At 37.8% G+C, this 552,509-nt stretch overlaps 29 protein-coding genes and 2 long non-coding RNA genes across 46 annotated transcripts; 16 read left to right on the top strand and 15 right to left on the bottom strand.

Moving 5' to 3' along the window:
• Nucleotides 1-11,919: 11,919 nt before the first annotated feature.
• p2rx3b (purinergic receptor P2X, ligand-gated ion channel, 3b) lies at nt 11,920-61,366 on the bottom strand. Of its 2 annotated transcripts, none has more exons than XM_067441222.1 (12): nt 61,041-61,366; nt 60,006-60,141; nt 58,808-58,879; nt 58,637-58,706; nt 53,772-53,865; nt 53,486-53,563; nt 53,160-53,301; nt 52,465-52,601; nt 52,126-52,219; nt 51,977-52,042; nt 47,881-47,958; nt 11,920-12,338 (listed from the first exon to the last, which is right to left on the bottom strand). In XM_067441222.1, exons 1-12 carry the CDS (start codon nt 61,181-61,183, stop codon nt 12,210-12,212), a joined length of 1,239 nt encoding a protein of 412 aa, XP_067297323.1. In that variant the 5' UTR covers nt 61,184-61,366; the 3' UTR covers nt 11,920-12,209. The 2 variants fall into 2 exon arrangements, with proteins under 2 accessions (XP_067297323.1, XP_067297322.1); XM_067441221.1 differs by lacking the exon at nt 11,920-12,338 and adding an exon at nt 46,903-47,788 and having other exon boundaries at nt 61,041-61,364.
• On the bottom strand, nt 24,297-36,988 carry LOC137073087 (lectin-like). The gene is made up of 6 exons (XM_067441243.1): nt 36,934-36,988; nt 36,405-36,480; nt 30,306-30,448; nt 24,924-25,064; nt 24,666-24,777; nt 24,297-24,483 (listed from the first exon to the last, which is right to left on the bottom strand). The coding sequence occupies exons 1-6, from the start codon at nt 36,934-36,936 to the stop codon at nt 24,389-24,391; spliced, it is 570 nt and encodes a 189-aa protein (XP_067297344.1). The 5' UTR covers nt 36,937-36,988; the 3' UTR covers nt 24,297-24,388.
• A 10,580-nt stretch (nt 61,367-71,946) lies between the features above and the next one.
• Nucleotides 71,947-89,508, bottom strand: ssrp1b (structure specific recognition protein 1b). The gene is made up of 18 exons (XM_067441204.1): nt 89,423-89,508; nt 88,875-88,974; nt 88,598-88,783; nt 88,388-88,493; nt 85,613-85,806; nt 84,015-84,115; nt 83,797-83,926; nt 83,347-83,450; nt 82,859-82,987; nt 81,888-82,109; nt 80,100-80,172; nt 79,267-79,399; nt 76,791-76,836; nt 76,397-76,520; nt 76,114-76,281; nt 75,918-76,015; nt 75,615-75,789; nt 71,947-73,299 (listed from the first exon to the last, which is right to left on the bottom strand). The coding sequence occupies exons 2-18, from the start codon at nt 88,926-88,928 to the stop codon at nt 73,234-73,236; spliced, it is 2,109 nt and encodes a 702-aa protein (XP_067297305.1). The 5' UTR covers nt 88,929-88,974; nt 89,423-89,508; the 3' UTR covers nt 71,947-73,233.
• An 18-nt stretch (nt 89,509-89,526) lies between these two features.
• pold4 (DNA polymerase delta 4, accessory subunit) lies at nt 89,527-92,843 on the top strand. The gene is made up of 5 exons (XM_067441247.1): nt 89,527-89,662; nt 90,386-90,487; nt 90,645-90,734; nt 92,475-92,586; nt 92,702-92,843. Exons 2-5 carry the CDS (start codon nt 90,388-90,390, stop codon nt 92,724-92,726), a joined length of 327 nt encoding a protein of 108 aa, XP_067297348.1. The 5' UTR covers nt 89,527-89,662; nt 90,386-90,387; the 3' UTR covers nt 92,727-92,843.
• Nucleotides 92,844-94,664: 1,821 nt separating this feature from the next.
• si:dkey-28b4.8 (sarcoplasmic/endoplasmic reticulum calcium ATPase 2) lies at nt 94,665-133,338 on the top strand. Of its 2 annotated transcripts, none has more exons than XM_067441188.1 (23): nt 94,665-94,704; nt 96,280-96,399; nt 96,554-96,571; nt 96,886-96,968; nt 98,602-98,706; nt 98,849-98,987; nt 105,017-105,183; nt 106,325-106,480; nt 108,259-108,400; nt 111,430-111,596; nt 111,762-111,850; nt 112,047-112,149; nt 112,252-112,383; nt 113,536-113,661; nt 114,125-114,346; nt 116,451-116,562; nt 117,021-117,262; nt 117,343-117,563; nt 118,991-119,193; nt 121,230-121,315; nt 121,472-121,605; nt 128,535-128,652; nt 131,994-133,338. In XM_067441188.1, exons 1-23 carry the CDS (start codon nt 94,680-94,682, stop codon nt 132,279-132,281), a joined length of 3,198 nt encoding a protein of 1,065 aa, XP_067297289.1. In that variant the 5' UTR covers nt 94,665-94,679; the 3' UTR covers nt 132,282-133,338. The 2 variants fall into 2 exon arrangements, with proteins under 2 accessions (XP_067297289.1, XP_067297290.1); XM_067441189.1 differs by lacking the exon at nt 94,665-94,704 and adding an exon at nt 94,716-95,137.
• A 3,801-nt stretch (nt 133,339-137,139) lies between these two features.
• LOC137073092 (uncharacterized) lies at nt 137,140-137,752 on the top strand. The gene is made up of 3 exons (XR_010904729.1): nt 137,140-137,325; nt 137,495-137,540; nt 137,651-137,752. It is a non-coding gene; the product is annotated as an uncharacterized lncRNA (long non-coding RNA).
• A 24,099-nt stretch (nt 137,753-161,851) lies between these two features.
• Nucleotides 161,852-179,404, top strand: slc43a1b (solute carrier family 43 member 1b). 2 transcript variants are annotated; one of them, XM_067441210.1, is made up of 15 exons: nt 161,852-162,124; nt 166,788-166,945; nt 167,064-167,250; nt 167,455-167,510; nt 169,115-169,191; nt 172,639-172,731; nt 172,830-172,963; nt 173,988-174,127; nt 174,220-174,369; nt 174,616-174,651; nt 175,788-175,920; nt 176,024-176,153; nt 177,741-177,814; nt 178,152-178,275; nt 178,384-179,404. In XM_067441210.1, exons 2-15 carry the CDS (start codon nt 166,792-166,794, stop codon nt 178,561-178,563), a joined length of 1,668 nt encoding a protein of 555 aa, XP_067297311.1. In that variant the 5' UTR covers nt 161,852-162,124; nt 166,788-166,791; the 3' UTR covers nt 178,564-179,404. The 2 variants fall into 2 exon arrangements, with proteins under 2 accessions (XP_067297311.1, XP_067297312.1); XM_067441211.1 differs by having other exon boundaries at nt 161,854-162,124; nt 174,223-174,369.
• Nucleotides 179,405-179,839: 435 nt separating this feature from the next.
• Nucleotides 179,840-184,815, bottom strand: med19b (mediator complex subunit 19b). Its single transcript, XM_067441232.1, has 7 exons — nt 184,690-184,815; nt 183,255-183,484; nt 182,002-182,124; nt 181,723-181,856; nt 181,503-181,599; nt 181,325-181,419; nt 179,840-180,204 (listed from the first exon to the last, which is right to left on the bottom strand). The coding sequence occupies exons 2-7, from the start codon at nt 183,460-183,462 to the stop codon at nt 180,136-180,138; spliced, it is 726 nt and encodes a 241-aa protein (XP_067297333.1). The 5' UTR covers nt 183,463-183,484; nt 184,690-184,815; the 3' UTR covers nt 179,840-180,135.
• Nucleotides 184,816-185,140: 325 nt separating this feature from the next.
• Nucleotides 185,141-192,385, top strand: tmx2b (thioredoxin-related transmembrane protein 2b). Its single transcript, XM_067441225.1, has 8 exons — nt 185,141-185,455; nt 186,417-186,477; nt 186,834-186,947; nt 187,064-187,140; nt 188,545-188,651; nt 189,172-189,237; nt 189,330-189,459; nt 191,185-192,385. The coding sequence occupies exons 1-8, from the start codon at nt 185,267-185,269 to the stop codon at nt 191,365-191,367; spliced, it is 927 nt and encodes a 308-aa protein (XP_067297326.1). The 5' UTR covers nt 185,141-185,266; the 3' UTR covers nt 191,368-192,385.
• An 881-nt stretch (nt 192,386-193,266) lies between these two features.
• Nucleotides 193,267-235,923, bottom strand: zdhhc5a (zinc finger DHHC-type palmitoyltransferase 5a). 2 transcript variants are annotated; one of them, XM_067441203.1, is made up of 13 exons: nt 235,578-235,923; nt 218,248-218,353; nt 216,490-218,141; nt 212,111-212,232; nt 210,725-210,882; nt 210,197-210,369; nt 209,946-210,048; nt 209,435-209,526; nt 209,228-209,354; nt 203,876-203,993; nt 201,706-201,818; nt 198,848-199,776; nt 193,267-194,844 (listed from the first exon to the last, which is right to left on the bottom strand). In XM_067441203.1, exons 3-13 carry the CDS (start codon nt 216,642-216,644, stop codon nt 194,631-194,633), a joined length of 2,304 nt encoding a protein of 767 aa, XP_067297304.1. In that variant the 5' UTR covers nt 216,645-218,141; nt 218,248-218,353; nt 235,578-235,923; the 3' UTR covers nt 193,267-194,630. The 2 variants fall into 2 exon arrangements, 1 of the variants encoding a protein (XP_067297304.1); XR_010904727.1 differs by having other exon boundaries at nt 194,705-194,844; nt 198,760-199,776; nt 216,490-218,353.
• Nucleotides 235,924-236,087: 164 nt separating this feature from the next.
• Nucleotides 236,088-304,884, top strand: cryba1l2 (crystallin, beta A1, like 2). The gene is made up of 10 exons (XM_067441237.1): nt 236,088-236,142; nt 238,701-238,734; nt 288,648-288,824; nt 289,156-289,222; nt 292,316-292,438; nt 296,700-296,776; nt 297,124-297,242; nt 298,170-298,311; nt 298,694-298,836; nt 304,262-304,884. The coding sequence occupies exons 6-10, from the start codon at nt 296,708-296,710 to the stop codon at nt 304,407-304,409; spliced, it is 621 nt and encodes a 206-aa protein (XP_067297338.1). The 5' UTR covers nt 236,088-236,142; nt 238,701-238,734; nt 288,648-288,824; nt 289,156-289,222; nt 292,316-292,438; nt 296,700-296,707; the 3' UTR covers nt 304,410-304,884.
• Nucleotides 258,717-262,431, bottom strand: rtn4rl2a (reticulon 4 receptor-like 2 a). The gene is made up of 3 exons (XM_067441217.1): nt 262,192-262,431; nt 261,184-261,410; nt 258,717-260,914 (listed from the first exon to the last, which is right to left on the bottom strand). Exons 1-3 carry the CDS (start codon nt 262,244-262,246, stop codon nt 259,814-259,816), a joined length of 1,383 nt encoding a protein of 460 aa, XP_067297318.1. The 5' UTR covers nt 262,247-262,431; the 3' UTR covers nt 258,717-259,813.
• Nucleotides 286,748-290,543, bottom strand: crybb1l2 (crystallin, beta B1, like 2). The gene is made up of 6 exons (XM_067441234.1): nt 290,514-290,543; nt 289,437-289,540; nt 288,859-288,977; nt 288,637-288,769; nt 287,877-288,019; nt 286,748-287,264 (listed from the first exon to the last, which is right to left on the bottom strand). The coding sequence occupies exons 2-6, from the start codon at nt 289,533-289,535 to the stop codon at nt 287,093-287,095; spliced, it is 666 nt and encodes a 221-aa protein (XP_067297335.1). The 5' UTR covers nt 289,536-289,540; nt 290,514-290,543; the 3' UTR covers nt 286,748-287,092.
• A 1,256-nt stretch (nt 304,885-306,140) lies between the features above and the next one.
• Nucleotides 306,141-324,452, bottom strand: unc93b1 (unc-93 homolog B1, TLR signaling regulator). Its single transcript, XM_067441205.1, has 13 exons — nt 324,270-324,452; nt 323,763-323,901; nt 322,184-322,325; nt 321,621-321,774; nt 321,175-321,336; nt 320,219-320,348; nt 319,892-319,985; nt 316,401-316,525; nt 314,847-315,029; nt 313,356-313,629; nt 313,108-313,226; nt 309,669-309,791; nt 306,141-308,042 (listed from the first exon to the last, which is right to left on the bottom strand). Exons 2-13 carry the CDS (start codon nt 323,880-323,882, stop codon nt 307,791-307,793), a joined length of 1,878 nt encoding a protein of 625 aa, XP_067297306.1. The 5' UTR covers nt 323,883-323,901; nt 324,270-324,452; the 3' UTR covers nt 306,141-307,790.
• A 1,869-nt stretch (nt 324,453-326,321) lies between these two features.
• On the bottom strand, nt 326,322-330,026 carry timm10 (translocase of inner mitochondrial membrane 10 homolog (yeast)). The gene is made up of 2 exons (XM_067441248.1): nt 329,785-330,026; nt 326,322-326,936 (listed from the first exon to the last, which is right to left on the bottom strand). The coding sequence occupies exons 1-2, from the start codon at nt 329,853-329,855 to the stop codon at nt 326,741-326,743; spliced, it is 267 nt and encodes an 88-aa protein (XP_067297349.1). The 5' UTR covers nt 329,856-330,026; the 3' UTR covers nt 326,322-326,740.
• A 2,388-nt stretch (nt 330,027-332,414) lies between these two features.
• LOC137073783 (uncharacterized) lies at nt 332,415-340,870 on the bottom strand. The gene is made up of 7 exons (XM_067442490.1): nt 340,468-340,870; nt 340,161-340,247; nt 339,924-340,062; nt 336,336-337,234; nt 334,386-334,833; nt 332,494-334,266; nt 332,415-332,452 (listed from the first exon to the last, which is right to left on the bottom strand). The coding sequence occupies exons 3-7, from the start codon at nt 340,024-340,026 to the stop codon at nt 332,415-332,417; spliced, it is 3,261 nt and encodes a 1,086-aa protein (XP_067298591.1). The 5' UTR covers nt 340,027-340,062; nt 340,161-340,247; nt 340,468-340,870.
• A 2,950-nt stretch (nt 340,871-343,820) lies between these two features.
• On the bottom strand, nt 343,821-383,556 carry ctnnd1 (catenin (cadherin-associated protein), delta 1). Of its 7 annotated transcripts, none has more exons than XM_067441192.1 (21): nt 383,413-383,556; nt 363,604-363,755; nt 361,390-361,461; nt 360,121-360,246; nt 359,730-360,013; nt 359,215-359,490; nt 358,865-359,120; nt 358,470-358,692; nt 356,755-356,947; nt 355,389-355,506; nt 353,189-353,342; nt 352,761-352,778; nt 351,770-351,835; nt 351,565-351,692; nt 350,756-350,906; nt 349,921-350,116; nt 349,626-349,816; nt 349,469-349,516; nt 347,963-348,045; nt 347,618-347,672; nt 343,821-344,796 (listed from the first exon to the last, which is right to left on the bottom strand). In XM_067441192.1, exons 2-21 carry the CDS (start codon nt 363,748-363,750, stop codon nt 344,735-344,737), a joined length of 2,847 nt encoding a protein of 948 aa, XP_067297293.1. In that variant the 5' UTR covers nt 363,751-363,755; nt 383,413-383,556; the 3' UTR covers nt 343,821-344,734. The 7 variants fall into 7 exon arrangements, with proteins under 7 accessions (XP_067297293.1, XP_067297294.1, XP_067297297.1 ...); XM_067441193.1 differs by lacking the exon at nt 383,413-383,556 and adding an exon at nt 383,125-383,406; XM_067441196.1 differs by lacking the exon at nt 347,618-347,672.
• A 4,037-nt stretch (nt 383,557-387,593) lies between these two features.
• slc43a3a (solute carrier family 43 member 3a) lies at nt 387,594-401,289 on the top strand. 2 transcript variants are annotated; one of them, XM_067441214.1, is made up of 13 exons: nt 387,594-387,709; nt 389,241-389,919; nt 391,098-391,227; nt 391,959-392,005; nt 392,097-392,173; nt 392,243-392,335; nt 393,639-393,778; nt 394,657-394,796; nt 394,874-395,014; nt 397,100-397,207; nt 397,298-397,484; nt 397,563-397,683; nt 400,346-401,289. In XM_067441214.1, exons 2-13 carry the CDS (start codon nt 389,727-389,729, stop codon nt 400,484-400,486), a joined length of 1,518 nt encoding a protein of 505 aa, XP_067297315.1. In that variant the 5' UTR covers nt 387,594-387,709; nt 389,241-389,726; the 3' UTR covers nt 400,487-401,289. The 2 variants fall into 2 exon arrangements, with proteins under 2 accessions (XP_067297315.1, XP_067297316.1); XM_067441215.1 differs by lacking the exon at nt 397,563-397,683 and having other exon boundaries at nt 400,346-400,478.
• On the bottom strand, nt 401,286-420,016 carry cabp2a (calcium binding protein 2a). Its single transcript, XM_067441233.1, has 7 exons — nt 419,975-420,016; nt 418,518-418,733; nt 407,936-407,966; nt 406,936-407,070; nt 406,717-406,826; nt 404,053-404,200; nt 401,286-401,425 (listed from the first exon to the last, which is right to left on the bottom strand). Exons 1-7 carry the CDS (start codon nt 420,014-420,016, stop codon nt 401,400-401,402), a joined length of 708 nt encoding a protein of 235 aa, XP_067297334.1. The 3' UTR covers nt 401,286-401,399.
• LOC137073091 (uncharacterized) lies at nt 412,669-414,755 on the bottom strand. The gene is made up of 4 exons (XR_010904728.1): nt 414,666-414,755; nt 413,916-414,058; nt 413,612-413,733; nt 412,669-412,893 (listed from the first exon to the last, which is right to left on the bottom strand). It is a non-coding gene; the product is annotated as an uncharacterized lncRNA (long non-coding RNA).
• Nucleotides 420,017-439,880: 19,864 nt separating the features above from the next.
• Nucleotides 439,881-443,325, bottom strand: LOC137073067 (prostaglandin D2 receptor 2). Its single transcript, XM_067441218.1, has 2 exons — nt 443,241-443,325; nt 439,881-441,452 (listed from the first exon to the last, which is right to left on the bottom strand). The coding sequence occupies exon 2, from the start codon at nt 441,448-441,450 to the stop codon at nt 440,164-440,166; it is 1,287 nt and encodes a 428-aa protein (XP_067297319.1). The 5' UTR covers nt 441,451-441,452; nt 443,241-443,325; the 3' UTR covers nt 439,881-440,163.
• Nucleotides 443,326-448,478: 5,153 nt separating this feature from the next.
• On the top strand, nt 448,479-464,952 carry vwa11 (von Willebrand factor A domain containing 11). Its single transcript, XM_067441199.1, has 17 exons — nt 448,479-448,614; nt 449,325-449,513; nt 449,655-449,933; nt 450,855-450,948; nt 451,250-451,378; nt 451,962-452,148; nt 454,634-454,803; nt 455,361-455,473; nt 455,658-455,774; nt 455,878-456,051; nt 456,171-456,303; nt 458,646-458,795; nt 458,919-459,011; nt 459,097-459,365; nt 462,815-462,948; nt 463,041-463,200; nt 463,977-464,952. The coding sequence occupies exons 2-17, from the start codon at nt 449,331-449,333 to the stop codon at nt 464,352-464,354; spliced, it is 2,763 nt and encodes a 920-aa protein (XP_067297300.1). The 5' UTR covers nt 448,479-448,614; nt 449,325-449,330; the 3' UTR covers nt 464,355-464,952.
• Nucleotides 464,953-465,576: 624 nt separating this feature from the next.
• Nucleotides 465,577-475,381, bottom strand: LOC137073054 (uncharacterized). The gene is made up of 4 exons (XM_067441201.1): nt 475,027-475,381; nt 474,538-474,689; nt 474,146-474,257; nt 465,577-469,055 (listed from the first exon to the last, which is right to left on the bottom strand). The coding sequence occupies exons 1-4, from the start codon at nt 475,295-475,297 to the stop codon at nt 466,942-466,944; spliced, it is 2,649 nt and encodes an 882-aa protein (XP_067297302.1). The 5' UTR covers nt 475,298-475,381; the 3' UTR covers nt 465,577-466,941.
• Nucleotides 475,382-482,237: 6,856 nt separating this feature from the next.
• Nucleotides 482,238-487,007, top strand: si:ch73-109d9.2 (uncharacterized protein LOC565042 homolog). The gene is made up of 4 exons (XM_067441213.1): nt 482,238-482,921; nt 483,940-484,067; nt 484,478-484,586; nt 485,819-487,007. The coding sequence occupies exons 1-4, from the start codon at nt 482,645-482,647 to the stop codon at nt 486,895-486,897; spliced, it is 1,593 nt and encodes a 530-aa protein (XP_067297314.1). The 5' UTR covers nt 482,238-482,644; the 3' UTR covers nt 486,898-487,007.
• Nucleotides 487,008-490,143: 3,136 nt separating this feature from the next.
• On the top strand, nt 490,144-497,160 carry si:ch73-109d9.3 (uncharacterized). Its single transcript, XM_067441216.1, has 3 exons — nt 490,144-490,906; nt 493,190-493,305; nt 494,271-497,160. The coding sequence occupies exons 1-3, from the start codon at nt 490,624-490,626 to the stop codon at nt 495,375-495,377; spliced, it is 1,506 nt and encodes a 501-aa protein (XP_067297317.1). The 5' UTR covers nt 490,144-490,623; the 3' UTR covers nt 495,378-497,160.
• A 3,507-nt stretch (nt 497,161-500,667) lies between these two features.
• si:ch73-109d9.1 (uncharacterized) lies at nt 500,668-507,654 on the top strand. 4 transcript variants are annotated; one of them, XR_010904726.1, is made up of 8 exons: nt 500,668-500,803; nt 501,176-501,528; nt 502,301-502,869; nt 504,853-504,930; nt 505,017-505,106; nt 505,218-505,322; nt 506,424-506,519; nt 506,829-506,952. XR_010904726.1 is itself a non-coding variant. In XM_067441173.1 (8 exons), exons 2-8 carry the CDS (start codon nt 501,234-501,236, stop codon nt 507,265-507,267), a joined length of 1,497 nt encoding a protein of 498 aa, XP_067297274.1. In that variant the 5' UTR covers nt 500,668-500,803; nt 501,176-501,233; the 3' UTR covers nt 507,268-507,654. The 4 variants fall into 4 exon arrangements, 2 of the variants coding, with proteins under 2 accessions (XP_067297274.1, XP_067297275.1); XM_067441173.1 differs by lacking the exon at nt 506,424-506,519 and adding an exon at nt 507,080-507,654 and having other exon boundaries at nt 506,829-507,000; XM_067441174.1 differs by having other exon boundaries at nt 506,424-506,971.
• A 1,438-nt stretch (nt 507,655-509,092) lies between these two features.
• zgc:66472 (uncharacterized protein LOC327494 homolog) lies at nt 509,093-521,361 on the top strand. Its single transcript, XM_067441177.1, has 7 exons — nt 509,093-509,517; nt 511,956-512,347; nt 512,635-512,734; nt 515,723-516,775; nt 516,891-516,958; nt 517,063-517,106; nt 520,676-521,361. The coding sequence occupies exons 2-7, from the start codon at nt 512,039-512,041 to the stop codon at nt 520,761-520,763; spliced, it is 1,662 nt and encodes a 553-aa protein (XP_067297278.1). The 5' UTR covers nt 509,093-509,517; nt 511,956-512,038; the 3' UTR covers nt 520,764-521,361.
• A 346-nt stretch (nt 521,362-521,707) lies between these two features.
• On the top strand, nt 521,708-523,650 carry LOC137073045 (uncharacterized). Of its 2 annotated transcripts, XM_067441176.1 has the most exons (5): nt 521,913-521,942; nt 522,185-522,253; nt 522,597-522,935; nt 523,014-523,055; nt 523,219-523,650. In XM_067441176.1, the coding sequence occupies exons 2-5, from the start codon at nt 522,229-522,231 to the stop codon at nt 523,332-523,334; spliced, it is 522 nt and encodes a 173-aa protein (XP_067297277.1). In that variant the 5' UTR covers nt 521,913-521,942; nt 522,185-522,228; the 3' UTR covers nt 523,335-523,650. The 2 variants fall into 2 exon arrangements, with proteins under 2 accessions (XP_067297276.1, XP_067297277.1); XM_067441175.1 differs by having other exon boundaries at nt 521,708-522,253.
• Nucleotides 523,651-524,723: 1,073 nt separating this feature from the next.
• On the top strand, nt 524,724-531,609 carry si:dkey-22i16.9 (uncharacterized). Its single transcript, XM_067442660.1, has 6 exons — nt 524,724-525,009; nt 526,554-526,641; nt 526,888-527,205; nt 527,312-527,632; nt 527,714-527,983; nt 530,693-531,609. Exons 2-6 carry the CDS (start codon nt 526,569-526,571, stop codon nt 531,028-531,030), a joined length of 1,320 nt encoding a protein of 439 aa, XP_067298761.1. The 5' UTR covers nt 524,724-525,009; nt 526,554-526,568; the 3' UTR covers nt 531,031-531,609.
• Nucleotides 531,610-532,581: 972 nt separating this feature from the next.
• scpp9 (secretory calcium-binding phosphoprotein 9) lies at nt 532,582-534,434 on the top strand. Its single transcript, XM_067442659.1, has 9 exons — nt 532,582-532,629; nt 532,720-532,734; nt 532,812-532,946; nt 533,022-533,147; nt 533,234-533,302; nt 533,389-533,451; nt 534,007-534,057; nt 534,126-534,191; nt 534,275-534,434. The coding sequence occupies exons 1-8, from the start codon at nt 532,582-532,584 to the stop codon at nt 534,180-534,182; spliced, it is 564 nt and encodes a 187-aa protein (XP_067298760.1). The 3' UTR covers nt 534,183-534,191; nt 534,275-534,434.
• Nucleotides 534,435-537,960: 3,526 nt separating this feature from the next.
• odam (odontogenic, ameloblast associated) lies at nt 537,961-540,116 on the top strand. The gene is made up of 7 exons (XM_067442658.1): nt 537,961-538,020; nt 538,099-538,143; nt 538,918-538,971; nt 539,079-539,276; nt 539,384-539,540; nt 539,847-539,932; nt 540,084-540,116. The coding sequence occupies exons 1-7, from the start codon at nt 537,961-537,963 to the stop codon at nt 540,114-540,116; spliced, it is 633 nt and encodes a 210-aa protein (XP_067298759.1).
• The last annotated feature ends 12,393 nt before the right edge of the window (nt 540,117-552,509 follow it).

The raw sequence follows: 552,509 nt of genomic DNA, 5'->3' as shown, positions 1-552,509 counted from the left end.
TGTGTGGATCACATGCCAATCTCCGATTGGCTCGTTTTTATACACTCGAAGTGGATAGGTCTCTGAAGTCAGATCCCAATTCGTCGGTTCAGTTCTGACGTACGTCGAACGTGACCGACTGAAAGGGAACTCAGGAGCTACCGTTAACTACATTAGTTTAGTTGCTTACAGGTCGCTCACTCAATCCTTCTAACGTCATCGTCACTACTTAAGTTGAAACCGTAGTAATTTGACAAGACATCGTCAATTAAAAACAACAACAACAACAAAAAAAACTGTAGGCTACTGTACTGTACAAACAATATATTTGTGCACTAACGTTACCCAGTTCGCTGTTTAGAATTTCTGTCAGGGTTTGTTGAATGGCAAAGGAGTGAGGACTCAATTGCAAGAGGAATGGGCTTTATTAAATCAAATAAAACAAGATGAACAAAAACTACCCCAAGGGGGAAAGACTTGACGAGCAGGGAAACATGAGGTACATATGACAACGATCCAGCGCAGGACTGCAAACACAAGGAGACTAAAGGCTTGTCTGACTTCACCTGGCGATGCGCAGACTGATCGGCGGCAGACTTGAAGGACTGCATGCCGGTTAGAAATTTTGTCCGACTTCAGGCAGCGCCGACAGCACGTGACTGTGACGTCTGTCAATAAAGAACCGCGAGAGAGATTCGAGACAAGCCGCCTGACGCAGCCGGTGCAGATTCTGGGGGGGACTGCAGCAGACTGCTTGAGCTCTGATGACGACACAGCTGATCCACGATTGCCCGGATTCACCGCATGACAGCGATCACGTGTGTTGCATGTTTATTCCATAGACTGTAAAAAAATATGGATGTAGTGTCCGTGACATCACCCATAGGATTCTGATAAGCTGTTCTGAAGCTTAAAGTAGAGACTAGCTGGGCGAAGCCATCTTGTGAGCGAGTCATCGCGTGTCACTCCCGGATAACAGAAAATGGGCAAAAAGGCGGGATGTGCGCGGAGCTGAGGTGACGCAATGACTATAGATGGCGGATAAATGGCTATCCACTTGTAACCACCCTTAATTATGCACAACTTTAAGGCTTTATATAACGTAAACGAATGAGTTATAAAAAAAAAATTCACCCCCCTCACAGTTGTCATGAAGATTGTGACGGTCACGGAAGGACCGCATCGCTAATATGGACTGAAAATGTGGAAATGAACTCTCTCTCTCACGTGCACACACACACACACACACGCACACACACAGAGACTGTTTATTGATATGAGTTTATTATGATTGCCTATTGGAAGCCGCGAATGAAATACCTGTGATTGTGCGATATGTGTCCCATGATTTTAGAGTTCCGGTAGGGAAACAGTGGCGGGAATCTTCGGTTCCGCTTATGTGGGGACTGTACCATTTAATCATTGAGCGTGGGGGTTTCGGGGACAACGCGGCTGAGTTGTTTCTGTTAGTATTTCCTGTTCAATGTATGTGAAATGACATGTGAGGTAACATAAGAGAAGATGTATTGGTTTCATGCTATGTCAACCTGTTTCTCCTAGAATCTATATTTATGGGAAAATGTGTAAAGTGTTGTATATGAGTTCGTCCCTCCCCATGGGGTAATGGTGCTGGCCGCCAGTATAAATGTGTGTATTTGTTTGAATGGCGTTTAGTCTGTGCAGGGGGCTGCAGTGGAGAGTGTGGCTTGAGGGGTGCAGGTATTTTCTATGTTTTCTTTATTTTTCGTTTCTTTTGTATTCTTTGAGGAACTTAATTTTGGAAAGTATTATATTTTGTACTCTTTGTTTTGGATTCTAATTTTGATTTATTTGAATGCTTATTTTTCCAGTTTATTTCTTATTTTCTGGTAATGATATTTTGGGGGTTGGGTTATTTCTATTTTGATGTCTAAATAAATATTCATTTGATACTTTAAACTTCTTGTAGTCACTCTGCCTCTGTTTAATTTGGCCAAACCATTCCTTTTTGGTTGCCCATGGTGGGTGACCGTTACAAAGATCAAAATTAGCCTTATATGCCAAAACCACAATTTGTACCAGGCTGTAAACATGTTTTTTTCTGCTGCAAATTTGAGAATTAACATTCTGCTCCATTCTGGAGCCTCTAGTGGCCAGTTAAGGAATTACAGTTTACATTACTTCTGTATTGGCTTCAAGAGAGATCGAGGGAGGTTGCCGCTTGGTTTATTCTAAAACATTGGCTGCGTCCGAAAAGCAGCTGACTCGTTGCCTCATCAGACAATGACTCTGCAGGCAGCGTTTGTGGATGAAGGCACCTCACGGAGCTAATTTTAAGCCAGTGTAACAGTTTAATGATCTACAGCTAAATAGAGAGAGCTTTGGTGAGAACTAAACACTCAATTACTAAAGTAGTGATTTCAATTACTAAAATTCAATTACTAAAGTAGTGATTTCTCGCTAGAAATGATATTAGAAATGTAATATGTTGGTAAAAAAAACATACATTTACACACTAACTGACCCGCAAACGCAACTTCTGGGCACCATCTTTTCCCCCTAGCTCAACTGGGCGCAACAAACGCAGCGCAAGTGTCACCACGGAAAGCAGAAAATGTCCGACTTCACGTCTCTGTTTGCAGCTCCTCCCCGCCTGCACTCGGCTACTCTCTCAAATCGCATGCATCCAGCCGCAGCCGATGTCCAACACACCTTAAATGGGGAGCAAACAAACGAGGGTAACGAGAGAAGACAGTTGGGGCAAATTAACCAATATTCAGGAAACAAGGTGGGGTGGGCTAGATAAAATATCTACATGAGCACATGGGACATATCCTGTGTCTCAATCAGCTCCCTAGGCTAGTTCACTAGTGAGGATGTCAATGGTCATAAGTCCATAAGTCATGGGCTAACTCCCTGATCAGTGCCCTGACTACTGAACTAGGGAGCAGATTGAGACGCACCCAAAGAAACACATGAACATGTGGTCACACCAAACGTGACACTCACACCAAATGTGACATGAACGTGCTCACACCTAATGTGATATGAGCATGCAGCTAATGTAAACTCATAAGCTGCATGTTCACACAAAACATGAAAACAGGAAAGCATGCAGCCAGTGAAAAACACCAGCTGCATGCTAAACAACACAAGACATGAGGAGCATGAATGTCCGAATCCCAACACAAAACCAAAACCCAACTAGACCTTATAGTGCTGGGATCCAAACACCACGCTCCACACAGAACACTCAAAAGGACAGAAGAGCATGCAGCTCTAGCATGCTCAAAGCTACACGCTCACACAAGACAAACAATACAGGAGTGTCAGGGCTCTGTCACAAAATCAAGAGAAAGCTAGAACGAAGTGACAACCCTGACAGTTAGTGATTTTAAAGTGAAGAAGCTTTCATTGTAAAATCAAACGGTGACGCATTACAGTGATTAAAATGTTTTTAAAATGCTAAAAACAAAGTCGTGACTGCTGACAATATGAGTTCATGTGTAAAGTTCATGTTATATGCTAGTTCACATGTAGGCTGAAGTTATAGTACTGACGTTACATTTTGCAGGTCTTCCTGAAATTAAAGACTAAAATTACCACTTAAAAGCATCCATTTCTAATCTCAAAACAATTGGTTGTTCCTCAAAATCCTAATCTTTGTCAGAAACAGGATCAAACATGAGGTTGGATGCATAATCTCTCCATGATTGACAGGTAGATGACTTTCTGTCACCGAAATGAGCCATGCAGTGCCAATCAGAGCTGAAATCTACATTCAAAATCATGACCCTTCCAAATAAGGCTAAAACAGGCCACTACATCCTAGGGACAATTTCTGGGGTTTTAAATGGACCTGTAAAACCGTATCTGGACAATTTTAACCCTTGAAGGGTTACTTCAGCGATTAGCATATGGCTTTGTATCAGTAGAAACCCTGGAGTATATTCAAATGATTGTGCTTCCCCCCTTATATATCCCTGAGATAAGATATTTATGCATTTTATTTCTGGAAAAAGTCCGCCGATGACGCAAATTGACGATATTTGCGTCATCTAAAGAATTTTTGCCCAAAGGCTAAAGACTACAACCAGCAGAGTGCGCTATTTCTGCAAGTTTTCAACCCGCTCATGGGGTATGGGTGATCGCACTCACAGCTCAGCTCGCAGCTGCAGGCACTAAAACGGACTTATGCTGAGCCAATGTAAGTGTTTTAACTTCTCAAATTAATTCCTATGAAAGTTAAGCTTCCAAAGGCATGAACTGAAAACAGCGCCAGACTGAACACGCGCTGTGAATGTATATGCCGCGAGTACGGTCGCAATTACCTTATTTACCTCATTCAGCTCATTCATGACTATGAGTGTGAATGTAATCTGACTCACTCATTATATTGAAAAGACACGTTCTAGATTTAATTGTAGTGTCTATTCTTCAACTCAGTCACAGTAATTCATAGCGGTGGCTTTGGGAGTGGTCTCACGGGCAGCGAAGCATTCTGGGAATTGTTGTCTTTCATACCCATGAGACAAAAAAAATATTTCTGTCTTTTCTCAGTCTAGAAAGCACCAAATTCAAAAATAGTTTCACATTTCTACCACATCAATGACCCATTTTAAATACAGATTCATCTTCCCAGCGCTGTACCCCTTTAAATAAGTCACATACCCAATATGTAGATATCAGAGAACAATTTAAAATATTGTTTCAACTCATTCTAGGCAAGGATTTTTAGAAATCTTAAAAGTGAATGAACATGAAAAGTATGAGCATGTATAGCACTCAATACTTAGTTGGGGCTCCTTTTGCCTGAATTACTGCAGTAATGCGGGGTGGCGTGGAGTCGATTAGTCTGTGGCACTGCTCAGGTGTTATGAGAGCCCAGGTTGCTCTGATAGTGGCCTTCAGCTCTTCTGCATTGTTAGGTCTGGCATATCACATCTCCCTTTACACAATACCCCATAGATTTTCTATAGGGTTAAGGTCAGGCGTGTTTGGTGGCCCATTAAGATCAGGGATACCATGGTCCTTAAGCCAGGTGGTTGCACTGTGTGCAGGTGCCAAGTCCTGTTGGAAAATGAAATCTGCATCTCCATGAAGTTGGTCAGCAGCAGGAAGCATGAAGTGCTCTAAAACTTCCTGGTATACGGCTGCGTTGACGCTTCTGACGCTGCACCCTTGAATCTGACCTTTTTATAACGCCTCCTCTTCAACTGTATCTTCGGGGTGTGTAGGTGTCTTCATCACACAAGAAACTTCACATTCAGTACCTGACTTACTTATAATTTACATTGTTACATTGTTCATTTATTGACCGAAAGCAGCACATTGATAGTTCACATATCTTACTCTTACACAATACAATTAACTGTAATTAACTAGCTATTTGATTAAAGTGTAATTTCACAATGAAAATATTAAATTTAGCCAAAACGTTTATGGTAGTCAATGCTCTTCATTGTAGTCTATTTACCATGAAGCAATCATGTTTGAATGAAAACCCTATGGTGTTAAATCAAAACGAATTGTTTAAATAAAGTAAAAAGCATTTTAAAAGATAATTTTATGAGTGCTGGTTCTAGCCTTACAATAGTCTAGTTTCCTATGTGTGAAAACACACACACACACACACACACACACACACACACACACACACACACACACACACACACACACACACACACACACACACACACACACACACACACACACACACACACACACACACACACACACACACACACACACACACACACACACACACACACACACACACACACATCCACACACACACACACATATTGAAAATATATAGAAAATGTGTCTGAAACTGTGATCTCAGTGAGATTGTCTTGTATAAAAAAAACACGATAGATCTTAGTACGGATGTTGTGATCTCTCACCTTCAACACTTGGCATTACCAAACGTTGCTGCATCTCACAATCTGAATGCTTCATAGATTTGCTAACTTTTTGCATTTTTACTAATCAGATAGCTACACAAATCTGTTTCCTTGTCATTATGTGATATTACCCTGCTGTAATGTCCAGCATAAAAATTGTAAGTGCAGATGTATGTGTATATTTTAGCATAAGGCAGCAATATAACAAATTGTGAAAAAAATAAAAATAAAAAAATAAAAAAGGGGTTTGAATACATTCTGAATGCACTGTATGAGAGTAATGGAATCTGATTGATCAAAAGGAATAAAATGTATAGACCACAATCACTATATAAAAAAAAAAAGATTGCTGTCATTATTTATCACATCTTAAAATTACAAATTGGAATAAAAAATTGTTGTTTCAACCCAAAAAAAGTATGTGTTTGTGCTTGACTTAAAATATTAAGTTTTGTTAACTTTTGTTTATTTTTATTTTTTAATTATCTCAACAAATTTTAAGTTGTTATAACTAATTGCACCAAAAAAAATTAAATGAATAATGTAACTAAATTCACTGCATCCCAATGACATTAGACTCCAATTTGATAAAAAGCAGAGAAAACGTCCAGTGTAAACATTCTATTGATTTAATTTTTAACATGATCATTTTTAATTTAACTTCATGTCAGTCACTGTGTTCCTCTTTCATTTTCACAACACCTACTTCTCTCACATTTTATCTCGCGTTTTTTTTTTCTTTTTTTTCTCTCGCACATTTTGTTTTCAGAGTTATCCATCAACACATTTAAAACAAATGCAGCCTGATGATAAGCTGCTTCTATTATACAGCATTATACTGCAAGAAGAATTACCGGTAGTTCATCTAATTTCTCATTCACTTTTACAGGAAGACAAAAACATACCAGAAATAGTGTGTTCACTATCAATTCTTGTTTACCGGTATGTCTTTTAGATGCTTAAATGCATAACAATGTATTTAAGTTAAAGTTAAAACAGAAAGTAACATTGTTGGGCCATGTTGTATCCTTAGTCTAATACAGTGTTTCTTAAACTTCCAAGGGGGCTTCAAGATTAATTCAAATTATTTAAAATAAGACAAAACAAGCATTAAAATAAGCTAAAAGAACAAAAAAAATCAAGATACAATATTTCATATTTTGTTATTTTTCTAAAAGAAAAACTCCTGTTTCTCTGAAATAAGGTGTGTTTGACTTGCGTATGACTTTAAAGTACTGTGAAAGCGGTTTGAAAGCATACAAAGCCATCTGCTCTCTAATGCTCTTGCTGTAATTTGGTGTCTTACATTTATCAGTCTGCACAGTTCCGCTTAAAGGTGCCCTAGAATGATTTGAAACAATATGTTAAATTGTTCTCTGATATCTTCATAGAGGGTATGTGGCTTATTTAAGGGAAAAATTGTCCAGACACAGTTTTACAGGTCCATTTACAACCCTAGAAATTGTTCCTAGGATGTAAGGATCTCTTTTTGCCTTTTTTGGAAGAGTCATGAATATTAATGTTGAGCTCTGCTCTGATTGGCTTATTTCAGCAGCTCACAGCACACTGCAGTTCAGTTGTTCAGTAAAGCGGCTCGTGAGTCCTGACAGACAGAGAACATAGACAGACTAAATGACACTTTAAAGGCACAATATGTAATGTTTCAGCATTAAAAATATAAAAGATCACTATATCTATGTTATATATTTTTTAAAGTTGTGTGTTTACATTATCCCGACAGTTCCAATTAACTTCTAAATCCAGAGAAATTAATATTTTAATTCGAAGACACGGACCGTGTCTTTATTTCCGTTATGTCGCCCGTCTTTCACGTCATATCCACGTTTGCGTCTTGCTTCCTGCGGAACTCGGCGGAACCGCCAAACTCAAAGAGGAACACTGACAGTATAAGGGGAACACCCGTATAAAAAAGTCTGTATGATAATGGATCATGACTGCCTGTACGTTTTGCCAGCTCAACAAAGCGCAAACGTACGGGTGAAAAAAAATGACCCGAGAAGATTTTGGGACAGTAGAAGAAGCAAAAGACGTGCAAACCTTGGAGAAGCCTTTGAAAGATGGCGAAATCTTCGTGACAAGCTCGGACTGCAGAGAGATATGCTGATCTCGCTTTCGTTTTAATAAACAGGTAATTTAAGTAACCATTCAGCTAACATAATAATCATATAATCATAACATGCTGTATGTTTGCATATTGCATAGCGATCTTGACCACATTGAGACGCGTTTAGCTGAATACGTATACATTTTGTATTGCATCGGCTTTTCAAACAGGCGGATTCTGTGTTTTTGGAGACTGAAACTGAGACTTTTTAAAACTGATAGTATATTTGGTGACACGATGATGTCATGTGTAAAACGCAGACGGACTAGCTATTATTGGTTTTACATGTAGCTGGAGAAAGTAACGTTAGCTTCATAAGGTAATATGCCACAAGGTGACCGTCACTTTTATTATATGTTAATACTAGCTACATATAATATCGATTTAATAATGATCTACTTATTCATATATCTCTGAGTTCCAAAAATAAATGTTTATTAGAATGATTGATGAACGTGGGGAGCGACACAGCGCGTGTTCCAATGAACAACGTATTGCTGGTGCTGGTTCTCTCATTTACTATGTTTTATGTTGGTAATGATAAACTAAATTGAAATTTATTCTCTTATTGAACAGTTGATATACAGAATGTTCGACAATCGCGGATGCCATGTCAACATATCTATAATTTGAGTAACTCAAATTATGATGCGCGGTTAATATGTCAATATAGCCTACCAACTTATAGGTATGTTGACATAGCGACCGCCCACATAACATTCTGTCTCACACATTAGCTAACGTTACTGATAAGTTTAAGTAACGGTAGCTCGCTGCTATTTCATTAGATTGACATTATACAAAGTGAAAAGCCGTAACTAAACTTAACAATAATAGAGATGTAATATAACAATTACCTTGTCAGTGAACATGTTTTCTGCTGGAGATGCCAGATTCGCTGGTTGACAGTGGCAATAATGACAACAACTCCCATGAGCCCACGCACTTTCCCGACGTCATCAATGTACGTCTGTTGTTATTATTTTGAATGAGTGACCCCTAGTGGCCAAAAGTTGCATACTGCACGTTTAAGCAGAACATCTCAAATGGATCAGATCATCCACGAGAAAGAGCTTACGGTTTGCCAGATTTCAGTAATTTAAATCCCCAAACAGAGCTTTTCTGTGAAAAGAAACCCGTATACTGTCCGGTGTTTTACCAAAACATGTCCAATCTGGCAACCATATGCAAACAAGCTCTCTCTCGCACGCGCCGGTGAACTGAAAACACCAATAAACAAGTAGGCTGCATTTCAGCAATCTCCATTTGAGATGTTCTGCTTAAAGTATCATACAGTCTACATTTTAGACTTGTCTTTTTTCATCAACGATATTTCATGTTTATATAACGTTAGTCACAATGTAGGCTAACGTTACGCAGTGACTGTGATGTACTCTGAAAGTATGCAAAAACATCATAGGCCTATACATCAATTCTCAAAAATATAAATATATAACTTATATTTTTACAAAATGAATATTCTTGTCAAATGACTGTCGTTTTAACTTATATGGTGGAAAAGGTGATGTTTGCTAGAAGGATAGAGTGAACGATTTGTATTTTGTAATACAAAATAATATTAACCTTTGTCATTAGACACACTATTTAGTTTTGTATGGTACTTGGAGTTTCCTATTGTTACTGTAAGCATCTTGTGTCATCTAGACAATGCTGTCTCTCTAAGAAACTTTCAATGTAATCAGAAATTGTTTAAACAGCTCAATAAGTGGATAAATCACTACTTACTGCTTACAGGAAAACAGTTGCCCCTTTCTTCAGTTTAAGATGCTGAGCGAAGCTTGCTTGAAATGGCCTGAACAAACAAACAATTTTGAAATACATTTTTGTGGTATCCGATTATAATAAACCTGAACCATGACTGTTGACACATGAAAAGTCCTCGCGTCCCCTTCACCATATATGTATATGTAAACATATAAATGTATAGCCTGAACATGACGTGTGTCCATGAGAGTTGCCGTTTTTGCTATACGTCTTTGTTTATCTGCAGTCCCAGTTACCGTCAGTTTCACCTGACAATGTTTGGACAGATGCAAATGTTGGGGGCGTGCATATAAATGATCCCCAACGCTTGCATCACGGTTGGGTTTATGTCGAGAAGCACTTATTTTTCTGTGGTGTTTTTGATTCACAAGATTTACATATGAAGGAGGAGGCAATGGTGTTTGAGACTTGCCGTATTTTCCGGACTATAAGTCACATTCTTTTTCATAGTTTGGCTGGTCCTATAGTCAGGTGCGACTTATATATCAAATTTAATTCATAATGACTGACAAGAATAAACATATAGCCGCGAGAGGGCGCTCTATGCTGCTCCTGTAGCCTACCTCTGAAAAAAATTAACTGAAAAAACTGTTAACTGAAATATTAACAGCTTAGAAAGACTGAAAACAAACAAAATGCCCCCATAACGAAAGTCCTAATCTGCAAATTACAAACTGGGGGGATAAAGGGTACCGAGTATCCAGGGCCCAAGACAGGGGGGGCCCTTAGAAGTCAGTTTTCTATACATACATATATATCAATCAGAGTATGGCTTATTTCGTTTAAGTGTTAAGTGTTTTTTTATGATAAAAATGCAATACCCCACCCATTGGTATCACTATGGTATTTGGTACAGGGGCCCAGCAAGATGATTTGTACCCAGGGCCCAAAATTTGGTGCTATGCCGCTGGCGACTTATATATGTTTTTTTTTTTCCTCTTCATGACGCATTTTTTGACTGATGCGACTTATACTCCGGAGCGACTTATAGTCCGGAAAATACGGTCCATGTACACGGTCCATGTACAGTCCATGTACTGAACTCTTATTTTTTCACTATGGCAAGGTTAATTCAATTTTTCATTCTAGGGCACCTTTAAGTCGAACACACCTACTGAAGCCTGATTGAATCACGTCTCATGCAGAGCAGTTTCATTAAATTGTAATTGTAATAAAGTCACCATTAAATGCATTGAAATCCACACTATAAATATTGCAGTATTTATTATAAATTATTTATACTTGTACATTATTATTTTTGCAGCAGTAGCAAACCACAACCATCCAAATATCCAACACCAATTCCGATGGACATATCCAAGTCCTGTCAAACACTTTGTCTTGTTCGAGACGCAATTTCACTCAAATACACGTCACAATTGGAAAGAATAAACTATTCTAACTTCTAACTTGGTTAGAATTCAAAATTCACTTAGTTTCATGCCAACTTTATGTGGGAGGAGACTAGCCAGTAATGAGTTTCAGGTGCAGGTGCTTTGTCACATGATTAAGGAAGCATAAATAGTAGTTGCAGAGACACATGGCGTGATTTGTTTGTTTCGGAAGTTGTGCTTGACGTACAGCCTCCTTTTCATTGAGGCTGACTTGAAGTTTTTACACTCTGTCTGGGAAGTGGGTCAAACACTTATTGCTGCAGTACTTTAATAGGCTGATGGCCACGTTGGAACGGTGAATAACTGTATCATCATTGTATCGTGTGGGGATTGAGCGCTGAGATGAGATAACTGTGCTGCAGTTGTACTGTCGCTAAAGGGCAGACCAACCACTGTTTCTTGTATATTTAAGTTTCCCTTTTGAGTTACACACACATATTGGTAAAACGTTTTTTTTTCTTTTTCCAAATTCTACTTTTCACTTTTTTCTTTTAAACCGTAATACTTACTCAGCAGTCTTATTCAATAAAGTTAACCAGAGACCTTATTTTACTTTTAAATCATTTTTTTTTAGTAATTGATAGTGATAGCTTGTCAGTTGGTTTTATAAATCATTACTTCAAATAAGAACAATTTATATCAGTAATCAGTCTACTAAACAAACTACTAAAAAAAAAATGCTACTAAACAATCAGATTAATTATTTAATATTTTTAACTAATGAATAGTTGTGTAAAGGCCATGCTAAAACTGTAAGCATATAGCAGAATTTTAGTATTTACAAAAAAATAGCAATGTTTTAGATATTTGATCAGTCAGACAAATAATACACTTTGAGTTTAATTTGATTTGAAGATGATTATAAAATATTATTAATGGATAAGCTAAATGTAAATGTACTATTCTATGTGAAAGGTTCAAGGTTTAGTGAAAAAATGTAAATAAAATAAAACGATTATTACTGTTATGAAGTGCGAAGATTTATTGACAAAATTCTAATAATTTTTTTGGAATCCTTCCCAAGTGCTGCAGTGGGCACTATTAACTATAACGTTCAATGGAAAATGCTCCGGAGTCAGTTGAGAACTTCTCATCAGGTTTGATTGACTGCTGGCTCTGGTCCCTAGTCCTGTACAATGAACTAGCGTTCTGAATATGTGCTTCTGATACCTAGAAACAGAGCGAGAGAGAGTCAGTTAGGCATTCATTGCCATCATAACTGGATAGATGTAATGTTGTTGGCGACTTGCTTAAATGCAAACCTCTTCAAATTTCTTTGCCGTCGAGCTTCGTCAGCTCCTTTTAAGAAGTTCAGCAGAATTATATCACAAAGCACTGTACCCTAAAATAAAGAAAAAGTGTCAGTTTTGTCTACTTAAACAATATGACATGAACAACATGAAACATGAACAATAATAAATGAACACATTACGAATATGCATCCATAATATAAAGCTGGCTCCGCAGAATGAGCCTCTGCTGACTGTGCACGCACCTCTTCCGTTTGGAGAGGTGTTTATACTTCACATGCTCGCACTAGTATTCTTTGAAATGACAGAGACGACTCAGAGTAACTGTTCTATAAACTATTAGGAAACAGCGTAAGAAGTAAGGTACACACATTTAAGTACACAAGAAGTATAAACCAAGCGCTACTGACTGTGCTTGCATCTATTAAAAGGGTAATACAGTCAGAGTCAGTGAAATGTGCCTGGAATTCGGGCTGGATGGTTCTAACTTAGTCTTGATTTGTCTGCTCAATTGCTCAGTCAATCAAGTCATCTTTCTTACTACACTGTAAAAAAAGTAAAAGCCTGACATTTTTCAGTATAATCGACATGGATGTTTAAGTTATTTCAACTTGAATTATGTTAAACGTCTCGGTTACCTATATGTATGGAGACGTACGTTGTACCGACGAATTGGGATCAGTTCTGGGAGCCCCTATCAGCTTCGAGATATAGAAAACGGGCCAATGAACATTGGCGTGCATGCTTTGCATATCGCACCCCACCCCGCTGTGTGGGTATAAAGTGTTTTTTTTCACTGAGGAGCCGAACTGCAGTGATGGTACAGCAACTGTGGCGATGGGACGTATGTCTCCGTACCCTCCTTCAGGGAAAAAGGGTTACATACGTAACCGAGACGTTCCCTTTCAGTTGGTCAGTACGACGTACGTCATACCGACGAATTGGGATCCCTATGGCAAACGTCACAGTTACTACCACTTCCAGCGCCCTGCGGGAGTCCCTCGGACCCCGTCTAAACGGGCGGGGAAATTCCTGCAGGGAGAGTCACACTGCCATCCCACAAGACCCAATAAGTGGACTATTGGATAACACTGGGAAAGCGTGCCTCTGGAGGCCGCTGCGGAAGCCACACTACCCCGAAAGGGGATGCCATGTGGAAATTACACGTATGGACTGGTCGTAGGCAGTACAACATACGGGTGTCCCAGAGGTGGCCCCGGCCCTGTTGGGCGGGGGACAGTCACCGCACTGAGCTCTGCCGAGGGAAAGACACGGGCTCTCCGTAGGGAGCCGTAACATGGAGAATACACATATGGGACCCAGCCTAACACAAGTTCCACAATGCATATGAGTGTTAGACCTGGCGTCAGACGGTGCGCCACGTCTGACTGGCGCGGGTTGCGGAGGACTCGACAGGGTTCGCCATACTGGGGAATTCGACTGGAGCATATAAGCGCACATATCCGTTCCATGAGGAAGGGAGTGGCGCAGCAAGCCTACACTAGAACGGGCACTCCGGTGCTACCGACTATGAGAAGTGAGTACACCGGAAGATACCAGTTCTAAACATAGGCTATAAAATCTAGCGAACGTTTTGGGGGTCGCCCGCAGCCCTACAGATATCTGTCAGCAAGGCACCACGAGCCAGCACCCAGGAAGAGGCTACACCCCTGGTGGAGTGGGCCCTAATCCCGAGCGGGCAGGGCACGTTTTGGGACTCATACGCCAAGACAATGGCATCCACTATCCAGTGGGCCATCCTCTGATTGGAGACAGCCTTTCCCTTCTGCTGTCCTTCTTGCTAAACAGTTGCTATGGTACTTTGTTTGGTTGCTATGGAGTGGCTTGGCACCATCCCATAATGATACCCCAAAAGCTCCTTGCCAGTATGAATGATATAAACCAACCCCCATTCTTCTATGACATTCAGATAAGTTCTGATGCAGAGATATAGGTCTTGATAAACGGTTGCTAGGCTACTCTGTTTGGTTGCTATGGAGTGGCTTGGTAGCATCCCATAATGATACCCCAAAAACTCCTTGCCAGTATGAGTGATATAAACAAACCCCCATTCCTTTATGACATTCAGATGTGAAGATATCCACTGTGGATTTGGATTGCTAGGGTCCTCTATAGTGGTTGCTAGGGCGTGGCTAGGAAGTGTTGAAGGTGATTTGTGATTGGCTGTTGATGCCCTGAGTCAAACAAACCCACCCTTATGTTTCTATGACACTTCTATTCAAAGATATCCCTTTGATCTCTTTCAATGGAAGTCTATGGGATCGTTTGCTAGGGAGCTCTAAATGGTTGCTAGGGCGTGGCTTAATAGCGTCACCATGACCCTGAGATAGTGATTTGTTGTCTGAGTAGATTGAGCCCACCCCCTTGTGTCTGTGACTCTGTAAACCAGAGCTATGGTCAATACAAAATTCCTATGCGATTTAAAGTTGTAGGAGAAACATGCGTTTAATAGGGCGACCCTCACCATTATAAGTCTATGGGAAATTTAGCAAATTTTGGGGAGCTCTATTGCCCCAGGGGTAATACTTATACCCCATTAAGATGTATGTTCTGAGAGATCCTGTCGGCCTCTTCAAATTTCGTATAAGGAACGAGTGTTTTCGAAATCCTCGGTCGGAGCTACGAGTAGTCAAAGTTTTCGCAATGTTAAGTCAATGGCACTTTTCGGCTACTTTTTTGCCCCTGGGGGAAATATCGCACCCCCGATCCCTCAAGGGGGTCACACACCGGACGCGCACATTCTATACGCGCGAGCTCGATTTTGAATCGACTTCTGACAGAAGAGCTGCACAATGGGTGAGTTCTTACTTTATTTATTATTATTTATTTATTATTTAGTTTTAATTTTTAGTGAGTAATAGCTCACTGTTGAAGGTTCATTAATGAAAATCACATTATGTCTGCTATTGTTCTGTTGTATCGTTTGTCTAGGCAACTGTGTTACATAGTAGCATATTATTTAACTATAGCTCTGTACCAGCTTAACTTTTTTAAACCAAAACACCAACAATCTAGGGTTTTTAAAATATTAACGCCAATTTATCTTATAAAAATGTTTTTTACCAACATTTAGGCAAATTAACATTATTATTTTTTTTTGTTGTTGAATTTTTCAAGAGTTAGAGTAACAGGAACAACCTTTTTCATAAATTTGTCATTTAAACTTCTACGTTACTATTTATACATTTTCTTGCCTCACGTTTTTCAGTTCATGTCTTTAATTTTACCTCATAATTTTAATTAATTTTCATAGATCTTTCCTTCAAAAATAATTACTTAAGACCTTATATTCATATTTCATTATTTTGTTAGACAGAGTGTAAGCCACTTCTTTGTTACTTTCTTACTTTGTTTCATCTGCAAAATTTAATCTGATGGGCTGATTTGCCACCATTACTACACTTTATGGGTGGGAAGTTACAGTTACATACAAAATGGCCCTGCTGACCACAATTAAAACTCTCTGTCCTTCAGCAACTGGCATGTTTCAGTCTAGTTCCCAGTCAGTAAGGCGGAGCCTAAAGCGGCACTCGCTCGGACAGTCAGAGAAGAGAAGAGCGCGCGAGAGGGGAGGGGGCAGATAAGACTGGCTGCTCACACATTTTGGTGTTTTCGCTTTTTCAAAAACAATCTCAAGCCCTTTTTTCAGACTACAACTCAATTCCAGTGTAACAACAACGACTCATGAGTTTAATGTCTCGGGGAATAATTAACTCAAAAGGGATTTAATATTCAATATTCATGAATTTATGAATATGATTTGCCAGTTGTTCATTACGTATTAAAATTTTCCGATAGGGAAAATCGTTTAATTAAATACAAGTAACCCTTTATGAAATTGCTTGAAATTATCCTACTAAGTTTGTCCTGCAAATTAGTTATAGACTTTTCAAATCAATTCTCAATAATGGATTACTGCTTTTCGAGCGCATGAGAAACATTAACTTTACTGATCAGGATAAGTTCAATATTTCAAATGGTCATACAGTTTACTTTACTAACATAGTAGCATAAGCAGTTAGGTAACGTTTAGATCGCAAGTTTCATTGACTTTGTGTATGTGGCAGAATAACAGATTCAACTCATTAAATGTCTTTTGAAGGTTTAATAAACACAGACTAAAAATAACACTACAATTCACACAGAAAGTACATACTAAATATGCATCAAGAGAGTAGAAGTATAGATATTAACGAAAGAATACATAAAAGAGAATAATGAATAGACTGAAGTTAGAGAGAGATAAAAGAGAGAGAGAGAGACAAAGAGAGGGAGAGAGAGAGAGACAAAGAGAGTGGGGGAGGGTAAGAAACAACTTTCCTTCAGTTCACCACATACGACCTTCACGGAGTTAATTTATCCCAACGGGAGAATAACACACCCTCTTTACAGCAGTAAGAAATAGAATACTTGCATTCTTTTTGGTTTCGTTTTGGCTTCTCGCTTGTGTGCATGTGTGTCTGCGTGTCCGGCGGTCCGGCGGTCCTTTCCGAGGTTGGGAGGGAAGCGGCTGTTTGCTTTAGCGATGCTTCGTGTTCTTGAAGATCGGATTGTAGAAGAGAAGATTTTTGGAAGAGATGAGGCCTGCTTGGAGGGCCTGCATTGGTGGCATGGCTTAAGTGCCAGCCCCGATGACGTGTTGGTTCAGCCAGAGAGAGAAGAGAGAGAGGAAGAGGGGGAAGAGCTTGTCTTCACTGGTCTTTTAAGGTCTGGAAATAGTCCCACCCTCCAGGGTTAGACTTAACCAATGAGAGTGTTGGGATTTCCCGGCGGGAAATTCCTCAGCAGAATTTATAGCTCTTTGTTTGAAGGTTCGACTCAGTGGGTCTCTGAGTCTTCATACTATAATTAATGCAACAAACACACACTGCATTTTCTGAATAAGTGATATACATGGAAGTGTAAGTCGTGAAGTGAGCATTAATTTGATAGGAGACATGACATATATGAGGTTATCTGAACTAGTACTTTGTTAAGACAAAGACAAAAAGATGCCAAAATACCATACAGAATAAACATTTTACAAGACAGTTATGTGTTTACATATAATGTCCTGGGGTGCATGTTCATTTATAGATGGTTTGTCTATAATTTGAGGCAAAAGCTCTGTGTCTCTGTGTCAAAAGCTCTGTGGCCACATTCTTTCCGGCCATAAAACACCTTATCAGATGGTTTCCAGGGTGACTGAAGAATCTCCCTCTGTTGTGTTGGGGGAAGGTATGCTAGTGAGCACAACTTTCAAAACATATTTGTTAAATGTAACTGGCGATTGTGTGTTTGATTCGCCTGAGTCGCTACACCAGTAATTTCAGACAATTTATTACGTTTGGCAATCAGACTATACCATCCCTCAGTAATCTTCTGGGATTTTTCTTTCAGGGGTTAAACCCCACCCATTCTACAAATTCATTATTAAGCACTCTTTGTTTGTAGCCAGTCAAGTTGCTATTTAACTTTTCAGTCTGAATTAAAACCTTGCTGCCATGTTTAAATTTTTTTTTTATTAAAATGTTCTGCAAATTTCTTTTAAGTGAGGGCTTCAGAGCAACGCTAGTTACAGCATTTGCTCTCTTTCATTTCAACATATTATCAAGACTGATCAAGTTACTGATCATCTCACAATTATCAGCCATATGTTAGTCAAAGTTCATACTCACCGAAACAGCAAGAGATGGAGGCGGCGATCTTTACCCAACACAGCTGTGGCTTCTGCGTGATGAAACTGCAAAGGACACTTGTACGAAAACGTCACACATACTGGTCCGTGCCAATTTGGGTCACAATTTATATTTTACTCGGGATCGTTCCAGATGCATCCCTGGCAAACAACTCCTGAATCTATTTTTATTTTGTTTAACTAATAACTAATATTTTATTCCCTGACTGCCTGATTCACTAATTTCTAAACTCTAAGTTCGGGGATCCCCTTATCTGAGATGGAAGAGATAGCGCAGGTTTGCGATGCCTACTGGACTCACACACCGTTCCAGGGACGTACTCCTGTAGGGGTAGTGACCGCACTAAATGCCCACCGGGGCCCCCTTTCTTGAGTACGCTTCAATGCGCTGCCTTCTACCGTTAACCGTAACGATGCCATCAGCGACTTTACTTTATACTATCACACAAGTATAATCAACTCCTCACTCCTATCGAAGTGAAGCTCTCTCGTTCCCCTTTACCATCTCTTCCAATCATCCTGTAATATCCTCAGGAGGCTTACGAATGAGAAGTATCTCGTTCATAGTATTCAGGAGGCAGGCATTAGCTGAAGTGCCTTCATGTGGGGGAGGCTTTGGGATGACTGCACTCTTGAGATTGATGCCATGAAGGACCAGTAGGTGGCGGCCGTTACACTGTTTGCAACGCATTTTCAGATTGCACTCTGAAACCTGATGATTCCTCCCACAATGCCAGCATCTGTTGCAGTCCTTTATCAAGTTTAGTTTCTGCTCAACTGTAAGCTGCTTAAAGTTGTTGAAATTGTTGAGGGAGTGTTTATGATGGTCAGAGTAAGGGCAGTATGGAGTTGAAGTAGGTTTGTCGGTGGACGAAGTCATCTTTGTCGGTGGAGGTGCTTTATCTGTGCCAAACAGGACGGTGGCACCTTTAGCGAAGGGCTTAGTGTCTCTGATCACATCTCGTGTTCGTACTGGATATCCAAATGTCCAGATATCGTACTGGATGTGCAAAGCGTCGAAAACTTGACCGAAGTTCATGTGGCAGTTTTCCTATGAGCCTGGAGACATGAGAGCCACACTGCAACTCAAAGGTGCCTTTCCTTCCTAGTTGCTCTAGCATACCAACAAGGGAACGAACTCTGAGGGCGAAAAGTCGGAAAGCTTTAATGTCCCCACTGGCTATGTTTGGACCATCCATGATCTCTGCTATACGTTGCAATGCGAGCTGATGAGGCTGACCATATTGCTGATCCAGTGTTGCCATGGTCCTTGTGAATGGTTGTTGTGAATGACTGTAAGAGTCAGCAATAAGCAGGGCCTCCTCTAGTTTAAGGTGGTCAGTGAGTATTTGGAATTTAAACCTTTCCGTGGCAATTGCAGGGAGAATGTTCTCCAGGGCTATCTTGAGCCGTGAGAATTCCCTAGGGTTCGGATGTACAAAGTCTGGAATTGTGGGGGTCGGACCACGGTACATCTGCGCTAGCTCAGGAGGGACTGGGCTGGATGTTCTGCATGGCAGGTAAGAGCGTTGGGCAGATTCAAAGAGTAGAGGGGCTTCATTCTCTGGCTCATATGATGCATAACGATTTTGTCTATAGGGCTCCTCAACTCTGGAGTAATAAGTCTTTTCCTCCCTTGTAGCACCCCATTTGGCATGATCAGAATGTGACATATGGTGGGGAGGATGTTGCTTTGCTCTGGGTACTGCTATTGGAGCTAGAAAAGACTCAGCACAGTGCCTGGGCTGATCTGACTCAATAGGCATGAATCGTGATGCTGGCACTGGTGCAAAGCTCTTATCCCTCTGTTGCGTTCTCAGAAAACTGCGTGGCGCAGGTTTAGGTCGTATAGGAGGGACAGGAGGAGAAGACTGCTCTACAGGCTGTCGCTGCTCCAGTTGGATCTGTAGCTGCTGCATCTGTCGTTTCAACTGAGAAAGTTCTTGTGAATACTGATCTGTAGACTGTTGAAACGTGTCCCTTTCGTGCTGCACCGTCTGCAAAGTCTGTATCAGATTATCATGGCAATGCGTAGATCCCTATTCTCATGCTGGAGTATGCTGGTTTCCCATGGTTCATCTTCAGACCACTGTTGAGGACTTTCAAGCTCTTTGCGCAGTAGTGATGGTTGAGTGATACCAGCTGCACCTTCCTCTGGTTCTGGGCTAGGAGGCACTGTAGGATGAAACTGAGATTGTGGTGACATGGGTTGAGGAAACAGTCTTGGGAGAGTGAAGCCGCTGAGGTCATATTCTTCATATCGCACGGGGAGGGCTGTCTTCCTCCTGACACGCACGATCGGCTCATCTTCTTCATACTGTGACATTTTCTATAGTAAATCTGTCTCCGGCTCGAAGGACCATGTAAAAAGGATGGCTATTAGAAGCTCTCCTGATGTGAATTTGCCGGTTGATAACAGACCCACTACAGAGCGTCCGGTGAGAGACGTTTAACACAGAAGATCAGGTGTACGGGAATAACCCATTTATTGTCACCACAACTCAGTACATTGAATAAATTCTTCTTTGCATGTGTGTGTGGTTTTCTACATTTGGAAGATAAAAGAGAAATAAGTACAAAATAACAATGACAAATAACAGCAATCCCAATAAATGGGAACAGTAATCTCCACAAGGAATATTTAAATACAATGGTTAATACAGTAAATAGTAAGAATGAAATGTGCCATTATATAGGAAAATACACCAAATTACTGATATAGTGCAGTTGAAATTCGACACCTTTTAGCGCTGAATGCTGAATACAGAGACAGAGCCGCTCTGCCTAGCTTATTAGTAGCTACGCATGCGCTTACAGAGTCCTTTAACTCTTGGAAATGAGCGATATATACAGTCTTGTTCAAAATAATAGCAGTACAATGTGACTAACCTGAATAATCAAGGTTTTTAGTATATTTTTTATTGCTACGTGGCAAACAAGTTACCAGTAGGTTCAGTAGATTGTCAGAAAACAAACAAGACCCAGCATTCATGATATGCACGCTCTTAAGGCTGTGCAATTGGGCAATTAGTTGAAAGGTGTGTGTTCAAAAAAATAGCAGTGTCTACCTTTGACTGTACAAACTCAAAACTATTTTGTACAAACATTTTTTCTTCTGGGATTTAGCAATCCTGTGAATCACTAAACTAATATTTAGTTGTATGACCACAGTTTTTTAAAACTGCTTGACATCTGTGTGGCATGGAGTCAACCAACTTGTGGCACCTCTCAGCTGTTATTCCACTCCATGATTCTTTAACAACATTCCACAATTCATTCACATTTCTTGGTTTTGCTTCAGAAACAGCATTTTTGATATCACCCCACAAGTTCTCAATTGGATTAAGGTCTGGAGATTGGGCTGGCCACTCCATAACATTCATTTTGTTGGTTTGGAACCAAGACTTTGCCCGTTTACTAGTGTGTTTTGGGTCATTGTCTTGTTGAAACAACCGTTTCAAGGGCATGTCCTCTTCAGCATAGGGCAACATGACCTCTTCAAATATTTTAACATATGCAAACTGATCCATGATCCCTGGTATGCGATAAATAGGCCCAACACCATAGTAGGAGAAACATGCCCATATCATGATGCTTGCACCTCCATGCTTCACTGTCTTCACTGTGTACTGTGTCTTGAATTCAGAGTTTGGGGGTCGTCTCACAAACTGCCTGTGGCCCTTGGACCCAAAAAGAACAATTTTACTCTCATCAGTCCACAAAATGTTCCTCCATTTCTCTTTAGGCCAGTTGATGTGTTCTTTGGCAAATTGTAACCTCTTCTGCACATGCCTTTTTTTTAACAGAGGGACTTTGCGGGGGATTCTTGAAAATAGATTAGCTTCACACAGACATCTTCTAACTGTCACAGTACTTACAGGTAACTCCAGACTGTCTTTGATCATCCTGGAGGTGATCATTGGCTGAGCCTTTGCCATTCTGGTTATTCTTCTATCCATTTTGATGGTTGTCTTCCGTTTTCTTCCACGTCTCTCTGGTTTTGCTCTCCATTTTAAGGCATTGGAGATCATTTTAGCTGAACAGCCTATCATTTTTTGCACCTCTTTATAGGTTTTCCCCTCTCTAATCAGCTTTTTAATCAAAGTACGCTGTTCTTCTGAACAATGTCTTGAACGACGCATTTTCCTCAGCTTTCAAATGCATGTTCAACAAGTGTTGGCTTCATCCTTAAATAGGGGCCACCTGATTCACACCTGTTTCTTCACAAAATTGATGACCTCAGTGATTGAATGCCACACTGCTATTTTTTTGAACACACCCCTTTCAACTAATTCAACTAATTGCCCAATTGCACAGCCTTAAGAGCGTGCATATCATGAATGCTGGGTCTCATTTGTTTTCTGACAATCTACTGAACCTACTGGTAACTTGTTTGCCACGTAGCAATAAAAAATATACTAAAAACCTTGATTATTCTGGTTAGTCACATTGTACTGCTATTATTTTGAACAAGACTGTACATATTAAATAAACCATATGATAAATAATGGCACAGAATATGTCTTTGCTACATGACAATGATATATGTGAGGAAACTGGTATGTAAATATACACACAAACATCTTTACACGTTAGTTCGCATTTGTCACTCACATTATACACACTCGAGGCAATCGAACCGGTCCTCAACGGAGTAAGAAACAATATATCTATATCTATATATATACATAAACAGACTGCTACTTACTTTGCAGGCACGCACACAACTTTAGCAAAGATAAATCGCTACAGTACAGTTCGCATCCCATCACTGATCGATCTGACTCAACTTAGTGGGCGGGTGCACTGCTCTGCGCTGATTGGCTCGCTGGATGGATGATGCGATTTGGTATACTAAAATATATATCAATATAACCTTCCTGGTGGCCTTTTTTACATCAAATGTCCTTCAAACCAGAACTAACCGCAGCAATTCAAACATAAACATCAGAGAAGCGGTAAATGAATAAAATTTGAAAATGCCTATGAAATGTTTCTTGCCTTGACAGCAATGTACTGTTCTAAATGTTTAAAAAGCACTAAACAGTTGTAATCCTGTTTACCACAACTATCTGTTTAACAAACAGAAACAAGCTTAAAACTAATTACATTTAAACACCCACATCAACGCTTGCATGTATCTGGCAGTGGTGCCGTTTTTTCATATAATATTTAAAAAAAATATGACGGTTGTCGACGTAAAGAATTGTGGGTTATCTGCAGCAGCGAAGGCTACACCTCATACACACTCCGAATTCCTGTGAAAGAAGGGCGCATTCGAAGGTCGCATTTGGAGTGTCCTACTCATTTTTTTGAAATGAGACGGCCTTATGACACATGCAGCCTTCGAATGCGACCTCCGGAGGACGCACCCTTCCGAAATGAGACACAGCTAGCATGCTAATTGTCAACCAGCTTTGATGGTGCTGGTCCTGACAGAAACTGAGAAAGACCATATTGTATTAAAACTATTTCTTTATTCAATCAAGTAATGAGATCATTGTATTAATGTTATTTCTGGTTTTAGTGTACTACTACTTCCTTGACAGAATAAAGGACACCGTGACTATAAAAAGGACATTTTTGGTGGAAAAAAGTGTTTTACTAAAAAACACTTTACTGAATTGACAGTGAGTTTGGATTGCACTGATTTAAGAAGGATGGATAATGGTGGCGATGTCCTATTTTACTATTTGCTAGAAAATAACTCACCTTTTTCATTCACCCTAACAATTATTTTTATAATAAAAGTCATAAATATGAAGATTTATCATGTTAATATAGGCTAAACTGAATTTTGTATTATTAAAGCTAACAACTCTTAATTGATAACTGCTGATTATTGTAAAGCACAGTAAATCATGTAGTCTTTTTCCATATTATATGTGATTTATTATGTAAAATATAAGATTTTGTGTGTGCATCGTTTGCTGGCTTTTCAGTTTCACTGAAAGAACTGTAAATCAACAAGCTATTAATTATTGTTTCCCTTCCATCCCTTTGCTTTTTATGTGCCTAATGTGAGAATTGATCAATCTAATGAAAAATTAAAACCTAACTAAAGGATGACTTTGAAGTATTCAAGTATTACTTAATCAGATAAACAATAAATAAATAAATAAAATCAACTGATCAATTGATTGCAAAAGTTCTTTATTATCATTTTAAGGAAGAATTGTTTTTTTGTGTTTTGTTTTATGTGGGTTTGATGCAGAGAAAATAATTTTATTCAGTAAGTTTTATGGGATGATACTCAGATAAAACTGCTCCATCTACTCCGGGTCTGCTTCCAGCATGTCACGATGTTTGAAGGCGCATATGTAGTTTTTCTTATTATTACAACTCTCGTCATTCCACTTGCCAACCTCTGAAAACGTGACAGACAGTGAAATGAAGAGATTATTGGACCTTTATCTATCATTAGGTTTTTACCAAACATCTATTGTCCTCACAGCATCAATCTCACTATAATACATTATTTAGCCAAACTTTAAGTTAAAATTGAATGTGAATATCCTAACATAACAGTTTTTTTTCTTTCATATTTACCTTTCCAGTTCATCTCTATGCAATCCTCCGTGTTTTGAATGTTGTTGGGCTCACCACTTGCCCAAAATTCATAATCCCAGAAGGAACCATCAAGCCAAATAAATTGACCAGACTGAGAAAGTGAGAAAGATTTATTATAATTATAATTATTATTATTTATTTAAAAGAAAAATGAAGAACAGAAAATAAAACAGCAACCCAATCATTTCGCTTGGATCTTCCCATTTGTGAACCTCTTTATAGTTCTGTCTTTTTTACCTTAAAGAATTCAAAGCCTCCGAGCCAGAAGCGCAGGTTGTTTCGATTAAATTTTTTCACAATGCAGAGCAAGTAGTTATTATCCTTTCGACTATGCACTGACACCAGATGTGCACCAGGGACTTTGCGTCTGCAGTTCATCTGGATATGAAACAAGTAGAACATTATTATTTTTTAAATGGTGGAGGTAATAATGTGGAGAATAATACAACTGAAATATCTTTAATGTAACTGTAAAGAGTTCGTAGATAAGGAAGGAAGAGGACAAGGGGTCGGCTTGGACTGCTGACGTCACTTTTATTTATACACTCAAAATCAACAACGTGCACACTTCAGCGTGTGTCTTTTCCTATGCTCAGTTTCGGTTTCGCTTCCGGGTCGTTCCACTTCCGGGTTCCGGTAAGCTCACTGTCTCAGTGGGGGGAACGTCAGCAGTCCGTCCCTCTCTCTCATGCTTCCGATTCTGCCAGCGTTTTAAGCTCTCACCACGCCCATTACTGGAATAAGAGACAGGTGTTATCAATCTGCGTCCAACCCACTCACTTACCGCTCGTCCCGCGGCTCTCTCTCCCGCTGCAGACCTCGCTGAACCACGCCCCCCTTGCCACATACCCCCACCGCCCGACTCAGCCGGGGAGCCCCCCCCCCCCATTTCTGGAGAGGAAGTCGGCCACAGCCATCTGAGCACCCGGCCTGTGGACCACCTTGAATTTAAAAGGCTGTAGAGCTAGATACCAACGGGTGATCCGCGCGTTGGTATCCTTCATGCGGTGGAGCCATTGGAGAGGCGCGTGGTCCGAACAAAGGGTGAACTTCCTCCCCAGGAGGTAGTAGCGGAGGGTGAGAACGGCCCACCTGATGGCAAGGCATTCCTTTTCTATGGTGCTGTACTTAGCCTCTCTCTTGGAGAGCTTGCGGCTAATGTACAGCACCGGCCGCTCTCCCCCCTCCACCTCCTGGGTCAGTACTGCGCCCAACCCTCTGTCCGACGCGTCAGTCTGCAACACAAAAGGGAGAGAGAAGTCAGGGGAGTGTAAAAGCGGCCCGCCACACAGAGCAGCCTTAACTTGGGTGAAGGCCTGCTGGCACGGCTCCGTCCACTGGACCGTATCTGGTAGCCCCTTTCTAGTGAGGTCAGTCAGAGGGCTGGTGAGGTCCGAATAATTGGGTATAAACCGCCTATAATATCCCGCCAGCCCTAGGAACTGCCTCACCTCCTTTTTGGTCTTGGGCCTCGGGCAGGTCGCAATTGCTGCGGTCTTATCAATTTGGGGACACACCTGTCCATGGCCCAAGTGGAAGCCCAGATACCTTACTTCCACCCGCCCAATCGCACACTTCTTCGGGTTGGCCGTGAGCCCCGCTCCTCTCAGCGACCTCAGGACCGCCCTGACATGCTGCATATGCCGCTGCCAATCGTGACTGTAAATCACGATATCATCCAGATAAGCAGCAGCATATGCGGCATGGGGACGCAAAATCCTGTCCATGAGTCGCTGAAAGGGGGCGGGAGCCCCGAACAACCCGAATGGAAGTGTTACAAATTGGTGCAATCCAAACGGCGTGGTGAAAGCTGTTTTTTCTTTGGACAATGGAGACAAGGGGATCTGCCAATAGCCCTTCGTTAAGTCCAATGTCGAATAAAATCGAGCCGTGCCCAGCCGATCAAGCAACTCGTCAACCTGCGGCATTGGATATGCGTCGAATTTCGACACAGCATTCACCTTGCGATAGTCCACACAGAACCTGACCGAGCCGTCGGTTTTAGGAACCAAAACTATCGGGCTCGCCCAGTCACTGTTGGACTCTTCTATTACTCCCATATCAAGCATGGCACCCAATTCTTCCTGAACCACTTTTTTCTTGTGTTCAGGTAATCTATATGGCCGGCTACGAACTACCACGCCCGGCTTGGTCTCGATATGGTGCTGAATTAGGTCGGTACGTCCCGGTAGGGGCGAGAACACGTCGGCAAACTCCGCCTGTAATTTAAAAAAATCAGCGAGTTGGTACGGTGAGAGGTGATCTCCACCAGGGGCCAGCGCGACTGATTGTGCTTTGATGCTCGCCTCTGGCCCGAGATCATCCTCTCCCCCGATCACCGTTGCCAACAACACTGATTCCACCTCATTCCATTTTTTAAGGAGATTGAGATGATATATTTGACGAACCCCGTTCCTATCGGACCGTATCACCTCATAATCGAGATCCCCAATTTGTCGTGCGACCTCAAACGGCCCCTGCCACTTTGACATTAACTTGGAGCTTGACGTAGGGAGTAATACAAGCACTTTCTCTCCCGGTGTGAATTTGCGTAGTTTAGTACCCCTGTTATATGACCGGCTCTGGCGGTCCTGGGCTTGCAACAAATTCTCTCTGGATAGCCGCCCCAGTGTGTGGAGTTTTGTTCGCAAGTCCAGTACATACTGAATTTCGTTTTTCGCCAAAGAAGGTCCCTCCTCCCAAGTCTCTCGTAGGACATCCAGCACCCCCCGAGGCTGGCGTCCGTAGAGAAGCTCGAAGGGGGAAAACCCCGTGGAGGCTTGCGGAACCTCCCGCACGGCGAATAAGAGGGGTTCTAACCACTTGTCCCAATTTTTGGCGTCTTCCTGAACAAACTTACGGATCATGGATTTAAGTGTGCGATTAAACCGCTCGACCAAGCCGTCCGTTTGTGGGTGATAGACGCTTGTTCGAATGGATTTAATGCCCAATAACCCGTACAGTTCGCGTAACGTACTTGACATAAACGCCGTGCCTTGGTTGGTGAGGATTTCTTTCGGAACCCCCACCCGGGAGATAAGACGAAACAGTGCGTCCGCAACACTTTTCGCCGAAATGTTGCGGAGAGCCACTGCTTCCGGGTATCGTGTTGCGTAGTCCACGATGACTAACGCAAAACGATGCCCCCGTGCGGATCGCTCTAATGGCCTGATGAGGTCCATCCCAATTCTTTTCGAAGGGGGCCTGCATTAATGGGAGGGGGCGCAATGGCGCTTTTGGAGCGGCCAGTGGGTTTACCAACTGACATTCCGGACAAGACGCGCACCACCTGCGCACGTTGTCATGAATGCCTGGCCAAAAAAATCGTGTCATGAGGCGATTCAGCGTGGCCGCCTGTCCCAAGTGGCCCGCCATCGGATTAGAATGAGCCGCCCGGAAAAGCATTTCCCGGCGGCTCTTAGGAACTAACAACTGGGTTGTATCCGTTTTTGTCTGAGTGTCTTGGGTCACTCGATACAACCGGTCTTTTAATATGGCAAAATAGGGATAGGTGACGGGCAAGGCGGGCTGGAGAGACTGGCCGTCGATGGATCGGACCTGTTGGAAGGCGTGCTTAAGGGTCTCATCCTGTGACTGCTCCAGAGGAAAGTCATCGCGGTCCGAGAGAATCAGTCTCTCGATCCCGCTCAGTTCCTCTGGAGCCGTCTCCAGTGGTCCCGTTTCAGTCTCCCCAACCTGTACTCGCGCCGCCCCTATCCGAGCCTTTTTCCCCCAAGCGGCATCCGCACATAACGACCCCAATAAAGCCGAAAAGGCGGACCAATTTGTCCCCAAAATTAGCGGATGCCGGAGGTGAGGACTAACCGCCACCTCTACGCTATGTTTTTCTCCCCTAAACTGAATCGTGATTGGGACGACCGGATACTCCACCACATCCCCGTGCACACACCGCACCTTAACCACGCGGCTTGTATCCAATGCCCCCGGCTGCATCAGGCTTTGATGGATAGAGGTTTGGTTACATCCTGAATCCACCAAGGCCTGATATGTACCCCCCTTGATACTCACGGGTATTTGGTACTCTCCTGCCTGATCGGGGGTGGCCTGCGGGACGTCCGGGACCCGGATCATTGTCCCGATGTCCATCATGGGACATCGGTCCACAAAATGATCCGGGTCCCCGCAACGCCAACAGGCCAGCCCAGGCCTACCTGCCGCCCCAGTGGCGGGGAGTGGGTTGGACAATGGAGAGAGGGAGGAACCGGAAGCATGATCCCCTCCCGCCCCCATCAGCCCCGCCCCCCTAGGCGGGGCCCTCGAATTCCCGAACTGCCCCGGGCCCATCCCGCCCCGGCCGGGGGGGGGGAATACGAGGGGGGCCTGGTGGGCGGGACCTAGGGAGAGGGACAGGGCGAGAGAGAGAGACAGATGGGAGAGAGATAGACGTAGAGGTGGGAGAGAGAGAGGTAGAGGTTAGAGGGGGTTCGCCGACCCCAGGGCACGCCACCATGTGGTCCTCCGCCAGGTTGATGGCCGTCTCCAGCGACGTGGGCCGGTGGCACTGGACCCACTCGGTGGTTCGCTTGGGGAGCCGAGTGATGAACTGCTCCAGCACCACCCGATCGATAATATGGTCCACGTCGCTTCCGCCGGCCAATAGCCACTTGCGGCAGGAGTCCCGGAGCTGCTGGGCCAGCGCGAAGGGCCGGCCGGCCTCGCCCCAGTCCGGGGAACGGAAACGTTGACGATGTTGCTCGGGCGACCGGCCGACCCGCTGGATAATGGCCCTCTTCAGATCTTCATAGACCAGGAGGTTCGCCACCGGTAGTTGTTGGGCGGCCGCCTGGGCTTCTCCAGATAGAAGGGGGATGAGGCGCACCGGCCACTGTGCACGGGGCCACCCGCAGGCCTCCGCCGTTCGTTGGAATAGATCCAGGAAGGCCTCGGGATCGTCCTGTGGCCCCATCTTGTACATCGGCATGTGAACCGGTGCGCCGATCTGCCCGGCGGCCTCGGCGTGAGCCTCCTGGTCGAGCCAGCTCCGGAACCTCTCGCGGTCCTCCTGCTGGCCTTGGACGATCGCTGCGAATCTTCGTTCTTGATCCGTCCTAAGGTCCAGCAGTGCCTGATGTTGCTTGCGGTGCAGGTCCGCGAGGGATGAGATGATCTCCGCAAGTGGGGTGGAGGACGGTGTTTGCATGGCGGCGGCTTGGTCCTGCTTCCTTCCCGGGTTTCGGCACCAGTGTAAAGAGTTCGTAGATAAGGAAGGAAGAGGACAAGGGGTCGGCTTGGACTGCTGACGTCTCTTTTATTTATACACTCAAAATCAACAACGTGCACACTTCAGCGTGTGTCTTTTCCTATGCTCAGTTTCGGTTTCGCTTCCGGGTCGTTCCACTTCCGGGTTCCGGTAAGCTCACTGTCTCAGTGGGGGGAACGTCAGCAGTCTGTCTCTCTCTCTCATGCTTCCGATTCTGCCAGCGTTTTAAGCTCTCACCACGCCCATTACTGGAATAAGAGACAGGTGTTATCAATCTGCGTCCAACCCACTCACTTACCGCTCGTCCCGCGGCTCTCTCTCCCGCTGCAGACCTCGCTGAACCACGCCCCCCTTGCCACAGTAACAATGTAATAATTATTCTCAAAAGTGCTACCTACCTCGGCTTCAGTGAAGTTGGCAGGTTTGTTGAAGTATTTGACACAGTAGCTGCCCACTTTATACCAGTCAGTGAAGCCATGCACATCACATCGTTTAGGCATACAGCAGGACTCAGTGACATTAGTATGGTCAACAGCAAAACCTAAATCACAGAGTCACACACATTACTTTTAGCTCTAGGCATTTTAAAATCATATGAGTAGTTTTTGTTGTGTAAGGGTAAACTTGAAATACTCAGAACAGGCCATATCAGTGAGCATAGAAAATACTTTATAAACAATATACACAAAATATGTAGTCATATGTTTTTGTAAATATTTGCCTTGCCGTCAATTTTTGACTGTAATAAAAGGGAGTTATCAAAAGGGGGGCACGGCAAGGCTAAGGGATAGTGTACAGTCAGCTGATTATTAATGCAAAACAAAACTCTTCAAGGTGAAAGTCTCCAGCTTATTATCTACTTGCCACATAAGTAATTAATTGTATACAAAATAATAATTTGACATTTTATTTTAGATGAAGCATGGACAAGACTGCAAAAAATGATTGCCAGTGCCAAGTAAATGTAAAGCAGATAATGAATTTACACAGTCACTGATATTAAGTTGTTGAGGGAATTGTTCAGTTATTGAACTAAATTGCCACAACCGAATTGAGCTGAATTAGAATACTTAATTACTTCAACTGCTTTATAGAAGAATTTGAAATTGTCTGGTATTTAAAGTATATTGAAAGGTTGCATTAATTATGTTACTTTTTTGTTTATTATTGTGAAGCTAATTTAAAACAATTTCTATTTTTATAATTCCTATAAAGTGTTGTAAAAATACAAATACAAAGAAGGTGATCACCATGAAGTGCCCTTGTTAGCCACCAGAGGGCACTCTAGACCAGACTTTTGCCACTTAATGAAGGACTGCATTTCCCATAACTCACTGCCCAGTCTAATCATCCATGATTGTCTTTAGCTGTGTCTCATTAACCTTATTATCTCACCCTTTAAGCCTGGTTACACAGTCACTCTTTGCAAGGTCTTGTATATCATAAACATAATATACATAAGACGCCTCATAGACTAATGCTGCCTATTGGAGCCATAGATTGGAGCGGACGTATCAGCGCGGCGCCATTAATTTTATGTTTTAATAAAGAAACAAGTTTGATTTTTCACTTGAATTTATTTCTCTCTCACACACTCACTCACTCGCACACACGCACACACACACACACAGACTCACTCACTCACCTTCTCTAACACGTATACATACAAGCTCCCATATATACTGTAACCAGCTCAGAATTATTTTTTAAAGGCCTAAAGTAAACGTTTTAATTCCAGGTCATTCCAGCATCTTACATTACCCTGTTAGGCTTGCAACTGGGACTGGGGAGCTAAAATCCTTTAAAAATAACTGTTTTGCACAGCTTCTTGCATATGCTTGCACTGTAACTCCAGGGTAGTTAATTTTGCGATGTGGTGCAGCCATACTTTGTGAAATACAGACACCACGAATGACACAAGCATGAAATTATAATGATGTATAAATTTTAAAATAACCTAAATTATTGTTCAATCTTACTTGTGAAATGTAATCCCATGCGATCTGGTATCAATATTGCGTTATTGCAACCAAAACTGGTACTGCAATAACTTTCCACTCCCCCCTCCCCCTGACTCGAGGTTGCCAGATTGGCTGCAGGATCCAGCAGGAACGTTTGTAGCTGCAGCTGTGGTAACTAGAGCACAGCAGACCTGGCAACCTGGATGCTGAAACACTGGCCTACTGACTTCGTGCAACATCAACATCAAGATCAATGGTTTGCAACAACAACTTTTAAATGACAATATCCTGGCCGGACTACTGTTGTCAGTGATACAAGTATTTGAAATTATTTCTTGATGTCTAGTGATATATCAGGGCCATTTTATGATTAATTGAAAATATATTTCTTACATGTAGTTCCTTTAAAAATGATAAACTGCACAAAGTTTGCTCCAAAGAGAAAAAGATTATGGCAGAGGAAACTGTTGACAGAGAGAGCAAGGATTGTGTTCTGCAAAGAGAGTTTGAGGTAAATAAATAATTTTGTAATGTGCTGCTGCTGCGGCTGGACACACAAATGTTTAGGCTTTGTTTCTGTTTGATAGAATTGTAAATATCTATTAAAATACTGATATTCTGTCTATAGCTCCTCCCTGAACCTCCCGCTGCCCTGTATCTCACTCTCTCATTGGCTGTCAGTCATCGCCAATGTATTTTTCAGTCAGAACTCCTTTCACACAGCAGGAGTTTGAATCACCTATCCTGACAAGCCAGACCCACATCAAGATGTTTGGTCTGGAAACTCACCATAGACAGGGCTCAATCCGAGGGCCGGGATAAACGGTTGTCTTTCAAACTCCCTCTGCACGCGATAGGATAGCGCTACAACCAACCAGAGCAACGAAGGTGAAACAGAGCTTGTTGATAGATTAAACATTCACCGTATCCGGTCGGCTAAACTCTGATCACATCTTCCCTTTTTAAGAATTAAGTGCCGTTCTTTGTTCTTTTCTCAGAGAAAAGCTTAACTTCAAGTCTTCCAGAATCGCAGTCAAAGCTGATTCGAAAGACCGCCGGCGTTCGCAAGTTTCTGTGTTTACTAGAAGCACGCAAACGCAACTCGGCTGTCATCATTATGCCCCCGCCCGCCGACTCTATACACGATGTGATTGGCCCGTCCAGAGTGAGGGGAATACAGCTCAGGAGGGTATTTAGAGTTCCTAGACGACACTTGCGGGCAGATTAAATTTGCTGCCGCTAGTGTGCGTCTAGATTTCTAGGCTATGAATCGCCGACAGGTCCAGATATTTAGCATGCCGAATATCATTCTCTCTGATCGCATCTTTGATCATTCACACTGCGTGATTGTCACTCGCGTGCACGAGCACCGATTTGCCTATGATCTCGGGAGTTTGTTGCCGATGTCACAACCTGTCAGCGGGTCAAAATTGAGGCAAAAATCGGGCAGTGTGAATTCGGCATTAGGCGTGACCAAAGATAGCTAAAGGACCTAAATGTAGTGATGGGCAGACCAAGGCTTTGTGAAACACTAAAAAAGTTAAAAGCAAATGTGCAATATCGTGTCGAAGCTTCGCCTACACTCGCCTACTGCTGGTAAAAACAGTGTAAATGCAACAAATATAAAGGCCAAACATGCATAAAAACACCTTTTACAAATCTATTGCAAATGTTTTATTGAAAGAGATTTTTTTCAAATGCGATTGATGTTCTTTTATCAATTGTCAGGGCTTATTTTGTTTGTTCCATGGATGGCTAAGTTAAACAGGACGAGACTATTAACTACTATTATTTCTTTTAATTATACTGTCTAATTAAAATGTATAAAACCAATAAATTGATAAAACCATAGATTGTAAAAATTAAATATGGACGTAGAGTCCGTGATGTCATAGGATTCTGAAGAGCAGTTTTGAAGCGTTTAGTAGAGACTAGCTGGCATCATTGCACGTCACTTCCGGATACCAGAAAATGGGCAATAAGGCGGGATGTGGGCGGAGCTGAGTTGATGCAAAGACTAACAGACAGCGGATAAATGGCTATCCACCTGTCACTCATAGTGACCACGCCCTTAATTAGGCAGAAAGAAGAAGAGAAAAGCTTAACTCCAAGTCTTTCAGAGTCGCGGTCAAAGCTGATTCGAAAGACCGCCTTTCGCCAGTTTCTGTGTTTACTAGAAGAGCGCAAGCCCAACTCGGCCGTCATTATGTTAAGCCCCGCCCACCGACTCTATACGCGATGCGATTGGCCCGACCAGAGTTTGGCGTTTACAGCTCAGAAGTGTATTGAGAGTTGCTAGATGACACTTGCTGTAGATAAGATTACTGCTGCTAGGGTGCGTCTAGATTTCTAGGCAAATTTTTTTCTGCTGTGAAGTTGCGCATTTTAACATGGGGCTCAAGGAGATTCTGCTCCCTTCTGGAGCTTGTTCCTAGTGGCCAGTCAATGATTTGCAATTTAAGTTATTTACTTAATGGCTTCAACAGAAACTGGGGGATGTTGCCGCTTGGGTAAAACCCAGAGGGTTGAACAAAAAACACTTGTTCAATTGTTCTCAGTGACTCCACATGATTCATGGGTTCACAGAGAGCATCGCCTCTAGCAATGAACCATTGACATTTCCAACTGTTTCGAAACGTTTTGTGATGAACAGTGATGATGCAACAAAGCCTTGTTTTTTGAAATCTTGTGACTTTGGCAGTTTGGTACGCTCCGAACCAATTGATTCGAAACAGAGGATTCGTAAAGCAACATGAAGATTCATGAAGCAGTGTTTTGAAATTGCCACCACTACTTAAATGTAGCTTAAGTAAGTTAGATGTAGCTAGGCTTCCTCTGAATTTATAGAGTTAAAGTCGTTATGTTAAGGCCTCCGTTCACTGAGCCCAGTCAGGGTGCTATGGTTGCTAGTCAGTCCTCTGTAGGCTAGAACGTCCCATTTAACAATGCTCAGTCTGAACTTTGCAGCCTTATAAAGGCGTGGCAATTAAAGTCAGAGTTCTTCGAAGGATGCATTACTCTGTCCAAATCGGATGTAGACAGTGTAAGCATTCACGCAGCTTCTGACACAAATGTAATTTATTTGTAATAAATACTTTAAGTTTGTTATTTAAAAGTGTTATTTATATGTTGAATTATTATTTTTTTGTTTTTTTTTTGTTTTTTGATTTCATAAAACACACACAGTGTGACAGCAGTGTGTGTAGAAAGTTAGTGCACTCCCCTGAGCACAAGTCCTCCACCTTCGGTGCTGTGTAAGCTAGGCAAGTGTTAATATTTATTTTGCTACAGGCTGTTTTATTGTATATGACAGTGTAAACAACTCAATAACCCTTTGGTCCATTGCATTATAATACCCCCCATAGAAATATTAGCTTCTGAGAAAATATTAGCTTTGCTTCTTATGAAGCCCGAAAAGGTTCACAAAGAGAAGCCAGCTGAAGATGAGAGAGTTTTGGTACTGTATTAATTAGTGTTTAAAATGGTTTTGCGAGGAAGGTCATGTCTGCGATTTGTCTTTGGATGGATGTAGGTGGAGGGCTTGAAAATATTTTTAAGGTGGGCCCACCAGAAAATGTGTTGAAACAACTGCTTTAAGGAATGGGTTTTCACTGTAAAAAATATTGTTGGTTTAACTTAAGAAATTAAGTAACCTGGTTGCCTTAATTTTGAGTTTACTAAAATTAAACTGAGTTGATAAAATGAAAGAAATTGGTTTAAATAAATAAAATTTCAAAAATATTATTGTATCTGAACCACATAAAAATGTGATAAAACATGAAAATAGCACAATTTGGCATGTTTCACTGCATCATCCCAAATAAAACTTAAAACTGCTTACAAACATTTTTAATGATATTTGAATAAAGGTTGTCGATTTTCAAAAATGTTCATTGTATTAACTCAAATTTTTTATTTCAATTAACTCAATTTTAAGGCAACCAGGTAACTTATTTTTAAATATATATATTTCACGAGTTCACACTTGCATCAAATTAAATAGAGTAAAGATAATGCGTGTTTTGCGTGCTGTCCAGTGGAGGGCTCCAGGCTCTGAATTTTTGCCCGAACCCAGAGTACCCCCCCCCACCCCCCCACCCCCCTGTGATAAAGATACTCTAGAACTAGACTGTAATGTATTAATGATTGTGTTGACATCTGATGAGAGTTTAATTAAAGTGAGGACATGGGATGGTGGAGGGATGCTAAGGTAAAAATGGTCAACGAGAGAAGGTAAATCTGTTGTATGTGTACAGCTCTTATCATTGATTAGCTTTATGTGCTCCACTTGTGTTTAATTAGGTTTAATTATCTGACGTGCTCCACTTGTTTAAATAGGTTACATTATCTGACATGCTCCAATTGTTAATTAGCTTTGATTAGCTGACGTGCTCCATTGTTTAATTGGTTTAATTATCTGAATGTACTCCTCCCGAAATTAGTTTGTAAAACTTCCTTTTTTTTTTTTTTTTACAGTATAATAGGTACTTTTTGGAAATTTCAACATAAATGTATTGTTGTATGAATTAAACATACCTCTCTCCGTCGTTAAGAAGTTGCCACCCTCCAAAAGAAGAGTCATTAACAGAACGCTAATGAATCCTGATTTCCACTGCGAGAAAAAAAAACATAAGTGAAATGATTAGAACCATAATAACTTCATTTAGTTAATTTGGATGACAACTGCAAAAAACACTTATTGTAAAATCAATCACTTTTTGTTTCCACTGTGGCAATTTGGCAAACTATTGTCATTTATTCAGTATTATGCAACATATTTTTGTTATTTTTAGGATTGATTGCTAAATAAAAAATGTTAAATACTCGTGGGAATCATATATTTTTTATTACACCGGATATCAAGATAGTTTATTTGTTTGACAATGAGGGTGATTAAAAGTAAAGTAAAAGAAGAAAAAACACCATGTTATATTTGTAATAAATTATATATTTTAATACATCAACGTCATCTGGATAATGTTATCCTTTGAGGGAGCCCTCACTCACAAAAAGGTTGGAGACCCCTGCCCTATATATGAAGTGTTCATTTAAAGTCATTACTTACCATTGTTGTTCTTGCACGTTTGTCTTCTAGCTGTATTCACAGTAACCCTCGTCTCACCTTATTTTATTCCATTCCATTCATTTTCACAACTCCTCCTCTTCTCTTAATTTTCAGTTTTGTTTTGTTTTTACACAGGAAAGCATTTCACAAACTGGAATTACTGATCAATTCACAGTGCACTGTAGTAACATTAATAATTCCATTATATCTAAATGTTAGTCTTGAACCATAATAATAGTAATAGTTTTGTAATCTAGGTCATGATGCATTTTTTAATTGATTTAAACTAAACAAGACATAGAACTTATGGTTGAAAAGAGTTGTGATATCCTCCACTTGACACTTCCAGCCAAAGTAACTGCATCTCACACTGAAAAAAATTTGGAGTGACATTTACTTTAAAAAAAAAAAGTGAGGCAAATCTTTCCACACAAAAAGTGCTTGTAATCTTAACTCGGGCTATTCTAAGTAATATTTATTATAACCACTTATTTTTTTAATGTAAAATACACAAGTAAATTACACTGGAAATACTAATAGATTGTAACTTTCACTCAGATTACTATTGCATCCAATTACAAAACCCAAGTGAACATTGCTGATATTTCTGAGTTCCCGTTCAAGGAACTCGAGCTGCGTCACCGCTATGGGAACACCTCTGCGTGATTGTGTCGTGAAGCACGTATGTAATCAGTCCAATGGAGAGACGGAACGTCATAGGTGGGTGACGTCATCGACCCGGAAACTATAAAGCCTGCCGGCAAACACACGCCCCCAGCTTCTGTTGCCTTCTACCATAGACAGTAAAAGAAATGGACAGAGCGATCCCATTGACGTCAACGGCGAAAAAATGAAGTCAACCTGGGGGCACTCACTTCCTGATGGCTGAGCGAACTGCGCCGGCTCAGACTGAGCGTGACGACGTAGATGTGACGTGAGCCTCCTGTCTGACAGCTGTAGGTCTTCTAGTAGTTGTGGAAAGTGAAAGCTGAATCACGTTGTTTAAATATTTTCTCCCGTTACTTTTGGCTCACTATCGGCTTCTCCCCATTCTTCCCCCTTGACTTTATCAGACTTTATGTCTCCACGTCCCCCCGACTGCCTCATAGACAGTAAAAGATTGCCTGCGAGCGTCTCCTCAGGTCTATACGGTAATTTCTCAACTGTGCGACAGAGTCGCGTTGGTTATGACGCAATCGTTAGCCTATTTTTACAAAAACAGCTTCTGCGGGGCGATAGTGTAAGATACAAGGTAACGGAGCCTTTTATGCATTGTTGTGTTTCTTTAGAAATAAACAATGGACAAATGGAGTCTTTAAACGCCTCTGATGTAAAGTTATTCACTGTCAAAGTGACTCAAAAATGAATGGGAGTATTTACATCTGTATTTTCTACTTTCTTTAGACAATATACAATTTTACAATTAAATGGAAGGTCTGTTTTATTAGTGTTTTTGTTCTATTGTGTGTGCTTGTCTTCAGTAAGCTTGAGAGTTTATTTTAGGCTATATTAGATTTTTAAATGATATTGAAATGATATTTAAATGAAATGAAAATGGTGATAAGAATTATGAAATTTCAGTCGTATCAAAAATGTTGATACCTTATTTTAAGCAAAAATAACTATTTTAATATACATCATTATCATTAAAATAAAGTGATTTTTTTATTTATTTAAAAGTCATGAAGAGTCATGGATCTTTCAACTTTTATGCACTCTTTTTTTATTTACAGAGGGTAAAGGTGAAGAGGGATGAGCTGTAGGAGGAGCAGTAGTTGCGGTTATGCTTATTTATCCACAAGTGTTTCAGTTTCGGTTCGTTTATGTAGCGTTCAAGCAGCAACTCTTTTTCTTGTCGCTCCTTCTCCTTGAGTAATTTCTTCTCCTGTATTTTCTTGGCCTTCTTCACTGCCCAGGTGAACAGAACAAGTGGCCCTTTTCTTTTGCACGTTTTCTGGATGGTCGCATTGCCTTGGTCTCATTCTGGGGACCCTCAGAAGAGTCTACACGTTCATCGATCTGAAAAGCATCATACAAATGGCCTTGTATGGCGTGAGCATCTCCCATTTCACTGGGGTCACCTTCCTCTTCCACAAATTCCTGGACCTCCACCACTTCTTCTGCCCACACTTCCTCCTGCACCTCGCAGTCTTTCTCCATCCAAGCAACCATTAGTCTCGGTTTCTTTTCAAGCTCCGGCATTTGAGGGCGCTCAGACTTGACTAAGTCACTGGCCCAGAAGGTCTTCCCTGTGAACGCCATATACTCACTCTCGTCATCCTCTATGTCCACCAGCATGAGTTCTGGAGCTGGCTCAAATGGGGAACAAGCGAACGGCAGAGGCTTCCGGCTTGGAGGACGCTGAAGAGCAACCACTTCATCATGTACAGGAGTGGGGCTCAGTGGCTCAAACGGGGAACAAGCGAACGGCAGAGGATTCCGGCTGGGAGGACGCTGAAGAGCAACCACTTCATCATGTGCAGGAGTGGGGCTCGGAGGAAGCCGTTTGGGATGACGCACTTGCGATGAAGAGCGTCGGATGGAAAACATTTCATCAGGTGCTGGAGTGGAGCGTGGAGGAACCACCACAGGAAGCATCTGGGATGAAGAGCGTTGGAGGGAAACAACTTCATCGGAACATGAAGGAACCGCCAACAGTTTGGGGGGATCCACTTGAAGCTCACTTCCTCCCTCCATCAACTTTTCCAACCTGTGCACCTCTCTTTTTTTCTGAGGTACACATCCTCTCTGAGTTATTTCAGCCTCATCTTTGTGATTGCCTCCCTTACTGATCTTCCCCTCTCTTTCCTCCTCTCTCTCTCCAAGCGGGCAATTCTTACACTAAAAAAAAAAAAAGTTGGTTTTTGTTGGTTTAACTTAAAAAAGAAAGTAACCTGGTTGCCTTAAAATTTTGAGTTTATTGAAATTTAAAATTTGAGTTGATACAATGAAGGAAATTTGTTTAATAAATAGAAACTCAAAATATTTTTGTATCTGAACCACATACAAAATGTGATAAATCATGAAAATAGCACTATTTGGCATGTTTCACTGCGTCATTAGAAATAACACAAACACAATTACTCAATATGCTTACAAAATCTTTTAATAATATTTGAATAAAGGTTGTTGAATCTCAAAAACATTTCATTGAATTAACTCAAAATTTTAATTCCAATGAGCTCAAAATTTTAAGGCAACCAGGTAACTTTTTTTTCAAAATATTTTTTTTACAGTGTAGGTACCTTGCAGCGTCTCTTCCTGTCATTGGCAGTGCTGTTGAAGGCCTCACGCTCCTCTGGAAGTTTCTCTACTGCTGCTGATTCTTGCTCCACACACTGCTGTGGTGCATCCCTTCTTCGCAAGAAGTGAGCAAAACAATCAAACAGTTGTCTTAATAAAGTGCTAACCAGCGCCATTATGGACACTGAATGCTGAGAGATAATTCAATACTTGTCGTCGATATCTGCAAAGTCTCGAAAGTCTTTCGCTCTATTCATTCAAAACGCACTAACTGCAAACCAGAGTCAGATCTGCAATTTACAGCTGCCAGAACGGAATCTCCACTATGGTGTCACAGAGCTCAAACACTCGCAAATACGCCATGTTTGTATATTTTTAAAACTTTTTATCCATGTTTGTAGTTCTAATCGAATTCTAGTCCAACGTGCAATGGATTGTGGACTAGAATTCACTATACTATCTCAATTACAATTAAGTACAAATTAACTGTATTTATCTGTGTTGTAGGCACTAAAACGGTCCAGTATATAATAGTCAAACACATTTTTATGTTGAAATAATAAAGATTTCTGTGCCACCGCAGAATGGTTGCTGGCCCCTGCCCGGCCACCCCTTTAAAAAAAATCCTGGCTCCGCCACTGTGTGACAGCAATGTCTGGTAATATAAAAGTAGTGCGCAAAACAAAACAAAAAAACCTCTTTCCTCCTCTATTTCTCCTTTCTTCTTCCCTTTTCTGTTTTTTGCTACTCTGAGCGGTATACAAATCTTGGTATTTGGGGCACTTTTTTGTGTTTCTTTGCCTCTTCTTGACGGATCGCTTCCTGTTCTCCTGAGTTGTAAGTCGCTTTGGATAAAAAGGGGCTCCTTTTGCCTGAATTACTGCAGTAATGCGGGGTGGCATGGAGTCGATCAGTCTGTGGCACTGCTCAGGTGTTATGAGAGCCCAGGTTGCTCTGATAGTGGCCTTCAGCTCTTCTGCATTGTTAGGTCTGGCATATCACATCTATCCCATAGATTTTCTATAGGGTTAAGGTCAGGCGTGTTTGGTGGCCAATTAAGATCAGGGATACCATGGTCCTTAAGCCAGGTGGTTGCACTGTGTGCAGGTGCCAAGTCCTGTTGGAAAATGAAATCTGCATCTCCATGAAGTTGGTCAGCAGCAGGAAGCATGAAGTGCTCTAAAACTTCCTGGTATACGGCTGCGTTGACGCTTCTGACGCTGCACCCTTGAATCTGACCTTTTTATAACGCCTCCTCTTCAACTGTATCTTCGGGGTGTGTAGGTGTCTTCATCACACAAGAAACTTCACATTCAGTACCTGACTTACTTATAATTTACATTGTTACAATGTCCATTTATTGACCGAAAGCAGCACATTGATAGTTCACATATCTTACTCTTACACAATACAATTAACTATAATAAACTAGCTATAAACTATAATAAATAATATTTGATTAAAGTGTTATTTCACAATGAAAACGTTAAAATTTAGCCAAAACGGTTTTGGTAGTCAATGCTCTTCATTGTAGTCTATTTACCATGAAGCAATGATGTTTGAATGAAAACCCTATGGTGTTAAATCAAAACGAATTGTTTAAATAAAGTAAAAAGCATTTTAAAAGATAATTTTATGAGTGCTGGTTCTAGCCTTACAATAGCCTAGTTTCCTATGTGTGAAAACACACACACACACACACACACACACACACACACACACACACACACACACACACACACACACACACACACACACACACACACACACACACACACACACACAAACAAACTGTGATCTCAGTGAGATTGTCTTATAAAAAAAAACTGCTAGATCTTAGTTACGGATGTTCTCTCACTTTCTTTCAACACTTGACATTGCCAAAAGTTGCTGCATCTCACAATCTGAATGCTTCATAGACTTGGTAACTTTTAGCATTTTTACTAATCAGATAGCTACAAAAATTTGCTTCCTTGTCATTATGTGATATTACCCTGCTTAAATGTCCAGCATAAAAATTGTAAGTGCAAATTTATGTGTATATTTTAGCATAAGGCAGCAATATAACCAATTGTGAAGAATTTTTATTTATTTTTTAAAGGGGTTTGAATACATTCTGAATGCACTGTGAGAGTAATTTAAGGAATCTGATTGATCAAAATGAATAAAATGTATAGACCATAATCACTATTTAAAAAAAAATGATTGCTGTCATTATTTATCACATCTTAAAATTCCAAATTGGAATAAAAAATTATGTTTTTTCAACCTAAAAAAAAAAGTATGTGTTTGTGCTTGACTTAAAATATTAAATTTGCTTAACTTTTGTTTATTTGTATTTTTAAATTATCTCAACAAATTTTAAGTTGTTATAACTAATTGCAGCAAAAAAAATTAAGTGAATAATGTATCTAAATTCACTGCATCCCAATGACATTAGACTCCAATTTGATAAAAAGCAGAGAAAACGTCCAGTGTAAACATTCTATTGATTTAATTTTTAACATGATCATTTTTAATTTAACTTCATGTCAGTCACTGTGTTCCTCTTTCATTTTCACAACACCTACTTCTCTCACATTTTATCTCGGGGGTTTTTTTCTTTTTTTTTCTCTCGCACATTTTGTTTTCAGAGTTATCCATCAACACATTTAAAACAAATGCAGCCTGATGATAAGCTGCTTCTATTATACAGCATTATACTGCAAGAAGAATTACCGGTAGTTCATCTAATTTCTCATTCACTTTTACAGGAAGACAAAAACATACCAGAAATAGTGTGTTCACTATCAATTATGTCTCTTTTAGATGCTTAAATGCATAACAATGTATTTAAAGTCAAGTTAAAGTTAAAACAGAAAGTAACATTGTTGGGCCATGTTGTATCCTTAGTCTAATACAGTGTTTCTTAAACTTCCAAGGGGGCTTCAAGATCAATTAAAATATTTAAAATAAGACAAAACAAGCATTAAAATAAGCTAAAAGAACTACAAAAAAATCAAGATACAATATTTCATATTTGGTTATTTTTCTAAAAGAAAAACTCCTGTTTCTCTGAAATAAGGTGTGTTTGACTTGCGTATGACTTTAAAGTACTGTGAAAGCGGTTTGAAAGCATACAAAGCCATCTGCTCTCTAATGCTCTTGCTGTAATTTGGTGTCTTACATTTATCAGTCTGTGCAGTTCCGCTTAAAGGTGCCCTAGAATGATTTGAAACAATATGTTAAATTGTTCTTTGATATCTACATAGAGGGAATGTGGCTTATTTAAGGGAAAAAAATTGTCCAGATACAGTTTTACAGGTCCATTTACAGCCCTAGAAATTGTTCCTAGGATGTAAGGCTCTGTTTTTGCCTTATTTGGAAGAGTCATGAATATTAATGTTGAGCTCTGCTCTGATTGGCTTATTTCAGCAGCTCACAGCACACTGCAGTTCAGTTGTTCAGTAAAGCGGCTCGTGAGTCCTGACAGAACACAGACAGACTAAATGACACTTAAAGCAGAACATCTCAAATGGAGATTGATAAAATGCAGCTTACTTGTTTATTTGGTGTTTTCAGGTCATCCACGAGAAAAAGCTTGCGCGGTTGCGGTTGCCAGATTTCAGTATTTTTCAGATTTAAATCCCCCAAACAGAGCTTTTCTCTGAAAAGAAACCCGTATACTGTCTGGTGTTTTATCTAAACATGTCCAATCTGGCAACCATATGCATGCGAGCTCTCTCTCTCTCGCACGCGCCGGTGAACTGAAAACACCAATAAACAAGTAAGCTGCATTTTATCAATCTCCATTTGAGATGGTCTGCTTAGTGTCATTCAGTCTACATTTTAAACTTGTCTTTTTTTGTCAACGATATTTCATGTTTATCTAACGTTAGTCACAATGTAGGCTAACGTTACGCAGTGACTGTGATGTAGCCTAATCTGAAATACAAATAGGCAAAATCATCATAAGAAACACCATACTTCAGTTCTCAAAAATATAAATATATAACTTATATTTTTACAAAATGAACAGCCTTGTCAAATGACTGTCGTTTTAACTTATATGGTGGAAAAGGTGACGTTTGCTAGAAGGATAGAGTGAACGATCTAAGCAAAGTATCTACGTTTGTATTTTGTAATACAAAATAATATTAACCTTTGTCATTAGACACACTATTTAGCTTGGTATGGTACTTGGAGTTTCCTATTGTTACTGTAAGCATCTTGCGCCATCTAGACAATGCTGTCTCTCTAAGAAACTTTCAATGTAATCAGAAATTGTTTAAACAGCTCAATAAGTGGATAAATCACTACTTACTGCTTACAGGAAAACAGTTGCCCCTTTCTTCAGTTTAAGATGCTGAGCGAAGCTTGCTTGAAATGGCCCGAACAAACAATTTTGAAATACATTTTTGTGGTATCCGATTATAATAAACCTGAACCATGACTGTTGACACATGAAAAGTCCTCACGTCCCCTGCACCATATATGTATATGTAAACATATAAATGTATAGCCTGAACATGACGTGTGTCCATGAGAGTTGCCGTTTTTGCTATACGTCTTTGTTTATCTGCAGTCCCAGTTACCGTCAGTTCCACCTGACAATGTTTGGGCGTGCATATAAATGCATATAAAACGCTTGCGTCACGGTTGGGTTTATGTTGAGAAGCACTTATTTTTCTGTGGTGTTTTTGTTTCACGAGATTTACATATGATGGAGGAGGCAATGGTGTTTGAGACTTACTGTGTGATGTCCATGTACTGAACTCTTATTTTTTCACTATGGCAAGGTTAATTCAATTTTTCAGTCTAGGGCACCTTTAAGTCGAACACACCTACTGAAGCCTGACTGAATCACGTCTCATGCAGAGCAGTTTCATTAAATTGTAATTGTAATAAAGTCACCATTAAATGCATTGAAATCCACACTATAAATATTGCAGTATTTATTATAAATTATTTATACTTGTACATCATTATTTTTGAATAACTTAAGGCAGCAAACCACAACCATCCAAACATCCAAAACCATTTCCGATGGACATAACCAAGTCCTGTCAAACACTTTGTCTTGTTCGAGAAGCCGTTTCACTCAGATACAATTGGAATAAAACTGAAATTTTTGGAAAGAAAACACGTTTCTAACTTCTAACTTGGTTAGAATTCAAAATTCACTTAGTTTCATGCCAACTTTATATACAAATTTGTGAAGCAAATTGACCAAATTAAGAATGTATTGTTTTTGTTTAAACAAACACCTTTAACTTATAATTTGCAACATAATTGCTAAAGATAAAATCGTTGTTGTTGTTGAAAATGGAATCAAAATGCAGTTGGCTCAAACATCTCATCCCAGCTTGAATAGGCATGATGCTTATGATCTACTTACAAGCTTACAGCTTTAGTACACTCGGTCATTGTACCACTGCCATGTGACACTGTTGCTGATCTTTTTCAATTTTAACTTCGTCACATTGCAACTACAGATGATGGAAATATGCTGAATGACTGAATGCACTGTTAGTCTTGTTTTTCAAATAACATCTGAAACATCTTCCTCCTTGTATACAGGTCCTTCTCAAAAGATTAGCATATTGTGATAAAGTTCATTATTTTCGATAATGTAATGATAAAAATTTAACTTTCATATATTTTACATTCATTGCACACCAACTGAAATATTTCAGGTCTTTTATTGTTTTAATACTGATGATTTTGGCATCTAAAATATATGAAATTTAAATTTTTATCATTAAATTATGGAAAATAATGAACTTTATCACAATATGCTAATTTTTTAGAAGGACCTGTATATGTCAGGATTATGTTCTGTTTTGTTCTGTGTGTTTTAGTTCCGTTTTCCTGAGTCCTGGTTTCCCTGTCATTCAAATAATTAGCGCAATAGTTCCCTCGTTTTCTGTGATATATATTTTCCATTCTTTGCCCTGTCTCATAAAATGTTTTACGTGTTTGTAGTGTTGTTTCCAGAGTTTTCCTTGCCTTTTGAATTTCTTGAATTAATGTTTTTGCTGATCTTCTTCATCTTTGGAAGATTTGTACAGCCACACAACAATAAAAATTCTTTTTCCAAATTCTACTTTTCACTTTTTTCTTTTAAACCGTAATACTTACTCAGCAGTCTTATGCAACCAACCACACACTTATCCCTAATGAAGTTAACCAGAGACCTTATTTTACTTTTAAATCATTTTTTTAGTCACTGATAGTGATAGCTTGTCAGTTTGTTTTATGAATCATTACTTCAAATAAGAACAATTTATATCAGTAATGACATGATTTATTGCCCTAAGCCTTCCCATGAGCATCTATATTTACAAGCAAATAATAAAAAATAAAGTATAAATAAAGTATTAACAATGAGTAGGCCTATGTATTATTTAGTGGTTGTAATCATGTACATGTCGATAGGGAAATAACTGAAAAATGTTTTACTTCTTGGAAAATACAGGAGAACTCATCAAAATAATACACAAATACAAAAACAATGCAAAAAACTGAGGAACCAAGGGCTTAAATATACAGTTATTAACAAAACTATGAACAGGTGTGCTAATGATTAACCATGGAAACAAACTAGCAGAATCAAATCAAGGTACATTTACATGAGAACGATGTATGTTTTTTGCATACAGGCGAAAGCGACAATCAAAACTATCCCTGTTCAAATGGGTCCCTGAAAACAATGTATTATGCATGACTGGCCAGTTGACAACGTCACAAATTTGCAATTTTTATTTTTTTATTTTTTAGTTTACACAGTTGCTTTCATCCAAAATCACAAAGTTTGCATTTTCAGGCCCCCAAAATGCTGTTGTCGTGTAAATGAGCAGCCAAAATACATTAAAAGGTTTTCCATTTTTAATTGAAAACTGTTTGGTGTCCCCTCATGCAAACCGTAACAGGGAACAAAATCAACCAAAAATACTCCTGACAGTTCCGAAAATTTGTATCATGCAAAAACATTTTTGTCCATACTTGGCTAAAAGTGAGAGTGATACTCTTCTACAATAGCTTTATATTTACAAAATAACAAACACATACAGTTGCACATCTTCATTTAGGAGTCTACTAAACAAACTACTACTACGAAAAATAATGCTACTAAACAATCAGATTAATTATTTAATATTTTTAACTAATGAATAGTTGTGTAAAGGCCATGCTAAAACTGTAAGCATATAGCAGAATTTTAGTATTTACTTACTTTTATTTACAAAAAAATAGTAATGTTTTTAGATATTTGATCAGTCAGGCAAATAATACACTTTGAGTTTAATTTGATGTGAAGATGATTATAAAATATTATTAATGGATAAGCTAAATGTAAATGTACTATTCTATGTGAAAGGTTCAAGGTTTAGTGAAAAAATGGAAATAAAATAAAACGATTATTACTGTTATGAAGTGCGAAGATTTATTGACAAAATTCGAATAATTTTTTTGGAATCCTTCCCAAGTGCTGCAGTGGGCACTATTAACTATAACGTTCAATGGAAAATGCTCCGGAGTCAGTTGAGAACTTCTCATCAGGTTTGATTGACTGCTGGCTCTGGTCCCTAGTCTTGTACAATGAACTAGCGTTCTGAATATGTGCTTCTGATACCTAGAAACAGAGCGAGAGAGAGTCAGTTAGGCATTCATTGCCATCATAACTGGATAGATGTAATGTTGTTGGCGACTTGCTTAAATGCAAACCTCTTCAAATTTCTTTGCCTTGTACTGGTCAGCTCCTTTTAAGAAGTTCAGCAGAATGATATCACAAAGCACTGTACCCTAAAATAAAGAAAAAGTGTCAGTTTTGTCTACTTAAACAATATGACATGAACAACATGAAACATGAACAATAATAAACGAACACATTACGAATATGCATCCATAATATCAAGCTTTCATGGAAATATATGCTAATACTTAAAATATCTGAGATCTGTTGTGTGAACACAGCAACCTGGTGCTTAGGCACCTCAGCGATCTGGGGCTTGGGGTCAGCTGAGAAAAGAGCAAACTCTCCCTTGTGCAGAGTATCTTGACGGGGACCCTCAGCATGGATGTGCCTGGACACAGCTGGCCCTGGGGCCTACGTTACTTAAATATGCATTTCACAGTAAGCCTGCTTGAACAGACACTGTGCAAGGTCAGGGAGGACGAGGTGCAAGACTTGATGTTAAAAGCCTTGTTGATACTTTCACCTGGTTCCGCAGAATGAGCCTCTGCTGACTGTGCACGCACCTCTTCCGTATGGAGAGGTGTTTATACTTCACATGCTCGCACTAGTATTCTTAGAAATGACAGAGGCGACTCAGAGTAACTGTTCTATAAACTATTAGGAAACAGCGTAAGAAGTAAGGTACACACATTTACCAAGCGCTACTGACTGTGCTTACATCTATTAAAAGGGTAATACAGTCAGAGTCAGTGAAATGTGCCTGGAATTCGGGCTGGATGGTTCTAACTTAGTCTTGATTTGTCTGCTCAATTGCTCAGTCAATCAAGTCATCTTTCTTACTACACTGTAAAAAAAGTAAAAGCCTGACATTTTTCAGTACAATCGACTTGGATGTTTAAGTTATTTCAACTTGAATTATGTTAATCTGACTTTAAAAAATGATGTTAAAAAAGTTTAATATAACTTATTTTGATGAGTTAAAACAATGTAAAAACATATGTTGGCATAACTTATTGAAGATATAATTTTTCACAGTGTAGAAAATTATACCTGAAAAATTTCAGCCCCATCATAGCACAGAAACTGCGCTTATTAAAATGACAAACTATCTATGTTTAGCTGCAGATCAAGGCTCTATGTCAAAACTATTTTTACTATCTTAGTGCTGCGTTCGACACTATAGATAGATCATAAAATACGACTAACTAAACCTGGTATTCAGGAACAGGTATTAAGATGTTTCTATCCGACTGTTACCATGTTGTCTATTTAAACGCAAAAAAAATTAAAGATAATTCAATGTTCACATTCATTTGTTAATTATGGAGTGCCACAAGGATCTGCGTTAGGCCCTCTGCTTTTTTCAATATATATGCTGCCACTTGGTAATATTATAAGAAAACACAGAATTAGTTTCCACTTTTATGCTGATTATACTCAATTATATATTTCAGCACGATCAGAGGCCCCACTTTATATTAGGTGGCCTTACGTACTATGTACTTACATCAAGAAATAAGTACAATGTGCTTACTGTGTTCAAATTGTATTGCAAAACACCTTTGCTGATATTGAGGTGGGATACGGGTAGAGTTAGGGACAAGTGTGGTGGGATGGGTAAGTTTAAAGGTAGGGTTTGGTGTAAGGGAACTGTCAACTGTGTAATTACAAATGTAACTACAGAAATTAATAACAGATGTTATTACATGCAGGTATTTTTAAAATGTAAGTACAATGCAAAAACATGTATGTACACAATAAATGCATTGTATTAAATGATTAATTACATTGTTAGTACATAGTAGTTATGGCCACCTAATATAAAGTGGGTCCCAATCAGATGAAATCACTAAATGATTCAGGTTGGAGTGAGTTAAAGCTATAAAATACTGGATGATCTGTAATTTTCTTCTTTAAAATTCAGATAAGACTGAATTTGACTGAATATTACTTATTGGACCAAAAACCTGTACACAGAATCTCGTAAAATACAATTTGCATTTAGAAGGAGACTGTTAGGCTAATTCATCTGCTACAGTTAAAGACCTTGTTGTTATTAGACAGCAACCTGTCCTTCAAAAAACATATTTCATTAAGTCAAAAACAGCCTTTTTCCAACTTAGAAACATTGCTAAGCTACCGGTATTACATGTTCTCAGTCTCTGATGCAGAAGAGTTATGCATTCATGAACTCTAGACTAGATTACTGTGTAATGCATTACTAGCTGGCTGTCCTGCATCTTTAACAAACAAGCTACAGTTAGTCCAAAATTCAACTGCTAGAGTTCTTACTAAGTCAAGAAAATATTTGATCAATTTTATCATATCTGCTACACTGGCTACCCCTTAAGTTCTGTATCAATTATAAAGTATTACTACTGACCTATTAAGCCCTAAACAGTTTAGCTCCTTTGTATTTAACTGATCTTCTATCGTCCAACAATCATTACAAAACTCTGGGCTTCTGGTAGAACTCAGGATCTCTAAAGGAGGGAGAGCGTTTTCACATTTGGGTCCTAAACTCTGGAATAGACTTCCTGATAATGTTTGGGGCTCAGCTCCCAGTTTAAATCTAGATTAAAAGACGCATCTCTTTAGCCAAGCCTTCACATAATGCATCTCATAACCTTGTGCTCCAGTTATGTAAGATAAAATGCACATGATTCTCTTTGCTTAATCTTACAAACAGCAGCTATGTTAAATTTCCGTTTGCTTTTCTGTTTTATCTTGGGATGCCCATCCTGAGGTAGAGTCCATCATCTCCATCCAGCCTCTTTATGAAGACTTCAGATGCTCCAACAACTGTGAAAAGTTGACTCCAACTCTTGCGAGGACTTCAGATGACGCAACTCTGAATCCACATGCACCAGAGCTACATTTTTCTATATATCCATTTTGTATTCATCACTCATGAGCTCATTGTTTCTGCCATAAATGAATACATTGTTAGCTAACTGCATACATTTTTTAAATGCATGTGGACGAAGTCACTTCTGATAACAGATATCTCTAAATTGTAATGCACACATGCATTTTCTCTGAAGAGCTATACAAATAAATGTGAATTGAATTAAATATTGAGACCCCGTCCTTGATATGTGTTTAAAGTTCTCACACCTCCTTTTTGGGACCAGGTGGGGAACTTGCAAACGCAGCACTTGAAGGAGGCTTACTCAGCTCTTGTATCACTGTGTCCCATTTTTCACCCTGGGCATTGACATAGACCACACACAGAGCTTTAGGAGCTCAGAGCAGCTCTTTGTCTGCTTTGGAGGTCAGCAGAAGGGAAAGGTGTCTCCTTGGTGTATCCTGGATGCTAGCTCACAGTACCTCTTTAGCGGAACTGCGGGCTGGGCGACACCTAATACTTTTGCAAGATTCTATCATCTCTGGGCCATTTTTTCCTCGTGTGTTAACGGTTTAATGTCGAGGGAAAGCTGGCTCAGTGTCTCGTTTGCAGCGCTATTCCCTAACAGGGGAGATATGAGTGCCTTATCGACTCTCCAGGATGGAGTTTTCTCCAAGCATTCTTTGGCAATCAGACATGGTGGAGGTGTCTAACATCAGGCCCAGCACTCGATATGCATGTCGGTAAGCTAATCGGTAAGCCCTAGTACTGGGCCCAGTATTTCCATAGAGACCCTAATACATCAGTAACGACATCACGTTGAACATGACTGACTGAAATGAACGGCTCTGTTAGACTTGTTGCTCTCGTTCCCTGACAGACAAAATGGAGACGCTCCCTCCTGCCGCAACTCTGTGCCTCCTGCATGCTGAATACCAGGATCCTATCTTGGCTCTTCAGCAAAAACCCTAAATGGGTGAGTTGTCAGTAAGCTTATATATCTATATATCCAAGGGAAGTGGCTTGCCATGCAAATCTCACGCGCCAATCTTTATTGGCCCATTTTCGTTCTACCTGATTGGCTCCCCAATCAGATCCCAATATGTCAGTTTCGACGTAACGTCTACATCCTTCAGGGAACCATGGTTATAAGAGTAACCAAGACGATCTTCTAACTATTTTCTAGTTTTATTTATACAGTTGATGATCCAAATCAACCCATTTATAATGTTCATGTTTAATTTTCATGCACACAATCTAGTAATGAAGACACATACCACACCAACAGAGGTAAAGGCAGCAACCATGTTGATTAGAGTTGGTATCATGTCAAATTTTCCAGCCTTTAAAGATAAAATGCAATAAGCAATTATGCCCAGATGCAGAAAATGCTCAAAAATATACAAACATGTTAAGATGAACTCACATCTCCATTAACCAGTACATCAAATCTGATGGCGTAGGCTTTCAGAAGAGTGCGATACTCAGTTCCGTTCTCCATTTTAAAATACTTTGCATACCTAAGGACAGAAATTTAGACATGTTAGCAGATACAGTTTCAATAAGGTTTATCTATCCTATCAGCTTCAAATGATTTGGTGACTTTTGTCAAAAAAATGTATGGTATGGGGCCACTACAAAAGATAAACATGTGGATGAAGTATGTGGACAGATTGAAGGGATTTGCGTATGCTATATTATTAGAGGCCTGCAGACTGCAAAATTCGGAATTAAACATTGAAGTGGAAAAAAAAGTTTCTAGAACCTGAAGTTATATCCCGGAGACACAGTGGTCTTCTCTGACATGGCGTCCAGTCGAGTGAAGGAGTACGCAGGCTTACACTCATCATCTGCCTTATCTAAATCACACAGCCACGATATTTTTATCCCTATCACTCCCCCCTGATTAAAAGAGACAAAGATTAATTACACATTTGACTTTGCACTTAAAAAGAAATTAAGATGCAGTTTTTTGAGAATGAAACAAAATTCTAATATAATGTTTTTTTTTTTACAGTTAATAAAAGTTATTAGGTACTTTTAAAAAACAGTTATTTTATAAAACAGGTATTTCTTTGGTCTCTTAGTTCATTTCTACATTCACAAATAAGTCGTATTTGTTAACATTAGTTAATGAATTGTGAACTAACGTGAACAAACAATGGACAATTGCATTTTTATTACCTAACATTAAAGGTTATTAAATGCTGTAAAATGTGTATTGCTCATAGTTAGTTTATGTTATCTAAAGCATTAAATAATGTTAACAAATGAGACCTTATTGTGAACTTAAAGTGTTGCTAACTTATTTACAGATCTGTTGTGTAAAAGCAATTTAACACTCAAAAAATGACACCAGTCGTGCTTGCGAGATATTTCTATTATTATTCTATTAGGAAGTAAGCAAGGGAAAAAGTAACGAAAAAGCCAAATATTAAAAAGAATTTAATAAACACTCACTTTTTTAGCAAGAGTGGTAAAGTCTTGTTGTGCAAATCGGATCACATCACCCACTTTGAATATTGGACAGTACATGTTACTCTCAAAGTCAAAGTTACATTTCTTTATATAGCTACTATTGATGTTGGGCAAAAAGTTTCCCCTGAAAGCAAAAGAGAAATATTTGATGAAAACCATCATTTACAGAAAAGCAGATCTAATTATGAAATGGAGTATCCTCAAACTCAAAAACTTGGTCAAAACTCTAAAAAAGGTTTAATTTTGGAATCATAAATGATAATGCCAAGATTTTTTTTTTGTTATTATTTGTGTTTGATTGCATTTACTTTGTGAAGTTAAAACGTGGAAAGCGAATGCTGTTCTTGATGAAGATGGTAAAGTTCTCCACCTCCATCATAGGGTTTCTGAGTAAGAAAAAAAACTCCATCAGTCCTCTTATTCATCATTCACACATCTATTCATTGGGCGCGTATCAATCGGATCCCTAGTTCACTAGTCAGGGCACTGATCAGGACATAAGTCAAAGGGCTGACTCCCTTATCAGTGCCCTGACTACTGAACTAGGGATCTTATTGCGACATGCCTATTGTGTTTATTTAAAAGTGGACTCACGGCTGAACTTCATCAATCTCTGCAGGACACCATCCTTTGATCTCACAGGTTTTGTTGGTAGTATTGAAGTTCACACATCGTCCTGTCAGCAACCCTTCGAGATACAGCCAACAGATCAGAACATAACATAGACTGTATCATTTATTATGTTTAAAAGGTTTTTCCTTGACCATTTTAGGATAACAAAATGCACAATGAAACACCTCAAACGGTTAAAGTCCCACTGTAGTCAATAATTGTACCCCTTTAAATTCCTCTTTGATAATCACAGACATATTTTAACGTTTATCTAAAAAAAATATTGATTCACTTGAAACGCAACTCTACACGCTTCGTTTAGTATACGCGGAACCATGAATATACAAATTATTCCCCGCCTCCATTCAGCTCACGGGACGAGACACGGGACTGGGTTCACAAGAACGAGACTCGATAAGATTTTTTTACATAGGCCTAGCATTTTTAAGAAATTCTCAATGATGAAATACATGACTAATCACATAAACGTCGCACACCTGTGTGTGATAGGTGCGTAGGAGAGCAGGACAAAACAGTCCTATTATCATCAAATGAAAAGGAGAAGTCCCGCACACTATCAACTCGCAATTAAAAAGATTTATTGTTTCATTGCAACGTTTCGATCTTTCGATCTTCCTCCATATACATGACTAGAAACATTGTTTGCTGGTGTATTTGAACTGTTTTAACTCATCATCTTATAATGAATGTCATTTCAGTTCTACTTTCTGTGAATTAATTATCATATGCACTGTAAAAGGTTTTACCACAAACTCAACTGACTGGCTTTTTTCCTGTATGATTGTCTCTTCACACCTTAGAGATGCACATGATTTAAGAGTTTCTACAACTTTTGACCTCCTAACTCAACTCCTTTGCACAAATTGATCATAGATATTACCGTAAGGGCAAACAATAAGTGCAACCATAATCAAAATTCTATCAAAATGCAAATAGAGACCCAATTTTTCTTCAAGCATGATACAAAGCTAAGAGATGGTTACAACTACACAGCCCAAACTAAGATTTGCATGCCTCTTGGAGCTGCTTTCAAACATTGGTAACTTTGCATTTCAATCTGCACTCAGGTTGAGTTTCACAATTTCGCAATTGTGTATACCAGGGGTCTTCAACTAAAATTGCTTGGGGTCCAGTAAATAAACCTTCCTCACTGGCCGAGATCCGGACAATTATATACCTAAAAACATGAATGGATGTCTTTTTGCCAGACTAAAGAAATTAGTGTAGATTAAAAAAAAATGTCTTTATTGAACAAAAGATAGTATGTTCACATATAGATAAACATGTCTTTTCATATTGTTAAAGCAATAGGTAATCCTTCACAAAATGTATTTCATTTTTGAGGTTGTTCTGTTTAAGTTGCGTTGGTACAAAATATCTAATTCAACCAGTAGCCATGTCTGACAAAAAATGATGAATGAAAAAATGCCTTCATCTCTAAATCTATACTGAAAATACATTAATTTCAACATTACTAGCAACTAAAGTGCTTTTTTTAAAAGAAACCTTGTCATATTTTAATCTCGCGAGATCTCTTCAGAAACCGGATCTGGCCAATCAGGTGTCTTATTTAGTCAGAATTCACTCACCGCCCATTAAAACGGAAGTTTTTTTCTGAGGTCTGCACATTGCAAATCCTCTCATTGACAAAGTGTAAACACAATGTAAATAAGAGATTCGCTGTGCAATGTAGACAACTTTATTGATTAAAGCGGAAACTTTGTGAGGTCATGAATCGAGAAGAGGGACAATATTATAAAGGGGTCCTTGCACGCTTTTCATAATCCATTCAGAATTTTAATAGAAATCGACACATAATGGTAACTGATACAATAAGCCTCTGGCTTAACTATGTTATCTAACAGCTAATAATGTGTTGCGAATGTTCACAGCAGACTAGGAGGCAGAGAATGGATCAGACAGCTGCCTTAAAATAATAGGTGTGTTTGAGCCCCAGCAGTAATAAAGTCTGAATTGTGAGAAAATTCTGCAGTTCTGAGAAAATGTACATCTGTAATTATTTTATTTCATATTGGAAACAAGCTTCCATACTGCACATACGGATCGGTGTATGACATCAGAGAATCACGAGAGCAATTAGGCCCTGTTCACACTGCAAACAAAAGTGGCCCAAATCTGATTTTTTCCGGATCAAGTGACCAGGTCAGACTTCTTCAGAGGTAGTTTGAACACTCAAATCTTGCCCAGATCAGATCTGATGGCTTCATCACAGACCTCTGTAGTGAATTTGCCGCCATAAACCTGCAAAAGGTCAAAATAACCAATTTTGCTCTCTTTCTCTTTGTTCTTCTCCTCTTCAGCATCTGCTCATTAATGTTACGGTTTCCATTGCACAAACATTTTGAAATAAAAGCGAAAATGCTTACTTCCTCCATAACCTCCCGAACGTTATTGCTGCGTGAGCGTCTGATGTAATTGTTATTGTTCTTTTGCGCATGCGGGTTATATTGGAACCTCAAACAGTTCACACTGGAATCAGATATAGGCCACATTTTAAAAGGGAATGTGAACAGCCAAACAAAAAAAAAAATCAGATCTGAGCAAAAAATCTGAATTGAGCATTAAGACTTGCAGTGTGAGCATATGGAGCTGTTTGATCTCTAATCACTCTCACAGTAATTTGGCCCTGTCCCAAATGGCACCCTAAACAGTCTTCCTCTTGCGGCCTTCCTCTTCTTCAAGACAAAGTGCATTAAGTGTGCCATTAGGGACAATGCCTTTGATGTCATACCAGGGGCGTAGCCATCTTTTCAGAAGTGAGGGGGAAAGAAATGTCGTAATACCATTTTTTTTGACCGATATAATTTATCGCATCTCTTGCTTTTAAGTAAGATATCACATACATTGCTGCACAATAACCACTTATATCTATAATATTTTATGTCAATTTTATGATTTATGTACTACAAACAATTGTGCATTAAGTCTCCATAGATTGTATATAATGTAAACAATTAAAATTAGAGATGCTCCGATCAGCATACTGTAGGCCATCTTTCCCAAATAAAGCAGAGTAACATAAAATGATTCCAAACAGAGGGGTTAGGCAGACCAACATAACATCAGATCAGCTTAATGGGATGTAGCCTCTTAAAACACTAATTACATTTAATAATTGGCAGCTATATGTAAAACGTTTTACACCAAAACTGGCTACTATAACAAAGGACAAAACTATGGCAAGTTTTTTTTTTTCTGTTAATATTATGAACATCTGATGTAGTTGAGGAACCAACTACATCAGATCCAAAAAATAAAATAATGCAAGACTGTATGCCAATGCCATCCTTCCTAAATAATAAGGGTGCTCTGATCAGGATTTTTGGAGCTGATCTGATCACAGATACCAACCTATTTGAAGCCTTCTTTTTATCATATCGAATTATATATAGGGACTTTTACAGACATTCATTCAGGGAATTTATTATTTCTGAAAATTGGGGAATTCCCCCCTTATAAATGCCTCTTGTGTTATATATTATCTCACCTAAATCTTTGATTATGCAGTGCATTTTTTTTTTTAAAGAAAATTTTTCAGGTAGGTCTAACATTAGTATTGAGGTAAGAAATACTAAAGAAATGTAATAAAGAATCAAATGTAATTTAATATTGGTCTTCCCTGAATAAATTAGATTAATCCTTACAAAAGTTGCAAAAGCTAGTCATTACAAAAAAAATTAAAAAAAATAAAAAAGTTAGTCCATACAAAGTTGCAAAAGTTAGCCGTTCAAGAGCAGTTGAGTTTCATTAAGGTTCATCAAACAACAAGACAGAGAGAAACTGAGAGACAGCAGCAGAAGTTTTGAAAGTTGGCTGAGTTGAGTAAAGTTGGCTGTATATTCAAAGGTTTAGAATTTTCGGGATCAATCAATAATTTGTGCGCTAAACGCTGTTATTGCATAAATATCACCTCTTTTCAATCATAGTCATGTGGACAAGCAGCTATAACTATATTTTCCTCAAAACAAGCTTTTCTCCGCAGTGGACGAATTACACTGATCTCTATGTGCAGACGGCTGACAGGCAGATTCGAAGGGACCGATTTTTTTTATAATAAAACATTCAATAACTTGATTATTATGATAAATAGATTTAATAACTTTACTGTAATACACTGTACAGTCACCAAATTAATTTCACACATCACTGCTGTTCTGATATAGTTAAACTACAACACTTATTCTGGGAAAATGTGTTTTTGTATCTTTTTTATGATTTTTCATAATAAAACATATTTAATAACTTTACTGTAATACACTGTACAGTCACCAAATTAATTTCACACATCACTGCTGTCCTGATAGTAAAACTACAACACTTATTCTGGGAAAATGTCTTTTTGTATCTTTATGTTTTTTATTATAAAAAAAATAATCAATAACTTGATTATTATAAAAAAAATGATTTAATAACTTTACTGTAATACACTGTACAGTCACCAAATTAATTTCACACATCACTGCTGTCCTGATAGTTAAACTACAACACTTATTCTGAGAAAATGTCTTTTTGCATATTTTTATGGTTTTTCATAATAATACATATTTAATCGAATACCGCTCGGAGCGGGTCGACTAGGATCGGTGAGAGCCAGTAAAAGTGCGGGGGACGCAAATGCATTTTATTAAAAGTGAAGGGGACACGTCCCCCGCGTAATCTACGCCCATGGTCTGATTGGTCTGTGCAGTGCAGCTTTACTTATTTTTTGTTAAAAAAATAAAAAAATAAAAATAAAAGATTATTCTTGATCCTTCAATAAACTTTAATAAAAAATATTTATCTCACAAAGAATATTGTAATTTTACCATTGCTAGATGGTTTTGACATCTGCTTCTTACAAGTACCATCATTGTCACATTTGAATTTCATCTCACTCTGAAACGCATGAACACACACACAGACAAGAATCAATTAAATGTATGTACAGCTCGTGACAGATATTTCACTCTATTTCAAAGCAGTGTGCTCTCACTCACCTCTGGACAGTTTCCTTGAACTTGGTTCTCTGTCGTGATGAGCTTTGTGATGACGCAGAAAACTGACGCCCCCTGGTGGACAAACCAGCACACGTGTGTATAAAAAAGCCATACTAATCTGCTTTTGCTTTTATTTACAATTACTAACATGACTAACTCACACTCTAAATGCCAAATAATGGCAGTGAATAGCGACCAGGATCAAGCTTTTTAAAAAGATGAATAAATCATCTTTTTAGAAAGATTTAAATTATGAATCTTCTTCACAGACATTAAAAATTAATAACGATAACATTAGCCTACATTTATTTCTTACCTCGGAATTAACATAATTTCTCTCTTTTGGTCAGTAAACAGAAACGTCTCGGTTAGCATCCGACATTCAATTAGGCCTACGTCTCCATCTCTCTGAAATCACACTATTTGCACTCGTGTATATTTTTTTAAATTAGCCTATAACGTATTATTCAATAAAGACATAGATAAACTAATGTTAGTCAGCCAGTAAAAACGAAATGACCGCGCGTGTACGTCTTTCTGTGGAGGACAGAAGAAAGCGCGTGCTGGAGAAGCGCGTGCAGATCAGATGCGTGCAGTAATGAAATAGCCCACAAATAAACCCGCGTTTTCTTTTCCACACATGGTATAACCATAGCTTAATATTTTTAGCTCTCTGAAAATTATAATGCGTTCTGACTGACTAAACTAATATATTAAAATCTGCGTTTAACTAGCTATAATATAGCTAGTTTATGAATTAATTAGCCTACACATTTCAACATTTTAATAATCTCTGTAGCCTATTGGTATCATCTGCAACGTTTTAATAGGCTAGTTTACATGGTTATTAAAAAAATAATAATCTAAAAATAACCTGCAGGGAACGTTCTCGTTGGGTTATAAAATAAAACAAAAAATAACCTGCAGGGAAAGTAGGCCTAGCCTATCCTATGTTTCGTCCAAACGGGAACGATATGGGAACGTTAGGAGAACGTTCTGTTTTTAGGCTACTGTGTTGTTTCTGTTTCCGAACATTCAAGAAAAATAATAATAATAATAATAATATTATTATTATATATATATATTATATATAAGTATATATAGGCCTATATACTTAATTAATATGGAAACATTAGCAACACGTGTTTCCCCCAGATTCCACTTTGTCATCAAATTCACGTCAAAAAGGCCGATTTACTTGAGTAGGTGTGACATAATCTGCTACATCCATGATCCGGTTGTTATATTCTCCGAAACCTTTCACTTTAGTCATCACTGATGACTCAATAGCTGTGTCTCGGACTTGATATGCTTTCTCGTACAAAAACACCCAGCTGAGAGAGAGAGAGAGAGAGAGAGAGAGAGAGAGAGAGAGAGAGAGAGAGAGAGAGAGAGAGAGAGAGAGAGAGAGAGAGAGAGAGAGAGAGAGTTAGGACAGCAAATAGCTACAGTGACAAATTGGCTCCTTTTAGTTAATGCAAAATGCTATAGGCTGTAAAATGTAAGCTTTTCATGCACAGCTTAAATATACTAACAAACATGTTAAGTCTCATGCATGAAACTCATGTACTTTACATTAATTGGGCTATGTCACCTCAAAAGATTAAAAAAACAAATAGCCTATAATTCCATAAGTTTAGTCCATCAGGCCTAATTAAATGCAATATGGTTTTGGTAACACTTTACAGTAAGGTCCCATTAGAAGGCTATTTAATGCATTAACAAACAAACAGCATTACATTTGTTAACTTCTTTATTAATCTGTGTTAATGTTAGTTACGTTACGCGTGTCACCGGACGCGATCGAGCGCCGCGACGCGACGCGACAGTGAAGCGCGTCAGTCGCACTAATTGTATATATCTTGCAATTTATGCGCAAAAAAATATTTTTTGCGTGCATAAACTACGCAAAGTAAACCCCTTGGGAATGATAAAAGTGGTGTGGGTTACGTGCGTATTACAAGCCATAAAGTGCGCATCATGAACACAAAAATAATGTGTGCATATAAATTGCACGATAAATACAATTCTTGCTCGTGATTTCATGTTAGCTAAGGTCCATTAAATAGATGTAGCCTAACTTTTGATTTGAATATAGGCTAGTAAATTTAATTCATATTAATACATCCTTTTTACAACGTTTTAAAACACAAACATGTATTTTTATATTTGTTTGGGTTAAAATCTCTCTTATTCCACAACCATGAATAACATGTTTTGTCAAAACACTCACCCAATGAAATACGCTATGATGAGGAGTTGGACGACACGGTTGATGATGCCGATGGTCCAGCTCTTCACCACCACGGACTTGGTTGTCTCATATGTAAAGAAATCTGTTATACAGCCCGACATTTTTCCTGAACACTGCTGCATTAAAAAAAAATCACACTCCAAGTGTATCAACGTATTTGCGTGAAACTTTAGTAAAGCACAAGCGATGCTAATGCTGGTAATTAATCTGTCCAGATGTTTTATTCTTCGTTTTGTCAACAAAAGTAAAAGAAAAAAAACCCTATTGAGTAATTTGTCCTTATTTGTTTCCTTGGTTAAAAAGTCTCCAGTACTTGAGACCGGAATGCTTAAACAGAAAGCCCCATCTATTCCTCATAGCCACACCCTCTCTCCTCCTTCTATTCTTATTGTTCCTCCTTTAGTTATTCTGTCTTTAGTTATTCTGTTATCCAACAATTGACACTATTAGCTGATGCTCTCTTACCAAGCAAATGCACAGATCAAATTACGGGCAAAGTTAAGGCTTTGACCCAAAGAAGTCCTAACATCTCTTACTCAACATAAAACTGGTCTAACTTAATACAATTATGACACCTATTTCTACACAGTTGAACTGATTTTTTTTACGTTCTGGGTTAATTGCACTGATGAGTAAAATTCATCCTAAGTGTATATCACCAGTTTCATTTGATGTATTCTGCTAATGTTTCCCTCAGACTGGTGTTGCCCTTGTGCTGGGTTGCATGAGTTTTCTGTCTTTTTAAGAAAATGGAAAGACCTGTTAGAGTTTAGGGGTTTAATGTTTAGTAATTTTGAACACTTAAAATAGTTTGTAGAATATTAATATTACTAGTATTATTTGGTTAAGATTGTGGTGACGAGTTGAGCTTGTGGTTATTGTGAGTCATTTTGATTGTGAGTCGAACAAAAACTGACAAACTGAATTGTTTTATAACTAACACAGCACTCTTTCACATACCATAATGTTTGATGAATGCAAGTATTGTTGCAATATAAAACTTCTAATATTTAGTGTTAGCACTGTTAACCTCATTGACAACATCATAATTTATTTAATTTAGCCACCCACAGCCTAACCACAAGGTCGACTTTTCTGGATAATGGTAACCTTAAAAACTGACATAAAATAAACTCTTTTAAATGTCGAATATAACAGAACATCTTTACCTTTACAAAAAACACTGCAACATTTACTCTCCTGATCCATCCCTATGCAAAGCATGCTGGGAACTAGAAATCCTCTGCAACAGAAATTAATCACAGGTGTATGTTAACATAAAGGAACACAGTGGCGTTTGGGGACTTTAGCTTATTCACTATATCCCCCAGAGTTAGGCCACTTTCCAGGCAACCTGTAACCTGTGTTTTTGCAGTAATGTTTTGCAGTGTTTGTTTTTGTAACCGTGGAAGTGCACTGGAATGGCCATTAAAGCCGTGACTTCCCACCTGTGAACTCGTACTTAGATCGATGTTCTGCGTCATATAGCCTTGAAACAACAATGGCAGTACTTTATTTTTTCACAATTGGTTTAGTAACGGGTTGTTATTAATGAATCAGTTATTTAATAATGATGGAACTTTGCTTACGTTTCAAGACTTTGTCTCAAGTTATAATACCTGTTACTTTAAAAGAATTCAAGATGCTTACCAAAGCCATACCTTCAGGTGTAAATAATATGCTGTTCAAAAGCAGTGTGTGTACATCAGCACTATCTGTCAGTCCTCCTAGACCTGAACATACCTCAGTCGGCTCTATTTGTTTTTCTGGGTTAAAGCCGAATAACCATAAGATTAGATCTTTGTTTCTTGAAGAAAATATTTCTACTCCACCTGCCATTTTTTACTGGAGCAATATCTTTAATAATATAGACTGGTCTTATGTTTGGTCATTACCACAAAAGTTCCTCCTTACTAATAAGGTAAAGGAAATATCATTTAAATTAATTTAGAGTTTATCCCACAAAAGATTTCCTACAAAAATGTAAAATTGATATCGATTTAAAATGCTCTCTTTATGCCTTCATTGCTGATAACCTATTAAAAACAGTTTCTTTATCTTATAAACAGGTCATTTTTGGTTATTGTATTAAAGGATGTAAATTTTATTATACATTTTATTTTTATGTAAATTTCACATTCATAAATGCAAGTTTACAAAAGGCAAACCTCTTTTTATAGTCTTTGAAAAATAAATTGAAATGTAATTAAATGTGATGTCAAAATCTAAAAATAGTAAAGCAGTGAAAGAAAGTGAAAGTATTTAGTGGTGCTTACATGCAGAATATATCCTCAGTCTTAACATTGAAATATAATACAAATGTAACGATATGTATAATATATGCAGTATGTATATGTAAACTAATGATTACCTCTCTTTTATTTATTTTTTCTTTTTTCTTTATATTATTTGTTTCTTGTTCCTTTATGTTGAGGCATGTGAAATGTGTCTTGTTATACAATTATATATACTACTTTGTACATACTTTTTTGTTGACAATAAAAACCAAATCGTTTATTATTAAAATAAGTTATTGCTCTAATGTTGTTTATGATAATGTTAATAATGTTGTTTCATCAAATGTTATGCATTATCAGCAGCTTTTCTAGCGTAAGCTAGTTTTCAGTCCATTGAGTGCAAGAATACATTAATACAAAATTTCCAAATATACAAATAATGTAAAATAAAAGCTATAACAGCTTCTCTTGCCCTATGCGCCATTTTTTTCTCTGCCGTTTCCCTCAAATAAACAAGGAGTAAGCACATTTGGCAATAGATATTATGGTAAATGACCATAAGCCTCATACGGTCCACCATGCTTTGTTTACAGGCATCAAAGTTCCCTGATTATTACGCAGGAATGAGAGTATAGTTCCTAGCCATATTGGTCTAGAAAATCGCAACTTTTCATTTTCCGTCTGTCTTAGTACACAATGTAACTGTACACATCACATGTAAATATGAAAAAGTTGGTGTGATTTTGTCACTTATTGAGCAGTAGGCTAGATGTAGCCATTTACCTCCAGTCTTTGTGCTAAGCTAGGCTAGCGATGGGTGCGTCTACAGAATTATGGTACGCACGGAGATGAGAATGGTATGTATGGACTCATCTAACTCTAGGGGATACAGTGAATAAGCTAAAGTCCCCAAAACTCAAAACTTCGAGCTCGCTGGCTGTAGGTAAGAGGCCGTCGCTCCGGATCATCCAGGCCAGGTAGTCCAAATACGGCCGGCTCTCTGGACGGAGAAGGAGTTGCAACAGGGGTGAATCCAACTACTGCCTCAACACGTGACAGAATAACCAACCCTCCAAGTGAGTAATAAAGAAAATGAGGGTACAACACAGACTTTACTTCAAAAGGACAAAGAATGGTCACTACAGACATGTGTACAAACAACGATAACCAATGAGGGACTGAAGAGAACAGGGAGTATAAATACACTGGGTGAAGGAGGGAACTAATAAGACACAGGTGGAGGTAAACTAATCAGAGACAAACGAGCACAGGTGAAGACACGACAGAACATAATAGTGACAATAAGACGTATTCATTTAAAATAATAATTATAATATTAGCAATATGATAAAAAAATAACCACAGGAATGAAAGGATAATAATGGTAATATTTTTCTCACCATATGGCAGGGCATAAAAATGGTTTCTCCTTTAGCTTAGATTTCACACCCATTACCTATGGGTTTGATTACCAGGGAACACACTTATAAACTGTACTATAACTTGAATGCACTATAAATTATTTGGATACCTGTTTCTGCCAAATCAATAAATGTAATAAAAATATAAATAGAGTCCTTGATGAGCTGCATCCCTATTATCTCGTCCACTTGTGGAGTGCCCATGATACCCACAAAAGGACACTCCTCCTGACTCACTTGCTCTCCCGTTATGAATTACAGCCCCCATAATCCATTGCCTGGGCTCATTAGAATTTGAATTCTTCCAATTTTGGTTCATTAGTTTGTTGTGTTTGCCTATTTAAGCTGTTCTCCTTTGCTTTCATTGCCTATCTTGTAAGTGTTACCACTGCCTTTCTAAGCACCTGTGTCCCCTGTCCCCTGTCCCGTTTCCATTGTTTCCAATGCTTTTAAGTCTGGTGATCACTAGCATCAGTGCTCTCTGAACTTCCAAGTATGGTAGTTCCAAGTCCACAGCCTCTTTAGGTCATAGCTGCCACACTAGAGCCTCCAGCCATCATGGCCACCATGCCAGAGCCTCCAGCTGTTACGGACGACACACCAGGGTCTCTAGCCATCATGGATGCTCCACCTGAAAGTAATAAGATAGTCCATAGAAGTTTAAGACTGGCTAATAATTTGGCGGACCCACCATTAATATTGGTGCAAACAGCTGGCATCTCAATGGTCCCAAAATCGTCCTCGAGCCTATGGCACCCAAGTTCAGTGGTCCAGAGTCCAGGGTTCTCAGATGTCTTTCCATCATTGGCTGTTTTTCCTGTGATTGTGAACCGTCATCTTGGGTGTGCGGACCATTCACACTTCATCTACTCCTCCTAAGTTGTCGGCGTCTTCTCATGAACTCTGTCTCAGTCTGTCCTGTCATGACCACAGAGGTCCTGGAATCTGGAATGTCCTGCCTGCCCTGGTCTCCCGTGGGATTCTGTAGTCCCATTTACTCTGCTGTGGTGGTCTTCAGCTCCACCGAGATGGTCTTCAGACCCAACTATACCTGTTCCGCCCTGACCACCTGCTCTGCAGGCTTCACCCTGGCTCCCAGATCCGCCTATGAATAATATTATCAGTAATAATAACAGTAATTTTTCGCTGGTAGAAGTCGCTTATTTAAAACAAAAGCGTAGCTGCAGCAGATGACCACTATCGTTATAAGACATTGTAAAACATGCCTCTTAATAAATCATGAAAACAAGATTTAAACAATAAGTCTAAAACTATCACTAAAACATCAAGCTAGATGAGAGTGCCTGACATTAACTCCAATCTCATTTAGCATGCATCCCACAACCAGTACTAACACACACACAGACACACGCATCTGGTTAACTATCTTTGTGGGGACTCTTCATAGATGTAATGGTTTTTATACTGTACAAACTGTACATTTGATCCCCCTACACTGCTCCTGTCCCTAAACCTACCCATCAAAGGAAACATTCTGAATTTTTACTTTCTCAAAAAAACTCATCCTGTATGATTTATAAGCCTTTTGAAAAGTGGGGACCGAAATTGTGGTCCCCACAATGTAGGTGATCTCAGGTTTTACTATCCTTATGGGGACATTTGGTCCCCACAAGGTAATATAAAATAGGACACAGACACACACTTACATTTCGACCACAATTGAGAAGCAACATTTCTTGACATGGCCAAGAGTGGAACCATTAACATGCGGTTATCTCTCTCTCGCTGTATAAGTTTAATACATCTGGGATTTGCTTCCCCACAAAAACACACACAATGCAGGAGTAACGCATGACAGAGGACCAAATCGAATGAGAGGCATGCTCAAGTACTGCTGGAGTATAAGAAGACATCTATCAGTCAAGGATAATGTTAAGTGTTAGATGTCTCATGCTGATTTGATTGTCTTGAAACAGGATCTTGAGATGCAATGAAGGGAGGGTACAGAGTGAAAAGCAAGGAGAGAGAAAGAGACTGAGCAGAGAGTGAGGAAATGGATGGGACTCAATACAAATTGGTGAACAAAGTCATTAATGCGCCAAATGCAATAATGAGCAAAGTGGTTTGAGAGCCATGATTATGAGAGAGACAAAATCCACAAAAACGTAACAGATATGAATAGGGGGAGAGATAAAAAAAAAACTAAAAAAAAAAAAAAAAACTAAAGGGAAATGATAGCACTGGGAAAGAGGAGGGGAGAATATTGGAATTAACATTAACAAAATCAGATTAATTAAGTAACACAAAAGAAAGAAGAGCCTAAAGAAATATTTCTCAGACATTGGTCACCCAGTTTACATGATTGTTCTCAGAATTTTGGCTAATGTTCTGTCAAGGTTCTCTCAAAGTTATAAACAAATGATCACTAATGTTAATAGAATGTTTATTCAAAGTTATCTGGTCTTTAATATGGTTCTTACATTTAAAAAAAAAGACATTTCTGAAGGTTACTTGTTCAGCATTAAAAAATAATATTCCAAAAATGTCTGCAGATTGATGGAATGTTTCCTGAACGACTGCATAACCAAGAAAAAACAGGATGTCTAAGAGAGATGTATACCAAGAGGCAGATTTCTAATCCACACTCATACCTTCTACACTGTTTTACTCAATTTACTTTTTATTAAGGGAAATCAATGTAAAATAATGTAATTTGTTTAGAATGGTTGTTCAAAGTTATTTGGTCTTTAATAGGGCTCTTACATTTAAAAACATTTTTCTGAAGGTTACTTGTTCAGCATTAAAAAATAACGTTCCAAAAATGTCTGCAGATTGATGGAATGAATCCTGAACGACTGCATAAGAGAGATTTATACCAAGGGGCAGATTTGGGAAATCAATGTAAAATAATGTAATTTGTTTTTAAAGATGTTATTAAATATAAAACTTGTGCAATTATGCTAATGCAAATGGGTATTGTTGTCAGTTGACAAGCAATATATTATATACAATATAAACATCTCAATTTCATTGTCTGTAAATTTGCAACAAATGTACAGATGTCCTCCTATTTTTGATTACAAGCCTAAAATCAACCTTAAAGAACAGTTAAAAAGTGCTTAACCACCCAGCCAAATTTGAAGGGATAAAAATCCTGCCAAGTAAATGAAATTGCTTATCAAAATCTTGAAAAAGTTCAGTGCATGCCGGTGTCATGAGAAATCCTGTCCCCCTGTGAAATAGTGTCCGCTTAGGACCCCAGAGCAATTCTATTGGCTGAAAGAACTGTTCATGGGTAATCTGTTTTCAGAGCCTGATTACAATTCTTACAAAATCACGTTTTGACTTTTGTCATCCGGGCCATCCGGGTCTTCGACATCTTGCAAATCATGTTTCATATACTAGTATAACCACAGCTATTACTTATCCTTATTACGTATTATTACTTAATACAACCATTTTTATTATGTATTTTGTTTTGTTTTTAACAGATTAATGTTTGATAAAAAAAACAATTTAAAGGTCATTTAAAGGTGCACTGTGTAATATTTTTGCAGTAAAATATCCAAAAACCACTAGGCCAAAGATATATATTTTGTTCAATTGAGTACAATATCCCAAATGTGTCCAACTATTTGTAAATTGTGCGAAAGTTGCTATTTTAACCAAGAACCTGGGACGTTTCAGCATAGTGTCTGAGGAAGTCACCTGTCAATTGCGTCATATCTGCGTTACCCTCGGTTTCGGGTTTTATTTGGCAGAAGCGCTTTACTCTTAGCAGTGTGAACAAGGGAACGCACAGAGTAACGGCATAACATCATTTTCAACACACTTAAATGTATCAAATATAATAAACAGAGCTGCATTACCTCATAATCATAAACGGAAAAGCGGAAATAGTGCGGGTGCCCAGCGACTGTGTACCATCCCGTCATAATAAAAGCCCCGGTATTCGCGAGGAAGGGATTTGTGTAACAATCGCTCCAGCGGCCATGCTCAGCTCCACAACACTCGGTCCTGCTCTGCTTTACACTACAGTAACGTTAATAACCGCATGCATGAACGTGATTTCTGCCCGAGTCCTATTTTCCACCGGCTGTGAGGTGAAGACCACGTCCCAATATACTTTGCTCACACTTTGGGACATCAAACTACACCTTTGTTTAGAATAGGCGCCCTCTAGCGGACGGAAAGTTGCATAGTGCACCTTTAATTACTGTTTATTATATATGTGTAACTGTGATAAAATAGCCTAGAAATCTAGACGCACCCTAGCGGCAGCAAATCTAATCTGCCGTGAGTGTCGTCTAGCAAACCTGTTCTGTTCAATGTTACTTTCATATTGAAGTCCATGGTTATAATTATTCATATGTAGTGTCATAACTACATCTCTGACGTTTATAACAAACGAAACAGTTTGAAAATTGGCTGAGTGAGCAAACTGCCTGTGACAAGATGGCCGCCAGTTGTGGACGGCAACCTCCATTGGCCAACAGTGCACGAGACATCTAGCCTTTGGATATCTATGTCCTCGACACCCAAATCGTCCAAGACGATTGGAAATGAATGACTTCCGGCCACCTTACCGCTCTCACCGCTGGCGGTGTGGACGCACAGTAAGGTTTATTTTTCTCCATCATGCCCTGATGGAGTTTTGGTTCCTTGCCACTGTCGCCTTTGGCTTAGCTTGCTCAGTTGGGGACACTAAAATGATGTTCCAAATTATTCAACTAAATATACAAATTAAGTTTATTCATATTTAATTCTATAAACTATCCAAATCAAACTATTGTAGGCTTATGTTAAACTTTACTCTTGTACAACTTTACTTGTACTCTTGCATTCAGCCCGGTGTCATGACAAAAAACTAAATAATAAACGAATAAACTATGAATTCATTGCCATACTAAGTACACATGCAAAACATTTATTTGAAATATTAAATTGATGGGAGCAAAAACATGTTCTGAATTATATACTTATATAAGCACTTATAGCTTCAGTTATATACTACTAATATATGAAACATATGCTTTGTAAGACTTTAAAGACTATTTTAACACAATTTAAACAGCAAAAATCAAAACGCGATTGTGTAAGAATTGTAATCAGGCTCTGAACAGATTACCTATTAAAATTTCTTTCAGCCAATAGAATCGCTCTGGGGGTCCTTGCGGACACGATTTCACAGGGGGACAGGATTTGTCATGACACCGGTCCTCCTCCAGTTTCTCTTCAAGCAAATACAAAAGTAACTTAAACTGCAATTCATCGACTGGCCACTAAGGACAGGCTCCAGAGGGGAGCAGAATCTCATTGAGCTCCATGTTAAAATTTTGCCCTTCACGATAATTGTACAACTGTCAGGAACTCATGATTAAGCCTTCAACAGTTAGGATGTGTGTCCACCAAAGTGTTTTTGTCACAGCTGGCTGGTGGATTCAATTGTTTTCAATGGAAGCACCATGTTTTTAGAGTGCCATGAGCATGGTGTAGTTGCTTTTACTTCAGCCGTTCTCAAAATTAACAAAAGTTGAGTTCCTCTGTGATAATTATCTTGAAGGACAAAAACGTGTAAGCATAATAAACTTTTGTTCACAGAGCTTGTTTTTTTTTTGTGATAATCCAAAAGCCTATGGTAAATCCTATTGCACAAGATGGCGTCTATCAACTTCCATGATATGAGTGTGCGCATCATCGGTACTTCTGTTTTAAACTTTCCCACACTGCTAATAAAAAGAGTTTTGGCTTCGACCCTAAGATCAAGCTAGTAAGTAAAAAATAGTGGATTCAGGGTTAAGGCGACGGACCTTCCACAAAAGGGGAAAAAGTCGGGTTTACATTGTGTACCCCTTAGTAATTTGTCACGCTATTACTCAGAGATAAGTTTTCACTCACTTCCCGTTGATACTACGGTACTTGTAGTCTAATCAAGATGTGTAGGAACAGCTACAGCACTAGGAAAATCACTTGTGGCTTTAGCAGGCGTTTTTCTGCAGGGAGACTTTGTAGTGACCGTTGTATTGAGTTACATTCTACCACTATGTATAACAGTATCTAGGCCTAACTTATTTTCACAGAAACTTTAACCTATAGATGAGCTGCTGCAGTTCCTCATACATCTGTCAGTGGGCCTGCCTCTCAGGGATCTAGCAGAGCGATTTGACATTTGCTGCACCACATCCAGCAGGATTATTGCCACCTTGATGCACTTCCTAAACAACCTGCTTGGAAGCTAACATCTGTGGATCCCACGGGAAACTGTCAGAGCTCAACTTCCACCATGGTGCCGTTACATTCGTGTCTGGACTTTATGGGGGATCCAGTGACTGTGAGATCTTCAAGCTGTCTGGCATCGCAAGCCTATTTACAACGGATGGCAATTATGGTTGACAAAGGTTTCCTTGTGGGCAATTTGGCTTCGTGCAATGTTTTTTTCCGGCCTGCCTTTCTCTCAAAAAACCCCCAAAATGAGCAGAAAGACTGTTAGGCAGACTCAATCATTGCACATCTGAGGGTTCAGTTCAGTTGAATTTTGCTACATTCATCGGGGGACATTTAATAAAAATGCAATTGCAAGTGTCTTAACTATGAGTAAATATTACTATAAGAAAAATAATATTTAAATGATCAAATCTAATCATTTCTGTAAAGCTTTTTTATTTAGCAATTTTTAAAACGGTTTATATTATGTTAAAAAAAGTTTAGCAATTTAAAATATATTATTAAATGTGAATTGGCATGTTGCTCCAAACTTTGCACAATTAGTGTGAAAAATGTCAATTTAAATACAGAAATACATCAAATGCTTCCATATCCTTGACGAGACACAGCCCTACTTTAGTTTGAGTGTTTCATAAGATGCCTGTGCAAGTGCCTTTTTGCAGATTTGTTTTGGCTGTATGTTAATATTGAATTCTGTTCTGTTCTGTTTTACAAGTGCGTAACTGTTCTAAATGGTGAGTAACTGTGTGAGTAAACTCAAATTGTTTTGCAACGTCTTTTGTACAACTGATGAAAAAAAAAAAACACTCAAGTGATTCATTCAACAATCAGGGTCCAGTTATATCAGAGGGTTTTGCATTGGTTAGTTCTGGGAACTTAGTTCAAAGAACTATCCACAAGGGTGGCTAAAAACACACACAACCATTATGACTGTAAAAGTTGTCTGATCAAACAGCGGTTAGCCAAGTGATAATCAGTCTAGCTTTTTGTTTTTAAAAAAGACCAAGCTCAAGTTTTTATGCATCTGGGAAAAAAAAAAAAGTCTAACTTTTAATAGCTATTAGTCTAAGCAATTTATTGCAACATGCCCCAGACATCCCTTCTGATTCTAGACAACAGAAAATATGATGCATGTCATAATTGCAGAAATGTGAGAAACATTTTTTGACAAAAGGCAGTGAATTAATGGGGGCCGTGTCCCAAGTGAAACTGGCTTGGAAAATTTGTGCCCATAAAAAGATGGTGCCTAACATCACAAAATATACATGCTGATGTTAATATTCACATTGTAATTCTTAAGCTTTACAACTGAAAATGAAAGAATGATACACTTTTCCAGAAAGCTTACATCCATTAGTCAAGTTTGTTGGCTTTTACTAGTCTAAAATCCTTTTACTGGCTCCACAACCACATTATCTTAAAAACCACATAATATTTCCACCTACATTACAGAGGATGATGTGCATGTGAATGAGAAAATGATTGTTGGTTTTCATACGTCATAAATGAATATGATAACTTTAAAATCTTAAAAACAATAAAATATTTTTAAATGTAGATTATTTAATGAATCGACAAACGTGTACAATTAGTAATGTGTGTGCTAGACAACATTTCAAAATACTGTATAAAATAAATGTTGAGCTCGGATCAAAATCAAATATGTTTGATTATTTTGAGGTGAATACAAATGTAAAAAAAATGTTTTGTTTCATAACTGTCCTTCAATGCAAATACATACTGTATATAGAGCAAACTCAATATATGTGTCAAAGATACAGTTTCTGTTTGGAAAGCAGCATATCTCTGTACAAACAGATAGACATGGTGATCTGAACAAGTACAGGACAACATAAAATGAATACACACTCATTTAAAGGAATAGTTTTCCCTCGTGTTGTTCCAAACCTGTATGAAATGCAGATTCCGATTCATGTAAGAAATACAGTACTTCTTTCCTGAATGAGCCATAGCTAGAGTGAATCTTAAGAAATGTTCCTCACACAAAACTAGTGTATAGATCTAGCATGACTTGGAATATAGTGTTGGAGTATAAAATGTTATGGTTGTATTAGCTACATTTATTATACTGTTATGGTGCCTCTGCATCTTTGAAAGCTCCAGTCCTCATTCAGGAAGAATAAGTCATCCAGGTTTGAAATGACATATGGGCCAGGCGAGCTATTCCATTAAAGTCAACAATACCAAAGGTATAAATACACAAGTGTTTTTGAATGCGTGTACTATTAGGATTTCATCAGGTCATGTACACTGAAATTAGTGTAACAAAAGGGTTTTCTTCCACTCGCCCCTGTCTGGCAGTGTCTTTCAGTCTGAGCCGGACTCCTCAGAGCTTGGCGGTGTGCTGAGCACTTCCTCTTCATCATCAGACCCCTGTATAAAAAGAAGCACAAACAGAGAATGACAGGGAGACAATACATTTTCAAATCTAAACAAGGACAATGCAATATAAAATTATAGATTCAATACATTTTCTGTCACAATCTGTTTAGTTTCGTTCTTCAGTCATTCATCAGTTATCTTTCTGTGTTTCCTTTGTTCCTAATTTCCCGCCAGTCATCAGTTGTCATGGACACTCATCTAATCATCTCACATGCTTTTTATGTTGTCATTATCACTATGTATTTTAGTTCCTCTTTGTGCTCCTTTCAGTTGGCCAGTTGCTGTTGCTACTCTTTAGATAGTCTCAGCCTCAGACGTCACACCCACGGACCGTTGGCTGAACGTCTGATGCATATGGCACACTTATCTGTAAACACTTCAGGAGTTTCGAAGTCATCATCGGATTGGTTTAATTCTACAGGATGACCTGTAGACGCGCGTGTTGCGTTCTTTAACGGTCCGCCCTAAAACAAATGCCGTGGCGCCAAACTCCCTTGTCGAAGAAGAGCAACATTGTGTTTACAACTGTGACAATGAACACTTACTAGGATCGACTAAACGCTCGATTATCAAACGTATGTGATGTTCGTGACTCCATTGTTGCTGTAAACTTAAATTAATAATTTAAAGATGCACGCTGGTCTGTTATTGCAGGGACATTGACTTTACCCTTTCACGCCCTACATGATGCGGACCAAAACGAATGTTAATGTTGGTCAAACGTCCTCTTGGGCGGTCCATGACCAATAAAAGCTGCAAAAGAGTCCAGACCCCCTGCTGTCAGTCTGAAGGTCTGGCTAGGCGAGGCTACCCTTTGGATTACTTTGTTTTACTTGATTTAAAGCTGCAGTCTGTAAGTTTTGCCTCTTTGTCACCATCTCTGCTTGAACCCTGAAATTACAATTATTTTCAGAGTTATCTTCTTCTGGATTGTGCATTGGCACAGCTCCTCAGTACAAAAAAAATTCAATGTTTTGAGGTGTATGTGTGGGTTGTCTATCAACAATGATTGTCGTTTTTAACTTTCTAGATTACAAGCCGCCATCAAAATGACAAGTTTAATCACATTCCAGCTGCTGTGAGAAGAGGCCACAAATAATCCGCCACCTGCATAGCATCCACATACACAATAAAGCCTACTAGCCCAGACGACTTTATGTATACAGATGTGGCGTAATGATGCAAAGACGAACGGTGGAAACTCGTATTTCTCACAGAAAGCTTCCAGTACCACTCAAATTATAACACATTATTGTAAGCTTACCGTTTGTGAATTTGCCAAAGGTAAGGAGACCGCTTTGAACACTGGCTGGTTATGTACTTGCTCAAAAAATCATTTGGGATAATATTTAACCCCAAAAAAGTTATTGGCCGGCAGCTTCTACTATTTGATTTTAATTTAAATAGCAAATTAGATTTAGAATAAATGAATTAATTTAACACTTAATTTATTAAAATGTTAACACTTTACAACGATGTTCCATTTTTTACGAATAGTTAACTATGTTAGTTATGAAATAATCAAAATATTTTTAAAGCATGTACTAATATGAGGTTGTTCATTTCAACATTTACTAATTCATTTTTAAAATCAAAAGTATTATTTGTTTATATTAAGGTACATGAAATAACCATGAACATATGCATTTTTATTAACTAAATAAAGTTAACCATTACTCATTGTTAGTTCATGTTGGCGACTACATGAATCATGTTAACTAATGGAACCTTATTATAAATTTTATATAAATTAAATGAATCAGAACAATACTGTTCTATTTTTTTTTATTCTTCTTGAGCTAAATCTGGAAAGAATTCATTAGTTTTGTTCCTAAAAATTGGATTGAATTTTGCATTATGCATTATTTTCCATTCAACCGTATGAATGTAAAAAGTCTGTTTGTAAGAATACAAGTAAGTCTCATTTTGTAGATTTTGAACATCCTAGAGGACTGTTGAGGAGGTGCAAAAAAACAAACAACAAAACATAATCTTTGACATTTGGTCAATACTTTAATGTTGTCTGATAGCCTCGCTTCTCAGTATGTGTACATATTGATTGTCGTTTTAAAAATGTAATTTCTGAAAACCCAACTATAAAGTTACCCATCTTTTAAACTATGTACGGAGTGGCGCTTGGACTAATATTCTCAATCTTCACAGCACTTAGACGTGATGGAAACGCAGTTATGGGTAATTTCGGTGGAATCACGGCTTATGTAAAACACTGTTGCTGTAAATCCGTGACTGAGCGAAACTGTTCCCATTGCATAAACAATTTTGTGAAATGTGTGTAAGTTTGTTACCTTGCGCTTCCGTCCTTTGCCTTTTTCTGACTCTGATGAGCTCTCTTCACTGGATATGAACTCTCGACTCTTAAAGCTATCGTTGCCTGTTGCTCGCTCCTTCTCTTTCTCCCTCCCACCACCTGACTTCCTTTTCCTCTTTTCTTCATTCTTCCCTACTTTCTTTTTCTTCTCCCTTCAGGAATAAAATGTGAGAAAACAGTGAGACATGGTCAATTATTAATGCTGACATCATAGTTATGAAAAATGTGATGAGTCAATGACAGAATTTTCATTTTTGACTAGGCTATTTAAACATTTTACTTTTTTGAGCTGCCCGAGGATCCTCCACCACTCTCCTTGTACTCTCTCATCGCTCGCTCATAGTCTTTCTTAGCTTCCTCTGCTTTTCCTTCCCACTCCTGGTGGAAAGATCAAGACACATGTGTCAGTTTAAAGTGTACCAAGACAAGAGAAAACAATCTGAGGCTTTGACATTGTGGAAGGTCCAGTAAGTCACCTCTTTCTTGTCTTTGCCAATTTGTTTCCACATTTCTCCAGCTTTTTTCGAGATTTCTGTGACAGAGATGCCTGGGTTCTCTGATTTAATGCGATCTCTGCTAGAGTTCAGCCAGAGCATGTAGGCACTCATTGGCCTCTTTGGGGCGCTGCTATCCTTTGCCTTTTTCTAAACGCAAAAACACATAAAGAAGTACTTTATGAAATTGCAAGTACTTGTACGGCTTGTAATTAAAATAAATGCTACGTAAATAGTTTATAGACGGCCACCCACTATTTCTCACCTCTTTCTTCCGTGGTTTTCTTTCTTTTGCAATTTTAGCTTTCTTGGCTGGTTTCTTCTTCCGGTCTTCATCACTGTCCCCGCCATCAGCGCTGCTTTCACTGGCAGAAGCCTTACTGTCATACCTGACACAAAAATATGACTTTATTAGGTATCAGATTTTTTGAAGAAAGTGTAAGTGTGCTCTAGGGTGTTATGAGTGGTTTTTAGTGTCAAAGGCCATTTATAGGGGGTTCTGGGTGGTTTTATAGGTGGTTTTTTTTTGCATATTTGTTTTTTTTTTATTCTTATGTTTATGGTTTGTTCAAGTATGAGCAATAGTAAAAGCGATATTTTTCCTTAGAAGGCACCACTAATTTAAGCTGTTGCACACAGATAAACGCAAAGTATCTTACTCTTCTGCAATATCATCATCTTCTTCTCCAGGGTTAAATGATTCATCTGAAAAAGAAAACAAAAGTAAATTCAAATGTTGATTTTTCTCACACAAAACTTTTTCTGGTCAGCCAAGCCAGTTTATGACACCCAAATATAGTTGCACCTAGGTGTGGGTGATATAAACAAATTCTTATCAATTTTATATCTGAGCCACACATACAGCATGTGAGCACTAAATTCTTTCTCTTCTTTTCAGCTTGAACAGACTTGTGTTGTAAACAATTGAGAGAAAATGGTGTATAGTTATATTGGATCTGTGCTCTTGTCATAAACTGACAGTAGCTTAATATACCCACAGCTGTTTGTCACCACCAATGTTAATCAAACAACAAAAGAGGAAATCCCTTTTATAGCTTTATCAAAGATAAATTGTATTAACCCTTTATGCCACGTGCACATGCGCTCCCATTTGCGTGTCTCTGTTTAAGAGCCAATAGAAACTAAAATGAAATGGGTGGTACAATAATTATTTTTGCATACAAAATTATAGATGTTACACATTCAGATCAAGCCTCCAACACGCTCCTATGCGTTGTTTTCACCCTCTTAATATGCGCACAGGCGCATAAATATAGATTTCTTATTATTTCATAACTTCATGAAATATGCACAGATCGTAGAAAATTAAACATAATTTTTTTCCAGCAGATTCTCACGATTAAAATGCAATGCATTGATCACGAGATATTGCTCATTATAAAAATTAGAGGGCATCAAGGGCTAAACAAAAAGGCTATCTTAGTGCCAAATGCTGTAACTTTTGATTACTTTATGCTATCACCACAAAGCTCACATGTAGGGAAATTATGCTAAAACTATAATAAAAATTATGTATTTTTTGTCTTTTATCCGAAGTTTCTCAACACAAGAATGTCCAAATGTAATGTAATTTATATTTTCTAAAAATGTAGTGTTCTATTAAAAGTGTTCTGTTAAAAGATACCATTTGACTCTCCTTGCTATAGTTTTAGTGTTATGAGTTTTTACTTTTGTGTATGTCACATAAAAAATGCTTTCAGGTCGTAAAGGGTTAATTTATAATTAATTATATTTAAATTATTCAGTGAAGACTATGCAGTGTTATTTTACATTTTGATTATTCAGTGTCTATATCTGAATATAGTTAGATTTATTTGTATCTTTGTCCTATTGTATGTATCTATGTTTGTAATTTGTAAACCCACAACATTTTTAGATCGGGCAATTCGGTCTGGCCTCGCTCCATAGAGGAGTGATTATCCCCGAACAGAAACTGTTCGGACCAATGAAATCATCAGGACGGGCTTTAGACGATGACGGACAGATGATCAACAGTAACATAATCATGCACGTCATCAAAGGGGCTTGGATTATATTTGTTCAAATCTTAAACGCAGAACTTTTTTGTATGCATTCACCTTCACAATTTCTCTTAAAAAGTATGATCATGTTGGGTAAGTACTCATTCAATTCTTGTATTTCTTTACAACACCGGCAAAGATCGTTTATTCCAGCGTGCGTTCAGTCAGGGTTGCCAAGTTTTTACAACAAAACCTGCCAACTACTAGTCCAAAACAATAGCTTCTCGGGGGGTTCTCCGGAAAAAAAAATGGTGTTTGAGGGGTAAAATGTGTGTAATTTTGGCAAGGTTGCCTGCTAAAATTCGCACTCATGGGTCTATATATCACATAATAGTTGCTTCAACCCGCGGACATAGAAAACAACCCGCGGGGGGAAACAACGCAGACTTGGCAACACAGTGCAGTAGAGCTCTGTTGGCGTTGCTTCGTTGCTCTGATTGGTTGTAGGTCTATCCAATTGAGGTCTTTCCTGGTTCGGTTGAAACACGCCCCATAATCACAGCCCAATGGAGCAGTTTCAGACTCATATTCTGACTAGAATTGAGTATGACCACGTCAGGCTAGCACTCTCCTACAAAATCATCACAATCATTATTGAATTATTAAAGGGTTACTTCAGGGATTTAGCATTAAGCTTTGTATTTAAACTGGGTCATTAATGTAGTAGAAATTATTTTGCGTTATTGGAGGATTTTTTCCAGAACTAAAATACATAAATCTCTCGTCTCAGGGGGATATGAGGGGGGAAGCCTGATCATTCGAATATACTCCCGGGTTTCTACTGCTACAAAGCCACATGCTAAATCGGTGAAGTAACCCTTTAATTCTATACAAATACAGATACTTATTTGGCGAAACTGTTTTCATATCGCAATATATATCGCAAAATAACGCAATATTGCAATGTTAGTTTTTTCCAATACCGTGTAGCCCTACGCAATAGTTATTTTTTTAGGAAATAAGGTTATGATACCAACATTTTAGATGGTTTAATTCTCTACGCCAATTTTGATATCACAGCAAAAACCAATTCTAGCCTAAATAACATAAGTAAAAAGTCGTAAAGCTTATGGAAGAATAAGCTGCTACTCACCACTTTCACCCTCTGAGTCATCACTGTCATTGGCCTCCTCGCGGATCTTGCCCTCTTCTTTCATACGCTCCAGATACGCATCATGCTGGTCGTCATCTGAGTCACTGTACATGTTGTCATTACCTTTCATACCCTGATAGAGTAAAAACCAAAATTATATCAATGCAGTATTAACATAATGTCATTGTAAAATTAGTATTTGTAACAAAGCGGATACAGGAAAGCCGACTCCAAGCAAAGATTTCAAACCCATTCATGTTCCCTTCCTCACCGGCCTCTCTCTCTCTCACATACGCACACATTCATACAAGCAATCAGTGTTAACTCACTCAAAAGCACGCCCTTGAGCGACGCTGTGTTCATAGCACGCAGAATTGTCTAGAACACTTAATGTTTTCTTGTAAAGTCACTAAAGTGATTACAAAAGGATATACAGATTTAAGACAAAACACTGTTGCAGTCTTATAATAAAAGTCTGAGTCATCTGAACACAGCGTTCACCTGGTCAAATCATAACCAGTGAGCCTTGCCACCTTTTGATGGATGAGACATCTGCTTTAAGCCTTCAAAGACAAGAGAGAACGCTTCTGACACTCGGCTTGTGATTGAGACACGCAAACAAACACCATGCAAGCGAGTTATTAGAGAACCGACACCAGACCAGTCCGCAGGGCAATACCAACCTTTTTCTACATGAACACAACACAGACATACAGCACAAACACAAAGAGTAGAATAAGTGTGTGTCCACTATGTGAGGGGTCTATGGACATGTCTATGCAGATGAAAATGATGTTCTGCTTCATAGGACAAAAAAAGGACTGTGGGTGTACCTCTTTAAAGCCCCTGTTCTTGATGCTTAACTTCTTGGCATTGACGAAGTCAAAGAGTTTCCCATATTCCTCCCTGAAGAAAAACATAGAGATATAGAACCCATTCACACCAAGAATGATAACTATAACAATAACTATATTAGTGTCCACAACAGCAGACTGTAACATTATTTTTCTAAGAGCACTGCAGTAATGTCGTCTGCCACTTTAAAGGTGCAGTAAGCATTTTTTGAGAAACACTGTTGAAAACAGAAATCAATACCTAAATAAACAATGTTGTGAATATGTGCTAAATGTTTGATCTGTGTGTGTGCTGGGAAAAAAAGAAGTGTTTGTACATAGTCAAGCTGAATAAAAAAAGAAAGAAGGCCTGAAAATGGACACAACGTCACTTTGTTTCTGCTCTGCTGTTTTAATATGAGAACCAAGATATGCTGTCTTTGTAATATTAGCTATAGTAACAGAAAAATCTGATGCGTTAGCTGTAAGTCATTGCATGTGTATTTGTTATTTTGGGGGTAGAGCAATAAGGGGAGGGAGGTGTTTTTTTGGGTGTCGATTTTAAATATCAACAGTTCCTCAGAAATTGTTTACTGCACCTTTAAATGCTTAATCTCTTTAAAATTGGGGGGATTCTGATTGCTGTTGATGAATCAATACCATTATAGCTGTGGTGTGGACTTTGTTTTTAATTTTTTTAAGTGAAAATTAAAACTTTAAAGTTAGTTAGTTATTGTTGTTGGTGGTGTAAACGGGCCGGTACAGTATTTTTCAATTAAAAAGTCAAGTCCCCTTTATTTATATAGAGCTATATATGGTCACCATTTAGATTAGTGGCCAATTCTCAATATTAACTAACTATTAACTATGACTTTTGCCTCAGCAAATCCCTAATTACTGCTTATTAATAGTAAGGTAGGATTTGGAATGTAAAATAAGCTAATGCAGAATAAGACATTAAAATGTGCTAATAAACAGCCTATATCATAGTAATATGCCTGCTAATAAGCAATATTGAGAACTGGACTCTAAACTAAAGTGTTACCATTTATAAAATACAGATTGTTTCAAAGCAGCTTTACAGTGATAACAGGAATATTATGGATTTTGGCTGTTTAGCTGAAGTCAGTTTAGTGTTGAAAAAGTATTTATCCCTATGTTATATAGGGTTTGTTTTGTGAAACATGTTTTTTCTATATTAGCTCATTGTGTATTAGATTTGAAGTGCAGGATGTTTGTTGTGTGTAGTGTTTTTACAAAAAGAATGTCCCGGAATGGTGGAAGAATATGTTACGTAAAGGGATAGTTGTCATAAAATGACATTTCTGTCATCATTTACTCTCTCATGTCAATCCAAACCTGTAGGACTTTCTTTCTTCTGTGAAACATTGAAGAATATACTTTAAAAAAAAGTGTTTTGAACCCCACTGACTTTCAATGAATGAACAAAAACAGAAAGTCAAACAGGTTTTGAATGACACAAGGATGAACTGTTTGCAGCAACTGTTGTTTCTGCCACATTAATGTGATGTGATCATGGTGTATTGATTGTCATGATATGCATCTTTAACATCTAATGTAGAAGGGGTCAGGTCACTAAAAGAGAGTTACTCTTTTAAAATCACCACAAAGAGGCTGAGACTTTCTATGGCAGATGGAGGTTAAGTGCTCAAGGACATAATGGCAGGAAGCACCTTAAATAGGATATTGAACACTGGTCTATTCATTACTGGTATGGTCTAGTTTCCACAAAACTATGTTCCCGACAATTGGACAACATTGGACAACCTCTCAATGCTGCTGAAGGTGTACTGGTTGCCCTGCTTGGTCTCAATCTCGAAATCGAAGGAGCGGGTGGTGGTGGTTCCGCGGGCGAAGTTCACGCAGGCGATCTCTTCAAAGCGCAGGTGCACCGGGGGCTTGTGCACATAGATAAAACCTCTTTCCAAAGGATACAACAGCCCTGAAGTGGCCTTATATGAACATGTTATACATTGAGCTCCTGAGTGACTACAGAGAAGAGAGGGAGACATAATGAAATGTGATCAGGGTATATCTTTTTCCCACAAAAATAGACTTAACAAAATGTGTAAATAATATTTTGTTCTACATAATGTCAGAATATAAACTAATGTTCAAAACTTTGGGGTCAGTAAGAAATTCATACTTTTATGCAGCAAGGATGCATTTAATTGAACAAAAGTGACAGTAATGATTTATCATCTTACAAAAGATTTTATTGAAATAGTTTTCTTTAAAACTTTATATTCATCAGCATGTAAGAAGGATTTCTGAAGGATAATGTGACACTGAACGTAATGGCTGCCAAAAAAATCAACTTTGCATCACAGGACTAAATAAAATTTTAAAATATATTAAAATAGAAATCAGATGTTTTTAAAATTGTTATCATATCTCACAATATTGCTGTTTTTACTGTACTTTGATCAAATTACTGTTAAAGAATTAAGAAATGAATCAGGAAGATTTGGTTCAGTGGTTATGTTTCAGGCATTTTGGTGTATATTGATTATATTTATGCATTTTCGATACTCTTTAATTAAAAAATATATCTATTGTAACACAATTTGTAAAAGAAGCTATATATTCTCTTGTTAGATAAAATACATTTTTTAACATAAATTATGATAATTAATTTATCTATACAATAATGTTAATTACATGTTTTATACAATATATTATTTTCTCTTACCGTTGTTTATTGTATATTATTTATATATTTTGTATATGTGTTTTACCCTTGGAAATTTCCAGGCACTGTGATCTTCCTGTTGACCAGGGCCTTCATGACTCTACTGACCATCTCGTAGAGAGAGCCCGACATGTTTTTATTAAGTTTCCCTTCAAAACGTCTCTCCACTTCATCCCTGCAGCACATTAGAGAGAGAAATGATACTGTGAGTGGATCAGCAAATGACAGCAGAATGTTCATTTCAGAATTTTCATGAACAATTCCTTGAACTCCATGTTCCTCCGAGGTTACAGTCCCTGTAATACATGTACTGTAAGTTGCCTAGGATAACGCATTTGACTTCGTTGAAGTGAAAGCTGTTCGGGAAGAGTCACTTTTTCTGACAAAACACTTCACAGAATATAGTTAAACATTCATTTCTCTTTGGTTTCTTTTAGTCTTGGCATAAAATGTAAACAGTTTTTTTCTGACCCCAATCAAATCCTTCACCGGTGTTACTCATTCTCTGTCTCTGTTTCTCTCGCTCTCACTCACTCATTCATGTTGAGAGTGAGGCTGATGTCCTCTTCCTTGGAGAACAGAAGAATGAGAAAATGGTAGCGAGTTTGCCCCTGTTTAATGGGAGGGTCCAGGCTGATCTGAAACAGAAGGTAGGTTGCAACTATTAACAAATAATGCAATCAATCAGACACACAACAGAAATAGTGAAAGTAACATGAAGCCAAGTATGGTGTCCCATCCTCTGAGTTTGTGCTCGGCATTGCACCCATCCAAGTGCACACACACAGAAGTAACTATTGAACACAGCATTTCCTGCCAGTGCCAAGACTCAAACCCGTGACCTTCGTGTTACAAGACCGACTCTCTAAACAGTAGGACAATGGCCCGTTATGAAAAATGGATAAATGGAATAGAATAAGCCCTCTAATACTAGCCCTACAGATGAATCAAAAACTATTTTACATACTATGATGCCCCACTCACCACAAAGAACATCTGCCGCTGGTCTTTGTGAGGCAACAGGAAAAGGCGGAGCACTGTGGTGTATGGTATCTTGTAGTCAAACGTCTTACCATGGAGATGGAGGAATGTTGGATAAATACGGATATCGTACCTAGAGAGGAAAAAAAAAATCATCATTTATTTTAAAGTGAAAACAGAAAGATTGTGAGGTAAATATCTGGGTGTGTGGGTGTATGTACCTGCCCCTAGGTGTGAGGCACTGCAACTCTCTGAAGATACACACAGCATCTCCTGTAGCCTGGATGACATCTGCCTTGGACAGAACATTCTGAGCAAATGCCTGAAACAGCAGAGAAGAGTTCTCTACCTTATTTGTTATAGGGCAGTGTTTTTTTAACTGGGGTCGCAAGGGAGTGATAGAGGGTTTGTGGAATAGTTTATAGAAAAATCCATGTAAAAATTGGGAAAAAATGCATAATAACAGAAACAAAGAAAACAAATAATACAATTATTTCAATAAATTATATTTTGATAAATAATATCTAAATTATATTCTAAACATGCTAAATAATATATCTATATAATACATTATTTATAAAGTATAATTCTAAATAATACATCTAACAATAATATGAATTGTCAATGAGCAATGCTCAAGCAATGTTTGATTTATATTATCTTAAAACTGTACATTTTTAAAAGATGGACATTATTTCAAAACAGTCATGTTTGATGATTATGTTACTCTAAATTGTAATGTAGACATTTTCTACATCTGTAAAACCGCTTGCATCTGTAAAAAACGATATGCAGTGTGAAAATAATCTACACAAATAAATGTAAATTAAATTGATTACTATAGAGAGTAGAATTTTTTTTAACATTTTAAACATAAAATAAGCTAAATATTTTATAATTTTTGTCCAGTATAAACTAGGTCTTTATACAGAAAATTTTATAGTTGCTTTTTAAATTTTAGGATGTTAGATAGAAATTTGAATATTCCAATCTAATATGATTTCTGACCTGTAAGGTTGCCAGAATAATAATCATACACGGTCTGTTAATAGGCCAGAGGAGAACTGGTACCCCGACTAAGTCTGGTTTCTCCCAAGGTTTATTTTTCTCCATCACGCCCAGATGGAGTTTTGGTTCCTTGCCACTGTCGCCTTTGGCTTGGCTTGCTCAGTTGGGGACACTAAAGTTATTCAACTAAATTTATGAATAAAATGTATTAATTATGTCTTATTTAATTCTATAAACTATAATACTGATCTGCCAACATTGTCGCTATGTGATAAATTAAAATAAGCTGATAACATCCCTGTTTTCTCCAGAACCACTGTACAGCCAAATCTAATTAACACTGTGAAGCTGTATTGAAACAATCGTCATTGTAAAAGCACTTTTTATAAATAAAGTTTATTGATTGATTGATTGATTGATTGATGTGGGTACCATGCACAGGGATGATCATATATTTGGGGGTCTGTCATGGCATCTAAAAGATTGAAACGCTTTCTCAAGGAAGATGTTATGATTGTTGCTTGGTAAACTACGCCATCTCCTGGTCAGTTTTAGCTATACACACACGTCTGATTTACTATCTTAAATTGTAAACCTACCCATCACACAAAACGTTCTGCCTTTTTACATGAAAAAAAAAAACGAATTCTGTATGATTTATAAGATTGTTTCCTCACGGGGACCTCAATGTAGGTCTCCACAGTGACACGAGACCCCATGAGTCAGTATGCATTCAGGTTGAATTCCTCACCAGGATAGAAAAACATGTATGTACACACACACACACACACACACACACACACACACTTACCTCCACGGGGTCTGAACCCTCATCTCCTGTGGAGGGTGGGACATAGAAGCGCACCTCCATGAGGGATACCTCTGTGTCATCATTCTGATGAAACTCCACAGTGACCTCATTCTTTCCTGTTGCACACTGGGACACACTGGAGAGTGGAATCTCAAATGCAGGACTGTCATTCACCTCAAATGAAAGCAATGGCCCTGAAAAGCCACAGAAGTGCAAAAAGCTTAATAATTTGATATGGCAGTAAAAAGATAGATTTGTGTAAGACAAGTGTATTAAAAATGCAAAGCTGGAACATGCAATTAATTTAGTCATAAACAGTTTTCCATTGTTTCTATTATTTACTATAGTAGTTAACTTTTATACACTATATTGCCAAAAGTTTTGGGACATCTGCCTTTACATGCACATGAACTTTATTGACATCCCATTGGACTTTCTGTTGGAACAGGAAGAGGCCAACCCCAAACTGTTCCCTCAAAGTTGGGAACATGACATTTTCCAAAATGTTAAGAGTTAGGAGTTTTTTTACTGGAACTAAAGGGGGCAAAGCCCAAAAACTGAAAATCCCCACACCATAATCCCCCCTCCACCAAACTTTACACATACAACCACCAGACCCAGACTCATCCATTGGATTGCCAGACAGAGAAGCGCGATTTGTTACTCTAGAGAAAATCATGAAAAACCATTCCATGTAGTTCTCGACACACTGTTCATAAGGTAATCTGAAGGCCGCACAAATTTTGGCCTACCACTTCGTGGCTGAGTTGCTGTTGTTCTCAAATGCTTCCACTTTGTTATAACACCACTAACAGTTGACCGTGGAAATTTCATGAATGGACTTATTGCACAGATAGCAACCTATCACGGTACCACACTTGAATTCAATGAGCTCCTGAGAGTAACCCATTCTTTCACAAATGTTTGTAGAAGCGTCTGCATGCCTAGGTGCTTGATTTTATACACCACTGGTGATTAGAACACCTGAATTCAATGATTTGGAGGGGTGTCCCAATACTTTTGCCAATATAGTGTAGCCTTTTTAATCAATTATTTCACAGAATTGGATTTAAAGATTGTAAACAACAAATGTAAACCGACTGCTATAATAAGATTTATATTTATTTTACATCATATTTACTCAATTAGAAAGAAATAATTTGGAAATGTATTAATCTGAAAAAGAAAAAAAAACTGTAAAAGAAAAAGATTTATACTTAGCTAGTGCATGATTCTGTAATCCTATTATATTTTCAATAAATAAATAAATAGTATTTGCCTATTTTAGTAATAACACGTTAATAACACCATAATACTTTTATGTACCATTATGCTTTATGCATCATTTACTTTCTTTACAGTTCTAATAATCTAATAGACAGACCTGTTAAACAAAGAAAGTAATCTAATGAAAGTCCTGCTTCTGACACTTAGTCATAAAGGAAAACTATATCGGTCTATGCTGATAATAATAATAATAATAATAATAATAAAAAAGATCTGCCTTTATATCATATACTATACTAATTATTAATATTATTTATTATAAAGTGTTAAAAGTCCTACTTCTAATACTGTACCATTTATCTGACAGACCATAGAAACTTCACTCTTAAAAATAAAGGTTCTTTATTAGCATCTATGGGTCTGTGAAAAACAATTAATTTGCATGGATCTTTTTTTATTGCACAAAAGGTTCTTTATAGTTCTTTAGAATAATACAATGTTTTTTTTACACTAAGAAAAACATGGTACTATGGGGGGTGTTCTAATGCTGTTTCATGCATTACCACTTTTTTACATTGTTAAAGAGTTAAGAGTTTCATTAATGCTAAACATGGCCAAAATGTAAAAAAACAAACAAAAAAAAAACAAGTGTTTCTGCGCCAAATACACTCCTGCAGGATTCAAAAAAGTTTTGGAACTTTTTTTCCCCAAGTATGGCCCTGTATGATTTTATAAAGGGTGAAACTCCTTGTATGGGCACTTCTTCTGGATGAGAGTGTATGCACATCAACCAGAGCAAGAGCAAGAGCACGCCCTTCAACTAACTTTTTTGGGCTATGGAAGCCACCAGCAGTGCTGTAATTTGGTTTTTAGACCACAAAATCAACAATGTTGAACTAAATAAGTGTGTTTCTGGTTGTGTGAGGAAACAATATCCTTGTTTAGCTTCCCAAATAACCCAGTGTTAAGGAAACAGTGGATGTAGTTTGTTTTTCCGGAGCAGCAACAGAGTTCTGCAAGTGTGTTTGTTTTTTCCCGGTCACAAGTCGATAACGCAGGCAGAGAGTGAAACTGCATCCAATGTCTGTTTTGTTGGCATGCAAGTGCATATAATGTCATAGGCGTTTGCGTGGTCGGGTCTCTTTAGCTCCACCCACTGCATGCCTCCACGGGCTTGGAAGTTTTCGGAAAGAATCGGTACAGCGCATGTCTTTTATAAATATGATAAAACTATAGACTCTTCGGAGATGTGAAGGATGCAGTACTACTCTATAGGTACTCAAGATGTGTATTTTGTGTGTTATTGACCCTATAAGAACTGTTCACTGAAAGGTTATTATGGGAATGCTATTAAGGAAGGTTATTATGGCATCGCTATTTGGAACCTTTATTTTAAAGAGTGTTGAATTAAGGTCCATACAATATGCTATACAGTATATTATATATATATATATATATATATATATATATATATATATATATATATATATATATATATATATATATATATATATATCAGAAATAGTGTTGCATCAGGAGTGCACTGACCATTAAATTTAGCAGTGCCCCAATTCCAGCCCTTCACACACATGTCTTTCTCCATCAGCTCCACTTTGTAGTTGGCCTTGAAGTACTCTGAGATCTTCTCAAGGTCCTGTAACGTTACATAAAGAGATGGATACAAATTTAAGGCATGGAATGAAAGGGTGGCGCAAACTGATCTATTTTGATTGATTGAATTTTGTATCTCTGACTCACAGTGTCTTTGAAGCCATCATATTTGTAGATGTGGCCAGTGTTGGTGCACAGTTTGATGCCGTGACCCAGACAGACTCTCCTCCACTGGGCCTGAGTGATCTCGACGACCGGAATGCTGTCCACCTTCCCAGTCTTACTGTTTTTAAACACCACTGTCTGCTTACTGAAGCGCAGACGGCCATCATTCTACAAAGAGAGGTCAGACAGTCGTTTTTGTTCAGTTTTTTCTAGAAGAACTTCTCAGATTAGACACCAGACTGTTGCAGCCATTACTCACCCAGGTGCCCTTGACCTCCTGATAAATATCATTGAATTCCAGAGTGTCACTCATGTCAGCCACTCCAGCTTAGACAGAGTGAACCTGTGACGTTCAAAAGCTGCGACAGCAGGGGTAAAATCATAAATACACATCATACAGTATTCATATAGCTTCTTTATTTGTACACTGCATGTAGCATTATGAATTAGTCAACATTTCGAGAGTGTTATCAATGAAATAAAGATCCCAAATGACACTGAGCGGCACACTTTTTTTTATTGCAGATAGATTTGGATGTAAACATTTACCTTTGTGCTGTAAAATAAAACTTTAAGAATATAAATATTTTGCAGATGCACTGTAATTTTTTTAAAACTATAAACAAATAAATAGAGCTAGCAACGCTACCATATTTGGCCATCCAATAGCGGCTAGTGTTTTTTTTCTCTTTTTTGTGACGAACGAACTATTTTACATTTACAGTAAATGTCTAACGATGCTAGTTTATTTCGAACAATTTTATTGCACAGAAAATGAAACATGTGAGATATTTGAATCAGTATTACTGTTATTCGGCGAGAGGAGCAAGGCCGAGTCCTGTGTGCGTAGATGTGCGGAGCGCCGCAGAGCTTATTACCCTCGTCGTGACGCCATCACGCTCTGTGCCTGACCCCGCCCTTCCTATTGAATGTCAGTCTGTTTTGTAAACGATCGAGCCACAAAGCGAAAGTTAAAAGGATTTGATGAAAACCACTGTCAACATTCGCTTATATTTTATCATCTGACAACATTCTAGGAGCATTCAGGTATGCCGTAAATTTATATGGGGTATAAGGGGATGCACGTAGAATTTTGAAGAAGATAACGTTACTCGAGATTGAAGCATTGTTCGGTCGATCGATTTATCAACCTTTAACGTTAATGCCTTTAATGTAATTATTATTTAATGCAAAAAACATTGCTTACACTTTGTTATAATACATACATTAGTTTTTTGGTGTAATGTTCGTGAGCATCTGACCTGAGATATGTTATTATTAATAAAAAAAATTAAAACCGAGTGTTAATTGTTTACAAAACAACATTATGTCTTTAACACATAGGCTACTTATTGCATTAGGAGGCTGAAATAAATTTCTTATCCTGCCAATTATCTTGCTCAGTGAGCAATGTGCTCCCTAAAATGAAGACTTTACAGAAAAAAACCCAAAGGAGGGTGTAATACATTAGCTTTATGTATTTGAAAGTTCCCAAAAAGAATTATTCATTTTAGTGCTAATTTTTTTATTGGAGTCAGCATTACAGTCCAAGAAGAGGATCATAGCCTATCTATTTTAAATATTTTGTAGAATATAAAAATTAAAAGATGATCTAACATGAATGTTAAATTAACTGTTTTTTTAATTAAGTAATGTTTACAAAGAACAAAATGTATACAAATGAATAAATGTATAAAAATACAAATGTATTTGTCAATGTAATATTGGGACTTTACTATATTAAAATTAGAATTACCAATTTCATTTTAGATATGACACCTAAGCGTGGCCTCATCACCGACACCTTTAAGGTTGTAAAGAAGGCAAAGAGAGGGGGCAAAAGAAGCAAGTCTCCTTCCCCGCCAAAAGCAGGTAGGACAGTTGGTTTCTCTGTGTGTATGTGCATGTTTAAATGAAAGCAGAAATATGTAATGTCATAGTATTTCTAAACTGTGCAAATGATTTATAGGAGCATGTGAATGCACCAGTAGTCCTGTAACAGCCTTTATAACATGTTATTACTGATCAGAGCCTGAGCCCCCACAATTAAGTGAAAGAGAAAAAGATCTACAAGAACTGAAGAAGTTTGATCAAGACTGGCAGTTCGGACCATGCACAGGTACATCATCAGTTTAATTATCTTTGTGCCAATTTGCATAATGCAGTTTAGGTCTGTATTTTTCATGTGTCTTCTGTAGCCTGTATGTAATATAGAACTCTGAAAACTGTCTGCTTTATCACTTTGAGGTATTGAATTCTATTGTTGCAAATGTGTGTGTGTTTGCATTTAAAAAACAACAACAAAAACCTGGGTAATAACGTACTCAGTTACTAACATAACCTCGGTTCCCTTAGATACAGAACGAGTACTGCGTTGTTCATCTTCTTAATATAAATAGCGTCTTATGTATATTAATAAGACGAACAACGCAGTACTCATGCAATAATGTAAAGGAACTAGGTACTAGCCCTAAACCTAAACCTACCCACCTAACCTTATATATGACCCCTGCCTCCTTCACTTTTTTTCCCTCCTGTCTATAGATGGCACAAAATCTCCTCTCAACTCTTTTGATGAATGGCTGTGCTATTTTTAATTGAGTCATTTCATCTGATTATCAACATTTGTGAGATTACATTAGCCAAAACAGTTTTGGTGGTTAACTGATCTAATTTTGTGTCTCTGGAAAACAGTCATCTTAGACACTGTATTATAGTCAAGTTTTTTTGTGTGTTTATTTGTTAATGAGGGATTTGTGGACGCATCAATGTTTTTGGATTTGTGGAGTACAAGTTATAGGTTTTATTTTGAAGTAAAAAGTTAAAATTACACCCTTGGGGTAAGATGAACCTCTCAGTATTGGCACTGGAGGCCCAGAGTGGCATGCTTTTTTAGTTACTATTTCTGGTTACACTATTTTGTGTGTCCTTGTTACATTATAATTACATAATTAAGTCCTAAGTAATAACTCATTAACTACATGTACTTACTATATAATTAGGCTTAATGATTGTTTTTTTATTTTTTATAAATGTACAATGTGTAACAGGGACACTGTACAATAAAGTGTTACCATATTTCTAAATGTAATAATTTTGTTATTTATGGGGTTATTAGTTAATTTAATCCATTAATTAGATGTACATCTTTGCTTTTAGTGAAATCATTCCAACAAACAATGTTTCTATAATGGCATATCTTCAATTAAAATAAGGGCAATTAAATATGTAAATATTCATATGCCTATAAATATTCAGCTCTGGAAAAAATTAAGAGACAACTTAACATTGATTTCTCTAAATTCTCTGCATGGTCTCTTAATTTTTTCCAGAGCTGTATGTCATAATTTCACCTTTCTCATCTCTTTTACTGGGATTCTGCTTTGTCTGTCATAGTTTTTTCAATAGTTTTTCAAGATTTTAAATATAATAGTTGATTTACTATGTTACATTAATGACACTTAACAAAAAATATATAATTACTAATAATGATTATATCAAAAGTAATTTATATATTCTGTAAAAGTTTATCTGGGTGCGGGCAATTTGCCCCAGCAGGTGCCATCTTTGAAGATTCTCCCACTTTTAATATTTTATATTTTGTGCTATATCAAATAAATTAGCAAATGTTTCTATATATTGCCTTTTATAATACCATCATCCTGCACATACTTAACCTATATTTAAATATGCCACAGTTTAAAAGTAAATTCACATCGTTCTTATGGGGGACATCCTTCCCCATCTTACCCTTACTCTGTACTTTCTTGGGTAAATACACTGTATGTACATTGAAAGTGCACATACTGTAAAATAAAGTGTGACCCTCTGTTTATGCTCGTGTGTGTGTGTGTGTTAGGGATCAGTCGATTGCAGAGATGGGAGAGGGCAGCACTGCATGGGCTGAATCCCCCGCAGGAGATTAAAGACATTGTACTGAAAGAGAACTCTGACCCAGAGTACACACAGAGGTATTACTAACACATTGCTCACATATTCTCTCTCTTCCTTTTACACATGCAGATAGAAACCACACAAACCAAATCCTTTATCACTATAACAGTCACTTTTTTCTCTCTGTTTCAGTCTCTGGCGTGACTATCCCCTCTGAAAAAACTGATAGAGACAAGACAGAAGGGGGAGAAAAGAAGAAAATACTTTTATAGGGTTTTATATGTTCTTCGCTGTTAATCACACTACATTTTATTAAACATTTTTATATATGAAATCATTGTTGATTCTCAGGCATTTATTAAACAATCATGATTTACAATGCACATATCCATGAACTTAACAGGCCCTTATATCCTAATTTTAATCAATTTTATTAGTATATTCACAAATTATGTATCATCTGACATCATTGTAGCAGCATTCGGGTATGCAGTGGAGTTCAAATGTATGTAAGGGGATGCATATCAGTTTACAGAAGCATATTTACTTGTTGGAAGCATCCTTTATCGATCATTTGAATGGCCACTTTACTAGTGATTTTAATGCAGTTTATTTTCAATTGAAAATGGGCATGCTACACAAATGCATTGTTAATACTTTATTATAATACACACATGCACTTGTTTGTCTAATGCATCTTTTATGGATGATCTCTCTGTGATGCGACCTGCAATATTTCCTAAGTTAAGAACTTAAAAAAAAACATTGATTTAATTTAGGGGTGTTTCCTCTGATGAGACAAGGGAGGCAGTGCCTCCTCTAAAAAACTGGATGAGAAAATTATCGATATTACAAAAATAAAACAATGCAACACCCCCCACCCCCACAGCATGCAATTGGATATGATCGGTTATGATTGGTCCACGCATATATCCAGTCTCTTTGTGCATGTTCTTAAATCAATCTAAATATATAAAATGATGACATTAATGGGAAGACTAATTAAAAATTAAGTAAACAACTCAGCCATAATATCAACGCTTTGATATTCATTCATTCTCAACAACTGAAACTGGAAAAAACGACTGAAAACATGACGACTGGTGTGTTTTTTAGTGAGCAACAGCTTGGGGAAAATAAAGGTACATCTTTACGTCTGTGACCAGTGTGAACAAGCTTGATGACTGATACAAATATGTTGACTATTAAAAAGAACATCTGAATATTAGTTCACAAATAAAATATATGGCTTAAATTGATACTACCTTTAGCTATTATTTGGAAATAAATGTAAAAATGTGTAAAAACACTAACTTGATTTAATGTATATTTGGTTTTAATAAATAAAACATAGGCCTAGTAAAGACTAAATAGCGTAACATTATACATTTACAGTTGATATACATATTTAAAAAATGTGGACTTTGCCTCATTTTAAAACACCACCGCGCATCACTGATTTAACTTCACCTGTTAGTGAGCACTCAACTTAAAGTTTGCACAGAAATAACTGAGATTAACAACTTTAACCATTTCTAGCTGTTTAAATGGGTTTTACAGTAAGGAATGCGTACATGTAAAATATACCCTTACAGGAATTACAGCAGCTCCTCTAGAGAATGGTATTAATTAGGGGCAGATAATTTTGGCAACAATTGAAATAGGTCAGATCCCTTTCTACCCCATCAGCCTTCTTCACGTTTGACTGGAATTCCCTTATAATAGCTATAAGGCGGTGTAGATTATACATTTAAGTAAATGTGCAAGTTTGTCATTTCGACCTCGTACACTTGTGGCCTAACTACCCACTACTACATTAGTGCGTCATGACACTACAATATACCTCCCTTGAGTGACAGATGGGTGCGGGGGAGGGGCTGGATTATTGACCCGAACGACGTTGTCCCTAGAGTTGTTTCTCATTGGTTCCCAATTGCGTCACTTAACATATACGCAGTCTGATTGGTTTATCTAATTGTAAATTGTGTGGCGTATACTGTCGCACGCAACGGTCACTGGTTAAACAGAAGGCACAATGCGGGTGGAAGCCCCGCCCTCCTGCAGCAAGAACGAGAAGGCGGGGTTATCAGTAGAGGAATAAAGATGATTTGTCCAGTCCAGCCGTCAGGATGATGTTTTGATTGCTCATTGGCTGTAGCGCTGCCCATCGATGACTGCGACTGGAAGCACCTACGGTAATAATGTCGCTCAGTGACCTAGTATTAAATAAAGCGACGGTTATAGCTAGGCGGTAGCGCGGATTATAGCATCGGCTTTGCCATTTTAAACGCTACCGGCGCATTCAGCAAGAATCGACAGCGTCGAAAAATTCACTTAAGAAGTCAGTCATTCATCTTGCCTTGGATTTTTTTTGTATAATTGTCCGGATCATGCTGAAATTAGAAGGAAAACGCATAGCAGAAAATCATCATTTGCCTTGAGCAGCGCTGCAGTGCCATCACTCTGCCTCTCTGTCGTATTGGTTTTCAACAGCACGTCGATCTACAATACCTCACCGCGTTGGGCTATAACTGGGATATTCTCTCTTGTCGCGGTTACGTGTAACGGATTTAACGTTAGTATAACGGAAGTTATCGGTTTTCCGAGGACTGAATTAAAGTTAGACTGGTGAGTAAGATGTTGTGTCTGATAATACAGTATATTGAGGGAATATCGATCGCTGTTGCTGCAGGATCAGTCATGAATCTGATGTGTGCGCGGATTTGTTCAGTCAGCTAAAAGACAAACTTGACAGCAATATAAAAGATTCGCTATTTACATTTGCATCGTCATTTGCTTGGGCATCAAGTGAACCACGCAGCTGAAATGTTTAGTCTCGGGTGTTTAATAAATAAAAATGTGCGATTTTTTTCTGAAGCGTTTTCTCATAGTGTTCTTGAATGCAGTTATTTTGAATTGTTTTCTTCAGAAGTCACCGTAATAGCCGAACTTGCAGGTACAGTAACAGGTGCGCCATAGTTCCAGTAGAGCTAACATGAAAAGATTTATATGGTGCCCTTGTTACAGTGTAATACTACAATTAAGTAGTAACCATAGACTGTAAAACGTAGTAACGTTACTGAGTAATATTAATTAACTCGCACTTGCCACGGGGTCAGCAATGGGGTTTGGTTAAGGGTAAATTACTTATTATTCATAATCAACTGTTATTACTATAGTAACGTTAAGTACGTGACGTGTGACGCGGATGCTGAAAAAGTGGGTTACACTCGATTTTACGGTGTCATTGTTACAGTGTAATTATATATATATATATATATATATATATATATATATATATATATATATATATATATATATATATATATATATCAGTAGGGTTAGTTGCATGTAATTATGCATAATTTACTGTTATTACGGTAAGTACATTTAACATATGTAACAAGGACACAAAAATAAAATAAAGTGCTACCTTCTTTTTTTTAGACAGGTAATCAATGATTAACAATTCCACACAGATTTTAGCTTACAATATGTTTACATTTGTATGTTTTTTATATTTTTATATAGAAAGTTCCCTCTAGTTCTTGAAAATGAAAGATATAGTCATGGTTGTCATTTATCCCTCATGTTTGTCAAAACCTGTAGAATATGTTAGACTGTAAGACTTCTTACTCTTGTGTTTTTCACAAAAAAGAAAGTCATACTTTATAACAACGTACAGAAGGTTGAATAAATGATGACACAAATTTAATTTGAAGGTGCTGGCCCTTTAAAAGCGTTTTTGAAGATATATTGTTCTCTTGCAGGGATGGACAATGCCCATACAAAGACGGTTGAGGAGGTACTGGGATACTTCGGTGTCAATGAGACAACAGGACTTAGCTCTGAGCAGTTAAGGAAAAGCAGGGAAAGATGGGGGCCCAATGGTACTACATCACTTGCAAAAATACAAGTGTTCGTGCAATATGAACAATGAGAGTAATTTCATGATGGCATTTCATTTAGCCTTATACTCATTTAACCTTGTCTTTCTTTTCTCCTGTCCATTTTTGTTTTATTTTGCTGTAACCTGTGCCACAGAATTACCTGCAGAAGAAGGTGAGCTCTTCCCTTGGGTTTGTGTAATTATTTGCAGATCTTTCATCATTTTCTTTGTTGCATGGGAGATGCTGGTTGTGTAGTTAATTAGAGTTATTACTGGATTCCCTTGAGGAGGTTGGATGAGGTTTGTACTCTCTTTGTAGCTGAACAGTTCTTGATTGAATGTTTCTGTGTGATGTATTTGTAAAGGTTTTCAATTGTTTACATGCTATGCATTTTCTGAGAGTTATTTGTCAGTTAATGGAAAGTGATCTTGAAGCTTTGTGACTGGAGTAAGTCTCTGTAATCTTTGTTTGTGCATGCGTTTACAGGGAAGTCACTATGGGAACTCGTTCTGGAGCAGTTTGAAGATCTGCTAGTTCGGATTCTCCTTCTTGCGGCCTGTATTTCCTTTGTAAGTATAAATCAAAGACGGCGTTCACTCTTATACTGTAATCAAGAGTAGTGCTGGCACAGGACAATAGTAAGAGTATTTGACACTCATATATTCCAAATACACATGGAACAATGCTATAAAACTCTAGCCAAAGCAAATAAATCTCCATTCATCCACAAATACTACTACCAAACACATTATTTAAACATTATACATTTATCTAATAAACAAATACAAAAATGTATTAATCTTCAAGGAAATATTATTACACTAATATTGACCATTTCAGTTCAAACATACTTGTACTAGATGTTATTTACCCATTCAAACTCTTCATATATACATATGTGTGTGTGTGTGTGTCTTTCAGCCAAACACGATCAGAGTTATATTAAAAAAATAGCCTGGCTCTTCCAAAACTTTATAATGGGAGTCAATGTCCAAAAATGTGCATCAATCCATCATAAAAGTAATCCGTATGGCTCGATATCCATAGTTATAACTTTATAATCTGTAACCACAAGCATCTGGTAAAGTCTGTCCGCACGTTCATGAGAGAGTTGAGTATGCTCAGACGCCTCTCATGGTTCATACAAATAGGGCTGAGCAACAAGCTCAAGCTCGTCTTGTCTTATATCGAAATCCTCTGACAATTCTCTTTAAATATTCTTGTTTTAGACTAATTCATGACCTGTGTTTTGTTTTGCTCTATCCTCTGCACTTCCGCGTCATACGCCATGCATTGGGTCAGATGTCACTCTTCCAACGGAAACCAGTGATTGATTATAGTTTATAAAGTTATAAATATGGTTATTTTTCTTACAAAAACACATCGCTTCACTTCAGAAGGCCTTTATTAACCCCCTGGATTACTTTTATGATGGATGAATGTGTTTTTGTGCTTCAAAATCTTAGTTACTATTCACTCTCATTATAAAGCTTGGAAGAGCCAGGATATTTTTTTAATTTATGGGATATTTTTTTCAACTAACTTCAAGTGTCTTTAATAGGTTGTAACATTTAAATTGATAATTTGATGCAGTGCACTTATTGTGTGCATACATGTTTATACATAGCAATTTCAGCTGTAATTAATTTCTGTAATTGCATCTGTAATTATACTGTTAGAACTTTCCTTACACTTTAACTGACCCTTAAATCTACCCATACCACCAAACTTGTCTCTGACATTGCCCTTATCCCACCTTAATAGAAGCAGCTAAATTATTTTGCATTGTAACATGAACACATTAAGTGCATCCTTATACCTAATAGTTATTTTCTGTTCCTTTATCAAAGTATGTAGTAGTTAAAGACTGACCCATATTGTGCTTAACCTACATACAAACGTTTGCTCTATGTTTACTCTCAATTTAAAATAAAATTTAGAACCAACTCAAAGCTTTATTTAGAATAATTAGGATCTTTATAGGAAAATGTATATGTCGATGCAGCTTTTGTGAATCTGGTGGAAATTTTGCATGGTTGCCTTTTCTGCCCACATAAAAAAGTACACTAAAAGTACACACAAGTTTACTTGTACACAGTTATTATTGAGTGGGAAATTGAAAATAATTACATTATATTGTTACCAAATCTTTAACAAACGTTTGCACTGATCATATTTTGCATCACATTCTTTCTCTTTTAGACTCTGGCCTGGTTTGAGGAAGGTGAAGGAACCATCACAGCCTTCGTAGAGCCATTTGTCATCCTCCTTATTCTTATTGCCAATGCCATTGTAGGAGTGTGGCAGGTACAGCATGGAAATATTTTTTAAATACGTTTTAAAAACATTTATGTAACGTAAAGTATTTTAGGCTTGTGGATAAGGCAATATTGATTTTTGTTGTACTAGAAATTACGTCTCAATCTGTGTACGTTTCTGTGTGTTTAAGGAGCGAAATGCAGAAAATGCCATCGAAGCCCTAAAACAGTATGAGCCAGAGATGGGGAAGGTCTACAGACAGGACAGGAAGAGTGTACAGAGGGTCAGAGCCAGGGAGATTGTGCCTGGAGATATTGTGGAGGTGGCTGGTAAGAATGACAATTCTTTTTGTGCCACAATAAAATGCATTTAATGAGAGGTTTCTCCAGTTTGTACATCTGTACACTGATGCGTTTAATTTATGTCCCTGTTGCATTTATCATTTGTGGCAAGCTAATTAGTTTCTCAGAGGCTGGAATTGTCAAAAATAAAGTGGTGGCAGTAGTTCTAAAAAGAAAAAAATAGAGGTCCACTCTCAAAGGATATGACTGGAGATAATTTTAGGACATTGCTTAATAGAGATGGCCATGTTCTGATTGTTTGTATAAGCCAATCAAAACTGCGTAGAATAGTCTGCTGCAGACGCAGACATGCAGTAAGGATGTTTCTATAGAAAATAGCAGACTGTTCCCACAGTTAAGCAAAGTATTGTAAAATGTGTATTTGGCATAGTTTGATTATTTCTCCAAAAAAAACATGCAGAGCGATTCTCTGAAGAAATGACTCCTGTCCTGTGAGACTGCTGCCAAAAACATCAAAAGTCAATTATATTTAAAATTTGGCAAGTCTAAGGTAAAGTTGGGTTCCCCCTCAACTTTATGAAAAATGACTCCTCACACTGTTTAACTCTTTTCATTAATCATTGGGTTCAGATTGTGTTAGTATGTTTTGCGTCCCTTGTGAATAAATAAAGCAGTATCTGATTGAAAGCACGGTCACAAATTCCAGGTTTATGATGTTTTTGTTGATTAAATACTGTTTACATTTTTGTAGTTGTGCAACAAAATGGGGCTTTAGGCCGGTTGTGCAGTGAGCTGTCCTACCATTATTGCTGATGAGCGGTTCCTTGCTGTCACTGTTCCTTTCCGTCTGGGACGTTTTTACAGAATTATTAGCAAATGTTGTCTTTGCAGACTATTTCCCTGGACATTAAATTGAGTTGCGTTCTGTTTAACTGATGCACCTGCGATTGGGGTATCTTTGGAACTCTGTTGCTTTGAAAACTCACATGATCAAAGTCCTACTTGTCTGACCCCATTTATAGCTGCTAATTGGCAATCAACCTAATTTGTCTCTCCTTTTCAGCTGTATTTGTAATTATGATTTGGTTACTTCAAAGTAAATCTATAATTCATTTAAATAAATGTACCGGGATGGCCAATAGTCCGAGATCACATGAAAATCTGGGATTCAAAAACATCAATCCATCCATTCTCCAAAGCGCATATTCTATGTAGAGTTGCAGGGATTTTAAATACTTTAAAATAAATAAAATGATGGCAATAATCAAATAAGCAAATCTGGCACATGACAATGTAAACTCCTTTCAGTTCAGTCTTTCACTCAAACGATTATGCTTATGGTATATTTGAACTGGGGGGGGAAATAGATGAGAAAAATAGGAGCATTTTCACTAGGGGTCTTAGACTTTTGATCCCACTGTGTGTATTTTTATTTCAAGCTGCTTTTGTTTTTTGAGATCTTTAGTATGATTTGACTGAAAGGGTTAAGACCCAGTCTCAGAAATGTCTTGGCTTGCCACTCAAAGTTCTATTCTAAGAATCCCCAGAGCTAATGAATAAAAATAAGGTTGAGGTCCTTTTTGTGTGTCGATTTGTATCTTGACTGACATTGGTTTCTAAAGATAGACTGTAAAATATGAGGTGCTAATCACCAGTATTGTAGTTTAAACCTCATAGCCCCACTTAAAGCTGTATAATAATACATATATTTACCATTTAAAGCTGTATAATAATACATATATTTCTGAATTCCCTGCATTCAGTGAAAGAAAAACACCCCAAATTTTCTTAAATTGGAAACAATAATGTTTCCTTTTATACACAAGTTTTTGTACAAACAAAGCCCACTAAATAATAGATACATGTCCCACTGTTACCACTGTATACATGTACCACTGTATACATGTACAATAGAATCAATATGTTTTGATTCAGTCAAATTATTAGTTATTATTACAACATTAAAGGGTTACTTCACCAATTAGCATATGGCTTTGTATCAGTAGAAACCCTAGCCTGACAAGCCACTATGATAACAAGGCACCATGTACAGCCCCGCCCACCGACTCTATGCACAATGTGATTGGCCTGACCAGAGTTTGTTTTTTACAGCTCAGAACTGTATTTAGAGTTGCTAGACGATTCTCGCGGGCAGATTAGATTTGCTGCCGCTAGGTTGCGTCTAGATTTCTATGCTATAGAAACCCTGGAGTATATACAAATGATCCCCCCCTGGGCCCTCGTAGGGCATTCCCAGCATTCTGGGAATTGTTGTCTTTCATCCACGTGAGAAAAAAAATACATTTTCTGTTTTCTCAGTCTAGAAAGCACCAAATTCAAAAATAATTCCACATTTCTACTAAATGAATGGCCCAGTTTAAATAGAGATTCATCTTCCCAGCGCTGAAGTACAAGCCAGACCCACATCAAGATGTTTGGTCTGGAAACTCACCATTGACAGGGCTCAATCCGAGGGGCGGGATAAACGGTTGTCTTTCAAACTCCCTCTGCACCGCGTGCACACAATTGGATAGCACTACAACCAACCAGAGCAACGAAGGTGAAGCAGAGCTCGTTGACAGATTAAACTTTTCGCCATATCCGGTTGGCAAAACTCTGAACTAGTGTTGTCGCGATACCAAAATTGACTTCGATACGATACCAGACTAAAATATTGATATATCGATACTAAATCGATACCACAGTAAAAAAAAAAATAAATAAATAAAAAAAGATAAGATGCTTAATATGACAACAGAACTTGTTATTATTCATTTTTATTTTTTACTAAAAATTCATGTGGCCAGCATGTTCCTTAGGGTTGGGCATCGTTTTGATTTGAACAATTATTGATCTATTGATCAATTACTATTAAAATTATCTCAATGTATTTTTTACAATGGGGTAATTGTGTTGCAATAGCTTACACACAGCACAAGAGAGCTTGATTTCGAATGGTAAATTGAATTTAAAAAGACGAGTAAACAGTAATAAAATAAGAACAAATAAACAGATTACAAACAATAGCACAAATAAATGCAATAGAATAGAAGATACAAATTAAATAGACTGCTTTATGTTTTCAGGTAAGTCTAACATTCAGATAAGAAACTGAATAAAAAAATGCATAGTAATTACATTTAAAACAACATTGGATAATGTTCTTTTTTTAAAAATTCAATAGCGTACAGATGAAACTATTAATGTTACACAAGTTGATCAGTCAAGAGCAGTGTGATCGTTTGTCTTTTTGTAGTTTGAATAACAAATGACTGCGGTCCCTTTAAGACTAACGGACGCATGGATCCTAAACACTGTTCCTGTTACTCGTTCTTCCTGAACTGTTTGCGACTGTGTTTACGTTAATACTCTTCCAGATGTGCACTGATAATTCTTTGAGTGTATTTGACCAATAATAAGCTGGAAAAAGAAGCAAATGTTTGCACTTGTATCATGTCAGAGGCGGCTTTATTACGGTAGGCAATGTGTGTGCGCTTCAGATGTGAGCACGAAATCTGCGGGGATTAGTAGAATTAATTTATGCGCAATCCCGCGCGAAATTCAGACCGATCACACACTAACACACTCATGAGGAAAAAGTCCAGCAGAACGCGCGTTCTTGGTGCTCAGAGGTTAACCGGGCTGAGTGTGAGAATATGCCGGTGTGTGTCAACTCGCTTTCGGTCGGAGAGGAGAGCGCAGCTGGTATCAATACTGTAAAAACTGAGAATTGTATCGTTTCAAATATTCCAGTATCGATACATATCGAAATATCGATATTTTTGACAACACTACTCTGAACACACCTTTCCTTCTTAAGAATGACTTCAGTGCCATTCTTTGTTTTTTTTCTCAGAGAAAAGCTTAACTCCAGTCTTCCAGAGTCGCGGTCAAAGCTGATTCGAAAGACCGTTCGACAGTTTCTGTTTTTACTAGTAGGACGCAAGCGCAACACTGCCGTCATTATGTTAAGCCCCGCCCACCTACTCTATACATGATGTGATTGGCCCGACCAGAGAATGGCTTTTACAGCTCAGAAGTGTATTGAGAGTTGCTAGACGACACTTGCGGCGGATTAGATTTGCTGCCGCTAGGGTGTGTCTAGATTTCTAGGCTACTGAAGTACCCCTTTAAAGGGAATGTATGTAAGATTGTGGCTAACACTGGTACTGCAATCCCTTTCAAATGACTGTAGAGCGGTGTATCCCTCTCCCCCTCCCCCCTGACTTGAGGTTTGCCAGATTGGCTGCAGGATACCAGCAGGAACGTTTGTAGCTGCAGCTTTGGTAACTAGAGCAGAGCTGGCAAACCGGATGCCGAAACACTACTGACTTTTTGGTTGGTAGATAGGTGGAGGGCGGAGCTTCAGGCCAAAACACAACATGTCAACATCAACATCAGTTGAGGGCTGCAACAACAACTTTTAAATGACAATATCTTGGCCGAACTACTGTTGTCAGTGATATAAGTATTAGAATTTAACATGATTTCTTAATGTCTAGTGACATATCAGGGCCCTTTTATGATTCATTGAAATACATTTCTTACATAAACTTCCTTTAACAAAAGATTATTATTTTATAATTATTGGCATAAAAAAGCAATAAAGAAAATATAATTGAATATATTAAAGGGGGGGTGAAACACTCAGTTTCAGTCAATCTCATGTCAATCTTGAGTACCTATAGAGTAGTATTGCATCCTTCATATCTCCGAAAAGTCTTTAGTTTTATCATATTTATAAAAGAAATATGGGCTGTACCGAGTCTTTCCGGAAAAAACCGAGCGCCTGGAGGCGTATCGTGTGGGCGGAGCTAAAGAATGCCGAATGTGCACAAAGCGGTGACGTCCTCAAGCGTGGAGAAACCCATCTATCTCAGCTAATACAGATAATGATCCACAATCAAATCTGAGGCTGAAATAAATTGAACAGGAGAAACGGCAACATCAGGATGTCCGTCTCTGTGGTATGTACTGTATTTAGGGGCCTTTGTGTGCAGTTTATGAGGACATGATTCGGTTTATGGACTATTGTATGTGACTAGACCTTAGAGGTAGCAAGCAAAACGGTTTTGCACGTCAGAGTCAGAATAGTGTAACGTTATACAGAACAACAATGGAGTAACCGTTAGCGCATTTGAATGACGAAGCACGCGATCGTATCGTTTACTGATGTTTACTCATGCGACGGTAGCCAATAGCAGAGACATTTGAAGTTGATTTACTCACCGGCATGTTCCAAAGCAGGACCGCTCTGTCAAAAACACACTTCTTTGGTATGATTTGGTGAAGTCCTGTGACAGCAGTGACCGTGGAAATCCACTTTGCGACGCGACTGAAGCGATGCCTTGAAGCTTCCCGTCATTTCTGCGTTCAAATCGGTTCAAATGCAGCGCTGCCTTCCAGGAATGCTGTGCTGAAGCGTTGAAGTCGTTCGACGTCACCCATAGGAATAAAGTGAAGCGCGGCGCGTCTGAGAGACTGTTTACAGCGTGCATTTCCTCTCTCTCCCTCTAGTTACGCGCGCGCGCACCCTTCCGGGAGAAGAGCCCATACAAGGACCTTCCGATCTATTTAACGTCAAGTCGAGCCATACTCGAAAAAAACTCGCCGAAACTTGTGTGAAACCGGAAGAAGTATTTTTAACACTCCATCAAACGTCCAACATTAGTTTTTGAAACTTTGTCTATGTTTAGGATGGGAATCCAAGTCTTTAAAGGTGTAAAAAGCTCAGTATGCATGAAACAGCATTTCACCCCCCCTTTAAAGGAAAGATGTTTAAAGATATCAAAAACGATAATAAAAAGATAGAAGATATAAAAAAACGATATCTCAAGATTTGTCTGTTGCTAAATATAACGCAATGTTTTAATGAATCATATTGTGTTTTTATACATTTTCTAAGCATTTGAGTTTATTTCACGTGTGTTTCTGTAAAATATGCATACCTTTTATGCATGCTTTTACGGCTTAATTTGTGTTTATTGCATTGCATCCTTGACAAAAATGACATAATTACCTCTTTTTTTCCCTTTTTTACTATTCATTTTCTTCAGTTGGTGATAAAGTCCCAGCAGATATCCGACTGACCTCCATACGCTCTACTACTCTGAGAGTGGACCAGTCCATCCTGACAGGGGAGTCTGTATCCGTAATAAAACACACAGACCCAGTGCCTGACCCCCGTGCCGTCAACCAGGATAAGAAAAACATGCTCTTTTCTGTAAGTTTATCTAGAGTGATAATGTTTGTCTTCTGTCAACATGTGGCTGCTCTTTATGAATTTTAGGTTTTGTTTTTGTCACCTTACATGATCAGGCATTGGATAAAACGCTGCAAGATGTGAATTTGTATTGTTTGTGTAGTGGATTAGGTCCAGCAGTGGCGAGCCAGTGTGTTGAATAAAACATCACTCATATTGTTCCCAACTGGCTATGGACTGAGTCATCACATCACACAGGCTTTGAGCTCTCAGATGGATAATGACCAGAGAGTACCAGCCTCAACCTCAAAGACTCCACCCCCACAACCACACATGCACGCTAAAGCCTCCATTACTTTTTGTCCTCATGAGAAAGTCTAATGCAAGGGTTCTCGAGGTCCACTTTACTGCAAAGTTTAGCCTTAAGGATTACTAAAAAACTACATAAATGTGAGTTTGATCAAGGCTGGAGCCAAACTCTGTAGGAAAGTGGACCTCGAGGGCCATAGTTGAGAACGCTTTGTAATGGATGTCTGGCCATGTAAGGACAGGAACATAAACCGTGACCTAGAACAATAAATGAAATGGCTTTAAATATCACAAATCCAGCCTCTAAAATGACCTTTTTTCCTCAGCTGCCATTGGTGGGTGTGTTAAAAAAAGTACTAGCCATATATTTTCTTGCCCATTATGAAAATTGTATTTTGTTTATATAAAATATACAGATTTTTTCCTACAAAAAAATAAATAAATAAACAGGTTTTTTTTTTGTATATATGCATTAATCTGTGCATGCCAATGTGTCATTCATAAATGGTGTGTGAAATGCCATCTGCTAAAATATTGCCTGGAATATGTTGCCAGCATATTGCTAGTTATGACAGTATATATTCAACTGAAGTAAAAGTTGAGGTAAAAAGATAATTTTAGTCTTTGATTACATCAAATGAAAAGTCTATCATTTCTACAATTTAAATCATGTATTATGTTGTGATTCCTTTCTAGCTGACCAATAACTGTTTTATTCATTTGCCAAAGGCTTGTGGAGTGATTATTTTGGGACCTGGTTAAATACTAAGCTTGTTATAACTATTGTAGTTGATCTTACTTATTTCTTAACTGGAAATAATGGAAATATAATCGTCTAAATGTGTTTATATAGGGGACCAATATTGCAGCAGGGCGAGCGATAGGTGTTGTAGTGGCGACAGGTGTACACACAGAGATTGGGAAGATCAGAGATGAGATGGCAGCCACTGATCCAGAGAGAACCCCTCTGCAGCAGAAACTAGACCAGTTTGGAGAGCAACTCTCTAAGGTAGGACTTTTTTGTGCTCTCTCTCTTTTTAATTTGAAATTCACTCCTTTGTTTGGACTGTAACTAGGCCTATACTCCTTGTTCTTTCCGTGCGCATTATGGACATTTTCTGTATTCATACACACAATACCCTTTATTTTTATTTGCAAAATTTGCGGTATAAAGCAGAGCAATGTGCTAGACATGAGTCTCAATTTTTTTAATAACAAATGAACCAGAAGTAGGATTTGTAATATATTTTTTCTTGGTTATTGAATTTAACACAAAATGTGATTAAAAATACAAAATTATTATATTAATTTCTGAATTATGGCCCATAGTAATGTCAACAAGTTAGCATTAATTTATTCTTGCATGTTGTATACAACTTTTAATAAATTGTTTGCCACTATCTAAAGGGGTCTTGACGTGGATTTTTAATGATTGGTTATTGCATAGGAAACCATGTCAATGCCTCCTTACTATTGCACGTGATTAAGTGTTTTAAAAACTTTATCCATATAAAACATTATCCATATCTGTAAGTCATTTTAAAGACGCATTATGATAATGTTTACTTGTGGTTTGGAATGTAGCTGCTATCAGATCCAATAAAGCTGACTGCTTCATCTGTCAGCAAAAGTTTCCTTGTGAACTCTCCATTACACTGTGCCCCATTTACAAAACAATCGGCAGTCAAATGCTCCGAACAAACATATAATCCTCCGACACGATCCATAATGGCATTAAAAAAAAATCCACTTGTTCTTGATGCTGGCAATCTTCTGAAGTCTCTAAAGAGATGAGCAAATGAGCTGTTTAAATCGGACACATCACAGAGAATGTTCCTTTACACTTTAATTTACTCTTCTGTTCTGTTGACAGCAGACTCAAGCACAGTGAGTATGTCACAAAGTAATTGGGCATTTGTATACTGTATCCATTTTAGACAGCGTCAGTCATTTATAATGGATTTCAATAGCTTTTCACAAAACACTTGCATCCATTTAACTCGTCTGCCGTTAATGGAGTGAACGTCAGTGGGTGGGGCCTATGGTGTGATGATGTAAGACTATTCGTAGATGTCTTGCTCTGTCACAAATCCCACAATATCCAAAGGAGACGTTTTTTGGAGCTTGGTTAAATGCATTTTTAAATGAGTTTTACAAACTATGACATATTTTGATGGTTCAAAGACCTCCTATATGTCAAACTATTAAAAAATACAAATAAAAACAACCTGTAGGTTAATCTTGCTATTTTGCTTTGCTATTTCCTGTTATAATTGAACTCAGTGCACCTTGTGTTTTTAGAACTTCATTTGCCATTTGTATACCTCATTATTGCACCTTATTATTTTTACTATTTCAGTCTTTTTTGCACATTAACTTTTCATGAAATCACTACACCTTTTCCATTTATATACAACGTCATTTTCACTGCAATTGTCATCTGCCGTTAATACCTCATTATCACTGTACATTGCACCCTCATTTTATTGGCTGTGTACTTGTACTTTGCCCAATGTCAAAAATAATTCATGTCATCTAATCTAATGTCTAGTATTCCACTACAAAAAGCCTATGTGATAAATAAATGAACATACAAAACATTTACAAGAAAATTAAAGCAGGTTCATTTGAGCGGCAGCATTTCATTGACAGACCTTCTCATCCGCTCCGTAACAGTCAGCATTCACTCTGTAACCGAACTTGTCAGCATTATCATGTTTCAGAGGTTGAGTTGAAGTAGCTGTTTTGCATGAGTCATTCTTTTTCTCTGTCGCTCTTTGTTTGAAGGTGATCACAGTGATCTGTGTGGCGGTGTGGGGCATTAACATCGGTCACTTCAGTGACCCAGTGCACGGAGGCAGCTGGCTGCGTGGAGCTGTGTACTACTTTAAGATCGCCGTGGCTCTGGCTGTAGCCGCTATCCCTGAGGGTGTGCAAATCTTAACCTATTTCTTTCTCTCTACCTACCCAAATTATTAAAAACTCCTTTGCTCAGGAACACTTAACATCCTGATCTAGCTATATGTTGTGGTCCAGAAGTTTGAGAGCACATTGAAAATGTTTTTCAAAAATAATTTAAAGTTATGATAACATTAAGAAAAAAAAGATTAATGTTTTGTATGTTATTAATGAGGACCTATTAGGACCAAGCTCTTTTACAAAGTCTTGTTTTTGTTTTTAGTGGTCTACTAGAATAGGTTTTCTGTTTTCATGTTAGAATGTTCAAAAAGCACCACATCTTTAAAGAACATCCAACAGTCCAGAACTTTCCAGTCTGTCAGCAATGCCCTGGGCTGCTTTTCGCAAATTGATGACAATAGTTCTATTATCTACTTAGGCTTACGGTGCTTTTGAGAAACATACCTCTATTAGTTCCTCTCTCTATGAAGCCCCTCCATCCGAAGAGCTTTGAGTGTCCTCTGATTGGTCTTTAGCTAGACCAGTGTGTTGTGATTGGTCAACTGCTTTGAACATGTTTCTGAAATGTCACGCCCTTTACCATATCGTAGTTTCAACACTACTAAAACAAATCTCAGTTATTTAATTGAGGAATGTTGTAATGTGTACATTTCCAGAAGAAAAATCAAGACCCCAATTGAGGCTTTTTATGGCATTCAGAATCAGTGCTTACTTGTATAGAGAATAACTCCCTTTGGAACAGACCTTTTTCATGCTCAAACGCTCAAACAGCGACATTAAATTAAAGTTGAAAATGTAAAAAAGCACAATAGGTCTTCTTTAATCAGATTTGTGATATGATCAGAATATTTTGTACAAATGGGAACATAATTTTGCAGCTTGAGTGCTGCTGTCATCCAAGTAAAAGATACGAAAGATACATCTTTTTAAAATTAATTTTTTGTACATTTTCAATTAGTTTTTTAACATAAATTCTTTGTAATACGTTTAAAAATATACACAATAGAAACCCTGATGTTATAAAATGTGCAAAAACTGTAATATAGTTTACCTTCATATACAGGTCCTTCTCAAACAATTAGCATATTGAGATAAAGTTCATTATTTTCCATAATGTAATGATAAAAATTAAACTTTCACATATTTTAGATTCACTGCACACCAACTGAAATATTAATATTAAATATTAATACTGATGATTTTGGCATACAGCTCATGAAAACCCAAAATTCTCAAAAAATTAGCATATCATGAAAAGGTTCTCTAAATGAGCTATTAACCTAATCATCTGAATCAACTAATTAACTCTAAACACCTGCAAAAGATTCCTGAGGCTTTTAAAAACTCCCAGCCTGGTTCATTACTCAAAACCGCAATCATGGGTAAGACTGCCGACCCGACCCTGTCCAGAAGGCCATCATTGACACCCTCAAGCGAGAGGGTAAGACACAGAAAGAAATTTCTGAACGAATAGGCTGTTCCCAGAATGCTGTATCAAGGCACCTCAGTGGGAAGTCTGTGGGAAGGAAAGAGTGTGGCAAAAAAACGCTGCACAACAAGAAGAGGTGACCGGAGCCTGAGGAAGATTGTGGAGAAGGACCGATTCCAGACCTTGGGGGACCTGCGGAAGCAGTGGACTGAGTCTGGAGTAGAAACATCCAGAGCCCCCGTGCACAGGCGTGTGCAGGAAATGGGCTACAGGTGCCGCATTCCCCAGGTCAAGCCACTTTTGTGCTACAGAGAAGCAGCACTGGAATGTTGCTTAGTGGTCCAAAGTACTTTTTTCGGATGAAAGCAAATTTTGCATGTCATTCCGAAATCAAGGTACCAGAGTCTGGAGGAAGACTGGGGAGAAGGAAATGCCAAAATGCCTGAAGTCCAGTGTCAAGTACCCACAGTCAGTGATGGTCTGGGGTGCCATGTCAGCTGCTGGTGTTGGTCCACTGTGTTTTATCAAGGGCAGGGTCAATGCAGCTAGCTATCAGGAGATTTTGGAGCACTTCATGCTTCCATCTGCTGAAAAGCTTTATGGAGAGGAAGATTTTGTTTTTCAGCACGACCTGGCACCTGCTCACAGTGCCAAAACCACTGGTAAATGGTTTACTGACCATGGTATTACTGTGCTCAATTGGCCTGTCAACTCTCCTGTCCAGAACCCCATAGAGAATCTGTGGAATATTGTGAAGAGAAAGTTGAGAGACGCAAGACCCAACACTCTGGAGGAGCTTAAGGCCGCTATCGAAGCATCCTGGGCCTCCATAACACCTCAGCAGTGCCACAGGCTGATCGCCTCCATGCCACGCCGCATTGAAGCAGTTATTTCTGCAAAAGGATTCCCGACCAAGTATTGAGTGCATAACTGAACATAATTATTTGAACATTGACTTTCTTTGTATTAAAAACACTTTTCTTTTATTGGTCGGATGAAATATGCTAATTTTTTGAGAATTTTGGGTTTTCATGAGCTGTATGCCAAAATCATCAGTATTAAAACAATAAAAGACCTGAAATATTTCAGTTGGTGTGCAATGAATCTAAAATATATGAAAGTTAAATTTTTATCATTACATTATGGAAAATAATGAGCTTTATCACAATATGCTAATTTTCTGAGAAGGACCTGTACATAAAAATAGTAATTTTTGTTATTTAGCTTTTTTTATTTTTAACTTACATTAACCACAAAACATAAACGTATACAGACACAGCATACACAAAACATGAACTTTAAAAATAAATCATAATAATAACAATTCAATTAAACTAAATAACCAAAATTACAGCATAACAGACCAGTCCTCTACTTGTTTTCCAAATAAGCCAGAAAAGTACTCCATCGCTGATTAAAGAATATTGAAGTTTTGCCTACAAAAAAATACAATATTTGAATCAAAATACAACTGATTAGCTTGGTTTTCATCAAGCTATTATATTGTATAATATCTAATTGTAAACTAGTAAATGTTACCCCCTCTGTGCTCCACTCCTCTCTCTTTTCTCGTAAATTACTTGCTGATGTATTTTTGTTCTTTCTCAAAGGTCTTCCCGCTGTCATCACCACGTGCCTGGCACTTGGCACACGGCGCATGGCCCGCAAAAATGCTATAGTTCGCTCCCTGCCATCTGTAGAGACACTTGGCTGCACCTCCGTCATCTGCTCTGACAAAACGGGCACTCTTACCACCAACCAGATGTCTGTCTGCAGGGTAAGAGAGAGGCTTGTGTCCACTGTGATTCTAACAGATGCATTGTGGGATTTTATTATTTTATGGTAGCTATGAGATTAATAACAGAATGTTTGAAACCCTATTCAAACTTACTAATCGTGTGTGTGGGTGCATGGCTGTGCATGTGTGTTTGTCTGCGTGCAGATGTCTATTGTAGACATTGTCGCAGGTGAGAGGTGTTTACTGAACGAGTTTACAATAACTGGATCTACTTACGCCCCTGAAGGAGAAGTGTGAGTTAATTTCAAATCTAACTACACTCACATACACATACACTACTAACTCTTCTGAACTAACCTGCAGTTTGGTTATGATGTCTTTCACAAGACTTGAATCTCTTTCTCTCACTTTACCCATTATTTTCTCTATATTCTCCTTAATTTATGTATTCCTTCTCCAATTCCATCCACCCTCTTCTCTCTGTTTCAGGTATAAGGACGGTGTACTGGTACGCTGCAGTCAGTATGAAGGGCTGGTGGAAATGGCCTCTATCTGTGCCCTGTGTAACGACTCATCGCTGGATTACAATGAGGTACATCTGCACCATGCACACATGTACATACTATTTTTATGTTATCATGAAGCTGTAGAGACTTAATTTTGTCTATATTTCCTCTATCTCTCTGAAAAACAGAGCAAAGGGGTGTATGAGAAAGTTGGAGAAGCGACTGAGACGGCACTCTGTTGTCTGGTGGAGAAGATGAACGTGTTTGATACAGACATGAAGGGCCTCGCGCCTGCTGAAAGAGCCACTGCCTGCTGTTCAGTGAGTACTTGTAGGCTATAGTATGTTGGCCCACACAGAATCTGCAATCATTGTATATTACAATTTATGCAATATATTGTATATTACACGTAAAACAATTTTAAACAGCATTTTTCTAATTCTAAAAATGATGTCTCTATAATTGAAACCTGCAGTCTGTAACCAATATCAATTTTTGAGCAAGTACACAACAAGCCAGTATTCAAAACAATGATAAAAAGGTGTCAGTATACACAGTGCATTGCAGTTTGTTGTGTATGGGGCTGCGTAGCTGCTGACCCCTGTCCACCACCGAAAGTGCCAACAGTGGGCATGTGAGCATCAAAACTAGACCACAGAGCAGTGGAATCACGTGGATGGCCGTGTGCGTTGCTTACCTGGGGAACACATGGCACCAGGATGCACTATGGGAAGAAGGCAAGCCGGTGAAGGCAGTGTGATGCTTTGGGCAATGTTCTGCTGAGAAACCTGGAGTCCTGCCATCCATGTGGATTTTAATTTGACACGTACAACCTACCTAAGCATTGTTACAGACCATGTAAACCCTTTCATGGAAACGGTATTCCCTGGTGGCTGGGGCTTCTTTTAGCAGGATAATGCCCCCTGCCACAAAGTAAAAGTGTTTGAGGAGCACATCAACGAGTTTAAGTTGTTGACTTGGCCTCCAAATTCCTCAGATCTCAATCCAATGGAGCATCTGTGAGATGTGCTGAACAAACAAGTCTGATCCATGGAGGCATCACCTCGCAACTTAAAGGACTTAAAGGATCTGCTGCTAACATCTTGTTGGCAGATACCACAGCACACCTTCAGGAGCCTTGTGCAGTCCATACCTCGATGGGTCAGGGCTGTTTTGGAAGCAAAAGAAACACAATACTGTCATAATGTTATGCCTGATGAGTGTATATATTAGTGCTGGCAATCGATTAAAAAAATAACTACCGGTAATCACTAATTTTTCTGTAATTTCTTCCACTATCAGCAAAGAAAATGGTAAAAAAAAAAAACGGCTTTTGGCTTGCGGGATGTTTTCGCGATCTACTGTTTGATAATTACAGTCACTAAAGGCAGTGAATTAAAGAAAATATCTAAAATGTTTATTGTTAACATTCTATTTCTATTTCTCTCTCTGTCTCGCTCTCTCTCTCTCAGGTCATAAAGCAGTTAATGAGGAAAGAGCTGACTCTGGAGTTTTCTCGAGATAGGAAGTCCATGTCTGTTTTCTGCTCTCCAAACAAACTCACTCGCTCTGCTGCCGGTGCCAAGATGTTTGTCAAGGTCTGGCTTTCATCCTTCCTTAAACCTTTTTCTTGTTCAATTTTTTTCTTTTTGCATCGTCGTTGGAGAGTCACTGAATCTTTTATATACATAACCATACTAATCTTTGAACAAAACAGACCAATGAAAACTCTTATTTTAGCAAGAGCAGATGTTTAAAAATGATGATGTGATAAGTTGACATTCAACATCCAACTTTTAAAATGTCTTTGGGCCCTTTAAAATTATGCATTAGCACAAGATTAAGGAATGTAACATTTTGATTCCAGTTCCACTTTACTGTAAATTATTTATCTACATGTTATTATTATTATCAATGTTGAAAACCATTGTGACATTTAATATTTTTGTGGAACGTTAAAAAGAACATATTGCCTTCCCATAATCCCTTCTCGATACTTGAAGTGTATCCTCACTGTCTACCAATTTACATGCATTTTATATTTTGATCCTGACCTCACAGGGGGCACCAGAGAGTGTACTGGAGCGTTGCCGCTGGATACGGGTAGGAGGTGGTACACGGGTGCCATTGACCTCTGACCTAAGAGAGCAGCTCTTAAGCACAGTAAGAGAGTGGGGCTCGGGACGTGATACACTACGCTGTCTCGCCATGGCAACCAGGGATTCACCCCCTGACCCTCGAACCCTGAACTTGGAGAACTCTGCAGGCTTCATAGAATATGAGGTGAGCAAGTTAGCGGGGATAAGTGATTTGGAATAAGTTTATGAATTCCTAATCAAAGGAGACCTATTATGGAAAATTCACTTTTATATTGGTTTTGAACCTATTTATGTGTGTACACTACCACCCTATTGTGGTAAAAATCCATCTGCTCCATTTTTTATTTTCCCCATAAATCTGAAAGAGGACTGTGCTCCAGTGTGACATCACATTGAAACAGGCTCTGCCCATGACTGGCACAAAATCTGCCCTATAGACCTTTATCACAGTCCGTGTGTCATCTCATCGGGCTCTAATTAGCAGCATGAATGCCTAATCAGAATTTTCGCCTGCATTATTGGGTGCGTTTACATACACGTTCTTAAGACGATTATGCCTAATAAGTCGACAATGAACATGGTCATGTAAACGGGGTAACCTGTTGTTAACCCTTAACAGTTTTGGAAAACTGTTAGGGGTTAACACTGTTTTCCCCGTTTACATGCACACCAGTAAACTGACAACGCAAGTAAACAGCTTTTCCATGACTGTATTAATAAACCGGGTTATTTCCTTTTAGTGATATCAACAATAATAACGTCCATATCTGACTAAAAGTTACGTCAGTTGTGATGTTAAATAAATCGTGCACTGTGTCAGCGGAAGATTTTCGCCTCATATTAATACCTCGTGCAGTTACAGATGCAGCATTTTGACTGTACCTCTATTGCTGCTGCATGAGATGAGAACACATTTAAACGAGGCTGCGTTTGTAATTTCATGCAAAGCGCTAGCTCGCTCTGTCTGGAATCTGGATGCATTTAAATCTGCTCTAAGTGTGGTTTTTGTCACCTATAACACATGCTACCTGTTCCCGACCGGTTTATGGTTACGCCGTTTATGATCTTCCTCCGATAAAAGAAAACTGGTTATTTCAATAAGCTGATATTTGTGAGTTATCAGCTTACTGGTGTGCATGTAAACGCACTCGGTGTCAATGGACGGATGCCGGTTTTAAGAAGAAAATGAAACTCGTTAGTTGAATTTAACAATAAACGTACGTTTATGCGTTATGCATTAAACTTGCATAATATCCAGTCGTGTGTCATCTTTTTTTTATTAATGTGTAACATTATCTGACCACCATGTTTATTTGTGCTGCCGGCGCTGCCAGTAATGAGATTAATTACAGCATAGCTCAAGCTACTGCCAGAGGAATAATTGGACTGGCCTAATTTTATTTGTAATATCAGTTTGTTTATTTTTGCATTATATTTATTATGATTAACCACCCCACTTTTTTCTACAGTAATGCTATTCAAACATTGCACTCTAACATGGGAAAAATATTTCTTTATTTAAACAATTTCAATTTGATCGAATTATTGCTTAGATCAAATTTAAGCGCTTTTTGATGACGTGGCTGATTATGTTTATACGTGATAATCTGTCAATCATCGCCCTGACAATGTGATTGGCATAATAACTCCTCTACGGATCTAATCCAGACCGAACTTCCCAACATAAAAATGTTGTAGGTGGGGCTAATTCGGCTGGCATCCAGGCTAATCTCAATATGATGTGAAAGAGAAATTAGTGTAATTCTTGTAGTGTAAATTAGTGTAATTCTCGTTCCGTCTGGCGTCCAGGTTTTTGTGCATGTGCTTTGGATGTGTGCGCTCAGAAAACCATATATCAGAAGTTAAAACTGATATGGCTTATCATGATGATGAAGAACTACGGTGTCACGCGAGCATGTCCGTAATAAAGATGATAATCAAAACCCAACAGATGCTTTAGTTTTTGGCAGAGTATACAAGGCACAAGCTGTAGGCTTCACCCTCTTCTGGAAAGCAGGGTGGGAGCGGCAGCTCATTTGCATTTAAAGATACATGCAGAAAAACAGCATGTTTTTCCTTCCACTCAGAAATGGGCATTTACAACATTGTATAATACATTATCTATGTGGTATTTTTAGCTGAGACTTTACAGACACATTCTGGGAATACCTGAGACTTATATTACATCTTGTAAAAAGTGGCATAAAAGGTCCCCTTTAACTGACAAAAGCATTTAAAAATGCATATTTTAATGCTATAACTAACATTTTTCTTTGTTCTTCTCTCAGTCGGACTTGACATTTGTGGGCTGTGTGGGAATGTTAGATCCACCCAGGAAGGAAGTGCTGAGTGCAGTGCGTATGTGCAGACAGGCTGGCATACGAGTCATTATGATCACAGGTGGGTTAAACATATATGTAGCGGTGATTTTAAAGGGATAGTTCACCCAAAAAAAGTAAATTATGATATTATGTTACAAACACATAAGACTTTGATTAATCTTCATAACACAAATTAAGATATTCTTATTAAGTAACCTGATTGATTTCTGTACCTCCATTGAAGGTCCAGGTAACCAAAACTCAGAAGATCCAAAAACGCCATAAAGGCATCGTAAAACGAATCCATATGAACCAAACGGTTTAATCCAAGTCTTGTGAAGAGATATAATCACTTTATATGGTGAACGGGTATAATTTAGGCTTTTATTCAAACACAAACATAGAGCACATCACTTGGATTAAGTTGCTCGATTCATATGGAATTGTTTCTTATGAATGTCTCATCACAAGCTCAGTGACAAATACAAGCCCAAATGCAAGACTCTAGCTACCATCTTCCTGTGCTGATTTGTGCAGGTGACAATAAGGCCACTGCCCTGTCTATTTGTCGTCGAGTGGGCATCATCACTGAGCAGGAGGAAGAGGAGGCTGAGAGTGGGCCGTATGGCAGCGGCCTCACAGGACGTGAGTTTGACGAGCTGCCTACCCACCTACAGCGAGAGGCTTGCCGTACCGCCCGCTGTTTCGCCCGTGTCGAGCCAACACACAAGAGCCGCATTGTAGAATATCTGCAGAGCCTAAGCGATATCACAGCTATGGTACGTTTTTCTGGTTACGTTTGTGCAAAGTGCAAAATACTAAAAATGAATGAACCCTCACACTTTTTTTTTCTGTCCAGACGGGTGATGGTGTGAATGATGCCCCTGCTTTGAAGAAGGCTGAGATTGGCATTGCTATGGGCTCAGGCACGGCTGTGGCTAAATCTGCTTCAGAGATGATCTTGGCAGACGATAACTTTTCAACCATCGTGGCCGCAGTGGAGGAGGGCCGAGCCATTTACAACAACATGAAACAGTTCATCCGTTACCTAATTTCTTCTAACATCGGAGAGGTAGTCTGGTAAGTACAGACAGAAATACAGACTCTTGTATATCACTCTTACTCCTAATGGCCTAATATACTCACAGCTAAGTTATTTTTCCTTCTTCACTTTGTGGTAAAAAGAAGTTTGAAAAACTTTGAGAGGTTATAATGTTAGTGAATATCCTGAGGCTGCTGTTTAGATGAAGTATGTAAATATATCCTAAGTGCTTTCGTCTCAGTAACAAAATAAACACACAACAAAAATGACAGCAGTGAGAAAACAGTAAAGAAAGCATTTGATCATAGTGATGTGGATATGTTTGTACAAGCTGTGCAATTCGGCACTTCAATTAAGTCACATTTATTTATATAGCACTTTTACACTGGCTAGCAGCTCTCCAGTGTGTTCATGTTTTTGCTCGTGAATGTCTGACCTTGACGGACTGAACAGAAGAAATGATCCAGAGAAGATTTCTACATCAAAGAAGGTGGAGCTTTACAGCCACACCTACCTATTATATTATCGCCCTGGACCAATGGCAGTTTGAAGGAGTGTACCAATCGGAGTGAACTACTCTGAAAAGCTTGCTTTCACAAGCTGTTTCAAAATCCCAAAATAAACTCCAAACAAACTTCATTTTAGTCTGACTTTGTTCGAAATTACAACTTACCAGTTTGTTCTTCCTTACCACTTCTTTGCATTTAGGTAGTATCCAGAAGGCAGTGAAACACCTCCAAAACATGTAAAGGTGTTACTTCATTACGGGAGTCCCTGCCTATAAGCAGAGTTTGCACACAGCATATCCTGATATCATCAGCATTTTAATTTGAATTCAGTTGCCATGTTAGATTTTTCTGTGATTCAAAGAGGAAGCAATAATGTTTGAATAATGTTGCACAATTTAGTCAATCTACTACTGTAGTCTGTCTGTCCGTGATGAAAAGCAGTGGTTGCTGCACTGTCTATGGTAGATTAGCGTTTAGGTTTGGTGTTCACACAGAACGAACTGCATTGAGCTGAATGAACACAGGTGCCGTTTACACAGGACCCTTTTTTGCTTTTAAAACTGAGATGCAGTGCAGCATAATGCACAACTTCTTGGCACGCCATTTTAAAAACTCAACACTTAAGCACAAGTCATATAAAATAGCGATTTAAAATCTGCACTAGAATGCAAAAAAAAAACATTTTAGGTGAACGTATTTAAATAACCTTCTGTTGAACAGTACCTGTTCTGGACAGTAGGTGGGACTGTCAGTTGGCAGGTTTCAACAGACGTCATTGATTCAAAGAGCTAAAAAAAAGTAATAATGCTGTTCAGTGTAATTAAGAACTTGTGTCTAACATCTATACTTAATAACTGCAGTTATTAAGTTTTAATTAAAATGGCTAAATGTAAACAAATCTTGACTACTATGTACCACCGCACCTTATACATTGTATCGTTCTCTCTGTCTTTCAGTATTTTCCTCACAGCTGCTTTGGGAATGCCTGAGGCTTTGATCCCAGTCCAGTTGCTGTGGGTCAATTTGGTGACGGATGGCTTCCCAGCTACTGCTCTTGGGTTCAACCCCCCTGACCTGGACATCATGTCCCGTCCCCCACGCAACCCTAAAGAACCACTCATTTCCGGTTGGCTCTTCTGCAGATACCTCATCATTGGCTGTGAGACATTTACACACATCACTTATTATTATTGAGATTAAAACCTGTCATTGGTGTATATAAAATGTTATTAAAATTAAGTATTTTTATCCAGTTAGATCAATTGCTATAGTACACAAGTGCAGTCATTGCTTTTGCAATTCACTCAATGACGTACAAAAAAAATAGAAATTAGTTATAGTATATTGGGTATCCATTAGAGTGCAGGGTTTTTCTTTGCTACAGAGATGAACAAGCTCTTAACAGTTATGCCACACAAGCAGTGCCAATGTGGAATAGATTCATTTTGTCCTCATGTGTCTTAACATTTAGGGCCCTATTTTAACGATCTGATGATGTTTTAATCTGTCTGTAGCACATGGCGCAGGTGCACTTAGGGCCAAATCCACTTTTGCTAGAGTCCGAATCCACTTTTGCTAGTTTAACTACAGAAAAAACCGTCAGCACGCCAGGCGCATTTTGGAAAAGGGTTGTACCTACTCTCTTAATGAGTCATGGGTGCAATAAGTCTCATCTCCCATTCCCTTTAAAAGGCAGTCGCACTCACACCATGGCGGATTCGCTATTACACCATGCTATTTAAACAACGTGGCGCTAGATGTGAAAATAATAACTGCATCAGGCTGAAACTAGCAAAAAACATTAGCGTCACAACTGGCATCGCATTGTGCCGGATGGATGATAGAGCCAAGAGTTGCAAGGTGTGCAGCGGGGATTAGATTTGGCCTGAGCCTGTTTAAAATTCTGTCCCTCTTTAGTGTACTAGACATCATATAAAGAATTAGGGGTGTCAACAATAATCGATTCAGCGATGCATCGCGATGCGGGGCATGAACGATTCAGCATCGATGCGGCAAAGTGCCATAATCGATTATGTCACTGTTTATTTTCTGGCGGACGATAAAGTTGTGAAGTTTCAAATACTTCCGGTTCCGGGAGAATAACAACAACAACAAGGAAGATGGCTGAGGCGGAGGGAGATGACCGCGATAGATGGGTTATTAAAAACGCGCTAACGACCCGAGGTGTGTAGGATTACGTATATTTTTTTTGCACAATAATCAATGAATCTATAATGACGAAAAACGCCGCAATTCACCTTTATTCCACAAGGTGGCAATGTCTGATACGCAATGATGAAGTGACGTTTCACTCATAGTTACCTCTGACAGAAAACGAAACAATAATCTGCAAAACTTGAAATGGCTCCGTGATTTACAGCAGAGAGCAAGTACTAAACGCATTCAGATATTAGTGTCACTGTCTCTTGATGATGAATGTGGTCAAGAAGCTGTCAGTGATCAAAATATTGATTTTGAAGACGTCGAAAATGAGTTTGGAGAATATGCTGGAGATCGCGAATATGAGGCAGATGCTGAATATACTGGTAAACGAACTCTGACAAGGTCATATGATGCTGGTATTAAACATCTGCTCAAACTGAATCCTTCCAAGCTCCAAAAGGTAACGAAATAGGTTTTATTTTATTCTTCTGTAGCTGCTACTCTAAAATCAGGAGTTTTATATATTATCACGACAGGTAGAGGTCTATCCATGTTAAATATAGATCTGGGTCGCTAACGACCTGAATATGTAAGAATGTTTGGTGAAACAGTCATGCATTTAGGGGTTAATTGCATTTTATTTAATTACATTTTATTTTATTTAATAACTTTTATGTCAAAGATACAGGAGACACATAGCAGCCAATACAATCTGTTGTTTAATATCTGCTTGTATTGCCTCATGACTGATGAAAAATTTGCTTTGTGTGCAGTAGAATTTTGATGCATCACAATGCATCGTAGAATCGAATCGAATCGAATCGAATCGTTACCTGGTGAATCGTAATCGAATCGAATCGTGAAGGCAGTGCCAATGCACACCCCTATAAAGAATGAACAAAAATACCAACTGCACAGCCCTTACACACTCTTTTAGAGGATAACATGATTTATTGAGACCAATGAACTTACTCTGAAACTGTTCAGTGATTAAGTTGCATTTCAATCCCTTTATCACTCTCTGTTTTGCAGGTTATGTAGGGGCAGCAACAGTCGGAGCTGCTGCCTGGTGGTTCATGGCAGCTCATGATGGACCAAAGCTCACCTTCTACCAACTGGTAATAAAAAATAAAATCCAAAAACATAATCACACACTGCAGTTTTTTATGAGTACCTTTTTGAAAAGGAGCTCTGAAGACTGTTTTAAAAATAATTTTGACCAAGTAAGCCAGTTCTGTAAATACATCTTCCCTGTGTTGTTTTTTTCCCTACAGTCTCACTATCTACAGTGCAGTGAAGGTCATGCTGAGTTTGCAGGAGTACAGTGCTCAGTGTTCGAGTCTCCATACCCCATGACTATGGCCCTGTCTGTGCTGGTCACTATAGAGATGTGCAATGCCCTCAACAGGTATGTGATTTTTAAGAAATGCTGTCATGACATTAAACCACTACTGGATGTTTTTATGGGGAGAACACTTATGTTAAGTTTTGACTTGGTATATTGGCATGTCAAGGATACAATCATAAGTATGGGCTGGAAATATTACTTTCATTTCTTTATTCCAAAACTATTTCATGGGTAGATAGAGTATTTCCAATGTCCCCTTTCAATTAGGATAAACGTGACACACTCATTCTTGAGAAAAAATCATGTCTTACAACTATACCTACTATTATGCTAAAATATTCTTAATGCAAAAACAGCTGAGACCATGGAAGAAACGTCCCCGGTTACATATGTAACCTTAGTTCCCTGAGAACAGGGAACGAGACGCTGCGTCAGCTGACGCTACGGGGAACGCCTTCAGCGTGACAGGTGTCTGAAATCGCTATCAAATCACAATCCTACTGACCGTCGGCAGCTGGTGATGTCATCACCGTGCGACCAGGAAGTATAAAAAGGCACCGTGCCAACATGACAACATCCGCTTCGTCTGAAGGGACTGTGGGCAGGCACACCTTGAAGCATGGCCATGTGACGCAGCGTCTCGTTCCCTGTTCTCAGGGAACTAAGGTTACATACGTAACCGGGGACGTTCCCTTTCGAAAGGGAACTCGTGCTGCGTCAGCTGACGCTACGGGGAACGATATACCCACGCCGCCATGCTGAGGGGAGTGCACGCCCCTTACTGGCAGTGAGAACTGCCTGGACGAGTGTTCGCGGAAAGTCTGAACCACTCCCCCTCTAGCCACACAGGCTGCCAGTGACATCATTCCCTACGGTCATAGCCCAAGCTATATGCCTAAGAGAGAACCTAAACAAGTTTTACTGAGGTTTCCTACTCTCGGCTTGCTCGAGGGCCTGGGACCTACTACTTTCGAAGGAAGGAGTCCCTTAAGGGAATGTGGCTAGGGGACCCGAGGGCGCCACCAGCCGTCACTAATTCGGGAAAACCTTCACCGAATGCCACCAGGGAGGCCTCACCTGGCATCACTTCTGTGGGACACCCCAGCTTGGCCAACCCTGTCTGTCAAAACAGAGCCTCCGGACATCGCTCTACTCATGAGCATCCAGACTGAGGGACTGCAAAGTGGCAGTGTCCTCCTCAGACCGGAACTCGGAGACGGGAATCCTGGAGAGCAGTACTCAGCTTAGTGCTTCTTACCCTTGCCATCGAGGGGAGTCTCTCCTGCTCGATCCTAGGATCTACTGAGCACATTTATTACAGGGGTGCTCAGGAGGCCTAAAAAAGGCCTATGGACTGATCTACCCGGGAGGCCCCGAGGGGGGCCTGCCCGTCTGATCAGACTCAAGCGGCCGTAAGCTCGCAGACGACCCTCAATGAGGGGAGCTCTTAAGCCAGCTTGGTAGGTAACCCATGCTGTAGGCTAGCCAGTCCCTGTCCTGAAGGGACTGCGCAGCAGAAACGGAGTCTCGTTGTGCTAGGGCATAAGCCCGCCCTTGAGTTATACCGGCGCAGGCCGGGACCCACCGGCGGGCAGCCGCTAGCTGTCAGCCCAAAGCCAGTTATACGTTCCTGTTTCAAGGAACCGTTTCCCCTCCAGGGAGGCCATGAGGCGCCTCCACCCAGCACCGTTAGTGTTAGCTGTTTGCTGTTAAAAGCCGCAGGAAGGTGGCTTTACTGGTTCCTCAGGGGGCTCATGAGGCTATAACGCCAGAAGCCACCCACGCTAATGGCTAGCGTGTCACCGAGACCTTGGTCCGGGAATCCTCTCCCAAAAAGGCCCAAAGAGGCCTGACAGCATAATACACTGGCCTAACGAGCGTCCCAGCTCGGGGCTCACCCTCAGGCGGCCTGCAGGCAGGTGGCTTTACTGGTTCCTCAGGGGGCTCATGAGGCTATAGCGCCAGAAGCCACCCATGCTAATAGCTAGCTTGTCACCGAGACCTGGTCCGGGAATCCCTCCCAAAAAGGCCAAAAGAGGCCTGACAGCATAATACACTGGCCTACCGAGCGTCCCAGCTCGGGGGCTCACCCTCAGGCGGCCTAGAGCGGCCTACTTCCTGTCAGCCAACGTGCAAACTGTTGGGAGCTGTTGTGTTCCCGGGGCTCGCCTCCAGGGAGGCCTGTTTGATGCCTACGTACAGTCCGGTCTTTTTTTGGGGCGGCCCGGAGAGGCCTATTGCCGAATGGCAGTTCCCTATTAGATTGGTGACATACGGTGCTTATCCGATGGCAAATCCCACCGGAAACCCCGCAGGGCCGGGAAACGATCATGGGACGGCCTGAAGCGGCCCGTCCCTGATAGCAGACTATGCTAGCCGCCTGGCTAGCACCCGCGCACACTGTTGCAAGACCTGGGAACCGGGGCTCACCCTACAGGCGGCCTCAAGCGGCCTAGATCCTGTCAACCAATGGTCGGAACCCTAGGTCACCCCCTCAGGGGACGCCATGTGAGGCGTGCTGAAACTCAGCGAGCCCTTAAAGTCGGGCTGACAGTGGCTGTCTGCTGGCTGATGAGGACTGGGTATCCAGTCACTACCTGGGGACTCATCCCCAGGGAGGCCGTTAGGGGCCTACTTATGACGAGGTTTCTACTGCAACCGACATCGTTGGGGAGAACCCTCCCCGCTCACATGGGCCACGACGTCGGAACTCACCCGCAGGGAGGCCTACTGAGGCCTACTACCTGACCCAGAGTTAACTGCCCGGACTGCCTCGGCTGGCGTCTCCCGCCAGCCAGCCTTCTATAGTCGGTCCGCCCCAGCGGCCCATAGCAGCCTTCTGCGACGGCGCAGTCTCTCAGGCAGCGCCTACCAGCGTGGACCTAAAACACAATGCCCACAGCAGTGCACTCAGCATAAAGCGCCTTGAACCCTCTAAAGCGAGGGGAGTACAACTTACGCCACCTGCCTCCAGGGCGGCCGTCTGGTCGTCCAGCGGTCCGCCGTCCGCGCAAGGGCATCAGCCGTGACAGTGTTTGGACTCCAGGGGAGCATCCTACCAACCGATGCTTTCAGATGGTTGCGAAGTACAGCTCGACCCGAGCCTAAAAGGTGAAACAGAAGACACAGAGCAAAAAGTGAACGATATTGAACACACACACACATAACCGGCCATTTCCTGAACCAAGCCGGGGGGCCGCCCAGAAGTGGCGGCCGCACTAGCTCTGGGGGGCGGGGCTAGCAAAACCAGTCTAACTGCGCACCGCGAAGAGACGCCTACCCCGTCCCCACGACCACTGGCTGAGTCGCGATTCATTCTGTTAAACACCTTTATGCATTAATAATAACCCCCAAATGCAGAAGGGGGGTGGGCATTGGCCGGACGACCCTACTGCGGGGAGGCCGGGTAGGGATATAAAGCTCCTACGGGACCACCGACAGGAGCCCGGGGCAACTGCCAGGGCGATAGCCACCGCGAGACGCCACCGTCATCCCATCAACAGCCTAGGCCAACCTGATGCACTAGCATCGGTCTGATAATCCCACACACAACGGCCCTAAATAGGGCTGGGACAGACCTTACTGTAGTTCATGCGCTAGCCTAACCTCACAAATTCATCTAGATATTTCACTAGCCGAGGTGCCAACGCTACCCAGAGGTGGCTACAGCTAAAAACGTTCGCCAGGAGAACATACGTCAGTTTATATCGCCGCTACATGCCCGCGGCATGTGCGGTGGCCTCAACTGCTCATATTACACATATCCAGAAGAGAAACAGCCTTATAAACTACTGTTGCTACACAAGCAAACGTACAGCCTACATAAACACACTGTGTTTATACAAAACATCGTTCTAGCCACCTTTACCGGGGAACTACAGGCCCACTGTTACACTTTTCTTCATCTTTTGTAGACAAAATATCCCTCAGGGACGCATAGAGTCCAAACATACGGCATTAAAAAGAAGAATGTTTGCCCTAAAAGGGGACTCACCCGCTGTCTTCCGTGCCTCATCGCTTCATGTAACATGCATGCTTCGGCGCACTAACCTGAGGGTGGGGCGCTTCATTCTCAAGCAAGGCCGATTTTGGAGGCGGCCGCGAAATCCCGCTATTCCCAGAGACGATGCACTGTGTGCGGGCAGAGCACACACCGGCCTGGCAGGCCGTCAGAGTCTCACATCCGCTCATCATCGGCCCGCGCGGCCTGGTGTGAAGCGCGCCCGGGGAGAGAAAAGAAACACAACAGAAAAACAAAGGAGGGGACATATTCACATCACTTCCGCGCCCTCGGGGGCGGAGACTCACCACCCCGCTTCCGGCGCTGGAAGCGGCTCTTCTCCCCGATGTCCCTCCTCCTGTTGCGGGTGTCCCGCCTCTTCTGCGTCCTACTCCTCCACGGAGGGGGCGCCCGAGAGGCTACGCTGCTGCGTTGGCCCAATCGATGATCCTCGGACCTCGAAGGGCCAGGGACACCCTCCTGCCTGGGCGCCGCCCCGGACCTCAGCGGAATACACGTTCTATATGCCGCTGAGCGCGCCCTCGCCTCTCTGAACTTTCCCACCACCGCCTCGACGGAGGTGCCGAAAAGCTCAGAGGGCGAGACCGGGGCATCAAGGAGAAAAGCCTTTTCTTTCCCCCCGATGTCCGCCAGGTTCAGCCACAGATGCCTCTCCGTGGCGACCATAGCCGCCATCGACCGTCCGATGGCGACTGCTGTGTGTTTGGCCGCCCGGAGAGAGAGATCCGTGGTGCGGCGCAACTCAGCCATCGCATCAGGGGGTAGGCCCTCCCCCTGATCGAGGTCCCTCAGCAGATCGGCCTGATAGGCCTGCAACACTGCCATTGTGTGCAAGGCCGCCGCCGCCTGACCCGCCGACGTGTATGCCCTGCCGTTAAGACGCGAGGTCGTCTTTAATGGTTTAGACGGCAGGGCAGGAGCTCTTAGTGTCGATGGCCGCCCAGACGCGAGATAGTTCGCGAACGTCTCGTCGATGGGCGGCATCGACACATACCCTGCCTCGGCCAATCCCTCGACATCAGCGAAGTTAAACCGCTGATGCCGATGGATTCGCGCCGAGTAGGGTTTCTTCCATGCCCCCACGACCTGCTCGTGAAGGTCGGGGAGGAATGGAAGGCTCCCGGGAGCTGGGCGGCTATGGTCGGGGAGAAACCGATCGCCCAATCTGTCTGGGCGGGCGGCCTCTCCCCTGGCTCTCTGCCACGGCAGCTGAAGTCTCAGCGCCGCGCGCCCCATTACATCATACAGCTCCCCATACACGGGGCAGGATGGCTGGGAGGATTCAGCCTCAGCTTCATTTTCCCCCACATCCACAGCCATCCTCTGATCGACCGGAAGAGCATGGGCTGACGACGAGGAGGAGTCTCCATCCGACTCCTCCTCCGTCAGCCTGCTCTCGCGACCTGGCTGATCATCCGCGAGAACTGTACTCTCCAGACGATGAGCCAGGTCCATCTGGGAGCCCCAGGACAGACGGCGCCGCTCAGCCTCAGCTTGAGCGGGACCGCTCCCAGATGCTGGCTCTTCTTCCCTCGAGAAGAAGGCCAGGCGAGAGCGGAGCGTCCTCAACGGAAAACGCTCGCAGTTCGCGCAGGAGGCCCCCTCGAGAACCTCCCGCGCGTGCTCTTCCCCCAGGCAGAGCACACAAAGGGTGTGTGTGTCCTCAGGCGTAAGAAACCTGGGACACGGATCAGCGCACTTCCTGTACGCTCCCTTAACCTTACGTGTGCACTTCATTTTACGACTTTCCAGCGAACCAGACAAAACAGTCCCTGAAGACGAAAGGATGTTGTCATGTTGGCACGGTGCCTTTTTATACTTCCTGGTCGCACGGTGATGACATCACCAGCTGCCGACGGTCAGTAGGATTGTGATTTGATAGCGATTTCAGACACCTGTCACGCTGAAGGCGTTCCCCGTAGCGTCAGCTGACGCAGCGCGAGTTCCCTTTCGAAAGGGAACTAGGTTTGCTGCTGGTAGAGGTGTTAGTGAGTCCAGCAGGGGGCGCTCACCCTGTGGTCTGTGTGGGTCCTAACACCCTAGTATAGTGATTGGTACACTATACCGTAACAAGCACCATCCTTCAGATGAGATGTTAAAACGAGGTCCTGACTCTCTGTGGTCACTAAAAATACCAGGATGTCTTTTGGAAAAAGACTTGGGGTGTAACCCCGGCATCCTGGCCAAATTTGCGGATTGGCCTCTGTCCATCATGGCCTCCTAATCATCCCCATATACTGTTTGGCTTCATCACTCGGTCTCCTCTCCACCAATCAGCTGGTGTGTGTGGTGGGCGTTCTGGCACAATATGGCTGCCATCGCATTATCCAGGTGGATGCTGCACATTGGTGGTGGTTGAGGAGATTCCTTCCTTCTATATGTAAAGCGCTTTGAGTACCTAGAAAATCGCTATATAAATGTAGCAAATTATTATTATTATTATTTTAATTAAATGTGTTTATTATTGTGATATGTGTTGTGTATTTAATACATACATTAACCCATTTAATACTATTTTTTCCAAGTGATGACATATATTAATGTGCATAGTATTGGTAAGAATGTTAAACAATCAATGTCAATTATGTAAAACAATTCAAAAAAATTATGGATTTTAGGTCTGGTCAGAAACGTGACCTGTAGTAGAACACATGTAGTCTAGGTCTATGGTAATGCATTTACAAAATGACAAACCTCCAGCAATTAATGTATAGACTGGGTTAAATAGTTGAAATGAGTATTTTATTCCATTAACAAAGAAGTAAAAATTGTCTGGCTCACATTCAAAAAGGACAAAATAGCATTCCTATGCAGCAGTTGTCATAAATGCTAAATGCCATAAATATAATTTATGCTTTGAAATAATTTGTTTTTCTGAATAGTAATAATACTGGCTGATCATTCTACCTTGGTTTTAATACAGGAAAGCATGTAGTGCTCTTATTGTCTTTTTGTGTACGTGTTTCAGTTTGTCAGAAAATCAGTCTCTCCTCAAGATGCCACCGTGGTCAAACCCCTGGCTGGTGGGAGCCATCTGTCTCTCCATGGCCCTACACTTCCTCATCTTATATGTGGACCCTCTTCCTGTAAGTATGAATATGTGTCTCAGAAATTTGAAAAGATGATGCAGGGATATCTTAGAAAAATGTCTTGGCATAATTAAAAAGGAATGTGTGAGTTTGTATTGGGCTTGTACGTGCCTGTCTGCTGGTAAGCCACAATAAAAGTGGTTGCCTAATAAATCTAGGAAATGATAGATCTAGCTGCATTGATGATGAAAGTCTTCCCCAAAAAATAACGGATATGATGGAAGATAATACAGTAAATCATTAACTCCCTCAGACTTATGTCATCTTAAACATGTTTTTTAATCTTTGTAATGTTTTAATCTATTATGCATATGAATGCTGCATTTATTTGATCACAAATACAGTAAAACAGTAATACTGTCGATTTTATTATTATTATTATTATTATTAATATTAATACATTTAAAAAAAAACTTTTAATATATTTTAAAATATGATTTATTCCTGTGATGGAGAAGCTGAATTTTCAGCAGCCATTACTCCAGTCCTCAGTATCACACGTTTCTTCAGAAAGTAGTCTAATATTCTTATTTGATGCTCAAGGCAAATTGTTATATATTTTTTCAGAATTCTTTGATGAATAGAAAGTTCAAAAGAAATAAATATTTTGTAAAGTTATTTATTTTAACACTATGACTTTTGATTGAATAAAAGTATTCAATTCTAAACCATTCTCATTCTAAAAACCCTTATGACTTTCTTTCTTTGGTGACACACAAAATATATATTTGTCATATATTTATTTGCCACAATACTCAATATAATATTGAAATATTGAACCTTTCGGTACGGCATTCAGGGTTCAATACGTGCTGGTGAATTGCGTTTTTCCCCCCGGTTTTGCATTTAATTAATTATTTATATTTCTCTTCGTTTGAGATATTTATCTTAGTTTCTTTCAGCTCTGTTTGAGTGTGCCTGTGTGTCTATGTGCTGATATGAGCAAATATCCAGTCATATCAAGTTTGGGGGGTGTTTAGTTACGTTTTAAAGCCTTGCCGGTTAAAGGAGTACTTCAGCGCTGGGAAGATGAATCCGTATTTAAACTGGGTCATTAATGTAGTAGAAATGTGAAATTATTTTTGAATTTGATGCTTCCTAGACTGAGAAAAGACAGAAAATTTATATTTGTCTCATGGGGATGAAAGACAATAATTCCCAGAATGCTTCGCTGCCCTGTGAGGCCATTCCCAAAGCAACCGCTACTGAATCACTAATCACTTTCTCACCACCGTGTTCATCTTTATAAAATCAGGGATCAATATATTTTATCATTTGAATATACTCCAGGGTTTCTACTGATAGAAAGCCATATGCTAATCGCTGAAGTATTCCTTTAAACATTTAATTTGCGCTTTACATGCGCTGAGCGCGCGCGCCTGTCAGACACGTGATTACTGGACTACGTAGTCTTACTGCACTAATACTGTCAAACACAACATATATAAACACAGTCGGTTATGTCTAAAGTGAAAGTAAAATCGTGTGTGTCTGTATGAGATGCGAGCAGGTCTTAGCAGCGCAGACTAGTGATTGTGAACATTTCTCCTTAAAGTGACAGTTCACCTCTAAAATTATAGCGGTATTAGAGGTATTAAAATAGACAAAGAAAAAAAAATGTATTAAAGTAATAATACAGTAGCTTTCAATCAATGTTTATTGTATATTAAAGACTAATAATTTGAAGAATATTAAAGAATAATGTAGTTTTAATTTTAGCCTACATTCATTCAATTTCATACTTAAATGCTACTGTACATCCATGAGCTGCCAGTGTAAATCTTTTATATATATTTATTTTATATTAATCAATACACCAGGAATGTTTTTTTAAGTAAAGTTTTAAGTTTAAGTAAGGTTTTTCAAGTCTTTTAAGTAAAATAAAGAAGAGAATATTACAATAAAAAGCATTTTCTCCTTAACCTCTTTCTGTTCCTGTCACTTAAGAATAGAATAGGAAAAAAACGAAAACCGTGGTGGTAAACTGGGGTATGTATTGAACTGTTGACTAACTTTGCATCCCTAATATATATAATTTTTTTTTAATCTATCTCGGTCACTCTACAACACTATCAGAAAAATGGTACATTGCTCTCACTGGGGCGGTATCCTAAGCTACAAAACTGAAAAGGTACTAATATGTACATTTAAGGTATGCTGTGTACCTTTAAGGTACTAATTTGCACTCTTAGAGTACTACTGATGTGTACCTTTTAAGCTACTAGTATGTACCATTTAGGGGTGAGTAGGTACAAAGATGTACCTTTTCACTTTTGTACCTTAGGGTACTGCCCCAGTGACAGCAGTGTACCTTTTTTTCTTTTTTTTGAGAGTGTATAAAGTCAATTAGGACTTGTACTGTCAAGCTTCAAAGTGACAAAAAATAATACTGTCCTTTTATTTTAGAGTTCACAACTCATGAACTATAAGTCCTCAGAGTCAGAAACTATATGATCCCTTTATGTGAGGGACAGACTAAAATCAGTCTCATCTCCATTCCCTTTAAAAGCCAGTTGCACTCGCAACATGGTGGATTCTCCATTTACATTGGTTAGACTGAACGCTTCTCCTGATAGGAATCCTTTTATTTTTAATATTTGAAAATGTTTGTGTGCTGCTGCTGTGTGTGTAGTAAGCAGAGTGTATGCACTTTGTGCACCTGCCTATAGGCACATATAACTAACACATCCTTTAAATAATATGGCGCATATTGACTTTAGACCGGGTTTTTGTTGGTCAATGGCGCAGTCGTTTTCAGTTGCCTCAAAACGTACCAACAATGTGGCTGAACACATCTCCTTTTTCAGACCAGCGTTGTGCTGGTCTGAAAAACATGGGCGAAAGGACGGGTGCGAGTGCAGTTGCTATTTAAACGCAACGTGCCGCTGGACGTGAAAATGATTTAACCGTTTCGGGCTAAAACTAGCAAAAAACTATTTATTCACACCTGTATGATAGGGCCATTTGTGTTGTTCATAAGAGAAGACATATTTGTGAGAAAAAAAAATATTCTTTGAGTTGAATCTTATCGATAAATCCAGTTCAGTTCTTCAACTTCTTCAAACTGATCTGGTTTCTGAACTCATTGAACTCACTCAATAATCTGGCTGCAGTGGTTAACTGTCCACTGAAGTTTTGTAACCGTTTATTACGCAAAGCAATTTTTTGGCTTGATTTGCTTTGTTTGAAAAAAAGCTCCTCGCACATTTAAAATGTTGCCTATTGTGTTCCATGGAAGAAAGTTTGGAATGACATTAGGGTGAGTTAATGATGACAACTTTTTAGCTAAAACTATTCCTGGAAGTTATAGCAGTTTCTGTTACTGTTTTTCTCTGTAGTTCATATTTCAGATCAGGCCATTATCTTGGCCTCAGTGGGTGACTGTTCTGAAGATGTCTCTGCCTGTTATTTTGATGGATGAAGCCCTAAAGTTCTTGGCCAGAAACTACATTGAACCTGGAAATGAGTTGCAACCGGAGGAAGATGGAAATACTGCCAGTGGGGTGATTGGCAAACTGCAGCAGGCCTTTAGGGGAGTGTCCTGGTCATTTGTGCTCATCTCTGCCCCATTTCTGGTCTGGATCTTCAGCCTGGACTCAGACATAACCAATATCTTCTGGGATTAGAAGGAAGGAGTATGTGTATGCGTGAGTGTGTGTGTGTGTGTGTGTAAGTCAGAGAGGGAGCCAGAGGAGAAAAACATGTTCTGAACAGAAGCAGTTTACGGATCTAATGTAGAATGAATTTTGTGCAGAACGTGAAAAGCGGAAGTACGAATGAGAAGTTATGGAGCCACTTAAGGGACACGATGAAGCAAAAATGGTGACGGCGATGCTTTTGCGTTCTCTCGCAACATGTTTGCGTTCCCCCGAGAAACTTTGCGTTTGTTTGCAAAACTTTTGCGTTGCGCAGTGAAAATTTGCCTTCGCTCGCAAAGAACACAAAAAGTTTTGTGAGTAAACACAAACCATTGAAAACATCTTGTCCCTCGCCATGTTCCTTTAGGGGCTCTGTAAAAGGTAGAGCAAGACCAGGACAATCACATAAATGGATGCTGGGAAAAGCTAGGGACAGAGAGAGGGAAAACAATTAATTTCAGTCTTAAAAAATGACAAGTGATGTGCTCATGACCAACTACTTCAGCCTTCCCCATGTGTCACTGGTTTTGCATTGTTCTATCAGTTTTTTTAATTATTTGTATTATTTATTTTTTGAAAATAAGTTAAAAATGCACGTACGTCTGTATTAATTCTAGGCTGAAATTAATACAAGTTTAATTTGTTTTGTTTTTGTAATTGGTTGCTTTTTAAAGGTTACTTGTGTAATTTTTGTATTGCTAGCGACACTAAATGGAAATGTTTGCTTAATCAGCCCGATCCAGGTGAGACTACAACATTGGCTCAACCGTTAGCATGAATTTAGCGGGACTATCCATTTGACTGACCTATCAAAGACAGTAGAAACTTTGTTTGGGGCTGCTATTGGCACACAAATGACAAGAAATATATCTAAAACACCCCCAAAGCATTGCAATTGTCTGTCAAAGAATAGTTTTTCATGATTAATGACATTTTAACCACATACTGCCACATACATTAAAATATGTTTGCTAGGCCTAAAAACATTTTTATTAAATGTTTAAAGGTGATGTTTTTAAGATAAAGCAAGGTGAAAAGGTAAATATCCCAGTTAAAATCCCAGAGTTAAAATGTGTTATTTTTTAAAATATCAAGTTCCATATGTTATTCGTTTAATGTTATTTATCTTGTGCTTGGGGTAAAATACAATTTTTTAGCAGCATACAACACTCACTTTATGTCTATTATTTGTTTGGTACCCAAATCTTTTTTTTTTTTCTTCTTCTTTTTTTAATCAAGTCACAATGTCAGTCATCTCTATTTTGGCATGCCGTTCATTGTAATTTCCTAAAATGTCCACATTCCAAGTGATGTGAAGGTACAAAAACAAAGCTTTCAGTACCTGGAACACTTCCTTGTCATTTCATTACATTTTTGAAGAGCTTTTTTGGGGGGTATGTCAGCTATACTGGGAGCAAATAAAACTGGTCATACAGGTCACATAACGTGCACTGACACACTTCATTCCCTTTTATAGGGGGTTGGTTTTGGAACTCTCACACTAAAATGTTGAATCATTACTTTCAAAATTACAAAATTGGGGATTTTTTCAGTGTGACTGCTTTATTTTTATTGCTGTGCCTGTATGGCAGGACATGCCTGCCTTTATCCTTTAATATGACTCTTGTGCCCGTGAGTCTGACTAATATACATTGGAGGCCATTTATTGCTTATTAAAACCAAACATCATTATCAGGTGTCCAGTTATCATATTTCACTTATTAGATGGATGCTTAAAACGTTTGGCAATAACATCTATAATTGATCAGAGCCCAAAACGTTTTTTTGTGAGTTTCAGGATTGTTGTGGATCAATTGTTGTTAAGAACAGAGAAAACTAAGATGTCAAAAGGGAAATGTTCATGTTCATAACCTGTTTATTTCATGTCTTTTTCCTTTTGGTCATTTTTTTCAGTCTTTTTAATGTTTGCTTTTTTTCCATTGAAAACTATTCCACAAAAAGCAGCTTTATACAAGAATGAAAATCCTGTTATTTCTATTTGTCATTTAGATTCTATTTATTTCCTATTTCTTGGAAAAAGACATTTTGAATTTTGTAGTATTTTGTTATTCATGCAGTTGATACCATAATTGTCATGTAATCGCTGTTCCATTAACAGGGAAATGGAAACTGCTTCATGAAATGGAAAATAAACTCTTGATTTAAAATTCATTAGCTGTGTTTGTGTTTTGTATTATTTAGAAAGATTTCATGAAACATATTCAATAAATACTACTGTAAATATTAAAATGCAAAACATGATTTTATTAAAAGAAAAAATGCATATCACAGTAAAAAAATACATATGTCTATAAAGGTCAGGTGCACAAACAATGTGTAAAACATATCATAATATAAAAACATATCAAATGATAAATAAACATATTAAATATATAAATATAAAAGTGGCAAAATATTCCCAGTACTTTTAAAGATCCTTGCACACATGTTGCGTTATTTGCGAACTTGCCCAAATGATCTGCTTCTCAAAATTGATTATGTTTTTCCAGAGAGACGCATTATTTTTTGAGGGGCACAAAAAAGTTGATAAATTGCATGTTGTTTCTTCTTCTGAGCATTTGACCATCTGCAAAAACAAAGACACTGCTGCTCATCTTGTGTATGTGTAAAATTTGCATGTCCTACATTCATCTATAAAACTTTTCATTACCTCCAAGTTAAGAAATAGGCCATCAGTTTCCTTCATGATTTTATTCCCATTTTCTAATTCCAGCTCATTTTTAGTACAGTGAAGGTAATCTCCAAGTTTCTGTAAAACTTCACACTTTGACTGAGAAAAGAACAAATACATATCTTGTCAGATACAGTGCAGTGGCTATAAACAATATCAATGAACCAAACTGTAATACCAGATCAAAGAAGCTGGTAAAAGTCAGTCACTCACCTTTCTACAGTCTTGTTCAGTAGAGATTGCACTGCTTACACTTTGAGTAGGTGTGAACTAAATATACAAATGATATTATCGTTAGATTTTGATTGAAAATTAGCTAAAAATAAACTGATATTAGTGACACTTGCACTTACCTTTTCAATGGTAAACATTTGTATTAGTGTGCCAAACTGGCTCCTTATATGTTTGCAGGTTTCTGGACTCCATCTGTCCTTTAACTGCTTACTGTGTGGTGCAAGGCTACCAGACCTCACGCACAGCATCATTAGGAAGGCATAAATCGTAAAATACACTGTAAAAAAAAAAACATCACATATAATACATGCATGTTCATCAACAGAAGGCTTCTAAACTGACAAGTTAAGCAAACTCTAAAGTAATTCATTTATTTACGCAGTGGTATAAAGTCTTACTTGTATCTCCTTGGTGTCAAACCCAAAGTCTTTGGTGGCAGTGTTTTAGAGTTGGGTACCCTGTCAGAGATAAACTTCTGAGCCACAGCTTCTGCATATGTGTTTGATTCTCCATCTTATATATCTTGAGGTCCTGTCCCATTTCATCACAAAATTCCAGAATTGGACTAAAGAATGTCAATTTGTGTGGGTGTGCGTATGATTGAATGGACATGTCTCAACACTATTGTTCATTCATTAGAATTTCCTTTAAACAGCTCTCCTGTATGCTTGCTTGTCACTTCCTCCTGGGTAACTATCGGAAATGATGTCATTCTTTATGGAGCGGTATTCCCAGAACATTTTAACCACTTCAGTTTTGCCTATACTGTTAAAACAGGGCTGTTTGATGACACCACAGATCTCTGGCACTTTGGGACAACTGGTTATTTGGTCCCAAACTTAAGATTGTTGTTATTGATTCTAGCATTAAAATTTGCTGATTTTTTTTTAAACATCCCCCAACCCCCAGTGGAGCAGGAAATTGGAGTTATGTAACAAGATACTAAACTTCTTGACTGGCAGATCTCAGGTGGGAAAAGTTTGCAGCATGAATTTCCTGAATGAGAAATTTACTTTCTTTTTATCTGTCTTCTGGCACGGCTGTTACAGCACTGTAGCCTTTGCGTAAAATCATGATGGCTGCACTTTAAGAAATGCTTGAAGAAATTAATTTCTGCCATGGCACTATACAAAATTCCCTCACTTTTGACCATGATGCATCAATGCACTGCACATTTTTATTGTAGGTTTGTATAATGCACGATGCTCAGTACAGTATAGTATTCATTTTATTATACATTTAAACATACAAAAATCTCTTAATAAATCTATATTTGTTCATGCTATGCTTTCTATACATTTATGTGGGGATATGGACAGTCTCCCCACATATTCAGATGGTCAACAAAGATGCTGGTTGACCTTTTTCCACCAGTAAGGTTACAGCCTTGCAAAGTAAAATTACTAATGTATTATTACTAAAGGCTGCAACATACTCCGCAAGAACAGAGAAAAAAGTTCTCGCTCCCAGGGCTGCGAGAACAAAATGACGTCATGTTGTTCTCGCAACCCTGGTTTGGGAGTTCTCGCAGCTTGTTCTCGACACATCGCCTGAGCAGAACTTTTTTCTTGCTGGTGTCCGAGAACTATTGTGTAATTGGTCATACATTTAATGTGGGCCTGCCTGGTTAATGTGGAGAAACGCAGATGATCGGGACCTGCTTTTCTCGTGAAGTATGGAATGTAGGCTACTGCCAGAACGAACTTTGTTCTTGTTCTTGCAGAGTATGTTCTTCCAAGCTTAACCCTATTTCGCAGACACGCCAGGCTCTAACGTCACGGTATCACAGCGCACACCCTCACCTGAGTTTTAAATTCCACCTGCAGCCCATCAGCACAGTAATCACCACGAGCACAAAAGCCACACACACACAGTCCCTCATTGTCCGGTCTCGTTTGCGCCTGCTGTTTACCTAAGGACTCCCGTCTCCAGTGTCTTCCTCGAGTCTCATTCGTTCTCCAGCGTCAAGTGTGTGTGTGTTCTGTGTTCTCCAGCGTCTATCTCCACAAAGTCTCCAGCGTCTCTCTGCATCTCCATCCTGTTGACAACCCACCCAGGACTTCACTTCTGCACTCCAGCACTCAGTCACGTCTGCTCACATTACTGGTTTTGCTCAATAAACATTTTACTTACTATCTTTGTCTCTGTAGCTCTGTACCATAACACCCTAAGCCTAATCCTTAAAACTTACATTATTTCAACCCTGTTATATTTTAGTTTATAAATTGTTTACCATAACATTATGATATTGTGTTGGTCCCCCTTTTGCTGCCAGAACAGCCCTGACCTGTCGAGGCATGGACTCCACTAGACCCCTGAAGGTATGCTGTGGTATATGGGACCAAGATGTTAGCAGCAGATCCTTTAAGTCCTGTAAGTTGCAAGGTGGGGGCTCCATGGATTGGACTTGTTTGTTTAACACATCCCACAGATGCTCAATTGGACTGAGAGCTGGGGAATTAAGAGGACAAGTCAGCACCTCAAACTCGTGCTCCTCAAAACATTCCTGAACCGTTTTTGCTTTGTGTGGCGCATTATCCTGCTGAAAGAGGCCCCAGCCACCCAGGAATACCTGATTTGCAACAATGCTTAGGTAGGTGGTACGTGTCAAAGTAAAATCCACATGAATGGATGGCTGGACCCGTTTTCCCTCAGATAAACCAGGAGTAAGCACCTTTGGCAATAGAAATGATTATAAATGAGCATAAGCCCTGTGAGATCCGGCAAGCTTTGTTTATATCTAGCTACCACAATTCCTGGTGCTCAGGCAGTTTGGGTAATAATCTTTCCTAACTTTCCTCTAAAAACCACTAGGCCAGCGTTATATATATATTTTTTTCAATTGAGTAATTAAAATACCCCAAATGTTTCCAACTATTTATATATTGTGAGAAAATTGCTATTTTAACCAAGGAAATGGGAGGTAAGGGAGTCGCCTGTCAATTGCATCATGTGCCTTACCCTCAGTTTCCAGTTTTATTTGGTAGAAATGCTTTACTCTTAGATTTGTGAACAAGTGTGAACATCATTTTAAACACACTTAAATGTATCTAATATGATAAACCAAGCTGTGCGTTACCTTATGCCATAGACTGTAAAAAAAAAAAAGTGTAATGTCATCCATCATTTAAAAAAATGTCAAATTATCTTTTCTGATCTGCATTTCTGTTCAATTGGCTATTATACACAGCTCTGGCCAATACATAATTGGTTCATTGCAGTTTTAAATAAATTTGTGAAGCATTCAATATCCAATTAGATGTGATGATGTGTTAAAAGAATAACCAGTCTCAAATAATTTTATGAAGCAACAAGAATAGTTTTTGTACACAAAAAAAACCCTAAATAACGACTTATATAGTGATGGGCCGATTTCAAAACAAAGCTTTGAACCGTTATAAATCAGCGTATCGATTTATGTTTCGGATAAAATCATGTGACTTTGGCGATTTGAATCGAAAACTGATTCATAACGTTCGGAACTTTGTTTTGAAATTGGCCCATCACTATAGAAGTCGTTATTTAGTATGTTTTTTTTTTTTTGCGCACAAAAACTATTCCTGTCAAATCATAAAGTTATTGTAGAGCCACTGTAGTGAGATGGACTTTGTAACGACATCTTTAGTGCCTTTTATGGGTCTTGAAAGGAAATTACATTGGTGTTAATGAAAGTCTTTCTCAGCCATCGGATTTCAACAAAAATATCTTCATTTGTGTTCTAAAGATGAACGGAGGTCTTACAGGTGTCGAACGACATGAGGGGGAGTAATTAATGACAGAATTTTCATTTTTGGGTGAACTAACCTAAAAGCTTTTTTGAAGTCATATAATTTGAATCAGTGTTTTCTTAGACTCTGAAAGGCATAACTATCATGTGTCAAAGCTGTTGTGTAAACTCTGCCAGTATCATATGAGAAAGTTGGATGCATACTTTATCATTGATGTAAAACTTGTCATAACACAATTATAATTCCCTCTCTTGTGAGAACTTCTTTTATTTCCTCTATTGTGCCATGTTTTGTAGTTCTTGGTACAGCATCTGGAAGTATTTACACACTGTAAAAAAATTATTTAGAAAAAAAAGTTACCTGGTTGCCTTAAAATTTTGAGTTCATTGAAATTAAAATTGCGTTAATACAATGAATTTTTTTTTTTTTAGATTCGACAACCTTTATTAAAATATTTTGTAAGCATATTGGGTAATAATGTGTGTGTTATTTCTGATGCCAAATAGTGCTATTTTCATGATTTATCACATTTTTTTTATGTGGTTCAGATACAAAAATATTTTGAGTTTCTATTTATTAAACAAATTTCCTTCATTGTATCAACTCAAATTTTTAATTTCAATAAACTCAAAATTTTAAGGCAACCAGGTTACTTACTTTTTTTTTTTTAAGTTAAATCAACAAAAACCACCACAATTTTTTTACAGTGCAGCTTACAGCCTTTAAAACGGATTGAATTAATTTTTCCTCAATTCTACAAACAATACCAATTATGAAAATGTGAAATAAGTTTGTCTGAAATTTTAGCAAATGTATATAAAAAAAAAAATGACGTATAATTATTCACAGCCTTTGCTTAGGGTCGTTGTCCTGCTGGAAGATGAACCTTTGCCCCAGTCTGAGGTCCAGAACGCTCTGGAGCAGGTTTTCATCAAGGATGTCTCTGTACATTGCTGCATTCATCTTTTCCTCGATCTTGACTAGTCTTCCAATTCCTGCTGCTGAAAAACATCCCCGCAACATGATGCTGCCACCACCATGCTTCACTGTAAAGATGTATCGGTCAGGTGATACGCAGTGCCTGGTTTCCTCCAGACATGATGCTTGCCATTTCAGGCCAAAGAGTTCAATCTTTGTTTCATCAGACCAGAGAATTTTGTTTCTCATAGTCTGAGAGTCCTTCAGATGCCTTTTTGCAAACTCCAGGCAGTCTGTCATGTGCCTTTTACTGAGGAGTGGCTTCTGTCTGGCCTCTTTAATATACAGGCCTGATTAGTGGAGTGCTGCAGAGATGGTTATTCTTCTGGAAGGTTCTCCTCTCTCCACAGAGAAACTCTGGAGCTGTGTCAGAGTGACCATCAGGTTATTGGTGATAACCGATACCCCCCTCCCCCCCCCTCCCCCGATCGCTACCGATAACCACCATAAATTTGCAAATACTTCAAACAAACTTCAAAATGTCTTTCACATTGTCATTATGGGGTATTGTTTGTAGAATTGAGAAAAAAATGAATTGAATCAATTTTGGAATAAGGCTGTAACATAACAAAATATGGAAAAAGTAAAGTGCCATGAATACTTTCCGGAAGCACATTTTTGTCATGATTAGTTTTACCCCGGTGTTGCCTATTAGCCTCTCTCCCTTGTTATCTTGTTATCTTGTTAGGGCCCAAGCCCTGAAAGGGCGCAGAGCCCTATTGTTCTTCTAAGGATTATTTGTTATTAGGGCCCAAGCCCTGAAAGGGCGAAGAGCCCTATTGTTCTTCTAAGGATTATTATTAGGGCCCAAGCCCTGAAAGGGCGCAGAGCCCTATTGTTCTTCTAAGGATTATTTTTTTTTGTTATTATTATTATTATTATTTATTATTTTTTTACGCGACTATTTAGGCATTTTTGGGGCCCTTCCCATGCTCGAAAACTCTTGAAACTTTGCACACGCATCAGAATGCGCGGCCATCAGGGCCGGGCTGAGGCTGGGACCCGGGCGTGGCAGGGGGGCTCGACAGCGCCCCCTAAAGTGGGGTCTGAAAACGTGGTCTATAAATCAAACACACTTGCACGTACATATATGAAACTCGGTACACATATAGAGCTCATCGGGCCGAACAACTTTCGTGCTCTAAGTTATGCGTCAGCCCAACAGGAAGTGAGCTATTATGGGTTGTTCGGAAAACGCATGCTGTGGAATTTGCAATACTCCTCCTAGACGATTCACCCGATCAGCACCAAACTCGGTCAGCATGAAGTCAAGACACTGAGGATGCTAAATTGCGAGCAACTTTTTGATATCTCAAACGGTTTGGCCGTGGCGAAGAGACGAATTTATGGCGAGAAAAGGCAAACAGGAAGTGTATTATAACTTCTGCATACATTAATTCATTTTGATGAAACTTCAGCTGTGTGTTCGTTGTAAGAGGACGATCACATGGATATGACTTTTGTGAGTCAAAGTTATAGCGCCACCAACTGGCAGCAGGAAGTGTGTCACTTTCAAAAATGCTTTAAATCCCCATCTTATTTTCACCCGATTTACTTCAAACTTCATCAGTATAATGTCAAAACATGGCAGATATAGACATATAAATGGATTCCTGATTCTTGAAATACTGTTGTCATGGCAACGTGTCAAAGTCCAATAATCTTTTTAGGTGTTTTTGAGACACTTAGCATGCTTGAAATTGCATGAAACTCAACACACACATCTGACATGCTGTTCAGAAGATGCAAGCGAAGATTCAGAAACGGGCGTGGTAGAGGGGCTCAGTAGCGCCATCTTTTGTCCAAAGTGGGGGGTTAGTTTTATCTGTAGTCACCAAACTCGGTATATATATTGTACATTTCGAGCCGGACAACTTTCTAATTTACAGTCATTAGCTCTGACCAACAGGAAGTCAGATAATTTGGTTGGAAGATAACAAGAAGTCGAAAGCGAGCTCTGAGTTTTTACCTTCTCCTCAAAAGCGATTCATTCAATCTCCTCCAAACTCGGACAACATAAAGTAAATATACAGAAGATGCTAAAATGCGAACGGTTATTGGATATCTCAAATGGTTTTCCCTTAGCAAAAGCCTAAAAAAGACAAAATAAGCACACAAGTGCCTGGTTCATAAATAAGGCTATACTCCCACCTGCTGGTTATTCTATATATCACACTGTTTTTTTGTGTGTGTTTTTTTTCAACACTTATGCTCTCCCTTAAATGACCAGTAGAGGGCAATATTGTATAAGTTTTCAAGCAAAAAAACTTGCCTCTGTGTGTGTGTGAGAATGGTTTTCTAGGCTGGTGGGGACTAAAACCTGAATGCACACAGACTCATGGGACTTCCCAATGGGTACAAAAGCTTATAAATCATACAGAATGAGTTCTTTTGAAAATGTGAAAATGCAGAAAGTTTTGTGTGATGGGTAGGTTTAGGGGCAGGAGCAGTGTAGGAGGACAGAATATATGGTTTGTACAGCATAAAAACCATTATGTCTATGGTGAGTCCCCAAATAGATAGTGAACCAGACATATGTGTGTGTGTGTGTGTGTGTGTGTGTGTGTTCTTTTTTCTAGCCTGGTGGGGACTTCAACCTGAATGCACACAGCCTCATGGGGACATGTGTCATTGATTTCTACAGTGTGTGTGTGTGTGTGTGTGTGTGTGTGTGTGGGGGGGGGGGGGGGGTTGTTGTGGATGGGGGATGGTGGATGGGCTTAACTGATAAGAGTTGCCTGCAGCATACTTCAGCATTACTACTGTTTAGGGGTAGGAGCAGTGTAGGGGGACAGAATATATGGTTTGTACAGCATAAAAACCATTACGTCTATGGTGAGTCCCCAAAAAGATAGTGAACCAGATATGTGTGTGTGTGTGTGTGTGTGTGTGTGTGTGTCACTTTCTCTCGATGGTAATAATTGAACCCTTACATATCATAGGCTAATACAAATGTAAAAAAAAATGAGTTTAAAAAAAAAAAAAAAACTCTACAAATACCTTGAATTAAATACTGTAATAAATACAAAATGTTGCGCTGCAAAAGATAACTTTGCACATATTTGAAAATGACTTATATCCCATTACATTAGAATTCATCTATATTTAAATTACATCATGAGTGTGGCTTGAAACTTTTCCCCACCGTTTAGATTTTACTATTTTTGTTTTGTTGAAAATCATGTTTAATCTCTCTCTCTCTCTCTCTCTCTCTCTCTCTCTCTCTCTCTCTCTCTCTCTCTCTCTCTCTCTCTCTCTCTCTCTCTCTCTCTCTCTGTGTGTGTGTGTGTGTGTGTGTGTCTGTTTGTAGGGGGATGGTGCCAGCTTCATTTTGATTGTGTGTGTGTGTGTGTGAAAAATATGTAAAAACAACAAAGAAAATACTATATCTTAATTAAACACTGGCCCTCTGAATTTACAAAATTTTGAGCTGCAAAAGATGCATTTGCACATAATTGAGAGTGACCCATTATATCCTAATGCATTAAAAAAAAATCTATATTTAAATTTCATAATAGGTGTGGCTTGTGGTCATAGTGGCACCAGCTGCTGTGATACATGTGGCATATTAGAGCAATTTTCAAATATTCTCCTGTTTATAAAGTTCTATAAATTTTATGCACGCATATTACTCTTACTTGACACTGATATTAAAATCATTGTTGTGGTCTCTGTGATTTGGCTTAATTTATTTTTAAGAGAAGTGTAAGGATAAAACAACTTCAGCATTTGGACAGTATTCTGCACTCATTTTGAAATTGACATTTGATATCATCTGACATAAAATTAATGAATAAAATGTAATTGATCTCATAGATGTGAGTGTTGTGGTTCCTGGTCATAGCAGCACCAGTTGCTGCAGTTAATGAGGTGAATTCAAATGACTTTGACATAGTCCCTTTATTTATTTTTCCCCATATTAAATACCTATTGGCCTGCTGTGCACAGTTAAGCTGATGCCACCGGGGTGGCGGTGCCACCGGCTTGGGCCCGTCATCGCTGCTCGCAGCTTTAATTATTATATATTATTATTTTTTTTACCGACTATTTGGGCATTTTTGGGGCCCTTCCCATGCTCGAAAACTCTTGAAACTTTGCACACGCATCAGAATGCGCGGCCATCAGGGCCGGGCTGAGGCTGGGACCCGGGCGTGGCAGGGGGGCTCGACAGCGCCCCCTAAAGTGGGCTCTGAAAACGTGGTCTATAAATCAAACACACTTGCACGTACATATATGAAACTCGGTACACATATAGAGCTCATCGGGCCGAACAACTTTCGTGCTCTAAGTTATGCGTCAGCCCAACAGGAAGTGAGCTATTATGGGTTGTTCGGAAAACGTATGCTCTGAAATTTGCGATACTCCTCCTAGACGATTCACCCGATCAGCACCAAACTCGGTCAGCATGAAGTCAAGACACTGAGGATGCTAAATTGCGAGCAACTTTCTGATATCTCAAACGGTTTGGCCGTGGCGAAGAGACGAATTTATGGCGAGAAAAAGGAAACAGGAAGTGTGTTATAACTTTTGCATACATTAATTCATTTTGATGAAACTTCAGCTGTGTGTTCGTTGTAAGAGGACGATCACATGGATATGACTTTTGTGAGTCAAAGTTATAGCGCCACCAACTGGCAGCAGGAAGTGTGTCACTTTCAAAAATGCTTTAAATCCCCATCTTATTTTCACCCGATTTACTTCAAACTTCATCAGTATAATGTCAAAACATGGCAGATATAGACATATAAATGGATTCCTGATTCTTGAAATACTGTTGTCATGGCAACGTGTCAAAGTCCAATAATCTTTTTAGGTGTTTTTGCGACACTTAGCATGCTTGAAATTGCATGAAACTCAACACACACATCTGACATGCTGTCCAGAAGATGCAAGCAAAGATTCAGAAACGGGCGTGGTAGAGGGGCTCAGTAGCGCCATCTTTTGTCCAAAGCGGGGGGTTAGTTTTATCTACATTCACCAAACTCGGTATATATATTGTACATTTCGAGCCGGACAACTTTCTAATTTAAAGTCATTAGCTCTGACCAACAGGAAGTCAGATAATTTGGTTGGAAGATAACAAGAAGTGGAAAGCGAGCTCTTAGTTTTTACCTTCTCCTCAAAAGCGATTCATTCAATCTTCTCCAAACTCGGACAACATGAAGTAAATATACAGAAGATGCTAAAATGCGAACGGTTATTGGATATCTCAAACGGTGTTCCCGTAGCAAAAGCCTAAAAAACACAAAATAAGCACACAAGTGCCTGGTTCATAAATAAGGCTATACTCCCACCTGCTGGTTATTCTATATATCACACTGGCTGTTTTTCTGTTTTTTTCCCCCTGTTTTTTCAACACTTATGCACTCCCTTAAATGACCAGTAGAGGGCAATATTGTATAAGTTTTCAAGCAAAAAACCTTGCCTCTGTGTGTGTGTGTGAATGGCTTTCTAGCCTGGTGGGGACTTAAACCTGAATTCACACAGACTCATGGGGACTTCCCAATGGGTACAAAAGCTAATAAATCATACAGAATGAGTTCTTTTGAAGAAAGTTTTGTGTGATGGGTAGGTTTAGGGGCAGGAGCAGTGTAGGAGGACAGAATATATGGTTTGTACAGCATAAAAACCATTACGTCTATGAGTCCCCAGAAAGATAGTGAACCAGACATGAGTGTGTGTGTATGTGTGTGTGTTTGTGGGTGGGTGTGTGTGTTGCGGATGGGGGATGGTGGATGGGCTTAACTGATAAGAGTTGCCTGCAGCATACTTCAGCATTACTACTGTGTGTGTGTGTGTGTGTGTGTGTGTGTGTGTGTGTGTGTGTGTGTGTGTGTGTGTGTGTGTGTGTGTGTGTGTGCGTGTGTGTGTGTGTGTGTTCTTTTTTCTAGCCTGGTGGGGACTTCAACCTGAATGCACACAGACTCATGGGGACACGTGTCACTGATTTCTACAGTGTGTGTGTGTGTGTGTGTGTGTGTGTGTGTGTGTGTGTGTGTGTGTGTGTGTGTGTGTGTGTGTGTGTGTGTGAGCCACTCTTCTGTCTAAAAAGATTACCTCTCAATGCTGTGCTTTGGCCTGCATTAAAGCATAAAACATTTTATTCTGGGTTTGAATAAAAAAAATAATGTATAAAACCAGTTTATTTGTAGGGCATTGACAATATTGTTTTATATAATTAGTTAAATAATTGTGTTAATACAAATAATTATTAATAAAAAAATATAAATATAAAAAAACACTACTAACAAAAGAAAAAAAACACATTTAATTGTCTTTAAAAAAAAAGAAAAAAAGTAGTGTGTGTAACTTAAAAAATGAGAAGATTAATGCCTTTTGTTTAAATATAAATATAGAATAACTAAATATAGAATAACCAGAAGGTGGGAGTGTAGCCTTATTTAGTGGGATATGTCCTAGAGAACACTGTTTTAAAGATAAAACTATATTGTTGATATATTAAAACAGTGTTTTCAGACAGTGAAATAAAAACAATGTTCTCTCACTGTTTAGATTTTGTGTCTGTCATTCCCCTCCCCCTCACTCTCCCTCTCTCAGGATCACTCTGTGTGTGTGTGTGTGTGTGTGTGTGTGGGTGTGTGGAGGGGGTCTCTCTCACTGTGTGTGTGTGTGTGTGTGTGTGTGTGTGTGTGTGTGTGTGTGTGTGTGTGTGTGTGTGTGTGTGGAGGGGGTCTCTCTCACTGTGTGTGTGTGTGTGTGTGTGTGTGTGTGTGTGTGTGTGTGTGTGTGTGTGTGTGTGTGTGTGTGTGTGTGTGTGTGTGTGTGTGTGTGTGTGTGTGTGTGTGTGGAGGGGGTCTCTCTCACTCTGTGTGTCGCCTTGTCTCTTGTTTTTTTTCATAATTTAACCCTTTCATATCATAATTGCTATCAGCAATATCTATCACTTTATTGTGAAGAATAAGTAAAAAAATTTTTATTATATATATATAAAATACTGGTCTTCTGAACTTACAATATTTTGAGCTGCAAAAAATACATTTGCACATAATTGAAAGTGATATCCTAATACTTTTAATTGTTTTCTATAACATGGGCTTTAAAGAAGGTCATGTGCTGTGTTTGCAAAGATCACGTATGACACCTCTTTAAATTAATTATTTATTGATAGAATTCAAATGGATAAAAAAAATTAATTTCACATGAATTTATAAAAGTGGCTGTTTATAATAAACTTCCTTAAATTATATGCACGCATATTACTCTTACCTGACACTGATATTAAAATCATTGTTGCGGTCTCTGTGATTTGGCTTAATTAATTAATTTATTTATTTATATTTAAAAAAAAATATTGAATGCCACACATATTGAAATAAAAACAAGCATGCTTTTTGTAGCATAAGACTGGTGAACAATCACAATTTACGGTAGGTCAAAAACACATAAAGAGAAGTGTAAGGATAATACAACTTCAGCATTTGGACAGTATTCTGCACTCATTTTGAAATTGACATTTGACATCATCAGAGATAAAATTAAAGAGTAAAATGTAATTGATCTCAGATGTGAGTGTTGTGGTTCCTGGTCATAGCAGCACCAGTTGCTGCAGTTAATGAGGTGAATTCAAATGACTTTGACATAGTCCCTTTATTTATTTTTTCCCATATTAAATGCCTATTGGCCTGCTGTGCACAGTTAAGCTGATGCCACCGGGGTGGCGGTGCCCCCGGCTTGGGCCCGTCATCGCTGCTCGCAGCTTTAATTAGGGCCCAAGCCCTGAAAGGGCGCAGAGCCCTATTGTTCTTCTAAGGATTATTATTAGGGCCCAAGCCCTGAAAGGGCGCAGAGCCCTATTGTTCTTCTAAGGATTATTATTATTATTATTATTATTTATTATTATTTTTTTTACCGACTATTTGGGCATTTTCGAGGCGCTTACCATGCTCGAAAACTCTTGAAACTTTGCACACGCATCAGAATGCGCGGCCATCAGGGCCGGGCTGAGGCTGGGACCCGGGCGTGGCAGGGGGGCTCGACAGCGCCCCCTTGAATGCGAGATTTAACTTGGTCCATTAATAAAAAACGCTTGCACGTATATATATGAAACTCGGTACACATATAGAGCTCATTGGGCCAAACAACGATAGTGCTCATAGTTGTACGTCAGCCAAACAGGAAGTGAGCTATTATGGCTTGTTTGAAAACGCATGCTCTGGAATTTGCGATACTCCTCCTAGACGATTGATCCGATCAGCACCAAACTCGGTCAGCATGAAGTCAAGACACTGAGGATGCTAAATTGTGAGCAAGTTTTTGATATCTCAAACGGTTTGGCCGTAGCGAAGAGATGAATTTATGGCGAGAAAAGGCAAACAGGAAGTGTGTTATAACTTTTGTATACATTAATTCATTTTGATGAAACTTCAGCTGTGTATTCGTTGTAAGAGGCCGATCACATGGATATGACTTTTGTGAGTCAAAGTTATAGCGCCACCAACTGGCAGCAGGAAGTGTGTCACTTTCAAAATTGCTTTAAATCCCTATCTTATTTTCACCCGATTTACTTCAAAATTCATCATTATAATGTCAAAACATAGCAGATATAGATATATGAATGGATTCCTGATTCTTGAAATACTGTTGTCATGGCAAGGTGTCAAAGTCTAATAATCTTTTTAGGTGTTTTTGACACTCCCTTAAATGACCAGTAGAGGGCAATATTGTATAAGTTTTCAAGCAAAAAAAACCTTGCCTCTGTGTGTGTGTGTGAATGGTTTTCTAGCCTGTTGGGGACTTAAACCTGAATGCACACAGACTCATGAGGACTCGTGTCACTGTAGGGACCTAAACTGAGGTCCTAATGGGTACAGAAGCTTATAAATCAAACAGAATGACTTCTTTTGAAAATGTAAAAATGCAGAAAGTTGTGTGATGGGTAGGTTTAGGGGTAGGAGCAGTGTAGGGAGACAGAATATATGATTTGTACAGCATAAAAACCATTACGTCTATGAGTCCCCAAAAAGATAGTGAACCAGACATGAGTTTGTGTGTGTGTGTGTGTGTGTGTGTGTGTGTGTGTGTGTGTGTGTGTGTGTGTGTGTGTGTGTGTGTGTGTGTGTGTGTGTGTGTGTGCGTGCTAAAAAGATTACCTCTCAATGCTGTGCTTTGGCCTGCATTAAAGGATTAAACATATTATTCTGGGTTTGAATAAAAAAATAAATGTATAAAACCAGGTTATTTGTAGGGCATTGACAATATTGTTTTATATAATTAGTTAAATAATTGTGGTAATACAAATAATTATTAATAAAAAATATAAATATAAAAAAAAACATTATCTCCCCCCCCCCTCTCTCAGGATCCCTCTGTGTGTGTGTGTGTGTGTGTGTGTGTGTGTGTGTGTGTCTGGAGGGGGTCTCTCTCACTGTGTGTGTGTGTGTGTGTGTGTGTGTGTATGTGTGTGTGTCTGGAGGGGGTCTCTCTCACTGTGTGTGTGTGTGTGTGTGTGTGTGTGTGTGTGTGTGTGTGTGTGTGTGTGTGTGTGTGTCTGGAGGGGGTCTCTCTCACTCTGTGTGTGTGTGTGTGTCACCTTGTCTCTTGTTTTTTCATAATTTAACCCTTTCATATCATAGGCTATCACAAATATCTATCACTTTATTGTGAAAAATAAGTAAAAAACTAAAACATATATTATATATTTAATTAAATACTGGTCTTCTGAACTTACAAAATTTTGAGCTGCAAAAAATACATTTGCACATAATTGAAAGTGATATCCTAATACTTTTAATTGTTTTCTATAACATGGGCTTTAAAGAAGGTCATGTGCTGTGTTTGCAAAGATCACGTATGACACCTCTTTAAACTAATTATTTATTGATTAAAATTCAAATGGATAAAAAAATTAAATTTCCCATGATTTTATAAAAGTGGCTGTTTATAATAAACTTCCATAAATTATATGCACGCATATTACTCTTACCTGACACTGATATTAAAATCATTGTTGCGGTCTCTGTGATTTGGCTTAATTTATTTTTAAGAGAAGTGTAAGGATAATACAACTTCAGCATTTGGACAGTATTCTGCACTCATTTTGAAATTGACATTAGACATCATCTGACATAAAATTAATGAATAAAATGTAATTGATCTCAGAGATGTGAGTGTTGTGGTTCCTGGTCATAGCAGCACCAGTTGCTGCAGTTAATGAGGTGAATTCAAATGACTTTGACATAGTCCCTTTATTTTTTTTTCCCATATTAAATGCCTATTACCTGCTGTGCACAGTTAAGCTGATGCCACCGGGGTGGCGGTGCCCCCGGCTTGGGCCCGTCATCGCTGCTCGCAGCTTTAATTATTATTATTATTATTATCTTTTCGCCTTTTGGGCATTTTTGGGGCCCTTCCCATGCTCGAAAACTCTTGAAACTTTGCACACGCATCGGAATGCGCGGCCAACAGGGTCTGGCAAAGGCCTTTGCCCCGGGCGTGGCAGGGGGGCTCAACAGCGCCCCCTTGAAAAACTGGGTCTATATATTAAACACACTTGCACGTACATGTATGAAACTCGGTACACTTATAGATCTCATCGGGCCAAACAACTTCCGCACTCATAGTCATAAGCTTCACCCAACAGGAAGTGAGCTATTATGGGTTGTTCGGAAAACGCACGCTCTGGAATTTGCGATACTCCTCCTAGACGATTCACCCGATCAGCACCAAACTCGGTCAGCCTGAAGTCAAGACACTGAGGATGCCAAATTGCGAGCAACTTTTTGATATCTCAAACGGTTTGGCCGTGGCGAAGAGACAAATTTATGGCGAGAAAAGGGAAACAGGAAGTGTCTTATAACTTTTGCATACATTAATTCATTTTGATGAAACTTCAGCTGTGTGTTCGTTGTAAGAGGCCGATCACATGGATATGACTTTTGTGAGTCAAAGTTATAGCGCCACCAACTGGCAGCAGGAAGTGTGTCACTTTTGTCCAAAGTGGGGGGGTTAGTTTTATCTACATTCACCAAACTCGGTATACATATTGTACATTTCGAGCCGGACAACTTTCTAATTTACTGTCATTAGCTCTGACCAACAGGAAGTCAGATAATTTGGTTGGAAGATAACAAGAAGTGGCAAAGCGAGCTCTGAGTTTTTACCTTCTCCTCAAAAGCGATTCATTCAATCTCCTCCAAACTCGGACAACATGAAGTAAATATACAGAAGATGCTAAAATGCGAACGGTTATTGGATATCTCAAACGGTGGTCCCGTAGCAAAAGCCTAAAAAACACAAAATAAGAACACAAGTGCCTGGTTCATAAATAAGGCTATACTCCCACCTGCTGGTTATTCTCTATATCACACTGTTTTTTTTTTTTGTTTTTTTTCAACACTTATGCTCTCACTTAAATGACCAGTAGAGGGCAATATTGTATAAGTTTTCAAGCAAAAAAACATTACCTCTGTGTGTGTGTGTGAATGGTTTTCTAACCTGGTGGGGACTTAAACCTGAATGCACACAGACTCATGGGGACTTCCCAATGGGTACAAAAGCTTATAAATCAAACAGAATGAGTTACTTTGAAAAGGTGAAAATGCAGAAAGTTGTGTGATGGGAAGGTTTTGGGGTAGGAGCTGTGTAGGAGGACAGAATATATGGTTTGTACAGCATAAAAACCATTACATCTATGGTGAGTCCCCAGAAAAAGATAGTGAACCAGACATGAGTGTGTGTGTGTGTGTGTGTGTGTGTGTGTGTGTGTGTGTGTGTGTGTGTGTGTGGAGGGGGGATGGGCTGCAGCTTACACACACACACACAGTAAGCTGCAGGTATGTGTGTGTGTGTGTGTGTGTGTGTGTGTGTGTGTGTGTGTGTGTGTGTGTGTCAGTCACTTTCTCTCGATGGTAATAATTGAACCGTTACATAACATAGGCTAATACAAATGTAAAAAATAAGTTAAAAAAATAAAAAAATACTTTTGAATTAAATACAGGTTTCCTGGACTTACAAAATATTGCCCTTCAAAAGATAACTTTGCACATATTTGAAAATGACCTATTATATCCTATTACATTAGAATTCATCTATAATTAAATTACATCATAGGTGTGGCTTGAAACTTTTCCCCACCGTTTAGACTTTACTATGATTGTTTTGCTGAAAAATATGTTTAATCTAAATCTCACTTTGCCCCTCTCTCTCTCTCTCTCTCTCTCTCTCTCTCTCTCTCTCTCAGTATGTGTGTGTGTGTGTGTGTGTGTGTGTGTGTGTGTGTGTGTTTGGAGGGGGATGGTGCCAGCTTCATTTTGATTGTGAAAAGATTAGCTCATTGCTGTGTGCTTTGGCAAGCATTAAAGGATAAAAAAATATATTATTCTGGGTTACAATAAAATTATAGAACCAGTTAATTTGTAACAATAGAAAAAACACATTTGAGTTTCCTTTTCAAACAAAGAAGTTTGTGTAACCTAAAAATAAGCAGATTAATGCCTTTTATTTGTGGACGAAAATGAGAGCGGTGGGGAGTATAGCCTTAGTTATGAACCAGGTTGGATATGTCCTTGAGAACACCGTTTTGAAGATAAAACTATTGTTATTGCAAGACAGTGTTTCCAGACAGTGAAGAAAAAAAAAAACTTTCTCCCACTGTTTAGATTATCTTGTTTCTTTCGGAATTAGACTCTGTCTCTCTGTCTGTCGTTCCCCTCCCCCCTCACTCTCCCTCTCTGAGTTTCACTCTGTTTGGGTTGTTTGTGTGTGTGTGTGTGTGTGTGTGTGTGGAGGGGTCTCACTCTTTGTGTGTATCACCTTGTCTCTTGATTGTCATAATTTAAACCTTCATATCACAAATAACTATCACTTTAGTGTGAAAAATAAGTTTAAAAAAAAAAATATATATACTATATCTTTAATTAAATACTGGCCTTCTGAACTTACAACATTTTGAGCTGCAAAATATACATTTGCACATAATTGAAAGTGACCCATTATATCCTAATACATAAAAAAAAAAAATCTATATTTAAATTTCATAATAGGTGTGGCTTGTGGTCATAGGGGTACCAGCTGCTGTTATACATGTGGCATATTAGAGCAATTTTCAAATATTCTCCTGTTTAAATGCATATTGCCTGTCGTGCACATTCTCAGCGGTATAAAAACATGCTGCATGTTTTAGAGAGGTCGACTTTGACCAGTAAATATATTCAGATGACTTTGATATCGTTATTTTAAATTTAATTACATTTAAACATTTAAAAGTGGCTGTTTATAATACACTTCCATAAAATGTATGCAGGCATATTCCTCTTACCTGACACTGATATTAAAATAATTTTTGCGGCTTCTGTGATTTGGCTTTATTTTTTATTATTTTTTATTTAAAAAAAATATTGAATGCCACACATATTGAAATAAAACAAGCATGCTTTTTGCTGCATAAAATTGGTGAACAATCACAAGCTACGGTAGGTCAAAAACACATAAAGAGAAGTGTAAGGATAATACAACTTCAGCATTTGGAAAGTATTCTGCACTCATTTTGAAATTGACATTTGACATCATCTGACATAAAATTAATGAATAAAATGTAATTGATCTCATAGATGTGAGTGTTGTGGTTCCTGGTCATAGCAGCACCAGTTGCTGCAGTTAATGAGGTGAATTCAAATGACTTTGACATAGTCCCATTATTTATTTTTTCCCATATTAAATGCCTATTGGCTTGCTGTGCACAGTTAAACTGATGCCACCGGGGTGGCGGTGCCCCCGGCTTGGGCCCGTCATCGCTGCTCGCAGCTTTAATTATTATTATTATTATTATCTTTTCGCCTTTTGGGCATTTTTGGGGCCCTTCCCATGCTCGAAAACTCTTGAAACTTTGCACACGCATCGGAATGCGCGGCCAACAGGGTCGGGCAGAGGCCTTTGACCCGGGCGTGGCAGGGGGGCTCAACAGCGCCCCCTTGAAAAACAGGGTCTATATATTAAACACACTTGCACGTACATGTATGAAACTCGGTACACTTATAGATCTCATCGGGCCAAACAACTTCCGCACTCATAGTCATAAGCTTCGCCCAACAGGAAGTGAGCTATTATGGGTTGTTCGGAAAACGCATGCTCTGGAATTTGCGGTACTCCTCCTAGACGATTCACCCGATCAGCACCAAACTCGGTCAGCATGAAGTCAAGACACTGAGGATGCTAAATTGCAAGCAACTTTTTGATACCTCAAACGGTTTGGCCGTGGCGAAGAGACAAATTTATGGCGAGAAAAGGCAAACAGGAAGTGAGTTATAACTTTTGCATACATTAATTCATTTTGATGAAACTTCAGCTGTGTGTTCGTTGTAAGAGGCCGATCACATGGATATGACTTTTGTGAGTCAAAGTTATAGCGCCACCAACTGGCAGCAGGAAGTGTGTCACTTTTGTCCAAAGTGGGGGGGTTAGTTTTATCTGCAGTCACCAAACTCGGTATATATATTGTACATTTCGAGCCGGACAACTTTCTAATTTACAGTCATTAGCTCTGACCAACAGGAAGTCAGATAATTTGGTTGGAAGATAACAAGAAGTGGCAAAGCGAGCTCTGAGTTTTTACCTTCTCCTCAAAAGCGATTCATTCAATCTCCTCCAAACTCGGGACAACATGAAGTAAATATACAGAAGATGCTAAAATGCGAACGGTTATTGGATATCTCAAACGGTGTTCCCGTAGCAAAAGGCTAAAAAAGACAAAATAAGAACACAAGTGCCTGGTTCATAAATAAGGCTATACTCCCACCTGCTGGTTATTCTATATATCACACTGTTTTTTTTTTCAACACTTATTCTCTCACTTAAATGACCAGTAGAGGGCAATATTGTATAAGTTTTCAAGCAATAAACCTTGCCTCTGTGTGTGTGTGTGAATGTATTTTTTAGCCTGGTGGGGACTTAAACCTGAATGCACACAGACTCATGGGGACTCAAGTTTTGTGTGATGGGTAGGTTTAGGGGTAGGGGCAGTGTAGGGGGACATAATATATAGTTGGTACAGTATAAAAACCTTAAAAAATTAAGTCTATGGTGAGTCCCCAGAAAGATAGCACACCAGACATGTGACTGTGTGTGTGTGTGTGTGTGTGTGTGTGTGTGTGTGTGTGTGTGTGTGTGTGTGTGTGTGTGTGTGTGTGTCTGATGGGGGATGGGTGCCAGTTGCATTTTGATGGTGAAAAGATTAGCTCTTTTATTGCTGTGTGCTTTGGCCAGCATTAAAGGATAAAAAAATATATATTTCTGGGTTTGAATAAAAAAAATGGAAAAAGTATGGAACCAGTTAATTTGTAGAGCATTGACAATATCGTTTTATATAATTAGTTTCAGAATTGTGAAAATACAAATATAAAAAGACCTTTAGATAAATACTAAAGTCAACTCGGTCAACATGAAACAAAGGACACTGAAGATTTGACAGGCATTGACAATATTTTTTTATATAATTAGTTTAATAATTGTGTTAATACAAAGAAAGTGGGAGTATAGCCTTATTTATGAACACGGCTGGATATGTCTTTGAGAAATATGTATAAAAATAAAACACTTGGCTAGTTTTATCTATAGTCACCAAACTCAGAAAGAATAAAAATGTAAAATGAATGTACTTTTTGTATTTTTTTTATCAATATATTGGTTTTCTTTAACATTTTGTATTTGAAGATTAATTCTTAAAACTAAAATACTAACATAAAAAAAGACACATTTGAGTTTCTTTTTCAAATAATTTTCTCCGACCATTTAGATTTTATTATTATTTTTTGTTTAAAATCTTGTTCAATGTTCATGTTTTTCTAGTCTGGTGGGGGCTTCAACCTGAATGCACACAGACTCATGGGGACTCGTGTCACTGTAGGGACCTAAACTGAGGTCCCAATGGGTACAAAAGCTTATAAATCATACAGAATGACTTCTTTTGAGAATGTACATTTAATTTTTTGTTTCAAATCTTGTTCAAGCGGAATCAGACTATGACTCTCTCTTTCTGTCTGTCCTTACCCTCACCCCTCACCCCTCACTCTCTCAGGCTCACTCTGTGTGTGGGTGTGTGTGTGTGTGTGTGTGTGTGTGTGTGTGTGTGTGTGTGTGTGTGTGTGGTGGGGGGGGGTCTCTCTCACTCTGTGTGTGTGTGTGTGTGTGTGTGTGTGTCTGTGTGTGTGTGTGTGTGTGTGTGTGTGTGTGTGTGTCACCTTGTCTCTTGATTGTCATAATTTAATGCTTTTATATCATTGGCTATCACAAATAGCTATCACTTTAGTGTGAAAAATAAGTTTAAAAAAACACAAAAATAACATATCTTTAAAAAATATACAGGCCTTCTGGACTTACCAAATTGTGCATGTATATTACTCTTACCTGACACTGACATTGAAATCATTGTTGTGGTTTCTGTGATTTAGCTTTATTTATTTATTTATTTATGTATTTATTTATTTATTTATTTATTTATTTATTTATTTATTTATTTATTTATTTATTTATTTATTTATAAAAAAATATTGAATGCCACACATATTAAAATAAAACCATGCATGCTTTTAGCTGCATATGACTGGTGAACAATCACAAGCTACGGTAGGTCAAAAACACATAAAGAGAAGTGTAAGGATAATACAACTTCAGCATTTGGACGGTATTCTGCACTCATTTTGAAATTGACATTTGACATCATCTGACATAAAATTAATGAATAAAATGTAATTGATCTCATAGATGTGAGTGTTGTGGTTCCTGGTCATAGCAGCACCAGTTGCTGCAGTTAATGAGGTGAATTCAAATGACTTTGACATAGTCCCTTTATTTATTTTTTCCCATATTAAATGCCTATTGCCTGTTGTGCACATTAAAGCTGATGCCACCGGGGTGGCGGTGCCACCGGCTTGGGCCCGTCATCGCTGCTCGCAGCTTTAATTATTATTATTATTATTATTATTATTATTATCTTTTCGCCTTTTGGGCATTTTTGGGGCCCTTCCCATGCTCGAAAACTCTTGAAACTTTGCACACGCATCGGAATGCGCGGCCAACAGGGTCGGGCAGAGGCCTTTGACCCGGGCGTGGCAGGGGGGCTCAACAGCGCCCCCTTGAAAAACTGGGTCTATATATTAAACACACTTGCACGTACATGTATGAAACTCGGTACACTTATAGATCTCATCGGGCCAAACAACTTCCGCACTCATAGTCATAAGCTTCGCCCAACAGGAAGTGAGCTATAATGGGTTGTTCGGAAAACGCATGCTCTGGAATTTGCGATACTCCTCCTAGACGATTCACCCGATCAGCACCAAACTCGGTCAGCATGAAGTCAAGACACTGAGGATGCTAAATTGCAAGCAACTTTTTGATATCTCAAACGGTTTGGCCGTGGCGAAGAGACAAATTTATGGCGAGAAAAGGGAAACAGGAAGTGTGTTATAACTTCTGCATACATTAATTCATTTTGATGAAACTTCAGCTGTGTGTTCGTTGTAAGAGGCCGATCACATGGATATGACTTTTGTGAGTCAAAGTTATAGCGCCACCAACTGGCAGCAGGAAGTGTGTCACTTTTGTCCCAAGTGGGGGGGTTAGTTTTATCTACATTCACCAAACTCGGTATATATATTGTACATTTCGAGCCGGACAACTTTCTAATTTACAGTCATTAGCTCTGACCAACAGGAAGTCAGATAATTTGTTTGGAAGATAACAAGAAGTCGAAAGCGAGCTCTGAGTTTTTACCTTCTCCTCAAAAGCGATTCATTCAATCTCCTCCAAACTCGGACAACATGAAGTAAATATACAGAAGATGCTAAAATGCGAACGGTTATTGGATATCTCAAACGGTGTTCCCTTAGCAAAAGCATAAAAAACACAAAATAAGCACACAAGTGCCTGGTTCATAACTAAGGCTATACTCCCACCTGCTGGTTATTCTATATAATCACAGTTTTTTTTTAGTTTTTTTTTCTCAACACTTATGCTCTCCCTTAAATGACCAGTAGAGGGCAATATTGTATAAGTTTTCAAGCAAAAAAACTTGCCTCTGTGTGTGTGTGAGAATGGCTTTCTAGCCTGCTGGGGACTTAAACCTGAATGCACACAGACTCATGGGGACTTCCTAATGGGTACAAAAGCTTATAAATCAGATAGAATGAGTTATTTTGAAAATGTGAAAATGCAGAAAGTTTTGTGTGATGGGTAGGTTTAGGGGTAGGAGCAGTGTAAGAGGACAGAATATGGTTTGTACAGCATAAGAACCATTATGTCTATGGTGAGTCCCCAAACAGATAGTGAACCAGACATGAGTGTGTGTGTTGGGGGGTGGGGGGTGGGGGGGGGGTGGATGGGCTGAACTGATAAGAGTTGCCTGCAGCATACTTTAGCATTACTTGTGTGTGTGTGTGTGTGTGTTCTTTTTTCTAGCCTGGTGGGGACTTCAACCTGAATGCACACAGACTCATGGGGACACGTGTCACTGATTTCTACAGTGTGTGTGTGTGTGTGTGTGTGTGTGTGTGTGTGTGTGTGTGTGTGTGTGTGTGTGTGTGTGTGTGTGTGTGTGTGTGTGTGTGTGTGTGTGTGTGTGTGTGTGTGTGTGTGTGTGTGTGTGTGTGTGTGTGTGAGAGAGAGAGCCACTCTTCTGTCTAAAAAGATTACCTCTCAATGCTGTGCTTTGGCCTGCATTAAAGGATTAAACATATTATTCTGGGTTTGAATAAAAAAAAATAATGTATAAAACCAGTTTATTTGTAGGGCATTGACAATATTGTTTTATATAATTAGTTAAATAATTGTGTTAATACAAATAATTATTTATAAAAATATATAAATATAAAAAAACATTACTAACAAAAGAAAAAACACATTTAATTGTCTTTAAAAAGAAAATGAAAAAAAGTAGTGTGTGTAACTTAAAAAAATGAGAAGATTAATGCCTTTTGTTTAAGGACAAAAATGAGAACCAATGAGCTACCGGTATATCGAATAACCAGAAGGTAGAAGTGTAGCCTTATTTAGTAACCAGGTTGGATATGTCCTAGGGAACACTGTTTTGAAGATAAAACTATTGTTGTTATTTCAAAACAGTGTTTTCAGACAGTGAAATAAAAACAATGTTCTCTCACTGTTTAGATTTTGTGTCTGTCATTCCCCTCCCCCTTCACTCTCCCTCTCTCAGGATCACTCTGTGTGTGTGTGTGTGTGTGTGTGTGTGTGTGTGTGTGTGTGTGTGTGTGTGTGTGTGTGTGTGTGTGTGTGTGTGTGTGTGTGTGTGTGGAGGGGGTCTCTCTCACTCTGTGTATGTCGCCTTGTTTCTTGTTTTTCATAATTTAACCATTTCATATCATAGGCTATCAGCAATATCTATCACTTTATTGTGAAAAATAAGTTTAAAAAAATGTATTATATATATATATATAACACTGGTCTTCTGAACTTACAATATTTTGAGCTGCAAAAAAAACATTTGCACATAATTGAAAGTGATATCCTAATACTTTTAATTGTTTTCTATAACATGGGCTTTAAAGAAGGTCATGTGCTGTGTTTGCAAAGATCATGTATGACACCTCTTTAAACTAATTATTTATTGATAAAATGCAAATGGATAAAAAAAATCATTTCACATGATCTTATAAAAGTGGCTGTTTATAATAAACTTCTATAAAATGTTATGCACGCGTATTACTCTTACCTGACACTGATATTAAAATCATTGTTGCAGTTTCTGTGATTTGGCTTAATTTATTTTTAAGAGAAGTGTAAGGATAATACAACTTCAGCATTTGGACAGTATTCTGCACTCATTTTGAAATTGACATTTGACATCACCTGACATAAAATTAAAAAATAAAATGTAATTGATCTCAGAGATGTGACTGTTGTGGTTCCTGGTCATAGCAGCACCAGTTGCTGCAGTTAATGAGGTGAATTCAAATGACTTTGACATAGTCCCTTTATTTATTTTTTCCCATATTAAATGCCTATTGGCCTGCTGTGCACAGTTAAGCTGATGCCACCGGGGTGGCGGTGCCCCCGGCTTGGGCCCGTCATCGCTGCTCGCAGCTTTAATTAACCTTGTTTCCCTTTATATACCTCAGTGCTTCAGTTGTTGTTTGGCAGTCGTTGCTCCTGTGCTGTGTTTATTAAATGTTCAAGCTGGATTTGGATTCTCATTTCTCCTCATCTCTGCTCACACCTTATTCTTGTTTGTATTACCCTGGTTAATTGTCAGGCATCTCCCGCTTTTTATTGAAGTAAAAATAGGCATATTAATCTATTCATGTTTTCATTATTCCACAGGAGAGGAAATGCACAACAGGGTGTCCCTCTGTTCTGAGGTCTGAGGCAAAATACTGCCAATAGTGTCATTTTCCACATTACATCTAAATATATTAAAAAATGAACATGAACACACACAGTTCTGTAATCTTTCACATATATTCACAGATGTATTTTTACATTTCAGTTTTATTTTTTATTTATTTATTTATAACCAAAATCTGGTTGTTACCATACTTTTACTTGATTTTTGTCCGCCCTTTTACAAGTCCTTGTCTTTATACAGCCAGTTTAGCTTAGTGAAGTCCCTGTCTGTGCACAAGTAAAATAAATACAATTTAAACTTATGTTAAAGAATAATTTTATTACATTTTAATGGATGTTGCAACTGCCCCTGTGCAACAGTTGCAACATTTGACTTTGTCTAATCAAGTATACATTGTACAACATTTTTTAATTTCCAGTAACAATTCTAAAGGAAATGAAAAAAGTGTTGCAACCATCCCACTTTCCCCTTGTTTTTCCCTCTTTTTTTTCTTCCTTAATGAACAGCCACACTCTCTCGGCTCCTAGGTAGTGCTCAACCGATTGAATTGGTTTGTCCCAAACTGGCCTCATATAACATACAGATTATTACACAAAAATTATTGGCCAGTTAAAGTGTTAGTTCACCCAAAAATAAAAAAATCTGTCATTATTTACTCACCCTCATGTCGTTCCAACACTGTAAAAAATAATAATAATAATGTCTCCAATTTAAAATTTTCTAGTGATTGATCACATCTAAATTTTTCAGTTGGCCGAATTGAAATTCTGTGAATTGATGCAATTTAATTCACAGAAATTCAATTCGGCCAACTAAAATATATTTAGATGTAATCAGTCACTTGAAAATTTTCAATTGGAGACCTGTATTTTTTGTTTACAGTGAATGACAAATGTATGACAAATGAAGTGAATGACAAATGTAGAATGACAAATGTAGATCCATTTTCGTGAGCTGACAAAATGTGCATTTACACACTGTTTAATGCTAGCCGTTCTGAAGTGTCATCAATTGATGGGGTATAGCCTAATTTCCAGGGTAAACGCTTTAAGACTGCACATGCGCATTGGCTAGTCTGAAAAAAAAAAAAACACTTTGGACAATTTTTGAGCATGAGAAGCACCATTGATGGGCTGGTCATGTCAGAGTTGCTGATTTGAAGAAAAAAAAATTGTGAGTTCGGCAAGCACTTTTTTGATATCAGGATTCCCCAATTCAAATAGATAGGACTTGGTCTTGTTGTATGCCCGAAATAACTGATCGAAGGTGTTGCAATTGCAAATATGGCCGAAGCGTGAACAGACTTTGTTTGAAAGTGGTAGTTCAAATGGTGGGCAAAAAGCTCTCAGATTTTATTAAAAATATCTTCATTTGTGTTCCGATTATGAAAACATTTCTTACGGGTTGGAAAGACGTGAAGGTGAATAAATTATGACAGAATAATAATATTTACATTACAACATTAATTAATAATAATTATCTGTATGGAGAAAAATCTCCATGCAGCCAGCTAACCAAAGTTTCGGCGTTATGGCCACGCGAGGGCGCCGCTGACACTGTGAATGGTCTGACAGGCTACACTAAACAATCAGTCTCGTGTGCTCGCTCTCTCGGAAACATCCATAAATTGAGATTTCGTTTGGAAAGGTGGGGAGGAGGGTCATTGCCGGGAGCCATTTATAGACAAAAAGAGCAGTGAGAGAGAAAGAGCATACACAACTTGACATATCCTTTTTTAGTTTATCCAAACGTGTAAGTAGCATACAATCTGGAGTGCGCGAACAGAAAAACGCAAAATTAGCGCACCAGAGTTTGGAAAGGATACCAACACTGAAGAAAACCAGACACATGCCATTGCTATAAATAACACCTTCATAAGACAGTGGTAAGTTTAATCTCTGCATGCTTCCAATATTTTGGAAACTCGTTGTAAGAGCCAATTAAGTTGATAAATGCTGAGTTTCTGCAAAACATTAAAATAAATGAATAATAATGATAAACAAAAGATTTGTAAATAGGCTACATAACTGACACTTTTTTTCCTGTTTATCAGTTAAAAGTTTAAGACTGTTGTACTTTTGTGGCACAAGAAAACTTTGTAAATGGCAAAAAATGGTAGGCTATATCTTGAATTGTAGCCTACTTTTGGATTTATATAGCCTATTAGTGATCAGATTGGGGGTCGTACTATTCTCATTTTATGTATTTAAAATAACATGTCAATAATGTCAATAATGAGCATTACAGTATAGTTTACTAATTAGGACCTTTTAGCAATTACCGTATCAGTGGTCTCAAGTGTGGGCGGTGTTTTTTCCTTTAGGAAACTGAAGTGCGCACGCGGCACTTCCAGTGAGCTGCTGAGCACGCGGTAGCAACTGTAGCCAGTGTGAAGGAAACAGCTGTGTGTGTGTGTGTGTGTGTGTGTGTGTGTGTGTGTGTGTGTGTGTGTGAGAGAGAGAGAGAGAGAGAGAGAGAGAGAGAGAGAGAGAGAGAGAGAGAGAGAGAGAGAGAGAGAGAGAGAGAGAGAGAGAGAGAGTTGAGCGTCATTGCTTACTTTGGAAGGCTGCTTTGACCTTTTGAGAGTCCGTTCATTTTCTTGGGTGGAAGCATTTCATCATAGATCGTCCCAGCTAACAAAATAATATGTTTTTAAGAACGTTTTCCTGACGTTCATTATGTTTTATGTTGTGAAAACAATATTTCTGGACGTCTTTTTCTTTAATGTTTATTTTTTATTTTTTTTTATTCTTGGTTTTGCAACATTATAAGGGAACATTCCGTGTTATCATTTTGCAAACATTATGGGAACATAAAACATTACTTTTGAATGTTCTCTGAACATTACGAAACAAGTAGTAACAAATTAAAAATGGATGAAAATACAACTAAAACAATTCAAAACAAAAACTTTTCACAAACAATGTATAATGTGTTAATGTATAATGTATTTTGTGCTAATGTGTTGAGAACAATATTAACTTCAGAGAGAACAAAATTCAGAACGTTATCCAAAATTCTGAGAATGATCTATTTTAGCTGGGGTTGTAAAAGTTACACTTTTTAATAGTTAATTAGGTAAATACTTTTGTACAGAGACCCTAAAGGGACATGGTGATGGAAAAATATATTGAATGCAAAATTTCTTGGGGGAACGCACGTAATGCAGTTTCTCATACTTTATAGTAGTATTGCTGTCGTTTTTTAAAAATATTTTTAGAAATCCCAGAGCAAGCATGGAAAATCATTTTACTGTGTGGAAAAAATAGGCCTTGGGGTAAAGTTGCACCAGGGAAATAAAATATTTGTATTCAAGGTCAAGACTGCAAATTACAACAAGAATACAGATAAGTTCTGCTTCTCATCAAGACAGCAAGTGAGTCATCATATATTGATTCAGTAGCCACTCAGACAGATTCGTTGTGTTTATTCAGTGAATGATTCTTCAGACTGATTCAAACCGGTAACTCCTTTGTTGGTGCATTTGCTGAATTTGGAACCGCACATTACTACTCTACTATTTATAGCATAGAAAGATATGGTAAACATTGTATGAGTAGTATAGGCTACTAGTATGCAGTTCCAAATTCAGCAACTGACTGAATGCTACTGGTACGGTTTGACTTTAAATCAGACTAAACAGGTCACGTTTTATGTAGAGCGGTACAGGAATCACTGGTTGGTTCTGCAACATATTTGTGGTGTTTCATGTCAGAAATATGTAAATAAAAGTTACGCCATCAATGAACTTTTTCAGAATTTACTTGACTAAAGCAATTGAAATCGGAACTTTTTTCCTGTACATGCGCTGTATATCAGTAAAAGGTGCATGTTTGGTTGAGTTATTTTAAAAGGCGTTTAACTCTAACAGGGTACAAATGTTTTGTTGTTGTTGTTGTCGTTGTTGTTGTTGTTGAATGGAACTCAATGGCGGATATTTAGTATGCTGAATAAACATTTGTACAGAAACAGTTCATCGCTTAATAAATTGACTCCCTTTCTGCTATTCTGCAATATGTATGTCAATAAATGTTGTTGTTGTTTTTAGTGTTTACAGAGATTTACCTACAAAAAAATATTAATTATAACATTTGTTTTTCTGACATTACTGTTAATTTACTGCTCATGCTAATGGTAAAGATCTGGTTTGGATATGCTACAACACAATCCAAGTTCATATGAATATTATAGCAATGTTTATTCAATGTGCTGCTGAAATGATATTAGATGCTCATGGTGTGCCATGAAGGTCTGTGACTATTTCTGGTGTCAACAGGTCAGGGTGTGTGTGGACATGTGCTCTATGGATAATAAAAATACTTCAGCCTCTTTTATCCATGTGACGAGAACAAGTATAAAAAGTTCAGAACATAAACAGATAAATCACATGTAAACTCCCAGATTGCAATTATTTAGGTGACAGACACTCGAACTTTGTCCTAAATCACAGTCTCCCATTTCATTTAGCAAGATATACTATATGTGTGCTGTTCAAGAATGTGCTTAACAAAAAGAACAAGTTCTGACATAACAGTTCTGTTTCTTATGGTATTCATATCTTAAATTCACATTTGTGGTCTTCAGTACACGTTCAGGCATGAATGAGTCTCAGATGCAGGCTGCTTGTCTTTATGAATGTTTTGTGTAAACACTTTGGTCAAGTAGGGTCTAAAAGTGTAGCTTAGTAAACACTTGGACAGTGTAAAGTGGCATGCAACACACTCAATCCTTTTTTGATGTTGTTTAAATAAACGTATTCCCGTCTTTGTACAGTATGCAGGTCAAATTATTTTGTCATGCCAAAAAAAAGGATCTGAATTTTTTTTGCCCTTTTACTAAACATTTGCATACTGATTTTCCTGGTATGCAATACGACAAAAAGAAATTAAGTTCACTTTTAATAAATCATTATGCAGAGTACTAAATAAACCACTAAGGATGGTGTTAGATTAAAAAATCCTTTCTGATTGGATCTAGATGTATGTTACTCCACTTACAGAGCGGGCAATAAAATGTATTTGTAAATGTAGCCCCCAGCAAATACAAATTAAGTAAACTTCAACTTTTACAAAATTAAACTAATTGTATATACAACCCCATTTGCTGAAAAGTTGGGACATTTTGTAAAATGCAATAAAGAAATCAAGAATCTGTGGTTTGTTCTCTTTAAACTTTATCTAACTAACAAAAGTACAAAGAATAATTTCCAATGTTCTCACTCAGTTGTTGGGACTGAGTCAAAATAAAAAGGAAAAGAATATAGAATTTCTAAGTTAAGCTGTTTCTTCTCTTAAACTGAAACAGCTTAATTTCTCTGTTAAGCTGACTTTGAAAAAGTGCACATGCAGTTAGAGGGTGAATTGGTAATAGGTGAGGGTATCGTGATTGGGTATAAAAGAAGCATCCACCAAGTCTTTGCCAGTAAAGATGGGTCATGGCGTACCACTTTGTGCCAAATTTCATGGGAGAATCGTTGAAACAATAAAAAATAAAATAAAAAATCACATTTCTCAACGTGAAATTACAACGTATTTAGGTCTTTCACCATCTGCCATACATAATATTCTGAAAAGATTTAGGGAATCCAGATAAATCTCAGTCTGTGTGGGGCAAGGCAGGAAACCTCTGTCCAATGTGCATGACCTTGAGCCCTCAGATGGCATCGCATGTGAAATCTAACCACATTGATTAAGAAGTAGGCTAATTCAGAAAACCGCTGTCACTTAACACAGTCTGCCGCTGCATCAAGAAATGCAACTTGAATTTCTGTTACGCAAGGAAAAAGCTATTCATCTGTTCAGTGTAGAGATGCCGGCGAGTTCTCTGTCCACGAGTCAGTTTTTTTAGGGAAAAAAGACATTGAGTTCTCAGTCCCAAAGACAAAAGGGACCATCCAAATTTGCATCAGTGACAGGTGCAAAAGCAAACATCTGTCATGGTATGGGGGTGCATCAGTGCAAACAACATGGATGTGTGTTATGTGTGAAGGTACCACTGGAGGCATAGATTTTGCAGAGACAGTTAATGGCATCAAGATGACATCTTTTCTGGGAAGCAAGACAATGCAAGGCCTCATTGTGCACATGCTAAAACAGTAGTTTCTTAGACAGTCTACACCGTAGAAGGAATGTGCCTGAATGCCTGTCTCCAGTCCAGATACGTCTCTTATTGAATATGACCCATCATAGCCCATCATGAAAAAGAGAATCAGACAATGACAACCACAGACTGTTAAGCAGCTATTTTGTATCAGGCAAGATTAGGCAAAAATTCCACTTGCAAAACTGCAATAATTACTATATCCTCAATTCCCAAATGAGTTAAAAGTGTAGTTAAAAAGAAAGACGATTGGACCCAGTGGTAAACATGCCTCGGTCCCAGCTTTTTTTGGAATGTGTTGCAGCCATTAAATCCAACATTTAAAAATGTCCTCTTCTGTTGTCGTTTTGTATTTATGAATTAAAAATAGTCCTGTTCTGAATGGTACAGTATTGAATTGTATTAAAATCATGTAAATTTGTTTATTTGTGTTTTCTTTTATTCTCCAGTGCAATGGCTCCGCCACTCTCGCAGGCCTACAGGAGGCGCTGGTGGATGGCTGTCACATCAATCATAGAAAACCTGCTCTTCTCTGCTGTATTGTTGGGTTGGGGTTCCCTCCTTATCATGCTGAAGAATGAAGGCTTCTACTCACACTTGTGTTCAGGTACATGATGAGAACACATTCACATTGACAGGCACAGTCTTTTGCTGAGTTGCTATTAGCAGTTTTAGGAAACAGCAACATGCAGATATTTAACTATTTCTTCCTCTGATACTATCAGAGAATGTCACAGAGAGTCACACTAACGTGAGTTCAACGGAGCGGACGGTTTGGGTGAGCTGTGTTGAACAGGAGGAGATTCTGAATCTGGGCTTTACGATTGGCTCGTTCATCATCAGTGCAGCCACTCTGCCACTAGGTGTCCTGATGGATAAGTTTGGGCCACGCCCAATCAGATTGTTTGGCAGGTGAGAGACAGCAGCTGTTAGTTTAAAACTTGAGAATTTCCTCAAAACCAATGTTGAACATTGGCTTGACTCTAATTTTGAAGGTGTTCATCTGCAGCATGTCTGCTTCATATGAGTATGATATTCTATATGAGTACCCATCAGTCACCTGTAACCCACATCATGGTCACTTCCTCCGACTCTCTGTTTTTATGACTCTTGTAGTGCGTGTTTTGCATTTTCCATGGCTTTGATTGCAGTCACATCTTATGATACAAAAGGTCAGTAGAAATGCTTCTTTATACTTATTTTAATGTTAAGTGAACATTCAGAACCAAAGTACTATGCTAATAAAACATATCCTTTAGAAATAATACATTTTATATATACACTCTAAAAATGCTCATCTATATGTGACCCAAATTTGGGTTCAAACAACCCAGTATTTTTTAGAGTATACTTGGTTGTGGTCAGAAATATTGGCAACCCTGGTAAATGGGATCAAGGATGTGTGAAAAAATAAATCTGCATTTTTGTCATATGAATTTTTGATTTGATCTTTCATTCAAAAAAATTCACAGAAATCTGACCTTTCATTGAATTAAAATAATTTAAAGTGGGGGTAAAGGGAACTGAGATGGCCATGGCAGAAGCTTTATTTTGGACTCAGTGAAACATTTTTGTGTTGATTTTTGATGTTTGTTTTGGATCGTTGTCCTGATGGAAGATCCAGCCACGGCCCATTATACGATTTCTAGCCGAGGCCTTCAAGTTTACATTTTTTATCTGTTGGTATTTGCAAGAATCCGGTCACTTTTGAAGTTCCAGTTGAATTTGGATGACTGAATATACTGGAAATTGGTTTTGGATGAGCAAGGAGGATTTTTCTTTAAACCCTCCCAAACAACATGTGGTGATGTAGGTTTTTTTTTTAGTTTTTTTAGTCTTTCTGACTTAACCAGTCTATGCAATTCTCTATCTGTGATCCTTATATGGTCTTTAGCCACTCAAACTTTCCTCGTCGCTGTGTATTAAGTCAATAGCTGTATAACATGTCCTCATCCAAGCAGATTCATAACATCTTTAGTTGATCGGAACTTCTTCATTATTGGCCTGATGGTGGAAATGGGGATTTTCGTACAGCCACTTTCTATTTTGTGAAGCTCAGCAATCTTTTGATTCACCTCAGACCTCGGACGATTAAGTGAATTTGGCAAAATTTTGGAATGAAAGATCAAAAGCATAAACATTACACATTTATGTTTATAAACATCTTTGATCATATTTACCAGAGGTGCCAATAATTCTGACCAGTATGTGTATGTGTGTATATATAGTGCATGTATATATACACTGTAAAAAAATATTTAGAAAAAAGTTACTTGGTTGCCTTAATTTTGAGTTCATTGAAATTAAAATTTTGAGTTAATACAGTGAACATTTTTTGAGATTTGACAACCTTTATTAAAATATTATTAAAAGATTTTGTAAGCATATTGGGTAATTGTGTGTGTTTTATTTGTGATGACACAGTGAAACATGCCAAATAGATGATTTATAAAAAAAAATTATGTGGTTCAGATACAATAATATTTTGTTTCTATTTATTAAAAAAAAATCCTTCATTGTATCAACTCAAATTTTTAATTTTAATAAACTCAGAATTTTAAGGCAACCAGGTTACTTACTTTTTTAAGTTAAACCAACAAAAACCAACAAAATCTTTTTACAGTGTAGGCATATGTATGTTTGTGTGTATTTATATATGAATGTATGTATGCATTTGTACATATGTATGTATTGCTATATAATTCCACAGTCTAGTGAATCTGCATTTTGAATGTTTTATAAGTAATAAAAACTTTGTTTCTGCTTTCCCTCAAAGTGTTATCAGCTCTCATATTTATTGCTGTCTCCATGAATGGGTTTGGAGGAATCTGTCTAACCTTCACTTCGCTAACAGTAAGACACACTCACACATGCTCACAGAAATATAAAATAAACACACAGATAGATACAATACAATAAAAATAGATAGACTTACATCAGCATTTGCACTCATCTATATGGTGTTATATGGTAATTCTTATACTGCATATATACCAAGACATCTATGGTAATGATAACTATGCTAACACATGCAGCTGTCTATATTCTGAGGTCCTCTTGAAGTTTGAAACTGAACGTGTTTGGGTGCATTATTATACCCTGAACATTGTTTGTTAGTGTGTGGTGGTCATGTTGACACTCAACTCTGTATTGGTGTTTAATTGCGTGTGTTTGTCTTTACACAACCAATTGGAAGATTGGAACTGGAATAATTAAGATGTTTTAATGTTCTTGAAAAAAGTCTCTTATGCTCACCATGCTGCATTTATTTGACGATAAATGCTTTCAAAAACAGTAAAAACAGCAATATTGTGAAATACTGTATTATTATTACAATTTCAAATAATGTTTTCTCTTTTAAACATGAATATATTCAGCAAATCCGAATTTTCAGCATCATTTGTCCAGTCTTCAGTGTCATATGATCCTTCAGATCCTGATTTGGCCTTTTAGAAGCATTTCATTTTATTATTAATGTTGAAATCAGTTATACTGCTTATTTCAGGACTCTTGGATTAATAGAAAGTTCAAAAGAACAGTATTATGAAACATACATCTTAGTGTCATTTATGTCACTTTTGATCTATTTTGCTGAACTTTTAAATGGTAGTGTATCACTTTCCACAAAAATATTAAGCAGCACAACTGTTTCAATATTGATGACAATAAGAAATGTTTCTTGCTACGATTTCTGAAGGATCATGTGACACTTAAGACTGGAGGAATGATGCTATAAATTCAGCTTTGTCAACACAGGATTAAATTACATTTTATATATAAAGATTTATAAAATATTTTCAATTGTAATATTTTACAATATTGCTGTTTTACTGTATTTCTGATCAACTAATCAAAACATTATTGGTGAACATGAGAGACTTTGTCTAAGCTGAAATGTATGAAGCTTTTTGAACACACTTACTTGACGTTGCTATTAAACAAATGAATCTTGCTCCTCATTACACACTATCAAAACATGTGCTTGCGTTCTTTCTTGTTCTGCATGGAGGAGCTGCACTACTCTTGCATAGTTTGCTGATCACTTCAGTGCGGCACATGTTTTCCATCCCCTCACTCTACATTTTGGCATGCTGATCAGCCAATCACAGCAGAGATCCGTCTTCACGCCCTCAAATCTGCCAAGCCCACCTTCTCCCAACAAGCACATTAACATGCACTGTCCTTGCTTTCTCACGTGTCTGTTTCTCTCGCATGCGTATGTCCCCCCTATTTTTACAATATCAACAAAACAATTTGCAAAACTAATCTTCCATAATCTACCAAATATAAATGGACCATACATGTATTATTAAAATGAATCTAGGTTATATTTCATCATTCACTTCATGAGTATTTGTACTTCATGTCAACCCAAAATTCACAACCAATTTTACCTCCGTATTCCAAAGTAGTTCTGTACAACTGCATATTCAACAGACAGAAATGTATGATGGGAATTTATTTAAATCATGTGTTATAATTCATTTGATTTGAGGATTAAAAAAAAGAGTTTTGGTAGTTTTGTAAAACTGTGCGTGACTTATAAATGTGGCAGATTATTTGCCAGTTAGATCATTTTGTCTTATAGACATCCAAACTTTGCCACAATTTTCCCTTTCAGCATATCAACCTCACTGAACTCCCACCTCCCATATCTTCTCTCTCTCTCTGTGTCTATGGTCTTTGTGAATTTACTGCTGTCATGTCCTGCCTGTCAAATTTCATAGTTCCATGCTGACACACGCGCACACACACACACACACACGTCTTGAATTGAAATTAAAGACCTGAATCATGTTCGGTAAATATGCATTCATAAAAACTGCATGTATTATGCAAACAAACTAGCAAAATGCTGGTTAAATCGTTTCAGATGAAGTATAGCATGTCACATTGAAGGACATGTCAGCTTCCTGAAAGTATTTCATTTCAACAGACTATTTATATCTAAAATAGTAGGGTTATAGTTAAGGGCTGGTAATGAACTGTTTCTCTTTGACAGCCTCTTGCCATGCCACTTGTTTTTGTTTGTGTCAGTTTAAAGTGGGTTATCTGACTGTGTTTGTATTCTGTTTGCTGTGTTTGTGTGCGTGTGTATGTTTGTCTGATAGGAGTGCTAGAGCATTGTTGGCACAGCAGCACAAGAATATCCTTAGGTCCGCATATTATTATGGCTGTTGCTACCTGTGCTTCATAACAAACACATTTATTATGATATACTAAGCAAGTCAAATAAATCTGGGAATGTTTTATTTAAATTCAGAAAAAAATGAAAGATGGGCAGAATGGTTGATAAAGATTGAAACACGTGCAGAAACATAAATGCAGATTTATATTATTATTATTATTATTATTATTATTATTATTATTATTATTATTATTATTATTATTATTATTATTTATAATTACTTATCAAATATTTTTGATAGCAATAACAATAGTACATCAATACAATTATATAAAATGAATTAATAATTATATGTTGTATGATATTATATTAAATTATTATATTTATGATATGATATTATATTATATTTAAACTATTAAATGAATAAAATAATATACATTTATTTATTGATTTAATGTAATACTTATTTAATTATATATATTACATATTAAAATTACATATAATAATTATATTTAAATAATATCAAATACATAAAATATAAATTATTTGTTTTTCAAACATTTTTTTCTACTTGCATCTTGTATCTACGTATAAGCAGTAGCAAACACCCACTTAAAGGGATAGTTCCCCCAAAATGAAAATTTCTTTCATTACTCATCACTCATTACTCACCCCCATGTTGTTCCAAACCCACAAGACCTTCGTTCATCTTCGGGACACAAATGAAGACATTTTATGACGAAAACTCAGAGCTCTCTGACCACTCCAGACAGCTATATAATTATTACCATGTTAATTATATAGCTGTCTATGTCAGAGAGCTCTCAGATTTCATCAAAAAAAAATCTTCATTTGTGTCCCGAAGATGAACGAAGGTCTTACGGGTTTGGAACAGCATAAAGGTGAGAAATGAATGACAGAATTTTCATTTTTTGGGTAAACTAACCCTTTAAATGGTGTAAATCTTGAGATGGTAGCGAGAGGTGCTGTTAGTCTGAAAGGCTATAACCGAACAAGAGGAGCTGTGTCTTCTCATGCTGTGCAGCTAAAGGCTTATTTCAGACTTCTTCTAGCTCCTAACGCTCTCTAGTGGCAACAGACAGACATTACAGTTTGAATACAAAAATGAGTTTATTCATTTATGAATCTCTCTTCTTGATTGATTTTTGCAGTTACCAAATATGTTTGGAAATGTGCGCTCTACAATTCTTTCTCTCATGATTGGCTCATACGCCTCCTCTGCTGTCACCTTCCCTGGAGTCAAGGTAGAGTTTTTTTGTACAGACCACCAACACTTTAAACGACATTATGCTCAAAGACTTCTCCTGCAACCAACATTTGCTCTGTCTGTCTTGTCCTTTAGCTGATCTATGATCTGGGCGTATCATTTTCTGTGATCTTCTGGGTATGGGCAGGATTCGCCTGCCTCGTCTTCCTCAACTGCTTTATTAACTGGCCGGGAGAATCTTTTCCTGGCCCTGAGGACATCAGATACATGTATATACACCATATGCTCCAAAATATTCAGACACCTAAACATTGCACCTATGTGTTATTTTAACAGTTTAATTTCATTTCAAAATGTGTATAAAATTAGGAGTCAGCAAGATTTCCACAGCTAAAACATTAGGCAACACAACACTGGGTCCGGAATGACATCATCATGTATATACTTTCAGTTTTTAATGTCTGTGGAGGAGCTCTGACTTCATATACGCATCACTTTGGCATTTGTTTTAGACAAAGTAATGTATTTACACTAAATTGCTCTGTTACCATTTCCGCCTTGATTTGGTCTACCCAAATTGAAAAGCTTCCCATACACACACAAGTTGTGTTTTTGATTCTTTTTGATTTTTTTTTGGTTATAAATTAATTTTGTGTAACTCAGGCCCTGTGTTCTTTAAACTGCAGACAGTTTGGGATGTTTTCAGCATATATAATTAATTTAATGACACTGGGATTTTGCATTTATATCATTTTATATAGTGGGGGGAGGGTGGTGGTGTAGGGGGGTAGCAGGGTAAGGGGGGGGTCCTCCCTTCAGATCCATTCGAGTAAATCTTGCATACAACATGACACAGACAAACTTCTTTTTTCCCACTATATTCTGGAATTTTGTGGAAAAGTCCAAACTGTCTGCAGGGCCCTAGAGCACACAGAGCCCGAGTTACACACTTTCAAAACTGAATTTATATAAATAAATAAAAAAGCGTCAACATTTTTTGGGAGGTTATTACAGCTTAGACAACATATACTTACATGTTTATCACTTTTAGCAGTGTTTTATGTAACTTCAAAGGGTTTCCTGTAAAATGACAACATTTTGAACTTAGTGTTTGGGAGGCTTTACAATTTGGGTAGGCCAAATTCTGGTGGAAATCACAAAAATGGTACCAGATCTACAGACACAATTCAGCATATTACAATGTGTAATATGTAATAATATATAGTTACACAAGATATCCACAAATAATTGTGTATATTATTGTAAAATTTTCTGTTTCTTTTAATTTCATAGTACAATGGTGAAGATGACAGTTAAAGAAGTGGACCATATGATGACTGACACACATGTGGCTCTTAAAGAGCAAGAGGTGACCAAAAAACAACCTTCTACTGATGAAGCACCCAGCGATGGAACGGTAGCAGAGAACCAGGGTAAGTCTCATAAACACACTGTCTACAAAGAATTATATAGGATTATATAAAAAAAAGAAACAATCCTGATGTTATCAATGTTTGTGTGACAGCAGGACCCCCTCCCTTTCGTCGTTCTGTGTGCTCACCTATTTTCCTTTGGAGCATCATCACTATGGCGATGACCCAGCTCCGTATCATTTTTTTCATGGGCGCCATGAATAAGATGTTGGAGTTCCTGGTTACCCATGGTGACCCTAACCGTGAGCATCAGCTAAATATTTGAGTCAATTGTCTTAATAAAAAATGAAAAAATGTGAAATATATGCTCTTTTAAATATTTATGTAACTTTGTTCAGCAACAGATGGGTAAATGTAATTAGCAAAATCTTACAGACTTATGCTATAGTTTTGCAGGAGCATGTGTTTGTGGGTGGGTGTTTTTAAGTGGGTAGTAAACATAGTTTTATATTGCACTATTTTCTACCGCCTGTTTGTGTCTGTTTTAGCCTCAGAGGAGTTGCAGAAGGAGGCAGATGACCAAGGTAAGATTTATTTTCACCTAAACAATATACATTTATCTTGGTTTGGGAAAAAACAGTGGGCCTACAAAGAATTTGGATGACTCAATATGTGAATGATATTGCACTAGATAACAAAATATCAAACCAGATGGTAATTATTTTGAAGGACACTTTTCAAGCAATACATTTCACACAAAAAAGTTTGTTGACAGTTTCAAGTTTCAAAATGTCTCAGAAAAGTGAAATACTTCTGAGAAAAGATCTAGCATCATTTATTTGGTTTGTTACATTTACATCTAATCTAATGCAATGTATGTGAGTATAATATCAGTATTAAATGTCAACATTATTCCGGGATTCATAGAGCGTGTATAATCATACACGGTGTGTTAATAGGCCAGAGGAGAACTGGCACCCCGACTAAGTCTGGTTTCTCCCAAGGTTTATTTTTCTCCATCATGCCCTGATGGAGTTTTGGTTCCTTGCCACTGTCGCCTTTGGCTTGGCTTGCTCAGTCGGGGACACTCAAATTATGATCAAAGTTATTCAACTAAATATACAAATAAAATGTATTAATTATGTCTTATTTAATTCTATAAACTATAATACTGATCTGCCAACATTGTTGCTATATGATAAATTAAAATAATCTGATAACATCCCTGTTTTCTCCAGAACCACTGTACAGCCAAATCTAATTTTGTTGCAATATTATCCTGTTTGACACTGTGAAGCTGCTTTGACAAAATCGTGATTGTAAATATATAAATATATAAATAAAGTAGATTGATTGATTGATTGAGCGTGTGTGTGCGTGTGTGTGGGCATGTTTTTGTGAAATATCAGGACACAAATGTGTATGACACAGGTATTACAAGGAGAGGGTAAAATATGAGGACATTACCCATGTCCCCATTTTTCAAAATGCTTATAAATTATATAGAATTATTTTTTTTGGAGAAAGTAAAAATGCAGAATGTTTCCTGTGATGGGTAGGTTTAGGGGCAGGGGCAGTGTAGGGGGATAGAAAATACGGTTTGTACAGTATAAAAACCATTACGCCTAAGGAATGACCCCACATTTCACAAAAACAAACGTGTGTGTGTGTGTGTGTGTGTGTGTGTGTGTGTGTGTGTGTGTGTGTGTGTGTTTTATAGTGGGTCTCTACTCGTCCATATTTGGCACTCTTCAGCTGCTCTGCCTTTTGTCCTGTCCTCTGATTGGCTACATCATGGACTGGAAAATGAAGGAGTGTGAGGACATGGTGAATTTAACCGAGGAAGAAAAAAGGTAAAGGTGGAGAAAGAGAAAGAGAAAGAGAAGGGGGGAAATGTTGTATTACTTTGATATGTCAGTGATATGGTTACATTTTCCCTCTCATTGTTTTCTTCAGTCCAACTGGGCCTCCAAAGAGGGACAGAAAGATCCAAAAACTCACTAACGCCATCAGAGCTTTCATCTTTACTAATATGCTGCTAGTCATTTTCGGCATCATCTCCCTCATAGACAATCTACCCATACAGGTTAGACACTAATTTGACACAAAATTGGTTATTTGTTTAGAAAAGTTATTTGTTTTAATTCAATTATTTTATACATATTATTCAATTATTTTATATAATTCATATAACTTAAAGAATGTTACTTAATTACAGATTTTATATATTTTATAGTATATTATTTAGATAATCAAATGTAATTTTGCACTCATACCTAATATATATATATATATATATATATATATATATATATATATATATATATATATATATATATATATATATATATATATATATATATATATATATATATATATATATATAAAATAGGATTTATAGTATATAGAGTGCACTTTATTTTGTGCAGTTTGTGCACTTATGTGTACTTAAAGGGCTACTTCAGCGATTAGCATATGGCTTTCTATTAGGGCTGTCAAAATTCCTCAAAAATGATGTTCGAATATTTCCTCTAAAAAAACACGAATATTCAAACTATTCGAACATTTACTTGCGCATTTTGTCAATGACGCGCATTACGTTAATAACAGGACAAATTAAATTAATACAAAGAGACATAACTACTGTATAGGTGGTCTATTTAAATTTAAACATATGGCCAAGACCGTAGACCTCACTCTCTCACCCTCTCTGCACAGAACGGTTTAAATGAACAAACTTTGAGTGCTGATCAAGAGTTTTGCGCAAGCAATTAAAGGTCGCGACTCTTGTCCCAAATATAGCAGGCTTCATTCAGTAATTATTAATATTAATTTAAGTTTTACAGTATAGTGAATGCTCCGAGCGAGCTGTGCTGCGGTAAACTTTTCCTTGACATGAAATGGAATAATCAAACCAGTGGAAGCAGTGCATTTATATTTATTCATGCAATATCTATTCAGTCAGTACAGTAGCCTACACTTCAGTAATGTTTCTGTTTATTTATTTATTTTTTATTTGAATATTAATTTTCACCTTCGAAATTCATTTTTTTAAAGCTATTCTAATATATATTCGAATTTAGAATATTCGTTGAAACCCTGGAGTATATTCGAATGATCGTGCTTCCCCCCTCATGTCCATTTTCTGTCTTTTCTCAGTCTAGAAAGCACGAAATTCAAAAATAATTTCACATTTCTACTACATTAATGACCCAGTTTAAATACAGATTCATCTTCCCAGCGCTGAAGTACCCCTTTATGAAAGTACTGGTTAATATACACTAACTAGAGGGGTTAAGGTTAGGTTCAGAGTTACCTAGTTATTATTACCCAGTTATTGCAATTACTATAATAAGTAAATAGTATGTACATAGGGAACATGACTGTAAAATAAGGTGCTATCAACATTTATTTTGAATCCCAGATTTTCAGTGTGGTATAATTTGTTTGGTTTAATTGATATCTAATGGATTGTATCAGTAAAGTAACAGTGAATATAATATCAGTATTATGTGGCAACATTATTTAATTAAAAATGTAAATAATTAAAGTGGAAGCACGTTAATAGCAAATGTATGTATTCATTTGTATCCCATATTTTCTGTCACCTCGCTGTGGTTATGCTACTAAACAAATGTTTTAATTGTTAATTGTTACATTTCTTTTTTTTCAGGTGGTGTCTTTTATTCTTCACACTGCAGTTCGAGGTTTTATTCACTCCTGCTGTGGTGGGCTCTATGCTGCTGTGTGAGTTTTACTCATCAAAGTCCACTAGATTTTTTGAGCTGCTTAAAGGTGAAACTACCTAAACACAGCAAACAATATGCTCGCATGAAGATCAGGCTAATAATGAAGGAAATCATTCGAATCACTGTTCATTTAGTATCTCTAATATACTATGAGGTTTTTTTATATTTTATATTTTTTTGGTGTGTAAATTTGTTGTGTATTTATTTATATATCTATATAGTGTTTGTTAGTTTTAGGTTTATTCTAAAACTTACTGTAAAACGGCCTCAGTAAGTTGGATATGTATTATATATTCTATTTGTTTTATCTTCAAGCTATTTTTTTGTGTATTTAGCTACCCAACCAATCACTTTGGCACTCTGACGGGCTTGCAGTCCATGATCAGTGCTGTGTTTGCCCTCCTGCAACAACCACTCTTCATGTGGATGCTGGGACCATTGAATGGTGATCCTTACTGGGTGAGACAAACATTAAGTGCAATACACCATTCATGTGTGTAGCAAATGTGTATTTATATATATATATATATATATAATTATTTAATTTCACACTTTTTGAATCAACAGATCAACTTGGGCCTCCTTCTGTTCTCATTGGTTGGATTCTTCCTGCCAGGATACCTCTTCTACCATCGGAGACAGCTTATGAAGGAGAAGGCAGCGTGGGACAGTCTGTCAGCTCAGGAGAGCGTCAGCTTTAACCAAACAAATGATTCTTCAAAATATCAAACCAACGGGAACGTCTGAGCTGGAAAACATTTATTATGGAAACGTATCTGAATTATAGACCTGATTTATGACAGTTACAGTACTGTTATCATTGCACTTCAGACACTGAATTATTGGGCTTCCTGTTCAGTCACTGCAGAGACTTGAAGAATATAAATCTGTAACAAAACACAAGCAGAAGTGCAATTCAAAGTATAAATCAAAGATTTGATTTACTGTGTGACTGGGCAGCATGTATTTTCAAGGTTTTTATTATCACCTGCTCTACGTTGTTGACTTAGAGCAAATTGACAGACAAAATGAAAGGATGCCACACTTAGCATTTAAAAGTCTCACCATCAGAACCACATTTAGAGTATTTTCTTGGCTGCACCAAACAAAAACATTATGTAGGGCCTAAAATATGTAGTTTGGCTGCTGAAACACAGTATTATTCATTATTATTATCTTGACACTTTGTTAAGTCCAAAAGGGTAGTAAAACAACGAGGGGTTAAATATCGCCAAAAGCATCTAAACGTCCTTCCACAAAGCACTTCCTGCCCCGTCAGTTTTGTTTAAGTTGGTATGAAATCAAAATGTACTATTCAATACTTGTTCACTGTATTATTGTGCATAATTTATCAGCGCATGTTGTACCAAAGACAATCATTTTGTGTTTAATATTATTTCAGAACAACTTGCTGAGATCATTTTGAAGGTAAACATGACCTCCAGTCGGCCAAAAAGCCTTCTCAAACGTCTGTCAGAGGTTTCACAATTGACTGTAAACTCATATTTTACCATGATATGACCATCAATATGTATGTGCAGGACACAGACATATTCAAAATAATTTGTATGAATGGTCACTATTTTTTTTAAATAATTTTCACCATTTCATGGAATTCTGCTGTATGGGTAAACCTCATCTCCCATCAACTCAGGGCAGGTAAATGAGCCAGGGTTTCGTTTTACTGCTCACTTTACCTTGACATGGATCATTTTAATTTTAAGCCTGTAGATCTTTTCATTATAGGTCCTCAATAGCTTTTTATGCCACCCCACTCTGACTAAACTTGATGGACATGTGACAACTGGTAAATGCAAACACGTCTTTTTATTGCAGACGCCGGTTTTTGCACTATATTCTGTTTTCAAAGTACCGTTCTGTATGTTACAGAGCTGTTATCAAAGTTTCAATGATTTTTCAACATAATTGTGCTTGCATTGTGCTCATGACTGTAAATATGGCTGAAGGGGGGGGGGGGGGTGGGGGGAATCGAATAAATACAAAGATAGTGTCACAAATGAGCTCATTCTCAGCTGATCGTGTTTTATTTGTAAAAAAAACTTTTTTTTCATTTTTTTTAAGTTGAATGAAAAATGTTCCATTATTCATCAATCTCATAAATAGATACAGAGGCACTTAGACATTTACAAATGTAACAGATATGATGGTTTACCAGGTACATTGTGTAACAATATACTCTGACACATATATACACACAAATCTGACTTTCACTGAAACTGCAACATCAAATCTGTGACTTTCCATAAAGGCCCAATTTTCCAGCTTGTGCAACTCCTTTAATTCCCATCGAGACAATTCTTATCTCAAACTGCTGCTGCTGCTGGCCTGAGCTCCAGTCATGCCTGGGTGATCTGGACTATGGCGATTCTGAAAAACAGACAATAATATAATAATAATATTAATAATAATATATTGTATAAATGTTTTATTGGACGATATCAGGTGTAGTTTTGACTAAATTATTAATGTATGAACAAATAAAAAAAATGGCACTACAGTTCAAAAGTTGAGGCTCAATAAGTAAAAAAAAAAAAAAGATTAATACTTTGATTCAGAAAAAGACACCATAAATTGATAAAAAGTTACGGTAAAGTAATTTATAATGTTACAAAATATTTATATTTCAAATCCTGTTCTGATAAACTTTATGTTTGTTTTCACAAAAAAAATTAAGAAACTGCCAGAAGTTTCTTAAGCACCAAATCTGCATGTTAGAATGATTTCTGAAGGACCATGTGACTAAAGATCATGTGACAATGGAGTAATGACACTGAAAATTCAGCTTTGCCATCACAGGGATAAGTTACAGTTATTTAAAATTGCAATAATATTTCACAATATTACTGATTTTACTGTATTTTTGACTGTAACATTTGAATGTTAGCCTAGAAATCTAGACGCACCCTAGCGGCAGCTAATTTAATCTGCCCGCGAGTGTCGTCTAGCAACTCTCAATACCCTTCTGAGCTGTATTCCCCTAACTCTTGCCGGGCCAATCAGATCGTGTATAGAGTCGGTGGGCGGGGCCATAATGACGACGGCCGAGTTGCGTTTGCGTGCTTCCAGTAAACACAGAAACTGGCAAACGGCGGTCTTTCGAATCAGCTTTGACTGCGACTCTGGAAGACTTGGAGTTAAGCTTTTCTCTGAGAAAAGAACAAAGAACGGCACTGAAGTCATTCTTAAGAAGGGAAGATGTGTTCGGGGTTTTGCCGACCGGATACGGCGAATGTTTAATCTATCAACAAGCTCTGTTTCACCTTCGTCGCTCTGGTTGGTTATAGCGCTATCCTATCGCATGCAGAGGGAGTTTGAAAGACAACCGTTTATCCCGCCCCTCGGATTGAGCCCTGTCTATGGTGAGTTTCCAGACCAAACATCTTGATGTGGGTCTGGCTTGTCAGGCTATTTGAATGTAGGAGAACTATAAAATAAGTCCTTTTGTAACATGTATTTTTATGCAAGGTGTATAACAACTCCAGTTAACCTTCTTTTTCTTCTTATCTTTCTTCTTTTTCTTTCTGTCTGGATCATCGTCCTTCTTTTTCTTCTTCTTCTTATGGTCTGAATCTGATGGAGTTTCTGTGGTAAAGAAGTGAGATTAACAATCCATATGTAAGAAAGCACATGTTCATCTCTTTGTGTGTTTTGTGTGGGACAGTCACCTGGTGGTAAGGGATCCTGAGGCCGATGATGTTTATGTTTGTGTTTGTTCTTCTTCTTCGGCGGTTGAATGTGCATCAGTCTGTATTGTTCTGGCAACTTTGGCAGAAGAGAGAGACATATAAAACATGCATGCAAAACAGCAATATATGAATGACTCACATAACCATTCGCTACCAATACTAAAACAGATATAGACAAACCACGCACACGCACACTTACAGGGCCAGTGTGTAGCCTGAAGCCGGTGAGCATGACCCCAGTGAGAGGACTGAAAGAGTTGTTGCACACTGGCGGCTTCTCAATGAGAGAGCGCAGAGAGCTGTTGTCCTGAATGCCGGGGCTGTCGATCATACCTAGAATCCAGATCCAGAAGGATAAAAAAAACAATGTAGTTTCAACACAGGATACTACTGGACTACTGTTTCTTTTTCGCTACTGGAATATTTTTCTAGAACTGCTCTAGAATCAAGAAAATATGGTGAAAATATGCATACGCACCAGGAAGCTCTGGAAGAAAATTGCTGAGTTTCTCCTTCACCTTCTTTCCGCAGAACTTGTTATAAGCATGCTCCAGGTTGTAGTGTGTGATGAGATTAGTGTGTCCCGTCAGCTCATTCTCCACTGTCAAGAAGATATGAGGGGGTTAACAGGTTCACAGAGGTGATCAAAACCGCTCTATTGACTCCAAATGTACCACCACCATTACAGGTTTTACTCTGGTAACTTTGCAAAATACCCTAGATCACTAGTTCTCAGCTTTTTTTTGTCTTGAAGGTGAACGTTTTTCTTTTGGTACATCTGCTGTAATGACAATGTTTTGTTTTCAAGTGTCAAAACATTACAATATATACTTCAAATACTCATATTTAAAACAATTAAATGTCAGAATCCCAGAAGTTTTAAGTGCTGAATATTCTTCACGGTTCTATGGAAAAAAATATAAAATGGGAGAGGAAAAAAAAATGATATGGCTGCATTCAAAATTGAGTACTTGTAACAAGAGAAATTATACACAATGTTTATTTATTAGTAAATGTCATTTAAATGGCATTTTAGATTATATTAATTTGCATGACCTTTACAGGTCAAGAAATCACACTTTTAAAATGAGGCGTTCTCATATATCCAGGTTTTTCAAGACAGTGGGAATCCTGTTGTCCGGTTGCTGAGGGCTTAAATATAAGAAATATATTGTTTTTTGTTGTTTTGGCTTATTTTCAAGCTTGCGTTTTCTTACTTTAAGTAATCTTGGAAGTTTGCTGAGGCCCCCTATAGTGGGCCTTGGACCCCTGGATGAAAACCAGTGATCTAGATACAGTGACTAATATTATTACAAAAAACATAATTTAATATGCAATATATGTTAATTCTCCCAGCTGCTAACTATTGTTACGAGGGTCTTGCATGATTACATATATTTCATACACAACTATATGGTATATCTCATACCATCATAGTTAGTATTTAAAATGGTGAAAGCATTAGCTCCAAGGACTAGATATTATGGTATTATAATTACCGTAAGTAACGTATCTAAACTTGTCACTGAAAGACAATGTCATGTTATTTGGACATGGTACCACGGTATTCTTTGAAGTACTAAATACGATGGTACAAGAATACGATAATCATTCAATACTGGTAACGTTAATCGGTATTACGATACACTCATTGTATAACGTTATTGGCACTGACACAGTAATTTATATCAATGGTATAGCGAAAATTAAAAACACAAAAGAGGCGCTCACTGGGCAGTTCTCGCAGCAGGTAGAAGGGCTCGTTCATCGCGAAGGGTCTTCTGATCGGACCTCCTTCATCCACCATCTGATGCGAGAAACACATCGGGCCCATGCTTTGGGATACCTGAGGCTTCCCAGATCCAAAGCCCAGCGCAGAAGGTCCTGCTGGACCCTGTGACTCAGGCTGACCATACAGCGAGGAGAAGATTTCTGTCATGTTGACAAAACTACCCTTCGATAGTGATGGGACATCTGAAGCGAGGCTCCGGAGCTTGTGTCGAGCAAAAAGGGGCGTTCCAGATGAAGCCCCGATTCGAGGCTTGTATCGTTTCCGTGAAAATCACGTGACGATGACAAACGAGGCCTCGTTTTCTGTTGAATACGTCATTGCTTCATTCTGAGTATCGCTTTCGGATAAAAGTGGTTCGAAACCTCGCGGCTCTTGTGGGGTTTGCAGTAGGCATTTGCATTGGTGTTGAGGTGTTGGTTGTATGTAGTAGCGATATCATTATAAATCATAGCTGTATTATATATTATATTACATTATACTTAGTTTAGTAGATTATTAGAGTAAATTATACATAGTTCAGTAGATTATTAGAGTAAATTAGCCTAGTTGTAATACCTATACTACGTAATTATAATATATATATATATATATATATATATATATATATATATATATATATATATATATATATATATATATATATATATATATATATATATATAGCCTATATTGTATGTGTGTGAGAGCAGACTATATATATATATATATATATATATGTATATGCATGTGAAATGAGAATGTATGTGTGTGAGAGTACCAGAATGAATTATGGCTTGTACGGCGCCTCATATTTTAGTAGTAGGCTAGTGTTATTATATATATATATATATATATATATATATATATATATATATATATATATATATATATATATATATATATATATATATATATTATTGCTATTATTATTATTATTATTAATAATATTATTATAAGACTAGACTGTATTAGGGAAAGCTTTCCCATCCCTGTTGCAGTTTGCTGTTCCACAATTCCAGTCCCATAAGCACTGCACTCACAATAATTTATTTACAATCATTCTGGGCATTCACTGTCATCACTAACCCAAAGAACTACTGAATAGTTGAACACAAAGTTGTGTGTTTGTGTGAGTTGTGTGTACATAGGTTAATACAGGCAGAGTAAAATACTTTATTAATACACAGGCAATAGAAAAAGGGTGTGCCCATACTATGATAATTTGGTTGCTCAGGATGAATAGATTTGTGTGCGATGCATTGCTTTGCACAGCAGGTGTCACTAGGGAGCACACTGTTTCATGAGGCTTCAGGTAAATGAACCTTTTGGTGAACCAATGGGCTGGAAAGCCTCAGTGGTTCAGGAAGCCTCATTTGGCCATCTTTACCCTTCGATGTTGTTATTATTGTGTGGACGTTTGTATGGCATTTACTATTGCTGTGAACGTCTCTGACGTTCTGTTGACAATTGCTTCCGGTTGTTCTTGTACCGTGAGAAAATTTACCGTAATTGATCAAGTACGTGCACGTTCGTATTGTGACCAGTTCCTACATCTGACTAAAATAGACTAAAATATTGCGTCCTAAAATGCATGATATTGTTTAATACGGCACTTTAATTGCATACATAATTATGAACAAGGAGATAAACAATGGAATGTTTGTGTCAGTGACGCATCTTAAAATCGTCGCTTGATATGTTTACGGTAAACGCGACATACTTCCGCTTGTCATTCCCTTTATTTGACATCATGACCAATAAGCGCAGTCGTTTCAGTAAAGTGACCAATCAAATGGTCATCTTTAAAGAGGAGGGTCGATGTTTTCTCTTCGTCCGCAGTGACCTCTGTCCCTTTAAATCGTTTAATTCATTTGCCGACAAATATTGTTTCTCATTGATAGCGGTATTGATGCGGACCCTTTCGTCTCGGATCTCCACAGCAATCGTTTTCTGAGGAAAAAGACAAAGAAAAATGGCATTGTTAACACCTCTGTTCGCGTTTCTGTATCATTTGCCGCAGGTTTACAAATGGCTACTAAAACCATACTACATAGCCTCGTTATTTATGTCTTGCGCGTTCCTGCTTATCCGCAAAACGCCTGGGATCTGTGAACATCTTTCGACGCAGCGCGAGGATGGCAATTCGTGCGATTTTGATTGGGTATGTATAAAGCAGACCTTTGGGTTTCCATGCTGAATGATATTGATAGTGTGAATATATATCTAACCTGCTTCGTAACAAGGGAAACAGGGTAGTGGCCAGCAGTTGATGGTCTATAGAATTTGGGGGTCGCTATTTAGCTGGCACGGGATCAACCCTAAATAATGGTAAAAGAGTTTGGAATACTATGCATATATGAATGATGCATGTGGGGGGAAAACTTGGCAACCTGTCCCACGTGTGGTGCATGTGTATCACTAAATAAACGCACTGTTGTGTTTTGCTTCGACATTTTTTTTATTATTATATTATTTATTAAAGGGAACCTAGAAATATAACACACACACACACACACACACACACACACACACACACACACACACACACACACACACACACACACACACACACACACACACTTTTATAATATACATACCCACACACACGCAAAATAAGAGAGATCATACACATTTTTTTTGTGCTGTCCTGAATTAGATATTTTACATAAAATATGTAAAATACTATATGACATACATATAGTGCACAAGACAAAAAAAGTTTTTATTAATATTACCCCGTTCAAAAAAATTATGAACCAGAAAAATGAGAAATTCTGAAAATTCTTCCGTTTTCCAGCATCTTCTGCATATTTGAACCCTTTCCAGCAGTGACAGTTTGAATTTGGTCATTTTAGTAAATTCTGCTCTTTTGTGGACTATATATTTGTGGAAATGTCTTATTCAGGACAGTATAAAAAAAACAAAAAAACACTTGCATTTTGAATGAAATTATTTTCATTTTCACTCAGATTCTGGAAGAGGTTCGCATGCTTTTTCTTGCAACTGTTTGTATTTTGGCCATATATATTATATAGGACCCACTTTATATTAAGTGTCTTTACCTACTGTTTATGTACATGTAAATGAATTTTAGCCGTTGTTCTGTTCATTTTGTTTTTCAGAGAGAGGTGGAGATCCTGATGTTTCTGAGTGCTATAGTCATGATGAAAAACAGAAGAGCAAGTAAGAGTTTCTCCTCCTTAAACCACCTTTTTCCCCTTTTTTCCCAAAAATGTAATTTCTCCACAGCTTTATTTATTGACATTCAAATTTCAGCAAATAATCTCCATGATGTCAGGAGGCTGAGGTTGAATGTTAAGGTTTTGTTTATACACCAAACGTTTAGACACCTGTGTTCTCAGTGACGGTTGTCCTTGTGTTTGTTGTTAAATCATTGTCCTTTGTCATTCAGTGTTTCTGTTATTCTCTCCCCCTCCTCCATCTCCACTGTTCAACTCGCCGCCTTTCACTATATTCATGTTTTTGTGTGATGAATCAGTGCAATATAATATGTGTTTTCTTTAATCTGTGCTCCCCAGTTACCGTTGAGCAGCACGTGGGAAACATCATCCTCTTTAGTAAAGTGGCCAATGTGATCCTGTTCTTCAGACTAGACATACGTTTGGGGCTTCTCTACTTGACCTTGTGTATTGGTCAGTATTTTTTTTTTTTCGTTTTAAAGTGTCCTTATATTCCTAAATATTAGATAAATGTAGTGTAGCTATCTACCATTTCTATGCATACTGATGTTCTCTTATCACTGATGCAGTTTTCCTGATGATCTGCAAACCTCCTCTGTACATGGGCCCTGAATACATCAAGTACTTCAATGATAAAACTATAGACGTGAGTATGATTTCAGTCACGCTTCATGGCCTTCTGGTCCTAAAGAAAATTTATGTAAGATTGTGGCTAAAGCTGGTACTGCAATCATTCAAATGACTGTAGAGCGGTGTATCCCTCTCCTCCTCCCCCCTGACTCGAGGTTGCCAGATATGCTGCAGGATCCAGCAGGAACGTTTATAGCTGCAGCTGTGGTAACTAGAGCAGAGCTGGCAACCCGGATGCAGAAACACTACTGACTTCATGATTGGTAGATTGGTGAAGGGCGGAGCTTCAGGCCAAAACACAACATGTCAACATCAGTTGAGGGCTGCAACAACAACTTTTAAATGACAATATCCTGGCCGGACTACTGTTGTTAGTGTTAGAAGTATTTGAAATTAACATGATTTCTTAATGTCTAGTGACATATCAGGGCCATTTTATGATTAACTGCAATACATTTCTTACATACAGTTCCTTTAAGACAAAGCAGCTTGTTTTCAAAGTGTATTAACAGAAACTTGGGAGTACTGATTTATTAAATGAATTTACCAGAATTCATTTTGTGATGCCAGAAGTGTTAAGAATGGCATATTCTTCAATAAAAAAATAATAGTTATTGAGGGGGGAAAGACATCTTGTATTTATGTTAAGCATTTTAAATTTAGAGTATTTAGGGATTATTTTAATATAACATTAAGGTGACACTTTATTTTAGGGTTCAGGTCTCGCTAATAACTAGTTACATATTAGCTTGCATAGTACTATGATATTGGTTGTTTATTAGTACTTATAAAGCACATATTATTGCCAATTATTTGCATGACCATATTCTGCATTCCTTAAAAGGGTTAGTTCACCCGAATGAAAATTCTGTCATTAATTACTCACCTTCATGTTGTTCCAAATCCTTGTCCATGTGACTTCGGTGGTTCAACCTTAATTTTATGAAGCAATGAGAATACTTTTTTTGTGTGCAAAAATAATAACTTTATTCAACAATTTAGTTCTAGAATGTGTCCTACGCAGTTTATGTTGTAAATACAGTGTATTAATATTCTCACATCAACAGCATTGGCTGCAGTAGAATTAATTTGAATAATTAATTTTTGGGTGAACAATCCGATTAATCCTACCCAATAGGAACTTAAAAGTTAGAGTTATTAGTTAGAGGAGTTCAAAGCCCATAAATGTTTATTACCATTGCAGCCCAATAGTCTTTGCACATAAGCCATTGGGTGTTTAAATCCAAATTCGAAGTGTGTTTTAACCCAATGTTAATGTTGGTCTATAAGCTCAAATTTCAGCCCCATTCATAGTTGAACTTTAACCGAGCCTGGGGGATATAGTGTGCAAATACGTGTAGTTTGAAACGGTTCGGTTTCTGCTAGTGAGTATAGATGTTTACTTTTCTTTTGTCTTTAGGAGGAGTTGGAGAAGGACCACAGAGTGACCTGGATTGTTGAGTTTTTTGCTAACTGGTCACCGGAATGTCAGTCTTTCGCCTCCGTCTATGCTGATCTGTCTTTGAAGTAAGAACATTGCTCTTGATACGCCACCATTCAAAAGTTTGTATGGTCTTTTACGAAATTCTTACATTTATTGAGGCTCAAGGATGCATTAAATAGATAAAAAGTGACAGTAAAGACATTTGTAATGTAACTAAAGCTTTTATTTCAAATAAATGTTGTTCTTTTGAACTTTCTATTCATCAAAAAATGCTGAATAGTTTCCACATAATATTAAGCAACACAACCATTTTCAAATAAGAAGAAATGTTTTTCAGCTACAAATCAGAATATTGGAATGATTTTCATGTAACTGAAGACTGGAGTAATTCAGCTTTGCCATCCCAGAAATAAATTACATTTTAAAATATATTAAAATAGAGAAGAATTTTTTGACATTGTAATAATATTTCAAAATGTGACTGAGACTTCTTTTAAAATGCATTTTTTTTTTTAAATCTTACCCCAAACTTTTGACCAATAGTTACTGTTACTGTGAATTTAAGTATTATGAATGAAAGTTATTAATTTCTTTCTCACTCAGGTATAACTGTGCTGGGCTCAAATTTGGCAAAGTGGACATCGGTCGTTACAGTGAAGTATCCAAGAAGTAAGTTTCCCTGTTGTGTCTCACTTGTTTCTCGTCATGCTCTGGTACACAGACTGTGACAATATCCTGTGTTTCTTTTTGTCCCCCCTCAGGTACAGGGTTAGCACTTCTCCTCTCTCAAAGCAGCTGCCCTCTCTGGTGCTCTTCCAGGGGGGAAAGGAAGTTATGAGGCGCCCTCAGGTGGACAAGAAGGGACGTGCAGTGTCTTGGACTTTTACAGAGGTGAGGCTTAAAGGTCTAGTGTGTAATATTAGGGAGGATCTATTGACAGAAATGCAGTATCTTATACATAACTTTGCTTTCAAGGGTGTATAAAGACCTTACATAATGAACCATTATGTTTGTATGACCTTAGAATGAGTCATTTCTATATACACCACAGGTCCCCACACGGTGAAATCACCATTTTCCACCGCCATGTTTCTATAGTAGCCCTAAGTTGTCCAGTAGCAATGCGCAACCTCCCTGCTAGATGCCAATAAGATTTACACATTGAACCTTTAAGTGTGAAACAGAAGCTGTCTATTGAATGATAGTCTATTGAACAAATCTAAACAAATGCGAAGAAATGTGTGGAATATGTATTAAATTGTGAATAAAAATAAAATAAAAAACATGCAAACAAGTGATAGCATATGTTAAATTACACAATCAACAACATTAAAGGCCCACTGAAGTGCTTTGGAATGCGCCGCATTATTCAATGTGTTGATGTGATTTCCCCTGAAACGGCTCCAGCTGTTAGCAGCTCCTCCCCTTTTTTGAAACAGCCAATAGTGTTTTGTTAATATACTGTTTGACTAGAGCGGACCTTTCGGTTTGGTAAAGCCAGTTTCCTCTAACACTGTTTATCATCATAATCTCCATATCGCTTTAAAATGCAGCATTCTGTGCAGAATTCAAATGGGTCGATATGTTTGTTGTCTGCGCCGTCTTGCGCATATGATCCGCGCTGTGCTCTCGTGTCTGTAGTCTAAATTTAGACCAGGGCCGTTGGTGTGTGTTCGTGCACTGCTGCGGTGCGTGAAACTAACATGAAAACCGACTTCATTCTCCTCAAATGAAAGCATATTTACACTGAAATCGTTTCCTATCACATATATAGTGTGCTATGTGCCTTTAATCATGTAGAAATTAGTAAATGTTTGTTAACAACTGACCAATTTCAGCAGCAGCTTCATCAGTGTAGGGGGCGGGCTTTAGATTCTAGAGAGCATTTTGATTGGACAAAAGATTTGACGAGAAGGTTAAGAAGGTTTGATGTCATCAAAATCTGAGATTTGTTTTAACGGAAGTGAGAGACTGTAAACTTGCATTAATCTCCTAAATGCAAATGTTGACACTGTTTTGGAACATCTTATTACTGTGTACTGTTTTGGAACAGCTTATTCATAACTTACAGTCTAACAGTCATATTTCGAAACAGAATGAGGTGAGGCTTTGGTGGACTTGATCTACTCCATCTGTTTTGATCATCGTTCTGATTACAGTCTGGATATGGTCTTTGACCTTAATAAAATGAAAAATTAGAATTTTACTTAAAATGTTGTCTTTATTATTATTATTATTATTATTATTATTTTTTATGAAACTTGGCAACATTTAATTGTTGATTAAAAAAAAACTTATGAAGCTAGAATAACTTTAAAAAAATAATTATTTGTTTAACGGCAGAGGGTCTCTTCTTTCTAGGCATTTGACAGGCGTTTAATGTTTAACCAGCAAGGCTTTAAACATATGCAAATAATGAACTTTCTTGATTGTGAATAACTATAGTTTTCAGAGAGTAAAACTCTACCAGTAACGTGTGATGTGACTGTACGTGGCGTTGTTCAGTATGTTCAATCTTAAAAGATGGAGCTCGGTCTGGTGATAGACAGACAATATGCTTTCTATACAACACAGAGAAATGTGGTGTGACTAGTTTTTTTTTTTGTTTATTCCCAGGAAAACATAATCCGAGAGTTTAACCTCAATGAGTTGTATCAGAAGTACAAGAAGCTTGGCAAGACCAAAGGAGAGAAATCCGAAAGGCCCAATGAATCGGTGTTCTCCCCTGTGCCTGAAGAGGAGGAACCGGAGGCTGAGACCATCACTGCGATGGACACAGAAAGCAAGAAGGACAAGTAGAAAGTGCACATTGCTGAAGAGCACCGTCAATCACTATGGGACTGGACCAGATTGTGCTAATGTTCATTATGCGCAGAGAGAGAGAGAGAGTTTGTATGTAGTTATAAGCAGAATGATTGTTGTTTTTTTCTTTTGTATAACATATTAGTTAATTGCAAAATCAGTCCAATAATATAGTAAATCTAATATACATTATTGAAATGTAATAATCATAGATTGTACTGGACACAGTATACACAGACGTCCACATCATTTGGGACATTGATATTCGATCTCTGTCAGCTGTGTTATTTTAATCGAGTTCATCATAATTAAACATTGGACTTCTACCTCTAATATGGTTGATAATTATGAAGTGATCATTAGTAAGGGGTTATTATGTGTTGCATTTGCATCACTATTGGGGAACAAACTATATCTCGGTTTTTTTTTTTACTGTATTGTTAGTCCTCCCATTCCTTTGTCACTCCTAGTATTCTTATAGTATTTTTTTTTTTACTACTTTTGAGACGTTGGTACTACTAGACGGATCTAAAGGGAGGGTGTTTTGTGCAAACAGCTTGTCATTTTACAAATTACAAAAACTAACAGTGAGATCTCAAGATAATATTCAGCAAAATGTGGTTACCTTTTACATTGAGACTCAGTTACACTTATTTTCAGACTGAATACTGCTGTTAAAAGTCTTAAATGTTATATAAGTTTGTATTAATTTTTATTTGTGCTGAATTAAAGCTTTTAACATTTTTTTTGTTATTATTAACTGAGGCACTGAAGAAAGCTGCAGGCAGACTTAATGTTTAAACCTTTTCCAGTCATTGCTGTCACTGTTGGAAACGGTATTTTCAGTTTGTTGTCAATTTCCTTACAAAAAGGAGCAATATTGTTTCGGTGCCCTATTGAATAAACATTTCCTTATTTTCATTAATCTTTAATTAATTGATGCTTGAAAGATGACTGAGTGATTGTGAATGGAAAGTTTTTGTTTTGCCATTCCAATAAAACACTTTGTTCTTCACATCCTGTTTTGTGTAGCTTGTAAATTTGATTCAGTTTCTTCAAATTCAGACTTGACAAAACAACCAGGATGTTTGGACAATGTATCCAAAAGCTGAACCACGCACTTCTAAATCACTCAATTTGAGATGCAATTTAAACATTGCAATGGCATTCTCATACCAAAAATATACATAAAAGCTGCATCTGCAAACAAATAATACTACAATGCATGTGATTCGTCATTTTAATGGGACGTTTCACAACCTGAAAATGTCCAAAAACCTTGTCCTCATTTTGAACTTGTATTTTTGAGACCTCTGTCTATATTTGGTATAGTATATCTCACCGTAAAAAAAGAAATTTCTGTCAGTTAAGATTCACAACACAAATAAGAGCACAGTATTTTTAGCTACAACCATTGTGTGCCCCCAACCAAATGCTTTAACAAGGTAATGAGGTGCCCAAAAATGTGTAGACCATGACTACATTGATTTCACAGATTTGAGACTTTTTGAGTGTGATTTACTAATTAATGGTTCTCTGCTCTGATTGGTCATGTTATCTTTTTTAAATGTCATGGATTTTGAGTACATATATATATATATATGCCTCATGAAGGTCATGAGACCGAAATGTTGCTAATAAAAATGTTCTGATTTTTGCAAGTATTAATAGTGTTCAGGATTTCATATGGTTTGTTTGTTGAGATTTTTGGATCTGGGTATCCTTCGTCCTACACACCTATCTATTATCTACAGGTGTGCGATGATAATTGTGCACTAACAAATTTGAGACTGGACAGAAAAAAAACATCCAAGGACATTAATGGTGTGTACATTTCCAAAGTTTATGTATTAAAACAGCAATGCACGAAGGGTGAATTAAAGCCAAAGGCACAACTGATTTATAAAGAGTTTATTACCAATGCTCACGCACGCACGCACGCACGCACACACATATTCACAACCATGCTCACTCACACTGAACTATACAGTACACGTTCTTTTCCCTCAGTCCATCTTTTGATCCAAAATATTCCTAAAAGTGTATTCATTGGCTTTTGTATCAGCCAGAAAATACCTTCTGTCCCCTGATTGGCCAGCCCTGATCTAAATGTTGATCGATACACCTGACAAGACAAACGCTGATTGAAATGTCACAATCTTTTTGAATGTAATAGGCAAGAATTAAATTATTAAAAATAAAAGGCTTTCACTGATTCATAATGACAGCTAGCTTCATCTGATTGCCCTCCAATCAGAAGACACTGATATGGTTACCCAGCGTTCTGTGGCATCGTGAGCAGAAAGCTTTAAATCCTACATGGCTGGCTAGTTAAGGCCACCAGTGAGATTTGCCTCCCATGTATTAATAAAACATAAAAATAAAAAAAAGATTCATACCAAGAGGCAGACAATCAATTTTTACAGGGAAAAAATTGGAAAAATATATCCCACAGATTGCAGTGTCAAATGCATTTTGATGCTACGAGCAATCCTCTGACTGATCTCTCGCCACTAGAGTGCCACCAGCTCCATTTAAGTCCACACAGAACAAATATCAGCCTTTGTAAAAAAAAAAAATGAAGAAAAAAACATTTTGATCTTATCAATAACCATTTATAAAGTCATATAAAATAACACTTTAAAAAAATTAAATAAAAACATTTCTTCCTTGAATTTCCAAGGCCATTACTCAGAAAACACCAATTTGAAAAGGCTGCTGTCTTTTAAATAATGCATTAGTCCATTTGTTTCTCTTTTCTACCAGTTTGCTTCACTTGTGCTGATTGGATACATTGTCGCATGCCAATCACAGTGGTCTGAAATGGCTACTGAAAGCCACGGGTCCCCTTTCGTAAAAATCAAATTCCACTCTGTGAAAAAAACAAAACAGTGACCATTTTTTCTCTATACAGAACAATTTACACATTTATGCTAGATAAAAAAAGCTTCTTTTTTTTTTCTGAAACATTTTGAAGGCAATCCGGTCCCTTAGCCGTCAAACACCAATACCAGCTCCTTACTGGTGAGAGATTATGTCACGGCTTGAATGACCGCCAATGCTCCTCCTCTTCCTCCTCCTCCTCCACGTCATATCCAACCAAAACCTGCTGGTCAGCATTGATTTCAATTTAGAAAAATGTTCAGAACTTTCCCATGTGCATCAACAAAAGTCTGCCACACATGATTTTCTCTGCTATGATGGTGAAGAAAACGAGTCCCTGGCTCTATTCTTGACAACACCAGTGAAAACAGCCGCTCTCACACAGATATCTCGTAAGTGGTCCCTCCGACGCCCGTCACCTTCTTCACCCCACCTCCAGGCTTGTGGGCGGGGCTCTGAGAAGAGCCAGCACTGGAATATGCCTGACCTGGGCGAGTCGACACGCTGACAGGATGAGAGGGGGACGAGTGGTTGGAAGGTGGTTTCGGCTGCCCGTTTGTCCGGCTATATGACTTCATCTGAATCTCGTCCCTAGGCCAAAGAAAATTAGAGATTTGTTTAGTAATTACTCTTCGAAAGTTTGGAATCATAACGCAATAAATAAAATAAAATAAATTATTACTTTTAAGCAAAAGTCAAAGTGACTTGTTACAAAATATTTATGTTTCAAATAAATGCTTTTGAACTTTAATAAACTTTTAGGATTCTATGATGAATATAAAATGAAACAAAAAAACATTAATAATAATAATAATAACAAAAGATGTTTCGTGTGCTGATATTATGTCCTGAAAAGCTTTGCCATCGCAGGAACAAATTCAATTTTAAAATATAAAAAATAGAAAAACTTTATTTTAAATTGTAATATATCACAATAAATTATATCAAATAAATGCAGCCTTCGTACTGCGTATAAATAGGCTAAGGTTTGTCTCTTATTCAGAAATGCAATAGAGTTAACATATTTTTGCCACAACACTACCGACCCCAAACAATTGAACGGTAGTGTTTTTGAGAGTAAAGTTATGACAAAGTCCTGTAAATAATATGAATAAATAAGGAATCTTGATGTGTAATGTGCTGGTAGAGTGATGTCATATAGAGTTGCATTACAATATAATAACACATAAGAAAGAACTGTGATGATATTTCATATTCTTGTGGCTATGACAAAACTGTATGATGCAGATGTCGGTTAAAAAAGCTCCTGGAATAGGTATCAGTTCAGAAAACAAAGAGTGTAAAAACTGCAGTAAAAATAGTTTAGCTGAGATGACAAATCCAGCCTTGCCTGACAGTAAATTTCATTTTCTCTGCCACACAATTTGGAAAGGAAACATTCTCTCAAGCACTGAAGCACTGCAGGTTTATTATGAGCATCAGCTCTGCTGTCATGATGCAAATGAGATGTAATGAGGAGAGCTCATTGTCTAGGGCCCTTCCAACTAACAAATTAATACATGTCAACTTTAAATATATAACTCCTATGATGGAATATGGTTCATTTTGTTCTCATTCATTCTGAGCAACAGTGTTTCCTGTAAAGATATATTTTGTGCTTCTTAGCAGAGACAAGGTCAATTTTGTTGCCTTTAAAATGCTGACTAATAACTCTAAGCAAAGCAGGCTTTCCAGAGCTCTGTAATGAGCACAGTGATGAAGCTTTCTGTCTGTCTCTGATCTTTCCATTTAGTCATTTTGCCAGTGAAGAATTTGGGCCTGATTATTCTAGTACAGACAATATCCAGTCTATCTTCATAAGTGGCAGCATAATGTCAAGAGACCAAAAACCTTTTCTTATCCTCTTCCCACAAAGCATGCTGTTTCTTCTCATGTTTACCATGACATCTTGCCAAGGCAAGGTACATGATACAAAATAAGTATTACGTGTATTAAGTATTAAGTGTGTGAATGAGAAGAAAATGTGTTATATTGAATGTAGGGCAAGTCAACGTGACTGTGTTAGCAATTAAAAAATAGCTACATAAAAGCAGGCTCTATTTATATAATAACTATAGTTCAAGCTAGGTTTGCCAGGTCTGCAGCTTTTCCCTACACTAAACGTTATTTGTAGCGCATCAACAATTGCAAACAGCACTGTGCTTTGTTACTTCTTAAAAGAAAAACAGCGTCATCTTTCAATTGATCATTTTATCACAAAATTCAAACAATAAAATGGCGTTTTGACACTTCTAAATGTGACGTGACAGATCGTTGCAGTGCCTCAGATCAAGCAGCAGCGCAGAGCGCGAGTCATCTCTTCCACTTTAATACATGTTGTATCTCGATAAACATGCATGAACATCAAACACTACAACTTACTGAAATCTGTATCATGACTCGTGTAATCACTCATTCAGTGTATCATGAAAAATATTGCATATGTGCAATTGAGTTGTATACAAACATTAAATTTTTTATTTGGGTGTAATTAGTCTATATCTGAAAATAAATAGCAGTTTAATATAAAACCTTTGCTGTTAATTTCAACCAATATTATTGTGTACCATATGAGAGAGTTCTCTGTGTCTACAGCATTATTTGGGAGAGATTACAAATGCGGCTGATTAGAGTAGTGAGACTGAAACAAAAAATTGTTTCAACGTGAATTTTGCCATTCACACTTCAATCGAATACCAATCGGATATGCACAAAAATCGGATTTGGACTGACAGTCTGAACGAGGCAAAACAAAAAAACGACTTGAAATAGCTTGAAGATTCAAACGGTTATGAATCAGCGGTTTGATTCATGATTCGGATTGTGTGTCAAACTGCTGAAATCACGTGACATCGTTTGAATCTTTATTTGAGGATTGAAAACAAACAAGGAAGAGAAGACAATGCTGAATAAAGTCGTAGTTTTTGTTATTTTTGGACCAAAATGTATATTCGGTGCTTCAAGAGATTCTAACTAACTAACTGATGTCACATATGGACTACTTTGATGATGTTTTTATTAGCTTTCTGGACATGGACAGTAAAGTGTGCATACACTTGCATTCGCTCTCAGACTAAATAAAAAATATCTTAAACTGTTCCGAAGATGAACGGAGGTCTTAAGGGTGAGGAACGACATTAGAACGACATTATTAATGACATCAATTTCCCTTAGTAACCCTTTAAACCAAAACTGTTTAAAAATTAAAATTCAAACTACAACAAATTAAACACACGACTCTTTCATTAAAAAATAAAAAAACAAAAATAATATGGACAATGGAATTTAAACTGCAATGGCAATTTTATCAAGTTTTTAAATAAATAAAAACTAATAATAAAAATGGAATTTAAAAATTGCACTGGTTAACTGGACATTTACAATCAAATGGTTAAGGAATGTTTAAATTAAGTTAAACTTTACTGATTTTAAAATATAGATTTTTTTTAGGTCATAAAAAAAAAAAAATTTATATATATATATATATATATATATATATATATATATATATATATATATATATATATATATATATATATATATATATATATATATATATATATATATATATATATATATATATATACACACACACACAATATAATAATACATTTAAAAAGTCCCTTAATCATTTAATTACCAATTAACAAATAAACATAAAACATTTTTATGCTGTTTAAGTACTTTGACAATTATGATTCACATACGTTCAACACAGAAACCAAGTTGCAGAAAGCAACAGATGATCACTAATGAGAGCATAAAGCCTTGTTCATACTTTGCCTGGCTCCGCTGCGCAGCGCTCCCTAAATGGACGAGGCATTTATACTTGTCGCGTTCGCTGTTGTGCTATTCTTTGAAACGACAGAGGGTGACTCGGAATAATTATTCTAGAAACCAACAGGAAAAAGCAGCAAGAAGTGGGCTAAATGTACACAAATTATTTTTATTTTAGTACATTAAATAAACCAAAAAACACACTACAAAAGAATTGTGTAAAACTGGGCCTGATATTATTACTTGTGACATGAGAACAAAATATATTAGCAACTAAATTAACAATCTCTTAAATATTTCCTAATTTCTCTCATCATTTTAGTGTCATGATTTATTTACTTATTTGATTAAACATTGATCTTTATTTTAAAGGGCGTTTTTTCTGCCCTTTTTTTCATTTTGTAAATATAAGCACCTAATGTGCAAACTGGGTGCCGGTGTGATGAGACGTCATGCTCAACTAGATTCGCCGAGAACTCGTTAATCTTCAGATGCAGAGCCTGCGTGCTGTTACAAAAAATGCGCTGCACACCGCCAGGGTAAATGGGGTCTTGCGCACCCAACGCCCACAACCGCTACTCCGCGTTGACAAGATTTTTGCTGCGGGCACCCTCGCGCTCTTGTGGACGCGTCGAGTATAAACAAGGCTTTATATACCAAAGAGCTGCCTAGACAATGAGTTTAGACCAGTGGGAAAAAGATGAAGGAAGAAAGAAGAGATACACTCACAGGAGTCTGGGAGGAGGAGGAGGAAGAGTAGGAGGAAGGAGGCAGTAGGCTGCGCAGAGCGTCGTAAGGTTGTGGGGGAGTTACTCACTTTGGCGCCTGTATGCCCCCTCCCCCGACTGAGGCCGAGGCTTTGCGGACCAGGCGGTACTGCATCTCTGCAGCGGCAGCGCTAGAGTAAGACAGGGACTTCCCCAGTGGCGGGGGGTGTGGCGAGCGTGGAGGGTGGGTGTTGGGCGGCAGGGGCGTGTCAGTGGAGCGAGTGCGGTATGGATATGAGGGCTGAGAGGGGCCCGAGTCAGAGAGAAGCGGGGGTCGAGAAAAGCGAGGCGGCCGATGGTGGTGATGATGATGGTGGTGGTGGTGATGATGATGGTGCGGTTGCGAGTCGTGCAGCAGGCGTTCTCGCTCGCGTTCGGGCGGAGCGGGAGGGGAGACGGTGGAGCCACGTAGATAGACAGCATGCTGAGGGGAGGCGAGGAGGGAGGTGCTAGAGGCGGATGGCTGGTGAAGTTCTGCCTCCCGTTGATGGGCGATCTGTGCTGACAGGAAGGGCGAACTGTATCCGACTACTGGCGTGCGTGGTCGCCCTGGTGACATCTCTGGTGCCGCCGATTCAAAATCTGGACTTTCAGAAGGTGTAAGCAGACTATCGTACGATAGACAGCCGTTCCGTGGAGCCGGTGGTGGCGTCTGATTGGCTAAGCTTTTGTAGCTGGTGGAGGTGGTAGCCTCAGATGGTGGGGCATTGTGGGAAGAGCGAACACTGGAGGACCGTGAAGCACCTCCAGCGAGCACCGTAGGATCAGAGAAGGAAGGGTACGACCGCCCTCCAAGGGAGTATCCTGGGATTCCTGAGCCTGGAGGTCCTCCAGGGCCCCCACCTGTTCGCTCGGCCCCACTTCGCTCCACTCCGCCCCCCTCACGCCCATCCAGACTGGGCTCAGAGCGATAGCCTGGCTGCTGACTGGATTGGAGGAGAGTGGAAGAGGACTCTTTAAGACTGTCCCCACGGCTCATCTACAGAGAGAGCGAGAGAGAGACAGACAGCAAGCAGAAGTGTTTATAAAGTTACAAGAAAAATCTGAAAGCCAAATTCAAAGGGCTGTTAAGGACAAACTTCATGGTAAGGATAATGTGGGCCACTGGGGATAGATGATTTGGGAAAGTGTTTTTTATAGCTATATTAAAGAGCCAGCATTACAGGATATGACAGACAGAGAGGCTAAGCTTGGAAAGGCAGGGAACACTGAAGTACTTGCAACAGACTTGGAAGCGCTAAGGGCAGAGCATTTCTCACAGGAGTTTGAATGCGTGTCATTTCTGCCTTGTGTTTCAACAAGGCACACTACATGAGCAACCTTAAAATGTCAAAAGACCACAACATCTATCTTTTCTTGACTTTTGGTCTTTGCTGGCAGGGGAATAAGACCTGGGGCCTCATGTATAAAAGGTAAGATACAAGTAAGCTCGACATTTACCCTGTTGGCTTTTTTTAGTATGAAATTGATTGATTGTAGTCGATATATATAGACTGTGAATAAATTTATCGATTTAACTCATAGGTAATTATTTCAAAGCACATAAATGTAGATCTGCACATGGATATCTAATCTTAATGCTCCACCTAAATGGAACCTTGTAAATGTGATTTAATAAAAGTCCATGTGCTTTCCTGTTTTGGTAGAAAACCAAACCATGATCATTATAATTGTATAAAGAGTGAACTACTATAAAAATATTGAATGTGTATAGGCCTTACAAACAAAGAGATAGAAAGATAAAGATAAAAGATAGAATGGAATAATTGAAAGGCTTCCCAATAATAATAAAATCTATAGACATTTTGAAAAGAGCTATCGGTCAAATAAACAAACGTTATTTATTTTAATTTCTCTCTTTTTTGGTCAATTATTGACAATGATGCAAATGTAAGGAGGCGGAGAGAGTTTTATAAATTTACATAAGCACAATGTACATGTAGTCTTAACACAATATCAATATTTAACTTATATATTTATCACAGATATCATCAGTTCTGGTATACTGCTACCCCCCTAATTCAAGCTTCAAGTCAATTCTTAAATTCTGACTTTAGCCCAACCCTGACCTACATAGGACAGCATAAATATTATTCATGAGGCCTCTGGTCTTTCTTTCAGTCAATCAAATTCACATCACGTGGTATGTTTCTTATCTAATCGATCTGAATCCAGCACCGTAGAGCCAAAACTGACGAAACTCTGGAGCTAAAACCAGCAAAAGTTTTGCACAGCCACGCTGTGAGGACAGATGACAGTTGTTTGGATTGGCTTTATTAACACTACTAGAGCTCAATTACACAAATGGGAAAGATTATATTTATTTTGTTCAAAATGGCCATATTTGTCTGTGCCAAATGTTCTGTATAAGCTGTGGGCTTTTGAGATAGTATTGTGGTCTTTTTGTAAAGACAACATCATTATATAATATAACACTACCCGTTGATATCAAAATAAAGATATAAAATCACTGCTATGATGAAACTAAATAGCTGGATAATCAAAACACATTAACAATTAAATAGAAATTTAGCCACATTAAGCTGCATTTACAAAATTAATGCAAAGTTCATTAAAAACAGAGAAAGAAGAGGAACATTAACAACAACAACAACAACAACAACAACACACACACACAAACGATGAAGTACAGTGTAAACTTACTGATACTGTTCAACTGAAAGCCACTGAGTCAACCAAATTGCAGGGGGGAAACAATATAATGGATTGAATAAAATGTTAGAGGAAAAAGAAAGGCTTAAAATATGTGGTATAAAGGAAATAATAACAGTCATGCAAAAGAATGTGAATGATGTCACCTCAACAAATTAAATGTAGTGAATCACCACCCTAGACTGTGAATGAACACTTTGGATAAACAACACGTACATCAACACAGAAAAGTTACCTGGTTGGCATATGCATGTGTAAGGGCAGTGTGGTTCTTGCCCGGGCTGCTGTAGGTGGGTCTGTACTTGAACATGGTGGGGGTGGGCGGAGCTTTATTTAACAGACTGCTCTCTGCAATCAAAGAAAGTCCATGAGAAATCAGATTCAGAGTTTTAAACATATTTTTGGAACACATGAAGTAAATTAAACCAGCATTCCAACAGGTAATTGCAATATTATAGCCCAACCTAAATATGAATTCTAGATTCCTAAATGATTAAAGTTGTCATCTGTAAGTTCTGCCTCTTTGTCACAATCTCTGTTTGAAACCTGCAACTCCAGTTAGTTAAGGAGCTATCTATCTTTACGTGGGTTGTGCATCGGCATAGCTGCTCAGCGCAGATGAATCAGATGTTTTGAGGAGTTTTGTAGCTGTCAGTCCCCGCACCGGTGCGGAATCACAGATTCACCGCCATGGAAGTATAACCAAAATAAGAATTTTCACTGGAAAATGTAATCTGAATGGCCACTTATGCTCAGAGCAACTGAGGAAAAAGCTTAGCTCATCATCACATCAAGCTGTGCAAATTATTATTATCGTTATACTTTGTTCTTGAATTTGTAATGTTAACAACATCAGCATTGCGTGACCAGGGCCGACGTTTGCTATAGACTAGAGCTAGGCTGTTGCCTGTGTTAGGGGCGCGAGCACACTCTAGTGCCGCCCATTACTCGGAATCAGAACAAGTGAAATATGATCATCATAGGGCGCCCCCTCAACAACACGTTTAATTACTTATCAAGCTGATTATTAGATTGAATTGATGGGGATTATTGATTATTGGTTCAGGCGTTTAGGTCAGGCAAGTGCTCATCTTGCGTGTTCATCAAAAATGAGGCGTCTAAACCCGTGGATGCACAAAGAGAAAGGAAAAAAAAGGAAGATCAAAAGAAAGCCCGGTATAGAGGTTAATCTTCTTATCTCAGCAAATAAGTTGTCAAACAAAAAATGTACTTAGTATTATAAATATTATCAACTAATATTCATTTTATTAAAATTATTAATATTGTCACCAAGCTACCACTTGCTAGTTTTCTACATATTACTACGTATTGCAAACATAACTTCACTGACATTAATCTACAATAACCTACATGGATGTCATTTAAATATCAAAAGTCCAGTACGTTATGAATGTGGAGAACGTATCATATGCTAGTTATAAAAAGTACAAATGCTCTCTACATGGGCGGCGGAAGCAAATAAAAAGTGGGGCCTCTCTGCTTTTTTATTTTTTTAACTGGAGTAACGATAGATTCCATATTATTCACATTAAACACAAATATACTGTCGTTTATTTAAAAATTAGGCCAGACCAATTTACAGAAATCGCCATATTCTTTACCGTGGCTATAGTGTAGGGGTAAGACGCATGTCATTGAGTTTTGACGCAAATTGATCAGAGGTTCGAATCCGCCCTTTTGCCACACTCGCTCTATTCCCTTCTTTTCCCATCACATATCAGATCGGAAAGGCATTTATTTTCAATCAAAAGTGAGAAAATATTACAAAAGTGGAAATAAAGCGTTTAACATGGGGGGTGTCACTGATGATGGTAGTTTTCCCCATCAAAATGATGTGTTTAATTATTCTAGATGCTGTGAGAAAAGGCTATAAATGATTCACCACCTGTAGCATCCTCACATGCCATAGCCTACTAGTCGGACTCCTTCATTATGGATAATGACAGAGACAAACAACGCCATGCTCGAATTTCCCACGGAAAGCTACCAGTACCATTCAAATTATAACACATTACAAGCTTACCGTTGTGAATGGGACTGAGGTAAAGAGATTGTTTTGAACACTGGCTAGCCATGTACTTGTTCAAAAAAATAATTCTGGATCCTTTTATACCAAAAAAAAGGTCACAGACTGCAGCTTTAAATATATCAATACAGCAATTGTGATATAAAAGACAATGATGACATCACTGTGGTTACATTTTGAAGAGTTGATGTAAAAATGAACACTAGTGAATGCAAGTCAAATGGTAACTTCAAATGTAATCTGAAGTTTAAAAAGTTTGCTAAGAGTTGCATAAAGCAGAAATGATCTATGAGTGATTGAAGGATATTAAATCAATCAGAATGATATTATATAGTTTGTCATGCTGGTTGGCTCTAACCCTCAGAGTGTCCGGCAGGTCCTCGTGACAGCCCAGGGTATCGGAGCTCTGGTTTAGGTGGAGGTGGAGGCTCGGCGTCAGCAGATTGACTCTCCATCATCTCCAAACTGCTCTTAGACTGAAAGATTGCAGAAGATAAAACAGCAGTGGTTAATTAAATAAAAGGCAAGTTTGGCAAGGCAAGTTTATTTGTATAGCACATTTCATACCCAATGGCAATTCAAAGTGCTTTACACAGAAATTAATTAAAATAGTGGTAACATTTGCATGAGAAAAAAGAATACCATGTGTACGAATAAAAAAACAAAACAAGCATAGTTAAAACAGTTGTAAAGATAATAATAAAAATACAAAAATAATAACACTAAATAAATAAATAAATAAAATTAAATTAAATGGTCAGATCCACAATAGTGGTCTGATATAAAAATAAAACATTCTTCAGTTTACAGCCTACATACATGTACCATCTCTATTAGAACACCTCTCCTTCATTTCTTTCTCAAACACGTTCATAACATCCATTTTTATCACTATTCTCTGATTTTTACTCAGGAACCTTCTTGTTAAACCCATTTTCACTCGTCATACCCTCCACAGATTTACACATACTCAAACCTTATTGTCAAACTCACTATTTCCATCAAACCCAGTTTTCACTTCATATTTAACTCAAATGAAAATATAAAATAACAATATCCAAAAATAAGAACAAAGGTAAACTAAAACAATTATAAAAAGAATAAACAGATAAGATAGGGTGCAATCAGTTGGACATAAAGTGGCACAGTGCTCATTCAGTAAATGCACAGCTGAACAGATGTGTTTTGAGTCTGGATTTGAATGTGGCTACTGTTGGAGCACATCTGATCTGTTCAGGAAGCCGGTTCCAACTACGACTGGCATAATGGCTAAAAGCAGACTCTCCTTGCTTTGAGTGAACTCTTGGTATTTCTAACTGACTTGATCCTGATGATCTGAGCGATCTGTTGGGTTTGTATTTAATCAGCATATCTGCGATGTATTGAGGTCCTAGGTCATTAAGTGATTTATAAACAAGTAGTAGTTGTTTAAAATCGACCCTAAATGTAACTGGAAGCCAGTGTAAAGACCTGAGGACTGGTGTGATATGGTCATATTTCCTGGTTCTGCTCACAATCCTCACAACAGCGTTCTGTATGAGCTGCAGCTGTCTAATGGTTTTTTGGGAAGGCCGGTGAGAAGGCCATTACAATAGTCCACCCTACTGGTGACGAAAGCATGAACGAGTTTCTCTAAGTCTTGCCTGGAGACAAAACATCTAATTCTTATAATATTTTTCAGAAGATAGCATGCTGATTTAGTTATTGCTTTGACATGACTACTGAAACTCAGGTCTGACTCCAAAATCACTCAAAGATTCCTGACTTGATTTTTTGTTATTAGACCTTCAGCCTCAAGATATGCGTTCACCATCAGGGTATATGCAGGAATCCTGAAGTTAATTTCAATACCTTTTTAAGACTTTTTAAAGACCTTCTCAAAATATTTTAAGACCTCACCGCACTTCAAGTTTTAATCGGCAACAAATCTTTAATAAACAGTTGTAGTCGAATGTAGACTTAAAATCTCTATCGTAGGTCAATTTTGTATCGTTTATATTACATATCTGTTTCGCGACGTATGGAGGGCGACACATCACCTAACTGCGCATTTGGCAAAATACATGACGTCACCCGTAGACGGCGCTCGCCAGGGATGGAAATTAACTTTTTTCAAAGTCTACCACTCAAAGTTTTTACCAGCCACTGTTTTGTTTTTAACTGACAATGTGTAACTGCATGTGAAAATTAATACTACAAGCTCTACAATACTTCAGCAGTTTATTTAATCTCAAGTCTCAATGAAATACTGACATTTTTTCTTTCTCGCTTATACACACACAAAACATGAACTGATATACATGTCATTAAATGAGTAGGGCTCTGTGCGCTCTTTTTTTTACCTGGATGTGGCATTTGGATGATTCATTGTCTTTTATGGCTTCCAGTTTTATGGTTTTTAGTCCCAACAATGAAACTATCGTTCTGGCATCTTTGAAGCGTGTTGAGGACACACCGAGAAGAACATTGTCAGAATGGGATGCACCGAAATCAAAATTCTTGGCCGAAACCAAAAAAAGAAGAAACCAAAGCCGAAAACCGAAAAATAAAATTCAAACTAAAATGTTTAACTCGACCTCACTCATGTGTTCATTAAATAATAATGCACAGGCCTACTGGCCTGCAGAAAGGTACAGAAATTGAATAAAGTAATCACATGTAAAATATCTGCATATTTAACTGTTTAAATGAAAGATTAATCCTTATTAAACTTACAAAAGTTATTCAATCAAGAGCAATGTTTAATGTCAAACTAAATATAAGGACATCACTCAGGCAGCAGTAAAGGCTACTGCGCCTTTAAGACCTGAGGCAGGGATATGCTCGTCTTTCTCGACTGTGCATACTATACAGTCCTCTTAAGGCATATTCAGACTATGTCTGCTAGGATACTCATCAAGATGGACATGATGACATACTTCTGGTGTGAGTTTGTCCATTTAAGCGCAAGACTTGAAAGAGAACTCAATATTTGCGCTCTGTGAGACGAGCGCGCGCGAGTCTCACAGCGCGTCTTCACGCGAATGATGACGGAGAAAACGGCTGGTCATATGCGCACATACGGCAGCACTCGCATGCATTGAACAAAGTTTACAAAGAGTTGAAACAGCTCGGTAGGTGAAGCGAGCTTACCCGCCACAACTCAAAATCAGCCGCATTTGGCTGGTGGCGGTGCTAATTTCCATCCGTGGCGCGCGCTCCGAGCCGATCTCAGACTGAGCGCCCTGTTGTTTTTTAATACTTATGGGGATGAAAATAAATATATTCATAAATACTTTTTGGAGTCAAACTCTTTTGACAAAGCTTGAACAAAATACTTTCAAAATTTAAGACTTTATAAAGCCGTGATAAGACTTTTTAATACTTTATAAGGGTCTTAATTTTCCCAAAATTGATTTATCACCTTTTAAGACTTTTCAAGACCCCGCGGATACCCTGACCATGAAAATTTCATCTTTTTTTCCAAATGTAGTGATTTCACTCTGCCCAACTTCATCAATGCATTTGCACAGGGAGTCAATAGGGCTGTAGTCATTAGGTGATAGTGCTAAGTAGATCTGGCTGTCGTGAGCATAGCTGTGGTAAGCAAATTTGTTATTTTTCATTATTTGGCTCAGTGGCAGCATATATAGGTTAAACAGGAGTGGTGCAAGAATTGACCCTTGTGGGACTCCGCATGTCATGGATGTCCACTTAGACTTATGGTCTCCTATACCCACATAACCTTTCCCTTCTTAGTATGTCCTGAACCATTTGAGGACTTTCCCAGACAGCCCGACCCAGTTTTCCAGCCTGTATAGAGGTATGTTGTGGTCAACAGTGTCGATTGCAGCACTGAGACCCAGTTGTACCAGAATTGATGTTTTGCCTGTATCAGTATTTAAGCGACTATCATTTATAATCTTTATGAGCGCTGTCTCTGTGATGTGATGTGGACGGAAACCAGACTGTAAAGTCTGCAGAGTATTTCGGAGGCCTGTAAATAATGATAAGCAGGATGCGTGGAGCAACTTTTAACACAATGCCTAGATATTCTAGAGACAAATAGTCACCAAATGATACTTGCTTACATTGATAGACATCTTTAAAAAGAGCACCAACACCTCCACCTCTCCTGACAGCTCTGCAGACACTCATAAAGTGTGTTACTCAAAAGTAACACACAACTGCTGACAACACACTAAATGTGCAAGCAGGGACTCCGATACAGTGTCCGAACACTGGAATTGAGAAAGGAGGAGTCATGCTTCGAATCAAAGTCACAATAAATAGTTATTGAGGTTATATCTAAATCTAATATAAAAAAAATGGAAATGTGGAGCAGCACCAATGTACTCTGCAATGCTTTTCATCATGCTGACCTTTGCCAATTGCCAAACTGTGCTGAAAAGCAGGTCAGGTCATATTTTAAATATTTTAGTACTAATGTACTTACTTTGTATTGGTATACCATGTAACCAACCCTACTTGATACAGGCCAACATGTTGCTGGGTGTGGAAACGTGAATACACTTTAGGCTATTTCTCAGGCTCTGGACAATTTGGCATGACAACTTTCCATGAGTAACTAGTTGAGTAACTAGTAACTAGACACGCCTCCAAAAGATTCAACAGCCTTATCAGTGGAATTAGACAAGGACTTCTGAAGATAATGGATGAAAAGTAAATGAACATCTCTATTAATCTGTTCATTCCGCTTCTGCACAGTGGATCACATTTATCAAGCAGCTCTCTTTGCCACACAACCTCCCTCTCGCTGCCAGTGCTTACAACTCAGCAAGCTACAAACAAGGTGGGCCTCTCATTTTAGAAACCATTAAATGCAGAAAAATCCATGTATTGCTAAAAAGCGAACAAATTTTCCTCATAACTCCAGCTTTCAATGTTAAGAAAATGTCAAAAACATGTAATAAGACCTCTAAACAAATAGAACGTTCCTGTAGTTATTCAGTAACAAAATCAAAAGACATTTTAGAACACAACCTTTCATTATTGAAACAAGAAAGTATTTTTGACAGTTTTAAAGCAGCTCTACATTTCAGCCATATAAATGCAAGCCTGCCTGTGTCAGCTGTCCTTAATCACATGGTAAATGGCACAAACAGATATTTTTTAGCTTGACCTGCCAGAGAGGGGAATTGGAGCCAGTAGCTTGCAAAATAAGTCTGACCTAGGGATTTTGGCGGTGACAGGAACCTCTCAAAAAGCAGAGGTAATGTTCAGGGCCTCGACTTGTTTTCATCGGTTTTTAAACATTTCCAAGGCCTATCCATTTCCTAATAATAATTTCCTTAAAACAATTTGTGGATCTGTTTCACCAATTTATAAAAAATATCAACTTTGGACATCATTTAAGCTTGCAACCAGCTGTTTGCCCTATACAATACAATTTTATTAGATTCCATGGCTTTTTCAGGCCTGAAAATTTTAATTTAAAAAGTCCTTGATATAAGGTAGGGAAGGCAATTTTGGAGAGGCTAGCAAAAGCAAGCTAGCTTTGAAAACATAAATGCCAACTCTCCTTCAGAGCGCTCTCCAAAGCCATGTCTCCTCCAAAACACATGAACGCACGCGGCCAAAAGGAGTGTTTGCAAATCGTCACGAGAAAATTTCATTCTCACATTTCTCAGAGCATATAACATTACAATAATAATGAATGCAAACATTGAAGCAATTGAAAAAAATAAGTAAAATGGGATTATTTCCTTACCCGGTGTAAGTCTCCTTGGATTCCGTTGTCGAGCACCTTGGCTGCTAGTTGAGCCTCTGTAAGCTGCGGTCGGAGAAAAGGAGGCTGAACAGACACTGTCTGAGCCTTCTTTTTTCTACCCAGATACCTGAATACAAAACTGAGTTAAAACCTCAATCAGAGAATACAACATGCAGCTGAAAGTTATGAATGTAATTGAAGACATACCTGGGTGCCTGTGAGCTGCACAGAACGTGCGAGACGTTCCTGAAGCAGCCGTTTGTGAAGGGGTTCACACCTCCCCTGAACTTCCCTGTCACCTACATACAGGGAGTTGACCATTAATCCATAACCTTAAAAAGGTTACTTTATCAGTTATTTATCAGGTAAAATGTGGCTTTATTTTTAAAAATTAAAAATAAACATTTTACAAATAAAAGGGGAAAAAGTTTCTTTTTTTGAGAAAAATAGTGAGAAAATAAGATACAAAAGTTTGCACATGTGGTTCACACAAAGAGAATGAGAGGTGGACAGAAAGAAAGCATAAAAATTATTTGGGAAGAGGATTATGATGAGATTACAATCTAAAGGAGGAGGGCTGAGAGAAGGTCATATTTTGTAGGATTATAAAACTGCTTAATAGGGATTTTAATCCCAGTTCACCACCACCAACATGATTTTTGACAGGAAAACAAAAACAAACACGGCAGCATAAGATTATGATTGCACATGTCACAACCTGCTCATTGGTGGTCCTGCCTCTTGCCACCAGAACGACATGGAAACCAGTGAGGCCTGCTACTGGGATGAAGAAAAGCCCAGCGACACACATGACGGCCATACTGATTAAAAGTCAAGGAGGAAAAGTAAGGCACAGTACAAATGATGACAACTAAATTACAATTTCAAAGAGTCAGATTACTATGCTGAATTTTGCCTCAAATTTTTGTCGTGAGCACAGATAAAAAACAAACAATTGTTTGAGGATACGTGACAGCCGAATGCACTCTGTCCAGCTGCTGGGTGTGATAGAGAATGAAGAGCAGGCCAAAGCCAAACACGCCCATTATGTGAGCCGTCAAAGAAAGCAGGAAAAGGAAAAAGTAACGGTAGTTTCTCCGGCCGATACAGTTGTTCACCCACGGACAGTGATGATCAAAATCCTGCAGAGAGGGGACAAATTGTGAATGTGTGTGAATTTATAATGGTGCGAGTGAGAGAGCGAGAGAGAGAGAGAGAAAAGCATGTACAAAGCATGCACATTTCTCAACTTAATTACCATAAATCGATTGGCTTAGACTGCAAAGCATAAGTCAGAGTAAGAATGGACAGACTAATTAATGATAAAGATTGACCCTAAAAAAAAAAAAAAAAAAAACGAGAGTAAAAATAAATGCAAAGATGTCACATTTAAATGTAAATGGATTGCTATGTATTGTAATATCATGTGCTTATTCAATGCACATATTGGGGTCAAGGCTGAACACAAGCACTAGAATAAAGCGTGTGTGTGTGTACCTCCACACAGTTGTCACACACGGAGCAGTGTGAGCAACGTGGGGGTCTGTAGAAACGGCAGGTGGAGCACCATTTCATCCGCACTTGAATCCCTCGAATCTCCACAGTCTTATAGAGAGGAGCCCGGAAATCATCCTCTTTATCTTCATCCTCCTCAGCTACAACACAGACAAACACACACACACAAAGTTAAACGTACCTTACTTAAAGGATAAAAATGACATTTGTATTTTATTAACTTCCTGCTTTAAACGTCAACATGTAATCAAATCCCCCTGTTAACTTTATGACTCTACCGTTTTCTTTACATGCGTGTTTGTGCACAATCCATCAGTACATGTCACTTCAAAGGAATAAAAATTGTCTTCATAATTTTTCTAATAATGAAATGGAAAATACTTTTTTTTCTGAGTGACATTACATAGGCAGAGAAAATAACCAAGAACCAATTTAGCTTTAGATTTACATTTTATTATTTTGATAATGGATTAGTTGGCCAATTATTTTTTTGATGAATCAGATAAAAAACAACTTTTTTTTTGTTGCAAAACACACTTTTCCACATCCTGCCCAATGCTGTCCTTCAAACTAATGTGTCAGCTGAGTGCTATGAAAACACACAGTGATTATATCTACCCTCACAAAAATTGACCATGGCTTTAAATTGAATAAAACAAACAAAATAATATAAATAAATAATTCACAGGGATATTGTAGCTATTCAATGGTTCAATTAATTTTCGTAAGGGTATGTTTATGCTATAACTTGCATTATATGCAAAAAATTTACTAAGCAAAGGAGTTCAGTGAAGATTTAAGTTTACCAAAGACTGTAAAGACATGCAAAATGGAAATACTTGTGTGAGTTAGTAGCATTTACAGATGAGACTATAACTACTGTTCTCTATATGGATCTGTGGATAAAACCTGTAAAATGAACGTTTTGAGATTAGGATGCACACACATTTGTCAAAGCATGTGAAAGGGTATGATAAATGCTCATGCATTCCCTTGAATGTTTTGGGCACTTGGATCATGTACCGTTCCTGCATCAGCATGTCATTTCTAGATGCACATTTTGTCCATAAAAATGCCTTTTTCAGTGCTGTCAATTGTTGCAAATGGTGTTAGCTGAAGTTTAGTACACTAAGGTCCGTTAATTAAAAGAAACTTAGGAGCAATTTAATGAAGAAAAAAAAAATACTGCTTCAATTCAGTGCAGTTCTTGAATTGTCAGCCCTCAAGCAGTCTCTTAAAAGAACAGGTGAGTTTAAACACTCTAAAGTGTTTTGTTTCTCCAATAAGGTAGCCACCAAGCTCACATTCTACTACAGCATTCTACTACTTAAGCACACAGACACATCGTATCAAATATTGTTTCACTACCTCTGGGGAAGATGCCAGGATCCATAAAGGTGGCCATACAGAAGTTGGCCAGAACAAACAGAAACATAATGCCATTGTATATCGGCACCGCAACAGAAAACTGCTCTGAAAGCCAAGGGCACCTGAAAGAAAGAAAGGCATGAATGGGAAACAGGATGAAACAAATCACACATATCATGTACGCTTCAAAATTCGGTCGGTGCCCTTAAAAGTACCAAGTTCGGTATCCAACCCTAATTAATAAACGTTCATCAAATACTTTCGCTTCCCTTTGCCAGCAAAAGCCTCCAAGTTCACAGAACCAATTAGAAGATGCGAAACGAACCATAGGATTTTGAGATGAATGACGGCATATTTATGAGCCAGCTTTCAATTGTCAAGCTGCACGTTTTTATCCTGTTTAAAGAGATTTTTAACTTAAGATGGAGGAGAATGAGTATATGATGAAATGTGGTAGTTTCAGTCACTGACAAAAGGAAACGTGGTCAACCTCATAATTCACGTTCTGAGGCTAAAGAAAATCGTAACAGTGCAATGACAGGATTACGCGGGTAGCATGTAAACATTACAATGTTTCGTGTGCTGCTGTAACTCTGACACAAACAGACATAACCTACTTTAAAGAATAGCTCTTTGTAATGCTTTACTGTCTTGTCCAAATAGGTGGACTTACTGCAAAAAGGCACACATGGACTCAATTAAATACCAATGAATTGCCTACAGTGATATAAAAATAAGGCGTTTCAATAACTGACTAATAACCTTCTAATTTCCATTAAAGTGAAATTACAAAACCTAAGCATAGTTGCCTGGAAAAAAATGTAAGAGACTTATTGTATGTATTTTATTTTTAATTTAGGGACTGTTTTAGAAGAATGTTTAGATGTTAAATGCAGATAACACAATTTCACAAGGTTACCACAAATGTGCACTGTAGGAAGAGAAAAAAGGGAGGAGATAAATGGAAGAAAAAAAAACAAATAAGAGAAAGGAAGGTGGCACATTATGACAGATGTTGGCCTATTTTCATTGCCTTTCAATGTTAATCTGAGGGGTTGGTGAGAAAAGAGGGATCAAAAGGGGCAAATGACAAGAATGAACAGACGTGACTAAGCATCTGACTTAAGCCATCCCATACTTCCTTTTGTGTGCCAACTGGAAGGACTATTTTTGGCATGATTACTATGTTTCTGTTGTATTCACAGGTCACGAATTACAAAATTTGATGTCTCAACTTCAACAAAAGAAAACAGCTCTGACTGAGCTTTCAAATGCAGATGCTGCATAAACACACTGACCTTATCAGTTTATGTGAACACAAGCCATTCTGTGCATCAATAAGGAGCTTATCTTTAGGCTCTTGTGTATAAGTATAGTAAATCATGCACCATATTTACATAAACATCAAAATCATGTCCATTTCAGTAACTGTGTTTCTAGTACTCTACAAATTGCGCAAATTGAAATTGCGAATTGAAAATACAACCGATGTAAACTCCCTTGCCATTAATGCTCGGTTAACATAACTATATCTCCTCAGATTAAATATAATAGCTAGTGCGTTGACTACAAACATCCATTGCCTTGATTTTTGGAAAAACTTATAGCGAGAGGAAAAAAATGTTTTAGTAGCACAACATTGGTTAATGGAAATGCTGTCATTTTTTAATAGTTTTTAATCGACGTTTAGAAAATATCGCACTCGGTTTGCTCAAATCTGCAATGGAAACCAGGCTAGTATCAACAGGTTAATCTAATAACTCATAGCAGAGGACATTGGATAGGGTTTTGCTGGAAATAACAAACTACATGCGTCTCATGCATGCCTGCCTGCTCTGGTAAACTATTATAACTTAGCTACCAATGTGACTTACAATTTAGTGTACAAAGTGACTCCAAAGACCGGAAATGCTGTATTAGATTGGTTAACTATGCACAAAAAAAGAAATAAAGAAAGAAATAAAGAAAAAAAAGTATAAATCCTGACTAGAAACAGTCTTAGATATTGCCTCATCCAAGACATGAATTAAGAAGCAGATTCCTAATTTAAGAAAAATACAGATGATTAAATATTGATTATTCATAAGCAAAAAAGCCTTTTAACACAGTACAGCCAAGGTAAATTCTGATATTCTAAGCTGTATAAAAAAAACCCTAAAAAAACAAATTCCTTCTGACATTCAAGACAGCCCGCTCTATTAAACATTAGCACATTCTGAACTGAGGATATTATTAGAAGTGCATCCCTTAGAATTAGACTGTCAAAAATTTTAAAAGGAAAAAATTGCCACCCTGAAAAAATTCTTCAGTTATTTTAATACTGAGATAATCTTCATTACATTCTCAGATGTGGCTCATTTAATGTTAAAAAGTGACAGTTCTTCCTTGCAACTGACATGTCATCATCAGACAAGATATTGCTATTTTCTAATGTGAATTTATGGAACTCCTGTTTAGAAAGTTACTTGTAGAAAGAAATTTACAGAAACTAATTTGTATAATGTTATGTATAGCAGTGATAAAAGATACCCAGAAAAGAATATAACTTTTTTAGCATTATAGCATTTAGCTTTTTGAAGGTATCAAGAGAAGTGCATGTTGTGTCACCCCTCGTTCATCAAAAAACAGGAATAACATTAGTAAGAGGCCACTCACACTAGGGTGTGAACGTTCACACTGCACTGTATCAGTACTACTGTAGTATCATAATACTAAAGCTTCAAAATACTGCTGATGTCACCGTATTTTTTAAAACAGTAATATCGTCAATACGGTAGCACCGTTTATAATGTTTCATGTAGCAGCTGGTACAAATCAATCATTATAATGTGATTTTAACATTCTAAATTAATTATACGTTTTAATACACAAATAGCCCTGATATGGAATAAGGAAGACATTTAAATGGCATAATGTTAAAATAGTAGTCCATTGTAGTTTCCATCTAGTTTGTGTGAGCAGCAGTCACACTACTAGCAAGTGAAGACAATGCTGTGTTTTAAAATTAGGGCTCCAGACTAACTTTTTTAACTAGGAGCTAGGGTTGGGCCGATAGTCAATGCAATCATCCACAGCCGATGGCTGACAAGACATTGCGATGTTGAGCCGGCATTGATATAGTGATATTGTTTCCACGGCAATGTGTCATGCTTGTCACATGATTAACATCAGCCAAAATAGCAAAGTATGACAGATGCTTTTATTTCGCCTTTCATTTTTAATCCAAAATATTTACAAACTTGCTCAACATGTCATCTATCTAATATTCCTATTCTCAAATACATGCAAGCGAGTGTGTTTTGTCATTTAAAAACCTTTATAAAATGACCTTGATCTATAACGTATAAAGAGTTCGGAGACTCCTGGCAGTCAAATTTACAGCACGTGAATTTTTCATTTTCTCCCGAAATACATGCAAGTAAGTGGCTGGTGAACTGGGAGAAGAATAGACTTCATATTTACTTACACTATGTGTATCTGATATATATGACATTTTAGCAAATTATATTTGAAAGGATTGTTATTGCTGCTTCCATAGACACCAGTGTTTATTATACAAACTAGTAATGTATTGTATTTGCTAGTACTTAAATGTCTGAAACCTAAAAGAAACATTATGTGGTTGAAAACACAACCACAGCTTGTCTGTCTCTGTTTCAGTGCCAGACAAAAGGTTGTACAAAATGAATAATATAAAAATATTTGACTATTTATCCCATAATACCACGGTTACAATTATTAGGGTTGCATTAAACCCACAGTGAATGTTGGTGATTTAAGAACTGGAAAGCCTTCTATCACTTGTTCATTTATGGCAAAATTTTATTCCTGGTGTCAAGGTCAGCGCTGTTAAATCTGATATAGTTAATAACAGAGTTCTACACTGAATTGAAATGTGTTTTACTAGATCTCGCATAAATGTTATTCAATCTCAAATGGAAATGCTTTCTCACTGGATTTCCCAGCTCTGATTTCCCACCACGTAATGGTGTTACGTGATCAAAAATCGCACCGCAAGTACGTTCTTAACTCACGCTGCTTGTCTATTATTGGTCCGAGCTGATAAACGGTTTGAGTTGCGCAGCTCAAACGACTAGTGCACTTCTGATTTGTTTGTCGTTTGAGGTTACTCATATGCAACAGAAATGGCAACTCTTGTTTGAGCACAAAAATGTCACAAAATTCAACCGTTTGGTTTCAGCAAAACTGTACCAGTTAAAATCAGTTCAATGTAGAATAATTTGGTACTTCTAAGTGAGTTCTAGGCAAAAACATGCCATTATTTACTTTGTAGTGCTGACTGTTATTCACCAGCGTGTGTTGACTCATCCATCATAAATGATTGCAGCAAGTGTTAGTAAATATGATTGTGTACTCACGTAAAGCAGAAGAAGAGTGTAGTTGCTCCAACCAAGAAGGCAGTTGCCGCAGAGACCGGCACGTAGCGACTAGGGCGGAGGGGTCTGGATGGAACGGTGGGATGGGGTGGGGAAGTGGGTCCAGACACACCCCCACTCATGCTGCCGCTCGGCATCACCCACAGGGCAGGATGGCAGCGCGCCCCGGAAAATTATCCGTTTGGGAGTGTTTGTGTTGTTGAGACAGCACAAACGTAAAGAAAGACTAAGGGAGACGTTGCTGTCCTTTTACCATTATAAAAAAAGGCCACAAGACGAGCATAGTTTCAACAGTACAAAAATAAATCCTTAAAAGAGAGATGAAGAAAGTTAAAAAAATAAAAATAAAAAAAGGTTAAAAACAAAGTTGTAAACTGAAGAAATTTTGGGTTTTAGCAAATTTGTGAATTAAAGTTTATGATGTTTGGATGTGTATAAATTATTTAATGTATAACCCCAATTACTCAACAAAAACGCGTCTGACAAATCTATAAAGAGTTTACTTTTTTGGTCATGTAAAATAATGAATGAAAAAGCAAAGTTAAAAGGCTTAGGGGAAAAAAGTCTAAAAAATGCCAAGAAAAATGACTGGAATTTGGGAATTGCTTTGAAAAAAAAAAAAAAATCTTAAACAAAACGTTATAAACTCCACAAATCTCTAAACACTTAAAATGTCTAAATCTTCAGTGGTGCTTTAAAAAGTAACCAAAAATGTGAAAATGGTTAAACTTATGAAAGATTTGGTGGTGCTGTATGAAATAAGAGGTAGTGGAGAGTAATGTGTATGAACTCGTTTTCTTTTTCTTTCTTTTTTGATGCTAACAAATATTTAACATTTTTGATAACAATATATATGATTTGAGTTTGAGGTTTTGCACTGTACTCAGTTCAAAAGGTCCCAATTAGTTTTCTTCTGCTGTGAATGGGAGTTGAAAAAAACAAAACAAAAAATTCACAAAAATACATAAAAATTACACCACGAGAGACAAAGAGAGGGACAGGAGGATTTCTCTCAGTTTTGGGGTAGTTCAGTTTTGAAGGGAGCAACGACAATGAAGGAATGTTGACACTGTTTACCAATATCCCCCCACCATCCACACTATCAGAAAATATAAAAATGTCTCTCCTTCATTTCAACCAAAGTGTGGAACACTGCACTTTAAGAAAAGGATCCTTGTGTGTCTCTCTCCTGAGCCGAAGCATTGCTGATCCACAGGTTGCTTTTTAAGAACAGACCAGTATCTTCATAAGTAAACAGGCTTACACCTGCATGGCAGATTAGATACAATTTTCGCTCTTTGTGACAACAGGCATAAAATGAAAAGAATGGTCCGGAAAAAACTCTTTGACGGACCTTGCACAGAGACAAAAACAGGTGAAAAAAGCAGCACTTTGCTTACACAACACCTCAATACTCCTGGGTATTGATTCAGGTCAGTAGAGCAATTCTGTGAATGGAAAATGAAAATGCTGGAGCTCGGAGAATTCCCAGGATGTACATGTGCTTATGCGGGAGTAGAGGGAGGAGGGGGTCAAAGAGAAAAACAATGGACAAGAGTTAAACTTCTCCCGTGGTTCAACAGTTCAGGAACTTCCTTATGCGTGTTTGAATGTGTATCAGGCCCAGCTGATGTCTATTAGCAGATGAGAAGGCATTACATAAGGAACTCAGGGGGACGTGGCCTCAAGGGATTGCCTTGAGCCATGCTTACACTTCCTTTAATGACTCTGTGGAGTTACCTTCTCATTCAGCGGACCATATGCACCCTCACAAATAGAGTTAGCATGCGCTCATTCAATGATGAGCTTCCAGTGGATGTGCTGGGAGAGTGGAAATAAACTCCACCTGAAAAGAACAAGAGGAAAAAAATTAATTCTGAGCAAAACCAAAACACTTGAGAAGCAGATTTTAAATAGAAGGGCTGATATGAACACTACTTTTTGTAATTAATGTGCCTATTATTTATTTAAACACTGAGAACATTTTAGTTTATATAATTTATTATTAATATAATGTGAAAATGGAAAAAGGCTTGGTTAAAATATAAAGCAGAAATTAAATATAAAAAAGACTGTTGACAGAAAGTGTTTAAATAACTAATTTGCATCACAATTATGACTATAAATAAAAATGAAGTGGTCCTTGTGGGCTGCATACAAATTAAACAAACCATGAGCTAATGACTTATTAACCAGATCTTTTAATGAATAATTTAAATATAAATAGTATATACAGGTCCTTCTAAAATAAAATTGCGATAAAGTTAATTATTTTCCATAATGTAATGATAAAAATGAAACTTTCATATATTTTAGATTCATTGCACACCAACTGAAATATTTCAGGTCTTTTATTGTTTTAATACTGATGATTTTGGCATATAGCTCATGAAAACCCAAAATCACTATCTCAAAAAATTTGCATATTTCATCCGACCAATAAAAGAAAAGTGTTTTTAATACAAAAAAGTCAACCTTCAAATAATTATGTTCAGTTATGCACTCAATACTTGGTCGGGAATCCTTTTGCAGAAATGACTGCTTCATGGAGGCAATCAGCCTGTGGCACTGCTGAGGTGTTATGGAGGCCCAGGATGCTTCGATAGCGGCCTTAAGCTCATCCAGTGTGTTGGGTCTTGCGTCTCTCAACTTTCTCTTCTTCCTCAGGGTCCAGTGGTTTTTGCCACACTTTTTTCTTCCCACAGACTTCACACTGAGGTGCCTTGACACAGCACTCTGGGAACAGCCTATTCTGTTTTCGTTCAGAAATTTCTTTCTGTGTCTTACCCTCTCGCTTGAGGTTGTCAATGATGGCCTTCTGGACAGGGTCGGTTCGGCAGTCTTACCCATTATTGCGATTTTGAGTAATGAACCAGGCTTGGAGTTTTTAAGCTTCAGGAATTCAGGAATCTTTTGCAGGTGTTTAGAGTTAATTAGTTGATTCAGATGATTAGGTTAATAGCTCGTTTAGAGAACCTTTTCATTATATGCTAATTTTTTGAGACAGGAATTTTGGGTTTTCATGAGCTGTATGCCAAAATCATCAGTATTAAAACAATAAAAGACCTGAAATATTTCATTTGGTGTGAAATGAATCTAAAATATATGAAAGTTTCATTTTTATCATTACATTATGGAAAATAATGAACTTTATCACAATATGCTAATTTTTTGAGAAGGACCTGTATATAAATCAAATGTAAATTCAGGTCTCAATTAAGGTTTTCACATTTTCCTGGTTAAATAAATAACGTTACAATTACATCCAAAAAAAAAAAAAAAAGACGAAAAAAAAAGTAAATTGCAAGCAAATACAATTCTATTTTGTACCAATATATGAACAAAGCAATAGCAAAATAAGGTTTATCTGTGTTCTTTAGGCCATGTTGGGTGTTTTAATAATAGATTATATTTTTAATGCAATGCTATTCAACATAGCTTTTATCATTGTGTATTTTCTGTCAGATTTTTTGAACCGAAGTCACATGAGATCACGGAAGGATATAAAACACTCGACTTATAAGTAAGTTTGGAATAAAACATGATTTTAACCCTATGGGGTAAACACTGGGGATTTGAATGGGACTTATGTATCGATACTCGTGGCTTAAAAAACAAACAAAAAAACGATACTTTCTTGGGGGAAAATATCAATTTATATCGCAGAATCTATAAAAATGCTCAGCCTTAGACTGCACACTGACTTGTCATGACAATAAAATAGGGCATAGTACTATCAGGCACTAGTATCTGAACAAATGAAATGTCAGTTTAACACAGAAAGTAGTAGGTGTTACTTTTTTGCCCATTCATCTTTAAATTTTCTACATCATTGTCTACGTTGTATCAGAATAATCCATTGTTTCATCACATTCATTATAAGACGTATGGTTGTATCAGTGTCCTTATTTGCACATACATTTCATTTGAGGCAGACGTGATTTAATGTGTGCACATACATGGTGCTGGTTCATGTTTAGAGTAGTAAGAGCACTAGAGTATATGAAATATGTCCATAAAAAAACAAACATGCTCGCTCCGGTCTGTATCTGATCTATGATCGACGTGGTGAGCGGTGTTAAACTCTAAAACAGCACTAATGCTGGTCACAGACACAAAGATAAACACCTCACTAATAGGCATGACTCACCATTTCCGAATATTCGATTGGTTGATTAAATTAAAGAATATTAAATAGGTTTCCCCCATGTTTTCGGTGCTGATGTGGTGATGACACGTTCATTTAACCAGAGGGTGGTGCTGCCAACAACGCACCTAAAAACGGTCAATCAACTCTCAGGGTGTTTTATACTGGGCACGTGTGCTGCGGTCCAAGTGAGTCTTTCCTGCGCTTCCGCAGTGTTGGTCTGGTTTCACACTTAACTTGAACCCCTGGTGCTTTTGCGTTCATCTTACGTCATCACAACGGGCATGATAGAAAAAAGAACGCGGGTCAGTATTTTTAAAAATTATTAATTCCGTGCTATTATGTTTAAACAACACTTGGGTTTACCTTATGTGTTCGCTTGAAGGCGGCTTCAAACACTCTTTTGAGGAGACAGTGAAATGCCATTCATTTTCTGCCCTGAGTGCACTCTCACACTGCAGGCTCGCTCTCGCTCGTATTTAAAATCATCAACACGATCACCCCTTAAAGCTACACTGTGTGATATTTTCCCCCATCTAGCAGTGAAAAGGTATATGACCATCCAGTGAATAATAGTTTCTGTTCCTCTCAATTCTGATTTCGTTTAACTCCTACGGTGGCCGATTTACTCCATGATTAACATGGCAATCCCCTCTTCACATTCGACATGGTGCCATTGAGTGTTAAAACCATAGACAGTAAAATAAATGGACAGAGCTATCCCATTGACTTCAACGGAGGAAAAATGAGGCCAATCAGAGGCACTCACTTCCTGATGGCTGAGCGAACTGCGCACTCAGACTGAGCTTGATGACGTAGATGTGACGAGAGCCTCCTGTCTGACAGTTGTAGGTCTTCTAGTAGTTGTGGAAAGTGAAATCTGAATCACGTTGTTTAAATATTTTCTCCCGTTGCTTTTGGCTCACCATCGGCTTCTCCCCATTCTTCTCCCTTGACTTTATGTTTCCACGTCCCCCCGACTGTCAGATAGACAGTAAAAGATTGTTTCTGAGCGTCTCCTCCTGTCTATACGGAAATTTCTCAACTGTGCGACAGAGTCGCGTTGGTTATGACGCAATAGTTAGCCTATTTTTACAAAAACAGCTTCTACGGGGCAATAGTGTAAGATACAAGGTAATGGAGACTTTTATGCATTGTCATGTTTCTTTATAAATAAACAATGGACAAATGGAGTCTTTAAATGCCTCAGACGTAAAGTTATTCACTGTCAAAGTGACTCAAAAATGAATGGGAGTCAATGGGATGCTAACAGCAGGTGATGGCTTGGTTAGCAATGGCCGCCCCTTTGCATGGAACGTTTTCTGAGTGCTAGATTACCCCCTTGGTTAAAACACGAAAGGCGAAGCTTGAATTTACGGGTATGTCCCTCTTTGGCTAATGTACTTTCAAGATGGAGGAGCAACATGGCGACCAGCATTCGAACCCCTCACCTGTATGCATTTTCAATGGCATATTATAAACTTACGAGAATACTTTATTACTCGAAAGAAGTAAATATACATTAATGAGCACATTTTTGAAAAAAACTAATTTACTCAGGTTGTGGGTTCTCAGGTTTGGTACCTCAGTGCACACCAAGCTCTGTATGACAGCTTTGACATTAGCAATTTTGTATAATAATAATAATAATAATAATAATAATAATAATAATAATAATGCATTCGATTTATATAGTGCTTTTCAAGGCACTCAAAGCGCTTTACATAGAAGAGGGGAATCTCCTCAACCACCACCAATGTGCAGCACACACCTGGATGATGCGACGGCAGCCATATTGCGCCAGAACGCTCACCACACACCAGCTGATTGGTGGAGAGGAGACAGAGTGATGAATGTATCCCCATTTCGAACTAAACTGCCAGTGTAAAAACGCCCTGAGACAACAGAAGAACTACACATTGTCTCGCACGCTCTAGTCTTGCGTAGCATATAACGTTTATGGTAACTGGGGGCGATGTCAAATAGCAGTCATATATTTCAGCATGTTACAATAATTATATGGTTTGAATAATATAGCCTATTCCCTAATGAATTAAACAATTTATCATCATACAGATTGACAGCATACATGGTCCGTCTCTGGGGCAGGAGTGGCGATTTTCGAATAATAAATCAAAATTCCCAGCCATCATCGAATATTGTTTTTGCCTGAAATGGCCATCAATACTCACAAATTGCCTTAATGTCACTAGGCTGTTTGCTCAGAAAAAAAACCCCAAACATGGTCATTTCTAGTCTGATTTTGACATGACAAAGTGGTGTTAAGTGGATGAGTTGTTTACTTGCTTTTTAATTAGTCTTTCCATTAACAGCATTATTTTGTTCACTCTGACTGATTTGCAAATGTGCAAAACAAGAGGAGGCATTTATTTCATGAACCAATCTCATACAATCATAGCACAACAGAATTTTGTCTACTCTCATGTGACTTTCCACAATTTATTTTCAATTACCCCCCACCAAACCCACCGCATGCTTTAGGGGGTCTGTTAAAACTCAATTTACAAGAGAGGTGCGGACTCCCTGTAACTTTACCTGCGGGTGTTACTTTAGAACAACACATTATTTATACACGTTTTAACGTCACATTTTGTAATATTTGCAAGTTTTATTTTTGTAATACGAATTATTTTCTCATTCAATATCCTCCTCTTGAGAAACGCCCCTGAGCTGTAATCCTCAACCAGTTTCTGTTTGTTAGCCACACACAACTTAGTTGTTGAGATGACATCACATAAGCTTTCACTATCAAATGTTATGCAAACAAATGGGATGCTGGAATATTTGCAAAGTCTCAAGGCTTTCTGTCTGTGTGTGTGTGCACAATGTAGGGCTGGGAATTGAAAACTACATCATGAAACCACACATTACAAAACAGGCATGTACAAAGTGATGAAAACATAACTGAACTGTGCACCTGTACACTTTTTATTGTGCTAAAAATAACACGGTTGATGTCATGGGATCTTGCTTATCTAAAAAACTGAACCGGTCTGACAATGACATTGTTCATTTTTAGCTACACAATCACAACAGAGGTGACACTGCAAATGGAGATGGGTGAAAATAAAGGAGGAGAATGTGGAAATAACAGCAGTTAGGTGGTGGTTGACAGATGTCCTCATCAATTAATGAATAGTGAAGTGGTAAAGGTGCAATTCAGAATAGCAATTCAATACAGTAACTAACTCCTCCAGGAAGAGACTCCTGTTACAGTCTAATCTTAAAGGGGCAGTTAAAAAAAATCCTGAAGATATCGTGTGATATGATTTTTATTTTTTGGGTGAACTATTCTTTTAAAATGCCATATTACTCATAGACTACCATAACCATAGGTGAAAGTTATAAATAATTATTCTCAAATTAGCTAAGCTATTAATAATTTTATCTTTTAACAGTAACATTACTTAATCTTTCACTATTATTATTTTAGGTAAATTTAGATTTGGCTGTAATACTATTTATGACTCATAATAAGTGATATGAACAACTTAACTTTCAACAGAGGATTGTGCAAGATTTTGTTCTCACAACACAATTTAAGAAACCAAACCCGAATTACCATTCTGTAAAATTTTAAAGCATTCAGTTTCAATGTTATTGCACGACTATTACATTCTCCTCTATTTTTGTTTTGGAAGTCTCCTAACAATAGGTTTACAAGCATCCAAGGTAGCATATATAAGTATATCTTAAAGAGTTAAATGTTTTGTTTATTATTATTTTTCTATACATTAATTCATTGGGGGCTCTAACCTGCAATATGCCCTTTAAGATCTGCGGAATTAAAGGGATAAGTCACCCAACAATAAAAATTACCCCATTATTTACTCACCCTAAAGCCATGTCAAAGCCATGATCTGCCTGAAGTTTTAAATATGGATATTTTCCCTACACAAATGCATCAGAAGGCCTTTATTAACCCCCGGAGTAGTGTGGAGCAGTTATATGATGGATGGGTGCATTTTTGGGGGGCTTTAAAATAGGAATGCTCATTTCGGTTAATTTTCCTGACCAACAACCGCCGAATATTAACCGTTAACTGATAAGATTATAATTGGTATAAATGGAATTGGCATTAAATAAAAACAGAATTGAGGAGTGTCTGTGACCCATTAAAAAGACTGTGCAAACAGCACAGAACAGCTCAACAAAAGTATTTCTGACAACAGAGAAAGACAGAATAAAATAATAGATACAATGAAAATACACCAAATCCGTTTGAAGCTTTGAAGAACCGGAAACTTTTTTTTGGTCAAATAAAAATTGCAGGCCTATCTCAATCCACACCTTGTATGTTTTTAAAGTAACATGTATAAGTGATGTGGGGTTAGTCTGAAGCGCAGTCTGTTGACAGTTAGACCCATGGCAGAAAACACCCTCTCAGATAGCACTGATGCCCCGGGAATACAGAGATAACGCCTCGCTAGAGTGGCCAACCTTGGGAAGCACCTTTCATTTGATTTCCACGAGTCAGGAGCTTGTACTTCTGCTGTATTTTAAAACCACATAGGAAATTTTGCAAGTAACTTTGTCGCCCTTTCTACCGAAATGGTCCCACACCATAGGCCTACTTGTTTTCCATTGCTTCATTTTGCTAAATATGTCTGTGTAGTCATGTGTGGTTGTATAGTTCGACGCACCCCTTGAGTTAAATATAGCATTTTTTTTAACCATGCAACAACAACAAAAAAAACTTTTAAACCATTAAACTGAGCAAAATTCTCTCTTTCGGTTAATGGTTAAACAGTCAATATAAGCATCCCTACTTCAAAATCTAATCCCCTATTCACTCCCATTATAAAAAATGGAAGAGCCAGGACATCCGATTGCAATAGTCTGAAAGAAGAAAGTCGTATACACCTATGATGGCTTGAGAGTTAGTAAATCATAGAATAATTTGATTTTTTTGGGTGAACTAACCCTTTCAGCCTGCTCAGTCAAGCAGTTCAAACCAATTTCAGACAGCCTTGTTATCAGTTTAGCTATGCCTGACATTTGGTAACCTGATTCCTGGGTTTGGTCTAAAATTGTCATAGCTGTGTAAACCTGCAAGATGTCCAAGAAACAACGCTCCAAAGAATTTCAGTGAGAAGCTGCATATCTGAACAGCTAGTTTTGTAGACTCAACATAAGATTACAGCCTTGGGAAAATCTGATCATAGATCGCCATCCAATGTAGCAGTGCACCCTACCCTGGGTGCAACACATTTTATAAGCCATATGAATATGACACCATAAAAATAATGAAAGTAAAACTAAGAGACTGTCTAATGATTCATCTTTTGCATTCTTGTCTTATAAACTCCTTGTCAAAGGGATCATACAATGGTACATGCACTTTTACAAGTTGATTATACAGCAATGTGTGTTGGAAGTGAGTGTACACAACCATCCTATAATGATAAAAATTCATCAAGTGTTTTTTTTTTTTTAAATCTCCTTATATGTTTTCACCTGTCTGAAATCAAGCCGTTCGATGTGTGACGTCACTCGATTGGACACCCCTCCCACGACTGTTGATTGACAAGCAGCGTTTCAGCTCAGACCCGCCCTGAGCGAGCTCAAGCTGTCCTCTGCCATTGTGGATACGCTGGAACAGAATGCCGTCTAAGCGATTGTGGTGTTCTGTTCTTGGGTGTAATAATGGACACAGCAGTCATTTTGATGTTGATATGTCTTATATATCGAATTGATATGGTTGAACTTGCACAGATGTGTCCTGAACTTGTACAAAAAAATGGCATAATATGACCCATTTAAGAATTAATAAATTCATTCATTAAACAGTCTCCTTTTTATTTTTTTATTTTACTTTCACTATTTTCATGGTGTTACATTCATATGGCTTATTAATTGTAGTGTACCCATTACAGGGAGAAAGACATTTGCACAGCCACATTGCCTACACTAGTCTATTTGGAAAGAAAAATGATTTAAAAAATAAAATCAATATATAAACTACTTTGCGAATTAATCAGTACTAGGAAATAACTGAAAATGCTTGCTCTGGTGTGAGCCATTGGACAAGCACCATAATGAATGGCTGTGCGCATTTTACTTTCGCTTTAGAATTAGCGACAATTCGGGGGCGCCAATTGCTTGAATGAAGGGTTCATTATTATTCATTAGGGCACCTATTATGCTAAATTCACTTTTAAGTGGTGTTTGAACAAATGTTTGTTGGTAGTAGGCATGCAGCGATTAATCGATTTGTCAATTAACCTGTGCATTAATTAAATGGCACGGTTAATTAATAAGGCTGGTTATTGACACATTTCTGAATTCAAATCGATTTTGATACACAAGTTTGCAATTTGATTTGACTCTATTTTCGTGTTGTCAAAAGTACCAACCATGATACCAAATCGAGCGCTGTTGAGCGGAATCGTAAACACCTCTGACTGGCCATTGTGCTCACACGCTCATCAAAGATGTCTGTGATTTGCACAGATACACACAGAGCGTTTAAATGCAGGTGTCTATCAACCTACCGGGTCCGCTGGTTGACCTCATGTTCTTTCAAACTACGGTGGTGCGCTGATCGTAGTAGCCAATCACAGGCACATCCGAGGAGTGCGTGAGCACAATGGCCAGTCAGAGGTGTTTACGATTACAGTTCAACATCGCTCGAAGCGTCACATTTTTTTCATTTCAGTACCGATTTGGTATCGCGGTCGGTACTTTAAACACTACTCGATTTCAATTCAATATCGATTATTTGGAATATATATCAGGTACAATACATGGCACATTTTCTCAAGGAAAAGAAATCTCTTAACTAATGCTGTAAACTATGGGAGCCTACTAAGTAAAAATGAACTGATTTGTATACAAACACTTAAATGACACTTTATATAATAATAAAGTTATATGAAACAATTAAAATGGTAGCTGAAATAAAAACTTGCCAGATTTATCTAAACATGCATTAAATATTGAAGAACAGTAAAAATCATAATTAATTTGTAATATGGTGCATATATTTATCAAAATGCTCCTCTCTGGAGATCATTTTTCTAGCTGACTAACGAATTATGGACACTGTGGTTTTTCTACGGTATATGACATTATAATATAAAAGTTTTTGACGTCTTTCTGTGGTTGAAACTGATTCCAGCAATTCCATGTTACATATACTTTCACAAACGTCTCCAAATCCAAACAAATCCAAATTCAAAATTCTAATATTTAGGTTAAACTCCAACTGTCTGTGGTGAAAATTCACTGACTTTATTATTATTTTCAGAGCTTTTAATACTCTTATAATAAAAAGAACTTTATTAACATTTATTTATCTTTAGGAAGTATCCTTTTAGTAAGGAGACCTCAGAAATCTGAAACCAAAATGAAAAACAAAGTTTTTGCTCAAAATGGTGTTGTTTCCAAACAAAGGGGAAAAATAAAAGTATATCGGTATCTGCATCAACCAAAGTGAGTTGAAAAATATTGGCATATCGGCAAAAATCCAATATCATGCATCCCTAATTATAACCAAAGAAGATGTCTATATTATTCCATATTGATTCTGTCAACACACCCATTCATTATACGACACAATCAGCTTGCTGTGATAGTCTGTGTTGCCAGTGTTGAGCTGCAACATCACTTGTCTACCGTGGCACTGCCCCCACCGTCGTTTAGATTTTTTTTTTATAGTCAATTTTTTTTAGTTCAGTTAAATAACAGTTTAGTTCAGTTTAGAACAGACACTACAACTAAAAACTGAACGTGCAGCATGAGCTGAAAGGGAGTAGCAGTACAGATCAGCAGCAGGAGTCAGATTTCATTCATCGCGAGAGCGAGGAGATAAATGATAAGACGATGGTGGAAGATTTGGTTTCAACACGAAATGTAAATGCACCTTTTTAAGTGAGTGTATCATTGTCCTGTTTTTTGTGTTTTTCATGTAGAACAACAAGCCCACCATTTAAGCCGCCCCCGAATTGGCGCTAATTCTAAAGTGCAAGTAAAATGTGCAAATCATTCATAATGGCCGTAATATGTAATTGCAATACTTAGCATAATTCAAAAAAAATATTTAAATTGCAAGAAACTTAAGTATCACGATAATATCGTATCGTACCCACCGCTAATATGGGTGTAACATTTGTTTCTCTGTAAATAAAAAGAGGAAGGAAAAAAAGGAAGAAATAAAAGGGAAGGAAAAAAAAGAAAAAAGCTCCAGTCTTCACCCACAGTTCAGAATTTTCACACTTTTGCTACGTTATTGTCAAATCTGACGAGGCATCAATAATATTTTTTTTTGTTTTTTGCATACGTTTTTTGTATATTGAGTGAGTGTATATTTTTGAGTGCACATGAGTGTATATTTTTTGCATACACTCAGCATACATTTCACGTGAGAGAAGCAGCCCAATCAGTTCCTTATGTGTCGCAGTTTGGCACGCGAAGGAGACAAGCCACTAATATAATAACATATACGTACATTACAACAACAATGGTGAAGAAAAAAAACATGGACAAAACAGTCCCTCTTTGTAAACTTTGTTCGATCCGAGCACAGTATCTTCTAATATGACCGGTCATTATGTGGTCATCAGCTGGGTGTTGAAAGTGCAGAGCGCAGGTATGATTAAAACAGCACACAGAACTCGCACGAGCTGTGCGAGTAGTTTTGCGTGCGGACACAGAAAGCCGCACATCAGACAGTGAATTAATAATAAATTAAGTTGCTTTTAAGTCTTCTTGCACTTGAATGGACAAATTCACACAAAAATTGTCAACATGGTAGGTTATCTTAATTTAACCTAAACAGTCGAGAAAAACAAAGCATATGTACAGTATCAGTATATTTGATCCATGTATCCTAATTTTCTGCTGTTTCCTGCATTATTTCCTTATGTCTTTTTTTAATGTTAATCAAACAACAAAAGAATAAGAAATCACTCACTGCTCTTGACTGAATAATAGGGGTGTGACGAGACTTCTCACAAGATGAGACAAAAGATACACGAGAAAGATTTTTACACAGTATTTTTAAGAAATCCTCAATGATGAAATACATGACTAGAAAAAATGTTTGCATGTGCATTTGAAATTTTTTAACTCATCAATTTGTAAAGAATGTAATTTCAGTTCTACTTTCTGAGTATGAATTATCATATGCAGTAAAATACAACAAGCATTGTAAAGGTTTTGCCAAAAAAAAAAAAAAAAAAAAAAATCCACTGACTGGCTTTTTTCATGTATGATTGTCTCTTCAGACCTTAGAACTGGACAAGCTTCTTTTGACCTCCAAACTGAACTCCTTCCTACAAATTGATCATAAATACCAAGTGCAAACAATAACCATAATCAAAGCACTCAATATTCAAAGTGCAAATAGAAATTTTCTTCAAGCATATAGATACCGAGCTAAAAGATGGTAACAACTACACAGATAGATTTGCATGCCTCAGGGAGCCACTTTCAAAGTGGTAACTTATTGAAATTGTGTATGAATGAATGCTCCCATTTAGTTTTACTTTCAATTTCGCAATGAGCGTAACAACATTTAGGTGGTGCTAAATGTGCATTTTAAAATAGATATTTGTCTTGACACTTTTGTTAGGCAACAAATCCTCCGCCACAGTCTTCTCATCACATGATCACTGATCAGTGCTGCGCACTATTGTCGACTCGAACAGCTCTTGAAGCGACTGTTACCCTCCTGAATTCAATTGTTTTTAATACTATAAAAAGCAAAACTGTAGCTGAGGCGTAATGTAAACGTAGCATTGGCATATTCTATCCTAACTTTACCCTCATACTCCGTCATTACAATATGACGCACGTCACAGGATGGTCACACCCCTACTGAATAGCATTTGTAACTTTAATAAGGATTCATTTCCTTTAATTTATAAAGTGAGGATTATATGCAGTGTTATTTTGCATTTTGTTTGCTTTATTCAATTTCTGTAGCTGAAAAGTACTCTTGGACATACCTGGCAAAAACCTGAAAAGCTATTTGTTTTATTGGTATCTTTTCTCTATAGTATTTATTTGTGCTATTGCTTGTAATGTGATTATTTAACAGTAGTCCATTTAATCCTGAAAACAGTTGTACCGAAGTATATCGAATTTGAACATTTGAACCATTACACCCCTAATATGCATGTTAGTGCTGGGACAACAAATCGATGCATCACGGTTTGTGTATTGATTCTGAGATTTTATGAATGCGTTGCGATTCTCTCTCGAATCGATTCTGAGCTTAGTTTTTAACCATACACTCAAATTCTCATGAAGAAGAGCGTTTGTGGGTTCGGCTGAGTCTGAGAATGTACTTGCACTTTAGAATGCCTTTATAAACAACAAACACCCTTAATTCCCTTCAATCTTTTTTAATTTTATGAATGATTATTTTATAGAAGGCTCAAGTGGTGTGATTAGGGAACAGGAAGCAAGCAGAGCCAATATGTCAGTTTCTAAAGCACCCAGAGCCATCTGCTGTTAAAAACTAAGCTCAGGATCAATTTGAGAGAATCACAATGCATTTGGAAAATCTCAGAATCATTTCACAATTCGTGATGCATCCATTTTATATATATATATATATATATATATATATATATATATATATATATATATATATATATATATATATATATATATATATATATATATATATATATATATATATATATATATACACACACACATACACCTAAAGGATTATTAGGAACATCATAATAATACTGTGTTTGACCCCCTTCAGAACTGCCTTAATTCTATGTGGCATTGATTCAACAAGGTGCTAAAAGCATTTTTCAGAAGAATGTTGGCCCATGTTGATAGGATAGCATCTCGCAGCTGATGGAAATTTGTGGGACACACATCCAGGGCACGAAGCTTCCGTTCCACCACCTCCCAAAGATGCTCTATTGGATTGAGATCTGGTTGTGAGGGCCATTTTAGTACAGTGAACTCATTATCATGTTCAAGAAACCAATTTGAAATGATTCGAGCTTTGTGACATGGTGCATTATCCTGCTGGAAGTAGCCATCAGAGGATGGGTTCATGGTGGTCATCAAGGGATGGGCATGGTCAGTAACAATGCTCAGGTAGGCCATGGCATTTAAATTATGTCCAATTGGCACTAAGGGTCTAAAGTGTGCCAAGAAAACATCCCCCACACCATTACACCACCACCACCAGCCTGCACAGTGGCAACAAGGCATGATGGATCGATGTTCTCATTCTGTTTACGCCAAATTCTGACTCTACCATCTGAATGTCTTACTAGAAATTAGAGCTGCAACTAACGATTATTTTTTCTGTCGACTAATCTAACGATTATTTTTTCGATTAGTCGACTAATCTAACGATTAATTTTTTTACCCTTTGAAATTTTTCCAAATTCTGTGGCACCCCCTCACATAAGTTACGCTAGAGGTGTAACAGTACAGACTGCTCACAGTTCGCTCTGTATCACAGTTTTGGGTTCACGTTTCAGTACAGTTCGGTATTTGCTATGTTCAGGGGAAAAAGGACTACTGTCAAATGAAAATAAAGAAAATAAGAACAGATAACTTAAATAGAAGAAGCAGCACAAATAAATACTATTGAGCAAAGATGAGAACAAAATAAACAATGCTTTTCAGGTAGGTCTAACATTAGTTTTTAGGTAGAGAAATGGAATGAAGTAATCAAAAGTAAATAAATAACCACACATTTAACTGTTTAAAATTAAAAAAATAATCCTTTTTAAACTTACAAAAGCTATTCAGTCAGGAGCAGTGAGTGATGTCTTTATCTTTTGTTTGACATTAAACAGACAGCAGTGAAGGCTACTGCCCCTTTAAGACCCACGGATAGTCGTCGTATTTTTTTTATAAAGTTCACTTAAGGCATAGAGTAGGCTATGACATTTTGACATACTTTTTGTGAGTTTGTCCGTTTAAGCACAGGATTTGAAAGATAACTCAATATTTGCGCGCTTTGGGACGAGCGCACAAAGACAGATCTTCTCATTCGAGTCTCCCGGCTACACACGGGTGATGACTGTGAAAATGACTGCTCATATTCGGACGTACAGCAGCACTCGCATGCGTTTTATAAAGTTTACAAAGAGAGACCGGTTTGCCCACGTTTTTCTTTTATTATCGCTGTTGTTGTAGTGCATACCTGAGGAGTCAGCACGTCTATCCATCGACAGAAACATACATACAGCATTATTTTCAAGTTACAACCCATATTAAAAAAGCGTCATCAGACGCGAGATGAACCGAAGTGTAAGTGCGTCCCCGCAACTTTTGCTCGGGATCCCGGTTGGGAAACACTGGTCTGTATTGATTGACACCGCGCTGGTTTGTTTAGAATTATATATGAGCGCCGTGACCGCGCTGCCTTGTTTTACGGTCGAATGCAACGCGTGTGTGTGAGTGAGTAAGAGACGCGCAAAAGGGCGGAGAGAGAACTTAAGGAAATGCAGCTGAACGAATATGCGTGCGTCTTTTAAATAGCGTAAAAATGAATGAATGACGAATGTGGCGGCCGTTATTGATTATGTTTGCAGTCCGCCACAAATTAGTCTATGTGTGGGAAACACTGTTTGGCCTCTGTTTAAAGTATTCCCATACTTTTGATATTCGCGGTCTAGGTTTTTGTGATAGAACCAGGAGCAGAAGCCAACATTACGCGAGATGAACGTCTGACACGACGCGTCGACGCATTTCACGAACGTCGACGTATTTCCGTAGTCGACGTCATCGATGACGTCGACGCGTCGTTGCAGCACTACTAGAAATCGAGACTAATCAGACCAGGCAACATTTTTCCACTCTTCAACTGTCCAATTTCAGTGAGCTTGTGCAAATGGTAGCCTCCGTTTCCTATTTGTAGTGGAGATGAGTGGTACCCGGTGGGGTCTTCTGCTGTTGTAGCCCATCCGTTTTGTGCGTATTGTGGCTTCACAAATGCTTTGCTGCATACCTCGGTTGTAATGAGTGGTTATTTCAGTCAAAGTTGCTCTTCTATCAGTTTGAATAAGTCAGCCCATTCTCCTCTGACCTCTAGCATCAACAAGGCATTTTTCACCCACAGGACTGCCGCACACTGGATTTTTTTTCCCTTTTCACACCATTCTTTGTAAATCCTAGAAATGGTTGTGCGTGAAAATCCCAGTAACTGAGCAGATTGTGAAATACTCCGACTGGCCCGTCTGGCACGAACAACCATGTCACGCTCAAAATTGCTTAAATCACCTTTCTTTCCCATTCTGACATTCAGTTTGTAGTTTTGACCTCTTAACTAGAACCAATGCATTAAAGCACTGCCATGTAAATGGTTGATTAGATAATTGCACTAATGAGAAATTGAACAGGTGTTCCTAATAATCCTTTAGGTGAGTATATATATATATATATATATATATATATATATATATATATATATATATATATATATATTTTTTTTTTTTTTTTTTTTTTTTTTTAAACAAATGTCTTTTTGTCTTTGTTGCTCCAAATGTATTTGTTTCCTGTGGGATTACAACATCCCAATGTCAGTGATTCTCCTCAGGGTTGCATTGGGCATTGCTGTCTGATTTCAAAATTCAGCACAGCATAAAATCATGCTTGCATGGCTATAGGAATTCGCAATTATGTATGTGTGCAGAGTATGTTTCAGGCCTATGTCACACGCACGGTGTACTGATTCGTCCACTTCATTTAACCCTTTTATGTGAATTCTCCCTCTACTCCTCCTCACTGTCCACTAACACAACAGAATGACTGAAACCTAAAGCCATGTGGCATTACTCTCTCTGCCAACTGAGGCAACCTGCATTTCCCACAATCCACTAAATGCCTTCCAATTTCACATGGTGAGAGAGAAGCAAAGCCTCTCTTTGATTCAACACAGAGAGAGAGAGAGAGAGAGAGAGAGAGAGAGAGAGAGAGAGAGAGAGAGAGAGAGAGAGAGAGAGAGAGAGAGAGAGAGAGAGAGAGAGAGAGAGAGACATACCCTTTTGAACTTTTATATTTCCCAGTCTTCCGACACACCCCTCTGCACTCCAATTATAAATAAAGATAAACACCAGACCAGTTGGTACAGCTAGTTATGCGACCTAACACTAGGAAAACATACTGGACTAAAGCTAGAAAACAGTTGATTTTCACGTGCACAGCTCATATTCTCAAGTATTAGCACGTTTTCATGCATATGTGAGTCACTGCTTGTATGTAAGCTAGTTGGTGCACTGTCAGTAATTCATTTGATTTCTATTCTTTACTCGTTGTTAACAGAAATTACAATATGGCATTAATAAGCAGGTGATCTTATGAAAATGAATGAGTCCCAAATGACTACAACACCAAACGTTTAGAACTGATTAAGACGAGCTCAATCAGGTGACACGATTAAATGGCTAAAAGGAATCTAAAAGCAGTGCGGCGTTGTCTTACTTTGAGGCGGTGAGTGTATCTTTTGGGTGTGTTTCTCTGCAGCTGCACTGTTTAGGCCCTAACATGAATCCGCGCGACGCTGATACTGAGTGCGCGGTCAAGGCTATGTCTTCGCGCGAAGCATAACGGGGCCTCGATCGATACCTCAGTGAAACTGCATCGAAAATGGTATTTAATACGGCACATTCCAGGCTTTTACCGGAGCACTGCAACGAGTGCATGTTAACGTGAAGCCAGTCTGTAGTCACCCCCTTGAAAACACGACTTATTTTGATACACGAGGATTGACAGCAAAGACATGGTCAGAATAAATGACTCACATGTTAGAATAAATCAATAAATTGTTAACATGGAAGCGTTACATTGACATACAATCATAACTAGTTGTAGCACAGCTGGGCAGGACTATTAGCATGACAGCTAGCATTATATCGCCCCTTTTTCAAAACAGTGTTTACCTTGAAATAATATAACACCACTGTCGACCTACCTGTCAGTTCATTGGCGTCGCTGCTTTAGAGGATTGGTGTGTGTGTGACATTGGTTATCCTCTTTAATAGATTAGATGATGGCTTTAATCTCCGTTTCAATCTTTGGGTGGTGGGGTCTTGCCGACGGCTCACTTAGCCAGTTAGCCTGCGTCCACTCCAAACTATGAATCTTCCGCCTTATTTTTATTACACACTCGATCTTATACGTTCTCATTCAAGTTTTGGGTCCTCTCTGTGCTCGTTTAAATCTATATCCTGTTGCGTATGACTTAATTAAGCTCGCGTAGCTTAAAGCTAACGACAGGTTAAACGTATTTTCACCCAGCTCAGCGCAGCGGCACGAGCTCCAGTCCACATCCACGAGCCTCCCAGAACAGTCTGACGTCCCCGCCTTCCTGCAAACTGATTGGCCGAGAGCTGCTGTCGCTCTATCCAGAGCTACCAATGATAAGACGCAAGACAGCGTTTGACAGGAATCCTTCGAATCTCAGGTGTTAATGAAAAAGAGCGTAACGGAGACTTGAACGGTAGTGTAGCTGTAGAGGACCGCGAGAACGAGCAGTGGTATGTCTTCCACAATGTTCATGTTAATGCTTTTTTAGCCTGTAATAAACTCACAGACATAAACAGCTTAATGAAGGATCAAAATTGACACGGTGACATATTAAATACGTGTGTCTGAGAGGGAGGCAAGCAGGCAAGACGCTTGTGTTGCTCTGAGGATTAAAGGGACAGCAGGAGTTTTACAGATAAGCGTCTCCCTCACCCACACTAATATCCCCACAAATCTGACCAACATCTGTCACACCACCTCTTTTAGACCAAATAACACAAATCTACTGCTCTGTGTACAACACACACAAAACACAAGCACCCTGACAGATTAAACCAGACTGTAATTTCCTGTGAAATATACAGGAAAACATCAACTGTACTGCCTAGATCAAAATGACAATGCCCATCGTATCCTCCATGATGTGTGACCTTCCAAAGAAGTTCATCATAAGAAATGCTAATCCAGGTTCAGTATTGTGTATTCCTGTAACCAGACTCTACTTTTGGGCATCCACCCTTTTTTTCATAATCATGGGTGATTAATAACACATTTGTGGTGTGATAAACTCATAACCCATATAGGCCTATATAATTTTGACTTTATACAGTGACTTTAATGCGTCAGCATACCAAGACATTTTGGACAGTTTCATGCTCCCAACTTTGTGGGAACAATTTGTGGATGGCTTCTTCTTGTTCCAACATGACTGCGCACCAGTGCACAAAATCAAGGTCCATAAAGACATGGATGAGCGAGTTTAGCTCAGGGGAACTTGACTGGCCCACGCAGAGTCCTGACCTTAACCCGAATTAATATCTTTGGGATCAATTAGAGCAGAGACTGCAAGCCAGGCCTTCTCATTCAACATCAGTGCCTGACCTCACAAATGCGCTTATAAAAGAATTGTCAAAAATTCCCTTAAACACACTTCATATTCATATTTAATTCATATTAAACCCTACAGATTAAAAAATCCTTAAAGTTCTAAAGGAAGGCATCCCAAAACGTGTGACATTATAGTGTATTTACATCCCACATATAAAGCCTGAGCTGTTGAAATGCTAAGGTGAGCACAAGGGACTAGAGATGAATACTAAAGACAAACTAAATGAAGGATCCAAGTGTGATTTATTTTAGTAATTGCAAAGCCAATATTGAATTTAAAAGTAACAGGTATGATCAGTTATGGATGATGAAGGTAATCAGCATTTAATGACTAAATGCAGGTGACTTGAATATTGATCACAAAATAAAATCAAGCATGAGAAATACAGTAAACACAAATTGGCCACAGATTAAAGTAATGACAAATAAATCAGGGTGCATATCATCTAGCGCATCATTAAACGTCTATGTTCATATAGCGCTCAATACTCTTTTGTGTCTCTCAATCTATGTATAAATATGTACACAAAAAAATCTGCATTTAGGCTCAGGATGAATATTAATGCTAGATGAATGTGTCGGCAGCGTCACTATCTTCACTTAAACCGGGATTAACTGTTAGTTCATTGTATATTTAAAAGGGGATTCCTTATTTTTTGCTCTGCTCTCATGTCTTGTGTGTGTATTTGTGTATTTGTACTGTGTCCATTCAATATAAATGTCATATACAGGCTTAAATTAAGAATCTTCACTAATTTCTTTTTAATTGTTTAAATGAAAGCTCCAAAAAGGACAAAATCAGCACAAAAGAGATCCATATGACTTGTGTGACTATATTCCAAGTGTCATATTATTGTCATATTATTATGAAGTCATATTATAGTAGATAATTATTCAATGAAAATCTCTTTGGTGCCAGTATATATGAAATGAATTTGTATTTAAATGTTTCCCATGCAAAGCTGTTTGGTAATAAAATAGTTTATAGTATACAAATCATACAGACCACTTTTATGGTGTTTGGTAACACTAGCATGGGAAACAATTCTCACTTTTAACTAGTAGCTTATTATTGTTTTGCATATGGGTATTTTATTAGTATTTAAAACACATATTAATGCTTTATTCTGCATGACCATGTTCTACACCCCTTAATCTTACCCAATACCAAAACTTAAATGATAAAACAACTACACTGTAAAAAATTTGTGGTGGTTTTTGTTGGTTTAACTTAAAAAAGTAAGTAACCTGGTTGCCTTATTAAAAATTTGAGTTGATACAATAAAGGAAATTAGTTTAATAAATAGAAACTCAAAATATTTTTGTATCTGAACCACATAAAAAATGTCATAAATCATGAAAATAGCACAATTTGGCATGTTTCACTGTGTCATCAGAAATAACACACACATAATTACCCAATATGCTTACAAAATCTTTTAATAATCTTTTAATAAAGGTTGTCGAATCTCAAAAAATGTTCATTGTATTAACTCAAAATTTTAATTTCAATGAACTCAAAATTTTAAGGCAACCAGGTAACTTTTTTTCTAAATAATTTTTTACAGTGTACTAATTATTAATAAACAGAAAATTAGGAGCTTATAGAGGCAAAAGTCGTATATAAGCGAATATGTATACGGCAGCTTTGGTCACAAATTTCTCCCTTTGTGTTCCACAGACAAAACCACATACTCAGTAGGAACGACACAAAGGTGAGTAAAATAATGATAGGATTTTAATTTTACTATACTTTGTCAGAACATGCATCTCATGTTCCCCCACCCTGTTGAATCACACAGCACTGTGCATTTGCCTTAGTGTACTGTATTTATCCAAAGCAACTTACACTGCATCACAGGCACACCGTTTATCAGTTCATTCATTTCCTGTTCCATAATAAAAAGTCATGAATTTATACAGAACTGCAATTTAAGATACATCTAATACTTTTGATGTTTTAATTTCTTCTTGCATAACAAGCCATGTAATGTAATTCCATGTTCATAGATGCTTTTTATGCTACACAAACTAATTAATGTTACTGAACGCTCTGTATGCATTGGCTACTAATTAAGTTTAATCAGTGCATTTGCGATAAACCTAAAGCTGAAACCATGCAGTGTGATTGATTGATCAATTCTGCTCTTTAAGTTTAACCTACACAATTTTAACCTGATGATTAATTCAGGCATATCTTTGCTTTCTATATGCTTTGTTTAAATATATAATTTTGTATTCACTGAATTTTTTTTTTTTTTTACTTTGCACTGTTCAAATTCAGTGTAAAACTGCTTTAATGATATTTGTACAATGCTGCCCCCTCGTGTCCAGAATTTGTATCTCATTTTGTCGGAAGGTGTGTATCAGATATGTGGGCAGAGGAAAGCAGTCCTTGCTGCAACCTCTAGTCTAGTGCTGTTGCGTACACTCTCAGAAAAATATGTGTAAAAATTGTACCTTTAGAGGTACAACAGCTTAGTTAAGAGCATCTTTGTACATTATTTACCCCTAAAAGGTACACTCTAAAAAATGCTGGGTTAAAAACAACCCAAGTTGGATTGAAAATGCACTAACCCAACAATTGGGTTGATTTTACCCAACGTTGAGTTGTTTTAACCCAGTGGTTGGGTTAAATGTTGCTTAAGACAACCCAATTGCTGGTTTAAAACAACTCAGCCATTGGGTTAAAACAACCCAATTGTTGGGTTAGTGCATTTTCAACCCAACTTGGGTTGTTTTTAACCCAGCATTTTTTAGAGTGTAGTATACCTTAAGGTAAGTATTGCTACTATACTAATATTTAGGGGCAAAAATAACAAAGATGTCATTTTTAGGGTACTGCCCCATGCAGTGACAACCTGTTGTACACCTAACAATTATTACAATTATTTTTTTTTTTTTAATTCTGAAAAAAGTGTACTGCATTAAATCCAATTTGTAATGGATGTGTGTCCCCCAAACCAGTTTAAGGTTATGGGTATAGGGTAGGTTTAGGGCTTAGTATCTCTTGTAGCATTATGTAGACAATCAGCACTGTGATTGACATGAGTAATGACAGTTTAGAATCGACTTCGAGGAGGAGTTTGTGCTAAACAGGCTTGGGAAATACAAAGCATCCGTCCATTTTATTGGATTTAATGCAGTATGTCATCACAGTATCTAAAGAACAAAAAAACAAAAAAAAGTAATAATTATTTTGAAACATAAAAAAATGCTTTAATTGATAAAAACCATCCCTGCACTGTTGATATGTATGAAGGAGTTTGTATACAACTAACTAAAACGGTAATATGCTATCAGAATTTTATTTAGTTGTTGCTTTTTTAAATCCCTTTAGATTATAACATAATTCTCAATTATGAAATGAACAGACAAAGAATTCACATAGACCTAATCAACAGTTTATTTATATTGATAAAAACCATACACTGTAAAAAATAAAACGGAAAATGTACTGGTAATTTTCTGCAAGTACATTATCCAGTAATTTTACAGAAATTTCCGTTAACCCTGAAAACACAAACTAATGCAACATGTAATTTAAAATACAGGTAAAACACCTGTAAAAAAAAAAAAAAACAATACGAAAAATTCCTTAATATTTATACAGTACATTGTGCCATATTTTTACAGACTTTTTTTTTTACAGTGTAGCAGCAGTGGCAAATCTGGGTCATTATGTATAACTCTGTTGCAAACTTTTACCTCTTGAGGGCATCGGAAGCCCATGAAAACTACAAATGATCAGGATCAGATAGTGAAGCAAAAACCATTGAATGCAAAATGTTCTACATTCCAGGTGCCCCCATCTCCTGCCTCAAACAATTGGGTGTTAATCGTTTCTGGTTGATTTATGCTTCACAAAAACCCTCACATGATGGCCCCACTGATATAGTCTGTCTATGTCTATCTATCTATCTATCTATCTATCTATCTATCTATCTATCTATCTATCTATCTATCTATCTATCTATCTATCTATCTATCTATCTATCTATCTATCTATCTATCTATCTATCTATCTATCTATCTATCTATCTATCTATCTATCTATCTATCTATCTATCTATCTATCTATCTATCTATCTATCTATCTATCTATCTATCTATCTATCTATCTATCTATCTATCCTGAGTTTTTTTTTTTTAAGCTTGCACAGTTTGCAGGCAGATGATTAGAGAGGCAGTGGATGACTCATTATCGTCGGCCATCTTGAGAGGGATGATGGGGGATCCGTGAGTGTCCCAGGGCACAACTCTGCATCTGTCCTGGTTTATTTTTGACTCACTGAGATCCTTCTACGCACTGCCGAGACAAGCAGGAGCAAAAATAGGCTGAGGCGGGAAGTAGTACAAAGAGCAAAAGAGTTTGAAGAGGAGACATGAGAAAGGGTGTAGAAAGAGAAGAGGCAGGAATTTAAACAAAAGAGAATAGAATGACGAAAACAGCAGCAGGGAGGACGTAGACAAGATGATGCAGAGAGGCAGCATGCGTGCAGTGAAAGATGAGGGACAGAAAATTTAGACGCCTTGATAAGGAGCGCAGGAAGGAAAACATAAATATGGGCATACATAATAATTTTAAGTATTAACTGTGTAAAGCCTGGCATATGAAATAGTCCGATTTTCTTTTAAATGGAACAGTTTATTGAACCTTTAATCAAAATCTTAAAAATGTTCTTTGTTTTAGTATCATATTTGATACATCAGGCTTTTATGGTTTATATACTAGGATAAATACTGTAAACCCGAATAAGTTGGCACAAAAAAAAAGAGATCAGTCAACTAAGTTAAAGGGTTAGTTCACCCAAAATTTTAAATTTTGTCATGAATTACTCACTCTCATGCCGTTCCAAATCTGTAAGACCTTCGTTCATCTTTGGAACACAAATTAAATCTACAGTGCTTCAACCTTAATTTTATGAAGCAACGAGTATACTTTTTGTGCACAAATTACAAACTAAAATACAGAACTGCATTGGTCGATGCTGTTTACGTGAATGCCAAGACGCATGCATGTGATGCTGACGCAGGAGCTAGCCAATAATAAGGCAGCGTTCAGATGTAAAACTGACAGAATTTTCATTTTTGGGTAAGAAATGTAAAGTTTATGTAAGCAGAACTGGAATATTTTTATTTTGTTCTCATACATTTCACTTGCTCTTGACTTGAAATATTTGAGTAAACTAATTTGTATTTAGCTCAAAATTATCATGTAATCACAGCTTAAATATTTTTAGTAGAGCAAAAAGTTTGTTTTAACTAGTTAATTCAATAAATGCCAACTTGCTACTTGGTAACACAATGCTTTGATAGCATTAACATGGCATATCAGTTGCTGCAAAAGCATTTAACATATGTTCTCAAATAAGCTCATGCTCCATTCGTCACATGATGGTAATCCCCCCCCCCCCCCCCAAAACACAACATAACATAAACTCTTCTAAATTAGCATAGCAAAACAGTAAATCTCCCACTTAACATTAACCTTGCACAAACATCACTTAAAGGTCCCGTTCTTCGCGATTCCATCTTTCAAACTTTAGTTAGTGTGTAATGTTGCTGTTAGAGCATAAATAATACCTGTAAAATTATAAAGCTCAAGTTCAATGTCAAGCGAGATATTTTATTTAAAAGAAGTTCCCTTTCAAAGTCTACAGCGAACGGCTGGTTTGGACTACACCCCTGCACTTCCTTGCATGAATGACGTCACTAGAACCGTTTGTTGACTAACCCTCCGCCCACAAGAACACGCAAAATAGGGGGCGTGGTCTTGTTGCTCTCCCACTCGCATTCAGCGCTTGCATCTCCCCGTTATGGTAAGAGGCAGGACCTTTCCGGGCAAAGTGCGCAAAGCTGCTGTCCAATCACAACACGGGAAGCGCTGGCCCAATCAGAACTCGTTACGTGTTTCTGAAGAAGGGACTTCATAGAACAAGGAAATCATCAGGCCGTTTTTTGGGACAGAGGAAACAGCGCTGTACAGATAAGTAAATTTTGTTTTTTTACACACGAAACATGAACTCATGTTATATTGCACACTGTAAACATAATCAAAGCTTCGAAAACACGCAAAGAACGGGACCTTTAAAGCTACACTGTGTAATATTTCCCCCCTATCTAGTGGTGAAAAGGTATATGACCATCAAGTGATTATTAGTTTCTGTTCCTCTCAATTCTGATTTCGTTTTAACTCCTACGGTGGTCGATTTAGTCCAAGATTAACATGGCAATCCCCCTCTTCACATTCGACATGGTGCCATCGAGTGTTATAATGCGAAAGGTGAAGCTTGAATTTACGCGTATGTCCCTCTGGCTAATGTACTTTCGAAGATGGAGTGGCAACATGGCGACCAGCATTCAAAACCCCTCACCCGTATGTATTTTCAGTGGCATATTATAAACTTACGAGAATACTTTATTACTTGAATTAAGTAAATATACATTAATGAGCACATATATTTTTGAAAGAACTAAGTGTTATTAGCTAAAAATAAACAAAAAAAGTTACACAGTGTAGCTTTAATGTGAGCATTTATTCTCCCCTTTGATCGACATAGTAAAGCATGGGAAATAAAGCTGCCCGATTTCAGATACATTGAAGTTTGTCTAAATTTGAAGTTCATTTTGTGAATTCAAAAGAAAAGAACAAGCTAAATATTCATAGAAGTAAATAAATTGTTTAATTTCAGTATACCCTACTCAACCCAATTAATTATTTTTAGCATTTGGATTATATATGTAGCTCATAAGGGACTGAGCAAAAGTATGGGACAGTTGCTGATATTTATATGCCCAAAAAGTAAGAAGAAATGTAAATCAATTAAACTTTTATTAAAGCAGACTGCCTAATAGTAAGATGATATTTAAATGTTTAGTTTTGACCAAAATAAGCCTCTTGATTTAAGTAATTGTTCATCTTGAAATATTACGAAAAGTTTACATTTAAAAATCTGTAAATATTTTACAGCAAAATGTACCACATACCACAACCTGAAGATGAATATTTTTAGAATTATACTAAAAGTCCTTTCATTCAGTTTTGATAGATAAAGATTCATATTATTTGGAGGGCCTTGAAGTTTTCTATATCAAATATGATACAGTACAGTTTATAGGGTTATGGACAGTGGTAGACTAAAACAGTGCTAGCCTTAATAAAGAATGATGTAACACAAATGAATTATAGATTTTTGCCCACTTGTAACAACTGATTCATGTTTGCAAAATCTGTTGGTCTGTCACATTAACCCTCTGGTGCTCTTCGGTCATTTCTGACCGAAAAATTTTCTGTTTTAAAATTTTAAAAATCCCAGCTTCATCAGAATGATATGAAACTTGGTGACTTTTTTAGCATTAGGTATGTAAACACACAAAAAAATTGGAGTCATGATTCGAGCATGCTAATTGGTCATTAAAAAAAAAGTAACATTCATTGTCTTCGGTCATAAATGACCGACCATAGGAAATGAATGGGAAATCGGCAAAAATACAAAAATTCTCTGAATATTTGTGTGTACAATCTACAAATCGGCCACAATGCTGAAAAAAAGTACACAGCAGTAAAGGGGTGACACTCTAAAACATCAGGAGTGTGATACTGACACATCCACTCACACACACGCACACACACGCACACTTATACACACACACACCTATGAAAAATTTAATCTATGAACCACATTTAGAATTTTTAAAAATCACAGCTTCATCTGAAAATTATAAAACTTGGTTACTTTTCTAGCATTAGGTATGTAAACACACACACAAAAATTAGGGCATTATTCGGGCATGCTAAGTGGTCATAAAAAAATTACTTCCACTTGTGCTCTTCGGTCAAAAATGACCCCCATAGGAAATGAATGGGAAATCTGCAAAAACACAAATATTTGCAGGATATTTGTGTGTACAATCTACAAATCGGCCACAATGCTGAAAAAAAGTACACAGCAGTATAGGGATGACACTCTAAAACATCAGGAGTGTGATATTGACACATCCACTCACATACACACGCACATTTATACACACACACACCCATGAAAAACTGAACCTATGAACCACATTTTGAATTATTAAAAATCACATCTTTGTCAGAATGACATGAAACTTGGTGACTTTTCTAACATTAGGTATGTAAACACACACAAAAAATTGAGGGCATGATTCGAGCATGCTAAGTGGTTGTAAAAAAAATACTCCCACTTGCCATAGGAAATGAATGGGAAATCTGCAAAAACACAAATTCACAGAAAAAAAATCACCATTTCTAAAAAAAAATAATAATATAAAAATAGTATTTGATTATTTTTATATATTTATTCAAATCCAGCTAAAAAAAAATTATTAAATGTGTTGAAAAGTGAACTTGGGAATTCACAAGCCCCTCCATAGAGACCTCTAGTGGATTACACCCATGGTTGCATAATTTCTTAAATAATTCCAAAAGAGGGCGCTAATCTGCCTTCAATATTTTTTTTTTTTAAGGCCTAGTCTCTATTTTAACCTAAAATACTGCAATTAAAAAAATAAATAAATAAAATGTTTTTTAAAAAAAATATTTTATAATTTTAAATGGCAAAAATAGACAATAATTATTGCATAAATATTAAAAAATACCATCAAACCATCTCAAAATACAAAATTAAAAAGAAAAAATATTATTGAAGAAAAATAAATTGCATTGGTTTTACTGGGGTGGAGGAAGTTTAATTTTTAGGTGTCCGGTCACTTATGACCGGGAAGACAACCATTGTAACCAGTAAACGAGGAGCACCAGAGGTAAACGTACACAAATTGTGAGACATTACAAAGCAGTACAAAGCATTTTTATTGAAACTACCTTGAAAAGTCCAATAATTGTGAGGATGTATTATAGTGTGGTGTGGCAAGCAGCGGGGCGAGGGACCGCGAGAGCGGGCCGGTGATTAACGTTCACGAGTGCCAGCTGCGTGGCACACCGGTCTCGTCTCGCGGCCATGTGACGGGAGCATATAAGGAGGAGCAAGGACAGCGGAAGAGGAGGGAGGACCAGGCCTGGATTTTATGTTTAGTTTTGTTTATGTGTTTGTGGGCAGTCGTCCGTGAGGGGCTGCCCACGTTTTATTTTGTGTGTGTTTGCGGGCAGTCGTCCGTGAGGGGCTGTCCGCGGTTTTACTTTCATTTTGTTTCTTTACTTTTAATAAATGTTTGAAACGTTCGCCGGTTCCCGCCTCCTTCCTTCCCATCTACAAACCGTATTACATATAGAAATTCATATAAAGGGACAGTGATATTTTTATCATGTCAAGTACAACAGACAGACATATTCTGCCTTTCTAGACTGCATGTGACGTTAGACAGTGATGTTGTTTGCTATATTCAGAAATGTCTCAAACTTTGAAAATCATCAAAAGTGTGTATGAGTGAGTATGTGACTATAGCTTCATCAGAAAAAAAAACTCTGAACATTAAGAAAGAAACATTATTGTGCAAAGTACAATAAGAAAGAAAAAAAAATCTGGGCGTTATTCATATGAGTGTATTCGTGGGTGCCGGGGTGTGACTGATTATGACTCTGTATGTGGAATCAAAGGATTGCCAGAGGAAGGAAAAAATGGATAACGTTTTATGTGTTTCTCTATTTCGTCATTAATTGGCGAAATGTATTAATAGTATAGTGTGGGTCGATGGGAAGCTAAAATTTTCTTCTCACTATATCTGATATAGTGCGACAGAAATATGCTACTAAGAACAACAGCACTAAACTGTTAGAATCAATGTCAATCATCAGAAACAGCATTCTAAGAAATCACACTCAGGCTGTTATATGCAAATTATTCAGCCTCAGGGACTTATGGGTACTCTTTCAGTAACAGACAGTGAAGAAATATAAAGGAATTTGAAAAGCAATGCAGCCTTCACATGCTATAGAAATGATCATAAATACTAGTTTCCTTGTTAAAAATTGAATGAACGCCCTCCCAAGTCAAAACTTGAATGTGATGGGCTCGTAATCACAATTTCAAAACTGTGAAGTACAAAATTTCCTATAGCACGTAAAGGCAGCATAATAATATTCGTGTGGCATTATAAGGCATTCACGTCTTTTTCTTTTTTACTAAAGAGCAACATGGACACACAAATTGGATCTGAACAGTTGCGATACACAATATGGACAGTCAATAATTTTAGATTAGATTCCAATCGGATACACAGATAATTGGATTAGGACTGCCAGTCTGAACGAAGCCTTTGAGTTGGTTTGCACTTTTTTGTAAATTAGTTTCCTTTGTGTTTTTTAATTTAGGGTGCATCTCAATCAGCTCCCTATAGTTTAGTCAGGGCACTGATCAGGGAATCAGTCAATTGGCTGACTCCCTGATCAGTGCCCTGAAAAGCTGATTGAGACGCACCCTTAGTTTCTAAGGCTACTCGTGAGTTAATTATTGTTTGCACCTGATGTTCAGTGGTTTCAGTGTACTTATGGTGCGTTCAAGTCATGTTGTACAGATGATATGCGCATGAATGCCACCACGAAGTCGTAAATACCAGTGGGAAGTTCGGGATTTTCGGGAAGCCCCAATCTGTACGTGTTGGGGGCGTGTCAATGAGAAACATGGAGGAATCAATGGATGCAACGTCTGTAGTTGAATATAACGGGTATTTAGCAGTGACACTGTCAGGCTTTGTCATTTACAATTAGCCTAATATATAACGATACAGTTTACAGTGGCAACTCACCTAATGCACATTCTTTGTTCTTAATTTTTATGTAAGCAGAGTTAACAAACTTTGCTGTATTTTCGTGAAATTCATTAAAAGAAGGTACACCGCCATCTTGCTCTGACCAAAGAGGCTTGAACGCACATGATGTCGTAAACACTACTTCTCACCTCGTGAATATGAACATCCCAGGACGACTTGAATGCACCATTTATCTCTGTTTATTTCACCGTTGTCATCACGTTTAGTGCAGTTGTTCAGTTTGTGGGCCCTATCATACAACCAGCGACACGTTTTTTTTTTGTTGCTAGTTGCACACCTATCATTTTCACGTCCTGCAACACATTGTTTAAATAGCAAATGCACTCGCAACCGTTTGTTCGCCCCCCCTGCTGAAAACGAAGTGTGATCAGCTGCATTGTTGGCGTGTTGCTATTTTAAGGCAACAAAAACCTGGGCCCGTATTTATCAAGCATCTTAGAATTACTCACAAGATCACTGCTAAGAATTGACTTTAGAGTAAAAAAAGTCTTGGCTCAAAGCTGCGCTTAAAAGTTAGTTATCAAGCATACTTTAAGTAAAGAGTAGGACTAAATCTTAAGTGTCAGTCTTAGAGTTGATTCATGACACTTTGCTGTGCCACAAACAGGATTTCGGAGGATGTCATAGGCATGACCAATCACTGAATAGATGTCCTTATTTAAGAATATTCTCAGATGAATTCACATTGAATGGTGAAATTCAGAAAAGGAGTTTACATCCAACACACATTTGACAATAAAGAATTTTCAAGACAATACATTATAATGGACACATTTGAAATGAAAGTTAATCATGTTCTCCACCATGTCTTAATTACAATTTTTAAACTGACCTATAGCCTAGATTTTTTTTTAAATATAATCAGCCACCATGGATTCCAAAAGAAAACAGAACTGGCAGGAGGAAGAAGTGTTCGCTACTGCTTGCTGAATTAGTCGATTTTTAAATTTATTATAAAGCAAAAAATCAACCAGCGTTGAAAAAGATGATGCCTGCTCTGTCCAAACGATACGGTTTGATTAACTGCTCGTCGTCAAACATTTCGAAAACATTCTCCCTCTTTTGAAAGATTTTTGCATATCTCTGTCTCCTTAGTGCCACAAGCCCCCTACTGGCAACTCCTAACCACTTGAGACCTCTCAAACTATCTTAAATAACTGGGACAGTAAGTTATACTTAAGTTTGAAAGTAGGAGTACATTTCATGAATTCTCAGCATTTAAGACTCAAATAGCACTTTGAGAAGCTTGATAAATACGAGCCTAGGTCTAAAATCAATGGCGCTGTATTTTTTGCTATTTAAAGTTTGCACTAGTAATATGGGCCTATAAGTTGGTGCACAACATGCATACACTTTTCTTGTTAAACACAAAGGGACACGCAGCAGCTCACAAAGATTTTTAAATATTAAAAATAAAATGATTCCACTCTGGAAAAGCGTTCAGTCTTTCCACTTGCAAATTCAGCCATGTAAATAGCGAATCCGCCATGGTGCGTGCGTAACTGGCTTTTAAAGAGAATGGGAGATGAGATTCTGATTGATTTATTGCACTTTACGTCCAAAACACACCCATGCCTCATTAAAGCCCCTTTCACACTGCACGTCGGAACCGTCGGAATTGATTACCGAATTGAACCCGGGTCGGGGACCTAGTAACATTGCGGGGTTCGATCCGGGACGAGCGCTGTGTGAACAAAAGCCAAAACTAATGCCGCAACATGTATGTAGTTATCGTGCGACTCCTAGAGCTTGTTTTTTCAATAATACAACCCTGCAGTACCAGAAGAGCTCGTCTGTGGTTCTAACGCAGAGAGTGTTCGTATACAAAAGAAAATCAAATTAAACAAGCAGAAATGTGTGCAAACTGGACACAAGTCGAGACCACAGAGCTCCTTACTATCCGCGCTGAAGCTGAGATCGCTCGCCATTATACGTCACATCAGGATGTCAGGTGTCAACTCGACCCGGGACCGCTACGGGTTGTGTGTGAAAGCGTACATATTACGGTATTTCGTTGGCACTGTGAATGGACCAAATCTAGCGGCCCAGGAACAAATGCCGGGTCGCATTATCTGTGTATTTGCAAGAATCGCAGTGTGAAAGGGGCTTAAGAGACTAGGTACACTGTAAAAAAAAAGGCAAATTTTGAACTTTTGCAGTAGAATTGACTTGGATGTTTAAGTTATTTTAACTTAAATTATGTTAAACTGACTTTAAAAAATGAGTTACATCTTGTATAACTAATAAAAACAAGTTTAACATTGCTCAACTTATTTTGATGAGTTAAAACAATGTAAAAACATATGTTGTCATAACTTATTGAACATAAATTTTTTACAGTGTACAACCCTTTTGGAGCCATGTGTTTGTCGCTCCGACTTTGTTTTTCCATCGTTGAAATAGCAAAAGTGGATTTGAACACTGGATTTGGCACCTTGCGCTTCAGACCGTGAGCTTAGATCGTTCAAAGAGGGCCCAAAGTCTTGTTCCTGAGTCCATTGTTTATTAAACTGTATCACTGCTGTAGTTAGATCCTTTCTCCCTCATAATTTCAACCAGCTGTGACAGTACAAGAAAAAAACTTATTTTAGGTGCCGTGAGTAGTCAGGATCTCAGGATTGGTGTCACTCAACCCCAGCGATGTTTTTTTTAAAAATTTGTCAAGTCTTGTCAAGTTAAAAATAGTTCAGCTTTAAAAAGTCTCCTCTGCATTTTGCTCTATAGCTGTTTTGAATGCAAGAGCGCCGTGTGAACGGTCCTTAGAGATGAAGGCGTGCGTCTCATCTTCACTCTTCCAACTTGGATCTTGATTTGGTTGTTAATGCAAACGAGAGTGATTGATCTAGCTTTGCAGAAATAAGTGGAAGCAGATGGCACTAGCAGTTTTAGAGCACTTAGTCAGTGACATTCCTGTGTATTCACCCTCTGTGGCAGCTGGCTCGATGCATCACCTTTGTGTCCATTTCAGCCTGAATATCACATAATATTTCAAGCATGATAAGCTTCACTACTTGACATCATGTCAACTACCCAAAAAACTTCTCATGCTTAAAACCAAATGCAGTCAAAAATTCTAGATGATATAGTTGTGTAACGGAGACAAGCTACTAAGGGCTGTCCGAGTAAACCTCACTCTCCTGGCCTCAAGAGGCTCACTAGCGACTGACGTCAGAAGTTGCGGTCTTTAGCGCCCTTGTTAGTGCGCCTGCCTCCCGTGCTGGTTCTAATTCTGTTTGAAGTGAGCGAGTAGGTTGCCATTGCAACTGTTTTTCTCATTCTTAAAGGGATAATTCACACAAAAATGAAAATTTGATGCTTTATATGAGCAACGGTTGGAGTTAAAAATCTTAATTTGTGTTCTACTGAAGAAACAAACACTCCTACATGCCCTGGGGGTAAGCAAATAGACATAAATTTTTCATATTTGGGTGAACTATTCCTTTAATCTATCTTCAGTGCACTCACAAAAAAGATCCACACATTTTGTCTGAATATGCATATACCCCTAAATATGCAACCAAAAATGGCAAAGCACTGTAAACTCTAAGTGGGTGTTTGTTCAACTTTGGTTTCTATAATTTTGCTAAAGTTTTTTTTAAACTTAATGCACCTGGTTGCCAAGGAGACAACAGTGTCAGAGAAGAGCATGCTTGAAAAAAAACCCTGAAATATAAGATAAATAGAGAATCTTTTATTGTAGGTAATTTTTAATCGAACTGTGATTTTGTTAAATTATGCAAGAAGTGAAAAACATATTTGTATGTATGGATACATAACATGCTAGTTAGGTAATTACCTACTTTTTCACCATTATAATCTCCACAACAGATATTGATTAAACATAATACATAATTTGGGATGTGGTGGAAATGACAGAATTCTCCTTTGATGCATTAATTTTCAATGTAATGAGAAAAGTGTTAAGTTTATTTTTTTAAATGTCCTCAGAGCCAAAAGTTACCATAGTTGAAGAATCATCCCATTCCTATAGGTACCAAGAAAGTTGTCCATCATAGTTAAATTGTACATCAGCTGAGTAAATCATTTTTGAGTTTCATGTTGAGTTATATTTCAAAGAACACAGTGTCACAATGGCAGATGTAGTATGTGATTAAAAATTAAACTAAAAAAAATGTATTGGCCCCAATCCCTAGTGGCCTCTTACACTAACCCTAAACCTAACCATACTGATCAGGGGTCGTATGTGTATAAAGCCGCTCAGAGTAAAATATTTGTCTTAAGTGTGTCGAAATTCTAAGAATGAGGTAATTATACTCTTATAGACTTAAAGCTACACTGTGATATTTTCCCCCATCTAGCGGTGAAAAGGTATATGACCATCCAGTGTATATTAGTTTCTGTTCCTCTATATTCTGATTTTGTTTTAACTCCTACGGTGGCCGATTTAGCTCAAGATTAACATGGCAATCCCCCTCTTCACATTCGACATGGTGCCAATGAGTGTTAAAATGCGAAAGGCGAAGCTTGAATTTACGGGTATGTCCCTCTTTGGCTAATGTACTTTCAAGATGGAGGGGCAACATGGCGACCAGCATTTGAACCCCTCACCCATATGTATTTTCAATGGCATATTATAAACTTACGAGAATACTTTATTACTTGAAAGAAGTATATATAAATAATGAGCAAATATATTTTTGAAAGAACTAAGTGTTTTTAGCTAAGAATAAACAAAAAAAGTTACACAGTGTAGCTTTAAGAATTAGTGTGATTCATAAGGGTTCCTAAGTGTTAATACTAGGTCTCAGCTCCTATATTATTTAAGATAGCTGGGGAGCTATCCTAACCTGGTTAAGAGTGACAAGATGGCATCAAAGAGGAGACACACACTTTTCAATGAAAATGTAATGTATTGGAGTTAAATGATGAAAGGGAGTTACTATCCACCTCAACTATCAACTACTCAACTACCTCAGCACTTAAAGGGGTACTTCAGCGCTGGGAAGGTGAATCTGTATTTAAACTGGGTCATTAATGTAGTAGAAATGTGAAATTATTTTTGAATTTGGTGCTTTCTAGACTAATAAAAGACAGAAAATGAATTTTTTTCTCATGGGGATGAAAGACAATAATTCCCAGAATGCTTCGCTGCCCTGTGAGGCCATTCCCAAAGCAACCGCTACTGAATCACTGATCACTTTCTCACCACCACGTTCATCTTCATAAAATCAGTTCAGTTAGAGAACAGACTCTACAATTAAAAACGTGAACGTGTCTGTTCAATATATTGTGATTTAGCCGCTGAGGGAGTGTCACAAATGCAGCAGGAGTAAGACTACACTCATCGTGAATGAGCTGAGGTAAGAGCTCTCAAGATGAGAGCTGAGGTAAACGCGTCTGCTCTCGCGGCAATATTTCACAGCGCGTGTTCAGTCTGGCATGTTTTCAGCCTTTACATCAGCTGAGTAAAGCTTTGGAAGCTTTCATTAAAAAGAAAAAAAGCTTTCGTTGGAAACTTTTAATAGGAATTAATTTGAGAAGTGAAAACACTCACTTTGCTCCGCCAGCCGCACCGTTTACATGAATGGCTGCAGCTGCGAGCTGAGTGCTGTGAGTGTGATCTCCGTCTTTCGGATGAGACGTTAAACCGAGGTCCTGACTCTCCGTGGTCATTAAAAATCCCAGGATGTCCTTCAGAAAAAGAGTAGGGGTGTAACCCCGGCATCCTGGCCAAATTTGCCCATTGACCCCTGTCCATCATGGCCTCCTAATCATCCCCCTATTCTGATTGGCTTCATCACTCGGTCTCCTCTCCACCAATCAGCTGGTGTGTGGTGAGTGTTCTGGTGCAATATGGCTGCCGTCGCATCATCCAGGTGTGTGCTGCACATTGGTGGTGGTTGAGGAGATTGCCCCTTCTATGTAAAGCGCTTTGAGTGCCTTGAAAAGCGCTATATAAATCGAACAAATTATTATTATTATTATTATCTCCCATCCCCCATGCGCGGGTTGAAAACATGCGGATGATGCAGATCGCCAATGTCACGTTATTTCAGGAGTTTGGATCGCATGTCAAACTGCTGAAATCATGTGACATTGGCGATCTGAAATCTTGATCGATTTACCGATTCATGGCCGTTTGAATCTTTATTTGAGGAACACGGAAGAGAAGACAATGCAGAATAAAGTCATAGGTTTTGTTATTTTTGGACCAAAATGTATTTTTGATGCTTCAAGAGATTCTAATTAACTAACTGATGTCGCATATTGACTACTTTGATGATGTTTTTATTCCCTTTCTGGTGATGGACAGTATAGTGTGCATATTAGACTGCATATGCTCTGGGTCTAAAATATTGAATATCTTAAACTGTGTTCCAAAGATGAACGGAGATCTTACGGGTGTGGAACGACATTAGGGTGAGTCATTAATGACGTCAATTTCATTAACTAACATCTTGCATCACTGCAAACCCCCTATCAGGATTTACTAAAGAAAAGCGTTGACACAGTTATTTTTGCGGCTGACCTTATTGCATATGCATTTGTAGGAGTTTCCTTTTCAGACACAAAATGTATGGGAGGAGAATATTTAAATGAATCACGCAAGGTGATTTACTAAGGGTTGCGCTAGTCAATTTACTGGTGTCTGCGGCATTATTTAATGCCCAAAAAGCATGTCTTAAACCAGATGCTAATTTGTTCTTCTCTTGGTAGATTGCGTTGGTCATTATGGAAATGATCCGGCTGCACCTGTGTTCTCAGTAGATCACGCACAGAACTTTCCACTCCCATCTGTGCTTGTTTGGAATTGTGCTATCACACTAATTTGCCCTGTTGAGTAAATCTAGCCCTAAGTGGTAAGATAAAATATTTTGTGAATTTGGCCCCTGCTGATGAACTTGCTTTTGCACTGACCCATCAGTTTCCTTGATACATATTAATGTGCCCCCCTGTACCATTCATTTCATGCCTGGACATTTTTTATGCTACACAATTACACTTCTGTATGATGCACATCAGTGGACATCAATATAATTTAAACGTATACATAGCAACATGCTAACACCCAAGTCATCTCATTGGTAGAGCACTATTTGTGCAGTGCGGATAGCTGCCTACCAAGCATTCTAAGTAGGTCACTAATGAAGTTCCAACAAAATCTGTAACTATTTTATGTTTTGGTGAACTGATTTCTAATTCATATGAATTAATATGATATGCTTATGCCCCAGTGACAGTTATGTTTAGGGGTTGGGTTCACTTTGTATGAATTTATAAATTGGCACCTTGTTAAATATTTATGTTTTCCTGTGAGATCGGGTTGTGTAGCCTTAGAAGGCAGCTCATTAGGTTTTGGAAACGAGCCACACACACTCACACACACAAACCAATACACCCAAGCATAGCCTACATATAAAGACCTGAAAGCTCAGACTCAAATGGATGCAGTGAATATGAGTGTTTAGGATTAAGGTCTATGCTTTAAATTTCACATGAAAGTCGTATCGTCAGACAGTTGAGTTGCAGGTGTATGAGATTGATTGATATGCAGGTAGTGGAGGCACGTGAACCCTCTGCGGTCCAGTTATGAGAGCGATGACGCACTCCATTTGAAAACCGTCTGCCTCACTGCGGGAAGAGTGCAGCATTCTGCAAAAGTGTGATTAGGATTAAATGACTGTGTATGTGCGCACCCGCGCAAGTGTGCGACTTTACATACGCAATTCATAAACTCTCCAAATGGCTGTGGCGCCGGAATCTGCCAAGAATGTGACTCAAATATCTCACATCTCCTCTCACTCCTCCCTGCATTTTATTCATCTCTTCACATACTATTTCAGCCCTGCTGATGTCTCTTGCAGCCTGTCTTTCTCTCTCTCTGTCTCCCTGTTGGATTCCTTTCAAGTTTTAACGTCAGCCACTGTCTCTTTCGTCCATTTACGCAGAGAAATAGGATTTTTTTTTACGGCACTAGTACTTTGAAGGCACATCAAAACAAACGAGATGAAAACCTGTTAGTCTGTTTAAGGCATACATGGGAGTTTAATGCACAAATCAGCAGCCTCTCCACTCTTTATTTTCATCACACCACAGATAGGCTTAGTGGTAATGAGGACATCATTAAATGCTGTTCATCGAACATAAATCGAAACTTGGGCTCATTGTTTAACAAAGCGCGGGTCTCTGAACACCAAGGCTATAATTAAACCCAAAAGACTGAGAAAAGAGAGGAGTGTCAGGGGATGGTAGATGGGTGATATGAAGGGACATGGAGAGAGATGGAGAAAGTAAGAAAGCAGCAGGAGTGAAATGGAAAATGTTGGTGCGAGGGGTGAGAGAGGAGCTGATGACGACAAACGGAGCAGAAAGACTAAAGAGAGAGAGAGAGAGAGAGAGAGAGAGAGAGAGAGAGAGAGAGAGAGAGAGAGAGAGAGAGAGAGAGTGAAAAAAACAGCACGTGTAACAAAGAGAGAGATTTGAGCTGTGCTGAACTACATGCTAGACAGAGATGTGGGAATGTATTAAAATTATTGCTAATTTATACCAAATGAAACCCCAGCAGTTAGAAATTAAAGAGATTTGTAATTATTTATGAGTTTGTAATCATGTTTGTTGAAAAATGTGATTTCAGCTGCACAACTGAATTGAACAACACACTAAAAGTTTGACTGTTTATCGATATGTACTGGTAATCTTATATATTTGACATTTCTTTCTCATGGGGGCGATTATCAACACTTCCAAACACTCACTCTGATGAGCAACTTCCGGTAAACTCTCTCGCACACAAACACACACACACAAAAACAAAGTAAGTTGTTGCCCCTCCCTTTTCTGTCTTCCTCACACATATCCCCCATTCATGCGACTCAATGAGTCATTCTTTAACTAATATTCAGTGATATTGACGTGGTCACCACCCCTCTATTGCTAGCCAACTCATTGTGTCTCATTGTTAAGTAGCATGGCCAACAGCCAATGGGAACGCAGATGGTGGGTAGGATGGGACAATTTGCGCAATTGCACGTCATCCAATGGGGTATCGAGATGCAGATGTCTTACATTCAAAGGCCTGCTTCAATAAATAGACTCATGCATCACAATTGGCACAATAAACAGTTTTTCTCAATTTGTTATTTGATTGACTGTTTGAATAATATAATTAATCATAGTCTGGGAGAATCTACAAAGTTTTGACAAAAGCATAATTCACATGGCACTGATATATTTAATCTGCAATCCGTGCAAGATGTGACGCAAACATGCTGAAGATTAAGCATTGGATGGAAAATGAAACAGCCTGTTGGCAGTAGTTTTCATGGACATTTACAGTGGAATCGAGAGAAAAAGCTCTTGAGCCTCTCACCGGGGCAGCGTGTGTGTGTGTATGTGTGTGTGTGTGTGTATCTGTGTGCGTTCAATTTTCTGTAAAGCACAGCCTGCCTTTGCACATGGTGGGAGACTGAAGCAAGCTCTCTGCATCTTGCTGCTCTTTCAGTGAAATCCATCTGCCAAAGACAGTAGCTTTATAAAGAAAGAATAAGAAAGAGAAAGAAGGCTTTCTGTATCTGAATGGACAAAAACCAATTCAATACCACAGCTGGAATGCTTTGTGAAAACCTTTTCCAATAACATCTTCCTTTTGCATCTTTTTGACAGCTTGAGGGTGTGTTTGCGCAGATCTTGCGTACTCTGCAACTCTGAAATGAACTGATGCTCTGAATGGTGGCCAGTGCGTTGCATGGTAACTGTGTGTTATAGTGAATGAGGTTGCCTTCAAAGAACTTTACAAGCAGTGAGGAGTAGATGTGTGTCTGTCTTATTTGTCTGTCTGTCTGTATGTGTCAAGGGAGGTCAGACTGAAATATGCGAGGGAGAGAAGGCACATGTGAGATTGTACAGTCGTAGCCGTTGGATGAAGATATAAAGAAAGTACGCCCACACCAGAGATGTTTCGTATCCACGGATAAGCATTTATTCTTTTGTCATGCTTTCTGTCCGTCAATATGTGTTATAGTGAAAAGATTCAGCAGCTCATTCTTTTACATTCTTACATTCAAATGCATACATTCTGGGTAAAAAGGTATAACTAATGCTTTGGTCATCTGTGAGCGACCTCACAAACATGGTCACTCGAGAGCACCTCAAGGCAGTTTGACCTTACCCGTCCAGCTGAGATATACATTCACACGTCATAAAAACAATTACAATACATACATTTGTCATAGAAATATCTGTGGGACAAATAACAGTATTATTTGCTTCTCTCCTGTCTCAGGGTAAACACAAAGCAGGATATTGCTAGAATTAACAGTTGAAAAAAAAAAAAAACATCTTTCCAATCTTAAGGGACTTTGTATTAAGGAACTTTAGATTGCATTTCTCTTTCTTTGTCAGCATGTCCATCCTTTATCATCCATCTTTTTGCCTCTACCACCCACATCCACCTCTGCTCTCTATGCTTTTTCTCTTCTTCTCCTTTTCCCTTTCGCTCTCCTCTTGTCCTTGCTCTCTCTGTTTGTTTTTCCTAAAGCAATTTGATTCGTTATTGCAGTTCGAAAGAGGAGAAAAAGGGAATTGGCAAGGACCAGCAAAGAAAGCCATTGCGTTCAGCATGCCCTCAAAAGCAGCCCAAACAGTCTGCATTTGCACCTGCTTTCACCGCGGCTGTGACCAATAGTAGACATTAGTCTGAATGTCTACCAATCTGTCAGTGAGCACGTTTTACTGATATTCCAATCGGATTTGCCCAAGTAGTCAATTCCCATTAAAAAAACAGTCGATCCACAGTGATCATCATACTTTGCCTTGGCGTGGATTTAGTCATAGTTTTAGCATTTTGCCAATTTTTTGTTGACTAGCTGCATGCTGTTGATTGACTGGTTTGATTTTAAATCAATACTTTAAATGAGAAAGGATGGAATTTGCTGTTGTCCAGATAAAACCAGTTACACTTGATTTGAAAAGAAGAATAAAACATAAGTCTTGGAACAATGTAGGTTGTGTATTTTACAGTAATAACATAACATGTTAACAGTATTTTGACAAATATACAAAAAAACTCAACATTCGCAAACTGCCATTGTTTCATCTTTCCATGCACTGACCACTGAAATAATATCACAGACATTACTCACAGTGACATTCTTGGCCATTCAGAACAGTGACAAACATAAGGCCTTTCATTGCGCTATTTACAGCTCCCTCTGCCAGCATGTCATATTTACACAAGTGATAATTGCTGTCATAGCTGGTGGGTGATGTAATGAAATCTTTCGCCTTCTCTTGTGCGTACTCTCTGGCTCTCTTTCTCTTGCGCGTGCTTTCTCTCGCTCTCGCTCTCTCCCTTTCTCTCTCTCTCATTGTGCATCTTATTTTGTTTTAGCTGTATTGCCACACTTTCAATCTCCTCACTTCATTGTGCTTTTTTAATCTTGCTTTGTTACTGCACGCCGTTCCTTTGTGCTTTTTGAGCCCTGAATGATTTTGAGCCCCTTCTGTTATAATAGAGAAAATATTACATTCGATCACTCCCAATGGGAATAAAAATATTTTTTCATTATGCTATTGTTACCAGTAACTACTGAAAAAATTGAGCTGTAGCGTTGTTGGAAAGAGGGTGTCATGGTGACATCACAAGCTATAATTACAACTATCATAGAAGCACTTAGAATGGCTGAAAAGTCTAAAGGCATACAAATATTGTACGTAAATCTAAGATGGAAATTTCTATCCTCTGTCTGCACTGACTGTGACAGAAATGGCTTAGAATACACTTGTCCTCCAAAAAAGAAGGACCGAGTATCTGCTTAACTTGCCAAGCCCTGTGAACAGCTTTCATTACTTTCCATTATGGGCCTGTACTACCCAACGTTTCCTGCCTGCCCACTGTATCCTAAATCAGTGTAGTGCCCTCTAGATACAAGGAACTAGAGGCTCAAACTGAACAGAACAAAGATACAGGTGAGGCTGATGGTAAACAGGAATCAAGGCATTGAAGAGTTAAATTGAGCAAACAGGGTTTTCCCTCCTCCAGAGAGGAGAAAAAATGTGGGGTAAGAGAGTTCTTCTGAGATAGATTCAGCCAAACAGAAGATGGATGCAGAAAGTCAAGACAGACATGGAGAGTAGCAAGAGAACAGAAGATGAGGAGCGAGAAGAAGAGGAAGATGGTGGCAGAGAGTCAAATTCGGGAGGGCACTCAAGCTCAAAGCAGCGCAGGGAGGTGATGCCTGCATCTTCATTGCCATAGTTGGCCCAATACTCTTCTGGGTCAAGCTTGGGAAGCAGAGCCTCTTCATCCCCAAGCTCATACTTTGTGGATGTAGATGTGATAGAGGGATGCTGGGATTTTCCTCCAGTGTAGGGGTACGCCTTGGTCTCGGAGGTCTTCTCAAAGATGCCCTTGGAAGTGCTGACGGGCTTGTGTTTGGAGAACCACCAGCGAGTCTTGGTGCTGAAGGTGGTGGTGGTGGTGCCAGCGAGGGAGCCGGGGTCGGGGAGTGGGCACAGGGCGAAGTCCATCTCCCTCAGGAAGCGCAGGTCCTCTCCACGACGAGGAGCTGGGGAAGCGCACATGACCTCGGAGCTGGACACACGGGCACTTCTGAAGAACTCCCACAGGGGGCGAGCCTCGCAGCCGCATGCCCAGGGGTTGTTGTTCAGACGCAAGAACTCAATGGAGGTTATGTCACGCATGGCCTGACCGGGCAGCTCTGCCAGGGAGTTGTTGAAGAGAAAGAGCATGGTCAGCCGGCCCAGGTCGCGGAAAGCGCGACGATTGACCTGACGGACTCTGTTGTCATGCAGCAGCAGACGATCAAGGTTGACCAGGCCACGGAACACATTCTCTGACAGAGTGCGGATGCGGTTGCCGTGCAGGAAGAGCTGGCTGAGGTTGATCAAGTCGGCGAAGAGATCATCCTGGATGAAGTGGAGCTGGTTTTCCTGCAGGTAGAGGAACTGCAGGCTGTAGAGCTTGTGGAAGATGTCATGGGGAAGGGCGGCGAGCCGACAGCGATGCATGTGGAGGCTCTGAAGCTTCTCCAGGCCGCGGAAAGCTCCACCCTCAAGGCGGTGCAGGTGAGGGTTGTCACCCAAATCGAGCTCCTCCAGATCACGCAGCTCGCTGAATGCACCAGCCTCAATCCAGGTGATGTTGTTAGAGAAGAGCCACAAAACCTGTTATGTGATGCATTGATGGACAGAAAGGAAAAGGGTAGAGGGAGGAAAAGGTAATGAGGTGAAGATGTAGAGAAAGAATATAAAATTAGTAAATTACACTACCAAAAGAACTGATATATTTCAAATATTTACAAAGTTTAATATTAAATGTTCTATTCTGTCCATATATAATAATAATAATAATACATTTTATTTATAATGCACTTTATAATAAACAAAATCTCAAAGTGCTAAAATATATATAGAGCCAATATACACTTTCTTACCTGTGTGCCAAAGGCAAAAGACCCCACTCTCAGTTCAGTGATGCGGTTGTTCTGCAGAAAAACGCGCTGGGATTCGTAGGGCATGCCGTGGGGTACAATGGTGAAGTTCTGCGCCTGGCAGCTCACAGTCATGGGGGTCGGGTAACACACACACCGGTGAGGGCAGTTCAAAGCAGGCACGGGTTTTACCACGACCAGCCAGACAACCAGCCAGAGCGAGAGCGCGCCTGATGAAAAGAGAGGAGTACGTCACATCACAAAGTCTTATTAGGGCATTAAAGTGCATGTTTCCTGCTTATTGTCTAGAGGGGAGCTCTATTGGTCCGTGAGTCTCGTCTTATATACATTAATAAATAAAAATAAAACACAAAAGATAATAATCACTTTGATTTTTGAGAAAGGTTAAAAATGTATTAATCTCAAAACGAACTTTTACAGATAAGCTCAAATATTTTCTTATTATTACATTATTATGTTTCCATCCATGTCGCTGTGAAAGTTGTGAAAATAATTGATCTAATTCTCTCGTCAATAGTATACGTTTACACAGTTTCAACTCCTACATTTAAAGTTAATTCAAACGTTTAAATATTAAATTCGAACTTAACACTGCAGATGGTAACTGACAAATTGAATGCATCAGTTTAGATTTGTTTTACATCCAATATCTCCGAACGTCTCCATCTATTTGAATCAAAATGTATGTCCAAGTTCAGAAATGTTTAAACTTTTAAATACATACGTACACTTGGTACAAATAAAATATTAATATAAAGCACTAAAACGTTCATGCAAAACATCGTAAGCAGCAAAGACAAAATATATTCCAACAAACTGTCCCTGCGTAAAACCAAGCACATTTTCAACAGCACATTTGGTCATAGCATATTCTAAATTCTTGAATTATTTTAAATGCATTAATTTCCATTACTTAGTACAGTTAAGAAAGTTAAGCATTTAAAAAGCACAATCAGACTAAAGATTGCAATAAAAGAAGCTGAAACTCACTTTTAAAGTTGTGCGCAAAGGAGCGTTGGCTCCGCGTAAAAGTTGATGTTTCCATTCCGAACCAAAGCCGAGAGCGAGTTAGCCTGAGGAGTTTAGCGACTGATTCCCTGCTATCTCCGCTGGTGCTCTGGTTCCCGAGTCGGAGCGACTGAGAGAGTGCCGAATGATGGGTCCCGGGCCCATTTTATACCCGATCGCAGCGCGCGCCTACGGCTGTGGGCACCACGGATTCTCTCTACGTCACCAGTCGGGTCAAGCCCAAGCGAGGGTGGCAAACGGAAAAGGCGGTACGGAGAGAGGAGGGGAGGGCTCTCGCGCACCAGTTTGGACAGAGGGAAGTTCGACGTCTTAGCTCAGAGTTACGAGTGTAGAGACGTAGTTTGGAAAGGGCGGGGGAGCGCAGGCACGGCGCCCGGTAATGACTGAACAAAGAGCATGCGAGGAGGAGCGCACGAGGCACATGAAAGAGGCACACAGCCCGTTTCTTGGCTTTGCATGTGCCTTTCTTTGTATTATGTTGTCCTCCGCATTATTAACGAGAAGCCTGAATGAAACAAACGCATTGTTTGCTGGGGAGACTTTATGCTCTTGAGACATAAGTCATGACTTCAAATATAGAATTTAAAGCTTCAACACTGAGATAATCGTTAAGGGATTTGATAATGGGAAAGTAAAGCAATTACTGCCACTTACTGCTGAAAGGAAAGACAAATCAATACCAAATTTGGGCTCAGCAAAATATGGGCAGCTTCCTCGACTCTTAAGCCACTTTCCAATGGAACATTATTTACTCCAAAGCTTTTTGCCATGTAGGTATAGGGCTATACTATAATAAAAGGTTCACATCATATATATTTATATGTATTAGATTCATTAAAAGTGTAAATGTGAAAAGTGCTTTTTATACTCATCCAGCTTTATTCCTGTGATGGGATAATCTAAAGCCAGATGGTCATTACTCCAAAATAAATTATAGGGTAATCAGGACCCTGACAAAAAAAAAAAAAAAAAATATATATATATATATATATATATATATATATATATATATATATATATATATATATATATATATATATATATATATATATATATATATATATATATATATATATATATATATATATACGGACATAAAATATTGATTTAAGTTGAAACAATTATTATATGTGAAAACAAGTGTGTCCAGGAAAACTGAACTCAATCAGTATTGACCAACCGGTCAAATTAAATGGCTTTATACATTTTCTTGTAGAGACCAAGAAGAGAGCAAACGCAAGACAGCTATGTACTAAACAGGTTTTCAGGGCGAGTGGTCAGTTATACAGTACTGTCCTGGACATTAGTCCTTATTCAGAAATATTTGCCTGGTCAATGCCATGACTGACAAACCAGAATCACGTAGCTATTCCATAGAGCCTGGAAATCAACAGACAGACAAACCGAAAGACGACGGTAGACCCCGAGGATCTACCATGTTGTTGTTTAGCGCCTCCTCCATTCGCTCATGTTCTGGACACCTCTCTCTTTTCCTTCCTCCCTCTCCACCTCCACAAAAACTCAAGATGACTGGACGAACAGGCTTTCCCCGCTCCACCTACACCTACCAGCTGGACGTGTTAGTGTGTGTGAGGGTTTTCATGTCTCATGTATATTACCCTATTGCCAACATTCAATTCAAGTGAATGCGATGACTGACCGCATCTGGGTCGTGGTGCAGTTGTCTAAGAAAATGAATGAAAAGGCAACAACAAAAAAACAGTGACGGGAAAGAATAGGATAAGGAGGAAGTACAGCGTGTGGTTGGAAAGGAGGAGTTTATGGGATTAAAAACATGGGAGAGAAGTGACGCATGACTCATTGATGCTGGAACAAGAGTGATATGGGACTGCACTTAGAGGGATGTTGCGCATAAGGCTTGATTAGTGTGCGGGCCAGCAGCCTAATGCATGAAAGCTGTATCCCCTGTAGTGTTCCAAGAGTGGCTTTGTAGTGCCCTAAGGGAGTGCTCTACTGTGGCAGCCCACATACAATGACAAATTTACTTTGCCCTGTTGCATAGAGATAGCAGAATATAATCAGCACTGATAACTTTAGAGACCTGCGTCATGACCCTCATTGGTTTTCTGTGTGTTATAGAAGCAAATTGAGGATTAAGGGTGGTTTGGAAGAGTCTGATCCCCAAATTAGGGGGGAAGTTTACCTCAAAATAGTGCTATTATTTGTTGTTCCAAACCTGTATGACCTTCTTTCTTCTTTGGAACACTAAAGAAGATATTTTGAAAAAATATGAATACAATCATAGTTATAAAAAAAAATGTCCTGGCTAATCCAAGCATTGTAATGGCAAAAATTGAAGCCCAAAAAAGTATGTATCTATGGCTCCATTGTTAATAAAGGCCTCCTTAAGTGAATTGATTTTTTTTTCTGAATTGATTTGATTTTTTAAAGAAAAATATCCATATACACATTATAAAGCAAAAAATTTGGCTTCCATCTTCCATATTCATCTTATGGAAAAAAGCGCAATCGTGTGACGTTGGACATAGTGTAAGTATTTTGAACTGCTAGAGGCATTACACTTTCTTTGTTAGTTGAATGTGGTATGGAGGAAACTAGATATTTTTTACTTTAAGAAGTTTTAAATATGGATAGTTTTCTTACACAAACCAATCGATTCACTTCAGAAGGCTTATTAACCCCCGGGAGCCGTATGGATCACTATTATAATGGATGGATGCACTTTTTTGGGCTTCACATTTTGGCCATTATAATGCTTGGATTAGCCAGGACATTTTTTAATTTAACTCATATACAGAAAGTCATACAGCTATGCTTGAGGGTTAGTAAATCATGGGGTAATTTTCATTTTTGGATGAACTATCCCTTTAATTTTATATTTATATACATATTTTGGTCAAACCTTAGATGGGCTGTTTAGATAGCGTCCAATTCTCACCATTAACTATGACATATATGTGCATACTACAGTACTTCCTGTGTACAGTATCTCCCTCAGCATGGGTACAGGAATACTTACAACAAAGCCAAGAGCAGCATAATCAGATTTCAGTAGAATCTAATGATGCACAACCACGATGTTAAAATCCCCCGGGGTACCTTTACTCTTTCTCTTTATCTCATCCCTCGCTTGCTCATTATTTCTTCCTTCCCGAACTCTTTATGTCTAGCTGCTTCTATCACCATGTGTGCGGAGGTGCTTAAAGTGTTTTAATCTACATCCTCCTGTGTGCGTCATTTGTAGGTTATATCTTTATTAGCTAAGTTTGACTATTGTTAGTGTGTTTTTGGATCTTAATCCATACATAAATTGACACATTTGTTTTTTGTTAATTTAAAATTCTGATGTGGTAGTATCAGGACTCAGGAGCCTTACATGCTAATGTAAACTGTCATCACACCTATATTAATTCCATGAATATTTATGCATATTTGCACTCTATAGGTGTTAATAACTTGTTATCTGTGTTTTTTTAGAATGTCTATGGCATAAACATGTCTTTATTAGCTTGGCTTATGACTTCAGAGCATCTGCTCCAATTGCCCCTCTGAAAATGTGCTTTGATTGCTCTGATTCGATGAAATCCTTCTTCGACACGTTTGCTGGGCTATTCAAAACTAAGTGTCCACTAGAGATTTGCCAGAAAATTGATGCCGATGTTGTCTGAAGCATTGAGGTTGGCTCAAGTGGATCATCTTGAAGACTGTAAAAATGTAATGATAATGCTGCCAAGATTGCATAAGAATCAAGAAGTTACCCAGGGCTTTACAATAATAGCAGTCGGATTGGAACATGGGACCAAATAATGTTTCTACTCTATATCCAGAAGGGAATATTCTGTCATTATTTTGCATTTTTACCCCCATCTCAAACAACCATCTTAGATCTTAACTGCACCATTAAATAATGTTCTTACTTTCTTATTTAACAAAGCTTTATTTTTTATTTGATATGACTCACAAAGAAAATATTCTGTTTGCAAGAGATATTTCCCTTGAGTTTTCCTTTCTTCAAGATCACATATTTCATATTTCTCATATCATCTTTTCTTCAACTCTGATATCTCTTCATATTCTTGCTCTTTACCAGCACGGTTGGGTCCTTGGTAAACAAGTGCACTTGTAACCTTTGAAAATTCTTTAACAATAAAAAAATATTTTCATACAATAAATGTTACGATGAGTTTATGCATAATGATTATGCACGAAAACTATTTTAGGAAGATCACATTGAATGTTATTTTATTAAAAGAAGATTTTTTAATCCGAAAAAAGTTGAAATGGACATAAAAGCGCCCTAGTTGGAAAAAAACCCCCAAAACACCCATTTGCATCTGGAAAGTTTTGCAGCCTTATACATCACTGCCTGCTATGACAACACACGATTATAATTAGTTAGATACGTCAACTCACGCTTCAGACAAAAAGACAACGACAAGCTGTCAGACTTTTCCTCTGTCTGTCTTGACAGAAGCATTGTATTTAGTTAATCGTTGTCTTTCTTTCTAATCTGCCTACTTACAGAGCCACTTCCTCTCCGTGTTCCTCATACTTGTTCACACTCTCTTTAAAAAAGCTCGGCTCATGCACTCAGCACATGCGCCTTTAAGGGATAGTTCACCCCAAAAATTTTATTATCCCATTATTTACTCACCCTTAAACCATCTAGGTGTATATGAAATTCTTCTTTCAAACGAATACAATAAAAATTATATTGAAAATATGTCCTGGCTCTTCCAAGCATTATAATGGCAGTGAATAGCCCAAAATTTGATGACCAAAAAAGTGCCTCCATTCATGATAAAAGTCATCCATATTGCTCCGGGGGGTTAATAAAGGCCTTCCGACGCGAATTGGTGGGTTTTTGTATGAAAAATATCCATATTTAACACGTAAAATTTAAGTAAAATATCTAGCTTCTGGCAGACCACTTTCCTACTTACAAAGAAAGTGTAACACCTCTCGCAGTTCAAAATGCTTACGCGTCATCTGACGTCATTGTCGTGCCAGTCAGAACTTTCTTCGTTAGCTGAATATGGAAGACGGCCTGCCAGAAGATAGATATTTTACTTTTTGCTCTTTTGTGTTGCCATTTACTGCCATTAAAATGCTTATGGATTTTTTAATATAACTCCAATTTTATTTGTCTGAAAGAAGAATGTAATTAACACCTAGGTTGGCTTGAGGGTGAGTAAATCATGAGGTGATTTTCATTTTTGGCTTAACTATCTCTTTAAAACTACATCCACAAAGATACATTTAAAAAAATGCTGGGTTAAAAACACTCAAGTTGGGTTGAAAATGGACAAACCCAGAAATTGGGTTGTTTGAACCCAGTGGACTCATTCAAACAATTCAATTTCTGAGTTTGTCCATTTTTAACCCAACTTGAGTTGTTTTTAACCCAGCATTTAAAGAATATGTGTATAATATTTCAACAGCAGTAAAGTAATTCAATAGCAACAACAATAAAATCATAAAAACAAGGTTATGGTTTTGATTCCTCCATCCTTTTAGGGTGGCACACGTATAGTGGACCATTTACACAATCTAAAGAATTCTTGGTAAAAAACAACCCAATGTTGGGTCAAATATGGACTAACCCAGCAATTGGGTTGTTTTAACCCAGCAATTGGGTTGTCTTAAGCAAATATTTAACCCAACCGCAGGGTTAAAACAACCCAATTGCTGGGTTAGTTCATATTTGACCCAACATTGGGTTAAAACAACCCAACATTTTTTAGAGTGCATAGCCTAATTATGAAAAACTACATCTGAAAACAAGATTATTTTTTAACAGTAAAATACAGCAGCAAAAACTTGTTAATTGGCTGATACATTTCCTTACTATATACTGTACAGTGAATTGTAATAATTTGGCATCTTACAGTTCAAACTGTGAAAATGAACAGTGAAAATTGATTCTTGACATTCCCAGAATTCCACATTTGAAGGTTAAAAAAAAAGAAAAAGTTTTCTTTCTTTCAGTTATGTACATTAAAAATGTATGTGCACTTTCATTGTATTTACAGTATACTTATCCACAAAAACTACTGAGTATAGGTGCTGAATGTAAGAATGACAGCTGAAACGGGTACTGCAGTCCAAATTCAAAATATTGTTTGCCCCGCCCCACGTGGGTTGCCAGTTTGAGGACAAGCAACTGGGACAAGTTCACTATTTCTCGCAGAAATGATGATTGTGTGTGTTGGTAAGTACTCTGTGCATCCTTCAATTCTTTTTTTTTTTTTTTTTTTTTTTACAACACCGGCAAAGATTGTTTACACTCATCTTTTTCTTTTTCGAGTACCGGGACTTTTATTATGACGGGACGGGACACAGTCGCCAGGCGCCCGCACTTCCACTTTTTCCGGTCAGGTAAAAACAGCTATTTTAATCATATCAGATACATTTAAGGGATCCGTCCGCTCTCTTCCCTGAACTGAAATGAAGTAGTGAGCTGTACTTTCCACACGATTGACATCAGGTTCAAGTACGCCCACAAGCCGTGCGAGTTATTAGTGTATTGCAGATTGGCTGGTGGTTATGTTGTCCGCATACCGCCTCCCATGGCCGAGACTGGTATTACGACACCTGTCGGGCCGGGGCTAGTAATGCTACTGCTAATTAAGGTTGATATCTCTGCAGCACTATAACTTGACATTTTTTAATGACATCATCGCCCTTATTTCTTCTCATTCTTTTGATGCGTGTAGGTCATTTTTGGGATATTTTTACCTCAATTTTTACACATGGCACCTTTAAATTCACATTGCTGGGTCTATATATATATTACATAATTGAGGTCGCTTCACTTCAACCTGCGGACATGGAAAACAACCTGCGGGAAAACCGCAGACTTGGCAACACAGTGCAGTTGAGTTCTGTTGACATTTGTCAACTAACGTTATGCATTGCTCCGTTTCTCTGATTGGTTGCAGGTCTATCCAACTGAGGTCTTTCCTGGTTCTGTTGAAACACGCCCCATAATTACAGCCCGATGGAGCAGTTTCAGACTCATATTCTGACTAGAATTGAGCATGACGAGACTAACACACTGTAAAATTAGTTGATATTTCTGCGTTTTAATGCTTACGTTTATAGAGATTTTGAATGGATGCTGAGGCTTTTTAAGTAGGGTAGAATCTGCGACCTTTGACCCACTTTGATTGCTGGCTTCCACGGCAGCAATACAGCGTTTTCTGCCAACTGGCGACCTGTGGTGTCGGAATACTATAGGGTTAACTGGCTATGTGCGGTATCGCACAGACCTAAACAAAAACAGACATTCTGATACGAAACGCATATTTCAAAGAATACCTGGCTGTAGCATTGCCTTGCAGAGAAATGAGTATGTGAACTTATCATGTTTTCTTAATATCTGCAAACATATTATGGTATATTTATGCTTTAGTATGGTCAAAAACTTACAAACAGCACTTTTAAGCTAAGGTTTAGGAATAGGTTCAAGGTTAGTACCTAGTTATCATTACTATAATAAGTACTTATGTAAAATAAAGTGCTACCGAACTTTCTGATAACCACTTTGTGTTTTTTGGTGGTTGTCAGGGCATTATAAAGGGACAAAACTTTATATAACTTTTTATAATTAATATATTATTTTTATACATAGATATTTTTTTAAAATCTAGATTAATTTTGAAATTAATCTAGATTAAAATGGCTCATCTGAATTATGCCGAAGGCTTTCATAATGTGTGTGCTTCCCTCTCACATACGTTACGCTAGGGGTGTAACGGTACAGATTGCTCACGGTTCGGTTTGTATCACGGTTTTAGGTTCACGGTTTCTGTACGGTTCTGGATTTACTATGTTCAGGGAAAAAGGAGTACTGTCAAATAAAAATAAAGAAGATAAGAACAAATAACTTAAATACAAGCAGCAGCACAAATAAATACTATTGAGCAAAGATAAGAATAAAATAAACAATGTTTTTCAGGTAGGTCTAACATTATTTTTTGGTAGAAAAATTGAATAAAGTAATGAAATGTAAAATAATTTCATATTTCACTGTTTAAATTAAATATTAATCCTTATTAAACTTACACAAGCTATTCAATCAAGAGCAGTGAGTGATGTCTTTATCTTTTGTTTGACATGTAAAGTTTACTGCCTCTTTAAGACCTTATGCAAGGATATGCATTGTCTTTCTCGACTGTATAAAGTCCTCTTAAGGCATATTCAGACTATGTCTGCTTGGATACTCATCAAGATTGACATGTTGACATACTTCTTGTGTGAGTTTGTCCGTTCATTTTTGCCTGCGAAGATCAGCCGAATGAGGCACCTACATAATATGTTTCTATGATCGCGTCAGTTTGACCTTATCGGACAGAAGTAATGACGGATAGGAACACTAGATGAGATTCGTCTGGATATGAGGAAAAAAATAACATAAATACTGTTCAGTTTCTCACAGAAACCTATCGGTTCGGGCCTTAAGACATCAATGTGTCGTCACAAGCAGCAGGGTTTTTGTGCGTGTTGTATAAGCATGTTTTTTTTTTTACTCTCATAGAGTTGTTACCCATTCACGTGCATTATGACTGGCAGACTGCAATGGTTGAAGTTACAAATCTTCATTTGTGTTCTACTGAAGAAACAAAGACACCTAGATTTTGGATGCACTGGGGGTAAGCAGATAAACATCACATTTTCATTTTTGGGTGAACTATCCCTTTAAGGGCCAGAGTAAATCAAGGTAAAGGGCACATCATTATACATTACGATGACTACACATGACATAATTCCCTGAATGTGTCGCAATACTAAAATCAACACTAGACTCCTTTGTTTTAGTGTGTGATGACATCATCCAAGCGAGAGAGAGAAAAAAACAGCCTAGTTGCGCATTCAGATGCTTTGTGTTCAAATGTCTGATGTGACTGATTTTATTTGAAAAGCTCTTTTTTTCCCCCACATCTGTGTTTTTTTAAACCGTGCTGAGAATAATACAAGCATAAAAAGACTTTCATGTGATTCAGTGTGAATAAAATAGGCTATAAAATGTTAATCTGACACTCAGATCTTTGTACTGGGCGAGACGATTTATTAATTATGTACTGCAAAGTTCAAAATACGTCTCTAATACACTGATAAGCCAGACGTCACTGATGTTTTTATAAAGCACATATCGTGAAAGGCTGCATCATTGCACTAAGGTTTTCATCATCAGTATTTGGTATACCACAATTATTTATACACTCAAGCTGTTCTATCTAAAATATTGAAAAACTGAATCTTTAAGTCTTTACTACTGTATATATATATATATATATATATATATATATATATATATATATATATATATATATATATATATATATATATATATATATATATATATATATATATATATATATATTTTTTTTTTTTTTTTTTTTTTTTTTTTTACTGCAGTTTAATGATATAGGCCTACTCAATTATATATGACAATTACAATGAAATGACACATTTACAGATCCATATTTACAAAAGGGCTAAATGCACACCTTAAGAACAGATGTGGGTATATATAAATATATATATATATATATATATATATATATATATATATATATATATATATATATATATATATATATATATATATATATATATATATATATATATATATATATATATATATATATATATATATATATATATATATATATATATGGGTAAACCAGATAGCACGCATTAGCAGCCCCCGAACCCCATACAAAAATGTGCCTTTCATTACTCCTATAGTGTATGACATACAGAAAAATATATATGTTTTTGTATTGAACATTTATGGAGGAACAGATTTTGTGTGAAAATAAATGTGATTTAGAAGTGGTTTATTTTATTTAAAAATCGTAATGTATCGGGTGTCAAGGGGGGCTTTTTACCCCACACATATGGGGTAAAAGGTTCACCAGCATAGGACAAAAGGCACTGTGTGATACAATTAATATTGATACAATTACTTTCACTTAAATAATATGTTTTTATGAATAAAATAATTAATTTTCGATCAATAAATATGCTGTTATTAAAATGCTGTATAATATTTTTATTTATATTTTACTATTCGTCCACTATTCGTATTTATATTTTAATATAGAAAATATAGAAACAAAATCATTAAAAAAGTAAAGATTCTGAAAGCATCTCAAGGAGATGCCATAATAATTTAATGTAGATACAGTAATACATTACATTTTATTATATGATATGATTAATTTCACTTTTTTTTAATCTGATGGTTTCATTATAAATATGGTTATTATCTAAGGGTGACACCCAACTTATGGTACAATCTGAATCTAACCATGTCATGTCAACAAATGGAAATGTCAGCCAGCTGTTTATTATCATGTTAATTATTATGCATTTTGATCCAACGGCAGGGGTGCATTTTAGCCCAAATACCATACTTTTACAAATTCTTCCGTTATGGAAAAACTGCTGCTTTAATTAACTTGAACAAAACTGACAAACATTAACAAGTTTTTTATTTTAAAATATATTCAATAATTTGAGAGATTCTTATTTGCTATCTTAGTCGCTTAAATCTACAACATTTTTTAAAACATCAAATAATAGATCAAATGAGCACAGCCACAGAATCAACTTTGCATTGCTCTCCGTGATCGGGTCAAAAATGAGACACATTTCTACGTGCACTTGAAAAGCAGATGTTTTGGAAAGTGCTGACTCTGAGGCAAGTTTTTGTGCCATCTAGTGGAAAATAAAATCAAAGGAGCCTTTTATCCCATGGAGCTTTAGCCCCTTTGTAGCTACCCTATATATATTGTGTGAAAAAATTAGGACAATCCATTAAATATTCAATTCTTTATTAAGAAATGCCAACATATCGATTTCTAATATTTTTTTAATTTGTACCTATAGATGGTGATGTAACAACATGTAGAAAAATGTAACAAAAAAAAAAAAAAAAGAAATCATAAAAAAGTGTGTTCCTAGTAGCTGTGTCTGCCTTTGACTGAAATAACCTCAATGAGATCAACTGGAAGAAAGTCCTCCTCCTCAGTGCAGAATTCTTTCAGCTGTGTGATGTTTGAGGGGTTTCTTGCATGAACCGTCTGTTTCAAATCCCCCCATTATAATAGGATTTAAATCTGGGCTTTGATTGGCCTTTCTTTCTTTCCAGAACTCTCCATTTCTTTTTCTAGCCAGTCCTTGGTCTTGGTTTTGGGTCATTATCATGTTTCAAGGTCTAGTTCCGCTTCATCTTCAAATAGATGGTCTCACATGTCTCTCAAGCACTTTCTGATACAATGTAGAAATCATAGTGGATTCTATGATAGTGAGCTTGCCAGGTCCTGCCACAGTAAAGCATCTTCACAACATGACACTTCCACCTCGTTGCTTTACATTTGATATGAGGTTCTTTGGTTGGTTTACGCCAAACATGCCATCCGTTAAGCTTGGAACAAACTCTGCAAGAACAAAGAAATTTGTTCGTTTTCTCGAGGTGGCGAGAACAAGAACAAAGTTTGTTCTTGCCAGTACATTCCATACTTCACGAGAAAAGCAGGTGCCGATCATCTGCGTTTCTACGCATTAACCACGCCCACTTTAAATGTCTGACCAATCACGCAATAGTTCTCGGACACCGGCAAAAAAAAGTTCTGCTCAGGCGATGTGCCGAACTGAACTGTTTGCGACTGTGTTTACGTTAATACTCTTCCATTTGTGCACTGATAGTTCTTTGAGTGTATTTGACCAATAATAAGCTGGAAAAAGAAGCAAATGTTTGCACTTGTATCATGTCAGAGGCGGCTTTATTACGGTAGGCTATGTGTGCGCGCTTCAGATGTGAGCACGAAATCTGCGGGGATTAGTAGAATTAATTTATGTGCAATCCCGTGCGAAATTCAGACCGATCACACACTAACACTAACACACTGTCATGAGGAAAAAGTCCAGCAGAACGCGCGTTCGTGGTGCTCAGAGGTTAACCGGGCTGAGTGAGAATATGCCGGTGTGTGTCAGCTCGCTTTCGGTCGGAGAGGAGAGCGCAGCTGGTATCAATACTGTAAAAACTGAGAATTGTATCGTTTCAGATATTCCAGTATCGATATATATCGAAATATCGATATTTTTGACAACACTAGTTCCGCATGCTCTTGTGAACAAAGAAGCTGGCAAACGGCGGTCTTTCAAATCAGCTTTGACTGCTACTCTGGAAGACTTGGAGTTAAGTTTTTCTTTAAGTTTTTTTTTTTAAGTTTTTCTTTGAGAAAAGTACAAAGAACGGCACTGAAGTCATTCTCATGAAGGGAAGATGTGTTCAGAGTTTTTCCGACCGTATATGCCAAAAGTTTAATTATCAACTAGCTCTGCTTCACATTGTTTTTGATTGGTTGTAGTGCTATCCTATTGCGTGCAGAGGAAAAATGAAAAACAACCGCTTATCCCGCCCCTCGGATTGAGCCCTGTCAATGTTGAGTTCCCATATCCAACATTTTGATGTGGGTCTGGCTTGTCAGACATACTAATATCTATGTGTAACCAACTCTTCCCTTCCTTACAGCTCTGCAGTTGTTGTAACCCTGACCCACATCTTTCAGTTCATTTCTGTGTTATCTTACTCATCAGTTTTCTTTGCCATTGATGATCCACAGTCACTGCTTAGTGCCTCCCTTCATTTTTTTCCCAGATAAAACCCTCAATGCACAGTAGTCTCCGCAAAAGCAGTCTCTCTCACTCTTTCTGTTTTTCTTTTAGGCACATTTATTTCTAGCTTTCTGACCTGTTCTTTTTTTGATTCTTCATAACTCTCTTCCTGCCTCATTCTTTCTCTCTTTTTTGTCTTCTGGTGACATTTTCACTTTCTTCCTCTACCGTGCTGTTTTCCTCTCTCACTCTTTCTTTTCTTTCACACCTTCTTTTCTGCACTGACTCTTTGTCAGACTCAAAGAGAAGGATGCAAGTGTTAGTTTGCTCACTGCCTTCTCTGTGTGTGATCCGTGTGTGGGCAAAGTGTGTGATGTTTGTGTCTTTGTGTACAGACACAGCTAGAACTGTACGACCCTGTGTGTGTTGCAGGGACAGCATTGTGGAATTGCGCTTGTGTGTCACACAGCTTGAACCACTACACTGTGTTTATGTGTCTCCCTGTTAATGTGAAAACGTGATCATAGCTCTTTCAAACAGGTGTCATTTCCTGTTTTTTATTCAACGGCCAGTCTCAGTCCTCCAATTTTATTGGTCAACTCATGTTCAAAGAGTGATATCAGAGACCTTAGTAGGAGACAGCCCACAAAAAAACTGATTGGAGGAATTGCAGAACTCAATAGCCTTTTCAGACGGACAGTTCAAAACACCACATAAAACATGAACACGTTAGATGTTGTTGCAGAACTTTCATATCCTGATGGGCAAGAAAGGGTCATAGATGTTTGGAGCAGTGACTGGTGGGCATGTGTGGTACCCAACTTTCATGAAGGAATGTGGTTATTACACTTCAGAATGGACACATTCACAATGATTTGTAACACAACAAAAAAACAAAATTTGTTCCCTACACATCATGATGTAAGACAACAAATATTCCCTTTGAAGTCGGCCTCTCAACATTGCTTAATAGCTTACACTTTGGGGAAACTCCTTTCTCCAAAAATCCTGAAACCTGATTGTATCATGCTATTGCAATTTTCTATTGCCTTCTTCTGAAGCACAGAGCCCGGTCTCTTTTGGATATGGAGAGGACGACATAATGTCGGAGGTCCCTCTGAAAGAGACGAGTTCCCCACCAACTTCTCTCTATGTGGAGTATACTTTCAGAGGCTTTGACCAAGATGGGTCCCAGCAGCCAATGCTTGGTCAACCATGGTTCCCTGAGATGAGGGAATGAGATACTGTGTAGATCACCATGTACACCCTCCTCAGAGTCTATGTTTAGTTCTTGCTAAAAAGATTCTGAGATAATCTGGCACTCAGCACAGTGTGAGCAGTCGAGCTTCAGGATTTTTGGAGAAAGGAGTTTCCCCAAAGCATAATCGATTTACACAAAATCTCGTTCCCTCCTCTCAGGCAACCATGGTTACATTGAGTTACCCGAGATGTTTTGCAAAATATTGCTGTGTTTGTTTGTTTGGCGTACAAGGTCGGAAATGCCATCAAAATTAATACCAAAAAATAATAAATGAAAAAATCAATCAAGATATGAATTGCCCTTATATGAGTTCTTGTATTTTGTGTTCATAACACAAAATAATTCAAGGGGTTCACCCTGAAATTAAATTAAACTAGGCCTATCTTTTACTCACTCTGCTGTTGATTCGATGCCCTATGTCCTTCTATCTCTTTCAGAGCAGAAATTTAAAAAATAGTTCTGTATGCGCTCATTCCTATAATGGAGGTGGATAGCGACCAGGTTAAAACATTACAAAAATTATACCAAAGTATGACGCAATGATACAGTGAGACCCGCGCCATATATGGAAAGTGTCCAGGAGACATATAAGGTTTTGGGAGAAATAAACTATTATTCAGTCAAAACCTAGGCTGCTGACTCGTTGCCTCACTGCCTCATCAGACAATGACTTGAAAGGCAGCGTTTTGTGCATGAAGGCATCTCATGAAACTAATTTTGGACAGACTTCTAGGGCAGCGTAACAATTTAATGATCTACAGCAAAATAGAGAGAGCTTCGGTGAGAACTAAACACATATTTAATTACTAAAGTAGTGATTTCTCGCTAGAAATGACTTCAGAAGTGTAATATGTTGGTAAAAATCGTACATTTATACACAAACTGACCCGCAAACGCAACTTCTGGACGCCATCTTTTTTGCCAGCTCAACTGTCACTGAATGGAAAGCACAGGATTGTGGGATATCAAAGGCAGCAAAGGACACATACGCTGCCTTCAAAAATCGATCAGATGAAGGTATCTCAGGAGACTAGCCTAGAAATCTAGATGCACCCTAGCGGCAGCGAGTGTCTTCTAGCAACTCTCAAGACCCTTCTGAGCTGTATTTGCCTAACTCTTGCCGGGCCAATCACATTGTGTATAGAGTCGGTGGGCGGGGCTAAAATGACGACGGCCGAGTTGCATTTGCGTGCTTCTAGTAAACACAGAAACTGGCGAACGGCGGTCTGTCGAATCAGCTTTGACCGCGACTCTGGAAGATTTGGAGTTAAGTTTTCTCTGAGAAAAGAACAAAGAACGGCACTGAAGTCATTCTTAAAAAGGGAAGATGTGTTCGGAGTTTTGCCGACCGGATACGGCGAATGTTTAATCTATCAACAAGCTCTGTTTCACCTTCGTTGCTCTGGTTGGTTGTAGCGCTATCCTATCGCGTGCAGAGGGAGTTTGAAAGACAACCGTTTATCCCGCCCCTCGGATTGAGCTGTCAGTGGTGAGTTTCCAGACCAAACAACTTGATGTGGGTCTGGCTTGTCAGGCTATCAGGAGACAGGAAGTGAAGCAAACATTAGATTCAAATGCAGCTTGATGCCTTCCTGCCTTCAAATGTGTCCTCCGAAGGCAGCATTTTCCAGGTTTCGGACACAGCCCCCGTGTCTCTGTGTGCATTCCTAATGACTATTACAGACTGTTGTCATGACAACCGGTACACAATTTTCACTTCAGGAGGTTTTATTATTAGTATTGTATTATTTCTTGTCATATACCTTATAGAACAGAGGAGAATCGCGTTTTTTATTATTAAGCCTGATTTCTCAAAATGTTGTGTGTTTATCTTGGGGGCCATGACAACAGTGCGTGAGCATGAGCGCCGCACATGCTGATGGTTCATACTAGTCAATACAGGAGCGCACAGAGTAACGGCTGAGCTCAGTGTTTTGACTGAATAATAGTTTATTTCTCCCAAAACCTTATAGTATGTCTCCTGGACACTTTCCATATATGGCACAGGTCTCACTGTATCATTGAGTCATACTTTTGTATACTTTTTGTAATGTTTTAACCTGGTCTATGGATCGCTGTCCACTGCCATTATAGGAAGGAGCACGAGCAGGACTATTTTTTTAAATTTCTGCTTTTGAGGTCCGAAAGGGATAGAAGGACATGGCATCGAATCAACAGCAGTGTGAGTAAAGGTAGATTCAATTTCATTATAGGGTGAACTATCCTTTTAAGTAATATTACGCAAGCAAGTGGTAAAGCAAGTAAGTTAGGCTAATAATCATTCAAACAATTTTCTCGAAATTCAGTATGATTAAAAATATGATCTTCATTTTATACAGTAGTTTATTAAAACTCGTGACAGCCCTTCATGGACGACTGCCGCACACACACAAACACAACATAAAGTCTGTTGGTCTGGCCTGGTCTTCTCTCATCCTTTGCTGTTGTCGCTCCTCCTTTTATGCTTCTTCTACCTGAGAAATATGAGACCGGTGTGGTGCACAAAAATAGTTGCAAAGCAGAAAGGTTGCATTTCTCAGCAACACTTTGTGGTGTTTCATTCTTGAATAATTCACCATAGTTGAACTACGCTAATCGGGTGTGTCATGATTCAATGACCCATTCATAAAGTCAGTGGACACGTGCTAAACATGAATGAATGATTAATTACACAGAAGCAATTGCATTAACATTAACTAGTGATGAATTGAGAAATCAACTTTCCCTTGAGCTTTTCATATATAAAAGGTCATGGTAATACAAGAATTTTCTGTAAGTTTCAGAGCTGAAAACTAGTTAGTCAAAAAAAAAGCTTTTATAGACACCAGGCCCAGCAAACAGTCTTGTGCTTCATACTTACGTCCCTGTGCGATGAGAAACACCACCTCTACAGCGTGTCTAATACATGTTGCTTCGTCCACCGACTCATGGAGGGCTCGTGCTAGCTGGTCAACAACAATAAACATGCCGAGGAAGATTAAGATATTGCGCTATTCCTGGTTGTGGAAGAACACAGTCGCTGCATGCACTTCCTTCTGATCCTAATATTAGGAAAATGTGGTTGAACTTTATTTTTAATGAAGTTCCAGCTCACGTGGGGAAGACATAATCACTTGATTTCACTGCGGGATCGTTTGTAAACAAATCTCTGGTCGGTGCTGGATTTGGATCCAGCAGGAATGGTGCAACACACTTATGTGAGTAAAACGAGTTTTTATATGTAATAGTATTGCATTGTTATAGATTGTTTTGCTTATGTGTACGTGTCTAACAGAACATACCTTTAGCATGCTGGACTCAGACACGTATGGGCCAGGGCTCGCAAAGCCCGGATATCTAAAGCCTGATCATATAATGAATCTCATTATATTCTGTTCTTGTTCTGCTATTCTCTCACGGTTGACTTTATAAACACACCGATAAACCAATGGTTTACAATAAAAAGATAATGTGTGAGTGAATGAGCATGTGTTTTAGGGTTCAACACTAAGGACAGCACTTTGGCCTGAGGCTAGTTTGAGAGAGTTTTGGGCCTGTTGACTGAATTGTCATTTGCCTCTGGCATTGCTTTTGCGGTTTTTGAATTCTCTCTCTCTCTCTCTCTCTCTCTCTCTCTTTCTCTCTCTCTCTTGTGGGCTTTGTGTAATATAAAAATAATAGTCCAATCAATCGCGGGTCGATGAGAAATAAATCATTGTGTTTGTTTTATAAAGATGTTTACGAGCCCTGTGGTTGAGACAATCATTCTGGTTGCCGCTTCTCCGTCAATCTCTCCTCTCCTTCATGAATTGACAGCGGAGCTTAAGCTCATTAAATGTGCAAATCTTATCCAATCCTAGCCACGGGCGTTTACTTCCAAGTCTCCAGTGCGTCAAGCCAATCAAAACCCAGTGTTTTGGAGAAATCCTCAAAACCAGTGTAGAAAATAGCCTTTAAATGTAAATATCTCTTAGTTGACCTCAGACAACAGTATAAAAAAAATAAAAAAGCCAGTTCATGACACCCTTAACTAATAAGACACTCTGATTAACAGATTAGTAAGTAATAGTGCTTTATTTTTTCATACCTCATATGAGACTAAGAACTACTATAGACAGTTTCATAATTAATGTGAATAATGCATAATGTATAATTAATTCGAAGGTGAAGATAAAGTGTAGTCACTAGAAATTACTTAAGGCCATGTCCACACTAATAGATTTTCATTTGAAAAAATATCTTTTTCTTTTCTTTTTTGCCTTCCGTCCACACTAAGGCGGCGTTTTAAGTCAACGAATATGTAGCTTTTTGAAAACGCTCTCCAAAGCGGATAAATTTGAAAATGCCATCTTTGCGTCGTAGAGTGGACTGTGAAGAAGGTGGTATTTAAAAAACTTATGACACGAGTGGTGATGAATATTGTACCAATAGATATGTATGTTTTTACTGCCAGTTATGTGCTATTCATGTTCACACAGTTGCAAAAATATGTTACTTTGCACACTTCATATCACAGTCCTACAAGGATGAAAGAAAATGTACTCGATAAAACATGAAAACAAAACGCAGTTGCGTTTTAGACATATTATACCAAAACATATAAGCCTACCAAACAAATAATAATGGTTGACCGAGTGCGACCTGGACGCACGCATCAGTGAATGGTGAGATATTTTGTGTAATAAATGTAAGAATTGTGTGATAACTTTATGATGTATCATCTGAGTGAGCTTTTATGAGGTTGCGTATATGTGCAGTAAATTGAATTTGACTTTTACCAACTTTTAAGTGTGGATAAAAAACATTTGGAAAAGGTTAGTGTGGATGGAGAGTGTTCTGAAACATAAACATAATAAACTAAAATAATTTTTTCATATCTATCCAGATTAATGTAGACATAGCCTAAGTATAAGCATATCCTTAAGAGGGGATTAATTATTTGGATCAATTCTAAAGTGTAAAATATGATAATTCTCTAGTAATCACTCAAGTTAAATATTTGCTTTGTTATCAAAAAATCTCTCTTTAGTTCAACATAAACTTTAGTGGCTAATAGGGGAGGGAGGCCAAAAATCCTACAAAAACCTTTAAAGCTTACAATGACTTTAGTCATTACTAGAGAGTTCTCATTTACTTTAGATTACTGGTCAAAATAATTAGTAATTCCTTATGAAGGATTTGGTAATACTTGAGTTATGGCTACTATAGTATAGTGCAACCGATCCCAGGATTTGAAAACCAGGAGTATGTTGGCGAAGAAAAACATACATAGCCTATTATTGGCCTACAAACTGCTTGATGCTAACTTTTATTGAAAGGTAATTGAACTGTTGTATAAGGCGGCCTTCAAAAGCTGAGAAATGCTGCTTCCGCCAGCAGCAAATGAAGGTAGAACAGCAGCAAGGCACGTCTAAATCCATTGATCATGCACATTGATTCTGTCTACTGACATACCCTCATCTGATTGATTTTTTTTGAAGGCATGTATCCTTCACTGTTTATGATGTCCATTATCCTGTGCATGCAGTTGAGCGTAAGGAAAACAATGGCATCTGAAAAATTTCGGCTGGCAGTCAGTTTGTGAATACATGTAGGTTTTTTATTTATTTTTTACTTTTGACATTTTAGTGAATAAATTAGTATAGTTGTTAAAGGTGTCATGAACTGGCTTTTTTATTTTTTTTATACTGTTGTCTGAGGTCAACTTAATAATGTTTGTGTGGTTTTTACATAAAAAAAACATCATAACTAATAAGTAACAGGCTATTTTCTACACTGGTTTTGAGCAAGCGGCAACCTCCCGCGATCTCTCTTGAAGCCAATACGGAAGTAATGTAAACTGTAATTCCTTAACTGGCCACTAGAGGCAGGCTCCAGAAGGGAGCAGAATCTCATTGAGCCCCATATTAAAATTCTCATCTTTAAAGCAGAAAAAAAGATGTTTACAGCCTGGTACAAATTGTGGTTTTGGCTTATAATGCTAATTTTGATCTTCATGACAACTCTGAGGGGGGTGAATTTTTTTATAACTCATTCGTTTCCATTATATAAAGCCTTAAGGTTCTGCATAATTAAGGGCGTGGTTACAGGTGGATAGCCATTTACCCGCCGTCTATAGTTATTGCGTCACCTCCCACATCCCGCCTTTTTGCCCATTTTCTGTTATCCGGGAGTGACGCGCGTTGACTCGCTCACAAGATGGCAACGCCCAGCTCGCCCCTACTTTAAGCTTCAGAACGGCTTATCGGAATCCTATGGGTGACGTCACGGACACTACGTCCATATTTTTTTACAGTCTATGGTTTTGAGGCTCTCTCCAAAACGCTGGGTTTTGATGGGCGTGCTGCACTGGAGACTTGGAAGTAAACACCCACGGCTGGATTGGATAACATTTGCATATATAATGAGCTTCAGCTCCTGTCATATCTATGCTTCCCTGTTCAGTTCAGTTCACATGAGGGAGGGATTGATCTGAAAACGGCAACCAGAATGATTCAAGTACGTCTTTATCAAACAAACACAATGATTTAACTCTCTTCCACACGGGATTGATTGGACTATTGTTTTTGTACATAGCCAGCACGATCATTCGATATAAGCGTGAACCACGCGCGCACGCAAATGTGCGCACGCACCCTTCAAATGACAAGTCAAGAAAGGAATATTACGAGATCCATCAGCCTGCCGTCGGGCTTTTGTTTTGGTAGCTTTGCGAGCCCTGGCCCATACGTGTCTGAGTCCAGCGTGCTAAAGGTATGTTCTGTTAGACATGTACACATAAGCAAAACAATCTATAACAATGCAATTCTATTTCATATAAAAACACGTTTTACTCACATAAGTGTGTTGCACCATTCCTCCTATCAGATCCAATATAGAAGAATAGCATTGTGAGATTTGTTTACAAACGATCCCGCAGTTAAATTAAGTGGACAATGTCTTCCCCACGTGAGCTGGAACTTCATTAAAAATAAAGTTCAACCACACATTCCTAATATTAGGATCCGAAGGAAGCGTATGCAGCGACTGTGTTCTTCCACAAGCAGGAATATCGCAATATCTGGCTATATTCTTCAGCATGTTTATTGCTGCTGGCTAGCGTGATCCGATGTGTCGGTGGCCGGGGCTACTGAATTACACGTGCTTATTATTCTGTAGAGGCGGTGTTTCGTCAGTCGATGACGTCTAGATGTGAACACAATCGTTTTCTGGGCCTGGTGTCTATAAAAGCCTTTCTTTGACTAACAAGGACGTTTTCAGCTCTGAAACTTACAGGATAATCTTATATTACCGTGATCTTTTATATATCAAAAGCTCAAGGGAAAGTTGATTTCTCAATTCATCACCCCTTTAAATATTTGCTAGTTATCAAAAAAGCTCTCTTTAGTTCAACGCAAACTTTAATGGCTAAAAGGGTTTTCATTTTGTCATGAAAACAACAAAATTAATAAATATTCACAACACTTCCTCATCTAGGCTCTTTTTATGAAGTTTTTTTATTCCCAACAGATTAAAACTATATATCTTCTTCCTGTTTCCAATGTTACCCTTATCTAACACTAACTCATTTTCTCCTGCTAAAAATACCCTCTATTCACATATGGCTCGTCCCCCATATTCCTCAGACTTGCCCCAGCATACCAACACAGTTTTTGGCCTCTAAGGCTCATGCACTCATTCACGCACACACTCTCACCCCTCTCTGGTCTTTATTTTTAACCCAGTCAATCAGACACCGCTCACCGATGACGCAGATCCACATGCAGTACTGACACCATCAGCCAGAGAGAGAGAGAAAGAGAGAAGGAGGCTGGCAAAATGGGGACAAGCTGTGGCAAAGAGAGGAGACGGAGGGAAAACAAAGTGCTCAATAATTATCAAAGATAAAAACCCTCATAATGTACACCTGAATGCATTCGATATATGACTGACAAGTTGTTAAAGAGTGTAGGGGGCCTTTTGTTAAAACATTTTGTCAGGGAACATCCAAACTCACTAGTTTTATTCAAAATATGACCTAATATTTAACTAAAATACTCGGCAGACACCATTACAAGTCCTTTTTAAGAGTCAGATCAGGTAGAAACAACTCTTTCAGGGAACACTTTTTCACATTTTTGATAAATATGCCGATTTGTAGGTGTCTTCCACTCTCTCTCTCTCTCTCTCTCTCTCTCTGTCACTTTCTCTCTAACTCTCTCTATCGCACTGATAGGTTCACACCCACTCGTTTGTTAAACATTGAGACAAATAGCTTACATCACTCTCGGCGGAAAGACTTTTTAGGAAGTTCCATAAAAAGAACCGCTTCTCCCCCGGCTAACTCACAACACAGCCGTGACGCAAGACAGAGACCAGCCGCACACACACAGACAAACACACACATACAGCTTTTGCAGGCTCTCTATGTGGTTCAGAAGAAAAGAGATGAAACAAGCAAAGGATGTGTGTCTGTGGATATTCTGTGTGTGTGTGTGTGTGTTTAAATGGAAAACAGAATAGCCATTATAGCTAAAAAGGATATTGCACTGTAAAGGGGTTTTGTCAGATAAACTAATTTGGTAATAGGATTTAACTGATGATAAATATGATTTGAAATGACTGAAGTATCTGTAAAAGACAGATCAGGTAGAAATAGTTTCTTAAGGCATCATTTTCACATCTTTACTGGAAGTGTGTGTAGATGTGAAGCCATGGTGTTGTTGACGTCATCTTGACGTATTTCCCGGCAGTTGCGAATAGCAAGCTACTACATTTATTTTCCATGGAAAAGTACAGAAAAATGTGTGAAACAAGCAATAGAGGACTGACAAAACACAAGCTTCTTTGACAATCTAATTGTTAGTACCTTCTTGTGGAGCCGTGTAGTACTACAAGAGTGAGATTCAATTACCTCAGCATCCAACTGAGCTCTGTGATAACTAGCCTCCCTCTAAATCATTCCAGCCTGTCCTAAATCATCCTCTATCTTCTCTTCATTACCTCTCGGAGTGTGAGGAGGAAAAATGTGTGAGAGACAGGCTGTTCGCACACTTAGGATGTGGGGTTAGAAGATTTCCCAAGGTGCCTGGGATGTGTGTGTAGACGTTTACGTAAATAAGACCCCAGGACGACTGACGTCAGTGCAAGGGCTTGATTTTGTGTGGAGCTGAGGTGAATCTTAATTGTGTTTGTGTATTTGTTTTGGCCTTGTGGGAAGGATGATGTCAATTTCAAATGAATTATTAATTAATTCAGGAAGGTTTTGAAATACTCGTGCATGTGCTTAGAGAAATTGGTCAGGTGTTTTATAAACCCACAATCATTCTGTTCGTGATGACAGAATCCTATATCTGTCTTATTTTCGTCTGTTTTTTTGATGCTATTAAATTTCAATCCACCATTTGATTCCAATCCAAAGAACCAACAGACCAAACAAACACTGATTTTCTGATTAGTTTAGTGCACATGCATGCTCCAAAAGTCTTAATAATAATCAGCTTATGTAATTGTCTTAGTTCATTTGACTTGACTCGGAATCTTCATTTTAAAGGAGTAATCCTAGACTACTGCTGTATTTACACCATTTAATGGGATCATATCTTAATGTTATTTTAATAATTTAATGTTTTCATTCCATGTATTAGATTTTTTTTGCGTTAAAAGTCTCATAATTTAGTTTTTATGACCATATTCTCTATGACACGGAGGATCATGTTTTATATTTAAATGAAATGTATTCTTGCTGTAACTTTCTTTGTAAACTTTCTCCAAATAAAAGATTTTCCTAAGAGGTATAGGAGCCCTAACACATCCGAATATGCTCTCGACTACTTTACAGTACGTAAAATCAATAGTATGTCTGAAATCCAGGGGAGAGGATTTGTGAATGGTGCAATTTGACACTGTAGGTCGATGAAAACATGACAAATGCAGTATGTCAGTTTACATTCACTTTTCATACTGGAATGTACTTTTTTAACAGTCGCAATTTATGGTGTTCAAAAGAAGTATGCGTTTTTTGGACAGAGACCCCTTTGCTGAATCTGCAGCGCCACCAGTCTGTTTCCCATACAAACACATACAGCTCTCTGGTTACTGGTTGTTCATGTGAGGACATTGTACAAAGATACTCATTATGCGATTTGTCAGTAGAGTATTTAAATAAATAGGCCTATTGGGATTGAAATATGTTACCATATTTTGTTTGTCCAGTAGGCTTATTGATGTGTATTATTAAGGTTTATTTATATTATTATTATTTATTATAATTGCATTTATGCCCCCTCTAAAACTGGAAAAAGGCAATAATTGAAATATTGACTACTATTATCTTTGGTTATATACCAACTTAAATAATAATAGTATATGCTGAACACTAAATCATTGTTAAATCGATGTTCTAATAATGTATTCTGAATGTTAGTCATTTTAGTCTGAGTGGAAATGTGATCTGATGTATTGATGTTAAGAGCGAGACAATCAGCAGTGATATCAGGGAACAACGGTCTCAGGTGTCACTTTTATTACCGTTCCAAAAGTATGTGGAGGTTTTACATGGCCTTTAGGCCAAATTACCCCTCCACCCTGCCACACATTGCCCCGCCCCAACCCACCCTTGTCAATGATCATCCCTGACCCACACGAGTCAGGCATCAGTTAAGGCTCGTTGTGATGGACTGATTTCCTCAGGGGAAAAGTGAATGGAGGATGAGGAAGAGGAGGAAGAGGGAAGAAGATGGGAGATGAGGTTAAGAGTAGAGAGAGAATAATGAGGGGTGGGAAAGAAAAAGCCATGCAGTCATTTGATATCAGCAGCCACATTCTCTATTGTCACTTTTTTTCTTTTTGCTAAGCTGCTGCCCATATCTGACTGACCTCCATCTCTCTCCTTCTTTCCCTTCCTATGATGACTCATACGGGTAGTGCGCTCCTCCTCTCCTTCTTGGCCCTCCACCCTCCCCCTCCTTCATCTTCTCCTCCTCTCTTTCTCTCTCCCCTGTTCCCTCTCTTTCTCGTCCTCCCTAGCCCTCACTTGGTGGCCATAGTGTAGCAGCCGTCTGGGTGCCACTGCATGTCACGGATGCGCCTGACGGACTGCATCTGGGGATGACGAGCGCCATACTCATTAAAGTGACGGTATTCGCCCTTCTCCAGCAGGTACTGGCTGCCACGGTAACCAGGATACTGGTAACCCACCCAACTAAGATAAACAGACACCACAAACAAAGAGAATAAATAAAAGTCAAGAACAGAATTGAGAATAGAGAAGAGCCTCTCATCACTTCTATATTGTAAAAATGATCGCAGTGGAAATTATGTTATTCATATTTTAATGTTATTGAAATATTAGAAGTAGCAATACTGTTATCTAGGTAACTATAAAAGGAATTAACGCTGAACTGTGTAATGCAAGGCAAAAGTAATGACTATTTTCAAACAGGTTTCCAGAAACCCTGCTGGCAAACTGCTGGCTAACTCGTATGATCAGCTTACACCCTGACAGTTTTGTTCAGTGGTGGGCTTTTAAAATCACATTTTCATACAAAATTGCCACCTCGTAGTTACGTTTTCCTGTGATGTTGGGATAGTCCTGCAAAAATGTTTTGATAGTGCCACATTTTATACACTTTTTAATGGCTAGGAGAAAGTGTTCTAACATTAAAAAAACCTACAGACTCTGCTTTAAACTCAGTGGGTTTAGGAAGTGAATGTATGACTTATAGATTACAGACTTCATCTGTTATCAGATCTATTTTTTATGTTCAGCTATCACAGTCTTGCACTCAGATTTCTTTGATGCGAGACCACTTACGTGCCACAGCTGACCATGATGCTGCCAACGCGGTCGGTAAAGCCGAAGGTGTACATACTGGGCACATCATCGTCCATAATCTCCATTTTACGGCCCTTGAACTCACCAACTTCATACAGACAGATCTTATGCTTTTCTGGGTCCTGTTAGGAGCACAAAGAAGGAAATCGGTGTATAACATTTATTAAGAAATTAATATGGATTAAAAAAAATGCTTTGATGATGAGTGATAATAGGACAGAAAATTATGGGAGAAGAGTAGGAAGAGATTAGGAAATGTTAGAAGCCAGATTTAAACTTGTGTTTCCTGCAAAAGCAAGCGTCATTGCTCAGTGTTTTAGTGAATACATCAATGAATATGGATTTTTAATATGTTTGGCCTCTTTGACACTTTGATGTATTCAGTGAGTGTGAGATGATAGTCCAGGAAATGATAGGAGAAGAGTGTGATGAAATTAGGAAATGTTGGGAGCCAGATTCGAGATTCAAATTAGCATTCCATGCAAAAGCACCATGACTCACTGTGGCAGCGAATACATCCATGAATATGGATTTAAAAAATATTTTTTTCTTTTTCAGTTTACCTTTAGCATTTTTGCCACTCTTATGGACAAGAACAAAATAGGAATGAGATTCAAACTCACATTGCCCAAATGAGCACAATGGCTCAGTGAAAGTTGATTGATGTTTTGAAGATTTTGCACAAAAACTTTATGAAAAAAAATTATACGTATGTATAATGAATAAAAGGGATGAATACCATTCTGACAGGTCTGAAGGACAGCAGGTAGTCGTTCCTGTGGCAGTTGCTCCAGCAGTCCCAACGGGGGTACTCACCCTTCTCCAAGATGTACATCTCTCCGCAGAAGTTCATCTGTTCCCAACCCACCCAACTATAGGAGAAAGAAGGACAGAGAATTGAGGAAGTGTTGACATACACAACAATTGGTAAGTCACTCACGTGTATCACAGAAAGACTCACGGGCCACACTCCACGCGGAGGGAACGCACTCTATCCATGCCCATTTCACACACGTTCATGCACTCGTTGGAGATCTCGATCATGCGGCCCTGAAAGTTCTCCTGATCAAACACATACATCTAAAAGAGAGGAGACAATCAGCTCATTTTAGCTTGCTATGCAGCTATATATTAAAGTTCACGAGTTTTTGTGCCCATATAATCATAGTTTAAGTGGTAAACAGATTTGGCTCGCTGTCTGCTATAGAGGGGCTCGGAGAGGATAATATACCTGAGCTCCGATTACCCCCCATAACAGGCAAATTGTACAAAAGGGAGGAGCAGGGGAGGAGGAGGGATGCTGCACAAACTAACAACCGGAAGAGGTAAGCTGCTGGTTTTATACCTTGCTATTAACTGTAAGATTAAATGCGTGTACTCCTCCAAAAAGTGTTTAATAACTTCACTTAGTTTAGCTAAGCTTAAAAATACTGCATATACAACACCCACATCTATTTCTATGGAAACGGAGTTTTGATCAGCTGTTTGCCATCATACACCTTGTAATATGTCATAGTTTTATGTATCTGTAAATTGTACCTTGTAGTTTCCCACTCCCATGTCAGTTCTCTTATGAGTGTGAGCAGCCTTCCCATCAGGCTGGGAGGCGGGCTTGGACTTCTCTCCACCAGTGGACATGATGACTACAATAAGAGAGCATATGCATGAGTGGAGAAATGTGAATAATTTGCAGCCTTCCTTGCTGGAAATATCTATTGTTGGACATTTAGTGATGTCAAGTGCTAAATATTGCTCAAAGCAATTAATGAATCCCATTCTTTCAAACCGAGTACATCTATAGCCCCTGGATGAATTCTTCACCCACTCACTTTGAAACACTTTCACAATAGTGGTATAGATGTGCATTGTTCATACGCAACATGTATTTTGCCAGAGATTATTCATTTAGAAATATATGACAAAATGGTACATGGTAATGTAGTTCAACCCGAATATTAAAACTTAAACATGAATTAGACCTCTAAGGTATCTGATGGAATACTGATGAAATATTGTTAAAATGACTGATATAATTCTTGCCTTTTTTACTAAATATTTGCGTAAGATATTTAATTAGCCTGGCTACAGATTTTCACAAGGCTTTAAACATAAACCTGTTTATTTCAACTAACAGCCACCCCAGTACGTAATTAACAGTAATTTACAATGCGCACTCTGTGAATAATAAATATATAAAACTCATCACTTGGTACACATTTTTTATATTTTATAAACTACCTTTTAATTTAATTTCACCTTCTCTCTCTCTCTCTCTCTCTCTCTCTCTCTCTCTCTCTCTCTCTCTCTCTCTCTCTCTCTCTCTCTCTCTCTCTCACTCTCTTCATATCCACAGCATAGACACAGCTTTTATCTTTTCTCTATAAATTTTTATGTTATGACTAAAAGGTTAAAGTTCATCCTGACATTGTATAAATTTCTATGCTCAAAAAGGATTACATTTTAATTGCTTTCTACCGGTGACTAATGTGTCAAAACTGTTATAGGTATTCTTACATTCTCATGTTGGAGTTTCTTTGCTGTAGACTATTCAACCAAATGAAATGTGGGAATGACTTTCTCTAAGTTTGTTTTTGCTCACAGACCCCAGTCTCTTACCTGTGTGTTAGTCAGTAGCCGCTGTCTGTCTCGATCAGTGTGTCAGTGTGTGTATTGAAAGCAAACGTGTCCCTTTTATAGGCTGGCGCTTGGCATGGGGGGATTAGGCCAACAGAAACAAACTCGCTGAGCTCACCAACCCACACACAGAAAAGAAATCACCCCATCATCAAACAGAGAGAGAGAGAGAGAGACAGAGGGAAAGAGGAGAGAGTAGTACTAATTTATAAGTCAAGAAGTCTCCTTGTGTGGGGGTGTCCAGTTCTTAAACTTTACAAGGTGACAAGAAATTTAAGCTTCACAGGACAGATTCCAGACAGTGAAATTAAGTACATAAAACCTGATCAATGTAAAACCAAAGGGGGAAAAAAATTACATTTGATGGTAATGAACATTATAGGCAAACCCTCACCTACCAAATTGAAGGATTAGATTGGCATAATTTCCACTCTTTTACGAATAATGCTTTGGTATTTTTCTTAAAAAATAGTATATTTGGTGCCAAGAAGCTTATTATGGTGTTGTCTTAAAATTGACAAAAACAACAAACTGAATTTGCCTGCTTCAGAACACAATCGCATTTGTCAATGTAATGCAACACCAAAGCTAAATATAAGGCAACAAATTGAAGACTTGGTGAGTTTCCAAACATACACTGAAAATGTTAAATGCAAGTTAATTTGATGCCAATAAAAGTTTTTTTTCTCAGTTAACCTGCTTTTGCAATCCATATGTTGTGTTAAAACTCTGGTAATCGTTTTTTTCTTTCTCTAATATGCCAGCAAACCTGCACCAATTAAAATGGAAGCTTCTTTGAATTGAATGCTGTTAGACTAATACTTGTAACGTAAAAGCATGTTAAATAAATCCTATGTGAATACATTATTTTTCCTTGACACAGTCACAAAATGTCAATCTCTCTCTCTCTCTCTCTCTCTCTCTCTCTCTCTCTCTCTCTCTCTCTCTCTCTCTCTCTCTCTCTCTCTCTCTCTCCCCCCCCCCAAGATGATAGGGTAAAAAAACTAAACAGATCGAATAGGATGTCTTTATAACACCGAAAAAGAAAAGAAAAATTATCGCAAAACTTACAATAGGGCCAACAACATATTCCTTTAAACCTTAAAAGAGCAGCACAAATTAATATTTTGGCTATGACTATTCCAAAATAGTTACATCTGTTGGATGCACTTTATTTTAGAGTAGGATACGTGTACTTTACTACAGAGTCATACTGGGTAATTACAGGGGTCACAGTTCAGGGTTAGTAGTTAATACCCAGTAATTGTTATTAATGTATAAGTACATGCACTTGGGAAACAGGAATGTGATACCCATCTCTTATATTATGAATTTGCCAAAATTTAGCTTTCTGAAGATTAGGCTAAGCTGTCATGACCTCAAGACACCAGACAAACTACAGATATGTTTATGTGGTTTGAAAGAGAGGACGTTCACAAATGCTGTGGGTCAAATCCCTGTATTCTCCACCTATAGGCCGCTCATTGTGTACCATACGATGCACAGTGCTGACCGATAGGAATACAACCGCTTGAGCTCCATTGTGCTCCACGGGCGCGGGCACTCGCTCACTCACAGCTTCATCAAATTCAATGCGCTGACGGCGCGAAATGCTCCTCTACTCTGGACTCACAATGAAGAGAATAATCTCAGACACGCACACGCACACACACACACACACACACACACACACACACACACACACACACACACACACACACACACACACACACACACACACACACACACACACACACACACTCCCTTACAGGTCTTTCCATCAGTTTCAGCGTCGCGACACCCAGCTGTGATGGTCGCTATAAAATAGAAGCGCCAAATAATCATAAAACTCCTCGCCAAACGGGACTGACGAGCAGAGCTGTAAAGTAGGAGAGGTGGAGATTCAGGTAAGAGAAAGTTAGAGTAATATATTGAATCATTGTTTTATGGTAATTGTAATTTGTCAACTATTAGGAGTGCCAAGTCAAAGTTAGTCAGCTGTTGGGTTAGGGATATTACCTAGAATAAAATAATGGCCAACATCAAATGAGTTGTCATTTGAAGTTCTTTATACAGACACATATTTAGGCCTATATAGCTAACAGCCTATAAGTTCTGCTAAGAAAAATAGTGCACAGCATAGAAAACAACAAACTAAGCAAAGAGTGCAGGAACAATATTACAACATTTTATACACACCAATCAGGCATAACATTATGACCTCTGACATGTGAAGTGAATAACAAGTGAATAAATATTTCTTAATCACAGCACATGTTAGTGGGTGGGATATATTAGGCAGCAGGTACGCATTTTGTGCTTAATGTAAGTTCATGTGTCAGAACCAGGAAAAATGGGCAAGCGTACTTGAGCGAGTTTGACAAGGGGCAAATTGGGATGGCTTGACGACTGGGTCTGAGCATCTCCAAAACTGCGGCTCTTATGGGGGTGTTCCCAATCTGCAGTGGTCAGTATCTATCAAAAGTGGTCCAAAGAAGGAACAACGGTGAACCGGTGACCCGGCCAAGGCTCAAGGCTTCTGATAGAAAGGTGTCAGTATAAACAGTGCATCACAGTTTGTTTAATATGGGCCTGCATAGATGCAGACCAGTCAGGGTGTCCATGCTGCCCCCAGTCCACCACTGAAAGCGCCAACAGTGGGCACATGAGCATCAGAACTGAACCATGGAGCATTGGAAGAAGGTGGCCTGGTCTGATGAATTATGTTTTCTTTTACATTATTTAGATGGCCGGGTGCGTGTGTATCACTTACCTGGGGAACACATGGGACCAGGATGCACTTTGGGAAGGAAGCAAGCTGGCTGAGGCAGGCAATCTTGGTGCTAGATACTATAGTACACCATTAGGGGTCTAGAGAAGTATATATCCTTGATGGATCAGGGCTGTTTTGACAGCAAAAGGGGGAACAACACAATATTAGGAAGGTAGTCATAATGTTATGCCTAATCGGTGTGTGTGTGTGTATATATATATATATATATATATATATATATATATATATATATATATATATATATATATATATATATATAAACAAACCTAAAGGATTATTACTAAAACTGTGTTTGACCCCCTTTCACCTTCAGAACTGCCTTAATTCTACGTGGCATTGATTCAACAGGGTGCTGAAAGCATTCTTTAGAAATGTTTGCCCATATTGATAGGATAGCATCTCGCAGCTGATGGAGGTTTGTGGGATGCACATCCAGGGCACGAAGCTCCTGTTCCACCACATCCCAAAGATGCTCTATTTGATTGAGATCTGGTGACTGTGGTGTGGGGGCCATTTTAGTACAGTGAACTCATTGTCATGTTCAAGAAACCAATTTGAAATGATTCAGCTTTGTGACAGCTTTGATCCTGCTGGAAGTAGCCATCAGAGGATGGGTACATGGTGGTCATAAAGGGATTGACATGGTCAGAAACAATGCTCAGGTAGGCCATGGCATTTAAACAATGCCCAATTGGCACTAAGGGGCCTAAAGTGTGCCAAGAAAACATCCCCCACACCATTACACTACCACCACCAGCCTGCAGAGTGGCAACAAGGCATCATGGATCCATGTTCTCATTCTGTTTACGGCAACAGTCTTCAACTGTCAAATTTTGGTGAGCTTGTGCAAACTGTAGCCTCTTTTTCCTATTTGTAGGGGAGATGAGTGATACCCGGTGGGGTCTTCTGCTGTTGTAGCCCATCCGCCTCAAGGTTGTGCACAAATGCTTTGCTGCATACCTCGGTTGTACGAGTGGTTATTTCAGTCAAAGTTGGTCTTCTATCAGCTTGAAACAGTTGGCCCATTCTCCTGTGACCTCTAGAATCAACAAGAAATTTTCGCCCACAGGACTCACACCATTCTTTGTAAACCCTAGACATGGTTATGCATGAAAATCCCAGTAACTGAGCAGATTGTGAAATACGGCCCGTCTGGCACCAACAACCATGCCACGCTCAAAATTGCTTACATCACTTTTCTTCCCCATTCTGACATTTAGTTTGGAGTTCAGGAGATTGTCTTGACCAGGACCATATAGTCTTGTTCAAAATAATAGCAGTACAATGTGACTAACCTGAATAATCAAGGTTTTTAGTATATTTTTTATTGCTACATGGCAAACAAGTTACCAGTAGGTTCAGTAGATTGTCAGAAAACAAACAAGACCCAGCATGATATGCACGCTCTTAAGGCTGTGCAATTGGGCAATTAGTTGAAAGGGGTGTGTTCAAAAAAATAGCAGTGTCTACCTTTGACTGTACAAACTCAAAACTATTTTGTACAAACATTTTTTTTTTCTGGGATTTAGCAATCCTGTGAATCACTAAACTAATATTTAGTTGTATGACCACAGTTTTTTAAAACTGCTTGACATCTGTGTGGCATGGAGTCAACCAACTTGTGGCACCTCTCAGCTGTTATTCCACTCCATGATTCTTTAACAACATTCCACAATTCATTCACATTTCTTGGTTTTGCTTCAGAAACAGCATTTTTGATATCACCCCACAAGTTCTCAATTGGATTAAGGTCTGGAGATTGGGCTGGCCACTCCATAACATTAATTTTGTTGGTTTGGAACCAAGACTTTGCCCGTTTACTAGTGTGTTTTGGGTCATTGTCTTGTTGAAACAACCGTTTCAAGGGCATGTCCTCTTCAGCATAGGGCAACATGACCTCTTCAAGTATTTTAACATATGCAAACTGATCCATGATCCCTGGTATGCGATAAATAGGCCCAACACCATAGTAGGAGAAACATGCCCATATCATGATGCTTGCACCTCCATGCTTCACTGTCTTCACTGTGTACTGTGGCTTGAATTCAGAGTTTGGGGGTCGTCTCACAAACTGCCTGTGGCCCTTGGACCCAAAAAGAACAATATTACTCCCATCAGTCCACAAAATGTTCCTCCATTTCTCTTTAGGCCAGTTGATGTGTTCTTTGGCAAATTGTAACCTCTTCTGCACATGCCTTTTTTTTAACAGAGGGACTTTGCAGGGGATTCTTGAAAATAGATTAGCTTCTAACTGTCACAGTACTTACAGGTAACTCCAGACTGTCTTTGATCATCCTGGAGGTGATCATTGGCTGAGCCTTTGCCATTCTGGTTATTCTTCTATCCATTTTGATGGTTGTCTTCCGTTTTCTTCCACGTCTCTCTGGTTTTGCTCTCCATTTTAAGGCATTGGAGATCATTTTAGCTGAACAGCCTATCATTTTTTGCACCTCTTTATAGGTTTTCCCCTCTCTAATCAACTTTTTAATCAAAGTACGCTGTTCTTCTGAACAATGTCTTGAACGACCCATTTTCCTCAGCTTTCAAATGCATGTTCAACAGGTGTTGGCTTCATCCTTAAATAGGGGCCACCTGATTCACACCTGTTTCTTCACAAAATTGATGACCTCAGTGATTGAATGCCACACTGCTATTTTTTTGAACACACCCCTTTCAACTAATTCAACTAATTGCCCAATTGCACAGCCTTAAGAGCGTGCATATCATGAATGCTGGGTCTCATTTGTTTTCTGAGAATCTACTGAACCTACTGGTAACTTGTTTGCCACGTAGCAATAAAAAAATATACGAAAAGCCTTGATTATTCTGGTTAGTCACATTGTACTGCTATTATTTTGAACGATACTGTATATATATATATATATATATATATATATATATATATATATATATATATATATATATATATATATATATATATATATATATATATATATATATATATATATATATATATATATATATATATATATATAATATAAAGCCTATTTAAATATGGACAAGCAATATCTGAATGATTGTATTCCTTTTTCTTTCCGGCAACTGCTGAGTATCTAGCAATATATTGCCATATTTTCACGGCAAAAAGTTTGCACAGAAGTGATACAAGAGACACAAAATCGTTATCAGAATGAAGTATTCTGGAGCGCTGTGTAATATAGTTATCAAAACGTATACATAAATAATAAAAAGACAAAAATACTTGAATTCAATATGGTTCTGTGTTATTATAAAAAATTCCATTTGCAGTCCAGAATTGGCTAAAATGCCCAAATGTACGTCATACAATATCTCAGTAGGTTTGTTTTTATAGTAAAATACATTCAAAGTTTTCAGCCATCCCTCTTGTGCAGGAAAGAAGATGAACAAAGTTACTAAGATCCAAACAAACCCTTCAGCATCTGGGATAGACACGGCTCCTTGCTTTAAGGTAAAAACCTTTGCACTCTTTCTCTAATGTAAGAAGCACAGTAAAAGAGTGAGAAACAAAATATTGATTTTTTTTGTCTGAGAGTGAGAAACAAGGCGCCAAACCATCAATGATTTAACAAAGGCTTCTGTTTGGGCATTGATTTTGAGACTTTATAGATGAATGCTCTGTGGACGGTTGCTGCTGTTTATTCTTGTCCAAGATGTGCAGAATTCTGTATTATTTAACAGATAGAGGACATAATGAAAGGAGAGGAAGCCTGTGGTTGTGTGTGTTGGAGAGAGAGATTTCAAGTTTTTCCAAATTAGATAATGAAACTGTGGCATGTGCATGTCTGTGTTTGTCAGGTGACCGTGTTCGAGCAGGAGCATTTCCAAGGCAAGTGTCAGGAACTCACTTCAGAGTGCCGAAACATCCAGGAGCGTGGGTTTGACAACATCCGCTCTATCCGCGTGGAGAGCGGCGCGTGAGTCGCCCACTCTGTGTTAATGATTGCAAAATATTGCCAGTTAGTAAGGAAATTATGCTTTTAGATGTGTTTGAAAGCTTTTAAGTGTTTCATCCTGAGATGATTAAGTTTCATTCTGAGATGATTTGTAAAATGTGATGATGATTTGGGAAATAGTTAGAAAACAGTCAGAGAATTACTGAGTTGCCATAACTATTGCATCATGGTTTTCCAAAAACACGGATCATGTGACACTGAAGACTGAAGTTATGATGCGGAAAATTCAGCTTTGACATCACAGAAATAAATTACATTTTAAAATAGTAAACACATATCTTTTCAATTGTAATGATATTTACAATATTACAGTTTTTACTAGACTGGGTAAATCCAGCCTGATCTGCCGGCGATTTCATTTCACCCTGCAGCTCAGTCTGGAAACCTGTACATTCATTTCTACTGCATCTATTACTCTTTCGCGGGAACCAATCGCAGACTGGCTTATCAACCTGGCGCGCTTTTGGCGGGTTTAACGCTATGATATAGAAGCGACCATTGCATTGAACATGGCGGCCACAGAAGCACAGCAACCAGTTGTTGCCAATGTCGCTGCTGTTTTAAAAGATTTCAAAGGCAAGTTTTCTTTTCAACTCCTACAAAAGAAAGATGTTTGCCTTGCTACCGACCGTTTTCGCAAAGTACGTCACCCGGATCATAATTCATTTGAATTATGCTCGTTGATCACACCTCTTGTGCAGTAGGAAATAAAAAGCAGACTCCCCAGACCCATGTTCAATATTAAATTGTTTTAATAAAATGTTTATTGTATTTTTAATCAAATAAATGCAGCCCTTGAGAGCATAAGAAGAGACATAAAAAAAGCATAATTAATTTAAACTTTTGACCGGTAGTGTAAATGTTTTAATTCCCTTTAATTCCGTGCAGCTGGGTGGGATACGAGCACCATGACTTCCAAGGGCAGCAGCTTGTCCTGGAAAAAGGAGAATATCCCCATTGGGATGCCTACAGCGGCAGTCTGGGCTACCATGTGGAAAGGATGATGTCCCTGCGCCCCATCTGCAGCGCTGTAAGTGTGTGAGCACATGCTGATGCCTTCAAATACTTTTATTCTCAAACTTTTCTAGTTTTACCTGACTGACAGAAAATCTCATAGGCTCACAATGGAAGACAGAGCTGAGCCATATCAAGGGACTAAGCAGACTTTTTTGGATAATCAACCATGCAGCAACAGACAAACACACTTTGGCAACTGCATATCAAAATCAGAACATTAAAACCCCTATACAACATGCAGCTGAAAGAAATTTTTTAGATATGACCATTTAGATTGATGGTGAATGTGATGTTTTGAAGTGCAGACTTGAAGTACACTTGGAGTGTCTCTCATCAAAACCATTTCTTTAACGTTTTTTTCCCCATTTCCTTCCTATTGCTCTCTCCATTTGTAGGCCCACCAGAGCAGTCGCATGGTCATCTATGAGAAGGAGAACTTCCTGGGCCGCAACGTAGAGGTGTGTGATGATTACCCGTCTCTGCAGGCCATGGGCTGGTGCGACAAGCAAGTGGGCTCCATGCATGTGCAGTGTGGCGCGTGAGTAATGCTCGGCAAAACACAGTTAGTGCCAAACTACTGTTCTCCTGAACATTTCTCATGCTCAGCTGCGCTGACAATACACATACACACAACACAGATGAGACCAGCGTCATTAGCTTAGTGTCCAGTCCTTGTACTTGTGAAGTGTAAATGATTTTGCTTTCACAAAACAGTCCCTTGCAACCTACCATCAGATAAAAGATCTTTGTTTGACTGCATCAGAGATCAGCAATACTGCATCTGTTATGTAATGATGTTATATCAACATTTCAGTGCACATCATCACCGAAACTGATAATTAAACAGTGATAATTTATTAATGATCTGAGTCTTGTTTTTAAATGTTTTTACACTTTACATAAGGCTGGGTTAAAAATATAGATTTCTCAATTTAAACAGTTCTCATTTTGAAGAACCGATATCGATTTCTTAAATCAACTTGTTTCCGCCACAGAATAATACAATAAAAAAGTAAATTCCGACTTTTATCTCACAATTCTGACTTTTTTCCTCAGAAATGCGAGATATAAAGTCACAATTGTGAGTTTACAGTATATCGTGCAATTGTGAGATACAAACTTCTTTAAACCATGGTTAAAGAAGTCAGTTCCTAATAACATGATCCATATTGAGGGGTATAATGTTTTTAGATCGGATCGAACAAAAAAAGGTGGTGGAGTTGCAGTTTATATTAAGTCTAAGCTAAACTGCACTTGTATATTATCCATCAGCAAACCAAACTGTTTTGAACTTTTGGCAATTAAATTAGTTTTTGGTAATGGTCCAGATATCATCGTTGTTGGATGTTATCGTCCCCCTTCAGCTTCAAGTGAAGCTATTACTTCACTTACGGACCTTCTCCATAACTGGACTAAATCAGAGCTTATTTTACTCGGGGATTTAAACTGGGATTGGTTATCACAAATGTCTGACCCACTCAAGGGTATTTGCGACTCTCTTTGTTTGGATCAATTGATAAAGTTACCCACCCGGTTAAATCATAAAGATCTAGTTAAATCCACGCTACTTGATGTAATTTTAACCAATGCTCCTCATAGATTCTCTGCAGTTGGCGTTTTTTGTAATGATGTAAGTGACCATTGTGCAATAGTATGTGTAAGGAATTGTAGGATTCCAAAGAGTAAACCACGTTTTATTTTAAAACGACAATTTAAACATTTTAATGATCAAGCCTTTCTGCAAGATATTTATAATAGTGATTTATATGTTGTTTCACAGATACCTGATGTTGATATAGCATGGGAGTATTTTAAATGTACTTTTTTGACTATATGTGACAAACATGCACCTTTTAAAAGGTTTAGAGTAAGAAGTAGAGATAATCCCTGGTTTAATGAGTCAATATCTTCTCTTATAAAAAATAGAGATAATGCATGGGCTAAAGCAAAGAAAACAAATAATAATATGGATTGGGTAAATTATAGGACAATAAGAAATAACTGTACAAAATTGATAAAAAAATCTAAATGTGATTATTATTTAAATATGATGAATGAAAATTTGAACAATCCGACAAATTTCTGGAAGTTGACTCAATCAATTGGTGGTAAAAAAAACTCCACCAGTCTGCCGGACTGTTTAAAAATAAATGAGAGTGTAATACGGGACAAGGAAAATATTGTAACAGCTTTTAACAACCATTTTATCACTGCTGGCTTAATTACGGACTTTAGTAATTTAGAGGAACATAATGTAGAAGGAAATGTGGCAAATGCTTCGTGTTGTTCTCAGCTGTTCACCTTTACTCCTATTTTGGCTACACAAGTTTATAAAGCCTTGTCTAACTTGGATTGTAAAAAATCAGCGGGATTTGATAAAATAGAGCCTTACTTTTTAAAAATTGCTGCAGATCTTATAACAGAACCCATCACTTCAATTTTTAATTTAAGTTTAAAATCAAATGTTATTCCTCGTGCATGGAAATCAGTTATGATTCTACCTTTGTTAAAAGGTGGTGATCCATCTGAGATGAATAATTACCGTCCAATTTCAAGGTTGTCAGTGATGGCAAAAGTATTTGAATCTTTTATAAATGATCAAGTAAAACAGTTTATTACTGAAAATAATATTTTAAATGAGTTTCAATCAGGCTTTAGATCAAGTCACAGTACTGTAACTGCAGCCATGCTGGTCACTAATGATATTATTAAATGTTTGGATAGTAAACAGCATTGTGCAGCTTTATTTGTAGATCTCTCCAAAGCATTCGATTCTGTAGACCATAAACTACTGTTGCAGAGACTTAGTTGTGTGGGTTTTAGTGAAACAGCTCTAAATTGGTTTAATAATTACTTATTTGAACGAACTCAATGTGTCTCAGTTGAAAATTTTATATTTGCAGAACAAACAATTAAAAAAGGTGTCCCACAGGGTTCAGTTTTAGCACCAATTTTATTTTCTATTTATATCAATGACATAGGTTGTGGGATAACTCCAGCTAGAATCCATCTATATGCTGATGACACAATCATTTACACAGTCGCACATTCTTTGAATCAAGCCATGGAGTTTCTGCAAGATTCTTTTCGGTCTTTGCAGCTGTCATTGTCAAATTTGAAACTGGTTTTAAACACACAAAAAACAAATTATATGCTTTTCACCCGGGGTTCCATTAAAACAGATTTCCCGATTTTAACTTTAGAAGGAGACTGTATAGAAAGAGTAAACTGTTATAAATACTTAGGCATATGGCTAGATGAAAAATTAGGTTTTAATGTACATATTGAAAATCTCTTGAAAAAGCTTAGACCAAAACTGGGTTTCCTCTTTCGTTTAAAGAAATGTTTTCCTTTAGAAGCAAGAAAGAGAATTATTCAAAGTTGTTTCCTCTCCGTCTTAGATTACGGTGATGTGATTTATATGCATGCAAGTTCATCTTCTCTAAAAAAGTTAGATTGTGTATACCATGCTGCCTTGCGCTTTGTGACGAGTGCCTCTTCACGCACTCATCATTGTAATTTGTACGAATTGGTGGGTTGGACTTCTTTGTTTCAAAGGAGAAAAATACACATGCTGATGTTTATTGCTAAGGCATTGTTGGGAAAACTACCACTTTATATTTGTCAACTTTTATCGTATTACACCTGTACTTATAGCACTAGATCGAGAGATAAATTGCTTTTAAAGGTTCCTAGAGTACGTTCAGAGTTTGGTAAAACTGCCTTCTCTTTCTATGCTCCCTGGTTATGGAATGAGCTGCAGAGTATAATAAGGATAGAAGCACTCCCTTCTTTAAAAGTTTTTAAAAATCTCTTATTAACCAAGTTAAGGGAAACATGTGTATGTTTTGTTAAGTAGATTTTGTTGTTATTTTGAGTGTTGGACAAAATTTTATGAAAGATTCAGATTTTTTTTTTTTTTTTTTTTTTTTTACATTTATTTTTTTGTTTGTATGTTGTTTATGTGAAACGTTCTGTGCTGCCATCTTGGCCAGGACTCCCTGGAAGAAGAGATTTATATCTCAATGGGACTATCCTGGTAAAATAAAGGATAAAAAAAAAAAAAAAAAAAAACCCATTCCAAAAAAAGTTGCACAAATTGTGAATAAAAAAGGAATGCAATAATTTAAAAATCTCATAAACTTTTATTTTATTCAAAATAGAATATAGATAACATCAAATGTTGAAAGTGAGACATTTTGAAATGTCATGCCAAATATTGGCTCATTTTGGATTTCATGAGAGCTACACATTCCAAAAAAGTTGGGACAGGTCGCAATAAGAGGCTGTAAAAGGCAAATGTACATAAGGAACAGCTGGAGGACCAATCTGCAACTTATTAGGTAATTTGGCAACATGATTGGGTATAAAAAGAGCCTCTCATAGTGGCAGTGCTCTCAGAATTCAAGATGGGCAGAGGATCACCAATTCCCCCAATGTTGTGGCGAAAAATAGTGGAGCAAAATCAGAAAGGAGTTTCTCAGAGAAAAATTGCACAGATTTTGAAGTTATCATCATCTACAGTGCATAATATTATCCAAAGATTCAGAGAATCTCTGGTCAAGGACAGAAAATCATACTGGATGCCCGTAATCTTCAGGCCCTTAGACGGCACTGTATCACATACAGGAATGCTACTATAATTGAAATCATAACACGGGCTCAGGAATACTTCCAGAAAACATTCTCGGTGAACACAATCCACCCTATTCCGTTGCTGGCTAAAACTCTATAGGTCAAAATAAAAGCCATATCATGATCCAGAAGTGCAGTTTTTTTCTCTGGGCCAAGGCTCATTTAAAATGGACTTTGGCAAAGTAGAAAACAATTCTGTGGTCAAACGAATCAAAATTTGAAGTTCTTTTTGTAAAACTGGGATGCCATGTCTCCCTTTAAGAGGACAAGGACAACCAAAGTTGTTATCAGCAATCAGTTCAGAAACCTGCATCTCTGATGGTATGGGGTTGCATGAGTGCATGTGGCATGGGCAGCTTACACATCTGGAAAGGCACCATTAATGCTGAAGGGTATATCCAAGTTCTAGAACAATATATGCTCCCATCCAGACGTCGTCTCTTTCAGGGAAGACCTTGCATTTTCCAATATGACAATGCCAGACTACATACTTCATCAATTACAACATCGTGGCTGTGTAGAAGAAGGATTCAGGTACTGAATGGGCCAGCCTGCAGTCCAGATCTTTCACCCATAGAAAACATTCGGTGCATCATAAAGAGGAAGATGCGACAAAGAAGAACTAAGACATTTGAGCAACTAGAAGCCTAAATTAGACAAGAATGGGACAACATTCCTATTCCTAAACTTGAGCAAAATTCTCATGTAGTTACATTTACCTCAGAAAAGCCCTTCAATGTCCAAAAACTTGCTATGGTCTGCTAGAAAAAAGAACTAGGAGTATTTTGATAAATATATGCACTATAGTACTATTGTATTTCAACTTTACCCGTTCTTCAATATTTAATGTTTGAATAAATTGATCACGTTTTTTTTGACAGCCACCATTTAAATGTTATATTTAAAAACAATCGAGTAGAAACACAATGGCATTAATAGAAAATATATTATAACGGTATTATTATAAAAAAAACTTAATGTGTAATTCAAATGTAAGTAGCTTTATGTCGAATCAGTTGTATTTGCTTTGTATTGTACCTAATAGGCCCAGTTAATCTATACTGAAATCAAATCAAATTGCAAGCTTGTGACTCGAAACTGTGACATTTGTGTCATTGCCCAGCCCTAATATTACATTTCTAATGCACATTAGAAACCAGCTAATGATTTGATTCAAGATACTCTTCTTCTATTAAAACACTTTTTTTTTACATTTCCTTCCAAACAGCTTGAAATATTTGTGCAATCGCCACATCTCATTTCCTTGCTTTTTTTTTTTTGACCTCTCCATCTGTCTCACACTCCTGGCATCCTCTGTTTTCCTGCAGCTTTGTGTGTTACGAGTACCCTGGCTATCGAGGACAGCAGTATGTTATGGAGTGTGACAGGCACAGCGGAGACTACCAGCACTGGAAGGACTGGGGTTCCCACTGCCAGACCCCTCAGATTCAGTCCATCCGCAGAATCCAACATTAATACCTAAGTGGAAAATGGAAGGAAAAGGGGAGCCGCATCAATCAGACTACCAGCAGTCACTTTATGAGGTGCAGTGCCAAATTGTAAAACCTTCACTGGTTGCAAGTAGTTTTCACTTGTGGTGCTCTACTACTACACAAACAAAAACTATTCCAATGACATGCATATACAGACACACATCAATGCTTTTTAATAAAAAAAAGGCACTAACTCATATTTTTAAGTGCACATCCCCACACATAATCCAAGGTAAAGCAGTGACACTTATACAAGACTAATATTCTATACAAAAGAAGCACAGTGGAGAACACTGGGTAGTCAGTAAATCAAGGCAAGATGTATATCTTTATATGCAAACATGTCATGCTGTGTGACGATAGAGTGCCATATTGAGACAGATGGGAGTGTGTGTTAGACCGTTCGGAGGAGAGGAGGATGATGGTTGACTAATAAATGCATACTCACCTCAAAATAGCATATTTGGTCTTTTTGTCTGTTTGCTGTAAACTGATGGCATGGTAGTGGACACTAACCAGCTGTAAATGATTATAACTGATTGTCTTCAGTATAAATACAAATAGAAAAGTGGGGAAATGATTAAAGATTATATTAAAAAAGAATAGAATTATTCCACATATAATATCTAGGAAATGAACACTTATGCTGAGAGAGAAGGAAAAATGTCAAGTAAAAATATTCCCATTTTTATTTTGGGGGAAAAATTTGATGACCACCATTCATGTATGTCAGCATCAACTTGATTTGGTCTATTTTTACAAAATCCTAACTAAGAACACGCTAAGGAGCCGTTCACATGGAAAGTGTCATTGAATCCCACTGTGTTCCTTTTCCATTGTTATTTCACTCGCATCTGGCATATTTTGCATTTAAAGGTCTTTCTGTTCAATATCGCATGACCAGCCATTTGCAAATGCAAAATTCCCAATCACGTTGATTCCTATCAGATTTTGTCTGTGAAAACTTGCCTAACACTAAACAGTGCAGCTGTTTAATTCTAACTCCACTACTATTCCTAACCACATCTCAACACCTAAACCTACCTATAATATAATATATAGGATAATATTCTGGCATGGGTCACAACACCTCCCTATATGCAAACAACACACTCAGAGATTAAGTAGCATATCGCTATATCATGTAAAAAGGTACGTTTTTTTTATAACAAGCAAATATAAATGCAGATTCAACTTTAGTGGAGTCCAATATAAATGTCTTTTTAAATTACATATTTATTCATTTTTTCGAAAAGAAAGAAGGTATATATTTTTGTAGACATTTTAAATACTAATTTAGTACTGACAAACCATTTAATTTGTATAAAAAAAAAACTAAAAAACAATACTCCATTCCAGATATCCAGGTTTAATATTAGTTCACTAATATTACCGGTAGGTTTTGTTAGAAATGACCCAAGATGAAATATAATTTTGAGATTGTGTCAGTACACATCAATAAATCGTTCTTATGCACAGTTTAATGTATAAGAAATAAACACATTACTGTTCAGTCATGCAAGCTGTTGTGTGTCTCCTGTCAAGTGCCTTAAAACAATGCCAACATATCTTGCTTTATATTCAATAGAAGAAAGAAACTCATACAAGTTTGGAACAATTTAAGGGCGAGTAAATGATTTGAAATCATGAGACTAATCGTTTTATGGGCGAACTATTCCTTTAACTGTTTTTACGGCGAGTTTAGTGTTTTTAAATGGTTTATTTATTAATATATTTTTGCTTTCATAATTTGCTATTTGTTTCCTGGATGTTCTACCTCCATTATAAAATATTGGCATATACTGAATACCATTGAAAATGAATACTGTTTATTGTACGTTTATTGTATACAACTGTATGTTGTTTTTTTTACAGTGAAACTGATCTGAAAGAACATATTTGGGTTTTTATGAACACAATGACAGAGGCCCCTTCACAAAGCTTTGTCTTACTTTATATTAGTTGGCCCTAACTACTATGCACTTACATCAAAAAATTAATAAAATGTACCTGATATTGAGGTGGAATACGAGTAAAGTTAGGGACAGTTGTGGTGGAATGGGTAGAGAAAGGGTAGGGTTATTGGTAAGGGAAGTGTCAACAGTGTATTAAATCTAACCACAGAAAAAAATTGTGTAAAACAGACATGTAAAAATGTAATTACATGATGTAATTACATGCAGGTCATTTTTAAAATGTAAGTACAATGTAAAAACATGTATGTACACAATAAGTGCATTGTATCAAAACAGTAAATGTTAGTAGTACATAGTAGTTAATGCAACATAATATAAAGTGAGTCCCAAAGTTTTGCTTAGGGCCTCCATAAGAGTAGGTCCAGCATTGACAGAAAGTGTGACACACCTTTACATGGCTTTCTAAAAAGATTTCTTCAGATTCTGAAAAACATATATAAACCGTTTAGCATTTTGTTTCATTCCACAGCCTTGTGTTTCTCTTTTTAAAAGCAAAAAATAAAAATAAAATGTCTGTGTTCTGTTGAACTTCTAATTTGAGTTCTAAATGCAGTTTGAGGACGCTATGTAATGCACAAGAAACTGCAAAAGACATGCGACGCAAGAACAACGTTTAAAAAATATAGTCCACCTAGCTCATGTTTCAAACAAAGGAGAAGCAGTAATAAAAAATAAATGTAACTTAAAAAAAAAAAAAAAGAGGATAAGACGAGCAGTGAAATGTAAAAACATGCTTTCTGTGAACAGCCCCTAACTGCATAAACCATCTACATCCATTGCAAATGAAAGAGAAACATACTCAAATATTTTTAAATGTAACTATTATCCTTTGAATAATATTCACATTATAGCACATTCCAAAAGCAGCTAAATAACATAAAATCTCTGTCATCTTAATAACAATATTTAAAATTGGTTACATATTATTATAAATGAAAATAAAATGTAACACTTTTTTCATGGAGAGCCATTTGATTCTTCAGTTACAATGAGAAAAACAGCTATGAAGTGAATAAAGAATTAGTGCACACAGATAAAAAGAAATTAGAATGAAACACAGCGCTCGAGCACATCACCTTGACCAAGTTCAAAATGGAGAATATCCATTTCTATGGCAACAAACCACCTAACCTTACAAGGTATCAGCAGTTTCCTCTTTTCACTTCCTATTTCAATGAAACTATTATGTCACTTCTACTTTTTTTTTTTTTTACTGTGTACTACATTCTGACCTTAATTTTTTCATCGGTGGCCCATACTTTTCCATTTCAAAGAAAATAAATCTTATTCTATAAAAAAGTAAGTAAACGTTTCCAATACCATCGCTTCCCTTTTAATCTGGCTATTCAGTATTTTACAACTTCCCCTCATCTTTCACCTCTCCTTTTCTAATCCCTGGTGTGTTGGACATATTCCTCTCTCTCTCCCGCCTGCTCATAGACAGCGTTGTCTTGTCTCCTCCTGCGGTCCCTAACCCTGCTCCTCTCTGGTCCCGGTGAACCCTGGGAATCGCCGTCTGTACTTTTGTCCTCCTCAACCAACCTTCTCTCATCCTCTTCTTTTTCATCATCGTCAGCATCGCTCAGGTCCGTGTCCGATTCATCTGAATTTTCTTCCTCAAGATATCGGTAACCTTTGACCTTTGAGGAACAAGATAGTAATGCAAGACATTATTAGTATAATAATGACAAAAGCAGAAGTTTAGCCACCTGGAACAGTAGTCAAGCCACTAAAAGGACATTTTAGAAACGTATAAAATTACTAATAACAAAATGTTTGCAAATTGATCTGGACCAAGTATGTCTGCACTTCTTGACAATGCACTTCTGAGTCAAGCACTCTGTAAAGTCTACTCCAGCACATCACAAAGACTCAACGGTGCCTATTCATGTGTGAAAATGATTCTTCATGCTCCTTTCCCGGTTTAAACCTGATGAATCTTGACATTGTCATCCTGGAAAACGGTCATGATGTGTCTTCTTACGACAGCTACATGCTCCATCAATTACAGTTAGAAGAACGGTTGTCAAACATACAGTATAACATGCTAGAAACCTCATAATCACTGCAATAATGATCCAATCAGTGACTCTTAAGCATATGCCTATTTAAATCCAAACCGTGACCCTTTTTTTGGTCAGGCATTGTACATCACAATAGGAAAGCCAATGCTATCATAACTTCTGTGTCACGCCACTGTCATGACAAATCCTGTCCGTCTGTGAAATCGTGTCCGCTAATAGCGGTTTTAAATACCTGATCAAAAGCTGTTATACATGGTTCTGGACAAGCAATTGTTTAAAAATAAACTATGAATTCATTGCCATACTAAGTACACACACACACAACATTTATTTGAAATATGTAATTGATTGCTATAATTGGAGCAGATTCAGATTATTTTATTTAATGCCATGTGAGCATTCAAAGCTATTTTCATGGCAAAAATTCAACTACAACAATACAAATATCATATAAATACAATAAAAAACAAAACAGCAAGTCATATTATACAAGATGTTTTAAATTAACATATGATAAAAAATCCAAAACCTTTTCAGGCATAATCTCATTAAATACGTCCTTAAGTGAAGTAACTTCATAAAAAAGCATTCTGCTTGTAATAATTCCAGGACAATCCAATAAAATATGTTTAACAGATAAAGGAATTTTACAAAACATGCATAAAATAGGGTCTTCAACCTTAAGCAAAAAAGCATGGGTCAAACTTGTGTGACCCATACGACATCTGGTATAAACCACTTGATCAAGTCTAGTTTTAAAATTTGGAGAAAAAAAAATTGTAATTTCTGGATGAATTCCATACAATTTATTATAATTGGAGCAAAAACATGTTTTAAATTATTTCAACTGATAAACTAAGTAATAGTACCAATACAAAATCATTCATTAGTCATGTACCTATAATGTAAATAATAAAGAATAAAAAAAACAGTAATATACAGAACAAGTGCACAAAATAAATAGATTATATACGAGATATGCTTGTATACATCTTATATACTTATATAAGCACGTATAGCTTCAGTCATGTACTACTAGTATATGTAACATATGATTTGTAAGACTATTTTAACACAATTTAAATAACAAAAATCAAAACGCGATTTTGTAAGATTTGAGCTCTGAACAGATTACCCGTTAAAAGTTCCTTCAGCTAATAGAATCGCTCTGGGGTCCTAAGGGGACACGATTTCACAGGTGGACACAATTGGTCATGACACCGCCTTCAATAGCTGAATTACCTTGTGTCGTGGACGTGGAATCCGCGGCAACCTAAATGGAATTTTCTTCGCCAGGCGTCGCTCCATCTGCACGTAGCAGAGAGATGCCACTATGAGAGCCAACAACAGCAGTCCGAGCTTGGCCTTAGAAAGGGATGAGAGAAAATGAGCAGCTGACTTAATCGTTATTTTTAACACTGATTTTTAATTCCATGTTAATATGTAAATGAAAAATCTCCACATATTAGGGTGCAGTAACATATACCGATGCTTGGTGGAATTTTACGGACAAAATCCAGTCATTTAATAGAAATCTCCGCTGTCAGATGTTCCGTGTACAGGTAAAGAGTTCCCCAGGCAAGGGTCACTCGTTTTCAAGTTGGCCATGCCAATGACCAACAGAAAGCTTCTTGGTTTGAAAGTAACATCTGTGTGAGCGGTGCTTCATACATCACTACACTAGCGACAATACACTTTTGCTAAAATATATGTGACCTAACCTTAAAGGGGGGGTGAAACACTCAGTTTCAGTCAGTGTCATGTCAATCTTGAGTACCTATAGAGTAGCATTGCATCCTGCATATCTCCGAAAAGTCTTTATTTTTTTTATAATTATATAAGAAAGATGCGCTGTTCCGAGTCTTTCCGAAAAAAGCCGAGCGGGTGGGGGCGTGTCATGTGAGCGGAGCTAAATAATGACGTGTGCAGCAGCGCGCTGCAGTGAGAGTCGAGAAGTGAGTCGCTCTGTGAGGAAAGTGATTCGCTCTGTGAGGAAAGTGATTCGCTCATTGAGGAAAGTGATTCGCCCGCCGCGTGAGGAAAGTGAGTCGCTCTGTGAGGAAAGTGATTCGCTCAGTGAGGAAAGTGATTCGCCCGCCGCGTGAGGAAAGTGAGTCGCTCTGTGAGGAAAGTGATTCGCTCTGTGAGGAAAGTGATTCGCTTTGTGAGGAAAGTGATTCGCTCAGTGAGGAAAGTGATTCGCCCGCCGCGTGAGGAAAGTGAGTCGCTCTGTGAGGAAAGTGATTCGCTCAGTGAGGAAAGTGATTCGCCTGCCGCGTGAGGAAAGTGAGTCGCTCTGTGAGGAAGTGATTCGCCCGTCGCGTGAGGAAAGTGCTAATACAGATCGACCGCCGGCCTATCAGTGGGTAAGTCAGTAGCTACTGGTTATATCACCTGTTTAGCATCCTACAAGCCAGCGCTTTGATGGGCGTAGCCTGTTGCTTTCGCTCTCTCCCTCGCTCTCTCTCACGCGCTTCCGGTAGAATTGTCCGTAAGGCCCATACAAGGAAATTCCGCCCCCACTAACGTCAAAGGGGACGCATGATCTCAAAAAACTTGCCGAAACTTATGACTAACCGGAAGTAGTATTTTTGACAAAGAAATACTCCCATCAAACGTCCACCTTAACTTTTGAAACTTTGTCTATGTTTAGTATGGGATTCCAAGTCTTTAACAGTGTAAAAAGATCAGTATGCATGAAACAGCATTTCACCCCCCCTTTAAGCAGGACTTCAGACTGCAAATAAAATGGCCACCAAAATGCAACAAAAAAGTGTGAGGAATTTTTTGCATGATGTCTAATTCACAAACTAAAAATACACTGGTCCTTAAAGGGGGGGTGAAATGCTGTTTCATGCATACTGAGCTTTTTACACTGTTAAAGACTTGGATTCCCATCCTAAACATAGACAAAGTTTCAAAAACTAATGTTGGACGTTTGATGGAGTATTTCTGTGTTAAAAATACTCCTTCCAGTTTCTCACAAGTTTCGGAGAGTTTTTTCCGAGTATGGGTCTACTTGACGTTAATAGAACGGGAGGTCCTTGTATGGGCCGTACGGGCTCTTCTCCCGGTAGAGTGCGCGTGACTAGAGCGAGAGAGGAAATGCACGCCCGTAAACACTGCTCTCAAGCTGCAGATCCAGTCGTCCGTGAACACTTCTGTCGGTTATAGTCCGCGCCGCGCCGCGCTCCACTTCATTCCTTCACTTTGACATCAAGCGACTTCAACGCTTCAGCACAGCATTCCGGGAAGGCAGCGCTGCATTTGAACCGATTTGAACGCAGAAATGACGGGAAGCTTCACAACATCGCTTCAGTCGCTTCGCAAAGTGGATCTCCACACTCCAAGAAGTGTTTTTTTGACGGAGCGGTCCCAGCGGTAAAAGTTCGGTCCTGCTTTGGAAGCAGCCGGTGAGTAAAACTGCTTCAAATGTCTGTGCTGTTGGCTATCGTCGCGTGAGTAAACATCAGTAAACGACACGATCGCGTGCTTCGTCATTCAAATGCGCTAACGGACTCCATTGTTGTTCTATGTATAACGTTACACTAGTCGGACGTGCAAAACCGTTTTGCTTGCTACTGCTAAGGTATAGTCCCATACAATAGTCCATAAACCGAATCATGTCCTCATAAACTGCGAGTAAAGACACACAAATGTTGACAGTCCACTAAATACAGTACATACCACAGAGACGGACGTCCTGCTGTTGCTGTTTCTATTTCAGCCTCCGAATTAGATTGTGGATCATATATCTATTAACTGAGATCGATAGCAAGGGTTTCTCCATGCTTGAGGACGTCACCGCTTTGCGCATTCGTCATTCTTTAGCTCCGCCCACACGATACGCCTCCAGGCGCTCGTTTTTTTTCTGGAAAGACTCGGTACAGCCTATATTTCTTTTATAAATATGATAAAACTAAAGACTTTTCGGAGATATGAAGGATGTAATACTACTCTATATGTACTCAAGATTGACATGAGATTGACTGAAACTGAGTGTTTCACCCCCCCTTTAACAAGTTACGATGTGGTCACATTAGCAAAATTTCATGGACAAAAACGGTCCATAATCTATTGTCAATGGTGTAAAGATGTATAAAACACAACTAATACAAAAGTCACTTGATAAAGACAAACAGAGCAGCTTTATGTTGGTCAACGTTGCGATTTCGCATTACTGACTGAATCCGATGTGCAAACCTAGGGGATCTTTTGCCTTGACACAAAATGGCAAATCACATGGATTCATATTTCATATTGTTGTCATTATGTTGAACAGCTGTAAATGTGACTCCGCCTTCAGTCAAAAAGTTATACAAAATGGCTTTGACCCTGCTCCTTTGAATCAGACTCAGTAAATCATTCAGAATCAGGTTGTTACTGAGTTTAAAACTGACTTCCTCACTGAACCGCTAAGTTACTAGTAAACAATATTTAATTTTAGCTCTTTTTTTTAAAAAGACAGAACTATTTCTTTACATAGTGTTCTTTATATGGCACAAAAACAACCAGGATCACAAAAGTAACAACATTCATTTGGTTGAACTAAATCACTTCTGATCAACCACTCAATTCTGTAATTTGTAAATAAAATTTATTTGGCATCCTTTTATTTTTGTTCGTCTGGCATCCTGTTTCTGTAAGTGCAAAGTATGCAAACAAAGCCTAAAGGCCTTACCCGCATAGGCAATGCAGACCAAAGGTAGACGATGAAGATGGCAATGGCCTGCCACCAGTGGTAGATGGTATAAACAAAGTCTAGTCGCTCCTTGTCTTCATACAGCATCCCCAGCAGAGCTACACACAACGTTATGTTAAATGTCTTATTGTGTCATTATGTGCTTGCAATCCAATCCAGCCTCTCCCAGAATCAGTCTGGATGGCTTCTTCCTGTATGTTTTAAATGTATAAATGACATGTACTCACTGCTCAGTCCAGTCTTGTTGAAAGCAGTGCCCAGACCCCAGAGGGCAGAGAGCACCAACAGATATGGAAGATTGCTAGGTGTTCTGGGAACTGGCGACCAGCACATAAGGGTTATGATTAGCACGAAGTGCACGAAAGCTCCCACCAGAAGAATAACCGGCCTGGGCAAGCGCAGCAGCATCAGGGCCAGGCCCGAACAGATGGAGGATGACAAACCATATACCATAACCAACAACCACAGCTTCTCCATCCCGACCGAACACACTCCATATGACTGAGAAAGAGAGGGAAAAAAGAAGAAGAAAGGTAATGAGTAATTGTGCGCCGCTACTTTAATAGCATCATTAATCTAAATACCAGGCAAATTGGTTTACTTGCTTTGTAGTTGCTTAAAGGGATAGTTCACCTAAAATTTTTAATTCCGTTATTATTTTCTCACCCTCATGTCGTTCCGAATTAAGGTATTTTTAATGAAACCTGAGAGGTTTCTGTCCGTCCATTGATGGTCAAGGTAACCAAAGCTTAAGATCATCAAGGTGTCATAAAACGAATCCATATGAATATATGTCCAATATATTCGACGAATAGAATTCAATTAAAACTTTTATTTACATCTAAACAATGATCGACACATACATATTCATAGAGTAAATGCAGAAGTTTGTGTGTGTGTCATGTGCTAAAACACACCTTGTTGGTTTACCAATGTAGTTTTTACTAATACACAGTACAAGTTAGGTTTGTTCTAGCGTGTGACACATTACACAAACTTCCACGTTTACTGTATGTGATGTGTGTATTTATATGTGAATAAAAGCAAACTAAATTGAATATGTTCATCATATAACGTGATCATCTCTTTAAGACTTTGATTAAACAGCTTGATTCGTTTTACAAGATCTTTAGAACGTTTTTTTTAGACCTTTTTGAATCTTACAAGTTTAGCTACATGGACTTTCAATGGAGGGACAGCCGGGAAACCTCCCAGGTTTCTTAATAAAATTATCGGTAACACTTTATTTTAGGGTCCAATTCGCACTATTAACTTGTTGCTTATTAACATGCATATTACTATGATATTGGCTATTAGCACTTATAAAACACATATTATTGCCTTATTCTGCATGACCATATTTTACATCCCTTAATCCTACCCAAATTTAACAGCTACCTTAATAACTATTTATTTAATGAGGCCAAATTCATAGTTAATAGATAATTAATAGTGAGAATTAGACCCTAATCTAAAGTGTGTCCAAATGATCTTGATTTGTGTTTTGAAGATTAACCAAACTCTTAGGGTTTTGGAATGACATGAGGTTGAGTAAATAATGACAGAATTTTATATATGTAAAATTTAAACAAAAAAAATGTGCAGTCTTGTTATGCTAAAAATATTCAGTGCTGAGAGCCGACACTGTGTGACGTTTGGTATTCAGATTTTACCTGTATATTTGCGTACAGATACACACACAGTCTATTTTTTCTCACCAGTATGAGTCCCTGCACGGCAAAGAGCACTTCAAATCCAGAGTAGATGAAGAATGGACAGAGCAAACGGATACGGTAGTCACGTAAGTGCTTGAAGGGCAGCTGGAAGATGTTCCCCCAGCCGATGCTGCGAAGGTCAATTTCCTCTGTGGGCCGATATGCAGCTCCACACAACACGAGGAACTATTAGGGGAACATTGGCAGCACACTGTTAAAAGGGTTCACTCAAAAATGAAAAATCTTCTTTAATGTAAAAACACTCGTGCAAGTCTTCTGAAACCGTACAATAACTTTGTGTGAGGAACATACCATAATCTTGCTGATATCAAATGAGGGCAAGATTTTTAGTTCATTTAATTCAGGGTTATTGTAGTTAACTAAAATTAAAACCATAAATGTGTTGCTTCAAATAAAGTAAATGTTAACTGAAATAAAATGTTGTTTTTTATATATTTTATTTTATTTCAGCTAACTGCCAAGGCAACAGTTCTCATTCTCATTTAGTTTAACTTGATATACTAAAAATTATTAAAAAATAAATGGAAAATATTAAAACGAATTAAAAATATGAATATAAAATAAAATAAAACATACATAATTGAAGTCAAACCTGATTTAATGCCCCTACAGTGTATTTTATTTGAAAGCTATGGCTTTTAAGTGATAAATGATAACATTTCAGTTTCTTCATCCCACAAAGACTTGGAATATTGTGCATGCGTCATATGAACTGCTTGATATATGATTATTTTATGGTTCTTTTTTGTCAATTTGGAGCTTTATAGTCATCGTTCACATTCACTACATGGAAATATTTTATAAAGAAAAGGTGTCCTTGTAACAGTGTAATTACCAATAAGTACTGAGTAATATTAATTGATGAATTAATTATTCATTATTATACAATTAATTAATTATACAATATTAAATGTACTCACTCTATATTTAGGGTTAGGATTTGGGCTAACTCTTTATCTTCCAGTGTCCTTGTTACATGTTACATGTACTTACCATAGTAATAAAAGTAAATTATGCATAATTACATGAAACTAACCCTCAACCAAACCATAACCCTACCCAAACCCTATATTAAGTACATGTAGTTCATTAATATTACTCAGAACTTAAATATATATTTACAACTGTAACAATGACACAGTAAATGTGTAACCAGATTTGGTGTTGGGTTAGTTGCTTGTAATTATGCATAATTTACTGTTATAACTATAGTAATTAAGTCAAAGTGTTACTAAAAATTATGGATTTGGTATAACTTGGCTAAATAAAAGATTTTCACTTCTGAAATATGAGTGAAATATTCTTTTTTTCTTTTCTTTTTATATCATCACTCAATTTCCTAAAAAAAGCCTCAAATTAACTTTGGCTCAATATAAAATGTCTAAGTGAGAAGACTATTAAGGACCAATTACTGCTGGATATAAACGGTTTCTAGTGTTTTAATCACTAGTATAGTCCTAATTTTAAAGCTTGTTTAAGATTATGTGGAGAAGAGAGATGTCATAATAGTGATACTAATGAAAATTATAGTCTTACAATAAGCATGGCGAGGAAGGCTGCTCCCATGAGCACACTCTCCACCTCGATGAGCAGCAGAGAGCGAGGCAAACTGTGTAAGACTGTCTTATTGAAATTCTCTATCACACCTTTCCCACTAGCTCCTGGGAGAGAGAGAGAGAGAGAGAGAGAGAGAGAGAGAGAGAGAGAGAGAGAGAGAGAGAGAGAGAGAGAGAGAGGATGAGATGAGGAAAGAGAAAATAATGCACTGTATCGAACAAGGCTGTAACCATTTTAAAATTAGAGTTTGATCTGGATGCATGAGGTTTATAGACTTCAGGCTGCTTCTTTAATGTTTTTAACTTTAGTGACTTTCCACATTAAGCAGTGCTGCTGGTGATTTGGCGTGATTGGCTATTTTAAAAAAGTCTTAACGTCATCTCTGCTGAGAGCCAGACACAGCAGAACATTGCTGGGCACTGGGCAGATGTGCTGAGGCACTGGTTTGCAGCAAGTCAGAAGTGTGAAGTTTCTAATTGCCAAATGACTGATTTTTTTCTCTCCATCAGATCCAACTGACTGTAAATATTCTTGACACATTTTATTTTATTTTGCGAGATATAACACATGGAACTTACACGCATTCAAGATGGTTTTGATACGTTTTTAAAATGATTTTCTCTGGTGTTAATTGGAGTTTATACAAGTACATTTTAGTAATGCAAATTGAGAAGTTCACCCACTTTATAGTTTTTGGACAGTTTTAGGCCATATACATATACATATACATATACATATACATATACATATACATATACATATACATATAGGCCAAGTGATAGTTTACCCAAAAATGAAAATTAGCCCATGATTTACTACTCACCGTTAAGTCATCCTGGTGTAAATGGCATTCTTTTTTCAGACGAATACAATCAGAGTTATATTAAAAAAGTCCTGGCTAATCAAAGTTTTTATAATGGCAGGGATTGTTGCTCTGTTTTTGGATATTTTTCTTACACAAAAGTATCAATTCACTTCTAAAGGCCTTTATTAACCTCCCACAGCCATGTGGAGCACATTATTTGACAGACAGATGCATTTTTAAGGACTTCAAAAACAGAGCAACAATCCCTGTCATTATAATGCTTGGATTAGTCAGGAATATAACTCAAATTTTATTCATCTAAAAGAAGAATGTCATATACACCTTAGATAACTTGAGGGTGAGTAAATCATGGGCTAATTTGTATTATTGGGTGAACTATCCCTTTAACATAATTTTAACATATTTAATTGATAATTTAAAATAAAAAGTGGCATTTGCAAACAAATTACTCTATAGAACTAATTTGAATTAATTTTGAACTCTGAATTAATTTAGTATAGAACAGAACATAGAAAACTTTTTTATGAAATGTTTCACTTCACTACATACACTACCGTTTAAAAGTTTGAGGTCAGTAAGATCATTAAACCCACACGCACACACACACACACACACACACACACACACACACACACACACACACACACACACACACACACACACACACACACACACACACACACACACACACACACACACACACTTAAGTTCACCCCCCAAAAAATGTTGTCATTATTTACTCTTCTTCTGTTGAACACACACCGAAATATTTGAAAGAAAACCAGTAACCAGATAGTTGACAGCAACCACTGACTTCCATAGTATATTATTCATACTATGGCAGTCAATGGGTGCCGTCAACTGTTTGATAACCAACATTTTTCAAAATATCTTTTGTGCTCAACAGAAGAAAGAAACTCATACAGGCTTGGAGCAACTTGAGGCTGAGTAAGATGTGTACTATTTTTTGGTGAACTGTCCCCTTAATGACAAACTTTAGAATTGTAGTGTATGAATAAATACCATTTGTTATGACGTTTGTTATGTGAAGCGATGAAATAAAATGTATAAGAATGGCTTATATAAATTATTTTTGGGGCCACTGCAAATGGAGATTGTTCTTTTTCTGTCACGGAGTTACTCATTTTCCTAGCAAGTCTTGTATAGCTAGTGTTCAAGCAACAGCTGCTGAGGTGAGATATTGTTTTTCCACAGTGTCAAAGTTTTTCTTGTTTTTATGTTTTGTGGCTCCTTTATAAATATACACTATATTGCCAAAAGTATTGGGACACCCCTCCAAATCATTGCATTCAGGTGTTCCAATCACTTCAATGGCCAGAAGTGTATAAAGCATTCTAAAGTTTGTCATTAAGGGGACAGTTCACCAAAAAATGGTACAAATCAAGCACCTAGGCATGAAGACGCTTCTACAAACATCTGTGAAAGAATAGGTCACTCTCAGGAGCTCAGTGAATTCAAGTGTTGCACCGTGATAAGTTGCCACTTGTGCAATAAGTCTATTTGTGAAGTCTCCTCACTACTAAATATTCCACAGTCAACTGTTAGTGGTATTATAACAAAGTGGAAGCAACTGGGAACAATAGCAACTCAGCCACAAAGGGGTAGGCCACAACACAGAGTGGGGTCAGCGCATGCTGAGGCACACACTGTGTAGAAGTTGCCAACTTTCAAAAACAAGTCATATACCAACCCGATCACATGTAAATGCGTATAAATAGTACGAGTGTGCAATGTTGTGGAATGTATACGCCAAAGCTCATTTTGGCGTACATATGATAGGCATATTTTATGGCATATATATGACACGCTCTTGGGTAGGATTAGGGTGGTGGTGTGGGAAGTTCGGATGTATAATACGCCATAAAATGCGTATCATGTGCACGCGAAAAACAGCCTAGCATGGGCACGCCAAAATGAGTTTTGCCGTATACATTCCACGACATTGTGTAAAGTTTGGTGGAGGGGGGCTTAAGGTTGTTTTTAATGAAAATAATTCTTGATGCTTCAACATACCAAGACATTAGGGACAATGTCATGCTCCCGACTTTGAGGCAACGGTTTGGGGATACCATAAAGACATGGATGAGCGAGTTTGTGTGGAGGAACTTCACTGGCATGCACTGAGTCCTGACCTTAACCCAATAGAACATCTTTGGGATGAATTAGAGCGGAGACTGTGAGCCAGGCCTTTTCGTCCAACATCAGTGCCTGAATTCACAAATGAGCTTCTAGAAGATAGGCATCCCAAAACTTTGGCAATACAGTGTATATAAATACCTATGTATACCTTATGATTGGTGTGGTAGTTTCATTGCTATTTTTTGTAGTTGTTAGAACTCCCAGAAATATCACAACAAAACATTTACACAGTGAAAACATAGTGAAACCAGCAGCAGCACTTCAGAATGCCTTGAGAACTTGAGTTGGAGTTGTTGGAGTTGTCTTGAGTACTTGAGTTGTTTTTGACTGTTCTAGTTCTACATGACTGATCCTACATGAATCAAGCATGTCAAAGCTCAATAAAAGGATATGAGAACTAATACTATGCAAATGTCACACTGAGCACCTGCTCATGAGCCTTTCAAATACCAGCGTTTAAAGCTAAAAAGAGAGAGGATTTTACCACACTGTGTGACTTTGTAGAGAGTGTGATTGTAATCATTCAGATAGTTATTGAGGAACAGCACCATGGGGAACTCGGCAAACACGAAACTCAGCTGCAGGGAGAGAAGAGAGACAGAGAGTGAATACTATAAATAACTGCATGTTAATGCACAAACCCACATATGCAGCCGGCATCTGACACATACACAAACGCAGCTGTGAATACATATAAATTCTTAATTTACGATGGCAAAGTGGAGAGCTCAACTAATCACAGGTTAACTATTACTGCTTACAGCCTTTCACACATATTAGAAGTGCCTTGAAATGGCTTATCTTAACTCACATGGAAAAAAATGTAGAAGATGGACTGGAAAATGATGATGTAAGAATGGAAGGCTCCTTTGGGGGGCTTCTTCTGCTCCTGGACATGTTCGTCCTTATAGTTTACATACTCATAGTACTGCTGGGCCATTCTGATAAGCACACAGGTGGGAAGTTAGATACGGAAAGAAAATAGCTGTATAACTGAGTAGTGAGCTTTTGGTCATGCGGGGATACAGCTGAGAAACGCTAGCTAAATAATCAGAAAATTAATAGCCAAGCAGGTTTCCCAAATACTTCATGTCTACCAATTCACAGATTTGATTGGTTGAGGTACTGTTGCACTATTGGTAATCAACTTACAATTGGCTTACAGTAACTGCAAAAACAGACCTAGGATCATTTTTTTTGTTTGTTTTTAAAAAATGACAGCTAAAGATCCACCAGTATTAAAATTCTGCTCGATAACAGTGAACGAATACCAGTTCACATTAAGGCCAGAAACTGAAAAAAAATAAAAATAATATATATATATATATATATATATATATATATATATATATATATATATATATATATATATATATATATATATATATATATATATATATATATACAATAAAAACAGTAATATTGCTAAATATTATTACAATTTATTAACAACTGCTTTCTATTTTAATGTATTTAAAAGATTCAATAATTTCCTGTGATATTTGTCATCATTACTCCAGCCTTCAGTGTCACATGATCCTTCAGAAATCAATCTAATATGCTGATTTGCTGCTCATGAAACATTTCTTAATATTATCATCAATGTTGATATTGTTCTGGATTTTTTTATTAATAAAAAGTCCAAATCTTTTGTCAAATTACTGTCACTTTTGATCAATTTAAAGCATCCTTGCTGAATAAATGTATTCATTTCTTCCAAAAATAGAATCTTTTGAATGATGGCGTGATGTTTTTGAACACCCTCACCTGGTAATGTAGTTTCCCAACGATGCCCACAGAGGAACAATGACAACACCAATAGCCACAGCTGACGGTACAAGAGTGTAATATCGCTCCCAGTAATTGGTAGAAACAAAGAGAGCATAGATGCCTGAAGCCAGGAACATCATCCATTTAGTCCCCAGAAATCTGAAGGAAGAAATTGAGAAATAAACTTAAATTAAAGGTGAAAGAGTGGCCGAGCTGGACTGTAATTATCATCACACATCATTTTTAGTACACCATTGGTGTGAGAAGACCCTTAGTGCCAAAACTGCTCAAGCGTTATGTGGACAGTAGATGAAGAAATACTGCTAATAACTGTGTTGCTGGGTGACAAACATCCAAAGAACCAAACTAAATGATCAAAGCGGAATAATGTAGGTTGCATGAGCACTGCGAACAAAACAGAAATACAAATGTCAGAATGCTACCTAATGAGCACTGGTGTGTAGAGCAAGCCGACGATAGGTGTAACATTGATGCCCATCAGCATTTTGTTGTCGATATCTTCCAGCCCCAAGGTGCCATACTTGACCTCTCGGTATGTCTCATCGTAGTGCAGAATTAACTGCATCTGTAACAAACCTACAGAGAAACAATCTGTGAAAAAGCTGGCTCAACACTCCCAAAACCTTCTTTTACTTTGGGCATGTGACAAGAGATTTGTCAGCTGTTCCTCGATTTCACAGACCAAGTGAGACATCTTTGAGCGTGTGCATGCCAATGAACTTGCTAAAAATGACCAGATGAGTGAAGAGTCAGTCAAGTATGCCATCCACAAAGCATGTCATATTCATTGGCATTGCATGGGAGCAGACAGTGCATAATGAAATCCCACTGAAGCAACAGTGTGACACAAGTAGAGTCCTACTCAATGTCGTATTTACAGTAGAATCTTTTTATACAACAGCGCGCGCAGACTTTGAAGAGTATGAGGTCATTGCTCGACTGATTCATATCGTGTGCCTGTGGTGTGTGTTGCGCAATGGCTGACCCATGTAAACACTGTAGATGATCATTCCTCCGCAACTGGCCCCCACCACGTTCTTCACTACACCCAGCCTCTTTCGTCTGTAGTACTTGCGCTCCTCCTCCTCCTCATCGTAGTCAGGATGTGGGCCGAGAAACTCCTCCACCTGTTAGAAGAAGAAAGGTTCAAAAGTCTGAGACCACATTGAAAATGTATCACACAATACATGTATATTATATTTAATTTATATTCAATTTATATTTCCTTTATACTTAGACAAAGTGTCAGGATTTTGTCAAATTTAAACAAAGAAAAGTTTTGATGTGAACTTAAGATGGAGTTTTTGAGATTCTGCAGCACATTTATGATATTGGCCATATGAACTTGATTTTTTTAAAATGATTATTCAACTTTTCACTTGTTTCACAAGTTGTATTTGATAACATACCGTATATTTACATTCAAAAGTGTGGCCTTTTTAAATGCCGCGAGGATGGATAATTAATTTGATTAATCATTTGTCAATTATTTGTCAATCATTAATCAATTATTTGATAATTAATTCATGAATCTGATCAAAATGTTATTTATATATTACATATATATATATATATATATATATATATATATATATATATATATATATATATATATATATATATATATATATATATATATATATATATATTATGTAATTGCAATCCCCATGAACTGCTGTTCTTTTGAACTTTATATTTGTTAAACATTTTTGATTTTTTTTTTATGATGGTACACAGAATTAACCAGCAAAAGAGTTTTCAACATTGATAGTAATAATAATTTATGTTTATTGAGCAGCAAATCAGAATATTAGAATGATTTCTGAAGGATCATGTGACACTGAAGTCTGGAGCAATGATCATCACAGGAATAAATTACATTTTAAGATATATTAAAAAAGATATCATTTATTTTAAATTGTAATAATTAAAAAAAAAAAAGAATTATTCCAAATTATTGATGGGTACAATAAATACATAAGAATAATTTTCACTATCTTTTATCTATTTTTAACTTTCACTATATGTATATCAGTTTATTTGACTTATGCATATACATAGGCTACTGAGTAGGCTTATTTAAAGAAAAGAAAAACTAGGAGGATGCAAGGCAGCATACAATTAATATTATCATTTTAAAATAATCTAACTAAAATAAAAGACATACACAATGTAAAATTCATGTTCTTTAATCATATAAACAACTATTATTTTTTATCGAAAAACACAGTTCTAGAAACCATATATATAATCATTAAATTAACAGAGGTTAATTATTTAATCTGTTGTTAAATAATTGTAAAATTACTAAGTTATTTTCTGTTAACAAAAAGTGTCCGTTTGTGTTAAAAGCAGTTTGTGGTCAATACTGCGAAAGTACCAGAAAAAATATCCTAGCCTACATGGTGTAACCAGGGGTGCGTCTCAATCTGCTCCCTAGTCTAGTTGTCAGGGCACTGATTAGGGAGTCAGCCCATTGACTTATGTCCTAATCAGTGTCCTGACTAGTGAACTAGGGAGCTAATTGAGACGCATGGCAGGGTGTAACATGATAGAGGGGCTACCTGTCCCTGTATATTTCCTTCAGGGCCGGGCAGCTGCACTTGATCATCTCCTCCAGCAGGGGGCGCGCCGTTCACTTCAGCCTCACTGTAAACGTTATCTTTAGTGATCACTGCTGCCATCTGGCGGCTGCACTGCTCTCTAACCACACAAGTAATGCAGGTAGATCATGTGTATGAGGTATGAAAGGTAAAAATGACGGTTTCAGACATAAAATAAAACACAATAAATGCATGTGAAGCAAAGAAGAGGGAGAAAATATGAAACCGTGGCGAATGTATGGCTGTAATGTTATACACATACATCTTGTATTTGGGTTTAATACAAACCCATGGTTTATGTGCAGAAAATCTAACAAGTAGGCCTATATAAAACCAATTAATTCGATGTTAAGACAGCGACATTTTAAGAAGTTTATAGGTAATGACCTATATATAAAGCTTGACGATGCCGTAAGGCGAAGCAAACATTAAGCATTAACTAGGCTACAAGAGCAAATATTAACTCACCAAAGTGGTAACGATGAACTTTGCTACAGCGACAACTTCGGCAAACTATTTTATTATGATGATTAAAACTCAACGTTAAGAAACTTGTATCGAGTCTCCAATATAAAAAGTATCCTTATAAACAGTTGCGTGTGAGTTTTATTAAAAAACAGAAGGAAATGAAAGTGCTCTCCCCTAGTTCCCCATTTTCTTAAAGGTATAGTGCGTCGATATGCGGCTTAAACAGTTCGACACAATCCAATTGGAAGTCTGCTTAGCCACTCTTGCTCAATGTTTGTGAAAGGAAATTAATAAGGAAAAGCTATTGCTATAAACATAAGAAACCGGTTTTACACAGTCTCATTTTTATATACAATGAGAAAGCTTGCAGTAAAAGTGCCTCTAAAAGTAGTACAATTAGCCTGCCTTAACTTCAAAAAAATTGAGAAATTCAAGATTTACAACATTCAGCTTGTTGTCATGATCACCTAACCTACCAGCATGAATTTCGTCGCTTCACTGACATGTACAAATCCTCTGGTGGCCTCATGGGATAGTAAAGTGTCCATCGTATGCACACTTCAGAATCTTGCTGGATCTTGTAGGTCATCTACTTTTATGAGTACTGTATATTTGGAAATACATTTGTCTCATACTGGTTTTGTTTGTTTTGTATTTTGCCTACTACAGTCATGTGAAAAAGAAAAGCACACCCTTTTGAATTCTATGATTTTACGTATCAATACATAAAAAAACCATGGTCAAGCCTTAAAACTAGGTTAATACAATTTCAGATGAACAAGGACACATGACATATTACACCATGTCATTGTTTATTTAACAAAAACTAGGCCAAAATAGAAAAGCCATGGGTGACAATTTAAGTACACCCTTACTGCTTCCATAGGAATTAAGAGGGTAAGTATCAGTCAGACACTACTAATCAAATGTCTGATTAATTTATCCTTAGCAAGCTTGATCACTTCTATAAAAGCCCCTATTTTTGGCAGTTTGCCGGTCTGGAGCATTGAGGTGTGAGTTAACACAATTTCAAGAAGAAAAGACATCAGCAATGAGCTTAGAGAAGTAATTTTTGCTGCCATCAATCTATCAAGGGTTATAGGGCCATTTCCAAAGAATTTGGAGTCCATAGGGATAGTGAAAAACATTCAAGTCAGTTGCCAATTTTCCAAGAAGTTGATGTCACAAAGGTCAGACCATGCAATGTTTGAAGAAAAAATCCAAAAGCTACATCTCAGACTCTTAGTTATCATGTTAAATGTTCATGACAGTACAATAATAATATTAAAAAAAGACTGGATAAGTATGGCATGTTTGGAAGTGTTGTTAGGAGAAAGCTTCTTCTCTCTAAAAGAACATGGCAGGATAGATCAGGTTTGCAAAGTTGCATCTGATCAAACTGCAAACCTTTTCCTTTAGACAGATAAAACAAAAGTGAACCAAACACAAATCAGCACAAATAGCACATGCCAACAGTTAAGCATGGTGGCAGAGGGTTGATGATTTTTGGCTTGTTTTGCAGCCCCAGGACCTGGGCACCTCACAGTCACTGACTCAGCCACTCTAGATATACTCTGTATATCACTGTATTATAGTCAAAAGTTAGACCATCTGTTCAACAGTAGAATTCAAAAGGCTGTGCTTTATTTTTCATATGACTGTGACTGTATTTAGTAGGGAAGTATGCAATTTCAGATGCATCCCATGTCTGTCAAGCTCCAAAAATGAACAGGAAATGCCTCATCAATATTAGTGACATAACTCTATGTCAAATATATGAATATTATCTCAATTTCAACTAATGCCTTAATTATTGACTGTCATAATTATGATTTGCCAAAACATTTTATTTTTCTTATGTGGTAGGAATGGGTTTCCATAGTGTAGTGGTGCTTAAAGATGAATTCAGTGACATCTCCCCAAAACGACATTTTAGCATACTGACAGTCCAACAGCTGGTATTACTCTAAATTAATCCTCTTGAAACTTTAAAAACTACAATGTAACCACTTTTTTTGGGTTAATTTTTAATAAATAAAGGTTCAGAAGATAAACAGATTGGTAAACATTTTAATTGTGTTACACAATAAAGGTACATTTTGTAAAATGACTCAGAGAATGTAAGAAATTACAATTACCAGGGTCAAAATAAAAAAGACACCAATTTCACAAGGACAATTTCACAACACTCAAAAAAAATCTCCAACAAGATGACATTTTATTCCTGTGACGTTAATACATGCTAACAAACTAATAACTCCTGGGGCAAACTGTATCCCACCTCCTTCCAAAAGTCGGAATCTTTTGGCATGTCTAATAGTAAATCAATATTTGTCGCAATATTGTTCATATTCATGTTATAATATTTATATTGATGTCCACGCTGCCTGATTTGCCAGAAATGGATGTCCAAAGTGCCCCCAAACCCCATCCTAGGTCTTCAGCCCCACCTTTGGAGTCCGAATCAGGTCTTATCCAGTGCCTGCAGCGGCTTTCCTCATCACCTCCTCATCCTGAACGGAAAGCTCAGTGAGTTTACGTCCAAGTCTCTCATGCAAGTCCAAGTACTTGGCGACACAGCGGTCCAGACACACAGCTTCCCCTTTTGAAAGTTCTGCTTCCTTGTAATGAGGTGGAACACACTTCCTGTGACACGCGTTGGTCATTCTGGAAAATAAAAAAGGACAAGAGAGATGAGGTGACAGACCAAGGCCCAGTTGTTCAGAATTCATCTGATCGGATTTCGCTTTGGATCAAGTCTTGGAAAAGGGTTGATCAAAAGACAAAAAGGATTCTGAAATTGGATTAGATCACGCATCTGGGTTTTGACCTGCATGAAATCATCAGAATGTGTTGTTCAAAATTTTAGGAAGATTGGGATACATTTGATCCAAAAAAATGGGATTTTCCTGATCCTAGCATAGGGCGAGTTTCAGGAACAAAAACGTGACGTGGCAAGCAGGGATTGTGTTCTGGTAAATAAATAATTATGACCAGCCGCAACAGCAGAGCATTGCAAAATTCCTTCTCGCAATGTGTTGCTGTTGCAGCAGGTCAAGCAAATGTTTGCGCTTTGTTTGTTTGATATAATTGTAAATACATCTATTAGAATACTCATATTCTGGTCTAGAAGTCCTCCCCGAACTTGCCGCTGCCCTCTATCTTGCTCTCTCATTGGCTGTAGGTCATACATAACTAATTTCGGACATATTCAAACATAACTAATTTCACACAGCAGTATTTTAAATCGCCAATATGTTCAGAAGATATTTAGCATGCCAAATATCTCACAGGCGATTTTTACAATGCATGATTGTCACTCTGGCAAATCAATCAGTGCTCATTTACATATGATTTCGGGCAATTGATGGCGATTTAGCAAAACCTGCCGGAGAGTCAAAATTGGGGCTAAAATCGGGCAGTGTGAACTCTGCATTAGGTATGTTCCGCTTCAAGCTGAACACACCTGTACTTTTTCACAGCAGATTTTTAATGGGAATGAAAACAAGGCTGTGAGGAATCGACATCACTTCAGTTGGTTGTACTGTTATTTAACATGTTTTGGGATTGTTCTGCTGACTAAACACTGCAAAAATCTCTTTCCAAAAAATGTCAGTAGACAAAAAAAAAACAGAAAGGAGCTGTGGAAAAGTACATGATCTAGGAGCTTCATACAGCTTTTTCAATTCAATGAAATGTATTGTCCCCAATTGGGAAATTTATCTTGGACTCTGGTTAATCAAAGACATAATACAAACAAAACGCAAAAAAAAAAGATAAAAGTGGATCAATGGCATACACTTTTTACAGCATTCTACATTCTAAATAAATAATTATATAAAAATTGTACGTAGGCCTATGTATGTGCATGTGTATGTGTAAATACACACACATGCACACACAGGCCTACGTACATTTTATATATCTATATTTATTTATTTAGAATGGCCTATGTATGTGTGTATCACTTTATTTTGGGACTAATTCTCACTAATAACTATTGACTTTTGCCTCAAACTTCTAATTACTGTTCAGGTATAGGTTAAGATGTAGAATAGGTCACTCATAATAAGGCATTATGTGCTATACGAGTTCTAATAAACAGCTAATATAGTGATATACAAGCAAATAGTTATTAACTATGTTTTGCACGCGTGCGTATTACTATTGCCATTGGCAGATGACAAACAGCGACAAACTCAGAGAAAGACTGTGGCAAACATAGATATACATAAAGGCTTTTATTATGTATATGGTGGCAATTGCTACAAATTCAGGCATCTCCCAGAAGAAGTCCGTGACAGCTGCCGATGCCACCGGAAGTGGCGCCACAAACTCTAGCAGCTGCCAGAAGAAGTCCATGGCAGCTGCTGATCATGCCACCGGAAGTGGCGCTACGACCTTCTGCTGCCAGGCCCTGCTGAACGAGAATTGATGTACCTCTTGATGGAAATATGCATCACAAATTTATTTCCATCAAGAGATCCATACATTTTTGGTCAAGATCACAGGTGTGTCAAACTCAGCTCAAGCTTCAACAGATACCTGTAGTTTTCAATTAAGTCTGAACAAATTGGAAGGCAAGCTTCTTTTAGCAGAAAAAAGCGTAACGGTATGCAGGGAAGGATACAAGAGGCCATTTATTTAACGGATATCGATGGAGGGGAGGCATTATATGCTGAAATAACAGCTTTTGAAGAAATAGCTTATTTAATAAATCGATAACCTGTTCACTAATATGCAACATGTTTACACTAAACAATAGATCGAGAAAGAGAAATGACAATTGAGAGAATAATCAACTATGGAAAATAATCACTATGTAGCCCTACTACAACATGAATGGAAACATTTTACATCCTAAAAATCACACGTCCTAAAATACACATTTCAGGCTGTTGCACTTTAAGTGCTTGCCCTTTAACATATTACAAAAAATTGACCTGCTATACGTCAGTGGCATAGGCCAACAGTTGCTGAGATTTTTATATACTAACAAATATTCTTATACTTTTTAGCCTGTCATTTAGGCACGCACAAATATTGATCTGACTGTAGCCGGAAGAAAAAAATGTCCGGGTTGTGTGCATGCAATATAGAATGATTTGTAAACTGTATACGAGCTTAAATGGCATCCATGGTGTTTTGATTTTACCGATATGGATGCAAAACTAAGACAAATTTAGCCTGTGATTGTGAACCTGCTAACCCGAGTGTATTCTCTCACCTACTAACGTTATACTATTGCAGGCTGTATAGATTAATGCAGCAAGTAATACGTTTGATAGTGCTTTAAACGATGGGTTCTTAAACAAGGCCTTGTGTGTAAATACAATCTTACAATGAAATGATAAAACGTATAACGTTACCCTGCCTATAGCAATTAGGCTAACTGTAGTACAACATTGCAACAATATACTATGCAATAGCTGCACAAGTCCATATGTCAGATATCGAAAACTTCAGTAATCTGACAGAAAGCATGCTGTTACACTTACAAACCATAAGAGCTTACCGGTTATACATGTCAGCCATCATCTCAACCTCCAGCTCCGCGGCGAGCTGCTGCGCTTTCATGGGGTCCATCTCTGCAAATGAAGTTTCGGTTCACCCTCGCTCAAAACCCACCGGACAACGCGTGGGTCCCGTTCAACAAAGGGCTCTGACAGCCTGCTTAACCTTCAGTGTGTGTGCTTGACCGGAGAAGTACCCACGTGGATCCTTTCCATCAAGTGTTGTAATTGTCACTTCCGCTGACAATAAAGTTTTCTATTCAACAACACTGCTAACGTTACCTACGTTGGCTTCGTCGCTCCTTCACTAATATTAGCATAGACCGTAAAAATATAAGTAGATAAATAAATAACTTTATATATATATATATATATATATATATATATATATATATATATATATATATATATATATATATATATATATATGTGTGTGTAAAAATGTATTAAATGTGTTTGTGTGTGTGTGTGTGTGTGTACGGTATATTAATTTTTACACACACACACACACACACACACACACACACACACACACACACACACACACACACACACACACACACTGTGTACATATAATGTGTGTGTGTGTGTGTGTGTGTGTGTGTGTGTGTGTGTGTGTGTGTGTGTAAAAATTAATATATATACCGTACATTCATTTACTCTCTGCTTGAATTAATTTTATGTTGGCCACAATACCGTTTTTAATATTTTGTTTTTATTGCTTTATTTTAACAGTATTTTATAATTTTGCTTGCTTGTCAACATTGTCGTTATTAAACGTGCTAGATAAATATGTACCTCAACATTTATTTAGGTATTACAATCACAAAAAACGAATTCTAACTGATAAAAAGTTTTATAGCTAAAATGTTGAGGTTCCTTTCCCTTGGGATATATTGTTATATTTTATTCTGTATATTATATTTTATGCTTTCTTATTTCTTCTCGGTTGGAATGTTACAGAGAATGTCTCGCCTGGAATCAATTATTCCGCTTATAGTTACCAGACCTCAAAACATTGTTCAGTGTATTTCAAGACATTTGGTAGTTTTTGTCCTTAAAACACTCTTGTGTTTAGGACAAATTTCTTATGCCTCTAATCCAAAGTCTCTGTTGCAAAAATAAAAAAGTTGCACCAATAGCAGACTAATGGGGAGAGGGAGAGAGGGAGAGGGAGAGGGAGAGGGAGAGGGAGAGAGAGAGAGAGAGAGAGAGAGAGAGAGAGAGAGAGAGAGAGAGAGAGAGAGAGAGAGAGAGAGAGAGAGAGAGAGAGAGATGAGGAGAGGAATGTCATTGTAGCTTTTAAGCTGCTAAACTATTTTACTGATAAAATTGTCAGAATGGGAGAAAAAGCAGGAGAAAGAGAGTATGTGCTTTCCATACATAATAAAATTTAAATTTGTGGCAAAAAACATGAAAATAATCTGTCAATTTTATCCAATTGTTTCCTATATTTATTTGCTTGCTCAGTGTCATTGTGGACGTTGGTTCTTTTGCTGTTGTAGGCTCTAAGGACCTTTAAAATAACTGAAATCATTTGGTGAATTGATATGGGACTGTAAAGCAGTCAAGACCTGCCTGGAACTTTAGCCGTGCATTTCCCTAAAAATAATTGTATGCCTAAAAACGTTCGTCAACCAATCAGATTCAAGCATTTAACAGTCCTGAAGTATAAGGTAATATATCCAATAATTAAGCACACATCCAAAAGTGTGATATGAACTTATTTAATATAGAAATTTATTTTTATTTACATAATTTTATATGTAACTTTATTTATACATGAGACATTCAAAAATAAATTGATAGGCCAATAGTAACATCAGTTAGTAACAAATTATTTTGTAACATCAAATGGACAAAAAATAATTCTCACCATTTGATATATTAAACTTTGAGTTTTGAAAACTTTCAAACATCTGCTATTGACTACAAAATGTGAAAGATGTATGCTTAACATGAACATAAAATGTCATTCCGTCTCTTCTCCAGTGACATCTACCTCTTCTTCTTCAGTGGTATCCAACTCATCCTCTTGGTCCAGAAGACCCTCGATGGGCAGAGTGACAACCGGTCTAGCTGCCAAAAGCCCTAATGGAAACTCTTCTACAGACTCTCCTAGAACATCTACTTCAATATCTTCATCATCATCTTTTGATTCTGAATCGGCCCCAATGGACAGCACCATCAAGACATCTTCACTGCACACATTGGAGCTGTGAACGTTTGAACCTTCATCTTGGACAGAAGCATCTGTGCTTATTTCTTGAAAACAAGCTATGAAGGCAAAACAGCAGGTTCAAGAATATTGGTTATTATTAACAATGTACAAAAATGTTAAATTATAATTCTAAATTTTGCAATTTTACCTCCTTTTAATGAGTCATCTGCAATCATAGCACTTGCGATGTGTCCTTGACCCAATTCCTCTTCCTCCAGAAAGGTCCGTCCATTCACCATCTTAGCATCTTGGACCCCCTCCACATCAATACCAACGTTTCCCAACCCACTGGGGATTTTGCAACGTCCTTTATTCGGCAAAGGAAGAGCATTTTCCTCTACAAATTCATCTGCTCTGAAAACTTCAGTTTCTTCTCCCGCCATATTTTCTTCCATCATTTGATCCCCTTTTTTATTGTTCTCCAAACAATCGGCCACCCAGCCAATATCCTGGGTGTCAACACCACGTCCTGCCTGAACATTTTTTTCACTATCTGATCTCTCATTAGAAACTGTAGCTTCCGAGTTTTGTTCATCTCTGAGATGTTCTTGTGTACTATCAGGATTCAAACAGAAGTTCCTTTCTATTCCCTCCTTCGCTGTCACTTCATTGGTATTGACAACACAGTCCGTCTTTGTGGGTGACAAATCATGGTCGGCATCATCAGTATCTTCAATGGGTGTCATTATGTTCTCCTCAGATGTTAACAGGACAGCAACCTCAGTTGTATGGTCCTGAATTTCTTTTCCCATCTCATTTTGGAAATCACTATTCTGTAAAATAGTGGCTGTTCTACTTGAGTTGTCCTTCATGGAAATATCTCCATCTTTAACTAAATATTGCACGTTATCTGGCACATCTCCACATGACAAGGTTGACCTTGCATGATTGTCAGATACCTCCATGTCTTCCTTTTCGTTTGTCAGAATAGACATCTCTGCTTTTTTCTCCCCACAAATGCTTTTATTGATCTGTTTACCGCTATTCACCACTAATTTACTATTAAGGTCTTCACTTTTCCCTCCTTGGAATTTTTGAAGGCTAAAAGACATGTCTCGCAGGCTTGATGTTAGCTGCTGATCAGGATTCAGAGAATTCTTACACGCGGGACTGACAACACTTGGAACAGCCTGATGGAAAATTTGATCAAGGATACTTGGTCCCTTCGCCTGGCCAGCATATTTTAAGTGAGAAATAGGCATTGCCTGTGCAAAATTGCTGTTAACATCTGCTTCTTCCATTTCCGTTGAGTCTTTCTCCTGCTGTGTATTTGGTTCTTGCTTAGTTTTTCCCACGTCACAATCATTTTGGCCTGAAGTGGGCAATTTCTTTGCATTTACACGAAAGCAAGAAAGAGAAGATTTTTGGGATTTAGGTGGTCTGCCTCGACCACGTTTTACAACACCAGTGATAGGCAAAATATCTACATGTTCATGTTGTTTGGGGAGCGGTGAAGAAATTTCTCGTCTTCTCTTCACACCTGCAGCTACTCTACTGCTTGCACTGGTCATTCGGGTACTGACTCCATATGTGTCAGAATTTGGTGGCTTAATGTTTACACAGCGGGGCTTATTGCGCTTGGATATCCTTGGTTGAAACTGATCCTCATTTTCCAGGTTTTGGCACTCAGTGCCCCCTTTTCCTTTAGACTTTCTAGTTGCACGCCTCAGATTTCTCATCTTTCTCTGTTTAGGACACTCACTAGCATCGCTCACATCAGGCTGAACGATGTTTGAGTTACTCCCACTGAGTAAGTCATTGCGTGAAAAGGAAGACTTTAATTTTTGCTTTTCTGCAGGTTCAGGGCATGATCGATTTTGGCAGGCGTCGAGGTCACACTGTGGGCGTCGGTAGGAGCAATCAATCATTGAGCTTAGAGGGAAGTCCAACATCAGTGGTGATTCAGAAAGCCACGAGGGAACGTTTTGTGTTTCTGAGTCCTGCCCGTTTGATGGTTTAGATAGTTCTTGTTTTGATGGAACATCACTGTCTCCTTTCTCTGATTCAAGGGGGGAAAGGCATTGTAGAAGTTTGAAATCTGGCCTGTCATCAGGTATGCTAGTTATAACAAGGCTTGGCATTTCACCTGTTTCAACAGAGTCCGGGACAGCTGTGGCTTTTTGGGTTAAATTCAAGTCTCCTCTAAGTGAGGTGGTAGAGTTCATTGACACAGTTGCAAGATTCTGAACTTTGTTTGAGTTTTCCTGTTCAGGTGACTGAATCAGGAGGTCAACTGTATTGGATCTTGACTTATTGTGAAAGCCTAAGTGGTTTGAAAAATGAGTGAAGTCAGGGATAACATTTTAAAAAAAAATCATGCATCCACACATGCATAGTCTCTAAAGTAACATGAACCAAATACATTCCAAGATTATACTTTACCTTCATCTCTTTGTCCTGGAGACCCAACTGGTGTTGCTGTCTTGCTTACATCAGATTCCCTTATCTCTGGATCACAACTTTGCACAAAAAGACAAGAACCTTGAGTAGTGGCCACAGCGCCCCTTTGTCCACCTTTTTGTTCCTGAAGAGGACCTAGCTGATCCTGCTCATTCAGATGTCTGTCTAATGGCACCAACGGCAGGATGTTTAAACCCATCATGAACATATCCTCCAAGAGCATTGCAATATGTTCATCAGATTCATCTGCTTGAGGAGGGCTGGAAGATAATGTTGGTATATCCAAAGGAGAAGAGACAGAAATGTGATGTGAAGTAAGACATTTATCCGAAGAGGCATGCGTGGAGGAATTCGAGGGTGAAACTGGCAGGTCCGTAGGTGGGGTGACAGTTCCAAGACTTCGACCAGGAAGTACAATAGATGGGCAGCTCTTTAGTCAGATATAAAGTAAAAAATAAGATTATGACAGAAACATAGGAAATTTTGCTGTAGAAAGTGGGTCTCTATAATTTTACATATACATATTCACACATTGTTTGTATGCACAAGGAGTTTGACAGCAGTCTGTATGGTCAACACAGAGATCTGATCTCACCAAACAAAACAAAAAACTGAGATGGACTAAATCCAGAAGAACGGAGTCTCCAAAACACATGAAAAAACCTACCTCCACATCACAGTACTGTGAAGGTTTAGACACTTGCTATAAAAATGCTATAAAGTGAGCATGCTTTCAAAAATAATGTCATAAATAGATTTTATTTATTAATATTAAATATTAAATCAATATTTGGTGTGACCACCCTTTGCGTTTAAAACGTTTTCCAGGTACACTTAAATATTTTTTCAGGTAGTTTTAAAGGCAAGTTTCTTCAAGCATCTCGGAGAAGTTCCAGCAGTTCTTCTGAATTTAGTCTGTCTCAGTTTTTTCTGTTTCATCCTATAATTCCAGACAGACTTGATGATAGTGAGATCAGATCTCAGTGTAAAGCATACCGGCTGTAGTCAGACTCCTTGTGCATATAAAAATCTCACTAAATTATTCCAAATAATGGCAAAAGGAATATTTTGGAAATGTAAAATGATATTTCCTACTGACATACTTTAACAAAAGATATAAATAACTATCTTTAATCCTTTTTTGTTGATGAAAATACCAACATGCCAGACTTTTGAACAGTAATGTGTATGTATATATATATATATATATATATATATATATATACACACACACACACACACACACACATACAAACACACACACACACACACACACCGGTAGTTACATGTAATAGATGACAATTTATTAAAAAAATTAATGTAACTGTAATCAGTTACAGTTACTGAGATAAATACTTCATGTTATAATGAAAATGTTAATGATTACAAATGAAGTTACATCTGAATATTTGTTTATTAATATTAATTTGTTGCTTTGCCAAGTCTGTGATGTGACGTGTAGCCAAGTATGGTGTCCCAAGCGTACATACACAACAGTGAGCATTGAACACACACACACACACACACACACACACACACAGGTTTGTCTCACTATATTAGTGAGGACATTACATAGACTTCTACTGATTTTATATCAGGTTAATGATACTTTCTATCCCCTATCCCAACCCCTATCCCTAAACCTACCCATCACAGAAACATCTGCAGAACAACAGATTTAAATAAAAACATGTTTTGGCCGATTTATAAGCCTTTTAAAATAGTGAGGGCCAGTCCAATGTCCTCACTAGTGAGTCATTTTCATATTTTACTATATAAGTGAGGACATTTGCGTCCTCACAAGTATTGCCAAACAAATAACACACACACACACACACACACACACACACACACACACACACACAAACACACACACACACACCTGTCTGTGGCAACAAATCTAGCACACAGATTTTGAATATAAATCCTTACCCGAGTTCGAGGTCCACACTCTTTTGGTTCTTCTGGCTTCTTCTCACTCTCACCTTGGACGGAAACGAGGAGGTTACTCTCCCAGCAAGCTCCACTCATTCTCCTCAGTTTTATCTTTACTTTAAGCTGGTCCAATTTGGCCTCTTTCTGTTCAGAAGTAGTGCTTTTTCGTTCGTTATCTCCTTCTAAAACCTTTTGGATGTCTTTGCCTGAAACAGTCCTACTTCTTTCCACCCCTCCAGTTTGGTTTGATTTGGTCCCTTCAACATTAAGAAGCTTTATCTGGTTTTGTTGATGAGTTAATTTTTTTAATTGGCTTTCTCTCTTTGCCATTTTACACCTTTTCTTAGCCTTTGTTTTATGCTGGTTCGATATTGATGCTTCGGTGATGTCAGCGAGGGAAGGAAGAGTGCTGTTACTGGTCAAATTACAACCTCTAGTTGGACTAGCTTCATCCAACAACTGCGATGGTGGCATATCAGGCTCCAACAAGCCACAATGTTGAACTGGAGCAGAACTGCTCTGTATCTTCAAAGGCTCAGACACGATTTCTCTTTCCTGGCTCTTCATGCTATCTTCTGTCTGTACACCAGTCTCTTTCCAACAACTCCCAACATCCACATCTCCTCTGTCTACCCACACTCTCTTTTTTACAAAAAGGTTTCTAAGTCCGAGTCTGTGGGCAGCAGCCATTACTTCCTCATGTTCACGCCGACTCTCAATCTCCATTTCCCCTGTGTAAAGAAACCCAACTAGCTTCAGTAAGGCATGAGATCCTACAGCCTCAAGGTTTAGAAGCCTGTTCTGCCCAGCACGTGGAGTAGGGGATGTGGAAAGGATTCTTGAGAAGACTGGGCTTAGAGCAGCTAAAACACAACTGTGAGCTGGAACACAGACACCTGAAGAAATGAAAAGGGATTTTAGATTATATGAAAAGCATTGGTTTCGTTCCAATGCTCCTTGCTGGTGAAAATCTTCCCAATCCCATCCGTACAGCCAAATCCCTGACATTACTCAAAGAACCAGCTGAAAACTCATCTCTTCAGCAAGCATTTAAATGCTTCCTACTGGAAAAAAAAAATCTTGACTTTTTCCATCTTTTACAATGTCTTAGCTTGTACTACTCTGAACAATGTCAGATTTTCTTCCCCCAACGATTCTTATATTTATTATCTCTTTAAGATGAATCGCTTATTGTATTCCTCAATTATAAAGTTACCTAAATCATCTGCTAAATGTATAAATCAAAATCTAAAAGCTTCAGAAAAATCTTTTTTTTTATTACATTTTTTTAAATGACAAAAAGGCCCAGCAAGCAAATCAACTGCCAAAAAAGAAAACCACAAATCAAATTAATCAAAGTATCATTTGAGCTATTTTTATTATTGTTGCATTTGAATCAAAGTCAATGTGCTGATTAAAATGCTTTGTATGTAAAAAAAAAAAAAAAGTCATGTAGGATTCATTTATGACAGCAGACATTAATTTCTCTGGTCTCTGTCAACAAATACTGACTGTGGAAATCATCGCATCAGGGACCTATTTCAATAAGGAGGTTCAACCAACTTTAAAGGGGTGATGAATTGAGAAATCAACTTTACCTTGAGCTTTTGATATATAAAAGGTCATGGTGATATAAGATTATCCTGTAAGTTTCAGAGCTGAAAACGTCCTTGTTAGTCAAAGAAAAGCTTTTATAGACACCAGGCCCAGAAAACGATCGTGTTCACATCTTGACGTCATCGACTGACGAAACACCGCCTCTACAGAATAATAAGCACATGTAATTCAGTAGCCCCGGCCACCGACTCATCGGATCACGCTAGCCAGCAGCAATAAACATGCCGAAGAATATAGCAAGATATTATGGAAGAACAGTCACTGCATAAGCTTCCTTTTGATCCTAATATTAGGAATGTGTGATACTACATTTATTTTTAATGAAGTTCCAGCTCACATGGGAAAGAACGTTTGTGTGTTCGATTCATTTCACTGCGGAATCGTTTGTAAGCAGGAATGGTGCAACAAACTTATGTGAGTTAAACATATTTTTCATATGTAATAGCAGTCCCGGGGCTATGTGTTTTCCAGACGGGCTACCAAAACGTACACTAGTCGGCAGAAATAATATTTTCTTGATCTTATCCAATCCTAGCTGTGGGCGTTTACTTCCAAGTCTCCAGTGCGTAACGCCCATCAAACCCCAGTTCAAAAGAGAGCCTCAAGATCAGTATAGAAAATAACCTATTACTTATTTATTATGTTTTTGAATGTAAAAACCACACGAACGTCATTTGTTGACCTCAGAAAGCAGTTTTTTTGTTGTTTTTTTAAAGCCAGTTCATGACACCTTTAAAACTTTAAAGTTGACTTGCTCTGTGGAAACTCTGAGTTTTGGGTTTCAGAACAGCTGAATTGAGCTAGTTCACTGACTGTGTCAAGTTCATGAACTGTGACTATGAAAAGCCATGATAGTCATGGTGCATGAGCTCCGAAATTATGATTCAGCATAGCAACGGCACCTGACAAAAATATGTCCACATATTTCCAAGTCAATATGCAAGTTTCATTCTTAATAATTACTGGCACTGTTATAATATCAGAGGTGAAAAGTGGCAGAACGGTAAGTTATTGACCTCATAGTATCCCACAGGCAAAAAGAAAAAGAAAAAAAAAGAACGTGGACGCAGATAAAAATGAAGTATAAAACCATAATTCAAGTAATTCATTTCAAGTCATAATTCAATCAGGATTAGGTTTAAGCATAAAAGGCTCATGGGTGTAGGCAACATGGCTTTACAAACATTTGGCATACAAAATAAATATCATTCAGTGTCTATTTTAATGTGCAGCAGCCTTTTCCACATAATTAAATGTTCTTCATCCAACCTGTAACATTTCTTAATTAGGGTAATGAAACTACTAATTAAAAATACGACTAGCCTACCTAAATAACTATGCATGTGGATATGGCAAAAAAAACAAACAAAAAAACAAATCTTCTCCAGACATAAATGTAACTCCCTACAAATTAATGAAAAAACTTATAAAGTGCTTACCCCACTGACAGATAATTTTACTTGTTTTAAGTAAAATGCAAATAATTTATACATTTCTTATATAGAAAATGGTTCTTGATTTTTTTTTAGATATATATACTTTAAAATAGACAAAAATATTCAGTAAGAAAAGCACTTTTGCAGCATAAACGATGATGTATATTTAAACATTGCTTAAGCTTTAAAATGGGGAGCGGCCGAGAGAAACTGGGTTTAGAGCAGAAAACCTGCTCTCGACCAGGTTAGGTTCACAGAGTAAGTTACCATGGTAACTGACTCGGAGTATAAATTACCTCTCTTTCAGAAATGGGCTTGACTTACCCTGCTTTCTAGAGTTTGACATGCCTCCTATTCTGAAACGGAAAACCCAGAGTTTCCCTCATTTCAGGGTTAAAATACTCAGTTTTCACTTAACCTCTTTTCTGAAACAGGACCCTGGTCTTCATATGATTTGTTTACAAGTAATAAAGTTGACGGCTTTTCCCGGTGAGAGTTTGCGATCTCCAACACAGAAGATCTCTGCTCTTACCCTCTGTCTGTAGAAGTGTGTCACACAAGATGTTTCCCTGCTGCTGCTTCTGAAGTTCTCCAAGTAGGAATAAAGCAAAGTCAGGATGCTGATATTTCCACATGCTGGCATCAACTTCAGTCTAAAATACATTTAGAAACTTCAAAACAAAAGGTAAGGATGTTAATGATCTAGAAAAATTCAGCTTTCTTCAATTTTGCACTATATATTTTGAGATATATATTAAGGCCTACTCACTTTGAGTTCTTGATTCAGATCCAACCGCTGTAGGCTAAAATAATCAACATTTGTATACACAAAGGCTTTTACATTGCTTTGATAGGCCTATAAACATAGAAGGAAGACAAAAGAGACTGTTTAAAAGTTTGAGGACTGATCGGGAATTTTAAACTAAATCGAAGCATTCAAAGCACTTAATGTTATTTTGTATTAAATAGCAAATACATGTAACAGTTCAGCCATACTAACTCTCGATCTCGAAGGTCACAAAACATGTCAACTGATCAGATCATGATATCATTAGTATTTCCGCCAACGTACTCACCAATGTTTGCTAAGATACCCATACTATAATCCAAAATAAACAAATAATTTTACATACGCAAACACAGGTGATCAGTAGGACACGTGAGCCGCTACATTAAATCGCATGTCAATCGATGCTCGCTCTAGCGTTACTCAGTTAGTCTCAGTAGCGTCATCTAGCGGTGAGATTTTGACCTCAGTGATTCGAATATTTTTGGAATCGGTTCACCAAAAAGATTCACTCCCTGTTTTTACATCGATGGTTATGCCAGTAGGTGTGTCGCCAATCGCCATGTGAGATGATCAACGTAAACGGGTGCGTTGAATTCACTGATTTTATAGCGTATTTGTTTTCACATTCATAATAATTCTCCCGCTTCTGCTGCTCTCTCCTTGGTGTGACTTGATGTTTTGTCGTGGCACTGAGAAGTCTGGCAAAAGATCAGTCAAATAAAAGATGAATAAAAAATAGTATTGTGTATGAAAACAAAAGTGACAAGTTTTTATTTTTAATTTGATGAAGTTGATGAATGGCATAGTCCCATTATCAAATGTAAATATCATGAACACAATTGTACCTTGACACTTGTGAAATTAAGCTTAACCCATGGTTTTACCGCTGTCTTCTTGTCGGTTACCGCTGTGACGATACACACCACCACAATTCCCTCCGATTTTTATTAGTTTGACATCTTAATCATCATTAAAACCGTAATTGATTACCAGGATTTTAGAAACTGTCCAACATTTAGCAATGCGCAGTATGAGCGTTTCGTTTTGAGTGTAAACGGTCGGAAGCGCTGACCGCTGAGGGAAATGGTATGATGAGCGTATATCTAAAGGGAACTGACTGAGTTACATTTTCATTCAGACTGCGTTTTTTTGTGTGTGTGGAAAAAAATAGACCAAGGTTTTATATATGCGCGGTTGTGAATTTTAACCAGTTGATTAAAAATAATAAAATTTTTTGGATAAGGTATCAATAACTATTCATGGAGCTGATAGGGCCTACCATCTTTTTCTTAAAAATGGTTTAACGGCTGAAATGTAATGTTTACACGACTTTTTTCCTCAATACTTAATTGGAACATGTAGTAGGCATACATGTTGGTAGATAATGTTGTTAAGTCACCCAACACACACTACAAACCAAACAGTGCCGGTAAATTTAATTTTGGGAACCTCTTAAGAAGACTTACTGGGACGAAATGTACGGGTGGCTTAAAATTACAATTAATTCGATTCCTTTATTTTCTAAAAAAGACATCACTTTTGGTATATTAATAGAAGTTGTAGGCTACACATTCAGTTTTTACTTTTTTTTTTGTTTGTTTTTCAGAAAGATTTTCTGTAAATCTTTAAGAATGCTAAAACTGAAAAGTGGTAGAAGACTACTTGATTTATTGAAGAAATTTAAACTATTGGAAGATCAAGAATAATTTTTAGTTTATTTATTTATTTATCTTTTGCTTCATTTATATCTAGTTGTGCTGTTATTTAGTATTTGATTCTGATTTTGAATCGCCTTATTGTAATTCTGTTTGTTGCAAGAAAAAAAAAAGACTTACTAATGTAATGTTAAAATAAGACAAAACAATTGCTAAACTAACATATTTCCCATTTTTAACTATATATAGTCCTTCCCAGAAGTTCCCACTCAGATATGAGGTAGCTAATTTTTGTACCTTCTAGACTTGGAAAAGTGATGCAAATTAAAATCACTTAAAAGACATTTCTATCATTTATATGCTATGGCAAAATATTTTACCAGGTAGAAATTAGTTTTTACATTAAAAAAAAAAAAAGAGAGAGAGAAAACAAGAATCTGGGCTTTGAATATTGTTTTGAATAATTGTTGTCCCCACCTTGGAGTAAAAAACACACACAAAAAAAAACATTTCCAGTATTCTTTTTAAACCAACAACTAGCAGTTCATGATTTCATTCAATTTAAAATTGACACTCTCTTCACTAGTTTGTCATTTGACTTAAATACTAAAAAAGGTGAATCAATTCCATAATATAATTTTACAGTAAGCAGCAGTAAAGGTGCTGAAGTATAGGTTTTATAAAATATAAAAAGATATTGACTTAAAATTGATTCTAATACATCATAATGTATAATAATGTAATTTAAATATCTAATACATTTTCACATGAATTCTAAATGTGTTATATTTTAGTGTGTACAAAAATGCTCTGTGAAATCACACAATAATTCGCTGTCAGAACCTTGGGAAAAAAAATCATTCTTTTATTTAAAAAAACAGTATTGCTAAGTTTACATGTTGAATCCACGAAAGAAAGGTGCAATGTTTAAGACCAAAGGTAAAGTGTTGAAATATAGGAATTATGAATCAAGATCCACTTGTTAGTGTTGCAGAGAAACAGCATGTCAACTGACAAGCACATGACACAGAATTTTTTCCTTTCGTCTTTAATTAAAAGATATAAACTGTAAATGCATTTATTTAAAAAATAAAAATGATTGCATATGCATTCACCCTCAACACCCCAGAAAAACAAAATCAGCCCCAATCATAAAATATAGAAAAGAAAGAGCAACAGGACAAGAACCAAAGAGGGAAAAAAAATATTAAAATTAACAAATATTCTCTGGTATATATAGTTAAATGTGCTTTTACTTGATCTCATTTTCTTATCAAGCTAGAATCTGAGCTCTTGCTAAGTCCTGCCTGAAAGAGATGCAATTTTTTGTCATTAAAAACGTATCTGCCTCCCTCAACACTGAAATCGATCGATTCCTCAAAACTTGTGAACAGCCTCCTCTATCAGGACTCGGATTTCTGGTTTTCGGACTCCAACCTTTCCTTTACAGACTGTTGCGTTTTGAAAAGTTGTATTACAATTGGCATACAGGAGATTAAAAAGACATTGGGGGAAAATAAATTCTTAAAAATAATAATAAATTCCACTGACCCCCTAGTGCTTTTCAGTTTCTATTCAGTAAATATCTACAACAGACTTACTGTGCACTTTGAATATGCGGTCTAAGAAACGAGCACTGTATGGTGGATATTATGGATCCCGAAGAAAAGAAAAAAACAATGCATATACATCCTCAAATGTACACTCGTTTACTCTCTACACAGACAGGCACTGAAACCAAGAGGCAGAAGGGTGGTTGAACGTCCCCGTTCCCCGCTCATCACAAACACGCACTCGCACGACGCGACGAGCGAGAGAGGCACTCCGTATCCAGAGTGGATTTGTGAGATGCGGTCATATTTACACAATCATTTATATTCAGACAAAAGTGAAAAAGCGCAAACTGGGTCCACCAGCAGGGCCAAATCACAAAGTATTGAAAAGTGAGAGCACTGATCTAAGACCAGAGCTACAATTTGAGTTTTTCTGTTGCCATTTAATTGTGGTTTATTTAAAAATTAAGGGGGAGGAACTCTTTAGCTTCCACACAGAAACTAATTGTTGTCAGTGACAATTTCAAAGCCCAAACCAAAGGGTAAAAACAAAAACAAAAAAACAGAAATCCCAATACATCTCGACTCGAACGCTTTGCAAATTTGTCACAAGGTTTGCAATGTAAGAATCCCAAAGAGCACCGCTGTACTTGTCTACCACTAGAGATCTCGAATGCTACTTGTTTAAAAGAATATATTAAAAAAAAAAATTCTCCCAAATCACAAAATCCCTCTGCCTCTTTTGTAATGCTTGAACACTTGCACAACAACCCCTTTCTAGAGACTCAACACTCAATGAGACCATCCACAAAAAAACACAGATGGATAACTTGAGGGGGATTGGTGGCCGTCTAGTGCTTTTAGAAACAATGACCCCAAAAAAGGCCTCACGTCCGTCACGATGCGTCGAGACAAAACTTAGATATTCTATATACATTATTTTCTGCAGGCCACATATGACTGATGCAATTTGGCATTAACGTTTTATCAATGTGAACCACAAAGCAGGATGAAGCAAAATAATCAAAAATACCATTGCCATACTATACTAGTGTTCTAATAGATGCATAAGCCAAAAAAAAAGGTTTATAAAGCTTGATAAGCTGGGGATGCGTCTAAATAGACCTTTTAGTCCCTAATGTTTCCATTATTTGACAACAAAAAGAGTGGTATGGACCAAAAATTAAGAAAGGAATTCATTGTGTAGTGTCCATTTTAAGCAGTGGCTGTTCTCAATCACATTGATCTCAATAAGAGAGGACAGTAACAACTAGAGAATGTTGAAATCTACAGAAGGGTCTTTGCGATTAGTGGCAATGGTCCCGTAAGTGATGAGATCAGAGGCTCAGCAGGGACAGTAGGCAGGAGGAGGAAACTCACGGCGGGTGATGCACACGATCAGTTTTTCTGTGGAGAGAAACAGATGAGACGTAAAGGTCAAGCGTGGTACTCGCTTACATTAAGTTCTCTAATAGCAAGGGAAAATGATTCAGTAATGCGTCATCGTGGAGCTGCGATGAGAATTTGTGCTTATTGCACAAATCACATCACTCATTTTGTGGCAAAGTGATGACAGATAAAACCACTGAAACAGTCATGTGACCAAAGTGGACACATGAGGGGGAGAGATCGGTGTTGGGGAGTAACTAACTGATAGTAGCGACGCACAATAAATCGATGATCGATTAATTGAGAATGACACATTTAATCGATACAACGTAATTGTCAATTAATCAGGGTCATGCGCGTGCTGATCAACCTCGAAACAAAGCAGACACGAGGAAAAATTAAGCAAGTGCGCCGGAGTTATGTTTGGGACCATTTTACAGCTGTTGCACATCCATCATGATGGTTTTCCTTTTTCCAGCCTTTTGTTTTGTGCAAATACAAGTTGTTGTGTTTATTTTGCATAGGCCTATCTTTATCTGATTTAAAACTGCACAACTAATAAGGATTACAATTGGATTGTATTACATAATATTATAATAAGGACACTATTAAAACACATTTGGGTTTAATTGGCTCTTTTGTTGCAATTACATCTTGCAATTCAGAAAGAAAAAGAATCACAAGACGTAAACTCACATTTGTGACTTTTCTTAGAATTGCGAGATAAACTCACTCTAAAATATACCGTAAATCCTCTAATATTGGCCAGTATTCCATTAGCGGCCGGGTCTCCATCATTGGCCGGTCTCGCTGTCACCGAAGGTAAATAAAAGCCGGTCTCTAATAGCGGCCGGGGATATTATTAGAACCAACGTTCAGGGGCGCAGCCAGCAGACGGGCCTGACGGGCACAGGCCGCCCACTATAATGACAGGCCCCTTCCGTTTATTATACAAATATAATATTTGTTAAATAAAAGTTAATAAATATTTTAACATAATTACAAAATTATTATAACATCTCAAATACTGGAATAAATAAAAAGTTTTTTACAGTCAAATTTTTTTTTTGCATGTTTGATTGACAGCTGTGTTAAGGCAATAGGCTGTCTCATGTATGTGACGCGGCTCGCGCCTGTGACTTCATGAAGTGTGTTTACCTATTCACTTAGCCTGTAATTTGCAGTTGTGTGATAGAGAAACAGCAGCGATGCAAAATTCTATAAAATTCTATAAAAAGGACTTTAAAAAAAAATGCGTTGACGTGGGAGAGAACCCATCCATCAGGCCGCAAAGTAACGTTAAGACTTTTCAATTGCCTGCGCGAGGATAAGAACAGACGTGCAGCGGAACATAAGGAGGACGAAGAGGAGCCGTACAATAATGAACTTGTTGTAGAGGCTGGCGCGAGTGATGAGGAGTTTACAAGGAGAGATGAAGAGGAGGAGGAAACTGAGGAGAACGAGAATTAAACAGAATTGGAGGATTTTTTTTTACTTCAAACCAAACGAGACTGGTTAATGGTTAAACTTTGGAGCGGTAAGGTGTCTGTTGACTTTTGTCATAAATCAATAACCTAATTATCACCATGTATGGTTAAGTGTTTACAATGCACTTCTGGTAGCCTGTGTTTGCTAAATATTACCATATTTCTACACTGGAATTTAGCCTGAATTACCGGTATTTGTTGTTAATGTTCTGTATGCATTTTTCAATAATAAGTATTTTATAGGTTGAAATCGACACAAAATCTATTTTTTATTCATTCTACTGGTAGTTTGATTTGCTCAAATAGAAATTGAGGCCTGCCTCTAATTCTAGCCTCCTTCCAATAAAGGCCTGGACCGCGATGCGCTTGAGTAAAACAAAGGCCCGGGCCTATATTAGAGGATTTACAGTAGCTCTAACTGTAAAAATTCCCACCAGTTCATTGATCCGTTACAACACCAATAAAACTGGCAGCTTTTCAAATCACTAATTTTAACCTGAAAGTAAAAAAAACGCTCGGGCATTCATAATGGAGCAAAGCGAGTGTTTTTAATGAATTACTATGAAGCTTCTATCGGCATGAACTTAAAACGACCAGACTGTGAGGCTACGAATGAATGACAGGGCAGCCGTAGATGTGTGCACACTGTGCGGTCGTGAATGAATGCCCGTGCGGCCGTGCTCATTTTACTTCAGATCGAGAATTGGCGCCAATTCGAGGGCAGGTTACTTGACTGGTGGGTTCATTAGCCTATTATTAATGAAAAACACAACAACAAAACGGTACAATGACAAACTCACTTAAATGGGCGCTTTTACATTTAGCTTTGAAACAAAATCTTCCACGATCATCTTGTCTGTCAGCTCTTCGCTCTCGTGATGAATTAAATATTGACTCCTGCTGCGACTCTTGTTCGGCTCACGCTGTATTGAGCAGACGCGTTCAGTTTTTAATTGTAGTGACTGTTCTCTAACGGAACTAAATTATTTTATTACTATAAAAATCACAATGGTGGGGGCGGTGGGAAAGTGATGCAACCGGTGTTTTGTCTGAACAACGGCAACACAGACTATCGCAGCAAACCTATTGTAGCGTGACTAATTCAAGTACGATGCATTTGGAGTAGCTTGGAGTTGAAAAGCTAGTTTCAAAAGAGCTCCCCCAACACCGGAAATTAGTAAACCCATTTCCACTGAAGTACAGAATAACAAAATACTGTTAATGAGGGTTAGAACCACAAATACACTGAGCAGCGCACATACACTTAAATGTACACATGAAGCCCATGCAGAAGGTGGACACACATACCATGCGTGCTCATGCACTGAGTGGGGGGAGGGGAGTGGCCTAACCATCATAAGAGTCCAACAGAGGCAAAGAGCCCCGTCTCTCCCCATACATTCCTCCCTGAGAGTCAAAGAGAAAGAGATTGAATAAGGATAAGAGAAAGGCATCGAAGAGGAGGTGAGTAATAATAGAAAGAGAAGGGAGTGTGAGAGAGTTAGTTGAGGTGAGAATACCCCTCTTAGTACTATTAGTGAAATTACCATAGATTAACAAGTTTCAGGTCGAGTAGTGTGTGGGTTTTATGGTGTCTGGTGTGCTGAATTGCTTGGAAAGGAAGTGGGTGAGAACACAAGTTGTCTGTTGTGTGCAACTTCACAAGGGTGGACGTTTCCTCTGAAGGTTTGCGTTACCTGAGGCATGTCTCTGTCAGAGCGATCCAAAGTGTCATCTAAAGTGTTTCTCCGTCCTCTCTGGTCTATCGTAGAGTAAGCATCTGGTGCCAGACAAAATTGATATTTCGTAAATGATCTCTCACACTATGTGAAATCACAGCACAGTGATTGCATTCAAATTGAAGCAAATATGAACATTTTCCAGTGCAAAATGCATTCATACACATACATGTATACATACTGGGGATGTAAATTTACACAAATTCCCATGATTGATCAGAGTAAACAGTCAGTTAATCAATTGTTAGCCTTAATACTGCAATATGAGTCAACAGCGGTGGCTTATAGCAACAGCATGATCAGATGTACAAATGTGTACATCCATCGGATGTGCTGTCATGTTCCTCACCAAATTAATGAGAAGGGTTTTTAATCTAAATAAAGGGCTAGTAGGATTGTAAAATGAGTCGGATGTGATTGATCATTTAATTAAATTATTTATTTAATTATCAAAGTCTAAGAATAATACGACGTGTCACCAATGCTGCCTCATATGCGTGCTGGTCAGAATGGACACTTTCTTCCTAGAACAACGAGCTGAAAACGCCAACTGACAATGAATTCACAACAATTTATTATTACAATAGTGTTCTTCTCATTAATGTTATGTAATATGACAGTCCCAATCATAGTTATTATTAGACCTGCAATGCTGGATAAAAAAAAAAAACATTACACATTTTATCTGCACAAAATGACACAAATGCACAAGTGAACTTGAAATAAGTTGTGCCATTTTGAATGCGTGAGCAACGCTATGAAACGGCCAACTAAACCCAAATAACTCACAATGTTTTATCAAATTATTACTCTCTTTATAATGTTATATAACATTACAGTCCCAATTATAGTTATTATAAGTTTAAGCAGATCACCCCCACGCTTCACTACTGCATTAATTCTTAACCAGATGCATCTATACGAGATCAATCCGATATAGAGATAGGCCATTACAAAATAAACACAACATTGTGTAAATTCAGGTTTAAGTCAAGATGAAGCAGTAATTCTAGCTGTAAAACGGTCCTAAACAGAACTCCTGCGAGCTCGCTTCATTTTTCTTCCCATGTTTCGCGGTTGATTAATCAATGATCAATAAGTTTCATTAATTAAACGTATTAGCCAATCAAGCAATCGCTGATTAAATTACTGACATCCCTAATACATATACACATATTCCCATACACACACACACACACACACAATGCATGAAACAGTATATATGTAAATAATTTCTCCCAATCATGAATTGCATTTAATTTTTTGCAAGAAAGTGACACTTCTATTCAACAACCATGCATTTAATTGTTCAAAAGTAACTTTTTGTAACACTACATGTTGAAATGCAAATTAAAGCAAAATGAAAATCATGAAAACTTAACTCAGGGTCTAAAATGGGCTTTTAGCCACATTTGCCAGAGTATATGCAAAATAAAGTATGAGAATAAAGTATGTGCATTTTACCTGGTCCCATGTCATTAAGTGGAATCATGTCTCTGTCCTGTTTGCCCCCTAATAAAGAGACCCAAACAAAGTCAGATCAGAGACAAAGTTGTATCCTGCATGTCCATTTGACCGATAAACACATTAAAAGCATTCAGCAGGAATGCAGTGTTCTTACCCCTGTCTATTAGCGGCAGGGTGCTGTCCTCATATCCCCCGTTGTTGCGGGCATTGTTTGGAGGGTTGAGGTTGACCATGAAGTCGGTTTTCTTCCAGCCGTCTTTCTCCAGTGTGCGGCGGAGCTCTTTGAAGCCCCACACAATCTGCAGGACCAGCCCAGCACCACGAACCTCTCGATCTGAGCGGTTGCTATATGGGCAGAAACGTGAAACAATATAACGACAAATTCCTCTTCCAGGTTCCCCCAATGTGACCAGTCAATTATTAACACAGAAATGGCTACACACACACACCTGTCTTTGTTGATGAGCACCAGTCTCTCGATACCCTGGGAGCTACGCAGGGATTTGGCCGCATCCACGCTGGAGCCGATCACTTCCGTCATAGTGCTGAGAACAGACACCACCGTCTCCTCCGAGAGCCCGCGCACCGGCTGACTCTGACCACTGCCTGGCAGATTGGCCACCAAGTTAGGCACTGAATGCTTCCCTACACAGCGAGAGGAAGAGATTGAGTAAAATACACAAGGATTCATTCTAGGGCTGTCATGATTCCTCGGATAACTAAGTACTCGATTTAAAATAAATAAATAATGCATTTCATTACAGCATTCATCATCATAAAACAGCAGCCAGATATTAAACATTAAGAGGATATTTTAATTAAATATCAATTTTAATTGTTTGGCCAATATTAAACAAGGATTTGCTCATGTTGTGTGCGTAACAACAATCATCCGGCCATTGGCGCCCTCTGCAGACATGTTAAAATAATAATAGCATAATTCTTATGTGCATTATGTATTATAAAAGTGGCTCTATAAAACAATGATTACTGGCTTTTGATACTTTATTTGAACCAACCGTTATTGCCTTATTGTTATACATGTATTTTAAAGTCATTTAAGGCTTAGATCTTTTCTTGGGTCTATTTTTATTACCATGAGAAAGAAAATCAGATTACCCGATTAATCGTCAAAATAATGGACCGATTACCAAAATAATCATTAGTGACAGCCCTAATTCATTCATGAGACTGTACAAGCACAGCCAATTTGATGGTAATGACACTGAACGAACACAAATACAAAGGCTAACACAAACAAACAGGTATTATTGGCTCACACACCTAGCAGCTCACGGTTGCGTCCATCAATGGCCAGGTTCCTCAGAGCTCCAGACATGGCTCGGACCACACGGTCGTTCCCATGAGACAACAGCTCCGTCATCATCGGCAGGCCGTGTTCCTGTCTCATTGTTCCTCTGATGTACCGGCCATACTGACAAAAATAAGAACAGAGGTCAGATTATGAAACCAATTTCCCCTCCTAATGAACCCAATCAAACAAATATTAATCAATAAATGCTGGTCGACTAGGGCTGCTTGATTATGGCAAAAATCATAATTGATTATTCTGATATCACAATTATTTAACACAATTACTCATTAACTTTGGAAACATCATGAATTTATTAAGCTTTTTAACATGTTCTTGACTTTTAGTCTCTTGAGTAAAAAATGCACAACTACTATTATCTTGGTGATATTGTTTCATCAATTCATCACTGAAAATAGGCGTTGTGCTCAATTAATTGGCCAGAACTATGAAGGTCCAATGCATTTCAATTTAAAATATACCAAGGTGGTCATGTGGCCAGGACATAAATGCAATACGTTTATTAATTTATATTATATACAAAACTGTTGATTTAATTGGATTTAAGTTTGTGGTTTTATTAAATGATATGTTACAGCAATTCAGAACAAGCTTAATTTCCATAACCGCTTAGTTTTTCTTGGAATGAAAGCTCAAGTCAAGTTGTAATCAAGTTTATATAATAAAAAGTATGACCCATTTAACATTAAATGTGTTTAATATGCATCAGACTGCCATAGCTGTATCATTCTGAAATGTCAGCATTTTTGTGGGTACTCACAGTCCAACGGCCCGCACAAAGGTTCTGCACGGCCCCTGCGGCGGCTTCAAGAACCGATGGGTTCTTGCTCTCTTTTAGGAGAGAAGTGTACACGCGCACCACCTCTGGCTGGAACAGCAATTCATAACCTACAAAACGACAGTCGTTACATTATTGCACCTATTGTCTTATAACCAACAATTCAGAGCCAAGACTGTCATTGTACCTTTGGCTGGTGTGCTTCTCTTTGGAATGTCAATCATATCTGAAGTTCCATCATCCTCTTTTTTTCCTGAACAAAGCAGACAGCAAGTGAAATGGAGATGAAATGACACAGAAATCTTAACTGCCATTTAATGACAGTGATGTCATTTATGACAATTTAGAAGCAAAAGTCTGAAGAAAAGCTCTTCAAAGATTTAAAGGGGATTTTCTTTAGACGAAGACAGTTCTCTTTAGATAAAGTTCTGACAAAGGTTACATTTATTCCCTGAGGGAAAACCCCATGTTGTGTGATGACTTAATGACTAAAGACATGATGCAGACGGCTCAGTTTTCACAGTAGTATATGCCAAAGTGACAAAGTGAAAGTTTAAAAGAATCAGACAATTGTCTTTTAATACGCTTACTTGATTAAACATTAAAAGGTGGTGTATAAAGAGTGGATTTATTGGAAATGCTGTGCTCTGGCACCCTCTGGTGGTTACAAATGAAATGTCTTAAATGCTGTAAGAATTTTCAAGGTCCAGTCACACAATTAAGATCTTTTCCTTCTATTCCCAGTTTGGTTTCTTTTTTGTATATTTGGGGTAAATACTGTCCCATAAATGGTTTGGATACCTTAGAAGGTAGCGGCATAGGACACTTCCCTTGGTTTTAAAACAGAGCGATAGTGTCCAGTGTCATAATCTGATATTTGTTACTGATTCCACATCTTCTTTCTTCCGATCAATGAAAACCTTGTTTGTGTGACTGGTCCCCTTAATAGGCCTTCTTACTTTTCTAAAAGTAGTGCAGCTCATAAAACAAATGTGAAACGGGATAAGAAATACATCATTTTCGCCCCCATTTCAGATCCATTTTTTGAACTTTGACCTATAACAGGGTTAATAATAGGTTATGATGAGGTGAACTGTAAGTGATTCCCATAATAGCAAAGCAAAGCCTTTACTTGAGAAATAAAAGAAAGAAAGAAAATAAGAGAGAGAAAAGCTTACCTTTGGAAAACCACTCGTCTGTTACAGGATAAAAAGGATGTACGGAATGAGCAGAAGAGACAGATAAAGAAGAAAATGAGAGGAAAGGACTTGGCATACAAAAAATATTGCAATAGTGCCCCAGCCACCATACAATTATTTAGCAACAAACCCACAAACAAGGCGCACACTTGTGCAAAAAATTCATGCACGCTTCATCTCCTTCATGTGCAAACAAACTTGATCTGACATAATCAAACTCACAGGCTTAACAGACTTCAAAGCGTGTACTGTGATTTAAAGACTAGGAAAAGGCACGGCCTCTTGGCTTTGTTTACATGACACAGAGATTATATACTGGAATGCGAAGATAGCAAGTTAACTTATTTTAATTGGTTACGGCCCACATCTAGTGCCCACGTTTTTCTTTAAATGAATCAGGCGCACACCTTTGCCCTTTCGGGAGCTGAAGCAGCCGCCCTTTTGGGAAGAGGCGGGGCCATGATTGACAGGAGTCAGCTCCTGATAGCGCTCGCAGCCTGGTATCTCCCGATGCACTTGATAGGACAGATTCCTCAGCAGACACACACTGTTCTCAATCAGCTGCACACAGACATAATAAACACCATTAAATAACAGAACATTTGTAAGAGACTGAAGCAGGACAAATAGCAATAACAAATAGTTTTAGAAAATTGTTGAAAATCAAAGAACCAAGGCTGATCCTACTAACTATATAGTAAGTAATAATTTGCAGATTTGTATTCCACTCAACAATCCACTTAACCCTGGTTTCACAGACAAAAGTCCAAGAATAAAATGCATGTTTGAGCGGTTTTAACTGAAAGCAGCTTGCAGTGGCATATCTTAAAATATGTCAATGCCATGGTTTTGTCTCAAGATGCACACCAGTAATGTTTTATTCTTTCTAACGCACGTTTACATAAACTACGCAAATGTCCAAATTGAACTAAAACCTAATCCTGGCTTAATCTAAGCCCCGTCTGTGGCCCCAATACTGGCTATACAAGCAAATAATGTAATATTCTGATTAGACTTTTTCCCCCCAATAATATTTTAAGGATATATGAAAATATCTGAAATGTACAAAATACTGTTCAAGTTCAAATGCCATTTTACTGATTTTCTAAGACATTTATTTAAAAAAAATCTCTTAGTCACATTTATTTGATCAAAAATACAGTGAAACATTATTGTAAATTAAAATAACTTGTACAAAAATGTACTTTAATGTAAAATTCTATTTATGTCTGATGGTAAAGCTGAATTCTCAGCATCATTACTCCAGTCTTCAGTGTCACATGATCCTTCAGAAATCATTCTAATATGCCGATTTGCTGCTGTTATTAATCTATGTTGAAACTGCTTAATATTTTCAGGGTCTTTGATCAATAGATTAAAAAGAGCAACATTTATATAAAATGGAAATCTTGTGTAACAAATATTTAAAGGTGTCATATGGTGTATGTATACGATCTGCAAATTTACAAAGCCCATAGAATAGATCTCTGTATGAGACAGAAAACACCGATCCAGACCTGCCCAACACCTCGATCCAAGTCCAGATATTTATTGCGAAAACGTGTACATCACATAATGGTCGCCCAAAGGCATATGTAAAGAAAGGCGGCGAGCTTTCAGTGAACTGAAGTGTTGTCGACATGGCGTGGAGCTGCTGTGTGCATATATGCGAAAACGCTTTTGCAGGCGAGATTAATCAGAGGTTACGATTTATTTACAACGCTAAGCCGGAGCGGTATAAAAGTTTGCTTGTGTACAGTGCATTTTACAGGGGACAGTTTTCTGAACCTGGGAGAATACCATGCTGGCTATATACAAAGACTACTTACCACTGTCAAACTTTCTGCTTAAGTCGTGCTTGCAAAATTTTCAGAATGCAGACTCGGGTTCGAACTGATATGATAAAACTGATGACATTACTGAAACTGTGGGCTTTAGAATGCTTTAGGAGCTTTGGAAGCTGAAGCTCACGATTATAGTAAGGGGTATTACATGTCCGACACGCTTGAGGTAGCCAAATCAACGCACAAGGTCATTTGGCCAATCAGAGCACTCCAAGCTTTTTGAAGGGAGGGGCTTTGTAAAAATCAGCACATTTCTGACAGACTGGGAGTGGAGAAGCTGCGATAATATACAGTATGTGAAAAAGTTCACCTCCTTACATAAAAAGCTTGTTAACCCATTTTATTACACCCACTCATTTTTAAAATAGCTTCATATGACCCCTTAAAATAAAACATCCCAATTCTTTCTTGATGAATAAAATTATAAAATTTTCCCCAATTCTCACTCTCTCCAAAACATTTGAAAGGTAGTATATAATGTGCCAAATTTGTTAATCAGTTTATGTTCAAAATTGACTAGTATGGACTGATTTTACTTGTCCTGTTTAAATAGGCTGGTTAACATTTAGAGGTTTACTGTGCAAATTTTCTAACAGCTAAAAAGGGGACAGGTTAAAAATATTCTGTATGTAATAATAAATGACCAGCAATGCTTTCTTCCCTTTTTGCTCTTCCCGTAATCACGCTTCCGTGTCATTAAAAAACGCTGCAAGTATGAAAGTGCAGTTTTCAAAACCTACTGAGCCAAAAGTTCAAGGGTTACCTTGTTGTCCACATCTTTACAGTTGATCTGTGACTGGACAATGTACATGAGAGAGTCGACCAGTCCAGAGCACTCCCTCAGCTTCCTCCTGGCCTCGCTCCGCTCCGAGCTCACATTCCTGAGAGCGAAACGTCATGCAACTAATTAGGACACTGCCTGTTTAATGTTTAGCAACGTTTGGCATGCACAGAAACTTTTTGCTTCAGGTCATCACCTAAAACATATTAACCAAGAGTATACAGAGAGCATCAGAAAAGTTGAACAATGAATGAGAGGGTTAAAAAAGCACTGTTAGCTCTACTTAAAAGTAATCCTGGTGTAAAACCACTCCTCCGACTGAACGGAGCACTTTCTAAAAGCCTAATAGGCGAGTGAGAGACGTGAGGGATACTTTCAAAGAGAAGCACTCAAGGGAAATAAGTGGATTCAAAGATCACATTTCTCTCTTTTGTCCAAACTTTGTCCTGGTTCTTTCACAGCCTCAGAGGTTCTTGCTCTCACAAACAATTCAAGAGCATTTCCTTTGCACTTCCCCTCTTTCTTCCCCATAAAAATGCAGCTTCCTCACACACACAAGCTTTCTTGACAGGAATTCTTTAGCAGCACTGAGGCACACCCCTCCTCCCTTTAACGTCTTTCATTAATCTGAATCATGAAACTGTCCTTTCCCAACACATCCTAATCCTTTTCTCCGCCTATCTCTCTGTGTTCCAGTGGCTTAACTGCATCACCAAAGTCATGCGTTTGATTCCCAGGCTTATTAAAGGCATTTTCACACCTGGCTGGTTTGTAGCGTTTGTTTCAGAAACTAGTGTGATTTCTCCTTTAGCTCAGTTTGTTTAAGCATACATGAACACGCCAAATCGCACTTCTCAACCGAATTATTATACTTTTTTTTTAAACTCCCCGAGATCACCTAGACAAATGTGGTCTATGCCCACTTGAAAAACACTGGAGCTGTTCACTTGTGGTGAGAAATCAGTCTGACCCAGCAGACCAATGAACCACACTATATCAATGCATGATGAGTAATTGTGCACGGTGCATGAAAAGCAGCAAGAGTTTGCTTTGCCATTGCCTCTCAAAATGAATTGCGGATAACCTAGAGCGAAGGCAAAGTGAAATGCCTAACTGAAATTTGGTCAGACAAACATATTTCAGAACAGATGTACAAAATACACAAAAACACAGGCAAAGCCTTGATTCTTGCACACAATGATAAGTAATATAACAACAAGTACAAAGAAACCCACAATAAGCCCACTGTCGGTTCCTGACAGATGGCCGCTATCCCGAAACATAAACAGGTAACACTGACCAAAATTGTATGTGCAAGGCAACGGTCCTCACATTGCACGTTATTTACCTTAAGCAGCCGGTGGTGTTGGTGAGCGCAGTCTCCCACTCCAGGTGCCTGGGTTTGCAGCTCTCCTCTCCCCCTTCGTTCCCCCTCTCCCAGCCCGAGTGCGGAACCATCACCTCATCAGACAAGGCGTGCAGTGCGTGGTCCACGATCTCCATCTTTACAGAGTCATGAGACGACAGGTTCCACAGAGTGCCTAACAGGACAAGCCATCAGTTACTATCAGATGTAAACGACAAATCCATCTTGTCTGACGACAAGACATCTTGTCTGAAACTGTTGTTAATGTCGCCATTAAAATGTACATTTCAAAAGGACATGACTTATGCTTTTGGAAGAAGTCTCGTGCTCATCAAGGTAGAATTTATTTGACTAAAATTAGTCAAAATTAAAGGAAGTTTATGTAAAATTGTGCCCAAAACTGGTAGTGCAATCACGATCCCCTCTCCCCTGCCTCAAGGTTGCCAGATTGGCTGCAGGATCCAGCAGGAACGTTTGTAGCTGTGGTTAAGAGAGCAGATCTGGCAACCCGGATGCCGAAACTACTGACTTCGTGATTGGTGGATAGGTGGAGGGCGGAGATTCAGGCCAAAACACAACATGTCAACATCAGTTGAGGGCAGACAACTTTTAAATGACAATATCCTGGCGGGATTACTGTTGTCAGTGATATAAGTATTTGGAATTAACATGATTTCTTAATGTCTAGTGACATATCAGGGCCATTTTATGATTAACAGTGACATATCACGGTCTTTACTGTCACTTGTATCTATTTAATGCATCCAACAAAATTACAATAGAAATTCACTTCATTTTATAAATTTACTAATGTCATATTGATCAATCAATGCATGCGTTTTCATTTTAAATTTTGAGCTTGTAATTTAAAATCAAAAGGTTTTTGAAACGACAGACTTTTTCCTCTGGTGATGCATGCCAGAATTGCCCAATCAATTTATTTTTCAATAATCCATTTCACTAAGTTGTATGTCACAATACAGAAGAAAAGACAGTGAATTGTGATTTTAAAGGTGCACTATGTAACATTTCTGTCCGCTAGGGGGATTATATTCAAAACAGGCGTGGTTTGATGACGGCAAGCTTGAGCGCAGAATCTTGGGACATGTGGTTTTCACCTCACAGCCGGTGGAAAAGAAGCAGGACAGGACTCAGGCAGAAATCATTTTAATGGATGTGATTATTAATGGTACTGAAGTACGAAGCAGTGCAGGACGAAGTGTTGAGGGAGCTGAGCAAAGCTGCTGGAGCGATTGCTATGCAAATACACTGCTAGCGAGCAGCGGGACTTTGATTATGACGGGAAAGTCGGCGGCGCCATTTCTGCTTTCTGGTCATGAGTATGAGGTAAAGCAGCTGTTTATAATATTAGATACATTTAAGTGCGTTTAAAATTATGTTATGACATCACTGTGCGTTCGCTCAGCGGCTGCTGCGACAATTGTTGCACACTGCTAAGAGTTAATCGCTTCTGCCAAATACAACCGAGGGTAACGCAGATATGACGCAACTGACAGGCGACTTCCTTAGACGTCCCTGCTTCTTGGTTACAATAGCAATTCTCTCACAATTTAAGAAGTCAACTAAAAATATATAACACTGGCCTAGTGGTTTTTTGACAGTTACTGCAAAAATCATCCTACACAGTGCACATTTAAGAGTGTAAAAATGACCTGTTATATATAAAAAGTGTGTACCTGTTATAGTGTCCGTAAGATCCTGATCTCTAGTCTTCCTCAGTAGCCGCACCAGTGCGGGAATTCCATCGCAGTTCTTGATGGCTATCTTGTTATCTGGATCTCGTCCGTATGAGATGTTCTTGAGAGCTCCGCATGCTGCGTAATGGACCTCCTTCTTTGGGTTATCCAGCATGGACACGAGGGCAGGAATCCCCTTCATTCGTCTTACATCGGACTTCACCTGCAAAGATTGGCAGAGGAGACTGAGTGTATGGAACTTGAGTTACACAACGTACTTCGAGTGACTTAGCCATCCTCACCAAGTCGAATTCCAGCACTAAGTGCTGAAATCGCTATGTGGGCTGGGCTACCCAGCATAATGTGACGAGCGTCTTGCGCAAGTGTGCACTAACCTTATCGTTCTTAAATGTGAGATGTTGCAAGTAAGCTGCAGCATTGCTTTTGACAGGGTCCAGGCGGTAGTTGAGCATAGCAATGACTTCAGGAAGTTCAGGTTGCCTCCATGATGTGGGTGCGGGGCCTTTACGAAGAGTGCTGTCCAATGATGCCATGCTGCCTCTCTCTCCCTGAGCTATTGGAGCTCCTCCTCCCCAATAATACATATCACCAGCTCCACTCATATCTCCATCCAGTGTGCCCTCATATGACCTACACGAAACAAGCAGCAGCAGCATATTATGTTTTTTTTCTCCAACCTTAATAAATTGTAACGATTTGCTTATGTAACCGAACACACACTAACCCTGTCCGGCGTGGGGGTGGGGGATGGTGTCCATGTGCCAGCCGGGGCATTGTGCTGTAATGCATGGGTGGCCCCATGCCGTAATCAGGTTCATCGTATCCCAGGCTCCTCTGATCATCTTCTAGGCCATAGGGCTCTGGGACAAAGCGCTGCAAGCCAGAGATCTCCATAGCACTGCCCATACGTCCTACCTGGGGCTGGGCCGCATACGGGTCCAATTGTGGCCGGCTGTGTGTGCGGTAGGCGGAGTCCAGTGTCCGGTAGCCATCCACAGGCCTAAAAAAAAAGAGGAGCTTATTTGTACATGTACACTACTGATCATGACTCAGAAATAATTAAGATTTTAATGTATTTGAAAGAGGTCTCTTATGCTCAGCAAGGGTGCACTGATTTGATCAAATATAGTAAAAACAGTAATAAGTATTACTATTTTTATATCTTTCAAAATGTTGTTTATTTCTGTGAAGGCTATGATCCTTCAGAAATCATAATATGCTGATTTGAAAGGTACAGACCTGTAGCGGTCATCCATACGTGTCCCTCGGCTGAGGCTGGCGTAGGCTTCAGATGGAGGGCCGCTGCGGTAATCATCATAGCCACCTGGAGGTCCATAGTGGTAGTTACGGGGGACAGTAGCGGTGGGGTAGTCCATGGGGCCACCCGGCGGCCTGTATACACGGTCCATTGGGGTATTATAACCAGGTATCCCAGTGACTGAACCAGTGCCATCTAGTGAAAGTGTGTCAGAGACTGAGGGAATGACTGTTCGTGTGGTGGTCGTCTTTGTGACCTTCTTTACCTGATAAGAGAAAGTGCGATTATCTTTCCAACTTGAAAGAAGACGTGAGGCCATACTTGACAAAATGTCACCGGTTAAATTCTATTGTATGGCTACAGCAAACTTACTGTGGTCTCAGTGCGACGTGTGGTGCCATCATCGTTAGTTTCTAGTGAAATAATTGGCATAGCTTCATGGGGGTCCTCCTCGACTGTGACCGACTCAACAATATGACCAGGGTCCAACATCCTGTACTGTAGCACAGGCACACAAACAAAGAACAATAGTGAGCATAAGCTAAGAATAGGAAGCATGTCCACTCACACAAACACACCATCTGGCAATCACAGGTGTACATCAATGACGACAATAGCAAGTTAGAACGGCAAAAGAATTAAGTGTAAAAATATGCCCAAGAGCATCTTTTATACAGAACACCTAGGATTCAACAGTAAGCATTCGCATCCAGACAAAGCAGCACATACAACAAACAGAGATATGGTGATAGAGATTTAAGATGTCCATGTAGTAAATGTATCCAATTAAAAGAATATTAATTATTTTTGCCTGTGTAGCTGCTGTGCACGAGATAAGTGAAGCACGCTAAGTGGACTAAGTGAGCAGCAGCAGACGTGTGAGCGTGTCGAGCACACATCTCTTTCTCACAGACGTCACAAGGTTGCCGTTTGTTTGGATGTGTCAATTTAAAAGAAAGTGACACAAAGCACCCATTACTAACATTACTTGACATTAAGGGGAGAGAGAGAGAAATTCTACATGCGCTTCATTGCTGATTGCTTACGCCGTACACATGCATCCGTTGGATTAAAACTAAATCGTTCATGTAGCCCAAGTAAAAACAAACATGCGATTTATGTATAAAGTGGTTCCCTATATTACAGGAAAACGTCATGCGATTACTGTGCCACTGCACTGGCGTGATCTTAAAATGTGTGCTGTATGAAATACGACAGCAATAAAAAAAAAAAAAAAAAAAAAAAAACAGTGAACAGAAACAAAAGCTCATACAATACATTTCAACAGGCATAATTAAGCATGAAAATAACTGAAGGAAACACCTATTTGTTTAACGAATAAATCCAACTTGTATATTTTTTCATTTGGGTAGAGAAACCAAAAAGAATATTTACATTTAAATATAATATTTATTGAAATTATTATATTTAAATGTTAAACTTAAACTACAAATGCAATGAACATACAGGTACTGGTACTTGGCATCAAAAATTAAAGTAGCAATATCGGACTTATGCGCAACCGAAATCAGACCACCTTCTCTAATAGCGACCCATTGTGTAATTAATTATATTTTTAAAAAGTAATTGCTTGACAGCAATAATAATAATAATCTTGCAAAATTGGTATTTTTTACTAACCTGAGTCCCGTTTATGTATCCCTCGTTTAATTTGAGCCTTTCTAACTCAGCATCACCAGTGACACGGCCGTTCTAGAGAAACAGAGAGAGAGAAATTATGACAGACACAAAAACATGCATGCAAAACAGAGGAGGAAGGCGTCAAAGTGGCCAGTGATCGCGGTGGTGAACATTCTAAACATTCAGAATGACCACAGATTATGGCAGGACTTCTAGTAAATACTACTGCAGCATTTGACAGACATGATCTTATGACTCTCCGTGCAAAGGATGCAAAGGATAAACAACACTGAAGAGACACAAAAAAAACGTTTCATGAACTAAAAAAGTTAATGAGACCATTGCACAAGAGAAACATGACAGTGTTACAGAAATTAATGATGAATGGATGGATGAACGAATGCCAGGAATGAGAAGGGGGTTGACCGCTACCGGATAATATTACTCATGCTTTTACACAAACAATGGCATGCAGCACCATTCACACTTAAAGCACACATTTTCTATGCGCAAACCAGGGGAAGCGGGCTGCTGTCCTATTCCTGGTCCACAGAGGGAGCCGTGAAAGTAGATGGTAATCCTAGCTGACAGTCGGGCTTGTGGGAACCTGTCAGCAGGTAGGAACTGAGCCTGCTCAGCATGTTAATATCTACACAACTATGTCAACAGAGAGGAGATATACATGATGGTGGCATTCCAAACACTGCTGACCAGCTTCTTATCGTGCGAGTGTGTATTAGAAATTGTGCTAAAGAAAAAACAGGATGAGTTTCTCTTCTAAAGGAACAGTTCTCCCAAAAATATAGTATTATACTATACTGTATTATTTACTCACGGTTTCTTCAAGCCTTTAAAAGCACACAGTAGCTTTGTGAACAGATTAAAACGTAAATTCTTCAATCATAGTTCTCAATGTAATTTGCATTTGTGTGAAGCATGTTGAATTCAAATGTGAAGCATCGATGATGTCAAACAGCACTGGTTCTCATGCTTCACATTTAAAATGTACACAAATGCAAATGACAGAGCTATGACATAAGGAAAGCTTTTCAATTCACTTAAATTTGGTGTTAACAGGAATTGAATGTGGCAGCCAGAATGATTGGACTGCAGCTTTATGAGTTTGACATTTAAGGCCCTATTTATTATTTAATAAAGTGCAACCTGAACATTCTGCCGAGTAGTAGGAACCAGTGTTGTTACTGCTTTTTGTGGTGCAAATGTTATACAAAACATTATACATTAGATAAAACGTATATTTAAAAACAATGTTTACAAATAACCAAAATAAGTTGAACATACTAAAACTGACATGACTGAATCAAAACTTGAAAAGGTAAAATTAAAATGTAAAATTTTTAATAAAGTGCATGAATAAAAAAAGTTAATTTTTAGGTTAAGCATTCCTTCCAGTTTTGTGAGATGTGTTAGTCGGATGTATTTGAGAGCCAGAAATAAAAAGTTGTGTATACAACTAACTAGCTTTCAGAGTTTCAACTTGCTTGCGCAAGCAGTCGACACCCTTAAAGGCGTGTCTAAACAGATCATGCAACCAATCCACAAAGTCCCCTGGTCTACACAGTGAAGTAAATTGAGAAAGCTGAGATTTAAGTCGATACTTGATGTGTTCACATTGAGCAACTTCCACCGATAGAGCTTTCTGAAATCCTGTACACAAGGGAGACTCATCTTACTAAACCGGTTTGTTATCTCCCCGCTCACAGACATCAGCGGAAGGGGGTTTGGGTGTTGAGAAAGTTTCTGTGATAAGTGAGACATTCACCACAAGGACAGCGAGTCAACGGGAGAGAAATTCCTCTTCGTTGAAGAACATTCATTCCGCTTAGTCAAACAGACAGGTTAATGATACATGTACAATGTACAGACATGCGTTTGTGAGCGCCAACAGGGGTTGACATTCAAAAAACAAAAAAAGACGTGGTGAGAGACAATTTGGTGACATGATAAACATGCAATGGAAACGTTGCTTTGCTAAGTGTGGCTTCAGAGCGTTCGGTGATGCCACACGACATGACGTGAATGATGACAAGGGGAAAGAATGCAAATGGTGGGTTCTGATGACACTGAACAACGGTGAAGGATGGGTTAATCGCCATGCTCCTTGAGGTGCAGAGTGCTGCGGCATGGGTGAGATATTGCAGGGTGATGATGCGGGGAATCCTGCTGCTGCGTGATTGGCTGGGAGGGCGTTACCTGCAGGGTGGGGAGGGGGCGGGGTAGGGTACCGGAGGGCCCCACGCTCCTCCTCTCCTCCTCCAGAGCTCGAGTCAGACGCTCAAACTGCATCTCCTGCTCTCGCACGGAGGCCAGGAGAGATGCTGCATTCTCACACTGCTCCATACACACTGAGAGAAAGAGGACAGGGGTTACACACTCGCATCATGAGACCCAAGCGCCTCGTGCACTCCGGTGCCCTGAAAACAAAGATACATGCGCTCCACGCAGTCAAACAGACACAAACACATAGCTTAAGAAGGTGTGCACCGTGTGACCCATGCGGCAAGCTAAATCAAGAAACGGTAACAGGGAGAAACAGAAAAGAAAAGTGAGAGATAGAGAAAACATGACAGGCAGAAAGTAAGAACTGTGAAAAAGAGCGCGAGCAAGACAGGTGCTAACAAAGTGCTTCAGACGCAGGTGTGATCACGCTGCCGTCGTGGAGTGACAAAACACAGAGGAAACCAGACCGGTTTCAAGCTTCCAAATAGGAGAGTGATTCAGATGCTATGCTGTGTGAGAAGAGAGATCGTGTAGAGGCAAGTAGACAAGTGCAGACACAACACAGAATAAGCCAAGGTCTATTCAAATCAAAAGTGGCTTCAAAAAAATGTACTGCAGCTAAAAACATTTTTTTTAAAAAGCCATAAACTGTCCTTTCTACTGTGCTGGCCTTTCTGGAGGCCATTTCACTCTCTAGTTTTTATGCTTAAGAAAAGCTGACAACTCTAACTAGCACAGCAACCATACTGTGGCACAGTCAGTGATAGGATCATGTATTTATACAAGTATACAATAAAAAAAAAAAGTCAACATAAATTAAATGGTAATATAATGGTACATCATTTCCGATATACTAGGACACCGAATCATAACAATTAAAGTACCATGAAGCCCCTAGATGCTTCAAGATATTTGACAGCTGAGATTAGTGCTATCAATTATTTTTTAATTTAAGTTTATTAACAAAAAAATTAATTCTTATTTTCTTATGTACACTTTCACATTTAATCCTCAAAATAATGTAGAAACAACATAAGGACAGTATACTTTAAATATTAATTGAATGGCACTTTTTACTAAGTACTATGAATGAAGGCCATTATAACCGATACCAACACTGCTACTCATGTCTCAATTACTTTTTTTAGCCATTAATTAATTTAATTATAGCCATTCAACATTACAGTATAACTGAAGGATATAGACTAACATTTCATTTAAGTGAAGTTAAAACAATACTCACATAAACCAACTGTAATAAATGTCCCATTTAGCCTTTAATATATCAGCGTTCAATTAATTTTAATATTGCTATAATCAATACATTGTTTTTGACCCATGTAAACAAACAAAAGTAACTTTTACATACAGCACACAGAGAAAATTACACAAATATGACGAGTAAACAACTGGATATAACCCAGCATAGTTTGAAATCAAGGATTTAAAGGGTAACTAAACCCCAGGTCAGAGCCTAACTCCCTCCACTGGCAATATTGGAAAAATGCTGGAAATCGGCGACAGACCGAGGGCAGGGCTGAGCGGGGGGCGTGCACCGGAGACCCGCAGTGACGGATTGATTGACAGCTGTCTTAACGCCCAATGCAGACCATGTTAGCGAAGCAGCAGCGCAAGAGAGAATGGGATCGAATCCTATACTGAATGCCACTTCAAAAAAATCTGATACTTTTAATCAAATTAACTGAATCAATAGGCAGCACAGGACCAATAAGTTCAAAACTAATAGCTTATTATAAACAGATTTCCTCAAATAAAGTTAGACTATTGCCCTGTCCCAAATGGCATGTGCCTTCATGCGCACTTTCGTTCTTGTGGACTTCCAATGGCCACTGCGTGCGCATGTCCGTTAAGTCCAAGAGACCGCATGGTGTCCCATTGGTCATTTTAGGTCTCAGAAGTGTGCTCTCTAATGCGCCCTCGATGCACCCTACTGCCGAGCTCGCACTGGTGTGGGTTATGCAGCGGACTTCTTCCCAGCAGTCAGAGCAGCAGTATGTTGAAGACCGTGAGGGTTTAGGGTGCCATTTGGGATAGGGCCAAAATACGCTAGCATGTCACAGTATTGTTGTTTGTTACCACGGCAACCACTTGCTTGTCAGGGATTGAAAGTGCATCTGCTGAAAAGTATCTGTACACATGACGAGGGGGCAGAAATATTAGCCTGACAAGCCAGACCCACATCAAGATGTTCAGTCCAGGAACTGGCCATTGACAGGGCTCAAGCCGAGGGGCAGGATAGACGGTTGTCTTTTTCCTTTTCATGCAATTGGATAGCGCTACAACCAACCAGTAGACTGGTTAAACCCAGCCTGATCTACCAGCGATTTGATTTCACCCTGCAACTCAGTCTGGAAACCTGTACATTCATTTCTAGTGCTTCCGTTACACTTTTGCGGAAACCAATCACAGACTGGCTTATCCACCCGGCACGCTATTGGCGGGTTTAACACGATGACGGATAGAGAAATGATGAGTCGTTTCCCGTTGATCACACATCTTGTGGTCGGATTGGTTGAAGGACTATCCATACAGTCATTCGAATAATGCTCGTTTATCATACCTTTTGTGCAGTAGTAAATACAGAGCAGACTCCCCAGACCAATGTTCAATTTTAAATGTAAACAAACCAACAAGAGTAACATGAAGTGGAGCTAGTTGAGAGATTAAACTTTTGCCATATACAGTCAGAAAAACTCTAAACACATCTTCCCTTCTTAAGAATGACTTCAGTGCCGTTCTTTGTTCTTTTCTCAAAGAAAAGCTTAACGCCAAGTCTTCCAGAGTCGCGGACGAAGCCGATTCGAAAGACCGTCGTTCGCCAGCTTCTTTGTTTACAAGAAGCATGCTTACCCTCCCCAACTCTGCCATCATTATGTTAAGGCCACCCACCAACTCTATACACGATGTGATTGGCCTGACCAGAGTTTGGTTTTTCCAGCTCAGTGTATTGATAGTTGCTAGACTACACTCACGGCAGATTAGATTTGCTGCTAATAGGGTGTTACTTTATGCAACATGAGCGTTCATACTGGAGTGAGCCTCTCTCATGTGATCAATGCGGAAAACATTTCTTAGGGTGTGGTGAGCTTGTGCCAAGGGAATGGATAGAGCGCCGCTGGAAGAACCAACATGCGTCACGATGACCTACAATGTCCAATAGAAAAAAAATCAACTGCAGTAGCCACCGTTCAACCTTAAGAGGGCAGCACTCCGACGTTTTACACCATATATTGTAGAATTAAAACATTTGATACCCAAATGTCAAAGCATTTACTCGAATGAACATCACTATAAAGCTCCACTCTTGCAGATCATTAACTAAAAAAAAAAAAAAAAGTTGCTTTAATGTTTAGTTACCCTTTAAAGTTTGTTGATTTTGCATCTCCAGTAACAACTGAACTCCTGTCCACATTCAATTCGCACTCTCAGACCGCAATGTTACGCAGAGTACACAAGTTCACGCAGGCTACAAATACACACTTCAGAAATATCTCACAGCTGGATTTAACTTTGTCTGCAAGGTTTGTGAAAATAAATGTTTATTAGATATTCAAAGATTTCTGTTTTTGCTAAATGCTGATGGTAATTAGAAAGTATTATAGCATTTGCCATTCTATTGCTAACAATATAAAAGCAAGATGCTATGATATTTTCATATGCAATTTACTTTCTTTTTTTAACATTTCTATCTAACAAATTCTTAGAACATTTAAACAGAGGCCGTAAACTAATGACGTCGGATAATGGGATGCACTGGGTGCTGTCGAAAAAAAAGTCTGGCACACCTTCAAAATAACAGTCCTGCTTCAGACTCATCGGACAAACTGAAAAACATTTTGCCTGATGCCGACATTTAAAAAATGCCAAATATCTGCAATCAACTAGTTATTTGCAAGTAGCATCTTATCATTGCATCTCATCACCCTTAACATGCTTTAAAAATAAGACTATTCATTCCTTAGGGCTACAGTAAGCTTTGTAAAACAGCTGTAAAACTCTGAAAGCTCAGAGGACATTTTATTATTTGTTACTAAACATAGCTTTCTTGTAAGAAACTCTCACTGGAAATGATCGTGATATCAGTAGCGTAGTGTATAAATAACTACTTATGTGACTTCACGCTGCATTTGCTCATTAACACCAGTTATCCGGGTGAGGTGCAAATGCTGCGTGTGAACAGCAGGTGGGGGGAAAAAACAGAGCTCTGGAGAGCTGATCCGAGCACTGATTTCAGCACAGTGAGGCGCTCTGAAAAATAACTGATGTCATGCACAGGAAGCGGAGTCAATCTGACCTACAGGTTGAGAGGTTGAAAAGCTTCCGTGGAAGAGCTACTTAGAAAGAAAAGGCATGATGGCATCACAATGTATATCAGCTTAGAATAATTACAAAGGGAAGAAAATGAGAAATTAATTTGGGGAACACAAACTATTTCCGATCATTTAACAATGGAACTTCCCAAATTCTCAAGAAGTGAAAGAGAAACAAGTCCATAGTAGCACTTGCCCTCATCCATGAATCAATACTATGCATCATTACAAAAGATAATCAAAACATAAAAAACATGCACAAACAGCCAGTCTAGGAATTGCAGCTTACATTACTTCCGTATTGGCTTCAAGAAAGATCGCAGGAGGTTGCCGTTTAGATATATACCACCATAAGACCTAAGTTGTCCATGTCAGACTGTATGATAGTCAAAGCGCATTAAAAACAGATGCATACGAGAAAACTCGTCCAGAGTTTTATATCTTCAATCAATGACATCCTTTAGGATTTGATAAATTTGTTTCAGATTTGAAATCAAATATTTATCTATGACTGTGCGTGTCCAGTGACAGCCAAACTTTCACTCCAAGTCACAAAGCTAGCAATGCAACCTTTGCATTTTTATACTGGAGAACCGTGAACTAAGCCTGAGAAAATGCAAATCACAAATGAGAGACAAAAGCTTTGAGTCATGTAAGTTACAAGTGAATAAAATGCTTACATTTCAGTTTCAGAACACTTTGGAACAAAACTCAATCTTGTGAATATTGACAGTTTTTGCTTCTTCATAAAACTGAAGTATGTCACATGAGCCATATGGATATTGATAAACTTTAGTGATTTAGGGTGTTTAATGCCTTGGAAAAGAACAGCATGAACATTCTTCAGAACATCTTAGGATGTGTTCCACACAACAACTACAACAAACGGCCGAGTGAATGACAGTTAATATTAGGTGGACAATTTCTTTAAAATAAATATCACAAGTCGCCTAACGTCTAGTCAAAGCACTCAAAACAGGGGGATCTTTGTAGTAATACTTAATCAAAGACCTGGTATAATTAAAGTTCTGTGACATATTTCCAAGTGAAATGGAATATTGAATAGAGGGCAGGGTTTTACCTCAGCGCTCCTCATCTCCGACGCTCGCTCATAGCAGACTAATGGTTGGAGGAGAGAGGTTATGCACTTTCAAACCTAAGCCGGAAACTGATATCATCTGAGAAGAAATGCTGTTTCCAGACCGGAAGTTACTTTTCAGATTTTGATCAAAGATTAACGTGATAAACTATTTTTTTCTTTGTATTAACGTGCACGAATGAAGTGTTCACCCCAAGACCATTAATGTGTGCTAACAAAGTAAATGTGGTCGATTTCGATTTCATGAGGACTTTAAAGTAAGCATGAAACAGAAGAGGTTTCATTCTTCCCTATTGTGATGCATTACCAAGTGAAACGCCTTCCTATCTAGACCTGTCGTGATAGTCCATAAATCAATTAAATAAGATTTACAAAAAAAAAAAAAAAAAAATACGAGCTTGATCATTTTTCCGGCCGCGATAATTTCCATTTGTATTCTTGTTTGTTTTCCTCGTCTCTCTCGTTGACTGCGCACGCTCGCCTCGTTTGGGAAGGTGTTTCAATTCGACTCATGACCGGGTGCCGGCGTGATGAGACGTCATGCTTGGCCAGAGTCACTGGAACTCGCGCTTCTTCGATTGCGGAGCCGCACGCGATTACAAAATTTGACGTGCACAGCGCCAAGCAAAATGTGGTCTTGCGCACGCCGCATTGACGTCATTTTTTCCGCGCGCACCCTCGCGACGAGTATAAACGAGGCTTAAAGCTACACTAAAGTTGACAGTTTGATAAATGCATGTTAATTCTTCAGTTCAATCTTTGCGTGTTAAAAAGGCATATAAGTTCCTGTAGAGATAGCAATACACATTTCTCCTTTTTTTGCCAAATAAATGAAAAGCATGTCATCAATGTCTTCTCTCTTGGGTGTCAAAATCTCACCTAACTTTCCTCAGAGATGGTCGAGTTCAGTTTGTGCATGATTACAAGATATAATTTTAATACTGTATCCTAAATTGTTGATAATTAAGTTATAGATCATATGCTGAAGGAAATTTCTGGAGTGTTAACGATTAAAACAAAAAAACAAAAACAAGAACCGTACAGAACCGAACCGTGCCACCCCTAATATGCACCTCATCTGTCGCATTTTCATCCATTTTATTTATTGTTTTGTTCATTCATTGTGGCTCTTTAAACTGTTTTCCGTTTTCAGTGCTAAATAGTCTTTAGAAATAAAAATTTACTGATATTTGAAAATAATGTACCTGCATTACTAAGCCATTATCATTATTTTATATGAAAATGGTCTCAGAATGCCAATATTATCGTTTATCGCGAATAGTTTCTTGGCCAATTTATCGTCCAGCAAAATGTGTTATTGTGACAGGCCTATTCCTATCCCAAATATATAAAAGTTGGGTTGGACATGATGTTGTCCATCAGGAAATGACTGCATCATTGGATGGTTGTGGTTTGCCATTGCCGTGATGTTGTGAGTGACAGGCTGTCTCACCCTTGCACCAGTAAACATGTCATCAGAGAACAGATTAAGATGAGGACACATGAATACAAAAATCATGTGCATTGATAAATGCATTGTGCATTGATACGATCCGTAGATATAGATATGAAGCCAAGATTAGTCCATTTTAGTGCAGGGATTGAATTTCCCCTACATCTGCAACAAACCAACTGCAAAAAGAAATCTTTTCTAGGCATCCACTAAAAGTACAAACAGAAAAACTGTTGTGCATGTCAGAAACTTTAAGGAGACCACAAAAGCACAACAATCCAAGAGCAAAAAAGAATCCCCAAAACACACAGTGGCTATCATGAGGCGGGATTGAAATGGAAGCAAGCAGGAGTCAAGGCCAAAATGTCCAAAACAGCAGCATAGGAAAAGCTCCGCCCCACCGAGTGCTGAAGCCACTGACGATTCAGGCAGCAAACTCAACCCAGCACACGACCGCTCTCCCTCTCTCGCCACACAACGGAGTGCGAGCGAGAGCGAGGGATAGCTAGAGAGGAAATATTTGCAGCTGTCTGCTTAGTGGTTAACAGAACAATAGCAAATGTGTGTCCACTACAGAGAATCGGTTGAGAGAGGGACAGCAGCGGGATGTGCATATGCTGTAGTGACTTTAGTTCGCTGGGGGGGTGTGGGTGGGTGTGATCGCATTGTCCTTGAAAACACAAACGCTGCAGTCGGTTTCAACTAGGACTGAAACTGTTTTTCCACCTCTCTTCGACTTCCCTCCCCACAAAGCAAACACTCTCGTAGAAAGCGAGGAATGAGCGCACAAACACACACACACACACACACACACACACACACACACACACACACACACACACACACACACACACACACACACACACACACACACACACACACACACACACACACACACACACACACACACACACACACACACACACACACACACACACACACACACACACACACACACACATTCCAGCTTGTATTGTGGCATGTCAGATCCTGTCTCAGCTCCTCTGGCAGCTTGAAAATAACTGGAAAACACTTCCCTTCCTTTTTCCTTATATGTCGCTCTTTCGCTGCATTTTCTATGACATATGTCCTCATTCTTTCCCGAAGCATCTGATTGAGGAGTGTGTAACCGATGACTCATTTACATCTCAGACCGTTTCGCTCTGATGCATGCATCATTCAGACAACAAAGACTTTTTATGGACTCTTCATAGAGTATAACACAGAAGGGTGTGTCTAAACTATATGTAATACACAGCTCTTAGTTGACTGATTAGACGATCCTAACATTTTGTGGACAAATATTTTTGTATTGATGCAGTTACTTTTGTATCACTCTGTGGTCTCGGTCCATTATCATTTGAACTTGCATCATTATTTCTGGTCCATTTGCTCATAGAAAGTAATTTGTAAAGTGTGCTAATGTACAGTAAGCTGAAGATTACAAAATAACCCTATTCAGAATGATAGAATGGATTTTTTTTTCATGATAATGACCAGCTGAAAGCACTAATATTAACAATTTTAATCTTTGGGTACGATTATTACAAACATGTCCATGATTGGTTACTAGGGCAGGGTATTGACAAATTTCACAATTCGATCTCTATTCATAAGCTTTCAATTTTCTCAAGGAAAAAAAAAAAATCTCAAATAATGCTGAAAACTATACATGTTTGCCAGGTTAAAATTAAATTTGTATACAACATTTTTTTATAATAAGAAAAGTTTAATATTAACTTTATAATTACAATCTAATTCATTTTTTGAAATGTAAACATTTAAATGGTGGCCATCATAAAAACTTCACTGATTTATTCAAACATGGATTACATATTGAAGAACATTAAATTATTATCGTAATTATGTAATACGGTGCATATGTTTATCAAAATGGACCTAGAGTTAATTTTCTAGCTAACTAACATGTTTGTGGTAACTGGGTAGTTTTTTCTGAGGTAAATTTGACATTCGCGACATTGTTTACAGGCTGTTTTACATCAGGCTGTTACATCTTTCCGCAGTTAAAACACTGATTGAGTAATTACATGTGACGTGATATGGATTTCGGGAAGGTGTACTCTATACTTTAATGTATCTTCAGATGTTTATTTCGGCCCAAGTGGTATTAAATGAGTCCATGTGCACTTTTTATTTATTTTGTAAAAAAAAAAATAGATGCAATTTGAGACATTATTTCATATCAAAAGCTATTATTGCAAGATAATTGCAATTTATTGGAGGCGTGCTACAATGTTCTGTTCATTCAACAACTGAAAACAAGATAGATAGATAGATAGATAGATAGATAGATAGATAGATAGATAGATAGATAGATAGATAGATAGATAGATAGATAGATAGATAGATAGATAGATAGATAGATAGATAGATAGATAGATAGATAGATAGATAGATAGATAGATAGATAGATAGATAGATAGATAGATAGATAGATAGATAAGGAACTTACCCTCAAAATTTTGGATTGTGGCTACTGTGGCATACAATTATTATAATTTTTTTTAAAGTGGCATTTTGGCTTCAGCTATAAAGCCAATAAGAAAATCGACAAGAGTCATTTTGTTTGCAAAACAGGCCAAATTAAAATCCAGTACTCAGAAAACACATTGAACATGAGAGCTTGCTTAACATTCTGACGTCATCCGCGCTGCTGATTAATGTTTCGATAGAATATGTACAGCAAGTTTCTCTCAGTAACAACTATATATATATATATATATATATATATATATATATATATATATATATATATATATATATATATATATATATATATATATATATATATATATAAAATATGGTACATACAACAAGGTGAATATTCATTTCATGACAATTTTGATGCAAGTACATAACCGTTATGACAAGGAAGTGGCACTGCAAACTCAGACAGTTTAAAGTCCACAAAACAACTAGTGTTGTATTATAGGTGTAATGTCTAGTGGATTGTGGTTGACAAAAAAAATATTTAGAAGTGTCTGTAACAGAAGGCAGCTGTCTTGCTGACTAGTCAATCAATGAATTCACAGACAGCAATTTTATAGGAAGGTATCAGGAATAAGAAAACTGGTCATCCAAAGCCCAAAATTAAAAGCTTCCTAGCAGACAGGATATTACACAAATAATGAACTTGAACATGGCCTTGATGCTTTGCAACCAACGGATGCTGCATTTTTCAAGTGCCGTGAAACAGCCTGTGTGCGTTACAAATAGGCCTCCACAGGACGCTATACCAACTGCAAGAGTTCTCGTCTTCTAAGGAGAAAACTGCCATGGGACGACTCTCTAAATAGACCTGACCTAGAACACCCTGAAACCACATAAAATCACATAAAACATGATTTAACACCACAGGTACACTATATCTGCAGAGTTCAATGTGCTGAACCATGCAACAAAAACCCAGCATCACTGGCTCACAAAAAAAACATCTGGTCAAATGCCAGTCCAAATTAAGAAAGTGTGATTCATCATGCACCAAAACCCCACAAACACTGCCCTGAGCTATGGCGGGATTACAGAGAAAGTGCCCTGTGACACATCATCAACGCATCATAAAAGCCGCTCGATTCTAGAACTGTGGGGGTATTAGACATAATCCAGTGTAATTCATTTCTAATGGGATAGCAGAGGTATTAGACACCTAAGCCACTAAGCATCCAAACTCTAAACACCTTGGGCCGAGATAGCTCTTATAGTGAGAGTATAACAGGTCAAAGTTTAAACACATTAAGGACAAGTAAATAGATCATGCTGTAAAACAGACTGCAGCTGCAGCAGGCAGTCAAATATGACCATATGCATGTGGGAGGCAATTCAGACAACAGCTGCTGACTTCTGCTCCAAATATGTGGATTATGGGAAGAAAAACAATAAGCTGACTATAATGTGCCTTTATAAGGAGTGACTTTGAGACAAAGTCAATACAGGTGCCTCGGGTAGGAAAACACCTTTTAAATGCACATGCCAATGTGAGAATTCCAATAATAGAATTTGTAGTACCATTCCACCCAACATCAGGCACGCTTCTTGGTTCCTGCTGACTCAGGCAATGCTGAGCCTGAAATGTAAAGAGCGACACCATCAGCACTGGCCAGGCTCCAAACTAATGCTCATTGAACTTTGGTACACGGGCAGCCAACTGATCTACGATCAGCCATGCGCTTAAACCCACTAAAACTCGAAACACTACCTGCGCTCAGTGTGTGTTAAAAGTCTCAAAGCATTAGGGAAGCATCTACTGACCTTTTCTGCACGGACATTTCAATCAGTCATTACACATTATAGCCTTTACTTCTCATTCAGACAGCTCGCAGTCACACCGCAGATACCAGGAAATGGGAGTGCCGGTGACGTAACACTTTTTAAACATCAACCTGAGAACGTTACTGCAGGTAAAAGGTAACAAACCATGGGCGGAGCGTCTCTTCTTTTCCTGTAATGACACTGCCTGGAATTTGAAAATCCAAAGTATAGTGCTGTAACCACTGAGGGAAAGGAGGATGTGCTTTTTTTAAACCATCCACTCCTTGGAAGAACTACTACACTAGCACTTTTCTCTTCACAGAGCTCTTTGCTTTGTGAGAAATGCAATAGAACTAGAAGTGCTGAAGTATTTTATTTAATTGGCTCAACAGTGATATAATTCATATAGCCTATTAGAGTGGACAATTTGATAAAACTGGAAAATGACCATACTAACAACCTATGAGTACATACGATTTCCCTATACATCTGGAATAATGATTTAAGCAAGGCCCTTCATCTCCTATTCAACTTTAAAAAATCTTTTAAACAATTACTCACAAACTGGGTTCGATGGGATCTAGCTCTCAAAATCAAAATACATATTTTTTTACAGTTATAAACCAAAGACTGGCTGGTTAATTTAAATACATTTTGAAATTATTGAAGATAAAACAGGGATTTTACACCTTTTATTCTGTCCGTGCTATAATTGGTAAATAAGCTGCCAATGACAATATCTAATGTTTCAATTGATAGTTAACCTAAAATAAAAATAGTCATCATTTAATCCCCCGTCATATTTTAAATGTGACTTTTCCATCTATCGTTTAAAAGATATGTGTGAGAAATATCTCTTTGTTCTATTGTCCATACAATGGAAGTATATGGTCACCAGAACTGTTTGTAAGCAACAATCTTTGAAAAAAAGCACAAGAAAGAAAGTCATGCAGGGCTGTCAACAGAATTTAAATTGAGTGGACTATCCCTTTAAGCAAAAATATATGAGGCCATAAGCATATTGAATAGCCACTGTCCCAACAGTTGTGGGCCAGTCGTGGCCTAATGGATAGAGAGTCAGACTGGAAACCCCCAATCGCCCACTGCTCTTGGTGTGTGTGCCCATGGTTTGCAGTACGTGTGTGCGTTCGCTACTCACTGCTCCTAGCACAGGTTCACTAACTTAGATGGGTTAAATTGTAAAGGAAAAATTATGAGTATGGGTTCCCATACACATCACTAACATGAAGTAGAGCATCTTACTTTAATCTTGAATTAATTGAGATCTGTAATTTTAGCAAAACTTCATAGACATTTGTACACTTAGTGGACAAGGTCTTGAACAGTTCTTCTAGAGTTTAAAACTAGAGTAAAACTTTTAGCATTTTAAATAATAGTTTATTATTATTATTGTTAGTAGTAGAACAACACAAATGGGATTTTTAGCCAAATCTCAAGCAAAAAAAAAAAAAAAGCAAACTAAAGGTAGGGTAGGCTATTTCATTTTTTCCCCATAAAAACTGTTATTCTGGTTGAAACTCACTTCACACCCTGATGGCAAACAATCATAGAAGTAGTGTTGTCAAAAGTACCGAATTTTTAAAAATTTTTAGCACTTTGAGCACTGTTAAGCGAAATCGTAAAAACACCTCTGATTGGCCATAGTTTTCACATGCTCATCAGATGTGTCTGATTAGCTACAATGATCAATGCACGGGAATGTTTGAAAGCAGAAGAAAGTGTTTGAAAGCGTTTTAAAAGTGGGAGTGTTTGAAAATCAGTCCACCGATAGACGCCTGCTTTCAAGCGCTCCCGTGTGTATCTGTGCAAGCGCTTAGTGAAGAGGGTCATTGATGAATATTTATAACATGTTTTTGAAGCGCTAATCATTGAAGCCAATCACAGACATATTTGCACTTGAGCACAACGGGCAATCAGGTGTTCACAATTCTGCTCAGCATTGCTCAAGTGTCACATTTTTTATATTTAAAATTTCTTTTGACAACACTACATAGAAGTGGGCTTCTTTGCAAAGTCTTAGGATCAAAAAAAAAAAACTGTTCGTCCAATACAATGTTTACAATGATACAATGTTTCACCTACTTGTCAACATACTGTATGTATTTCCATACCTCCGCACGCTCTGCTCACGCAGATATCGCACGTCATCAGCGCTTACCATGAGGCAGGGCCGGCCCTGACCAATTTGCTGCCCTAGGCAAGATTTTACTTGGTGCCCCTTGTATCAAAGTTTTTATAAAAATACAAAAATAAAAAAATTACACAAACACACACAATGGTTTTTATACCGTACAAACTGTATTTTCTATCCACCGACACTGCCCCTAAACCAACCCATCACAGGAAACATTCTGCATTTTTACTTTCTCAAAAAAACTCATCCTGTATGATTTATAAGCCTTTTGAAAAGCGGGGACCGCTGGCTGGTTCCCACAATGTATAGGTAATCTCAGGTTTTACTATCCTTATGGGGACATTTGGTCCCCACAATGTAATATAAACAAGGACACACACACACACACACACACACACACACACACACAAATTTTTGTATATCCTCCACTAAACTATGCATGCTCATTTGTTCACCACAAATTAAACTTTTTATATTTATTTTATATTTAGTGTGCATTATTTATTTTTAGCTATTTTAGATAAACCTGTATATAAATATCATTACTAATTTCCGAAAATAAATTAAAAAAACGCCATATATCCCCTTACAATTGCACAACTGAGTAAAAACATTATAGGCTATTAAAAAAAATGTATATAGCCTATGTTTATAAACAATTGACTTTTTTTTTTTTTTTTTACAGATTCTGATCACCCAGAACAGTTGCTTACATAAAGCTTAAGTTAAAAATAACTGGAATTAATTAGCAAACATATTTAGATAATGCATTTAGATAAACGGTTCATTCATTTCATTACTTTACCTCTGTCATTATCCTCTTATTCCTTATCTTTCCTGTATCAGAGGGCTTCAGTCTTTTTGACACATTGGCCATCCATCATAAATAATTAGGCAACTTTCACTGTCTGGCGCAAGCGAAAAAGCACATTAAAAACGAAAGCAATTCTGTCTGCTAGATGCGCGAGGCATCGCAACAACAAATTCCCAACGTTAAACTGATCACGCGTTCAATGTCGGACACACTAAAGCACTCGCTGGGCAGGAAGAGATTGATGCGGCGGTTTGGGAAGAGTCTGGGGATTTGTTTAAGGTTTTTTTGGTAATATTTCGAATTAATATTAATAAAAAGTAGCAGTAATAAAAACGGAAAACAACACTCATTTTGGCACCCCTATGGACGAGTGGCACCCCTAGAATTTGCCTATTCCACCTATGCCAGGGGCCGGCCCTCCCATGAGGCTAGAGCTGTAGACAGACAATCACCTAATGCCATGCAAAAAGCAACTGCCTTTGAAACAAAAACAAGGAGTTCACACCATATTGTAAACAAAATTTAGAGACACCAATCTGCAACACTGTATCTGTAGTTTACGTCAGGAGACTCTGATTAATTTGTTTATATGTCAACACCACCAAATGAATCTGCAGCAGTCAGGTGGTACAAGAGCTCAGTAAGTGGTTTAGGTAGATTATTATTATTATAATGTTATAAACTGAGACATGAGATAATTTAACACCCTAAAGCCCTATTTGGATGGGATTAGTTTAACATGGGGTCGTGGGGGTAAAGTGATTATTACCAGAGGTTCTCTGTGATTTTAGGCCTGTCCGAATGTGCCATCTCGGTAATCATTACGGACAATGCCAGTAAAAATTACAGAGAAAAATGACCTTGGGTATACTAATCCCGTTCGCTGTAAAACGATGGTAAAATTCCGTAATTTCCTGTTTAAACGTTTTTTAAAAAGCGTGTTTTGCGAGCATGGAGGCGCTTAAAGCACTCTGTTGCATTGTAAATGGTGGGACAACTCTGTGGTAAACCTCCAGTATCTTCCACATATCATTTAAAGCAAAAAGAGGATTTTTAGTAAGTGCCACTTATTAGAGGCACAACACTTATTTTAGCTCTAGGAAAAAAGTGTCTATTACCAACATGATCCCATCAGAAATGTTAGACTGGACCTTACTGTTTTATAAAACATATATAGGAGACGGGAGTTCAGACTGGTGCTCATGTTGTGTGCGTTTGCTCACGTGATAACAGCAACGTATATGCACATGACGACAAGGAGTTTGCCATGGTGCGTAAAGCAAGTTACTCCTCCCACTTCTGCTAGTTTTACTGAGATGTCTTAGCCCATGTGAACTGCTCATTAAACGGTTAGTTTACCCAAAAATGAAACTTAAGTCATTAAAGGGTCATGAAACCCCAAACACTTTTTTTGAGATGTAAACAGATATGTATAGGCTGCACATCATTGAAAACACTAAGGGTACTCAATGTTATTCATATGTGAAAGTTATTTTTGCAGAGCGATTTATATCTTCCGGTTTGAAAAGCTGAGTCGGAGCAAAGTCACAAACGCTGACGTCAGCGTGTGCTTTCGGCCCAAGTATGGGCTGCTGGGGACATGCTGACGTCGACCACTCCGAGCGATTCTCAATATATATTTATGACAAAGCTCATTCAATCCAAACACTGCACTGTAGTATGCATACAAGATAATTTAGTTAATATGCATGAGACAGTCACTTCTGTCAGGCTCCTCTCCCATCATTATTGTATGTTAGGGAAGTTTTGAAAGCAGCGGTCGGAAAAGTCAAGGAGGAAAGTGAGGCGTTATGCTGATACGAAGTAGCGTAAGGGCGCCGAGCGAGCTGTAACTGGGCGCCGTCTGTGGAAGCCTTTGCTACAAAGGCTCGGTAAAGTGCCAGTGAGTCTTTAGCCCCGTTTCCACCACAGGAACTTTACCCAGGAACTAGGAACTTTGGGTGGTACTTCGTGTGTTTAGACTGCAGGAACCAGGGTATAAATGAAGTTCCGGGTAAATATTTCCCCCTCCAAACGGCCCTGCTCGCGAGGTAGTACTTTTTCAAAGTTCAGGAACTTTCGAGGGCGGGACTTGGGCGCTGAACATGCTGATTGGTTGAGCTCACGCAGCATTTAGGTTTAACTCGGCATTTTTAAAAGTCTTACACGCCGCGCTCATGTTGACAAGAGAGGAAAGTTAATTTTTCTGAGGGGTTAACTTTTTATTTTGTAAGTTATAAGATAATGAAGATAATGTTGGAGTAATGACACAGCGTATATTGCCCCAGGCAGTTTTTTACTTTAACTGCGCCTGACAGAAGAATTATTATTTTTTCTGAGATGATTATTTAAACAAATAAATAGCTTATAATAACTAAATCCACTAAATCTTTCAATCGGTACACACAAAAATGACTACTGTCCGGGCTGTCATTTTTGAAAAAAATCTAATTCGAACGGATATCAAATATCAAGCAATGCATTCGAATATATTCAATTATCTACAACGCCGTCATCTCCAGCAGCTGGAATGTGTTTACGGATGCCATAGCAACTCTCAACGGCCACCAGGACTTTACGGTTTTATAAAAGCTATTCATTTGTTGTAAAGTGTAATAATCATCTCAGAAAAAAATAATTCTAATGTCAGGCGCAGTTGAAGAAGTTGATTGTTTGCTTACATAGGCTTAGGGACAGTGTCATTATGCCAACATTATCTTCATAACTTCTTATGAAATAAAAAGATTATCCCTCAGAAAAATGTATTTTCCTCTCTTGTCATGCTTGGTGCATGAGCGCGACGTGTGCTCTTCAGTGGGGCGCGCGCTGTTGTCACATAAGGACGCACACTCAAAAGTAATCCGGTCAGGTCATTTACATGGTGGAATGTTTCGTTTGATCGATTCATGAAAAGATTTTTCCACCCATCTCAAAACGATTACAATTTCATTCAGTTTGGGCATTTTTATTACGATTGAGGTGTTTATATGGAGCATTTTCCTTCAGGTTGGACTTTTAAACTGATTGCAGTGCTCCATGTAAACGCACCGACAGTAAAAAAAAAAAATTGCGCTACATGGCACTTTAAAAACCGGATAGTTTATTTATAGTTCGATTACGGATATTTCACGTCATCTTCGAATGCATATCAAAAAAGTGACAGCCCTTGTCCGTCACTGATTTGGAGGAGCAGTCGCGTGCAGTCCTACATCACCGGACTAATTTGCCTAATCTTCTCGGAACTTTATCGCGGTCGAAACGCAGACAGCTGCAGGTCTGGGGGGGAGAAAAGTTCCTGTAAAAAAGTTCCTGGTACAAATTGTTCCGGGTAATTTTGGTGGAAACGGGGCTATTAATGACATCAATTTCATTTTTGGGTTAACTAACCATTTAATATTACAGACATCCTCAGGTAAAATTACTTTACCCCCACGTCCCCATGTTAATCTAATCCCGTCCGAATAGGGTTCAAACTCTATGCTCATTCATGTCTGTTAGGAGGCGTGATTTAGAGAGCACTTTCAAAGCTAGCTTGCGTTAGCCTCTGTGAAATTTCCTACCCTGCCTTTAAACGTGCAAAGTCCAGATTTGTTCTTTACAACTTGTTCTTTTAAAAAAAATATTTACTCATTTCAAGTCACTTTACTGATATATTTTTCAATTGGCGCGATCTGTACAGGTATGCAATGTTAACTGTATTCTGAATGCTACTTAAGAAATTATTAAACAGTGTTTTTCATAACAGCGGTATGTCCTTCCGCGATTGAGAGACACACCCAGCATGGAGCTCACATTAGAGCCGGTCATTACAGCGGTCAAACTATTTGGTTACCCGTCATTGAGGAGTCATCTTCAAAGACACACCTCCCCTCACGGCTTTTTAGTAGCCTGACGGCCAGGGGAATCGAGCCTCCTCGATGGGTGGGGGGCGTCTCAAATCGGGCGAGTGTACACATGTACCGGCTTTCTCAGGTCATGGTAGATGAGTATCAAAAATCCCAAACATTCCTGCTTTGAGGCTTTTAGCTGAGGGTCTGATAAGCATCATGAGCGGCACTGACTCACGCTGAGTTTCACATTGGACTCAATGGACATGAAGTTACGCACATCCACAGTTCAACCTGCTGCTTCACATGGGTTGTGTGTAAATGAGAGTCACTGTTAACACACGCTGAACCGCGCCTTTCCCCATCCCCCACATACACACACACCCTTTCACTAAAATACTAACTCAACAGGTTTCCAAACTTTTTTTCGTAATGATTATTGCATATACCCGACGAGTTAACTGACCGAATTTCGCCCTCTTCTGGGAAATAAAAGACTCATCGGGGTCAATCATAAAAGCCGAGAAACAGTCTCATTGCACCTGTGAGGCTCCGAGCACTTCAGGTAAAGCAGTCAGTGCCAATGTGATACTACATATTTGAATACAAAACAGCCAATGTGACCAATATACGGTGCTACAAATTACAGTTTTAAACTAATTAATTCTCACCTGGAAATTATAATTAGTTTTTATTTCTATATTAGTATTTATTAAAACGCCAGTAATTCGAGTCACACTTATTCATTAGATTTTACAACAAAACCTATAATACACACTGGCGAACTATATTTTGAAACTCATGTTATCAAAAAACAATGCTTTTTAAAACGGTCAGGTGACTTCCGCAAACCCAGGTGTGTTAATGGGCCTCGACCTCTTTTACTTCACTGCAGTGAACGCTTCACCCTCACTGCTATTTATTCCCCTACAAATTCATTATATCCACTTTGAATTCACATATAGAAATCATACTGACAACATCTACAACTCTATCAAAATACATTGCATTCCTGAAAGTGCAAAACGGAGGAAAAGTCTCACTGAGGTGTATGAACTATTGAAATCGCCACATTATAGATGAGGCACTGAAGCCAATTCGGGATTAATTTGCAGAAAATACGCCTTTAAACATTATCATAATATTAACTCGCACTCAAAGCAAGACTTCTCAAAAAACAATAACTTTATCTGTTCTATTTATCCTGGATATCTGCAATAAGGTTGGAGGAAAACACAACGAAACGCTGCGCAATCAATGTTTCTTTCACGAAGCCTGCGTAACAATATAAGGAAAGGACGAAGCACTCGATTTAAAGATGAACTTTAAGGAATTTCAGGGAAACAAGCTTCCTCCGTCCCGATGAACCTCACGCTCGTGCCATTTGGATTAGCACGACAGCTAACTCCACTAGCCTTGCTAACATGGAGAGCTGGCTAACTTTGTTCTACTCCACAATTAAGAGGCCAAACAGGGAAAACCAGAGGACAACAAAGAAAGCCAACAGAGAGATCAAAGCAAACAGAAGAGTTTCCATAGTGTCTACCTTTGTTTTTGGTTTCGTTAAAGTCCCGATGTGAGGTCGTGGCCTATCGAAACGGGCTTCTCTATGGCCAGTTTCAGATTTTCCAAGCGGTAGGAAGTGATTGTAATTCCAAGCGTTATTTGCTGCTCTATATTTGGGCGTTTCAGCCCCACGCTACGCTAGACGCATCTGCCCTATTTTATGAGTTGGCTTTCTAACGCTTGGCCTGTAACGCGTTTCCCCTAGATGAAGCAAAACAAAGAAGAAACCTGAGATGAACAAATTTAAGCAGTCTTTTTAAAAACCCACCAATCTATCTCGCTCCCCTTGTTCACTCCTCTCTTTGCTCGTCGTCCCACTGTGAAGCGTCTGACCCCTCCCCTGTGAAACAGGAGTTCAGCTCACCGACACCGCTCTTGGGCGGGGACACGCGGCAGACTTTTTAATATGCAAGCGAAAGAAAAAACGTACATAAACGCACGAATCGCAGTTATTCGTGTGAATTGTGTCAGACACACACAGCCGCATTGTTGCCACGAAACAACGACTTTTCGCGGCAACTGATCTTTAAATTGATTGGAATCGAGTTAAGAGAATCCAAACAAAACGGAATAGTTTACATGGAACAAAAACATTTTATTAAAATTAAATTAAATGTAAAAAAACTAATAAATAACCAGGCCATTAAACACTAAGCCTATTTCTCACACAATTTATAGTCGTATAGCCTATAGGAAATAGAAATGTGACAAATTAAGTTATTAATAAAGGAGTGATTCAATACATATGTATTAAATCACTTCTTTATTAATAACTTAATCTGTCACATTTCTTTTTCAGTTTTTAGTTTATCTAATATTTGCATATAGCCTATACGTAGCTAGTTATTTATTTCTGTATTTTGTATTTCCTAATTTTACTTTTTTTTTTTTTATTATCCTATGACGTTATGAAAATTAAATAATAGGCTGCTTGAAGCACCATTTAGAGTTCCTCAGATTGCCAAATTATGGTTCTCCAAAAGGTTCAAGCAGTGTATATGGTGCCCCGAGAGCATTTTCATTTGTATTAATTAAATAATTATTTTAAGTATCCATCATGCATTTTCAAGATCTAGAAAGTAGGATGGGTAATTTACGATTTTAAGATTACTTTTGTATTTTTGATTATCTTGATGGACCTTCACTTGTTACTATTATACACAGAACTGGCATTGCATTCAAAAACATGAATTATTAACTCCATGGTCCATCTTAGTCCATAATTTCTCTGTTGCTCAGAAGACTTCCTGAGGTCACCATATTGATGTGTCACTCAAAGGTTTAAGAAACAGACTATTTAGAATTACAACATACAAGAAAACTGACATTGGGTGTGTGGAGCTTGTTCAAACTTCCAAAGAATTTTTTTAAAGGCCAATGAAATATCTGTTGATAGAAAGTGTCTGTGTTTTGTCTGTATCTATTTTTAAACTTGAATTTAAAGTGCAAATGTTATAAGTATAATCAACTAATTTCCTATCAGCTTAAACCAGAATGACTCATGATCAGTCTCTATGAGCCAGTGAAGCATCAGTCATATCTAGTCATAGTCATCTGAACCTTTCATTTAAATAGGAGATTACAGGAACACTGAGTTCCCCACCCCGGAAATCAAGATGATATTAAAACTCAGTACAGTTGATGTTGAGAACTGACCTCGACACAACCAGTCAAGGTTCAGTCAAAGTCAGGTTGAGTCAAAGTTGTCCTGCAAAGTATAGGAGCACACAGTATAGTGCCTCATATGTTCATAGGTCACCCCCTTGACCCCAGGGCACACAAAAACTTTCGTCAGCTACACTGTAGAGAATTCCACAGTTGTTCATGTGATGTTACACATCAGTGTCAGTTAAAGTTCACATAGCATATTGTTAGCCACTGGGCAGTTTGTTGCTAAAACTAGCCCTAGCAAGCATATAGCAATCTAATCGCTTTGCTTTGCTTTGGTATTTTCTTTTTTCTTTTGGTTTAAGCTTTTGGAAAGGATTCATGTATTTAGCATTATAAGGGGTATGTACCCCAAAATTCAAAAATACCCCTAAAACAAACATATATTATACAAATATCTTTTCTTTATTATGAAACACTTAAACACCGATACTAATTTCATTAGTTTTAGGCCCCAAAGTATACTACCTGTCAATTTTTTTTTTTTTTTTTTTGAAGAAGAAGAAGAAGAAGAAGAATTGAATACTTTTATTCAGCAAGGATTTTTTTAAAAGAGAAAAACAAAGGCATTTATGTTACAAAAGGCCAAATTTAATTTCTGTGAATTGATGCAATTTAATTCAATTTGGCCAACTGAATAATCTGAAAATGTGATTAGTCACCAGAAAATTTTCAATTGGGGCCTGCTTTTTTTTTTTTTTACAGTGTTGATAACAATACAAAATGTTTCTTGAGCAACAAATCAAGAATGATTTCTGACGGATATTGTGACATTGAAGAGTGACGTAATGATGCTAAATATTCAGCTTTGCCATCACAGGAATAAATCACATTTTATATATTAAAATAGAAACCAGTTATTTAAATTTGTAATATATTTTTACAATATTTCTGTATACTGCATTTTTTAAAAAAAAAATCATTTTGCAGCTTAACAAATGCAGCACTCTGAGCATAAAATCTTTATACCCCAAACGTTTGAACAGTAGCGAATGGCCATTTGGGTCAATTGTTTATTCTGTGCCTGCTTAGAATAGTTCCCGATGTTCTCTCAGAATGCCACAAGTAAATGTCAGAGTGGAATTCATGACCATTTCAAGGACTGATAAAAAGCAAATAAGCAAGTGCTGGCTAGGCAACGGAGGCCTTTAGTTTGGAGCTCAGACGGATTCTTTTAACATTAGGTGGAGAGTCTTCAACATGAATATGAAACCAGCTCTGCTATATAGCCTATAGTTCACACATAATGCAGCCTTTCTTAAAAATACCTGAGATACAACATCATCAAATAGATTGTCACCAATGAGGAGCTAGACAAGGAGACTCGGATAAAAACATACAAAAGGAAGCAACCATCTAGCATTGTTCATATCTCACGACAGAAATAGGTAGAGGATTCTGGCAGGTGACATGCTGGTCCAGCAGTTGAAGACAGGTTTATATTTACAAGCTAAATGCAAACTCAGCTGAAAGGTATGAATGCTACAAGAAGTAGCATTCTTGAGCTTACAAGAAGGGGGGGGGGGGGGGGGGGGCAGAGAGGTTAGGACCAGTTGCAGAAAGATGATATCTGCCAAATGTGGCGTTGTATGAAATAAGATCAAACTCTGCAGCATGGCGCACAACAGATGACTCATGAGCAGGTGAGTCGTGAGAGGGCTGGTTAGGGTTCTCTTGGCTCCATCTAGTGTCTATCAGAGGATACTACAGGTGCCTATCACTTCTTGGAACCTAGGCCTGCATTAATGATCCGATGGTAAAATGTTACAAAGCAAAGGTATTTGTTCTGTTCTGCTCTTCCCAGACTCAGACGAGAGGTAAGTTACATTGAGAAAGTCTAACAATTTTACCATTATAACTATATATATATATATATATATATATATATATATATATATATATATATATATATATATATATATATATATATATATATATATATATATATATATATATATATATATATATATATATATATAAACAATCAAGCAATCTGAATGTCCTAGAGATTTTTTTTTTTACTGACAACTACCTGTTCATAATGATTATCTCATAGGTTAAAAAATATTTTTCCAGATTTTGATCAGTGACTGTTTAGTCTTAACAGTGATATTAACAGTGATGTTAACAGTGATGTGTATAGTATATATATATATATTTTTTTTTTTATCAAGTATTTTTTGACTATCACTCATTGGGTTGTGTCTTTCCAGTTTAGAGTGCAATGCTTCTGTGCATGGCAGAAGCATGTCAATCCACAAGAGGGAGCCAGATGGCCAACAAGCCTGAATTATCTATTCAACCAGGGAGGATAGATGTAGGTCAGGAACTGCAAATTCATTATTTAACCTAACCTAGTCATATCATTGCTTTCGCATGAACTGCTTTGCCTTAAACATCTGCACATTAAGAGGTGGCACTTTGCACTAAAAGGGTACAAAATACTATAAATAGGCCTGTATACATAGTAAATAATAATAATAATAATAATAATAATAATAATAATAATAATAATAATAATAATAATAATAATAAAACCCCCCCTTTTTTTTTTAACCCGGCCGTTGGATTGCATATATTGGGTCACTATGTTGGGTTATTTTGTAACATGATTTAATTATTATTATTATTATTATTATTATTATTATTATTATTATTATTATTATTTTAATCTGTAATTATTTTAAAATAATGGCGTGGACTGTTGCTGATAAATTACAAATTATAATTAATATTATTTTATAAATTAATTAGTTTGTGCGCTTAACATATTCGTGTTCACCTGATTACATTTGACGTAATTGCCAGGCTCATGAACGCGCATTGACGTGCACAGGTTGTTCAGTTTGAAACGGAATTTTCAGCGGTTCAGCAAATCCGTCATTCACATCAATGTTGTGAGTAGATGTCAACGTAAACTTTTTTTTGTATGGAGAAACTATTTAAATGTTTATTTTGGTTACTTGACTGATGCACAAGGACTTTGTGTAGGCCTATTGTTGATCAAGAATGGAATGGAATGGAAACGGAATCAACAGAATTAATTTAATTTTAAACTGTTTTAATTTAATTTGATTTTACGCTCTTTTATGATTATTGTTATAGCCTATCGGATGTCGCCTGCGTCTGTTATATCTTTTACACTATCCGTGAAAACGGTGGACGAGGAAAAATGTTGTTCTTGTTAAAGAGATTAGAGCGCGCAGACATGTTAATCTGGATTAGTCAACTGTCCACAAGAGCGCTCGCACGTGTGCCATCAGTGATCAACTACAGTTTTACCCTATGTCACATTTCAAGAACTTGACACTGTCTTAACTGCTAAATCATCACAATTATGTAAGGGATAGTATACAGCCAGACGGCGATTGTCGGGGGGATAAAACATCTCTTTGCGTCAGGGTCTCATCTGGTTTAACGTGGACAATTAATTTGAGTTAAAATAACCATAAATTTGTTTCAACATTTTTAAAATGGAATATTGCAGTATTTATTATAAATGATTTATCCGTACATATCTTTACAAATAAATTCCCGTGTCGGTGTGCCCTCGTAATCGTTCATCAAAGCAGGCCTGTACGTCCCCTCCCAATAGACCTTATGAGAGATGTGCCTTAGGTAGGAGGTCGCCTATGAAAGCGAGGCTGTAGGTGTTTTCCATTACATCGACTGTAAAAAGCTCTATAAAGCTCCTATATCATTTATAATTTCCAGTGATTATGTTATTTTTTTTTTTATTTTTTTTTTGTCTACTGAAATGTTATGTCACAACCGAAGAGATGTAGCCTGTGTATACCTCACAGGCAAAGCCTACTTTTCACTGTTAAAAAAGATGGTGCTGATGTAAACAAGGTCTATCTTCTCGTTTACAAACATGTAATACAATTACATATTTCTTTTTTTAGTGTCTTAAAAGATAAAATGTTTAAAAAAAAATGACAGAAAACAATTGTCCTAAAACGTACTTTCAATTCAAGTTAATATGTAAGCTTTGCATCTATTCACATTTTGTGTGCTATTGATTTGATTGGAAATTCCCAAGCCTCTATAGCCATCTATCAATATTCAATGCTCGCCATATAAATAAATGATCTCAGAGCTATGTTTATTACAGACAATATGTCTTGTGACTCCATGATGGGGATGATTGTGCTTGTTAAAGATTATAATCTGCGATTTAAAAAAAGACTAAAGTGATATGAAAGTAGCACAGGTAAATATCCAGTTTAGGGATCATTATACAAAAACACTTGGTCTCCGCTCAGTGCTGACCAATTGGAATCAAGTATTTGAGGGCGCTGTGTGGTATTGCTAGATAAAACTATAACAGATATGTGTTTTGGCAGAATTCTTTAGTTTTTTATTCATTACATGAAATATCGCCTGTAAAATTTGACTTAAAACATTGCTTTTTCTCTCTTCTTGCAGTTTTACAATACTTCAGACACATGCACAGTTAAAGAGGGTCAACATTTTAGAGACAGGTCTACAAAGGCAAAGGATAGTAGCAAAGATCCTGAGAACAAACATGCATGAATGGGATCACTCAAATAGCCGGTAATAATAGTAATAAATTCTTTACGCATTAATCTTAAATGTTGTAAAGCTGTTTTTAACAGCAGATCTATAACCCTCCCTTGAAAAGAGCATGCACAACTTAAATTTAGTCCAAACACGTGGCAAGCTTTATCTCTACCACCATATATTGTCTTGCGGGTGTGTTTCTGGTCAAATATGAGCAAGCTGTAACACACATGAGAAATGGATCAGCGATTGGTTTAAAGAAAAAGGACAATGTATTCGTAATTTAAAATTAATTCACACAGATACACTGGCAAGCATATACAGTGCACTTTCCTATACAAGTGGATAGTTCTTTAAGTGTTCCTGAACCTGACGGTGTGGACGCAAAGGATGCCGGGATGCAAGGGATCATCTGGGACAGGGGTGAAGTACAAGCTGACTCTGGCTACAGGACTCCTGGAGTGCTTGTGTTTTGCTGGAGTTGTGTTTGGCTGGGCTTCTCTCGTGTTTGTCCTCAAGACAGATGGCTACTTCAGCGATCTATGCGTCAATGTGACAAATGCTAGTAGAGAACTTGGCTCAGGTGAGTTCATTTACATTGTTGGCTTTTACAGTTTTTCTCAGTCGCTTTGGTACATTTCTCAGATCAAAATTGAAATTCTCAAAACTACTTGTTCAATTCTCACATCATTGTGTCACTTGTTCAAAGAAATGAGAAACTGCTTTTTTGATGTGCACAGGTTGCAAATGCTTTGGTACATCCATGCAAATGATTATGTACAATTCTGTGTTGTTTCCTACATTATCAGTTGCTTATGTCATGTTGATCAAAATGTATTATATTGGGTCTCTGTTGAATATTCTCACCCCCCACAACATTTAGACAAAAGCTCATAGCATAAGTCTTTACATGCAAAATGGTTGAACAAATTATCATATGTCAATCATATTTCTATACTTTCTATATTTCCATTAGACTTTTTTCTAAATCTGTCCTGAATTGGTAAATTGGTCCCAGGTGAATCTTGACTTTCTCTAATGAAGGTGCTTCTCATGAAGCATCAACTAGCAGATATATATATATATATATATATATATATATATATATATATATATATATATATATATATATATTTTTTTTTTATTTCTACAGCACCGCATGTACAGTTTTTCCTATGTTCACATTTCTTCTTTAGTTTTTTTTTTGTGTGCTATTCAGTGCTGTCTTTTTATTTTTGTATCTTCATGACATGTTCTGTCAATAAAATACAGTACAAACAGTAAGAGTGTAAATTTGAATCTTTTCCATTCTCTTGCAATTACACTCACACATACACTAAGATGTAACTTACAATTGACAATAATTGTCATCAAAACTTTAGCCATAGTTTCCATCAGAACATCTCTCCAGAGCAAACTGTTATACTGACAACATGACTAAACAATTTGACTGTCTTATCCCAACACAATGACACAAGGACTTGTCATTCTGATGGCACTGACATGTTCATTGACACAGTTATTTACTTTTGAGAGATTAACTAAGGATTTTGAGTAAGAGAGTGGCTTTTGCAGGTTATCCATGGTGTTTTGCTATTTGTACAAATTGTTTTGAGAAATGCACTTACTGTTTTGCAAATTGTGAGTTTGATTTGAGAAATGTACCAAAGCGACTGAGAAAAACTGTAATGTATTAGATTGTTCACTTCATTTGATGCTTTTCATTTTGGTCTGTTGCTTATTTCAGTTTTTTTGCTTTAGATTGCAGTCTGCAAGATGAGAATTTCTCTTTGGTATTTACTGTGGCCTCGTTCATGAACAACTTTCTCACTCTGCCCAACGGATTTGTCTACGACCACTTTGGCACGATGGCAACGCGAATTTTGGCTATGTGAGTTAGTCCCTCATCAACAGAACTGATGTGTCTCTCTACAGTTGAGGCAAGAAGTTTATCAGATTGTGAGTGGGGTGTGCTTTAAGCAGATAGTAGAAATCATCGTGGGCGTTTGACTGGACTCCAAAACAGGGCTTTGTGCACTGCCATTAAAAAACAGCCATTCAGTAACATTTGTTGACACTGCTGGAAATATTTGCAAATGTAAGCTGTTGTGTAATGTTAGTTGCTACTTGTTCTCTTGTGAAAGGGAATCTGCATCACCACAATAATATTTGAACAATTAACCTTTCTCTCTGACACCTCTGGACATAGATCTGAACTTAAAGGTTTTTAATTCATCATGAATGCTTTGGAATACAGGCCTAAGGTTGGTCTCTTTTTAAACTCGGAAGAATATTGCAAAAGTGAGAGCACTTCAAAGAATGAACGTGTAAAATATTAGAGATGTTTAAGTACTGTAAAGCAAAATGTACTGAATAAAACATTTTTTTAATTCTAAACAAATTATATTTTGTACAAAATTTAAGCTGATATCAAAAAAATCAAGCCTACTAAATGATTTTAAGTACCATTTCCATGGGACTGCAGTGTTTTCACAAGATGGATTTTTGAATATGATGATTAGTAAAATATGTATAAGGAAAGGTCAGTAAGGTAAATTATAATGTGTACCTTTCTATACTAATGCCAATTATATAATCATTTTTTTTTTTTTTTTTTTTTAGATTTCTTTATACCACCGGCACTTTTATTGTGGCATTATCCAATAAAGGTAAAGGACGACTGAAAAAAGTTAACTAATAATCACACGTCATGAGCCGATTTGTTATGAATAACTTACCTCTCTGTTTTTCCTCAAACAGCTGTCTCTTTTTTGCTTTTTCCTGCTCTGTCCTTCATAGCTGTGGGGGGTATTTTATTTCTAATGACAAATATGCAGGTACGTTCATGAAGTATATTTCATACATGCAGAATGTTAAATTGCTCATATTAATTATCCTCATTACAGGTTGGGAACCTCTTTGGCACTCATAGATCAACCATTATTACAGTCTATAATGGGGCCTTTGACTCTTCATCAGTCATCTTTCTTATCGTTAAGGTAAGAATTACCTTATATATAATATAGTGTGTGTGTAGACTATATACACCGATCAGGCAAACATTATGACCTATTATGTTGGTCCCCCTTTTGCTGCCAAAACAGCCCTGACCTGTCGAGGCATGGAGTCCACCCGACCCCTAAAGGTGTGCTGTGGTATATGAGATCAAGATGTTAGCAGCAGTCCTGTAAGTCGCGAGGTTGGGCCTCAATGGATCGGACTTGTTCAGCACATCCCACAGATGCTTGATTGGATTGAGATCTGGGTAATTTGGAGGCCAAGTCAATACCTCAAACTTTTTATTGTGCCTGAACCATTTTGCTCTGTGGCAGGGGGCATTATCCTGCTGAAAGAGGCCACAGCCAGCAGGGAATACCATTTACATTAAAGGGTGTACATGGTCTGCAATATTGCAATAATGCCGCCCCCCCCCAAGGTTTCCCAGCACTACACTGTCCAAAGCATCACACTGTCTCCGCCAGCTTGCCTTCTCCCCATAATGGTCAATGGACTGCATTTATATAGCGCTTTTAACAGACCCTATGGCCATCCAAAGTGCTTTACATTTTGCCTCACATTCACCCATTCATACTCCGACAGGCGACGGCGATGTCAGCCATGTAAGGCGCCATCCAGCTCGTCGGGAGCAGCTGGGGTTAGGTGACTTGCTCATGGACACTTCGACACTTGGTCAGGTGGAACCGGGGATTGAACCACTAACCTTTCGGTTTGTAGACAACCTACATGAGCCACTGCTGCCCCAATGCATCCTGGTGCCATGTGTTCCCCAGTTAAACGACGCACACGGCCATCCATGTGATGTAAAAGAAAATGTGATTCATCTGACCAGGCCACCTTCTTCTATTGCTCCATGGGCCAGTTCTGATGGTGACATGCCCACTGTTTCACTTCCTTGGACAACTTATGACAGATACTGCAGACACCCCACAAGAGCTGCAGGTTTGGAAATGCTTTGATCAAGTATTCTGGCTACCCCAATTTGATCCATGTCAAACTTGCTCAAATCCTTACGCTCACCCATTTTTCCTGCTTCTAACACATCAACTTTGAGGACAAAATGTTCACTTATCAGGTGCCTTGATGACGACATAATCAGTGTTATTCACGTCACCTTTCAATGGTCATAATGTTATGCCTGATCGGTGTATGTAGTCCTATGTTAATCCTGTTTATGTTTTTTTTTTTTTTTTTTTACTGTGATTTTAAAAAAGTGTTTATCAGCTGCTTATACCTATTTAACCCAGCTGTAACCTATTTAACCCTGTATAACCATTTCTCAAGGTGCTTTATGAAAAAGGGGTCTCTCTTCGCTCTTCATTCCTCTTCCTCTCCTCCTGTAATCTCATTCATCTCCTCCGGACTCTCTTCCTTATGCCAACATCACACATTCCCTATCCCATCCCAGATGACTACAAATATGGGTGAGTGAAATGATTAGCGGAGTATATATTATCATTCAAAAGTTTCGGGTCAGTCAAATTATTTATTTTATTTAGCAAAGATGCATTATATCAAAAGTGAATTTTACATTGAAGATTTCTATTTGAATATATGCTGTTCTTTTGAACTTTCTATTAATTAAAATTAGATTATGCAGGCCAACTGTTTTCAGTAGTGTTTCAACTGAAAAATAATATTAAATGTTTCTTGAGTACCAAATTAGCATATTAGAATGATTCCTGAAGGATAATGGCACTGAAGGGTGGAGTAATGATGCTGAAAATTTAGCTTTGCCATCACATTAATAAATTACATTTTTAAAATAGAATTAAATATTGTAATTATATTTTACAATATTACTGTTTTTACTGTATATTTGATACATAAAAGCAGCCTTGGTGAGAATAAGTCTTTTACTGTCATTAAAAATCTTACTGGCTCCAAACTGTAAGTAATAAACAAATATGTTTATACAACTTTTATATGATTTGCAAACAAAAAAGTATGCAAAATAATTTGTATATATTATTGTAGATAAAATAAACATAGTGTGCATATGTTTACTCTATAATTAGTATACTTATATACTATACACTAGACATATACATACACTAAAATATTAAGGTTCCAAAAGAGGACTTAAAAGAAAAAGAAAAATTATTGGTATGATTTTTAAAAATCTAAAAAAAAAACTTTTCCACTATAAATAATTTTTTTGTGCAATGGAAAGATTCCATGGATATTGTTCTTCATGGAACCATTAATGCCCCTAAAGAGACTTTATGTTTAAGAGTTTAGGACATACTTCATACTCTTAATCGTAATTCATAATAACTCAAATGCAAATCCTTATTTACAGGATGAGCTGTGTTAAATCGAATAGCTACAATGTTGAGCAGTACGAGGCAAAGCGAGAGCCAAGTTCAGACAGAGGCAGAGGTGTAGATGATGAGCAACTGGAGACCGACTCACTACAGCTAACAGACAACTCTGAGAAAGGTGCTGCTTGGCCATCTTAGATTCTGCTTTGGAATAAGATTGCTGCCTTGAATAAAGTTTCATCTTTTTTTCTATAGACAGCTTTAGGAACTGTGTTCTGTCCTGGTTCTTCCTGTGGCACCTCATATGGCTGTCAGTCATGCAGCTTCGCCATTATTTCTTCATTGGAACTCTGAATCCAATGCTGAACAGACTGGCCAACCAAGACCCAGTCACTGGTAAGCAAATTGTTTTTCTCACTACAATGATGCTTTTTAATAAATTCTGTAAATCTTTGTTTATGGTAGGGCTCTCTGGAACTGGAATTTGAATAGGTTTGACAAGAGGAATTTACTAAATTCAAAGATGTTTAAATAGTCACACATCAGACTTTGTATTTGACTAATGAAGTTATGTTGCACCCATAAACTATTACATTTTAATATATTAAATATTTAATGTTTTAAAGCTGTCATGAACTGGCTTTTTTATTTTTTATACTGTTGTCTGAGGTCAACTTATGGTGGTTTTTATATTCAAAAACATCATAATTAATAAGTAATAGGCTATTTTCTACCCTGTTTTTAGCCTCTCTCATGGAACGCTCGAGCATGCCGCACTGAAGACTCGGAAGTAAATGCCCACGGCTAGAATTGGATAAGATTCGCATATTTAATGAGCTCAGACTCCCCTGCGAATACACGTGAGGGATTGTTTTGAAGCGTTTGGGGAAACAGCAACCGAAATAAATCATCCCACAGGGCTCGCAAAACGTCTTTATCAAACAAACACAATGATTTATATCTCATCCACCCGTGATTGATTGTAATGTTATTTTTTTATTACTTGGCCCACCTGATCGGTGGATATAAGTACGTACAAATATAAGTACGTTGCAGACAGCATAATCATAACTTCCGCTATTGTATTTTTCCTTCGAAAATTAAGTCTAGAGAGTGAACAATGCACATCAAGAAAGGAATGCTATTTCACTATTCATGATAACTAGAGATGCACTGATTGATTGGCCAGGGATCGGAATTGGTCGATTTTTCTGAATGATCGGCCCTGATCGGTGATTGACCAACCAGTCACACGTGTCGCCGATTTTGAGCCGATCCCTCTCACAGCTGCACGCAAACACGTCGTTGGCATGGAAGTTTTTTACTGTGAGCGAAGAAGACACTAATTATGCCATTTCTGAAACTTCACAAACCTTTAAACCTAATTAGACACTTAACTCTATCACCATGTGGAACATGCCCAGTTTGAAGAATGTATATTAGTAAAGGTATAACTGCTAAAGCTAGCCAGAGCTCAGAGCCAGCCACAGGTCAGCAGCCTATCCTATCTTTCCATGGTGTAAGCTGCGAAAAGACCAAAGCATAAATGCATTTATGAAGAAAATTATGGAATCCATGTCGCTGGATGACCAGCCGAATGCATAAACCTCACTTCATGAGAATTTGCCGTTTCATTTGGGAAAACTGTCATCATATGAACACAGACACTCCAAGGTCTTCACGGCAACCCATCAAAATCAAAGTTTGCTTTATTTTATTTTTTTAATTAACAGAATATATTAGGATGGATTACATTAGCTACATCTATATGTAATAATAATGTGTCACTAGCCTACTATTAATAATAATTATGCCTAGAAAAAATACTTTTTTTTTTTTAAACAATGTTTACTTTTATACAGCATGCAGCCTTTAAAGGGATCCTTCACCGCTTTTTCATATTAAACTATGTTATTCCCTTAACTAAAATGATACATTGCTAATCTCTCTGTCAAGTGGTGATGATCTGATAGCATTTAGCTTAGCCCACTAAGCCCAGTTCATTCACTATTGTACCAAACAGAGATCAAGTTAGAAGCGACCAAACACCTCCACGTTTTCCTTATTTAAATACAGTTACACAAATAGTTGAACGATCAAGTATGGTAAAACAAAATAAAACATGGTGCTTTTCTAAGCGGATTAAAAAGGAGAACTATAATGTATGGCGGAATAGCACTTCTGAGAGTACTTTGACTCTGCGCAGTAAAAAGTCCCGGCTGAAAAATCCTCCCTTACATCTCCCCCTCCCTCTCTCATTTCTGTCATTTGGGGGGTGGTCAGCCGGGACTTTTTCAGAATTGAATTACAATCTGCATCCTCTGTGCTATCAAATTCAAGAAGTGAATTGAATTTTGTTTAAATGTCAGTACAGTTCTGTATGGAAACACACCTGGTATGATTCTTTTTTTTTCAAAAGCTTGATAGATGCAGAATTTATAGGTTATGACTAAGAATTCTTCATCTCTTTTTCATTCTCAGTGAGCAAGTACACCAATGCTTTTGCTTTCACCCAGCTCTGTGGAGTTCTCTGTGCTCCCTGGAATGGCCTGCTAATGGACAGACACAAAAAAAAAAACCTAGGTCCAGGTCAGTTGACAGAATAATGAAGATCTGACTTCTAAAAAAACACGTTCATGCAAGATTTATTTTTCTTTCTCATTCCACATCTCTTTGCAGGTATGTCAGAACGGGAAGCAGACCTGCACTCGTCCGTTCTGTCTCTCCTCCTTACCTCTCTGCAGTGCCTCTTGTTCTCCATCTGTGCAAGCATTCCGTTCCTCCCTCTCCAGTACGTCACATTCATCCTTCAGGTCCTTAACCGCTCTTTTCTGTATGGAGGGAATGCTGCGTTCATCAGCATAGCGTAAGTAAATTGGTGATATAAATATCTCAATTGTCACTAGACTGGCAAACTGAGTGCAGTGAATCCGAATTCCTACAGGTTTCCTGCCCGCCATTTTGGAAAGGTGTATGGGCTAGCGATGTCCCTATCAGCTGTGGTGGCATTGCTGCAGTATCCCTGCTTTGCCCTCAACAAAGTTCTTGGAGGAGACCCCGTCTATGTAAATCCCTCATTTCCTCACCACTGTCAACTAGAAAAGGGTTCATGTACATACAGTGGCCCCAAAAATCAGGACACTTGCACACAAAAAACTAAAGTGCTATTAGGTGAAATTGCACAAGCAAAACATTTGACAAAAAGAGGTTTTAAATGATAAAACAATATACTTAGATACTGTTGTGTTCAAAATGATTTCATCACACTTTCTGGTTCACAAATGTTAGTTGAACATGTCTGTCAATGTGAACTTAGTTCTAGAATCATATCTTTGCAGATTGCACTTCATTTAATATTTTATCATCTAATGTAATGAAATTCATATATTATAAGTGTCCTTTTAAGGGTTGAAATAATTTTTGCGGCCGCAAGATGTTGATTGGGTGAAACCAATTTCTGCCAAAAAAAAATCTTGCTTTGGTAAATCATAATGTTTTTCTGTCATTATGGTATTTTTTTCAATGACAGAATTATCACATCTCAATTTGTACTTTTTATGTCATAATTTTGAGTAATTATGAGTCATTGTATCTTTTAATTCATAATTATGACTTAGCATGCTGTCAAAACATTTTGATGTACATTTTGTTGTTGATGTAAATAGATTTTTAAAGTACATTTTGTAAGAAAATACAATTAAAATTTTCTTCTTCAATATTTCATGTTAAATTCAGTGTGTTACTTGCTGTTTGTGAAATTTGCTAGCAATTTCTGAGTGAAAATACTTTTTCAGTGTATCTTATAATCTTTAGGTAGTATGAATTGTATGTCCAAAGCATGATTTTTTTTTTCTTATGTGGCAGAAATGGGCTTCCATACAATATATGCAGCTAGATTATATTAAGTAAAAGTGTGAAAAATGTGGAATCCATACAAAAGATCCCCATAACAATTTCCAGCATTTGCTTAATATATTGCTTAATATATATTTGCTTAATACAGTCTTGTTCAAAATAATAGCAGTACAATGTGACTAACCAGAATAATCAAGGTTTTTAGTATATTTTTTATTGCTACGTGGCAAACAAGTTACCAGTAGGTTCAGTAGATTGTCAGAAAACAAACAAGACCCAGCATTCATGATATGCACGCTCTTAAGGCTGTGCAATTAGTTGAAAGGGGTGTGTTAAAAAAAATAGCAGTGTCTACCTTTGACTGTACAAACTCAAAACTATTTTGTACAAACATTTTTTTTTTCTGGGATTTAGCAATCCTGTGAATCACTAAACTAATATTTAGTTGTATGACCACAGTTTTTTAAAACTGCTTGACATCTGTGTGGCATGGAGTCAACCAACTTGTGGCACCTCTCAGCTGTTATTCCACTCCATGATTCTTTAACAACATTCCACAATTCATTCACATTTCTTGGTTTTGCTTCAGAAACAAAATTTTTGATATCACCCCACAAGTTCTCAATTGGATTAAGGTCTGGAGATTGGGCTGGCCACTCCATAACATTAATTTTGTTGGTTTGGAACCAAGACTTTGCCCGTTTACTAGTGTGTTTTGGGTCATTGCCCTTGAAACGGTTGTTTCAACAAGACATGTCCTCTTCAGCATAGGGCAACATGACCTCTTCAAGTATTTTAACATATGCAAACTGATCCATGATCCCTGGTATGCGATAAATAGGCCCAACACCATAGTAGGAGAAACATGCCCATATCATGATGCTTGCACCTCCATGCTTCACTGTCTTCACTGTGTACTGTGGCTTGAATTCAGAGTTTGGGGGTCGTCTCACAAACTGCCTGTGGCCCTTGGACCCAAAAAGAACAATTTTACTCTCATCAGTCCACAAAATGTTCCTCCATTTCTCTTCAGGCCAGTTGATGTGTTCTTTGGCAAATTGTAACCTCTTCTGCCTTTTTTTTAACAGAGGGACTTTGCGGGGGATTCTTGAAAATAGATTAGCTTCACACAGACGTCTTCTAACTGTCACAGTACTTACAGGTAACTCCAGACTGTCTTTCATCATCCTGGAGGTGATCATTGGCTGAGCCTTTGCCATTCTGGTTATTCTTCTATCCATTTTGATGGTTGTCTTCCGTTTTCTTCCACGTCTCTTTGGTTTTGCTCTCCATTTTAAGGCATTGGAGATCATTTTAGCTGAACAGCCTATCATTTTTTGCACCTCTTTATAGGTTTTCCCCTCTCTAATCAACTTTTTAATCAAAGTACGCTGTTCTTCTGAACAATGTCTTGAACGACCCATTTTCCTCAGCTTTCAAATGCATGTTCAACAAGTGTTGGCTTCATCCTTAAATAGGGGCCACCTGATTCACACCTGTTCCTTCACAAAATTGATGACCTCAGTGATTGAATGCTGCTATTTTTTTGAACACACCCCTTTCAACTAATTCAACTAATTGCCCAATTGCACAGCCTTAAGAGCGTGCATATCATGAATGCTGGGTCTCATTTGTTTTCTGAGAATCTACTGAACCTACTGGTAACTTGTTTGCCACGTAGCAATAAAAAAATATACGAAAAACCTTGATTATTCTGGTTAGTCACATTGTACTGCTATTATATTGAACAAGACTGTATAATATATAAAATTGCTTGTATAATTTTTTTCTCTGTATATTGGACATTATCATTAACTTATCTTTTCCACAGCTTTTACTGTAATCACTCTAAATGATTTTGTATTTCTATAGGTGAACATCATCTTGACTGTCCTGACTCTACTGGCCTTCATTCATCCTGTCTACGTTTTTCTTCACTGCAGGGAACTGGCAAAAGAGAGAGAGAATTCACAGATTTTAGAAGCCTCAATACAGGAAATATCAATGTACTGATTCTATAGAAGTACTTGATTATGCAGATTCTTCTTGGCCTTAGCTATGTAAAGGACAAAGGGCATAGTAAAAAAGACTGTGATTTTCACCACTTTTCACCACTATTGTTGCTCAGAAATAAGAGTTAACAGTCAGAGATTTAAATGAATTCAATTTAATTTAATTAGTTATTGAATATTTACAATCTTTATTATTACATAAATAAATAACAATAAAAATATTTAACTATTTTATAGTTCAGTGTTGTTGGCAAGAACAGACAGAAATAAAATAAATTAAACGCAAGCATATGCAAAGGGAGATCACATGGGTGTCAGAAACAGGTTCTAAGGGATCTCCAGGCAATTGTGTTCAATAATTCCAGACTCTTCCAGAGTTATATGATATCCAGTTTTGCATGCTAATATCCTGTTCCCACAGGGAAAGCATTAATACAGTCCTAAAAATATCATACAGGACCTCTAGACCCTGTAGAGGTAAGCCAGTGGTTTACTTTCCAAAACACATAATACTGATTTGTATCTGCCTTTGCATTTTCCGTCCACAATGACCATGTACAACTCACAATTTTCAGTAGTGTTTTTGTTTTTATTTACATTTTTATAGCATTATTTTTTATAGATAATGTGTGCTACAGACTGTCTGTAGCCTTACATTTCTGATGAGGAAATAAATTAGATAATTTGTTGTGATTTTTGGTCTAATTTGACGGTCTTTTTAGGTCATGGTAAATTGGTTGGAACAGTTTTCCTCTTTGTCATAAGAGCCAATGTGTGAAATAAAGGTCTCTCTGTATGGAGCAATAGTATGGTTTAATTACATTAGGTAGTTAATTAAAGGAGACACATATTCACTCTTCACATTAGGAGTTGGCAAACTCATTGTTCTCTCCCTTTGTCATGTGTCCTCCAAGTTAGCGAGACATCATTCGGACAAACTCTGTGGAGGGCAAGATGAAAAATAGTTAGTCATGGCAAAAAAACAAAACACTTTTTTTTTGTAGTGTTTACACTATTTTATAAAATATGTGTAAGTCATCTCATCTCATTATTAAATAAAGAGGGCCTTATTTTAACAGTGGACTTAGGGGTGTGTCCGAAATCACTTTAGCTAGTTTAACAACGGAAATGGTTGGTGCATGGTTCAAAAGGGTTGTACCTAGTCTCTTAATGAGTCGTGTGTGTTCTGGGCATAACGTGCAATAAACCAATCAGAGTCAGAGAGTTGAGCTTGCACCATGATGGATTTGCTATTTTACATGGCGGAATTTGCGAGCAAAAAGACTGAGCGATTCTCTAGAGAGGAAGCCTTTTATTTTTAATATTTAAAAATGGCAGCATGTCCCTGTATGTGTGTTCTGCACCCACCTATAGGTGCATATTACTAACGCTCCCTTTAAATAACACAAACAAATATTGCACTATTGACTTTAGACCAGGTTTTTGTTGATTAATGGCCCAGTCTTTTAGCCTACAAATCTAGACGCACCTTAGCGGCAGCAAATCTAATCTGCCGCGAGTGTCGTCTAGCAACTCTCAATACAGCTCTGAGCTGTAATAACTAAACTCAAGTCACATCGTGTTTAGAGTCAGTGGGCGGGGCTTAACATAATAATAATGGCAGAGTTGAGCTTGCTACTAGTAAACACAGAAGCTGGCGAACGGCGGTCTTTCGAATCAGCTTTGGCCATGACTCTGGAAGACTTGGAGTTAAGCTTTTCTCTGAGAAAAGAACATAGAACGGCACTGAAGTCATTCTTGAAAAGGGAAGATGTGTTTGGAGTTTTGCCAACTGGATACGGCGAAAGTTTAATCTATCAATAATCTCCGCTTCACCTTCATTGCTCTGGTTGGTTGTAGCCATAGACTGTAAAAAAAAAAAAAAATTGACATAGTGTCTGTGACGTCACCCGTAGGATTCCGATTGTGCTTTCCCCTCTCATCCCCCTGAGACAAGAGATTTATGCATTTTATTTCTGGAAAAATTCCTCCTATGATGCAAATGTTTGCTCATGTTGGGCTCAGCTCAGCTACAGGCACTCATTTAAACGGAGTTATGGTGAGCAATGTAAGTCTTTTAACTTCTCAAATGAATTTCTATGAAAGTTAAGCTTGCAAAGGCATGAACAGAGACGCGCCAGACTGAATTCGCATTGTGAATGTATACCGCGAGTGTAGTCGCGATTACCTCAACTCTCATCATGAGAGCTCATCAGCTCAATTTATCTGACTCCTGCAGTTAGTGCTCAGTGCTGTGATACTCGCACAGTGATTCACTCATTATATTGAACAGACACGTTCAGTTTTTAATTGGTGTCTTCTCTAACTCAGTCACAGTAATCCAGTAGCGGTGGCTTTGGGAATGGCCTCACAGGGCAGGGAAGCATTCTGGGAATTGTAGTCTTTCATCCCCATGGGACAAAAATACATTTTCTGTCTTTTCTCAGTCTAGAAGGCACCAAATTCAAAAATAATTTCACATTTCTACTACATTGATGACCCAGTTTAAATACAGATTCATCTTCCCAGCGCTGAAGTACCCCTTTAAAGTATGGGCGACCTGGGTGTTGCAATCTTGCGAGCAAGTCATCGCGTGTCACTCCCGGATAACAGAAAATGGGCAAAAAGGTGGAATGTGGGCGGAGCTTAGGTGATGCAATAACTAAACGGCGGATAAATGGCTATCCACCTGTCCCATTAAAAAGTAACCACACCCTTAATTAAGCAGAACTTTAAGGCTTTATATAACGTAAATTAATGAGTTATAAAAAAATCCACCCCCTCACAGTTGTCAAGGTCAAAATTACATTACATTACAGTTTATATTACTTCCGTATTGGCTTCAAGAGAGATCGTAGGAGGTTGCCGCTTGGTTGTAGCGCTATCTTAATTCCGTGCAGAGGGAGATTGAAAGACAACCGTTTATCCCGACCCTCGGATTGAGCCCTGTCAATAGTGAGTTTCCAGACCAAACATCTTGATCTGACATCATCAGTCTTTTTCAGTTGCCTCAAAAAAGCAATGCACCAACAATGCGCCTGAAGATGCCTTTTGACCATGGGCGAAAATGCAATTGCTGTTTAAACAATGTGACAATGGACATGAAAATGATAACTGCGTTGGGCTGAAACATGCAAAAACGTAGCATATAATAGGGCCTATGATCTTTTTGGCCTGGGAATGAAGTTGTAAGTTATGAAAAGTGCTTTTTTTATATCATAAGATTAAGGGAAATTAGATTTTTCATTTAAAAATTGTGCATGCAGTGTCATCCATAAAGCATAATGTACTAAAAAGAAATGAGACATAAGGTTTCCTCTTCAATTAATCAGCTGAATTGTCAAAGTACTTCTTTAGGTACGCAAATGTCTTTGCAGAGCATCGTCTTACAACTGTGTGAATCTACGTTGTCCAGGACAGCTTGGGTATATACAGTATTTATCCATCTACATACCATATTAATATCATTTACTCGTTCCATAAGCACATATAAACGATTTATCTGAATACACATGCAAGAATCAGTTCAAAATTCAAAAATCTCTATAGAACAATTTCAATTCTAACCTTCGAAGTCAACCAGCCCATCTCCATTGAGGTCAACATCCCTGAGGATCTCATCAATCTCTCTGTGGTTGAGCTGCTCGCCCATCAGCTTCTTCATGGCTTCTCTCAGTTCAGCCAGACTGATCTGACCATCACCATTGGAGTCAAACTGAGAGAAAGAGATCCATTAAAAGATTAGTTTACAGAGAAGTAAGACTTTAGAAGACTCAGGATTACAGTGGACTAAATTTATTGACTATATGGTGCTTTTTAGTGATTTTCTGCTATAGCTTTTAAGTCTAACATGTCTACACACGCATTAGGATGCATTTAAGTAATAGAAACATTATTATGTTAATGTTATGGGGGGGATATGCATGATTCTATGTAGATATATAGTATACTTATATGTAGTATATACTACTGTACATGATAAGGAAAAAAATGTTTGTCGTAGCACTATTTTACACGTTTCTTGGGTCAATTATATGTGCCATTCATTAAAATTCACTTGTGAATGCTTATATAAGTATCATTATTCATTAAAAATATTAGGGTGCAGGTTATTCAAGTTTTAAAATTTCACATTTAAAGAAATCTAGTGTTTTATCATCATATCTAAATATTTATTAGAATGCAAAGACTGCAATACTTTTTTGAGCAACTAGATTAGATACATGTATATTTATTAAAGAGCCATAAGGCCCCTACTGGTTAATGGCATTACAAATAGACATTATTATTATTTTAGCCACAAAATGACTCTAATTTGCCTCTTTGAATTGGAATTCTCTATTTTAACCTTAATTACTACACTAATTGTAATATAAATAATAAAAAATATTAGAAGAAAAATATTTTAAGTGGTCATTTATAGACAATAATTATTGCACAAATAGTATTTAGTAGTACCAAAAGATCTCCTCAAAATATTCAATAAATATTACTGAACTAAAATATAGAACATTTATTTAATTGAAAAATAGTTATGGTGTATGGTCACATTTGACCATCAATGAGTATAGGCTGAGTGAGACTAATTAGTAAGGAATACCTGAGGGCTCTCTATCACTCTCCATAATAAAACGATCCTGTAAATATTTCTGACTTAATAATCAATTTTAAAATCAAAACACTAACACTATGCTGTACTGTTTACCAAAACTTGCTGCAAACATCTGTATAGGCCTAATGAAACCTTGTGTGTTCGCATAAGCCATCAAATGCATTGACACAGCGCTAGAAGTATTGAGTGCTCTATGAGCCACGTGACCAGCGCGCGCCGCAGTTAAACGAGATCATGCCGCAACTTCTCTTTTCAACGCCTCTGGCTTTAACATTGTGCCACATTAGCGCCAAGGTTTGGCAATTTGGCGTGAGATTGAGTTGGGCGGAGTGAGAGCGTGACACGGAGCCTGAGAGCTTGTGTGTCACGCCAGATGCGTGAGAGTTGGCAACCCTGAGGCTGAATCCGAAATGGCCCTTTATACACTTAAAAGGTTACTTCAGCGATTAGCATTATATCAGTAGAAACCCCGGAGTATATTCAAATGATTTGCGCCATCGGAGGAATTGTTGGCCAGAGGCTAAGGACTACAGCCAGCAGAGGGAGCCATTTCTGCATGTTTTCAACTTGCGCATGGGGGATGGGAGATTACACTCACAGTACTCAGCTCGCAGCTGTAGCCTCAGGCATTCATGTTTAAACAGTGCGGCCAGCAGAGCAAAGTATGTCTTTCAACTTCTCAAACTAATTCCTATGAAAGTTAAGCTTTCAAAGGCATGAACTGGAAACGCGGCAGACTGAACATGCGCTGTGAATCTATGCCGCGTTTACCTCAGCTCTCATCATAAGCTCATCTACGACTGTCAATATATCTGACTCCTGCAGTGTTTTGGGCTGTGAGACTCCCTCAGCAGCTAAATCACATATTGTACAGACACATTCAGTTTTTAATTGTAGTGTCTGTTCTCTAACTGAACTGATTTTATGAAAATGAACGCAGGGTCGCGGTGGGAAAGTGATCAGTGATCTAGTGATTCAGCTGGCTGTGGCTTTGGGAGTGGCCTCGCGAAGCATTCTGGGAATTGTTGTCTTTCATTCCCATGAGACAAAAATACGTTTTCTGTCTTTTCTCAGTCTAGAAAGCACTAAACAAAAAAATAATTTCACTTTTCTACTACCGGTACATTAATGGCCCAGTTTAAATACAGATTCATCTTCCCAGCGCTGAAGTACTCCTTTAAATAAGGCTGTATTTGTGGGGACAGCCATTTGTAGTGGTGTCTGAAACCATAGTGGATGATATTGAATCCCAAATTGCACCGCAATTACGAGTCTACAATGTACACATCTGTCTGAATTCACACACTTGTTTAAATTCACCCCTTCAAGTGAACTGTATTAATGGATTAAAGTAGGGAATAGTGATTGAGGGTCTAGGGGCAGATTTTGGATTCGGATTTTTCGGACTTGAGCAATAATGCAGAAAATTCAGTATTGACATCACAGGAATAAATTACATTTTAAAATTGAAAACAGTTATTGTAACAGTTTTATATAAATATTACTTTTTTCTGTATGTTTGATCAAATAAATGCAACCTTGGTGAGCATAAGTGACAAAATATTATAAAGGTGTAAATACTTATACAGTTACTTTTTTCAAAACTCTGGATCACCAACCTCTCTAAAAGCATCTCTCAGTTCCTTCACTCCAATCATGTCTGCAGTCTCAGCCAACATCTTTGGGCCCATCAGGTCTACAAAGTCCTCGAAGTCAACTCTACCACCACCTAGTAAACAAACACGCGATCATGTAAGAAGTGTCATGAATACAGGCCGTGAGTGGTTCAAATATTAATGCTCCTGATAATTTTGTCTAATGGTGAAGTAGCTACTCACAGATCTGCTGACTGAGTTCGATCAGCTCCATCTCTGTGGGCATGTAGCCCATCGTTCTCATGCACTCGCCCAAATCCTTACAGCTAATGAAGCCGTCCTTGTCTTTGTCAAACTCTCTAAAGGCTTCTTTCAGCTCTGAAGACAGAGAAAGAAAGACAGAGATAGAGCATCGTCGTTGACATTAAACATGTAATCTGGCAGTCCAGTAAGAGGATTCTGAAGGATAAAGTTACGGCACTCAAATCATTTGTTGAAGGAATAGTTCATCCAAAATTACTCACACTTATGCAATTGCAAAGCAGTAGCCAATGCCTTATCATCCGCAGAACACAAAAGGAGGTGATCAAATCACGTAATAATCAGTCTGTCAAGCTCAGCGGCCAATATGTCTTTTAAGGTGTGAGAGCAGACTGAAATGTAATCAGTTCATTTAAAAATGAGATTTAAATCACAGCTGTTTTCGAGACAGGAAATAACCAATACCATTTGCTGTTTTTTTTATTTATATGTAACCCCTACTGCTTGGACCAGGACTCGAACCCAGGTCCACCAGCATGAGAGTCGGACGCTCTAACAAGGAGGCTAAAGGCTGCAACCTCTAGCGTCAGTCGCTAGAGCGTCTCTTGAGGTCAGAGGAGTGAGGTTTACTCGCACAGCAACTTCTACTAGCTGGCCTCCGTTACATATATATATATATATATGTAATATATAAATGCGAATAAGAGCTATGGAACATTCTTTGTATTTCTCCTTTTGTGTTACACAGAACAAATAATTAATGTTCATTATTTGGATGAGTAATTCCTTTAAATGCATCTTAAGGGATTTAGAGGAGACTGAAGGTAGATTTGTATATAAACAGTGAGAGGAAATGGCAAGAATCCATGTGGAAAGAGGGAGAAAATTCAATAAGCGAAGGAACCATATTTCTTTGGTTGGTGGGAGGGTTTATCGCTCTTAATGAAATAAAGCATATCAGTGATGTTGGATATTTCTGTACCTTCAATTTCCTCTGGCCGTAGATCTCTGTCCTGTAGTGAGTACAAATTTCAAAGAGACATACAGAGACAAACTATTAGGACAAACACATTGAATACACAGACAGGCACATAGAAAACACACACACACACACACACACACACACACACACACACACACACACACACACACACACACACACACACACACACACACACACACACACACACAAACAATTTTAGTTACGATGACTTAGGAAATGTCGATGACCTAAACCACGTTTACGTTGTAACACCAGTGTCATTATATATATTTGCCCTCATAAATCATATGCACGCACGCACGTACACACACGCACACATTTTTTTTTGTGACATATGGGGACATTCTATTGGCGAAATGGTTTTTATACTATACAAACCGTATTTTCTATCCCCTTACACTGCCCCTACCCCAAAACCTACCCATCACAGGAAACATTCTGCATTTACTTTCTAAACAAACTCATCCTGTATGATTTAAAAGCCCTTTGAAATGTGGGGACATGGCCATTGTCCTCATATTACACCCTCTCCTTGTAATACCTATGTCATACCTATGTCATTATACACATTTGTGTCCTCATGTGTCACAAAAACCAACACAGTCTCACCCCTACTCGTCAAATGTTGCCGAACGGTCAAGGGACCCTGACGTCAGCTGTTGACGCACAGGGTACCCCTAAATCGCCATTTTTCGACGTACTGGGTAATCCACTGATTTCAATGAGAAACCTAGGACGTCATAAACAGACGTGTTGGGCATGTGAAGGTTATCGTCATGATGGAATATATTGGGTTATAATTTTTCCATTATGACATGTTGGAGTGTGATTCTCAATTTAATCAGCCTGCACAATTGTATTTACATTTATTTACGCTATGATACACGTTTGAAACAGCAGTCAAACCCCACCCCGCCCTAAACCTACCCATTTGCGTATTATATGATATAAAACACAGACTGTAACAGACAACAGGCACACTTTATTGAAAAAGTCCAACTATTCCGAGGCCAAACGATGGAATTGTGTGAAGAAAAGACCCAAAAGCAATCACCGTCTCTATCCGCGCCGCGCGCCGCGCCCCGGCGTCACACTGAAGACGCCACAGGTAGACCCCTCGGCGTCACGCGATGGACGAACTGGGAACCCAATTGCTTTCAGTGGGAAACCTTTGGCGTCAACATTAGACGGCAATTCTATCGGTATGAAATCGCGCTGAAGAAGTCTCACTCAGAACACATCGCGATGTTTGGCATCAGATCACGTGTGCCACATGTTGGTGAGTAGTCATACATATTATGTCCTAATATTTGATATAAAGTATTTTCTGCTTGTCGTTATCAATCATGTTCAGTCACTGCATTGTATCTGTCATCATCTCCACTGAGGCTTTGCATTTCTTTGCTTTCTAAATAAACACACCTTGCTAATAAGGTGATTAAACACTGTCACGTGACGTGCTATAGACCTTTAAACAGTTGTTAATATTTAATAATAATTACTAGTGTAGTTCCAACGTGGCATTTGTAGTAGAAGCACAATTAAAAAAAAAAAAAAAACACTTGCCATGCGTTTATCACAGTATTGGTAGTTTTAATGTGATATTTGTTGTAAATAAACAGTAACCACAACAATTGGTATTTTTAATGTGATATTTGTTGTAAATAAACAGTAGCCACAACAATTACCATGCTTTAAAAGCATTTTAATGTAAAATCCAAATATTGTTATTTAAATAGTATAGTAATGCAGTCCATTTATATCCAGAGCTGTATTTGTATATGAACACTTATTTTTTTCTTATTATTAACGTCCCGTTTGCATGTAAATAATTCACGTGATCACAAAATCAAGTGAGTTATCTACATTTTCAAACAAATTCATATGATATAGCTTGCTATTATATACTTTTAATAATGGGAATGCACACATATCTGTGAACTTATTACATAAATGTATTTAACATTTAATTATGCATCATTTTTTACAGAAATAAATCCTACAGTTATGTATAAACTGACAACATCATCATCATGTCCTGTCCTGGGCACATTGGGCAACATGTGTCCTCCAACATATTCGATCTGTGGCCACGTTTTCACATCTTCTCATGGAACACCGGCATTGAGGTCTTCGTGAAACATCTGTCTCATATCTTCCTTGGTTTTCCCTGTCTCGTGCATCCTCCTGGTGGTGTCCACTTCATAAGTGTTTTTGGGTGTTGTTGTTTGGGCATGCACATGTCCAGTGAAGTGCACCCTTTGCTCAGTTACAGTGTCTCAAAGTCTTCACGTGGAGTCTTATAATCTCTTTGATATATGCAGAACCAATATTCATAAACTGTTCTTGATGTCTGCCTATGCCTTTATCATCAGGAGTTTTAGTGAAGGACATATTTATTGCCATCCACTAGTTCTAGTCATGCATTGACTTCATGATGCTATAGTCCATGTATATTTCTGCATTTGTTGTTTGTTTGAACAAATGAAGATAGTGAGAGTTAATACCTTTTGAAATCAATAATTATTCATTAAAACTTTTATTACAATGGTCACTAAAGTACATGTCTACCATAACTACCTCTATCATTATTTCACTACCTATCATTATATCACTACCTTGTTAATGTAACTGTAACATGAATGTACTTTATAAAGTATTTTCTTACTAAAAATGGTTAACATTTACAATAATCATCAACTATTTTAATTGGCATTTAATTTAGTTACAATAAAAGTGAACAATAATCGCAAATATATAGTATTAAAGTTTAGAATGTAAAATGTTATTTTTTTGCCTATATATATATATATATATATATATATATATATATATATATATATATATATATATATATATATATATACATTTGTATTTAAACTGTTTGACATTAAATATTGGAATATGCTTACAAAATTGTGTGCATTCATTGTGCTTTTGTTATATTTGTTTTAATTCCAAGAGTTCAGATTATAAAGGATGGCTTAAAGAAGTTTATGCTTGAAGAACATTGCATAGAAAAAGGATTCTCTTTCAAATATATTTATAATGCATCAGTTTAACCACACAAAGAAGACTTTCGTTTTAAAATGTGAGTTTTATTATTTAATTAGAATAAATAAATATTTAGCAGCCTAAATATAAAATCTTTAAGGAATCTACCCCTTCAGTTGAACCGGATGAGATGTGATATAATTTACCATAAATGGACAAGTAAGTGTGACGCCTCTGTTCAGCTGGGTTGTCATTGGCTGTGACTTTATCGCAGAACGCGCTGTGATTGGACTATCTGTTTTAACCCATATAAAACGGCGTTTTTATGTTACAAAGTATGTTTTGGTGTTATTACGTCAGTAATACGTTAAGCTAACTATAAAGTGTCGCTATGTTGTGAGAAATGACTCCTTTACTGAGAACCCAACCCTAACCCTAAGCATTTCTGCACACTTCTATGAACTACAGCGCCATGTTTCCCATTGCATTGATACAATGACAGATATATGGGTAATGTAGTTTAAAAGGTTTCATAATGAAACAATAAATGTTAAGTAAATTACATATTTAATGGACAGCTGGATATTAAAATATGTTCATTGTGCAAACCTTTATGACATATATGAGGGCCAAGCTGAAATTGTATATTTTACTGTGAGCACTTTTAAAAAAACCTTTAAGGCAGCTTTCCATATATGTCTGAAAACTGTGGCCAACATTATTTAGTAAACATTGCATATGCAGTTGTCCTGCCAATTTTCTCTGTGATACGCTAACCAGACTTTGAGTTAAAGCCATTTGAAATATGCTTTTTTTTTGCTCTTCAAGGGGCCACTACTGGGTCCCTGGAGGTGTAAGGGCAGTACAACATACACAGATCTATTCTCCTCATCACGGACAACAAACTTTGAGTCACATTTAAATATCAGAGTATTTTGTCTTTTCTATTCTAACGTCATGCTTGCATTAGGTTTTGATATTGTAAGACCATCTGATGAAATACAGAAATATTTGAAAGAAATGTTGTAAAATAATAATTATTAAGTTTTATTTTCTTTTATGGATAAACACTAATAAATATAATGGATGAACCTGCAACAACTTGCCATTATCCACTTTCCAGAGTAAACAAAAACTATTTATATTATTTACACTTCATTATTACCATTAAATATAGGACCATACGCCATTAAGTAAAATAACAAGAGACATTGTCACAATTTCATCTACACACTCTTCACGTACCTGGCATCGAAAATGTGCATGCTTTAATTTTTATTGCAGTAGTAGATGTACCATAATGATCAACATGGATCATCTTCAGTTAAGCTTGAAGTGTTTGTAATCCTTCCCTTTATTTCACTGAAAACTGACATACTTGTCACAGCATGCAAGTATATACAACTTTTTGGAGCATTGTACCAAATATAATATAACCAGATAAAAAATGTTTACTTCTCAAGTAAAATATTTTTGGTAATTAATTAGATAACCTAAATAAACTTGTTGAATGTGTATTTACTGTACCAAACACCATACACAATACTCACCATACTTTATCACTCAACACTTTATTGGAGGATACAGTATACAGTTGATAAAGTAGAATAAAGTCAAATAAGATTCAAGATAAAATAAAAATGGGTTTTAAAAAACACATTAACATCATATTAATTCATTCACAGCTGCTGAAGCCACACAAATGAGTGCCACATAATCCCATCCAGTCAACTAGAAAACAGATTTGATATAGTGTTGGAAAATAATGATTCATTATTACAACTAGACTGGTTTCTGTCTCTTCCCTCTATCATGTTCCTGTTTTTCTTCGCCCACTTGTACCCTAGTATAATCAATGTACAGATGATGTGATCACTGATGTTGTGTCGCCTTTTCTCAACCAGAGGAAGAAGTCGTATAATCCGGCGTTCTCCAGTCCTGGTCTAAAAGTAAAACAACAAACACAATTCAGATTAAGTTTAATGTACAGTCAGGTTAACCTATGTTCTTCAGTAAACTCTCCACCTCAAAATGGGCAGAAATGCCAATTCCTGATTTAAATTTACAAAGCAGCAGTCAGTACATAAAATAATATACACATTGAAGCATTATGTATAATATTGCAGCCCATAATATTAGCCAAGTACTGAACATAAACTAATTTACCCATATCAACAGCAACCTTTTAAACAGTAGATCTTTTAGAAAGAACTAACCAGATATTTCACATAATTCAAAGAACATTTACTATTTGATTCCTAATATGTCCCAACTCATTATCTTCTAAAGCTACCCAGAACCATCCATGGTCTACAAAACAATGGAGAAATACATGGAGTTTATAACAACTAAATGCTTTTTCCCACACTTGTCTGCTTTTATCTAAGACAAACAGACGGTGCAGTTTTTAAGAACTGAAGGCCAAAAGTGTAATAATAATTGTATCAAAAAGGGAAAACAAATATTTACCATTTTAAATAAATCCAAGATACAGAACCTCATTTGCTTATTTTAGGAGTTATTAAAATATTTAGACATGAATAATGGTACGTATTTTATCAGAGTAGAAAGAATGATCACTGTTGAAATGAATAGTCCTTTGAGAGATCAACATCAAATGTTGTACTACATATTACAGCATTGCTTCAATACAAGACATACCAATGGACTTGCGCACTTTTCTGTCTTCTTCGGGCACAAGATGTCCATCTTCCTTCCTCACCCTAAACAAAGGACTTATTTTCTTAGCTTGCTTCGATATAAGGTCTGGTCTTTCTTCTCTTCTGTAAAACAAGAAAGTCTCATTTACTCTGTGCAAATACTATTGTTTTTAAAACATATAAATTAAGACAGTTACAATAAAGTTAATTTACCATAAGATTAAGGTGAGCATTTGATGAGTATATATACTAAAAACTGTATATACTTTAGTATATATACTGATACTGATAATATTCAACTTTACCTGTGAAGGGCTGATTACGGCAAGATTCGCTGAGAATCACTAGAAGCTCCTGTGAGGGTTGACTCTTAAAAGAGCTGTTGAGTTTGATATTGTAGAGATCTTTTAAACAAAAATAAATAAATAAAAGTAATCTGCAAGTAATCCTGCAAGACAGAAAGAAAGAGGAAATTGTATTACATTGCATGCAAGTTGTGAGTTCATACATAACTGTTTCTTGCTGTCAAAAAACGATGCATAATTAAATGTTAAATACATTTATGTAGTAAGTTCACAGATATGTGTGATTCCCATTATTAAAAGTATATAATAGCAAGCCTAATCATAAGAATTTGTTTGAAAATGTAGATAACTCACTTGATTTTGTGATCACATAAATTATTTACATGCAAACAGGACGTTATAAACAGTGCAACTGATCTGATTAAGAAAAAATAATCGAATATCTGATGTCATGTGACCGAAGTGGCTTTTTGAGGCTTTTGCATCTGAACTCTTCATATACAAATACAACTCTGGAAAAAAATTAAGAGACCACTTAACATTTAGAAATCCATGTTAAGTGGTCTCTTCATTTTTTTTCAGAGCTATATGTACGAGAATCATACGAATTTGACAACTTGTTAAATCTTGTGAATTATTAAGACTTTGGGAATATGTTCTTACTGATTGAGCTATGGGATTTGTAAGAATAAGTAACAACAAATGCTAAATAAAATGTTTGATAAAGGGTTCAAACCAACACATACATACCATTACAAATATTTGCTGTTGCAGCTTTCGGTTTTCTCCGTTACTTCTCCACAAACAAGAATGGGTTGACTGAGTCCAAGAGGCCCTTTTGGTTTTTCAGGTAAAAAAAAAAAAAGAAAGAGAGAAAAAAGTCATAATATATAGCATTATAAAGTATCCTATTTAAATAACAATATTTGGATTTTACATTAAAATGCATTTAAAGCATGGTAATTGTTGTGGTTACTGTTTATTTACAACAAATATCACATTAAAACTACCAATACTGTGGTAAACGCATGGCAAGTGTTTTTTTTTTTTTTTTAATTGTGCTTCTACTACAAATGCCACGTTGGAACTACACTAGTAATTATTATTAAATATTAACAACTGTTTAAAGGTCTATAGCACGTCACGTGACAGTGTTTAATCACCTTATTAGCAAGGTGTGTTTATTTAGAAAGCAAAGAAATGCAAAGCCTCAGTGGAGATGATGACAGATACAATGCAGTGACTGAACATGATTGATAACGACAAGCAGAAAATACTTTATATCAAATATTAGGACATAATATGTATGACTACTCACCAACATGTGGCACACGTGATCTGATGCCAAACATCGCGATGTGTTCTGAGTGAGACTTCTTCAGCGCGATTTCATACCGATAGAATTGCCGTCTAATGTTGACGCCAAAGGTTTCCCACTGAAAGCAATTGGGTTCCCAGTTCGTCCATCGCGTGACGCCGAGGGGTCTACCTGTGGCGTCTTCAGTGTGACGCCGGGGCGCGGCGCGCGGCGCGGATAGAGACGGTGATTGCTTTTGGGTCTTTTCTTCACACAATTCCATCGTTTGGCCTCGGAATAGTTGGACTTTTTCAATAAAGTGTGCCTGTTGTCTGTTACAGTCTGTGTTTTATATCATATAATACGCAAATGGGTAGGTTTAGGGCGGGGTGGGGTTTGACTGCTGTTTCAAACGTGTATCATAGCGTAAATAAATGTAAATACAATTGTGCAGGCTGATTAAATTGAGAATCACACTCCAACATGTCATAATGGAAAAATTATAACCCAATGTATTCCATCATGACGATAACCTTCACATGCCCAACACGTCTGTTTATGACGTCCAAGGTTTCTCATTGAAATCAGTGGATTACCCAGTACGTCGAAAAATGGCGATTTAGGGGTACCCTGTGCGTCAACAGCTGACGTCAGGGTCCCTTGACCGTTCGGCAACATTTGACGAGTAGGAGTGAGACTGTGTTGCAAAAACATGCCCACACACACACACACACACACGTCTGGTTCACTATCTTTGTGGGGACTCTCCACAGGCGTAATGGTTTTTATACTGTACAAACCGTATTTTCTATCCCCCTTTCACTGCTCCTGCCCATAAACCTACCCATCACAGGAAACAGTCTGCATTTTTACTTTCTCAAAAAAACTCCTTCTGTGTGATTTATAAGATGTTTACTCATGGGGACCAAAAAATGTCCCCACAAGGACAAGGATTTCGGATATTGCCATCTTTGTCGGGACATTTTGTCCCCATAACGTAGGGATTACACACACACACACACACACACACACACACACACACACACACACACACACACACACACACACACACACACACACAATGGGTTACTATCTTTGTTGAGACTCTCCTTAGAGTTTTTTTACACTGTACAAACTGGCCCCTAACACTAACCCTACCCCTAAACCGAAGGAGAAAACTCATTGTGTATGATTTACAAGGTTGTTTCCACATGGTGACCTCAATTTAGGTCCCCACGGTGACACAAGTCCCCATGAGTCAGTGCATTCACGTTGAAGTCCCCACCGGGACAGAAAAACATGAACACGCACACACATATAGGCCTACAACAATTTACTCATCAAATGAAAAAATGTTGAGAAAATGACAGAAACCATGTATTATAATCTTTCCTGTAATCTGCTTTGCATTTGGACTGTGCTTGTTGAACTGTCACTCAAAGTGAATTGTACCAGTGAGACTCACGCACACCTGTCATTGGCTTTGAGGGCAACCATCTGCATGACACACACGAGTGATAGAATGGAACACATGAGGCTTTCATTAACGGTCATCACAAGTAAAAACAAATGGAGCGCCCGCATTCATGTAGATTTTCTTCTATTCTCCTTTCCAGGTAACGATTAATCTGACATTATGACATTCCACAACAAGTCCACAAAATCCAGCGGGGGTGGGGGGGGGGGGGGTGGGGGGCTAATTGAGCCGTCGATTTAGTTTAGGATTTAACATGATTTTTTTTCTATGATTTTAACATAATTCATATTTTCCTTGGAATAAGTGTTGATTTTGTGCGTTTTTGGCAATTACCCCATGATAATATTGATGCCTTAAAGCAAAATCGACTAAGAATCACAATATTATGATATTATGGATTATATTTAAAGTTATTTGAGGATAGAAAAGCACAAGCATGGAATTGCGTCTCTTCAGAGATTCGTGTTCATTCGTGTTCGTGGAAATGGAGAAACTCATTAATACATTATCATCCAAATAAAAAAAGAACAAGCAAAGCAATGAAATCTCATTTGAAACAACATTTACACATTACATAAGTAAGATAATAACAAATGGTAGAGTGATTTAGATTTTGATCTGATTGACTGAGCCTGTGTTTTGGCAGTGGCCAGCCAGAACATATTCACACAGCTGGGGAGTGTTTAGGCTGATTACTACCATGAATTGGCAAGCATGATGAAAGCAGCAGAAGGATAGGGTCACTATGGTGAACAGATTACAAGGGTCCGGGTTGCCAAGCAACAAATGGAGTTCACATATTGTTTTTTTTTCTGTCTTTTTTGCTAAAATCAGGTGTACTCACTCAAAACATACAAAATAGGCCATACAATATATGTTGCAAATCCGCAGCCTATAGCCAAATAAGACTTTAGAATAGATAGTGATATTACTTAGTGATATTATTTGGGGGGGGGGGGGGGGGGGAACGGCTTAAACTAAATAAATAAATATGTCACAAACTATTTCGGGGAAATTTTCCATCTTTTTTTATCTTTGCAGCAATTTCTGCAGCTTACACCCTGCCCAGAGTTTCTATCCACACAAAAAAGGATTCTGGGATTATCAGACAGATGTAGACATTGATATGAAACATTAAGCTACTATGAAACTACACAGTTGTACACCTTTTCTCTTTAGTGTTTTGTATTTTTATTCCTATCCACCCACCAGACTAGCATAAGGACATTATAGAACTGTCACTGGTAGTTGAAAAATTGATAAAATTGTCTTTTTTCCAGTCCAGCAAAAACAAGATTGTCCCATGATGAGTAATAAAGAACATTATGCTATTATAAAACATGATGTTATAAATGCATATTGACAGCAGAAGGATATTACACTGTCTCAGTCCCATTAATCAATCCTATATGGTACAGGATAAATTACAATCTAGAAATTCCCTCAAAACTTGGTTTTCACATTCACGTTTATATTATAGTACATACATCTTGATCTAAAAATGCCTGGTTAACACAAGAGTAATTAGGTTGTATAATAGATTGCAGTGATGTCTATTATGGACATTTGTACTTTAAATTTATAACCATGCATTCTTACGAATGCTCCATGAAGGACTTGGCAACATAACACATTGCACGGCACCCTTTTATCAGGAAAGGCAAGATGATGAATTATTATAATGGGAAGGAATGGGGGATTGGACTGAAGATGGAAAGGACAGACAATGATAATATGATTCACTGACGGAATTCTGCCACTGATTTTGTGTCCTCACCATGTATTGTCTAAGAAATCTGCGTTTGTAAATGTGTGTTTGTGTACGTACGAGTTGAGCCTGAGCGAAGCTCTGTCGGAGGAAGACGCAGGCGGGGCCCACAATGTTGTGTAGCATGGTACAGTTCTGAACCAGAGCACTTATCGGCTCCTCAAACTGCCCGTCCCCCAAATCTTCATCATCATCATCCTCCTCTGCCGCATCACTGTTGACATCTAACATGGCGGTTGCCAATGGCAGCCCGCTGACCTCCACAGGCGGGCCCCCCTTTGCAAGGAACCATTTCATCATTACGCACCAGACCAAAAAAAAAAAACAAAAGAAAAAAACCCAGGCAAGTCCTAATGCTGAAAATGCTACACTGCTGAATGTGGTGAAATGATCTTTCAAAAATGATCCTGCTGATTTCTATACTATAAATTAAATCTTTTTTCTTTTTTCTCTCTCTCTCTCTCACAAAGAATTAGTTAAAAGGACAGTTCTCCAAAAAATGTCAGTCTTTCTTCCGTGGAATACAAAAGGAAAAGTTTAGCACAATGTTCGACCTGTTCTCCCCCATACTGCAACGAAAGTGGATGGGAACAAGAGGCAGAGCTTTAAAACAGCGCCATAAAATCAAAATGTGGTGCATAGTGTGCTCTATATTCCAAGTCTTCTGAAGTCATGTGATTTTGCTTTGAGGTAGAATTTTTATTATTTAGTGGTAATCTGGCTTAGACAACCATTACCACCATTCACTTTCATTGTAATTGTGCAGCTTGGACATTCATGCTATAAATATGCATGGATGAAAGAAAGTCATGTTTGGAACAACATGAGTGTGAGTAAATAATGACTGAATATTTTCAATTGATCATTTAATATGGCATGCAAAAGTTTGCGTCAAATATGTTTTAAAAAAAGAAAAGAAATGAGTATTTCTATTCAGGAATTATGCATTAAATTGATCCCAATAATGGGAAAAAAATAGTTAAAAAGATTAGTATTATATTACACACAACAGCAGTATTCAACATTTATAATAATAATAATAATAATAATAATAAAATATTGAGCTTTAAATCATCCAAATGTGACACTGAAAACGGGTGTAATGGTTGCTGAAAATTCAGCTTTGCCGTCACATAAATATGTTTTAAAATGAAATAATATAGAAAACAATTGTGTTATATATTGTATGGCCCATATACAGTCGTAAACTGCAACAATATTTCACAATTTTACAGTTTCTACTGTAGTTTAATGAAATAAATGCAGCCTTGGTGAGCATACATTTTTTTTTTGTAAAGTTTTAAAGTTCGAAGAACTGTCCCTTTAAGTTTGTTCAATATCAAGTGTTGCTACTGAATTCACACAGTTGATTTCAATAGCTTAACTTATCACACATACTTTCTGCCCATGGACAACTAAGCATGAATAATAACAATCAGTCTCTAAACAAAATACTAATCTACCACAGGCTACACCTACATCTTTTTTAAAAGCTCATTTAAAAACTGATATCTTACCTTCTTCATACTGCTTCTTTTAGATGGTTTTGCTCCCATCATTTGTATTTCTCTAATTCTCACTGCTCCAACTCTTTCTTGTCATCTCTGTCCCTCCCTCCCTCCCTCCCTCCCTCCTTCCCTCCCTCCCTCCTCTCTCTCTCTCTCTCTCTCTCTCTCTCTCTCTCTCTCTCTCTCTCTCTCTCTCTCTCTCTCTCTCTCTCTCTCTCTCTCTCTCTCTCTCCCCCCTCCCTTCCCAGGAACTCTTGGTTCCTGTCCTCAGATTATTACATAAACTCTGCGACATACGATCCCCGTCGTCAGAATATCCAAAGAGGGGCTGGAGTTTCTGAGGTGATGGGAGTGATGTTAAAACCCACTAAAAACATTCATGCCATGTTTTGGGATCAGTGAGACCTGTTCCCTCAGCCAGAAACCGTATTTCCAGGGTTTTCTTAGCGCTCTAATCCTGATGCTCTTGGATCTTGTATCTGTTGTATATTTTTTCTCTCTATCTGCATGTTCTGTCCTTCCCTTTTTTTTGGCATTGCAATGTTGTTTCACATCCTCATTTTGCCTTGTGACAGACTCTAATCGCACTGCAAGTGAATGTTCTGGTATGGTACAAAATAGGACTGGATAGAGGGATGAGGAGAGAAATGGAAAAAGAGAGAGAAAGAGGGAAAAAACGAATCATGGGCCAGACAGGGGTGGGAAAGGTCTTCATAATCCGCTGCATTACAGATTACATGGTGAGTGCAATGCAGCTGGCAGTGCTGATAAGGGAATGTAGGATTGTAGAAAGATTGTGAAGAGCAGGTATAGAGAGCCATCACATGGGTTTAGGAACAGTGATGAGCCACAGTGTCAGGGGTTCAAAGAGGTCAGAAGAGAGCATAAATAGATGGGTGGATGAAGCCAAATCAGTACTTATTACACACGCCTGTAAAAGGGACAGGAAAAATGGTGAGGATTTAAAATAGCAAACAGCAAAAAAGATGGTATATAGTTGTCACCAGGGCCATGAACATACCCCCATGTTTTTTTTTTTTTGGGGGGGGGGGGGGGGGGGGGGGCACATCAAATAATGTGCTCAACACGGCTAAGGGAAGTTAAAGGGTTACTTCAGCGATTAGCATAGGGCTTTCTATCAGTAGAAACCCTGGAGTCGAGAGATTTATGCATTTTATTTCTGGAAAAATTACTCCGGACAATTTTTTTACAGATGACGCAAATTGACGATATTTACGTCATCTGTAAAATTATGGCCAGATGCTAAAGACTACAGCCAGCAGAGGGAGCCATTTCCTCATGTTTTCAACTCGCACATGGGGAGTGGGATCGCACTCAGCTCAGCTCGGCTGAGGCATTCATGTAAACGGTGCGGCTGGCGGAGCAAAGTGAGTGTTTTAGCTTCTCAAATTAATTCCTATTAAAAGTTACACTTCCAAAGGCATAACCTGAAAATGCGCCAGACTGAACACTCACTGAGAACTATTGCCACCAATGTGGACGCGTTGACCTCAGCTCTCATCATGAGAGCTCATTCAGCTCATCACGATGAGTGTAATCTGACTCCTGCTGTGTTTGTGACACTCACTCAGCGGCTAAATCACAATATATTGAACAGCCATCAGCGATCAGTTTTTAATTGTAGAGTCTGTTCTCTTACTGAACTGATTTTATGAAGATGAACGTGGTGGTGAGAAAGTGATCAGTGATTCAGTAGCGGTTGCTTTGGGAGTGGCCTCACAGGGAAAGCACCAAATTCAAAAATAATTTCACATTTCTACTACATTAATAAAGGCATTTTAAAGCCCATCGTTGCGTTTGTGTAATACAAATAAATAAAAAAATATATATTTATATACATATTTAAAACTTTTTTTATTAAAGTTCCGGCCGATCGCCTTCCGTGGAAAAGTGTTGAAAGTGCCTTCTCGAAGTTCAAGATACGGACTCGACATCTAACGAGCGTAACTGGTAGCGCAAGCCTTTGAAGTACATAGGCACTTTCAACCCTTTTTCCATAAACTGAATACGGAAGGTGATCAGCCGAAATGTTATAAAGTTTTAAAGCAGCACATGGCAACTTTTGCTCTCGGGGTCCCCCTACAGTTGGGAAAAAATAATGTCCTCAACTACTGTCGTAAGCTCTGTCATCCTACAACAGGGGATGCCATCGCGCGTGCATTTGTTGACATGACAGCCCTGAGAGCCCTGAACTAGTAATGTGTGGGTCATCTCATAACCCACGGACCCCGTATGTCTATTTAATGGTCGCGGGTGCAGGGCGGGTTGTAAAAATATATACAGTGGTGGGGGGCGGGCCAAATAACTTCATAAAAGCGGCCCGCGGGTTGGTGCAGCACTAACAGTTACCCTGAACACTGCAGGAGGAGTTCACATGCAGGTGTTCTTCTGGCGTCGCGTGTGAAATGTCGCAGTGGCATATGTTTCAGCATGTTATATGTAGCGTACCGTGGGGTTCCTGTCAGGGCCTTCACTAACGATCAAAACACCCCACGCCTCCGCAATAACAACACACACACACACACACACACAAAGCTTAGAAATCTAGACACACCCTAGCGGCAGCAAATTTAATCTGCCCGCAAGTGTCGTCTAGAAACTCTCAATACCCTTTTGAGCTGTATTCCTCACAATCTGGACGGGCCAATCACATCGTGTATAGAGTCGGCGGGCGGGGCCATAATGACGACGGCCGAGTTGCGTTTGCATGCTTCTGTTGTCTAGTAAACACAGAAACTGGCGAACGGTGGCGGTCTTTCGAATAAGCTTTGACCGCGACTCTGGAAGGAGCCTCCAACCAGGAGGAGTATAGTCGATAGTCTTTCTCCATAGCCTCACCAAACTCCTCCCAGGCCGAGTTTTTGCCTCCACAACTACCCGGGCTGCCATCCGCTTGGCCTGCTGGTACCTGTCAGCTGCCTCAGGAGCCCCACAAGCCAGCCAGGTCTGATAGGACTTCTTCAGCTTGAAGGCATTCCTTATTTCCGGTGTCCACCACCGGGTTCGGGGATTGCCGCCTCGACAGGCACCGGAGACCTTACGGCCACAGCTTCGAGCGGCCGCGTCGACCATGGAGGTGGAGAACATGGTCCATTCAGAGTCAATATCTCCAGACTCCCTTGGGATCTGGTCGAAGCTCTGCCGGGGGTGGGAGTTGAAGATCTCTCTGACAGGGAGTTCAGCCAAACGTTCCCAACAGACCCTCACAGTATGTTTGGGTCTGCCGAGTCTGTCCAGCTTCCTCCCCTGCCATCGGATCCAACTCACCACCAGGTAGTGATCGGTTGACAGCTCCGCCCCTCTCTTCACCCGAGTGTCCAAGACATACGTCCGGAGGTCAGATGAGACGACCACAAAGTCGATCATTGACCTTCGGCCTAGGGTTTCCTGGTGCCATGCGCACTGATGGACACCCTTATGCTTGAACATGGTGTTCGTTATGGACAAGCCATGGTTAGCACAGAAGTCCAATTACAGAACACTGCTCGGGTTTAGATCGGGGGGCCGTTCCTCCCAATCACACCGTGGGAGGAATAGATCAGGGGGGCCGTTCCTCCCAGTCTCCAGTCGAAGCACTTTCCAGCACCCCTCCCAGAGACCCCAAGAGGGCCGGGTACTCTGCACTGCCATTCAGCCCGTAGGCACAAATGACAGCGAGTGACCTATCCCCGACTCGAAAGCGCAGGGAAGCGACGCTCTCGTTCACCGGGGTGAACTCCAACACATGACGGCTGACCTGGGGGGCTATAAGCAAACCCACTCCAGCCCGCCGCCTCTCACCATGGGCAACTCCAGAGTGGTAGAGAGTCCAGCCTCTCTCGAGAAGTGTGGTTCCAGTGCCCAAGCTGTGCAAATATCAATATAATATCAAAGATCTTATTTGGAATTAGAGTTAGGGAGAAAAAAAATAACCCTTTTTATATTTACAGTGACTTACAGGCTTATGATAAACATCAAAACTAGTGAACACTGATGGAAAAGAAAAGTATGCCTGTCATTGAGATTAGATGGGTTTAAACACGCAAAGGTGGGCACAAAACATGTTTCCCCAGAGATCTCTTGGTCTTTTCACCTCTCCAACCCAGAAGTAAGATCAAGGTATTATTGTATTCAATCCCACATGAAATCTCTTTAGATGCCAAGCTAGATTTTTTATTTAAAGTTTTTCTCTCTCAATCTATTAATCCAAAATAACTAAGCTATTTCAAGATCAAATTAAAGAATGGATTGTTAGAGATTTATAGATTGATTGATGGATTAGATTGATAGAGATTTAAGGCTATGTAATAGGGTTAGGATAACAGTATGGCATTTCTGTAATACCATATTGAAACTGTTTATAGATCTTACAAAAAAACCCTATAGCACAAGAGGGCGGTTTTAATCCACTGAAATGCTCAGTCCACCCTTGCATGATGATTTATTTAAATATTAATTATTTAAGGGAATTTTTCACACCCAGTAGGTTACATATATTTTTCTTCAGAATACTTTGTATCTACCATCAGCAGCAGCATTTTGGAAATATAACCACTAGAGGGCACCAAAGAAGCATTTTTGATATCCACGAAGTTGTACAAAGTTATAGAAACCCATTGCACATCTTTTAGACTTTTTTTATAAGGTGATTGCGAGGAGAAATACACATAATTGTGTGGCTTTAGTATTAAATTAGTATGAAAAAAATTACTAGATACAAAATAAATAAATAAATAACAAAAAACAACTACCAGACAAAAATTTGGACTCACCTGACTTCCTGTCATTTTCATAAAAAAGTTCAAAATGCTTATGAGTTGGTTTTGAGAGGAGAGGTGTGTTTTTTGATAGGAACGTTTTCATCTGCCTCCTCATGCATGCACTTTTAGCCTCCTTCGGTCCAGACTGAGGATAAAAGTGCATGCATGACATGAGGAGACTGATAAAAAACACTCCTCTCAGAATAAATTGACCAATCACAATAAATATTCAAATGATGCAACGTGATTCGCTTTGTATGTAAGGATCCTGGAAGTATTTGATGGTGGATTAGGCCTCTATCAGACTTGTAGGCCTATAGTCAAAAGAAAAAGATTAGCCTTTACAGATATTGAAATCTACAGGTAATACACACTAAATACACTTAGTCACATAATGCTGATACTGTTAACAATAACAATTTAATAACAAAGTAAAACAATAAAGTTAATTTGCATGGTGGGGTCATAGCTAAAGAATCACGAGCAGCTATTGCGTCGAGAGTGCCCAGTAAAGCTGTGACATCCTTAAATGTGGAAAAGAAAACGTTATCCTAAACAAACAATAGCAATCAGATTCAACCATACATATGATTCAGAATCATACACGATGTGATTGGCCTGACCAGAGTTTGGTTTACAGTTCAGAAGTGTATTGAGAGTTGCTAGACAATACTCGCAGCAGATTAATTTGCTGCCGCTAGGGTGCGTCTAGATTTCTAGGCTATTTAGCGGCTTGTATATATTTTTTTACATTCTATACTTGTCATGCGCTAGTTGTACAACATTTGTATGCGTTTACTCATGGCTTACAGAGGACATGATTTGGTTTATGGACTATGGTATGCGATTTAATGTTAGCAGTAGCAAGCAGAGCGGTTTTGCACGTCAGACTGGTGTGTGTTTATAGAAAAATGGAATATAGCTCATTTGAATGAAGAAGTTCATTTAGTTTAATATGAAATAACCGCATGCTCCACTGATAAATTAACTATACGTCATGTATATCATGTTGTTTACTGATGTGCACTTACGATAGCCAACAAGTAGTTTTGATCACTGTCTGCTTCCAACGCACGACTGAAAACCTTTATCGCTGGGACCGCTCCATCTTTCAGCATTAGACAAGCTACAAATCCGGAGTCGAACTGGGCTTGTTTATAAAAACAATTGCCGTGGAAATGCAGGGAACAAACACAAACACTTCGCAACTCTGTTGCTGCTCTGGAAAAACAAATCCCATCCACTGTCCCATTAACACTAGGTTCTTTGGGAAGCTGTGCAGGGTTGTCTTGCCCTGACAAACAAAAACACACTTCTTTGGTGATATTGTTGATTTGGGAAAGTTCTGTGACTGCAACACTGCCGGCTTCCCTAAAGCCGCAAAGCATGTTAATTGTGCATTTGCTCTCTCGCTCTGGTCGCGCACGCCCTTCCGGGAGAAGAGCCCGTACAAGGACATTCTGCTCTTTTTGATGTCAAGGTGACACATAATCGGAAAAAAAAACTTTCAGAAACTAGTGAGAAACCGGAAGGATAATTTTTGGCACAGAAATACTCCATCAAATGTCTATCTTATTTTTTGAAGCGTTGTCTATTGTTTAGCATGGGAATCCAAGTCTTTAACTATGTAAAAACGCTCAGTATGCATGAAATATGAAAATCATACCCATGTTACCCTCGATTTCCGTTTTATGTTGTAGAATCTATGGAAACTCCAAAGACGCTTTACTATATTATGTGTATATGTTTGCAACTGTTACATATATCGACTGAAAACAAATTGCTGTATAGCTCAACACCTTCAGTCTTATGTTTTAAATCCTGTTTTCTTGATTTACAGCGATTAACCGTTTTTTATCATGTGCAACAAGTTTCATATAGCTGCCAAGCGAACGCACAGAGTAGCATTATTACATAACTTTCAACACACTCAAATGTATCTAATATGATAAAAGCGCTGCGTTACCCTTCATACGCATGAGTGGAAGAAGCGAAAACGGTCGTCTGTGGCATAATAAAAGCTCCACTGCTCTCGAGCCGTGGGTCACGCTTGTCTCTCATTAGCAATCACTCTAGCAGCCTCATTCTGCTCTAAAGGCTTTCAGCCCCACAGCGCTTTATACTACAGAAACATTAATACATCTTTAATACATTAACTCATCCATGAATATGATTTCTACCCGAGTCCCATTCGATTATTTTCCACTGGTTATAGAGGTGAAGACAGCAACTCCCATAATTCTGCAAAATCAAGGCATTATCAAGCTAGGACTTTGTTTTGTATAAGTGGCCTGTAGTGGCAAAAATTACATATTGTGCCTTTAAGGAAATATTAGATTCTGGTTAAGTTCTTCTAAATTATGGTAAAGCCAATCATTCTCAGATAAAGCTGGGACTTTAAATCACATAGACTGAAACTTGATCAGATTACAATGATATGGTACTTGATGCTGACTGCTAGAATAGGTTACAAAAAAACAAAAAAAAAAAAAAAAACTGGAGATTCATGATCCCAAAAATGTATCTAGGTTCCAATGTATCAGTCATATTTGTTTTTCATGTAATAAAGAACCAGCTGGCTACGCTGTACACAGCGGCTCCTAATTGTGTTACCCGCGTGGAGATCTGACCTCCGCTTGGTGCGGATTCAATTATATTATTGTAAGACAGCCAGACAACTGACCTACACTGAAATGTAGAGCGTCTCGTTTCTGTGCTTTGTATGTACAAGTGTGTGGTATATAAGAGATTTGGGTTGTCTGTTGTATATTGGTGGGCTGGTGATGGATTAAGGCCAAAATACAAGAAGAGACAAGCATCAGCGAGACACAAAAGCAGAGGGGGGAAAGGATGTCAACTAAAGGCTGAATATTTGTTTAGGTGTCAGCATGTGATGTGTCCCAAATTCATAGAAATATAATTTTTATTTTTCATAAAATTATAGCTTATAATAGCCAAAATAATAGCCAAGAAAATATCCTCCAGACCATCACACCACCAACAACCTTAACCACTGATGCTTACATGTTGCTTATGCCAAATTCTACCCCTACCATCTTAATGTCACACCAGAAATCGAGACTCATCAGACTAGGCAACGTTCAGAGCCTGTGTGAATTGTAGCCTCAGTTTCATGCTGTGATCTGACAAGAGTGGCACCCGCTGTTCTGAGTTCAGAGCAACAGTTTCTGAAATACCCTGACCAGCCCATTTGGCACCAACAACCATGCCATGTTCAAATTCACTTAGACCTTTCTTCCCCTTCTGATGCTCAGTTTGAACTTCAGCAGATCTTCTTGACAATGGCTGAATCCGAAAATCACCCTCTATACCCTTAAATAGGGCACTATTTGAAGGGACAGCCATTTGTAGTCCGAAACTATAATGGACGATATTTAGTGCACTCATTCCATCCCACATTGCACCGTGACCGCAATAGCAAATGTACAGCCAATGTACACACAACGGCTGTCCGAATTTAATCAATTTCATTCACTCCTTCAAGTGAACTGTATTAGTGGACTAAAGAGGGTTTAGGGGGCGATTTCCGATTCAGCTCATGTCTACATGGCTAGCGCTTCTTTTACACGTACACGGTTATTTTGAAAAACAGAGACATTTCCCTTCGTTTGCAGCCTTCATTTACACGCATTGGCTTACATGGGCTTGAGCTTCTCGTTACATGGCATGCTCTTGATGGCATACTCACCTAAAGGATTATTAGGAACACCTGTTAAATTTCATCACTTCAATCAACCAATCACATGGCAGTTGCTTCAATGCATTTAGGGGTGTGGTGCTGGTCAAGACAATCTCCTGAACTCCAAACTGAATGTCAGAATGGGAAAGAAAGGTGATTTAAGCAATTTTGAGCATGGCATGGTTGTTGGTGCCAGATGGGTGGTCTGAGTATTTCACATTCTGCTCAGTTACTGGGATTTTCACACACAACCATTTCTATGGTTTACAAAGAATGGTGTGAAAAGGGAAAAACATCCAGTATGCGGCAGTCCTGTGGGTGAAAATGCCTTGTTAATGCTAGACGTCAGAGGAGAATGAGCCGATTGATTCAAACTGATAGAAGAGCAACTTTGACTGAAATAACCACTCATTACAACCGAGGTATGCAGCAAAGCATTTGTGAAGCCACAACACGCACAACCTTGAGACAGATGGGCTTACAACAGCAGAAGACCCCACTGGGTACCACTCATCTCCACTACAAATAGGAAAAAGAGGCTACAATTTGCCCAAGCTCACTAAAATTGGACAGTTGAAGACTGGAAAAATGTTGCCTGGTCTGATGAGTCTCCATTTCTGTTGAGACATTCAGATGGTAGAGTCAGAATTTGGTGTAAACAGAATGAGAACATGGATCCATCCCTTAGTGCCAATTGGGCATCGTTTAAATGTCACAGCCTAATGTCCCAGAGCATTGTTTCTGACCATGTCCATCCCCTTTTGACCACCATGTGCCCATCTTCTGATGGCTACTTCTGGCAGGATAATGCACCATGTCACAAAGCTCAAATCATTTCGAGTTGGTTTCTTGAACATGACTGTAACGAAGTTCGTAGATGGGAAGGAAGGAGGCGGGAACCAGCAAACGTTTAACAAATTTTAATTCAAAATAAATAAACAAAACAAAAGTAATCCACGGGCAGCCCCTCACGGACGACTGCCCGCACATACACACACATAATAAAACGCAGGCAGCCCCTCACGGACGACTGCCCGCACACACACAACAAAACGTAAATTAAACATAACATAAATCCAGGCCTGGTCCTCTCTCATCTTTCGCTGCTTTCGCTCCTCCTTTTATGCTCCCGTCACTTGGCAGCGAGACGAAACCGGTGTGTCGCACAGCTGGTACTCATTACCACTCGTAACTGGCCCGCTCTCGCGGTCCCTCACCCCGCTGCTTGCCACATACCCCCATTGGCCCTCGCAGGAGTGCACTCCCGAGACTGCACTCTACCCCCCGATCATGGCGGCCGCGGCACCTGGGGGTAAGGACAGAGAGGCGAGAGAAATGGAGACGGGAGCACGAGGAGCGACACAACGAAAGAGGGGAGAGAGGGAAAAATAAAATAAAAATCTGGTCCGGTTCCCAGACACACTGCCGTTCGGCCCTCCGCCAGCCGAGAGGCTCTTCCTCGCGGTGCTGTGCGATGGCACTGGACGCTTGGTGGACAGCTCGATCCTCCTCTGCCCCCTGGCGGCCGGTGTTGACTCCTCCTACTGAGGTACCCGGCAGCGAGCCCCGCGCTCCCTGCTCCTCCCCTAACCGGCGGACGGCATCAGGCTCCGGCTCACGGCAAGCGCGGCGACTCCTCAGCTCCCTCTCGGGCGGCAGCCTCCCCACCTCGACCTAGGGGCACGGCAGCGAGGTCTCTGTCCCACCTTCCTCACTCCAGCACTATCACCTCGGGCAGCCCTCGCGGTCCTCATTCATCCGCGCTGCCCGACCTCCTCAGCACCGCGATCCCCCTCAGCAGCGAGGGCTCTTCGAACGCATGTCCCTTCTTTCGCCCCGGGTTTTGGCACCAGTGTAACGAGGTTCGTTGATGGAAGGAAGGAGGCGGGAACTGACGAACGTTTAACAAACTTTTTAAACTCAAAATAAATAAACAAAACGAAAGTAAACCGCGGGCAGCCCCTCACGGACGACTGCCCGCACACACACAACAGAACGTAAACAAAACATAACATAAAATCCAGTCCTGGTCCTCTCTCGTCTTGTACTGTCTTTGCTCCTCCCTTTATACTCCCGTCACTCCGCCATGGTGAGACGAGACCGGTGTGTCGCGCAGCTGGCGCTCATTACCACTCGCCACTGGCCTGCTCTCACGGTCCCTCGCCTCGCTGCTTGCCACAATGACAATGAGTTCACTGTACTAAACTGGCCCCCACAGTCACCCGATCTTAACCCATTAGAGCATCTTTGGGATGTGGTGGAACCGGAGCTTCGTGCCCTGGATGTGCATCCCACAAATCTCCATCAACTGCAAGATGCTATCCTATCAATATGGGCCAACATTTCTAAAGAATGCTTTCAGCACCTTGTTGAATCAATGCCACGTAGAATTAAGGCAGCTCTGAAGGTCGAATGGGGGTCAAACACATCATTAGTATGGTGTTCCTAATAATCCTTTAGGTGAGTGTACATGGGTATGTTATTTTTGGAACCGGAGAGGTTGAAATATCCGTTTATAAAAACAGCCGCCCACGTGTAATCGTAGCCTAAACGCATTGTGATACTGCCATGTGATTTGCTGATTAGATATTTGCCTTAACGAGTAATTGAACACGTGAATCTATTAAATGCCAGTGAGTGTATAAAAAGCACTTGAAAAAACACAAAAATAACTTCCCAAATAAAAAAGATGAAACCTGTAGTTGTAATAAAATCCCATGGGACAAATTGCCTGATAAATATTAATTTAGCAGTGAAATTGAGATTTCAACATAAAATAGATGTTGAACATAAACATTTTAAAATTATTTGAAAATGTAGCAAAAGGAACATAGGTTTAGTTAGTGATAGGTTGGACATTCATATGTTCACAAGGCTGCCACCACATCTAGCGTCTGATATGTTATTATTATGATGGCTAAAGCTGGAGCTTTCACAAGAGAGTTCTTGTGTGAATCAGTTTTTTGATTTGATCTCTTGAGTCGTTAATCTCACCCATATAATCCTGTCCTATTCTTTTTCTTTCATCCCTCACTCTCTTCTCTCAGCAGTCTTCCTCTTTTCTTCCATCCCAGTGTTGCTGTTTTTCTTTGATTGAATAAGAAATCCAAGATTCAATCCCTACCCTGCAGATGAGTTACTCTTGCTCAGACTTATGCTTTTCTTCATAAGATTAAATACTATTAGATTCTATTTTTTATTTTTTGTGTGTGTCAGGGTTAATGACCTTTTTTAAATTGTTAATTTATTAATGTTATTATATCAGTGTCATTTAGAGAATTTGAAGGGTGAGATAAATTCTGACTTCATCGTGTTGTTAGTCACACTCTAGCTTAGTTGAGGAGTGAAAAGTGAAATATAGGGATTGAACGGAAAGCTGTTCAAGTTTTGTATGCAATTCATTGTGTTTGGGAATACAAGCTTTAAAGAACGAGGTGTGATGAATAATAGATAATACCTAATACACTTTCACATTTTCCTCAAGCACAGCCACATAATCCCCTGAAAGCAGAGAGTTTGTAGGGAAATGATTATTATGATTAATGTTGTGTGAAAGGTTTACGATTGAATGAACTGCTGGCTGGAAAGTGCAAGTGTGAGGGAATGAGGAAGGGAACCATTCTTTTGATTTGAGCATTAAGTTGCAAACATCAATTAGTTGCCTTCTCCATCCTTCTGACCACTTTAAATATTGCAACTCCCAGTTAGTAAATTAAATACAAAATCTGAGTAAAATTGATCAAGCATTGGACTGGATCTGTACAAAATTATTTATAAAAAATAGGCTCATGGGATTTTTATTTATTTTTGCTAACTTTGAAGTCCAAACTGGGAGGTGACATTATAATTGAAAATTAATATCAGACAAAAAGACATGCATTTAACATCAAACATTAAAGAGAAGGCACAAAACTGCACATAATCCAGACTTTAAAATCACACAGATTCAGCACAACAAACACCTCTATAAACCACTATAACATGAATGTTATAGGTTCTGATAAAGCGGCCTCCAGCATGGTCTCATTGCTAATGCTATTTCCCGCCATGAATGAACAATCACAGACACAGCTCCTCTTTTGAGTAGTATACTGTATGACAGATATATGAGAGTTTGCGTAAAAGTATAAATTGCATCATCAAGCACTTCATAAAGAACCACTTTTGCACGAACCCCTGTGTGAGGTTCACTACCTTTGTACTGAAATAATCATCCTTAAATAACATTGCCAGAGTTCAGCAAACCAAAACATTTGTTTAAGTCAAGATTATGACTGACAATACACTGGCTCGGCAGAAACGTGAAAACTGCTCCTGTGACACAGCCGTCCATACCTGACCAAAGACAGATGCCACAATGGGTCTGAGTTTCCTGCGCTCCGTCTCTCCTCTGAAGGGCTCTGCCTCGGGTTCAGTGGGAGAGTTCAGACTGAGGGTTTTGGTTTTTGGCGGGCGTTTGAAGCTGCCGCCACCCGAAGAGGTGCTCCATCTCCTCAGCTTCTCTATCTTCTTTCTAAAGGACCCCTACATCAAGCAAAAGAGCATTTGATTAGAGAGATGAAATTTGAGGTCTATATTTGAAGACCGGGACTAGATATCACATTGGCTATAAATCAATAAATTTGAGGTTGTTTCAACCCATGTTTAGGTCATGAATAAATCCAATCATTGGTTTAAAATGTTAAATTTAAATTTGAAATCAAATGGTAGGAAGGGTGAGAAAAGTATCTTGGTTTCCTCAAAATATCAAGCTGCACAACATTGATAACAGTTAAGATATGTTTTTTGAGCACCACATCAGCATATTAAAATGATTTCTGAAGGATCATGTGACACTGAAGACTGGCGTTATGATGCTGAAAATTCAGCTTTGCCATCACAGGAATAAATTACATTTGAAAATATATAAAAATGCTGTTATTTTAAATTGTAATAATATTTCAGGATTGTTTTACTGTATTTTTGATCTAATAAATGCAGCTGTGGTGAGCATGAGACTACTTACAACATTAAAAAACCTCACTGAACCCCAACTTTTTAATAGTATATTGTATATACTATTTTATTATATGATATATTTATTATTTATTAATATTTTTTTATTTATTTATTAATATATTTTTTTTAATTTATTAATAATTTTTTTTGTCATTTTTTTTGCAATAATGGTTCAATTTTAATTTTAGGGTTTTGTTGTCAAAACTTTAATATATATGCCTTTACAGAAAGCCATACCCTATAGAAAAATAGGGTGTTAAAATTGAACCTTTAGAGGTATGACAGCTTGTCGCTGGGGCAGTACCCTTAAAAGGACATCTTTGTACCTTTTTTACTCCTAAAAGGTGCATATTAGTACCTTTGAGTACAAATGCGTACCTTAAAGTACTACTATGAATCTTTTTGTGGTAAAAATGGTACAAAGATGTCCTTTTAAGGGTACTGCCCCAGCGACAAGCTGTCGTACCTCTTAAGGTTCAATTTTAACACCCTATTTTTCTGTGTATAAGAAACCTTAAATGTGTAACAAGTACTCCTAGTTTTCTACTTTACTAGCCTATTTTACTTCAAGTCTGTCTTTTTCATTAAACATTTATCGTTCATTACACATATACTTTAGTGTCAATCTGCCAGATTTACTACTTTTGCAATCAGTTGTGCTCAATATCAGCATAACTCTCAAAGGCCACATACCTTTTTGACAATCTTGTCTTGAGGAACCTCAATGGTTTCCATGCTGCCTGCTTCCATAGACATTTTTCTCTTTGACGGCTGATGAGCATTAATGCTTTTCTATGGCTCTGTGTTCCTGCCTCTCACTTTGTCTGTTTAGATTCTGTTGCAGGAAATTACATTGAGTGTTTCCCCTGCACATCACTCGCCCCTCCCCTCCTTTCTCTCTCCCTCTCTCATGTTCTTTCTATTTCATTCATTCTATCTCAATCTGTTTCTCTCTAATACGGTCCCTCCATCTCTCACTCTCTCTCACTCATTCATATGTAGGTTCTCTGTCTCCTCCCCCTTTTTGCTGTATAGATGCTCTGTGTCAAAAATTAATATAGGGAATATTTTCCCATCGCCAGAAGCAATAATACAAAACTTGATTCTAATAATTTCCTTTTAATTTTTAGTCAAAATAAAATGGATGCTCCTAACATATAGTCCATATTCATTGTCATTTTTTATTATAATCTCACCTTTTGTGTTGTGACACAATTTTGAAAGCAAATGAAAATGCTTTTCTTTTTATTCCCACAACAACTATATTCATTTCGTCTCATCAGACAGTAGATTAATGTACCGGCATTGTGTGATTGGACTGTAAGGAGAAATGATTCGTCTCTCATTCTTTTTCCTGATTTACATCTGATTTAATCCTTTATCCTGTCTCCTGCTCTCTCACAAAATCCTCTTACACATTCATGTTCATGTCATGTAATTTTTCATCCTCAATTTCCACTAAACACCATTTATTTACATTGCCACATATATATGGGTCATTCTAAATTAAGCCATTTACCTTCCAAAAATGTTAAGAGATTGCTTTTTAAAAAATTACTAATATAACAAGATATGTAAATTCTTGATTGATCATTTGTGGGAATTATGACTATATGTATAGTTTATTTTAATATGTTTACCTGCATGTGAGTTCATGACAATTTCCATATTTTACTTAAAATTGCTTACAAAAAAAATCCTACTTTGAATAAAGATTTTTTTTTTAATGTTCTGTCATTTGCTGCCTAGGCAAATGCTTAAAATCTAATATAAAAATACTAAACTTCTTTTTTTTTTTTTCATTGCAGCTCAATATTGTCAACTACTCATGCAACCTTCTGGATTCATCTTCTGAAATCGGTCCTCGATCAAAGACCAGATGTCCTGACGAGCAGTTTCAATAAACAGGGGGTAAGACTCGCATTCCACAGATTTTTGGCATGTACTTAGACAGCATGCATAACCCACACATAAACAGTAAAGTTATGTAAGAGTATACGTGGACAATGAAGAAAAAATCCACAGAGGCAACTGATCCCTATGATCTGCATGGTACATTTTGTTCTGATCTCGAGGAATTTGTCACATTCATAGAGATGCTAGAAATGCTTTCATTCGATAATATGGTTGATGTAAAGGCCTATTGAACAACCAACAACATTCGTTGTGGTCTGCTTAATTTAATAAGAAGCATATTTGGGAAGAATATGAAACTGTTTCTTGCTAAGCATGACACTGTTTGTATGACAATGAGTCAGTGGGCACGTACGCTCCAGTGTAAAAAAACTTCTTGATTTGCTTGCTCTCCACAGCTTGTTTCCTCATTCCCTTTGTCCCAGAGTAGCGGCAAGCTGCCAGTGACGCATACATGGAGTTTTAATACCTCTAAGAGCATCTGTTTCCTACTGTTATAGCACAGTGCTCACTCTTTTACAGCTTAAAACATGAACTGTTCCGTCTGTCCACTCTATTCTCCATCCGTTCACTAATTTCTACCCCCCCCCCCCACACACACACACACACTCCCCCTTCTCACATGATCTCTTGCTAACAACTGCTGAAAACTGGGTCAACATCATTGAGTATACAGATACAGACAGTGAAGGTCTTGCACATTAGTAAAGACCACATTCAATTATTTCTTTACACCTGGGAAATAAAGATTGTGTATTTTGAAAATGATTGGAAATAAGGAAGAAATATTTGAGATTCGGTACTATTTCAAGGTCACTAATCAAGTACGCACATTTATAATGTTATTCATGTGAGCACCAGATAGTTGGATGTTCTTGCTCCCATTGGTTTTACACAAACGTTTTAGTTCATGCAGCCTGCGTTCTGACTCACCGTCCACTTTATTAGGTACACATTGCTAATACCAGGTTGGTACCCATTTGCCTTCAGAACTACCTCTTAATTATTTGGGGTATTGATTCAACGAGGTGCTGTAAACACTCATCAGAGATTTTGCTCCATCTTGATATGATAGCATCACACAGTGCAGCAGATTTGTAAGCTACACATTCATGATGAGAATCTCCTGTTCCAGCACATCCCAAAGCTGCTCTATTAGATTGAGATCTTGTGACTGTCAAGGCCATGAGTATCATAAACTGTCATGTTTAGGTAACTAGTTTGTGATGCTTTGAGCTTTGTGACATGGCACGTTATCCTGCTGGAAGTAGCCAAGAGAAGATGGGTGCAGCGGTGCACTGTGGTCATTTGTGGACCTTGGTTGTAACAAGTGTTTATTTGAGTAACGGTTGCCTTTCTATCTGCTTGAACCAGTCTGGCCATTCTCCTCTGACCTGCCTGGTCATTTCATAATTGCCACTCATTGGAAACTTTCTATTTTTTTGGACTATCCTAGGTTTTGTGTAAAATTATAATTGTGTAAAAAAGTTTCTGAAAATACTCTAATCTGAGTATTTATAAGAATCTGGAGTATGGAGGCTTGGTGGGCTCTTTTTTTCGGACGTTTTGAATTTTCTCTCTCGTACCACCCGGGTTCTAAAACTATCAAACCTGATGCTTTGTCTCTCGTTTTTGACCGCTCCGAACACCCGTCTACTCCCGAGTGCATTTTTCCTGAGAGACTTATCATCTCGACACTCACATGGGAGGTCGAATCGAAGGTCAACTCGGCCTTAGAAGGGGTAACGCCCTCGGGAGTTTGGTCGTTATTCGACGTTATTCGATGGGGTCATGGTTCCAATGTAGCTTGTCATCCAGGAGTCAATAGAACCACATTTTTGGTAAAGCAATGGTTCTGGTGGCCTGGTAGGGCTCTGGACATTTGTGTTGGGTTGTTCGGTCTGTTCCTTCAAGACCCTGGTCCCACATTCCTCTAGATTTTGTTACCGCCCTCTCAGGGCAAGACAATCGTTTTGACCGTGGTGGACCGGTTCTCGAAAATGGTTCATTTTATTCCCTTGCCTAAATTACCTTCTGCCAAGGAGACAGCGGTGGCTGTCAGATCACGTCTTTTGTTTACATGGCTTTCTGATGGACGTGGTTTCCGACAGGGGACCCAAATTTATATCCAAATTTTGGTGTGATTTCTGTAAATTACTGGGGGTGACAGTAAGTTGGTTTTCGGGTTTCCATCCCCAGAGCAATGGTCAAACCGAGCGAGCCAATCAGGATATTGAGAGAGTGTTGCGATGTATTGCTGCCAAGAACCCTTCCTCTTGGAGTCAACTGATTTCTTGGGTTGAGTACGCTCACGACTCGTTACCAGGGTCGGCCACGGGCCTCTCTCCGTTCAAGTGTAGTTTAGGGTACCAGCCACCTATCTTTCCTAGTCTGAAATCCGAAGTCGCGGTCCCCTCCACCCACGCCTTCTTCCAGAGGTGTCGTCACACATGGAATAGAGCCTGTGAGACTCTGCTCCATGTGGGTAGACGTACCAGGGCCCAAGCCGATCGCCTCCGGTCTAAGCCTCCCGTCTACGTTGTGGTCAAAAAGTTTGGCTTTCATCCAAGAACATTCCTTTGTGTTCCGTAAGTAATAAACTGGCTCCTAAATTAATTTGCCCGTTTCCTGTCACTAAAATCATTAGCCCGGTGACAGTCCGCCTCAAACAAACCGTGTGTATAGAGGGTTGAGAGAGTGATAAATCATTGTTCATTCGCAATTGGATCCTTCTGTTCTTTCCTACCAGCACACACGACAGTTTGAACTTCAGGAAAATCACCTTGACCATGGCTGAATCTAAAATAGAGGGTATGTACATCCCTTTCCCACCGGAACAGCCCCCCCTCAGCCGGACTGAGTGGCAAAAGAGCTGTTGCATCACTGGATTTAATAGGATTAATAGTTTGGATTCCATATAATGTTCCTTAGAACTTATCCAGCATCCAGTGATCCATGGATATTGACGTGCAGCCAGGAATCGTATTTCCTGACATTTATATGAGCCTGATTTCAATGCCGGGGAGATACATAAAGCAAATTTGTCTGTGGACGCTTTATATAAATACAATATAGGTAGGTCTAAAACAGAGTGATCACTTATATCAATGTTATATATCGTCATGTTCTGCCCTAAAACGTTCATTATCGTTTTTGTCAGTGTTTATTTAAAAACATCCAATCATGCAGAATATAAGATTTATAAGTTGTCAATACAATATATAGGGTATGATTTTACCCCAAAATTCAACATATTGAAACAAAATGATAACTGCAAATCCATGTTTCTCTGAATGTTCGGACAGCTGTTGAAGTCAGACATCGGTTGCACACTCATTATTGTGGTGCAATGTGGAATTAAATGAGTGCACTTGATAACGTCCACTATGGTTTCAGACACCACTACAAATGGCTGTCCCCTCAAATAATGCCCTATTTGAGTGTATAGGGGGGCGATTTCGGATTCAGCTCATGTCATGCAAATGCACTGAGTTGTTGCCATGTGATTGGCTGATTAGATTTACAGTAACGAGCAGTTGAACAGGTGAACCTAATAAAGTTTGCCAGTGATGTATATCTTTCTTTATTACGTGGAATGCAATATGTATTATTTATTGCAGAAGGTCCATCATTTTATATACAATGGTGACCACAGCTGCCAAGCAAGATTGTCAGTCATTCAGTCAACTTAAATTTTTCATATAGCTTCACTAAAACACTAAACACAAAAAATGTGGCATAAAACTTGTATGTAACTGATTCGAAAGACCGCCGTTTGCCAGTTTCTGTGTTCACTAGTAGCACGCAAGCACAACTGCCATTATTATGTTAAGCCCTGCCCACCGACTCTATACACGATGTGATTGGCTTGACCAGAGTTTGGTTTTTACAGCTCAGAAGTGTTTTGATACTCGCGGCAGATTAGATTTGCTGCCACTAGGGTGCGTCTAGATTTCTATTCTAACTTTTCCCCTTTTGACAGTTTGTCAGCCCTTTCACTGTGTGAAAAAAGAACAGCACAAACATTCTTCAAAACATTTTATTTTGTGTTCCACAAAACATGACATAAAGAAACAAAATCAAAAAAAAAAATCTGACATTTTTTGTAAAATGTTTTACTTGAATTGTTATGCTGATAATATAAATAATAATGATATTTTGTATAAAATTAGAAAAGATTACAGGTAAAACATTTTTATCATATAGATTTTTGTTTTATTGTACAGTAGTCTATAGTGTTTTCTAGTTAAGAAATGTATTTTTAGTTGTTTTTTCCAAGCTCAGACAACACAAAATAATCCAATGAGAAGATTCAAGACTAATATTCATGTTTTCATGTAGTCTATTTATGGCTAATATTAGTGTATAGTGCATAACTGTGTAAATAAATGTTTTTTTAATAATGTCATCTATGTGTATGTGTGGTTAGACATTGTGTGTGTGTGTGTGTGTGTGTGTGTGTGTGTGTGTGTGTGTGTGTGTGTGTGTGTGTGTGTGTGTGTGTGTATGTATATATATATATATATAATGTATGTGTGTTTGTAGTCAGTAATCTGTGTAATGTGAGAGAACACAGACAGGAATATGGGACATGTTGCTTTGTCTGTGACTGAGGGATATTTGTTTTTAGTTCATTTGTTTTCACCAGTGGCAAGGACTCTTTTTAATACTCTCAAAATCACACAAACAACCTCAGAGGTAATCCAGCATGACTAATGCTTAAATCAAACCCAGTGGAGGAAAGAGACACATAAAAACATAAAAGCTTATAAGGCCATCCCATGATTGTGACCTCTAGTTGGTAGACCGTAGTCCACTCAGAAACATCAGTCGTCAGTACCAGGTAATATTATTCCACAAGACAAAGTTAAATTTTGTTCTCCCGCTATCTCTTTTGTGGGACGGCTTTTAAATCCAAAGAGGTTGATGGAGCCCTGGGAGTCACGCTGGATGCGGGGAACAACACTGGGAGTGGTGGGAGAGCTGAGGAAGGTGGGAGATGACAGATCTTTTTTCCTTATCCTTTTAGTAACCAGATCTAATGGCCCAGATTCCTCAACCAGCCCCTCAAAAAGCGCCCCTACACTTTGGCGGATTCGAGTGGAGAAGTTTGGACAGCTAAAAGTGTAGATAATTGGATTCAAAACAGAGTTCAGGAAAGCAAATGTTGTTGCGAGAGGTAAGCCCACCTCTGCCTGATCCACAAATTTTCCCGTCACCTCCAGCAAGCAGAAAATGTGGTAAGGCAGCCAGCAGAGAATAAAGGTTGCGATCACAGAGACAACCATTTTAGTGAAACCTTGCGAGAGTTGAGGGCCTTTTTGTCCGCCTGGCGAAGACAGGCTGCGGAAAAAGTTCAAGGATCTCTGTTTGTCCTTTCTCGCACCCTGGCGTCTACTCTCGAGCCTCTTCCTGCGAGCCTGCAGCTCTAAAACAAAGAAAGTGTAACTGACTGCAATGACCACCAGTGGCATGACAAATGCCAGCAACACTTTGGACACTGCCGTCACTGCCTGACGCACTTCACAGTCTGTAAGCAGCGTGCTCTGGGACGAATAAAGTGCAAAATCATGATAGCAAAGTTTGCGGCTGTCTGGCTTTTCCACAACTGAACGGAACATAAAATACGGAAATGCGTTAACAGCCGCCCAAGCCCATCCTAGGCCGCAGATCTTCCATGCTGCCGACACAGTGCGATGATTCTGGGTCCACACCGGCTTAGACACCAGCAAACAACGATCCAGTGATATCACAGCCAGTAGGAAGGCAGAAACAAACATGTTGAGGAAAAAGATGGAGGCCTGGACTGCACACAATGGGCCACCCAACTCCCAGCTGTGGCCCATCAGTAGGTAATAAGTGAAAAGCGGCAAGGTTAGTGTGGTTAGGAAGTCTGACATCGCCAGATTGAGAACCCATACTGCCGCTACCGTCTTGTTACGAAGATGGTAACCAAGCACCCACAACACCAGTCCATTTTCTAGAATGCCCACAGCGGATACCACACCATGCACAGCCACCACTGCCAGGTTCACTCGAGTTTCAGTGTTTAAGATCATTGCCTCCAGAAGGGGACAGTGGGTGGAGGAATTAGGAGGTAATGAAGAAGTCATTTCTGTCAAAAATAGAGAAAAATCATTAATATATGATGTCACAGCCAGCTGAAATGAAGCACAAAGATCAACAAATCAAACCTCTATTATGTGTTTGAAATGTGTTTCGGGTTCTTTCTTATATATATAACTATTTTATACTGTAACCTCTAAAGCTCAAAATAATTAACTGGTTTGAGTTGCCAACTCAAATTAAACAAGTTAGAACTTTCTTTCTCTTTTGAGTTCACAAAACTGACACATTTTAAGAAATCTGAATTGTTCCTTTGTTTTGAGTTTTATTTTTTTATTGAGTTTTTTATTTTTTATGTCTATTTCCCAGCATGGTTCTCCATGGTTTTCCCAGCATTTTTTTGTGCAAGATTAATGTTAAGTGGGAGATTTATAGCGTTTAATGATTTGTAATGCTGGTTTAGAGAGTTTTTGTTATGTTAACCAACGCATTGTGTAGCCAATTAGCAAGGTGGCATTCATTGAATTGGCTAGTTTAAACTATAATTTCCACGACTACAAATTTGAGATTACATTACATGTTTTTCAAGTTAAATGTATGAATTAGCTTACTCAAATATTTCAAGTTCAGAGCAATTAAAATGTAGGCTACTATTGCAAAGTAGAAAACTGCAACTGATTGCCCCAATTATTTTGAGTTTGCCAACTTATTCGGGTTTCCAGCTAAAAATATTGTTTGGTTTAAAAACAGCAAGCAGACCAAGTCTAACCAAAATGTTTATCAACAAATTCTCACATTTTCTTGCTTAGTGTTTAAAACACATCGGTTTTACATTAGTTTACATTACAAGTGCTTTCATGATGATGGATGTTATAACGCTGAGATTTAGATTCATTGGTATTATATTGCATTAAACAGGAACTTCTCAAGAATCTCATGCACGTATTTCACACTAACGTAATAATTTATATTTTAGTAGAAATGATGACTGCACGGTGACTACCATTCGCTCAACCCGCATCATCCACTCATTAAAGGGATATCAGTTATTATTACTCAGGAAAATCGTGGTGTTTATGATGTAAGCCAGTCCAGGACTGATAATGGATCTCATTTTTTACCATGGAAAAAAATTCCCTGATAGGGCACTTGAGCATGTCACTGCCTGCCCTCTCCAACAACATCATTTACTTAGAAGATTTTGCAAGGGTTAAAAGAAAGAATGTCATGTACTGTATAGTCTGCTTCCACACTGTAAAATACAATATGAATATGCTATATGCAAGTAAGTGAAATATGAATAGTATCTTGTACTGAAAAATAACCAATGTATAGTATACTAGATTTGTTACAATTAAGTTAACACATTCAGTAAAGTCAACTAAAAAGTGTTGGTTAGAATCACTGTTGAATTTTACAGTGGGCTTCTTTTGCCTCAGTTTTTATAATGTGTTCCTTTGAGTTTTCCCACCACTCATCTGTTTCCATGAACAATCATTTTTACCACAGCTGTTTGTCATTTAGTTCATCATCATACAAGTTTCCTCACATTCACTCAGTGTTTGTCCAGTCTCGTTTAAGCTAGCTTGTGTTGAGTTGTTTCAGTTGTGAACCTTCTTTCTTAAAACACCATTAAACAGAGCTAATTTTGAATCAGTTCCATTCTTTCTATCTTTCGTCATATTTTTTTTCCTATCTCAAGAAGATTCCATTTTTTTAAAGACGGTATCTTAAACAAGTTTTTTAGGTTGACTTTGTTGGCTTTTATTCTGGAGTCACTCTGCTTAAATTTAAAGCAGCATCTGAGTAAACCTGGATAAACTAAAATGAAACATACCTTTTGTGAAGTTGCTTCCGCATAGATTTTTCTCCAGATAATCTTTAGTTGCCCATCAGCTACTTTCATCTGTGAACTCTTCTTTACCTCTGCCTTTGTCATTCCTGTGTCTCGAACATAGCCTACTTTTGTTCAGTAGGCGTATCAAAGAAGTGATGAAACGAATAGGTGTTAGTGGCATTCTGTCACATGACAATTCTGCTGTTCATAATTATTATTTTCCTTTTGCTTACAGACGACAGCTGTTCAGAAAGTGTGTGTGCGTTTTAAATGTATGAACAGTCCTGAACATTATATATGGATTTTATTAGCACACGAGTAACTACAGAAGAGTCAAGTTTTAAATAGGAAAATATAGTGAAGTCTTTGGTAATTTTTGAGCAATGCTAATGGTCTAATCCGATTCTCACAAAAATGCATATAAATAGTACGAGTGTGCAATGTCGTGGAATGTATATGCCAAAACTCATTTTTGCGTGTCTATGGCACGCTGTTTTTCGCGTGCATATGACACACATTTTATGGCCTATTATACATACGAACCCCCCACCCTACCACCCTAAACCTACCCAAGAGCGTGTCATATATATACGCCCCACCACCCTAAATCTACCCAAGTGTGTGTCATATATACGCCATAAAGTGCGTATCATATGCACGCCAAAATGAGTTTTGGCGTATACATTCCACGACATTGCACACTCGTACTATTTATACGCATTTGTGTGATCAGGTTGATTCAATGATGTATGCCAAGCTAAAAGTGCTACCGCCAGATACAGAGATCGGCTGAAGGATTCAAAAACGGTGACACTCAACTGTTTAACACTAAAGGACTTGGAAAATGAGCGTCTTTTAAAAAAAGTGGAGTGTTTCTTTAATGCTTCAGCATATCTTTGAAAATATTTCATGCTTCCATCTTTGTGCGAACAGTATGGGGATGACCAGTGCACAAAGCAAGGTCCATAAAGACATGGATGAGTGAGTTTGGTGTGGAGGAACTTGACTGGCAGAGAGTCCTGACTTTAATCCGATAGAACACCTTTGTGATGAATTAGAGCAGAGACTGAAGGCCAGGCCTTCTCATCCAAACATTTACTTCCAGAAGAACAGTCAAAAATTCTCAAAAACACACTCCTAAACCTTGTGAAAAGCCTTCCCAGAAGAGTTGAAGCTGTTATAGCTGCAATGGCTGGGGCAACTCCATATTAAACCCTATTGAATGGGATGGATGTCATTACAGTTCATGTGCATGTAAAGCTATGTCCCAAATCTTTTGGCTGTATAGTGTATATGTAATGAGCAAAGCATTTATCACAATGTACTTTAAATAACAAGTAATGTTAGACAGATATCAGTTCTGCTGTTGTTCATAAAAGCCAGTAGTGATGTTGTATAATGAGAACATCGTCATGTCGCCAGAAATAGAGTCAGTATCCAGTATCCTTTCGTCAAGTTTAAGGAAATGGAAGACCCAGACGCAGAGTGAACAAATAATTTATTGACAGGACCGGTCGACAAGGCACAAGAGGATGGTGGAGGAGTGACAGATCAAACAGCAGGGTCAATGGGGAACAAAAGACAGATGAGGGTGGCTGCTGGAACCAGCTCCAGGATGCAGCAGGTCGAAGAACCACTGAGGACTAGATGGTAGAGGTGAAGACAGGGCAGGACGCAACGAAGCAGAGATACACTACTTGCTGCTCAGTCTCAGAACCAGACTATACCAGGCAGAAGGAACCAACAGTCAGGGAATCCCAGGGAGGAGGCAGGAATGAACACGTGACAACATTCAAAATAATAAAACAAAACAAATAAAGACTTGCAAAACTAGAACACCAGTAAACAAAAAAATAAAATAACTGGAGATAGAAAAGGGAGAAAACACACAAGAGAAACCAAAAAACCCAGAGAAACCTAGATCAAAATAAAGACAAAATAAAGAAACTTGACTAGACTAAAAATTCAGGAACAAAGGAAAAACTGACACTAAAGAAATACTAATCTAGAACTGACAGAAGGACTAAATATGAATAGGTCTTGACAAGAACTACAAGCAAACACTGACTATGTACTCACAAGCACACACACAACTGACCAGCAAAGACAAGAGGGAAAGGAGCTCAATATAAAGGGATCCGCACATGAGGAACAGGTGAGCACAATTAGTGAACCGAGGACTAGACCAGCCTAAACAAGGGGGCGTGGTAACAGCAAACAAGGAGGCAGGACAAGAGGAACACATGACAAACACAAAGGCCATGTCCACACTAATACGTTTTAATTTGAAAACATATATTTTTCTCTCTGTTATGGCCTTCTGTCCACACTGACAGCCTTTTATGTCAATGAAAACGTATCGTTTTGAAAACGCTCTCCAAAGCGGATAAATTTGAAAAGGCCGTCTTCGTGTCGTAGTGTGGACTGTGAAAACGGAGGCTTTTTAATACGATGACGCATTTTTAGCCATGTAAATGGACTGCATTTATATAGCGCTTTTATCCAAAGCGCTTTACATTTTTGCCTCACATTCACCCATTCATACACCGACGGCAATGTCAGCCATACAAGGCGCCATCCAGCTCGTCGGGAGCAGCTGGGGTTAGGTGTCTTGCTCATGGACACCTCGACACTTGGTCAGGTGGAACCGGGGATTGAACCACCAACCTTCTGGTTTGTAGACAACCTACATGAACCACTGAGCCACTGTCGCCCCGCTGTCGCCCCGTAGACGAAAAACATTTCAGCCGGTGGAAAATAGGACTCGGGCAGAAATCATGTTCATGGATGCGGTTATTAGCGTTACTGTAGTATGAAGCAGAGCAGGACCGAGTGTTGTGGAGCTGAGCATGGCTGCTGGAGCGATTGTTATACAAACACACGGCTCGCGAACAGCGGGACTTTTATTATGACGGGATGGGACACATTCGCCGGGCGCCTGCACTGATCCGCTCTTCCAGTTATGATTATGAGGTAATGCAGCTCTGTTTATCATATTAGGCTGCATTTACACTGCAGGTCTTGATGCACAATTCTGATTTGGTACCAAATATCCGATTTTTTTGACGACCCGCTTACATCATCTTTTCCGTATCCGATATTTGCATTTACACTGTACACTGGCAAAACAGAAGTAAAACAGTGCGATATGCAATGGACGCAGACAAAATGACTGTTCCACACATCTTTAAAGGTCGGCAAAACATTTATCTCGTAAGGCGGAGAAAAAGAGGAGAGCCATTAAAAGGGTTGCCAGGTTTTCACAACAAAACCCGTCCAATTGCAACTCAAACTGTGTTAAAGTAGACCAATTCCGCATGAAAATCGTGGACTTGGCAACAGGGGCGTAGCACCAAATTTTGGGCCCTGGGTACAAACCATCTTGCTGGGCCCCCGTACCATGTATGTGTATGTATAGAAAACGGACTTCCCTGCCTTGGGCCCTGGTTACTCAGTACCCTTTATCCCCCCAGTCCCACGCCCCTGCTTGGCAACACTGGCTCTTGATCGCAGATTGTGTCCCCCTGAGTTGACGTCATTCGCCTCCGTCCTTTTTTCAATGACGTACGAATCGCATTTACTGGGGAATATCCGATCTGTCCGCTTACATGGCAGACGCAAATGCACGCATCCGAATCATAACAGATTTATTACCACATATGAGTGAGGCCTGAATCTGATCTGAGGATATCGGAATTCATGCGTGTTTTTACTGCTTACACGTTCACATGTCATATCCGATCTGTGCCACATGAGAGGAAAAAATCGGAATTGGGTCACTTGAACCATGCAGTGTAAATGGGGCCTTAAATACATTTAATTGTGTTGAAAATGATGTTATGCCGTTACTCTGTGCGTTCACTTGTTCATACTGCTAAGAGTAAAGCGCTCCTGCCAAATAAAACCCGAAACCGAGGGTAGTGCAGATATGATGCAATTGACAGGCAACTTCCTCAAACGCTCTGCTGAAACGTCCCGGTCCTTAGCTAAAATAGCAATTTTCTCACAATTTACAAATAGTTGAAAACATTTGGGATATTGTAGGTACTCAACTGAACAAAATATATGACACTGGCCTAGTGGTTTTTGGATATTTTACTGCAAAAATACTACATAGTGCACCTTTAAACAAAGACAAAACAGACAAGACTGCCAGGGAAGAACCCTGACACCTTTATATTCCTTACCAGTGGCAGAATTCATGAACACGATATAGAGATTCACAAGCTAGGGAGCTAAATGAGATGCATCTTAGTTTCCAAGTGTGTGACAGTTTTTTCCCTTATTGTTACTGATTACGTTCACCTGTTGTTAATTTACTGTACCTCATTACCTCTTCTTGTGTATGTAAGCCCTTAGTTCTTTTAGTTCTTTTATCTTGCTTTAATGTTGCATGTTCGTTTATTTTTTATTCCGGTTCCTGTATTCTCGTGAGTGTCAGTTAACTAAAGAATACATATTTTGAATTCTCTGTCATAGTGTTTACTGAGCAGCAGTCAATTTTACTGACATATTAGCCTATACAATTCCTCAGCCTATTCACTTTTTGTAAGCAACTGCGAGTATGAAGCATTCTCAAAATATTTAAGTATAGCAGTGCGTATACTATGTTTCTCTTACTGACATTAAAAAAATGTAACTAATGGTTGGATTAATTTGTGTCATGACTAAAATTATTATCGAATACATTTTGCTTATGTGTAAAACCTTTTTTTTAATGAGGAAAAAGTACTTGATAAACCTTTAAATAAATTAAGTGAATAATGCAAGAATAAATATTGATGAGATTATTAATTAGTTAGTCACAATAATTTATTACATAATAAATTTATAAGGAACATACATTGAAACTGTGATGCCATAATCATTTTATTGACTGACCAAATTTCCGAAGTTTCAGAGTTCTCATTGTGCGAAAACAGGTGTGGTCCTATTGTAAAATGTGGGTTTCAAAGGTTATGATATACTGGAAAATTAGCAAAGAAAATAATAATGAGGCAATGTAGAAGTGTTTTATGTGTACGGTCAAAGGTGGTTTTGTGGATTGAAACCTCACCCATCAGTGGACGTCAGGCTAGTTTTATTACTGCTATAATGGTTTCAAAACTTTTTTGAATGTTAATTCACGTTTAATCAAGGTTAGGTATGATTACTACTGTTTGCGATGCAATATTTTAAAGGCAGCCATGTCTTAATAACATAATTATTGGTCCTTCATGATTTCTCCTCCATCATGGTTAATCATTTGCTGAGGACTGATCACATAGCAACTTACTTTGAGATAAGACATACTGTATATATATATGTGTGTGCCATCAGAGCCTAAGGGTCCATAATCAAGGGGACAAAGAGGAGGAACGGAGACAGATTGAAGGTACATAAAATGTATTGTTCTATTCTATTCGATTCTATTCTATTCTATTCTATTCTATTCTATTCTATTCTATTCTATTCTATTCTATTCTATTCTGTTCTGTTCTGTTCTATTCTATTCTATTCTATATAATGGATACATTGAATTAACATTGTATTAGATATTAATTCCTTTATTTGTCCACTGGTATAGTTAGGCCTACCATAATTCCTTGAATAAACACCGAGACATTTATTTACCTGAACTAAAGAGGGGGACAGGCTTTTATTTGAAGTAGGCTTTTGTTAGGGGCAGGCCTGTATTTCTAATTCCATCTGTTTAAAAAATGATGACTTTAAATAAACCGTTTTAAATTAAAAGCAAAAGCGTTCCAGTGGACAGATATCATTGATTTTTTTGTGTGCAAAATTTGCAAAAATATCACCATTTGCAACAAAGCAATTTGGGTCAGATTTACGGTAGCCTAATCGGTAACCACCATTGTGCCCGTTTGAAAAATATCAAATGTTTATTCCGCGCTTAATTTCTATAGGCTATTGCACATGAGGTTATTTTGTCCAACTAATGACTCAGTGATATCGGCTGCTCGTGAGGGAAAAACGCTTCCTTCCACTTAAGAAGAGTTGTGTAGCCTACTTATAAGCACTTTTTTATTTTAATACCATAGTTTATTTATATGATTAAAAAAAAAAGATTCTTCTTGACTGAAGGTGATCATGAAGTCGCCAGTGCCAGTCATTGGCCTGATCGCACTGGTAATGTCCAGGGTTCAGGCATTTGTGTCAGTTGGGGGTAGCGGAAACACCCATGTGACCATTACTGGTTCTGCTGTGATGGCAAAGATCCACGAGGTGTGTGAAGCAGTGGCTGAATCAGAAGGAAGAAAGTTCGATCCAACGGTGAGTTTGTGTAGAAGTAGCATGAATGCATCATAAACATACCATTCAAATTTTGTCATTCTTCTGAAGACAAACAATAACTTTTGAGAAATGTAGCCTAATAGCCTATTTAATAACTTCATGTTTCCCTTTTTAACACAGGGCTCATCACCTGAAGAGCTGCTGCGTGCGTGTCTGGGCACGGCCACAGGTGAAGTTTCGGGAGCCAAGTTTCGCACGGCACTGAATCAGATCTACATGCAGAATGGATTTGTGGACCGTGATTTCATGGGGAGTGCACCACACCACTTCAATAATGAGGCCTTTAACGACGGGCGCAACCTCATCATACAGGGAAATGCAGCCATAAAAGCGAACGTCCGCACTGACAACCTTCAATCTGCCAGAGAAACCCTGGGGAGGGTGTGTCACACACTGCAGGTGGGTGAGGGGGAGGGAGATACAGTCATGAGACTCATGACCAGGGCTTGACATTACATTTTTTGCTCACCAAGTTACTAGCCACTCAGCATTTTCACTGGCCACAATTTTGCTGTTTGGAAATTACATTGTATATGTTTAAAGTTGACTTTGGCATGCATAAAATTACTTGATTTTGAGTCATTTTACTTGATTTAGAAGATTTAAAACCCTTTCAAATGCAGAGTGACCCCCCCCCCCCCAATCAAGACTACATTGTATATCAGCTGTGATGTGCAAGTGGGGAATATAATAGGCTAATATGAGAAATGTAATATGATAGGCTATGAGTTATTTTAGTTAGGCTATATATATATTAATTATATATATATATATATATATATATACGAGAGAGAGAGCGCGCACGCGAGAGAGCGCTTTTGTTGAGTGTCATTCAGCGCTATTCCGCCTATCTCGCCTGCACTAAGTATAAAGAATTGTAGTTGAATTGTAGCCAATTTTGTGATACGACGGTCTTCTTGGCATTTCATTTAGCTATAAATTATATTCAGCCCGCCAAAGTGGCTAGTGGCATATTTATAGTTTTAAGAAAAGCTTTTTTTTATGGTTGGTTTATGGTTTATGGTTTAATTTTATTTTTATTAATAATTTTATAAATAAATAATTTTATTATTTTGTAAACAAACATCATCATTACATGATTACAAAATGATTCTTTATTATAATAAAATGCTTTCTTTATTATATTAAAAGTTGGAAATGTTTTTGTTTATGGCTGTGACAAGTTTCTCTGAAAGATGTACTTTCAAGCAAAATGATAACAAACATAAGCTTAAATATAACGTAAGCTTTTATACCATTCATATTTTGTAACAGGTTAATTATAAATATTGTTTAATTGTTTTTTATTTATTTTTTAAGGATTTTTACAGCCACAGTAACTGGGTTGAATTAGGCAACAAAAGTCCATATGCCAATCTCATCAGACCGGAACTCAACATTGAGAACATTGCAGGTAGATAAAGCCAGTGGGTGTGATTTATGAGAGAGACACATATGTGTAAAATAAATGTGATTACACCATTCTTTTAGTGTTGACATGACCAATGTTCATGCGTAATAGCTCTTAAAAATCAATTTTTTCAATGAAAACTAGAGATAAGTAAACAGATGACATGGTGCATAACTGATAACAGGTTTCACCAGAGAGTATTCATATTTTATGAGATTGATTGTTCTTAAACGGCAAATGAAGTGAATGTCTGCGATTGATGTGTGTTGTATACAGCTGTAGATATGTATTTGTTCATGTGCAGATGTTACAATGCCAACATGCAGTGACTGCGCCAGTGGTACCTGTCCAAACCAGCTGCTGCCTGCTATTCTGAATGGGAAGTTCCTCACTTCAGGATACATGGGCCTGTTCTCTTCTGACAAACCTCAAGGTGAGGAGGAGTTATGGGCATACAAAATGTATTAGTAACTATTTAAACTGCTTTTTTAAGCTAACTGATTAACTCAATAAATGTTGGTGTTTTATCAGCTTCCTAGTGGTTTTAAGGTCTAATGTGTAAACAACTGAAAAATGATGTTATAACTAGCATGTCAATCTCCTCAAGCTACGCCTTTGTTTTTGAATAGGCGACCTCTAGTGTGTTTTAAATGTTCCTTCGGATGAGATGTTAAACCGAGGTCCTGACTCTCTGTGGCCATAAAAAAAAAAGAATGTCCTTCTGAAAAAGAGTAGGGGTGTAACCTCGGCATCTTGGCCAAATTTTGCCCATTGGCCTTTGTCTATCATGACCTCCTGATTATCCCCATATACAGATTGGCTTCATCACTCGGTCTCCTCTCCACCAATCAGCTGGGGTGTGGTGGCCATTCTGGTGCAATATGGCTGCCTTTGCTGCACATTGGTGGTTGAGGAGACTCCCCATTCTATATGTAAAGCACTTTGGAAACCCAGAAAAGCGCTATATAAATGTTACAAATGTCTTTGATTATTTGTCTTTTATTCATGTGTGCTAGGTAAATGTAGTCATGGTGGGGAGACTGATCTCAGCAGTACCCAGAATCCTCGAGGTGGGATCAGTAAAGATGAGCGGCTTTCCTATAATACTGATCTACACAATAATGCTGTAAACCTGGCATCTGAAGCCACCCTGGTGCTGCTGGAGGACATCCGTGGCGCTATAGGAAACAAGGACTACCTTCGGTATGGGGATTCCCATATACATACATCATTAGACAAACTTTCTTAAACATTAAAGAGATATTATTACTTGCAAAGTTGGGAGCAAAATGTCATGCCTACTGTTTAAAAGTTTGGTGTCAGTAATTTTTGTTTTCAAAGAAATTAAAACTTTTATTCAGCAAGGACACATTAAATTTACATTTACAGGTAGAATAATGATTTCTGAAGGATCATGGGACACTGAAGACTTACATTAGTGCTGTTTTTACTGCATTGTTTTATCAAATAAATATAGCCTTTGTGAGCATAAGTTTGGATAAGACCAACCCCAAACTGTTGAACAGTAGTGTATGTAGCATTCTTAATTTGTAAGTCTAAATGATGTAAATAACTATAAATGATGTAAATACTTTAATGTTCACATTTAAAATCCATTAGTTCAAGACAAGGTTGCGCTTTATCTCCCTTGCTCTTTGCTTTGGCATTTGAGCCCTTAGCACATGCGATTCGGTCAGATCCCAATATTCATGGATATAATACAAAGAACACTATAAGTAAAATTTCATTATATGCAGATGATATCCTGTTATATATTACTAAACCTCAGATTACTATCGCAAGAATCTTAGAAATTATTTCTCATTTTGGTACTTTCTCAGGGTACAGGATAAACTGGTCTAAGAGCGAGTTAATGCCTATAAAGGTACAAGACCTTTCTGTTGCACTAAACTTTCCTTTTAAAATAACACATCATAAATTTACTTATTTAGGAATTGAAGTTACGAAGGATTTTCAAGCAATATTTAAAGCGAACTTCCCCCCCCCTAATGTCGAAATTGAAAAATAATATTCAGTTTTGGAGGTCACTCCCTATTTCCTTGATAGGAAGGGTTAATATTATTAAAATGATTTTTCTACCTCAAATTCTTTATCTTTTTCAAAACATCCCAGTATTTGTACCTAAGATTTTTTTCAAGCAGCTGGATTCAATTATTATCCCTTTTTTGTGGGATTATAAAGCCCATAGAATAAGCAAATCTCACCTTTGTAAATCCAAAGCGGAAGGTGGGTTGGCACTCCCCAATTTCTCTCTTTATTATTATTCTTGTGCTCTTCATACTATCATAATGTGGTTAGATCACAACTTTACACATTCTACTTGGATCCAAATGGAAAGAGAAGCATGTAGCCCGTATGATATTGGGGCGGTGATCTTGTCGCCTACAAAAATAGCTAAATTGGCCTATAATAATAATTGTATAATCCATAGCACTATTCGTATTAGGAAGCAGATTAAATCAAAATTTGTTATAAAGTCCTTATCTTTCCTCTTACCAATTGGAGGGAACCCCTCATTTACTCCTTCTACTATGGATTCTGCTTTCATAAAGTGGAGAGACTTAGGTATTCAAACTATTGGTGATCTATTTATTGACGGTTCTTTTGCCTCCTTTAGTCAGCTGCAGGCACAATACGGTTTGCATAAAAACAATTTCTTTCGTTATTTACAACTCAGGGATTATGTAAGTAAGCATTTGCCTTGTCTTACTCTTAATGAGGCTTCTTCTGCAAAGTTTGATGAGCTCTTAAGACTTGGAACTGGGGTTAGTCACTTGATTTCTTTACTGTATAACTCTCTACTATCCACTACTTCGCCTTCTACGCAGGGTATAAGATCACAGTGGGAGAAGGAAGTAGGGGGTGAGATCAATGACGAGCTTTGGGTTAATGCATTAGAGAATATTCATAAATGCTCCGTTAACTCTCGCCACTGTCTTATTCAATTTAAGATTATTCATCGACTCCATTATTCTAAAACCAGGCTGAATAGATTTTTTTCAAGTGTTTCCCCAATATGTGATAAGTGTCAGACAGAGGAAGCCACTCTCCTGCATAGTTATGCTCTTTGCTCCAAGTTAACCCCATTCTGGACTAATATTTTTCAAATACTGTCAGAAATGTTGCAGGTTGAATTAGAGCCTGATCCACTTGTGGTGTTATTTGGAACCTCAAATAACCTCACTTCTTTTCAAAAATCTCAAAAACAGTTGTTGTCCTATGGGCTTATTGTTGCAAAGAAACTAATACTAAAGTTTTGGAAGAACCCCAAAGTCCCTACTGTTAAATTGTGGTTGGATGAAATGGTAAGGTTATTACATCTGGAAAGAATCCGCTTTTCTTTGATAAACAAGCTGGATCAATTTGATAAAATTTGGTTTCCCCTTCTCCATTACCTCGATAGCATAGCTTGAGTAATTGTAGCACTGACTGTCCCATTGATGTGAAGTCCCTAGGGTGGGGTGGGTGGAATAGGGATTGCTTTGTTGTTTTCTTTTCCTTTCAGTTATTGTATTTTTATTTTTGTTTGTTTCTTTCTCATGTTTATAATGTGGAATCATAAAAGCTATGTACAATGATTGTCAAACTGTTGGATTCCCTAATAAAAAGATTTAAACACATAAAATCCATTAACCAGAATAATTGTCCCTAATTTTTCCTCCATCAGGCTGATGGGTATTGCGCGATCTGCAGTGCTGGCTTTTGTGATTGACACCACAGGCAGTATGGCAGATGACATTGCGGAAGCCAAGAGAGTCACCTTCAACATCATTGACAGTAAAAAAGGAACTCAAGATGAGCCATCTGAATATATTCTGGTGCAGTTTAATGATCCACGTGAGTGCAAAAAGGGTTTCCATTAAGCAATGGAATACATAGCACATAGACATATTTGGTCAAAATAACCTTTTTAATTACACTGAACTTTTTTGATTTGTGCCTTTCATGATGGAATGCAATTTAAAATAGGTTTATTTATTAACAATAATTGCTTATCATCTTGTGTTTTTTGAGTGAAGGTCCAATTATAAATACTAACTAACTATTAACAGACTTTTGCCTCAATAAACTCCTAATTACTTCTTATTGATAGTTAATGTATTTGTTAAGTTACGGTATTAGGTAAGATTAAGGAATGTAGAATATGGTCATGCAGAATAAGGCATTAATATGTGCTTTATAGGTATTAATAAACAGCCAATATCCTAGTAATAAGCATTATAATATTAATCTAGTTAATAACGAGAGTTGGACCCTAAACTAAAGTGTTACGGGTACCTTTTGAAACAGCCTTCGTGTTCACAATGTGCCTATATGGTGCCTTAAAATGTTGCCTGTGGCAGCTCGCTATAAATTTAGAAAAGAGCAATGATGTACTTGTTTTAATTTTTCAGTTTTTGGACCACTAATAAGAACCACAGACCCAGATATAATGAAGTCTGAGATCTCCAAGCTCAAAGCTGACGGAGGAGGAGACACCCCAGAAATGTGCCTATCAGGACTTCAGGTACTGTGCTATGTGGACTTTCAGCCAACCAGCTCAATTGTCATATCTCCTTAGCAACCACAATGGTCTCTAGTTAATATTAGAATATTGAATATTACAAAGAATATGCGAACCTTCATCCACAACTAAATTGACTGACCATTGTACACGGTTCTTCTCCTTTCTAACCTTCTGTTTCTAACAGTTGGCTCTGACAGGCGCTCCCTCCTCTTCACATATATATGTGTTCACCGACGCTCCACCTAAGGATACATACCTTGAGAAAACCATCACCGCCCTCATCCGCAGCACCAAGTCTACGGTAAACTGTCCAGTGCTGTTTCACTTTCAGGCTTTGCCATCAACATTTTCACCAGCCCTCAGTTAGTTTCCCAGTTTTCCATCTCTCTCCTGTCTCTTTTCAGGTGTCTTTCTTCATGACGCCATCGAGGAGGAGGAGAAGGGCATTGAAGGCATCATCACAGTTTCAGGTGTATTATGACATGGCCTTGGCCTCTGGGGGTCAAGCCATTGAGGTCTCCAAGTCCAGCCTCTCTCAAGCCACTGACATCATTGTTGATACCTCTACTTCAGCCCTAGTATGATCAGCGTCTTATAGTCTTTTTCTAATTGTAAACATCTCACAAACAAAACTGACATAAATGATTAAATCTATTTTTTTCATTACAAATGTTTGCACTCTTTCTTCTTCTGTCAGGTGACAATTCTTCAGCGCTCCAGGGATCCAGGACGTGTGGAGAGTTTCTCCTTCCTACTGGACGAATCTGTGTCCAACGCCACCATCTACATCACAGGAAGTAGCCTCACATTCAAACTACACAGCCCGACAGGTAAGTTCAGAAGTGCTTTTAGTAGAATGCAAAATCTTAAAAGCTTGTTTCAACAAATAATAACAGAATAACATTTTTTAAAAGATAATTGCGACTTTTATCTTACAATTGCGAGAGTCCATTGCACTAAACTAGCAATTTGCGAGTTATACATTCAGAATTGCCAAATGTAAACTTGCAAGTGCAGGAAATGAACTCAGACTGAGAGATATAAACACAATTGCAAGAAACAAGGTCATAAATGCAAAGTATAAACTTAAAATATTGAGATATAGGGCCCTATTTTAACGATCTGAAACGCAAGTGTCAAAGCGCGAAGCGCAAGTAACTTTGTGGGTGGGTCTCGGCGCTGTTACTATTTTCCCGGCGGGATAAATGGCTCTTGCGCCCGGCGCAAATCTAAAATGGGTTGGTCTGAAGTAGCTTCATTATTCATAGGTGTGCTTTGGGCGTAACGTGAATAAACCAATCAGAGTGTCATCCACCATTCCCTTTAAAAGCAAGTGCGCAAGTTCCATTATGGATTGCTATTATTATGGCGTATTTACAAGGCGCACGCCAGGAGCGGTTCACAGCCGAGGAGACTGATGTTCTTGTAAGAGCAGTGAAAGACAGAGAAATTGTGTTGTATGGGGATGGGAGAAACCCACCCAAAATAGCGTTGGTTAAACAGTTTTTACAGACGATTTTTTTTTTCCTGGTTCTTGATGAACAAACCAATTTGTCAGATGTCTTTATATACATATATGTCTTGCCACTATTGGGCAAACAGGTCTGATCCTTATTACTACAATTAGCCTGAATAATTTGTAAGCTAGATTTATGCCTATTTTTTCACATCTTTGTGGCAGATTTACAGACAAATTTACAAAAATTGATTAAAAATGTTCATAAAGTAATTTTAGATTTTTACGGATGGTAAAAATGTTAAAAACAAAAAAGAGATGTTAGGACGAGAATGTAATCATTTACATTTTATTTATTGTATTGTGTGTAATTCATATCAAATGAAAAGTATTTTTTTAAAGAAAAAATACAAATGTAACAATTAAATTATTGACTTATCTAATGAATAAGTGGTGGCAGCAACAGTAACAGTTGCACATAAATGGGAAATGCATCCTGTTTAACCAGAAATGAGGGTAAAACTGATCGCCTGATGATCCCTGGATAAAAAAATGAATCACCGCTGGGGGTAATATCAGCAGAGACAGGACAATCGCACACAGCATGGTATATTAAACTTTTGTAGCCTGCCAGCATTAAAGGATTAGTTCACCCAAAAATGACATTTCTTTCATTAATGACTCACCCCATTGTCGTTCCACACCCGTAAGACCTCCGTTCATCCTCTAAACACAGTTTAAGATATTTTAGATTTAGTCCGAGGCCTTTCTGTCCTTTGAATGTAAGTGTATGCCCACTTGCTGTCCACGTCCAGAAGGTAATGAGAACATCATCAAAGTAGTCCATATGTGACATCAGTTGGTTAGTTAGACTCTTTTGAAGCGTCGACAATACATTTTGGACCAAAAATATAAAAAAATACGACTTTATTCAGCATTGTCTTCTCTCCCGTGTTCCTCAAATAAAGAATCAAACGGTCATGATTCAAGATTTGGATTGCGTGTCAAACTGGCAAACTGCTGAAATCACGTGACATTGGTGATATGAATCACGAATCAATCTGCTGATTCGCGACCGTTTTATTATTTATTTGAGGTTTGAAAACAAATGCGGAAGGGGAGACAATGCTGAATAAAGTCATATTTTTTGTTATTTTTGGACCAAAATGTATTGTCGACGCTTCAAAAGAGTCTAACTAACCAACTGATGTCACATATGGACTACTTTGATGATGTTTTCATCACCTTCTGGACGTGGACAGCAAGTGGGCATTCACTTACATTCAAAGGACAGAAAGCCCTCGGACTAAATCTAAAATATCTTAAACTGTGATCCGAGGATGGACAGAGGTCGACATTGGGGTGAGTCATTAATGAAAGAAATTTCATTTTTGGGGGGAACTAACCCTTTAAGCATGAAATACCACTTTTGTTCACAATGACAGTGAGATATTGAAATAATTAGTGCATTAACTTTTGCAGCCATACAAATGACAAAACTCTGTAAATTAAATTAAAACCAGTTAGAGTGAAATGTTACAAATTGGACATAAAATATAAATAAACACTAAATAAAAACTAGATTAAGTTGCAAATCGAGTATATTATATTATATTGTGCTGTGCTCATTTGGTTGATTCTTGATTTATTATTATGCACAGCTTCAATATATGATTTTGTCTATACTATTATCTAATGGAATGCACTTGCTTCCAGGTGTGTCCCAATCAAACACTGTTGCCAACGGACCTCTGGGAACAATTCAGAAAGTAGGAAACCTGCAACGAATCCAATTAAATGCAACTGAGATGGGCCTTTGGCACATTGACATGATGACAACTCAGCCCTACACCGTAAAAGTGATTGGTGAGCCATCATGTACATATTTAATAAACCAATGCTATACAAAAGACTAAAGTCGTTGCCAACCTGTCTATAAGCCTTTGTAATGTAGACAGTAATGACTGATTTCAATTTTAAAATTTTCAGGGCAGAGTTCCATTACATTCATCTACGACTTTGTGGAGGAATTTAAAGGACCTCATCCTGGGTATGCTGTCATTGATGGGCGGCCGTCAGCAGGTTTGAACCGATAGGTGTTTAACTATAAATGGATTCTTATGAAATTATTTGAATGATTATTAAATATATTTCTGTCTTTATACAGGCTCATTTGCTAAGCTTCTACTAACACTGACTGGAGAGAAAGGTCCAGAGGCTCTAGAGGTGCACGAGGTCGCTCTCGTGGAGGTGTCTGGGGTCAGGGTGTCTAATGGAACCATAGAGAACATGGGTGGTGGAGATTTCCTAGTTACTGTGAAAGAAGTTCCTGAAGGAGAGTTTGTTGTTTTGCTGAAAGGAAAAGACAAGACCTTCTCCAGCCTTTTCCAGAGGCAGACCACCACACAGATGTCTCAGTCCAAAGTCACTGTCAAGGTACAAACTGACTTTTTTTTGTGGCACTTGTTTGACACTTATTTTCTTATTTGATATGTTATGGCATTCACTGTTTCAAAACTTAGCTGTACCAAAAGATAAATACAGTATTTTCAAAGATAACTCTTTTTATCTAAATTACTGCATAGATGATTCACAGAAAATAGCATGACATTCAGAGAATGCAGTTCTCAAAAAAATAATCCATGGAAAACACTGGGTTGCATTCACTAATAATTGTGTGAATTTTTCACATTTACACGGCACGCACATAAGAACTTCTCGTGAAAAATGTCCACCTAATTCGCATTTACCTTTCAATTTTTCATCACTCTCAGCAAACATATCACACCCGCTAAAGATGCACTCTTGATGATGAAATATACTGTAAGATGAAATTACCCAGAGTATATGGTTGCAGTTGTTTATAAAATGACAATACGTTTTAGTATGAAAGTATTAATGACTCATGATTTGTTTGGGAAAACATTTGTATTAGTGATGGGATTTGCGACTGAGACGGTTTTAAGAGCCGACTCTTGTAAATGAACGTCATGAGTTGGCTCGCATATCTGAAGAGCCGACTCTATTTAAAAAAAAAAAAAAAAGCCTATGGAAATTAAATTTTTATTTAAAGGGTTACTTCAGCGATTAGCATATGGCTTTGTATCAGTAAACCCTGGAGTATATTCAAATGATCGTGCTCCCCCCTCTTATATCCCCCTGAGACGAGAGATTTATGCATTTTATTTCGGAAAAATTCCTCTCGTGACGCAAATTGACGATATTTGCGTTATCTTTGGAATGTTTGCCAAGAGGCTAAAGACTACAGCCAGCAGAGGGAGCCATTTCCGCATGTTTTCAACTCGCGCATGGGGAATGGGAGATCACACTTACAGCACAGCTCAGCTACAGGCATTAATTTAAACGGATGCTGAGCAATGTAAGTGTTTTAACTTCTCACTTAACTTTCAATGAAAGTTAAGCTTCCAAAGGCATGAACTGAAAAGGCGTTGTGAATGTATGCCGCGAATGTGGTCGCGATTACTTCAGCTCTCATCAGGAGAGCTCATCAGCTCATTTATGACGTTAAATGTAATCTGACTCGTTAACGTTATATTTAACACACGTTAGGGCTGGGCGATATGGCCAAAATTTCATATCTCATTTGATATCCCGATAACGATATACATAACGATATAGCAATTTTTCTGTTAATTCAGTTTATGAATAGTCTATACAAAATTGCAATGTGGAAATGCAGTTTGAAATGATATACAAAACAAATAAAGGTAGTATGGACTACATTTTTATTTTATTTAGAACCTTTTTTTCAAGCAAGACTGTTGGTAAAGTTAACACCTGCCTAGTTAACCGATGACCGTTTGACCGATGGTTGACCGTATCAACGTTAACCGATCAAAGTTGTCCGTTAAAAAAAGAAAAAGTGATCTCTAAATTAGGCTATTATAGACAGTGGACTAAACGCTACTACAATTAGCCATCATTCCAAAATCTTTTTGTGTGAAGTGAACATATCCCTCGCACTCAATTTTTCATAACTCGCCTGTTTGTACTTAATAAACCAATAAAAACATTTGAGGCGAGGTCACAGCGTTTGGGTTTGTGTGCTCAAGGTTTGTAGACAGTAAACAGGCTAACTCGAGGTTAGAGCCAGGGCAGACGACAGTATGAAGCGTGCATTTCGCTTAAAATGGGCTTACTTTTGGAAATATATTAGGCTACATCTACATTTCAGTGGTAACACATAAGGTGTTGATCGTCTTTTTTTATTATTGTTAGCACTGTTTACCTCGAACTAAAGCGGCTCTTCTGAGCTGTTATTTTCTTAAAGGGGGGGTGAAACACTCAGTTTCAGTCAGTGTCATGTCAATCTTGAGTACCTATAGAGTAGCATTGCATCCTGCATATCTCCGAAAAGTCTTTATTTTTTTAATAATTATATAAGAAAGATGCGCTGTTCCGAGTCTTTCCGAAAAAAGCCGAGCGGGTGGGGGCGTGTCGTGTGAGCGGAGCTAAATAATGACGTGTGCTCGCTGCTGCTATGTTGAGTCGAGTGCGTCGTAAAGCTGTGTCATCCCTAACAGCGGGAAAAAACTTTATTCAAAATAAAAATATGGCTTTTAATCAGATACAGCCATACATCTATGATCCGGAATCAGACCCAGAGGCTGCAGTTGAACAGGAGCAGCAGCAAAAACGACTAGAGCAGGACGTCTCTATGTGGTACAAGTTATACACTAACTATATAATATGCTTAGCGACTTGTGTTATTTACATATTTACACTTGAATTATATCGTCGTATTTTTGTCTTTGAAGGTGTACATGTGGGAAGTGCAGTTGTGCACGTGTGTGTGTGTTTACGCGTGGTTTGTGTAGACAATTGTAACGTTATTAAGCGGACTGGTTTTGCACGGCAGGCTAAGTTAGTGTTTACATAGAAAGACACGGAATAGTAGCGCATTTGAATGAAGAAGCGTGCTTATTTAGTTCAACATATTTCCCCACTCTTTGTGTATTGTTGTTTGGAGTGCTTTTACAATACACAAACATAAAGTTACACATATAGTGGCCAGCTAAACAAATGTACACGCACTACACATCGCATGCTCCATTGATCAATTAACTATACGTGATCATGTTTGGGCTACTTGATGAGCATAGGCAAAAACACAGACATTTGAAGCAGTCTTACTCACCGCCTGCGGTACTAACGTTGGGACCTTTATCGTTGGGACTGCTCCATCATTCAGCATTAGGCGATTGGAAAATCCGGCGTCAAGCTGGGCCTTGTTTATGAAACAGTCGGCACCGAAATGCAGCGAACAGATATAAACATTCGCGCAACTCAGTTGCTGATCCGGAAAAGCAAATTCCATCCACTGTTGCCTTACCGTGGGGTTTTTGGGGAATCTGTGCAGGACTGTCTTGGTCTGGCAACCAAAAACGCACTTTTTGATGTCATTGTTAATTGTGCACATTACCTGTGCACCGCAGCCTACGAGCCAGCGCTTTGATGGGCGTAGCCTGTTACTTTCGCTCTCTCCCTCTCTCTCTCTCTCGCACTCTTCCGGTAGAATTGTCCGTAAGGCCCATACAAAGAAATTCCGCCCCCATTAACGTCAAAGGGGACGCATGATCGCAAAAAACTTGCCGAAACTTATGACTAACCGGAAGTAGTATTTTTGACAAAGAAATACTCCCATCAAACGTCCACCTTAACTTTTGAAACTTTGTCCATGTTTAGTATGGGATTCCATGTCTTTAACAGTGTAAAAAGATCAGTATGCATGAAACAGCATTTCACCCCCCCTTTAAATGAGCCGCGGCAATATTTCAAATGAGCTTCTGTAGGCAAGTTTGAACAAATCTATTTGGTTTTTTCTCTAATTCAATGTCCTCTCTTTTTTACCTCTCCATATATAGGCAATAGCAGACAGCTCCATGCTGCCAGGACAAGTATTTAAACTAAATTTTACTGTTACAACCAACGGATCAAGCGGTACCTACACAATCCGTGCAAGGAATGACAAAAACATCCCTATGACACACCCATCAACGTAATTTCTCCACTTTCTGCTTAAATCTTTTATAGCTCTTCTTATCGAGAACAAAACTCTGTGTCACAGTTCTGTTTGTTTGGTCAACACAGGCTCAGTCTGGGGAGTGGCGGCAGTGCTCAAGGGACAGTGTCTCTCACTCCTCCTGTTAACATGGTGTCAGGAACAGATGTTACACTAACCATCGAGGCAGAGGGTCCTGGAGGAAGTGATTCTAACTATGCTGTCCTTCGCCTTTCTGTTCTCTCCAAGGTAACCACAGACACAGAGAGACTATATTTTTATGTGAAATGTTATTTTTAACAAACCACGAGTCATTTTAGTCATGGGTTCTCTACTGATTTTGCAGTAGTGGTGACCCAACACTTCATTAAACATTTTTGTGAGCAAAAGAAGACAAATGTTCTTAATATCAAACAATTATATTAATTACACACAAAAATGTTAAATTATTAACTTTACATAGAATTGATGGGTCTTTGGTCTTGAAATGTCTAAATTTTAATGGCAGCAAATAATTCTCCACACAAAGCAAATTATTTTATATAGCACACCATTCAAAAGTTTGCGATCAGTATGATTCTTTTTAAAGAAATGATTTTTCTAAATAAAAATTTATTCAGCAAGGAAGCATTAAATTGATCAAAATTTACTTCTTTTTTTTACATTGTTACAAAAGATTTCTATTTCAAATGTTCTTTACTAAATTTTTTATCAAAGAATTCACAAAAATATTAGGCAGCACAGCTGTTTTCAACATTGATAATAAGAAATGTTACTTGAGCACCAATTCAGCATACTGGTATAATTTCTAGAGGATCATGTGACATGAGTAATGATGCTAAAAATTCAGCTTTGCCATCACATTAATAAATGATTGCTATAACGATTCATAATTTTAATGTTTGAATTAGTTTCTAATAAAATAAATGAAAATATATTTAATAAATATGCTGTAATATTATGTATATGCCTCTGTGTTCTTCAGTAAGCTGTTGTTCTAACTCACCCTTTACTGTTCCGTTCAGGTGACTGACTTGACGCCTCCAAAATGTGAAATTTTCAATGTACGGGGTACTTGCTACTCCTCCTCTTGCAGTTCTTCAAACTGGGAACTGTCTGTCAACATCACAGACGGAAATGGCACAGGCATCGATAGCATTTCCATCCAGCAAGGCAGTGGAAACTTTACCCAGAAGGAAGTGGAAGACACTGTGATGGGTCTATATGAGGCCTCATGTTGTTCAACTTCCGTGACTTTGTCCGCAGTTGACAAGGTTGGGAACGTGGGCAGGTGCAGTTACAACATGAAGTCTAACGCAGGCTCTCGCCTCATCAGCATGTCCCTCCCTCTGTGGGCATCTCTGCTTTTATACTGTTTTCTACGTGAAGCCTTTACTCTGTAATGATGTGGAGTTCATCCAACCAAATACATCTTTTCCTATCATTTCTCATCCCATCCTTCTATAAAAATATTTTTAGAAAGCTTTCTCATAGAGATTCTCTAAAGCAAAGAATTCCTTCTCAAACATTTCATTATTGGTAATTCCAGCCATATGATTACTAATAAAGAACTATGCTGCTTATTTAGAACCTACAGACCTCAAAGATAAAGTTTTATGTGAATTATAAATCAGAACTGTAAAAGTAAATATTTTCTAATCTACAATATTACTTTTTCTGTCCAAATATAGGAGGGAATTTCTATTTTAGAATATTTTGTGTAATCATATGTTACCAATATAATGAATATTAATATCATTTTACAAATATCTGCAATTACTTCTAAACACGTTAAAAGAGATAGTAATTTATGGCTCAGTAACCCAATGTAGGCTACAGGACAATGACATTTATACTATTTGAAGTATCATGCATCAATTACATAAGATCATAACTAACCTGTATTGTTTTGTGTTTGCACTAAATGATGTGGTACATATTACAACAACATGAACGTGTAATCTATTTTAAGCAGCTATTCATATGTTAAAATATTTACCAGAGCGGTTGACAACTTTACATAAAGCGGAACTCGCATATGATTTGTATTCGCATATGGCTTTGGGTCTTTTTTTAAGCAGACTACACTGTTCAAAATGTGCTTGTATAATTGGCTATATATATATATATATATATATATATATATATATATATATATATATATATATATATATATATATATAATACATACACACAGTTTTACACAACATAATTTAAAGTGTTGCTGAATTTTGTACATTTCATTTTGGTTTGTGTCTCACTTGATGTCAGTTTTTTTTAAAGTTTTTTTTAAAAAGGTTTGTGAACAGCGTTTTAGACAGTCATCACATAAGATTACACCGCCACCCTGTGGTTGAAAAGATTTGCTTAACTTTTTACTTTTGATTTAACTTTTTCTTGTCTGCTTTTTCTTGTCTGTCATACTACAGTCATATTAATCATATATGATTCAAATATCATGTTTATTAGATTACCTATTTTTAGGACACATTTGTTTTGCAAACAGTAATACGTGACACTTATTCAGTTACAAAGTTCAAATTCACTCTCCATGTTTCAATTTGTACACACACACACACACACACACACACACACACACACACACACACACACACACACACACACACACACACACACACACACACAGATCAGGCATAAAATTATTACTGACAGGTGAAGTGAATAACACTGATTATCTCTTCCTCACACCACCTCTTAGTGTGTGGGATATATTAGGCAGCAAGAGAACATTTTGTCCTCAAAGTTGATGTGTTAGAAGCAGGAAAAAAGGGCAAGCGCAAGGATTTGAGTGAGTTTGACAAGGGGCAAATTGTGGTCGCTCGATGACTGGGTCAGAGCAGCTCCAAAACTGCAGCTCTTGTGGGGTGTTCCTGGTCTGCAGTGGTTAAAAAAAAGTCCTCAAAAGTGGTCTAAGGAAAGAACAGTGGTGAACCGGCAACAGAGTCATGGACGACCAAGGCTCATTGATGCACGTGGGGAGCAAAGGTTGGTCCGATCAAACAGACGAGCTGCTGTAGCTCAAATTGCTTAAGAAGTTAATACTGGTTCTGACAGAAAGGTGTCAGAATACACAGTGAATTTGTTGCGTATTGGGCTGCATAACTGCAGACCAGTCAGGATACCCATGTTGACCCCTGTCCACTGCCGAGAGCGCTAACAGTGAGCGTGTGAGCATCAGAACTGGACCATGGAGCAATGGAAAGAAGGTGGAATGGTCTGATGAATCACGTTGTATTTTACATCACGTGATTAGTCTGTCGCTTAACTGGGGAAGTCCATGAAGGCCCCACCTCGCAACTTACAGAACTTAAAGGTTCTGCTGCTAACATCTTTGTGCCATATACCACAGCACGCCGTCTAGTGGAATCCATGCCTCGACAGGTCTGGACGGTTTTGGCAGCAAAAGGGGGACTTTTATAGGTCATAATTTTATGCCTGATCTGTGTATATTAGGGCAGACACTAGAAAAGTGACTATAAAAAAATCCAAGTATCACTTGGCAGCATTCAGTCTAAGTATAGTTTCATTTAATGCTATATCAGCATCTGTGGCTATCTTCATGGCAAAAACTGAATTACAAAAATGTAAATGTAAAAAGTTACGTATAAAAATAAAAACCAAGCAAACAGAAAAAATACAGCAAATCATATACTAGATTATTAAATTTCTTCAAGATACTATTAAACAACATTCTTGGCAGTATACAAGTTTCACATTGAGAAAAGAAAAGAAAAATATTCACATTTTACTTCATATTTAAAAACAAATTACTTTTGAAGCACTGCACATATGCATAAATGCAGTTAAAATATAAAAATATAAACTTTTATTTACTTTTTGTCTTTTAAAAATAAAAAATATAAAATCTCCATAAAATGATTTTTAAAATCAGGCCTAATAAAATTATATTTTCCGTAACAGAATAGGTATCTACGATATATCAACTGCTTTGTAAACAATCTAATGACTTTATGTAACATGTTGTGTGTTGACATGTTTCTTGAGATGAGCTGACTGAGTGAAACGTTTCCCACATTCTTTGCACTCAAACGGTCTTTCCCCTGTGTGGATGAGTTTGTGTCTTTTAAAATTACCTAGATCCACGAATCCTTTTTCACAGTGGGGGCAGATGTAGCGTTTCTCTCCTCTATGGCCCTGCATATGCATATTCAAAGCAACCCTATGTTTAAACTTCTTCCCACAAAGTGTGCACGAGAACGGCTTCTCTCCGGTGTGCATACGCATATGGGTAGCGCGGTCTGCCTTGGCCAAAAACCTCTTTCCACAGATTTTACAAGGAAAAGGCCTTTCTCCAGAGTGAATTAGCTGGTGTTTGGTAAGGGTAAAGTGGTAAACAAAACTCTTCCCACATTCTTCGCACTGATACCGTTTCTCCTCTGCATGGACCTTCACGTGCCGGTTAAGGCCCCGTACACTAGGGAACGCCTTTCCACACTGGGAGCAGTTATAAGGTCTCTCTCCTGTATGAAGTCTCATGTGGTTCTCCAAGGCAGATGCGTTGCTGAGGACCCTTCCACAATCGGGGCACTCAGTATTTCTCTGCAACGTTTTGCTCGAAGGTTTCAGTAAGGCTCGACTTTCGTTATTGGAGTTGTTCTGCTCCAGATCCAGCCTCTTATCGATGACCATGACTGTGCTGTCCTCGCCTTGTCTGCATCTGGAGAAAAACTTTCTCTGTTTTCTCAGTCTAGACTGGAGTGTGGGAGTGTCTTCATCTTCCGAGAGGTCTTTATCATTTCTATCTGTGGTTTCTGCACTGAAACATGGGGACAGCGGTAGGTCTCCTTCAAAGTTGTCATCTGAAGACACAGGGGTCTCTGAAGATAGAACTGGCATTTGACTTAAAACAATGTTAGCGGAAGCGACGGCTTGTTGCTCCTTAAGTGTTAGCAGAGGCGCAAGCTGCCCAGACGGTTGAAAATGGTGCATGGGTGCCTGCTCCGGGGCCTCTTGTGGCGTCATCATAATGGACGAGTGCAAATGCAAAGTATCAAGAGATTCAAGCAAACCTGCCGTATTATCGGGTGGAGGAAACATCTGGTCTGAAGAACAGGAGAACTGATTGGATTGTGTTGGATACTGAGAATGTGTAAGAGGAGGTTGAGGTGGGTTAAGGGAGACAGATCCATGAACTGCGTTAACTGGAAGGTGAGGAGAAATAAATGGAGCGTGTGTTGGAAGATAAGAAGGTGGTGTCGATTGAGTCGGATTGTGTGGGAGCACCAAAGGGAACTGGAACGGTGGTCTTGAAGTTGCAGAATGTGCTGGCATTACCTGTGGTGATGCAAAAACTTGGGCTTGCGGTGGAACAAGACTGGTTGAAAGAATCCGATCTTGGACCGCTGAAGGTGCATTTGGTGTGACAGAAACATAGCCTGATGGTACGGCAGCATGTACTTGTGGGGGCATCTCTTGGTCTGGAGTTTTGATGGTTTGTGGTGGAAAGAATGGTGATTGTATGAGTTGAGATTGGGTTAGTGGCTCGGTGGCTTTGTTTAGCATGGCAATGGTCGAAATACTTTTCTCTGTATTTGTAACTGATGCTTGATGCCATTGTTTGGAGGAATGAGGTTCCGTTGCTAAGACTTGGCTTGGAGGAACAGGGGAAAGGAAGGTGTTTTGCAGTGGATGACAGATATTTGACCCCTGTTTCTGAGGGACAACTGTCTGGTTTGATGTTTGAGGATTTGGGTTTGGTCGTCGGTGAACTGATGATGCTGTTGACTTGGCTTGAGGAATTGATGGAGCACCAGACAGCTCGATCATTGGCACAGATAAGTTAACAGTAGGAGCAGGAGTCTGAGTTGAACTGGCAAGTACTGAAGTGCTGGATGCCTGTGCTGATGCACTGCAATTTTGTCTTTTGTTTTGGGAAGACAAGCCTTCAATGTTTTCCGATGTTTTTTCCGATGTACCTTGGATAGGTTGTATAGTCTGATTTGGTTTGTGACCACAGGAATCCACTCTGCGACTACAGGAGGAAGGAATCACTGATGGTGGAGACTTTCCTTGAATGCTGCTATGGTGCCTGGTTATTGTTTGAAATGATGGTGGGATCACAACTGTGAATATAGAGGTGAAGATAAAAGAAAATAAGGAGAAAAAAAGGATATAACAAGTTGTGCATTTTTGATATTTGAACTGCTTGAATTCTCAACAGATCAGTGCTTGGGGTAGGATGGAGGGATTTCATCAATATTTCAGTGTCACATGATTCTTCAGAACTCCTTCTAATATGCTGACTTATTATCAATGTTGGGAACATTTGTGCTGCTTAAATTTTTTTATAACCTATGATACTTTTTTCAGGATTCTTTAATGAATAAAACGTTTTTGGTTACACTTTATTTGAAGGTGTCTTTGTTACAGTGTAATTATATATTTAAGTACTGCTTCATATTAATTAAGTACATGTGTTTACTATAGGGTTAGAATAGGATTAGGGTTTGGTTGAGGGTTAGTTGCATTTAATTATGCAGTTTAAAGTTATTACTATAGTAAGTACATGTAACAAGGACACTAAAATTAAGTTTTTTTTAATATAAAAAGAACAGCATTTATTTAAAATAGAAACCTTTTATAACAATATACACTACCATTCAAAAGTATGGGCTCAGTATTTTTTGTTTGTTTATTTCTTTTTTTTTCAATAAATGTATACTTTTATTCAGCAAGGATGTGTTAAATTCATAAAATATTTATAGTAAAGATTTATATATAAATCTTTACTATAAACATTTTAGGATTTGTCGATTAATAAAAAGTTCAAGATAAGATATATCACAGGTTCCAAAAATATATAAGGACTGAGTAATATTAAGTTATATTAATTAAGCAGCACAACTGTTTCTAACATTGATAATAATTAAGTATTACAACCCCAAATCAGAAAAAGTTGAGACAGTATGGAATGTGCAAATAAAATAAAAAATAAGTGATTTCTAAAATTTTATGTTTTGTCTGGTCAACTTCATGTCATTTGTAAATATGCATCCTTTCCTGTCATTCAGACCTGCAACACATTTCAAAAAAAGTTGGGACAGTAAAGCATTTACCACTTTGTAATGTTGCCATTCCTTTTCACAACACTTAAAAGACGTTTAGGGACTGAAGACACCAACTGATGAAGTGTTTCAGGTGTAATTTTGTCCCATTCTTCCTGCAAACAAGTCTTAAGGTGGGCAACAGTACGGGGTCTTCGTTGTCACATTTTGCGCTTCAAAATGCGCCACACATTCTCTATTGGAGACAGGTCGGGACTGCAGGCAGGCCAGTCAAGTACCCGTACCCTCTTCCTCCGCAGCCAGGACTTTGTAATGTGTGCAGAATGTGGTTTTGCATTGTCTTGTTGAAATATGCATGGACGTCCCTGCAAAAGATATCTTCTTGAAGGCAGCATATTATGCTCCAAAATCTCTATGTACTTTTCAGCATTAATGGTGCCTTCACAGAAGTGCAAGTTACCTTTGCCAAGGGCACTGACACAACCCCATACCATGACAGACCCTGGCTTTTGGACTTGTTGCTGGTAACAGTCTGGATGATCCTTTTCTTCTTTGGTCCGGAGCACACGGCGTCCATTCCTCCCAAAAAATACCTGAAATACTGATTCATCTGACCACAGTACACATTTCCACTGTGTGATGGTCCATCCCAGATGCCTCCGAGCCCAGAGAAGTCGACGGCGCTTCTGGACACTGTTAACATAAGGCTTCCTTTTGGCACAGTACAGTTTTAACTGGCATTTGTGGATGTAACTACGTATTGTGGTACTTGACTAAGGTTTGCCAAAGTAGTCCTGACTGAGCCCATGTGGTGATATCGCTTATAGATGAATGACGATTCTTGATGCAGTGCCGCCTGAGGGATCAGAGATCACGGTTGTTCAGCTTAGGCTTGCAGCCTTGTCCTTTACGCACTGAAATTCCTCCAGATTCCTTGAATCTTGTAATTATGTTATGCACTGTTGAATGTGAAATATCCAAATCTCTTCCTATCTTTCTTTGAGGAACATTGTTTTTAAACATTTCAATAATTTTCTCACGTATTTGTTGGCAAATTGGTGATCCTCGGCCCATCTTTGCTCCTAAAGGATTAGATCTTTCTTGGATGCTGCTTTTGTACCAAATCATGATTTCAATCACCTGTTGACATCACCCGTTTCAAATCACATCATTATTTAACCCTTTTACCTCATTACTAGCCCATAATTGCTCCTGTCCCAACTTTTTTTGAAATGTGTTGCAGGTCTGAATGACAGGAAAGGATGCATATTTACAAATGACATGAAGTTGACCAGACAAAACATGAAATATTTTGTGTTCATATTGTCTGCAATGAAATGCAAGTCAAAATAAATTTAGAAATCACTACTTTCTTTTTTTATTTGCGTTTTCCAAACTGTCCCAACTTTTTCTGATTTGGGGTTGTAAAAAAGTATATTAGAATGATTTCTGGAGGATCATGTGACACTGAAGAGTAATGACTGATGAAAATTCGGCTTTGCATCACAGAAATAAATTATATTTTAATAAGTATATAAATAAGTAAATTAAAATAGAAAACCATAATTTTACATTTTAATAATAATCAGTGTTGGGGGTAACTAGTTACATGTAACAGAGTAATGTCATTTAAATTCACAAGAAATGTGTAATTAAATTAGTTACTTGTTAACGATTACAAACATCTATTCTTTTTTGTGCGTGTAAAAACCTATGATATGCTGAATAATATTAATTCGTTGCTTTGCCTGTATTGATGTGCACAATTAGCCTAGAAATCTAGACGCACCCTAGTGGCAGCAAATTTAATCTGCCCGCGAGTGTCGTCTAGCAACTCTCAATACCCTTCTGAGCTGTATTCCCCTAACTCTTGCCGGGCCAATCACATCGTGTATAGAGTCGGTGGGCGGGGCCATAATGACGACAGCCGAGTTGCGTTTGCGTGCTTCTAGTAAACACAGAAACTGGCGAACGGCAGCGGTCTTTCGAATCAGCATTGACTGCGATTCTGGAAGACTTGGAGTTAAGCTTTTCTCTGAGAAAAGAACAAAGAACGGCACTGAAGTTATTCTTAAAAAGGGAAGATGTGTTTGGAGTATTGCTGACCGGATACGGCGAATGTTTAATCTATCAACAAGCTCTGTTTCACCTTCGTTGCTCTGGTTGGTTGTAGCGCTATCCTATCGCGTGCAGAGGGAGTTTGAAAGACAACCGTTTATCCCGCCCCTCGGATTGAGCCCTGTCTATGGTGAGTTTCCAGACCAAACATCTTGATGTGGGTCTGGCTTGTCAGGCTAGTGCACAATGTCTCCTGCCATTTAAAGCCTGTTTAGTAGAGCGATCCTTTTAATTGGCTGTCTTGTTTCATTTTGTAGCACCACCTCTGTCTAGGCTACAACCTGTCAATGAGTTATTGCCACCATGGCGAGCGCGATAAAAATGCATTACACATTTTAATTAATTTAATCCACGAATTAGAAAAGGGAAAAAATATAACAGTTCAGGGCAAAATATATTTGCCAACTATTAAAGCAGCACTAGGTAACTTTTCAACCTTCATAATATATTTTTTAAGACTCTTGTGATGATAAATCGACTTACAATAGGTTGAATGACATGTCTGCCATAGCCTGATGGGGTCTGTATCGTTTTTAATCGTACTTTTAAACTTCGGGTTTCGGGTAGTATTAGTAACCCGAGAACAAAAAGAACTACAAAATTCGACAGCTTTACGGCATATACGTCACTTCCACCAACACCCACACTTCCTTAAATTCGGACGTGCAACTTTGTTCGTCGGATAATATAGTCATGTCCGCAGCAGAGACAAATAAGAAAGAAAAGGTTTTGTTGGAGGAAAGCAATAAGAGGAAACGCAAAAGTGATGGGATTAATGGCAGGACGAGGATCAACATTGGACCAGCGTTTGCTCGTTGGCGTGAGCTGAAGGAGGCGTGCCCGACCGATGCTGTCAGGCTTGTTACGTGATTACCTACCACTCAAACATTGAACTGAAGTATCATATAGATTCTGTAAAACGGTAACCAATAGACTACTATAATGACGCTGGCTTGTAAACGTGAGCATCGTGATTATTTGACGTTTGAAAAAAATAAAACCCATGAAATTATATATGACATGCTGAAACATGCCACTGACTGTAACGTTACCTGGGATGAAGACATTTCACACGCGACGCCAGAAGAACTCTGAACTCCTCTTGCAGTGTTCAGGGGAACTGTTAGTGCTGCACCAACCCGCGGGACGCTTTTATGAAGTTATTTGGCCCGCACCGCACCACTGTATATATTTTTACAACCCGCCGCGCACCCGCGACCATTAAATAGACATACGGGGTCCGCAGGTTATGAGACGAGCCACGCATCACTAGTTCAGGGCTATCAGGGTTGTCATGTCAACAAATGCACGCGCGATGGCATCCCCTGTTGTAGGATGACAGATCTTACGACAGTAGTTGAGGACATTATTTTTTCCAAACTGTAGGGGGACCCCGAGAGCAAAAGTAGCCAAGTGCGGCTTTAAAATGCTATCGCCATCAAAGGTTTCAATGTTGAGCCTGAGGAAGCATCTCCTATGATGAATGTTAACCAAGCGCCACCCAGTGGCGAAATCTTTCTATTAGTTTCTCCAGGTTTCACTTGCAAAATAGAGCTATATACCTAGTAACACAACGATTGGTCATTATTTTAGGTGGAGTATAACAATTCCATGCATGTTATGACAGCTGCGCAGGCGATGTCTGTTTGGGCTCCCAGTAAGTATGAAACTGTTTCTGTTTCTGAGAAATCCATATTAGGCCTTATAAGGTATAATGTTTTCTCTTCACACACACATAGTGGTAAAAAAAGAATAGTATGCACATTTTTACCTTTATATATGTGTATATAAAATAATATATTATTACAATTTAAAATAATTGGTTTTCAATTTATTATACTTTAAATGATAATTTATTTCTGTGATGCAAAGCTGAATTTGTAGGATCATTCCTCCAGTCTTCAGTGTCATGTGATCCTTCAGAAATCATTCTAATATGATGATTCATTTTTTTCAAAATATGAGAGAACTGCAAAACATATAAGAATATTTTCGTATTGTTCAGTCAAATTTGTGAACGACTCGTATACCCCTTTCTATGGTGTCCTTATTTGGCTCTTTGCGCACCAGTATTGGCTCAGCACCTTCTTGCTTCAGTAGAAAGTATCCTGGAGCGTAGTTGTTACATTCAGCCTCTTGAGGCTGAAGACAAAACATAAAATCATAAAATGGCCAGCATTAAAAGATTATCCACATCATGAAGATCAAATATGAAGTTTTCATCAGGCACTGGATGAGTTAGAAATTAAATTCAACCCTAACTGGCAAAAATCCTTACATACAATTTTTACATGTGTGTGTGACCTCAGTCTGTGTGAACTTCATTTGATAGGCAAAACAGAAAAAGAGGAGGAAGGAAGGAGGGACAAGAGAACCAGAATGAGTAAACATCGATTCTGCGTCTTGGCCTATAATTTCTTACCTCTTGTTTGATAAGAAGCAATGCAAGCTGTCTGCTCCCATCCTCACTGGCACAAAGATCTGTCAGTTTATCACTCGTAATGTCTGCCACACTAAGACGCTGTCCTGTAAACTCAAGTGGGCTGCATCCCTGGTCAACCAAACTGGGCTTTTCTGACAAATGAAAACGAAAAAAAGAGCAGCAAACAAGTAAACTTGAAGAAAACTTGAAGAAAACCCAGTAGAAAAGTGCACAAAACACATTTTAAAAACATCTTAGTCTAGCTTTTTTCTTTTCTTTTTGCAGTGTATACATTACGCTACAAATGATTATGAGAATGATTATATAAGATAATTCCATAGAGAGTTAAAAAGAAAGAAATTCCGGCTTTATCACCATCTGACTTCGTCTAAGCCGTTAAAAGTCGTTATAATTTTCCAGGAAGTGTTTATTGAACGCCGCAACCAAGACACACACACCGTTAGCTTACAAGAAAAAAAAAAGACCCACCACACTGCACGGCAACATCACGATGTTTGGGGACACCGGCACTCCTCTGACTCCCAGATCCAGTGAATCCCTTTGTGTCTTGGCTGGATGAATCACCTGTCCTTGTGTTGACAATCTCTTGTCTCAGCTGCACCAATTCCGCTTTCAAGCGCTGCAAAGTGCCCTCATAAAGTTTTGTCGCTTCCCTGACAGCGCTCTGTAATATTGTTTCCATTATGTTTGTGAACTGGGTCTGAAACCCATCATAATCTTCAGGGCTCGCATCCGGCATGGCGCGCTTCGGATTACTTTTATTTAATGGAGCAGACGTTTTGGTCCCTTTGACAGAGTCAACGAGAATTACACGTCCAGAAGAGGGCGGTACTTCCGCACTGAATGTTTAAAAAAAATTATTTATAGACTGCAGAAAAGGTTTGCGGTTTGTTTTGACACATTCTGAAGCATTGTAGTCATCTTAAGTGGTTAAGTCTATAAATTAATCAAATGCACTATATAAAATAGACCTATACTTCATACCCAATGTGGTACTAAATTAGCTGAAAAATTGGCCCCATATAGGATTGTCTGTGGGTTCCATAATGGCCCCATGTTAATTGCCCAGATGGATTTCATACAGGATTTCCTCTAGGTGGGACCTAATTGGGCAACATGCACAAGATCCATCTCGGTCCCAGCTTGAAAGGTTATTAATATTACTATCAATAACTATGCAAAGTCAACAACTTGATATGTTAAAAAGTTTCACAAGTTAATTTTATTTTAAATTGCATACTTAAAATGTCAGTTTAATGTTGTACTTGTTCTTAATATTTTAGTTTTTAGCATTTTAATTAACATTATGTTAATATATAACTAAATTTAAATGATTTGAAGACGTGTGCCCCCTAGAAGTTAGCTGACCCAGAAAGCAATTTTGCATTTAAAAGATATCTAATAGGCTCCATCCAAATACAGCCCTGACGTCTAGACTAAATCAAGGCCAAATCTGGACTATCAGTGTAAATGAAGACATCTAACCACAAGCCACATCTAGAACATGAACATGATAAAGAAATTCAATCAAACACCATAATTACTGTTGACTTTGCTTACATGATGAAATATCATATAGGCTACTTCTTGTAAGTAATTTTGGCAAAATTATTTTGGATTACTCATAGCCAGACTATATCAGGTCTATACACTCTAAAAACTAATACTATGATTTACTCAATTTTTTTGGTGAAACATTTTTACACTAAAAAAATTGAGTAAATTTTAAAGCAGTGAAATCAATTATAGACACTATATGAACTGAGTAAATGTAAGAAAAAAAATTAAGTAGATCTGAGTAACTGCATTTGTTACATTAGCAAATTCAATTGAGTAGAAAAAATTGGGTAAAAAGCATTTTAAAAACCAATATTTATGACTAATATGAACTGTTTTTATTTATGAGTATTACTAACTTGTATAGTATAACTTTAATTTCCTCTAAACCTTTGTAAAATACTCCACAGTCCACACAAACACACTTATACATGACATGGCCTTTATTGTCGACGAGTAAGTTACAGCAATAACGTTACAGCATATATTAGGCTACTGTTTTGACATGTAAAGAATAACAGTTATTTTACAACATTTAAACTCATGTAACAAACATTTTAGAAGTAAAAATTAAACATTTAAAAGTAATTCAAGTGTAATCAACCGGTCTGTCATCCCATTTCCACCGTATCAGCGGACAGATGGACTAACGTAACGGTCTGCGGGTGGACTTTGAACTTGAGACCGCTGTCCTGCATTTGTAGCTGAAAGATGCTGCGAGGCGCCAGACTCCATAACCTGATAATAAACAAACAGTGCCCATTTTTAATAAGATTTTATCATCCAAATTCATTATATTCATTATCTTTACGAATAAAGTTGTGTGTTTTGAGCAACACAGCAGGCGTTTCAAAGACCAACGCCACACGTTAACTTAAGGTGACTCACACTGTCCCTGTATGTTGTTTTGAATTAAATAAAATGCCTTTTAGCACAGTAATGATTATATAGATTTTAAAAAAAAACATACAAACCTGAATTTCAGAGAGGAAATGCCCCAATTCTGCAACGCTGAGAAGAAGAAAGAAACTGCTCGGGTGACTGAGGAGAATTCAAATATCCGCACTCACTCAACCGTCGAGCTGTCGTCACGTCAGGGGGTGGGGGAGGGGTGCATTGTTTTAATCGAGTAAATTTACTCAATTTCTTCAGTGTGTGTTAAATATTGATAATCTTGATTTTAATTAAGTAATATTTGTGGTTCTTAAAACGGATCGGTTTAATTCTCCATTCTCAAATATTTTGAAATAAATTTCACAAATGTATTAAGTATATTTAAAATAAATAATTGGTTATTTGAATACTAAATTATTTTAGTGAAAAAAACTTAAATATAACTATACATTTTAGACAAAATTAACTGTTGGATTTTTAGTCAATTATTTTGGTATGTTTAACTAAAACCATCAAGTAAATGATATTGAGAGATTTTATTAAGTTAATAAAGTTAATTATTACTGTGATATTTACTAAGCCACTGAATTATTTTTTAGAGTGTAGTTAACATAGATGGTGAAATATATGGTTACGTTCTTAGATGTAGCCTAACCTGGCTGGGGAGGCAACCTTGGTTGAGAACCATTGGCCTAAAAAGATTGTACTGAACAGGATGGATTGGATCAGGAATGAGTACATCAGAGGGACAGCACATGTCAGATGTTTTGGAGACAAATTTAGAGAGGCCAGGTTGAGATGGTTTGGACATGTTCAGAGGAGGGAGAATGAATATATTGGTAAATAGAGCTGCCAGGCAGGAGGTCAAGAGGAAGACCAAAGAGGAGGTTTATGGATGTAGTGAAGGAGGACATGAAGGTAGTCGGTCTGAAAGAAGAGGATACAGAGGATAGGACTAGATGGAGGCAGATGATTCTTTTTGGCGACCCCTGAAGGGAACAGCCGAAAGAAGAAGACTGAATCTTTATTGTGCATGTGAGATGAGTAAGTGCTCTCATTTAGTCTAGAACTACAATAACCATCATGTTTGCACTTAATCTCGATTTTTCTCAACATGGGGAGAAGAGAGCTTTCAGTTAAATAAATGTGAAAGTAAAGTAGTTACTTGAAAAAGTAATCTGATTACGTAACTCAAGTTACTTGTAATGTATATATATACATGCACAGTGGGTACGGAAAGTATTCAGACCCCCTTCATTTTTTCACTCTTTGTTATATTGCAGCCATTTGCTAAAATCATTTAAGTTCTTTTTTTTCTCATTAATGTACACACAGCACCCCATATTGACAGAAAAACGCAGAATTGTTGACATTTGTGGAACATTGACAATTGTTGAATTGCAGATTTATTAAAAGAGAAAAACTGAAATATCACAGTATTTAGTAGAAGCACCCTTTTAATCTAATACTGCCATGAGCTTTCTGGGAAAGCTGTAATTAGTTTTTCACACCAAAATGCCAAAATTCATCCCACAGATTCTCTATTGGGTTGAGATCTGATGACCGTAGGGGCCATTATAGTACAGTTAACTCATTGTCATGTTCAAGAAACCAATTTGAAATGATTCGAGCTTTGTGACATGGTGCATTATCCTGCCGGAAGTAGCCATCAGAGGATGGGCACATGGAGGTCATAAAGGGATGGACATGGTCAGAAACAATGCTCAGGTAGGCTGTGGCATTTAAAGGATGCCCAATTGGCACTAAGGGGCCTAAAGTGTGCAAAGAAAACATCCCCCACACCATTACACCATGCACTATGTAGTATTTTTGCAGTAAAATATCCAAAAAACACTAGGCCAGTGTTATATATTTTGTTCATTTGAGTACTTACAATATCCCAAATGTTTTCAACTATTTGTAAATTGTGAGAAAATTGCTATTTTAACTAAGGACCAGGACGTGTCAGCATAGCGTTTGAGCGTCGCCTGTCAATCGCGTCATATCTGCTTTACCCTCGGTTTTATTCTGCAGAAGCGCTTTTCTCTTAGCAGTGTGAAGATGTCACAGCAGCACCAAGCAAACGCACAGAGTAACGCCATAACATAATTTTAAACACACTTAAATGTATCTAATATGATAAACAGAGCTGCTTTACCTCATACTCATGAACGGAAAAAGCGGAAGTGCGGGCGCCCAGCGAATGTGTCCCGTCCCGTCATAATAAAAGTCCCGGTACTCGCGAGCCGTGTGTGTATAACAATCGCTTCAGCGGCCGCGTTCAGCTCCACAACACTCAGTCCTGCTCTGCTTTACACTACAGTAACGTTAATAACCGCATCCATGAACATGATTACTGCCCGAGTCCTATTTTCTACCAGCTGTGGGGTGAAGACCACATGTCCCAAGATACTGTGCTCACACTGTGTCATCAAACAACGCCTTTGTGTAGAATAGGCACCCTCCAGTGGACGGAAAGTTGCATAGTGCACCTTTAATGTTTCAACAGAAATCGAGACTCATCAGACCAGGCCACATTTTTCCAGTCTTCAACTGTCCAATTTTGGTGAGCTTGTGCAAATTGTAGACTCTTTTTCCAATTTGTAGTGGAGATGAGTTGTACCCGGTGGGGTCTTCTGCTGTTGTAGCCCATCCGCCTCAAGGTTGTGCGTGTTGTGGCTTCACAAATGCTTTGCTGCATACCTCGGTTGTAACGAGATTTCAGACAAAGTTGCTCTTCTATCAGCTTGAATCAGTTGGCCCATTCTCCTCTGACCTCTAGCATCAACAAGGCATTTTCGCCCAGAGGACTGCCGCATACTGGATGTTTTTCCCTTTTCACACCTTTCTTTGTAAACCCTAGAAATGGTTGTGGCCTAGAATGGTTACACTAATAAAAAAAAAGATTAAGCTATTTTAAGAACTGTTCACTGAAAATTTCTGTCAGGAACCTAAAGTTGGGGCAACATTGATCATGGAGTGCTGCTGTTCTGTAGAGTTAAGCTCCAAACCAATTCAGGAGCTTAACTCTAGTACCAAGGCCAAATTTCCACTGGAAGGCAAACCTAGCTGAAAAAAGCTGTTTTTTGTAATTGATGTCAATGGATGAGAGGCTTCACATATGTTAAATAAATCTCTTTTGTGAGGAAATAGCGTATCATTGAATCGACTGCCGCTCTGCTAATCCTTAACATATTTTACACTAAGCAATACTTGTTTCTATATTTTACCTCAATAAAAATTATATTTTTAATAGAAGGCAGAATAGGGAATGTCGCGACAGTAGGACTAATGTGTAGCAGTATTAAAGGTAGGGTAGGTAAGAATGATCTAAAACACTTTTGTCCAAATTTGTTTAAACTTTCTTTATATGTCAATACATAATTAAAATGTAAGTACTCTGAAAAAGAGGGTATAAAAATCAAGTGACTCTAGATTTTTTAATCTGCAATAAACACGCTAATTATTTTCGTTCGGGACAAAACAAATGATTGGCTTGGGCGACTGTCACTCTCTCGCTACCAAGGCAACCACCTACAGGTTCTGCCCACACATGTGTGCACCCCTACTAGGAAGAGCAAAAGCATTCAAAATGCACGGTGCCATGTTTTGCAGTCAGCGAAGGCAAACAATGCCAAAAAAAAAAAGGAAGACAGTAGGCATACAAGTAAAGGCAATGGACAAAAAGTCTTTGGATAAACATAGAAATCAAACTCGAGTAAATATCAGCATGGCTTTCCAATGATGACGAGAATTGAGGGACCTCAAGGGGCTGAAAAACGACTCATTGCTGGCTGTATTTCTGCTGGACAGGTAATCTTTCATTTTGATTATACATTTTTTTGGTTTATGTTTTCATGAAGCATGTATCACTAGCACATGTAGCTGCCTATAGCATAACATTACTTAGCATAAAGTTACAGGCTATACACTTAGCCATTAGTAGAGATGATAAATACACAATATGCTTAGTTCACGTTAAAATTTCGCAAAATTTAACTTTAGATAACAAAATGCATGTGTAAAAGCTATACCGCATCCAGGAACTTTTTATAGAACTAACTTAGCTTTAGCTACTACTAATCAACAATGCTTTCATCATGGAAACTCTTACATGCAAAACACACAGTGTATGTTATGAATCTTACACGAAATTCATCTTCATCACAGTATAACTGAAGTTATTGGAATTTTTTTTAATCAATGCTACCCGTTTTTAGCTTTGCCTTATAAATATAACTAGCTTGTTACCGAATTAAACTAAAATATATTTTAAACTTTACCAGTATCAGTATTCTAGCTTGATAGTGAGTACTAAACTACATCTTATTTGTTTATAATCATACTTATAAAGTTAGATTTTTTTATTACATGTGATTCTGACATGAGGTCACAACATACACACTCCTAAATAATGCGTCTTCTAGTGATTGGGAGTCGACTCCAAAAGAGTCGATTCCTCGACTCTGAATAGCCCCAGAGTCGGGGTCGACTCCAGTACAGGAATTGACTCTCGGTGTTGACTCTGTTGCTGTGTCTGAAATCGCTCTATTTTACTGACGCTCTCATCTAAAGTGCATGGAAGTTGAGTGCATTATAAGCAAGGAGTGAGTGAAATGAAGCAAGCCGCGAAGTAAAACACTGACGTCGTGTACACCGTGTCAGAGGGCTGTCGCAGAAACTTTGTCACACACATTTATTTGAGTGCTTAACTATTTGAGTGCCTCCCAAAACAAAGATGGTGGAGTGAATGGAAATAATGAGCTGTCTTTAGACCTGTCGTGAGAGGTCTAAAGACACTCAAATTTTATACTTTCTTTTTTAGAGTACTAACATTTTAATTATGTATTGATATATAAAGAACGTTTAAACAAATTTGGATTTTTTTTTAACCAATTCTTACCAACCCTACCTTTAAGCAGTAGGCCTATGTAAGCTTACGTTACACCGGATCCAAAAGGTGTAGGCCTATACAGTTTTTAATGCTTAGGAGGGTTATCAACAAACAGACATTTTGTGAAGTCGCTAATGTGACTTGGTTACTGATCTATATAATGAAAAATATATGTTCTCTATATATAGATCAGTGGACTTGGTAACTGGGAATATCGTTTTAACATTATTATGAGTAGAATTAAACAATAAATGAAAAAATAAATCGTATGTACTATCCCTTTAAAGTTGTCCCCCCCCCCACCTTCCGTCCGTATTTGCTTCAGGAACAGGAAGTGCTTCCAGTCAGTCCCACACTATTTTTTTACGGTCTATGGTCCCACACTGTAGGACGAGGGACTTAGCTGTATTAGCATTGATTCTCCGCGTATTGTTTATGTTACAATGTTTAAATGTGAGACGAATGAGTGCAATAAACGATAGTTAGCGTAAACAGTAACGTTAGCTGGCACAAGACCAGTCATCGCTAGCCTTTCTTGCAAGCGTTTGGACTACAGATTTGACTAAACAAAAAGAAGGTTCGATAAAAATAAAAAAATAAAAAAAACTGAAACGGTTTCACACCAGCGATATGATATTACAGTTTGGTTGAAACGTGTAAACGGGAAGCTGGAGGATAAATCGTTGGCTTGTTTATAATCAACGGAAGTATTTTTTCTCTCTCATCCAAATACTAGTCATTATGTCCGACGCCATACACTCGTTTCAGACACAGCTGTCCGGGGTCATGGAGACCGTTTTCAAAGCTGCCATGTTTGAGATCACCCGACTCGTGGAGGACAGTTTCGTGAAGGAAGTGTCCCGTAGTCGAGAGCAGGTGGAGACTCTAAAGAAGAGGCTTCAGTGGAGCGAGTGTAAAAGGAAAAATCAAGAGATAAGCGTCAGGAAACTGAGGTGTGCAGAGTGTGACAAAGCTCGTGTGTGTAACGATGAAAGAGAAGAACAGTCACCACAACCAGGTTTGTTCAATCACATTCAACTAAAACTCAGTGCTGTTACTTTATGTAATGTTTTACAAAAAGAAAATGTATTTAATAATCTGTAGAAACATCATATTTCATAATTAGTAAAGACTGATTTGTGAGTAATTTAATTAGAACAGAACATGTTTCCGAGCCATGACTGGACACTTAAAGGGATAGTTCATCATTTGCTGCCTCAATTTGTTCCAAACCTGTATGAATTTCTTTCTTCTCCTGGGCCCAAAAAGGAAGATATTTAAAAGAATGATGGTAACCAAATGATAGGACTCATTGACTGCTATAATAAAAGTAATGATGCCCCGCAACTATTTAGAACATTCTTCAAAATATATTCCTTTGTGTTAGGCAGAACAAAGACATTTACATGTTTTGGAACAACTTGAGGGCGAGTAAATTATGAATTTACATTTATGGGCGTCGGGCGAGCTATTCCTTTAACCCTTGTATTAGGTTAAAAATAAATCTGGGTATGATAGTTATGGGGGGTCAGCACAATTGACCAAAAATCACACTATGTAAAAATATAGGCTAATCAGTTAATAACCTGTAACATTAATGTATCTCACTTTATAAAACGAGATAAACATTTGGGTCTGAGCGGCTGCCTTTACAGGTTTCCCGTGGATCTTTAAAAGTCTTGGAATTTTGAAAACTTTTTAATTTGACTTGGCAAAACCTGCAGATACCCTGCTTTAATTGACATAATAATAATAATTATATATAACTTTTGTTTGCACATTCCAAAACACATCAGTGTTGACACTGCAGGCATGTTTCTGAACCTATGCGAGGAAAATTTTAACAAAAAAATTGGTTAACCATTGGTTTCTTCTAGCTCAAATTCAAGACGTAGGTCAAATTGACCCACAACACAACATAATATAAAGGAATGGTTTAAGACATCGTTTGACATTATCTTACGTCCCTTTAAAGACCATTAAAGGACGGTGTAATCAATGCCCTCACAGTTGCATTCCCCCTTGACCACATGTAGAAAATGAACGCAGCCTCAAACAGGAGAGAATTCCAGATGGGAACTGGGGAAGCTGTGAGTTGGAGACTGACACACTTTTGGGAAAAGAGAGATTAGAAGATCAAACCAGACCCAGTAACACAGCAGAGGTGAGTAGTCGAATAGATAAACTGCTTTATTGATGACCTCAAATTATTAACCTTGATCAGGTGCTTCGTCTAAATGTGAAACCTGAAAATAGTAAGGCATTAAAGTTTATGAAATTTTAAGTTATTTATCTATTTTGTAAATGCATGTTATTATGAACGGTGCATGTTACATGTAAATCAGTTTCCTTGTAATTAATTAAAATGTCATAACTTGATCTTTCGGTGAAACGACTGTCTGCTTAAACCCCGCCCCTTTCAGATCTGACCCCATCCAATACATTTTGAATTATCTTCTGATAATTCATTTCACTCCGATGTACATCAAAACACGGAAGACAAGATCTGTCTCTACTTGTTTGTCACCACAACTTTAACGTTCTGCACACTTTCTGTCTTTGTGCTCTCTGTAGTCTGCCGGTACAGGGGACAGGAAACTGGACTGCGTATTGAAAGAGGAGGCCCTCTATGTCAATGCTGGTAATAAGGAGCTTCAGGATGGGTGGACACTGGATACTGAAGGTGTGATTTTAAAGCAATAATTCACCCAAAATCAAACATCTCTTATGTTGTTCCAAATCCACAATACATTTGTTCATCTTCAGAACACAAATTAAGCTTGTTTTAATGTCTGAGAGATTATTTAATTTCAAGTTTAAGAGATTGCTGTCCTTCCATTGAAAGTCTTGTCACTCAAAACTCTTGACAGTTCAAAACGTTCATAAAGAGATCATAAAATGAATGCGTATGAATCTAGCAGTTTAACCCACGTCTTCTGAAGAAACATGATCATTTTATATGGTGAAGAGATTTCATTCAGGGTTTTATTCGCATAGAAACATTGATCAGTGAATGTACATAGAGCACTTAAATTTGGTAAATGGAAGCTCAAGCATGTTTGCTTGACCCATGAGAACCAATGAGTTTCATTCTCATGTGCTACACCAGCACATTTAAGCTTTCACAAGAACCAATGGGGACTGTTGTATTGTCAAGTACGGTTGAGCTTGTGCTTACTATTTTTTGATGCTTTGATTGTTGATCAATGTTTCTATGCAAATAAAAGACTAAATTATGCAGTCATCTAAAGAGACATAACGGAATGGGCCTTTTTGCACCTGGTCACCTCATGCGTTTTCTCTAATCGAATAGCTATCCGATCATGAAAAAAAACTGTTGTTAAATGCCCTTCGAGATGTGTTTAAATCCTATTGCTCACACCACTTGAGGAGGTACCAGTGCTGTTGCCATGCTCTCTCCTAGTGCGGTCTTTGATTTAGAAAGAAGCTGATAATTAATAAAATGCAACTCATATCTGTTGTTTTAGGTGACATGAGTTTATTAAATCATGCATAGCACAGGAAATTAATATCGGATTTATATCCATTTTTCGGAAGCTCATTTGTGACCAAGTGTAAATGGAATCTATCTGATCTGTGAAAACACATGAAGTGACCAGGTATAAACAGGCACTATAAGACTTGGATTAAACTGCTCGATTCATTTAGAGTTATACATTTTTTGAACTGTCAGAGTTTTGGGTGAATAATGGGAGGGACAGAAATCTCTATTTTCATAAAAAATATCTTAATTTGTGTTTTGAAGATAAACGAAAGTCTTGCGGGTTTGGAACGATATGAGAGTGAGTAATTGATGACAGAATTGACATTTTTCGGTACTGTTTTAACCCTCTGATATCTGACTGTGGTTGAAGATTAGAATGTCTTCTTTTTCTCCATGTTTGGTTTTCCAAGGAGCTGAGGTGACTGATTTCTCAGCTCACGGTTACATTGAGCAAGAGCTGCAACAGATTCAGGAAGACTGGAGCTCCGGACTGGAACAGAACGCTGACAGCGATTCTTACACAAATATTGTAGCCGCTCAGGGCTTGCCTTACCGTACACGTTACGATGCAGAAGAGCTGACGAGCTACGGTGTACATGAACTAGACATGGGAGACGGTCAGGGAGAAAAAACTCAAGACACATTGGGTCATGCAGTATCGGTTGGAGTTGGGACTGATCAAAAGGACCTGGACATAGACGAGGAAGGTGGAAGACGTTATAGTTCTTCCCTTAGGAGTAGGGGTGGAAACAGAGGATCTTTACCTGCGCAAGTCAACCCTGAGACAGAAGACGTGGATAGAGATATGCACTGTTTATTTATTAATGCAGATGGCCACTTGCAAGACACGAGTGCCCTTACGGAAGTTCGCAGTGGGATTGCAGAAGGTGCTGGACATAAAGGACACTCACTTTATGCTGGGGACACAGCCAGTGGTTCACATTATAAAGGACATGCATTGAATCACTCTCTGAAGTCTAATGTTGGACAAGCATTAGGTGACACCAGGGATTCTGTGAAAGGCTACCAAGCCTCCAATCGAGTCACTTCAAGTCCCGCATACACTTGTAACCAGTGCGGTAAGAAGTTCACTCAGGCGTGCAACCTAAAAGTCCACCAGCGTGTCCACCAGCGGGACGGTCTCCACTTGTGCAACCACTGCGGGAAAGGTTACTCGTCCTTCAGTGACCTGCGTAGGCACAGATGCAGCCAGACCGGGGACAAACCCTACACATGCATGCTTTGTGGAAACAAATTCAGCCGGCTGTGGAATCTCAAGCTGCATCAACGCATTCACACGCAGGAGAAACCACACAAGTGCACTATGTGCAGTAAGAGCTTTACTCGGGCCGACATCTTGAAAGTCCATCAACGTACCCATACAGGAGAAAGACCGTATGGCTGTGCTATCTGTGGACTGAGTTTTAAACGAATGGACCGTCTTAAGTTACATCAGCGCAAACATAGTGCTGACCCGAATAACCAATGATAAAAATATACCTTATAGAGTTATTTTGTCTTTTAAATTGTCAGAAGGCCATAAATCCTGTCATTTAAAACCTGTATTAAAATCCTTTTATCTGTGGAACATAAAATATATTTTGAGTAATCTGTGGTCTGTAATCTCGGTATAATCTATTTGTTTTCCAGCATTCTATCATATTATTTGTTTAGCAGAAGAAATAATCATGCATTTTTGAGGGTGTGTAAACAATGACTATACATTTATAAATTTAAACAAAATATTTTTTTTTTAATTAAAACTATGTAAGGTTGTAAGGTTGGTTAATGTGGCCATCTTTGCATCTGAAGAAAAGGCCCCACTTTACTTACATCTAAAAAAAAAAGTACAATGTACTTACTGTGTTCAAATTGTATTGCAAAGTACTTTTGCTGATATTGAGGTGGGATACGGGTAGAGTTAGGGACAGGTCTGGTGGGATGGGTAAGTATAAGGTTAGGGTTATGGGTAAAGGAAGTGCAAACTGTAATTACAAATGCAACTACAGAAATTAATTACAGACATAATTACACGCAGGCATTTTTTTAAATGTAAGTACAATGTAAAAACATGTATGTACACAATAAGTGCATTGTATCAAATGATTAATTACAATATTAGTACATAGTAGTTAAGGACACCTAATAAAAAGTCTGTCAGATGGAAATATTGTATTTTCAATGCAGAGTGTCACTTTCATGTTCTTTAGAATCTTATTTTCTACACCAATTTTGAAAATGTTAGTGGGGTAATTTCAGTTTATTAAAGTTTATTTTAAAACAATACACAATGTATGTCACATGCAATTATATCAGCCAATTTTCAGCTCTCTGCTTCATTGAGCATTACATTTCAAGTTCAGCCTTACACAGTCAATATTATTTTAGACACAAAAATAAGTTAAAACAGTAATATTGTGAAATATTGCATTTTAAAATTACTGTTTTCAATTTTAGTTCTGTGAAATCGATTAATAGCATTTTATATATGGTCCCCCTTTTGCTGCCCCATTGAGGTATGGACTCCTCTAGACTCCTGAAGGTGTGCTGCATATCTGATACCAATATGTTAATAGCAGATCCTTTAAGTCCTGTAAGTTGCGAGGTGGGGCTTCCATGGATCTTGGATGGACTTGTTTGTTCAGCAAATTCCACAGATGCTCAATTGGATTCAGATCTGAGGAATTTAGTGACCAAGTCTACACCTCAAACTTCTTGTTGTGCTCCTCAAACCATTTTTGCTTTGTTTATGGTTTATGGCTAAAATACTGTATTATCCTGCTGAAAGAGGCCACATACTTACTTAAATCCTGTGTGTGTGTGTGTGTGTGTGTGTGTGTGTGTGTGTGTGTGTGTGTGTGTGTGTGTGTGTGTGTGTGTGTGTACGTATACATAGAGATGCAATAAAAAAAAATTCATGGCACAAATTTTTATAGATTTTAAAAAGTAGTTTATTCACGTGAAGGCAAAGCTGAATTTTTAGTCCAAACTCTTGACCACCAGTGTACACCCTGTAAAAACTTGAATGAACTCATTCATACCTTTAAGATTCATACATTTTAAGTGTTCAAATAATGCAGTTTGCTAAGATGGTTACTATCGTTTTTCAGCGGTTTCATGCACATGTTGTCCATGACAGGCTGTTCAAGTGGCATAAAGCTGGAGGAAAAGTGAACGAGGAAACAACAGAGGCTAGAGACACACAAGCTTGTGATACACTCTCAAATACACAAACAAAAAGATCCTCAAAACAGTGTGGAAGAGACCAACCGCAATACAGATTCTGACCATAAACCAGGTGGAACGTCCTGCACTGAAAGACCTGGGGATGAGAATGAGCTCAGAAACAGAAACCCCCAGAAATGGTTTGACCCTAAAACAGACCCTTCAGTGAGGTCATCTGTTTCACAGCCAGAACCAGTCAGGACATCCGTATCTTCAGAGTCTCCGGGTTTGAGACCGCAGGTAAGCAGCATAGACTCAGGGCCTGTTAAACAGGAAGTTATAGTGATGCTATGATTTGGAGAATTTACACACTTTTGGGAAAATTTTAAAGATTAAAAGATCAAATCTGACATAGTAACACAACAGAGGTGAGCATTCGAATAGATTAATAGATGAATCACTTTATTGATGACTGCTCGTACAGCAGTGTTTCATTCACAATGGCTGTGTCAAAAGCTACGTCTACATTAAAGGTGCACTATGTAGTATTTTTGCAGTAAAATATCCAAAAAACACTAGGCCAGTGTTATATATTTTGCTAATTTGAGTACTTACAATATCCCAAATGTTTCCAAATATTTGTAAATTGTGAGAAAAGAGAACATTTACAACATTCACGCAGGAGAAACCACACAAGTGCACTATGTACAGTAAGAGCTTTACTCGGGCAGACATCTTGAAAGTCCATCAACCATCATACAGGAGAAAGACTGTATGGCTGTGCTATCTGTGGACGGGGCTTCAAACGAATGCACCATCTCAGGTCACATCAGCTCAAACATAGTGCTGACCTGAATAATCAATGATGAATATGCACATAAATCCATAAAAGCCATTAATCCTGTTTGGACTTGTTTCCCATAAAACATTACACTGTTACTGTAATAGACCCTCCAATAGTAATCAATGTATATTGTGTCATAATTTTCTCACCCTTATGTCATTAACCCTGTGTGGAACATAACAATTGTGTTGTTTTGTTCTTCAAAATATCTTATTTTTTGTTAAGCAGAAGAAATAAAGTCATGCAGTTTTGAGGGTGATTAAACGATGACAGAATATAATTTTTTTTTATAAGAGAATATTATTTTTTATAATTATTTTTTATTTTTAAGTTACATTATGGTCAATGTGGCCAGCTTTGCATATTTTGTGCAGATTGTCATGTTCAGGTTCTTTAGAATCTTATTGTCTACAACTAATTTGGATTTCAGTTTATTAAAGTTTATTTTAATGCATTTACTTAATGTATTTTCTAATACTCAGTGTCATTGGCAATATCAGTCCATTTTCAGGTCTCTGCTTCAGCATTAGAGTCAAACGTAATTTTAATAATAATTTTAGTCTCTTCAATAATAATTTAAAAAAAGAACCTTGCGGTCCTAAACTAAATGTTGCCTTGGCAAATAGCCGAAATAAAATATATATAAAACATATATATTTCAATTTTAGTCCCACAAGGCCACCGTACAATCCGTGACGTCACTATCAACAACATTATTGTCCGTCTGTTCCTACTGTCTATGGTCTGCTCAGCTGCGCTTCCTCCTGACATGCTGAATGATGCATTAGTCAAACATATTGTACTTCAAACATTAACCAAATAAAATCGGTAGAATGTACAACATTCAGCTGGAAATTATGCGACGAATTCCGCCTTGCGCCTAGAGCATATTTATCTCGGTTCTTGGTTAATGGTCTGTCAATCGGATGTAACGTTAATGAGCTCAATGCTAACAGTGCGATGATTTTATGATCGGGATTTGTATGATGATTGACTGGCCGTGAAAGTGAAGTGCAACGTTTCTTGTGAATTTTGAAATTGAGATCCAAAAATGTCCATGTGCGGACTTGGTACTCAATAAGAATTAAAATATTTGAGACAGAAATCAGCATGGGTGGTCATTAATGTCACGATCACTGTTGTCTCTATGCATAGCAATCAATTAATCTACAGGATCTAGCTCGAGTAGATCAGATAGCCTACAGGATGACGGACACGCTGGTCCTCTCCTTCCAGACTCGGCTGTCCGCGGTCATGGAAACTATTCTCAAGACCACGATGTACGAGATCACCAGGTTAGTGGAGGAGAGCTTTCTGGAGCAGATGGATCGAGGCAAACGAGAATCCGAGGTGTTAAAACGGAGGCTGATAGTGTCGGAGGCCAAACTGAGGGAACGGGATAGGTTTAAGAGGGTGAGGTGTGTGGACTGTGGGCGGACAGCAGTGTCCAGGAGGAGGGTACTACAGAGAGGCCTCGAAACACAGAGCAGTGAGTACAAACATAACTTTCCAAAGGATTTTAACCAGTTATGCAGTGCTTATAACATGACTCAATCTGACATAAGAACAGCCTGTATGTTGGCTAACTGTCCTCAGTTTCATCTGTTAAACATCTTTATGCCATTTCCAGTTATAATAATTTGATAATCCTACAAATGTCAAATGATTTTAGAAGTGCAAAAGTAATTTCCTCATCAATACCAAAAAATGGTTTAACGATTACAGTAATTAGCAATTTCCTTGTCATAATTTATAACCTAGACATTTTCCATATTTCCATAATATTATATTTCATATATATATATATATATATATATATATATATATACCCCGATCAAAAGTGCCAAATTGTGATGGCTAGATGACTGGTCAGAGCATCTCCAAAACTGCAGCTCTTGTGAGTTGTTCCCGGTCTGCAGTGGTCAGTCTCTATCAAAAGTGGTCCAAGGAAGAAACAGTGGTGAACAGTGGCAACAGGTTCATGGGTGGCAAAGGCTCAATGATGCACGTGTGGAGCAAAGGCTGGCCCGTGAGGTCCAGTCAAACAGATGATCTGCTGTAGCTCAAATTCTTTAAGAAGTTAATGCTGATTCTGATAGAAAGGTATCAGAATACACAGTGCATAGCAGTTTGTTTTGTATAGGGCTGCATAGCCTCAGACCAGTCAGGGTGCCCATGCTGAACCCTTTCCACCGCCGAAGGCGCCAACAGTGGACACGTGAGGATCAGAATTGGACCACGTAATGGAAGAAGGTGGCCTAGTCTGATGAATAACATTTTCTTCTGCATCATGTGGATGGCTGGGTGTGTGTGCATTGCTTACCTGGGGAAAACATGGCACCAGGAGGCACTATGGGGAGAAGGCAAGTCGGCTGAGGCAGTGTGATGCTTTGGGAAGTGTGATGCTTTGGGTAATGTTCTGCTGGGAAACCTTTGGTCCTTTGGACATGGCCTCCAAATTCCCCAGATCTCAATCCAATCAAGAATCTGTGGGATGTGCTGAACAAACAAGTTCGATCCAGGAAGGCTTCACCTCGCAACTTACAGGACTTACCCCTTATTTACACTGCACTTTGCTAAAGATCGGCAACTCGCCTATTTTTGACGAGTATTGGTGGCTCGTGCACAGACAAGCGCTTCAGTCAAATGCTGTTGCGGAGACTATTCATTCCTTTGAAATCACAAAACAAAATGCACCCAAATGTATCCCTTTTCTTGATATACAGTCACTGATTAACATCTTTTTTTGATTAGCATTTTAATGAGAACATTGGAGAACATTTTAGTGAGATTGGAATCCAGAACCTCTTGCTCGCTTAACAGAAATTCAACCACTGGACTAGACCATCAAGCACTCACACTCACTCTAAGCAGATCTATGTATTTATTCACTAACATTAAGAATCTCTGGACTACAAAATATTGTTATATAGCAGATGTAAGGATGAAAATATCCCATTTCCGCACACACACCCACTCATAGCAGTTTTTTATTTATTTATTTATTGACCTGAGGGAGGGGTTCTGGTAGACCAATCACAGCCCTTGCCGATATCGCCATCCAAAATAAAAGTTTGTGTTTATATAATATATCTGTGTGCACTGTGTGTAATTATTATGTATATATAACTACACACACACACATGCATGCACATAATATATATATATTTTTTATATGTAAAATATTTCTTTATTTTACCTTGACACAGCATTTTTAGATTTTTTTTGTCACATGACAAGTAGTTTCCTGAGTGTTAGTTATACTACAGTGACTTTCATTTTAGTTTCAAAATATTTTTCAATTATACAAAGAAATTGACAAAAAGATAATAAAAGAGACTGCCAGTATCTATTTTTTATTCAACATTTTCAGGAGTTTTATGAGGAAATCATTTTTACTCCACCATAAAATCAAAATTGACAATTCAGATTGTTTATGGAATTTTGTGGTATTTATTATAAATGATTTATCCATGCACATATTATTTTTTTAATTTAATAAATGTTTCCCTCTTGAAATTACATATTTTCTCTTCTCTAATGATGTATTTCTTGTCCGAGAAGCAATTGATACGTCACAATAAGGAAGAAAAGCCCTGTAACTTCCGTTTCATGCTGACTGATAGATAGATCCGGACCAAAATATGAATGTTACATTATTGACCTATGTACCACATAATGAAATGTTTATTCAGTCAAATTAATGAACTTGGTTTAAGTTCAAAGATGTATCAGAATCTGCTGACTGAATGCTCTTATGTGTGTTTTTAAGGTTTGGACCCTCCACTTGTTGTAAAGCAGGAAAATGCTTCTGATAATAGCTGGAGGTGCAGTCCCAAAGGAAACACAAATCAGGAGAAGCCTTTAACAACTCTGGAAACTAAAACTGTGTGTATGCTATTGTTTTAATTTTAATATGTAGTGGCAGAGAAGATGAAAAGTATTTGGACAGTTTTTGGTTGCCAAAGGGCATCTAAGTGGACGTGAAGATATATTACACTGGCGCTCAAACGTTTAGAATAATTAAGATTTTGTAATGTTTTTGAAATCATTTTCTTCTGCTCACCAATGCTGAATTAATTTAGCCAAAAATACAGTAAAACAATAATATTGTGAAATATTACATTTTAAAATAACAGTTTTCTATTTTAATATATTTTAAAATGTAATTTATTCCTGTGATACCAAAGCAGACCCTCATCATTACTGTAATCTTCAGCGTCAGAAATCATCTCTTATTCAGTTTTTCCTAAGTAACATTTATTATTATGATCAATGTTGAAAACAGTTTTTGCTGCTTTACATTTTTGTGGAAAATTATACCATTCAAACATTTGTGGGAAGATTATAAAAGAACGAAATTATTATTCATCAAAGATGCATTAAAATGATCAAAGTGACATCAAATATATGTTTTATGATGTTACAAAATATTTCTATTTAATAAATGTAATAAATAAATGCAAATAAATGGTGTTCATTAAACTTTATTCATCAAAGAACCCTGAAAAAAAAATACAGATATTTTAAGCGACACTGATAAAACTGATAATGTTAAGAAATGTTTTTTAAAGACCAAATCTGCATATTTTACTGTATTTTAATCATAAATTCACCCTTGCTGGGCACAATTCAATAACATCTTAATAATTCTAAACTGTTGACCACCAGTGTACGCCCTCTAAATCTGTAATGAACTCTGAGAAAGGCATTTGTTTGCACACACCATGTGGTTTAAAATCATGTAATGCAATAAAATTCATACATTTTAAGCTTCAAAATGCTGCTGTTGCTAAGATGGTTACTATCGTTTTTTAATGGTTTCTAATTCATATGCATTTTGTCCATGACAGGCTGTTCAAGTGGATGAGCAGCATAAACCTGGAGGAGAAGTGAAAGAGGAAACAACAGAGGCTAGAGACACACAAGCTTGTCTAGTGATACACTCTCAAGTACACAAACAAAAAGATCCTCAAAACAATGTGGAAGAGACCAACCGCAATACAGATTCTGACCATAAACCAGGTGGAACGTCCTGCACTGAAAGACCTGGGGATGAGAATGAGCTCAGAAACAGAAACCCCCAGAAATGGTTTGACCCTAAAACAGACCCTTCAGTGAGGTCATCTGTTTCACAGCCAGAACCAGTCAGGACATCCGTATCTTCAGAGTCTCCGGGTTTGAGACCGCAGGTAAGCAGCATAGACTCAGGGCCTGTTAAACAGGAAGTTATAGTGATGCTTCCACCAGACTGGGAGGAAATGGAGAGAATCAGGCCTCAGATTGCTTCTGCTCACAACAGTGCTAAGAAGACGGCATCGAACCTTCAGCCTGGAGATCCTCTTACCGCTAGACCTCAAGTACAGGAGCGAGTCTCCTATCCTGCTCCTCCCGTCAAGGTTCAGAGCCTTGCTCCACAAGCTATGCAGCATCTCAGATCACCTGTTAGGAAGAACACAAAAATGGTTTTAAATCCCAATGCGGTTGTGACAGATCACAGTGCCAGTGATGTAAACAGAGCACAATCCATCTGCAAAGGCCTACCTACTTCCAAACCCTCTCATGTCCGTCAGTATCCTGAAGGAGCCGCTACAGGTGAAAGAAGTTTCAGTACCGTACATCCAGGACGAAGTCTGCCACAGATGGTAAACATGAGGGTTCAAGGGGACACGCGCCAGCATTCGTCAAGGATGATGCACAATTGCAACCAGTGTGGAAAAGGCTTCTCTCATCTTTGTCACCTCAGAGCTCACCAACAGATTCACACAGGTGAGAGGCAGTTCTGCTGTACCATCTGTGGACGGAGTTTCACTAAACTGAGTAACCTGAAAGCACACCGCAGGGTTCACACTGGCGAGAGACCTTACATCTGCACAGACTGCGGGAAAAGGTTTACCCAGAAATGCAACTTAAAGAGACATCAGAGAATTCACTCTGAATTCACACAGTCCAGTATATGAGGAGCTGTAATAGTGGTAGAATACGTTACATTACACATATTAGTTGATGTTTTGCTGACTGGCTAAACTATTTTTAATATCATGCATATTGAAAGCTATACTAAACCTCATTTTTCAAACATTTTTCTGAAAAAATGATTTTGCAGTGATGTGACTGGTTCTCTGGAGACACACACACGTTTGTTTTTGTGACATGTGGACATTCCATAGGCGTAATGGTTTTTATACCGTACAAACCGTATTTTCTATCCTCTTACACTGCCCCTGCCCCTATACCCATCACAGGAAACATTCTGCATTTTTACTTTCTAAAAAAAAACTCGTCCTGTATGATTTATAAGCATTTTGAAAAGTGGGGACATAGCCAATGTCCTGATATTTCACCCTCTCCTTGTAATACCTATGTCATACCCATGTTATTATACACATTTATGTCCTCATATGTCACAAAAACATGCCCACACACACACACAGACAGAGAGCCCGGACAATTTTTTAAAATTACATTTAAATAGGCAAATGTTTTAGAGTCGATGATTGGCTCATTATTGCAGTGATTATTACACTACATTGCCAAAAGTTTTGGGACGCCTGCCTTTACATGCACATGAAATTTAATGACGTCCCGTTCTTAACCTGTAGAGTTTAATGTGGAGTTGGCCCACCCATTGCAGCTATAACCGCTTTAACTCTTCTGGGAAGGCTTTCCCTAAGGTTTAGGAGTGTGTTTATGGGAATTTTTGACCGTTCTTCTAGAAGCACATTTGTGAGGTCGGGCAATGATGTTGGACGTGAAGGTGTTGCCAAGTTTGCGGTTTTTCAGCTGAATTGGGCTACTTTAACACTGTTGCTGTAGGATGTTTTTGATGCAGGCCAGTCAGTTTCCTCCTCACCAAAGTCACTCATCCATGTCTTTATGGACCTTGGTTTGTGCACTGGTGTGCAGTCATGTTGAAACGGGAAGGGGTCATCCCCAAACTGTTCCCTCAAAGTTGGGAGCATGAAATTGTCCAAAATGTCTTGGTTTGCTGAAGCATTGAGTTCCTTTCACTGGATCTAAGGGGCCAAGCCCAACCCCTAAAAAAACAACCACACACCATAATCCCCCTCCACCAAACTTTACACTTGACACAATGCAGTCAGGAAAGTACCTTCTCCTGGCAACCATCAAACCCAGACTAATCCATCGGACACGTCTCTAGAGTCCAGTGGTGGTGTGCTTTACACCACTGCATCCGGTGCTTTGCATTGCATTTGGTGATGTAAGGCTTGGATGCAGCTACTCAGCCATGAAGCTCTCTACGACCCATTTTTTTTTTTTACAAATGTTTGTAGAAGCGTCTGCATGCCTAGATGCTTGTTTTTTTTATACACCTATGGTCATGGAAGTGATCGAACACCTGAATTCAATGATTTGGAGGGGTGTCCCAATACTTTTGGCAATATAGCATGTTTCACATCACAGCATTTGTTTCCATCAAGAGGTGCAAGATAACTTTTATTGACAATGCAAGAGTCAAGCATTCTGTAAAGTCTACATCCCAAATACTTTCAATGAAAGGTCTGTACTCAAAGGTGCATATTCATGTGTAAAAATGATTCTTCATGATCCCTCCCAACCATTCTATCACAGTTTAAACCTGATGAATCTTGACATTGTCGTCCTGGAATATGGTCATGATGTGTCTTCCTACATGTTTGTTACATTTTTTTAAAGCTACACACTCCATCAGTTAGGCATAGAAGAATGTGGCCAAACATGTAACATGCTAGAAACATAATCACTGCATTAATGATCAAATCATTGACTCTTAAGCAGTTGCCTGTTTAAATCCAAACAGCAACTTTTTTGTTATTGTTGGCAGGGCAATGTGTGTGTATCTGTGTTAATATTTATATAATGACTTTTCCACACCCTCTGGATTTTACAGGCTCTTAACGTTGGTGAGAATGTCCAAATAAATAAATGTTTTATTTCACCCTAAGATCAAAAGAAAATATATGCAAATAATATTTTCCTTAAAGTAGTGAAAAAAGCTTTTTCTTAAAGGACCTTAAGGATTGTTATTCATTATTTTTTTGTCAGATTTAAGCAAATTTTGTATATATATATTTTTATTTTATTTTATTAAATTCAGTATAAATTAAATTCAACAAATACAACCATGGCATATACTTATACACTTGTACATTTAACATTATAATTATATATGTGTATACACAACCGTCCAGAAGATCAGTAAGATTTCTTTTTAAATAAACTAGTTTTCCTGCATGGACTCTTTAAATTGACCAAAAGTGACAATTAAGACATTTATAATGCAAAAGATTTCTATTTCAAATGAATGCTTTTCTTTATATTCAAAGAATAAAGGTTTCAACAAAAATATTAAACAGCACAACTAGTGTTGGGGAAAGTTACTAAGTAATGCATTACAATATGCTGTTACTCCCTTAAAAAGTAACCAAATGCGATACTTATTTACTTGTTAAGAAAAGTAATGTGTTACATTACTTTTGCGCTACTTTTTCCTTATCTGGGCTGGGCTTTTTTAAATAAAACAAGTTCTAATTTTGGGCAAATGTAAAGACACTTTCTCACTAAAAGTGCAAATAATAAGCCCCAGGCTGAAGGAAATGTGTAGAGGGCACAGCTCAAAGAAACCTTTCAGCTGTGCTGCCATTCTAGATCGTAGAAAGAATAGGAAGCAGGAGAAGAAAGTTTAAAGGATAAGTTGACTTTTAAATAAACTTTGGCGGATAATTTACTCCCCCCCACGTCAAGATGCCCATGTCTTTCTTCCGTCACAAAAAAGGAAGGTTTTTGATGAAAACATGTCAGGCATTATCTCCATATAATGGACTTCAATGGTCCCCAAACGGTTCAAGGTCCAAATGACAGTTTCAGTGACGCTTCAGAAGGCTTCTTTAAAAAAAAAAAAAAATCTTGCAGACCCACACTTTTGAACGGTTGCGTATGCATAACATACATTTTTTTTCCCCCTTGGGAGAATTCTTTACATAATGTCAATGCAAATCAATCATTAAGTAAAATAAAAAGTAAAATGAAAAATTGTAATGGCCTTTAAATTTGACTTTTGTTTCTATATGCAATATAGATTTGATTTTGATTTTGGAGTGAAATATGACACGGACAGTTTCACCCATGCCTTGGAATTTTTTCTGTTTGTTTAAATTGTTTAATTCGTTCAAATTGGAGTTTTACAAGCCTTAAATAAGATAAATAAAACATAACTCAATGGTATAATGTTACATCAGACCTCTTTGATTTGTTTGTATATTCAGATGTGTAGCATTCTCTCTCTCAAATGGTGCATATACTCACTATTGCAACAGCATTACTGTGTGTTTAAAAAAAATATATATAGTCAATAAACTTTGCAGAACAAATTGATGTGCAAATGCTGCTGTGGGCTAAAATGCGTTTATGTTCACATTTAGATGTCAGTGCCGATGTTTTAGATTCAAATCTATGCAGTGGTTTTCAGATGACTATTTTAAAGTGTAGTAACATGTGGCATGGCTCCAGAGTGTAAACAAAGAGTGACAGTAGCTGGTTCATTCATTATACCATCCCATCTGCTTAGTATAGTTTAATATATTTTGCTGATTAAATGCCACACACTGTGTTAAATACACACTGATGAAACTCTTCCAGTAATGCATGCAAACAGATTATTAGTAATTCAGGTACACAACAAGCCATGTACATTACAGGCTCTATGACTGTAATTCAAATAATACTTTCTTCTTTTTTTTTTCTGTGAAAACGACAAATCTGATTTATATGTTACATGTGAAATGGACCAAATGGCAAAAAATGCTGGAAGTTCATGTCTTCATTTCTGTCATAGGTTGTTTTGTAATGTTCATGTCACCAAAATTAAATAGTTCTCCAGCTCTTTGGTAGAGTACAAACATACGGTATGTTTTGTGTTCTCATTTAGTCTCTTGTGACACATTTTCCTTTCCTATTGCACTTTAAAGTAATATTCTGTGATTACAGCACATGATGAAACTATCCTTTAGGCCTGTGTAGACCAAGATGTGGCGCTTTTTACTGTGACTAGAAAAAAATAAGAAATGAAGAGAAATAAAACTAGCTTATATTTTTAAAAATCTCCTAACATAATCTTGCAACCATAGAAATATGACTTCTTAATAAACATTGGTGCAGTGAAACAACTTGTCCTACGTCACAGTTATCCCTCTAGTCTAGCGGTCTTCAGCCATTTTAGACAAAACATTTTCGGTTACTTTTTTATTTATTTTATTTAATTTTTTACTTCATCTGAATGGTACAAAACTTGGTGACTTTTGTGGCACTTGTTATATGAACAACAAACAACTAAGAAAAATTATGGAGATGATTAGAACAGTCTAAACGGTCTTTACAAAAATAGTCACTTGTGATAAAAAAATGACCATATAGGAAATTAATAGGTAATCATTTTTTATTTTGTAAATGTTTTTGTTGGTGTACAATCTACAAATCATCCATGACAAAGTAGTCTTTGATCATGTCTAAATATATATTCTAATACACAACCTATTACTAAAAGTAATAAAAACCTTATAATGAAAATAATTTATATTTATATAGGCCTATGTAGTGATTGACATATGATTTTCTGTATTTCTTCCACCAGGTGGCATCAATCTGCCTTCTAAGCTTTGGGTTTGAAATAGACCTACCTCTATTTTTAATTTAAAGGTGCACTATGTAACATTTTTTTTCAGTAAAATGTCCAAAAACCAATAGGTCAGTGTTATATATTTTGTTCAATTGAGTACTTAATATCCCAAATGTTTCCAACTATTTGTAAATTGTGAGAAAATAGCTATTTTAACCAAGGAACCAGGATGTGTGAGGGAGTCACCTGTCAATTGTATTTTGTAGAAATGCTTTACTCTTACTGCAGTGTGTCAAAGCAGCCACGGCCGTCGAACACACAGAGTAACGTCATGCTTTTTTTCAACACACTCAAGTGTATCTAATATGATAAACAGAGCTGCGTTACCTCTTACTCATGGCTGCTCGCGAGGCACGTGTTGCATTATTTTTTTATTAACAATAGCTCCAGCTGCCTTGCTTAGCTTCCACACCACTTGGGACTGCTCTGCTTCACAGTACAGTAATAATAATAATAATATTCCATAAACATAACTTCAAAATTAAGTTTTTTTCTGTCGCACGTTTCCAAGCCCTGTCTGTGAAGCATGTGATGTGTGGCATCTTCCAGTCCACTGGAGGGCAGTAACAGGAAATCGCTTAGGACGCGAAGCATCCGCTAAGGACGACTGTCAACATAAACGATCATATTACTGCAGTAATAACGTTTCTATTCATATTATTTCCCGGATTTCCTCTGAGAAATCCTCTGCGCGAGGATCGTTTTCATAAGGTATTTACCTCGTGAATAGTGTGACTGATGTTATTTAGGTAAATTCAGGTAATTTCTTTTACTTTTTAAACAAAAGGCCTGAAGAGGGGGGCTAGCGAACCTATTTTCTATAGAAAACCAAGTGAATATAATCATATACATATATACACGCATTTCTAATAACATAGTGGTGGTAGTGTTGTCGTTATAATCTGATTGTATGTTGCATCATGCACGTGGCTGCACAAACAACAATAACAAATGGACCATTTGGTGACAAACGTTGGAGTCTTTGAAAAATTCCGTTTTTGTTTGGGAACACGCTAACATGTTTTTTAGCTGGTCATGATCACAGTTAAAATACAGTTTTCTGTCTTTATGTTTTTTTTTTAGGGTGATTATTGTCATCAGAGTCATACGTTGCATCAAGGTGCATCGAGGCGACGGGACGATGTCGGAAGCCCTTTTCCTCACATTCCAGACTCAGCTCTCCGTTGTCATGGAGACCGTCCTTAAATCAGCCATGTTTGAAATAACCAGGCTGGTGGAAGACAGCTTCCTTGAGGAAGTGGGTCATCGTAAACAAGAGGTGGAGGTCTTGAAACGAAGGCTACAGTTGTCTGAGAGTAAACTGAGGGAGAGGGAGAGGGAATGTGAACGGGGGAGGAAGATACGATGCTCTGACTGCGGAAGAGCAGGAGATTCCAGCAACAGAGATGAGAGCCAGCCTGTAGAGACAGTCCGGGGTGAGTTACAACCAGGGTTGTTATTGTCACCTTAAATTTTGCCATACTGATGCTTATCCTCTGTAGGATGGTGGGAGGGCTGACACCCATCTCAGGCCGAAGGTAGACCAAAAAAAAATCTATTTTGTATAATAGAATTAAAATAAGTTTATGTGAAGCAAAACAAAACAATTAAGTTACTATGGAAGCACTAAAATTTAAATGGCTAAAGCTCAATACTATAAAAACAAAATAAAAATAGTAATAGACTAAAGCATAATACAAAAAAAGCTCATAGTTTATAAAATATAAAAGTTAAGCAGCACAACTGTTTCCAACATTGATGAAAAAATAGCATATTAGAATGATTTCTTTAAAAAAAGAAGAAAAAAAAATAATATACACACGCTATTAACACACCCACTTGCACATTCATATGTGTACATATAAATATTTTATAAATAATTCATATTTGCTAGCCATAACAGAGTAGTTATTTTTTCCATTTTCACAAGCATGAGATAATAGGTGATTTTAACTATTTTATTTTTGACATTACCACATGTTTAAGAGATGATTGTAGTCCTGAGTTACAAAATACTTTCTTTACCTGCGGAATGACAGTTTTGCCTTACAAATAAACTCTACAGGAATCTTTAAATGTTTGGTGTCCTCCATTGATGGATTTCAGTGCATTGCAGTAATCTTATTGTTAAGAAAATCTGTACGTTTTTCATATTTTCAAATACATTTGTGCTGTTCTTTAACTTTTGTATCTTTTTTTCTGGTGCAGGAGCAAACACACTTTGTTTAGGACTAAGCCTGAGAGATCAGTCTACCAATCAGCCTACACTGACTGAAGAAATGTGGAATACAAGACAACGCCTGGAGTCTAACAAAAAAACAACAACAAACTCACACTCTAAAGAGAAGAACGATGTACACAGGAATAGTGTAAAAGAGATCATCACACCTAACTCCAGTGCACCAATTCCTCAGGATTTTCTGCAGAGGCTTCTGGGAAATTCAGCAATCCAGAGCGGGTCCACTAGTGACTTCAAACCCAAAGTGAATGATGTAGACCAATCTGAAAAGGACTTTACTCTTGATAAGGAAATGGACTCAAACCACTCAAGACTGATACAAAGTCCTTCGACTCAGGAAGCGCAAGAGGATTTGCCAATGTCTTCACCAAACGACAGAGTAAAATCAGAGACAGAGCTGGATCTCCTATCTGTCAAAGAAGAAGAAGAGATGGTTCCAGTGTGGGATAGCGTCAACAGAGATGACGGTTGCCATGCAGAAATGGCTGATCCGAGTCAGGGAGAGCTCGGAGGATCTTGTGATCAGGATGAGATACAGGTAGAAAGCTTTCCAGGTCTAAACTCTCTCGACATGCCAGACGCCACCTCATATTTCACATCTTATTCAGTGAACACATTGGCACATCAAGGTATTAGGGCACAATATAGTAATTTATGCACGACAGAGCTGATGCTATCTAGCGTACCAGAGAGGTCACATTCATTTGTCAAACCAGAAAACGAACAAAGTTATCCTGATTCAGAAAGTTCCGTCCGCTATTCTCACAATGATGTTTGTCCAGGCGAGAAAACAGTCAGCCATGTGCAATACCCAAAGCGTTTCTCCCAGGACAAACATGGGACGCCGGAACAAATCCTTGCGGGAAGATCCCACTATTGCACCCAATGTGGGAAAATGTTTGAGAGAGCATGCGACCTCAAGGCTCATATGCAGATCCACAAGGGCAAGAAACCTCTGAGCTGCTCGCAGTGTGATCAGACGTTCGCGTATAACTTCGAGCTCAAGGTTCACCAGCGCAACCATTCAGGAGAGCGACCTCACGTCTGTCCGCACTGCGGCAAGGCCTTCGCTCGGATGAGCAACTTCAGGCAGCATCAGAACATCCACACGCGGGAGAAACTCTTCAGCTGCACTCAATGCGGGATGCGATTCAATCGAGCCACCAACCTGCGAGTTCACATCAGACGACACAGCCACGCGGGGAAGTCTTGCAATTGCCCTTATTGTGGAAAGAGCTATCTGAATCCCAGGCAAATGAAGACTCATTTATTGAAAGCCCATGGAAGAGGAGGGAAATAAATGTGTCTTAATTTTCACCCATTTTTTGATTAATTCATGTTTACGTACTATAAATGGTCTGCACCGTTTAAATTCAAGAAGACTCCAAAGAAGCCGCTGTCCCATCGTTGCCACCTTAAAAGACAACTAAACAATTGAACAGGACCTGGACAAATTGTTATGCATGGAATTATTTTAAACTTCCTTTGCATTACAGAAAGACAAGGAAACTTTGGTTTCGTTCTAATACATGCATATACAAATGGAAATGACAGATTTACTCTTACAGGAGTTTTGCTGTTGTACGATTAATGTGAAATAGCTAGTATAGTTTATGTATTTGATGTTTTTTTGTATTCCCTCTGACAACAGTAAAGATGCAGTATACAGCATATAATCTTTCCTGAGAATGTTTGTGGATCTTTTTAACTTTATAACTTTCACTAAAAAAAGATACCCTGGCCTTCACTTAAATTGTGCTTTATCACTTTGTTTCAACTTTATGGCTTTTTGTTGGAAAAAGTAAATGAACCATCAGATGTAGCAACTAGTAGCACCGCTATCTCACCTCAGCAAGTCAGTCAGTCCAAAAGGCTCCATTTCCTCTACTTCAGTTTTCCATTCAGACTTTAAGTCTTCTTTCCAGTGTTTTTATTTGTTATTTATTTGCTGCGGATTGATGAACACTGATCTTGGACAATGCAAGACCTCCTGCTCCTTAGCCATTTCCACAAGAGCTCTGTGATCTCCTGCAGCATTGTGTCTTGATGCCTGCCTCTCCTGGAGTGATTGTAGTCGGACAACCATTAACTACATACAGGTCATTATCTGATGGATTTGTATACCTTTTTCCAACAAAAGAGTTGAAATAATTCAGAATATTTAATTTCATATTTGTTATTTTTATTGTTCCTAGCTAATGCAAGACTGCATATATTTCATGCAGACTTTCAGCACTCTATATGAAATATAATTTCATATGAACTTTGTGTCTTTGCAGACTTCACTTCATGTCGGTTATGATGATAAACAAGCACATGCACATGATCTTATACATAAATTGAAAATTAGCTATGTTTTAATACAAAGCAGTCTCAACCACAAAACATGTTTTTTTTATATTTTTTCATGAGTAGAATATTGTAGACATCTAGAAATGTTTTTAACTGCATCCAAATTGATGTGAAATGAACAGTGAACGCAGAACTGTGGTTTACTCATTTGTTTTTGTGTATTTTTTAGATTGGCCAAAGGTTTGCAGAACACTCTTCAACAGAACAAGGAAATTCACACGCTCTAAACAAGCAGAGAACATTCAGTGTAAGACATTATTATACAAAATGAATTTGAATGTATTTTTTTATTGTCTTTTAATCTGTTTTATTTGTGTCTTTTGTCTTTAACAGATTGTGGCCAGAGAGATCCTAACTCAGTTTCAGGTGTGGCAGAGGGCTTGCTATAGCAGGAACATTGAGTGGGGCCCGATTACAGCAAAGGTTCAGTCCTCGTCATTTCTTTGATTCATTTCGATTAATGAAATGTATGGAGAAAAGAGAGATTTTTTCAGACAGTGGGTTTACATGGATTTGTTTTTTACACTTGAACAGATCATATCTGCACTGCCGCATTTGTATGGACGAGAGGCAGAGGTGATCGTAAGATGTACTAAAATGCTACACAACCGCCGGGATTACCTTCGAAGGAGAGCAAAGGTTAGACCTGAAGATTTAATCTCCTCATTTCATAAACTTATTCCTTGCATGATGATGAATCATACATACTATTTAATCATATACAGTGGGTACGGAAAGTATTCAGACCCCCTTAAATTTTTCACTCTTTGTTATATTGCAGCCATTTGCTAATATCATTAAAGTTTTTTTTTCTCATTAATGTACACAGCACAACACAGTTCTGTGTTTTTCTGTCAATATGGGGTGCTGTGTGTACATTAATGAGAGAAAAAAAAGAACTTAAATGATTTTAGCAAATGGCTGCAATATAACAAAGAGTGAACAATTTAAGGGGGTCTTAATACTTTCCGTACCCTCTGTATATTATGTCAACAAAAAACTGTTGTAATAAAAAAAATATTACAAGGAACAGGAACAACCACATTCACTCCACAACACTTTGATGTCACAAATATGTATTTTACATCTAAGAGGATTCTTACATTTTATACACCATAACACTTTCAATTAAAGGATACAAATACCATATGTTTGCAGATATTTAGGAAACATGCTAAGTTCACTCACTTTTTTGCTCTGAAAAAACAGTTCTAGAGCCAGTTAGTCTACTTTTAAATGTACGTTCCTTACCGGAACATACATGTTTTGGTTTTGATTCGTGTGATCCTACCCACTGTCAATTTACCCAATAGCATTTCGACACCCCGGGTTGCTAGATGCCATAAAACGCAGCGTATTGCAGCAATGGAAGCCAGCAAACAAACTTGCAGATTCTAACGATACTAAAATGTCAATATTATTATCAGTGTCTGATTGCTGAGGTGATGATACACGGGGAAACTTTTTGAGCAATATTGCCAGGAAGTATTGGAGAGCGATGTTTCTTGGGCACTTTCCCATTTGAGAATAGGCATTAAATTTCTATCTGGATACTTTAGATCCATTGTGGGCCCTGTGTCTCACCTGGTTGCCCGTTGATGGCAACATTGCTCAAAAAGTTGACCTGTGTATCATCACCTTTAGAGAGGGATTTCTCTGCAGACTGTAGCACGATGACGTAGTTCATATAATCCACTACATACATAGTGAATTTGGTTGACACAATAAATGTTTTTAAAGCAAATGCACCATAGAGGATTTCGATGATGCACTGGATATCTTTAATGCGCATTATTTGTCATGACATGGATGGACTCCACACCAAGAATTGAGACAGTAAGTGAATGAACATGTCATTATATTGTCAATATATTTTGATGACACTTGCATTTTACATTAACCCTTTTGAAACTGACTCTTTATAACATAACACGGGGCCCTCGTGACCCCTATACTGCACATGTAATAATAATAATAATATATTTTAAAAGGTTGTCAAAGGCAACTTTATAATGACAGTTAAGTGTCAAGCTCCAGCTGTTAATATAATTATTACAAATTATCAAAATAAAACAAATGTTAATACTAAAAAAATTTTTTGTTGAAGTTAACCATTATTTATTAATTGTAATTTTCCATTTCTAGATGCATATTACTGTCCTTAAAAAAGGAGAAATGCCCTGCATCTCTAAGTGCACCCAGTGTTGTGACAAGTATCACTGCCCGTTTTGTGAGACCTGGGTCTACAAGCCAAGAGGGGTAGGGAGCGTTGTTAACCATATCCAGAATCATCTGAAGTTGGCTGTCCACCTTGCTGGTGTGTATACTGCTTCCACATCATTACAATTATTTTGCCAAGGTATATAAGCTCACACTTGTTTTACTTTTGTTTTCAGATTTGACTATTATCAAGTGTAACTTAAAATGCAGGGAAATTGGACATTTTCATTGTTGCTACTGCTCTGCCACTGTTCTGCGGAAAGCACAATTTCATATTCATCTTTCAAAATGCATCCAGAAGTTAACCGCTGAGGAGGAATTTGAGGAAAACTGCTCACTTGATGGAAGTCCTAAACATGAGTAGTTTTTTGTTTTGTTTTTATTGGATTATCTTTTATTTCATTTTTTTCCCACCGGTTCTTAGATTTTCACAAGTTCTTGGTTCTCTGTATTTTACAGGTTATTCAGAATTAGGTTACACTTTATTTTAAGGTGTCATTGTCACAGTGTAATTATATATCTAGGTACTGCATAATATTAATTAACTACATGTGCTTAGGGTTAGGGTAGGATTAGGGTTTGATTTAGGGTTAGTTGCATGTAATTGTGCATAATTTACTGTACATGTAACATATGTAACACGGACACTTTAAAATAAATGTTAACCAGAATTGTAGTATTTGATGGATGAAGTTTTATTATGGGAATAAAGATTTATTATTAAAAAAGTATCTGCTTGTTCTTTTGGAACCGTGAAGTGCTGTGTTTACTAAACTTATTTTTTAATTTTACCACTAGTGGGGCACTACTTAATGTTTATAAAGCTTAGCTTTTGAAATGGTTATTTCTTCAATAACTACAACATTACATATTTTAAATAAATGGCAAACACATCAAAGTTCTGGCAAACATTCAGTACTCAAAAACATCCGGATGAATTTAAAAATAGCTTGACTTATAACATTAACACTACTTCAAATACAGTGTGCATGCATATTAAAAGCATTGTCAAAATCCACGATGTAGTGGATTATATCCACTAGTAACTACGTCATCATGCTACAGTCTGCAGCAAGAAGATTTTAGTTATTCCGTTCAGAAAACTGTTTTTTTTTTTTAAATAAGGAATACTTTAATTCAGCTGGGATGCATTAAATTGATCAAGTGACAGTAAAGACAGTTATAACCGTTAAAGATTTCTGTTTCAGAAATCTTTCAGAAATCAAAAGAACACAGTCATCAAAGCATCTTAAAAAAATGTATCTCCATTTCCGCAGAAATATTGAGCAACAAAATGTTTTTTCAGCATTAATAATAATAAATGTCTCTTGAGCATCAAATCAGAATATTACAGTGATTTCTGTAGGATCATATGTTTTGTGAATAATTTCTGAATGATCTTGTGACACTGAAGAAGACTATATGACATTTTATTGCAATGAAAAAAAGTTATTTAAAATTGTAATATTTGAGGCTAATAAATGTGGCTTTCTTAAAACATTAAAACATCTTACCAACCCCAAACCTTTGAACATTAGTGTACATTCAATAAAGAAAGCCAGCTTCTTTATTTCATTAGTCATTTAAATAGGCAAATGGTGCTTGATTACACTATTGCCATTCTAAACTTTGTTGGAAAGTCAGCAGGGACATTAAGTCACTGGGACTATTAACGCCCACCCACTGTGAAATGCAGCCTGTCTTGCTCTTATTCTTACATATGTAAATGAAGCATACACAATCTGCTGGTGTGAAACTAGTTTTGCCTGTTGACCAAACTCTTCACACATTACTGTAAAGTCTGCAGACAAAACAGAGCAATGCTATGCTTCTTCACTTTGGTGTATTTTCTGTTTTATAATGACAGTTTAGTATAATGCCAGTATTCCAAAGCTTCACAATTCCCATTTAAAAATGTTACATTTGAGAGGGAAAAAATACTGTGAAACATGGCTATTTTAATTTATTTATGGCTTTTCCCCCTTTTTTCTGCAGGAAACTTCTGTGGAGAGAAATATTTTACCTATGGGTCAGAGATATCTTGTACAACTTCAAAGAGGTGATGTTCAAAATGTAAATTTTTGAATAAAATATATAGTTACGTGTGACATTATGCTTTGTTGTTGTTGGTTTTTTTGTGTGCAGTTTGATAATACTATTCAACAAATGGTTATAGGCAGACAGATTTTTTAACATTCATTAAACTTTTTTTTTGGAAAGAGCTACCGCTGGACATGAAACAGAGTTGAAGAACAATGTTTAAGAAAATTGGTTAAAAAGTTTAATATTTGATGTATAGTTAAAATATCATTCCATTCAATCCCAAAGTTCACCACTATGCAGACCATGAAACACTCGACGAAATGCATAGAAATATATTTAGTTTTTTACATGTTTGTTTATATTAACAAAAAGGTTTGTTTCCACACATAACAAAGCTAAAAAATTCTAAAGCTAAAAATACATCGTTTGTCTGCAATTTTGTGGAATCCCATCCCATCGATGTTTGTTTCCCGTCGGCCCGTTATGCGGTTACGCTTCGCATTCCACACAGCGTCAGTGGGAGTCAGAGCGTCTGTGTCCTACGGGCAGAATCTTTGATTTTTTATCAAAGGTAAGTTCCTCTCATATGCAGCGTTTCTTTATTTTTGAGTATAAACATGTTTTACTAGTGGTTTTCGTTTCCATAATTTGTGCATGCGCCATGATTCCCGCCTCAGACTATTGATGAGGTGAGGTGAACTTGCAGCTTTTCTTGTAACGGTGAAAGTTATAAATGAAAACAGCATCGCTACTTTATCTTTGTTAACTTACAGAAAGCGTGAAATTCTAGACCCGAACAAATCTTTTATTTTGTGGAACCTTTCTGGAGAGAGCTTTCTTGCTTTAGCGGACATGTCCCTTTAAACCCGAGAAATGCCCCCGTCCACGTTTTTTTCCACATGTTTTCCCCCACAGGCATTACAGGGCATATCCAGCTGCAACTAGGGCAGTCTGGTACTTTTTATTTTATTTTTTATAAATAGAAACAGACTAAATACTGACATATTTCACAAAACGTGCAACTTTACCTACCAGTTTAAGTAAAAAAAAAAATGTTATTTTTTCAGATTTAGATATTAACTATCGACAGATCAAGTCAGTTTACCATAGAAAGTATACAAGTCATTTATTTATTCGCAAATAAAATGTATCATGATTTCCACATCATTTTTAAGCAGCACAACTGTTTTCAACAAACATGTATGAGTTGTGCTGATTAAAAATGTTGTGGAAATCATGATACATTTTATTTTTCAGGATTTTTTGATGAGAGTTCAATGGACAGCATTTATTTCCAATACATTATCTTTTGTAATATTAAAACTATCACTTGTGATCAATTTAATGTAGCCTATATCTGATCAACAAAAGTATTAATTTCTCTCTTTTTTTAATTTTACCACAAATGTTTGAATGGTATGGTGTTTTCCACAAAAATGAAGCTGCAACATGAGCAGCAAAACTGTTTTCAACATTGATAATAATCATACATGTTTGTTGAGCATCCTAATATGAGAATGAGTAGTGACACTGAAGACTGGAGTAATGTCTGATGATAAATTCAGCTTTGATCACAGAAATAAATGACACTTTACTATTCACGTAGCGAACAGATGATGTAGATCACAATAATATTTCACTGTATTACATTTTTTACTGCATTTTTAATTAAATAAATGCAGCATTTATATATATATATATATATATATATATATATATATATATATATATATATATATATATATATATATATATATATATATATATAATATTTCTAATTGGCAAGAATAATAAATTATGTGAGAAAATGAAAGAAGCATCTTAACATGTTACAAAACATTTTTTTGTCGGTTTTGTTGCTAAATCTGTCGGTAAACACAGTTTAAACTGTATATGTGATTTATTAAATATATACTTTTGTTTTAAAGGGTGAGTCTACACCAAAAATTTCATGTTTATCATCATTTGCTTACCGTCATGCCATTCTACACCTGTAGGTCTTGATTGCATAACACAAAAGAAAATATTTTGAAGAATGTTGGGTAACCACAGAGTTTTGTGTGGACGATGTAGGCTATTTATTGACAATAAAGTAGGCCTATATCATATGAATAATGCAGTGATAACTGACAGCTTTTTAAATGTTTATCTTCTGCTCACCAAAGCTGCAGTTATTTAATCAAAAATACAGTTTAAACAGTAATATTGTGAAATACCATTACAAATGAAAACAGCCTTTTTCTATGTGAATATAGTAAAGTGTAATTTATTCCTGTGATCAAAGCTGAATTTATCATCATTACTCCAGTCTTCAGTGTCACATGATCTTTCAGAAATCATTCTCATATGAGGATTTCATAATCAAGAAACATTTATTATTATTATCTGTGTTGAAAACAGTTGTGCTGCTTAAAAATGATGTGGAAATCATGATACATTTTATTTTTCAGGATTCTTTGATGAGAGTTCAATGCACAGCATTTATTTCCATTTGTTAAATAAATTATCTTTTGTAATATTAAAACTATCACTTGTGATCAATTTTATGTAGCCTATGTCTGATCAACAAAATAATTAATTTCTCTCTTTTTTAATTTTACCACAAATGTTTGAATGGTATGGTGTTTTCCACAAAAATGAAGCAGCACCATGAGCAGCAAAACTGTTTTCAACATTGATAATAATCATACATGTTTGTTGAGCATCAGATCCTAATAAGAGAATGATTAGTGACACTGAAGACTGGAGTAATGATGATAAATTCAGCTTTGATCACAGAAATAAATGACACTTTACTATTCACGTAGCGATTAGAAGATGTAGATCAGAATAATATTTCACTGTATTTCATTTTTTACTGCATTTTTAATTAAATAAATGCAACATTTATATATATATATATATATATATATATATATATATATATATATATATATATATAAAGGAGTTTGCAGGTCTGTTACTGGCATAGTTACCTTCTACATCTTATTATATCTTCTCTGTTGAAAGGTAACCTGAACCTGGACGGCTGTTTCTCAGCTTTTCTCTGTTAAGTTGCACAATAGTAAGAAATCCACCACCAGCCACACACAATGGAAGTGGAAGATCCTTTATCGGCTAAGTTCAGGGCTCTGATTGAAGGGCTCATGGTGACGACGACCTCAGAGATAGTCAAAATATTTAGCAAAGTGCTGCTGGAGACCAGAGTGGAGATTACCCGGAGCTGGAGGGAGATCGATTTGTTGAAGCAGCATTTGGAGGAATCTGAGCAGCAAAAGACAGAGGCACTCTTTAGGGCTCAGAGGAGTGACTTCAAAAGTGAAGATGACGAGATGGAAGTGTCGTGTGGAAATTTTCAACTTAGTGCACAGAGCTCAAACGCTATCAGGCCAGGGGATGTGGTGAGTGGTCATATATTGTGCTGTCAATGTTTCCACTCGTTTTTAGTCTATATGTATTCAAACAGGGTTTCCAAAAACAACGGATAATAAAAAAAGGATTTTATTTATTTGGCTAAAATCTGCCTGGTTTTGGTTAAATCAGTGTTTCCAGTTTGTTATTATGGCCAATTTGTCATTTTACTGAAACCCCACTGACATTTTATTTATTATTTGTTTGTTCCTAGATTATTCATAGAATCATTTATGCTCTTTTGATAGTAAAAATCATGTTTTTTTTCCTGTTACAGGGACCTGGAGAAAGAGTAGATGTCTCAGTTAGGAACAGAAGTGTCAGTCTGGGCAATACTAAAGCCAGTGGACAAGAGACGCCACGGTCAATCAAACCAAGTACTAATTTTTAATCTAATGAACTTGAACTTGCAGCAATAAACAGACCACAGGAATGTTTTTGAAATATTAAATACTGTACTGTAATGTTTTTTACTCAAGTTTGTACTTAAAAATATCGCTAGTCACCAGTGATGGAGTACTTGAGTCCTGGACTCGGACTCGAGTCCTTTTTGTCTGGACTCGAGTCCGACTCGAGACTCTGTTCTCTGGACTCGTGACTCGACTTGGACTCGCAGACTCGTACTTGGACTCGCAGACTCGTACTTGGACTCGCAGACTCGTACTTGGACTCGAGGATATGTAAAATTGGACTTAAGCATTCATCAAATGAATTACGTTGTTTCTGACTAAATAGGTTATACAATTTTGATATAAGATGTTACACTTTTCCTGTTTCGGGCTCCAAGATCGACCGTGATCTTTTTTTTCCTCACAGACACTGCTACCGCTCGCTCTCCTTGCTTGACAACACACACACTGACGTCACTCACTTTATGCTGCATGTCTATGTCTGCCTATTTGGCATCAGACATCGACGATGTCTACGTACAGTGAAGCGAATGTACAGTGACGGGACATAACTGCCAGATTCAAACTGTGATTATTATTATATAATGACTGTGATATTTAAATACATATCATTTATAGCAAAACAATACATTTAGAGTTTGTAAAATACACAATGGTGTCTATGAAAGTAGAAGTAAACAATCCTTTCAAATGTATTTGCCTACACATTACAGGCCAAAAGTATGGACACATTACTATCTTTAATTTTTTTGAAAGAAGTTTCTTCTGGTCATCAAGCCTGCATTTATTTGATTGAAAATAAAAAATGATTTTTTTCAAAATATTGTGATATATTATTACCATTTTAAATATTTATTTTCAATTTATTATACATTAAATTATCATTTATTTCTGTGATCAAAGCTGAATTTTCAGGATCATTCCTCCAGTCTTCAGTGATCATGATCCTTCAGAAATCATTCTAATATTCTGATTTATTATGAGTGAAACAGTTCTGCTGCCTAATATATTTGGTGCATTTATTCAAAATAAAAACAGATTTTCAAATAATATAAATCTCCTTTACTATCATTTTTATCAATTTAACACATCCTTGCTGAATAAAATTATTGATTTATAAAAATAAAAAGAATGGCTGACCCCAAATGATTGACCAGTAGTGTACATTGTTGTTACAAGATTTCTATTTTTAAAACATTTGCTTCTTTTTCTTTTCTTCAAAATATCCTAAAAAATAAATGATCCTGAATATTCAGCTTTGGATCACAGAAATAAATGATAATTTAAAAGTATAATAAATTGGACTCGAACACGGGACTCAAGCCTCGACTCGGACTCGAACTCAGGTAATGGTGACTCGACATGGACTCGACTCGCACTCTTCTTTGGTAACTTGGACTTGGAATACTGGGACTGGAGACTCGACTCGGACTAGACAGTTGGTGACTCGAATACAACACTGCTAGTCACTAAGATGATAGTTAAAATGACCACAAAATATGGTCATTTTAACTATCATCTTAGTGACTATGACAGGCCACATAAGAGCTCCAAAGTAGTAATCATTGCTTGAATTTTATAATAAAATGAAAATAAAGCAATGATTACCACTTTGGAGCTCTTATGTGGCCTGACAGATCACTATAGCATCTCCTCAATTTAAGTGGTGCTTAAACCGAACATCTCTTCTGCTTTACTACTAGTTACAGCACAAAATAAACATGAATGAACATCAGCAGGTGTGTTGAAAGATACAGTACAACTTACCGAAATCTATATCATGTCTCATGTAATCGCTCAATCAGTGTTTCAGCTGTGGAAAGATGTCAGTAAAACAGCTTGTAAAAGGCTGTTACATACTCCACAAGATAGAAAAAAAATGCTTTGCTTCAAGGCTGTGAGAACAAAATGACATCATTCAGCCCTGCTTTGGGAGTTCTCTCTGCTTGTTTTATGACTGAGCACAATTTTTTTCTTGTGGATGTCCGATAACTATTGTGTGATTGGTCAGAAATTTAAAGTGGGTGGAGTCAATGTGGAGAAAGTTGTTTGGCACCTGGTTTTCTCGTGAAGTATAGAATTTACTGGCCAGAACAAACTTTGTTCTTTCGACCTCGAGAAAACAAACAGGTTTTTTTTGCGGAGTACCGTATTTAGCAAGCTTAAACACTGTCACGTAAAGCAGACATCTCACCTCTACCAGAAGTAATGTAATGTTACATTTACTTCAGAAAAGCCATTTAATGGCCATAAGCTTGTTATTGTCAGAGCTAGAAAATGAACTCTAGAGAGGAGCATTTTGCTAAATGCACTGTATTACAAATTCATTATATATATATATATATATATATATATATATATATATATATATATATATATATATATATATAAAATATAACTGTTCTTCTGTATTTATTGTATATTTTAAGAAATCAGTAATGAAGTTTTTTCATCAAGTTTTTATGAACTTTTATGAACAATTAAATGCTTATATTTATAAAATGAAGCAATAAAAAAAGTTGAAGCAATAAAAGTACTAAAACTAAAAGTTAAATAAAAATAAAGCTATACAAATGTAGAAAAAAACCAAATAAAAACAAAATTACTAAAACATTAAAATGAATACTGCAAATATAAAATATAATTAATAAATACTATAATATATAAATACAAAATAAAAAGACTAAAATAACACCATTATAAAATTTCTGTTTTGCAACCTGTTCATGTGCTCTCACTGAATTTTAGCAATCCTAATTTGTGCTTTTTTTTGTAGATTCATCAGGCCATAATAATCAGAAAAGCTATGCAACTGCTAAAAAGTACCAAGATACAGAATATATAAATACAAAATAAAAAGACTAAAATAACACCATTATACAATTTCTGTTTTGCAACCTGTTCATGTGCTCTTACTGAATTTTAGCAATCCTAATTTGTGCTTTTTTTTTGTAGATTCATCAGGCCATAAGATTCAGAAAAGCTATGTAACTGCTAAAAAGTACCAAGATACAGAATGCAAACAGCTTGTGGTAAAACCGAAAACAGTTTGTCCCTCCATGATGTCACAAGTGAAGGGGCAGAAAGCATCATCAAGCAAAACCACATCACAGCCCACATCTGAAAAAAAGAAAAAAAGAAAATTCTTCAAAAAGCAGAATCACGCAAATGACATTAGTGTTGCTCGTGGTCTTCGAGACCGACAGTACCTCAGCATGCAGAGGCAATGTCTGTGTTGTTCATCGGATGAGTGCGATAACCCCTCCAAAGCCCTGCACCAGGTCCCTAGTGTGTATATCTGCCGTAAATGTGAGAAAAGATTTAAAACGGACCTCCTGTTCAAGAGCCACAAGTGCTCAATGCCTCAGAATTGCAACAGGTGTGGGCAGATGTTCACTACTCTTCAGGGGCTGACCGCACACAGTCAGGAAGTTCAGCCTCAGTTTAGTTGCAATCAATGTGAGCAAATGTTTGCCACTCAGTGTGCTTGGACAGTGCACAAGAGGATCCATTCCAACCTTATTGTTCCCAAAGAAATTAAGGCTAAGAGGTTCGAGGTTCGTCTAGAGAGAATCTCTGACTCCCAGCTGGAGGCTGCTTTGTCCTCAAATAGCTCTCACTTTCGAAATGACTCTTCAAAACACAATCTTTCGACTGAACCGAATCTGGCTTCAGCAGGCACAACACCTGCATCTGCATGCGAGCGCGGTGCAGAATCCACAACGGTGAACGTACCTGAGACCAGCAAGACTCAACTAACACCCCAAAATGTAGCAGAAAGCCCAGACTCAAGAACAGGAAACATGTCGGATTCCAGTGTTGGACAGTCAAGTGTAAGGAAAGTATATGCCGTCATGTCAACTTCCTCTTGCCAAATTCAGATTAGTGAAGATGCAAATGAATTGGAGTCACCATCTGCACATGGAACTGAAACAGATGATGGAAAACATCCTAGTGCAAGCGATGAGTCTGGACTCTGCACTCCTCAAAGAAAGCGGAAAATGGCAGGTAATATTACAAAAATAGACAATGTAATTGTACTCCAATCAACATACAAAATGTGACTAGATTCAGTATTTTATCAGTATTCTTGTGCAGATTCATTTGTTTTTTATTTCTGTAGATTGTTCTCATGATGCGTACAATGGTGTGTTTCCTGTTGAAAATATTCTGAGATGGAGAAACAATAAGGTAGGAATAAAGTGATTTTATGCATCATCTCATGAGCCCTTAAATCATTTTGAAAAGATAAATGTCATCATGCTTTACTCTGACGTTCATTTAATTTTTTAAAGGGAAGAAATGAAGTTCGGGTCAAGTGGATGCCTTGCACACTGTGGTAAGTCTTCCTCTTCTGATATCACATCACCAGTAGCAATCGGCTTAACCCTTGTTATTTACATAAAAGTGTGAATCAGTGGTTTGTCACTGGAGTTGATGATGATGAGATGCATATTAGTCAAGACTCATTTGCGTTTCTATTATAATGAACCCTTAATTTAGACATTTTGCTATGGTGGCAGCTCCCAAAGCTTAAACTTAATTATTTTAGCCCTCTGGTTTGACTGAAAAAATGTATGTTTTGTTTTTTATAGATTTAAAAAATAAATTATTGGAATGGTGTAAAACTCAGTTAAAGGTTTTGACACTTTCTGTGTGGACGGACACGTACAAAATCATGGACATGATTCGAAAAGATTAAATGTTACTGAAAAAAACCTTGTATTGTTCGCGGTCAAAAAAGACTGAAAATTACTGGGAGATGAATTTCATCTATTGGAAACGTTTGGTACTACGCACACAAATTCTTACTGAAAGCTCTTTTTTGTTTTGTTATCAACCTCAAATTTGGAACACAGCAGTTTTTAGATTCATTTTCTCAAAGTTTTAGAGTAAAACATGTTTTGGAAATGTATATTTCATATAAAAATTTTAACTTCACAAAAATTGCATTTTTCACAATGAATGTAAAAGTTCAATTTTTTAAAACTTTTTTCACTTAATCTGCGAAGTGTCTCCTTTAAATAGACACTGTCCTTAAAGGGTTAGTTTACCCAAAAATGCAAATTCTCTCATTAATTAATTACCATAATTTTGTTTCAAACCCATAAGACCTTATTTTATCTTTGGAACACAAATGAAGATATTTTTGATGAAATCTGAGAGCTTTCTAAACCTTCTGTAGGCAGCAACTTTCAAGGCCCAGAAAGGTAGCAAAGACATTGTTACAATAGTCCATGTGACTACAGTGGTTTAACCCAAGCCTGCAGTCTCCCTCTCATTTACTGAAGCTTTCGCGCCTCGATCGCCCCCCGGTGACCGGTCCCAGTATAGCCGCCCCTCTGTGATTTCTAATGGACGCGAGGCAAACTAAATAATAAAATTACACTTCAAAAATTTTCCCCCAAAGTTAGTTTATGTCACTGAAGGCAGTTATCATCACGATGATTTCATTTCAGGTGTTCGTTTTAAAAATAAGTTTACTTTGAGTTAGTTATTTGATTCTATAAAAACGGGGGTGTGACGTCATGATTGACAGCTGAGACTGACGGCTTCTCTGAGTGAAGTTGTCACTGAGGCACTAACGGACTTTTTTCTAAATTTTTGGGAGCAGATTAGAGCTTTAGCTTTAATTTCTACATTTCCATAACTGTTTATTTCACACCAACATTATTAATTGTTCTGCATCTGCGAGAGTGTGGGCGGGCTTTTGATATCGCGACTGTACTTCCTGCTCTACTTCCTGCGCTCTACTGCGCAACTCCGGTCCCGAAATCGCTACTGCGCAGACTCGGTCCCAAGATGTCCGCGCCGTGCAAGGCTGCCTGAAAGCTTCAAATATGGCAAGCGGAAAAGGATGATGTCGAGTCGTCCATATTTTTTTACGGTCTATGGTTTAACCTTAAAGGTCCACAGAAATCAAAATTTTAAGTTTTTTAGCCTTTAATATGACTGTGTTAGCCTTAAAGTTATGAATAAGCTGGTATGTTCCAAAACTATGACAACATTTGCATTAAGGAGATATAAGCATTCAAAATGTACAGTCTCCCACTTCTGTTGAAGCGAATCTCAGATTTTGGAGAACTCATCGCAGACTTCGCTTGTCAAATCTTCTGTCCAATCAAAATGCTCTCTAGAATCTAAAGCCCGCCCCCTACACTGCCGAAGCTAAGGTTGAAATCGGTCATGAGTTTACACACATTTACTAATTTCTACATGATTAAAGGCACATAGCACACTATATATGTGATAGGAAACGATTCAGTGTAAATATGCTTTCATTTGAGCCAAATAAAGTCTGCTTTCCCGTTAGTTTCACGCAGCAGCGTACACACCTCATCGGCTCTGGTCTAAATTTAGACTACAGACACGAGAGCGCAGCACGGATCATATGCGCGAGTCCGCGCCAACAACAAACATATTGACCCATTTGAATAATGATGGTAAACGGTGTTAGAGGAAACTGGCTTTACCAAACAGAGAAGGGTCCGCTCTTGCGCTCTAGTCACACTGTATATTAACGAAACGCTATTGACTGTTTCAAAAAAGGGGATGAGCTGCTAACATCTGAAGCCGTTTCAGGGGAAATTACGTCAACATATTGAATAATGCGGTGCGTTTCAAGACACTTCAGTGGGCCTTTAATGTTATGAATCGACAGGAATCAACGTCTTGTACGATGTTGATGTTGTAAATACAGTGCAGCGGGATCCATTTTCTATACCAGCCTCATTATTGGCCCCGTTGTCACCTGAGCACCACGACGCATGTGTGTGATGCTAATGCAAGAGCTGGCCAATAATGAGCCGGCGTTCTGACCTAGAAAATGGATCCGCTGCACTGTATTTACAACATCAACAGCATAGGAAACGTTAATTCCCGCTGCTTCATAACATTAAGGTTGAACCACTGGAGTCACATGGACTATTTTAACAATGTCTTTACTACCTTCCTGGACCTTGAAAGTTGCAATGACATTGCTACCTATAGGTGGTTTAGAAAGCTCAGATTTCATTAAAAAGATCATAAATTGTAGCCTGACAAGCCAGACCTATATCAAGATGTTTGGTCTGGAAACTCACCATTGGCAGGGCTCAATCCGAGGTGCAGGATAAACGGTTGTCTTTCAAACTCCCTCTGCACGGCATGCATGCAATAGGATAGCGCTAAAAGCTTTTGCCGTATCCGGTTGGCAAAACTCCGAACACATCTTCCCTTCTTAAGAATGACTTCAGTGCCATTCTTTGTTCTTTTCTCAGAGAAAAGCTCAACTCCAAGTCCTCCAGAGTCGCGGTCAAAGCTGATTCGAAAGACCGCCGTTCACCAGTTTCTGTGTTTACTAGTAGCACGCAAGCGCAACTCTGCCGTCATTATTTTAAGCCCCGCCCACCGACTCTATACACGATGTGATTGGCCCGATCAGAGTTTGGCTTTTACAGCTCAGAAGTGTATTGAGAGTTGCTAGACGACACTCGCGGGCAGATTAGATTTGCTTACGCTAGGGTGTTTCTAGGCTACATAAATTGTGTTCTGAAGATGAATGAAGGTCTTATGGTTTTGGATTAGTAAGTAATTAATAACAGAATTTTTAGTTTTGGGGTCAACTATCCCTTTAAGTCTGTGCTCCAAATCATTCAAGATTCATGACAGTTTAGGAAATGTAATTTCAAGGTCCATGCTCAAAAGGGAATAAATGCCTAAATACAGCACAAATATAATTTAGTACCAGATCCCTTAAAAATGCAAAATATTAAATAAAAACATTGGACTAAAAATATATATCCATCATTTAAAATAAATAAGACACACGAACAGCACCAGAGGGTTCAAATAAATTTAGTTTAAAACTTTCAGAAAATATCCCTGACATTTTAATTTCTTAACATGTATATTTTGACATTTTCTCAGTGGGGCAAAGTTTCAGAACACGTGGGAACCAGCAGAAAGCTTTCCAGGCTATTTGGAAGACAAGAATGAAGAGCCGAAGAAAAACTAGAAAGATGTTAAATGATATATAATGTTCAGTATGCTTTTATGAAGTTCTCATTTTACACTATAAGAATGTATGCTTTACAGTGCAGTTTATTTAATGAGTGCTTTCTCGCCGTGCCATTTTCCCCTGTAATATACTGTGGTTGTAACCATACAGTCACCCTTGATGGATGAGTAGTGACGTTAAATAGGTAACATTACATTTCATACATGGTATTAAGTGCCTGGGATCAAAATATCATTATGTAATAATTTAGTTTATGACTGTTGAATGTTTATATTTACTTCTGTGCAATCCGTAATTAAGATTGGTTGCTTTGGTTATGTGTTGAGCAGTGTTTTAGATGTTTTTATACCCAACAGTCTGGTTTTATAATGCTAATAATTGATGAAAATAGTTGTGGATTGTTTTTTCCTAAACACTAAATATCAGTTTTTTTTAACCCTATCCAGTTATTGAGGTTTTTTCTGCCTGTTTTGGACTTCTTTTAGTATACTAAAGAATTATAATGTCAATTTGTTCAGTTGTTGCAACAGTTGTTGCATGCTGGTAAAATAATAGTGGTAGATGTATTGAAACACCCACTAAATTGAATAAACCATTTTAAACCTGCAAGGCGTTGAAACTTCTACCCCATCCAATACTCCACTATTTTCTGTCAGATTTCTCTGCCTGCATGTTACTGTGCTCTGGAAAAAAATCACATCATAGAAAACAAGGTATGTTAAAAGTTAAAAACTAAGATGCATAAACAGGAAACGCATTGTAAATTCATAAAATGTCCTGCTAACCAAAATTAAATGCTACTTCTTAGTCTTCAAAAAGCTATTCTAAAAATCAAAATCTTACATCTTTGGATCAATTAAATGTTTATCGATTTTTTAAAAAAAAAATTTTAATTTATTTTTTTTTTTTTACCGTGTTTCAGAATCAGAACAAATATATAGGTAGACAGTGGCTTTCACACCTATGCATGTCATATGTTTGTGTGAGTAAACCTATTTCCTTTGGCCAAACAATTTCCTGCTGCAAAAGAGAACATTGTAATGCATATGTATACAGAACAGACATTGGTGTCTGAAATAATCTTCAATGACAGGCAAAACTGATCCCAGTACAGCTAGCAGTTAAGTCACTGAAAGCGAGAAGGACTTCAGAGAAATGTCTCGTTTCACCTGAATCGTAAGTAAAAGAGAATCGAGCTCTAACGAAACAAGTACCGTAAATGACTGCTTTCTGCTTAACAAACATATCTTTCTTCAATTACCTTGTTTACAAGCTAATTATGTTTTAGTTGGAAATGATCTAGTATTTTGTTTTAAGTGTATTTAAGAGACTATACCAATAAAAACTGATGGAAACCCCCTACATACACTGGGAGTGGGCAGAGAATGGTTTTACTTCCTTTGAACTTCCTCTTGCAGTCTGTCAGAAACCAAGCAAACATTGGACAGACTACACATCCACAATGTTTTTTTCATGCTTAACAACAGGTAAGATTTCAAATGAAATATCTAAAAAAAAAAAAAATAGATTTAAAATAAACTTCAAAGGTTAAAATAAGTGCAATCATGCCATTACATAATCACTTCAGTGTATCTGTATCAGTGAAAATGCTTATTGATTCTACTTTAAAGCATGTGGTTACACAATTCATTTTAAGCATATGTTTTTAGTTTATATATATATTTATTCACATAGTCCCAGCACAAATCGATTAAGTAATCTTCAAATTGAAATTGAGTCCACAGTTCGTTGAACATAATGAAATTAAGTTAGGAAAAAATCTATATATAGCAATTGTGTTGATTTATGATCATCTTTTCTCTCTGTCAGTTTTTGTAATTTTGCCTCTGAACCATTTGGAAGCAGTGCAGTTGAAAGAAGTTAAGCTTGGGGAGACAGTGGTATTAAAGTGTAACATCTCGTTCAATGACATCCACTGGCTGAAGATGAGTGAGGGACGGCCGATGGCTCTGATGGTCACAAGTCTAAAACATAATGGAGAACTGTCTGTTGTCTGGAACTATAATGAAAGTCGTTTTGAGGGTTTTTTGGAGAAGCAGATGACTGGACTGAGAATTGCCCATGTCTCCACTAGCGATCTTGGTACATACTACTGTGCATCATTATATCAAAAACACTTGGATTTTGACAAAGGAGTGCAACTATACAGTAAGTGAGGGCATTGCATTTCTTGAGAATTATGAGCATTATAATTATTAGTGGTTCACGTTTTATTTGTTCTTTTAGCAAGCCAACAAAGCAAAGAAGAACCCTTTGACCAAGTAAAAGGTAAGAGTAAAAATGCTGTTCTGTAGATTTAGAAACACACTTGTTTTTTTGTTGTTGTATGAAATAAATCTAGCATAACTTAAATTTTGTGTGAGAAATTCTTTCCCAACCCTCAAGATAAACTATTGTTTATTACTTCTTCACTTTATTTCCTAAAAACCAGGTTTGTCTAATGGGCTCTCTCTGCATTACCAAGTATTTGCAGGAGTGCTGGGTTTGAGCCTACTGGGAATGTTGCTGGCTGTTTCTGTGGTGCATATGAAGACACGAACAAAATAAATCTACAACATTGATAAATTATTTCAAAGCCTTTTTACCATTGTTATTGTTTATTTTCATAAAAGTATTATTGCCCTGTCATATTGTGGTAGGGGGTATCTTGAGATTTTTTTTCTTTTTTTTCTCAATATTATTATTTGTTTTTATGGCAAAGAAGATAAAAGTGAAGATATTTTATTTTTTATGGGGAGTACATATCAGTTACTTAGTAGCTTTTGTTTCAATCAAAAATGTAATGTAGTAATTTTGTACACCATGCAGAGAACACTCCATGCAGGGAACACACCTGTAGAACTGTCTTTGTCTGCTTTCACATTCATCTTGATTTCCATGATGGCCTCTATTCCTAATAAAGAAAAACGTTTGGTACTTTGGAATTTTTGATCTTAGCGTCTTCCTAATAACAGTATAATCATGTTTTTTTTTTTTTTATTCATTTTAATTGAATGATGGTTATTAATTTGCCATTTGCCAAATTAATAGTTATTTTTATAACTATTAATTTGCAGATATAACAGGATGAGCTTTTATTTTATTTCACATCAGACATACATTTTGATAGTTTGAAGTGTTAGATTTACTATTCAACATTTTAAGTAATTTTCATGTTATAATGCTTTATTTTTATATTAATTTTTATTTATTCATGTTATTTTTATTTTGTAATTCAACATAAGACCTTGGCATTGGTTGAGTGACACTAAGATCTAGAGGTGCTATGCCTGTGGAAACAAGGTGTTAGGGTCAGGGAACTCTGGGGTGTTGTGACCAATCTGAAGCAAAAGTGGCTGTGGAAACACAAAATTCAATTTTTATAACTATGAATTTACTGATAGAACAGGTTATATATGAGTTTTTATTCTCTTATTCCACATCAGAAAGTTGTTTTGATATTTTAAATGATAAATTATATTTCAGTCATTTTCAAAAGTAATTTTCATGTTGTCAGGCCATGTTTTTATATTTGTATTAATTTATTTTCATATATATTATTTTGTAAATTATGTATTAATTTAACATCCGATATCTTGGCTTAAGGTAAGTGACACTGAGAAGGTCTACTACTATCAATCTGAAGTCAAAGTGGGCTGTAGAAACAAATGTAGCCTATTATTTTTTAGAGCCAATAGAATTGATAGACAAAACAGTTATGTGAGACTTGGATGGCTTTTACGTTGTAATTCCAATCTGTTTTGTTATTATTTTGAAATTCTACATAATATTAGTGAACATTTAACGTCATGTTCACGTTAGGGCTTATTATTTTATATTTGTATTCATTTCTATTTATTCACGCTTTTTAGTTTACTTGTTTTTTTTATTACTGACATACAACAACGCTTTTGTTTTGAAATTAGACGCATGCGCAGCGTCGTGGGAGGGGCTGGCCTCGACACACAGTCGTCCATGATGAAATTAAATGTCTTCTGAGCATAGACTGTAAAAAAAATAGTCATTTTTCATTAGTCTGAGTAATTTTTTACTGTCTATGAGTAATTTAGATTCTTTTGTACATTCGATGGACGCTACTGTTTAAATTTTTATTTGGAGATGTTAACTAGATGAACTACAGTTTAAAACGCTTGTTGCTCATTTCTGACTGAATGTTTGTAAACAGAACTCCATCCGGAAATCCCTAGGAGCCTCACAATTAGGAGCAAGAGTAACCGGACAGGTGTGTTTTTTCTTCTCAACTTTAAAGTGCATTACCGATTTCAATGTAATCTTTATTACGACTTTGGTTAAACAGTCAGATTTTATATTTTTAAATAAAAAGACACTGCTTGTTTTCAGACACTGATTTTTTAAGTAGTGATTTTCAGGTGTAACAGTAATAAACTCAAACTACAAAAACAAAGGCTTCATAATTGAGTCATTTATTGTAAGAAGCACATTGTGTTCATCCTCTGTGGATGGATTGGCCACTCATTTCATGTGGAACCGGGGCCGGTAATCACAGAAAATCTAAAAAAAAAAAAAAAAAAAAAAAAAAAAAAAAGAGAGAGAGAGAGAGAGAGAAAAAACAAAAAAACTTTAAAGCACTGGTCAATTCATTACTACTTTGTGAATGCAACACCAACCAAAAATGCAGCAATAGTTACCAAATTAACATTTGCCTCTTCTGCACCTTTATTTTCATCTTCAAATGTTTCTGCCTCCCCACAAAAGTGGCACAGTACAGTACAACACTAATATATAATGAAAGTGATGCACATAAAAAAGCACAGGTCAAACAACATTCAAGAGCTTCTAAAGCCATACCAGATTGGTGGAGCAAAGTTAAAGCCATCTCCATTCTGTATTGGGTTACGTATTGTAGCCTCATTGTAGCTCATGGGAGAAGTCAATTGTGGAATTGTGCAGAATATGCTCTGCAAACTAAGGAAGTAACAAGAAATTAACTGCAAAGTATTATCCCATTTTATTAACATTATTTCTGCACAAAAACAAACAAACACAAACACACCTTTAAAGTGAATACACCACATGATGTAACATCCCTCTGAAGAGGGTGAGGCAGGCTTTCGTTTCAAAATAAGTTAAACAATTTCAACTTTTTAAAAAGTTATACAGTGTTCAAGTCATTTTTTAAAGTCAGTTTAATTTAATGTACATTAAAATGACTTAAACATCCAAATATAGGTTTCCCTTATGACAGTAATATTCTTGAGGCATTGAGTTTAGACATCAGCATGGACAGATTAGGCTAATTTGTTTAGGTTCAATTTAACTGCATAAATTTAGAGATAATACAATATAAACAAGTGCAAATTTGATTAAATTCACAGAATAACTTGAGTGTGAGAATCATTTTATTATGCTGCAGTGCAGTGTTGGAAGTAGCGCCAACACTTTTGACCTTTTCCGCTTTCCGTAAACCCAGCTGTGCTTTAGCACCTCTCCATCCACTGAGTGTCAACAGACCAAACAAGGGGGAACAGAAATTCTGGAAGGGAACAGAATCGACTGCTTCACCAGTCCGTGTCCATATTCTGAATAACCTGCCCATTGAATATTTATTATTTAACTTTTGTATTAATTTATTACTATTTATTAATAATATATTTGTTTTTGCTTTAAGTAAGTCTAATCTCTTAAATTTAACGATGTAAGACTGGAAGTGCTTCTCTCAGTCTGTCACCCTTTTTGTAAGTAAATAAATTGCATTCTTTTGTCAAAATTATGTCTTTTTCTTGTTTCCCCTTATACATACTCCAGTTCAAGAGACAAACTATGATGCAATTTTGTGATACACCAGCTGGGAAACCATCAGGGATCCAGTTTTATTGCCTTTTAATACTCCTTGGTAAGATGTCAATTTCTATTCTTTTTTGAAATAATATATTGTGGTTTAATTTCTGGTTAACTTTCAATAAGCAATGTGATCTGTCCAAATATTTAACTGCTAATTACATCATCAAAGGTTACTATCACTAATCCCTGTCACTGCAAAAGTCTGCCACTTCCCTTCACACTATACTGTTTTAATTTGTTACTATTTAAACATTTTTTTTTATCAATCTAAAATTTGCAATTCTTTTGTCCCTGATAGATATAGCTGTTTGTCTGGATGAAATGTTAGTCCCTGGTGCAGTGAAAGTGAGGGATACTGCAATTATCCCTTGTAATAAGACATGCAATGGGGATCTTTCATGGAAATTAAGAACTAAAAATGAAGAGCTGGATGTCTTGCGATGTGTTCAAGGGACTTGCAGAGAAGGAGACACTTTTAAGAGCCGAGCAAGCCTCTCAAAGAACCAGACTGGAAACCTGTCTCTAAAACTGAATCCTGTTTTGTACAATGATGAAGGCTGGTACACTGCTTCGTGCGATTCAGCATCTCTTTGTAATTTTCACTTGGAAGTTTTTGGTAAGTAATTAAGCATGCATGGCATAAGATCATTTAATTGTAAAGTTTACCATCCTATTTTGCTTGCCACTGTTCAATGTGATCTTATGCTTTGTTTTGTGTCTAGTACCCACTTCTGTGAATACCCTAATCAGAGGCAACGTCACACTCCCCTGCTACGCACGCACAGAGAAAAAGATTGCTGATGATGCTGTGAACATCTTTTGGAAAAAAGATGACCAAACAGTGTTAGAAGTTCAAAAAGGAATTACAAAGTATGGTTCAGGTTTCACGGGCAGGGCATCAGTTTCACTACATCATTATAAGGACGGAGATCTTTCCCTTACCATATTATGGGTCACCACATCCGATAAGGGATTATACCGGTGCTATCATAACACAGAAGAGGAACATGGGCATCCTGGTGCTGTCACTCTTAATGTTACAGGTTTGCTGAATGTAAAAAAAAAAAAAAATTCTACAAAAAAAAGGATTATTTAACTAAAATATGATTATTTTTTTCCCCCAGCTCTTCAAAAGTTCTGTGCAAAAAAGTTTGGCGACAATCTCACCCTTGACCTGTTCGGTTCAGACCCTGTGACGGTAACTTTCACCGGTTCGACTGAGACCCCGGTTTGCAGTGTGATGGGAAACAATGCCAAGTGTTCACCTGAATACACTAACCGGGTGTCTGCCATAAATTCCACCCTTGTGCTGGGCGGGTTGACACCTTCTGATAGCGGCGTGTTCACTGTGAAAGACAAAATGGGGGAAGTCATTTGTATCGTCACTGTGGAGGGTAAGTTTTAAATCAAACTAATTTTGATTTTTATTGTTCTAAAGGGGACCTATTCTGCAAAATTCACTTTTACATGGTGTTTGAACATTATGTGTACACAGGGCCTCATTCATGAAACACGAGCAGACAGAGTTTTTGTGTAAATCGTTTGTAAAGCCATTCTGATTCACGAAAATGTTTGTATTTTCAAAATGTTGGAACGAAAGAAATTTACACTTGCTTTCTACCGCATAAAAATGGTGCGTGAATCATTTGAATGTTTTGTGTTCAAAGTTAGGCATACTAATGACATTGCATTTGGATGCACTTGCATTATGTACCATAATAATATTTCACGAGTCTTTAAAAAAAATTTAAATAAACTGTTCAACTTTGGGTAATAGGCAGAACTCATCACTGTAACTTTTTACCCAGCTGTCCAATTACAGTGGAGGAGGGGCAGGATAAATACAACACCGACCAATCATCCTACTTGTACAACGACTGCAACTACAATGGAGAATTTAATATTGCTAGTTAGGCCCTACTGCATTTTTATTTTTAATAATATTCTTCAAAATGAGATACTAGTAACACAATACTGCCATGGGTATTCTTTATCATAGCAACCAAAGTATCTCAACTAGAAAAACGGTGTGCTTTCAAGCACCACCAGCTGGCCGTTTTCAGAAAGCTAAAATGCTTTGGTGGAACCATTAAATTTTTAATTGCTAGGCATATGGCCAATTGGTTTCTCTAACATGTATGCAATATACTGGAGCCAGACCTGAGAAGGAAGTCTAGAAAATGCCAGTGTTCCTGTGCACGTAATTTGCTTAGTTGTAACTCATTGGTGGGGATTATGCTAATTATGAATGAGAGTGTATGCGCACCCTATTCACAACTGTTTGGAATTCATTAATATACACACATTTAACTACTTAATCTGTGGTATACAAAGCGTTTGAATCCGGAGGCGAGTTTTCCATTTTAAAAAGTCAGTTTTACGCACTAATTATTTGCTCATATATATTTATGAAAGTTTCATGAATGAGGCCCAGTGAGTGTAAACAACCAACCACCCTTTTATGGTTAAAAAAAAAATCCACCCATTTTTTTTTTAAATAATCCCCAGATAAATCAGAAGCAGTGTCTGAGAATTCAGACATATTTATATCATTGCTAGAGCAGCAGCTAGCCAAAAAAATGTCTCGGCTATTTAAACATTATGGATGTTCTGTTTTGGCCTATAATAATAAACTCCTGACATCTGAGCCACTGAGGATGCAGTGGATTAATTTTATTTGTGAAGGGAATGTGCCCAAGAAATTACTTAGTTTGTATATATTTGCGTGAATCATTGTACACTGGACTGCTTGGCAAACAAGGGTCAGTAAAACGCAAGATTTGCACAAAAGTTGCTTTTCAAAGATAGATAAATAACTCTTTGTGATCAGACTTCATATCCTGAAGATGTAAGTAACGCACTTTATAATGTGTTTGCAAATCGTCTCTCTGAATGTGCTAATGTGGCTAAAGTTAACCTTGTCTCATACTGTTCACAGAGACCAGAGGTTGTTGTTTTTAAACTGAAAATGCTCACCGGCCGTACAATTCACAAGCGTGCTTTTATTACTTCTTAAAACTTCTGACATGGCTCTGAACTGACTGTGAATACAGTCAGAGGCAATGGTAACTTTAGCCACATTAGCCGTCAGCGTGATAACAAGCACATTCATATAATACAGCGTGCAGTACTTGGGTGTTCTGAATGTGAAGCTGGACAAACAGTTGGTTTGATCCGTCTTTGAGAATCATATTCTCCATGTGAGGTTCTTGAGTTCTGTTGTTCTGTATGGGCTCAATATCCCGCCAATTGAATTGCATTCAAGCTTAAAAAAATAATAAGCACGAAACAAAATTTTAAAAACATGTGAAAATATAACGCACAAAACTGAAAAATCAATGCAGAATCACAAACAATGCGGTCATAGAAATACAAATAATAAGAGTGAGTCAAACATTTAAACAAGTTTAAAATTATATAGCTCAAAACTGAATCATGAATTCAAAATTATCTGAGTCAAAATCATGTTTTCTGCTCTTATTTTCATTTTTTGTATGTCTGTGCTCTTTTCTCCTTTGCTCTTGTTTCTGCATTCTGCGCTTGCGTTTCCAAATTTTGCAGTTTGAGTATTTAATGTAAATCAGGGGCGGGTCTTAGTATCACCATTGGTCCACTAGCTCTAGATTGACAGCTCATCCTGTAGCCAATCAGTCGAAGAGGGAAGCTGACGTCACAGAGACTCGTCTTGTGCCGCTCAGTTCAGCCAGCCGCTGTTGACTTCAGCTACGAGTATAACGCGCTCTTTATCACTGTATCGGCAAGGAAATGCATTATTTTATTGTTATGAATATAATCAGAATATAATTCTGAGCCCATAGTTCTGTTCTAAGTGCAAGCTAGAAAGGCCCCACCCACTTCTGAAAAGGGAGCTGCAGCTCATTTGCATTTAAAGAAACATACAAAAACAGTGTTTTTTTGCTTCCACCCAAATAAGGGGTTTCAAAACATACTATAATCAATTATTTGTGGTGTATTTTGAGTTGAACCTTTCAGGGGACACCTCTGACTAATATTACATTACAAATTGGGCATAATACGTCCCCTTTAAAAAAAGATCTGTTTTTCAATCTAACATTTGCTAAGCTTTTGCATTCTCTTTTCAGTGCCGTCCACTGGTGTGGCCCAGAGAAATTGCTACGTATCGCTGTCTGTGCTGATTGGTTTTGTTGTCATTTGCATTTGTCTGTACTTTTGGTATAAGTCACAAGCAACAGAAATTTCATTTTATTCTAATGAAGAAGAGACTACTTACTTGTCGGTTAGAGATCCATCAAGAGAGCCTGCCTCCATCGGGTTGTCACAACAAGAAACCAGCCCAAATATTTCCGGGGAAGTTGACATTTATGCACGCACACCTGTAGAGGAGACCATGCCTATGATGGTGACCAATGAAAAGCCGGACAACAATGAAGAGGAGGAATCTAAATTACTTCTGGAATAAGACTGGGAGAAACTATATAGGATACTTTAAGGAAACTGATAAACTGCTTCAGTTTTCTTCTGCTGCTATTCTGTGTGCTATAAAACTGTAACTATGCCAATGAACAATATGTGAAATGCAAAGATAAGGGAATTATATATATTTTAGCTCGGGAATTCAGGGAAAACACGAACTGCCTTCCTCAAGACATTTGCTAGACCACTGAAACTGGAACTAATGTGTACAATCAGTGAACATTTTTAACGGTATTTTCTACACATTAGTGTAATTTTTTTAAGGTGAATTTAATTTTGTTTAATTATATATATAGTTGTATATAGTATTGTCTATAGTAGTTTAGTTACTATATTTTTTGATGTGGTTTTTACTTTTGTGGTTCAAATTTAGATTAAATGACTGATCATGACACATCTACGAAACAAATTCAAAGCATTACGTTTACAGAAGATAAAGTATTTAATAAAATATATAACTTTTTTTGTATGAAACAAATCCTTTACTGTTAATGTTATTTTCTGTAAATGTTGTTGTGCACAGCATTAATAATGATGTAGTTTCTCTAAAAGTGGATAAAATAAAAAGAACAATCCAATGTTTTTAATTTATGATCTTGTGATTTAATTACCCAACAAATGTACTCAAACATGTTTTACTTGTTCATGTAGGATATACAATTCACAATACACTGTAAAAATGATATGATCAATAAGTTATGTCAGCAAATGTTTTTACATAGCTTTAACTTTTATACTTTTTAACTTTTTTTTTACAGTGTACTATTTTATTTTTTAAATCAAACGATTTTAGATTAATCAAAGTATATACATATAGATAACTAATAACCTATGGATCACATCTATGGATTTACAGCACTAATTCTACAGAAAAACAAGTTTTCTTCATCCGATATTTATATTTTCAAGTAGACATTGTTTAAAACAGCCCTGCCATCAGGTCACATTACAGGATTTCAGTTAGGACTACTTTTGTGGTATCATGGCCTATGGGGCAGGCATTTGTTGACTACATGACAATGCGAATGATCTAAGACCTATAGCATTCAGACCAGGAGCAATTAGCTCCAAGTGAGATTAACAGTGTTTTCATATAGGTCAAGAGCAACACTACAGCTGAGACCACAGTTTTGTTTGCATGTGTCTGTGCAGGTTACAGTGAATGTGATGTCACATGATGTATGTACTTATACATCATATGTACGTTTAGTCACTCAAAATGCAAAATCCTTAAAAACTCAAATGACCACAGATTCTGCCAGAATGTCTCCCTGCGGTAAACTTAAAAAAAGATGAATAACCATAACTAATTCTTCCTAATAGCCTTCTGATAAACAGCTGGATTACTGTTGAACTCTAATTGGCTGCACTAGATCAACCAGCTCAATAAAAGACTGGAGATGTACAGTACTGTACATGACTACTGGAGTGGCAAACAGGTGCGTGCAGCAACATTTTTGCTACTAAAAGATTATAGGACAAATTCAGACTGTGTAATTTTAAATTTGCTGTTTGAAAATATTTTTCAGATTGTAAGATGAAGAACTTTGTTATCATCTGTATGGTTCTGACCATAATTGCTGATGTGAGTAGGCTACATTGATTCAGTCTTATCCATTTTATATGTTATATTCAATTCATCCACACATGCTTTAATCACTTTCTTCTCTTTTAGATCACCTCAGCCAAGGTAAGGCCATTCATATGTTCATGATTATCCGTGTTAAGTTTGTTAATATCGACGCTATAAGCTGCTCTTATTTTTAGAAGTTGCGTCTGATCGACGCTCTGAATGGTGGTCTGGTTACTGGTGTAAATGGAGTTAACCCTCTACTGGTGGGTGGTCTGCCTCCCGTGCTTTCTGGTGGTGCTGGTGTTATAGGACAGCCTCCGTTAACACAGGTAGGATAGGAACTGATGATTATTCTTGGATAAGGTCCAACACAGATGATTACAAACTCACTTGTGTCTTGACAGTTTCTTCCTGCAGCCGCTTTTCCTCCATATCCATACGTGCTTCAGCAGCCGCCTGTGGCCGCATTACCTTACGCTCAACCCAACATTGGACCACAGATGGCTTACCCTTTTGCTCCCTCTAACGGGGTATTTGTTCATTCACACCATTTGAGTGTAACAATATACATTTATTTCTAATTTATTGAAAAATGTGACTATGTTCTAATAAACAGGGGCTGCCGTATTACATTGGTGGGCCCCAGAATCAACCAGGCGTAATCCCTCCTCAGCAACAAGTTGCGGTACAAAACAAATCTTTGCTAGTTGCTAGTATGCTTAAAATTCAAAGCATCGAATACAAATAATGTTTCTGAAACTTTTTTTTTAGGCTGGACAAGGCCCTACTGGAAACAATCAAGCTCTACCACCAGGCTCACTGAACAGATTTAAGGTACATTTGATGAATGTCAGGTACTCCATCATCAAGGTATTTTTTTTTTTTTTTTTTTTTTTACATATATTTAAATCCTGAGAAAGAATGGTTGTATTATAAAAAATAAATAAAACATAGGGAAGAAAAAAAATCCTGAGGTAATTTCATTAAGGCAAAGTCACTGGTGGTCACTTTTAGACTAGTGGAAAGAAAACACCCACAATACATATTTAATTGTGTATTTTATTACACTTGACCTATGTATGTGTATGTAGTTTTCAATTACAGTACGTATCTTTAAAGGCTTAAAGGCACTTACACCGAATTTTACAGTTTTATTTCTATAGGGTATTGTGTAGGTTGTTACAGCTTATGTAATGTAGTTTACCTGATAAATAACATTTTATTCCGGAAAACATGGTCAAATATTTTATTTATTGACAGTAGTTCCTAATTTATGGGCCGATAAAAAGCGATATGTAACTTCGTTGTTTGCAGTGTTTGCATTTTTCAAAAGGCAGAATTCCTGTCATCCACCCTTCTAACTGTAAAATCCTTTTTATTTTTAATCAGCGCTCCTTCCTCAGAAGGGCCACTGCCAGACCACCTGTCTCAATCACCCAGGTGAGTTTTGTATCTGAAATCTAATGCTTGGTACATTATATGATTCTGACTTTATCATCTGCATACAGATTCCAGCTCAGATCAGCCCTACTGTGTCTGGACATTTGAGTGAAGGACGGGGTTGAATCGCTGAGGTGTGTTGTTACACATTTGAATGCACAATAATCAATACTTTTGCTGAGAAGTTGGTTTAATTTCTTTTTTTTTTTTTTTACAGATATGTTCAAGATATCTCATCTTATCTACAACAAACGTCACTGTCTGTTTACAATATTAAAGAATCATTTCTGATTAGTAAAATGTAGTGCTCTTTATGCAGCTGCCAGTCTAATTGTCTAACCCTTTGCTTTATACTGACAAATGATCAGCATGTGTAAATGTTTGGACTGGATACTTAATAAAAGCCACTAGTTTGTTGCAACTGAATATATTCTCTTTCGATTTTTTCTCTCAATAACAAAACCACGCTGAGTTTGTTATAATTGTGTTATATTGCCATCCACTGGCAACTAAAGTTATTGTGAACATTTTTAAAGGAAAATCATTTAATACTATCACAATGATTATAATCACATCATCGCTGTTTTAAATAAGAATGATAATATCAAGTTGTCTTTGTTTTTGCATTCTCAGTCACTATGTGTCACAGTACTCACACAGCAAAAAGCTTGCCATTAAGGATGTGTATTCTCATTTCTGATGTGGGCACGGGTTCCAATAGACTAAAGAAAATCATAACAATTATTATGGTTCAGACTAAAAGCATGTCGAAACTGTGGTTGTTTCAGAAAAAAATGGTATTACCACAAAATAGCATCAGGACAGAAAAAGACGCAAATCTTCAAACGTTATACAGACATAAGGACAGCAAACCTCTTAGATTTGTTGGTATTTTGATCATAGCAATACATTTTTGTGTCAGTAAGATTTTTTGTGTGTGTTTTTATTTATGCAACAATTCAACAACTTTACAAGTACACAATCACACATTCCACAAAACTGAAAACACTACAGTCTTATTTTACAGTCTATGGTACAGACAGAGATGAACAAATAGAAAAAAAAAACATCATATCAATCAATATTTAAACAATACACAAATGGGTCAGTAAGATTTAGTTTTGAAAGATAATTGTATTTGGCATGGATGCATGAAATTGAAAAGTTTAATATAAATCTGATCTAAATAAAAGACTTACATTTCTAGTCATCAAAGGATCCTGAAAAACACATATATGGTCTCCACAAAATATTAAGTGACATTATATTGTTTTCAACATAATAATAATAATAATAATAATAATAATAATAATAATAATAATAATAATAATAATAATAATAATAATAATAATAATAATAATAATAATAGTGTATGCAGTGTTAGGGATAACGCATTACAAGGAATGCAAGTTAATTAATCAGATTACTTTTTCTCAAGTAGGCCTATCTGAGTTACAAGTAATGCAAGTTTGGATGGATTTACTTTGGTACTTTGTTTCTTTATACTTTGTTTTCCAATTAATTGACTGACAGCTCTCAGTCTCCATGTTAAAAGGAAAAAAGGAGTAAGTACAGAGGTGTTGTGTGCGCTGTGTGTGAACATGATGCTTAGTTCTATACTGAATGTCAGCATGCAATTACTCATCCACTTGCACAAAACAGATTCATTATTCCTCAAAATAACACAAATATACATTATGCATTCAATCCCACTTTTTTAACCATTATCTTTGCTGCTGAATTTCGACGATCCATTTAAACCATACTATTAAGCAATAAAGCAAAATGACTTTAGATAGACATCACATTTGTGTTTTGTCTGTTTGAGTTGCGCCCTCTACTGTCTTCTTCTTCTTCTTCTTCTTCTTCTTCTTCTTCTTCTTCTTCTTCTTCTTCTTCTTCTTCTTCTTCTTCTTCTTCTTCTTCTTCTTCTTCTTCTTCTTCTTCTTCTTCTTCTTCTTCTTCTTTCGGCTGTTCCCTTCAGGGGTCGCCACAGTGAATCATCTGCCTCCATCTATTTCCATCCTCTGTATCCTCTTCTTTCAGACCGACTACCTTCATGTCCTCTTTCACTACATCCATAAACCTCCTCTTTGGTCTTCCTCTTGACCTCCTGTCTGGCAGCTCTAACCTCAGCATCCTTTTACCGATATATTCACTCTCCCTCCTCGGAACATGTCCAAACCATCTCAACCTGGCCTCTCTATCTTTGTCTCCAAAACATCTCACATGTGCTGTCCCTCCGATGTCCTCATTCCTGATCCTATCCATCCTCGTCACTCCCAAAGAGAACCTCAACATCTTCAGCTCTGCTACCTCTAGCTCTTCCTCTTCCTCTACTGTACAGGCGGGAATTTGCATTTCCTTTAGCCCAAAGCTTTTTCATTTAACTTTTGCTGTGGAAGGGCCTTTACATTGGGCAAAATTAGAACTTTTTTTTTTAAATTAAAAAACGAACAAGCAATGAAAATTGTGTTGAAAATGTAAATGTAAAGCAAAAGTAACGTGATGCAATACATGGAAAAGTAATTAAGTAATGCAATTCTTTTTAGTGAGTATATCTATTATATTGCAATATTAAATAAATATTATAATGCGATATTGTAGCACATTACTTTTAAAAGTACATTTCACCAACACTATATTCAGTGCAAAATATTTCATTTAAAACTATTGTGCATATAAAGATCAGAACATAACATGTTTAGGGTTGTAGCAAAGACAAGAGGTGAACTTCAACATTCAGATGCAGGGACCCTTCTTGCCGTTCATCCATCCATCCATCCATCCATCCATCCATCCATCCATCCATCCATCCATCCATCCATCCATCCATCCATCCATCCATCCATCCATCCATCCATCCATCCATCCATCCATCCATCCATCCATCCATCCATCCATCCATCCATCCATCCATCCATCCATCCAGTACAGACAGAACCTCAAATAAATACATATTCTGCTAAAGGAAAATTACTTCTTAGACAGGAAAAAATAGGCCTACATAATCAAAAATGTTGACTAGATCCTAAAATAGAATGTAGTCTAAAATAGATACTAAATAGTGTTTTAAGGTATTTGCTGATTGTATTATAATGCCATCTACTGGACTCGTAAGGTTGCTGCTCACTTTAGAAAAGCGGTCACCAAAGCTGTGAATACAAACCACTTCAGTCTGGTTCTTCTGTCTAGTATACTCAGCCCCTAAAACATGCAATTATGGAGTGGAGATGACCACACTAATTGCTATAATTATTGTTTTGAAGAGAATGATTCAATCTGTTCATCTTGTTTTTTGTTTCTCAGCCAGACAATAATTTGTCTCCTTACCTCACAGAGCAAACAGCCCTTCATTCAGCCTGCTTATTAGTCTGTGAATCAGTGATACCGCTCAGTCCTGATCTCACCATCTCTTTCATCTGTTGAGCATTAAATGTTTTTAATGACTTACTATAATATCATAATGATAGACTTCTTATTTTATCAACACATACTGTACTTACAGACATACTCAAACCCAGACAATAAATTGATGAAAACAATTGGCAACTCAAGTTTTAAGGTGTTTGACCATAATGATATATGTGCGTTACAGACAAATTGAGGAACATGACACACTGCATGTGTCACAAGCAACCTGATATTATAAGAGGACAAGCATCAGTTTAAAAGGAAAGGGGGAAAGACTAGTTTGCACTTCTGATCTGCCATGAATGTACTTTTATTTTCTCTAATATTGTGCATTTATTCACTGTATTATTAGAAGTATATGTAGACAGTAGCCTAGGGTTAGGGTTCTATCAAAAAATACATTTAAAAATTATATTACTGTTATATATACTGTTTTAAAAGTAGACTTCTGAATTTATTTATTTGATTTTTCATCCACAGCTTACCAAGATGAAGTTTCAGGCCATCTTTTCCATGGTTGGTCTTCTCAGCATTTGCTCTTGTGTCCCTGTAAGTGTCCTTTTATTAAAATGAATAATAACGTTTTCAATTTGAGCCTATTTTAACAAAACTGTTTATATTCCACAGATCTACCAGCCACAAATTGGAATAATAGCAAGTAACAGTAATGAGGTATGTATCTTATAATTTTTTTTAATCATAAATGATGTATTACTGTAAATGTTAAAGATTAAATTACACTACCTTTCAAGAGTCAGTAAGATTTTTTTAAGTCTCATGTTCACCAAGGCTGCAATTTATTTGATCAAAACTCATAAAAACAGTAATATTGTCAAGTATTGTTACAATTTAAGATAGCTATTTTCTATTTGAAAATATTTTAATGTATTCCTGTGATGGCAAAGCTAAGATCCTTCGGAAATGATTCAGATATGTGACCTGGTGCTCAAAAAAGATTCTCGTTTTTATCAATGTGGCTGCATTTTTATTGAACTTTTTTTTTCCCCTTCAGGATTTATTAACGATAGGAAACTTTAAAATAATTTACAATTGTAGCATCAAATGTATTTACTATCAACTTAATTTAATACTTGAATAATAAAAGTATTATTTCTATTAAGAATAATAATTTTAAAATAGAACAAATCTGACTGACTGACTGACAGACAAACTTTTGTTTGTATTTTTGTTGGTTGCACTTTATTTTAAGGTGACGTTGTTACAGTGTAATTACACAAATACGTTTCACATAACGTTATTTAACATGTACATACTATAGACTTAAGGTGAGGGTAGGGTTTAGATTAGGGTTAGTTGCTTGTAATTATGCTTAGTTTAATGTTATTATTGTTATAGTAAGTACATGTAACATGCCTGTTACCGTAAAAAAGTTTAATCTTTTGTTTTCTTTTACATACTCACAAATGCTAATTGTACCTTTCTTAGGTTTTGCGTCTCAATGGACTCACTTTGGCAAGTTTAGGTTTGGGTCCAGCACAGGTAATTTAACGTTCAGTCTAAGCAAAGTTTTTTTCTTTTAACCTGTAGGTGCTCATATTATAAGTAGTTCATTTGAATCTTATTGCTCTTTGCTTTCTTTCTCCTAGGGTACTCAATTTTTCTCTCCATACCTGTTCCAGCAGCAGCCCCCACAGGTGCTGAACTTTAACCCTGCGATGCAGGGACCCTTCTTTCCCCCTCAAATAAACCAGCTGAACCCAGCACAGTTGCCCCCGTTGCAGCAGGAACAGCCCATACCTGGCTTCGGTCCCAATAACGGCGTACCAGCACAGAACGCTCCTCCGGTACAGACAGACTTCAGAGGAACACACACTAAGTTTTAATGGGCATAGATGTTGATTTTATTTATTATCACTGATTCTTTGGAGAGTAAGTCAAATTTTGTTTCTAGGGTTTTCCATTTTTCCTGACAAATCTATATCCGATGAGAAACACTCCTGTAAGGCTGATACCCAACCAGAACACTGGTCCAAATATTCAAGGCCAGGCTACGATACAACCAATACAACCAATGCAACCAATGCAACCAATGCAACCAATACAACCAATGCAACCAATACAACCAATGCAACCAATACAACCAATGCAACCAATGCAACCAATACAACCAATACAGGTATTGTAAAAACGTAACATTTTCTCCTGTGAAATCACAGAACATGTATTTTTGTTTGACATATCTCAAAAATGTAATATATTTTAAATAACGAATTAATAATTGTTTCAATAATATTTATTATTAATATTTACTTTAAAATGTAATGTTAAATGTTTCATTACTCGAATGTAATCTCAAGGTATTTATGTATTTATGTTTTCTTCTCAGACAATCTTAAAGACATTTTTTCACATGTTTCAGAACAGGGGGAAGGCAACAGACCCGAAGGTAACGTCTGCTCCTGATTATCGTGGTGATCGGCCCGGTCCTGGAACTGTAGAGGTAAGGCAAACGTAATCTTGGATCTTTATTCACACATTTCCTTTGGTTTACACATGCTTTTACTTACCAAACATGACAAAACATGTCTGGATAGAATAATTGCTGTAGAATTTCTTTTAGTTTGTTTATTAACCAATTCTGTCTCTGACAGGGGCAACCTGGCTTCCCATTGTTTGAGCCATAGGCTCAGAAGACTTCACTATTAAACAGGTATTAGAAAGTTTTCTAAAAAGTTTATTATAATGGGAAATCATACCCATTAGTTAATCAGAATGTAAATTTGTTTTTGCTTTTCCAGATATCCCACCATGGAGATCCCTCACAGGAGACATTTTTGTTAAATTAGGAAATATCCATATGTTACCAAATAAATAAATGATGCTCAATTTATTTAGTCTGTAATGATTTATTCCTGTTCAAAACACTTTTTTTGGACTCCTTTTAAAACTCTGTGATTGCATGTAATAACAATCAAGAATAAACAGTGACAAAATTATCTGTCTTTATTAAATCCACACATAAAAACTCACACAAGATCACAGAAGGACACAAGAATACAACTACAGAAAATAAAGATGACACCAGACAAAGGAACTAGGGAAACACAGGACTTAAATACACGAGGAACGTAATCAATGTAAAACAGAACAGGTGTGGAAACTAAAACATCCAGGACAGGCAGGCAGACCGACAAACAGGGAAACCAAAACACCATGATCATAGAGCAAAACAGAACATACACGTTACACGGTGTTGATGCTACAAGTTTTAATGAAGAGATTCCCGAAATGATTAAAGAAGAAAAACAATCACCAAGAGACATACGTCTATATTTCAATTCTACACTGAATGATATAATAGCTGGATGTCCACCTGTAAAACAAGAAAAATAAATTATTTAAAGCAAAAGTAAAGTTTTAAATCAATTATTATTATTTTTTATTTTAGGCACAGCAATCTGCCCTACCTGTGGGATTATTGTATGGTTCTTTAGTTTGTCCCATGATCACTTTCAGACTCCACCTAGAGAATCGGAGTCAAAAGCAATGTTGCATAAATCAGCAAAACAAGAGAATATAAAATATATAGGCTTTATAATTCAAAACCAGTGATCCCTCTCTTGAGGACCAAAATACTGACCTTCATGAATGCAGGGAGCTGCAAAGACAACCGGGACATTAAAAAGATATAAAAAATATATTGACACAAGAAAGAGAATGCTATTAGCTAAAAGAAATTATATTCTGACAGCTATGATATGTTCCGGATTACTTACAAGCTGTGTAATTCCATATTCAAATGAGATCTTTTGCTGTGGAGAACAAATTTGTAACAGACTGTTATATTTAAAACAACAGCAGCAGCAGCAGCAGCAGCAGCAATAGTCCCAGATATGGAATGTGATTAATAGACTACAGACAAGGTCATTTATTGTATTTGACTGACCGTTGCAGTTGGGTTGTAGATGAGCTTCACATAAGGCTGTGAGAAAGAGAAAGTTTGATTTGGGAACGTATGGATTTAAACATACTTTTAATCCTTTTATTTCATATACATTTAAAATATTTTCATAAAATATAATGAATGTTTATTATAGTGTCTGTTACCTGAGGGCCATAGAGGGAGAAACCCTGACCATACTAAAAGTGATACAAAAATAATTAAATTAAATTAAAGAATTACACAACAAAGAAATCACATGAAACTTATTTCGCAATAATAATAAAAAAAGATTTATAGGCTAATAAAACGTTTACCCCCAATTCCTGAGGCATTTTCACTCCACCCTGTAATTTAGTCGCAAATGATATGCGTTATTTCAACATGAAACACTATTTCTAAAACAGTGACATATCAAAATAAATCGAATAAATCAAATCTTTATTACCTTTTTTGGAGGCTGCATCTGCGCTCTACCCTGGAAAGAGGAGCGTATTAGATGTGAATATCATTAATCTTAATTTATGCTTTCTCATTACTTTTTGCCCATTTAAAATTATGTATCTTATCATCTCTTCAATACCTCAAATTCAACAATGCATGAGATAAAAAAACATATCATACAATGTTGGTTAGTTCCAATCACTCACTTTTGGTAAGACAAAGACATTCTCTCCCTGGAAACAAAAGCAAAAATTAATTCTGATTCTATCTATTTTATTGTATTTCCATATATCTTGAAATATGTAAGGTTAATTTGAAACAACAATTTCACCCAATTTAGTACCTCATTTAGATGGAAGGCACTAACATTCTGTTGAAGGGGAGAACACATTCATATCATTGCAAGTCATATCAAAATATTAAAGAAAACTCATTTTATTCAACTATTTCTAAGTACAAAACAGCAACACAAGAGTTTTAATCACCTGCACAGTGACATTGTCAGCCTATATATGTTCATCCAAGTGGATAAAAAATAAACACAGATTAGGGACAAATGCATTCTGTTAATGGCATTCATTGTATTTGGGTAAATTATCGTCAGCTTACCTTGAAGATTGGAATGAACTGCCTGTTGCCCTAAAACATTTACAAAAGTGATCTCATAAATCCAAATAACAATTGCACGTACAACGTTTTAATCCAATAATTCATCTGTTTAATTAACAAATTGTAAAGAGCACATATCATATAAGCAGTATGAGCCTACCATCATGTTGGGACTGAGGGGTCTTCCAAAGAGTGGATTCATCTGGGTCTCTCTGCCTCCATCTACTGGAGCTTGAGTGGGCTGAAGGGTTTTAACAACAATTCATTTTCATATTTCAGCAAACTTGCTGTTCTATTATTCAACATTAATAATAATAATGAATCCAGTCCCGTTTGCCCCAGGATGAGGGCGAATATGGCAAATATTTGAACTCCGACACAATGTTTTCATGTCTTAAAGATATCATTATTTTTATATGAAAGGACAAAGCAACTTAATCTGCAGTGAACTTACTTTGTAAGATGGTCTACCAGCTCTTCCATTCCCCTGTGGTTTTCCGGTTCCTCCCCATCTATGCCACTGTCCACTCATCTGTGTTCCCTGGTTCAAACCGGACCCATATCTATTCAAATCAGACTCATAACCCTACAGCAGAGGATAACAATAATGCTTATTTTAATACATAATGGCTGCAAAAAAAGCAAAAAAAAAAAAAAGCAAAACACTACTGAAAATGTTACCCACCCTGTCTCCACCATTTTGACCAGGGAATGCTGGATCTTGTCCAAATGCAGATCTTTTAGATGGATCTTGTACTTGTTGCTCTGGTCCATTTGGATACAATAGGCCCACCGGATCTGGCTATAATTATAGCGTCAATTGACATTTAGAAGTTGAACCTTGGGTGGTGCACAATTCAAATTTTTACAATAAAAATGGACATTCAAAATTCTGCTCCTCTCTCAGTCTGATTTGAGGCACTTTTCCTCCTTCATTTACTGGCCCTGAGAAATATCTCTCTCCATTCACACTGCTCTCTGTCACTGGGCTGAAAACAATGCAATAACTACACCATAATACCAGTAGATCCACCTCATTTTGCAACGTGGAATAAGCTATTTTCTTTTAGACTTACGTTTCATAAAACTAAAAAAGTAATCAGTAAAACTATTCGAGCTACAAATGTGTTTATAACAGACGATAAATAGTATGGTAAGAAATAGCAGTTTGCAGGTTGCACTTTATTTTACAGTATGCAAACTGACGTGTACTTACAGTAGCTAATTCGATTGGGAGGAACACAATCTGCGATTTGGGGTATAAGGAATTAACAATGTGGATAAATAATATGGAGCCAAGTCATGTAATGTGAAAAAAGGATGGTTTAACAGTGTTCTGAACAAAATTATCAAATGCAATACTGGCATCAAAAATAACTCCAAGGTTCCTTACTTTAGTCTTTAAAACAAAACCATCAACAGACAACAAAGTCTTTGAACCAGCTTTAAAAATTTGATGGCAGGAACCATTAAGCATTGATTTTTAGCACTTCAGTTTTACCACTACCCAGGCAGAGGAAACTATTATTCATCCATGATTTTTCCCCCCCAGAAATACAGTGAGAAAAAACAGGGATCGAGGTTTTCACCAGATTTTGAGCTTATATAGATCTGGGTTTTGTCAGCACAGAAGTGATAATGAAGACCCCAGCGATCACAACAGGTGAAGGGTAAAGGGCCAAAAACAGAGTCCTGAGGAACACCAGTGAGTAGAGAGCTAATCTCAGACCATTAACCACCCATATAAACTGGAAATGGTCAGTAAAATATGATTTATACCAGTTGAAAGCTATCCCAAACACACCAAAAACTCATTCAAGGTAAGTACTATCGACAGTGTCGTAAGCGGCTCTAAGATCAAGAAGGGAATTGCACCGGAATTAGAAGCCATCAACAAATTATTGGTAACCTGGTCCAAAGAGGTTTCAGTACAGTAACATTTCTGAAAACCTGACTGAAGGGATTCAAAAAGGTTATTAACTGAAGATGGTTACACAAAGGAGAGGCAACAACGTGCTCAAGTATTTTTTGTGTGTGCAATTTTTCAGATTTGAGATGGGATGAAAGTTGTTAAAATCGTCCAGGGTACAGGAGTTATATCTTTAATCTTTAATGCTGCTGCAACAACCCCAGTCTGCAATGAATAATTTATGAAACTGAGGAGCAAGGAACAAAACATTGCAGCAATATTTAAATAAGCTTATGAGAACAGGATCAAGCAAGCAAGTAGTATTTCATGCAAGATGCCGCCCTTTCGAGAGCCTCATCAAGCTGTGAGAAATGAGTTCAAGAAATACCAGCAAACCCGGATGATATATCAAGCAGCATAATTAGCTGTTTTGTAGGCTACAGTTAAAAATAACTAGAAGCTAGACACATTCAATTTACAAATGGCCGTGCCCACTCTCAGGTTAAAAACAAGGTGAATACTCAATAAATGACAATGAAATTAAACCCTGAATGTTGCTACTCACCTGAGCTGCCACCACAACACACGACAGTACCATCAGAAACCACATTGCTTCTGTAAAATAATAAATATATAAAATTTTCAGAATGAAATGTAACTTAAGTAGTAAGTGATCTCAAAGTCTCACTAAAGAGGTTAGCTTTTGTATGTTTGTCCCTGTTTCCAGCTCTGTCGCATCGGTCTTGCTTTTCTCTTTTTAAAGACCAGTGATTGAGCAATTGTCACAGTTGTGGCTCATTTGTTGTGACCGAGGACTTATCAATTGCTGGAGAAATTGTTAGTTACAACAAAAAATACTAATACAAAACTGATGTCATTTAAAGTGGTCAAAATACAACAGTAGGTCTAAGTTTGAAGTCTAAACAAGCATTTTATTTCATAACCATTACAAAATTCTTGACTCTCTTACAAGTCTTTCTCAATTGCAATATCAGGAGTGCCATGTGTAGGAGGGATTTTACTGATTGCTAAACTAATTTGTTGCCTTAAGCCCACCTAATGTTTTAGGATTGACCTGTCTAGTGCATTTAGCAAGAGCAGCGAGGGTGAGGTGTTTGTTAGGAAGCAACAAAACAGGGGGGTGTGTTCAATCGCTGTACTTAAATCCTAAGGCTTCAGAGCAAAATATTATTCTTCCTATAGTATTATTGCTGTTGCTTTGGAGAATCATCTTTGACAGAAGCATGAAGACAGTAATCCTATTTGCATGCCTTCTTGGTCTGACTTTGGCTTTCCAGGTATGTTTCAAAAGCTATACTTTTGCAGTTATAGTTGCATTTGTAAATACTGTGACAATAATAATAGTGATTATTATTATTATCGTAATTAGGCTGAAGTTCACCAGCGCTCGGCTCGCTCACTATCCAGCTCGGATTCCGATGAGGTTTGTCGAAAAATGTAACTCAAATTTAAAAATGTAAAATTCAATGAAAACTATCAGGATGTTTGTGTGATTGTATAATTTGTCTCGTCAGATTGAAGCCTTTCGCCCCTTTGTATCTCCATTGACCTTCGATCAGTTTCTTCAGCTGCTGATGGCCCTTTCCTCTGGAGGTGTCCCGGCTCCAGCCCCTGCCCCAGGGTCAGCAACAACCCCTGCCCCAACCCCGGTGCCGACCCTTGCACCTATCTCAGCACGTTAGGATCTCCTCCTTTGTTGAGAGCAGTTGCAATTTTGAGTTTATATGAGATATCTAAATGGTGATTAGAAAAGATCTTTAGCTATAGAGATATTAGTCTAGAAATAACAAAGATTTTTTTTATTTTAGAAAAACCCTCTCTTTACACTCTTGAACATTAGAATAATAACATGACATGTACAAGATAAATAAATTGTCCATATAGGGTCTTCTGTATGTTTTGTTGTTGTTCTCCTCAGTGTATTTCTGCAGTTTGTTACCATTAAACCAATTTTGCTTTTATGTCGTTTTGCTGCCTGAGTGTGATTCAGTATTCTGGATGTTAATTTCATTAAGACATTTTTAAGAACACAACTAATACATATTTCACATACCAGACTTCATGCAGCACCTGTATAAATAACGCAATGTCAAGTTCCAGCATTGCAAAGAAGGAATAGTAATATTAATGCTTACATACTAAAAGTGGGTTAACACTTTATTTTAGGGCTCAATTCTCTATTAACTAGTTATTAGCACGTATATTACTAGGATATTGTCTGTTTATTAGAACTTATAAAGCACATATTACAGTTTTTCTCAATTGCTAAAACACTATTTCTGAAACCTTGCTCCATTTTCTGAAACCATTAAACACAAAACCTCCTCTTCAAGCACTATTCACAAAACCTCTGACTTCTCTTGCAAAATGAAACTTTCGCCACAAAACAGTTTTACCTGTGTTCAAAATCAAACACTGCTCTCAAATCATAAACAAAGGGATCTAAATGATAAACACTATCAAGCAATCAGTAAACAATACAGCAAAAAATAGAAAACACATTGTTCAAAACAGTTCTCAGGCAGAAGTAAATGTTTAATCTTAAAACAAATTTCATATTTTTCTGTCATTGTCTTGTGATGAATGAAAACATGTTTCATCATAGTAGCTCAAAATTGATCAGAAATTATTACTATTCTGCTTTGCTTTGCAATTTTTTGTTCTTCCTCTTGCTTGTAGCCCTATTTTTATCAACTCATTCTCATGAAATGCATATACATCACAAATTGTATTTATTGTGCGATTTATATACGGCACAATTATTTTTTATGTGCATATGATTTGCATTGTCACCCCATTGGGTAGGTTGAGGTGTTTGGAGTACGTGCACATAACACAATATAATGTACATATCATATGCACACGAAAACTGCGTAACATATGCTCATAAAAACTCATTTTGGCATATAAATCGCACGATAAATACAATTTGTGCTATAGATATGCATTTTCATTAGATTAGGCTGATTTTTACAGTACTGTACTCTGCATCTCACAAACTTGTCCTTTGTCCTTTGTTGATATGAACCAGCAACCAGTCAAAATCTATGGAGCAGTCAGTACTGTAAACAAATGGAAAGCAACATGTTCAGGGCAATAAGATTTGTTAATTGTACAGTATACAGCCTACAATGCACTGTACTTATATTGGTTGTGTCTCATCATTTGAAACAGATTAAATCAGTTTTGAGTGGTTGTGTTCATTAAATGACATTGTGTTCTCTATTTGTATTTGATTGTTGCCACTTGTGTTAACCCGTATGAATGGCATGTGCATTAGTGTGCAGAATGTGTCTTGACAATGAGAATGTGTTTAGAGATTTGCTGAAAAGTCTAAGTGAGATCTGCAAATTGTGTTTTATGATGTGAAATGGTTTAAGGTATTGACAACAGACTGCACAATTAGCTAAATAAGTTCAGGCAACTGAGAAATTTGTTCAGCCGATGGGTTTTAGTGTTTTAGCAATTGAGAAAAACTGTAATGCCTTATTCTACATGACCATATTCTTCATCCCTTAAAGGATTAATTTACTTCAAAATGAAAATATATCCACCCCTGTCTCATCAAAGAAGTTCATTACTTTCTTTGTTGATTTGAAAAGATATTAAGTTTTTTGAGGAAAACATTCCAGGATTTTTCTCTATATATTGGATTTCAAATGCAGTTTCAAAGGGCTTCGAAGGTCTCTGCGTGATCCCAGCCGAGGAATAGGATCTTATCTAGCCAAACGATTTTCATTTCATTCAAGTCATTTTCTAAATAACATAAAAATGTATGCACTTTTTAAAATGCGAGACTTCTGTGTTGTGATTCTTTACGACGCATGATGCCATCATGCCGGGAAAGGTCACGGGCCACGGCCATGATGCATGTGGAAGTATCATCCAAATGACAGATCGTTTCGTTAGATAAGACCCGGTTCCTTGGCTGGGACTGTACTGAGCCGTTCGAAGCCCTTTCATATGCAGATTCATATCAATAAAGAACAAGAATAACAGTATCCCAGAGAAAAATGACATGTTTGTGAGGTGCAGGGTACTGTATTGTAAACATATGGGTACAAGGAGGAGGAAGAAGAACAACAACAACCAAAAATTTGCAAAGAGCAAAGCAGAAGAGTAATTTTAGATACATTTTTTAGCTCCTATGAAAAAACATGTTTTCGTTCAACAAAAGACAATGACGGAAAAATATGAAATTTGTTTTGAGATTAAAAATGTACTTATCCCTGAGAACTGTTTTGAACAATGTGTTTTATATTTTTTGGTGTATTGTTTACTGACTGCTTGATAGTGTATATAATTTTGATCACTTATGATTTGAGAGCAGTGTTTCATTTGAACACAGTTAAAACTGTTTTGAGGCGAAAGTTTCATTTTGCCAGAGGAGTTTTGGTGTTGTAAATAGTGCTTGAAGATGAGGTTTTGTGTTTAATGTTTTCAGAAAATGGAGCAAGGTTTCAGAAATTGTGCTTTAGCAATTGAGAAAAACTGTAATCATGAATATGTGTTCCCCATACTAAAGTGTTACCAAAAGTGCCACTTGACGCCCACTCAATGAAACCATTTACTCCATTCACTCATCTTCAGGCCAAGTCTGCAAAACTGCAAGCACATTAGGCCTATCTGCTTTATACTTACAACAATATTTTTTTGCAAAACTAGACACACTTAACCCTATACCATTAAAAAACGAACAGCTCTTATGTTTCTTTTGAGAAACACTGTCCTTCAAATGTCACACTCATTTACAATTACCTTCACCCAGTGATCACATGTGAAAACACACCTAAAACACTAATACTTATACCTAGTTTGATCACTTACGAATCAAAACTCAGTGTCAACAATGTCTTTTTTCACCCTTGCATTTCTGTTTATGTGGAAACGTCAAATTTGTTGGTGCAATTGATGACTAAGAGATCCCCTGAGAGATCTTTGATTTGTGGTCCATTAGGATATTTGTAATATGCACATGGTCAAGTCACCTTTATTAGCGCTTTATAACACACAACTTTTTTTATAGAAAAGTTTAAATAGTTTTGAATGAAGTGTTTGGTTTTGCAAGAGATTTGTGACGGTTTGTATGTTGTGTGCATGTTTTGTGGTTTTGTGTGTGTATAGAGATTAGAGAAATTGCTTCAGAAATTGTGTGTAAGCACAAAAGACAAATACAAAGTTTGCGTGCCAATTTTTTGTTCAAAAACATAACTGAAAATATTCTGCCATTCTGAGACCAGTATTTAATTTATTAGTATTTACTTGATTTTAATTACTGAAATAATCTGGCAACACCTGAAACCTTCAAATTTGTTGGTGTTATTGATGAAAAACCCAAAGAGATCTTTGATTTGTGGTCCATTAGGATTAGCAAAGCTCACGTTAAAATGTGCTGAAATGAAGACTTCAGATGCAAAAGCCCCTAAATCCATCTGATGATTTTCTTTAAAATAAGCATTTTTGTCAAGCTTCTATGTATAGGTTTCTACCTAAGTACTGGTACTTCTGAATGGGCTGCAGGCTGGGATTTAGTGGGTTTGAAATTAAAGTTTGTTATGAACTTATACTATTTGCAAAGAGCATTTACTCAGTATTGTTATCTCATTTTTGAACAAAGTGGCTTTTAGAGGCTTTTGCATCTGAACTCTTCAATTGTCAACAGTTAACACATCTAAAGTGTTTAAATATTACTACAATGCCCGGACAGAATTCAACAACAACAACAACAACAACAACAACAACAACAACAACAACAACAACAACAACAACAACAACAACAACAACAACAACAACAACAACAACAACAAAGGTTCTTTTTAACTTTGTATTTTATCCGTCATAAAAATATTTGGTGGCAAGACGCCGGGGGTGGATGAGATTCGCCCTGAGTACCTTAAGTCTTTGGATGTTGTGGGGCTGTCTTGGCTGACAAGCCTGTGCAGCATCGCCTGGCGGTTGGGGACAGTACCTATGGACTGGCAGACCGGGGTGGTGGTCCCTCTTTGCAAGAAGGGGGACCGGAGAGTGTTGTTCCAACTACAGGGGGATCCCACTTCTCAGCCTTCCTGGGAAAGTCTATGCCAGGGTACAGGAGAGGAGAATTCGGTCGATAGTGGAACCTCGGATTCAGGAGGAGCAGTGTGGTTTTCATCCCGGTCGTGGAACACTGGACCAGCTCTATATCCTTTCTAGGGTGCTAGAGGGTTCATGGGAGTTTTCCCAACCAGTCCACATGTGTTTTGTGGATTTGGAGAAGGCATTTGACTGTGTTCCTCGTGGCACCCTGTGGAGGGTGCTCTGGGAGTATTGGGTCCGGGGCCCCCTGCTTAGCGCTGTTCGGTCCCTTTACGAACAGAGCAGGAGCTTGGTCCGCATTGCTGGCAGTAAGTCAAATTTGTATCAAGTGCATGTTGGTCTCCGGCAGGGCTGCCCTTTGTCACCGGTTCTGTTCATAGTTTTTATGGACAGAATTTCTAGATGCAGCCAAGGGCCGGAGAGTGTCCGGTTTGGGGCCCACACAATTTCGTCACTGCTCTTTGCAGATGATGTTGTTGTGTTTATAACCTCAGACCAGGACCTTCATCATGCACTGGGACGGTTTGCAGCCGAGTGTGAAGTGGCTGGGATGAGAATCAGCACCTCCAAGTCCGAGGCCATGGTTCTCAGTCGGAAAAGGGTACATCACTTCAGGTTGGTGGAGAGTTCTTGCCTCAAGTGGAGGAGTTTAAGTATCTCGGGGTCTTGTACACGAGTGAGGGAAGGGTGGAACGAGAGATAGACAGACGGATCGGTGCAGCATCTGCAGTAATGCGGGCGATGTACTGGTCTGTCGTGGTGGAGAAGGAGCTGAGCTGTAAGGCGAAGCTCTCGATTTACCGGTCAATCTGCGTTCCTACTCTCACCTATAGTCATTAGCTGTGGGTCATGACCGAAAGGACAAGATCCCGGATACAGGCGGCTGAAATGAGCTTTCTCCGCAGGGTGGCTGGGCGGTCCCTTAGAGATAAGCTGAGAAGCTTGGTCACCCAGTCACTCAGTACTCGGTCACTGAGTAGAGCCGTTGCTCCTTCATACTGAGTGGAGCCAGCTGAGGTGGCTCGGGCATCTATTTTGGATGCCTCCTTGACGCCTTCCCAGGGAGGTGTTCCGGGCACGTCCCACCGGGAGGAGGCCCCGGGGAAGACCCAGGACACGCTGGAGGGATTGTGTTTCCCGGCTGGCCTGGGAACGCCTGGGGGTTCCTCTGTAGGAGCTGGAAGAAGTGGCTAGGGAGAAGGAAGTCTGGCCGTCTCTGCTTAGACTGTTGCCCCCGCGACCCGGCCCCGGATAAGCGGAAGATGATGAATGGATAGAAAATATTCTTCCCATATTTTACCCGACATGACTGCAAAAAACCTCCCTAATATTGATCACAATCATGATATGTCAACTCCATCATTGCAAAGATTCCCCTCTTCTTGATTTCTGCAGAGATATACCAATTTCAAATGACATTCTATATTTTGATTATATTTAGAATGCCACATATATCTTAATGGATGTAATCATTTACAGTCAAACAAAACCCAGTCGCAGCCAGCCCTTAAGGTGTGCCTAAATCTTTTGTTTTGTCTACATGTTGCATAAACTCAGTTTAAATATGTTTACAATTATACCATAAGAGAAGAGACAACCATGTGAATCATTTTCCTCTTTCCCAATTGTTGAGTAAAGTCCAACTTGCTAAATACTGAGTGTTTCATTTACCAAACATGTCACTATATGTTACTTCTGCTGATTGGCCAGTTGCATGTCGATAATGTATATATATAGCATTTATTACAGCTGTTTTGAAGTGTCTCATTCATTTGCCATAAAGGTAAGAAGCAATATTTGAATTAATGGATTTTGGTTATTTATATTTGTACATTTAGGAGAACATTGTATCAAATGTAATTTACACAAAAGGAATCTTTCTCTATTAGATCCTAGCAGCTCTCCTTGAAAACCATGAAATCTTTCCTCCTTGTTGCGTGTGTCTTTGGACTCTGCTGTGCCGTGCTAGTGAGTATCATTATCTTGCTTTATAAAAAACTCTGTTTGCTGATGTGCATGTGATATTCTATTCCTTTTTTAACCACATCATTGTTTTGTGATATAATTCATAATGCTGGA

This window comes from Pseudorasbora parva, chromosome 4 (assembly GCF_024679245.1).
Source record: "Pseudorasbora parva isolate DD20220531a chromosome 4, ASM2467924v1, whole genome shotgun sequence".
Taxonomy (NCBI): Eukaryota; Metazoa; Chordata; class Actinopteri; order Cypriniformes; family Gobionidae; genus Pseudorasbora; species Pseudorasbora parva.
The sequence above is the reverse complement of the archived record's forward strand: the minus strand, read 5'-3'. Positions and strand labels throughout refer to the sequence as shown.

Excerpts from the sequence above, each read along its gene's own strand:
- si:ch73-109d9.3 (XM_067441216.1), top strand. The coding sequence starts at position 490,624 with ATGACGGACACGCTGGTCCTCTCCTTCCAGACTCGGCTGTCCGCGGTC. Across the intron at positions 490,907-493,189 it reads AGGCCTCGAAACACAGAGCA|GTTTGGACCCTCCACTTGTT; the intron begins GTGAGTACAAAC and ends TGTGTTTTTAAG. Across the intron at positions 493,306-494,270 it reads CAACTCTGGAAACTAAAACT|GCTGTTCAAGTGGATGAGCA; the intron begins GTGTGTATGCTA and ends TGTCCATGACAG.
- LOC137073054 (XM_067441201.1), bottom strand. The coding sequence starts at position 475,297 with ATGCCGGATGCGAGCCCTGAAGATTATGATGGGTTTCAGACCCAGTTC. Across the intron at positions 474,258-474,537 it reads TGCTTCTTATCAAACAAGAG|CCTCAAGAGGCTGAATGTAA; the intron begins GTAAGAAATTAT and ends TTTTGTCTTCAG. Across the intron at positions 469,056-474,145 it reads TAAGGACACCATAGAAAGGG|TTGTGATCCCACCATCATTT; the intron begins GTATACGAGTCG and ends CTATATTCACAG.
- odam (XM_067442658.1), top strand. The coding sequence starts at position 537,961 with ATGAAGTTTCAGGCCATCTTTTCCATGGTTGGTCTTCTCAGCATTTGC. Across the intron at positions 538,972-539,078 it reads TAGGTTTGGGTCCAGCACAG|GGTACTCAATTTTTCTCTCC; the intron begins GTAATTTAACGT and ends TCTTTCTCCTAG. Across the intron at positions 539,541-539,846 it reads AATGCAACCAATACAACCAA|TTCAGAACAGGGGGAAGGCA; the intron begins TGCAACCAATAC and ends TTTTTCACATGT.
- ssrp1b (XM_067441204.1), bottom strand. The coding sequence starts at position 88,928 with ATGAGTGACACTCTGGAATTCAATGATATTTATCAGGAGGTCAAGGGC. Across the intron at positions 88,784-88,874 it reads AGGAGGTCAAGGGCACCTGG|AATGATGGCCGTCTGCGCTT; the intron begins GTGAGTAATGGC and ends CTCTCTTTGTAG. Across the intron at positions 76,521-76,790 it reads GATGATGATATTGCAGAAGA|GTATGACAGTAAGGCTTCTG; the intron begins GTAAGATACTTT and ends TTTTTGTGTCAG.
- si:ch73-109d9.1 (XM_067441173.1), top strand. The coding sequence starts at position 501,234 with ATGTCGGAAGCCCTTTTCCTCACATTCCAGACTCAGCTCTCCGTTGTC. Across the intron at positions 505,107-505,217 it reads GGGGCCCGATTACAGCAAAG|ATCATATCTGCACTGCCGCA; the intron begins GTTCAGTCCTCG and ends ACACTTGAACAG. Across the intron at positions 505,323-506,828 it reads ACCTTCGAAGGAGAGCAAAG|ATGCATATTACTGTCCTTAA; the intron begins GTTAGACCTGAA and ends TTCCATTTCTAG.
- si:ch73-109d9.2 (XM_067441213.1), top strand. The coding sequence starts at position 482,645 with ATGTCCGACGCCATACACTCGTTTCAGACACAGCTGTCCGGGGTCATG. Across the intron at positions 482,922-483,939 it reads AGAACAGTCACCACAACCAG|AAAATGAACGCAGCCTCAAA; the intron begins GTTTGTTCAATC and ends GACCACATGTAG. Across the intron at positions 484,587-485,818 it reads GTGGACACTGGATACTGAAG|GAGCTGAGGTGACTGATTTC; the intron begins GTGTGATTTTAA and ends TGGTTTTCCAAG.
- unc93b1 (XM_067441205.1), bottom strand. The coding sequence starts at position 323,882 with ATGGCAGCAGTGATCACTAAAGATAACGTTTACAGTGAGGCTGAAGTG. Across the intron at positions 319,986-320,218 it reads TCTTCTACATTTTTTTCCAT|CTGAGTTTCGTGTTTGCCGA; the intron begins GTGAGTTAAGAT and ends CTCTCCCTGCAG. Across the intron at positions 313,227-313,355 it reads CAACAAGACTGGACTGAGCA|CTCTGCTGGGGATGCTGTAT; the intron begins GTGAGTACATGT and ends CGTTGTGTGTAG.
- cabp2a (XM_067441233.1), bottom strand. The coding sequence starts at position 420,016 with ATGATGGGAGCAAAACCATCTAAAAGAAGCAGTATGAAGAAG. Across the intron at positions 407,071-407,935 it reads ACGGCCAGAGGAAATTGAAG|AGCTGAAAGAAGCCTTTAGA; the intron begins GTACAGAAATAT and ends CTCTGTCTTCAG. Across the intron at positions 401,426-404,052 it reads TGGGCTGGTTGACTTCGAAG|AGTTTGTCCGAATGATGTCT; the intron begins GTTAGAATTGAA and ends TGCCCTCCACAG.
- vwa11 (XM_067441199.1), top strand. The coding sequence starts at position 449,331 with ATGAAGTCGCCAGTGCCAGTCATTGGCCTGATCGCACTGGTAATGTCC. Across the intron at positions 456,304-458,645 it reads CAAACTACACAGCCCGACAG|GTGTGTCCCAATCAAACACT; the intron begins GTAAGTTCAGAA and ends ACTTGCTTCCAG. Across the intron at positions 458,796-458,918 it reads CTACACCGTAAAAGTGATTG|GGCAGAGTTCCATTACATTC; the intron begins GTGAGCCATCAT and ends TAAAATTTTCAG.
- si:dkey-22i16.9 (XM_067442660.1), top strand. The coding sequence starts at position 526,569 with ATGATGCAATTTTGTGATACACCAGCTGGGAAACCATCAGGGATCCAG. Across the intron at positions 527,206-527,311 it reads TTTTCACTTGGAAGTTTTTG|TACCCACTTCTGTGAATACC; the intron begins GTAAGTAATTAA and ends TTTTGTGTCTAG. Across the intron at positions 527,633-527,713 it reads TGTCACTCTTAATGTTACAG|CTCTTCAAAAGTTCTGTGCA; the intron begins GTTTGCTGAATG and ends TTTTTCCCCCAG.
- med19b (XM_067441232.1), bottom strand. The coding sequence starts at position 183,462 with ATGACAGAAATCTTCTCCTCGCTGTATGGTCAGCCTGAGTCACAGGGT. Across the intron at positions 182,125-183,254 it reads CCTGCTGCGAGAACTGCCCA|TGGAGAATGAGCTGACGGGA; the intron begins GTGAGCGCCTCT and ends TCTTCTTGACAG. Across the intron at positions 181,857-182,001 it reads TTTTCTTCCAGAGCTTCCTG|GTATGATCGACAGCCCCGGC; the intron begins GTGCGTATGCAT and ends TCTGGATTCTAG.
- LOC137073783 (XM_067442490.1), bottom strand. The coding sequence starts at position 340,026 with ATGTGGAAATATCAGCATCCTGACTTTGCTTTATTCCTACTTGGAGAA. Across the intron at positions 337,235-339,923 it reads CACACTTCTACAGACAGAGG|GTGTCTGTGTTCCAGCTCAC; the intron begins GTAAGAGCAGAG and ends TCATTTCTTCAG. Across the intron at positions 334,267-334,385 it reads TCCAGGACAAAGAGATGAAG|GCTTTCACAATAAGTCAAGA; the intron begins GTAAAGTATAAT and ends CAAACCACTTAG.
- zdhhc5a (XM_067441203.1), bottom strand. The coding sequence starts at position 216,644 with ATGCCGAGCGGCAGCATGAGTGGGGGTGTGTCTGGACCCACTTCCCCA. Across the intron at positions 210,370-210,724 it reads TGTGTGACAACTGTGTGGAG|GATTTTGATCATCACTGTCC; the intron begins GTACACACACAC and ends CCCTCTCTGCAG. Across the intron at positions 209,355-209,434 it reads TGCAGCTCACAGGCACCCAG|GTATCTGGGTAGAAAAAAGA; the intron begins GTATGTCTTCAA and ends TTTTGTATTCAG.
- slc43a3a (XM_067441214.1), top strand. The coding sequence starts at position 389,727 with ATGCCGGGATGCAAGGGATCATCTGGGACAGGGGTGAAGTACAAGCTG. Across the intron at positions 395,015-397,099 it reads CAACCAAGACCCAGTCACTG|TGAGCAAGTACACCAATGCT; the intron begins GTAAGCAAATTG and ends TTTCATTCTCAG. Across the intron at positions 397,485-397,562 it reads GCTGCGTTCATCAGCATAGC|GTTTCCTGCCCGCCATTTTG; the intron begins GTAAGTAAATTG and ends GAATTCCTACAG.
- zgc:66472 (XM_067441177.1), top strand. The coding sequence starts at position 512,039 with ATGGAAGTGGAAGATCCTTTATCGGCTAAGTTCAGGGCTCTGATTGAA. Across the intron at positions 512,348-512,634 it reads CTATCAGGCCAGGGGATGTG|GGACCTGGAGAAAGAGTAGA; the intron begins GTGAGTGGTCAT and ends TTCCTGTTACAG. Across the intron at positions 516,959-517,062 it reads TGAGATGGAGAAACAATAAG|GGAAGAAATGAAGTTCGGGT; the intron begins GTAGGAATAAAG and ends AATTTTTTAAAG.
- timm10 (XM_067441248.1), bottom strand. The coding sequence starts at position 329,855 with ATGGACCCCATGAAAGCGCAGCAGCTCGCCGCGGAGCTGGAGGTTGAG. Across the intron at positions 326,937-329,784 it reads ATGGCTGACATGTATAACCG|AATGACCAACGCGTGTCACA; the intron begins GTAAGCTCTTAT and ends TTTATTTTCCAG.
- rtn4rl2a (XM_067441217.1), bottom strand. The coding sequence starts at position 262,246 with ATGGAAACATCAACTTTTACGCGGAGCCAACGCTCCTTTGCGCACAAC. Across the intron at positions 261,411-262,191 it reads CTTTGCGCACAACTTTAAAA|GCGCGCTCTCGCTCTGGCTG; the intron begins GTGAGTTTCAGC and ends TCTTTTCATCAG. Across the intron at positions 260,915-261,183 it reads CTTTTGCCTTTGGCACACAG|GTTTTGTGGCTCTTCTCTAA; the intron begins GTAAGAAAGTGT and ends ATCACATAACAG.
- slc43a1b (XM_067441210.1), top strand. The coding sequence starts at position 166,792 with ATGGCTCCGCCACTCTCGCAGGCCTACAGGAGGCGCTGGTGGATGGCT. Across the intron at positions 174,128-174,219 it reads AACGGTAGCAGAGAACCAGG|CAGGACCCCCTCCCTTTCGT; the intron begins GTAAGTCTCATA and ends TTTGTGTGACAG. Across the intron at positions 174,652-175,787 it reads GAAGGAGGCAGATGACCAAG|TGGGTCTCTACTCGTCCATA; the intron begins GTAAGATTTATT and ends TGTGTTTTATAG.
- crybb1l2 (XM_067441234.1), bottom strand. The coding sequence starts at position 289,535 with ATGTCCACTGGTGGAGAGAAGTCCAAGCCCGCCTCCCAGCCTGATGGG. Across the intron at positions 288,020-288,636 it reads CCTTCAGACCTGTCAGAATG|GACCCAGAAAAGCATAAGAT; the intron begins GTATTCATCCCT and ends TGCTCCTAACAG. Across the intron at positions 287,265-287,876 it reads ATCATGGTCAGCTGTGGCAC|TTGGGTGGGTTACCAGTATC; the intron begins GTAAGTGGTCTC and ends TGTTTATCTTAG.
- cryba1l2 (XM_067441237.1), top strand. The coding sequence starts at position 296,708 with ATGAACAAAGTTACTAAGATCCAAACAAACCCTTCAGCATCTGGGATA. Across the intron at positions 298,312-298,693 it reads TGCGCCCCATCTGCAGCGCT|GCCCACCAGAGCAGTCGCAT; the intron begins GTAAGTGTGTGA and ends CTCCATTTGTAG. Across the intron at positions 298,837-304,261 it reads ATGCATGTGCAGTGTGGCGC|CTTTGTGTGTTACGAGTACC; the intron begins GTGAGTAATGCT and ends GTTTTCCTGCAG.
- LOC137073067 (XM_067441218.1), bottom strand. The coding sequence starts at position 441,450 with ATGACTTCTTCATTACCTCCTAATTCCTCCACCCACTGTCCCCTTCTG.
- LOC137073045 (XM_067441175.1), top strand. The coding sequence starts at position 522,115 with ATGGAAACCCCCTACATACACTGGGAGTGGGCAGAGAATGGTTTTACT. Across the intron at positions 522,254-522,596 it reads TTTTTCATGCTTAACAACAG|TTTTTGTAATTTTGCCTCTG; the intron begins GTAAGATTTCAA and ends TCTCTCTGTCAG. Across the intron at positions 523,056-523,218 it reads ACCCTTTGACCAAGTAAAAG|GTTTGTCTAATGGGCTCTCT; the intron begins GTAAGAGTAAAA and ends CCTAAAAACCAG.
- tmx2b (XM_067441225.1), top strand. The coding sequence starts at position 185,267 with ATGGCATTGTTAACACCTCTGTTCGCGTTTCTGTATCATTTGCCGCAG. Across the intron at positions 187,141-188,544 it reads TCAATGATAAAACTATAGAC|GAGGAGTTGGAGAAGGACCA; the intron begins GTGAGTATGATT and ends TTTTGTCTTTAG. Across the intron at positions 188,652-189,171 it reads TATGCTGATCTGTCTTTGAA|GTATAACTGTGCTGGGCTCA; the intron begins GTAAGAACATTG and ends TTTCTCACTCAG.
- pold4 (XM_067441247.1), top strand. The coding sequence starts at position 90,388 with ATGACACCTAAGCGTGGCCTCATCACCGACACCTTTAAGGTTGTAAAG. Across the intron at positions 90,488-90,644 it reads TCCTTCCCCGCCAAAAGCAG|AGCCTGAGCCCCCACAATTA; the intron begins GTAGGACAGTTG and ends ATTACTGATCAG. Across the intron at positions 92,587-92,701 it reads GACCCAGAGTACACACAGAG|TCTCTGGCGTGACTATCCCC; the intron begins GTATTACTAACA and ends TCTCTGTTTCAG.
- p2rx3b (XM_067441222.1), bottom strand. The coding sequence starts at position 61,183 with ATGCAGCAGTGTTCAGGAAAAATGTCGGGCTGTATAACAGATTTCTTT. Across the intron at positions 60,142-61,040 it reads ATCATAGCGTATTTCATTGG|CTGGGTGTTTTTGTACGAGA; the intron begins GTGAGTGTTTTG and ends TCTCTCTCTCAG. Across the intron at positions 52,043-52,125 it reads ATGTACTGGTTAATGGAGAT|GCTGGAAAATTTGACATGAT; the intron begins GTGAGTTCATCT and ends TTATCTTTAAAG.
- scpp9 (XM_067442659.1), top strand. The coding sequence starts at position 532,582 with ATGAAGAACTTTGTTATCATCTGTATGGTTCTGACCATAATTGCTGAT. Across the intron at positions 532,947-533,021 it reads GACAGCCTCCGTTAACACAG|TTTCTTCCTGCAGCCGCTTT; the intron begins GTAGGATAGGAA and ends GTGTCTTGACAG. Across the intron at positions 533,148-533,233 it reads CTTTTGCTCCCTCTAACGGG|GGGCTGCCGTATTACATTGG; the intron begins GTATTTGTTCAT and ends TCTAATAAACAG.
- LOC137073087 (XM_067441243.1), bottom strand. Across the intron at positions 25,065-30,305 it reads CCAACTTCACTGAAGCCGAG|ATGAACTGCAGACGCAAAGT; the intron begins GTAGGTAGCACT and ends TTTCATATCCAG. Across the intron at positions 24,778-24,923 it reads GAGGCTTTGAATTCTTTAAG|TCTGGTCAATTTATTTGGCT; the intron begins GTAAAAAAGACA and ends TCACTTTCTCAG.
- ctnnd1 (XM_067441192.1), bottom strand. The coding sequence starts at position 363,750 with ATGGAGCAGTGTGAGAATGCAGCATCTCTCCTGGCCTCCGTGCGAGAG. Across the intron at positions 350,117-350,755 it reads ACGCAACCGTGAGCTGCTAG|GGAAGCATTCAGTGCCTAAC; the intron begins GTGTGTGAGCCA and ends CTCGCTGTGTAG. Across the intron at positions 344,797-347,617 it reads TCTGTTGGACTCTTATGATG|AAAAACTGATCGTGTGCATC; the intron begins GTTAGGCCACTC and ends TTCTCTCCACAG.
- si:dkey-28b4.8 (XM_067441188.1), top strand. The coding sequence starts at position 94,680 with ATGACTGCGACTGGAAGCACCTACG. Across the intron at positions 94,705-96,279 it reads TGCGACTGGAAGCACCTACG|GGATGGACAATGCCCATACA; the intron begins GTAATAATGTCG and ends GTTCTCTTGCAG. Across the intron at positions 108,401-111,429 it reads TGTAGCCGCTATCCCTGAGG|GTCTTCCCGCTGTCATCACC; the intron begins GTGTGCAAATCT and ends TCTTTCTCAAAG.